A 553,399-nucleotide genomic window follows, 5' to 3' on the forward strand; every position below is an offset into this window, starting at 1 on the left:
TCTCTTCACCATAGTGAATATTCTATTGAACATTATATTCAAAACTATTTCAACGTCTCCATATGTAAGACCTGGAAACAAACAATGACTCCATTATAAAGTTTCAGGATTTACTACCAAATTTAGTACGCATATTCAAAACAATCTACATCTCTCCATCCCAGAGACCAATAGAATTTAGTACTTTTCGAGTATCTTTTTTAATCTCTCTTAATCTCAGATACGACCGGAAACCGCAAAACCGAATTCTGGGATTCCAGCTCTATCACTTCACCCAATATCCACTTTTGTACCACTTAGTACTTTTCGTTCAACTACAGTACACATTTCCAAAACCAATTCCATATTTCAATTCCAGATACTAACTATTAAATTTTAGGATTCCACCCCTATCTCACCAACCAATACCAAATTTAGCCCATTTCGAACAATTATAATATTCACTTTCAAAATAATCTCAATCTCATATACCTACAGTGACCTTAGTATAAAATTTCGAGATTCCAGCTCTATCCCTTCACCCAATAGCAAATTTAGACCCTTTCAGTACTTTTCGTACAATTATGGTACACATTTCCAAAACCACCTCAATATCTCAATTCCAAATATCAACAGAGACCTCAATATTTAATTTCGGAATTCCACCTCTATCCCTTCACCCAATACCAAATTAAGTACCATTCAGTACTTTTCGTACAATTATGGTACACATTTTCAAATCTCCATATCTCAATTCCAGATACCCACAGAGACCTCAATATTAAATTTGGAGATTTCAGCTCTATTCCTTCCATCCAATACCAAATTTAGACCCATTTAGTACTTTTCGTACAATTATGGTACACAATTCCGTTACCATCTCCATATCTCAATTCCAGATATTAACAGAGACTTCAATATCAAATTTCGGGTATCCTGCTCTATTCCTTTCTCTAATACCAAATATTGTACAATTTTGTACTTTTCGTACAATTATGGTACACATTTTCAAAACCACCTCAATATCTCAACTCCAGATACCAACAGAGACTTCAATATCAAATTTCAGGATTACAGGCCAAATCCGTTACGCAATACCAAATTGTGTACTATTTGGTACTTTTCGTATAATTATGGTACACATTTCTAAAACCAACTATCTATCTCAATTCTATACGCCAATACAGATATCTAAATCAAATTTCGGAATTCCACCTCTATCCCTTCACTAAATACAGAATGTGGTACTATTTAGTACTTTTCGTACAATTATGGTACACATTTTCAAAACCACCTAAATATCTCAAATCCAGATATCAACAGACACCTCAATATTAAATTTCGGGATTTCAGCTCTATTCCTTCACCTAATACCGAATTACGTACTATTTAGTACTTTTCGTACAATTATGGTACACATTTTCAAAACCAACTCAATATCTCAATTCCAGATACAAACAGACACCTCAATATCAAATTTAAGGATTCTAGCCCTATCCTTTACCCAATACCAAATTTAGTATCATTTAGTACTTTTCGTACAATTATGGTACACATTTTCAAATCTCCATATCTCAATTCCAGATATCAATAGAGACCTCAATATTAAATTTTGGAATTCCAACTCTATTCCTTCACCTAATACCAAATTTTGTACTATTTAGTACTTTTCGTAATTATGGTATACATTTCCAAAACCACCTACATATCTCAATTATATATGCCAATAGAGACCTCAATATTAAATTTTGGAATTCCAGCTCTATTACTTCACCCAATACCAAATTTTGTATTTAGTATTAGTACTTTTCGTACAATTATGGTACACATTTTCAAAACCATCGCCATATCTCAATTCCTGATATCAACAGAGACCTCAATATCAAATTGAAGGATTCTAGGCCTACCATTTTACCCAATACCAAATTTAGTACCATTTAGTACTTTTCGTACAAATATGAGATGCATTTCCCAACCACCGCCAATGCCAAAATTACTTTCCATTTCCAACTGATTATCTTAACAAATATCAAGTTTTTAGCTCTATCCATTCACATAATATCAAATGGTATCATTTTAGAAGTTTAGTACCATTTTAGAATTTTTCATAAGCTTAAAGTTCGAATTTCCAAAAAACTTTCGTACATCTATTCTGCATTACATCAGCGATTCCTATTCCACATTTTAGTATTCCAGCTTCATCGGTTCTTCATCACAATTCCAATTTTTATCAAATTTAGTACCATATCGTACAGGCTGAATGTGAATATGAATTTCCAAAACTTCCCACTAACCCAATCCTACACTCCGACAGTAAACTTATTTCAAATTATCAGGATGTTGGCTCTATTGGTTCACCCAAATCCAAATTATACCAAATTTAGTACCATCTAGTACGTATAAGTACAAATTTCCAAAACTACTTACATTTCCCAATCCTATACTGCGACAGTAATCGTATTTCAAATTTTCATGAAACCAGCTCCATTTGAAGGCTAATAGAAATCTTATTTTCAAATTTCAGGATTCCAACGCTACCGGTTTACCCAAAATTTAAATTATACCAAATTTAGTACCATTACTTTTCGTGCACATGATTACATCCTTGACTCTGCCAGTAATGTTACTTTTAAATTTCAGGACTCTACCTTCAGCCGTTTCGTCGGGGAGTTGATGAATCGTTAAATCAGTTATTAATAATTCAAAACATTCAACTGTAGACCTTGTGTATGAAAACTCAACGTGACATCTGGTTAATATAACACAGACTATAAACTCTCAACAGTTAAATACTAATCAGACTGGTTTATGCCACGACTACAAGAAAGATAATTTTAAACACATTTTGGTTTGTGTCGTTACTGTGGTAAAACTCTCCTTCCTTTCATGGCACAGTGGAAGATTTTAAATATTGTTTTTTTTACTTTTATAACGACACCATCAAATTTTAAGTAATCGAAAGGTATACCAAAAAGAGAAGTTATAAATTCACTTTTCAGAATTTCCGAGAGAACAAAAGCTCTTTCTGCAGAAAATGGTAAAATTGTGTTCACTTTTTATCTTCAGCCACAATTTCCAACCAAATTGGTCTAATGTTGTCTATTTCCATTGAATATCACCATAATATTTGCATCAAAGTTTCCCAAAAATCTCGAAAATATTTTCTAATTTTTTGATCAATTTTCTTTTGACTGAAAGTAACATGAAATTTTGTTGTTGGCGGATATATATATTTTAAAAACCTAAGATTTTTCGAATAATAAGAAAAATCACGATATAAAATTGATAAAATCAAGATTCAAAAAATAAATTCAATTTGGATGTTCTTAAAAAAATACCTAATTATCCACGTTCTTTTGGTGTTGAGAGATTTGAAAAAAATATTCTTGAAATAAAAAAATATTCATAAAAAAATTTATGCACCGATCCTTGAAAAATATTCATTAAAATCTACGTTGTGTTTGTCCAGAGGTCGTCGAAAATACATTCTTAAAGTTCTATGTTTTTTGGATCTTGAGGTTCCAGACTTTTCTTTTAAATTTGGTTTTTTTATCTTGAAATGGGGCCCCTGAAAATATATTCCGTTGATAAAGAAGCTCTCTCTACTTAAAATTCCATATTTAGCTGTTCCAAACGTCCTTGCAGGTCTAGAGGTCCCTGAAAATATATTTTAAAAAATATTCGGTCTAGAGGCCTTTGAAAAATATTCATAAAATTGCACGTTTTCTTTTTTTAGAGGTTCTGAATATCCTTAAAATTATTCTTTACAATTTTTTTAAACCATGTTTTGTTGGTTTACAGGTCGTCGTCAAGAGGTCCTAGAAAAATATTAAAAAAAAAATCACTCTTTGTTGGTCTAGAGGTACTTGAAGAATATTCCTAAACCCTAGAGGTCCTTGTAAGAATAATGAATTTATTTTAAAATCTACGTTTAGTTGAGACAGAGATCCTTGAAAAAATATTCTTAAAAACCAATGTTTTGTTGGTTAATAGGTTCCTGACTTTTCTTTTAAAATGTTTTTTTTAATCCTTGAAAAAATATTTAAAAAAAAAATTGAACTTCAGTTGAAATCCACAAAAAATGCATATTTAGCTGATGTAGATGTCCATGAAAAATATTTAAACAAATCCAGTATATTTCGATCTAGAGGTCTTTAAAAATTCATATTTCATTTGTTTAAAAAAAAAATAACATGTTTTGTTGATTTACAGGTCGTGATCAGTTGTTCTAGAGGTCCTCCAAAAATATTTAAAAAAAAAAAACATGATCCTACAGATCTTTGAAAAATATTCATGAAATTCCAAGAGATCCTTGCAAAAAGCAAAAATACTCTTTAAAATCTACGTTTAGTTGATCAGTTGTTCTAGAGATCCTTGAAAAGATATTTTAAAAAATCCATGGTTTGCTGGTCTAGAGGACCTGGAAAAATATTCATAAAATTCTTAGGACTTAAAAATATAAATTTAGTTGATTCATAGCCCTTGAAAAAATATTCAAAAAAGTGGAACTTCAATTGGAAATTATATTTAGCTGTTCTAGATGTCCTTGTAGATCTAGGGGATCTTGAAAAAATTTCAAAAAAAATCCGGGATTTTTTCGGTCTAAAGGTTGGTTTACAGGTCGTCGAAACGTTCCTTGAAAAATCCAACGTTTGTGGGTCTGGAAAAATAATCTTAAAATTCCTAAGCCCTAGAGGTCCTTCTAAAAAGCAAAAATATTCTTTACAATTGTAGTGTAATGCAGAGGTCCTTAAAAAAATATTTTTAAAAATACCAGCTTTTCCATATTCAAAAAAAAAAAAAAAAAAAAAAAAATAAGGGATTGTTGATCTAGAGGTCCTAGATGTATATTCCTCGATAAATATTCTAAAATATTGTTTTTTTTTTTTTTTGGTGCAAAGGTTCCAGAAAGAATATTTTGTAAAATCATGTTTGGTTGATTCACAGGTCCTTCAAAGGTCCTTATAAAAAAAATTTTGTTGTAAAGAATAAGTAAAAGACAAAAGAAATTTAGGTTATGAATACAATAATAATTTTTATTTTTTTTTTATTTTTTGATAATAATGATATCGATTTTCGTTAAATTAGTTTCACATATAATTGGTTGTTGTTGTTGTTGATGTTTTTTTTTTCACATAATTATTCCATAGATTTCGGATGTGTTCGCATGCATCATAAAGGATTCGTTTCAATTTGATGCTTTACTAAATTTCCGTTGATTGAATTAATATTATATATTTTATATATAATAAAAAAAATTATATTAAAAAAATTGGAATATAAAAAAAACACAATAAAAATATATATTATAATATTGCAAAATAAATAACAAATGTTGGAAAAATGTATAAAAAAAATTATAATTTTGAAAAATAAAATTATAAAAATGTTTGATGATTATGGAGGATGATTAATTTTATTCTTGTTTTTTTTATTTTTTATTACTTATCATTTTTTTCTGTTCATATATTACAATATTAGGAAGTTTTTTTATAATTATAAAAAAAAATTATATTTTTTATTTTATTATTTTTTATTATTATTTTTTTAATGTATATAACCTAAAAGAAAGTGCATATGATGATAGTGTTGGAGGAAAAGAAGTGATGATTTTGTTTTTTTTTTAAAAAAAAAGCTTAAAAACTAATGAATTTTATTTGTTTTCTTTTTTTTCCATAAAAAATGTATTTTTTAATCTAGTTTAATAATTATATATGTATTTTTTTATAATTTACTGCATTTTATTTTATTATTTTTTTCAATAGGAATTAGGTTTTTTTTCTTTTATTGGTTTTTAGTCGTAATATGTATATATAAAATATATATATACTCTTTATATTCCCATTTACTTCGGCTGTTTTTTTTTTTATTTTGCTTTTTCATGGGGGGGATGGAAGGTTTAGCGTTTTTTTTTTTTTTTTTTTGTATTATTTTTTTCATTTCTCTCTATTATTTTTTGTTTTCATTTATAAAAAAATATATATGTGGTTTTTAAAAAGCATTGCAATATTTATTTTTTTTTCAATTGTTTTTTTGAGTTTTCAATTTTTTGTTTAAAAAAAATCTTTTGTTTTTTTGTAAAAAATACACATAAGATTAGTTTTTCACTCACTGCTTTGTATGTATGTTTTCTGTTTGTTGTTGCTGATAATGTAAAAAAGTTTCACAATTTTTTTTTTTGTTTTAATTTTTTCTTTTGTATATATGTATGTATGTAAGCAACGGAAGGAATCGCTAATATTGAATTGGCATTTTTGTTTTGTTGTTCTGTACTTATTTTTAATAATATTTAATTGTTTTGTTTTTTTTATAAATATTATTGTATTTTTTTTTTCTGAGTAAAAAATTACAAAATTTTGAAAAACAATTTTTTTTGTTATTGTGTAAAAAATCTGTGCGTTTCCGGTTTGAAGTTGGATTAAGTTATAAGTGGAAAAATATGAAATAAGCTGTGATCTCCAAGTAATCGAACAAAAATCTGTCGAAATGCAATGAACCTTTCTTAAAGGGGGATATAATTGTGCTCCGTAATTTTCGGCAGTTTGTCTCGTAAATGTTTTGACACAACCAATTGGACTGTAATTTGACGTTCAAGGATACAATTCTGCCGAAAAGTTTCAATGCCGTTCTATTTTTTGGTAAAGTTCCATATATTGGAATCTCCTGAGACTCGGTATTTCAACAGTTTCAGACCCAATTTAAATAGAGTTGGCTATAATATGAGAATTTGAACTTTCAATGAATGGAATTTCGTCATATAAAAGTTTTCAATATTGACTAACATTTTGGCATAGAATTCATTTAATTGTTATTAAGAATTGTCGAATATGGATCATTTAACGGTATAAATTATTAGTATTGGAAGATCTTAGTCACGTTTTCCGTGCGGAGAGAAAACTGCCTCAAAAATCAATATTGCCAAGTTGACCACATCTTAAATGGTTTCGTTATGCATTTCTGAGTAAGTCTCTGCATCGATTATATGATTTTTGTCCGAATGCTAAGGGATTCCAAGTTCAAAATATTAAAATTTGGGCCATATGACCTATTTTGGCAACCAATTTTAATATTTTTTATATTCTGACCGATTTCTCAATTAAATTGACCATTTCTGCGTACTTCCTTGAAAATGCTTATAATTGGGATTTTTTGATTTTGACCCTTTGAATATCTTGGCCATATTTATGATTTGTGAATTTCCGGAGGTAAAAAAAACATTATCCCTAATATTTATAAAATAGGTCATGACCTGATTTTGATCCTTTGAAAATCCAAATAATAGGTCATGACCTATTTTGGACCTGTTTTTTAAATATTAGGGATGATGCTTTCTACCTTCTGGAACTCAAAATCATAAATATGGCCAAGATTTTCAAAGGATCAAAATCAAATCATAAATATAGCCAAGATTTTTAAAATAACAAAGATCCCAACTATACGCGTTTTCAAGGAAGAACACAGAAATGGTCAGTTCAATTGAAAAACTGGTCAGAATATTAAAAATAATAATATTGGTTGCCTCCGCTATAAGGGAGAGAAACTTTCAAATAATTTTCTAAACTTAGCGAAATTCGATATTTTTGAGGGCTATATTTTATTTCTGAAAAGCGAAAAAAAAAATCGAGTCACAAATGCAGCGATGGACATTAGTAAGTCAACTTTCCCTTTGCCATTTAAAAGCCGAAAAGTCGAATTCGAAAAAAGTCGAATGTGTCAAAAATCACTACGTCGACTCTTCGTTATAGCTTTTCGAAGCAACAATTGAATGTTTTTAATTTCGATTTTCTAATAATTTTTATAAATGTCATCCAAAAAGAAAGTCGATCCTATCGTCCGTTGGCTAGTATCGAGTTGTCAATTAATCGAGTTTTGGGGTTAAAAAAAAATTGTAAAGTCGAATTCGAAATTTGAACGTGACCGTGAATGTGTTTTTAATTTAGTGTTTGTTTCTGATAAATAATTAATGTAAATATATCGACCGATCTTGTAAAAGGAACGTAAGTCAAATTTCATTTTATCGAGTATTGGTATAAAAAATCTAAAACTAGAACTTTAAATGTAACAAAAACTACAAAATCCACTTTTCGTAATAGTTTTCGATGCTTGCTCGACTTTCCAAAAGTATGCAACAATTAATTTTTTCTAATAGATTAATAATTTGTACCAAAAATCAAAAAATCTGTTGCCAAAATCGATTTTTGATATAGAAAAGACTAAAAATCGACGTCTATTTATGAATTTGGTAATATTCACAAAATTTACGTTTCATAATAGCTATTCGACTTCGTAGTTAATTCGACAAAATCGAAAGATCTGAGAATCGACATTTTAGTTAAAGGCAATAATAACACGTTAAATAGTATCACTCGGTTTTACCGACAGATGTATACCCCCAGCCTTGTGCTATGATTATTCGCATTGTTGAACTCTTTATGGGGGAGGTTCCGAAGCAATTGGCCGATATTGTCCAATTCGTATGTGACCTAAGTCTGATATAAATATTACAACGTGCCATATTTGGACTATATCGTCTATGAGCGTTTTGTCAGATGACAGAAAATTGTAGAGAACCGAATGCTTATTTAGGATTTATAATCGTTTTGCTTATTCCAAATTTTAACCCTTTGAGGTGGAGGAATGGTCCTATATCTACCATCTGTATAACAATTCTTGTGTTGATGGAAATATTGAGATGTGCTAAGTCTGAATGGAATCGAGCGTTAATTTCGCGATTTATAAGCTTAATGGATATTCAAAATTTTGAGCCTTTGTGGGGGAGATACCAGAAGGAGTGCAGCGCTATTTCCATCTTCACACCAGATCTTGAGTTGACGAAAATATTGTGATGTATGTCATTTGAAAACAATCGGACTCTTACATCACATTTTATAAGAGTTATAATTATTCAAAATTTTGACTCTTGGTGGGGGAGGTACTTGATGGAGTGTACCGATATTGTCCATTTTCGAACATCACGTAGCACTGATGGAAATATTAGGATTTGCAAAATTGTAGAAAAATCGGATTATCCTTTCTCTTTCGGTGCAGTAAAATATTTTTAGAAAATTTTGACCTTTTGTGGGGGAGGTACCAGAAGCAGTGGACTGATAATAATATTACAATGTACCATGTTTGGACCAAATCGAATACTCCCTTCGAGAGTTATCGTGCGCACCAGCCAGACAGACGGATGGACATCGCTAGATCGACTCTAAATGTCCTGAAACGGATTTGGTCCATAGAGACCTAGGGTCTAAAACCGATATTTCGATGAGACACCTTTTGGCCGTATCAAATGATATATGCCCTCTCTAGTCATATGACTGAGGGTATAATTATCAAAGGTATTTTTTTTTGCTGTTACTGATAGAAAGAATTTTCTTGAATTGATCGTTTTCCCAATAGGAACACAAAATGCTTAATTTCAAGCCATTTATTTGAAAAATGTTTTTTTGAGCTGAGAAATATATTAAATAGCTATTCATTAATGTAAATCAGAAGTTTTTTAGAATTTTTACAAAATCGTTTAAATTATGTGGAAAACATTTAAATGATAGGGGCCCCATATAAAAAAAATTCTCATAAAGTTGTCTTCACCAATGGGAACTCGAATGGAAATTTCGGTTGGGGAATGGATGGAACAATTATAACAACTAAAAAGACATTAAATTAGGCCGGGCGAACATCTAATACTATCCACCTGTGGGTAAAAAAAAAAACATTTTCATGCAAAAGTATCTGGATTCAAATGTGTTCCACTTTAAACTACAAACTTCAGTAAGGTCGGTAGACAATTTTATACTATAACGCTTGCAATCTATTGCGAGCCTTAAATACCAAATTTGACATCATTTCGTGGGTAAATGTGAAAATGTGGACCTATGTATACAATGTTCCGGCACTGAAGCCAAAACCCATAACGAGGTACCCTTATAAAGGAGCTACACAAAAACGTGGACCTATATGTACAATGTTCTGCCACTGGACCTAGCATCCATAACGAACTAGAAATAAAAATGTTTAGACAAATTGGTGGCAATATGTGACTAAAACATCAAAATACCGAAAGATCGGCAGGTACCTCTTCCATCGGCACTAGAACCCATTACGAACTAAAAATACCTTTTTAAAAAAAAATCCGTTGAAAAATGTGGCAAAAATCATCAAAATACCGAATGTTGGGAGGTAACGTTATTTGGAGACTATACGAAAACGTGGGCCTATGTATACAATGTACCGTCACTGGAGCTGGAACCCATATCGAACCATAAGTACCAATTTTTAAACAAATTGTTGGCAGTGACCAAAACATCAAAATACCGAAAAATCGGCAGGTACCTCCTCCATCGCAGCTAGAACCCACTACGAACTAAAAATACCTTTTTTAAACAAATCCGTTGAAAAATGTGACAAAAATCATTAAAATACATAATATGGGGAGGTACCCTTATATAGGCTATACGAAAACGTGGACCTATGTGTGCCACTAGAGCTGGAACACACACCGAACTATAAATACCAATTTTTACACAATTTGGTGGAAATATATGGTTAAAACTATCCCAAAACCTGTACCGATATATCTCATTTTCAATGCCAAACGTCCAAGACACACATCAAACAACGATGCCAAATGTTAAAGCTGTACGTCAAATAATGTGAGGTTTAGATGAGATTTTAACAGACAGACAAATAGACGGACGGCCAGAAGGACATCTTTAGATCGACTTAGAATTATATGCTGATCATGAATATATATATATATATACTTTATGGGGTCTATGACGAATATTTAGAGGTGTTACAAACGGTATGACAAATTAAATATACCCTCAAGGTGGAGGGTATAAAAATGAAAATTGATTAAAGCTTCTTCATAAGCTTTTTGTAAGATTTCAAGCTATTCGATTGGAAAATGTTTTTGTTGAAGTCAATTTCAAAAGTGAGTCAAAAACTGCTACAGATGACAATAAAGTGCTCCTTAGAAGAGGCCTCTAAAATCATAGATTTATGTCCCAAAATAATTTCAAAATATCTCAAAAATTATATAACAATATTCCAGGGCCAATCGGGTGGAGCTGATTAACTCGATACCAGCCCCGGCTGACAAGTCATGTTGTTCAAATACAATTTTTGAGATAAATTGAAATTGCTCAAAATCATTATTAAAGAAGGAAAAGTTAAAGACTTTGGCAGAAGGGGGTTTTCTAGATGAAAAATAGCTCAATTTATTTTAATTCTAAAACCTAATAAATTTGTTGGTTTCGGAAATTTGGAATTAATCCACTGCTCAGATTTCAATATCTTGCCTTTAAATTATTTTTATTGAGATCGGCTGCCTAGAGAAGGAGCGGAAGCCAATTATCCCAATTTTCGTTTCACTCTAAAGCAGATTTCTTAATTTTCAATATCTTTTCCACCAACAACTCAATCCAACTTCTTTATCTTAATTGGTTTTTCATTACCTTTATAATATGTTTGTTTTGTTTTAAAAAATTCAATTGTTTCTTCTTTATTTTTTTTTTTAGTTTTTATTTAATGTGTGTGTGTGTTGTGTTTTATAATTATTTATATAAATAGATTGTTTCATTATACCGAGTAAAGATTTCAGCAAAAACTTCCGCGTTTCTTCGGTTTCCCAATTCCAAAATTGTTGGAAAACAAAAAAAAAATAATATGAAATAGTTGTTTTCATTGCGCCATAGAAAATACATATAAAATTGTTGCAATTCTTCATTCAACATTACGAAATGGAATTACAAATTAATACATTATTTTTTTGTTATGTAAATACATTTAATACATGTTGTGTATGTATGTAAGTAAAAAACAAAGTAGAGAGGAGTAGTGATTGAACATTCATTGAAATTGAAATCTTGTCTTTTGTTCTCCGAAAAAAATAAAATGAAATTAAAAAAAAAATAAATCTTAAAATCAAATAAATAATAATCAAAATTCTAAAAAACACTATGATAATTCTGTTGCTTCCTTCTTCTTCATCCTTTTCTTCTGCTGTGTGTGTGTTTCTTGGAAAAATCTTGAAATGAAAATACTCCTAGTGATAAGTCTTTTTTTAAAATTCCCATTGTGTGGCCACATCATTGCCATCATCCAATAGTTTGAAGGCTCCATTTTTAGTAGCTCCTAAATATTTGCCATTTTCAGATCTGAAAATAAAAAAACACTCATTAATATTTCTATTCAGAGAAAATTTCAATTCCATTTGTCTTACCTAATACAAATTCTAGTGGGTTCACGCAATTCCAAATAGAAACCATCAGCTGGAGCATCGGAGTCAACGGAAATGCCCTCACCGTCAATGCGCCAATATTTGCCACCATGTCCCTTGAAATAGACCAAACCCTTTTGGGCTCTCTCCACCAATATGGTTTCATATGTGGCCTTATTGCACTCCAATTTGGTGTTGCCAGGCTGGCGATAGCCCACAAAGCCCTGCTCACACTTAAGTACCAAAATGGGTCTGGAAAGAAAAAAAAGATATGGATTAGAATTTGAAAAAATGGATCAAACGTGGATTTTTTAAGAACATATTTTTACGGATAAAACACGGATTTTTTGGAAAAATATTTTTAAGGATAAAACGTTGATTTTGATATTTGATATTTCTAAGGGTCAAAGGTGGATTTTTTAAAAAAATTTGAAGGATCAAAGGATTTTTCATAAAAGTATTTTTAAGGATCAAACGCTGGTGGATTTTTCAAAAAATATTTTAAAGGATCAAACGTTGATGGATTTTTCTCAAAAAAATATTTTTTAAGGATCAAAGGCAATTTTTTCAAAAAAAAAAAAATATTTTTAAGAATCAAAAGTGAATTTTTCAAAAAATATTTTGTGTGAATTATTTAAAAAAAAATGTATATATATGTTTAAGGATCAAGCATCGATTTTCAAAACAAAACAAAAAATTAAGGATCAAAAGTGGATTTTTCAAAACAAAATATTTCAAAGGACCAAACGCGAATTTTTCAAAATATATTTTCAAGGATCAAACGTTGATTTTTCAGAAAGGACCAATTGACCATTCAAACGATCAAAGGATCAAACGTGGATTTTTCAAAAAGGACCAATTGACCATTCAAACGATCAAAAGATCAAACGTGGATTTTTCAAAAAGGAATAATTGACCATTCAAATGATCAACAGATCAAACGTGGATTTTTCAAAAAGGAATAATTGACCATTCAAATGATCAAAAGATCAAACGTGGATTTTTCAAAAAATATTTCAAAGGATTAAACGTAGATTTTTCAAAGGATCAAACGTGGATTTTTCAAAAAATATTTCAAAAGATTAAACGTAGATTTTTCAAAGGATCAAACGTAGGTTTTTCAAAAAGGACCAATTGACCATTCATCAATCAAATCAAAGGATTCCAAAAAAATATTGTAAAGGATCAAACGTTGATTTTTCAAAGGATCAAACGTGGATTTTTTAAAACAAAATATTTCAAAGGATCAAACGTGAATTTTTCAAAAAATATCTTCAAGGATCAAACGTGGATTTTTTAAAAAATATTTCAAAGGATCGAACGTGAACTTTTCAAAAAGGACCAATTGACCATTCAAACGACCAAAGAATCTAACGTAAATTTTTCAAAAAGGACCGTTCAAACGATCAAACGAATATTTTTAAAAAATATTTTTTTGAGGACCAATTGACCTTTCAAACGTAGATTTTTAAAAAATATTTTTTCAAGGATCAAAATACCAGCCAAACGTGGAATTTTAAAAAATATTTTTTCAAGGACCAAAATACCAGCCAAACGTGGATTTTTAAAAAAATATTTTCTCAAGGACCAAAATACCAAACGTGGATACTTAAAAAAAAAAAAAAATTCAAAGACCAAAATACCAGCCAAATGTTGATATTTAAAAAATATTTTTTCAAAACGAAAATGCCAGCCAAAAGTTGATTTAAAAAAATATTTTTTCAAAATGAAAATGCCAGCCAAAAGTGGATTTTAAAAAAAATATATTTTTTTAAAACGAAAATGTCAGCCAAAAGTGGATTTTAAAAAAAATATTTTTTAAAGGACCAATTGACCTTTCAAACGTGGATTTTTAGAGAATATTTTTTTAAGGATCAAAAGACCACCAATCGTGGATTTTTAAAGTATATTTTTTCAAGGACATTTCGAGCATCCAAATATGGATTTTTAAAGAATATTTTTTAGGGATCAAAAGACCACCAAACGTGGATTTTTAAAGTATATTTTTTTCAAGGACATTTCGAGCATCCAAATATGGATTTTTATAGAATATTTTTTCAAGGACCAAAAGACCACCAAACTTGGATGTTTAAAGAATATTTTTCAAAGACAACAAAGCCTTGATTTTTTTTAAATTTTCCAAGGGCAACAAATCCTTGATTTGTGATAATTTTTTTCAAGAACCTGTCGATGAACTAAACGTTGGTTTTGGAAGTTTTTTTTAAGGATCTGGATCTTCAAGGACACAAGGCTATCACGCGAATTTTTGAAGAATATTTTTCAAGGACAACAAAACTTTTATTTTTTGAGATTTTTTTCAAGGACCTGCCCACAAACCAAATGTGCATTTTTAAGCATTTTTTTAAGGACAAGAAAGCCTTTATTTTTGAGTTTTTTTTTTTTCAAGGACAATAAAGCTTTGATTTTTGACCATTTTCTCAAGGACCTGTCGACCAACTAAACGTGATGAGGATTTTTAAGGATCGGTCGACCAACATTTTTGAAGAATTTTCACAGATTAGTTTTCAAGGACAAGAAAGCCTTGATTTTTTAAAAATTTTTAAACCACCTAAACGAGGATTTTTGAGAATTTTTTCAATGAACTGTCGACCAACAAGGCTATCCACAAGCGGATTTTTGAAGAATATTTTCAAGGACAACAAAACCTTGATTTTTGAGAATTATTTTAAGGACCTGTCAAATTAGGTTTTATGATTTTTTTCAAGGACCTCTTTGAAGATCTATCGACATACCTTTTTCAAGGACAACAAGGCCATTTAAATGTGGGTTTTCGAAGACTATTTATCAAGAATAAGAACTCTTTTTTTTGGTACACTTGACCAAATAAACTTGAATTTTTTTCGAGGACTACTAGACCTAGGACCTAACTAAATGTGGATTTTTGAGAATGTTATTCGAAGGGCTGGATTTTGGGAACTTTTTGAAGGACCTGAGGTTGGGTTTTAGAGCATGTTTTCACAAGGACCTTTTGGGTAACTAAACGTGGTTATTTTAATACATATTTTTTCAAGGACCAGTAGTGGATTTTAAAGAATATTTTTTGGAGGACCAAAAGTGGATTTTAAGGAATATATTTTCAAGGACCTCTAAACCAACTTAACGGAAATTTTTGAGAATATTTTTTGAAGGACCAAAAGTTAATTTTATAGAATGTTTTTTCAAGGATCAAAAGTGGACTTTAAAGAATATTTTTTCAAGGACCTCTAAAACAACAAAACGTAAATTTTTGAGAATATTTTTTTTAAGGACCTATGATAATATTTTTTTAAGGATCTGTGGACCAACTAATAATGAATAATTAAAAATTTCCCTCACCTATTAATCAAATAGAAATAGAACTTCGTTATATCCTCAATGCTCTCGGAGGTGGCAAACAGATGGCCCGAACGTTTTGTGGCCAAAAATTTGCCATTATTAGCACGGAACGATAGGGAACCATCACCGTGCCAGATCAATTCAAACAAAGCATCGGCACAACGGCGATTTCCCGTTGCCTGTATACCACCGCCGGCTGTCAAACTCCAGTAACGATCCTGAGTGGTGCGCAGAGCCCAACGATGGGCCGACCAATCGAATTCCAATTGGAATGTTTCATTTTCACCAATCTCATCCTGATTGGCCGTAACATCGACACCCTGTTTCACCGAGACATAACGCAAATTCATGGCGGCAATAAACGAGGCCTGCGGCAGCGAGTCTTCCAGAGAGAACAGCTCATCACGGGTCACGGTCGATGAGCGAGATTTAAGCACAGCCTTGGAGCCAATGGGTGACAAGTATTGACCTTGCCTGCAACAAAGGAGGAAAATTTGTTAATAGATTTTCTTTAGGAGTTAAAAAGGATGGCTTACCTATCCCTCAAGGCCAAATGGCCACCATGATATTCAGCACTGAACAAACAGTCTTCATTGCAGGCATTTTGCAATTTACCATTGGCATTCAAATATCTGGAATTCAGAAAAATTGGATATCAATTTTGAAATTATTGAAAATATATCCCTCCACTCACTTATTATTACAAGTATGCAAAGCATACCGACCACCCTCCTCCTGACGGAATTCCAAGGTGAACAGGGTATCCTCACCCCAGGGTATATTCGAATCGACATGAATTTCATCTTGAGATTCGGACAGATGAGCGAAACGTTTCCTGCCAATTGAACGCAAATTCACTTGAGGCCTGGCAGCCAAATGGACAGTCCAAAATTCAGCATTACCCGGAGTCTTGGCGGTGCATTCCAATTTATCGGGAGTTCCACCCAAAAAGTAGCCACGTGATTCATTTTTCAATGCCCAACGACCGGTACCGTCTTCGGCAATGCTTATCTGAAACCGACTGCCGGCATCACGTTCATCCGATTCGCACAGAACATTGCCAAACGAGTCGACGGACAGATATTTGTTGAGGTGAGATCTTAAGTAGATAATACCTGGAAAAGAGAAAAGAGGGTAAGAGAGGACATTAGTATATGCCAATGATTTTGAAGAGAACCTTTTTTAATATTTTGAAAAAAAAAATAATTTTGAAAAAATTCAAATAAAATGAAATTTTAACTAGAGTCGGATTTCGTTTGCAACAGTTTTCAAAAATAAGGTCTTCTTCCTGAAGCCTTCTTTGGGAGATCCTTAATTTTAAATCGTGTCAAATATAACTTCGCCCTCAAAAAATAAGGTCTTCTTCCTGAAGCCTTCTTTTGGAGTTCCTTAATTTTAAATCGTGTCAAAAGTAACTTCGCCCTCAAAGACCTTCGATTTCGAACGTCAAAATTTTGTTGGACTTTTTTCCACCAAAATCTTTTATTCCTATTTCTTTGTAAAAACTTGCCCGACCCACTGTACTTCTATGACTTAATTTCCATTATTTACAAAGTGGACATAACTGTGTCAATTAATAAAGTGGCTGAATGCACTTTCTATTCGACTACACCTCTGTTTAGGAGGAAAAGTGTGGCCATAGATAACAACAATTTATTCTGTGCGGATTTAAGCAAACAACAGCAACAACAATGCATGGCATTAACTTAAAAATGTCAAAACGGCGATATGAGTACGACAAGTGCCCATCAACCTAAATTGAAGGACCTTACGTTGTGGAGGTTTAAAAAAAAATTAAAAATAATTTTCAAGTCACATATATTTTAAACTACCAGGTGCCCGTTATTTTGTCAGCGAAAAGTCCACCTTAAAAATTTGGATTCGTTCCAATAGTCTGTGTTGGAAATTTATATCAAATTTGAGGATTCCAGTCCTATCCCATCCCCAATACCAATTTAGTACTTTTCGTTCAAATATAGGACGCAGTTTCACAATCACCTCCATATCTCACTTCCAAATACAAAAAGAGAACACAAAATCAAATTTCGGAAATTTAGCTCTATCCCTTCACCCAATACAAAACTTAAACAAAATTGAGTACTTTTCGAACGACCATTGTACGCATTTCCAAACCCACGTCCAATTCTTAGCCTCTAATTTCACCCATTAACAAATTTCGTACCATTTAGTGCAATTATAGTAGGCATATCCGGAAACATCGTCTTTTCTCAACCACATACATCAACAGTGGCATTTATATCAAATTTCAGGATTTCATCTCTATTCCTTCACCCAATACCAAATTTAGTAGATTTAAGTACTTTTCGTACAATTATAGTACACATTTCCATAACCACCACCATATCTCAATTCCAGATGCCAACAGAGACCTCAATATCAAAATTGAGGATTCCTATACCAAATTTTGTACCATTTAGTACATTTTGAACAACTATAGTACGCATTTACAAACCTACCACCGAATTTCAACCTCAGATATCAGCAGATGTCTAAACATAATGTTTCAAAATTTTATCTTCATTACTTTAACCAATAGCAAATTTAGTACCATTTAGTACTTTTCGATCAATTATGGTGCCTCCAGCTCGGACACCAACAGTGACCTTAAAATCAAATTTTAGGATTTCAGGTCTTCAATTTCCCCATTACCAAATTTAGTACAATTGTAGTAGGTATATCCGAAACAAGGTCCTTCTCTCAACCTTAGATACCAACAGCTATCTAAATATCAAATTTCAAGATTTCAGCTCTATTCCTTCACCCAACAAAAAAAAAAATAGAAAAAAAAATTTAGAATCTAAATATCAAATTTCAGAATTTTATCTCTATTCCTTTACAAAATACCATTTTTAGCTCCATTTAGTACTTTTCGAACAGCTAAAGTACTCATTTGCAAAACCGTTCAATATTTCAATATAAGACACCAAATGTTATCGCAATGCAAAATTTCACAGTTTCAGGTCTATTTCATCACCCAATACGAATTTAGTACCATTTAGTACTTTTCGAACAATTATAGTACTATCACTATCAGCGACCCTAATACCAAATTGCAGGTTTCAAGCACTATTTGTTCACCCAATACGGAATTGTAACAAATATAGTACATTTTAGTACTTTTCGCACATTTGTAGAACAAATTTCCACAGCTACCTCTTTATCACAAACCTACCATCAAAATTTCAAAATTCCAGCTTCATTCGTTCACCCTAAACCAAACTAGTTCATATTTTGTACCATTTAGTACAGTTCGCACATTAATTACACATTTCCAAGATGATTGATTCTAAATACCCAATTTTAACAAATCTTGTGTATTTAAATATTGTTGTAATTTCGAAAAAAAAAAAAACCTTTCGACTCTTACTCCAAATTTCAGATTCTCAGCTCTATTTTTTCCCCAAATACGAATGATAATACTATTTAGTTAATTTCGTACTTTTTAGTACGTATTACCAAATCCACCGTCATGCATCAAGCCAACCGCACAAAATGTGATCGTAATTCCAAATTTTAGACATTCAACTCAAGTCCTTACTCAAATACCAAATTTAGTACCATTTTGTACTATTTAGTACGTATTTACACAAAATCTTCACCCTACACACTAACAATGATCCTAATGTCAAACTTCTGATTTCAAGCAAGATTCGTTAACGCAATACCAAATTTAGTACCATTCAGTAACTTCCGTATGCTACCTAACCGCATTACTAAACCCAAATCTTGCCCTAACCCTATCCACCCGCAGGGACCCCAATACCATTATTATATATTTCCAGATCAATCAGTTAAAACCAAAATTGTGACCTCAATCCTCATACCTCAATCCTGCCCTTCCACAGTAAAACAAATTCCAAATTTGAGGATTCCACCCCAAGCAGTTTGTCCAAACATAAATCGTACCAAATTGTGTATTGTATTTTAGTACATATAAGTAAACATTTCCAAAATTATCTTCATAACCCAATCATACACACGGAGATTTCAGGATATCGGCTCTATTGCTTCATCCAAATCCAAATTGTACCAAATTTAGTGTCTTTTAGTACCCCCCTAGTATAATGTTCCATAATTACCTATATCATACAATACAAAAGATCCAAGCTAGATTTCAGGATTCCAACTCTACCGGTTCTCCCAAAATTTAAATTGTACCCAATTTAGTATCATTTAGTACACATAAGTACAATTTTCTAAAACTACGTACATGGCTCAGTCTTACAATGCAAGTGTCAGCTTACTTCCAAATTTCACCTTTCAGGCTCTATCGGTTAACTCAAATCGAAATTGTGTCAAATTTAATACTATTTAGTACTTTTCTTGCATATAAGTTCAAATTTCGAAAACTATCTCCATATTCCAATCCTAAACTCCGACAGTAAAAGTTTAAAATTTCAGGATGCCATCTCCATGCGTTACTCGAAATTAAAACTGTACCAAATTTAGTACCATTTAGTACATATAAGTATAAATGTCCAAAACTTCATACATACCCCAATCCTAGACTTCAACAGTAATCCCAATTCCAAGGTCAAGGTCAAGGCATAGCCTCCCTGCATCAGAACCTCCCTATATTGGGTATTTTGATGATTTTGGCTACATTATTCAATGAATTTTTTTTATTCAAGTTTCGTATTTGAATATTGTAATCCACGTGTGTCCACGTCGTCGTAAAGACCCTAATATAACGGCTACATTCGGTATTTTTTAAGATTTTAACAGAATTTTTAACGGATTTTATTATTATTATTATTATTTTTTTTTTAAATTGCCAAAATCTTTAAAAAAAATCGGACCGTCCGAACTCACAGCTTTTTTACAACTTTTTTACTCCAAATAAACTAGGATTTTTTTCTCCAGGAGAAAAAGAATACGAATTACCCTTTGTTGATTCTCTTTTTCAATACTGAAAATCGATCTCACATTTACATCTTTATGATAACTGATTGCATTTTAGTGCAAATGCAAATTAATGAAAATAATATCAGCAGAGCGGTATGTCCTGGGGCTTAGAAAACCAGAAAAAGTCTTAAAGAAAATGAAAAACTAACAGCAACAACACGAGTCACAAAAAAACTATCGAAGGAAACACTTCAAAATAACAGACAAGCGATTGCAACATGTTGTAACATTAAGAAGAGGTTATTTGATATCAACTTTGTGTTTGTTGTCGTTGTTGTTGCTGCAAACATTTGTTACAATTTAAATACGAAATGCACGACAATCAAGACACTCACACACATATACATACAGATATACAATAGGATCTGCAGCAAATTGTTATTAAATCTCTGATGACGACGATGTTTTATGATTGTGTTACTCAAACAAGTTGGCTTCCTCTCCCTCTCCCTCTCTCTCTCTCTCTCTGTTTTACATCTACTCTCTGCGTATGAAAGCCAAGTTCATAAACAACTAGACGTTGGCCAGTCATCTATCTACCGGTGTTTTGTTAGCGGTCATTGTTTCTTTACATGTGTTTCTATTTTCTTGGTTGTGCAAATTGTTGTTGTTGTTGCAATTGTTATTAGCTTTGCGGTTGCGACCAAGTCACCAGCTTTTACTTAGACGTTCATTGGTCAGTTGTAGTTTTTTTTTGCTTTTTTACTCCAGCCTAACTTTACAATCAACCGTCAGTCATCTCAGCTAAAGATTGTTTAACATAAAAATACCACAGTACCCATCAACTTAATTAACAACAACAGATCTGCACACGACTTTGCAGACTTTTTTGTCGTTGCCATAAAAAAACACATAATGTGAAAATGATATATTTTTAAAATAATTAAAAAAATAAACATATGAAGATAATTAATTAAGTGGGTTTTTTATGATGATTAAATTGTTAAGTGCAGGTTAAATATGTAAAGGCTGTCGGGTGTTGACAGCGATGAAGGGTCATCGTAAACTAATTGCAGACAAAAAGATGGCTTTTAGAAATGATGAAAGCGATTTAGGGTGAATTTTTTAAAGGAAAAATAATAGTTTATAATATATTTAAAAAATCATGGTTAAAATCTACTAGACCAATAGAAATTTGGGACAATAATAGTCGATTTTTCAAGAAAATATTTTCATGGGCTAGCAACACATCAAAAAGTAGACTTTTAAGAATATTTTTCAAGGACTAATCACTGAACTTAACGAGGATTTTTATGAATATTTTTTTAATGGCCAATCGTAAAATGTCAGGGATCAACATTTTTTCAGTCACCAGTGATTTTATTTTAAGAATCAATATTCCAACTAAACTTGAATTTTCACGAAAAAAATTTAAGGATTTAAATTTTTTTTTTTTCAAAGATCAGTAGTCCACCCTAAAATATTCTATAAATCTTAAGAAACAGTTTGGAACTGAATTTTAAAGAATATATTTTTCGGGGGTCTGAACATTTTTAACTTAAGAAAAACATTTTCAGAGACTTTAGTACCAGCAGTCCAACTAAATGATGAATTTTCAAGGACCTCTAAAAACATGGATTTTTATCCCCACTAAAAGGGGATTTTAAAGAATTTTTCCGAAAGACATCTAGACCATTTTTTTTTTTTGGAGAACATAGATTTTAAAGTGCATTTTTTTCAGGGGGTGAGGCAGGGAATACCTAGATTTCGCCAGGAGTTATTTCAAAAACAATTCCTATGACAAAAAAAAAAACTATTTTTAACCAATGACGAGAAGAGGATCACATGAGTTATTTTTTAAATGACTCCTGGGGAGAATATCCTAGAAAAAAAAAATCAATGGAACTGATGAGGATTGGTGGCTCTTTCCGAAACCTAAATATTCCCTTCCCTACATCCTGGTAAACATTACTATCTTTCTCCACTTGTAAACAAACGTCGTTTTTTATAAAAACTACAATAATGGGATTAAGCCTGACTATTTTGCAACAGCAAAATTCTACGGTATCCCGAACAAACATTTCAACAATGTTCTGATATTTTTTAAGTCAAACGTGGATTTTAAAAGCATTTTTTTAATTCAAATGTGTGGCTTCTATTTTTTTTTAAATCAAATATGGTTTTAAAAAAAATATTTTTTTTTTTCAAGTCAAAAATTTTTTTAATATTTTTTCAATATTTTTTAAGGATCCCTAAACCAACTAAACTTAGATTTTGAAGAATATTTTTAAAAAACTTGTAGACAAATTTAACTTAGATTTTTCAGATATTTTTTCAAGAGTCTAAAATCCATTTAAGCGTGTCTTTTTAGAGAATATTTTCTTGGAACTCTAGCCCAACAAAATCTGGATTTTTTGAGGAAAAATCTTTGTGAAGAACTCGGGTTTTTTAAAAATATCTTATAGGACCTCTAGTCAAAGTAAAGGCCAACAAAACGTGGTGTTTTAAGAATATTTTTTCAAAAGAAATGCGAAGTTTTGGAAATATTTTTGTAGGACCTACACACATGGATTTTTAAGGACCTTCAATTCTCTCTCAATATATTTTAAGGACCTGTGGACAAATTTAACAAATTTTTTATAGATATTTTTTTTAATTGACTGAAAGTAATTTATGTTTGGATTTTTAAGAATATTTTCTATGGAAAAATATTTGCGTTGGACCTGGATTTTTTAAAAATATTTAAAAGGGCCTCTAGTCAAAGTAAAGACCTTTAAAACTTGGGGTTTTTTTCAAGACAAACATGAATTTTTAATAATATTTTTTCAAGGATTTACATACGTGGATTTTGAAGGACTCTTGAACCAACTGAACTTCGATTTTGAAGAATATTTTTTAAGGACTTGTAGACAATTTTAACTCGGAATTTTAAATATATTTTTAAGGGGGTTTCTTCATGGAGAAATTGTCGAACTCAATGTGGATTCTTAATTTATTTTTTAAGGACCTCTAGACCAACAATGGTATCTTCTTTAAGAATACTTTTTCAAGGCCATCTGGACCAACTAAATCTGAATTCATAGGACCTGTAGTCCATTTTGATTTGGATTTTTGAAGAATATTTTTTAGGACCTCTAGGCCAACTAAATATTGATTTTTAGGACTAAGAATATTTATTTATTTTTTTCGAGAATTAGTTGTCCTGCTCGATTTTAAAAAATATTATTTTAAAGGACAAGAATATTGTTTTAAGGACTTCTAAACCAAATAAACGTGAATTTTGCAGAATATTTGAAACTCTAAACATAGATTTTAATAACATTTTTTTCCAGGGCCTGTTGACCATTTGAACCTTGATTTTTGAAAATATTTTTCACCGACCTCTAGATCATTTTGATTTGGATTTTTTAGGAATATTTTTTAAGCGTCTATAGATCAACCAAGTATTGGTTTTTAGGACTATTTTTAAAGAGTATTTTTGTAGGCCAACTAAATGTGGATTTTAATTTTTTGTGAGAATTAGTTGTTCTGCTAAACGTCGATTTTAGAAAATATTATTTTCAAGAAATTTTAGACCAACTTAAGGATTTTTAAGAATATTATTTAAATGATTTCTAGACCAACTAAACGTGAATTTTGAAGAATATTTTTCAAGGGCTTTTAGACCAAAGGTCTTTCTAAACTTGGATTTTAATAAAAACAATTCCAGGGCCTGTTGACCATTTGAACCTTGGTTTTCGAAAATATTTCTTCATGGGCCCATTTTGATTTGGATATTTTAAGAATATTTTTAAAGACCTTCGGACCAACAAAATATTGAATTTAAGGAATATTTTTTAAAGGATCTGTAAGTCAACTAAATGTATTTTTTATTTATTTATATTTATTAATATTTTTTCTAGGATTAGTTGTTCTGCTAAACATGGATTTTAAAGATTTTTTTCAAGGAAATTTCGACCAACTTAACAAGAATTTTTGAGAATATTGTTTTAATGACTTCTAGGGCAACTAAACGTGAATTTTGAAGAGCATTTGTTAAGGATATTAATGACATTTTTCTATGGACCTGTAGATCATTTGAACCTTGATTTTTGAAGATAATGTTTCATTGACTTATAGACTATTTTGGTTTGGATTTTTGAAAAATATTTTTAAAAAGATTATTATTGAGGATTTAAGAATATCGTCTCTAAAAAAGACAAAAAAAAATATATATTTTTTGCAAATATTTAAATAAATTAGTTCAGTTTTTTTTAAATATACATTTTTTTATTATGGAGTATCTTTTAACCATATTTTCCATATTGTGGAATTTTTAAAACTATTTTTGAGAATTTTTTTTCCATATCTTAAATTATTCGTTGACGAATTATTATAAATTAAAAACAGGGTATTACGTATAAAATACGTAATTATAAATAATATATTATTTTTTTATAAAACAAACTCGACCAATCTTCTCCCACCTTTTACGGTACTGGCCCACATACAATGTACGATGATACCGCCGGAATACGGATGTTTACAACAAACGAATTAATTAAAACATAAATATGAATTCATGTACGCGACTCGCATCACTCAAAGATACCTCGATGACTATTTTTGGTATAAATGAATGAAATGAATTAATAATGTTTACCTCCTCGCTTTTGTTTGTTTTTTCTTCAACACCTGTCGTCGTCGTCGTCGTCGGGCATTGAAGTAATCATAACAAGACATTTTCAGCATTGCTACGTAGCAAAGAAAAAAATCGCTCTTTTTTTTCAAAAATAATATTAAATGGTCATAATTACGGCGTTGCTCTGCTAAATTGGATTGGAAAAATAATAACAAAATTGTAATATCATCCGTTAGGTTTGTATATTCAACGAAATCAATTCGGTAATTGGTAACATGAAACGCCAACGTATCCACATTTCAATTCCAATTATTTTGGCTTCACACCAACGTGTAAGACAAGAATTAAAGATAAAGAAATGTTTAATAAAGAAATTTCGAAATAAACTGTTCTTGAAATACCATCTCCAATTATTAACAATTATAATTAAATGTTGAAATTCAAAAGAATTGAGAACCGAAATAGCTGTATATGAATAAAATGTTTAGTTCCATTATCTTTAATTAAGTTTCGTTGGAAATTTGTGGTTTACATTTAGATGGAAATTTTTGTGTTCGAAGTAATCAAGTATTTGGAATACCAGAAAAGAAAAATAGCGAGAACAAAAAATTTAATAAATAACAAAACGTTGCCCTCTGCAATAGAGACTGAGATAAATTTAAGCCAATGGGGAAATACTCCACATTTATGCAATCAACTGACTGAATCTTCAAAAATAACAAAACAAACAAGTTTCGGCGGGGGCGAACTTTGAATACCCTCCACCATTTGAAAATTTTCAAAAAAAAAAATAATAAAATCCGTTAAAGATTCTGTACAAATCTTAAAAATACAAAATATAGCCGTCATATTGGGGTCTATACGAACAGGGGGACCTACATAGGCATTGTTTGTCATAAGTCATTACCATATTCAAATATGAAACTTGAAAAAAAAAATCATGAAAATACGAAGACCTGGACCTGCATAGACAATTTTCTGTCACAGGCTGAAGCACCTGTTAGGAACTTCAAATACGAAATTTCAAACAATTTCTGTGAATATTGTACCTAAAATCGTTAAAATACCGAATAAAGGGAGGTATTGAGATATGGGACCAATACGAAAACCTGGACCTGCATAGACAATTTTTTACCATAGGCTGTACGAACTCTAAATACGAAAATTGTAACATCTCTGGCGGATAATGTCGCTAAAATCATCAAAATACCAAATATTTGGAGGTACCGTTATATGCAGGCTATACCAAAACGTGAACCATCCATTACAAATTCTAAATACGAAATTTGAAACAACTCCGGTGAATAATGTCTCAAAATCAAATGTCCAAAATATTGAATATCTAGGGGTACCATTGTATGTGGGCTATACGATATCGTGGACCTATTGGACATTCTCTTGCAGGAGGTAAAGTGCTTAGAAAGAATTTCTAGTATGTATTTTTAGACAATTCCATTGAAGAATGTAGCAAAAAATATCAAAATACCGAATATAGGGTTAAACCGTTATAAGGGTCTTTCTCTCTTCTCTTCCCTTTCAGGGGGAAAGTACTCACAAAGAACTTCTTGTGTAGAATTTCAGACAATTCCATGGAAAAATGTGGCTAGAATCATCCAAATACCGAATATCCGGAGATACCGTTATATTGGGTCTATACGATTTCGTGGACCGATATAGGCCATCTTCAAATTTGACTGCCTGCAGACAAAAGACAGATCTGTGCAAAATTTTAGCTTCCTATCTTAATTCGTTTTGACTGTAGCGTGATTCCAACAGACGGACGGACTGAAAGGACTAAATCGTCTTAGAATTTTACGCTGAATATATCAAGAATATATATGCTTTGTTGGATCTAAAATATTATTTCGAAATCTTAGAAAATAAACGTTTAGGCCTTGAAAAAATTCCAAGTTTAGACCTTATAAAACTAAATCTTCCTCGAACTTTAAGAAATATTCTTTTATTGTTTTTTAATTCACGTTTAGTTGACCCTTTAAATAAAAGTAATTTTTTTAAAAATCCACGTTTAGTTGACCCTTTGAAAATATTTCTTTAAAAACCGATGTTTTATGGAGTCTTTAAAAATATTTTTAGAAAAATCCACGTTTTCTGGAGTCTTAAAAAATATTTTTATGAACTCTTATTTTTTTTAAAAAAATCTACGTTTTACGGAGTCTTAAAAAATATTTTTTAGAAGAATCCATGTTTTATGGAGACTTAAAAATATTTTTAAAAAATTCGAGTCCAAAAAATATTTAAAAATTCCAAATCCAAAAAATACTTTAAAAAATTTAAAATTTTAAGAAGTTTTAAAAAATATTTTTAAAAGAATCCACGTTTTATGGAGTTTTAAAAAAGTCCACGTTTTATGGAGTCTTAAAAATGTTTTATCGAAAAACCGACGTCAATGTCCTTGAATAAAAATTACAAAAAGGTCCTCACAAGTCCTTTAGTCCTTGAATAAAGGGAAGGGAATCGTTACAAAATGAGGTTCCTCGCTTTATTTCCAGCGCACAATGACTACCAAAATCTCCGGATACCAATCCGTTGGACTATTGTGTCTGGAGTATTTTGGAAAGCAAGGTTGGCACTAAAAAATACCAAAGTGTCGAATTGGCTTTCATTCAATAAAATTAAAAAAAAAACGTAAAAAATTATGGCGTTTGACTTTGTTGCAGTTTTTTTATCTCACCTTGTAAAACGATGTATCTTGTTTATTGGTCCGTGGAAAAATTGTTTTTAAAAAAATTCACCTTGATCAATTGGTATTTGAAAATATACATCGAAATTCCACATTAGTCTGCTGGTCCAGAAAAAAATATTAAAAAAATTGCTTCTGGTCTATTGGTTCCTGAAAAATATACCTAAAATGCCAATTGGCATTTTGTCGAACAAATCCATGAACAAATATCCTTAAAGGAAGACCCTTCATACAACTTGAAAAAATATTCATACAAAAAATCCACGCCTTTTAGTCTTGAAAACTTTCTTGAGTCCTTCATACAAAAATCCACATCTTTTGGAATTTGAATAAATATTCATACAAAAGTCCACGCCTTTGGTCCTTGAAAAAAATATTCATAAAAAAGTCCACGCCTTTGGTTCTGGAAAAAATATTCATACAAAGGTCCACGCCTTTTGGTCCTTGAAAAAAATATTTAAAGAAAAATCCACGCCTTTTGGTCCTTAAAAAAATATTTATAGAAAAATCTACGCCTTGTAGTACTTGAAAAATTATTTATAGAAAAATCCACGCCTTGTAGTCCTTGAAAAAATATGTATAAAAAAATCCACGCCTTCTGGTCCTTGAAAAAATATTTAAAGAAAAATCCACGCCTTCTGGTCCTTGAAAAAATATTTAAAGAAAAATCCACGCCTTTTGGTCCTTGAAAAAAATATTTTAAGAAAAATCCACGCCTTTTGGTCCTTGAAAAAAAATATTTAATGAAAAATCCACGCCTTTTGGTCCTTGAAAAAAATATTTTAAGAAAAATCCACGCCTTTTGGTCCTTGAAAAAATATTTAAAGAAAAATCCACGCCTTTTGGTCCTTGAAAAAAATATTTTAAGAAAAATCCACGCCTTTTGGTCCTTGAAAAAATATTTAAAGAAAAATCCACGCCTTTTGGTCTTTGAAAAAAATATTTTAAGAAAAATCCACGCCTTTTGGTCCTTGAAAAAAATATTTATAGAAAAATCCACGCCTTTTGGTTTTTGAAAAAAAAATTCAAACACAAAACCACGCCTTTTGATCCTTGAAAAAAAAATATATTCATACAAAAATCCACGCCTTGCAGTCCTTGAAAAAATATTCGTAGAAAAATCCACGCCTTGTGGTCCTTGAAAAAAATATTTACACCTTTGGTCCTTGGAAAAATATTCATAGAAAAATCCACGCCTTTTGGTCCTTTAATATTTGTTATCGAAGACTTCCAAATGTTTTTTATTCTCAGAAAACCACGCCTTTTGGTCTTTGAAAAAAATATTTAAAGAAAAATCCACGTCTTTTGGTCCTTGAAAAAAAATATTTAATGAAAAATCCACGCCTTTTGGTCCTTGAAAAAAATATTTTAAGAAAAATCCACGCCTTTTGGTCCTTGAAAAAATATTTAAAGAAAAATCCACGCCTTTTGGTCCTTGAAAAAAATATTTTAAGAAAAATCCACGCCTTTTGGTCCTTGAAAAAATATTTAAAGAAAAATCCACGCCTTTTGGTCTTTGAAAAAAATATTTTAAGAAAAATCCACGCCTTTTGGTCCTTGAAAAAAATATTTATAGAAAAATCCACGCCTTTTGGTTTTTGAAAAAAAAATTCAAACACAAAACCACGCCTTTTGATCCTTGAAAAAAAAATATATTCATACAAAAATCCACGCCTTGCAGTCCTTGAAAAAATATTCGTAGAAAAATCCACGCCTTGTGGTCCTTGAAAAAAATATTTACACCTTTGGTCCTTGGAAAAATATTCATAGAAAAATCCACGCCTTTTGGTCCTTTAATATTTGTTATCGAAGACTTCCAAATGTTTTTTATTCTCAGAAAACCACGCCTTTTGGTCTTTGAAAAAAATATTTAAAGAAAAATCCACGTCTTTTGGCCCTTGAAAAAAATATTTAAAGAAAAATCCACGCCTTTTGGCCCTTGAAAAAAATATTTAAAGAAAAATCCACGACTTTTGGTCCTTAAAATTTTTTTTGTAGAAAAATCCACGCCTTTTGGTCTTTGAAAAAATATTCAAACACAAAAACTCCACGCCTTTTGGTCCTTGAAAAAATATTCATAAAGAATCCACGATTTTTGGTCCTTAAAAATTGTTATCAAAGACCTTCCAAATTTCTTCCATATCCAAAAAACCTTTTATAGCTCTTCGGAAACAGGCACTTTGTATTGAAAATGCATCACCTAATTTCTCAATTTGATTGAAAAATTGATCGCCCAATGCTTCCAATTCTAACGGTGGCCATCAGATAGATCATCCATCCTCGCATCGAAAGCAATTATAATTATGGGAAATCAAATGGAAAAAATTCCATTTTCATAACTGACACGATTGCCGCCATGAAAGCAAATTAATTATAAAACTGTAAACTATTAATCTAGACGGGTTAGCGAACAGAAAGCGATAAAAAGAGGAAGCGAAAAGAGTTTCAATGGATGGCTGGTAAACTAAGATGGATGATCTGAGTCAGACATGAACAATAAGCTGTTCGCATTTCAATGATTTATGATTTCAACATTTTTTTTGGATTTGCATGACATTTCGGTTGGAGATCAGTGGAGATTTTCTTCTGTCACTTTTCTAGGAAAAATGTTACAAAAAAAAATTAGATTTCCAAAATTAACATTTTTATTCGGAAGACAATGGAGGAAATTTTGTTACCGTTTTTCTTAGCTGTCCAGCTAATTCAGCAGCCAATTAATCTCAATTTTCTGGCCAAAAAAAAAAAACAGCAGACAATTGTTTTCTCTTTGGCCATTTTATGTTGGCGTATTTAATTTCAATTATTTACCCGAAAAAAACCAAAAACACGTTGTCAAGCATGTGCGGAAAACAGGTGCCATTGTCTGCAAGCCTGCCTGCCATTCAGCCTGAGAGCCACTTAGCCAACTGGATATCGACACGTCCTTCTTTGGTAGCTAAATACTTAAATTACTGCACCAGAAAGCTAAAACATGTAGACAATTGTTAACTGTCCAAAATCGTTCAAACATGATTAGTGGTCTGGTCGAAGAGGCCAGCTAACACCGTTCAGCAATGGTGGCTGGCTGGCTGTGATTGTGATTTTTTTTCAACCGTTCTTTTCGTTAAACATGATAATCCTAATGTCCAGGCAATTAATGTAATTTAAATTGGAGAGGGAAGAAAACATTTGATTTGGAAATTCTTTAGCGAAATTCGAAAGCCTTGGTGAAAGAATACCGGCTTGAGAGATAAGAATTTCAAACTAATTTGCCATTAAAACGGAAATTTTCTTAGCAGGGGAAAAATATCTAAATTGCAGTAATCCCAGGTTATAAGATTAAATTTGATTGGGAAATTATGTGATTAGAAAAAAATTTGAAATCGATACGAGAATGTTTGAAGTGTTAGAAAAATACAATATTAAATTAAAAATGGCGCCCAATGCGGGTTTCCACCTTATAAGTTTGAAAAAAATATATAAAAGGGGATAATTGAAATGGCGCCCAACGCATAAACTTTTCATTGCTGTAATGTTAGATCATTAGAATACAATTGATTGGAAAAATTATAATGGAATGAGCTGTATTTGATATATTTCCCTGAATATCGTTGTTACGGAGTGCATATTACAGCTGTGGGTAACAAATATAAGAAATCGGATGAAAAATATATATGGGAGCTATAGCTATATCTGAACTGATTTCGATCAAATTTGGCATACGTATTTTCAGGCCTAATTCAGTTGTGTGTGCAAAATTCCATACTATTCGGACTGATATTACACGCTTGGTGTACAATAAAAAGCAAATCGGACGAAGTTATATATGGGAGCTATATCCAAATCTGAACCGATCTCGATAAAATATAGCAAATGTATTTCTGAGCTGTATTTGATATATTTCCCCAAATATTGTTGTTACAGAGTACATATTATGGCTCTGGGAAACAAATATAACAAATCGGATGAACAATATATATGGGAGCTATAGCTATATCTGAACCGATCTTCACCAAATTTGACATACTAGCATCTAGACTCAATTCGGTCGTAAGTGCCAAATTCCATCCGATTTGGACAAATATTAGACGTTTGGTGCACAATAAAAGGTAAATCGGACGAAGTTATATATATGGGAGCTATATCCAAATCTGAACCGATCTTGATAAAATTTGACAGAGATATTTCTGAGCTATATTTGATATATTTCCCCAAATATTGTTGTTACAGAGTGCATATTACGGCTGCGGAGGACAAAAATAACAAATCGGATGAACAATATATATTGGGAGCTAAAGCTATATCTGAACCGATCTTCACCAAATTTGACATACTAGCTTCTAGACTCAATTCGGTCGTAAGTGCCAGATTCCATTCCATTCGGACAAATATTAGACGTTTGGTGCACAATAAAAGGTAAATCGGACGAAGTTATATGTGAGAGCTATATCCAAATCTGAACCGATCTTGATAAAATTTGGTAGAGATATTTCTGAGCTGTATTTGATATATTTCCCCCCAAATATTGTTGATACAGAGTGCATATTACGGCCGCGGAGGACTAAAATAACAAATCGGATGAACAATATATATGGGAGCTATAGCTATATCTGAACCGATCTTCACCAAATTTGACATACTAGCTTCTAAACTCAATTCGGTCGTAAGTGCCAAATTTCATCCCATTTGGGCAAATATTAGATGTTTGGTGCACAATAACAGGTAAATCGGACGAAGTTACATATATGGGAACTATATCCAAATCTGAACCGATCTCGATAAAATTTAGCAAATGTATTTCTCAGGTATATTTGATATATTTCCTCAAATATTGTTGTTACAGAGTGCATATTACGGCTGCGGAGGACAAAAATAACAAATCGGATGAACAAAATATATATGGGAGCTATAGCTATATCTGAACCGATTTCGATCAAATTTGGCATACTTATTTTCCGGCCTAATTTGGTTGTATGTACAAAATTCCATACTATTCGGGCTGATAGTACACGTTTAGTGTACAAAAAAAAGCAAATCCGACAAAGATATATATGGGAGCTACATCTAAATGTTGACCGATTATCTCAAATTTCAATAGGGTTCGTCCTTGAGCTAAACAAATGATTTGTGCAAAATTTCATCTGTAACGGATAATAAATGCGAACTGTACTTTGTTCACAAAAATACATTGACAGACGGACAGACGAACGGACATGCATAAATCGACTCAGAATGTGATTCCATGCAGATCATCAAAAGGAACTATGGGTCTATCTCGTTTCCTTTTGTCTGTTACAAACAAATGCACAAAGGCATAATACCCTGACCACCTTGTGGTGTAGGGTATTAAAATGGCGCCCAATGCAGGTATTTACTTCTCCAATTCATTTTTGCAGGTTTGAATAATATATATATATATATATATATATATATATATATATATATATATATATATATATATATATATATATATATATATATATATATATATATATATATATATTGTAAAATCTAATGCCGTCCAAAGCAGACTTTTCATTAACGGTTTCAATGTTGTACTTGAGTGGCGCCCAATGTGGGGCGTCTTTGATAGGGGCTTAATTTTGAGATTGGCGGCCAACGCAAGTCTTTTTCTTATCATATTAGATTTTGCAGGTTAGAATAAAAATATATATTTTTTTTAAAGAGAATAATCCAAATGGCGTCCAACGCAAAGATTTTTCATTAAAGTATTCATTTTAATCGATGTTGTATTTGAATGGCGCCCAATGTGGGCGACTTGGTTGCTTATCAAATTCGTTTTTGAAGGTTTGAAATAATATATATTTTTTAAAAGGGAATAATCCAAAATAGAGCCATACGCAAAGAGATTTTATTATAGTATTCAATTCATTCGATGTTATATTTGAGTGGCGCCCAATGAAGGGCGACATTAATTAGCTTATAAAGCTTATTTTGAAGGTTTGAAAAAATATACATTTTTTTAGAAAGGGAATAATTCAAATGGCGCCCAACGCAAGGAATTTTCATTATCGGCTTCATTTCGCTCGATGTAGTATGTGAGCGGCGCCCAATGTGGGGGCGACATTGATTAGCTAATCAAATATTTTTTGAAGGTTTAAAAAATATATATTTCAGAAAAGGGAATAATTCTAATGGCACCCTACGCAAAGACTTTTCATTATCGGTTAAATTTCTTTCGATGTTGTATTTGAGTGGCGCCCAATGTGGGGGTGACATTGATTAGCTTATCAAATTCATTTTTAAAGGTTTGAAAAAAATATATATTTCTTAAAAAGAAGTAATTCAAACGCAAAGACTTTTCTTTATAGTTTTAAGTTCATTCGATGTTATATTTGAGTGGCGCCCAATGTGGGACAACATTGATTACCTTTTTAAATTCGTTATATTGTATGTCAGTGGCGCCCAATGTGAGGCGAAATGGTTTATATTATCAAATTCGTTTTTGAAAAATATATATATTTCAGAAAAGGGAATAATTCAAATGGCGCCCAACGCAAAGAGTTTTCGTTATAGTATTAATTTTATCCGATATTATATTTTGAGTGGCGCCCAATGTGGGACAACATTGATTACCTTTTTAAATTCGTTTTTAAAGATTTGAAAAATATATATATGTTTTTTAAAAGGGAATAATCCAAAATAGAGCCATACGCAAAGAGATTTTATTATAGTATTCAATTCATTCGATGTTATATTTGAGTGGCGCCCAATGAAGGGCGACATTGCCTATCTTATAAAGCTCGTTTTTGAAGGCTTGAATAAAATAAATATTTTTTAAAACGGAATAATTCTAATGGCACCCTTCGCAAAGAGATTTTATTATAGTATTCATTTTTTTCGATTTTGTACGTTAGTGGCGCCCAATGTGGAGCGACATTGATTAGGGGTAACAATTGAGGTATTACGTTCTTTTGTGGAAATTTAGCACACATAAGCATAATTTTTATACCCTCCAGCCATATGGCTAGAGAGGGTATATATCATTTCATACGGCCAAAACGTGCCTCATCGAAATAACGGTTTTAGACTCTAGGTCTCTTTGGACCATATCCGTTTCAGGACATTTGTAGTCGATCTAGCGATTTCCGTTCGTCCGACTGTCTGACTGGTGCGCACCATAACTCTCGAAGAGAGTATTCCATTTGATCCAAACGTGGTACATTGTAATAATATCATCAACTCAAGATCTGTTATAAAACTGGTAGAGATCGGACCACTCCTTCTGGTACCTTCCCCACAAAGGGTAGAAGTTTTGAATAACAAAAAAGGTTATAAAAACCGAAATAAGCATCTGGTTCTTTTCATATTTCACACATCACAATATTTTTTATAACCGAAAGTCTGATCTGAAAAAGGAATATTTCGGCCCACTCCTTCTAGTACCTCCCCCACAAAGGGTCGAAATTGTGAATAATCAAAATGATCATAAACTCCGAAATGAGAATCCTCTTCTCTTCAAATATCATTAGAGCAATATTATTAGACCAAGGTGTCTTGTGTAGATGGGACACATCGGTCCCCACCTTCTGACACAACGGGTCAAAATTTTGACTACCCATGAAACTCATAAAAAGCAAAATTAACATTCGATTTCATTCAGACTTGGTACATCTCAATATTTCCATTAACACAATATCTGTTATAAAAATGTTAGATATCGGACCATTCCTTCTGGTACCTTCCACAAAGAGTCAACATTTTGAATAATCAAAACGATCATAAAATCCGCTTCTCAACAAATTTCACACATGTCATTATTTTTACTAACACAAGATCTACTGTGGACTATATCGCCGCACTCCTTTTGGTAAAATATCAAATGGCGCCCAACGCAAGACTTTACCACATTAGCATAATTTTTTAAATATTAACTGCAAAATGACGCTCAACGCAGGACTCTACCTTATTAAATAATTTTTTGCTGGTTTGAAAGGTAAATTTTTATTCTCGGAAGAAAACCACTCTAATGGCGTCCAATCGCAAAGGCTATTAATTATGGATATCATATTCTTCAAAGTTTCAGTGGCGCCCAATGTGGGACGAGCTTAATTAAATGTAAAAAATGGAAGTCTCAGATGCCTATTTGTTAAATCTTCAAATGTTAGGTCTCTCATTAGAGTTCTCAATGGGATAAAGGTCAATATTTAAATGTAACCTAACATAGATGCAACACAATTTTTCAAATGGCGCCCAACGTAAGTCTTCGCCACATCAGTTTATTTTTTAACCAGATTCAAACATAAATTTCATTCTCAAACAGCAACAACTAAATAGTTATGTAATTTTTTTTATAATTTTCATTCATTCCAAAAAAAAAAAAAAAAATGGCGCCCAACGTTAAACTCAACTTGATGCAAATATATAAATATAGCCTTAATTGGAGTTGTTACAGAAAATGTTAATGACGCCGATCTTCATTTTTTTTAGATGTTTGCAATGGAGACCATTCAATTTGAATTAATTTTAATGGCGCCCAACGCAAAAGCTTTAACAAAACACAAAATATTAGCCATTCCAACCAATGTATGTGTGTTATATATTTCGAAAACATCATATAAAAACTCTATTGGCGCCCAAAGTGAGTCCCATCCTAATATCCCCGTTTTTTTCCTATTCCCTCCAATAAAAAATATTTAAATTTAAAATTTCTACTTACTTTCACCCGTATTGGACGGTTCCAGTGTCCACAACTGCTTCTTCTTCAAACTGGCACCGTTCGCATTCAGCTTATAGCCGAAAGTCTCCGCCGTCATATAACGATGCTGGCCATTGATCAGACCAATGGTCCACCAACCCTTCTGTTGGTTCTGTGATATGATATCGCCATTTGTATGATTCAATTCATAGCCTTGGCCGTTCATGGTGCTGTTGATGGAGTTGATGATCGGTGAGGGAGCAATGGTGACGACTTTTATTCGATTACTTGCGATGCGATAAAAGGTATGGACAGACGATGCTGTGCTGTAGGTGCGCGCGAGTTTTGGCGAATTTATTTGCAATTCAAGCTAAAAATAGAAGAAAAAAGGAAAATAAATTAGTTAATATTTTAGCAATTCATTCAGTAAATATTCTAAATATTAAAAGATATTTGCAAAAAAAAAAAAAACATAAAAAAATTAAATCTATTTCTTATTTTCAATAACAGAGAGCCAAACCAAAGAATTTGTTAATATATTCATTTCAACTTGGTATATTTTAATTCCATTTTTAAATATGATTTTATTGGCTGCGAACCGCACTACAAAATAGCATTTCAGTGGTCATATATTATTAATGGCATTAATTCTGGTCACTTCCCACATATACAGAGTGAGATACAAAAAAAAAAAAAAACTGCAAGAAAGTCAAACGTCATAATTTTTACAATTTTTTTTTTAATTTTATTGAATGAAACAAAAATAGTCGGAAATAGCCTCCAATTTTAGAATGTGTTTAGTTTTGTTCGAATTGGTCACCTTTGGCACGAATTATGGCCTTCAAACGGCCAATGAAATCTACACACGCTGCCCGAATGTTGCTCAGCGAAATTTTGGCCCATTCCCGGCGAAGCGCTTGCTTGAGGTGATGGAGACTTTGGTATTTTTTAGTATAAAAAATATGTAAAAAATCCACGTTTATATCCTGGAAAGTCCTTTTGAAAAAAAAAATCTTTACAAAATCCACGTTTATATCCTGGAAGGTCCTTTTGAAAAATTAATCTTTACAAAATCCACGTTTATATCCTGGAAGGTCCTTTTGAAAAAATAATCTTTACAAAATCCACGTTTATATCCTGGAAGGTCCTTTTGAAAAAATAATCTTTAGAAAATCCACGTTTATATCCTGGAAGGTCCTTTTGAAAAAATAATCTATAGAAAATCCACGTTTATATCCTGGAAGGTCCTTTTGAAAAAAAAAAAATTTACAAAATCCACGTTTATATTCTGGAAGGTCCTATTGAAAAATTAATCTTCACAAAATCCACGTTTATATCCTGGAAGGTCCCTTTGAAAAATAATCTTTACAAAATCCACGTTTATATCCTGGAATTTCCTTTTGAAAAAATAATCTTTACAAAATCCACTTTTATATCCTGGAAGGTCCTTTAAAAAAACTTTGTCCACGTTTATATCCTGGAAGGTCCTTTTGAAAAAAAAATCTTTACAAAATCCACGTTTATATCCTGGAAGGTCCTTTTGAAAAAAATCTTTACAAAATCCACGTTTATATCCTGGAAAGTCCTTTTGAAAAAAATCTTTACAAAATCCAGGTTTATATCCTGGAAGGTCCTTTTGAAAAAAATCTTTACAAAATTCACATTTATATCCTTGAAGGTCTTTTTGAAAAATAATCTTTACAAAATCCACGTTTATATCCTGGAAGGTCCTTTTGAAAAAAATCATTACAAAATCCACGTTTATATCCTGGAAGGTCCTTTTGAAAAAATTTTTTTACAAAATCCACGTTTATATCCTGGAAGGTCCTTTTGAAAAAATAATCTTTAGAAAATCCACGTTTATATCCTGGAAGGTCCTTTTGAAAAAATAATCTTTACAAAATCCACTTTTATATCCTGGAAGGTCCTTTTGAAAAAATAATCTATAGAAAATCCACGTTTATATCCTGGAAGGTCCTTTTGAAAAAAAAAATTTACAAAATCCACGTTTATATTCTGGAAGGTTCTTTTGAAAAATTAATCTTTACAAAATCCACGTTTATATCCTGGAAGGTCCCTTTGAAAAACAATCTTTACAAAATCCACGTTTATATCCTGGAAGGTCCTTTTGAAAAAATAATCTTTACAAAATCCACTTTTATATCCTGGAAGGTCCTTTAAAAAAACTTTGTCCACGTTTATATCCTGGAAGGTCCTTTTGAAAAAAAATCTTTACAAAATCCACGTTTATATCCTGAAAGGTCCTTTTGAAAAAATCTTTTCAAAATCCACGCTTATATCCTGGAAGGTCCTTTTGAAAAAAAAAATCTTTGCCAAAATCCATGTTTATATCCTGGAATGTCCTTTTGAAAAAATAATCTTTACAAAATCCACGTTTATATCCTGAAAGGTCCTTTTGAAAAAATCTTTTCAAAATCCACGCTTATATCCTGGAAGGTCCTTTTGAAAAAATAATCTTTACAAAATCCACTTTTATATCCTGGAAGGTCCTTTAAAAAAACTTTGTCCACGTTTATATCCTGGAAGGTCCTTTTGAAAAAAATTTTTACAAAATCCACGTTTATATCCTGGAAGGTCCTTTTGAAAAAAATTTTTACAAAATCCACGTTTATATCCTGGAAGGTCCTTTTGAAAAAAATCTTTACAAAATCCACGTTTATATCCTGGAAGGTCCTTTTGAAAAAAATCTTTACAAAATCCAGGTTTATATCCTGGAAGGTCCTTTTGAAAAAAATCTTTACAAAATTCACATTTATATCCTTGAAGGTCCTTTTGAAAAATAATCTTTACAAAATCCACGTTTATATCCTGGAAGGTCCTTTTGAAAAAAATCATTACAAAATCCACGTTTATATCCTGGAAGGTCCTTTTAAAAAAATAATCTTTCAAAAAAATCCACGTTTATATCCTGGAAGGTCCTTTTGAAAAAAATCTTTACAAAATCCACGTTTATATCCTGGAAGGTCCTTTTGAAAAAAAATCTTTACAAAATCCACGTTTATATCCTGGAAGGTCCTTTTGAAAAAAATCTTTACAAAATCCACGTTTATATCCTGGAAGGTCCTTTTGGAAAAAAAATCTTTACAAAATCCACGTTTATATCCTAAAAGGTCCTTTTGAAAAAATAATCTTTACAAAATCCACGTTTATATCCTGAAAGGTCCTTTTGAAAAAAATCACGTTTATATCCTTTCTTTTTAAAAAATCTGTAAAAACCACGTTTATATCCTTGAAGATATGTCCTTAAAAATCCTCGAAGGCATGAAGATCCTTCGTAAAAATTCATACAAATCTAAGTCCATAGAGCAGAAGGTCCTTCTTAAAAAATCACAACAGACAGGTCCTTCATAAAAATTTCTTCAAAAATACATGCAGGTTCATAGAAATGGAAGTCTTTTATAAAAATGTTTAAAAATCCACTTCCATACATCTGGGAGTCCTTCATAAAAATTTACTTAAAAATCCACATCCATAGAACAGAAAGTCCTTCATAAAGTCCAGACACAATAGTCCAACGGATTGGTATCCGGAGATTTTGGTGGCCATTGTGCGCTGGAAATGAAGTGAGGAACCTCATATTTTGGTGCTGAGTCCTGTTGGAATGCGTGCCCAAGGCTTTAATATACCCTTCAAAATATTTTTGGTATAATATTCGGCATTTATTCTGATGCCACTGTCTATTAATACGAGCGGAGAGCGTCCATCGGCTGTTATGGCGGCCCACAACATCACCATGGCCGGCGCTTGAGTTCTGGTAGCCAACCAAATGTGCACATTTTCAGCTGACCTCTTTGGCAAGTAAACACGAGCGGATCATGTTGTTTGTTCTTGCACTTTTTGAAATTTCAACGGCCTTACCCCGAGCTCATTTTTTAATATTTGCCGAATGGACTATTGCGATATGCTCAGCTCACGAGCCATTTTTGGCCACTGCGCGTCTTTACTTTTCGAACTATTTCAGCTGATGTTGCTGTTTTGTTCCGTCCACTTCCTTGACGTTGGGCTACGCTACCAGTATCACGAGTGGTAACGAGCGATGGTACGAGACACAAAAGATTTATGCACATTTAAATGCTGGAGTGCTCTAACGATAGCCACTTGTGGTTTTCCAGCCAAATATAAAAAATCACACTATCACGCTTGAATTCACGAATAACTTTTATTTCTGGAAAATTCTCACCAAAATGCTTTTGTACGCTTGTAAACAATATAATGAGCTGTCACTGGAATAATTTTAACAGCTATTGGACGAGTGGCTTAGAAATGGCAGCGGTCTGTAATTGGTTGCAGTTTTTTTTTTTATCTCGCCCTTTATAGCCTCTCTAGCCATATGGCTGAGGGTTATTTTTGCGGGATAAAAAAATATTGTGAAATAATCCCAAAAAATAGAATCCATGTTGGGATGTCTGAAATGTTTTGTGCAATTTTAAAAAACACAATAAAACTAAATATACCTCATGTTGGGCGCCACTTTAATGTCTTCAACTTAAATTCAACTATTCTAGTAAACTTTAAACACAAGAAAATTTGAAGTTATAGTGCAATATAACATCAGTATTAAAGTCAAATAGTTTTGCAGCTCGATCATCCCTTCCCTATGGGCAAATGAACGAATCTCATGTTGGGCGCCATTTTAAAGTTTTTCTTAAGGGCTAAAAAAATATCGTAAATAAGTTCGAAATATTATTATATAAATTCATGTTGGGATTACTGGAATACAATTGAAATGTAGTCTATGTTCTGTGCAATTTTAATAAATTTAATAAAACTAAATGTATCCCATATTGGGCGCCACTTTAATGTCTTTAAATTTATATTAAACTTTTCTAGAAAAACTTCAATTAAAATTTTTAATTTTATTAGCAGCTTATATTTATTGATTTTTTTAATAAGCTACAATAAGTATACCTCACATTGGGCGCCACTTTATTTATTCAATTTACATAGTCATCTCTTCCAGCCATTATAAAATTGCATGAATATTATTTGTTAAGGAAATCTTGCCAAGTATAAAACAACCCAAATAAATATTTTGAGGAACACCATTTCTGGGTAAGCATTTTCCCTCGGGCGCCAACTACGCGAAATATAAATATATATATATATATTTTTTAATTTCCTAAAAGAGTGAGTGAGTGAATTTCGAAAAATGTGAATTATGACATAAGAAGTATAATTTAAATTACCACGTTGGGCGCCACTAAAAATTCCACTAAATATTTTTGGACTGAAAGGAAAACAAATACGTAAATTAGGACATAAGATGTATAATTTAAATTGCCACGTTGGGCGCCACTAAATATTTTGGGATTCAAAGGAGCTGAATATGGGTGAAAAATGTGAGGTTATAATTTTTTGATGCCCTAAATAGGAGTTGAACAGATGTTCTGTTCAATATGTTCTCCAAACAAAGAGATTAAAAAACATGCCGAAGTCTATTGATCTTCCAATAAATGTTTCCAGCGTTAATCCCCTCTCCAAAACGCAGTCATTATAAAGAGCAACAACTTGTAACAACTCTTAAGTTTTACAAATGTTCCACAAGCCATTGACAATTGGCTATCATTATTCTTTTCCATATTTCTCCATGGCCAGGTGGCTGGCTGGTTGCCTCTTCATCGTCCTCGTTGCCGATGATACCATCTTCCATTACACCTAAAACTGTCTCATATTTTATCATGTTACGATAATGTATTTAAACTCCACAGAGCGAATAACAAACGATCCAACCGATAAAAGAAAAACGGAAAACAAAAACCCAACATGAAATCGCACCTGAATCTAATCGGGAAAACAGCGAAAATCAACTATCTGCAAAATCGTTACATTTTAAGCGGATACTGAATCGCTCTGCGTATTCGACTTTTTGACATCTTAAGAGCATTTTTCATTTTTTGCTTTTTTTTTTTTGGTTAAATAAACAGTTACAATATTTTATGGACTTCGGTGCGACAGAAATGCCATGCCGGGCAACAGCATAAACTTTAACACTTGCCAGCCAGATAGCCAACCATCGCAATGCAAAGCTAATGAAATTTATGACTATGGCCACAAATTTACGACCACAGCATTTAATGTCGAAGGCATGGTGGTGTTGGGACACACGATAATATCTGCAATCAACCAAATAACAAGAACGGTTTATGATTTTTCCGTGGAAGAAAAAAAACAGGGATAGGTGAAAATTTCGCCAGAAAGGCCATAACATTTAACACCATTTGTGAGAGATACCGATTGGGCTAGTTTTGCAACTCAATGAAAACAGGGAGATGTCTATTAGGTTGAGCTTTCAGCACCATTACAAGAAATTTCTAGCAAGGAATTTGGTTAGGCGTCAAATAACGGCAGAGGAATATTGGAAAGGAAAATTCCTTCCATTGTTTTACAAAAATACAAAAGAAAGGCGAGAGAATACCTATGTGGGAGTTATTTAAATTTCCAAGTAAAGAAAAACAAATGAGCAACTGCATATTATTACAAACAATTAGGAGAAAAAACAGCCAAGCGACCTAATCCCTTCGGCAGGATAAAATCATGACATTGGGAGCGAGCAGTAAATATTGCAAAGCTGTCTGTTTCGTTTTGAAAAAAAAAACGTTGACTTTTAAGCAATTAAAAAACAAAATATGAATCCATGTTGGGCGCCACTTTAAACAGACTAGTTTTGTGGGTTAGGTTTTCATCCCTCAGTTAAGGTTTGAAGAAGCAAAAGAGGTGAAATTTAATTTTCTACTATTAAATTCAAGTTGAAATTATTAATTATTTCAAATTCCATAACATTTGTTTCACGTTGGGCGCCATCGAAAAAAAATATTTAGAGTAAAAAATCAAATAGATTTAGGGCATCTATTTAATGGGAAAATGGAAAAACTGAACAAAATAATATTGGGTTCACGTTAGACGCCATGAAGAAAACTGTATAGTATTTTTACACCATTCTCCAAATTAAAAATTAAGGTGACGACTTAATTAATTTATACCATTTAAAGTTTAGAATTCTGGTTCTACGTTGGGCACCATAGTCAAGTTAATAACAAAAATGTAGAAATTAAAAAAGAAGTATAATATAATGTTTATATTTGATAATTTTATCGTTCGAGTTGAGCTTATGACACCTAAGGAGATGACGATAATAATACCTTTCACCATTTGGTAAGTAATTTGCACAATCAAAAAAAATCTTTAAAAAAGCCTCTAAATTTTTTAAAATAAAAATTACATTCATACGGGTCTATACAAAAACGTTTATCTGCCTGCGAGAGCGGCGCCTATTACGAACTGCAAATACCAAATTGAATACCCAAATTTAAAGGCCGATTTTTAATACCAAAAATTTCACAGACCTAAAGTGAATTAACCTACTTCATGTCGTTCTGAAGTTTGAGTAATATCCACAGATGGATGAACATGACTATATGAACATAGGATCTTATGTTAATCAAGAATATATGTACTTTGTGGGTTCTAAATTCCATACTTCGAGGAGTTACAAGAGGAATGACAAGCTTAATATGGAATGAATCCATTTGAATGGATGGAATCCATTTCCAACAGCCAAGCTTTGATATTGAGATGTTCAAGACTGAATAGAATTGGATGTTAATAATGCGTTTTATGAGCTTCATGGATACTCAAAATTTTGATCGTATGTAGGGGAGGTACCAGAAGGAGTGGGTCGATATATCCCATTTTCACACCAGATCTTGTGTTAGTAGAAATAATGTCATGCATACAAAATTGAAGAGAACCGGAAGCTTATTGAGGATTTTATAAACGTTTTGGTTATTCAAAATTTTGACCCTCTGTGAGGGAGGTACCAGAATAAGTCGACCGATATATCCCATCTTCTTAGCAGATCTTGTGCTAGTAAAAATAATTGCATGTGTGAAATTTGTTGAGAACCGGATGCTTATTTCAGATTTTAAGATCGTTTTAGTAATTCAAAATTTTAACCCTCTGTGAGAGAGGTATCAGAAGGAATGGTCCGACTTCTACCATCTTTATAATAGGTTTTGTGTTGAAGGAAATATTAAGATGTGCCAAGTCTGAGTGGAATCGGATATTAATTTCGTGTTTTTTGAGCTTCATGAATATTCAAAATTTTGATCCTCTGTGGGTAAGGTACCAGAAGGAGTGGACCTTCACACCAGACCTTGGGTTAATAAAAATCTTGTGATGTGTGCAATTTGAAGACATGTTATAAGAGTTATAATTATTCAAAATGTTGACCCTTTGGGTGGGAGATTCTTGTTGGAGTGTACCGATATTGTCCATTTTCCCACCTGACGTAGCACTGATGGAAATATTAGGATTTGAAAAGTTGGAGAAAGTTGTTTCTCTTTTTGTTCAGAAAATATATTTTTTGAAAATTTCTAACTTTTGTGGGGGAGGTACCATAAGGAGTGAACCAATATTGCCCAACTCCGAACTTGATCTGAGTTTGACAAAAATATTACTATGTTCCACGTTTGGACCAAATCGGATACTCCCTTCGAGAGTAATCGTGCGCACCAGCCAGACAAACAGACGGACGGACGGAAATCGTTCCAAATGTTCTGAAACGGATTTGATCCAAAGAAACCTAGGGTCTAAAACCGTTATTTCGACTAGGCACGTTTTGGCCGTTTCAAATGATATATTCCCTCTGTAGTCATATGGCTGAGGGTATAAAAACTGTGAGACTACACTTTAGCTAACCGACCTCTTTAAGACCCACGGCCATTTATAGAAAATCGTCTGGAATTTTATTGGTGAATAAGAAGACATTACGTTCTTGTGATCATTTCAAAAGGCCCCAAGTAAAAATTTTTTCACATTAAAAAACACTTGTTATGGGAGGTTATGGATTTTCGTTATGTATTGAGGAAGAAAATTGTATTATTTCCCAAAAAAAAGACATCCAAGCTATGGTCCTCTGGTCTTCTCAAGAAATACTTTTGGTACGAAAAAAACAAAAGCTTCTGGTATTCTGAAATGTTCTTTTGAAAATACTTATTTCTATGGGTTGCATTGACTTTTTGAAAAAAACCGACTTCAGAATTTTGCATTTTCATTTTTATCTTATGTTACGGAATTGCTTAATCGCCAATTTTTTTTTAATCTTTCTCAAATATTTCTAAATCTGCAAACTGTTTACATTTATTTTTAAATTATTCAAACTTCATTGTTAAATCTGCCTTTCTATCTACAAAAAATCAAATTTTCAATTTAAATCCTCTAAATATTGTTGACACACTAGCTGCCGCAGCCAAAAATCCACATTAAACATTATCATCAGTTAAACAAACTAAAGAGAGAGAAATAAAGAGCGGGCAGGAGATAGAAGAGCATTTACCGACAACAGACAACGCCCTTTCCTTTGTTCATCCAACTGTTTTTTTTGTTTGTCACTAAAATTGGCTTGCGTCGTTCTGTGGTCGTTTCATTCAGACGAAGTTGTTTTTTTAGCCTGGTGCTGGTGGTGTTAATGACGACAATCTTAATGACAACAATTCCTTGTTAACCCTCTATGGAGTTGCTGACGATGACTATCACTTTTGGGAACAAAGACCCCTATAAAATTTACCGAGGAAATAAATCATTTCCTTTTTGACTGCAATTTCCATTTCATTTCGTTTGGGTTTTTGTTTGTTTTCTTTTCCTCACCTTTGTTTGCTGAGCGCTATTAGCGGTAATGTTTTCAGCTTGAAGTTCTCGTTTTAATTAGTATGCAAATCCTCGCACATTTACAGTCCATCAAAGTAAAGTTGACAATTAAAAAAGAATGCAAAAAAAAAAAAAAAAAAAAAAAAAAAAAAAAAAAAAAAAAAAAAAAAAAAAAAAAACAAAACCAAAAAAAAAGTGAAATATTTGCAGTTGGCAAAGAAGGAAGTGGGAGTAGAGTTAAAAAAAAACGTTCAGGGATTTATGTTTGAAGGTATTGCATTAATTTTAGATTGTTTTTGAAGTTAGCTGATTAAAAAAAAACAAGTAAAAAAACATTAAGTTCGGCCGGGCCAAACTTTTAATACCCTCCACCTTAGGGTAAAAGAAACATTAGAAGAAATGTGGCAAAAACCATTAAAATGCCGAATATCGGGAGGTATGGAATGTTTCGGGGCTGGAACCCATTATGACCAACAAATTCCAATTTTCAGACAAATCCGTGAAAAAAGTGGCAAAAAAAAACTAAAATACCGAATATCGGGAGGTACCGTTATATGGGGGCTATGCCAAATCATGGACCCTTACATGCAATGTTTCGCTGGAAACCATTATGACCCTCAAATACCAATTTTTAGACAAATCCCTAAAAAAATGTGGCAAAAAAAATTAAAATACCGAATATCGGGAGGTACCTATGAGGGCTATACCACAACGTGGACCTATACATGCAATGTTTTGCCACACGCTCAGTGACCCGTTATGACCTACAAATACCAATTTTCAGACAAATCCGTGAAAAAATGTGGCATAAATCATCAAAATACCGAATATCGGGAGGTACCGTTATATGGGGACTATACCAGAACGTGGACCGATATATCTCAGTTTCAATACCAACCATCCTAGACACAATGCAAATTGCTCTGCTAAATTTTGGCGCTCTATGTCAAATAATGTGGGCTGTATCGTGATTTCAACAGACAGACAGGCGGACATCGTTAAATCGACTTAGAATTTTATGCTGATTATGAATATATATATACTCTATGGGGTCTAAGACGAATATTTAAGGATGTTACAAACGGTATAACAAAGTTATTATACCCTCCTTTCCAAGTGGAGGGTATAAAAAACTAGTAATAGGCAGTTAGGGCTTCACATTGGGCGCCGTTTGATTTCTACTTCGTATTACCTCATCTCCATTTGAGTTTTACAGCTATGTCAATCCGTAGACACAATTTAAAGCAATTCAAAAAAAATCATAACTTTATTGCCCAATGTGACACACAGAAAGATGTCGCTACGCGGAAACTCCACTTCAAACTTTTCATTTAAATAATTTGAGGTTTAGTAAAAAAAATAAAATTCGACGGTCATTGTTTATAACATTTACAAGAACAACGCATTTTTGCGAATTTTTTGCTGATAATGCGATTTGGTCTTCCGTTGGGCGCCACCAAGGCGTAAATATAATTCTCCTAAAATTTGTAGCGGAATGTGATTTTTATTGTCTTTATAGAAAGATACTATAATATTTGACTCTGATTGGGCGCCAACAAGCTTTAATTGAATTTCATATATGATACATATAATTAGAATATGTATCATATCTAGTCGAGTCCTTATTCCGGGATGTCAATTTATTTGCAAGTGATAAATGTATGTATTGGTCAGTTTCTAATTCCTTGTTTTAAGAATTCAACATTAATTAATTTTAATTTAGTCAAATTGCGATTTATTGGACGTTGGGCGCCACAGAGACTTATACACTTTAAATAAAGTCCCGGAGCTTAAAATATGTCAGCTACGTTGTCCACCTTAAAATTATAGATTTGTTCCAGTGTGTCATATCTCTATCTCTGACATATCCAAACAGACCTAAATATCAAAATTCAGAATTTTATCTCTAACCCTTCACTCAATACTAAATATAGTACCATTTAGAACTTTTCGTACAGTTATTGTACACATTTCCGAAACCACCTCCCTATGTCGGGGCTACATATTAACAGCGGGCCTAATACAAAAATTAAAATTTCAAGGACTATCTGCCCGTTAGTACTTTTCGTGCATTTTCAAAATCACCTCATAACTCAATTATGGATATCAACATAGACCTTAATATCAAATTTGGCGGTTCCAGCTCTATCCCTTCACCCAATACAAAATTTAGTACTATTTAGTACATTTAGTACATTTCTAACAATTATAGTACTCATTTCCAAAACCACCTCCATATGTCTGAACAGCGACCCCACTTCCAAATTGTACCAAATATAGTACTACTTAGTACTTTTCGTCCACTTGTAGTATAAAGATACCGACATAGATCTCAAGATCAAATTTGAGGGTTTCAGCTATATCCTTTCACTCAATGCCATATAGTATTCATTCAATACTTTTGTTACAACTTTAGTACACATTTCCGAAACCACTTCCACATGACCAGGCAGACCACACGACCCTATTACAAAATTTAGATATCGGTCACTAACTGTTCACCCAATACCAAATTATACCAAATATAGTAATATTTAGTACTTTTCGTACATTTGTAGTACACAGTTCCAAAACCACCGCTTTAACACAAATCTACCACCAACAGGGACCCTAATACAAAATTTCAAAATTACAGATTCACCTGTTGACCCTACAGCAAACCTTTCCAAATTTAGTACCATTTTGTACAATTCGCACACTTAGTACACATTTCCAAAATCACCTTCATATATCAAACTTACTTTCCCACCTTGATTCTCATGCCAAATTAACAGTTTTTAGTTCTATCGGTTCACATAATACCAAATGGCACCATTTTAGAAGTTTAGTACCATTTTAGAACTTTTTCGTAACCTTCGTAAAGTTTGAATTTTCCAAAACCCTTTGGTACATCTATCCTGCACTCCATTAGTGACTCTCATTCCAAATTGCATAGCTCATTCCGTTTGTCCAATACAAAGTATTCTATTTTTAGTACATTTTAGTGCCATTCGTACCCTTTTAGTACAAATTTCCAAAAACCCAGTCTTATCACACGCCCAGGCACCAAGACTGACCCTCGTGCAGAATTTCAAAATTCTAGCAGCCAGGGCAGTCAGTCAGTAAAAAAGAGATGACTCACGTTGGGCGCCAAAAAGTTTTGATTTTTTCTTATACTCGCTACTTGTAATTGAGATTTTTTCAGCATTTTTTAAATATCTTATGCTGTATCATTATTTGTTACCCATCATACATGAATTCATTTTTTTGTAGAATTTGGCTCTACGTTGGGCGCCATTATAATTCTGATTCTTTATATTTCCTAACTTTACTAAATCAAGTTTTCTGATATATAATTCATATACGTTTTACATCAATATTTGGCGCATTGTTTCTAAATGAAAGGGTCATTTTATAATTCGGTTATACGTTGGGCGCCACAGATATTTCGGCTAACTTCACCTTATGAGCTCCTCCAAAAATATTTTTATTGAAAATATTTTGTCATATTTATCCATTTGATTTCATCAGCTACACAGTTTGTTTTTTTCTTCAAATAAAGAGTTAAATATTGTTAAAAAACATATCACAGTTGTAAAATAATAAACATTGAACGGCACCCCATGTTGGGCGCCATTTATCATTAATTTTTAAATTTTGAAATCAGGTTTTATTTGAATTCTTCTGAAAAAGAGCTTGCTTTTTATTCAAGAAAAGAATTTAATGTTTAAAAAAAATAACATTTTACTATTGTAAAATAATTAAGATGGGCCCCACGTTGGGCGCCATTTATCTCTAATTTTGAAATCAACAAATTGTTTTGTACAGAGTATACTATACTCAAATGTTGGCACCCTCATTGGACTGCAAGGTATAGTCTTTTTTAAAGGGGCCTAATTTTATTTTTTTCGACAAGAAGTAGCAAAAATTATATCGACCAAATTAGGCGCCACTTTTAAGTTAAAAGTGCATTTCAACGTTGGAGGTCTTAAATAACGATTTCTGAAATATTTTATGAGGGCTTCACATTGCTTCTCAAAAAATATTTTTATTGAAAATATGTTGACAAAATATTCTGCCACATATTGGGCGCCAACAAGTTCTTCAATCTCATATTTCTCTGCCATTGTTTTAATATCTACCCAAATATTTTTTAATATTCCATCCATAATCCGTTGTTGTTTCCCATTCCTTGGATTTGCAACAACAACTCAACTCCAATTCATTTAGAATTTTTTTTAAACAACGGCCATAAAAGTCAGTGAGTCCATAACTATCAGCCTAGCAACAATCCTGTCATTTTCCACAAAAGGAACTATTCACAAAAAAGCCCAAACAAACGTCTTTCTCTCTCCCCCTGGATGCAAGACTAAAACTGCAAACTTATTTCCCTCTCTCTATATCTCTTTCTCTCTCTCTTTCCTCCTAACAAAACTGCTAGCCATCTAAACTGTGAGTTACTGACTTTGGCTTTGGACATGACGAACTTATGAACATGGCTGGGCGATTATCATAACACACAGCACAAGCCACAGCTTGCTCATTGCTAGACAATAAATGAAGTCTTCCTTACCGACTATGGGGCACTGATTTGTTCTCTATTTTCTGCGGATTTTTTGCAGTCACCGCACACAACTAATTTTGAATGAGCTGTAGTCTTGATGTGTGTTCCTCTTTTTTATTTTTTGGTGGTTGGCATTTTGTATTCCCTTTTTTAGTGGCCCTAGTTAGTTTGCAGTCCATGACTTTGAGGATGATGATGATAATTCAACGTCATGATGATGTCCATTGTTGGAGCCATTCTGGGCGACATTTACATGGCTATGAGAGAGGGAGACACACACACACACACAGGAAAAATAAGTTTTTTTTTTGATAAGTTACGAATTTTTAGTATTTGTTGGCAGCCTGAAATGGCATATCTTGGATGTTTGCTTCTTTATTTTTTTTTTTTAGCTGCCACTCTATCCATGCAGCAGTAATGAACTCAACTGTGATTGCACAAATGCCAGAGATTCTCGAATTATGTTTTTCCTTTTTTTTTCATTTACTTTAGTACACTGCAGATATGGTTTTTTTCATTAAAAAAGTTGGGAAGTCTATTTGCCTTTGAAATATGCAGATAACTTTAGCATGGCATTGAATTGTTAGAAGTTTTTCCAACTGTGCCTAAGATCGAAGTGAATTTGCTAGAAAGGCACATATTAACAAAAATCTCAAGCAATCGATGAGACTCGATGTTGGGCGCCATCTTCATACATCTCATCACGATAGGGTCCAGATGGCCCATCCGCAAATTTGTATTTCACTTTCTTCTTTAAATACTCAATACATAATTGATGGTTCTTCATAAAAAAGTATCACATTCCTAGGTTTAAGATTTCAAAATTAATTCATTTAAATTTCGGTATTAAATGATATGGTCTTCCGTTGGGCGCCACAAAGGTATTTATATTATTCTGCTTAAATTTGGGGGAAAAGTAAGTAATTTGGCATTTAGTAATTTTAAAAAAGAGATTAACAAGAATATGGCCTATGATCTCCGTTTACAAATGTCGTTATAATACGATATGGCCCTACGTTGGGCGCCACAAAGGCATTTATACTATTCTGCTTGAATTTGGGGGGAAAGTAAAATATTTTTGGCATTTATTAATTTTAAAAAAGAGACAAACAAGAATATGGCCTATGATATGGCCCTACGTTGGGCGCCACAAAGGCTTTTATATTATTCTGCTCAAAGTTTGGGGGACAAAATAAATAATTTTCACACTTAGTGATTTTTTTGATTTCTTCAAATAAACAGATTTTTGTATCAAATCAAGAGTTTAATGTCGTAAAATAAATATTTTGTTATAGTAAAAAAAAAATTGTGCGAGATCCTACCTTGGGCGCCATTTATCACAAGTTTCCAAATTTTGAAATCAGTTTTTCTTTTCATTTCTTCAAATAAAAGGTTTGCCATTTCTTCAAATAGAAATTTTAATGTAGTAAAAAAAAAAACATTTAACTTTTGTAAAAATATAAAAATTGAGCGGGACCCCACGTTGGGCGCCATTTATAACTAGTTTTTTAAATTTTGAAATCAGGAAATATTTTTTACAGACATCAATCCTTAAGTCAAATGATGATGATGATTGCAGTCTACTCATCTTATCCCACTTTGGGCGCCAAGGTATGATCTCCTTTAAAGGATTTTTTACTAAGAAATAACAAAAGTATATAGTCCATGTTGGGCTCCAATGTAACTTAAAATTGAATTCCAACGTTGGGCGCCATTAATAACTATTTCTGAAATACTGCAAGGCTCTTGAAAAACATGGAATAAAAAAATGTTATTTGTTATTTAACAAACGTGGATTATTTTTTTAAGATTGTTTAAGGCCCTTGAGATCATTGAGTGGATCATTTTTTTTAAATTTTTATTTGATTGTCAAATGTGGATGTTTTAAAAATATTTGTCATAGTCCCAATTGAAATGGGAATTTAGTAAGACCCAATAGAAGCTATAAATCACAGGTGTAATAGTTTGTAATACTATATATAATTTAAATATATGTCAGTATGAATATTTAAAAACCCCTCAATACTAATGGCGCCAAACGTGAGGCAGAACACCTAATTCCTCAAGCCAGGAAGAACCTATAATCGTATAAATCTCTAAAGCAAAACTGACTTACATATATAAATATATTTTGTTCAATTGCTCAATGCAACAAATTAATGATAATGGCGCCCAACGTGGGGCAAAGAGGTTTTTCAAGTTACAATGAAAAATTGTATTTTTGTTTTTTTTTCAAGATTTTTTAAGGCCCAATAGAAGTCATTTCTCTGGTCTTGCTCTAGCCAGTTATAGTGTCATCGGCAACATTCCTGGCAAAAATCTAGGAAAATTTTTTGTGGCACAAATTAAACCTCAGTTGAGTCACTGAAGGGGTTTTTAGTCCTCATCTTAAAAAAGTTAAAATAAACTCAGTTAAGAAGTGATTGTATAACATCAAAATATTCTATTGTTCTTCATAAAATTTTACTATAGGTCTCAGAATACACCAAAACTCAAAAACGTACCTAAAACCCAGTAATCGTTAAAAAATTAGATCAAATGAAGGCTTTTTGGCGCCCAATGTGAATTAGTTACTACATTGTGCGATAAAATTATTTTTTCCTAAAAAATATGAGACAGGTGCTCTGGTGTTTTTGATAGTTTACATCGGGATTTAACCAAAATATTCGATTTAGTGTATTCGACAATATTACTGGCAAAAATCCGGAAATACAATTCTGTGGAAAAAAACATTTTTTTTTTAGTCCACGCTCCTCAAGGTCTTTAAAAATATTTTCTTTAAAAATCCACGTTCCTCAAGGGCCAAAAAAAATTCTTAAAATAAATCCACGTTCCTCAAGGGCCAAAAAATATTTAAAAAAAAAAAATCCACGTTCCTCAAGGTCTTTAAAAATATATTTTTTTTAAATCCACGTCCCACAAGGGCCCAAATTTTTTCTTTTAATCCACGTCCCTCAAGGACCTAAATTTTTTTTTAATCCACGTTTTTAAATTTTCGTTTCGCCTTAAAGACATTCTTTTAAAAAATCCAGGTTCCTCAAGGGCCTAAAAAAATTCTTTTAAAAAATCCAGGTTCCTCAAGGGCCTTAAAAACAATTTTTTTTAAATCCACGTTTGTCAAGGTTTTTAAGAACATATTTTAAAAAATCCATATTTCCAAAAAAAATATTTTTTTAAAACCACTATTCCAATGTGACTTGAAAAAATACATTTTTTTAAAATCCACGTGTCTTAAGGGCCTTGAAAAAATATTCCTTAAAAAATCCACTTTTCTCTACAGACTTATAAAAATATTCTTTAAAAGAATCCACGCTTCTCTTGGACATTAAAAAAATATTCCTTAAAAAATTAACGTTTCTCAAGGATATTATAAAAAATATTCCTTAAAAAATTCACGTTTTTCTTGGACCTTGAAAAAATATTCCTTTAAAAATCCACGTTTCTACTGAGCCTTAAAAAAATATTCTTAAAAAAAATCAAAGTTTCACTTGGGCCTTGAGAAAATATTTTTTAAAACACCAACGTTTCTCTTAGGCCTTTAAAAAATTATTCCTCAACTAATTCACGTTTCTCTTGGGCCTCGACTAAATAGTCCTTAAAAAATCCACTTTTCTCTAGGGTCATCAAAAAATATTCCTTAAAAATCCAAGTTTTACCTGGGCCCTGAAAAAATATTTCTTAAAAAATCTACGTTTCTATTGAGCCTTCAAAAAAATATTCTTAAAAAATTAAAGTTTCCCATGGGCCTTTAAAAAAATGTTCCTCAACAAATTCATGTTTCTCTTGGGCCTCGATTAAATAGTCTTTAAAAAATCCACCTTTTTGAGCTTTGAAAAAATATTCCTTTAAAAATTCACGTTTCTATTGAGCCTTCAAAAAAACATTCTTAAAAAAAAATCAAAGTTTCACTTGGGCCCTAAAAAAAATATTTTTTAAGAAAATCCACGTTTTATTTGGGCCCTAATCCCTAAAAAATCCACGTTTCTCTAGGGCCTTGAAAAGTCCACGTTTCTCTTGGGACTTGAAAAAAGTAATTCCTAAAAAATCCATGTTTCTCTAGGGCCTTAAAAAATATTCCTCAAAAAATGCACGTTTCTCTAGGGCCTTGAAAAAATATTCCTTAAAAAATCTATATTTCTTTTGGGCCTCCGAAAAAGCTATCAAGTCCATTTTATCATCCAAAGACTTAAGATTCTATGCAATTTCGTAAATAACAAAAAATATGCTACAAATGTGGTGCCCAACGGTGCAAATCATTATTCCAAAATGCGAATATTGATAACCTCAATATCTTATTAATTTTTCTTAGCATGAATCACCTCCTATCCGTTATAAATTCACCCAAAAAAAACTTTAAAATTCAGAAAGTTGCTTCTTCGATTGCATTTCCCATTTTGCTGAAACCTCACTTCAATTAAGAAGCCAAATTAAACAAAACAAAAAAAAAACACAAATTATAGAAAGTTTCATTTTGTTTAAATGCAGGCAAACGAATTAAAGAATTTCTAACAGACCGTTGCGGCTGATAACCGAATTTGTAATTTTCGAATATATTTCATGTTTATTTCATGCAATTAGTTAGTTTTAATTGTTGTTCCCCGCCAAAGCAGCCGAAGCCGAGGTGCCAATGAAATTGTTAAGATTTCTGGACGAAAAGCAAAAATCTCTGCAAAAAAACAGCAAACCGCCAAGATAGAGGAGAATCGACAAAGCGTTAAATTTTCATTAATTGCATGCAGACCAGCCGAACTACTTGAGTGCTCAAGTGTGAGTGTGTGTGTGTGTGCGTTGTTTCAGCACCAAAGTGTGAGCTTGGTTTGAATTGCTTTTATGTGCCACCGTTTTTACTTGGTGCTTCTTGGCGTTAATTGTTCAGCGCACAATGAGTAGCATATGTTTGTTGGCCTCAGGCCGGGATAATTCATTTATTTTTAACGCTGTCCAACAATACATTAATGAGGGAAATTATGGCATATTTTTCAATTTGTGTGGGGAGGGAAGTGAAACATTCTTCTGCATCACACACATGCTACGGGTTCCATTAGAGAGTCATTAAGAAAAAAATATTTTACGGGAATTTGTATGCCTTAATAGCTAGGAATTAGAAGTAATTTAAAATCTAATCAGACAGAATTTTTTTTTTGGCTCACGTTGGGCGCCATTATCATTGTCATTTCCATTGAACAAAATATATTGCTATATGAGTCAAACTTGGTTTTGATTTTCCTACGTTTACAAGTTCCTATTGATTTTAGAAATTAGGTGCTCTGCCTCACGTTGGGCGCCATTATCATTGAGGTTTTAAATTGCACTCCTGCTGTCATTACCCTTTAACAAAATAGATGGCCATAAAAGTCACTCTTGGTTTAGAGATTTCGACGTTTATAAGTTTTTCCTTGTTTTAGGAATTTGGTGCTCTGCCTCACATTGGGCGCCACTATCAATGAGTATTTTTAAATGTCCAATGGCACATTTATGTAAAAGGTATGTATAATATCAAACCATAGGCGATTTATGTTTTCTATAGGGCATTAAAAAATCCTTTTAAAATCCAAGTTTCCATTGGATCTTAGAAGACTCCATTGGTCCATTTTGGGCGCCATTATCATTGAGATGTTACATTGACATTTCCATTGAAGAAAAAATTATGTTATATGAATCAATCTTGGTTTAGATTTGCCTACGTTTATAAGTTCTTGCTGGTTTAAGGAATTAGGTGTTTTGCCTCACGTTGGGCGCCATTATAATTAAGGGTTTTTGAATCCCCATTTTCACTTTTATTTAAATGATATGTAGAATTTATAGCTTCTATAGGGCATTAAAAAATTCAAGTTTTCATTGGAACTTGAAAAACAACTTCACCCCACGTTGGGCGCCATTATCATTTAGGTGTTGCATTGAGCTTCTATTGTAATTTCCCTTGAACAAAATATATCGCTTTTAAGTCATTCTTGGTATAGATATTTTACGGGAATTTGTATGCCTTAATTTTGGGCATTAGACATGTTGGGAGCTATTACCATATATCATTGGGGACTTTAAATGTTCGCTATCGTTTTTATTTATAATTTCTATTGGGACTTAAAATTCTTTAAAAAAATCCCCATTTCTCGGTGGGTCCTTAAAAAAATATTTTTTTAATAATTCACGTTTCTCAATAGCCACAAAAAATATATATTTTTTTTTAAATCAACGTTTCTCAAAGGCCTAAAAAACCACGTTTCTCAAGGCCCTTAAAAACCACGTCTCTCAATTGCCTTAAAAATCCACGTTTCTCTATTGCCTTAAAAATCCACGTTTCTCGGTAGCCTTAAAAAATTATTTTTTAGAAAAATCCACGTTTCTCGGTAGCCTTAAAAAAATATTTTTTAGAAAAATCCACGTTTCTCGGTAGCCTTAAAAAGTATTTTGTAGAAAAATTTACGTTTCTCGGTAGCCTTAAAAAAATATTTTTTTTAGAAAAATCCACGTTTCTCTGTAGCCTTAAAAAAATATTTTTTAGAAAAATCCATGTTTCTCGGTAGCCTTAAAAAATATTTTTTAAAAAAAATCCACGTTTCTCGGTAGCCTTAAAAAATATTTTTTAGAAAAATCCACGTTTCTCGGTAGCCTTAAAAAAATATTTTTTTAGAAAAATCCACTTTTCTCGGTAGCCTTAAAAATATTTTTTTTTAGAAAATGCACGTTTCTCAGTAGCCTTAAAAATTTTTTTTAAGAAAAATCCACGTTTATCGTTAGCCTTAAAAAAATATTTTTTTAGAAAAATCCACGTTTCTCAAGGACTTCAACAAATATATTTTTTTAAATACACGTTTCTCAAGGGCTTTAAAAATATCTCTTAAAAAAATACACGTTTCTCAAGGACCTTAGAAATATATATTTTTAAAAACTCCACATTTCTCAAAGGCTTCAAAAAATATTTTTTTTAAATTCACGTATCTCGATGACCTTCAAAATATTGTTTTAAAAAATCAAGCGCCTTAAAAATATTTATTTAAAAAACCCACTGACTTGGAACATTTTTCCTACAAAATTGTCCAAAACATCAGCCTCTATATACTCAAGACATAATACCCTAACTTTTTCTAACCGGCTCCACATTGGGCGCCATTATAATTGAAGGAGTTTATAGTCGTCAATTTACTGAGAAAAATAATTAAATTTATAAATCCACAAATGGTTTGGATTGTACGCTGTTTATTACCCCATGTTTTCACTCGTCCCACGTTGGGCGCCAATTAAAGAAGGTTACAATTGCCACATTTCTTGCAAATTTTGTTTCGCAATTTTATAAGTCATTAATGGTGCGGTGAATAAGTGGTTCAAGGATTTCAATTACCAGATGATCTCAATGACAGCTTTCAAAATTTTTTTTTTATGGAAAAGTGTTCAACAATTTGGCCGCAATGCGATTATGACATATAACTTTGTCTCCACCCCTCGTTGGGCGCCATTTTAATTGAGACGTTTATGGTCATCAATTCCCTTGGATAAAATTAATATGGTGAGTCACTATTGTTTTGATTATTAAGTTGATCTTCCTCATATTGGGCGCCAATGTCGTATTATCCATTAAGGTGAATGACCTAAATGAGGTCCTAATTACAGAATATTTTCATGTCCACAAAATCAGTCTAGAAATACTCACGATATGTGACCCTACGTATTTTCCTCTACTTTCCTTACAAAAAGTGGTAGCATATTTTTTGAGCCAGAGAATAAATTGTCCTGCCTCACATTGGGCGCCATTGACATATTAACACTTTGAGAAATATCTTATCCCTCACTACCAGGATGTGGCACTTCCAGAAAAAAAAATCATACATTCCAACCTTTCTTTGTCTTTGTTCAACCGCAATCACCCGATGTGATCTCAACGACACATCTTTCAACAGATCTTTTTTCATGGAAAAACTGTCCACATCAACTCAGCCGCAAAAATGCTGACGCTGACGACATATCAGCTGCAATGCTAAGCGACGTTGACTTTCTTGCGGTAAAATTAATTATTGCAAATGTTTGTTTGACACCTTTCATGTCAACGTTTAACAGCAACAGCGATGTGAAACTTGTTGGTCAAACTGCACGATGACAACGACATCAAACAAATCACCTTTCGAAATGATATTCAATCAGGATTTTTTTGTTCAGCACTTTTTTTTTAGAAGATAAATGCTTTGTTTGCTGATCGCCATAAATGTGAACCATTTTTGCTGGCAATTTTACGCTGCGGCAAAAAAAAAACTTGCATGAAAAACATAGTTCGATCGAACATGTTTTATCTGAACTGTGTCTAAATGTTATGGATTTTTTTTACGACATCAATTATCCGGCGATGATGTCAAATGGCATATTTATGGCCAATGTTAATCTTCAGACATGGTTTGGCAAAATGAGTGGGTTTTCCCGATTGAAAAAAGTTGGTGGAAGATTTTCGGCGTGGAGTCTTGGGTTAAATGATTTTAACGGTGTTTTAATCGCTTCGAATGGGTGGTAATAAACTGGATGGCAGAGGTTAAACTGGCTGGGAAGAAATGCAAAAAAAAAAAAAAAAAAAGGGAGGAGGAAAATTACTTCTTCTTTGAAGAGGTGGTGGCCTCGTTCAGGTTTACGACAAAATTTTGTAAATGTAAAAAACCTTGTAAAATAGCTGTAAATGCTATTTGGATAAATTACATTCAATAAAAATAGCCGGAAATAAATAGAAAACTTTTTTTTAGGTTTACGACAAAATGTCGTAAACGTCAAAAACCTGTAAAATAGGTGTAAAAGCGATTTGGATCACTTATATTCATTAAAAATAGCCGGAAAACAAATAGAAAACTGTTTTTTTTAGGTTTACGACAAAATGTCGTAAATGTCAAAATCCTGTAAAATAGGTGTAAAAGTCATTTGGATCCATTATATTCTGTAAAAATGGTCAGGGAATGAATTGAATACTTTTTTTTTAGGTTTACGACAAAATGTCGCAAACGTCAGAAGCCATAAAAATAGGTATAAAAGTTATGTGGATCAATTATTCATTAAAAGTGGTCAGATAATGAGTGTAAGGCTGTTTTTTAGGTTTATGACAAAATGTCGTAAACGTCAAAAACCTGTAAAATAGGCATAAAAGTTACTTCGATCCATTATATTCATTAAATGTGGTCAGATAATGAGTGTAAGACTATTTTTTAAGGTTTATGACAAAATGTCGTAAACGTCAAAAACCTGTAAAATCGGTATAAAATTTATTTTGATCCATTATGTTCATTAAAAGTTGTAAGATAAGGGATATACGACTATTTTTAAGGTTTATGACAAATTGTCGTAAACGTCATAAACCTGTAAAAACTATGTAAAAGTGATTTTGATCGATTATATTCTTTAAAAACAGCCATAAAATGAATAGAAGACAGTTTTTTTAAGTTTACGACAAAATGTCGTAAATGTCAAATACCTGTAAAATAGGTATAAAAGTTATTTGGATCCATTATTTTCATTAAAAGTGGTCAGAAAATGAATATAAGACTATTTTTAAGGTTTATGACAAAATGTCGTAAATGTCAAAAACCTGTAAAATAGGCATATAAATTAATTGGATCCACTATATTCATTAAAAGTGGTCAGATAATGAATATAAGACTGTTTTTAAGGTTTACGACAAATTGTCGCAAACATCAAAAACCTGTAAAATAGGTATAAAAGTCATTTGGATGCATTATATTCATTAAAAATAGCCAAAATATAAATGCAAGACTGTTTTTTAGGTTTACGACAAAATGTCGCAAACGTCAAAAACCTGTAAAATCGGTATAAAAGTTATTTGGATCCTTATATTCATTAAAAATAGACAGAAAATAAATAGAAGACTGTTTTTTAGGTTTGCGACAAAATGTCGTAAATGTCAAAAACCTGTAAAATTGGTATAAAAGCCATTTGGATCAACTATATCCTGTAAAAATGGTCAGGGAATAAATAGAAGACTGTTTTTTGGGTTTGAGACAAAATGTCGTAAACGTCAAAAACCTGTAAAATGGCCACAGAAGTTATTTGGATCCATTATATTCATTAAAAATGTTCAGAAATTGAATATAAGACTTTTTTTAAGGTTTATGACAAAATGTCGTAAACGTCAAAAACCTGTAAAATCTGTATAAAAGTTATTTGGATCCACTATATTCATTAAAAATCGCCAGAAAATCAATAGAAGACTGTTTTTTGAGTTTGCGACAAAATGTAGAAAACTTCAAGAAAAACGTCCAAAATAGGTGTAAAAGTTATTTTGATCCATTATATTCATTAAAAGTGGTCAGATAATGAGTGTAAGACTGTTTTTTAGGTTTACGACAATATGTCGTAAACGTCAAAAACCTGTAAAATATGTGTAAAAGTTATTTGAATCCATTGTATTTTGTAAAAATTGTCAGGGAATGAATAAAATACTGTTTTTTAGGTTTGCGACAAAATGTCGTAAATGTCAAAAACATGTAAAATAGGTGTAAAAGTTAGTTGGATCCATTATATTCATTAAAAAAAGCCGGAAAATAAATAGAAGACTGTTTTTTAAGTTTACGACAAAATGTCGGAAACGTCAAAAACCTGTAAAATAGGCATAAAAGTTACTTCGATCCATTATATTCATTAAAAGTGGTCAGATAATAAATATAAGACTATTTTTTAGGTTTACGACAAAATGTCGTAAATGTCAAAAATCTGTAAAATAGGTTTTGAAGTGATTTGGATCGATTATATTCTTGAAAAACAGCAAATGTAGTAAACGTCAAAAACCTGTAAAATAGGTATAAAAGCCATTTGGATCAACTATATCCTGTAAAAATGGTCAGGGAATGAATAAAAGTCTGTTTTTTAGGTTTGCGACAAAATGTCGTAAACGTCAAAAACCCGAAAAATAGGTATTAACATCATCTGGATCCATTGTTTTCATTAATAATTGTCAGGAATTGTATATAAGACTGTTTTTTAGGTTTGTGGCAAATTGTTGTAAAAGTCAGATTTTGCGACGTTCAGGCAACGGTGGCAGATAAACTTCCTATCAAAAATATGTTTGTCCCATAAAAAAATTTAAATAAATTCAGCTCTCCTCATTGTTTGATTTTTAATCTCTTGAAAAAATCCTCTCTCTGAAAATCTTTTTTCGATCACTGCTCATTGTCTGAAAATCTATATCTACGTTGAGAAATTAATCCTCTGGTCTTGGAGGAATTTTTATTCCAAAGTAATTCTCTGCCATTGCCTGAGAAGCTTTTTTTTAATAATTTAAAAAATTCATCCTCTGAAATTTGAGGTATTTTCTTTCCAAATCAATTTTCTCCCAACATTGCTTAAGTCTACGTATTTTCCTAATAAATTCCTCTGATAATTAGAGAGATTATCGAAACGCAACATGACAATGGCACATTTACATGCCATCAGCGCTGGCTGTCTGGTTGGCTGATTGCGCGACAGAATCCTCTACGGGATATACTTTGAATGGGTAAATTAAGATTTTAGCACGCATGCTTCCCAGGTCGCCAGACAGACAGACAGCCAGCCAACATTTTTTTGTCATGGTCATGGCTGGAGTCCATGGCAATGAATATGGACAGCGTGTTTGCATATCATTGATTCGCAGCATGGACATTTTGTCACTACATAAACCAAGCAGCAACAACAACACCAACCATTCGGGAAAAGAAGTAAATTTACAAAACATTCAAACAAATTGTTCAACAAAATGCTTTAATTTCCTTTGCAACATAACCAGGAGAAGAGAGAGAGAGAGAGAGGGGGAGAGAGCGAACGAGAGATGGCCTCATTCACTTAACGACATGGTAGGTGTATGTCGCCTTTTGGCTATCTTTGGTATTTCTTTTTCCTCTTGCTATGGCCGCTAATCTGTGCTTGACCATCGATGTTCCTCCAAATATGTTAAACGGGCGAACGAGTAAATTGCCATGACTAACTGGAAGAACAGAGAAAGAAACCAAACGCATGGCCTCTTTCTCCAAGCCATGGACAGGAAGTTGCATGGAAAATATGAGTTACGATTAAGAACAAAGTCAGACCTGTTGGCCATGGTAATGGTTTCTTAAATGCGTTCAAAGATCGACGGGATGATCAGGAATGATAAGTAAAGGAAATTTGAAGTTTACGACAAAATGTCGTAAATGTCAAAAACCTGTAAAATGGGTATAAAAGCTATTTGGAGCAATTATACACATTTGAAAATGCCAGGAATGGTGGTTTTGAGTATTTTTTAGGTTTACGACAAAATGTCGCAAACGTCAAAAACTTGTATAATTAGTATTTAAGTTATCTGGATCCGTTATATTCATTAAAAATGGCCAGAAAATAAATAGAAGACTGTTATTTAGGTTTGCGACAAAATGTCGTAAACGTCAAAAACCTGTAAAATGAGTATAAGAGTTATTTAGATCAATTATATTTTATAAAAATGGTCAGGAAATGAATAGAAGAATTTTTTTTAGGTTTATGACAAAATGTCGTAAACGTCAAAAACCTGTAAAACGGATATAAAAACAATTTGGATCCATTATATTCATCAAAAATACCCAGGAAATAAATATAAGACTGTTTTTTAGGTTTGTGACAAAGTGTCGTAAATGTCAAAAACCTGTAAAACGGATATAAAAACAATTTGGATCCATTATATTCATCTAAAATACTCAGGAAATAAATAGAAGACTGTTTTTCAGGTTTACGACAAAATGTCGTAAATGTCAAAAACCTGTAAAATAGGTTTAAAAGTGATTTGGATCCATTTTATTTCGTAAAAATGGTCAGGGAATGAATTGAATACTGTTTTTAGGTTTACGACAAAATGTCGCAAATGTGACAAACCTGTAAAAAGGTTTAAAAGTTATTTGGGATCCATTATATTCGTTAAAAGTGGTCAGATAATGAATAAAAGACTGTTTTTTTAGGTTTGCGACAAAGTGTAGTAAACGTCATAAACCTGTAAAATTTGTGTAAAAGTTATTTGGATCCATTGCATTAATTGAAAATAACCAGGAAATGAATAGAAAACAGTTTTTTAGGTTTGCGACAAAATGTAGTAAATGTCAAAATCCTGCAAAACTGGTATAAAATTAATTTGGTTCCATTATATTCATCAAAAATAGTCAGGAAATGAATAGAAGACTGTTTTTTAGGTTTACGACAAAATGTCGTAAACGTCAAAAACCTGTAGAATAGGTATTTAAGTCATCCAGATCCATTATATTCATTAAAAATAGCCAGTTAATGAATAGAAGACTATTTTTTAGGTTTGCGACAAAATGTCGTAAACGTCAAAAACCTGTAGAATCGGTAATAAAGTCATCTAGATCCATTATATTCGTTAAAAATAGCCAGTAAATAAATAGAAGACGATTGTTTAGGTTTTTAACAAAATGTCATAAATGTCAAAAACCTGTATAACTGGTATAAAATTGATTTGGATCCATTATGTTCATTATAAATAGCCAGAAAATAAATAGAAGACTGTTTTTTAGATTTACGACAAAATGTCGTAAATGTCAAAAACCTTTAAAACAGGTATAAAATTCATTTGGATCCATTACAATCATTAAAAATAGTCAGTAAATGAATAGAAGATTATTTTTAGGTTTTTGACAAAATGTCACAAATGTCAAAAACCTGTAAAAATGATATAAAAACTGTTTGGATCCCTTATATTCATCAAAAATAGTCAAGAAATGAATAGAAGACTGTTTTTTAGGTTTACGACTAAATGTCGTAAACGTCAAAAAACTGTAAAATATGTATAAAAGTTGTAAATAATAGGTACAAACGATTTTTCGATATATTATATTCATTCACAATAACCGAGAGTGATGTTTAAGAATACTTTTAGGTTTGCGATAAAATGTCGTAAACGTCAAAAACCTGTAAAATATGTATTAAAGTCATCTGGATTCATTGATTTCGTTAACAATGTCAAAAATGGTATATAAGACTATTTTTTAGGTTTACGACAAAATGTCGTAAATGTCAAAGACCTGTAAAGTAGGTATAAAAGTTATTTGGATCCTTTATATGCATAAAAAATAGCCAGAAAGTGAATAGAAGACTATTTTCTAAGGTTTACGACAAAATGTCGTAAACGTCAAAATCCCGTAAAATATGTATAATCGTTTGGATCCATTTTATTCATTAAAAAATGGCCAGAATAGGTAGGGTGTGTACCGGACATATGGAGGTGGTTTCGGACATTAATTGTACGAAAAGTGTTGAATGGTACTATATTTGGTATTGCGGATAAGGGATAGAAATTAAATTCTGAAATTCGATATTTACATTGCTGATGGTACATGTGTTTGAGATTTGGCGGTTGTTTGAAAATGCTGTCCATATTTGTACGAAAAGTACTAATTGGTACTAAATTTGATACTGGGTGAAGGAATGGAGCTAGAATCCTGAAGTTTCATACAGAGGTCTCTGTTGCTATCTAGAATTGAGATGTGAAGTGGGTTTTGGAAATGTGTTCCATAATTGTAAGAAAAGTAGTACTAAATTGGGTATTAGGCATTGCGGATAGAGCTGCAATCCCGAAATTTGATGTTGGGATCTCCGTGGATATCTGGAATTAAAATATGGAGGTGGTTTTGGTAATGCGTCATATAGATGTAAGAAAAGTACTAAATAGTACTAAATTTGGTAATGGAGGAAATTACAGAGCTGAAATCCTGAAATCTGATATTAAAATCACTTATGGTATCTGGAATTCAAATATGGATGTACTTTTGGATATTTGTACTATAATTGTACGAAAATTACTAAATGGTACTAAATTTGTTATTGGACGAAGGGATAGGCTGAAATTCTGAAATTTGATATTGAGTTCACCGTTGGTATCTGGAATTTTAGACGTGGAGGTGGTTTTGGAAATGTGTACTTTAATTTTTCGAAAAGTGGTACTAAATTGGTTATTGGTAAAGAGATGGAGCTGAAATTTTGAGATTCGGTGTAAGAGGTAGAAGTTTTGATTAAAACATTTTGTCAAACTGAACAAATTATGCCTTTTGAGTATCGAATCTAAAATTTTAAGGTGGACTTTTTCACATGACGAAGTAACGGGCAATAGTAGATATTTATACCATACAACACTGTTTGTTGTGGGTATGAGTATTGTGAGTTCGAGAGGGCCTCAAAATATTGGTCGCCGATATAGAAAACTTTATATGGATCTTCCTATCTCGCTAAGCAGAGTCGATCTAGCTATGTATGTCCGTCCGTCTGTCCATGTTAATTTGTAATCACTCTACAGGTCGCAATTATGGCCCGATCCTCATTGAGGTGGGGCTAGAATCAGAATTGAAGCCTATTGTTTGTGGAGATGATTGAATACTATATTTAGGGGTTCAAATGGACCAAAAAACCAGAAAAATTTCCTGTCTAAACGAATTAAGATAGGAAGCTAAAATTTTGCACAGAGCTCTCTTTTGTCTACAGGCAGGTCAAGTTCGAAGATGGGCTATATCGTTTCACGATATCGTATAGACCCCATATAACGGTACACCCCGATATTCGGTAATGATGTTAGCCACATTTTTCAATGGAATTGTCAGAAATTCCACACAAGGAGTCCTTTGTGGGTACTGTACCCTATGAAAGAGAATTGTCTATATAGGTCCACGATATCGTATATCCCCCATACAACCGTACCCCCCGATATTCGGGATTTTGATGATTTTAGCCACATTTTCCAACGGAATTGTCTGAAAATCCACACAATGGGTTCTTTGTGAGCAATTTTTCCCCTGACAGAGAATTGTCTATATAGGTTTACAATATCGTATATCCCCCATATATCGGTACCCCCCGATATTCGGGATTTTGATGATTTTAGACACATTTTAAAATCCATACAAGAAGTTCCTTGTGAGTACTTCACCCCGACATAGATTTGTCTATTTGTCCGATTCAGTCAGAATTAAAGCCTATTGTTTCCAAGATGTAAAATTAGGGATTCGAATGCCTATACAGGTCACAATTAAAAACCAACAGAAACGGAATTTTGCCTGAGGTCAGGGTTTAGGACAGCGCAGAAGTGTAGCGTTTTGGACGACCCTTGAATTATATTTAGCGGATAAAATGGACCACAACTTTTGTATGAAATTGTTTTGGATACCTCAAATTTCAAATATTCGACTTAGACATATATTTGGACCTAAGGAGGTTTTTTTCAATGTATTGTAATGTTGTAGGGTATCACAAGTGTCGGTCCCGCATATTTTTTTTTTTTTAATTAAATCAAATAATTTGAAAATTGATTGTGGTTTAGGGTATAAAAGTCCAAGGTTTTAATACCCTACACCACAAGGTGGTCAGGGTATTATGTCTTTGTGCAGACAACATTTGTTTGGCCCAAGGACGAACCCTACTGAAATTGGAGATCATCAGTAAAAATTTAGATATAGCTCCCATACATATCTTCGTCCGATTTGCCTTTTATTGTGCACCAAACGTATAATATCTGCCCGAATGGTATGGAATTTTGCACATACAACCAAATTAGGCCTGAAAATAAGTATGCCAAATTAGATCGAAATCGGTTCAGATATCGCTATAGCCCCCATATATATTGTTCATCCGACTTGTTATTTTAGTCCTCCGCAGCCGTAATATGCACTCCGTAACAACTATATTGAGGGAAATATATCAAATAAGGCTCAGAAATATCTTTGCCAAATTTTATCAAGATCGGTTCAGATTTGGATATAGCTCCCATATATAACTTCGTCCGATTTACCTTGGATTGTGCACCAAACGTCTAATATTTGCCCAAATGGGATGAAATTTGGCACTTACGACCGAATTGAGTCTAGAAGCTAGTATGCCAAATTTGGAGAAGATCGGTTCAGATATATCCATAGCTCCCATATATATTGTTCATCCGACTTGTTATTTTAGTCCTCCGCAGCCATAATATGCACTCCGTAACAACGATATTCAGGGAAATATATGAAATACGGCTCAGAAATATCTTTGCCAAATTTTATCGAGATCGGTTCGTATTTTGGATATATCTCCCATATATAACTTCGTCCGATTTACCTTTTATTATGCACCAAACGTCTAATATTTGCCCAAATGGGATGAAATTTGGCACTTACGGCCGAATTGAGTCTAGAAGCTAGTATGTCAAATTTGGTGAAGATCGGTTCAGATATATCCATAGCTCCCATATATATTGTTCATCCGACTTGTTATTTTTGTCCTCCGCAGCCGTAATATGCACTCCGTAACAACGATATTCAGGGAAATATATGAAATACAGCTCAGAAATATCTTTGCCAAATTTTATCGAGATCGGTTCGTATTTTGGATATATCTCCCATATATAACTTCGTCCGATTTACCTTTTATTATGCACCAAACGTCCAATATTTGCCCAAATGGGATGGAATTTGGAACTTACGACCGAATTGAGTCTAGAAGCTAGTATCTCAAATTTGGTTAAGATCGGTTCAGATATAGCTATAGCTCCCATATATATAATGTTCATCCGATTTGTTACTTTAGTCCTCCGCAGCCATAATATGCACTCCGTAACAACGATATTCAGGGAAATATATCAAATACAGCTCAGAAATATCTTTGCCAAATTTTATCAAGATCGGTTCAGATTTGGATATAGCTCCCATATATGTCTTTATCCGATTTCAAATTAATTATGCACCAAATGGGCAATACAATTCCGAATTTAAAAGATACAAATGATACGGCATATTTACGCTTTTGAACTTTAAATTATAATTATAATCATAGCGTGTATGATTGAATTCTTCCATAAAAACTTTTAATTGTCATGCAGAGCTCTACTAAATTAGCAAAGTGGTGTAGGGTATCATAATGTCGACCCCGCCCGACTTTAAGACTTTATTTACTGTTTTTTTTTTTTTTTTTTTTTTGAAAGTTGCTCCATTTAAAACCTTGGACTTTTTTAATTTAGGTTTTTGCCAAAATTGAGAATATTGAAAAAAATTAAAAATGTATTTTTTTTAAATATGGATTTCAAAAAATATTTATTTCAATTAACTGAACGTAAAAAAATTTTCAATTTTTTTAGCAAATTTTCTTTTAATTTATTCACTTTTAAACCTAAAAACCCTATAATCTCAATAAATTACGACCCTACGCTTTAAAGAAAAGAAGCATGCAAGCGAGTTGGCGAAAAACGCAAAAAACTACGTTATGAATGCTTGGCTGAAATGACTGACAGCAGCTATGAAATGAAAACAATGTCGGAAAATAAAACTTTGCGGTTTATTGTGTTGCTCCGCAGATATTTTTATTATTATTTTTTTTTTTTTTAAATTTATTCGTCGATGTTCTTGTTGTTGTACGTGAGCGAACATAGCTCACCACATTTATTCTTGGCTTTGAAACATCTAATGAATATCTGAGGTTTTTTGTTTCTGGCTGTAAGAACGGCAAGTAGTAGAAGAAGCAGAAGGTAGACAATGACTGTTGAGTTTTTTTTTTTTTTTAATTTTGCTAACTTATATTAAGTGCCAGTTAACACTGTTTAATTCTTTTTCCCTACCCCCTTCCCCTTCTTGTTTTTTTTTTTTTCGTTGGCTAATGGAAATCTAAAAAAAAAGCTAAGCTTAACTTAACCGCACCACAATGTTGCCGGTTTCAAATGTAATTTAATTAGAACGAGAAGCAAGAAAATCCAATACTTTGTTGTTAGCTGATTTAGAAGCATGGGGAGATTTAAAGATTATAATTTGATCGGTGGAGAAAACCGACACAAATTGACTCGATGTCCGCTCAGCCGGGGTTTTGAAAAAAAAAAACATTTTTTTAATTATCTGGAGGAGGTAAAGCATGGTGTAAATTATTGCACATTGTTTTTATACAAACCCCCCACCCATACCTAGTATGGACGGTATATTGAGTTCGTCATTTTTTCGGTATTTTGCGGATTTTCGGTATTTTGATGATTGTAGACAATTTTTTCAATGGAATTGTATGAAAATGCACACAAGGTGTTCTTTCGAATTATTCTACCCCCTGGACGAGAATTTTTCTATATAGGTCCACGATATTGTATATCCCCCATACAACGGTCCCAGCATTTGACAAAAAATTGTCTATGTAAGGTTCAGGTCTTCTAATAGCCCCCATATATCGGTATCTCCCGATATTCGGTATTTTGATATTTTAGCGACATTATTCACCGGAATTGTTTCAAATTTGGTATTTGAAGTTCATAAAGGGTACCACAGCCTGTGACAGAAAATTGTCTATGCTGGTTCGGGTTCTCTTATAGCCGCCATATATCGGGTATTTTAATGATTTTAGCGAAATTATTCACCGGAATTGTTGCAAACTTCGTATTTGAAGTTCCTAATAGGTACTACAGCCTGTGACCGAAAATTGTCTATGCAGGTCCAGGTCTTCGTATAGACCCCATATATCACTACCTCTCTCTTTTCGGTATTTTAACGATTTTAGGTGGAATATTCACCGGAATTTTTTTCAAATTTCGTATTTTCGTAGTTCATAATGGCTACTACAGCCTGTGACAGAAAATTGTCCATGCTGGTGCAGGTCTTCTTATAGCCCCCATATATCGGTACCTCCCGATATTCGGTATTTTTATGATTTTAGCGACATTATTAACCGGAATTGTTTCAAATTTGGTATTTGGAGTGCGTAATGGATACTGCAGCCTGTGACAGAAAATTGTCTATGCAGGTCCAGTTCTTCTAATAGCCCCCATATATCGGTACCTCCCGATATTCGGTATTTTTATGATTTTAGCGATGATATTTGATGATTTTAGCGACATTCTTTACCGGAATTGTTTCAAATTTGGTATTTGAAGTGCGTAATGGATACCACAGCCTGTGACAGAAAATTGTCTATGTAGGTCCAGGTCTTCGTATAGGCCCCTTATATCACTACCTCCCTCTTTTCGCTATTTTAACAATTTTAGGTGGAATATTCACCGGAATTTTTTTCAAATTTCGCATTTAGAATTCGTAATGGGTACTACAGCCTATGACAAAAAATTGTCCATGCAGCTTCAGGTCTTCTTATAGCCCCCTATATCGGAACCTCCCTGAATTCGGTATTTTGATGATTTTAACGACATTCTTCACCGGAATTCTTTAAAATTTCGTATTTGAAGTGCGTAGTGGATACCACAGACTGTGACAGAAAATTGTCCATGCTGGTGCAGGTCTTCTAATAGCCCCCATATATCGGTACCTCCCGATATTCGGTATTTTTATGATTTTAGCGACATTAATCGCCGGACTTGTTTCAAATTTGGTATTTGAAGTGCGTAATGGATACCACAGCCTGTGACAGAAAATTGTCTATGCAGGTCCAGGTCTTCGTATAGGCCCCCATACAACAATACCTCCCGATATTCGGTATTTTTATGATTTTGGCAACATTATTCACCGGAATTGTTTCAAATTTGGTATATGAAGTGCGTAATGGATACCACAGCCTGTGACAGAAAATTGTCTATGCAGGTTCGGGTCTTCTTATAGCCCCCATATACCGGTACCTTCCAGTATTCAGTATTTTGATGATTTTAGGTGGAATATTCACCGATTTTTTTTTTTTTCAAATTTGGTATTTGAAGTTCCTAATAGGTACTACAGCCTGTGACAGAAAATTGTCTATGCAGATCCAGGTCTTCGTATAGGCCCCATATATCACTACCTCCCTCTTTTCGGTATTTTAACGATTTTAGGTGGAATATTCACCGGAATTTTTTTCAAATTTCGCATTTAGAATTCGTAATGGGTACTACAGCCTATGACAGAAAATTGTCTATGCAGGTCCACGTCTTCTTATAGCCCACCCATATATCGGTACCTCCCTGTATTCGGTATTTTGATGATTTTAGCGACATTATTCACCTGAATTGTTTCAAATTTCGTATTTGAAGTTCATAAAGGGTACCACAGCCTATGACAGAAAATTTTCTTTGCTGGTTCAGATCTTCTTATAGCCCCCATATATCACTACCTCTCTCTTTTCGGTATTTTAACGATTTTAGGTGAAATATTCACCGAAATTTTTTTCAAATTTCGTATTTAGAGTTCGTAATGGGTACTACAACCTATGACAAAAAATTGTCTATGCAGGCCCAGGTCTTCGTATAGTCCCCCTGCATCAGTACCTCCCTATATTCGGTAATTTGATGATTTAAGCTAAATTATTCACCGTTTTTTTTTTTTTTCAAGTTTCGTATTTGAATGTTGAAATGGCTTATGACGTCGTCGTATGGAACCCAATATACCGGTGACTTCCTCTATTCCCTATTTTTAAGATTTTAACAGAATTTTTTAACGAATTTTCATTTTTTGAAAATTTCCAAATTCTTTCCAAATGGCGGAGGGTATTCCTAATGGCGGAGGGTATTCGAACTTACTGCTTTTTTACTTGTTTCTTTTTTTAATGGTTATTATGATGGCTTTGAAATTAAACGATTTAAACTTGATTTTAGAAATCATATGAAGGGGAGGAGACTACATAAGATTCCCTGGAGCGTCTCAAGAGGTACAGGGGAATCTACTTCTATATAAGTGAGAATTGGACTATATTTTTAGCTCAACCATATGGGACCGACCATTTATTGAAGAGCTCGAATTCTGTGCCGCATATTGTACAGCCCACTAAAACATTTTTTTTTAGAAAACTCAAAATACTGGCAATTTTTTTTCTAATGACTTTAACAAAACTTAATTTTCGTCAAACGGGAGTGCCTAACTGACTGGGCAAATCTGAGCCATTGAGCCACAATGGAAATGCTTGAATGGACTATTTTTTTCCCCAAGAAAATATTAGCCTTTATTGAATATTTAATTTATTTATTAAAATGTTCCATTAAAATGCCTTTTATGTCTACAGAGGCCCCCTCTGTGTGCTTCGATGTCTATATCCACTTCTTAACTTCCATTATGCATCTGGCTAGAACAACAACTACCCTCCACCTTTCTTTAAAAATTTTCCATGGGAAGCAATAAAATAGTCATCATAAGATGCATATTTTATGTTCTACAGTTTCATTCTTGGCATGAAAAGAAAATGGAAAATCATTAAAAAACATATTTTCCATTTGACTAGCTGCGAACAAAGGCAGAGCAAAGGCATGTAGCTTTTTTCATGGATAAATCAAATATTTGGAAATTTTTTCTTGAGGAGTATTTCTTCGCCTTTCTCCCCAGGAAAGAGAAGAAGCATTTTGATGAAGTTGAGGAAAATTTTGTATTTGGTAGTCACCAGAGGCCATAACATTTGCAAATGACTTGAAACCGAAAGAGGCGAAAATTTTCCTCTGAATTTGTTGGAATATTTAGAAATTAATTAGAAAGCCATTCAGACTGAGTTAAAAAAAATTGAAAACAAAATTAAATATTAAATAAAATATATAGAAACAAATTAAAAAATATCAATCGGTTATGCCGACAGACTAATACCCTTAGCCACTGTTCGAGGGTATCTATGGTGGAGGATTATGTGAGTAGCCTACTGACGAGACGGCCAGACAAAACGACTGAATCTTGAAATTTTGCATTTTTAGTGTGCAGGCGAGGGCGGAGGCTGAAAGTTACTAAAAACTAGTGGAACAGTTTCAGCCGATTTTTGCCGACAGATACATACCCTCAGCCATTGTTCGATTATTTAAATATATTTTGACTTCTGTTATAATTATTCAAACTGTTGACCCTCTATGGAGTGGGTTCTGAGGGAATGGGCAAATATTGTCTATTTCGTATTGGACCTTAATTAAAATGTGCATGAGGTGCCTTGGCACGGGTAAAATTACAAGAAAATCGAACATTTATATCCAATTTATCGGAAATCATAATTTCCATATTCATCATAGGATTCTGGCCGAGAGAGAAATTTTTAGATATAGCAAGTGGTAAAGAATTGCTGGTTTGTTTCGCAATTTATGGCTGATATAAGTATTGGAAATTGTGACCCTTTGTGGGTGAGGTACCAGAAGGGGTTCGCAGATATATATCATCTTCACAACACATCTTGTATTGGCAAAAATATTTGTATATGTGAAATTAGAGGGGAGTTGGATGCTTATTTCGCTTTCTTTGAGCGTTTTGTTTTTCAAAGTCTTGAACCCTATGTGGGGCAGGTTGTAAAGGAAACGGTCCGATTTTTACCATATTTATAACAGATCTTGAGTTGATGGAAATATTGAAATGTACCAAGTCTGGAATGAAATCGAATGTAAATTTCGCTGTTTATAAACCTCATGGATATTCAAAATTTTAACCCTTTGTGGGGAAGGTACCAAAAGGAACGGTACGATCTCTACCATCATTATAACACATCTTGTGTTGATAGAAATATTCAGATGTGCCAAGTCTAAATGGAATCGGATGTTAATTTCGCGTTTTTTTCGGGCTTAATGGATATTCAAAATTTCGACCTTTTGTGGAGGAGGTAACAGAAGGAGTGGACCGATATATTCCATCTTAACGCCAGACCTTGGGCTAATAAAATTATTGGGATGTGTGAAATTTGAAGACAATCGGACTTTATAAGAGTTGTAATTATTCCAAATTTTGACCGTTTTTGGGGGTGGAACTTGATGGAGTGGACCGATATTGTCCATTTTTGCACATAAGTGAGAACTGAGGCAAATATTAGGATTAGCAAAGTTGGAGCAAAATCAGATCATCTTTTCTCTTTCCGTACAGAAAATGTATATTTTGAAAATTTCGATCATTTGTGGGGGAGGTACCAGAAGGAGTGGACCGATATCTTCCATCTTAACACCAGACCTTGGGTTAATAAAATTATTTGGATGTGTGAAATCCTTTATCCTTTCGCTTTCTGTGCAATAAATTATTTTCTTTGAAAATATTGACATTTTGTGGGGGAGGTACCAGAAGGAATGGACCGATATTGCCCATCTCCGAACTCGATCTAAGTTTGACAAAAATATTACGATGCACCAAGTTTGGATTAAATCGGATACTTCCTTCGAGAGTTATCGTGCGCACCAGCCCCACAAGATAGACATGAAATATCCCGAAATGGTTTTGGTCCAAAGAGACATAGGGTCTAATACCGTTATTTCGATGAGGCACGTTTTGGGCGTATCAAATGATATATACCCTCTGTAGCCGCCATATGGCTACAGATATTTTTCCTAGTATTATTACACGTAAACCAGGATTTTTTTTTAATTTTTTTTTCCAATATTATTACCATTAAACTTTTTTCAACATTTTTTCCCAGTATTTTTAAAATTAAACGTGAAGTTTTTTAAATATTTTTTCCCAGTATCATAATATAAATACTGGGAAAAATATTTTAGAAAAAAACAGTCCAGTTTAAATAACCGGGGAAATTATTTAAATACATCTCTGCTTTACCAATATTAATACTGGGAAAATATTAAAAACATCTTTAAAAAACCTCCTAAGAAATCATGTTTATTTGAGTTAGTGTTAATTGAATAAATGTTCTTGAAAATCCATATTTTGGAGCCAGATGTTCCTTGGGGAAAAAATCTCAAAACACCGACTTTTATCATAAAAAGATCTTCGAATTTATTTTCAACATTTCCAATATCCACGCAACAACAATAATTACTCGCATCAAAACATGTCATGTACTGAAAACGCGTGCCTGAAATTCAATTCCAATAAATAAAAGTCATTTTACATAAAAACAGAAGCAGTAATCATGTCAACCAACCTCCCTCCCTCTCTCCCGATTCTCCCCTCTCAATGGTAAGCGCTCATATTCCAACACAATTGATTTGTGGTTTAATTGACAGATAATAATTATTAATAATAACAACAACAAAAAACACAACATCGTTGGAAAAACTATCCCACAAAGCCAGAAAATCTTGTACAATTATCGGGAAAATTAACAATAATGCGATGAGTTTTGAATTTGGTTTGACAAATGCAACAGCATCATTGCGGAGTCTCATCAAATTTATAAGAAAATTGCTGCTGCCGCTCATCATCCGCTTGATGAATTTCGCAAGCAGCAGCAACAGCAAAAGAATGTGGAAAACTTTTTTTCACTCAATTTTCGCCAGTGAGAAGAGAAGGGAGATAGACATGGGGGGTTCATTGATTGCGCGAATACCAAGTCATTGTTTGAAGAATGTTGTCTTTCAAACAAGAAAACGAAATGAATGAATGAAACTAAAAAACTTAATAAAGATTTATGAGCCACTTTTTCGATGTTGACAGCATTTTATTATTGAAAAATTAATTTCAACAGGCAAGACAAGTACAAACGCATATTAAATATTAATTTTAAGCCATCAAATTGTGATGGACAACTTTCAGGAGAATTCCATTACTGGGTGGCACAGGAAAATCTCTTCGGCAAGGAAATTAAGAAGTAATCGGGTTCCAATAGACCAGCTATTGTAATTATTTTTAAAGTGGCACAATTATTGATTTTTTTTTTTTTGGATGATGTGTTTAAATCGTCCCTAAAATATTTTTCCCAGTATTATTAAATGTGGATTTCTTAAAATATTTAAATATTAAATATTTATCCACTATTAATAATATTAAATGTTTCTCACTATTTATATTTTAAATTTTTTCCCAGTATTAGTATTATAAAATGTGGATTTAAAAAAAATTTCCATTAATATTAATATTAAACGTGAATTTTTAAAAATATTTTTTCTACTATTAATAACATCAAACTTGGATTTTTTTAAATTTATTTTTCCCAATATTAGTACTATAAGACGTGAATTTTTTTAAATATTTTTCAAGTATTAGTAATATAAGACGTGATTTTTTTTATATATTTTTTCCCAGTGTTTGTATTACATAACGTGGATTTTTAAAAATATTTTTTCCCAGTATTTGTATTACATAACGTGGATTTTTAAAAATATTTTTTCCCAGTATTTGCATTACATAACGTGGATTTTTAAAAATATTTTTTCCCAGTATTTGTTTTATATAACGTAAATTTTTAACAATATTAATTTTCATTATAATTACGTGGATTTTTAAAAATATTCCTTCCTAATATTAATATTATATAACATGTATTTTTTTTAAATATTTTTTCCCAGTATAAGTATTATAAAACGTGGATTTTAAAAATATTTTCCAATTATTAGTACAATTTAATACGGATTTTTAAAAATATTATTTCGCAGTATTAATATTATGTAACATGGATTTTTTAAAATTATTAGTATTATTTAATACGGATTTTTAAAAATATCATTTCCCAGTATTAATATTATGTAACATGTATGTTACTATGTAAATGTTTTAAATATTTCTTCCCCACTATTATTAATATTACACGTGGATTTTTTTAAAATATTTTTCCCACTTTTATTACTAATAAACGTGGATTTTTTAAATATTTTTTCCCATTATTAATACTATTAAACGTGGATTAGTTTAAATATTTTTCCCACTATTAATAATATTACACATGGATTTTTTAAAATATTTTTTCCCCACTATTATTAATATTAAACGTGGATTTTTTAAAAATATTTTTCCCACTATTAATAATTTAATGTTATTTTTTTAAAAATATTTTTCCCACAATTAAAAGCAATAAGCGTGGATTTTTTAAAATATTTTATTAATAATATTAAACGTGGATTTTTTAAAATATTTTCCCACTATTAATAATATTAAACGTGGATTTTTTAAAAATATTTTTCCCACTATTAATAATATTAAACGTGGATTTTTAACAATATTTTTCCCACTATTAATAATATTAAAAGTAGATTTTTCAACAATATTTTTCCCAGTATTATTGCTATCAAAAGTAGATTTTTTAACAATTTTTTCCCAGTATTATTACTATTAAAAGTAGATTTTTTAGCAATATTTTTCCCAGTATTATTGCTATTAAAAGAAGATTTTTTAACAATATTTTTCCCAGTATTATTGCTATTAAAAGTAGATTTTTTAACAATATTTTTCCCAGTATTATTGCTATTAAAAGTAGATTTTTTAAAATATTTTTCCCACTATTAATAATATTAAACGTGGATTTTTATAAATATTTTTCGCACTTTTAATAATATTAAACTTGGTTTTTAAAAATATTTTTCCCACTTTTAATAATATTAAACTTGGGTTTTAAAAATATTTTTCCCACTTTTAATAATATTAAACTTGGTTTTTAAAAATATTTTTCCCATTATTATTTATATCAAACGTCGACTTTTTTTAAAATATTTTTCCCATTATTATTTATATCAAACGTCGACTTTTTTAAAATATTTTTCCAATTATTTTTTATATCAAACGTCGACTTTTTTTTAAATATTTTCCGATCATTAATTAATTTATTTATGAAATATTTTCCCGGTATTTTTAAACGTGGATTTATTGAAATATTTTCCCAGTATTTTTAAATGTAAATTTTTCAAATTATTTCATTCCCGTTATAATTTATTAAAACATTTTTCCCTGTATTTTTAAACGTATATTTTTCCAATATTGTTTCCCAGTATTTTGTTGTTGCAAAATCGTATTATTTATATTTTGTAACGTATTTTTCCAAGTATTATTTCTATTTTTTTAAAATATTTTTTTCAGTATTGTTTCTATTTTTTTAAAATATTTTTTTCAGTATTGTTTCTATTTTAAAAAAATATTTTTCCCAGTATTATTTCTATTTTTTAGATATTTTTCCTCAATATTAATATTTTTAAATATTTTAAAGAATATATTTTCCCCCATATTAGAATTGAACATGAATTTTTAAAATATTTTTCCCAGTATTATCACTAGTAATATTACTATAAAAACGTGGTTTTGTTGAAATACTTTTCCCGGTGTACTACTATTAAATGTGAAGTGCTTAAAATGCTAAAATATATTTCCCAGTATTTAACATGATTTTTTTTAAGTTTTTTCCCAGTATTTTTTCAAATATATTCTCATATTAAATTTTTTTCCCAGTATTAAGCGTGGATTTTTTTAAATACTCTCCCAGTATTTCATACTGTCACAGCATTAAATATTTTCCCAGAGTGGATGTTTTCAAATATTTTTCCCAGTATTTAATTTAGATTTTGTTCGATATATTTAGAAATAATCCGCAGTTAACATTAGCCCTTCCCAGTGGACTTTTTCGGGAAAAGTTGCATACCTAAATAAAGAAAATTTATTAATTCTCAAAGCTTACTTACCAAATTTGAATCAGAAAATATCTGAAAATAGAAAATAAAAAAAATATAATTAGTTTTGATATTTCTCTAAAAAATGTTTGCTGGGTAATAATATGTGCCGTAATTTACACAGTTTGTCATAGCCATATAATACAAAGTGAGCCATCATCTTTATTGTCAAAAGATGCCATCAAAGATGTCGGAGAGAGAGATAGGTGTCTCTGTTGTGCATCCTAACTGAAGTTGTCAACATCTTGGCAGTGAGGTTTGACAGAAATATTTCCCTACCTCCCCTCTCGTGCTTTAATAACAATTAATATATTACGGTGGCTGTCCAAATGACTGATACTCATTTTTTGTGTCTTAATTTTTTTCAGTCATTTTTTCAAGAAATGAAATGAAATTAAAAAAATGGTATTTAAGTGGACAACTTAATTTGATGTGCAACATTTAGAAATTGAATTGTTTTATAATGATTCCACAAATGATAATGGCCAAATGGGCAATGTCTTGATTTTGAATTGTAAGACAAAGCGAGAAAACGACTCGTAACTCATTCGAATGCTCAGTGTGTGTGGTTTTGAAGGCGAATATTTCATGCTTTCATGTTGAAATTTTCACAATCTCTGCCACTGGCTGGCTGTCAGGTGATGCCTTTCAACAACGCCCATATGCTGGCCGGATAACTTGATTTGACATCATGACCAGCAACCAGCTGATGCCGCAGTGAACACAGATCATAGCCATTCCAAAATAAACTCAAATTCAGGTAGTCAGTCCACACACCAGGTTATTTGCATCTAATGTCCTGTAATTGTCCGGTAATTGTAATGGTAACTGTTTTCTCTTTGACCAGTCCTTGTCATGGTCAAAAGCAGTTCCACAGAATAGCGGCTTAGCATGCAAGTCTCACAGCTGACATGGATGTAGACCGTTATTTTGGCAGAACTTGTTCAGCCACACAGAAAACTTATTTATTCTAGATCACGATTTTTTCTAATTTGGAATCAAATTGGAAACGTGGAGTTGATCACAAGAAATTGGGGCAAATTTGAAAAAAAAAAACATTAGGAAAACCGATTTTTTTTTTCAATAAAAAAATAAAGAATTTTTAAAGAATATTTTTTCAAGGCCCAAAAGAAACGTGGATTTTTTAAAGAATATTTTTTAAGGCCCCACAGAAAGTTATTTTTTAAAGAATATTTTTTCAAGGCCCAAAAGAAACGTGGATTTTTTAAAGAATATTTTTTTAAGGTCCATGAGAAACGTGGATTTTTTAAAGAATATTTTTTAAGGCCCCACAGAAAGTTATTTTTTAAAGAATATTTTTTCAAGGCCCAAAAGAAACGTGGATTTTTTAAAGAATATTTTTTTAAGGTCCATGAGAAACGTGGATTTTTTAAAGAATATTTTTTTAAGGTCCATGAGAAACGTGGATTTTTTAAAGAATATTTTTTCAAGGCCCAAAAGAAACGTTGATATTTTTTTAAAAAATATTTTTCTACGCCCCAAATAGGAACCTGGATATTTTAAAGAATATTTTTTCAAGGCCCAAAAGAAACGTGGATTTTTCAAAGAATATTTTTTCAAGGCCCAAAAGAAACGTAGATTTTTTCAAAGAATATTTTTTCAAGGCCCAAAAGAAACGTGGATTTTTTTAAAAACATTTTTTCAAGGCCCAAAAGAAACGTGGATTTTTTTCAAAATATTTTTTCAAGTCCCAAAAGATACGTGGATTTTTTAAAGAATATTTTTTCAAGTCCCAAAAGATACGTGGATTTTTTAAAGAATATTTTTTTCCAGGCCCAAAAGAAACGTGGATTTTTTAAAGAATATTTTTTCAAGGCCCATGAGAAACGTGGATTTTTCAAAGAATATTTTTTCAAGTCATAAAAGAAACGTGGATTTTTCAAAGAATATTTTTTCAAGTCATAAAAGAAACGTGGATTTTTCAAAGAATATTTTTTCAAGTCATAAAAGAAACGTGGATTTTTCAAAGAATATTTTTTCAAGGCCCAAAGAAACGTGGATTTTTTAAAGAATATTTTTTCAAGGCCCATGAGAAACGTGGATTTTTTAGAATATTTTTTCAAGGCCCAAAAGAAACGTGGATATTTTTCAAGGCCCAAAATTAATGTGGATATTTTTTCAAGGCCCAAAAGAAACATGGATTTTTCAAAGAATGTTTTTTCAAGGGTCTTGAAAAATATTTTTTAGAAAATTCACGACCCTAAAGGGTCTTGAAAAAAATATTTCTTAGAAAATGCACGTCCCTAAAGGGTCTTGAAAAAAATATTTCTTAGAAAACTCACGTCCCTAAAGGGTCTTGAAAAAAATATTTCTTAGAAAATTCACGTCCCTAAAGGGTCTTGAAAAAAATATTTCTTAAAAAATTCACGTCCCTAAAGGGTCTTGAAAAATATTTTTTTTAAAAATCCACGTTTCTCTTGGGTCTTGAAAAATATTTTTTTAAAAATCCACGTTTCTCTTGGGTCTTGAAGAAATATTCTTTTAAAAATCCACGTTCCAAAAGGGTCTTGAAAAAATATTATTTTAAAAATCCACGTTCCAAAAGGGTCTTGAAAAAATATTCTTTTAAAAATCCACGTTCCAAAAGGGTCTTGAAAAAATATTCTTTTAAAAATCCACGTTCCAAAAGGGTCTTGAAAAAATATTCTTTTAAAAATCCACGTTCCAAAAGGGTCTTGAAAAAATATTCTCTTAAAAATCCACGTTCCAAAAGGGTCTTGAAAAAATATTCTTTTAAAAATCCACGTTCCAAAAGGGTTTTCAAAAAATATTCTTTTAAAAATCCACGTTCCAAAAGGGTCTTGAAAAAATATTCTTTTAAAAATCCACGTTCCAAAAGGGTCTTGAAAAAATGTTCTTTTAAAAATCCACGTTCCAAAAGGGTCTTGAAAAAATATTCTTTTAAAAATCCACGTTCCAAAAGGGTCTTGAAAAAATATTCTTTTAAAAATCCACGTTCCAAAAGGGTCTTGAAAAAATATTCTTTTAAAAATCCACGTTCCAAAAGGGTTTTCAAAAAATATTCTTTTAAAAATACACGTTCCGAAAGGGTCTTGAAAAAATATTCTTTTAAAAATCCACGTTCCAAAAGGGTCTTGAAAAAATATTCTTTTAAAAATCCACGTTTCTCTTGGGTTGAAAAAATGTTATTTTAAAAACCCACGTTTCACTTGGATCTTGAAAAAATATTATGTAAAAAATCCACGTTTCTTTTGGGTCTTGAAAAAATATTCTTTAAAAAATCTACGTTTTCCTTGGGTCTTGAAAAAATATTTTTTAAAAATCCACGTCTCTTTTGGGTCTTCAAAAATTATTCTTTAAAAAATCCACGTTCCTCTTGGGACTTGAAAAAATATTATTTTAAAAATCCACCTTTCTTTTGGGCCAGAATCCAGGATCTCGAACAAAATTCCCCCAAAGATCAATGCAGTTTTGAAACGTGTGTTTTTTACAAAATATATCTAATAATAAAATAAAGAAGCTTATTTTCTAATTTACTTTCATATTTTCCAATTTCGATATTGATAATTTAATAATCAATACCTGAGCTCCATTTCATCAAATTACTATAATCTTTAGCATAACAAATTTGATGGACTTTTTTATGGAACCTTTCTCTTTTTTCGAATCTAAAAGAAATTATGATTCGACCTGGCTGTATGAAATTTAACTTTTTCATATCAAAAAACAGCAAAACTTTCAAACCATGTTTTTCCTTAAAGCGAAATGTTAGTAGATTTCAAAGGCCAAAATATCATCAAACACCCATCCTCCTTACCTTCCCTATAATAATATACCACAGCAGTCCGACTTGCTTGAAAATATTCAAAATGAACAAAACGTGATTTATGCCCAGCAAAATGTCAGACGCCGCCGCCTTATCTTGGCTGCCTGCAAAACATTTAAAGTGGAAACTAACAATTGAAACGAACAACAAACGGCAAAGCGACTGTCTGTCTGTCGGTCTAATAGGCGAAGTAGACAAAGAAAATCAGTCTCACTGTCTGTCTGTCTCTTTGTCTCTCTATCGGTTTAGTCATCCATGGAGTTGGAGGCTCACACAAAGAGAAAAGCTGGATTAACAGGGAATCATTTTTTTCCCAACTTCAGCTTTGGCATTGGAAGTTTCCAGTTTTTTGTCTTTTTTGTATCAAAAAGCAATTTATAAGAGTCGCTTTGAATTGGACTAAGGAAGGAGCCGCACTTCAAATAGAAAAAAAAACTCTCCAAACGAAGGAGAAGGCGTAACAAAACACGAATCAGAGTTAGTCAAATGGAAACGAAAGGAACTACCAGCCACCATCATCCAGGCGGAATGGATGGCCTTTGTGCGGCAGCTGTAACAGATTTGCTGTTGTAACATCTTGGCAACATTCAAATTGTTTGGAAAGGAGCTAACATGGTTTCATAGATATGGAACAGGGTTGCCGTTATGGAAAAAATTGGACCTTGGGAAAATAATTCTTAAAAAATTACATTTCAATTCGGGGTTTGGGAAAAAAATTCTGAAAAAATAACATTTTAATTCGGGGTTTGGGAAAATAATTTAAAAAAAATCCACATCTCCATTTGGGGTTTGGAAAAATATTTTTAAAAAAAATCCACGTCTCCATTTGGGGTTTAAAAAAATATTTTTAAAATATCCACATCTCCATTTGGGTTTTGGAAAAATATTTTTAAAAAAAATGCACATCTCCATTTGGGGTTTAGAAAAATATTTTTAAAAAATCCACATCTCCATTTGGGTTTTGGAAAAATATTTTTAAAAAAATCCACATCTCCATTTGGGTTTTGGAAAAATATTTTTAAAAAAATCCACGTCTACATTTGGGTTTTGGAAAAATATTTTTAAAAAAATTCACGTCTCCATTTGGGTTTTGGAAAAATATTTTTAATAAAATCCACGTCTACATTTGGGGTTTGGAAAAATATTTTAAAAAAAATCCACGTCTCCATTTGGGGTTTGGAAAACTATTTTTAAAAAATCCACGTCTCCATTTGGGGTTTGGAAAAAATTTTTAAAAAATCCACATCTCCATTTAGGGTTTGGGAAAATAATTTTAAAAAATCCACGTCTCCATTTGGGGTTTGGAAAAAATTTTTAAAAAATCCACATCTCCATTTAGGGTTTGGGAAAATAATTTTAAAAAATCCACGTCTCCATTTGGGGCTTCGAAAAATATTGTTTAAAAAATTCCCGACTCCATTTGGAGTTTGGAAAAATATTTTAAAAAAATCAACGTCTCCATTTGGGTTTTGGAAAAATATTTTAAAAAAAATCCACGTCTCCATTTGGGTTTTGGAAAAATATTTTTAAAAAAAATCAACGTCTTCATTTGGGTTTTTGAAAAATATTTTTAAAAAAATCCACTTCTCCATTTGGGTTTTGGAAAAATATTTTAAAAAAATCTACGTTTCCATTTGTGGTTTGTAAAATTATTTTAAAAAAATCCATGTCTCCATTTGGGCTTTGGAAAAAAAATTTAAAAAAATCCATTTCTCCATTTGAGGTTTGGAAAAATATTTAAAAAATCCACGTCTCCATTTGGGACTTGAAAAAATATTCTTTAAAAAATCCACGTTTCTCTTGGGCCTTGAAAAAATATTCTTTAAAAAATCCAAGTTTCTCTGGGGCCTTGAAAAAATATTCTTTAAAAAATCCACGTTTCTCTGGGGCCTTGAAAAATTTTTTTTTTTAAAAATCCACGTTTCTCTTGGGTCTTGAAAAAATATTCTTTAAAAAATCCACGTTACTCTTGGGTCTTGAAAAAATATTCTTTAAAAAATCCACGTTACTCTTGGGTCTTGAAAAAATATTCTTTAAAAAATCCAGGTTTCTCTTGGGTCTTGAAAAAATATTCTTTAAAAAATCCACGTTTCTCTTGAGTCTTGAAAAAATATTCTTTAAAAAATCCACGTTTCCCTTGGGCATTGAAAAAATAGTCTTTAGAAAATCCGCGTTTATCAGGGGTCTTGAAAAATATTTTTTAAAAAATCCTCGTTCCAAATGGGGCTTTAAAATATTATTAAAAATATATTCTTTAAAAATCCTTGGCAACCCTACTCTGTAGCGAGAAAACCCGGAAATATTTGCAACTGAAACATTTCAAATTTGGCTTCTAGGCTCTCAAAATTTTTTCCCCAATAAAGTTGTAAATGGCTAGCCATTAAAAACTGAAGCATTCTCTTTAATTTCATATTTGAAAAATAAAAACGGTTATAAACAATTACTGTAATTAATCATGACACGAAGTCCAATAATACTAGCGGCGGAACAGAGATATTTTTGTATTTGTTTAATAACTAAATAAACCAATCGAATTCTTTGAAAGAAAAAGAAAATCAACGAAATCAACCAACAATAATCGATTCGCGTTAATCACTCTGACAGTCTGTCTCGAGATAAAAAAAACCTCACGAAAGAGGTCAAATATTCATTCATAATTTTAAATGTTATTTTGTTTCGCTTTGTTAATTGTTTATTAACGGTTCGAACCAATTTCGAACTCCAGTTGTTTTGGAAACAATTCACTTTCATTGGCACGTGAAGAACACCTTTCGAATTGCTTTCATTGTGGAGTGAAAATAAAATTCTTGGAATTTGTAAAGATTTTTTCAAGGCCCAAGAGTAACGTGGATTTTTTTTAAGAATATTTTTTCAAAGCCAGATATAAACGTGGATTTTTTAAAAAATATTTTCAAGGTTTAATTGGAACTTGCATATATTTCTCCAAGGCCTTAGAGAAATGTGGATTTTTTTAAGAATATTTTTTTCACAACCCAATTGAAACGTGGATTTTTTAAACAATAATTTTTTTAAGGAAATGTGGATTTTTTTAAAGAATATTTTTTTTAAGGAAATGTGACTTAATTGGAACGTGGATTTTTTAAAGAATTTTTTTTCAAGACTTAATTGGAACGTAGATTTTAAAGAAATATTTTTTCAAAGCCTTATATAGACGTGGATTTTTTTTAAATATTTTTTCAAAGCGCAATATAAACCTGGATTATTTAAATAATTTTTTCAAACCCCATTTAGAATGTAGATGTTTTAAAAAATATTTTTTCAAGTCCCATGAGAAACGTGGATTTTTTAAAGAATATTTTTTCAAGGCCCAACAGAAACGTGGATTTTTCAAAGAATTTTTTTTTTTCAAGACTTAATTGGAACGTGGATTTTTTAAAGAATTTCTTTTCAAGACTTAATTGGAACGTGGATTTTTTAAAGAATTTCTTTTCAAGACTTAATTGGAACGTGGATTTTTTAAAGAATTTCTTTTCAAGACTTAATTGGAACGTGGATTTTTTAAAGAATTTCTTTTCAAGACTTAATTGGAACGTGGATTTTTTAAAGAATATTTTTTCAAGGTCCAATGGAAACGTGGATTTTTTTTCAAGACTTAATTGGAACGTGGATTTTTTAAAGAAAATTTTTTCAAGACTTAATTGGAACGTGGATTTTTTAAAGAATTTTTTTTCAAGACTTAATTGGAACGTGAATTTTTTAAAGAAAATTTTTTCAAGACTTAATTGGAACGTGGATTTTTTAAAGAAATTTTTTTCAAGACTTAATTGGAACGTGGATTTTTTAAAGAAATTTTTTTCAAGACTTAATTGGAACGTGGATTTTTTAAAGAAATTTTTTTCAAGACTTAATTGGAACGTGGATTTTTTAAAGAAATTTTTTTCAAGACTTAATTGGAACGTGGATTTTTTAAAGAAATTTTTTCAAGACTTAATTGGAACGTGGATTTTTTAAAGAAATTTTTTTCAAGACTTAATTGGAACGTGGATTTTTTAAAGAAATTTTTTCAAGACTTAATTGGAACGTGGATTTTTTAAAGAAATTTTTTTCAAGACTTAATTGGAACGTGGATTTTTTAAAGAAATTTTTTTCAAGACTTAATTGGAACGTGGATTTTTTAAAGAAATTTTTTTCAAGGCCCAAAAAAGTGTGGATATTTTAAAACATATTTTTTCAAATTTCATAAACTTGGATTGTTTTAAAGAATATTTTTTCAAGGCCCAACAGAAACGTGGATTTTTCAAAGAATATTTTTTCAAGGCTCTGATGAAATGTGGATTTTTCAAAGAATATTTTTTCAAGGCCCATGAGAAACGTGGATTTTTTAAAGAATATTTTTTCAAGACTTAATTGGAACGTGGATTCTTCAAAGAATATTTTTTCAAGACTTAATTGGAACGTGGATTTTTTAAAGAAAATTTTTTCAAGACTTAATTGGAACGTGGATTTTTTAAAGAATATTTTTTCAAGGCCCAACAGAAACTTGGATTTTTCAAAGAATATTTTTTCAAGGCCCAACAGAAACTTGGATTTTTCAAAGAATATTTTTTCAAGGCCACACAGAAACGTGGATTTTTCAAAGAATATTTTTTCAAGGCCCAACAGAAACTTGGATTTTTCAAAGAATATTTTTTCAAGGCCCAACAGAAACTTGGATTTTTCAAAGAATATTTTTTCAAGGCCCAACAGAAACGTTGATTTTTCAAAGAATATTTTTTCAAGCCCTAATACAAACGAGGATTTCTTAAAGATTATTTGTATGGCCCAATAGGAGGTCCAAGTGAAACATGGATTTTTTAAAGAACATTTTTTTAAGGTCCAAGTGAAACATAGAGTTTTAAGTAGTATATTTTGCAAAACCCTTTTTGAAACTGGATTTTTTTTAAAGAATAATTTTCCAAGGCCCAGTTGAAACGTGGAATTTTTAAATAATAAGTACCATTCAGTATTTTTCGTACCTTTAAACCCTAGCATTAATTTGGATTATTTAACAATTTTTTTTCTACAAAAATTAGTAGAAATTTGCAGTTTTTTAAAATAAATATATTTTCAAAGCCCTGTAGATATTTGAATTTGGAAGGAAATTGCTGAATTAAAAAATAAAATCCGTCAGTACAAAATTTGGTTCTCTGCAAAGATGTTTCCCCATATACTGGGAACACATACACCCAATTTACAGCGAATTGTAACCAAACCACCAAACAAACCCTTAAATCTGTCAGTACAGATAAATGGGACTTTACTAAAACGTGGATCTATATAGTCAATACACCTGAGAACAAAAATACATATATATTATATATATTTCGAGGTGTTACAAACGGACATCCATAGTATGGTCTAGGGTATAAAATTTTCAGAGCACAGTAAAAATTTAATTTTTTTTTTGTTGATATTTTTAGTTAAATTTGTTTTTTTTTTAAATATTTTGTAATTTAATATTTCTAAAGAATTTTTTTTCAAAATCCTGTAGATTTGTGGACTTTTGAAACCTCCCAAAAAAATTGATTTTTTTAGAATATTTCTTTTCTTTAATATTTTCAAAGTTCAGTAGAAATTTTGGATTTTTTAAAATATATCCTTTTTTTAAAAAAAGATTTTTTAAAGATAGATTTTTTAAAAAAATATTTCTTACGAAGTGCAGTAGAATTTGTGTTTTTCAAAAAAAAAATTTTTTGTAGTTTTTTTTTTTTTTTTGTAGTGTTTTTAGAAAAATTTCAATGTCCAGTAGGTATAGATCCAGCTTAAATTTTTATTTAAAACATGATTTTCCTAAGCAAAGAAGGCATTTTCATTTTAGTTTTTTTTTCTAATACAATTTTTTTTACCCAGTAAAATTTCCAGTACAATTTTTCCAGTACAACTTTTTATACAATGCCGATAAGACCTCTTCTCTTTTCTCCCATGGAAGTGAATCACAGCTCCATTAAAAAACACAAAAACTTGAAAAAAACGGAACTAAACAAAAGCAGAAAACAAATGAAGTAGAACAACACAAAAGCCAACATCAAAAGACAAACTTAAAAACCCATAAAAGAGGGAGAGGGGGGGAAGGAAAGGGGGACATGGAAGAAACCATAACCAACATCCAAATAGAGCTTTAATAAAATGTGAATTATGTCGCAGCAGCAGCAGCACCAAACGGTTTCTATAGTTTACAAATCATTAAGGCTGCCGTGTTCTGTCGCTGCAGAGGTTGAAGCTGTTCTTGTTGTTGTTGCTGTTGTTCTTTGCTGTGTTTTGCTCCATTGGAATGCTGGAGAACAACATGAATGTACCACCACATGATCTTTTGTTGGGGATATTGTTAATTTACCTCGGCGTAGTGCAGACAGGCTATTGTTCAATGGCTTTTAAGGTTTGTTTTTGATTTTCTGCTCTTTTTTTTTTTTCTTTTATTCTCAGGCTCTTCTTGCGGCATAAAAGAGGAAGCAATGGAAATATGTTGAACAACATCGAAATTTAAAAAAAAAAACAGTAAAAAAAAAGTCTTAAAGTCGGGCGGGGCCGACTTTACGATACCCTACACCACTTTGCTAATATAGTAGAGCTCCGCATAACAATTAAAAGTTTTTATGGGAGAATTCAATCATACACGCTATGATTATAATTATAATTTAAAATTCAAAGGACTAAATATGCCGAAGCATTTGTATCTTTTAAATTCGGACTTGTATTGCCCATTTGGTGCACAATTAATTTGAAATCGGATAAAGATATATATGGGAGCTATATCCAAATCGGAACCGATCTCGATAAAATTAGGCAAATATATTTCTGAGCTGTATTTGATATATTTCCTGAATATCGTTGTTACGGAGTGCATATTACGGCTGTTGGCAACAAATATAAGAAATCGGATGAACAATATATATGGGAGCTATAGCTATATCTGAACCGATTTCGATAAAATTTTGCATACTTATTTTCAGGCCTAATTTGGTTGTATGTGCAAAATTCCATACTAGTCGGGCTGATATTACACGTTTGGTGCACAATAAAAGGTAAATCGGACGAAGTTATATATGGGAGCTATATCCAAATCTGTACTGATCTCGATAAAATTTAGCAAATGTATTTCTGAGCTGTATTTGATATATTCTCCCAAATATTGGTGTTACAGAGTGCATATTACGGCTGCGGAGGACAAAAATAACAAAATCGGATGAACAATATATATGGGAGCTATAGCTGTATCTGAACCGATCTTCACCAAATTTGGCATACTACTCAATTCGGTCGTAAATGCCAAATTCCATCCCATTTGGACAAATATTAGACGTTTGGTGCACAATAAAAGTTAAATCGCACGAAGTTATATATGGGAGCTATAGCTAAATCTGAACCGATCTCGATAAAATTTGGCAAAGATATTTCTGAGCTGCATTTGATACATTTCCCCAAATATTGTTGTTACAGAGTGCATATTATGGCTGTGGGTAACAAATATAAGAAATCGTATGAACTATATATATGGGAGCTATAGCTGTATCTGAACCGATTTCGATCAAATTTGACATACTAGCTTCTATACTCAATTTGGGCGTAAGTGCCAAATTTCATCCCATTTGGGCAAATATTAGACGTTTGGTACACAATCAAAGTAAATCGGACGAAGTTATATATGATAGATATATCCAAATCTGAACCGATTTCGATCAAATTTGGCATACTTATTTTCAGGCCTAATTTGATTGTATGTACAAAATTCCATACTATTCGGACTGATATTACACGTTTGACGAACCATAAAAGGCAAATCGGACGAAGATATATGTGGGAGCAATATCTAAATTTTGACCGATTATCCCCAATTTCAATAGGGTTCGTCTCTGGGCCAAACAAATGATCTGTGCAAAATTTCATCTGGATCGGGCAATAAATGCGAACTGTACTTTGTTTACAAAAATACATGGACAGACGAACGAACGGACGTACATGCATAAATCGACTCAGAATGTGATTCTATGCAGATCATCAAAAAAAACTATGGGTGTATCTCGTTTCCTTTTGCCTGTTACAAACAAATGCACAAAGACATCATACCCTGACCACCTTGTGGTGTAGGGCATAAATATTGAAAAAAATTCAATACTTTTCTTGGAATGATGCACAAAGGTATCAAAGGGGGTGGTGGGGGGCATAAATATGGAACCAATAATTTTAGAATTGAAATTATTGAGCTATAAATTCCCATGAAGAGAGGTGAGAATTTTCTTCCAAATCTAAGATGAACAAAGGAAATTCTTTCATTGCAGGTTCTGCAAAGTAAAATATTTCGTTTAAATTATTTAAACATCTGAGACCCTCAATTCCTCAATTCCTTAGACCTTTCAAACTTTCCCGAATGCACTCTAAATAGTTTCTTCTGCCACGAAAATTCTCTCAACAATTCATATCTCCAATTAACATCCTCAGCCCTACCACATTCATTCATACATACCTCGCCCATTGCGAACATGATTTTTGTTTTAGAATTTTTCAAATTTTATTTTCAAATAATGATAAATGATATTGACTTGACTCGAGTAGCTGTCAGATTGTTTGTATGGAATTCCAATTCCAATTATGTTCTCCCCCTACCCCTCTATCGCTGCTCATAACTTCGATATCATTTATTTTTTAATTGTCACATAAATGTTTTTTTTTTGTTATTGTTGTAGCTTTTAATAGTTCATTCCTTTTGTTGGCCCAACGACTTGAATGCATTTCCATTGAATCCATTGACTTGCGGATGGTCCTCCATCGCCAGCATCGCCATTAACTATAGAATTTAGTGATAACTTTTTTTTTTTTTTTTTTGTGGCGGATATGTTCTCTATGATAGGCCCATTGTGTTGAGTAATAATCGCTGAGATACCGCTTTGGAGGCAGCGGAAAAAAATTTGTCTCCATGGGAAATGGGTAATTTGAGAATAAAAGTAAGACATTTTAAAAAGTTGTGGAAAAACGGGTTTCCTGAGGTGGATAAGTTATTGGGAAAAATGTGGAAGAGGTTGGGAAGAATATTTAAATATATATTTTTTTAAAGATCCACGAATTCCGAGCAGGATATATAACTTTAAATTATTCTTGGAAATCCAAGAAAAAAAATATTGTAGAAAAAAAATTAAAAAGAGAGGTTGGGAAGACAATGATTGTTAATAATTATTTAGAATATTTAAATATATATATTTTTTTAAAGATCCATGAATTCCGAGCAGGATATAAAACTTTAAATTATTCTTGGAAATCCTGGAAAAAAAAAACTATTCTAGAAAAAAAAATTAAAAAAGCAGTAAGTTCGGCAGGGCCGAACTTTGAATACCCTTCACCATTTGGAACGAATTTGAAAATAAAATCCTTAAAAAAAATCTGCTAACATCTCAAAAATACCGAATATAGCCGTTATATTGGGGTCTATACGAAGTGGACCCACACGGGCATTGTTTGTCATAAGTCATTACCAAATTCGAATTCGGAACTTGAAATAAACGGTAAAATTTTAGCTACGGTAAAATGTAGCCAAAATCATTAAAATACCGTACATAGGGAGATACCGTTATATCGGAGCTGTGCGAAGACCTGGACCAGCATAGACAACTTTTCTGTCACAGGCTGTAGCATCCATTACGAACTTCAAATACCAAAATTAAAACGATTCCGATGAATAATGTTGCTAAAATCATCAAAATACCGAATATTGGGAGGTACCTTTATATGAGGGCTATACGAAGACGTGGATCTACATGGACAATTTTCTGCTTTAGGCTGTAGTATCCATTTCGAACTTCAAATACCAAATTTGAAACAATTCCGGTTAATAATGTGGCTAAAATCATCAAAATACCGAATATAGGGAGGTACTGAAATATGGGGCCTATACGAAGACCTGGACCTGTACAGACAATTTTCTGTCATAGGCTGTAGTATCCATTACGAACTTTAAATACCAAATTTAAAACAAATCCGGTGAATAAATTCGCAAAAATCATCAAAATACCGAATATCGGGAGGTACCGTTATATGGGGACTCTACGAAGACGTGGACCTGCATACACAATTTTCTGTCATAGGCTGTAGTATCTATTTCGAACTTCAAATACCAAATTTGAAAAAATTCAGGTACCAAATTTGAAAAAATTCAGGTAAATAATGTCGCTAAAATCATAAAAATACCGCATATCGAGAGGTGCCGTTATATGGGAGCTATACGAAGACGTGGACCTACATGGTCCATTTTCAATACCAAAAGTCCTGCGGACATAATAGACATTTGAGTAAAATTTTATAAACCTATTTCATTTCGTTCGGAAGCTGAAGTGATTTCCACAGACGGACGGATATCGCTAAATCGACATAGAATTTTATGCTGATCAAGAATATATATATTTTGTTGGGTCTGAAATGTATATTTCGAGGTGTTACAAACGGAATGACAAACTTAATATACCCTCCATACTATAGTGGAGGGTATAAAAAAAAATATCCTCTTTATGTAAACGACTCTGCTCATGTTACTGGTTCCCATTTTTCCTCCATTCCAACAAGATTTTCTCGATTGAATATTTTTCTATTTATCCCCCCCTCCCCCCAACATTAATATGCACCTAAAATGGCAATAATGACGAGACTCTGTCTGCATTCGAATATAATTCAATTAAACACATCTTCAAATTGAATTTGGTAATCAATTCGAAAATGGCAAGAAAACTCCTAGTCGCACGCACCCATTTACACGCTGCCACCTTGCGCATGCGCATCTTTAAATGGCAAATGAGAAACAATGTTGTGCGCGTGTATACTCGTATGGCATGAGATCTTCTGGTTTAGCCTCAAATCCATTGACTTGATGCGTCTTCGCTCTAGAGCAGATCATCATCATCATCATCTTCATCTCTAAAGTGTCAATGCAAATTACGACAGCTCTTGAAATATTTGTCGTTTTCCTCTTCATCTCCTACCATGTCATCAACTAGAAATTCCGCTAAATTGTTGATCGTAATCCTCATCCAGCTGGTGCATCCCGAGCCGACTTGTTGGCGGTGACGGGTGTTGCAGCATTAAATTATTGCAGCAACTGAAGTTGCTGTTGTTACTGATCTCAATTGTAAATTGACATCAAGAATCTGTGGCACGTTGCAACATCTCATCTTAATAATGATGGAGGTGAGGGCAATGATGGTGTTGGTTCTGGTGGCGATGATGGCACACGACTACCAGGCGTCTTTGGAAGAGATCAACAACTATATAATAATTGTGGCTCCTCTGCTGCTTCTTTGTCTTCATGGTCAACGAAATGGTTTGCGAAATGCAAATCAGCAAAAATATGGAAAGAAGAAGAAGAAGAAGACGATAACAACAACAACATAAAATTATTGAGAATCTAAGGCAAAAAAAAACAAAACTAGCTGATATCTAGAAACTGGTACTATAAATCTCAACAAGCGGATGTAACTGCGGATGACGAAGAGTAACCCACCGCTGGTGGTGGCAAAAGCTAAAAGGAAATTGACTCTCTCTCTCTCCCTCTCTCTCTCTCTCTCTCTAAGTGATCCAGATTTCCTTCTGTTTTCTTGTATTAGTTTGAAGTAACGGAATATGTAGAGTTTTTAAATAGGAGAGAGGGAGCGAGAGAGAGAGAGAGATTTATAAATGCATAACAAATTATTAGGAGAATAAGAATAACTTTCTGGATAGTTAATACAAATTATGAACTATATGTGGATAATTGGTATAAATTGTGGGTAATATATAAAAACTATCCATGAAGTGTGGATAATTTGCAAAAATTATCCACGAAGGATGGATAAATTATAAAACTTATCCACGAAATGTGGATAATTTATAATAATTATAAACGATATGGGAATAATCAGTAAAGATTGTGGATAATTAATAAAAATTATCCACGATATGTGGATAATTAGTAAAAATTATCTACGATATGTGGATAATTAGTAAAAATTATCCACGAAGTGTGGATAATTTATAAAAATTATTCACGAAGTGTGGATATTTACTAAAAATTATCCACGAAGTGTTGACAAAAATTGTGGATATTTACTAAAAATCATCCACGAAGTGTGGATAATTTATAAAAATTATAAGTGCGGATAATTTATAAAAATTATCCACGAAGTGTGGATAATTTATAAAAATTATCCACGATATGTGGATAATTAGTAAAAATGATCCACGAAGTGTGGATAATTTATAAAAATTATCCACGATATGTGGATAATTAGTAAAAATTATCCACGAAGTGTGGATAATTTATAAAAATTATCCACAAAGTGTGGATAATTTATAAAAATTGTCCACGAAATGTTGATAATTAGCAAAAATTATCCACGAAGTGCGGATAATTTATAAAAATTATCCACGAAGTGTGGATAATTTATAAAAATTATCCACGATATGTGGATAATTAGTAAAAAAATCCACGAAGTGTGTATAATTTATAAAAATTATCCACGATAAGTGAATAATTAGTAAACATTATCCACGAAGTGTGGATATTTAATAAAAATTATCCACGATATGTGGATAATTAGTAAAAATTATCAACAAAGTGTGGATAATAAAATTATCCACGATATGTGGATAGTAAAATTATCCACGAAGTGTGGATAATTAGTAAAAATTATCCACGGAGTGGGGATAATTTATAAAAATTATCCACGAAGAGTGGATAATTTATAAAAATTGTGGATATTTTATAGAAATTATCCGAGATATGTGGATAATTTATAAAAATTATCCACGATATGTGGATAATTAGTAAAAATTATCCACGAAGTGTGGATAATTTATAAAAATTATCCACGAAGTGTGGATAATTTATAAAAATTATCCACGATATGTGGATAATTAGTAAAAATTATCCACGAAGTGTGGATAATTTATAAAAATTATCCACAAAGTGTGGATAATTTATAAAAATTATCCACAAAGTGTGGATATTTTACAAAAATTATCCACGATGGATAATAAAATTATCAACGATATGTGGATAATTAGTAAAAATTATCCACGAAGTGTGGATAATTTATAAAAATTATCAACGATACGTGGATAATTTATAAAAATTATCCACGAATTGTGGATAATTTATAAAAAAATATTCACGATATGTGGATAACTAGTAAAAATTATCCACGGAGTGGGGATAATTTATAAAAATTATCCACAATATGTGGATAATTAGTAAAAATTATCCACGAAGTGAGGATAATTTTTGAAAATCATCCACGATATGTGGATAATTAGTGAAAATTATCCACGAAGTGTGGATAATTTATAAAAATTATCCACGATATGTGGATAATTAGTAAAAATTATCCACAAAATGTGGATAATTTATAAAAATTAGGGATAATTTTTTGAAAATTTTCAAAATTTTTTTCCAAATGGTGGAGGGTATTCAAAGTTCGGCCCGGCCGATCTTACTGCTTTTTAACTTGTTTCTAAAAAACCTATTTTCATCCAATCCGAAACCCCAAGTTTTCCCAGCCGGAAAAAAATATAATCTTGCATTTCCTTGCGGTCTGTAATCCCGCCAATACTTGTGGTTTGACACCAATCAGCTTCTTTGATTTTCCTACTGCCAATGCCAAAATCTCTTTAAAATTCTCTTTTTTTTTTTTTTTTTTGTTTGCCAAGTTTAAAGGTCAATGTCTCGTTGGCTTAAACGCTGATAAGCAATTTCTTTTAAATTTCATTTTACATCTCGAAACAATCCCTCGATGCTAGTCAGCCAACCGTCTGCTGATCCACATATTATTTCCTCTGGATAACGGTTTAACATTGGCATTAATAAAACCTAACAGCACCATGGCAGGCTTTCAGAGGAAAGCGGCAGCCGCAGCTGGAGAGCTAGATAGAAGTGGAGAAAAAAAAAAAACAACGTAACGCCAACAAACCATTGATCATCGTGTTGCACGCTAGGCGAAAAAAAAAACTGAAGTTGATCATGGCTGAAGAAGTGCAACTGGGCCTTCTCATTTAAGCGGAGCAGAGTAGTGGATCAGCAGCTAGCAGAAAAAAAATCGACGGATAATAGCTTGTTATACAACTTTCATGGTTGCGGTTGCAAGTTTGCACAAAATTAGCGGAAAAAAACGACAAGGAATGGGGGCTAACGAAACATGGCTACAGTGGGTTCTTGATAATTGCAAAGTTCCTTTTTTTCACCGGGAAAAAGTAACTCATTCTAGGTTTGTCTCTGGGAGATGGGAAATCGCCAATGGAAGGGACTTGAGTGGATTGCAATTATCCGTAATGGCCTGTATTTCCATAATTCACTCCCCACCACACGTAGAGAAAGGAGATGTTGAAAAGAAGAAGAAAAAAAAAACGCTGCTCAACTCAAACTGGAACAACTGGAAGATCGAGATGATGTTGCCGATGATGACGGTGATCAGCCAGCAGTTGTCGTTTTTTTTTTTTCTATTTTACACAAATGGCCAGGCTTATAATCATCTAGCTCAGCCCGATGGCTTACTCGTCCGCCAGTTAGCTGGTCTTTTGCCAAATGTTGTTGTCGTTGTCTTTGCAATTCATCAAAACTCGCTCACCGGTCTCAAAGCTCGGCACGATTGCGTTATGTGACACACAATCGATTCGAAAGAAAATGAAATAGAAGATACCGAAGAGCTGCAGCCATCAGATCAGTCAGTCAGGCGAATAAACGCCCGAATCATCATCGGCCGACAGCCAAACAATTGGATTGAATGACAATGGCAAAAGAGGTGGAACAAAAAAAAATCTACCCCAAATAGCGAAACTTATCACACATTTGCAACAACATTGTTGCAGGAGCGAGTTGTGGCAGTTGTGGCATTCATTAGCGAATAGAGGTGATGAAATGGAATCAAGCTTGCCGGCAAATAGCGGCAAAAATTATTTATTTTTTCCGAATCTATGATTGTTCGGCCATTGTTTTTCATTCAACACCACTGTCACTTGTCGCGATTTTTTTGCTTCGATTTTGAAATGTTTTCAAAGCTATTTGAAAGGTGGTGATAGGAATCTGAGGATTTTTCTTTAAAAAATCGGAATGTCATCTAAGCAGAATGTCAGCGAGATTTTCCAAAGGAAAATGTCTTTGAAATGCAGCTAAAAAGAAGTTTTCCTCCCAGGAAATCAGCTTTTCAGCCCCGGCCGAATAGAGGTCTTCCCCAGAGGAAAACTGCTATTCAGCCCAGGCAGAATAGAGGTCTTCCCCAGAGGAAAACTGTCATTCAGCCTGGGCTGAATAGAGGTCTTCCCCAAAGGAAAACTGCTATTCAGCCCAGGCTGAATAGAGGTTTCCCCATAGGTAAACTGCTATTCAGCTTGGGCTGAATAGAGGTCTTCCCCAGAGGAATACTGCTATTCAGCCTGGGCTGAATAGAGGTTTTCCCCATAGGAAAACTGCTATTCATCCCAGGCTGAATAGAGGTTTACCCCAGCGGAAAACTGCCATTCAGCCCAGGCTGAATAGAGGTTTACCCCAGCGGAAAACTGCCATTCAGCCCAGGCTGAATAGAGGTTTTCCCCAGCGGAAAACTTCTATTCAGCCCAGGCTGAATAGAGGTCTTCCCCAGAGGAAAATTTCTATTCAGCCCAGGCTGAATAGAGGTCTTCCCCAGAGGAAAATTTCAATTCAGCCCAGGCTGAATAGAGGTCTTCCCCAGAGGAAAACTTATATTCAGCCCAGGCTGAAAAGAGGTCTTCCCCAGAGGAAATCTGCTATTCAGCCCAGGCTGAATGGGGGTTTCCATAGGAAATCTAGAATTTTCATAGGGAATCTGCTATTCAGCCTGGCTAAATGGGGGTTTCCGTAGGAAAACTGCCATTCAGACCCTGCTAAATGGGGGTTTCCGTAGGAAATCTACCATTCAGCCCGGCTGAAGGGAGGTTTCCATAGGAAATCTACCATTCAGCCCGGCTGAATGGAGGTTTCCATAGGAAATCTACCATTCAGCCCGGCTGAAGGGAGGTTTCCATAGGAAATCTGCCATTCAGCCTGGCTAAATGGGGGTTTCCATAGGAATTCTGCCATTCAGCCCGGCTGAATGGGGGTTTCCATAGGAAATCTACCATTCAGCCAGGTTGAATGGTTGTTTCCATAGGATATCTGCCATTCAGCCAGGTTGAATGGGGGTTTCCATAGGAAATCTGCCATTCAGACCGGCTGAATGGGGGTTTCCTTAGGAAATCTGTCATTCTGCCCCGGCTGAAATCTGCCATTCAACCCGGCTGAATGGGGGTTTCCATAGGAAATCTGCCATTCAGCCCCGCCTGAATGGGGGTTTCCATAGGAAATCTGCCATTCAGCCCGGCTGAAGGGAGGTTTCCATAGGAAATCTGTCATTCAGCCCGGCTGAATGGGGGTTTCCATAGGAAATCTGCCATTCAGCCCGGCTGAATTGGGGTTTCCATATGAAATCTGCCATTCAGCACAGGCAGAATAGAGAATTTCCCCATTGGAAATCTGCGATTCAGCCCCGGCTGAATGGGGGTTTCCATAGGAAATGTGCCATTCAGCCCCGGCTGATTGGGGGTTTCCATAGGAAATCTGCCATTCACCACGGCCTTTTAAATTTTAGACCCTCGGCACTTTTAAGGGGTTAAGAACCTCTCGCAGCACAAAACCTTTTATTTCACTTCCTTAAAAAAGCAAATGACATTTTATGGCCCACATATGCAGTCATGTGAGTAACACAACAACAACATCAGGAGTGCTTTCATGCCCTCCCCCCTACACCCCCATCATCATGATGATTCATGCCTGCTCTCTGCCTGGAGCTGGTAACATTCAACTTAAAAGGTCTTTGGCATATTTTTGCCATGAGAATGTGTCTTTCGTCCATTTCTTTCGTCTTCTTCGTCATACAGACACATGGCCACCAATGTTTGGCAGAAGCAAGCTTCTTGGAAAATGAGTAAAGGATGGGGGAGGGAGGGAGTGAAATTTAAATCGCAAATTGACATTGATGCTGCCCTGTTTTTTGAATGGAAAATCTATTTATTTATGGCAACAATTTTATCTTTTGATGTCTGCCTTATGGCCTGACTGTCGCTCGCTTGCTCCCCCTACACTCGCTGAGATATGACTAGCTATTGGCTCCACAATGTCATTCTTTGATATGCCTCACTTTGTTCAGATCGATCTGCTATTTGGAATTTTCGGAAAATGTTAATTACTTTATTGTTTTGGGTCGTTGGCTTGGAGTCGTTGTTATCTCTGGTGGCTGGGTGGTTGATTGGTTGGTAGCTTCGGAAGCCCCAGCCACCACTAGCACCCAACAATGATTGACATTTACCAAATTGACTGTTAATGTCATGTTCGATTTTTTTTTTTTTGTCGTTTTGGCATTTTTAACGGAATTTAATTATGGAACGATAGAAGAGTAGGAGATACATACCTGCTGCTGCTGTTGCTGCCGCTTAATTGACTGATAAAAATGGAGACAAGAATCGAGCAAATTATCTGCAAGAAAAAAGGAGAAGAAATAGAAAATGACATACTTGAGTACTTGATTGAATTACGAAAAAGTTTGAAGCGAAGACAGAAATGTTGAAATATTTCAACTCAAAATTTAATAAAGAAAAATATTATTTTTTCCATGGAAATATCTTTTCAGAAAAAAAGTTAGAAGCTAAGACGGAAATGTTTGAGACAAAGAAAAAAAATTTGAACTTAAAATTAAAAAAAAAAAAAAAAAATTCTATGGAAATCTCTTTTGCAGAAAAGTTCCAGTCGCGCGGAATAGAAAAGTTTCAAGGGAGAGCTTCTAGGAAAATATAGATCTAAACAGGGAAGTCCCTATTCATTCCGGCTGAATTGCAATTCAATTGTTTTTTTTTTTTTTCTCAAAAGGAAAATTTTAATTCATCCAGTCAGATTTAGGTTTCCCATGGGAAATCTTCAATTTAGCCGGTCTAAGTTAGAGGTGTCTTGCCATCCACATCAAATTAAATCAAATTAACATTTCGCCTTTTTCGGTAAACATGGCAGACAAAACAAACATGACACCTAACAAACATTATTTACTTTACAAGTTCAAAGGACCCCTCCATTCCTCCCATCCCACTTCACATTGCCGCGACAAAACACAATGGGAGACAGTAAATAATGGAGTCATTTCACTCACCACCCAGTAAAGAATTTTATTCAAATTGAAGTTTGAAAGTAAAAACATAGATTTGAAGAAATACGAAATCCATGCGAAATGTCTGAGAAAAGTCGAAAGAAGTTAATTTCATACAAATTGCAGTCAAACCTCCTTCTCAAACCGGGGTTTTGTCTGAGATCTTGGTTTTGACTGGCCCTGAATTTGTGGCATGACCTCAAACCTTATCAAACCTCTTCAAACATTGATCCAACGGAAAACCAAAATTGTCTTTAAAATGTTCAATAAATCAATCAGTTGGAGTTCGAATCCGAAATCATAGATTTGAAGGGATACGATATCCATGCCAAGTGTCTGAAAAAACTCGAAACAGGATAACCTCATACAAATTGTTGTCAAACTTCCTCCTCAGACCGAGGTTTTGTCTGACATTGCTGTGAAACATCCACCTCCGACCGGGTTTTGCCTGAGATCTTGGTTTTGAGTGGCCCTGGATTTGTGGTATGACCTATTGACTTCTTTATACCATATCAAATCTACTTCAAACCTCTTCAAACATTGATACACTCGAAAACGAAAAACGATTTTAGAGTTCGATTCAATTAATTTAACAAATTCTTTTCGACGATGTCCAATGAAGAATTTAATTTCGCTTGAAGTTCGAAACTAAAATCATAAATTTAAAGAAATACGAAACGAAACTCGAAAGATAACTTCATAAAAACTGCTGTCAAGCCTCCTCCTCCTCAGACCGCGGTTTTGCTGTCTGCTTATCAAACCTGCTACAAACCTCTTCAAACATTGATCCAACAAATTAATTCCACACTGAAAGCATAAAATTGAAGGAATAGGAAATCCATTCGAAATGTCTGAGAAAACTCGAAAGAAGTTCGTTTCATACAAGTTGCGGTCAAACCTCCTCCTAAGACCGGACTTTTCTCTGATATCTTGGCTTTGAGTGACCCTGGATTTGTGGTATGGCATATTGGATCTCTTATTCTCGATCAAACCTACAGCAAACCTCTTCAAACATTGATCCAACCGAGTCTGAGATCGAACTTCCTTCTCAGACCGAGTTTTTTCTGAGATCTTGGATTTGAGGAGCCCTAGATTTGTGGTATATCCATTTGAGTCATCTATACCTTATCAAACCTACTGCGAACCTCTTCAAACATTGATCGAACCCAAAAAGGAAAAACGATTTAAAGCCTCTTTCTCTCTTTTTATTCAGCAAATATTCAAAGAAAAGTTTGTTTTCGCTTGAAGTTCGAAACGGAAAGCATAAATTGAAATTGCGAAATGTCTGAAAGAAGATAACTTCAAACAACTACTACAAACCTCATCAAACATTGATCCAACCGGGGTTTTGTATGAGATGTTGAATTTGAGGAGCCCTATACCTTATCAAACCTCTTCAAACAATGATCCAACAAATTCATTTTGAAAATATTCAATTACGATTTTTTTCAGTTTAAAGTTTTAAAGAGAAAACATTTGGAAGGAATGCGAAATTCATTGAAATGTCTGAGGAAACTCGAAAGAAGATAGCTTCATACAAATTGCTGTCAAACCTCCTCCTAAGACCGGACTTTTCTCTGATATCTTGGTTTTGAGTGGCTCTGGATTTGTGGTATGACATATTGGCTCTTTTATACCCTATCAAACCTACAGTAAACTTCTTCAAACATTGATCCAACCGAGACCGAAATCGAACTTCCTTCTCAGACCGGGCTTTTTTGAGATCTTGGTTTTGAGAAGCCCTGGATTTGTCGTATGACCTATTGGTTCTCTTATTCCACATCAAACCTACTGCGAACCTCTTCAAACATTGATCCAACCCAAAAAGGAAAAACGATTTAAGGTCTCTTTCTCTCTTTTTATTCAGCAATTGTTTTTAAAATCATTTAAAATGAAAACCAAAAATGTCTGAGAAAACTCGAAAGAATAGAGCTTCATACAAATTGTTGTCAAACTTCCACCTCAGACCGGGGTTTGGTATCAGAGCTTGGGTTTGAAGAGCCATGGATTTGTGATATGATCTTTTGGCCCCCTTATACCATATCATACCTACTACAAACCTCTTCAAACATTGATCCAACCGAGACCGAAATCGAACTTCCTTCTCAGACCGGGGGTTTTGATCTAGGTTTTGATCTAGGTTCTGAGGAGCCCTGGATTTGTGCTATAGGCCATCTATACCTTATCAAACCTATTACAAACCTCTTCAAACATTGATTCAACCGCAAAACCGAAAACGATTTTAAAGCTTTTTTTTTTTAATTTAATATTTCCAATGAAGAATTTGATTCCGCACGAAGTTTGAAACTGAAATCATAAATTCGAAGGAATAATAAATCCACGAAAAGTGTCTGAAAAAAAATCGAAAGATAACTTCGTACAAATTTCTGTCAAACCTCCTCTTCAAACAATTATCCAACTTCATACAAATTGGTGTCAAACCTCCTCCTCCTCGCCCTGAATTTGTGGTATGACAATTAGCTCCATTTTACCATATCGAACCTATTGTAAACCTCTTCAAACATTGACCCAACCGAAAACTAACTTCCTTCCTTTTTAGTCCGGTTTTAAGGAGGCCTGTATTCATGGTATGACTTTTGACTCGCTAATGCCATTTCAAACCTATTACAAACCTCTTCAAACATTGATCCAACCGCAAAACCAATAATGATTTTAAAGCTTTTTTCAATTTAATATTTTCAATTTGATTCCGCACGATGTTCGAAACTGAAATTATAAATCCGTGGAAAATGTCTGAGAAAAAAAATCTCTCTCAACCTCCTCCTCTGACTGGTGCTACGTCACAGATGTTGATTTAGTAGTAAGACTTATTGGCTTCCTCATATTTTATCAAACCTATTTCAAACCTCTTCAAACATTGTTCCAACTTCATACAATTTGGTATCAAACCTCCTTCTCCTCAGACCGGGGTTTTTATCTGTGATCTTGGCTTTGGGAAGCCCTGGATTTGTGGTATAACTTTATGATATATCAAACCAACTATAAACCTCATCAAACATTGATCCAACCTGAAATGGATTTAAAGCTTTTTTACAATTTATTTAGCAAATTTATTTGAAAATGGTCAAGAAAAATTTGATTCCGCTTGAAGTTCGAGACTGAAAACATAAAGTAGAAGAGATAAAAAATCCGTGAGAAATATTGGAAGATACTCCAAGGAAGATAGCTTCATACAAATTGCTGTCAAGCCCCCGCCTCAGAACGGGCTTTTGTCTGAAATCTTGGTTTTGAGGAGCTCTGGATTTGTGCTATGATAATTTGGGTCCTCTATACCTTATCAAACCTACAAAAACCTTCTACAAATCTCTTCAAACATTGATACAACCGCAGAAACTAAAACGATTTGAATACCTTTTTTCAATTTTTTTTCAATTTGAATACCTTTGTTCAATCCACCTCAGACAAGGGTTTTGTCCGAGGTATGGGTTTGAATTTTCCCAGATTTGTTTCCCAGACCGGGGTCTTAGCCGAGACATGGGTTTCATGTAGTCCCAGATTTCTGATATGTCCATTTGGGTCCCTTATACCACATCAAACCTACTACAAACCTCTTCAAACATTGATTCAACAAAATTCTTTAAATTATTTTAAAGCTTAATTTTAATTTTTCTCCTCAAATCGTTTTGTGGGTTACCTGAAGCCTCAACTGGAGATGGGTTGGTTCATTGCATGTTGTTGAGATAGTGTGGCTAGTCATCACCAAAATTGCAACGAACAACACACATGGCTGGTTGGCCGACTGGCCTCAAACAACAACGACACAACATCCACATAGCCATGTTGGGAGCAGAAGACAAACAAAACCATACATGTAGTAATGCCAACTGACACATGTTGGCAACAAATGTTCCTTCGTGTCTGTTTGTCTGTCTGTCGGCCGGTCGTCTGCCAGTTGATCCCAGACTGGAGGTTATCAAACGAACAACCGAAAAACAGCAAAATCCCGTGGAGCGGGAGTCAGGCGCCAAAACGAACTCCCTCCAAAAACAAAAAAAAATACACACACAAAAAACATGGACTGAGCACAACTTCTGGTCACAACAACAATGCTGTAATGGATGTGGACAGACCGACGGACAGACGGACTGACAGATATGACTGTATCTCTCTCTATTGTTCCCAACGAGATTTGCTCATGTGAAAAACTACAGCCTATCTTTTCAGCCTCTGAGTCATTTGCTGAGTATGAATGCACATGGGTTCAGTGGGGTCCCACTGATTACACGCCGCTACGTAGGAGGCAATGGTCCTTAATATCATCAGTGAAGCGAAAGAATTGTTTTGTTGTTGTGCAGGAGCAATGATCCGGGCAAATGCACAAAACCAAATGACAACAACGGGAGAGCCAATCAATTTTTTCAGACAAAAAATTGGTTAAAATGAATTTAAGTTTTCCCTGGGAAAATTGAAAATTTCCAAATGGAAGTCCAGAATTCTGGATGAATAGACATATCTTATTATGAACTTTTCCTCCATTAAAAACGGGTTAGATGAAGTTTGCGCTATGGAAACCGCCATTCAGCCAGGCCAGGAATATAAGGTTTTCCTATGGAAAAGGCCAAAGGAAACCTATTTAGGAAAAACACCATTGGGCCGGGACTGAATTGAATATTTCCTATTTAAATCCTAATTCGTTCCTGATGAAAAGTTATGCTCACATGAGGGCAAATTGGGCGCCACTCTCACTATTCTATTTGATGTCTAACACTGTGTGAAGGAAATATTAAATAATAACCCAACAATATTTCCAAAGTTCAGAAAAAAATAATACGCATCCAATCCCAGCGTGGACGCCACTTCAACTTGTAAAGTTAATACTTTTTTATATTTTAAAAATTCAAACTCTAGTTTACTCCAATGAATGGATAATGAACATAATTCAAAAAATCGAGAACAATGAGACTCATGCACGCCTGGAGCACAAACTGCGAAAAAATACGTTGGGCGCCACTTAAAGCACGAAAATGATATATTCCCTAGACATTTTCCCATGGAAACCCCCATTCGGCCAGACTGAAAAGACATTTTCCTATGGACAACCTAACACATCACAGTTCATGTTGGGCGCCACTTTTACTACATTATACTCGCAAACATCAGAGTTCACTTTGGGGGCCATTTACATTATTTTACTGGATTTCTATCACTGAGCAAAGGAGATATGAAAGAATAATCCAAAAATATTTTCACATTTCGACAAAAATAAAAGTTACATCCAGTCCCAGCTTGGGCGCCATTTCAACTTGTAAAGCGAATACTGTTTATTTTTGAAAGATCCTAACTCTAGTCTTGTTTTTATGGATAGATATTCGACAATATCCGCAAAATGGACAACAACGAGACTCATAAACGGCTGGAGCACAAACTGCGAAAAATTACGTTGGGCGCCACATAAAGCACGAAAGTGATATATTCCCTGGACATTTTCCTATGAACAACCGAACACATCGCAGTTCATGTTGGGCGCCAATTTTTCTACTCAACTGGATTTTTCTCACTGTGCAATGGAAATATTGAATAATAATCCAACAATATTTCCACATTCCAACAAGTCCAATACCCAGTTCCAGCTTGGGCGCCACTTTAACTTCTAAAAAAAACCACCATTTATACTTGCCAAATCCCAACTCCAGTTTACTTTCTATGGATAGATATTGGGCATAATCCGCTAAATCGACAACAATCTGACTCATGCACGGCTAGAGCACAAATTGCAAAAAACACACGTTGGGCGCCACTAAAAGCAAGCACTTTAATTTAAATTTTAAAAATAGAACAGTGTGGCTTGTTTGTTCGGGAAACCGTAGTATTTTGTTGTTGCAAAATGGTCAGGCTTTATCCCTTTTATTGTTGTTTTTAAATTAAAGTGATACATTCCCTAGACATATTTCTGTGGAAAACCCCATTAAAGTTTTCCTATGAAAAAAAAAACTAATTCATCCCTGATGAAACGTTACAAACATCAGAGTTCACGTTGGGCGCCACTTACATTATTTTACGGGATTTCTATCACTGGGCAAACGAGATATGAAATAATACCTCAAGAATATTTCCTCATTTCGACAAAAATAAAAGTTATATCCAGTCCCAGCTTGGGCGCCATTTCAACTTGTAAAGCGAATACTGTTTATTCTTGAAAAATCCCAACTATAATCTCGTTTTTATGTATAAATACTGGACATAATCCGCAAAACGGACAACGGAACGAGACTCATACACGGCTGTAAAAAAAACACGTTGGGCGCCACCAGAAGCAAGTATTTTGGCTTGATTTTTAGCTATAAATGAAAGTGATACATTATCTAAACCTTTTCCTATGGAAAATCCCATTCAGCCAGGCTGATTAGATGTAAAACCTAATTCATCCCTGATAAAACGTAACAGAACTCATGTTGGGCGCCATTTTCACTATTTTATTGGATTTTATATTTCTGTGTGAAGAAGATATTAAGATTCAACCCAACAATATTTTCACATTTCAGCAAAAATTAAAGTTACCCCCAGTCGCAGCTTGGGCGCCACTTCAACTTTTAAAGCGACTATTATGTATTCTTGCAAAATCCAAGTAAACTAGATACTATCAATGTATAGATATCGGAAAAAATGAGAAAAATCGAAAACAATTGGACTCAGGCACGGCTGGAGCACAAATTGCGAAAAAAAACACGTTGGGCGCCACTAAAGACAAGCATTTTGATTTGAATTGCTGCTATAAATAAAAGTGCTAAATTCCCCAGAAAGTTAATTTGATAAACAGCATCAGTGGTTAAGCACAAGTTGACATTGTGGCATAACTCTTTGGAAGTGGAAAGATCACCATGTTGCACCATGTTGGGCGCCATTCAATTCAATAAACGAAACGGGTTCTACTTTTTACAAACTGCAACTTAAAATGACATTATATTTATTTATTTATTATTATTATTTTTTTTTTTTTTTTTTTTTGGAAGGTATCGTAGAGTGGAGTGGATGGAAACCCATGTCGGCGCCATACAAAAATAATACCATTTTTTTGCTTTCTGCATAGCATCTATATTTTTATTAGCATATCTTGGAAAAGTTTAAGAAATTGAGATTCACGCAACTATTTTATCTAGATTACTATAAAGTATTAAGTATGGAGTCACATTATTTAAGAATTGGCCTGGAAATTGCCCATTATAAACCAAATAAATTGTGAGTGGACGGAACCCCACGTTGGGCGCCATATGAGGTACAAAATTCGTATGTATTTTCTTTGCATTTTACAAAGCATCAATATTTTTTCTTTTTTGTGTAGATCTTGGAATACTCCAAAATTTAACAAAATTGTGATAGAAAAATACAGCAGACCCACGTTTTCCCACATTTTCAACGAGCAATAATTACTTTAATTTTGGTGCCGATAAAAAAAAATCATATAATTTACCACGCCAATTTCTGACCAGATCTGCAAAATACTCCAACATTTAAGAAAAAATAATAGAAAATTATAACTGACTCATGTTGGGCGCCATATTCAACAAACAACAGTATTGACTCTGATTTCGGTGCTGATAAAAAATGCATTCACGCAACTATTTCTATTTGGGGAGACATAAAATAGGCGCAAATAAAAAAGAAACATGCGTGTGACAGAATACACGTTGGGCGCCATTTTCTTCTCTCGTCGCGATTGTAAAGTTATTTTCCCTAGATTACTATAAAGTATTAAGTACGAAGTCATATTATTAAAGAATGTGCCAGGAAATTCGATTATAAAGCAAAGAAATAGTGAGTGAACAGAACCCCACGTCGGGCGCCATATGAGCTACAAAATTCATATGTATTTTCTTTGCATTTTACAAAGCATCAATATCTTTTCTTTTTTTTTTGCAGATCTTGAAAACTCCCAAAAATTTAAGAGATTGTGATAGAAAAATATATGATACCCACGGTGGGCGCCATTTTCAACAAGCAGTGTAATTTTCCATAATTTTTTCTTCAAGTTTTGGATATTTTCAAGATCGGCACCAAAATCAAGGGCATCAGTATTATCTGTTGAAAATGGCGTCCAACATGGGTCAGTTATAATTTTCTATATTTTTTTTCTTAAATTTTGGAGTACATTCTTTGATTTTGGTGGCGATAAAAAAATCTTATTATTTACCACTTCATTTTTTGGCCAGATCTTCAAAACATTCCAAAATTTTAGAAGAAATTATAGAAAATTATAACCGACCCACGTTGGGCGCCATTTTCTTCAAACAAATCTGATTTAGTTCTTACTTTCAATTATTTTCCCTAGGCGCCATATGAAATACAATTATCATACGTACTTTCTTTGCTTTTTGCAAAGCATCAATTTTTTTTTTGCAGATTTTGGACCTCTTTCCTCCAAAAAAAATTTAAGAAATTGAAATAGAGAGTAATAAAAGACGCAGATTGGGCTCCATTTTCAACAACTTTCAACTAAAGGCTTTGATTTTGGTGCCCATAAAAATACATCTACGCAAGTATTTTTATTTGGGAAGATAAAGAATAGGCGCGAATATAAAAGATACCTGCATGTGACAGAATACACGTTGGGCGCCATTTTCACCCAACAAATTTCCTGATTTAGATCTTAGTTTCGATTGAAAAATTATTTTTCTTAGATTACTATAGATTAGTAAGGAGAAATATTTTTGAAGAATGTGTCAGGAAATTCGCTATTACAATAGAATTAAATATTATGTGCACGGAACCCCGAATTGGGCGCCATATGAAGTACAAATATCATACGTACTTTCTTTGCTTTTTGCAAAGCATCAAAAAATTTTTTTTGGAGATATTGCACCTCTTCCCTCCAAAAAAAATAGGAAATTGAAATAGAGAGTAATAAAAGACCCAGTTTGGGCGCCATTTTCAACAACTATAAACTAAAGGCTTTGTTTTTGGTGCCGATAGAATAGGTGCAAATATAAAAGATACCTGCATGTGACAGAACACACGTTGAGCGCCATTTTCACCAAACAAATTTCCTGACCTAGTTCTAAGATTGAAAAATTATTTTTTTTAGTTTACTGAAAAATATTAAGTAAGGAGTCATATTTTTAAAGAATGTGTCAGGAAATTCGCTATTACAAAGAATTTAATATTAGGTGCATGGAACTCCAAGTTGGGCGCCAAATGAAGTACAGTTAAAAAAATTATTTTCTTAGCTTTTTCCAAACCAACTTTATATTTTTTGACAAATCCTGAAAACCCCTAATAATTTCTGAAAATTAGATAGAAAATTAAAACTGACACAAGTTGGGCGCCATTCTCAATAAACAAGTCTTATGACTTTGATGTTGACGCCCATAAAAAATACATGAATTATTCATGCTGATTTAAATATTTCCCCAATAATTAAAAAAAAATAGAAAATTAAAACTGACCCACGTTGGGCGCCATTTTCAACAAACAAGTCTCATGGCTTTTATTTTGATACCGATAAAAATTACATGGACTCATCACGCTGATTAAAATATGCCCTATATCTATCCTATTTCATCTACGCCAAATAGTCCAAAATTTCTATGAATGCCCAGAGTTCAGACGGATTGAATTTAAGATTCCCCATGAAAGCCCCCATTCAACCAGGTTGAATTGAAGTTTTCCTGAACTCAGGTAATGTTTTTTTTTTTTTTTTGGAAATTTTTGAAATTATTTTAAGCTTTCAAATCCGTTTTCAAATTTTACTACAATTTTCCTTTTCTAAAAAAATCAATATTTTATTGATTTCGAATTTTATTGCCTTACATCCCTAAATTCGAATTTATGACCCTGAGCGGCATGGGATTCTAATGTCTTTTCATATTTCCTTTGGAGGAACGTCAGAGAATTTCAAAAAACTTGATTTTTCAATGATTTGATAGCTTCCGCTGGAAAACCGGAAATCAGGTACAAATTGAAATACTCCCCCCTCCGCCACACACCTAACTTCTTTGGTCATGGCTTGGCAAAGGGGATCCATAGCAAACAGCAGAACTTAGCTGATAAGTAAATGACTAGGCTAGTCAAAGCAATTTATTGATGATGACATTTGAGTTGTTGAGTAGAGGGAAACAGCGTATTCGGGGTCCCACAGAAGCTCAGCGGACGTACTCAAGCGCAGTCACATTTTGTAGCGTTTTAATGGTTTCTTGAGCCACTCGAAATGGTCGGGGTGTACCCCATCGAATGCCTTCGTGCATTTTAAACGACTTGCATTGCTCACTTGACAGACACTCAGACCGGGCTTGCCGGCATGTCGCCGCTTGCCGATTGCACTAATGTCACACAGGCCGGCATATCAGCTTGGATTTGTGTTGCTGCTATGGAGTAGGAAGGAGAGGGGGAAGACTTGAGGAAATGTCAAAGAACTGTTTCGATGTTTTCTTTTTTTATTTTTGTTTTCTGTTAAGCAATCAAAAATAGCAACAGAAGGTTTAAAGGAAGCGGAATGAGTAGCAACAGCAACAGACAGACAGACAGAGGTAGAAGCCTATCGTAAAAATGCCGCATATGTTTTTTATTTATTGACTGGCTGCCGGGCTGCCTCATCAGTCTTCGAAGACCGAGTTGGGGTGGTGTTTGGATGGAACACATTTAAATGCTAAGTGTGCATAATCGCTTTAGTGTTGTTATTGTTGCTTTTGCATGGTTTATATTTATTTTCTTGAAATTTATGGCCGATGATGGTTTCTTTGTGTTCCGAGAAGTTATGGAAACGCCCTTGAAAGCAGTTGCTATTTTTACACAGAACTCCATTTCTATGATCTGCACTTCACTTAAGTTGAAATAATGAAAAAATATATACAATTCAGCAAAGTTCTGGAAACTTGTATTCAATCGGGTTGAATCGGGTAATTTCTTTGGGAAAACCCATTCAGCCACGCTGAATTATAGATTTCCTCTGGAATTTAAATTCGGCTAGACCGAATAGAAAATTTTCATGGGAAAACTTCAATTCAACCTAGATTTGAAAGCACTTGTCATAGGAAATACTAAAGTGAGCATAGTTGTAGAAAGTATTTTTTATCGGTACAAAAATCTAAGCTATCAGCCTTGTTTGTTGAAAATGGCGCCCAACGTGAGTTTGTTATATTGTTCTTTCTCAATTTTTATAAATAATTTTCTATCATATATTCTCAAATAAAAATAGTTACATGAATTGATTTTTTAGTGGCAGCGAAATCAAAGCCATCAGTATTGTTTGTTAAAAATGGCGCCCAACGTAGGTCCCTTATATCAATTTTTTAAATTTTTGGAAAGGATTCGTCATAGGAGATATTTATTTTAGCATAGTTGCATGAATGTATTTATCTCGGCAACAAAATTAAAGCCATCAGCCTTGTCTATTAAAAATGGCGCCCAACGTAGGTCTCTTATATCATTTTTTTTTAAATTTTGTAAAGGATTCGCAATAGGAGATATTTAATTTAGCATAGCTGCAAGAATTTATTTTGTATCGGCAAAAAAAACAAACCATCAGCATTGTTGAAAATGGCGCCCAACGTGGGTCTGTTATATTTTCCTATATCAATTTTTGAACTTTTTGGAGGATTTTAAGATCTGCAAAAAATTATTTATGATTTGAAAAAAATTGAAATGAAGAAAAATTATTTATTCAATGATTTTTTGTACTTCATATGGCGCCCGACGCGAGGTTCCTCCCGCTCAGCGTTTATTTTATTTGTATTAGCCAATTTCTTGGAATATTCTTAAATAATGTGACTCCTTACCTATCTTAGTAATATAGGGAAAATATCTTTACAATCGAAACTAATATCCAGATCAGGAGATTTGTTTCATGAAAATGGCGCCCAACGTGGATTCTGTCTCACAAACATGTATATTTGTTAATTTGTGTCTATTTTATCATATTTTCTCAAATAAAAATAGTTCGAAATATATACTACTTTCCAGAGAACGGCCCTTGTAAGCCATCATCCACACCAAATATGCCTGATGAGCCGCTTAACCAACGGCGAAACGCGTCGCATAGTGGTGAGTGTGTGATAGTGTCTATCTGGCTTTCCTTTTCACTGCAAATTTCAGATCATTAACCTGACCTTTTCACTGCAAATTTCAGACCATTTGTTAAAAATGGCGCCCAACCTGGGTCTTTTATATTTTCCTATCCCAATTTCTAACATTTTTGAGGGAATTCAAGATCTGCAAAAAAAAAAATATTTATGCTTTGCAAAAGCAAAGGAAATGTGTATGATGTTTGTACTTCATATGGCGCCCAATTCGGGGTTCCGTCCACTTGATATTTATTTTGTCTGAAATAGCCAATTTCCTGGAACATTCCTAAATAATGTGACTCCTTGCCTATCTTAGTAATATAAGGAAATATCTTTACAGTCGAAACTAATAACCAGATCAGGAGATTTGTTTAATGAAAATGGCGACCAACGTGGAGTCTGTCTCACACATGCAAATTTGTTAATTTCTCAAATAAAAATAGTTTTCATTTAAGTATTTTTTATCGGAACCAAAATTAAAGGCATCAATATTGTTTGTTGAAAATGGCGTCTTTTATATTTTTCTGTCCCAATTTCTACAACTTTTGGGGGAATTCAAGATCTGCAAAAAAATATTTATTTATGCAAAAAGCAAAAGAAAAACGTATGATTATTGTACTTCATATGGCTCGTTTTCATGAATGCATATTTTTTCTCCCACCATTAGTCATCAGCATTGTTTGTTGTAGATGGCGTCCAACGTGGGTCTGCTATATGTTTTTATATTAATTTTATAAATTTTGTGGGGGTTTCCAAGATCTACCAACAAAAAATATTGGTGGTTTGCAAAAAGAACAGAAAATACATATGGCGCCCAACTCTGGGTTCAGGTTCGGTTGGGGGTTTTCTTTATAGTAGCCATTTTCCTGGCATATACTTAAATAATGTGACTCCTTACCTGATACTTTGTAGTAATCTAGGAAAAATAACTTTGCAATAGAAAATTATCATAACCAGATCAGGATATTTGTTTGATTGATTTGAAACATGTATCAGTTTTTTTATGTAAATGGCGCCCAACGTGGATACTGCCTCAAAAATTCATTTGTTTTTTATTCGAGTCTTTTCTATATCTTCTCAATTAAAAATTAAATTCTAAAATACACTTTGTAAAGAATAGAAGCATTTTCGTGTACTGAAATGAAAATGGCGCCCAACATTGGGCTCGATTCTTTACGATTTTAAAAAGTTATGCTGAAATACCAACTTGTTCTTAAATAATGATGATGTTTACCAACTTAACTTTCTAGGAGAAATATCACTTTTATTTGTAATAAGAATCCAATTCAAAATAATTGCTTTTAGTGGCGCCCAATGTGTTTTTTTTTTTTTTTTGCAATTTGTGCTCCAACTTTTAACCTATATATCCTGATTCGGATTATGTCCAATATCTACGCATAGAAAGTAAACTAATCTTTGTATTTTGTAGGGGATGAATATTATTCACTTTAGTGGGTGAAATGGCGCCCAAGCTGGTACCGGTCGTAATTATTATTTTATTAAAAATTGTCTACTGGATTTTACGGATGTTGTCCATGATGATCTACACAGGGAAAGTAAACTATTGTTTGTAATTTGTAAGGATAAATAGTCTTGGTTTTAGAAGTTGAAATGGCGCCCAAGCTGGGACTGATCGTAATTATTATTTTTGTTGAAAATTATCTACATTATAGAGTTGTTATTACATAAACTCCTTGCACAGAGATCGAAAACCCGTTAAATGGTGAAAGTGGTGCCCAACGTGTGCTCTAATTTATATTATTGTAATTTTTTTCTGATTCCTATAATTGCAAGGTTAGCTGAAGAAGGGTAAAAATATCACAGTACAAATTCAAATCAAAATAATTGCTTTTAGTGGCGCCCAACGTGTTTTTTTTTCGCAATTTGTGCTCCAACCATGCTTTAACCTAATTATCCTGGATTTTTTGCAGTTTGTCCCAAATCTAAACATAGAAAGTAAACTAAAGTTTTATTTTGTAGGGATAAATGCATTTCGTTTAAGAAGTTGAAATGGCGCCCAAGCTGGGACTGGTCGAAATTTTCGTTGTTTTTGGTTGGATATTGAATATTGTCTACATTATTGAGTTATTATGTCATAAGCTCCTTGCGCAAAGATCGAAAACCAGTAAAATAGTGAAAGTGGCGCCCAACATGTGGCCTGATTCATATTATTATAAATATTTCTGATTCATATAATTATAGGCTTAGCTGAAGAAGTTTTTTACGACTAAATAAGGTTTTCCATTGGAAAACTTTAATTTACCTTAGATTATATTAAAGTTGTCTTGTCTAAATTTAACGTTGCTGAATCGCAATTTTCATTCAGCCAACAAACATCCCTTTTTTGGCCATTAGACAACAACCCTTAATTAAACGGCTTTAACAACTTAAAAAATCCATAATTTGTTGACACACTACCCGAAAGATGGAGAGGGGGAGATTTTGAGTGGGTGTTTTGGTTTGGGTGCAGCCGTTGTTGGCCTGCCTGCCTGGTTGCGTTTTTGTGGAGGGTGTTGATTTTTTTGTGCTGTGAATTACCTTAAATTTATCAAAATCTACACAATTGTAAATGACTTGGGATACGTGCAGAAATTGTAGAAGATTTTTGAGGTGTGTATTTCGGTTCGAAGAAAAGGCATAGAACACAGAAAAACACACCCCCTTGGAAACCCTTGGCAGCAAATGGATGGAAGGATGGTTGGTTGGATGAAGCGAAGGACTCAGCCTGGTATACAGATAAGGGAAAGAAATAAAATTTAATCACCATGAAATGTAATGCGAATGCGAATGAAATGAAATACATTTTATTTTGGAAATTACCAGCAGGATAATGACAAAATGACAACAAAAAAAGCCGCCCTCCTTCACACAAGTCAACCACCGCCCCCGTGACTGCAATTCAACTGAAAAATGGAAGTGTTGAAGTCATTCATATGTGAAGAACATCGTTTTCATTTCTCAGAAGGAACGGTTCAAGGAAGTCTTAAAGGTGGATGAGGTGCGGCTAAATAGGCCTGCTTGCCGGCCGGACTGCTAATGTAATGAGTCACCTGTGGGTAATTCAAAAAGTTTTTTTATTTGTCAGCTTTCCAAAAACAAAATCCGAATATCCTTAAATTTATGTGTCAACCAATCCCTGAAAATTCGCCGTATCTCCTTATGACGTGTCCTCACTGCCATAGTTTACCACTTGGTGGGCAATAATCTTCATTGAGATAACAGCAAATCTTCTTCGAATAGAAAACAACGCAAAAAGCCACATTTGCACGAAATCGCTGGTAATTTTCAAAACTGTTAAACACAATTTTTAATTGCTTTTCTGGGTAATTTAAGTAATGGACGAAAAGCGATTCGCTGCGGGATGTTAAATAGGAAATTCTCCGTCCCCTTTCAACCGGGTTAAATTAAATGGTTTCCATGGACAATCCGTATATAAAAATCTTATTCAACCGAGCTGGATTAAAGAATTCCTAGAGAAAATTCAAAATAATCTGAATCTGCAATCTCTGTGCAGGGGGTATAATATTCATAAATTTAAAAAAAATAAAGGTGGGCACTGGTCATAGCTTGGGCGCCACTTCAACTTTCAAAAAAAAAAAATACTGTTTATCCTTGAAAAATCTAAACTTATATTGGATAAATGTTAGACAAAATTTGAAAAATAATTAGAACATAAAGATATATGTATTGGAAATTGTGACCAGAAGGGGTTGGCAGATCTTACGTTAGCAAAAATATTTGGATTTTGTGAAAGAGCTAGATGCCTATTTCGCTTTCTCTGAGCGTTTTGTTTTTCAAAATCTTGAACCCTTTGTGGGGGAGGTACCAGAAGAAATGGTCCGATCTTTTTTAACAGATCTTGTGTTGAAGGGAATATTTAGGTGTGCCCAGTCTGAATGGAATTGTTTGTTAATTTCGTGATTTATGAGCTCCATGGGTATTAAAAATTTTGACCCTTTGTGGTGGAGGTAGCAGAAGGAGCTGACCGATTCATCCCATCTTCATAGCAGATCTAGTGTTAGTAGAAATAATGGAATGTGTGAAGTATAAAGAGAATCTGATGCTTATATCGGATTTTATGATCGTTTGGATGTTCAAAATTTTGATCCTTTATGGGGGAGGTACCAGGAGGAATAGTTCGATCTCTACCCTTTTTATAACAGATCCTCTGTTGATAGAAATATTCCGATGTACCAAGTCTAAATGGAATCGGGTGTTAATTTCAAGTTTTATGAGCTTCAGGAATATTCAAAATTTCGAACATTTGTGGGGGAGGTACCAGAAAGAGTGGATCGATATATCCCATCTTCATAGCAGACCTTGTGTTAGTAGAAATAATGGAATGTGTGAAGTATAAAGAGAATCTGATGATTATATCGGATTTTATAAACATTTTGGTTATTCAAAACTTTGAACCTTTGTGGGGGAGGTACCAGAAGGAAAAGTCCGATCTCTACCGTCTTTATAACACATCCTCTGTTGTTTGAAATATTCAGATGTGCCAAGTCTAGATAGAATCGTATGTTAATTTCGTGTTTTATGAGCTTAATGGATATTCAAAATTTCGACCTCTTGAGGGGGAGGTACCAGAAGCAGTGGACCGATATATCTCATCTTCACACCAGAATTTGGGTTAATAAAAATATTGTGATTTGTGTAATTTGAAGAAAACCGGATGCTTATTTCGAATATATGGTCATTTTGGTTATTCAAAATTTTGACCTTTTGTGGGGGAGGTACTAGAAGCAATGGTCCGATCTCTACCAACTTTATAATAGATCTTGTGTTGATGGAAATATTGATATGTGCCAAGTCTGAATGGAATCGGATATTAATTTCACGTTTTATGGGCATCATAAATATTCAAAATTTTGACCCTTTGTGTGGAAGGTACTTAATGGAGTGGACCGATATTGTCCATTTTCGCACCTGACCTAGCATTGATGCAAATATTAGGATTTGCAAAGTTGGAGCAAAATCGGGTTATCCTTTCTCTTTCTTTCTTTGAAAATTTTGATCTTTGGTGGGGGAGGTACCAGAAGGAGTGGACCGATATATTCCATATTAACACCGGACCTTGGGTTAATATAAATATTAGGATGTGTGAAATTTGATGACAATCGGACTCTTACGTCACATTTTATAAGAGTTTTAATTATTCCAAATTTTGACCCTTTGTTGGGGAGGTACTCGATGGAGTGGACCGATACTGTCCATTTTCGCATTTGACCGAGAACTGAGGCAAATATTAGCATTTGCAAAGTTGGAGCAAGATCGGGTTATCCTTTCTCTTTCTACGCAATAAATTATTTTCTTTGAAAATTTCGATCTTTTGTGGGGGAGGTACCAGAAGGAGGGGACTGATATATCCCATCTCCACACCAGACCTTGGGTTAATAAAAATATTGGGATGTGTGAAATGTAAAGTTAATCGGATTCATAGATTACATTTTATAAGAGTTATAATTATTCAAAATTTTGACCCTTTGTGGGGAAGGTACTTGATGGTGTGGACCGATATTGTCAATTTTCCCACCTGGCCTAGCACTGATTCAAGTATTACGATTTGCAAAATTGGAGCAAAATCGGATCATTCTTCCTCTGTCTGGGTAAAATAGTAAATAAATAAAGTAAAATATTAATTTTGAAAATTTCGATCTTTTGTGGGGGAGGTACCAGAAGGAGGGGACTGATATATCCCATCTCCACACCAGACCTTGGGTTAATAAAAATATTGGGATGTGTGAAATGTAAAGTTAATCGGATTCATAGATTACATTTTATAAGAGTTATAATTATTCAAAATTTTGACCCTTTGTGGGGAAGGTACTTGATGGTGTGGACCGATATTGTCAATTTTCCCACCTGGCCTAGCACTGATTCAAGTATTACGATTTGCAAAATTGGAGCAAAATCGGATCATTCTTCCTCTGTCTGGGTAAAATAGTAAATAAATAAAGTAAAATATTAATTTTGAAAATTTCGACCTTTTGTGGGGGAGGTACCAGAAGTAGAAGATCGATATTGCCTATCTCCGAACTCGATATAAGTTTGATAATAATATTGCGATGTACCAAGTTTGGACCAAATCGGATACTCCCTTAGAGAGTTATCGTGGGCACCAGCCAGCCAGGCAGACGGACAAACGGACATCGCTAGACCGACTCCAAAAGTCCTGAAACGGATTTGGTCCAAAGAGACCTAGGTTCTAAAAACATTACTTCGATGAGGCACGTTTCGGCCGTATCAAATGACATATAACCTCTCTAGCCATATGGCTGAGGATATAAAAATATAACAATCCCACGTTGGGCGCCATTCTCTGGAAACAAGGCTGTTAGTCCCAAATATTAAATTTTCAATGAAAGCTTGGTCACAAGAACAACAAACATTTTCTCTGAAATTAAAATTGATGGCAACAACAAAATCCTCTTTCAAAACAAAAGCCCTAATGCCGAGCACACACAGGGAATTCCAAATTACATTTTGTGAACAAAAAAAAAGATAATTCCAAAAATGAAAGGACAAAGAGGCAATAGCATCAATGACGGCACAACACAAGCAACGTGCCGGGCGGCAAGAGCATCAGGACAACAGAAAAGACAAGAGGAGCACACGCCCCAAAAAAAACCCGGCACATAGCACCGTTGCTACATGGAAATCCAGAGCGCACACCAAAAATCTCCTGAGAGAGAGGAAAAATATGGAATTCCGCATAAATGGAGATGAATATCCGGCAATAATAATAATAGAAACAGGAAACAGGATTTCAACAAACAAAGCAAAAACATAACAGATACACAAAATATGGACATGTGAATACAAAGAGAGATAGAGAGCGAGAGAGAGAGAGAGAGATACACATAAAAAGAGAAACACATGGCAACCAAATGGATGAATGTGGCACTAAACACTCCCCCGAAAGGGGAAAATTGCAAATGAAAGCCGGCCAGCCGGTTTGGAAAAACACCCCAAATATGCTGACATGAAACAGAGCAAAGATAATGCAAACGTAATATGTTCAATGAGAATCTAATCAATTAGTACGGAATTGGCATTGGCAGCATTAATGAGCTGTACCGCTGCTGCACCAGCACCAGCACCGACACCATCATCGTCATCGCCATAGCCATTCCATAGAAAATCGAAAATGCTAAACAATTTCATGGAGTTCTTCAACTGATTATTATTTTTTTCAGATTTTCTATTCAGGCGTGTTGCATCGTATGTTTTTGTTGTTGCTGCGTTGTGTGGAGGGGAAAAATGCCGTTCAACTGCATTTCTTCATCACTCCATTTCAGTTTTCTTTTTTTTTTTTTCTTAGCTCTCTGTGATTTTTTCCTTATCAAAACTATTCATATGCTTGAAGGCCAGGGATGGGAGGCTTGAATTGCAAAAAAATAAAAATCTGGGGATTCCTTTTCTTAAGGATATCTCAGAATTACTGAAACCTTTACTTCTTCAAATTAAAGGAAGCATAGGTACTAAATATGGGGTTCTTTTAGTTTTTGATTGGTTTTTTGAACATTCGTACTAAAAGCGTACGAAATGTACTAAAAATTGAATACTTTGTATTGGACAAACGGAATGAGCTAGAATTCTAAAATTTGAAATGAGAGTCACCAAACCAATTGCGAAAAAAATACGTTGGGCGCCACTTAAATATTTTTTTTTTCTTATAGAATGAAAATAACAGCAAACGCAAAAAGGGGATATAATTCCGGGTTGGCGCCATTATTGCCCAGATATTTTTGAGTGTCTAGCAATTTACCATAAATTAGTAGAAAGCAAGGCTCAAAGTTCACATCGTTCTAAACTATGTCGGGTAATGAGTTAACGGCTCTCGAAATTAAAAAAAAATAGAAAAATATTACAGATCCACGTTGGGCGCCATTTTTAAAAAACAAGTCTCATGGCCCAAAAACCTGCCGCGTAATGGGCTAGGGACTAGCAAAAATGTAAAAAAAATAAAATGGAAAATATAACAGACCCACCTTGGGCGCCATTTTCAGCATACAAATCTCATGGCTCACAAACTCACCGAAAAAATTAAAAAAAAATATAAATAAAATTAAAAAAATAGCCCATGTTGGGCGCCATTTTGAACAGACAATTCTGAAGGCTCCAAATCATTCCGGTTAATGGGCTATTGTCTCGAAATGATTTAAAAAAAAATAGAAAAATGTTACAGACCCATTAAAAAAACATATCTCATGATTCAAAAACATGCCGGCTAATGTTCTTTCGCCTGGCAAAAATTTAAAAAATAAAACAGAAAAATATGACAGATCCACTTTGGGCACCATTTTCGACAAACTAGATCAGTTCTTACTGATGGAGTGCAGGATAGATGCATCAAAGGATTTTTGGAAATTCGAACTTTAAGGTTACGAAAAGTTCTAAAATCGTACTAAATTTCTAAAATGGTACCATTTGGTATTATGTGAACGTAGAGAGCTAAAAACTAACAATTTGGGATGAAAATGAAAATTGGACTGTAAATTTGATATATGACAGCGGTTTTGGAAAAATGTACGAAGTGTACTAAATGGTACTACATTTAGAACAGTTTTGTACCATTTGGTATTATGTGAACGTAGAGAGCCAAAAAATTGAAATTTGGTGTGAGGATCAAAATTGGAAAGTAATTTTGATATATGAAAGAGGTTTCGGAAATGTATACCAATTGTGCGAACTGTACTAAATGGTACTACACTTGGTACCATTTGGTATTATGTGAACGTAGAGAGCTAAAAACTTGAAATTTGGTGTGAGCATCAAAGTGGAAAATTAAGTTTGATGAAGGTGATTTTGGAAATGTGTACTAAGTGTACGAACTATACTAAATGGTACTAATTTTAGAACAGTTTGGTACCATTTGGTATTATGTGAACGGACGGAGCGAAAAATAATTATTGAAATTTTGATATGACAATCAAAGTTGCAAATTAATATCGATATATGAAAGAGTTTTTGGAAAAGTGTACTAAGTGTTCAAACTGTACTAAATGGTACTAAATTTAGAACGATTTGGTTTATGGAGAACGGATGTAGCTGGAATTTTGAAAATTTGTACTGGGGTCCCTGTTGATGGTAGGTTTGTGATAAAGAGATGGTTTTGAAAATATGTACTACAAGTACACGAAAAGTACTAAATAGTACCATAGTTGGTGCAATTTGGGTATTGATACTAAATATTACGATATTTAGTACAATTTGGTATTGGATGAACCGATAGTGCTTAAAATCTGACATTTGGTATTTGGATCCCTGTTTATGGGTATCCTACACATATGAAGGTGGTTTCGGAAATGTGTACCATAACTGTACAAAAAGTAAAGAATGGTACTATATTTGGTATTAGGTGCAGGGATGAGGATAAAATTCTGAAATTTGATATATAGATAACTTTTGGTATCTGAGGTTGAGATTTAACAATGGTTTGGAAATGGGTCCTGTATTTGTACTAAAAAGTACTAAATTGGGTATTGGATGAAGGTATAAAGCTGGAATCAAAAAACTTGATATTGAGGTCTCTGTTAAGATCTTGAATTGAGATATGAAGGTGGTTTTGGAAATGTGTACCATAATTGTACGAAAAGTGCTACATGGTACTAAATTTGGTATTAGGTTAAGGGATAGGGTTGAAATCATGAAATTTGATATTTAATTCTTTTTTCGTATCTGTAATTGAGATTTGGCGGTGGTTTGGAAATGCGTCCTATATTTGTACGAGAAGTACTAAATGGTACTAAATTTGGTATTGAGTAAAGGGATAGGACTGGAATCCTCAAATTTGGTATCTATTGGTTTCTGGAAGTGATATATGTTATGAAAATGCTATACGTGTACAGATGGTTAGGGAAATGCTATAGTTGTACGGAAAGTACAAAAAATAATAAATAGCATTAAATTTGGAATTAGGTGAAGAAATAGAGCAAAAATCCAGAAATTTTATATAAATCTCACTGTTGCGATTTTGATATGCAGGTGTTTTGGAAAGTACCAAATGGTACCATATTTGGTATTGGATAAAGGGATAGGGCTATAATCCTCAAACTTGATATTCATGCCTCTGTTGATACCTGGAATTGAGATTTGGAGGTGGTTTTGGAAACGTGTACCATAATTGTACTAAATGGTACTAAATTTTGGTAATGGGTGAAGTTAAAGACTGAAATCCGGAAATTTGAAATTGAGGTCACTGCTGGTGTCGGTGGTTGAGAGAAGCAGCCGGTTTTGGATATCCGTACGATAATTGTACAAAGTGGTACTAAATTTGGTAAAACCATAATTGTACTAAATGGTACTACATTTGGTAATGGGGGAAATTAAAGATTTTAAATCCTGATATTTGATATTCAGGTCTCTCTTGGTATCTGGAATTGAGATATGGACGTGGTTTTCGATATGGGTACAATAATCGTACGAAAAGTACTAAATTTGACATTGGATGAAGGGATAGGTGTGGAATCCTCAAAATTGATATTGAGGCCTCTGTTGGTATCTGGAACTGAGATATGGAGATGGTTTTGGAAATGTGTACTATAATTGCACGAAAAGCGGAGAATAGTACCAAATAATACCTCCATTGCTAAGGAGGGAATAAAAGAGCTAAAATCCTGAAATTTGATATTGAAGTGTCTGTAGGCATCTGGAATTGAGATATGGACGTGTTTCTGAAAATGTGTACTATTATTGTACAAAAAGTACTTAATTGTACTAAATTTGGTACTGGGTGTAGAAAAAGAGCAAAAATCCTCAAATTCGATATTGAGATCTCCGTTGGCATCTGAAATTGAGATATGGAAGTGGTTTTGAAAATGTGTACCAAAAATTGTACTAGAATTACTTAATAGTACTAAATGTGGTAGTGGGCGGAATTAAAGAGCTAAAATCTTGAAATTTGATATTGAGGTTTCTGTTGGTATCTGGACGTGGTTTTCGATAAGGGTAGGGTAAGGTAAGGGAAGAGTACTAAATTTGGTATTTACATTGAATTTGCTATACAAATAGGTGCGGAGTTTTCCCCCCTTAGCCATATGGCTAGGGAGGGAATACAGGGTGAGATAAAAAAAACTGCAACCAACTTCAGTCTGCTGTCATTTCTAAGCCACTCGTCCGGCAGCTGTTAAAATTATTCCAGTGATAGCTCATTTTGGTGAGAATTTTCCAGAAAAAAAGTTATTCCTGAGGGAATTGAAGCGTGATAGTGTGATTTCTTTATATTTGGCTAGAAAACCACAAGTGACTATCGTTGGAGAACTCCAGCATTTAAATGTGAATAAATCTTTTGTGTCTCGAATCATCGCTCGTTACCGTGATACTGGTAGCGTAGCCCGAAATCAAGGTAGTGGACAGAAGAAAACAGCAACATCAGCAGAAATGGTTCGAAAAACATAAAGAAGCGACTTGATCGAAACCCGCTTCGTAGTGGTCGCAACATGGCTCGTGAGCTGAACATATCGCAATATTCCATTCGGCAAATATGGAAAAAAATAAGCTCGAATTGCAAAAAGTGCAAGAACTTACACCGCCACAGAAACAAATTAGACTCAAAAGAGCTTGGCCGAAAGCGTTGAACTGTCGAATTTAGTTTTCTCCACCTCCGATGAGAAAACATTTGTTGTCCCGCAGTTTGTTAACAAACAAAATGATCGTGTTTACTTGCCAAAGAGGTCAGTCAACTGAAAATGTGCACCTTCGGTTGGCCACCAAAACTCAAGCACCGGCCATGGTGGTGACGGTGTGGGCCCCCATAACAGCCGATGGTCGCTCTCCGCTCGTATTAATCGACCGTGGCATCAGAATAAATGCCGAATATTATATTGAAAATATTTTGGAGGGTGTATTAAAGCCTTGGGCTACAAACATTTTGGCCGCAGACCTTGAACATTCCAACAGGACTCAATACGCGCCACCCAAGAATTATTACAAAATGAGGTTCCTCGAGGTTCCTTCATTTTCAGCGCACAATGACCACCAAAATCTCCGGATACCAATCCGTTGGCCAAAAATGCCAAAGTGTTGAAAATATCACCTCAAGTAAGCGCTTCGCCGGTAATGGGCCAAAATACCGCGGAGCAACATTTGGGTAGCGTGTGACGGTTTCAATGGCCGTTTTAAGGTCATAATTCGTACCAAAGCACGACCAATTCGAACAAATCTAAACTTATTCCAAAATTAGATGCTATTTCCGACATTAAAAAAAAATGTAAAAATTAAGGCGTTTAACTTTGTTGCAGTTTTTTATCCCACCCTGTACATCAACATTTTTTTTTTTTTTGTAAACCAGCTGGACTCCAGTTAAAAACTTCAAATACAAAATTTCCGACAATTCTGCTGAAAAAAATTGGGTAAAGCTACAGAATACCGAATATAAAGGGGTACCATCGGGCTCTACCCGAAGTGGATTTACATTAATTGTTTTTTTTTTGCAGGGGAGTTATCCGTAACAACCTCCAAATACCAATTTCCAAACAATTCCGTTGAAAAATTTGCAGAAAGTTGTCGAAATGCTTAAAATAAAAGGAGGCTATAGGTTATATGGAGGCTATAGGAAAAAGTTGCCCAACATAGCCTATAGTTGAACCTGATCTAGGTTCAGACCCATAACGCATTTGTACCAAATTTCAGTACTCTAGCCCAATTCCGTCGGAAGATAACGTGATTACCACAGATGGACGGACAGACAGACGGATATAACTAAATCGGACTTTGTGGGGTCTAAAATGATTACTTCAATGAATGACAAACTTAATATACCCTCCATGTTATGGTGGAGGGTATAAATATAAAAAATTAAAAAAAAAAAAAAAAAAACAATTAAAAAAGCAGGTAAGCTTGGCCGGATCGAAATTTTAATAGTCTCCACCATTTATAGGGACTATACGAAGACGTGGACCTGTTTACGAAATTTTCATAGGGTGTAGTATCCATTACGAACTCTAAATGCGAAATTTGAAATTATTCCGGTGAATAACATTGCTGAAATTATCAAAATACCGAACATCGAGAGGTACCGTCTCATGCGGGCTATACGAAGACGTGGACCTGCATACAAAAATTTTTGTCCGAGACTGTAGTACCCATTACGAACTTTAAATATGAAATTTAAAATAATTCCGGTAAATAATGTCGCAAAAATCATGAAAATACCGAATATGGGGAGGTACCGTTATATGGAGGCTATACGAAAACCTTAACGCAACATGGTCCATTTACGAACATACCCTGCTACTGGTAAATATATATACTTTGTAGGGTCTATTATGAATATTTCGAGGAGTTACAAATGGAATGACAAAGCTAATATAGCCTCCATAGAATGGTGGAGGAGGGTATTAAAAAAATAAACAATTACTATTTCCCACATCAAAAAAATGATTTAAATTATGTCCTTTCCACATTTCCATCTCTGCAAATGGCAAGTCATACATCTATCCTATCATCAGCCAAACAACCAACCAATCATCCATCTATCTAACGCCAAACAACCGGTACTTTGGCTTTATTTCCAATGGCATTTGTCAGATATTTCCTAAAGGAAAAAACACAGAGACGGAGAAGAAAAGAAAGAAAGACAGAAATCACTGGCAGACAGTCACATAAGAAAATACTTCAAACAAACAAAAAAAAAAAAAAACAGAAGAAGAAAAAAAGAAAAATCAAAGCAAAAAAATGAACTAAGAAAAATTACAAGACAATTGTCTGCACTGCAAGAAGACCCTGAGAGTCTGGTTGTCTGTCTGTCCGCCCATCTCTGGGCTGCAGTGGCAACACAGGACTTTTGAATTAAACATGAGCTCAAATTAGTTTAAAACATGTTTTATTTGCCTCTGTCTTCGTATCACTCTCCTCCACCGTCTTGGTCTTTACTTCTCAGATGCTTTTCTTTTGGTTCCATCTTTTTTTTTTTTTTTTTTTTTTTTGAATGAAAATGGAATCTCAATTGCATTTGAAACCAAGAAGAAGAAATGCTGCCCATAGAGGCTTGAATATGAAAATACTAGGAAAATTGGCATTTCAATATGACCTCACCTGAAAATGAAATTGAATGAATGGGACGAAGAAATATTCTAAATTCCTTTGGAAAAAGAAATGAAAGAGTTGGCTAATTATAATTATTGTAATATTTTTTTATTAAAAAAAATCCACACTGAAATAAAAAATATAGAGAGGACACACAATCTGTTATGCCATAGGCTGCATTTACCGACTAAGAAAAAGGAATGAAATTTGGCTTGAAATTTGACGAATTTGAGAAAAACCATTCTGGCAATCGGCAAATTGCTGTGGTGCATGGAGTTTTTAATTTTTTTATGTGTAAATAAATTAATGCCCGCCAATTTTAAATTCTTCAGATTCAGGCAAAAGTCGCTCTTCAGATTTTTTTTTTTTTTTTTTTGAGAATTTTGGTTTTTTGAAAGAAACTCCAAAAATTTATATTTAGGGACGCCAAAAATATTCTCCAAATTCGTTAAAAGAACAAATAAAACGTATTCTAATTTTTATTTTATCTTTGAAAACTGTTGTATATGGGCTTTCTTTTTTTTTTGGCGATTTTGAAGCCATCAAAGGTATGGATGATTTTTTGATGTTTTTTTCTTGAAATATATAGCAAACAATATATCTGAGAACATGGGCCTAAGACAGCAACCGAGTCACGATATTAAAACCTAAACTCAGTGTCCTTAACTATAAAATTAATTAGGACTGAAATGACAACAGCGAAGTCATGATCGACTATTGAATAATAACAGAACAATATTGACAAAGTTGAACCGAAATAAGAGATAAAACGGGTTCAAGCTTGGGCGCCATTTCAACTTTTACAGCATATGCTATTTAGCCGTAAAAAAATGTAACTTCAACTACATTTTTATGGGTTTAGATATTGGAAAAATCTGAAAAATCGTAGAAGTCAAGCCCAGTTGGATCATCCATTACAAAATACACGTTGGGCGCCATTTAAAACCAAAAGATATTCTTGTTGGATATATTTTTAATTTTTTTTTATAATTAATAATCCGAACATCGTCGATCACCTTTGCTGTTTTATAAACAGCTGTAATTGGGAAGTTAAAAATTATCTGATTTTCCACACACATAGACAAGTTCTCAAAATGCTTTCAAGAAATTCCAAATCCGTGACCGATTTGATACCAAAGATTTAACTAGAAAATATGATCCCTCAAAAACGTTAGAGCAGGAAAAGGAAGGAGAAAAATAGGATTTTTCGCATTAAAAATCTGGAAGAAAAAATATGAATTCTTGGGAATTAAAAAACAACAAGAAAAAACGCTAAATTGACAATACTTGATGGTTTTATTAGAGAACTGTGTATAAACTGTTAATAAAATTAATAAAGATTAATACTTTAGCCAATTCAAAATGTTAAATATTTCGAAAAAAACGAGTTTTGTTAAAAAATCGAAAAAACGCCAAAACAAAAAATCGCCAAATTGAAACTATTGAGATTTTCAAAGGTTTAACTAGAAAAAATGTAAGAGCAGCTTAACTATGGAAACAAAAACATAATTTTTCGCATTAAAAATGTGGAAGAAAAAAATCTGAAATGTTTAAAATTTTATACAACCAGAAAAAACGCTATATTGATAATACTTGAAACTTTTATTACAGGGTCATGTTTTAAACTCTAAATAAGATTAGTTGAGATACATTAACCACTTCAAAAAGTTTACAAATACGAAAAAGGCTAGTTTTGTTAAAAAATCGATAAAAACGCCAAAACAAAAAATCGCCAAATTGAAACTATTGGGATTTTTTTAAGGTTTAACTAGAAAAAAATGTTAGAGCAGCTTAACTATGGAAACAAAAACATAATTTTTGCCATTAAAAATTTAGAAGAAACAAAAAACTGAATTCTTGGGCATTACATAGAATCAGAAAAAAAACGCTAAATTGATAATACTTGAAAGTTTTATTACAGGGTCATGTTTTAAACTATAAATAAGATTAGTTAGGATACATTAGCCACTTCAAAAAGTTTACAAATTCGAAAAAAAACTAGTTTCGTTAAAAAATCGATAAAAACGCCAAAACAAAAAATCGCCAAATTGAATGTATTTAGATTTTTAAAGAAGGAACAGTGTCAATTTATCCAGACCATTTTTCGTATTAAAATTCTAGGCGATCACTCTAAAAAAGTCACCAAAACTGAGTTCTATGGGATTACACACTACCAAGAAAAACGCTAAATTGATAATACTTGGAAGTGCTGTTAGAGGGCCATATTTAAACTTTATATAAATTTTCTAAGGATACATGGGTTTCTTCAAAAGGCTGCTAATCCAAAAAGGATAAGTTTAAAAAATATCACAAAATTGCCAAAATCCAAAATCGCCAAAATGAAACTATTTGCATTTTTTAAAGGAATTGTGTGAATTAATTGATACTTGTTCAAATTAAAATTAAACAAGTCACAATTTTGACTTTCTTCAGACACAACTTTTGCAGAGGTTTTGTTGTTAGGAAAAACATTAATATGTACTTAAATTGCCGGAAATCACAAACATAAAAAAATCGCCAAAATACATATTTTAGACAATAAGACAAGGACTTTGTTTCCGACAGTATTGCGTTATAGAAATGTTCAGCAAGGATATATTGGATACTTCAAAGGGTCTTAAATTGAAATAATTTCTTTTTACATTTCATACTTTTAAGATTTAAAAAAATCGCTAACTTGGCATTACTTGTTTAAATTAAAATTAAACACGACACATTTTGTGCTTACTTCAGCCAATAATTGTAAGGAAAATTATGATGGAATATATAATTCTTTGAAAAATAAAATCTGAAAAAGTCGAAACCCGAAAAAAACGCTAAAACTATTTCTTGGCAGATTCAGAAATTTGGCTTTGTTTCCAGCAGCCTTAAGTAGTTGATAAATTCAGTAAGCAAGCTTTGACTTCTCAAAAGGGATTTGAAATCTAAATTTACATAAAAAATATTAAAAAACCCCAAGCAGAAAAAATCGCCAAAATTCTCCTCGGGTACAGATATAAAAGGCATTTGTTTTCGCCATTATTAAGTCATAGAAAAGTTCAGCAAGCATATATTGGCAACGTCAAATGGTCTTAAAGCCAAATAATTGTTTATGTGTCATACTCTTAAGAATTCAAAAAATCGGTAAATTGGTATTACTTGTTTAAATTTAAATTAAACACGCTACAATTTCGGCTTTCTTTAGACAAATATTGTGGAGAAAATTGTGGGGGGTAAATATAATTATTTGGAAAGTAAAATCTGAGAAGTTCCCGGACAGAAAAAAAACGCCAAACTATTTCTTGGCAGATTCAGAAATGGGCAGTCTTAAATAATTGAAAATTCAATTAGCAAACATTGACTTCCCTAAAGGATGTAAAATATGAATTTACATAAAAAATATTAAAAACCCAAGCAGAAAAAAATCGCCAAAATTCTCCTTGGGTACAGTTAGAAGAGATCATCATTTCCTTCGAACTTTATTGATAGAGGAGTTCAGCAAAGATATATTAGCTGTTCGAAAAGGTTGTAAATCACAAAAAATGGGTGTAAAATCAATATTTTTCAGTAGTAAAAAAATCGCTAAATTGGCAATACTTGTTTAAATAAAAATTTTAATCTTACAATGAGTATTTTTTCAGCCATTAATTTTAGAAACGGTTTATTAAGGTGAAATATATAATTTTTGCATAATAATTCTAAAATTTTTAAAAATCCATGCTTTTTTGAAATCAAAAAATCGCTAAATTGCATTAATTTTTTTTATATTGAAATTGTAACATTGAAATCTGTACTTTCTTCAGCCATTAATTTTAGAGAAGGGAAAATGTATTAGGGAAAAAGTATTTTTTGTATAAAAATTCTGAAACTCACAAAAAAGAAAAAATCGCCAAATTACTTTTTGGAGTCCGCCAAAAAAATGGGATTGTTTTTGCAAATTTGAAATTATTGAATGATACATTAGCTACACAAGGGGGTTTAAATAAAAAAAAGTTTGAATAAAAAACCCATACCAGTGAGAAAACAAAAATCGCTAAGTTGCGATACTTTTTTTTAACTGAAATTTAAACATTAAAATTTGTGTTTTTTCAGCCACAAATTCTGATTTAATAGGAAGGGAAATTCATAAAAATTTGGGAAGTCACATAGAGAAAAAATCGCCAAAATTATTTTTGCTGACAACACGATAGGAACAATGGTTCCGCCAATATTGAGCTATTTAGCAGTTCAGCAAAGATTTATTACATAACCCAATGAGTCTAAAATGAAAAAAAAGATCTGTTTAAAACTCAAATCTTTGAAAAATCAAAAAATCCCTAAATTGGCAATACTCGTTTAAATAGAAATTTTAATATTACAATTTGCATTTTTCAGCCGTTAATTTTAGGAAAATTTTATAAAAAGAAAATATATTTCTTTGCATTAAAATCTTAAAAATTGCCAAAAATAGAAAAAAAAAAACGCCAAAATACTCTCTGTTTTTTTCTCCAGTCCCAAAAAATTTTGTAGACAAGTGTACGATTCAATAAAACTAATAATAACAACAACAACAACCATTACATATGTATGTAGGTACATACTTATTTTACAATGTACCACCTTTTCGCAGTGGTGTGTATAATACAAGCAATGACAACAACAACAACAACAGCAATTCCAGGCACACACGAGCCACCACGGGGAGAGAAAAATAAGGAAAAACAGGAACAACACGAACAACATGAAATAAAAATTGCAAACTGCAATGCCAATGTCGCGGATAATTAGGATAAAGAAGTTGGTCCGGCTAAATAAATAACAAAATGGGGAGAGAGCGCACGCACAAGGAAAGCCGGTTTAAAAGGAGAGAAGAGATAAACAAAAAATAATAAAATTTGAAAATAATTCAAATAAATTTTGAAAAAGAAAAAATTATTTAACATTTTTACAAATTTTATTTTTTCAATTTTTTTTTTTTTTAATTTCGGCTTTGTCTGAAAATCTGAAGAAAGCCACACTCGAAATTTTTAAAAATACCAAAAATTTGCACTCACTCAATTCTTTTGTTTCCCTCTTTTCAGATGGCGTTGAAGACTTTGATGATGGATGGCTAGTTGGTTAAATGACCGGCTGGTTGGCTGGCAGACAGACTGTTTCGTTGATTGGAAAATAAAATCCTTTGTTTAAATATTTGCGCTTTGATTTTTGGTTTTGTTTTTTGTTTCACTTTTCTTTTTGTTGCCACACTTCAATTTGTTGTTGTTGTTTTAAAACAATTTTTTTATTTTCGCTTAACCGGCTTCTCTAAACCTTTCTTCTTCAGATTTCTTTTTGCACACTTCTTAACTTCTTTCTCTACTTCTTTTATTGGTTATACTTCTTCTGTTACACCCTTTTTTTCTGAGGTGGCTGGCTGTCTTCCGAATTTTTGTTTGTTTGACAAAAAAATCCGCAGAAATGATTTTCTTTCTCAAAAATAATTATTTTTTAATTTCAAGGATTTTTTTATAAAGATTTTTTCAATCTTCCTTTTTCTCAGAAAATTTTTATTTAGCAAATGATTACTTTTCTTTGATGAAAAAAAAGACCGCTTTTATGACGACTCAAGCTAAGACAACCGCACTCAACCGCTCACGACTCTATACAAGATTCGAATGAATTCTCATTTCAATTGGTCTGCTCTTTTCTGTTCAAAAAAGTAAAGCCGGCTTTTTTCCATTCGGTTGCGTTGCGTGGTTGTGTGTCTGATTCGACTTCATTCCAACTGTATGACGAAACAGGGATGGAAAGCAACACCAAGTGTACACATTTTTTTTGGTACGTCAAACGAAAGTTATTTTGTAAAACAACTGAAATAAAAAAAAATATCAAAACTTGTAATTGGCTCTAATTTTAATTTTTTTTTTTTAAAAAAGAAAAGAAAAGAAAAAAAAATTAAAATTCTTTATTTAATGGTGCGAAAAAACAAAAATAGATTTGTTTTGCCATCACAAGAATGAATGAAGAATAATTATAAAGTTCGATAACGTTTGAAGCAGACATGTTGCATGGAGAAAATCGTGAGACGAGATGACGAGTTTCTAAAGACCAACAATAGTGGATTTTTTGTCATTATTTTTTTGAAAATCTAAAAAAAAAACATTTTTGTTATTTGTCACAAATTTATAAACGAGGACTTTTAAAATTTACATTTAACATTATATTTTGACTATTCGAAGCTAAATATTTTTCAAATATTTAAAGGAATATCCAAATGTGAAAATTAATATTTTTAAAAATGTCTTCGAACTTGATTAATTTTTAAAATATTAGTAGTTTTGAGATTTAAGTTGTCAGTGTTCTAAGTTTTCAAAAAAATTCTTATTAACTTAAAATTAACTTAAAAATTATTTTGAAAACTTAAAACACTGGCAAACGTGTTTTTATTTAAATCACAAAATTGCTAATATATTAGCAGATATTTTTAAATATTAATTTTAAAATTTGGGGTTTTAAAATATATTTATGGAAATATATTTATTTATTTAAGGTCGATGTATTTAAAATATTATCAATATCAATTTGGAATTTTAGACGATTTCGATTTTTTAAACTATTTTCAGAAAATGGATGTTTAGTCGTGGCTTTTTAGAATTTTCATTTTGAGTCATCGGTTTTTAAGAATTTGTATTTTTAGTTATGCATTTTTAAAAATAATCTTTCAAATTTAAAAAATCGCAGATATTATAAATATTTTTATTTTCTTCTTATTATTTTTTATTTATTAATTTAAAAAGCAATGTTTTAATTCAATTTAAATAAAATAAATATAAAAAATAAAAATAAAATAATAAATATGTATAGACGTAACATATGTATTATTTTATTTTTAATTATCTGCTTATTTTATTTTACTTGAACGAAATCATAGCTTTTTAAATAAAATATTTCAAAAATGTAACAGAAAAACAGTCAAGAATAGTCTGGAATTTCCAAAAAAAAAATATATGTAGATACATGTATATTCTTATTATTTTATAAATTAAAAATTTAAAATTTCAATTTGCAAAGAATTGAAAAAAATTATTTTTCAAATTATATTATAATTAAATTTAAAAATTATTTTCTTATTGTTTTAAATGCTGTTAGTTTCATGTTGTTCAATAGCCCAAGTACTTCTCAACATTCGGTATTAAAATATAATTTTTAATGTATTTAAAAAAAAAATGTTATTTTTAAAGCTACTTTTTAAAACAATTTTTTTCGAAGTCTTCGTTTTTTAAAAATACTGCTTTATAATTTTTAGTGGATTTTTTTTAAATATTGTTTTCCACATTAAAATATTATTTTTCAAAATAAAATGTAATTTTCCAAATAAAAATATAATTTTTCAATTTACCAACTTTTTTTTATTTTACAAAGTTCGCTATTTAAAAAATACTTTTCCAAATAAAAAACATCATTTTTCAGATTTATTTTTTTTTTAATTTAATACAATTTTTCATATTTAAAATTTTAATTTTTTTAAATGTGGTTTTTTTAATTCAAAAATGTCGTGGAGTTTTTTATTACAATTAATTTTTTTTATTTTTCAAACTAACAAAATCGCCTCAATTTGTTTGTAATATACTTTTTTAAAATTAATATATTATATAATATTCCAATTTTAAAGACATATATTTTAAAAATTTTAATTTATAAAAAAATATATTTTTTTCAAATTTCAAGAAATTTATTTTTCAAATTTTAGCAAGTCGTGAATTTTGTTTAAATAATATTCATTATTTAATTTTTTTTCTTCTAAATTAAAATACTTTTTTATATTTTAAATTCAAATACTATTTGAAAAAAAATATTTTTCAAATAAGAAACATTATTTTTCAGATTTGTTATTTATTTAATTTAATATAATTTTTAATATTTAAAATTTTAAATTGCAAAGAATTGAAATATTATTTGTAAAATTAAATTATATTCAAAAAATATTCTTATATTTTTAAATGTTTTCTTTTTTTAATTCACAATGTTGTGAATTTTTAAAAATATTGTTATTCAAATTAATATTTTAATTTTTCAATTTTAAAGTAATACATTTTTTGATATATACTATAAAAAATTAAAAAAATATTTTTCAAAAAAAAAATCATTTTATCTAAAATTTAGTATAATTTTCCAAATTTAAAATTTTACTTTGCATAAATTTTAACAACTGATTTTTCAAATTATATTATATTAAAATTTAAAAAAAAAATCTTATTTTTTTTTCTTAGTTTTTAAAATAATATATTTCAAATTTAAAATATAGTTTATCAAATAAAAAAAAATGATTTTTTAATTTTAAACAAGTCATGTATTTTTTCAAATAAAATTTTCAAAATAAAAAAAAAATATTTTTCAAATTTAAAACAAAAATATATATTTTTTACTTATTATTAAAAAAATATATTTCAAATTTAAAAAATAATAATAAGGCAAAACTTAAAAAATAATATTTTTGAAATTTTTCCATGTCGTAAATTTTTTCGAATAAAATTTTTTGAAATTTTAATTATAAAAATTATTAAGGTCTTGGATTTTTACAAACAATTTTTTTAACATACTATTTTTCAAACAAATAAATATAAATTGTAGCAAGTCGTAAATGTCTTTAAATATATATTTTTTCAAATTTAAAATAAAAAATTACAAACTTTCCGTAGTTTTTCTAAAATACTACGACAGTGGATCTTTTAGAATATATATTTTTCAATTTAACGTTTATTTTAAAAAATTTAAAGAGTACATTTTTTTTCTTTTGTAGAATATTATTTTTCAAATTAGAAACATTATTTTTCAGAAGTAAAATATATTTTTCAAAATTTAATATAATTTTTTAATTTAAATATCTACTTTGCAAAGAATTATTTTTCAAATTATATTTTATACAAATTGAAAGAAAATGAATTTTGAAAAGTTTTTTTAATTAAACAAGGAGTTTTTAAAAATTATATATTTCAAATTTAAAATATAGTTAATCAAATATTTTTTTCTTTAAAAAAGTCATGAATTTTTTGATAATATTTTTTTATTTTATTTTTTTTTTTTTCAAATTTAATATATAAAAAATACCAAGATCTTGAATTTTTGAAATTAAATATTTTTACAATTTAGCAAGGTCGATATTAGATCTTTTAAATTATATTTTTTCCCAAACTAAAAATATTATTTTTCAATTAAACAAAGTTTATTTTATTTAAATTTATCAAAGTTTACCTTTATTGTAAAATAATATTTTTCAAATAAATAACATTATTTTTTAAATATAAAATATTTTATCTAAAATGTAATATAATTTTTCAAAAAAAAATTAAAAATATTTATTTTTTTATTTTTATTAAAAAACATAGTGAACATATTAAAAAAAATTAAATTATTTTTAACCTAATGGTAATGCAGAAGATATTTTTTTCTGCAAAAATATTCTCGTAAATCCAAGATTTTTCACATTAATTATTATTTTTCAAAATTATTAGTTTTAGTTTTTCCAAAACTATTCTTAAAAACAAGTCAAAATGTATCCGAAACACTTAAGTCTCTTGACTTATCATCTGCAACAGTTTATGTGGCGTCAATGGATTATTCAAATAAACAACAACGACAACAACTTCTACTACTTGAAATAAATATTGGATCATGCTGGCCAGCCCTTCATTTACGTCGTCGAAGTCAAATGGACTCTCGGCACAGCCAGGCAACATATGGTATACAAGTGAGTCCTGCACCATATCTCATGAGAGGGCGGTGGTGGTGGCGGTGGCGGTGTTGCTCTGCTTTTGTCACTTCCATGTGTAGAGAACAACAACTTCATTGAATCCAGAAACAACAACAACCAACCCCCATGAAAGATGCGTGGAAGGAAACAAAAAAACAACAACAACAATGTTGTTGTTGATAATGGCTATGGGCTATACCAAATGGTTTTGCTTGGATAGATGGTGTGATGACAAATGCCCCTGCCCATTCCCAATCCAAATATCCATTGTTTCATTCCCGGTTTTCAGCATTTCTGAGAGTTGTAGTTATTTTTGGAACGCAATCATAAACATTCAACTATTGTTCGGCTGTTGACTGTGCGTGTGTTTGTCTGTGTCCCACTCGAAGCCACCATCCTCCATCATACTTCAGTCTATACGCTTGACTGATAAGGACAATCAGCTGGGGACCGACCGCCAAACCACCATTCATTTTTTGTTCCGATGTTTTACTGGCTGCTGTATTTTCATGCTTATCGTCATGCGTTTTCGTTCGAAACAAAATGCGGATTTTTGTTTTGGGTGTGAGACTGATTGGAAAATTGGTTTGATGCCTCATCGAACATTTTTCATCGAATGTTCGATTGTTTGAAAGATGTTCACCTGATGACACACCCTTAAACGAAGAGGTGAAATGTCTGTGTGGATGGATACACATGGCTTTTGTAAAAGGGTGTTTATTTCTTTGTTTGTGTTGAGGGGTGATCATTCCACCCCCCTCAGCAAATGGGGTGGTGGATGGATAACACTGAGATTTTTCGGGAAATTTTCCATTAAGTCAAGGTCATTATAAATATTTTCCACAACAGAGAATAAGGAAATTTTTAGAAGAAAAAATAGGAAAAATGTTTCTTAGGTCCTGCGGAACTTTACCGCTGGGAATAAGTAATCCTCAAGTTATGAAGACATTTTCTATAGTACGAAAAAGAAATCCATAGGTCCTGAAAAACATTTACTTGTGGGAGAACCTGATCTGAATTGTGTGAAAGGTACTCTGGTTTTGCCGAGCCAGCTGTACTTCCTAATTATTTGGAGGATCCTACTAATATGGACAGACATGGCACAAAAATGTGAGCTTTATAAGGCATCTAAACTTAAATCCTGGTTCCTATTTAAATGCGACACCGCTCTGTTACTCCTCCAGAAACTGGAAACTGTCGGAGTAATGAAACTCTGAATCACAAAATCATTAGTAAAATTTAAAAAATAAAAAAATTAACGAAAGCATATATTATTGTATTACTTTTATTGCCGTTGTTGTTTTATTTTTTTTTTTTCGAACAATCATTAACGGTTTTAAAATATTACAAATACGATTTTATTAATGTTTCTCTTTTGTTGTTGTTGTTGCTTTTTGCCATGGTGAAAATCTTGATTATTAATTTTAAATTAAATGGAACCTGTATCTGCTGAAGCGCCAGACAACAACAACAACATCAATGTTATTTTTTTTTTCTTTGGAAAAAAGAATAATTGTTTACACTCCCATTACTAATAAGAAGTAGTAGCTGCAAAACTGAAGAAACAACACGAGCTATGTTTGGTGGATAGGTATCGTGGTTGGCTGGCTGGTTGGATGCAATCGTCCATCAACAACACCTTGGCCATATCACAGTGTTTGTAGACTACTTTTTTTTAAATCAATTCACATTTCCTGTGGAGTCAGTCCTCAGTGATTAATTTATTCGTTCTCAGTGACTGAGGAATCAGTCCTCAGTGAATGAAGAATTTATGCCAAGTGACTGAGGACTGGGAAATAAGCCCTTAGTGATTGAGTTGCTACGAAATCAGTGATTAGGGAATTTTTCTATAAAAAAAACACAGTACTAAATGATTGAGGTATCAGTCCTCAGTGACTGCGGAATCAGTTCTCAGTGATTAACAATTTTTTTCTATAAAATATTAATCATCAACCTTTGAGAAATCAATACTCAGTGTTTGAGTGACTGAGGAATCACTCCTCAATGATTAAGCATTTTTTTCAATAAAAATCAGTCTTCATTGATTGAGAAATTAGTCAGTTATCAGTCCACAGTGATTAAAGAATTACTTCTATAAAACATCAGTCCCCAGTCATTGAGGAATCAGTTCTCAGTGACTTCGGCATCAGTCCTCAGTGATTAACAATTTTTTTCTATAAAAGATTAATTTAACCTTTGAGGAATCAATCCTTAGTGACTGTGGAATCAGTCCTTAGTGACTAAGGAATCAGTCCTCAGTGACTGAGGAATCATTCCTCAATGATTAAGCAATTTTCCAATAAAAATCAGACTTCAGTAATTTAGGTATTAGTCCTAAGTGACAGAATCAGTCCACAGTGAATTAAGAATTATTTCTATAAAATATCAGTCCTCAGTGATTGAAAATCACTCCCTAGTGACTGAGCAATCAATCCTCAGTGGTGAAGGAATTTTTAATAAAAAATTAGTAATTAGTCAAGGATATCACTCCCCAGTGACTGAGCCATCAGTCCTCAGTGAATGAGTAAGTTTTCCGCTGTGACCGAGGACTTAGAAAGCCCCTTGAGAGGTTACAAAATCAGTGATTAGCGAATTTTTCTATAAAGAAAAAACAGTACTGACCGATTGAGGTAGCAATCCTCAGTGACTGCGGAATCAGTTCTCAGTGATTAACATTTTTTGTCTATTAAAGATTAATTCTGAACCTTTGAGGGATAAATCCTTGGTGTTTGAGAAATCAGTCCTCAGCTACTAGGAATCAGTCCTTAGTGCCTAGGAATCAGTCCTCAGTGATTGAGGAGGAATCAGTCAATTATTAAGCAATTGTTCAATAAAAATCAGTCTTCATTGATTGAGAAATTAGTCCTGAGTGAATGCGGAATCAGTCCACAGTGATTAAAAATTATTTCTATAAAATAGCAGTCCTCAGTGATTGAGGAATCAGTTCTCAGTGACATTGGCAGCAGTCCTCAGTGGTGAAGGAATTTTAGGATATCACTCCTCAGTGATTGAGGAAACAGTCCTCAGTGACGGAGGAATCAATCCTTAGAGATTACGATTTTTTTCTACAAAAAACCAGTCTAGGATGTCAGTCCTCAGTGGATGAGCAATCAGTTCTCGGTGATTAAGGAATCAGTATCTTTACTAACTGAGGAATAAGTTATCAGTAATTAATAAATTATTCTAAAAAACAGTACTGAGCAACTAAAGCATCAATCCTCAGTGACTGAGGAATCAGTTCTCAATGATTAAGAATTTTTTAAATTAAAATCAGCCTGCAGTGATTGAGGAATCAGTTCTCAGTGACTACGAAACCAATACTCAGTGATAAAGGAATTTTTAATAAAAAATTAGTAGTCACTCTTCAGTGAGTAAGGAATCAATCCTCGTCATTTGAGGAATCAATCCTCGTCATTTGAGGAATCAATCCTCATTGTTGGAGGAATCAGTCCTCAATGTTTAAGCAATTTTTTAATGAAAATCAGTCCTCAGTGGTTGAGGAAACCGCAGTTATTAAAGAATTATTTCTGTAAAATATCAGTCCTCAGTGATTAAGGAATCAATTCTCAGTGACTTTGGAATCAGTGCTCAGTGGTGAAGGAATTTTAAATGAAAAATGAGAGCAATCAGTCCCCAGTAACTGAGCAAACAGTCCTCAGTGAATGGGGAATCAATCCTCAGAGATTGCGGTTTTTTTCTACAAAAAATCATTACAGATGAATCAGTCTAGGATATCACACCTCCGTGACAGAGCAATCAGTCCTCCGTGATTAAGGAACCAGCAAGAGTGATTATGGCTTTTTCCCATTAAAAAATCAGTCCTTAGTGACTAAAGAATCAGTCTTCAGTGACTGCTGAGTCTTTTTTTTAAATTTAATGGATTGCTGGATAGATATCCATAGTACATATGTACCATTGCTGAGTCTTTATGACAGAGGAATCAGTTCTCAGATACTCAGGAATAATTCCACAGAAACTGGGGAATCATTTCCCATGACTGATGTCCTGACAAAACAAGATCTCAGTGTCTAAGATATCAGTCCTCAGTGATTAAGGAATCAGTCTTCTGTGACAGAGGAATCAATCCATAGTGACTCAGGAATAAATCCTGTGTAACTAAGACTTTGGATTTTTTGTTTCCATAAAAACAGTGACGGAGATATCACTCCTCAGTGACTGAGGTATTAGTCAACTGTGACTGACAGTAGTAAACGATCAATTCTTTTTGACTAAAGAATTTATTTCTTAAAGTCAATATTTCCTAAGTATGTGAGAGAAATTCGTTTTCGTAACACTGTGCCACGGTGCTGACTAACTTTGGAGGTACAGTCAATATGAATAACTTAGTACAATTCATACAACATTTTTGTTTTCTATCTGGAGAAAAAAACACGCACCCAAAAGCGTTGGAGTGATAAGTGATCAGTTAGTGCTTTCGAGTGCTGGAACTATGTACATCCATCCATCCATCTATCCCCACCGCAATGCCGTCGTATAAAACATTTTTCATTTCTTTCTTTTTTGCAAACTCTTTTATTTGATTTTTATTAAACTAATTGTAATAATCAGAGCATATCAGAGCTCAAACTCTAACTTAAAGCTAGACTAAAGCGTGAACTTAAGACAAAGACTAATGGGATGTGGTGGAGTGGAGTGAGGTGGGACATATGGTGGTGGGTGATGATGATGCACTTCTTTCTTTTTGCAAATGTTGTTGTTCTTTTTTTGCATTTTATTGGATTAAATGTGCAACCAAGCAAGCCCCCTACCTGATGGCCTTAGCTGTGCCTTGGAGTACCGAGTTGCTTTTTTTATTCCAAATTTTTTGGTAATGGCGGTCATGACTAACATGGAATGTCGGTTGAGCATTTTGTAGAAATTTTTGTTGGTGGCCATAAAAATGGAAAATTTGTTTTACAACATTTTTTCTTCAGATAATTTAACATTATTTATTTTTCGAATTGTTGAAAAAGTGAAATAAGAAAATATTTTATTGCACTGACTTTAATTAATGATCGTTATAAAATTAATCGAAGTAAAATAGGGTGGTAAAACTACTTTGTAAAACTACTCTGCTGCAGCCCATAGCCAATGCTCGCTTTCTGTCAAAAGTGTTTAAAATATATTTCAACATTTTATAGTTCTCGCCATTTTTAAAATGAGCTAAAAAGCGCGAAAATTGAATAAAATGTTTGGATATTGTGTTTTGTATTTTGTTTATTAGTATTTTTAATTGATTGTACTGTTACAGATTTGTTCCCAATGATTATGTCTGTCTTTAGTGACTGTGAAATCAGTCCTCAGTGACTGCGAAGTCAGTCCTCAGTGACAGAGGAGTACAACCTTAGTGATTAAGGAATTGGCCCTCAGTGACTGAGTATTAAGTTATTAGTAACTGAGAAATTAGTCCTCAATCACTATGGAATCAGTGCCCAGTAATTGAGGAATCAGCCCTTAGTTTCTAAGATATCAGTTAATAGTGACCGACTGAGGGCTGAAACCTCTCTTACTGAGAAGACAATCATTAGTGCCTATGATCCTTAGTGTCTAAGATATCAGTCCTCAGTGGCTAAAGAATCAGTACTCAGTGACTGAGGATTCAGTCCTCTGTAACTGAGGAATCAGTCCTCAGTGACTGTCTAAGGGCTGACTCCTCAGTTACTGGGAAGACAGTCCTCAGTGTCTAAGATATTAATCGACAGTGACTGGAAAATCAATCTACAGTGACTGAGGACTGGTTTCTTTGTCAATGATGGATAACTTTGGATTGATATCTTACACAGAGGAATGTATTCTCAGTAACTGAGGACTGATTCTTCAGTCACTGAAGACTGATATCTTAGACACTGAGGACTGGTTTCTCAATCACTGAGGGCTGATTCCTCAGTTACTGGGGACTGATTCCAGAATCAGCTCTTAGTTACTGTAACTGTTCAGTAGTCAGTAACTGAGAAATAAGTCCTTAGTGTCTAAGATATCAATCTACAGTGACTGAGGAATCAGCCCTCAGTGAGTAAGGATTTAGTTTTCAGTGACTGAGAAGATAGTCCTCAGTGGCTAAGATATCAATCCACAGTGATTGAGGAATCAGCACTAATTGACCGAGAAACCAGTCCTCAGTGTCTACGATATCAGTTTCAGTGACTGAGGAAACAGTCTTCAGTGACTGTGGGATCAGTCTACATTCACTGAGAGTTTTTTGTACAAAAAATTCGACCTTAGAAACTGAGAAATCTGTTCTCAGTAAATGACAGATGAGTCCTCAGTACAAGTCGTCAGTAACTGAGAAAAAAAGTCCTCAGTGTCTAAGATATCAATCTACAGTGATTGAGGAATCAGCCCTCAATGTCTGAGGATTAAGCTCTCAGTGTGTAAGATATCAATCCAGAGTGATTGAGGAATCAGCACTAATTGACTGAGAAACCAGCCCTCAGTGTCTACGATATCAGTTTTCAGTGACTAAGGTATCAGTCTTCAGTGTCTGCGGGATCAGTCTACATTCACTGAGAGTTTCCCGTACAGAAAATTCGACATTAGAGACTGAAAAATCTGTTCTCAGTGAAAAACGAATGAGTTCTCAGTACCTGAAGAATTTTTGCTATAGAAAAAATCCAATACTAAATGAGGCGAAATGTCAAAAATGTCATTATATTTCGTTCTTCATACCAATAACAATAATAGGTCTGTCCGGGTTATTATTGTTACCAGGCAGTCAGTCCTCCAAAAACAATGGTTGCAGTTGTAATAATATTTTTTTGTGATCTGGTCGAAGCCATGGCCCATAAATGAGATGTTCCCGCTAATTAAAAGAACGATGAATACAATTATATTTCATTCAAAAACGCAAAAATAAAGATTCCGCAAAATTGTAAAAATTAATTTAAATTTCAACGGAAAAATAACTTTGTTTATTATTCAAAACAATGTGGCACATGCCAATATGGCATTAAAAGACTACCAAAAGAAAAATCAAAGACCTAAAATGGTAAAGACTAGACAAAATGAATTTTGAGCAAATGGTTTGTGTCTACAATACGTAGAGTAACAGCTCATGGAAGAGAAATGTTAATATGAAAACTACAATTACAGAAACGAAAAGCAAATAAAAATTGGAAAAATCCAAAATTTTGGTTTCCAAATGTTATTTCATAGAGTTTTTCAAAAATTTGCATATTGCCTTGGCGGTTTAAATCAGTTAACATTGGTAGCTATGTTGTTACGATATCATAACAACAGAGGTATTTTCGCAGGGTTGCCATATATTGTTTCTGTCTTGTCCCATCTTTACACTTTTATGTCTTTGGAAAAATTGTATTCAGGTGTTTGTTCACATAAATATTTTCCTTGCAAACACTCCCCAAAAAGATTGAATATTTATTTTTCAAACATTTTTCTACCTTTTAGCCATTTCTTTACATCATTGTTTCGCTACTTTCTGCATTTTCTCTTTATTTTGCATATATACATTGACAAACATCAGCTGAGAGGCATTAATACACGTCTAAGGGTTTAAATAGTCACCCAATTGGATAAAACGACGTACACACATCACAAAATAAGTACATAGTAAATACAACCCTGATTCAAGGCTATTTGTGTAGTGTAAACAAGGTAAGACTTTTCAGCAACAGAAGTCGACTAATCGAAAATCGACTTACGTATCCCTATCCGTTGGCAAGCCAGATGTCAAACGGCTTTCTAGTTTTGTATTTGTTGACTTTAATGACTCTAAAGACGAAAAGAGAAAAAAATTGCCATAAAAAGCTGAATTCGTGAAAAATATTTAGATAAAAAACCAAACTAATTAGACAAAAATTTAGTTAAAAATGGATGCAATAACACATCGAAATCTACAGGAGCTGTGTCGAGCCTGTCTAAAAACACTCGAAAATAATTCGGATGGCATCACAGATAACAACAATTTGCTGCTACCAAATTTATGTCAATTGTTTCTTTGCTTTACGACGATGGACGTGACCAAGGAGTTGGCAAAATTTCCCAAGCTATTGTGTCAGTTGTGTCTGAATAGATTGCTGGACTATGATGCTTTTCGGAAACTGACCCTTAAGAGTACCGAAACATTGCACCAGATGTTGTTGAGGGAAACAATTCCTACGCACGCAGAGCAAGGACGATCAACAACAATGTGTACAGATGATTGTGATGAGATTTTGGTTAAAACCGAAAACATGTCAGACGAAGAAGATGAAATTGTTCCAGCTGTAATTATTCCGGAAAATGCTGTCGACCAAGAAGAAAGTTGGGTGAAAAGGGAAGAACAACTTTCCAATCAGGAGACAGCAAGTCCGATGCAAGAAACGCAGGAGGCGGAAGCGCGGGATAATAAACATGACAAACCAAACGTTAAAGAGGAAGATGATGACAATCGATTGGTAAGTTATTAGAAGTGGAATGGAGTATTAAAAACATTGTATTTTGATTGTAATAGAAGGACAGGGTCGCCACAGTGATATACCTCAAGTCCCATAGAAGGAAAACCAAAATAGGGAGATCTTAGCTACATATTCCTTTAAAAACAAATCGTATTCTTAGAACTGCTGCAATATTTAGTACAGTTGTACCAATATTTCAAAAAAAATCCTAATAAAAAGCAAAACGATCGAAAACTCCAATAGTGCAAGATAACTTTCTCCCATACCAATAATATATTTCTATAAGCATGGTGATTAGAAACCCGTAACAACCTTCAAATTCCAGAATTCCGTCGAAAAAATTGCCGAAAATCATTGAGAGGGTTATGGAGGCTATAGGAAAAATTTGGCCGTTATAACCCATCTTCGAACTTGATCTAATTTTAGACCCAAAACGAATGTGCCTTGGCTAAATCGGACTACGCTGATCATGAATATATATCCTTTGTTGGCTCCAAAATGATTACTTCGACGAGTTACAAACGGAATGACAGACTTTATATATTCTCCATGTTATGGTGGAAGGTATAAAAAAACTGAAACCCCTTAAGAAAAAGTTAAAATCCGGGCATGGCCAATTTGCAGTTTTAGTAGGGCAGTCCTTAAAAATGTGATTTTCATATACGTACGTCGATTACGCAGTTTACTGCATAAATAGAGTCACCACCATAAGTTATAAACGCAGCCGCGTTGGAGCAGGCTATAACAGCGCTCATAAAATTCCTATGCCGTTGTCCATTGGTATTTCTGCCATTTTAAACATAAAATTATGTTTTTCAGGGTATAAACATTTACTGGCCTGATGGGAGTTGGTGTTCCTGTCATGGTTTGTTCAGGGTTTACCCACCCACCATCGTGAAAATGAACAGAAACATTAAAAAAGAAAATAAAAAATGTAAAGCCGTTAAAATTTGTTTGCCATGGCAAGGGAAAAAATGTTCTGTAACCCAGCAAAAAATTCAATGCCGAAAAAGTTGTTCAATCATCGGCACAAGTGATTGGATTGAAATCTTTTTTTCTTTTTCACTAGATTTTGTTTCAAATTTGGTATTTGAAGTTCGTAATGGATACTACAGCCTAAGACAGAAAAATATCTGTGCAGGACCCCGTCTTCGTATAGCCGCCATTTAACAGCACCTCCCGATATTTTGTATTTTGATAATTTTAGTATTTCATCATTTGGTATTTCATATTCACAATAGATACTACAGCCTATGGCAAGAAATTTTCTGTGCAGGTCCACGTTTTGGTATAGCCCCCATATAATGGTACTTCCCTATATTTGGTGTTTTTATGATTTTAAAAGAAGTATTAACTGATTTTTATACCCTCCACCATAGTATGGAGGGTATATTAAGTTTTGTTAACCCCACAAAGTAGATATATTCTTGATCAGCATAAAATTCTATGTCGATTTAACAATGTCCGTCCGTCTGTGGAAATCGCTCTAGCTTCCGAACGAAATAAAGTAGGTTAATAATAATTTACTCAAATGTATATTATGTATGCAGGACTTTTGGTATAAAAAATGGGCCATGTAGGTCCACATCTTCGTATAGCCCCCATATAACGCTACCTCCCAATATGCGGTATTTTGATGATTTTAGCGACTTTATTTACCGGAATTGTTTCAAAATTGGTATTTGAAGTTTGTAATGGATACTACAGTCTAAAACAGAATATAGACCATATAGGTCCACGACTTCGTATAGGCCCCATATAACGGTACCTACTGATATTCCGTATTTTTATGATTTTAGCGACATTATTTATCGGGATTGTTTCAAATTTGGTATTTGAAGTTCGTAATGGATACTACAGCGTAAGACAGAAAATGGGCCATGTAGGTCCACGTATTCGTATAACCCCCATATAACGGTTCCCCCGATATTCGGTACTTTGATAATTTTAGCGACATTATTCACCGGAATTGTTTCAAATTTGGTATTTGAAGTTCGTAACGGATACTACAGCCTATGACAGAAAATTGTCTGTATATGTCCATGACTTCGTATAGCCCCCATATAATAATAACCTCCCTACATTCGGTATTTTTATGATTTTAACAGAAGTTTTAACTGATTTTTTTGTTTGATATTGCCAAATTTTTTTCAAATAGTGGAGGGCATTCAATGTTCGGCCCGGCCAAAGTTACAGATTCTTTACTTGTTTATTTTAATTTAGTAAACTCTCTTTTTTATTGAATGCCACAGGCTCCTGAACACATTGCTACTTGAATGCACATTGCTAATAAATGCTAATCCTTATTTTTTCTCCTAACATTCTCTCACAACAGCTACTGCCGGAATTAGCAGATATGGGTCTGAATATAAAACCTGAGCCATTATTTGAAGCTACCGATACACAATTCAATGAGGATTCCATAAATCATGACGATAGCTTCTCACAGGAAGATCAAGCATCATTTGAAATGAATCCTAATGAAGATGGTGATGAAAATGCCGATAACAACAACGACAACGATGCTGATGATAATGATAATGATGCTCAAGGAATGGTGTTCAATGCAACGAATGGCAATGTATCAAAGAATGGTCAAACTCTCTTTCGCATGCTTGACGGTCCGCCAGTCCATCCAGATACCAGACAAATATTTTTCTGCAACACTTGTAATAAAAAATTCTACAAACAATTATATTTGGATGCCCACATCAAGGGCATACATTTGGGCGAAAAGGAGCCGTTCCATTGTATAATGTGTCCCCTGACATTTGTCTCCTATAGTAAATTGTATTTGCACCGGAAATCGAAACACACAAAAGAGAAGAAAACCGAAAATGAACAGAACCAAAGACCAAAGCCACAATTGAAGACTTCATCGGATAACAAGTACCTCTGTGAGCTGTGTCAGGGCACATATAGTTCGCGCAAAGCCATTACGGAACACATTAAGCGTCACAAACAAATCAAGGAATATGTTTGTCAATTTTGCGGTGTGGCCAAGGTGACACGCACCGAGTTGAACACACACATGCGGGTTCATTTTCGCGATATGGAGAAGTTCCCGTGTCCCCGTTGTCCGCAGGTCTTCAATCATCGCAATGCCATATCGCGTCACGTGAAAGTGGTACACGAGGGCGAACGTCGTTACTCCTGTGACTATTGCAGCAAGAAATTCAGTACACGCAACAGCAAGGTTTGCCATGAGCGTCTGCACACCGGCGAGAAACCGTTCACCTGTGCGATGTGCGACAAGAGCTTTGCCCAATCGGAAAGCCTGAAATCCCACATGAAAAGTCATGACAAATCCTTGTGCAAACACATCTGTTCGTATTGTTCACGTCGTTTTATAACCTTGAAAAACCTCACCGATCACGAGAAGCGTCATACGAGCGATAAACCACACATATGTGTGGTATGCAGCAAAGGATTCCACATAAGTGAGGACCTGGACAAACATTATGCCAATTGTCATGCGGACGGTAAAGAGAGCATCAGCAAAAAAAGACGCGCAGCGAAAAAGTTGCTGGAACCAACATCTTCCTCGCAGAGCCAGCATTCCAAGTAATGATTGATGATAAAGGCGAAAGCGCACACAAATTCTTAGAAAAAAAGAGGACCTTAGGACTTTTATGCCATTTTTATTTGTAAAAAGTAATAAAATTTGTCAGTATATGCTATTTTTGAAATTAAGGAATCATATGTTGTATATTAATTGTATTGTATATTATTGCAGAATAATATAATAGAAATACATAGCTTATGAGGGTGTAATGGTAATCGATGTATTTGTTTTTGTTGGACATCCAGTATTTACTGAGTGTACTGGAATTTTAGAAATGGGATATCTAATAGCCTAAGACAATGCCTTCCAAAAATGTGGGTACAATGAATTCAACAAAGCAATTGTAAAAAAAAACAGGTTAAACAGTATCGGTTTTGTCGGTCGGTTTTGCCGACAGAAGTATACTCTCAGCCAATGTACGATTATTTAAAAATATAATGATTATTCAAATGTTTAACACCCTATGGAGGAGGTTCTCAAGGAATGTGCGAATATTTCGCACCTAACCAAACACTGACGCAAATATTAGGATTTGCAAAGTTGGAACAAAATCAGATTTTTTTAAATTTTGACCTTTTGTGGGGGAGGTACCAGAAGGAGTGGACTGATAAAATCCATTTTCACACCAGACCTTGGTTTAATGAAATTATTGGGATGTGTGAAATTTGAAGACAATCGGACTCTTACATCACATTTTATAAGAGATGTATTTATTTAAAATGTTGACCCTTTGTGGGGGAGGTACCTGTTGGAGTGGACCGATATTATCCATTTTCGCACCTGACCTAGCACTGATCCAAATATTAAGATTCGCAAAGTTGGAGCAAAATCGGATTTTCCTTTCTCTTTCTATGCAATATATTATTTTCTTTGAAAATTTTGACATTTTGTGTGGGAGGTACCAGAAGGAGTGAACCGATAGTGCCCATTTCCGAACTGGATCTAAGTTTGACAATAATATTACGATGTACCAACTTTGGATCAAATCGGATACTGCCTTCAAGAGTTGTCGTGCTGACCCGCCTAACATACGGATGGACATAGCTAGATCGACTGTAAATGTCCTGAAACGGATTTGATCCAAAGAGACCTAGGGTCAAAACCGTTATTACGATGAGGCACGTTTTCGCCGTATCAAATGATGTACACCCTCTCCGAACTCGATCTAAGTTTGAAAATAATATTACGATGTACCCAGGTTGGACCAAATCAGATACTCCCATCGACAGTTGTCGTGCTCACCAGCCTGACATACGGACGGACAGACATCGCTAGAATGACTCCAAATGTCCTGAAACGGATTTGGTGCAAAGAGACCTAGGGTCTAAAACCGTTATTTCGATAAGGCACGTCTTGGACGTATCAAATGATATATACCCCCTCTAGCCATTTGGCTGAGGGTATAAAAGTCAGCTACTTTGTCAGGTTGTAATCATAAATCAGGCTTGGGTAGATTTGGCAATGCACCGTAGTGATCGACCCTGTTCCGCATACTGGAAGACAAATGGTCGCCACATTTCCATCAATTCGTGCTCACTTCGAATTGGGACGGTAGCAGGTGTGCCAACTGGGCTAGCCCTAGTTTGTCTAAGCAGATAACGTTGCCCTTTTTGTGTCCTTGATAGACTTTGCCACTGTTCTATGTGTGCGGATCCTGCTTATCGGAAGTTCCATTTACATCGTGTTGCGATGATTCCTAACGAACTACAGATTCGTTCCAATAAGCTTTTTCTCTTTGTCACTGACATTTGACGTATCCCCATCGACTTCAATAATTAAGAGCTTTTAAGAGCGCCTACTACTAAGAAGCAATGGCTTATCGCTATAAACGGCAGATTCAATTTCTTGGCAGCCAGAACTAGGTCGGGCAAGCAAGCCTAGCATCTTTTAAGGATGTCATCTCTGGATTGGATGTTGTGGCGTGGATTACCATTGTATATATTGACTCGTCATTTTATACCATCCTGCCTACTCCTTTAACAACAGCGTTAAGGGGGTTTCTTTACGTGGAGACCAGCACAGAGGTTTAGTCATTTTAGGAGCATCGAAACATCGCCCATCCGGTCTAAGTGTCATTGTAAGTCGCGTATTTGAGCCAAGACTCCTTTGCCATAACTGCTGACTGGCTGCGACTGCTTACTTAAGGCGTAGCTTCCCATTATATTTGCTGGGCTTCTCATTACCCACAACCGATGGACTCATGATCTTCTTACGATTCCAGAACGATGTAGGAACTTGCAAATTTTAAATGAAATGTCTTATTCAAAGCAGTCTTTTCCGGATTCAACAAATGCCGGCCGAAACTGGGGCGTTGTTTCGATTCATGGAATCCAAGGCATTTGTAGACAGTCCTCCTCTAAACTCACTACAATTTATTTACCCTAAATTCAAGATTTATGTCCCAGGATGTCCACATTTATATTAAATAAGACTTTCATCACCTCTGTATTAAAAAACACAAGCCAAAACGCCAACAATTCTTAACCTAGAACTTACCGCTCAAAACAATAAGGACGCGCGCGTTGTTTTCCATTAAAACGTATCACAAAATGACTACGGAGCACATTATCACTGCTACAACAACAACAAAACGGTTAATTATTTTCTAATATTAGTATTTCTATATTTATGATTAAAAAATTCCACACAAATTTCACTTTTTCAAAAAGAACAATAAAAGAATGAACACTTTCTTCAAATGGCAGTTGATTGAATTGTTTGCTAGTGAATACTAGATGGCGTCATGTTGTTGATTAAGTTGAACCACATATGCTGACGTATGACAATTATTGGCAAAACATATGATGATAAACGACCATTGTTACCACGAAAACTCTTAAAATTCAGTATTTAACTACTTTTTCCTTCAGAATCCCATTCCTTTTGTTACACGTTAAGTAAATGATGAATTTTTGGCTTAACCCTTTCGCTGGAAACGCAATCCAAAGTAATGAGTACTGTACAATAAATTTCATTTGGTCATGTCATTTTTGAAGTCTCTCTGCTGTCATACGCCATTGCCTGCTTTTATTTAACACAACGCCAATTGGAACAATTCTCTTTTTAATCAAGTCAGACCATGACTTTGACCTTGATCTGTAGCCAAAGACTCTGGAAAACACAATTGCAAGAAAATTGAGCATTTTTAAATTCTTGCTCGTTCTGGAACAGAGCAAACCTCGATAGAACAAACCATCAATCGATATCTCCTTTAAAAATAAATTATCGATACTATCGCTATCCACATCGCCTAAATACCACCTCCAGCTCTGAAAAATTCAGAAATTTGTGGAAAAATCGTGTTTTGCTGCGCTGCAATTATATTCCAGAAATACAAATAAATATAACATTCTAACCAATATATACCAAGTATATACTAGAAATATAAAACAAACACAAAAATGGCTGCCATTAATCCCGAAGATTTGGAGAAATTGAAGAAATTCATCGATTTCGTGTCCGCTAATCCTTTAATACTAAATGTGCCCCAATTAGGATTCATGAAAAGATTTATAGAGAAATTTGGTGGCAAAGTTCCAGAGGGTGAATATCAAATGCCGGCCGGAGGGTGAGTAAAACAATAAGCATGCTAACCTAGCGAGCTAGCGCTGCAAACAAGCCAACTATATTTGTTTATGTGTATGTTTATATGTTTGCTTGCTTGCTTGTCTGTCTGCTGTGGGGCCATGCCCCTACTGCAATAAACACTATTCATTGATTACATTTTTCTTTCATTCAAAAATCTAGGAAATGTCCCTTTGGAGGTGATGCCAAAACGGAAACAAAAACACAACCACCACCATCTTCCACACAGGATGCCGATGAGGCAGAACCTGTTGTAGAAGAAGAATCGGAAGAATCTGAAGTTGAATTAGATATGGAAGGTATGTACCAATCTACATCCAAGATCATCATAGGGTCTGGCAATATTTCATAATTGAAGTCATAGAAATGTTAAAAGGGCCCCTTTTGTGTCAATATATAATTGAGATACCAATGCGAACATACATCTTAACATACAAAACCGTATGCAAGTATGTTCAATTTATACTATAAAGCATTATGCTATGCTACGCTACTACTGACTGCACACATGGTGTGTGGCTGCTTTATGTTTTGCTGCAGCACAACACACGAGACTTGTATTCTTGTTCTTGCGTTTTTTTTTTGTTTTGCAAAATATTGAAAACCAAAGTTCATGGTGAAATTTGTTCTTGGCCTTTTACCATGTGTGTGTGTGCGTAAAAGTTACAGCTTTAATGTAAACGATTATATCATATCATTTATTGATTTATGTTATTTTTGAAATCGAATGTTACAAATGCTATAGTTACTTGCTATGATACACAAATGTTATGTTGCTAAAATTTCTTATTGGAAAATCTATCATTTATAATTTTTCTTAGTCTAGTAAGCAAATACATGTAGATTTTTATTTATTGCTTGACTTAGGTCCACAATGAATTATGTCTAAAGACAATAATCAATAATGTCCATATTTTGCACAATTATACCAAAGTTACTTGGATAATGCAAATAAATAGGGCCACCAAATCATGTTTAACTTCTGCCTATTGTAGCAAAGCCTTTTTTGCTTCCTTGGATTTTTTTGCCACAGACTTAAAATTCCTTCCAGAGTATGTTCAATTTTGTGCATAGTGCTGGCATCCAGGACACATCTTGATATTTAGAGATTATAAAGACGAGAGAAATGCATCGAAAACAACCCATCACTTTATCCCGAAAAAATTTATTTCGCTGAAAACTGTTTTGCAATTCGATAAAAATACTACATACATTTTCCCTTTGAGTCATTTTTGCACCTCTACCGAATTTATTTGGATATCTGTATTAAAAATTTGAAAGGTTATGTGTTTTATTGTGTGTTAAAAGGAAGCTGATATTGTATGTTTACCATTTTGAGTCATGAGGTTTTACAACATTTCGTATCTCTACCAATTCGGCAAAGTTCCAAACATGAATGATTATAGCTCTTAGAACATGCGAAACAAATAGACGATTTTCTTTAAAAATTGTATATCTTAATATTTTTCATCAACCACATATCTGATGTGAATATGGGACTAATCGACATAAAAAGTACCTGATGTTTTTTACCCAATAAGGCCACCGTCTTCATATAATCCCCATTTACCTGTACCTCCAAATATTACGTATTTCCTCGATTTAAACCACATTTTTCACCGGAAATATTTCAACTTTACTACTAAATTGTACCACCCCATAGTCGGTATTTATTTGATAATGTTAGAGGCATTTTTTCAACGATTTTTTAATATCCTCAGCCATATGGCTACAGAGGGTACATATCATTTGATACGGCCAGAACGTGCTTCATAGAAATAACGGTTTTGGACCCTATGTCTCTTTGGACCAAATCCTTTTTTAAGACATTTGGAGTCGATCTAGATATGTCAGTCCGTCTGTCTGTTTGTCTGGCGGGTAACTCTCGAAGGGAGTATCTGATTTGATCCAAATTTGGTACATCGTAATATTATTGTCAAACTTAGATCGAATTTGGAGATGGGTAATATCGGTCCACTCCTTCTGGTACCTCCCCCACAAAAAATCCAAATTTAAAAAAAAAAAACTTTTTTTCTGCATAGAAAACGAAACGATAATCCTAATTTGCTCAACCTTTGCAAATCCTAATATTTGCGTCAGTTCTAGGTCATCTGCGAAAATAGACTATATCGGTCCACTCCATCAAGTACTACCCCCAAAAAGTGTCAAAATTTTGAATAATTACAACTCTTATAAAATGTGATGTAAGCGTCCGATTGTCTTCAAATTTCACACATCCCAATATTTTAATTAACCCAAGGATTGGTATTCATATGAAATATATCGGTCTACTCCTTCTGGTACATCCCCCACAAAAGGTCGAAATTTTCAAAAAATATATTTTCTGAACAGAAAGAGAAAAGATAATCCGATTTTCTCCAACTTTGCAAATCCTGATATTTACGTCAGTGATATGTGAGGTGCGAAAATGGACAATATCGGTCCACTCCATCAAGTACCTCCCCCACAAAGGGTCAAAATTTTGAATAATTACAACTCTTATAAAATGTGATGTAAGAGTCCGATTGTCTTCAAATCACACATCCTAATATTTTTATTAACCCAAGGTCTGGTGGTACTCCTTCTGGTACCTCCCCCACAAAAGGTCGACATTTCCAAAAATATATTTTCTGCACAGAAGGAGAAACGATAATCCGATTTTGCCTCAACTTTGCAAATCCCAATATTTACGCCAGTGCTATGTGAGGTGCGAAAAAAAGGGTCAAAATGTTTGAATAATTACAACTGTGATGTGATGTAAGAGTCCAATTGCCTTCAAATTTCACACATCCCATTATTTCTATTAACACAAGATCTGTTCTTCTGGTACCTCCCCCACAGGGCTCACAATTTTGAATATCCAAGAAGCGTATAAAAATTTCTTTTGCTATCTGCCCCACAGAGGGTTCAAGATTTTGAAAAACAAAACGCTCAAATAAAGCGAAATAAGCATCCAACTCTCTTCAAATTTCACACACACAAACATTTTTGCTAACACAAGATCTGTTGTGAAGATGATATATATCTGCGAACCCCTTCTGGCACTTCACCCACAAAGGGTCAACATTTTCAATACTTTTATCAAAACTTGCGTAACAAGACAGCGATTTCTTATAACTTGCCATATCTAAATATTTCTCTCAACCAGAAACCGGAGATGAGTATGTAATTTATGATTTCGCATAAAATTTAAAATAAATGTTCGATTTTCTTGTAATTTTGCCCACACCAATATTTTTATGTGTATTAGATGAAGTATGAAAATGGATACTTCAGTCGACTCTATCTTTTAACTCACACATATTTTAACTTTTTTTTAAAAATCATCACATATCTCATATAAGTTGAATGAAGTAAACAAAATAGTCCAAACCTGGCATTTTGCAATATTTATATCATATTTAGGTCCGATACAAAATGGTCAATATTGGGCTATTCCTTCGGAACCTACGCTATAGAGGGTCAACAATTTGAATGATCAAAACAGAAGTCAAAATATATTTAAATAATCGAACAATGGCCGAGGGTATACATCTGTCGGCAAAACCGACTGATACTTTTTAACATGTTTTCTTAGTATTCACGCACTTTTTTGGGGTATATATTTCGCTTTGTTTACTTTGAATATGGCAAGGAACCCAATTTGCAATAAGTTCAAAGTATTACCAATTATTTGGCTTATCAGGCCGGACTTTTTGGAATTGTAGAGAATTCTGAAGAGCAGAGCTTTAACATATTTGAAAATTTAAACATTTTAAAAATTTTTTTCTGAAGGATGAGCTACCAAAGAATTGAAATACATTTTATGTTAAGTTAATAACGCCACCAAACTAACGATTGTTTCTGGAAAAGGAAATACATAAAAAGTATTTTTATTTATATCCCAAGTTCCACATTTGGAACGAATCACAAGTGTATTATGAGTGAAAATTGTAGAATCTTATTTATTTTTAAAGCAAAACCAAAAAAACATGTTTTTCAAATAGCCCCCCACAAAAAAAAAAAAAACATTTCTCCGGAATTTTGATAAGTGCCTTTTTTGCTTGCCATATTGTTGCAGAAATCAATGTGCAATTGTTAGAACCGAACGTTCTATATCTCGATGAAAAGCCGCCAAAAATTGTCAAAAATATAAAGGCGTCCAAGAGAGGCGAGAAACGCTGCAAAAAGTTGACACGACTTAAAGAAGTCAACAAAAAGAAGAAGAGTAAAACTAAAAAATTGAAACACAGTGTTGTCATCAAAAATGAGGAGGAACAGTACCAGCAGCAGCTTAGACAAACTCGAACGAGTGGCTATGAAACAAGAGGTGCACAAAGTAAACAAAAATCCTCTCTCCTTCCAGCTGATGATCCACTTTGTACACCATCCGATCAAGAAATTAAAATGGAAACGGAAATTATTGCACACAAGGAAGAGGAAGCAGGTGGTGGAGGAGTAGAAGATGAGCAGGAATTTAAGGATCTAATATTGAAAGTTAATGAAAAAGATTATAAAGATTTGAGCCAAGAGGTCCTTGAGGAAAAGGATGAGCTTGATAATGAAGCAGAACCCAAGGTGGAGTTGTCCGGCGAGGAATTTGTTGACGAGGAAGAGGAGGTGGAGGAAGATGAAAGCGATAACAGCAGTAGTAATGATGGTGATGATGGCGATGGCGATGCTGCCTATTCCGATGATGAAGATTATGAAGATGAACCCCTAATAATGCTGACCCGCAATCGTGGCAGACCACGCAAGGATTTGAGCAAAAACTTCATACCCAAAATGGAACAGTGTCGTGAAAAATGTAAACAACAATGCCATAGTAAATTTTCCACCGAACAACGTCGTTCGATTTGTGATTACTATTGGTCTCTAAATGATGCCCAGAGGGTGCAATATATACGCAAACATATTCGGGCACGTTGTGTGCGTTTGCAGCGAAAGAGGATAACAAATCGAGGGGGCAATTGTTGCTATTATTTAAACCGCACTCCAGCAGATGCTGATAACACCGCCAATTTCGTGAGGGTTTGTCGGAAATTCTTTGAGATAACTCTATGTCTAAGGGATCATGCCATTAAAAAGGCCTTGGAAGGTTATGAGCCGGAGTCGGAAATTGAGGTCATAAAACCTCTGTTGGAACAACAAAGAGCCAGTCGGAAATCAGAAGAGAAAACAGATGAGATACAACAGTTTCTTGATCCTGAGACAGGAGATCTAATCACCATTGATCCCAAGGCTAAGAAAACCAAACCTCTATCCTCCTCCTCAGCAGCCAATGAACCGAAAAAGAAACGGGTTAGGCGAAAACCCGGTGATCCCCTACCCGAACATCATCCCAAACCCATCAAATGCCAACAGCGTTGCATACAAAAATGTCACACGAAATTCACCGAAGAGGAGCGCAAACAAATCTGTGACATATTCTGGTCGATGGACTATAAACGGCGTAAAGATTACATTCTGGCAAGAATTGAGACCAAAGAAATTGAATCGGTAACCACACCAGAGTTTCGCAAATCAAATCGCCCACCAAGAGCCTATCACACTCGTTTCTATTTGGGCTCCGGATTGCAGGGTGAAAATAAACGGGTGTGTAAACACTTTATGATGTCAACACTGTGTATATCGCGCATGTTCATAACGAATGCCATTGATTTTGCTGACAAAAACACCGGTTGCTACACGGGGTCCGATCGCAGGGGTGGCCATAATACGGCCACAACAAAATTGAAACCGGAAGACAAGAAACTCATACTGGATCACATTAGTTCGTATCCCACATGGATGCCCAATAAGAAGAGTAAAACAAAATATCTGCACTACACGCTGAACATCAAACGCATGTATTTGGACTACAAGGAATTGTGCTGTGCCGAGGAGCGGGAGATAATGTCCATTAGTTATTACTACAAAGCATTTCATGAGGATTTTACACTGTCATTCCTTACCCATCCGGAGCCAAAGCGACGTGGTGGTCTGACCAATACAAATCCAAATATTTCACATTATACCGGTTTGGAGCCGGGCGGCATGTGGTTAGATGTAAAGGGAGAGAAATTGGATGTAGCTCAATGTAACCCAGCGGAAAGTTTTATGAACAAGATGCTTGTTGCACCACGATCACAAATGCAGCAGGAGAGGGCGAGCAAAACCACATCGTCATCAGCAGCTGTAGCAGTTGCAGCTATTCCCCCGCCCGACAACTCAACCAGTGACTCTTTAAGTAATAGTATTTCTGCCTCCCATGCCATTGCAACAACACCGAATCCTACACCGGCCACAGCCACCCAAACTATCTCATCCTCGTCCGGTGTATCAGCACCAGCATCTTCGACATTTAATTTTAATCAATCTTTAAGTTATGCCCATCTCTTGGATCCTGCCTTGAATTCGAGTTTTATATGTCAACCACCACCCTCATCCAATGTTGCTGCAGCAGCAGCTGCTGCTGCCGTTGTCCGGCATGAATTCACTCCCAATATATATGATAGCAATAATTTACCACATGCCCATGCCGCCTCAACATCGTCATTATTTAGGAGACTTTAAATTTAAGTTGAAACGTTAAAAAAAATAAATTATTTTTAATTGTCTATACATGTATAAGAGAAATGCATTGTATAAGAGTTTTATTGAATTATTGTGTATGCACTTCAAAGGGAGGTGTAGCGATGGACAGGACGAAACAACGGTTTGTGATAAAAACATGCTTTTGAGGAATTCTCCTGTACAATGAGATAATTTCTGCTCGAAGATGGCAATCTATTCAAGATGACTATTGTTCGAAGAACATCCGAGATAATAAGTTATTCTATCGTAAGAGACTAATACCTTCCAATTTAGGGAAAATCTTCTATTTCTCTATAATAAAGAGGACTTTTAGCCCCATGTGAAGAATTCTTTTTTTTTTTTAATACCAAATATGGAAGACCTTCTTAAATTTTTAGAACAGATTTCTTTGTGAACTGTGAGTAACGCCCTCCCGTTTTTAATGAATGCTGACATTCTGATTTCTAATGAAAAAAATACTTTTTGGTCTTGGGAAAAAAGGCTAATTTTCCACGATACGGAACCTGTTTTCTGTTTCAAAAGTGATATTACGACGGATCGGCCCTTGGAAAAATATTCGTAAATAATCTATGAGGAAAAAATACTCCTAAAAATACAATCGTTTTTATACCCTCCACCTTGAAAAGGAGGATATATTAACTTTGTCATTCCGTTTGTAAAACCTCAAAATATCTGGCGTAGACCCTATAAAGTATATATTCGTCTGTCTGTTAAAATCACGATACAGCCCACATTATTTGACGTATGTAGAGCTTCTAAATTTGGCAGAAAAATTTGTATTGTGTCTAGGATGATTGATATTGAATATCGGTCCACATTTTAGTATAGCCAATATTCGGTATTTTGATGATTTGTCTAAAAATTGGTATTTGTAGGTCATAATGGATTCAAGTTTCGGTGGGAAACATTGTATGTATAGGTCCACGTTTTTCTACAGGGTGAGTTAAAAAAACTGCAACAAAGTCAAAGGCCATAATTTTTACATTTTTTGTTTTTAAATTTTATTGAATGAAAGCAAAAAATATCGGAAATAACATCAAATTTTAGAATAAGTTTTAATTTGTCCGAATTGGTCACCTTTGGCACGAATTATGGCCTTCAAACGGCCAATGAAACCGTCACACGTTGACCGAATGTTGCTCTGCGGTATTTTGGCCCATTTCGGGGGAAGGGCTTGCTTGAGGTCGAGATAGACACTTTAGTATTTTTTTAGTGCCAACCTTGCTTTCCAAAATGCTCCAGACACAATAGTCCAACGGATTGGTATCCGGAGATTTTGGTGGCCATTGTGCGCTGGAAATGAAGCGAGGAATCTTATTTTGTAAGCATTCTTGGGTGGCGCGTGCGGAATCCTGTTGGAATGTCCAAGGTCTGCGGCCAAAATGTTTGTTTGTGCCCAAGGTTTTAATACACCCTCCAGAATATTTTTTGCGATAATATTCGGCATTTATTCTGATGCCACGGTCGATTAATACGGATTCAGCGGAGAGCGACCATCGGCTGTTATGGCGGCCCACACCATCGCCATGACCGGCGCTTGAGTTCTGGTGGCCAAACAAGGTGCACATTTTCAGCTGACCTCTTTGGCAAGTAAACACGATCATTTTGTTCGGCGACGGAGAAACCCAAATTTGGCAGTTCACCACTTTCGGCCAAGTGAAGCAACTCTCTAGCTCTTTTGAGTCTATCTTCTTTCTCTTTCTGTTGCAGTGTAAGTTCTTGCACTATTTGGAATTTCAATGACTTTACCCCGAGATCATTTTTTAATATTTGCCGAATGGAATATTGCGATATGTTCAGTTCACGAGCCATTTTTCGGCCATTACGATGCGGGTTTCGATCAAGTCGCTTCTTTACTTTTCGAACTGCTGCATTTCTGCTGATGTTACTGTTTTCTTCTGTCCACTTTCTTGACGTAGGGCTACGCCACCAGTATCACGGTAACGAGCGATGGTACGAGACTCAAAAGATTTATTCACATTTAAATGCTGGAGTGATCCAGCCACTGATCCGATAGCCACTTGTGGTTTTCCAGCCAATTGTGAAGACATCACACTATCACACCTGAATTCCGAATTCACGAATAACTTTTTCCCTGGAAAATTCTCAACAAAATGATTTTGTACACTTTTAAACAATATAATGAGCTGTCTCTGGAATAATTTTAACATCTGTCGGACGAGTGGCTTGGAAATGTCAGCAGTCTGAAGTTGGTTGCAGTATTTCATCTCACCCTGTTAATGTTCGATATCCTTCAAATTTTCTACATAACAATATTTTTATCTGTATTAAATGAAGTATGAACCAGTAAAGAAAGTCCTAAAGTCGGGTGGGCCGACTTTATGATACCCTACACCACTTTGCTAATTTAGTAGAGCTTCACGTAACAATTAAAAGTTTTTATGGGAGAATTCAATAATACACGCTATGATTTCAAAAGACCAAATATGCCGAAGCATTTGTATCTTTCAAATTCGGACTTGTATTGCCCATTTGATATATATAGGAGCTATATCCGAATCTGAACCGATCTTGATAAAATTTGTCAAAGATATTTCTGAGCTGTATTTGATATATTTCCCTGAATATCGTTGTTACGGTGTGCATATTACGGCTGTGGGTAACAAATATAACAAATCGGATGAAAAATGTATATGGGAGCTATAGCTATATCTGAACCGATCATCACCAAATTTGACATACTAGCTTCTAGACTCAATTCGGTCGTATGTGCCAAATTCCAACCCATTTGGCCAAATATTAGACGTTTGGAGCACAATAAGAGGTAAATCGGACGAAGTTACATATGGGAGCTACATCCAAATCTGAACCGATATCGATAAAATTTAGCAAAGGTATTTCTGAGCTGCATTTGATATATTTCCCCAAATATTGTTGTTACAGATTACATACTACGGCTGCGGAGGACTAAAATAACAATGATGAACAATATATATTGAAGCTATAGCTATATCTGAACCGATTTAGATCAAATGTGGCATATTTATTTTCAGGCCTAACTTGGTTGTATGTGCAAAATTCCATACTATTCGGGCTGATATTACACGTTTGGTGCACAAAAAAAGGCAAATCGGACGAAGATATATATGGGACCTATATCTAAATTTTTACCGATTATCTCCAATTTCAATAGGGTTCGTCCTTGGGCCAAACAAATGTTGTTTGGAAAATTTCATCTCAATCGGATAATAAATGCAACCTGCATTTTATTCACAAGAATACATGGACAGATGGACGGACTGACATGCATAAATCAACTCAGAAAGTGATTCTATGGAGATCCTCAAAATTAACTATGGGTCTATCTCGCTTCCTTCTCCATGTTACAAACAAATGCACAAAGACATAGTACCCTTACCCTATGTGGTGTAGGGTATAAAAATGGAATACTTCGGTCCGCTATAACTGTTACCTCAAGCATATTTCCGCATTTTCCGAATATTTGCACATGTCTCATATCAAGTACAGGGATTAGTCGATATAGTCCAAATCTATCTGTCATGTTGTAATATTTATATCAGACTTAGGTCAGCAACGAATTGGTCAATATTGGCCAACTGATTCGGAACCTCCCCCATAAAGGGTCAACAATTTGAATAATTATAACTCAAGGCTGGGGTTATACATCTGTCGGCAAAACCAACACTTGTTTACTTTATTTTCTATTATTTGTTTACTTTTCTGTTTTGTGGTTACGTTGGGCACCAATTTCAGATATAAATTTGTAATCGTATTGAAATATTCTTTAACTAAATGTCAAAAAAATAATTTAGAATTAAGAAATATTACAATTTACACTTTTACAAAAATGTTAAAGTCAAATTTTGTTGATCGCTAGTGGCCAGTGTTATGCCCATCGACACTTTAAAACGATAATCTTTCAAGAAAATTGATTTTTTGAACCATCATGTCATTTTTCATTGTAATTTTTGCGGATGCAAGAAGTGCAGTTTGAGCTCGCGTCATATACAAAATCTTAATAATTGAAAAAATATTTCTTAATCAACTATTTTTGATTCTGAGAACTTTTTTGAATTTTGATAAGGACTTTTTTCTAGCCCATCTTCCCCAAGTATCTGCGAAATTTTGATAAGTGTATTCTTCTATTTGCTTTGGCATATGTTTGCAGAAACGTCCCATGTGCAATTGTTAGAACCCAATGTTCTATATCTCGATGAGAAGCCACCAAAAATTATTAAAATGGCCAGGACGAAAAAACGCAGAGAAAGGACAACAAAATCGAAGGTAGTGGCAAAGAAACCATCGAGGGGACGTGTCGAAAAATCCAAATTGAAAAATAAAAGCACAGCAGCAAAGAAGACACAGTCATGCGAACCAGATAAAAACTATGATGATCCTCTATATTCATCTGGAGAAAAAGAAATTAAAATGGAAATAGAAAAAAGTCGTGGAAAAGAAAAGGAGGAAATATATGGAATAGAAAACGAAGTCAAATTGGAGGAGGATTTGGAAAGGGTGGCAACAATTCCTGAAGATGATGAAGAAGAATTTGTACTTAAATCTGAGCCAGAAAATGATGAAGAATATGAGTATCATAATCTAGAAAAAGAAGAAGACGAAGAGGAGGGAGATAGTGATAATGGAGAAGATTCACGGGAGGAATATGAAGACGATGAACCCTTAATTAAATTGACCAGAAGAAAAGGTCGACCTCGAAAATATGCCCTACAATTTACAGACAATGGTGATAAACGTCCTGGCTTGGCTCTCTGTCGAGATATTTGCAAACAGAAATGTTCCCAGAAATTTAGCGAAGCTATACGCCTACAAATGTGCCGTACCTTTTGGTCTTTGAGTGAAGATCAAAAGGTGGAATTTGTACGAAGACATACAAAAACAAAACGTTATGTGCGTTTGAAGCGGAATCGCAGTAAAATGCGGGGCAATAATTTTTGTTATTATTTGGATGAATGCAGCAACAGGGAGGAGGACAAGGATGACGATGAAGGAGGTGGAGGAGTAGAGGAAACGAACATAACAAGGGTGTGTCGCAAATATTTTGAATCGACATTGTGTCTAACAAATTATACCATTAAAAAGGCCCTGGAAGGTTATACACCCCAGGTGGAGGAAAAGACTACAACCTCGGCAGCCAGCCAGGAGGATAGAGAAGAAAGAGAAACCCAAAACAATTCCAAGGAACCTGAGCAATATTTGGATGCCGAAACTGGTGATCTAATTACCATAGATCCCAAGGCAGGGAAACAAGGCAAGGCAAAGAAAGAAACCCCAAATTGTGATGATCCTGAAACCCCCAAAAAGAAGCAGCGAGTACGTTTGAAACCCGGCGAAAAACGTTTGCACAATCCGAAACCCATCAAATGTGCCGAACGTTGTATACACAAATGCCACACGAAATTCAGCGAAGAGGAACGTCAACAAATCTGCAACGTATTCTGGTCCCTGGACTATAATCGCCGTAAGGATTTTATTTTGGCCCGCATCGAAACTCGGGAAGTCGAGACGGAGAGAGCACCAGAATTTCGTAAATCGAATCGTCCACCCAGAGCCTATCACACGAGATTTTTCTTACGCTCCCCCAAGAGCAATGAAAACATACGGGTGTGTAAACATTTCATGATGGCAACTCTGTCCATAGCCCGGACTTTTATCACCAATGCCATAGATTATGCCGATAAAAATACCGGTTGCTATACGGGTTGTGATCGCCGTGGTCTCAACTCCACCCCTAAACGTGTAAGTCCTGATCGCATGCAATTGATCAAGGATCACATTGGATCCTATCCCACCTGGATTCCGCACAAGAAGAGTAAGACACGTTATTTACATCATATGTTGAGTATAAAACGTATGTACGAAGAGTATCGGGAGTTGTGCGAGGCCCAACAGAGGAAGTTTGTGTCAACGAATATGTACTACAAGACATTTCATGAAGAGTTCCGATTATCGTTTCTTTCTAATCCCGTGCCGAAACGGGGTGGAGGTTTCCTCAAGGCTAATCCCAATGTCTCGCATTACACAGGCGAAGAACCGGGAGGTATGTGGCTAGATCCCCAGGGAGATAAATTGGATGTTGGCCTACACAATCCGGCACAAAGTTTTATGGTAGTTCCAAGGACTTCCAAGATGCCTGAAAAAATTCCTACCAACATAGATTTATCAGTTTCTTCTTCTGCCACAACAACAGCAACAACAAAATCTGAAAATGTTCCCACTGCCACAACGAGTCTAGTTCCACCTCTTCATCCCCCTTCGCAAACTTCATTTTGTTTTAATCAAACCTTCATCAACTATGGCCATTGGACTGAACCCATGCTAAATCCTTCGAATCTTGTTGGGCCACCCGCAGCTGTTCAACAGGAATTTAATTCAAATTTATATGAAAATAGTCAACCTCAACCGGCTCACACGTCTTCGTTGGGATCTTTGTTTAGGAAACTATAGTTGGATTGTTTTTCTTTTCTTTTTTCAAAGTAGAATGAATTATGAATTTTAAAAAATTGTGAATAGATTATTTTTTATAAAAGCAAAATAATGGACCTTAGAAAGAACCATAAATAAATGTTGAATTCTTTTATATAATTTTTAAAAAGTGAAATTTTGAATTGGATTTTTCCCCACAGATGCGCTTTTTCGATTTTTAAATAAACGGCTGCTTAAATGCAATTTTAATCCTGGCCTCCACACGATGAACTTTAGGCGAAGCAGATAAGGCTTTATGTCGTTTTAGACAAAGGACAATCTCTTCGTTCCAAAATAAATGAACTTATGTTGTAAATTTTGAAATTATATTTTGAAGGAATTAAATTTTGAATTGGTTTCGTTTCAAATATTAACGAATTTTTTACACCCTCTGCCATATGGCTAGAGAGAAGAGTATTTATCATTTGATACGGCCAAAACGTGCCTCATCGAAATAACGGATGTATATACAAGGTCTCTTTGGACCAAATCCGTTTCAGGACATTTGGAGTCGGTCTAGCGATGTACGTCCGTCTCTCTGTCTGGATGATAACTCTCGAAGGGAGTATACGATTTGGTTCAAACTTGGTACATCGTAATATTATTATCAAACTTAGATCGAGTTTAGAGATGGACAATATCGGTCCACCCCTTCTGGTACCTCCCCCACAAAATGTCAATATTTTCAAAGAAAATATTTTACTGCACAGAGAGATAAAGGATAATCCGATTTTGCTCACACTTTGCAAAACCTAATATTTTCACCATTGCTAGGTCAGGTGCGAAAATGGACAATATCGGTCCACTCTATCAAGTATCTCCCCCACAAAGGGTCAAAATTTTGAAAAATTATAACGCCTTAAAATTTTGATTTATGTGTCCGATTCTCTTCAAAATACACACAACACAATTTTTTTATTAACCCAAGGTGTGGTGTGAAGATGGAATATATTTGTCCACTTCTTCTGGTATCTCCCCTATAAGGGGTCAAAATTTTGAATATCCATGAAGCAGATAAAACGCAAAATTAACATCCGATTCTATTCATACTTGGCACATCTCAATATTTCTATCAACACAAGATCTGCTATAAAGACGGTAGAGATTGGAACATTCTTTCTGGTACCTCCCCCACAAAGGGTCAAGGTTTTGAATAACTAAAACGTTTATAAAATCCGAAATAAACATCCGGTTCAATTCAAGTTACACAAATCACAATTTTTTTTGTTATTCCAAGGTCTGCTGTGAAAATGGGATATATCGGTTCACTCCTTCTGGAACATCCCCTACAAAGGGTCAAAGTTTTGAAGAACCAGAACGATCATAAAATCCGAAATAAGCATCCAACTCTCTTCAAATTTCACAAACCTTTTAATTTTTACACATGACCTGCTTTGAAGATGGGATATTTCGGTTCATTCCTTCTGGTACCTCCCCCACAAAGGGTCAAAATTTTGAATATCAATGAAGCTCATAAAACGCGAAATTAACATCCGATTTCATTCAGACTTGGTAAATCTCAATATTTCCATCAACACAAGATCTATTATAAAGATGGTAGAGATCGGACTATTCTAGTACCTCCCCCACAAAGGGTCAAGGTTTTGAATAACTAAAACGTTTATAAAATCCGAAATAAGCATCCGATTCCATTCAGACTTGGCACATCTCAATATATTCATTAATACAAGATCTGTTATGAAGATGGTAGAGATCGGACCATTCCTTCTGGTACTTCCCCCACAAAGCATCAAAATTTTGAATAACCAAAACGATCATAATATCCCAAATAAGCATCCGGTTCTCTTCATATTTCGAACATTCCATATTTTCTACTAACACAAGATCTGCTGTTAAGATGGGATATATTGGCGCACTATTTCTGGTACTTTTCCCACAAAGGGTTAAAAATGTTGAAAAACAAAGATACTCATAAAACGCAATATTAACATCAGATTCCATTCATACTTGGCACATGTCAATATTTCTAACAACACAAGATATGTTATAAAGATGGTACATATCGGACTATTCTTTCTGGTAAATCCCCCAAAAAGGGTTAAAATGTTGAATAACCAAAACGATCATAAAATCCGATATAAGCATAGGATTCTCTTCATATTTCGAACATTCCATTATTTCTACTAACAGAGGATATGCTATGAATATGAGATGTATTGGTTCACTTCTAGCGGTACCTCCCCCACAAAGGTTCAAAATTTTGAATAACCAAAACGATCATAAAATCCGATATAAGCATAGGATTCTATTCAAATTTCACATACCCCATTATTTTTACTAACACAATATATGCTGTGAAAATGGGGCTGTATTTCTGGTACTTCTCCCACAAAGGGTTCAAAATTTTGAAACAAAAAGCGCTCATAAAACGCGAAATATGCATCCAACTCTCTTCAACTTTGGCCAATATGACCAACCCGTTCTGGTACTTCAACCACAAATGGTCGCAATTTCCAATACTTATATCCCAATATAATTGCGAAACAAGTCGCTATATCTAGTACCTCACGTATATTTCCACATTTTCCAAAATTTTGCACATATCTCATATAAAGTATAGGAAGTAGTCGATATGGTCCAAATCAGGCTCGTTTTAATCAGTTTATATAAGTCTTAATCAGATACGAATTGCTCAATATTGGCTAACTGCTTCGGAACCTCCCCAATAAAGGGTCGGAAAAACCGACTGATTCTATTTTAATTGTTTTTTTTTTTCAAAAATAGGACCCTCGAAATGCCCTTTTTCTAATTTTTAAATAAACCGCTGTTCAAATGCAATTTTAGTCCCGGTCTTCACACGATGAACTTTAGGCGAAGCAGATGCCTCCTTGGGCATTCTATATTCTTTGGAGTCCCCACATTATATTGAATGTGTACAAAATTCCAAGATTCCCGATTTCGTCGTATCGATGGTTTCAAGTGTTTTTAAATTTGATAAAATTTAACTTTTTGTTAATTCAAACTATTTTTAGCAAAAACAAAAAAATCCTCTCTCTGCGAAATTTTGATAAGTGTCTTCTTCTATTTGCTTTGCCATATGTTTGCAGAAACGGCCAATGTTCAATTGTTAGAACCCAATGTTCTATATCTCGATGAAAAGCCACCGAAAATTGTCAAAGCAAGAACAAGAAAAACAAAAAAGAAGAAAAAACCACTAAAGGTGGATAAGTTGAGACATAAAAGCAGATTGGCAAAGAAATCTAAAATCCAAAAAGGAACGAAGGTCAAGAAACCTCACGTCCACAGTGATGATGATGATGCCACAACGGCAATTAATGATGATCCCCTACTGACCATGGAGAAGCCCATAAAAATGGAAATAGATGTTGAAATGCCAACGGATGATATAATGATACCAAAAGCGGAGGAGGATGGACAAGAAATTTCCCCAGCCAGCAAATATTCCCCAGATACCTCGGAACTAAAATACGAAAATTCTGAAGATGGCTCCAATGAAGAAAATGCCAAGGAGAATGAGGAAAATGATGATGGGGATGATTATGGTGATGATCAAGATGATTCTGCCGACTCTTATGTGGCATCTTCCACTGAAGCAACAGAGGAGGAAGACGATGAACCTCTGATTATGATTGCCAAACGTAAGGGCCGGCCACCGGGAAAGCAAAAATTACCACGTCTCAAACAATGCCGAGGGGCTTGCAAACAAAAATGTTCGCAAAAATTCAATGAAGAACAAAGAGAGAAAATCTGCAATCTCTTTTGGTCTCTGGCGGAATCAGAGAAACGGGAATATATACGCCAACATGCCAGGACAAAAGTGAGACACTACATTCGTCTGAAGAATAAGTCGACACGGCAACATAACTCTCCACATTTTGCCTATTATTTGGATGGAGATACGGGTGGCGAGGGGGAGAACAAATTGATACGGGTCTGTCGAAAATATTTCGAATCCACCTTGCATATAACAAATTATAAAATCAAAAAAGCCCTGGAGGGTTATGAAGCCCCACCTGTGATCGATGTCAAGTTACTGCAACAGCAAAAAAATCGCCCAAAAGAAGAAGAAGAGGAAAAAGATGAGGGACCACAACAATATCTCGATCCCGCAACGGGAGATCTCATTACCATAGATGCCAAGGCAAAAGAGAAAGTCAAGCCAACTCCCACCGCCCCAAAACCCAAATACAAACCTCGAAAACGTGGTGACCCCCCTCCTGAACATCATCCCAAACCCATTAAATGTAAACAGCGATGTATCTACAAGTGCCACACGAAATTCACCGAAGAAGAACGCAAACAAATTTGTGATGTATTCTGGTCTCTGGACTATAACCGGCGCAAGGATTTCATTTTGACACGCATCGAAACCAAAGACATTGAGGTCCAAACAATGCCTGAGTTTCGGAAAACAAATCGCCCTCCGCGGGCCTATCACACACGTTTCTATCTGCGTTCAAGTTCACAGGGTGAAAATGTACGAGTGTGTAAACACTTCCTCATGAACACCCTTTCCATATCGCGTATGTTCATCACCAATGCCATTGACTTTGCCGACAAGACCACGGGCCACTATACCGGCTGTGATCGCCGCGGTCTCAACACGGCCGGCAATAAAATCGATGAGGAACGTATGAAATTCATACGAGATCACATTGCCTCCTATCCCTATTGGACGCCAAATAAGAAGAGTAAATGTCGTTATCTCCATCACTCGCTGAGCATCAAACGGATGTATCTGCAGTACAAAGAGATGTGTGAGGGACAGCAAATGAAATTCGTTTCCACGAATATTTACTATAAAACATTTCATGAGGACTTTCGTCTGTCGTTTCTCGCGAATCCAGGGCCGACAAAGGGTGGTGGTTTCCTAAAAACCAATCCAAATGTTTCACATTACACCGGCGAAGAACCCGGTGGTATATGGTTTGATGCCAATGGCGAGAGATTAGATTTAAGTAAACACAATCCTGGTGATAGTTTAATGTATTTGAATTATCTGCAATCACGAACAATGCCTGCCGTAACGATGCCGGATGATTCGCAAAGTTTGTCAAATAGCCAGCTTCAACGGCAGGAGGAGGAGGAGGAGGCGCAACAACATACAATTGTTCATCCTTCCACGTCGTCTTTTAATTGGAATCCTTCATTGAATTATGCCCAATTTATTGATACTGCTGCCCTGAATTCCAATCTAATAAGTCAACCTGCCATAGCTACAACAACGGCGAGTGGAACACGTCTAGCAGCACCAGCATTAGTGCCCCAGCCACCAGATTTTAATCTTAGTTTATATGAAAATATTCTACCCCAGGCCCATGCAGCATCCACCTCTTCAATATTTAGAAAACTTTAGAATTAAGAATAGCTCATTAAGGAATAAAAAGTGGATTTCGAAGAAAATTGTGGATTTTGAAAGCGTTTTCCTTTTTGGAAGGAGTACAATCATGCATGTCGAGTTTTTATAGCCTCCACCTTGGAAAGGAGGATGTGTTAAATTTGTCATTTCGTTTGTAACACCTCTTTATATCCATCGTAGTCCTCATAAAGGATATATATATTCATGATCAGCATAAAATTCTTAGTCGATTTAATGATGTCTGTTCGACAGTTTGTCTGTCCGTTGAGATCAGACAAACATTATCTGATGTAGAGCTTTGAAATTTTTATACCCTACACCACATAGTGGTAAGGGTATTATGTCTTTGTGCATTTGTTTGTAACATGGAGAAGGAAACGAGATAGACCCATAGTTACTTTTGAGAACCTTCATAGAATCACTTTCTGAGTCGATTTATGCATGTCAGTCCGTCTGTCCGTCCGTCCGTCCGTCTGTCCATGTATTCTTGTGAACAAAATGCAGGTCGCAATTATTATCCGATTGAGATGAAATTTTCCAAACAATATTTTTTTGGCCCAAGGACGAACCCTATTGAAATTGGTGAGAATCGGATCAAATTAAGATATAGCTCCCATATATATCTTCATCCGATTTCGGGTTAAATGTGCACCAAATGTCCACTGTCAGTCCAAATTACCTGAATTTTGGCACACCCAACCGAGTTCGGCCTAGAAGCAAGAATGTCAAATTTGGAGAAAATCGGTTCAGATATAGCTATAGCTCCCATATATATCTTTCATCCGATTTGATCTTTTTGTCCCTCACATTCCTACTATGCACTCCACAACCGAGATATTTGGTACCAGGTATTAGATGGAGCACAGAAATAGCTGTTTTAAATTTTATCGAAATCGGTTCAGATTTGGATATAGCTCCCATATATATCTTCATCCGATTTCGGGTTAATTGACCACCAAATGGCCAATATCAGCCCAAATGGCCCGAATTTTGGCACATGTGACCGAGATTAGCCTTAAAGCAAATACAACAAATTTGGAGAAAATCGGTTCAGATTTGGATATAGCTCCCATATATATCTTCATCCGATTTCGGGTGATTGACCACCAAATGGCCGTAATAGCATCAATTTTGGCAATTCCGACCTGAAACCAGCATATAAGCAAGTACACCAATTTTAGTAAAAATCGGTTCAGATATAGCTATAGCTCCCATATATATGTTTCATCCGATTTCGTCTTTAAATCCCTCACATTCGTAATATGCACTCCACAGGAATGATATTTGGTACCAGATTTTAATTTTATCAAAATCTGTTCAGATTTGGATATAGCACCCATATGTATCTTCATCCGATTTCGTGTTAATTGTGCAACAAATGGCCAATATCAACCGAAATTGCATGAATTTTGGCATATCTGGCCAAATTCAGCCTAGAAGCAAGGACACCAATTTTAGTAAAAGTCGTTTCAGATATAGCTATAGCTCCCAAATATATCTTCGTCCGATTTCGGATTAAATGTGCAGCAAATGGCTAATATCGGCTCAAATGACCTGACTTTTGGTAGTCTATAAGCAAGTAGATCAAATTTAGTGAAAATCGGTCGGATACAGCTATAGCTCCTATATATACCTTTCATCCGATTTGTACTATAAGTCCCTCAAATTCGAAAAATGTACGATACAAGAATAATATTTGGTATCAGATGCAGCCAAGAAATATCTTCTTTTTCAGTTTTACAAATATCGGTTCAGATTTGGATATACCTCCTATATATATCTTCATCCAATTTCGTTTTGATTGCGCACCAAATGTCCAATATCAGCCCAAATGTCCTGGGTTTTGGCACATCTGACCGAATTCAGCATAGAATCAAATACATCAAACTTGGTGAAAATCGGTTCAGATATAGCTATAGTTCGTAAAATGCACGATAGAATTAGATAGATTTTGATTTTGTACCAAATATCTCATAGAGCTCTGAAATGCTCTGTATAAACCTTTTTACGAGAGCTCTACTAAATATACATGGTGGTGTAGGGTATCATATAGTCGGCCCCGCTCGACTTTTGAGCTTTCCTTACTGGTTTATACTAGTTTGTATTATGTCTAGGAGGGTTGCTAATGAAAATGAGATACATCGGTCTACATTTTCCTATAGCGCTCATATAACGGTACGTTCGAATATTAGATATTTTGACGACTTAAGCCAAATTTTCTAACGAATTTGTATAAATTTTTGGAATTTGTAGTTCGTAATGGATTCTAGTTCCCATGGGCACCATATAACGGTACACTCCGATAATCCGTATTTTGATGATTTTTGCTCCAGTTTTTCATGGAATTGTTCAAAATTTTGTATTGAAAGTTTATGACGGGTTCTAGCTTCTGTGGCTAAGCGTTTTATACCGGTACCTTTGGATATTCGTTTCTTTGACGGTTTAAGCCACGTTTTCTAAGGAATTTGTTTACATTTTGGAATTTGTTATTCGTAATGGGTTCTAGTTCCCCGAGCAGAACATTGTATATATCGTGCCCATATAACGTTATCTTCCGATAATCAACATTTTGATGATTTTTGCTCCATTTTTCTACGGAATTGTTTCAAATTTAGTATTGAAAGTTTATAACGGGCTCTACCTTCTGTGGTTGAGCTAGACTATAGGCTAGGTCCACGTATTGTTATAACAATCCATATAACGGTTCCTTCGGATATACGGTTTTTTGACGATTTAAGCCACATTTTCTAATGAATTTCTCTACCGTTTGGTTCCAGTTCCCGGGGGTAGAACATTGCATACATAGATCCACGTTTTCCTATAACGCCCAAATAACGTTGTCTCTCGATAATCGGTATTTTTATGATTTTTGCCCCATTTTTTCACAAAATTCTCCCAAATATGATATTGAGAGTTTGTAATGGGTTCTATCTTCAGTGACTGGGTATTTGTCTTTATAGGTCCATGTTTTATTCCAACACCCATACACCGGTAGCTTTGGATATTCGGTATTTAAGCCACATCGTCTATAGGATTGGTTTCAATTTATGTATTTGTAGTTCATAATGTATTCTGCAACAGGTGTCGGAACAATGTCCATGTTCGTCCAAGCTTTCCATATAATGGTACCCGCAGACATTCGGTATTTTGATGCATTCTTCAAAAGATCTCACTGGTATTTGCAGATTGAAGTGAAATACGTTTGAGTCCCAAGACTTTTATTTAAAAATGTTTTTCCTAATGGTGGAGGTTATTAGAAATTCTGCCCGGGGGAACTTATTGTCTTTTTCTTGTTTTCAAAAGAAAATTAGTTTTACAGATTTTCACACCTTTAAGTTTGTCCGTCGGATAAGACCTCAAATATGAACCCAATGTGTATACGACGGACAACTTCAAAATGAGTTGTTGGTTTTGGGGTACTTTCTCAGAGGAAGCAAACATATCGGCCACAGCTTTTTCCAAGCTGGGTGATAACTAGCTATAAGGTCGGATTGCATTATAATTTATATAATCATAAATATAACTTTTTAAAATTATAGCCATCATGTAGTCCAACAAACGTCCTGTAATCAAGCCTCATGTCACGGCTATGGTTGCTAAGTCCTTGCTGTGGACTTGGCAACTAAATGACGGAGTTTTTAATTCATTCTAATTCCTAAAAATGATACTAAGTATTTTTAAAGTGCAGTATAGATATACAAATGGGCTTTTCGAAATTTGAACTTTAAGATAACGAAAAGTTGTAAAATGGTACTAAACTTCTAAAGTGGTACAATTTCATATTATGTGAATAGATAGAGCTGAAAATTTAAAATTTGGTATGAGAATCAAGGTTGAAAAGTATTTTGATGAGATGTTTTTGGAAATGTGTACTATGTGTGCGAACTGTACTAAATGGTACTAAATTTGGAACAATTCGGTTTAGGATAAACGAATGAAGCTGGAATTTTTAAATTTTGTATTGTATTGGGGTTCCTGTTGTCGCTACAAGTGCACGAAAAGTACTAAATAGTACTACATTTGGTACAATTTGGTATTGGGTGAACAGATAGTGCTTTAAATCTTTAATATGGTATTGTTTGGTATTGAAATCTTAAAATGGAGATGATTTCGGAAATGTGTACTATAATTGTGCGAAAAGTACTGAAATATAGTTCCATTTTTGGCATTGGATGAAAGAATTAGATAATATTCTGAAATTTGATATTTAAAATACTAATGGTATCTGTGTTTGAAACTTAGCAGTGGTTTGGTAATGCGCCCAATATTTGCACGAAAAACACTGATTGGTACTATATTTGGTATTGTGTGGAGGGATAACTTTCACGGATGAAACCGTGAAATTTTATATTTCGATAACTGTTGGTGTCTAGGATTGAGATATGGAACTGTTTTACAAATGAGTACTACAATTATGTGAAAAGTACTAAATGTTCCTAAATTTGATTTTTAGTAAATATGTAGAGCTAAAATTTCATATTGAGGTCTCTGTTGGTAACTGGTGTTGAGATCTGATAGTGGTTTTGCAAATGCGTACAATAATTGTGCGAAAAGCACTAAATGGTACTAACTTTGGATCAATGTTGGTGTCTCGGATGGACAGATGTAGATTGTTTTCGATATGCGTAGTAAAAGTTACTAAATTTGGTATTGGGTGAAGGGATCGAGCTGAAATTCCGAAATTTTTATTTAGGTCACTGTTGGTATCTGAAATTTAGATGTAGAAGTGGTTTTGGAAATGTGTACTATAATTGCTCGAAAAGCACTAAATGGTACCAAATTTAGTATTGGGTGAAGGGATAGAGTTGGAATCCGGAAGTTCCAGCCTTAAAATATGCAGGAAAATTCGGAAATTTGATTATTAGATTCCTTATGGTATCTGTGTTTGAGAGTTTGGAAATGTGTACTATAATTGTACGAAAAGTACTAAATGGTAATACATTTGGCATTGGATGAAGGAATAGAGCTGGAATCCTCAAATTTCATATTGAGGCTTCTGTTTTTATCTGGGATTTGGATATGGAGTTGGTATTTGAGAAAGGAATCCGGAAATTCCGGCCTTCAAATATTGAGGAAAATATCGAAATTTGATTATTGATTACTGATGGTATCTGGGTTTGAGAGTTTAGAAATGCGTCCTATATTTGTATGAATAGTACTAAATGTTACTATGTTATTTGGTATTAGGTGAAGGGTTAGAACTGGAATCCCGAAATTTGATATTGAGGTTTATGTTGGTATCAAGTGGTAGTTAGGATCAAATGTTAATAAATTTGGTACTACGTGAAGGGATAGAGCTGAAATTTTAAAATTTGATATTGAGGCTTGGCTTGGCTTCTAGGTTTTAAATAGGGAGACGTTGAAATAGTTTTGGATAGAAAGATTGGATGTGGGTCCATTGTGCGATGCTTTTACTAATATCTCCTTTGTAGAAATCAAAATTAAATCTTTTGCAGAATTTTTGGTGCAAAGGAAAACATTTTCCAATCTCATTTTCTCTTTGTGGGAAAAGGTACCAATCTTGTGTTAGCGTAAATATTGGAATGTTTGTGTCTTAGAATGAATCGAATGCTTACATCGCATCTTATAATCGCTTTGGTTATTCAAAATTCTGATCCTTTGTGGGGGAGGTACCACAAGGAGTGAATCGATATTTACCATCTTCACAACAGATCTTGTGTTGATAAAAATATTGGGATGTGACGAGTTTGAAAGGAATCAAATGCTCATTACTCGTTCTATGAACTTCATGGCTATTCAAAAGTTTGACAACTTGTTTGGGAAGTACCAGAAGGAGTGGGTCGATGTATACTATCTTCACAGCAGATCTTGTGTTAATACAAATATTGGGATGTTTGGAATTAAAAGACAATCGGTCTCTTATTTTACATTTTATAAGAGTTACACTTATTTTAAATGTTGCCCCTTTAGGGGGGAGGTGCCAGAAGGGGTGGTGCTATATATTCCATCTTCCCACCTGCTGTTAGAAATATTGGGGAGTGATGGTTTTGAAAGGAATTGGATTGTTTTACGAGCTTCATGACTATTCAAAATTTTGCCCCATTTTGAGGGAGGTATCAGAAGGAGTAAACTGATACATCTCATCTTCGCACCAGATCTTGCGTTAATAAAAATATTGGGTTGTGTGAAATTTGAAGATAATTGGGCATCTTTTTCACATTTTATGAGAGTTATAATTATTCCCGATTTTGAATCATTGTGTACGAGTTATTTGATGGAGTGCTGCACCCATGTTGCCCATTTACGCACCTCACCTGGCACTGACAAAAGTATTATAATTTGCAAAGTTTGAACAAAATCGTATGATCCTTTCTCTTTCTATGGGGTATATCATTTTCCCTGAAAAAGTTTACCTTTTGTGGGGGAGGTACCAGAAGGAGAGGGACGATATTGCCCATCTCCGAACTCTATCTAAGTTTGACAATAATATTACGATTTACCAAAATTGGATCGAATCGGGTACTCCCTCCAGGAGTTATCAAGCGCACCAGCCAGACGGACACCCCTAAATCGACTCCCAAGGGTCGAAGACTGTTACTTCGATGAGGCACGTTTTTGCCGTATCAAATGATATATATCCTCTGCAGACATATGACTGAGGTTATACAAATATTTTTGATTTTGACTTTTGATTTAAAAGTGTGGCTTTAAAATGTGAGGCTTTAAAAAATATTTTTGGAAACACACTGTTTTAGTTTTTTAAAAAATAAAAAATTTTGGATTTTTCTGGAACCTTAGATTTAAAAAGTACCATCCCACTTTAAAAAAATTGTGATTAATTTGAAAAAAAAAATTAAAAAGTCTCTAACAAAATATTGAATTTCAAACACAAAAACACCACACTTGATAATTTAACCATGTATCTCTCTCTACATGACCCAACCTCTCTCTCTCTCTCTCCCCCACTCTCTCTGATCCATCAATATCTGTGAAATTTTGATAAGTGCCTTTTTTGCTTGCCATATGTTTGCAGAAACCGACAACATGCAATTGTTAGAACCCAATGTTCTGTATCTCGACGAGAGGCCGCCAAAAATAGTTAAACAAAAACGGTTGGCCAAAAAGGAAACGCGGAAAAAGAAAAAACCAAAACCGGTTAGAAAAACTAAAAAGGAAAATCGCCTTAAAAAAGTCAATATAAAATTGGAAGCGGCTGCAAATGAAACCTTAAGATCAGGCGATGATCCTTTGTGTACTGCCAGTGCTGCATCCGAGCAAGAAATCAAAATGGAAGCTGAAGAGGAGGAAACGGAAGCAAGTTTGAAAATGGAGACTGAGGAAACATCCGACCATAGACCGGCATTGGAAAATGCCTTAGAGGAGTTGCATTTGGCAAGAGAAACCAAATGTGAATTACGATATGATTCGGGAGAAGAAGACCAAATGCACGAGGCTAATAAAGACGATAGTAACGACAATGAAGATTATGTGGATTCCGATGAAGATTTCCTGGGAGAGGAGGAGGTGGAGGAGGAAGATGGAAATGAAAACGACATGGATGAGGATGATGAACCCCTGATAATTCTTACCCGTAAAAAAGGCCGACCACGTAAATATCCCCTCAAAGAGGAGGGCCTATCCGTGAGAATACCACGCATGGAACAATGCCGGGAAATTTGCAAACAAAAATGTACCCAAAAATTTAGCCAGGAACAAAGACAGGCCATGTGCGAATATTTTTGGTCCCTCAGTTCCGAAGAAAAGAAACAGTTCATAAGGCGGAGGACAAAGACCAAGCGTTATACGCGCCTCAAACGGAAAAATGCCAAAAGTCGTGGTAATAATTGTTGTTATTATTTAAATGTGGCCAATGAAAACGGAAGACGGGGAACGGAGGAGGGGGAGGAAATACCCTTTATAAGGGTCTGTCGGAAATATTTCGAATCTACGCTGTGTATTACAAATTATATGATTAAGAAAGCCTTGGATGGTTATGAACCGGAAATGGAAACGAAACCACCCGGAGTCATGGAAGGTGGTGGGGAGGAAACGAAAGCTTCCAAGAAACAGGAAGATACGGTCCAACAATATCTAGATCCGGAAACGGGCGACTTAATAACCATTGACCCCAATGAAGAGAAAAAGAAACGCTTGGCGGCGGCGGCATCCATGTCCACACCGAAAAAACGTGTGCGGCGCAAGCCCGGCGACCCCCTACCCGAACACTTTCCCAAACCCATTAAATGTGCCGAACGCTGTATACACAAATGCCACACGAAGTTTACCGAAGAGGAACGCAAACAGATTTGTGACACCTTCTGGTCCATGGACTATAAACGTCGCAAAGATTTCATTTTGGCCCGCATTGAAACCAAAGAGGTGGAGACCCAGACCACACCGGAATTTCGTAAATCCAATCGTCCGCCACGAGCCTATCACACTCGATTCTTTTTACGTTCGGCCGGACTGCAGGGTGAAAATAAACGGGTGTGTAAACATTTTATGATGGCCACCCTGGCCATCAATCGTCAGTTCATCACGAATGCCATAGATTTTGCCGACAAGACCACCGGTTTCTATGCCGGGGCCGATCGTCGTGGCCACAATGGAAAATCGAATAAAATTGGTCCTGAACGCAAGCAGACCATTACAGATCACATCAGTTCCTATCCCACATGGTTGCCAAATAAGAAAAGTAAAACGCGATATCTTCACCATTCGCTGAACATTAAACGGATGTACAAGGAGTACAAGGACATGTGTGTGGCGCAGGACAAGAAATATGTATCGAATCACTACTACTATCGTTCCTTTCACGAGGACTTTCGTTTGGCCTTTCTCAGCAACCCGGAACCGAAGAGAGGTGGGGGTTTTATGAAATCCAATCCAAATGTATCCCACTACACAGGCAATGAGCCGGGAGGCATGTGGCTGGATCCCCGGGGAGAGAGATTAGATTTAAGCCATCATCGGCCATGGGAAAGTTTAATAAAATATCCCAAACCTGAAACACAACCCGCCACCTTGGAAGGAGCAACAACAGCAACAAACACCAATGTGATATTATCAACTAATCCTTCCAACATGGGAAATATTTTTCTCACGGTGCCGCCCCCCTCTTCGGAGGATTCTTCAAATATTGGCCACGTTGTACAACAACAGAATCCAGAGGTTTTGCCTCACAATCCCGCAGCCTCATTTAGTTTTACACAATCTTCTCTCAGTTATGCCCATTTAATTGATTCTTCGGGTCTCTTTTGTCAACCTCCTCCGGCGGCTGTGGGGCGCCATGATTTTTCTTCAAATTTATATGAAGTGCAGAATTTGTCACAACATGCCCATGGAGCAGCATCCACCACATCGTCAGCAGAAGGATCGGCGGCGGGAGCAGCTGCTGCATTATTTCGAAAACTTTAAGTTGTTTTCTTTTTAATATTTTAAGATATTCCAATTAAACTGAAATATTTAAATAACAACTGGAAATTATGGGCGTTATAATGTATAATTTGGAATCGCAGGATCTGAGACACTTTTATTTAAGATAAAATGGTAAAAGTGCCAACATATATACAAGCTCAGATTTGAGGATTTTCTTGAAGGCAATCAGACAATTTCGTGTTTTATGAGCTTCATGAATTTTCAAAATTTTTAACCTTTGTGGGGGAGGAACCAGAAGAAGTGGGTCGATATATTTCATCTTCACAGCAGATCTTGTGTTAGTGGAAATAATGGGATGTGTGAAATATGAATAGAACCGGATGCTGCATATTTCGGATTTTACTATCGTTTTGGTTATTCGAAGCTTTGACCCTTTGTGGGGGAGGTACCAGAAGAAATGGTCCGATTCCAAACATCTTTATAACGGATCGTATTTTGATAGAAATATTGAGATGTGCCAAGTCTGGATCAATTTCACGTCTTATGAGCTTTGTAGATATTCAAAATTTTAACCCTTTGTGGGGGAGGTTCCAGAAGGAATGGACCGATATATTCCATCTTCACACCAGACCTTGGATTAATAAAAATATTGAGATGTGTGTAATTTAAAGACAATCGGACACTTATATCACAATTTATAATAGTTTTAATCATTAAAAATGTTGAGCCTTTGTGGTGGAGGTACCTGACCTAGCACTGACGCAGATATTAGGATTCGCCAAGTTGGAGCGAAATCGGATTATCCTTTCTCCTTCTGTGTGGTAAATTTCTTTGAAAATTTTGACATTTTGTATGGAAGGTACCAGAAGCAGTGGACCGATATTGCCCATCTCCGAACTCAAGCTAAGTTTGACAATAATATTACATTGTACCAAATCTGGTACTCTCTTCGAGAGTTATCGTGCGCACCAGCCAGACAAACAGACTTACGGACGGACATCGCTATATCGACTCCAAATGTCCTGAAATGGATTTGGTTCAAAGAGACCTAGCGTCTAAAACCTTTATTTCGACTGGTCAACTTTTGGCCGTATCAAATGATATACCCTCTCTAGCCATATGGCTGAGGGTATATACTTTTAAAGGAGCGGGTCAAATCTATTTTGTTTTTTAAGGTTTGGATTTTTCCAAAAATATTTATCCTCCATCTATAAAAGGGTGTATTTTTTAATATTTTTGAATTAGTTACTGATTGTGAACTATTAAAACCGAACAGGGATTTTTTTTTTTTCAAAAATATATTAAAAATATATTCAAGGATATATAAATTTGGGTACTCTTTGAAAAATATTTTCAAGGATATAGATCGCATACATTTTCAAAAAAATCTTGTATTTTTGGATTTTTTTTATTCTTTTTAATATTTTATAATGACTATTTTTTTTTTCTAATATTTTTAAAGAAGTTGCTGATTGTGACATCCAGTTGGAAAAATGTTATAACATATTTAAGAACCATCAGAACGGAGATGTTTTCAAAAATATTCTCAAGAAACTATAAATTGTTGTATTTTTGCATTTTTTTCTACTCAGATTATTTTTTAATACTTTACAAAGACTATTAATTCTTTTTTCTTATTATAAATTGTTACAAGATTTGGATTTTTTCAAAAATATTTTCCTCACTCTATAAAGGCGGGATCTCCTAATATTTTTAAAGGAGTGACTGGTTGTGAACTTTAAAAAAAAGATTTTTAAGGGACATCGGGTTGGAATTTTTTTTTTGGGAATATATTTAAGGGCCATCAGAATATGTATTTTTTCATAAACATACTCAAAAATCTAAAAAATCGGGTAGTTTTGTAAAAACTATTTTTAAGGATTCACAACTCGGAGATTTTTTGACAATTACTTTTAAAAATATATTTCGAACGATTTTGTTTTACATTTTTCAAGGAATATTAATTCGGGATTTTTTTAAAATAATTTTTCACAAACTAAAAATTAAAAAAAAAAATCAAGGCATATACAATTGTGGAGATTGTGAGCTGTTTCTTATTAATTCATGTTTTTGATGGAATTGTCTATCGTTTTCATAAGAAAAAATTTCGTAATTCTTTAAGCGCTTCGATTTCTCTTCTCCCACATACTAGACAACCTCTTGAAAACATAATTCAATTGGACCACAATAATGATGGCAGAGAGTATCATTATTCCTTGAATTAAAATTAAACTTCTAGCCATGCGGTCATCTTCATCATCGAATATCTCATGGCTGAAGACACCACGAATGAGGGGTCCATAGGTGGCAATATAACGAGATCGGCTAATGCAGAGTAATGACACCAATGTCAAATAGACCAAAATGCACTGAAATTTAATTTTAAAACCTATAAAATAAAAAAAAATTGAGTCTATATTTCCGCTCACATGAATCCTTGAGAACATTCGTGTAACCGACAATTTCGAATGCCATAGCCATGTACCCAACGAATAATAAAACGATGCAAAGCACAGAGCCACACTAACACACCGATGTTCGAATAGCTTCAAGTCATACATTGGTGTATCAAACAAATCGATAATGTAATAATTCCACAATGAGAGGATCTGTTGGGAGAGGGAGAGAGAGGAAGCAGGAAAATATTTAAATTAAATATTGGAGTTGTTAGAATGGTTTATAATTTACCGCCACGGCGAATTGCGCAAATGCTATTAATTCCTTGCGGCTTGGACAGCAAATCATTATTTGAAGCAATTTTTTGACTTTGGGTTTGGAAAGAAAAAAATAATTAAAAATACATTTAACAAAATTATGGGGAAATTGTTATGGCAAAGTTGACAATATACAGTTTACCCCCTGGAAGATTATTGTCTATATGGGCCCAAGATATCATATATCCCTCATGTAAGGGTACCTTCCAATATTCGATATTTTGATGATTTTAGCGACATTATTCACCGGGGTTGTTTTAAATTTCGTATTTAAAGTTCGTAATTGGAATTACAGTCTATGAAAAAATATTGTCTATACAGGTCCAGGTCTTCGTATAGACCCCATATATTAGTACCTCCCTATATTCGGTATTTTGACGATTTTAGGTACAATATTCAGCGAAATTATTTGAAATTTTATATTTGAAGTTCCTAATAGGTACTACAGCCTGTGACAGAAAATTGTCTATGCAGGTCCAGGTCTTCGTATAACGCTACCTCTCTATATTCGGTATTTTAACGATTTTAGCTACATTATTCACCGGATTTGTTTTTCAAGTTTCGTATTTGAATACAGGGTGAAATAAAAAAACTGCAACCACCTTCAGACTGTTGTCATTTCTAAGCCACTCGGCCGACAGCTGTTAAAATTATTCCAGTGATAGCTCATTATATTGTTTACAAGCCTGCAAAAGCATTTTGGTGAGAATTTTCCAGAATAAAAGTTATTCGTGATGGAATTCAAGCGTGATAGTGTGATTTCTTTATATTTGGCTGGAAGCCCAAAAGCGGCTATAGTCTGAGCACTCCAGCATTTAAATGTGAATAAATCTTTTGTGTTTCGTACCATCGCTCGTTACCGTGATACTGGTAGCGTAGCCCGACGTCAAGCAAGTGAACGGAAGAAAACAGCAACATCAGTAGAAATGGTTTGAAAAGTAAAGAAGCTACTTAAAAGCGATCAAAACCCGCGTCGCATTGGCCGAAAAATGGCTCGTGAGCTGAACATATCGCAATATTCCATTCGGCAAATAATGAAAAATGAGCTCGGGGTAAAGCCGAAAAGTGCAAGAACTTACACCGCAACAGAAAGAAAATGGACTCAAAAGAGCTAAAGAGTTGCTTCACTTGGCCGAAAGTGGTGAACTGGCGAATTTGAGTTTCTCCGATGAGAAAACATTCGTTGTCCAGCAGTTTGTAAATAAATAAAATGAGAAAGAGGTCAGCTGAAAATATACACCATCGGTTGGCCACCAGACCTCAAGCGCCGGCCATGGTGATTGTGTGGGCCGCCATAACAGTCGATGGTCGCTCTCCGCTATATCCGTATTTATCGACCGTGGCATCAGAATAAATGCCAAATATTATAGCGAAAATATTCTGGAGGTTGTATTAAAACCTTGGGCAGGCAACATTTTGGCCGCAGCCCTTGGACATTCCAACAGGACTCAGCACCATCGCACTCAACACGTGTCACCCAAGAATGCTTACAAAATGAGGTTCCTCGCTTCATTTCCAGCGCACAATGGCCACCAAAATCTCCGGATACCAATCCGTTGGACTATTGTGTCTGGAGTTAAGCAAGGTTGACACTAGAAAATACTAACGTGTCGATCACCTCAAACAAGCGTTTCGCCGGGAATGGGCCAAAACACCGTACAGCAACTTTAGGGCAGCGTGTTTCGGTTTCATTGGCCGTTTGAAGGCCATAATTCGTGCCAAAGGTGACCAATCCAAATTTATTCTTAAATTTTATGCTATTTCCGACATTTTCGCTTTCATTCAATAAAATTAAAAAAAAAATAAAATAATGACTTTTTACTTTGTTGCAGTTTTTTATCTCACCCTGTAATGGGATTATGAAAAAAATCTTTAATTTTTTTTTTTTTTTAAATAATCCAGTTTTTAGGTCCTTTGAAAAAAAATATATTTCAAAAAATCCAGTCCTTTGAAAACATATTCTTTTAAAAATTCAATTTTATTGGTCCTTTGAAAAAAAAATCTTTCAAAAAAATCCCAATTAATAGGTCCTTTAAAAAAATATTCTTTAAAATATTGGTCATTTGAAAAAAGTGTCTTTAAAAAAATCCACGTTTAATGGTTCTTTGAAAAAAAAAATGCTTTAAAAAAATCCAGGTTCATTGATCCTTTGAAAAAATTTTCTATAAAAAATCAAAGTTTATTCGTCCTTTAAAAAATGTTCTTTAAAAAATCCAAATTAATCGGTTCTTTAAAAAAATATTCTTTAAAAAAATTCACATAAATTCTTTAAAAAATCCCCAATTAATGTTTAAAAAAATCCTTCTAAAAATTTTGTTGAAAAAATTGTCACTAAAAAAATGCTTATTAATTGGTCCATTGAAAAAATATTCTTCAAAAAATCCTCATTTATTGGTCCTTTAAAAAAATATTGCTTAAAAAAACACGTTTATTAGTCCTTGAAAAATATTCTTTAAAAAATTCCCATTTGTTGGTCCTTTGAAAAAAGATTTTGAAAAAATCCCCATTTATAGGTCCTTTGAAAAAATATCCTTCAAAAAATCCACATGTATTGGTCTTTTGAAAAAATATTCTTTAAAAAAATTGCCTTTATTGGTTTTTTAAAAATATATTATTTAAAAAACCTTCGTTAATTGGTCCTTTAAATTTTTTTTTTAAGAAATCCAAATTTATTGGTTCTTTGAAAAAATGTTCTTTAAAAATTCACAATTTTTTTTTTTAAATCCCCATTTATTCTAAAAGAAATCCTTATTGTATTGAAAAAAAAATCCTTATTAAAAATCCTTTGAAAAATTGTCTTTAAAAAATGGTAATTTTATTGAAAAAATACTCTTCAAAAATCCACGTTTATTGGTCCTTTGAAAAAATATTCTTTAAAAATATCCGCATTTATAATTCCAATTTTTTTTCTTCTCCCTCCAGGCGTTATTGAACCCGACAATGATGTCGACCAACCCATGGGCGATTCCTCCAAGACACCCAGCGAAGAAGATGTTGACAAGTCGAGTGAACTACGCTCCCAGGCAGCTGCCGCCTACAGTGAACAAAAATTCCAAGAAGCCATCGATTTGTATACCCAAGCCATTGAAATTAATCCCGGTAATGCTCTGTTCCATGCCAAACGTGGTCAGGCCTTTTTGAAGCTAAAGAAACCGAATGCCTGTATTCGCGATTGCAACAAAGCTTTGGAAATCAATTGTGATTCGGCTGCGGCCTACAAGTATCGTGGTCGGGCCAATCGTTTACTCGGCAATTGGGAAGAGGCGGCCAAGGATTTGCGTCAGGCCTGTAAACTCGATTACGATGAGGAGGCCGATGAATGGTTGCGTGAGGTAACACCCAATGCCAAGAAAATTGAACAGCATCGCTTGAAACAGCAACGCAAAAAGGCCGAACGTGAGCGTAAGGCGGCGGAGGCCAGACGTCAAAAGGCACGTCAGGAGCAACAGAAACAACAAAGTGCTGGCGGTTTCCCCGGTGGCTTCCCGGGAGGTTTTCCTGGTGGTTTCCCCGGCGCCGGTGGAGCTGGAGCTGGCGGTGGTGCTGGTGGTTTCCCTGGCATGGGTGGCGCGAATATGGGCGACTTGTTGTCCGCCATGAATGATCCCGAAATAATGGCTGCCTTTGAAGATATCATCAAGAATCCGGCAAACATTGAGAAATACAAGTCTAATCCCAAGATTTCTAAACTCATTGAATCCTTTAAGGGAAGCTTCCCTGGTGGTGTTCCTGGTTTCCCAGGAGCTGGTGCAGCTACTGGTGCTACCGAAGATTCTACTCCACAAGCAGCTCCAACCAACGAAGAGCCCAAGGCTGCTCCCAAGAAACCTGATTTTGTCGATGATGGTTTGGACTAAATGCCATTCTCAGCAGCTGCAGTTGGGGAAATTTTATTTATAAAAAAAAAATTTTTTGAAAAAAAAAAACTCAATATTAAATATTTCATTTGAAATGAATGTATCTAAAATTTTGTTTCGTAAAAGTTTCCTTATTAATTTTTAAACATGTCATTTTATACTTTTTTTGTAATTTTATTCCCAAACATTTTTTAAATTATTTGTCAAAAATTGCATTAATCTTATTTTTTTTTAAATTGTATAAATTTTTACGGTGGAAGAGAACCAGTCTCGAAACATTTTATTTATAATTTTCTGGCTCTCTTTTTCAAACTTTTCCAAGTCTGTTCCAAGTAGATTTTTAATTTAACCCTTGTATTTAAAAAAAATCAATACTGAGTTCTATTTACACTCACACACACCTAAATACACACATACATATAAACACGCCTACTCGATGTCATCGAAGTCAAATCCTTATTAGCTTTTTGAAAAAAAAAAAAAAAAAAAAAAAAAAACACAGAACAAAAAGTAAATGCATTTCACAAGACTTATTCATTATTAATTAACTATAAAAGAAAAAAACAAATCCTTATCTAATCAAGGAATTGAAATACCGTTTTAATTATAGCCTTCTAGCAATGTAAAATTCTGAGTTTTTGGTTGAATTAAAAAAAAAATAAAATGAATATTAAATAAAATACAAAAAGAATTATAAATATTTATATATAAAATGTAGTGAAATGACTAGCCGACTGACTGATTGATCGAGAATCAACGTCCAGGAGAAACGGCTAAAGCTAAAATCTTGAAATTGTTGACAAGGGCCAGATATGGTGCGAAGGCAGGCATATGATAAGGCTGAGTTTTTGGAAATTTGTATTTGTAAATTTGAACGAAAAGTACTAAAAAACCAGTAAAGAAAGTCTTAAAGTCGGACGGGGCCGACTTTATGATACCCTACACCACTTTGCTAATTTAGTAGAGCTCCACATAACAATTAAAAGTTTTTTTTTTATGGGAGAATTCAATCATACACGCTATGATTATAATTATAATTTAAAGTTCAAAGGACGAAATATTCCGAAGCATTTGTGTCTTTTAAATTTGCACATATGGATATATAGGAGCTATGCTATATCTGAACCGATCTTCACCAAATTTGACATACTAGCTTCTGGACTCAATTTGGTCGTAAGTGACAAATTCCATCCCATTTGGACAAATATTACACGTTTGGTGCACAATTAAAGGTAAATCGGACGAAGTTACATATGGGAACTATATCCAAATCTGAACCGATCTTGATAAAATTTGGCAGAGATATTTCTGAGCTGTATTTGATATATTTCCCCAAATATTGTTGTTACAGAGTGCATATTACGGCTGCGGAGGACAAAAATAACAAATCGGATGAACAATATATATATGGGAGCTATAGCTATATCTGAAACGATCTTCACCAAATTTGACATACTACCTTCTAGACTCAATTCGGTCGAAAGTGCCAAATTTCATCCTATTTGGGCAAATATTACACGTTTGGTGCACAATAAAAGGTAAATCGGACGAAGTTATATATGGGAGATATATCCAAATTCGAACCGATCTTGATAAAATTGGGCAAAGATATTTCTGAGCTGTATTTGATATATTTCCCCAAATATTGTTGTTACGGAGTGCATATTACGGCTGCGGAGGACAAAAATAACAAATCGGATGAACAATATATATATGGGAGCTATAGCTATATCTGAACCGATTTCGATCAAATTTGGCATACTTATTTTCAGGTCCAATCTGATCGTACGTGCAAAATTCCATACTATTCGGACTGATCTTACACGTTTGGTGCACAATAACAGGAAAATCGGACGATGATATATATGGGAGCTATATCTAAATTTTGACCGATTATCTCCAATTTTAATAGGGTTCGTCCTTGGGCCAAACAAATGATTAGTGCAAAATTTCATCTGGATAGGGCAATAAATGCGAACTGTACTTTGTTTACAAAAATACATGGATAGACAAACGGACGGACGGACATGCATAAATGTGATTTTATGCAGATCATCAAAAGGAACTATAGGTCTATCTCGTTTTCTTTTGCCTGTTACAAACAAATGCACAAAGACATAATACCCTGACCACCTTGTGGTGTAGGGGATAATTAAGGAGAGGGTACATAAGCAGCTTGCCATCATGGCTAGGCTTTTTAATGTCAAATTATAAGGAACAACGACGGCAGGATTTGAGTCCGGCTCTGGCATCCCTTTATGATATATCACAAAAAATGGCATGCAAAGACTTCAAGCTATTAATGTACAATTAGTACTTTGATTTGGACGAACGGAATGAGATAGAATTCTGAAATTTGGAATGAGAGTCACAGATGGAGTGTAGAATAGATGTTTCAAAGGAGTTTTGGAAATTTCGATCTTGAGTTTAGGAAAAGTTTTAAAATGGTACAAAACATATAAAATCGTATCACTTGTTATTATGTGAACGGATAGAACTTGAAATTTGGTATGACAATCAAGGTTGGAAAGTAAGTTTGGACAAATGAAGGTGGTTTTGGAAATGTATACTAAGTGTGAAAATTGCAGTAAGTGATCCTAAATTTGGAACAGTTTGGTATTGGATGAAGCTAGAATCTTAACATTTTGGTATTAGAATCAAGGTTGAAAATTAAGTTTTTAATATATGATGGTGTTTTTGGAAATGTATAAGAGCTGCAACAAATGGTAATAAATTTGGAACGGTTTGGTTTTGGGTGAACGCATGATGCTGGAAATGAAATTGAAATTTCGCATTAGGGTCCCTGTTGGTGGTAGGTTTGTGATAAGGTGATAGAAATGTGTACTACAAGTGTACGAAAAGTACTAAATCGTAATACATTTGGTATTGGGTGAGCAGATTGAGCCTGAAATCTGGTATTGGGGTCTGGCCTGGACATATGGAGGAGGTTTCGAAAATGTGTGCTACAAATGTGTATAAACAAGTAAAAAAAGCTGTAAGTTCGGCCGGGCCGAACTTTGAATGCCCTCCACCATTCAGAATGAATTTGAAAATATTTGAAAAAAATGAAATCTGTTAAAAAATTTTGTTAAATTTTTAAAAATACCGAATATAGCCGTTTTATTTGGGGTCTATACCAAGACGTGGACCAGCATAGGCAACTTTTGCCATAGGCCATTACAATATTCAAATACGAAACTTGAAAGAAAATATCCGGTGATTAAAGTAGCTAAAATCATAAAAATTCCTAGACCTGGACCTGCATAGACAATTTTCTGTCACAGGCTGTAGTATCTATTAGGAACTTCAAATACGAAATTTCAAACAATTTCGGTGAATACTGTACCTAAAATCGTCAAAATATTGAATATATGGAGGTACTGATATATGGGGCCTATACGAAGACCTGGAACTGCATAGACAATTTTCTGTCCTGGACTGTAGGTCCCATTACGAACTCTAAATACGAAATTTGAAAAAATTTCGGTAAAAAATAATGTCGCTAAAATCATCAAAATACGGAATATAGGGAGGTTATAGACAAACAGGGTGAGATGAAAAAACTGCAACTAAGTTCAGACTGCTTCCATTTCTTAGCCACTTGTCCGACAGCTGTCAAAATTATTCCAGTGACAGCTCATTAAATTGTTTACAAGCGTATAAAAGCATTTTGGTGAGAACTTTCCAGAAAAAAAGTTATTCGTGAATTCGGAATTCAAGCGGGATAGTGTGATTTCTTTATATTTGGCTGGAAACCCGCAAGTGGCTATCGTCAGAACACTCCAGCATTTAAATGTGAATAAATCTTTTGTGTCTCGTAGCATCGCTCGTGACCGTGATAATGGTAGCATAGCCCGACGTCAAGAAAGTGGACGGAAGAAAACAGCAACATCAGCAGAAATGGTTCGAAAAGTAAAGAAGCGACTTGCTCGAACCCCGCTTCGTAGTGACCTAAACATGGCTCATGAGCTGAACATATCGCAATATTCCATTCGACAATATGAAAAATGAGCTCGGGGTAAAGCCATTGAAATTCCAAAAAGTGCAAGGACTTACACCGCCGCAACAGGAAAAATAGAATCAAAAGAGCTGAAGAGTTTGCTTCGCTCCGATGAGAAAACATTCGTTGTCCAGCAGTTTGTAAACAACCAAAATGATCATGTTTATTTGCCAAAGAGGTCAGCTGAAAATGTGCACCAGAACTCAAGCGCCGGCCATGGTGACGGTGTGGGCCGCCATAACAGCCGATGGTCGCTCTCCGCTCGTATTCATCGACCGTGGCATCAGAATAAATGCCGAATATAATAGCGAAAATATTCTGGAGGGTGTATTGAAGCCTTGGGCACGCAAACATTTTGGCCGCAGACCTTGGACATTCCAACAGGACTCGGCACCATCGCGCCACACAAGAACGGTTACAAAATAAGGTTCCTCGCTTTATTGTCAGCGCACAATGGCCACCAAAATCTCCGGATACCAATCCGTTGGTTGCTTTCATTTAATAAAATTTGAAAAAAAATGTAAAAATTATGGCGTTTGACTTTATTGCAGTTTTTTTATCTCACCCTATATTAGATCCAATAAACGTTGATTTTGAGGAATATTTTTTTTTTTTTTGGATCTGTGGATCAACGAAACTTGGATTTGGATGGATTTTTTTTCAGGGATGGAAGGATATTTTCAGGGACCATTGGTAAAACTATACGTGGATTTTTAAGGATATTATTTCGAGGACTATGGTCCTACTAAGAATATGGACCCTTAAGAATAATTTTTCAAAGAACATTGGACCAAAAATATACATCGATTTTTTCAAGGATATTTTTCAAATAACCATGGATTTTTAAGAATATTTTTTTAAGGAACGATGGACCGACTAAGCTTTGATTTATAAGAATAATTTTCAATATTTTATAAGAATAATTTTCAAGGAGTATTTTTTAGAAGAACGCGTGGATCAACTAATTATGGATTTTTAAGAATAATTTTAGAATTATTTTAAGGTTTTAAGGATTATTTATTTTTCCTTATATACTTAAGGCCCTCCTTTCTCTGTATTAATCAATTGAATGTTATTCCATCCATATATATCACAAATATCTCCATAAATTGTTTAAAAAGATTTTTGTTATCTGAAAACGAAAAATAAAGAAAAAATCACTTTCTCTCCACATTCCATCATGTCTAACCTCCAATCAGGAAAAAAGAAACAAAACAATAACCCAAACAAAATATTCATGACAACAAAGTTGAATAAACTTTTGCCTTTTTTTGGGACAGGAATTGTTTTCAGTTTCCCTTGTTCCGTTGGTGGCGAGACCATTGGGCGTCTTGCAAGTGCATTAACGGCCAAACACACACACACACACACCCTCAAATACAAATAGAGAAAATATGAGAGGAGGTCTTTTGAGAGACTTGATGGATACAATGACATATAAAACAAATGGCGCCATGACTCAATCAGCCATGGCGTTCTCAATGCCATCACCTATTTTCTTCTTCTTGGTAAGGAATATTAAGCTATGGACGTGAATTGGATTACTTTACAATTGAAAATGCAATGACTAACACGGTAATGTGGTTTCGCAATGATGTCGTCGAGTATTCAGGGATGCGGTTTTGTGGTGAATTAAAAAGAATGAGATAAGAAAATTATTTTTTCTTGGATATTTTTAATTTATTTATAATTATGTTGTTGATATGGCTCGAATTTTATAACATAATTGGTTGGTTTTTGAAATACTTTTTTTTAGAATGCGCTCTGATGGCATTTTAATAAAATGATTTCATTTAGGGCATTTTTAAATATGGGGCGGTATCTTGACCGCAGAAAATGTTGACCCAAATCTTGTTTTTTTTTTACTTTTCTTTTTTATTTAATTTGGTTTGAGGTCACAAAAACAATTAATTTTGTTTCATAATTTTATTTTTAATTTTTCGATCAAAATCGGCGACTATCATCAAGGATTGAAATTTGTTTATATTCTTAAAACGATGTTAGGTTAGGTTAGACTTCACTCGGAGACCTATTGGTCCATTGTGTTCATCCTAATTTAAAGAAGATAGCAGAATAGAATAAAGAAAAGAAAAGGAAACGAATAACGGATAGTGAAGATGCGAGAATCTGAATAAAGAGTAGGGAAGTTAGTAGGTTTGCATCCACAGTGTAATGAGCGTGTCGTCCTTAGCCATTTTAGTCTTCTGGCTAACTGAAGAATCACCGCTGGCTCGAGGGAGGACAAGTCTGGAAGAATTTGCTTACCCAGCAGCCTCTGTCTCACTCCTATAAGAGCTGGGCAGTGGCAGAGTAAGTGCTCCATCGTCTCAGTTTCCTCATCGTACTGATAAAGCCTTCCGTATCGTCTCCTCCCCCACCTTTGGATGTCATGGCCTTTGATTTCCTTTCGGAGATCATCGGCCAACTATTTTTGGAGACATTAGATCACCTTCCAGTTAGCCAGTTCTGTTGAAATCTCCCAAGATAGAACTTGGAAGAAGTAGCATAAAGGTGGCTTCTCCACATACTTGAAAATAACGGAGTATCCAATGAACTGAGTATTGAGTCGCAGGGCACACCTAGCAGGCTTTTTCTCTACAAATAAAACTAGCGGTTTTAAGTTGAGAAAGGGTGTCTAGTACGGATTGGTGTGTGGTCCAAAACGCGTCCGTAATTAATTTTATTAACCCCAGGTCTAGTGTTAAGATGAAATATATCGGTCCACTCCTTCTGGTACCACGCCCATAAAAAGTCGAAATTTAAAAAAAAAAAATATTTTCTGCACAGAAAAATAAACGTTAATCCGATTTTGCTCAAACTTTGCAAATCCAAATATTTGCGTCAGGGCTAGGTCAGGTGCGAAAATGGACAATATCGGTACACTCTATCAAATACCTCCCCAGTAAAGGGTCACATTTTGAATAATTACAACTCTTATAAAATGTGTGATGTAAGAGTCCGATTGTCTTCAAATTACACACATCACAATATTTTTATTAGCCCAAGGTCTGGTGTGAAGGTGGAATATATCGGCGCACTCCTTCTGGTACCTCCCCCACAATGGGTCAACATTTTTAATATTCATGAAGCTCATAAAGCAAGAAATTAACATCCGATTCCCTTCAAACTTGGTTCATCTCAATAATTCCGTCAACACAAGATCTGTTATAAAGATGGTAGAGATCGGACCATTTCTTCTGGTACCTCCCACACAAAGGGTCAAAGTTTCGAATAACCAAAACGATCATAAAATTTGAAATAAGCATTAGCTTCTCTTAAAATTTCGCACATCTCAATATTTCCATAAACACAAGATCTGTTATAGATATGGTAATGATCGGACCATTTCTTCTGGTACCTCCCACACAAAGGGTCAAAGTTTCAAAAAACCAAAACGATCATAAAATCCGAAATAAGTATCCGGATGTCTTCAAATTATACACAGCACAATATTTTTACTAACCCAAAGTCTGGTGTAAAGATGGAATATATCGGTCCACTTCTTCTGTACCTTCCCCACAAAGGGTCAAAATTTTGGATACCCATGAAGGTCATAAAACACGAAATTAACATCCAATTCCTTTCAGATTTTGTACATCTCAATATTTCCAGCAACACAAGATCTGTTATAAAAATGATACCTGCGGACCATTTCTTCTGGTACCTCCCCCAAATAGGGTTCAAGGGTTTTTGAAAAACAAAACGCTCAATGAAAGCGAAATAAGCTTCCAACCATTTGAAAGTATAAATTACGCTTTGTTTGTCACCCAAAATTGATGGTATGACATTAAATTATTAACACACCCTGTATTTCGGATGCCATAACTCTCAATTTGAGGGAAGAGAATAGTTGCCACAACAGTTCGTTGCCGTTGTATCCACATTTCACACACACCTTAAAGTATTCGATTTTGTTTTTGTCCACAAACTATTTAATGCATTTCCATCAAAGTAAACATACGAGGGTTGTTAAGAAAATTAAGGAAGTTAGATCTAACAGAGTTATTTTGAGGAATAATTATGTATAAGTAAAAATTCCCAAAACTATTTACATATCCCAATCCTACACTCCGACAGTAATCTTTTTTCCAATTTTTGAGGATTCCAACTCCAGGGGTTCACCTAAAATTTAAATTTTACCAAATTTAGTACCATTAAGAACACTTAAGTACAAATTTTCATAACTACCTACATCAAACAGTCCAATAGAAATCTTATGTTCAGGATTCCAACTCTATCGGTTCTCCCAAAATTTAAGTTGTACCAAATTTAGTACCACTAATTACACACAAGTACGAATTTCAAAAACAACCGACATTCCTCAGTCCTACAATGCAAAAGTAATCTAAATTCCAAATTTCTGGATCCCAACTCTATTGGTTCTCCCAAAATTGAAATTGTACTAAATTTAGTACCATAAGTACGAAACTCCAAAATTGCCTACATTTTTCAGACCTAGAATGCAATAGTAATCTTATTTCTAAATTTCAAAATTCCAACTCTATTGGATTTCCCGAAATATAAATTGTATCAAATTTAGTACCATTTAGTAACTTTCGCGCATATAAGTACAAATTTCGAAAACTTCCTCCGTATTCCATTCCTACACTCCGCCAGTGATGTTAATTTCAAATTTCAGGATTCCAGCTCCATCCATTCCTCCAAATTCAAGTTGTACTAAATATAGTACACTTCAGTATTTTTCGTATACCTTAGTACATACTTCAAAATTTTCCTCCCTACATAAAATTTACTCCTCAGCCTTCATTTCCATTCCAAGTTTTTAGCTCTAACCGTTTACATGATACGAAATGGTACCAAATGTAGTACATTTTAGTACTTTTCGTACAGTTATAGTACGAATTTCCAAAAATCCATCTTTGACCCTAACTTCAAATTGAAGAGTTCTAGCTCTACTGCTTCCTAAAATACAAAGGGTACCATATTTAGTATCTTTTTTATACTTTTCGTACCGTTCTGACATCTACCGAAAAAGAATGACCCTCACCCAAAATATTAAGATTCTAGCTTCAGCCGTTTAGTCTGGGCGTTGATAAATCCGTAAGTCAGTCAGTGCGTATGATAAACGTACGTTAAGCATTGCTTCACATTACTCATACGTCATGCGGCGACAGAATAATTCCTGAAATTATTTTCCTTTGGAAGGATTTTTGGTTGTCAATTTTTAAACTATGTTCAGTCATTGAAATTGCATATTTAGATAGAAGACCTCTTGAAAGGTCCTCCTATTCATAGAAAACTATTGCTGAAAAGTATTCTGTTATCAAAAGCCTACCTCTCCTTACAAAAACCCCTTGAAAGGTCTTCTGTCTATACGAAGGCCTTTTGAAAAGGACTTTTAAGCAACATAAGACTTATAACTCTCTTGAAATAATTATGGAATTATTCTAAAATTAATTAATCTACCTCCTTAAACAAAACCGCAAGCTGCCACAGAAAAAGAGTGATTCATTAGCCAAACTCTATATGAAATTATTTTGTGTTGGTGTTCTAGACGCCAAACGGTTATTTTTCTTATCAATGAAACGAAACGGTGTATAGGTGTGGGTGCGTGTGAGTGTGCATTTATTCAGAAACACCAATGCAGTTGACATCATTATTTCCTCTGTAAGTAAAACGAATGAGAGCAAGTGGGAGAGCGTACATCCAGAAAACAAAACAAAAACCAACAAGGTTACTCACAATGACGAGAGAGTACATAACAATACCGGTTTTGCTTCATGGCTGTTCTCAATTTTTCGCTCTCTGGCTCCACACATCTCTACCGAAATGTTTGTTTACATTTGTTGCGTTTTTTTTTGCGTATTAAAGAATTGTTTGGCGGGGCTACTTGTTGACGATTGGCTTTGTTGTTGCTGTTGTGTGAATTCTTCACTTTTGCTTATGACGCCATCAGTATTTTGTGTTGTGGAGAAGAAGGTGGTAAAGTGAACTAACATACACACACACACCCCAAACAAAAACCAATGAGTTATGTGAGTGTGAATGTTTTTTTTAATAGTCTCCTTCTCTACTTGAGAAATAACAAAATATTCTACGAAAAGTTTCGATTTCGTTCGTTTGGGACTTGTGTCAGTCTGATATTGAACATACGCGTGTTTGGACGTGCCAATAACTGTTGAAATTCTACGCCGGTTATTTGTTGTGTCAAATAAACGAAAAAAAAAATTAAATTCGAGTAACTTTAGAACGGAATTATTTTTAATTCAAATAAAAAGTAAGAGAAAAAAATAAAAATATAATAACTTAAAACCAATAATGGGAAGACAAAGAAATAACTTTTACATTATTTTATATTTTTTGCAATTTAAAAAAAATTCAAAACTCAAAAATAAACGTGGGTGTGATTTTGATGATATATTTGTATTTTCTTTAAATAAGAAAAAAAATTCAAAAACATGAGGAAAATAAATAAAAACAAAACATTTTTAATTTAAAAATGAACGAATGAATTTTCAATGCCCTGCCAAATCTGATCGTTCAACATTTCCACCAAAGTAACGGCCGTATTCATCCAGTCTTTGGGCCACAATTTTTGATTGCCTTAAGCGATGATCTCATTTTTGGTTTTATAAATATACAGACATGTTCATATGTATGTAGGTACCTATATACCCAAAAAAAATGTGTATTTGAATTCACAGATTTGTACATTTTTTTTGATTTTTTCCATTACTTAACATTGTAAATATCGAGAAGAAAAAAAACGCCTCAAGAATATTGGAAAATATTCAAAGTTTAAAATATGTTGTTGTTGGTGTAGAATTTGGCGCTCGCTCATCACATTTTGCGCATGACTAATATTCAAATATTCATTTTGAAATGCTTCATGTCTTGTTCTTGAGGATCCAAATACAATTCGAAATAAGTAAAACAAATGTGAATCATATTTTGGAGAAACAAAAATGGGGAAGCTATTGAAGGACAGACTCCAATTGAAGATTCTGAAAAAGGAAAAATAAAAATTTCAATTCTTGAAGGATTATTAATATACCGATACTAAATTTTTAATATATTTAAGTAATTTTTAAAAGATTTAAAAATATAATAGGAAGGTAAACAAAGTCTTAAACATTTGTATTAAAAAAACAAATGTGCGAGCTTTTAAAATAAAATGAAAAAGTAATAAAAATACATTTAAAAAAATAGAAAAAAAAAACACAATTCTAATCTCTGGCCAACTTTTAAAAATAGTAAAAAATCAAAGGCGAAGTATTTTAAAAATAATAAAAAATTAAATTTTATTCTCTGGTTGGTCTTTTATGTTTTAATAATAATAATGGTAAAAATATTTGAAAATAACACCCTTCATACCCATATAAGAAAATCCAAGTCAGCATCCCAATTTTATATCCTGACCAGCAGTTTAAAATTATTGAAAACACCGACTTTACCACATTTTTAAAATAAATATTTAAAAATCCATTCCCTCATTCATCATTCAGTCATTCCCTCTCTTTGAAAATATTAAAAACAAAAACAAGTTTTTTGGATTTTTAAATTATTAATTTAATGTAGCGAATGTTGAAAAATATTAAAAAAAAAATTAAAAAATAATCATCGTTTTGGCCAGACTTTGAAAATTATTTAAAAAATCCACATTTTTAAGGGCTTCATATTTTGTGGTGAATATTTCTAAATAATTCATATTTTGTGGTGAATATTGTTAAAAAATCTAAATTTACGTTTTGGTCAGCTTTTGAAATTAATTTTTAAAAACATCCACGTTTTCTGGAGAACATTTTTGATTTTATTTAATGAAATTTGTTTTAAATATTTCCACTTTTCTGGAGAATATTGTTTAAACTTCTTTTTTTTAAATACGTTTTGGTCAGCCTTTGATTTAACTTTTTAAAAAATTCCACGTTTTCTGGAGAACATTGTTGACATTTTTTTAATTTACGTTTTGGTCAGCCATTCAAATTAGTTAAAAAAAAAAACATTTTCTGGTGAATATTAAAAAATATGTTTTAAGAAATCCACGTTGTCTGGTAAATATTAAATTTGTTTTAAATAATACATATTGTAGTGTACGTATTGAAATATATTTTTAAAAAAATCCAAGTTGTCTGGGAAATATTGAAAAATATTTTTTAAAAAATGCACTTTTTGGCTAGACTTTGAAAAATATTTTTTTGAAAAAAATCCACATTATTGAAAAACATTTTTTAAAAAACCACGTTTTGTTCAGACTTGGAAAAAGTGCACATATTCTGGTGAATATTGAAAAACATTTTTTGAAAAATCCACGTTTTGGTCAGCCTTTGAAAAATATTTTAAAAAATAATCCACGTTTTTGTCAGACTTTGAAAATTATTTTTAAATAAATGCATATTTCCTGGTGAATATTGAAACATATTATTTTTTTTTTTTTTTGGTGAATATTGAAAAATATTCTAAAAAATCCACATTTTTTATTGAATATTGTAAAATATTTTTTTTAAAAATCAACATTTTCTGGTGAATATTGAAAAATATTTAAAAAAATACAATTTGGTAAAAATTCGCGTTTCCTGGCAAAAATATTTTTAAATAATCCACATGAAAAATATTTAAAACAAAAATTTGGTCAGTCAAATATTAAGAATCCACCATTTGGTTAGACCTTAAAAAAATATTTAATAAGAATTCACATTTTCTGGTGAATATTGAAAAACATGTTTTAAAAACTCCACATTTTGGTCAGCCTTTTAAAATATTCTTAATAAATTCACATTTCTGATGAATATTGAAAAAATACTTGTTTAAAAATCCACGTTGTCTAGTGAATATTAAAAAATATTTTAAAAAAATCCACATTTTCTGGTGGATATTGAAAAATATTTAAAAATTCCACATTTTCTGATGACTATTGAAATATATAATATTTTTTTAATCCACGTTGTCTGGTGAATATTGACAATTATTTTTTTAAAAATCCTCGAATTTGCCAGACTTTGATTTTTTTAGATCCACGTTTTTGTCAGACTTTGAAAAATATTTTTTTAAGGAATCCACGTTTTGTTCAGACTTTGAATAATGTTTTTGAAATCAACATTTTCTGGTGAATTTTGTTAAATTTTTTTTTACAAATTTACCTTTTGTCAGCTTTCGAAATTTGTTTTAAAAACTTCACGTTTTCATGTTGTCTGGGGAATATAATAAAAAAAATTAAAAAACCCAAAATTTCTGGTGATTATTTAAAAATATTTTTATATAATCCATATTTTGTGGTGAATAATGAAATATATTTAAAAAAAAATTCAAGTTGTCTGGGAAATATTTAAAAATACTTTTTAAAAGATCAACGTTGTCTGGTGAATATTGAAAAATATTTAAAAAAAAGAGGTCCACGTTTTGGTCAGACTTTGAAAAATAGCTTTTGAGAAATACACGTTTTGGTAGACTTTGAAAATATTAAAAAATAGTTTTTGAGATCTCCACATTTTGGTAGACTTTGAAAATATTAAGAATTCAAGGTTGGTCCAACTTCAAAAAAAAAAAAATCCAAAATTTGGTCAGACTTTGAAAAATATTTTCTAGTCAAACGTTAAAAAATATTTTTTTAAATCCAGGATTTGGCCAGACTTTGATTATTTTTAAGTCCATATTTTGGCTAGACTTAAAACACAAAATTATTTGGAAAAATTTGGAAAAAAAATTTCAAAAAAATCTAGGTTTTGTTAGCATTTAAAAAATATTTTTAAAAAATCCATGGTTTCTTGCTGTTATAGATCTACGATTTTTTTACTTACTGAATAATTGGTGTAATTCCTAAAGACAATTTGTTTATTTAAAAATAATAATTAAATAAAATGATGACAAAAATATGTATTGAAATAATTTCCGCATTTTTTATATTAATTCAATATATTTTGTGTCTAAAAAAACCAAGCAACTACGTATTAGCCAATATTCCTTTTTACCCAAACATGGCTAGGGAAGGGGAAATACCCCCGGAATTTGATTTTGTTTTGATGTCAAACAATTGGAATGCATCGTTTAACCAGTTCGCTGTTTGTTTATCTTATTATGGACAAAAAAAAAAACACTACACCAACAACGTCAAATTAAATTTAAAATCTAAATAACAACGTCCCTCAATTGTTTGGTCAAATGACTTAATACTAATTGGCCAAAAATAAAACACAGTTTGAATACTAAATATTAATTATGTTTTTTATATGGAGGTAGGAGTGCGATCACAACTAAGTAAATGCCAAGAAAAAAAGAAAAAACTTAACATTTAATTCAAAATATTTTGACGAACATGTCATTCGTTTAGCGATAAGATTGTACTGGGGGAATTCAGATGGTGTTGCATTTCCAATAAAAATAGATGTGTGACACATCTGTGAGGTAGGTACACATACGGTTTACTATGGCCCAAGAAAGTTAATGGGTTATTAACTTTTTCTTCGGAAACAAAATTTGAAAATCTTATCTTGGAAATATTTGGGTCAAAGATACATGGCAGAATCATTCGAGGAGTATTTTTCTTATCATTTCTTCTAACAATTAATTTTGTTGTCTCATATTTCAATGTACATCAATATTCTCTTTACAATCGGAACATAAAAATTTCTTAAAGTTTAGATCATCATTGTAATGATGATCGTAAAAATATTTGCAACAAACATTTTGGTTTCCACCACCAACATTAAATGGAATTCTGTTGGCAAAGTAATAACCATAAATTACAGAATCATGATTTTGCATATTTTTTATGATCAGTTTGTAGAAAAAAATTGAAAAAGAGAAAATCGAATGATGTCTGAGAGGCATTTTCAAAATAATTTACAATATACAAGGTGAGATAAAAAAAAACTGCAACAAAGTCAAAAGCGACAATTCTAATTTTTATTTTTAAATTTTATTAAATAAAAGCAAAAAATGGCGGAAATAGCATCAAATTTTAGAAAAAGTTTAGATTTGTTCGAATTGGTCACCTTTGGCACGAATTATGGCCTTCAAACGTCACATTCTGCCCGAATGTTGCTCTGCGGTATTTTGGCCCATTTCCGGCGAAGCGCTTGCTTGAGGTGATCGACACTTTGGTACTTTTTAGTGCCAACCTTGCTTTCCGAACTACTCCAGACATAATAGTCCGGCGAAGCGCTTGCTTGAGGTGATCGACACTTTGGTACTTTTTAGTGCCAACCTTGCTTTCCGAACTACTCCAGACATAATAGTCCATTGGCACGAAATATGGCCTTTAAACGGCCAATGAAACCGTCACACGCTGCCCGAATATTACTCTGCGGTATTTTGGCCCATTCCCGGCGAAGCTCTTGCTTGAGGTGATCGACACTTTGGTATTTTTAGTGCCAACCTTGCTTTCCAAAATACTCCAGACACAATAATCCAACGGTGCTGAGTCCTGTTGTAATGTCGTAACTGCAACCAACTTCAGACTGTTGTCATTTTTAAGCCACTCGTCCGATAGCTGTTAAAATTATTCCAGTGACAGCTCATTATATTGTTTATAAGCGTACAAAAGCATTTTGGTGAGAATTTTCCAGAAAAAAAGTTATTCGTGAATTCGGAATTCAAGCGTGATAGTGTGATTTCTTCGATATTTGGCTGGAAAACCACAAGTGGCTATCGTTAGAGTACTCCAGCATTTAAATGAGAATAAATATTTTGTGTCTCGTACCATCGCTCCGTGATACCGTGATACTGGTAGCGTAGCCCGACGTCAAGGAAGTGGACGAAAGAAAATAGCAACATCAGCAGAAATGGTTCGAAAAGTAAAGAGAAGCGACTTGATTGAAACTCGCGTTGCAGTGGCCGAAAAATGGCCCGTGAACTGAACATATCGCAATATTCCATTCGGAAAATTTTAAAAAATGTGCTCGGAGTAAAGCCATTGAAATTCCAAAAAGTGGAAGAACTAACGCCGTTACTTCGCTTGGTGAACGGCCGAATTTGGTTTTCTCCGCTCTCCGATGAGAAAACATTCGTAGTCCAGCAGTTTCTAAACAAACAAAATGATCGGGTTTACTTGCCAAAGAGGTCAGTTGAAAATGTGCAAACATTAAAAAATGGGCTCGGGGTAAAGCCATTGAAATTCCAAAAAGTGCAAGAACTTACACCGCCGCAACAGAAAGAAAATAGACTCAAAAGAGCTAAAGAGTTGCTTCGCTTGGCCGAATCGTGTTTACTTGCCAAGGAGGTCCGCTGAAAATGTGCACCATCGGTTGGTCACCAGAACTCAAGCGCCGGCCATGGGTGATGGTATTGGCCGCCATAACAGCCGATGGTCGCTCTCCGCTATCTCCGTATTAATCGACTGTGGCATCAGAAAAAAATGCCGAATATTAACGCGAACATATTCTGGAGGGTGTCTTAAAGCCTTGGGAACGTAAACATTTTTTGGCCGCAGACCTTGGACGTTCCAACAGCAGACTCAACACGCGAGCGCCCAAGAGTGGTTACAAAATTAGGTTCCTCGCTTAATTTCCAGCGCACAATGGCCAACAAAATCTCCGGATACCAATCCGTTGGACTAATGTGTCTGGAGTATTTTGAAAAGCAAGTTTGGCCTAAAAATGCCAAAGTGTCGATCACCTCAAGCAAGCGCTTCGTCGGGAATGGGCCAAAATACCGCAGAACATCATTCGGGCAGCGTGTGACGGACGGTTTCATTGGCCGTTTGAAGGCCATAATTCGTGCCAAAGGTGACCAATTCGAACAAATCTCAATTAATTCTAAAATTTGATACTATTTCCCACATTTTTTGTTTTCATTTAATAAAATTTAAAAAAACAGTGTAAAAATGTTGGCCTTTGACTTTATTGCAGTTTATTTTTTATCTCACCCTGCACATGTATATATGTAGCCCAGAATAAAACTAGTTCTTACATTAGCTATGATGTCATATGGCTTACATTCATGATTTTTTGATTCAAAAATAGTATTTGTTTATTTACTATTTTTTTTAATTCCCATTCGACTTCCCCCAACCCCCCTCCCCACCAAATAAAAAATAATTCAAGTTCTCACATAAAAAAACATCCAAAAACTATTCTGTTTTTATTATGTTAATTAAATTCAAATTCCTAAAGAAGAGGGTGGGGTTCCATTTGCTGTGTGTGTATTTTTTTTTTTTTTTTTTTTGCTTGCGATAAATTACAATTTAGGCAATTTCCTGTGGAGTTTTGAAATGCTAAAAACAAAATAAATCACATCTGCACACACATACATGTATTTATTTTGGGGATTATATTTTTGTGCGTTGAAGAAAGATTTTTTTAATGAATATCAAATTAATTTGTGAGCATTAACATTTTACGGCTATTTATCCCATTAAACATATGAGTGAATTTTTCCAAATTTACAGAGACTCAATTATATATTTTCTCCACCTATATTTTTCTTATTTTTAACAAGTATTATATAAGTCGAGTTCGACTGTGGCAATATAATCTCTGATACTATACTTTTAAAATTTATGGGGAAAGCATCTGAGTCTATGAGATGACGCCCAATATATTCAATAACCTATTTGAAGTTGGGCGCTTCTTTGAACGAAATATCCGAGAATTTTTTTTCTTTTCTAGCTAAGGCTTTTGATTTCCATCCGGATCATATCATCCTATAGACAATTTCCCCTAATGTCAGAGAATATCAACAAAACATCTGATTTTGGATGATGGCGCCCAACAGTCTCTGTAACCAGTTGATATATTCGTTATATTATTCCTTGTTTTCCAACTAAGACATCCGAAACATGTTAAAACATAATCCACATGTCCTTCTTTTTGACTCTCAGCACACCTTACATTTACTCATGCTTATATTTTCCTTTGAGTCGATGTGCAGATATTCTAAAATATATCTTCAGAGAGATTATGATAGGATATCCAAATATTAACGGCAAGATTTATCTTCAGATATCAATATTTTAGTTAATATCAGCAAAGCATATAAGTTTAGGTTATGGCGCCCAACATATTTAGTTACCAATTAGGACGTGAGCATATCTTTCAGCAATGAAATATCTTTTAACTTCTGCCTTATATTCCAGCTAAGACTTTCGATTCACATCCAAATCATATCAACCTTCTTTTTGCATCAAGTTTTACAAATTTGAAATTTCATTTTTCGAACTTTTTTAACTTACATCGTAATTTTATCTGCAAGGCATTTAAGTCCAGAAAATGGCGCCCAATAGATTTAGTAACCAGTAGGTTGCTATATAACTCGATTCGAAAGTGAAATGTGGAAATTTATCAGGAAAGTATATGAAAGTATATATACATATAAAATTCGGCACTTCTTTTAGTGAAAAATCCAATATGTGTTTTTTTTATTTTCTAGCTAAGGCTTTGATTTACATCAAAATTATAGCCACATATACACAATTTTCCTTCTTCTTGTGCCCGAACAAACTTAATTTTTCATTTCCTCGCTCCACGCTCTAATCATAAGAAATATCGTAATAAGAAATATCGTATTATTTGAAGTATCCAAAAATTGAAATTTTACTTCAAGTCACTAAAGAAATGAAATCACCATTCTCATTATAAATCAGGGAAATAGCTGCATTCAAAAATCTCGAAAATATGTCCAAAATTTTTCAATCAATTTTTCCTCGGCAATTTTTAGAGTTGATGTAAGAAGTATTAAAATAACATTTCATTTAAGGCACAAAGCGTTAAAAGTAGATATATTCTGCATCAAAATTTAACAATAATTCTAAGAATACAGCATATAAAAAATAAATTTGAATTGTATGTATTACAAATTAAAACCAGTAAAGAAAGTCTCAAAATCGGTCGGAGCCGACTTTATGATACCCTACACCATTTTGATAATTTAGTAGAGCTCCGCATAACAGTTAAAAGTTTTTATGGGAGAATTCATACACGCTATGATTATGATTATAATTTAAAGTTCAAGGGACTAAATATGCCGAAGCATTTGTATCTTTTAAAATCGGACTCGGTATTACCCATTTGGTGCACAATTAATTTGAAATCGGATAAAGATATATATGTGAGCTATATCCAAATCTGAACCGATCTCGATAAAATGTGGCAAATATATTTTTGAGCTGTATTTGATATATGTATTTCCCTGATTATCGTTGTTACGGAGTGCATATTACGGCTGTGGGTAACAAATATAACAAATCGGATGAACAATATATATAGGAGCTATAGCTATATCTGAACCGATCTTCACCAAATTTGACATACTAGCTTCTAGACTCAATTCGGTCGTAAGCGTCAAATTCTATCCCATTTGGACAAATATTGGATGTTTGGTGCACAATAAAAGGTAAATCGGACGAAGTTATATGTGGGAGCTATATCCAAATCTGAACCGATCTCGATAAAATTTAGCAAATGTATTTTTGAGCTGTATTTGACATATTTCCCCAAATATTCTTGTTTTAAAGGGCATATTACGGCTGCGGAGGACAAAAATAACAAATCGGATGAACAATATATATGGGAGCTATAGCTATATCTGAACCGATTTTGATCAAATTTGGCATAATTATTTTCAGGCCTAATTTGGTTGTATGTGCAAAATTCCATACTATTCGGGCTGATATTACATGTTTGATGCACAATAAAAACCAAATCGGACGAAGACATATATGGAAGCTATATCTAAATTTTTACCGACTATCTCCAATTTCAATAGGGTTCGTTCTTGGGCCAAACAAATGATTTGTGCAAAATTTCATTTGGATAGGGCAATAAATGCGAACTGCACTTTGTTTACAAAAATACGTGGACAGACGGACGGACGAACATGACTAAATCGACTCAGAATGTGATTCTATGCAGATCATTAAAAGAAACTATGGGTCTATCTCTTTTCCTTTTGCCTGTTACAAACAAATGAACAAAGACGTTGCATGGGCCTATACGGTATCGTGGAACTATATAAACAATTCTCTTTCAGAGGGGGATAAAGTACTCACAGAGAACTCCTTGTATAGAATTTCAGAAAATTCCATTAAAAAATGAGGATAAAAATATTAAAATACCGAATGTCGAGAAAAACAGTTATATGGGGGTAAACGATATCGTGGACCTATATAGACAATTCTTTTTCAGAGGGTAAGGTAGTCACGAAGAACTCCTTGTGTAGAATTTCAGACAATTCCATTGAACAATGTGTTTAAAATCATCGAAATACCGAATATCGGGGTACCGTTTTATGGGGACTACACGATATCGTGGACCGATATAGCTCATCTACGAACTTGACCTACCTGCAGACATATCGGTGCAAAATTTTAGCTTCCTATCTATATTCGTTTTGACTCTAGTGTGATTACAACAGACGGACGGATGGACGGACTAAATCGTCTAAGAATTTTACGCTGATCAATAATATATTTTGTTGGGTCCAAAATTATTATTTCGATGAGTTACAAACGGAATGATGAAATTAATATACCCCCTATACTATGCATGGTGGAGGGTAGAAAAAAATTGAAGAGGGAGGATTCTACCCCCTCCTTATAGGTTACTTTGAAATGAAAACTTTCAAAACGGCGATACACTTGTTGTTATTTTTTGGTTCTATTTTCAAAATGTGCTGGATTTTTTTTTTGTAATATATTTTTTTGTAGCACAGTGTAATTATATATATTCAAAAAATTTAAATTTTAAAAATATTTTTTCAATGGCCATACAGTCTACGCTCGTAGATTTTTGTAAGACAATTTTGCAGAAAAAAATGTTCTCATTAAACCTACATTTCAAAACCATATATTTTCAGTATTTTAAAATCCAAAATGTTCACTAAAAATATATTCTCCGAAAATCCATGTTTACATGTTATGTATGACCACCCTGAGAATTTACCTCAACCATGAGAAATGTACCCTCAACCATGACAAATGTAAACATCAACTCTTTAGAAAGATAAATACAAAAAAACATATTTTTTGATACAACACAGAACTGTCGTAAATAAGTCAACACATTGCGAATCAAACAAAATTAATTACAAAAATTTTAAAAAAAACGAAACACTCGAGTCCATAGAACTCGCTGGTGACCTCAATGAAAGCATAAATGACGTCATTGAGAAAGAAAATAAGTAAAAACGAACAAATGTATGCTCCAATTAGACATACATACAAGCATACATGTGTATATGTATTTCTGTATGTATTTGAAAATGTTCTTCTCGCGGAAAAAGAATATTCTTGGAAATGCCAATATTTGCTCTTTCGAAAAGTTAATTTTAGTAAAAATGCTAAAACAAAAATTGTATTTTTTTCGATTCTATTTTTTCCACACTTCGAAAATTTGGTTGGATGGCTAAAGAAAATTGCAAAAAAAATGAAAGAGCAAAACGTACAGGGAGAACACAATTTCAAAACGAATGGTTTCCATCAAAAGTGTTGTGTATTTTTGTCAGGAAAAAAAAAATTTTTTTTCTCCTCATGAAAACAAAAATAAAATTTCGTTTTTAAACGTTTCGAAATAAGTTCCTTGTCTGTGGAGGCAGTGCATATTCGATGTTGTTGTTGCAAATCTTAAAAAAATACAACATTTAATATTTCAATGAATGTCGCATGTAATGAATATTTTGTGTGTGTGTGTGTTTGATTGTTTTTTTTTCTACTCTGTAATGCATTTGGTGCTGGCCTTGCCTGGAGGTCAGTTGTTACGTTTGCAAAATTGTTACTCATTATTTTCTGTATGTACTCAACAGGTAGGAAGAAGAGGCGTCGAAAACCGGATTCGCATAGGGGGAAGTTATTTTGAGTTGTGTCATTGCAATAAGATATCAAAATACTGGTAGTTGTGCCACTATTTTTCCGTAAACAGTTAAAATCTTTTACATCCAAATCATCCATCTTTTCTTGAAATTTCAGCACCCCTTACATTTAATTTTTCTCATCTCATCGAAATGCTGGTGTTTTCCTATGTGTCGATGTGCAGATATTTTAAAATAAGTAACTTAAAAAAAATGAGTTAGAGAATCCCACCACTTATATAATTGTAAAGAAAATCAGGAAAACATCTGAGTCTAGGACATGGCGCCCAATAGTTTCCGCATTTTTAAGCTATACTTCGGCATTTTTGAGGTCCATAAAACAGTATCTCCTAGGTTTCCATTATTTTAAAAAGTTTGGTTGTAAATTAATCAAATCACCTGTACTTTTATATGTTTAGCTCTCCGCGGTAAATAATTAATTTAATCCTTGCAAAAAATTGCACTGTGGGACAAATTTCAAATTTTTCAATAATTACAGGGAAAATCCTGCAGATTATGAAAATAGAGCTAGAATAAGAAGATAAGCCTTTCGATGTTTTGTAAGTTTACATCGAAAAGTAGCCAAAATAGAGGGGGCAAGATCCACTCTCCTCCAGACTATAGGAAATTTTGGGATTAAGATTCCTCGGAATCGGTGTATTATAGGTATATAGTGCCTTGCAGATAAATGAGGGATATTTTGGATGGCAATTTTAACCCTCATGCGGGTCAAAAAGAGAGGTATTTCAGGACCTTTTTTTAAAATATGATTAAAAACTCAATTTGAACGGCTTTGCGGCAAAACAAAATTTACTACAAATATATTTGCTATAAAATTCTACTAGAGGTCTACTTTCGACGTCTAAAATTTAAATCTTTAAACTAGGAATTTATGTATATTAAAAAAACATTTTAGGGTTAAAGCCCTACTTTGAGTGAGTTTATGCAAAAATCAAATGATGCTGAGAAGGCTGACGTCAGAGACAATAATATTCTGCATCAAATTTCACCAAAGAAAAGAAATCCCTATTTCCACTGCACATCAAAAAACTATTTCCATCAATTTTCCCAAAAAAAACAATTTCTATGTATTTTTTTTATACCCTCCACCAATATATTCTTGATCAGCATAAAATTCTGTCCGTTTGTGGAAATCACTCTAACTTCCGAACGAATTGAAGTAGATTGATAAAATTCTGCTCAAATTAATGTCATATCTGCAGGATTTTTAGTATTGAAAATGGGCCATGTAGGTCCACGTTTTGGTATAGCCCCCATATAACGGTACCTCCCGATATTCGGTATTTTGATGATTTAAGCGACATTATTCACCGGAATTGTTTCAAATTTGATATTTGAAGTTCGTAATGGATACTACAGCCTATGACAGAAAATTGTCTGTGCAGGTCCACGTCTTCGTATAGCCTCCATATAACGGTACCTCCCAAAATTCGGTATTTTGATGCTTTTAGCGACATTATTCACCGGAATTGTTTTAAATTTGGTATTTAAAGTTCGTAATGGATACTACAGCCTATGACAGCAAATTGTCTGTGCAGGTCCACGTCTTCGTATAGCCCCCATATAACGGTATCTCCCGATATTCGGTATTTAAATGATTTTATCGACATTTTTCACCAGAATTTTTTCAAATTTGGCATTTAAAGTTCGAAATGGACACTACAGCCCAAGACAGAAAATTGTCTGTGTAGGTCCACGTCTTCGCATAGCCCCCATATAACGGTATCTCCCGATATTCGGTATTTTAATGATTTTATGGACATTTTTTCACCAGAAATTTTTCAAATTTGGCATTTAAAGTTCGAAATGGACACTACAGCCTATGACAGAAAATTTCCTGTGCAGGACCACGTCTTCGTATAGCCCCCATATAACAGTACCTCCCGGTATTGGGTATTTACCGAAATATAATACAAAATTTCGGTAATATTTACCGAAATTTTGTATTTGAACCCTATGCCAGAAAATTGTCTGTGCACGCTTAAGACAAAAGTTGCGTATGCAGGTCCACGTCGTCCTATAGGCCCTAATACACAGCTACATTCGGTATTTTTTAAGATTTTAACAAAATTTTTAATGGATTTTAATTTTTAAAAAAAATGCCAAATTTGTACCTAATGGTGGAGGGTATTCAAAGTTCGACCCGTCTGAACTTACAGCTTTTTTACTTGTTTTTTAATATAATCCTTCTCGAAGTGATATCATGCACTCTATAGCAATCCTATTTATAAGAAAAAATGTCTCCGTCAAATTTAGGGAAAATCGATTCAAAATTGGATATGCCTGCCATATATTAGTTCCCTCTGAAACCAAAATATAGCTGATCTAATGCCAAATGTTGATAGGTGGTTTGACCTACTTCAAATAAACTATTTTGTTACCGAAGCTCTACTAAATTTGTATGGTGGTATAGGGTATTATATAGTCGGTCCCGCCCGACTTTTGACTTTTCTTTACTGGTCTTATGTTTTTTTAATTAAAGGACCTTTTGTGGCTGAGGCCAATGTTAAATTTTTATTTATTTCCATTATCTCGCAATTGTATAATTTACATCTTCACGGAATTCTGCAAGGTGCAAATTATACATTTCCGAAATATTGGAAATATTTCAATATTTAACACTATCTTTAACTTCCAAAAAAAATGTTTTTATTATAAATTATTTATTTTGAAAATTCATCCTTTATCTCAACACCTTTTTACTAAGAATATGAATTTTATTTCATTCCAGCTCTCTCTCCCCGCCCGAATCCCACCTTTTATCAGTTTGCTCTCTTTTTATCGCGCTCTCTCTCTCTAGTCTTCCCAAGAAAAACCATACAAAATGTCTCACTCCGTGACCATTACACGTACCACCACCAGCACCACCAACACTTCCTACATTGTCCTCAACACTGGCTATTTGAAGAGTTTCAGTGGCCTTCTCAAATTGGCTGAATTGGTAAGAATTTTGAAAAATTTTCTTTTTTTTTTGAAAATTAATTAATTTTTCTTTCTCTCCTCAAATTTCCAGCTAATTGGTGCTGCCATGGTTGGCATTTTTGCCTACTATCAAAAGAATGGCGCCTGTTTCTATTCCATGGAAGGTGTTGTCTTCGCCTTCCTAATGTCGGTGACATTTATGATAGGGACATTCTGTTTGCTGTTATCGTGTCTCACGTCGCTCAGTACCGGGGGCATTATATCGAAAACAATTTATGTAAGTAGAAACGATTGTTGATGGGAAAAGTATCCCGAGAACCTTCATTAGATCTCCTATGGATTATTTAAAAGTACTTTTGTGAGTAAAATGCCTTTCAATAGGACTTCTACATATAGAAAGCCTTTTAGGACAGATATTCTATAAAGAAGGTCTGTGGTTGATATCAAATTCCAATTCTTACCTCAGGTGTAATCGAAAAGAATGAGAAGTAGAATGAATCTTCTTTATGGAAACTTACTTTATTTTAGACCTCCAAAAAACTCGATCGAATTTGTACAAATGGTGACACTCACTCGAATTCGAGCGAGTGCACTTCTCGTAGCAGAAAAGAATAATCGAAAAACCCAATTTTTCGATGTCGCTCGAATATGAGTCAACATATTTTCCTCCCTTTCGAGTAGGAGCAAAAATGGCTTCAAAATCGAGCAGATTCTACTCTTGTCGAGCACTCTTTTCGTTTTTGTCATACCGTTGTTATATTTCTGATGATTTTGTACCGAAATACACTTATACATTATTTTTCGGTACAAGATCACACCCCCCTCTTCTACAGTACGCAGCAATTTGAAAACGTACATTATTTCAGACCTCCGAAAAAATTTGCTTGAATTTGTGTAAAGGGTGAAATTGACTCGAATTCGAGCGAGTGAGTTCCTGGTGGCAAAAAAATCGAGCAACCTCAAGTTTTCTATGTCGCTCGAATATGAGTGAGCCTATTTTCCGCGTTTTCGAGTTCGAGCGAAATTCGTTTAAAATCGAGCAGATTCTACTTTTGTCGAGTACTCCTCCAGTTTTTGTCATACCGTAGTTGTATTTCTATGTATGTGTATAGTTCCGTACAAAATCAGTATGCAGCAATATGCAAACTCAGTATATTTCAGACCTCTGAAAAAACTCGCTCGAATTTATACAAAGAGTGAAATTCACTCGAATTCGAGAGAGTGAGCTCCTGGTTGCAGAAAAAAATTGAGCAAACTCAATTTTTCGAAGGTGCTCGAATATTTTCCTCGTTTTCGAGTGGGAGTAAAACTTATTCTAAATCGAGCAGATTCTACTCTTATCGTGTACTTTTTGTCATACCGTTGTTGTTTTTCTATTTTTATACCATCCACCATATATAGTAGGATATATTATGTTCGTCATTCCGTTTATAACTCATCGAAATAATTATTTTAGACCTAACAAAGTATATCCTTGATCAGCGTAAAATTCTAAGACGATTTAACCCTGTCCCGTTCGTAGAGTCAAACGAACTAAGATAGGAAGCTAAAAATTTGCACAGATCAGTCTTTGGTCTGCAGGCAGGTCAAGTTCGAAAACGGGTTATATCGGTCCACGATATCCATCGATTAGCCCCCATATAACGGTACCCTCGATATTTGGTATTTTAATTATTTTAGTCAAATGTTCAATGTAAATGTCTGAAAATCCACACAAGAAGTTCCTTGTGAGCACTCTACGCCCTGGAAGAGAATTGTCTATATAGATTCACGATATCGTATAGCCTCCATACAACGTTACCCCCAAATATTCGGTATTTCGATGATATCAGCGACATTTTCTTTAACGGAATTGTTTAAAAGTTCGTATTTGAAGCTCGTAATGGGTACTACAGCCTGTGACAAAAGATTGCGTATGCAGGTCCATGTTTTCGTATAGCACCCATATAAAGGTACCTCTCGACACTCGGTATTTTGATGATTTTAGGGAAATTATTTACCGGAATTATTTTAAATTTCATATTTGAAGCTCGTAATGGGTACGACAGCCCATGACAAAAGATTGCGTATGCAGGTCCACATCTTTGTATAACCCCCATATAACGGTACCTCCCAAAATTCAGTATTTTGATGATATTAGCGACAGTATTTACCATATTTGAAGCTCGTAATGGGTACTACAGCCTATAACAAAAGATTGCGTGTGCAGGTCCACGTCTTGGCATAGCCTCCATATAACGATACCTCTGGATATTCGGTATTTTGGTGATTTTAGCGACAGTTTTTACCGGAAATATTTCGAATTGTTTATTTGAAGCTCGTTATAGGTACTACAACCTATGAAAATAGTCAATGTAGGTCCACGTCTTCATATAGCCCACACATAAGAGTACCTCATTTTTTTCGGTATTTTGATGATATTAGCGACCTTTTTGACCGGAATTATTTCAAATTTCGTATTTAAAGACAAAAAATTACGAATGCAGGGCCACGTCTTCGTAAACCACTTATAACGGTTTTTCTTTGAGCGGTATTTTTCGACGGATTTTTTTTTTTTTTTTTTGGAAATTTGTCTAGTTCTTCCAGAATGGTAGAAGCTGCTTTTTTACTTGTTCTGTATAAAATCGTAAATATTTTATTTTTCAATCATTTACCTTCTTAGAGCCAAATCTTGCTCTATTTAGAGCGATTCTGTTCCCACTGTAATTTTACACGAGTGACTCGGGAGTACTGTCACACAAAGCCAATGAGAGAAGAAGTAGGCTTCGAAAAAAACTCCCACTATTCAAGCAATCTTGATTGCGAGCAAGTTTCGCTCCCGAGTAAAAATGAGCAAATATTTGCTCTGCTTCATTTCAACATATTGTTGCGGAATTTTGCTTTGTCTTAACGCCGTGCAGACACAGTTTTATTTTCCGATTTTTTTTTTCGGGCGATTTTCGATGGTCAATTCTTAGTTACGCTTTTACACGCACTCTCAATTTAGTTATGCACATCATTGTTCATAATTGACTCACTGGCCTATGTCTACTCACTCGTATTTATAGTTCCTCATCTCATCTTTCATATATGGACATTTGGAGAATCTCAATGCAGAATGCTCTTTTTGACGGTCAATTCTTAGTTACGCTCATACACTAACTCTCAATTTAGTTATGCACATCATTGTTCATAATTGACTCACTGACCTACTCACTCGTATTTATAGTTCCTCATCTTTCATATATATATGGACATTTAGAGAATCCCAATCCAGAATGTTCTAAAATATTCCAACGTAATGCAAAACACATAACTTCGTCAAAGAGCAAACACACATATACAAACAAACGAATACATTTAAACAACAAAAGGGGGCAGTAATTATAAATACGAGTGAGTGAGGCAGAACGACAAAACTAAGGCTTACACACAAAGAAAGAAGTATGGGAAACTTTAAAATACAACAGTAACAATAGGGAAATAAACTTGTTCAAGTAGAAAATAGTACCATGTAGTACCACTATTTTGCAGGTTCCGCAACACACCAAATATCATTAATATAATGTGACATTATTTTGAATGAAATAAATATCAATTTTTTTTTGTTGTTTGTTCTTTCCAGGAATTAATCTATCACAGTGTTGCTGCCATTCTCTTGCTATGCTGCTCCCTGCAGGTCGTCATTACATTGGGTGACCGACGTTACCGAAGCAATTCCCAGAGTGATGCCTACTTTGCTGCCGGTGTAATGGGTTTGGTGAATGCCGTTTTGTACTTTATCAGTGCCTTCTTGGCCCACCGATCTTATCGTGGCATTTAAATGCATATAAACAAATACATATGGAAAACCAGCAAAAACAACATCCAAAGCCACAATTTTAAAATTTTAAAATAAATAAGAGTAATTTCTTTGGTAACCGAATAAACCGCAACTTAAAATATATCCACAACATAAGTCCAAAGAATTTGAAAAATTTGAAATTATGCAAGAAAAATAAAACAAATATATACATGTATGTGTATATACATACATAATTAAGTATATATATCAAGCAAAGAATCTAAATGTATTTATAAATAAATATATATTTTTTATATAATTTATGTTTTCTCTTTTTTGTAATATTCTGTCTGTTCTAAGAAATGAAACTGATTTAATTGTTGAAGTAACAATAACTGTAACAACAACAGCAACCAATTATTGCAACAATTTTAAGTATTTGTATTTTTGTAGTGAATAAAGAATTTGTTTTACTTTCTTTTTTGAAATCGAGAATTTGTTTTAATAATTGTTACAGCTGAAGGAGAACATCGTTGGATACAACAAATGTCTGTTCACATTTCTCTGCTGGAATTTCTGGCAACTTCTTTCTAAGAGAGTAAAGAAATGTTATTCTCTTTGGCAAGAAAACTGAGAAGAGAAGTAGAAGCAAGCAATCAGCTGATTTGTCAAATTGAAATAATTTTTTGCCATAACAAGAAACAAAGCACGCAACATTGTATTTTATTAAAAATCAAATTTATTTAAAATAAAAAAAGAAAAGGAGCAAAAAGGCCAATTTTGTACGATTTGGTGCAGAGTACCTATTTTCTCTTTCCAGAGTATATATCATCTCTTTCCACATAAAATGACATTTTATTTTTCTTTCATACATCAACTCGAAAAGTGGCCGAGGAAAAATTGATCGAAAAAACCATTAAAAGAATCTTAAAGTCGGGCGGGGCCGACTTTATGATACCCTTCACCACTTTGCTAATTTAGTAGAGCTCCGCATAACAATTAAAAGTTTTTATGGAAGAATTCAATCATACAAAGAACTAAATATGCCGAAGCATTTGTATCTTTTAAATTCGGACTTGTATTGACCATTTGGTGCACAATTAATTTGAAATCGGATAAAGATATATATGGAAGCTATATCCAAATCTGAACCGATCTCGATAAAATTTGGCAAAGATATTTCTGAGCTGTATTCGATATATTTCCCTGAATTTTGTTGTTACGGAGTGCATATTACGACTGTGGGTAACAAATATAACAAATCGGATGAACAATATATATAAGAGCTATAGCTATATCTGAACCGATCTTCACCAAATTTGACATACTAACTTCTAGACTCAATTCGGTCGTAAGTGCCAAATTCCATCCCATTCGGACAAATATTAGATGTTTGGTGCACAATAAAAGGTAAATCGGACGAAGTTATATATGGGAGCTATATCCAAATCGGAACCGGTCTCAATAAAATTTAGCAAATGTATTTCTGAGCTGTTTTTGATATATTTCCCCGAATATTGTTGTTACAGAGTGCATATTACGGCTGTGGGTAACAAATATAACAAATCGGATGAACAGTATATATAGGAGCTATATCTATATCTGAACCGATCTTCACCAAATTTGACATACTAACTTCTAGACTCAATTCGGTCGTAAGTGCCAAATTCCATCCCATTTGGAAAAATATTAGACGTTTGGTACACAATTAAATGTAAATCGGACGAAGTTGTATATGGGAGCTATATCCAAAATCTGAATCGATCTCGATAAAATTTAGCAAATGTATTTCTGAGCTGTATTTGATATATTTCCTCAAATATTGTTCTTACAGAGTGCATATTACGGCTGCGGAGGACAAAAATAATAAATCGGATGAACAGTATATATAGGAGCTATATCTATATCTGAACCGATCTTCACCAAATTTGACATACTAACTTCTAGACTCAATTCGGTCGTAAGTGCCAAATTCCATCCCATTTGGAAAAATATTAGACGTTTGGTACACAATTAAATGTAAATCGGACGAAGTTGTATATGGGAGCTATATCCAAAATCTGAATCGATCTCGATAAAATTTAGCAAATGTATTTCTGAGCTGTATTTGATATATTTCCTCAAATATTGTTCTTACAGAGTGCATATTACGGCTGCGGAGGACAAAAATAATAAATCGGATGAACTATATGAGAGCTATAGCTATAACTGAACCGATTTCGTTCAAATTTGACATACTAACTTCTAGACTCAATTCGGTCGTAAGTGCGAAAACCATCCCATTTGGACAAATATTAGACGTTTGGTGCACAATTAAATTTAAATCGGACGAAGTTGTATATGGGAGCTACATCCAAAATCTGAATAGATCTCGATAAATTTAGCAAATGTATTTCTGAGCTGTATTTGATATATTTCCCCAAATATTGTTGTTACAGAGTACATATTACGGCTCCGGGGCCAAAAATAACATATCGGATGAACAATATATATGGGAGCTATAGCTATATCTGAACCGATTTCGATAAAATTTGGCTTAATTATTTTCAGGCCTAATTATTTTAGGCATAATTATTTTAGGTTTCGTCCTTGGGCCAAAGAAATGATTTGTGCAAAATTCCCAACGGATAAATGCAAACTGAAATGCCAAAAATGCCTGTACAAATGGACGGACGGACGGACATGCATAAATCGACTCAGAATGTGATTATATGCAGATCATCAATTAGATTGTCTTAAAATTTCACAGATCCCAATATTTTTATAAACCCAAGGTCTGGTGCGAAAAGGGAATATATCGATCCACTCCATATGGTATTCAAACCTACACCCCCCCCCTTCCCCTACTCACACACACACGAAAATGGTCAACGTTTTGAATAACAAAAACGATCATAAAATCCGAAATAAGCATTCGGTTCTATTCAAATTACACACTTCGGACTGGTGTGAAGATGGAATATATCGGTCCACTGCTTCTGGTAGCTCCCCCACAAAGGGTCAATATTTTTAATAATCATAAAGCTCATAAATCACGAAATTAATATCCGATTCCATTTAGACTTGACACATTTGAATATTTCTATCAACACAGTATCTGATACAAAGATGTAAGAGATCGGACAATTCCTTCTGGTACCTCCCCCCACAAAAAATTTTTGAAAAACCAAAACTATTATAAAAACCCGAAATAAGTATTCGGTTCTATTCAAAATACACACATCACAATATTTTTATTAACCCAAGGTAAGGTAGAAAACATCGGCACACTCCTTCTGGTACCTTCCCCCACAAAGGGTCAAACTTTTAAATATCCATAAAGTTCATAAAACGCGACATTAATATCCGATTTCATGTAGACTTGGCACATCTGAATATTTCCACCAACGCAAATCTTTTATAAATATGGTAGAGATCAGACAATTTCTTGTGGTACCTCCCCCACTAAGAGTTCAAGATTTTTGAAAAAGAATACACTCAAAGAAAGCAAAAAAAGGATCCAACTCTCTTCAAATTTCACCAATAACATTTTTTTGCTAACACAAGATCTGTTGTGAAGATGCTATATATCTGAGAATCACCTCTGGTTCCTCACCCACAAAGGGTCACAATTTTCAATACTTATATCTACCGAAACAAGTCGGTGATTCTTTATGACTTCGCATAAAATTGTATATAAATGTTCGATTTCCTTCAAATTTTGCACATACCCATATTTTTTATCTGTATTAGATAAAATATGAAAATGGAATACTTCAGTCCGCCATATCTGTTACCTTACGCATATTTCCTCATTTTCCAAAAATTCTCAAATATCTCATATAAATTACAGGATGTAGTCGATATAGTCCAAATCTGGTACGTTGTAATATTTATATCAGTCTTAGGTCAGATACGAATTGCTCAATATTGACCAATTGCTTCGGAACCTCCTCCATAAAGAGTCGACAGTTTGAATAAGTCAAGGCTCTGGGGGTAAACATATGTCGACAAAACCGACTGATATTATTTTACTTGTTTTTTTTTGTGTTTTTGCAATACTCCTCCGCTCCATGGAACATTTTGTCATTTTTTCGCAACCATATAGAGGCTATATGAATTTCCAATTACTGCAATGCAGATCACCGAAAATATGGCAAAATTCACATAACCCAACATGAGGAAGCTGGCCGTATTGTAGTATTGAATTGTATGGCTTTTATGTTCGCATTTGGGAGAATAGTTAGACGAAATATAAAAATGAATCCACAGCAGGGCAGCAAAACAAAGAAACCACAGTGCAATTGATACGAAACAGAACTAAAATGAAAAAAGCCAATTTAAAATCATTAAAAAAAATTTGGATGGAATTCTTACCACATAAGCGAATAGTTGGACCCTCTTCCTTATCGGTTTTATAATTAGAGCTTTAAGCAGGCAGGTGTAGATTACACATAATACCAGTATAATTTTGTAGGTTAGAATCTCCTTTGTGTTTGTTAGATTTGCATTTGTTTGCATCAGGATAAATGTCAGAATTGAAAAAATCTAAAAAATGTGAATTTATGAGTTTCTAAATCTTTATTTTATATTTATGTTTACTTACCGAACATATTAGGCTTAAGATGATCAAAATAATATCCTTGGGCGACAACATTCCTTCCAAACTAAAAGAGATTTTGGGAAAAGTCAATTGAATGTTATTTTTCATAGCACGCAACAAAGTCAAACGCCAAAAAACTGCAACAAAGTCAAACGCCATAGTTTTGACATTTTTTTTTAATTTTATTGAATGAAAGCAAAAAATGTCGGAAATAGCATCAAATTTTAGAATAAGTTTAGATTTGTTCGAATTGGTCACCTTTGGCACGAATTATGGCCTTCAAACGGCCAATGAAACCTTCACACTCTACCCGAATGTTGCTCTGCGGTATTTTGGCCCATTCCCGGCGAAGCGCTTGCTTGAGATGATCGACACGTTGGTATTTTTTAGTGCCAACCTTGCTTTCCAAATTAATCCAAACACAACAGTCCAAAGGATTGGTATCCGGAAATTTTGGTAGCCATTGTGCGCTGGCAATGAAGCGAGGAACCTCATTTTGTAACCGTTCTTGGGTGGCACGTGCTGAGTACAATGGTGCTGAGTCCTGTTGGAATGTCCAAGGTCTGCGGTCAAAATATTTGCGTGCCCAAGTCTTTAATACACCCCGCAGAATATTTTCGCGATAATATTCGGCATTTATTCTGATGCCACGGACGATTAATACGAGCGGAGATCGACCACCGGTTGCTATGGCGGCCCACACCATCACCATGGCCGGCGCTTGAATTCTGGTGGCCAACCGAAGGTGCACATTTTCAGCGGACTGACATCTTTGGCAAGTAAACACGATCATTTTGTTTGTTTACAAACTGCTGGGCAACGAATGTTTTCTCATTGGCGCGGAGAAAACCAAATTCGGCAGTTCACCACTTTCGGCCAAGCGAAGCAACTCTTTAGCTCTTTTGAGGCTATTTTCTTTCTGTTGCGGCGGTGTAAGTTCTAGCACCGCTTTGGAATTTCAATGGCCTTACCCTGAACTCATTTTTTAATATTTGCCAAATGGAATATTGCGATATGTTAAGCTCACTAGCCATTTTTCGGCCACTGCGACGCGGGTTTAGATCATGTCGCTTCTTTACTTTTCGAACCATTTCTGCTGATGTTGCTGTTTTCTATCGTCCACTTCCTTGACGTCAGGCTACGCTACCAGAATCACGGGAACGAATGATGGTACGAGACACATAAGATTTATTAATATTTAAATGCTGGAGCGCTTTAACGATAGCCACTTGTGGTTTTCCAGCCAAATATAAAGAATTCCATCACGAATAACGTTTTTTCTGGAAAATTCTCATCAAAATCCTTTGGTACGCTTGTAAACAATATAATGAGCTATCACTGGAATAATTTTAACAGCTATCGGACGAGTGGTTTGGAAATGACAGCAGTCTGAAGTTGGTTGAAGTTTTTTTTATCTCACTCTGCATACCCTCTCCAGCCATATGGCTAAGGATATAAAAATTCCAAATATAGCAGCACCAACTGCTGACTTCTTTTGCTTTTAATCAGACTATACTTAGAACTTCAAGTTCCCAAAAAATTGGAACAGCAATCGATAAGTCCATAATGAATGGAGTTTTGGCAGTTACAGATGCTCAGCATCTCATATAGATTAGTACCACATGATGGACAAATGTTCTGCATTTTAGCATTAAATCCAGTTCAATACGATTTGCGTTGGCTCACAATTTTGTATCTCACTTTTGTCAATACCAAATTTCGAGATGGTGTTCTCTCTGTATTTTTGTCAAACCAGCCTAAAAAATATAGGTGGACAGAAATACTTTTAAGGGGAAATTTCTCTAAGTTCACTTTCATCGGATGGAATTTTTCAGACGACACACAGTGGAGATGCCCAAAAACGGAGATTAATGCAGGGAAGCATTCTATCGCTCTGAAATTTTGCTCAGACATTCATATTACCTCTAATATGTTTGACATTAAAAATGGGACATAACGGTCCACGTTTCGGTGGGGCCCCCATATAACGTTACTTCCTGATTTTTTGGTATTTCGAAGGTTTCGGTCACAATTTCAAACCCAATCATGAGTATCTTGACATTTTGAGTTCGGAGCGGACAAAGTCACTCCCTGGTAAATTTTGTGAAGATAAATCCACAATTAGTATTGACCATATATAACGGCATTTCCAAATTTTAGATATTGACCGTATATAACGGCACATCCAAATTTTAGGTATTTTGGAAATTTCTCCCCGCAAAACATATAATGGAATTTCCTAATATTAGGTATTTTGAGGGTTACAAACTTATTATTTGGTATTTTTTGCCCAATGGATGGAAGGAAAAATTACAAAAATTGCCTATAAAAACCAACATTTTAGTAGTCAGAAAAATAATTTATCCTTTGTAAAACCTTCAAAAATCTGAAGACAAAAAGACTACATATTTTTATGAATGGCAATTAAGCATTCCGATCTGAAATAGAAAAATCATCCTCCCCTAAATCTCTCTCATTGTCTTAAATTGGATCATCAGTCAAAATTGAGGGTGAGGCAAGTAACCTCACCACTGACTTTTTAAAGAGACTGGAATATTTTTATATATAGTTTAGAATTCCAATTAATTACAGGATAAAAACGCAAATGAAACTTTTTTAATAAAAAGCAAAAAATAAAAAAAAACAAATAAAACAGAGAACTAGATCAAAGTACTTTCACCGCAGAATCAGTTGACTATTTTCACCATTTTTTAAATTAATCAAAAACGTCAAAAAACGGCACGTGTTCCTTGTTGATTATGAAAAATGACATTCGATACTAAAATACAAAATTAAAATTTAAAGACCTTCTCGATATTATTTTTTTAAAACTCCATATACTTTTCGGATATGACGAAAATATGGTAATATTTTGAATTGATTTTTAAAATATTTTTACATTATTATTTTTAAAACTTTTTTATTTAAAAATACTAATAACTACCTTCATTCGATGTTTCAATTTTAAAATCATCATGTTGGATAGGGAAAAATCTAAATTATTGCACTTCAAATACCCAAAGACAATTTTTTTCCTTATTCTTGCGAAAAAAGGAAATATTTCTTAACGTTGCCACTGTGTAATTAGAAAACTAAACAATGTATGACTTTAAAATTTTCGGTACTGATGTAGAATTTAGTGTTCTATAATAGTTTAAAAACATTTATTCCAAAAGAAGAATTTTATTTTTTAATTAATCTCCGTGTTTTGTGATTTCAAGCCTCTGTGCGACGAGAAGAATCAATTTCGGCGTTATGATGTAAAAGTTCATTTGCCCTTTCCTATTTACAAAAAAATTAATCACAACAATTTTATCTTGGCATATACAAAACATAATTGTAATTTTATTTACTTTTAGTTTATTTTTTAATTTAATTGAATTCATTAAGTAACTGGGTGTTAATAAATCGAAATATATATATTCTGTAGATAACATGACCAAAATCAATTAAAAAATTATCATAGATTTATTTAAAGCTAATCAAAAGTGAATTGTCTGTCTGAAGAAGCTCAAAACAAACTGACTTTTTTTTGCAAAACATACTTTGTACTGGTAAATAGTTGTTAATCCATAATAAAAGAAAAAACCCAAAGTAAATTAAACAACAACCTGAGTGTTGGACTAAACTAGAATGTATATTCAAAATGATTACAACGTTCCGGTTCCAGCCATACAACACTAGTCAACAATTTCGTTTTGTTTGGTTTCATTTTTCTGTTAAGTTAATATTGTTATAAAAAATACATTTTGAAAAACAAAAATTAAAATATATATACTATGAATATTAAAATGTAGTATTCCGTAATCAATATGATACAACAACTTAAAAGCAAATAACAATGTTTAAAAACAAACGAGTATGCGTGGTGTATGTGGTGAGTGTGTATTTGCAATTGCATTGTTTCCTCTGGTTTTAAAGCTATCGATATTGATTAAATATTTTTTTTTTAGGATGTAGTTAGTGATCATCAGCACCAAATTAGACTCTATTATTTTAAACTTTGTTTAAATGCCATTGAGTAACAAAAAAAAATAATGGATTCGTTATTTTTTGTTTTAACTACCACCTACAATGAGCTTAATTTAAATAACTATTTGATGAACACATCCATACGCCACCGCCGATTGGTTATAAATTCCTCAGATTCCCTTTTCCCATATGCTTGGGAAAATCTTGCCGTTTTTTTATAATTTTATGGAATATTAAATTGTGGTTTTAAACCCAGAATGTTGATTCTTTTCTTTGAAATCATATAAAAAAAATATTCCTTATATATGTTAGGGAGGGAAGTAGATTGTTTTGTTGGTTGGCCACCTAAATGTCTATTGACTAAATTTAATGCTTATATTATTAACTCTAGTTTTCATATGATCCAAAACGTCGTGGGCAAAGTCCTCCAATGTGGTGTAACGACTCTTTTGAAAACTAAAGATATCGGCCAAAAAGCCCAACATTTGATCTCTAAAATAATGGCAAATATCTTTGAGATTTTCATCTGGTCCAAAGAAACCCCATGCCATAAGGGGTGACAACTGTTCGGAAATGACATAGAAATGGGCCATAAAGCCCTCTGGGAATTTCAGCATACGCTTTTTGGCTTTCAGTACCGACCAAACGGCTGTGGTCAAGGCCTGCAAGAAAACAAAAGAATATCAACAGCTGATTTCCAAATTTTTAAACTTAAGAACTTACAGTCTCCTTAAAACCATTTGAAAGAAAACGATTTTGTACCACGGCAATAACACTGGCCGGCGGTGTATCTAAATCCCGAAAAGAATCGAGAATTATGAAATCGAGACATATATCATAAAACGTCATGGCCTTGACATTTCTTGATTCCAGCTCCTTTTGTACTTCATCCCAGTTATTGGGATTCTGTAAATAGTTGACCATATCCTCATAGCCTACCAAGAACTCTTTGGTATCTTTGTCACCCAAACAAAGTAGATCTGTGAGAATTTGTCGGCCGGTATCAATGACCCATTGGCCAATGGCTGGATCCTAAAAAGAAAAAAACAGTTATTCCAAGCCACCTAAATATACAAACAAATTTTTACCCACCTTAAACAGATACTGAAATGCCAGACGCACACAATGCAACTTGGCCAAATACTCCGTGTCATTACTACAGTGTACCAATTCGGTACGCAGCGTACGATAGGGTATGGCGGTTTCTTCGTGTTGCTTCAATGCCGTCTGATACAATGGATATTCTTCGAATTCGGTTTCGGCAAAACTTTCAAATTCACGCATATCGGCCACCTGATCCAGGGCGGAAGCAAACGATTCGGCCGAATCAAAATTGGGATCTGATCCCGTACGACTCATACTAGTCGAACGATGTGAGTGTTTATCATCATCCGCCCCACCCACATCTTCTAAGGCAGCCCATTGATCTTCTTCCGCCTCATCAATTGACGGTTCATCGCGAAATAACACCGAACGTTGATCGAGAAACAATAGCTCACTTTGTTCCTGCAAAGCATAGGCCATATCGAGTAGATTTTGTATTTCACGACAAAATTCCGATTCTTCAGCTGTTGTAAGCAGTGCCGGCACACCACCAGGTGAGTAATGGGCAGCCAGAGCATCTTCCCAGAAATTTATGACCGTATCAAGGGCTTCCATGCCCATAACACCCAGCTGTTGGGCTGTTAATTGTGTTGTAATAATGCCACCACCTTGTGATTGATTGGACAAAGCCAATGGTCCTCCACCCATGCCAGCGCCTACAGAACCGCTAGCCATGGACATACGATCGGATTGTGAATAGGCAACGGTGGAAGCAACAGGACTCCCGGATCGTGCCGATGCTTTGGACCCCGCCACCGATATCATATCGTTGGGACTACGCATACTGTTGCGAGCACGTCGGCTTGTGTATTTACGTGCTCTGCGTGGTGGACGTGGCGGTTTGCGCCGGCGCAGAAATCTTGACATCACACCCAATAAGGCCACACCGGCTGCTATTGAGATTATGACCACCTAGAAGGAAAAAAGTGAAAATATTTTGGTATTAATTTGCTTATTTTATTACTTCTCAAAATTGATATTCATACATAGAGCACCTTGAAGGACAATTCGAGTCAAGTAAATGTGAGGCTATATCAAAATATTGGTGTGGATTATTTCAACAAAACACTTTAGTAAATTCGTGCATCTCTAGATTTGAGAATCGAAATGTCAGTAGATAGGTGTCTACTTTTGTGAGGAAAGCCTAGTTTACAGCCCCTGCGGACTATTTTGGAAATGTTAGACCATATACCAATTGGGGCTCTATTTACTAGTATATTTAGATTTAGCTTGCAGGTGTCCATTCATTTCGGGATATGGACGTGGCTTCCAAATTTCCGTAAGCCCTCTTGTGCTATTCTCTTTTCTTTTTATAACCTCCACCATAGTATGGAGGGTATATTAAGTTTGTTAGTCCGTTTGTAACTCCTCGAAGTATACATTTTAGAATCCACAAAGTGTATATAATCTTGATCAGCATAAAATTCTATGTCGATTTAGCGATGTCTGTTTGTGGAAATCTCTCTAGCTTCCGAACGAAATGAACTAGATTGATAAAATTTTACTGAAATGTGAATTATGTCTGCAGGACTTTTGGTATTGAAAATGGGTCATGTAGGTCCACGTTTTGGTATAGCCCCCATATAATGGTACCTCCCTTTTTCGGTATTTTGGTGATTTAAGCGACATTATTCACCGGAAATGTTTCAAATACTGGTATTTGAAGTTCATAACGGATACTGCAGCCTATGACAGAAAATTGTCGGTGCAAGTCCACGTCTTCGTATAGCCCCCATATAACGGTACCTCCCGATATTCGGTACTTTGGTGATTTTAGCGACATTATTCACCGGAATTGTTTCAAATTTGGTATTTGAAGTTCGTAATGGGTACTACAGCCTATGACAGAAAATTGTCTGAGCAGGTTCACGTCTTCGTGTAGCCCCCATATAACGAACGGTACCTCACTATATTCGGTATTTTCATTATTTTATCTACATTATTCACCGAATTTTTTTATTCCAGTTTCGCATTTGAGTATTGTAATGGTTTATGACAAAAGTTACCTATGCAGGTCCACGTATAATATTTAGTTAATTAATTTTTAACGGATTTTATTTTTTTTGAAAATTGCCAAATTCGTTCCAAATAGTGGAGGTTATTCAAGGATCGGCCCGGCCGAACTTACAGCTTTTTTCCTTTTTTATATATTTTCAGCCATATGCCTAGAGAGGGTATATATCATTTGATACGGCCAAAATGTGTCTCATCGAAAAATGGTTTTAGGCCCCTGGTCTCTTTGGACCAAATCCGTTTCAGTTCAATTCAGTTCCGTTCGTCTGGCTGGCTGGTGCACACGATAACTCTCGTACTATGATTATCAAACTTAGATCGGATTCCGAGAAGGGCAATATCGGCCCACTCCTTCTGGTACCTTCCCAATAAAAGGTCGAAATTTTCAAAAATAATAATTTACTGCACAGAAAGAGAAAGGCTAGTCCAATTTCGCTCTATTTTTGCAAATCCCAATATTTGCATTAGTGCTAGGTCAGGTGAGAAAGGTGTGAAGATGGAATATGGATCTCCTTGTGGTACCTCCCCAACAAAGAGTCAACATTGTGAATATCCATGAAGCTCATTAACATCCGATTCCATTCAGACCTGGTACATCTCAATATTTCTATCAACACAAGATCTGTTGTAAAGATGGTCAATATCGCTCCTTTCCTTCGATTCTATTCAGACTTAGCACATCTCAATATTTCCATCAACACAAGATCTGTTATAAAGATGGTAGAGATCGGACCATTTCTTCTGGTACCTCACCCACATAGGGTTTAAGGTTTAAACAAAAAGCTCGAAGAAAGCGAAATAAGCATCCAACTCTCTTCAAATTTAAAAATTCAAAATTGATATATTTAATTATTTTTCTCAAACAGAAACCTGATATGAAAATGTAATTTATCGGAATTTATGATTTCGAAAAAAAATTGGATAAAAAAATTCGATTTCCTTCAAATTTTGCTCATACCAATATTTTTATCTTTATTAGATAGAGTATGAAAATAGATTAATTCGTCCCGCTATATCTGTTAACCCACGCATATGTCCACATATTCCAAAAATTTGCACATATCTCATATAAAGTATAGGAATTAGTCGATATAGTCCAAATCTGGCACATTGTAATATTTATGTCAGTCTTAGGTCAGATACGAATTGGTCAATATTGGCTAATTTTAACTCAAGGTTGGGGTTAAACATCTGTTGACAAAACCGACTGATACTATTTTACTTGTTTTTATCTGTATTAAATGAGGCATGAAAATGGAATATTTCTGTCGATTACATTTGGTAACACACACACAAATTTTAAAGGTTTCTAAAAATTATCACATATCTCTCATAAAGCGAAGGAAGTACTCCATACTCCATAGAGATGTCTGTAATTATGACAAAATCTATTCAAATTATTTCTTCGAAAATCAATGGCCTATCCATTGAGAATTCATTACATATATTGACTTTTCAGTAACGATACCTCATTTCTGCGGTATATGTACATTGGTAGTGTCAACAATGTTGATATTTGTAAAAGAAATTCAAATGGGATGGGTACATATTTTGAAATGCAATCATAAAAATCAACAAAAAACTGGTTCCAAAATTTGTTTTGTTATTGAAAATCCAATCATCCAATATGTTGCTTTTTTCGTGGCTGCATTTGGGCCATCATTTAAATCACTTCATTTTGTAATACAACAACAATGCTAATGTGGATTGATAAGAAAACTACTTGGCGGGTATACGGTATAGCAGCAAAAACGTGGACACTTTACGCGTTTACATACACTGTCTTACGTCACAGAAGACGTGCCCCCAACATTTTTGTGTTTGAAAATACCTTTAAGGTACAACAAAAGCAAACAAATGAAAACAATTAAAATATTTATTGACAACTTACCTTTTGTGTGGTGGACATACGAACTGGGAAAATGCGTATATCTGACCATTTGGCCGGAACTGAAATGCCCAACATTTTTGGATGGTTGTGATGTGCTGTGGTGTTCCTTATATGCTGCTGCTGCAATGATTATCCAACGTCTCGAAGTGCAACTGCAGTCAACTTTTCTTCAAGTTTTTCTCAATGAAAATGGACGTATGTGTTGTGGCTGTGTGTAAAAGTGTGGCTCATTCAAAGAAATCTACATTTTTTCACTATTCCAAATGCACTTTACTTTTTTATTCTATTTGGAGGTTATAATTTGGTGTCAAATTGAACTGCCGATCATTTGCCTCTTTCAACGGCAGATGAACGGATGAATCGAATGTTTATTAACCTTTATTGACTTGTTTATTTTTGTTGTATTTTGTTCACATCATCGCATGTATCTATTTTTCCCCTCAATTAAACCACTCTGTTGACGATATTTTTCCGGCCGTCACCGCCAATGAACTTTTAATTGTTGTTCGGCTTTTTCTTTTCTTCCTAGTTCTCTTTGTTTTTTGTCTCTGCATTGATTTTAATTGTATATCATTGTTGAGATAATGAAGGGGAGGCGGACATTAAATGTAGTATTAATTTTTAATTTTTTTATCTTCTCACTTCCACACACTTCTCACTTTACACAATCAGATGATGAAAAAAACAATAACAACCATCCCACGATTATTAACGGACTTTTCGATTACATACATATCGATAACCGGCGATGGAATGAGGGAATTGGAGACAATCACTTTGAAATGGGTTCGTGCCTGTCAGACAACGCAGCCGAATTATATTATACATGGTATGGAGCATGGTAGAAAAATACAGGTAGATGCATCAACGCTTGTGAGCATTGATATGTCAAAAATTTTTAAATTTCAAATATAAGTAGATTTTTATATGTTTTCTTATACGACACAAATCGTGGGTTGTAAAGATATGCATTTTTCAACAATTTTTACAAATTTAAATAATTTTTCATTCAACATTTTTAATTCCAAAATGGGTTTGACAGTTCATTGTCCCAGCAGCTGCGTCGATGCGTCTACCTATATTCTTCTACCATGGTATGGAGGGTATATTAAGTTCGTTATTCCGTTTGTAACTCATCGAAATAATAATAAAACTGCAGGCAGGTTAAGTTCGAAGAGGGGCTATATCGGTTCACGATATCGTTTAGCTCCCATATAACGGTAACCCAACCCCCCCCCCCAATATTCGGATGATTCAATAAAATTGTCTGAAAATCCACAAAAGGAGTTCCTTCTGAGTACTTTACCCCTAGAAGAGTATTGACTATTTAGGTCCAGGATATCGTATACACCCAATATAACGGTATCTCCCAATATTCGGTATTTTGGTGATTTTAACGACATTTTTTCAATGGAATTGTCTGAAAATCCACAAAAGAAGTTCCTTTTAAATACTTTACCATCTGGAAGAGAAATGTCTATATAGTACCATGATATCGTATAGACCACATACTACGGTACCCCCGATATTTCACTATTTTAGGGACATTATTCACCGGCTCTCGTCTTCGTATAGCTCCCAATATTCGGTATTTGTAAGATTTTAGCGACGTTATTCATCAGAAGTGTTTCAAATTTTGTAGTTAGATTTCGCAATGGGAACTACAGTCTATGACAGAAAATTGTCTATGCAGGTCCAGGTCTTGGTATAACCCCGATATAACGTTACCTCCCGATTTTTTAAGCTTCGTATTTGAATATTTTAATGGTTTATGACAAAAGTTGCCTATGCAGGTCCATGTCTTCGTATGGACCCCAATATAACGGCTTTATTCGGTATTTTTGAGATTTAAGCAGATTTTTTAAGGAATTTTATATTTTTTGAAAATTACCGAATTCGTTCTTAATGCTTTTTTACTTGTTCAAAAGAACATTTGTTAATAAAGTTGTCTGGATTTAAAATTTGAACTTGTTCCACTTTAAACTGTAAAAACCAGTAAAGTGGGTGGAACCTTTATTTATTTTGTGTTTTATTTTAAATATATAAATTGTCCCTATTTCACCCTTCAATAATAGTTACTTTGCGTTACGTTTCCAATAACCATAACCCCCAATGACATTTCGCCGCCGTTAATTAAGACGTCAATTACTTCGGCATCTCCAATTGGAATTTTCTCGTACAAGTGAGAGAGAATGAGTTGCCAATTGAAAATAATTCAATTTTTTATATAAACACGAGAGCCGAGAGTGTTGCCAATTAGAAACAAGCAAGAATTCAAACGACAGAAAGCAAGTGAAGCTATCACACCAAAGCAATTTAAAATTAAATTATTTGTTCTATAAATTTGATTTAACAAAGAAACTTCATTAAAAATGGTTCGACGTGGACGTTCTGCAAGCCCTCCACCAGCTACCAGAAGGTAAGTTTGGAGAGAAAAGAAAATGCAAAATGTGTGCAAAATTTCATTGGTAAAATCTGTGGAGTTTATAAGAAGCTGCTAGAATTGGATAAATTCCAAGTGGTGTGATCTGTGTGGTGACAAAGAAAGTGGGGAAAAGTGTGATGTGTTTAGTTTTCCAAGGAAAATTGGTTTTTTTGTCTAATTTTCTTTTGCAAAAAATGATGAAATTTTTCCATTGAGGTTACATAACCTTTGAACGGACTGTGTACGAAGTCGTTTTTTGTTTGTGCAAAATGTGTTGTGGAGGAGGAATGGTCGCCGGAAGGGATGTGATAATCAAATTTAGTTGGTATCCGCATGCATAGCATTGTTCAAGCCAATTAGTGAGATTTGTGAAGAAAGTTCTGTACAAACAAAGATTCTACAAAATGTCCCTCGTTTTCCGATTAAGGGGAACATAACTGACACAAACAAAAAATGACCAGTCTTGTTGGATATGTTTCCAGCCAATTGCGAAGCAACCTATAAGTTACCAAGTTATCTTGTATTTCGATCTGTGAGAGCTTGTAAGGAGAGGAAGCGTTGATGTTAGGCTTTTCCATAGAGTCCTTTAGTATAATCCAAGAATAAAGGTGGGAATACATAGAGCGCTTATCTGGCTGGCTTAAGTCATCGGCTGGCTGTTTCGGAAATGAACAAAGGAGCTTATGGCCAAAATCGAACTTAGTTAAACTAAAACTCCTTTGTTAATCTACGAAGAAGCCAGCCGATGTCTTAAGCCAGCCAGCTTTATGTATTTCCACCCTAAGTCATATATATACTTACTTCTCTCACAGCTCTGTGTCAGTTTCTGGTTTCCGTTGGGAATTGAGTAAGACATAGAGCAAGTACTTGTAGGTGCAGTGTATCCCCATTTTTTGTATTTTAAGTGCCAATGGAACGATGAGTTCCGGATTTTGTGAAGATATTTCTTAAGGATTAGAGGGCATAGTTTGAAAAAAAAAATCCTTTTTATTCTACCCGCCTTATGAACCATTAAGAACTCCCAATTCAGCCAGAATTAAAAATTTATAAATAATTAAATATTTAAAAAAAAGATGCTAATTGTTTTTCTCTTACAGGAGTGCCCCTGCTCCAGCACCATCTCAAAATGTGCCAGCCCGTGCCGCACCCCCAGCACAGCCACCAGCACCCGTACAGGCTGCTCCCACCGCTGTAGGTGCCCCACAACAGCCCTCTATGTTCCAACAGATGGCCGCCACCGCTGGTGGTGTTGCTGTTGGCTCGGCCGTTGGTCATGCTGTCGGTCATGGTATCACCAGTCTCTTCAGCGGCAGCGGAGACAAAGAAGCTGCAGCTCCCGCCCCCGCAGCTGCTGCCCCAGCCCAACAACAGTACTATGGCAGCGGTGCTGCTCAACCCAATGAACCCCAAGGACCCTGCAGCTGGGAAATTAAACAGTTCTTGCAATGCGCCCAGGGACAATCCGATTTGACTTTGTGCGAGGGTTTCAATGAGGCGCTACGTCAATGCAAGGCTCAACATCATATTTAAGTGAGATTCCAGAAATTTCGGGGGAGTCTTGGCATTCCCATCTGTATACAGCGTTCCTACTCAGGATATCTTATGAATTGAAATGTTTTAATTTCTTCATTATTTACAAAACAAAAATATATAGATGTGTATAATTTAAATTTAACCTATTTGTTGTTAAAAAAATATTTTTTAGTTAAAAATCTTATTCTCTGCTTTTTTACGATATTTTTTGTAGTAGTTTATAATGGTTACACCTTTGTTTTAAATTTTCCTACAACAAATGTATTTTTCTGTTCTTTGTAAATTTGCAAGACAAAAACATAAGGAAAATTCAATAATGTAAATAAACCAAACAAATAAAACAAAGAGGGTAACAACAGTGGCAATTCAACACGAAACATCCACACTCATACACACAAAATTGTTTTTCACAAAGCTAGCGATATTGCGAGAAAATTCGGCTATGGTCAGATTTTTATTACATTGACTTGTGTGCCAAAAAAAAAACAAAAAAATGGAGGAGGGTATGTGGTGTGATGTTTTCAACTAATCATCAAAAATCATTTCATCATTTGAGGATAATAACAACAAACACTTACCACTGTTGTTATCTGCCAAAAAACAAATTTAATTTGCTTTTTATTTTCACCACAGTGGGTCAAGATTTTCCGCATTGTATTGTATTCAGAGGTGAATCAACTTGTGACGCATTTAGTTCCCATTTGGACTTTGATCTCCTGTTTCTTTTTCCCTTCTCTACCAGAAGAATTGTCGCCTGTTTTGTTTATTGTTTATAAAACACCTACATGAGTTGCGATTTTGCGTGTAAATTTTTTGTCTCGTGACCACCATCAACAATTTGTTGTTGTTATTGGTCTTCTTTGAAAAATGCATAAATTATTTTTGTAAACATGTTTTTCATTTTCAATTGTTGATGATAACAAAAAACAACAACAAATTTGTATTTTGTTATTATTGTGCAAAATTGCGTTATTCTTTACCCCCTTTTGCAGTGACTCATATCTAGGCAATGAAATTATCTTGGGTTGATATTTTTGTTGTGATAATTCTTAGGGAAAGTAAAAATAGATTTGGTGACTTCTTGAAGTAATAGATTGATAGGTGATCTAAAACATCATGATATGATGAAATTTAAATAAATATTTGAGGCATTTCTATGGTTTAGGATTTACAAATTGAGAATTTGAAATCTGACACAGATGTTTATTCCTTGAATTTTGTTGAGCAATTAAAATATTTTTTTATTTACTTTAAGATACGCTATGTAATATTTTTTAAATTTTTTTTATTTTGGAGTACACTTTTGTAGTTTTTCGATAGTTGTGATACTTATTGGCCTAATGGCTTTTTCATCGCAACACATAATAAATAAAAGAAAAATGAAATGAAATGAAAATTTGTGCCCATAGGGCCATGGACGGTTACAAAAAGTTCTATACATGACTACTCTAAATTAATTATAATATCCTTAATTTAAAAAAAAAAACAAATTAACAAAAAAATGAGCAAAATTAAAAATTGATTGACGGTTCCAAAAACTTTAGTCAATGACTACTCTTAAAAAGTCTCACTCTCTCTCTTAACTCTTTTAGGACGATAAGATTCATAAGACTTCGATGGAAATGTTCAGGGCCTATAATTATAGCCTATCCTAAAATGGGACTTCAAATGTTGTCAAAGAAAAAAAAATAATAATAATACCGTCGAAAATACCGCTCAAATAAAAACCATAAATAATGCCGATAATATTATCAAAATACGGAATAAACAGAGGTACCATTGTATGGGGGCTATACTAAGACACGGACCTGCATAGACAATTTTCCGTCATAGGCTGTAGTACCCATTACGAACTTCAAATACGAAATTTAATGCAATTCCGGTAAATAATGTCGCGAAAATCCTGGAAATGCCGAATATCTCGTAGTAGCGTTATATGGGTGCTATACTAAAACGTAGATCTATATAGACAATTCTCTTCCTGGGGGTAAAGTAGTCACGAAGAACTACTTGGGTAGAATTTCAGACAATCTTCGAAATACCGAATATCGGGGTACCGTTGTATGGGGGCTATACGATATAGTGGTCCTACATATACAATTCTCTTCAAGGGGGTAAAGCACTCAGAAAGAACTTCTTGTGTAGAATTTCAGACAATTCCATTAAAGAAATGTGGCTAAATCATCAAAATACCAAATATCGGGTGGTTCAGTTTTAGGGGGTAAAGTAATCACGAAGAACTCCTTGGGTAGAATTTCAGACAATTCTATTTTAAAATGTGGCTAAAATCATAAAAATACCGCATATCGGGGGGTACCGTTGCATGGGGTCTATACGATATCGTGCACCGAAATAGCCCATCTTCGAACTTCACCTGACTGTAGACAAAAGACAGATTGGTGCAAAATGTTAGCCTCATATCTTTATCTTCAGGATTACAACAGACGGACGGACATAACTTCATGCTGATCAAGAATATACAAGGTGACATAAAAAAACTGCAAAAATAAAAAAAAAACTGCAACAAAGTCAGACGCCATAATTTTTAAATTTTTATATCCTCAGTCATATGGCTACACAGGGTATACATCATTTGATATGGTCAAAACGGTTTTAAGCCCTAGGTCTCTTTGGACCAAATCCGTTGCAGAACATTTGGAGTCGATCTAGCGATTTCCGTCCGTCCGTCTGGCTTGCTGGTGCACGTGATAACTCTCGAAGGGAGTATCCGATTTGATCCAAACTTGGTACATCGTAATATTATTGTCAAACTTAGATCGAGTTCGGAGATGGGCAATATCGGTCCACTCCTTCTGGTACCTCCCCCACAAAATGTCAAAATTTTTAAAGAAAATACTTTTCTGTACAGAACGAGAAAGGATAATCCGATTTTGATCCAACTTTGTAAATCCTAATATTTGCATCAGTGCTAGGTTAGGTGTGAAAGTTGACAATATAGGTCCACTCCATCCAGTACCTCCCCCACAAAGGGTCAAAATTTTAAATAATTATAACACTTAATATTACACACAGCGATTGTCTTCAAACTACACATATCACAATATTTTTATTAACCCAAAGTCTGGTGTAAAGACGAAATATACCGGTCCACAACTTCTGGTACCTCCCCCACAAAGGATCAACATTTTGAATATTCATGAAGCTCATAAAACGCAAAATTAACATCCGATTTCATTCAGACTTGGCACATCTCAATATTTCCATCAACACAAGATCTGTTAAAAATATGGTAGGGATCGAACCTTTCCTTCTGGTACCTCCCCCACAAAGGGTCAAAATTTTGAATGACAAAAACGATAATAAAATCCGAAATAAGCATCCGATTCTCTTAAAATTACACACGTCCCAGTATTTTGATGATGGAATATATTGGTCTACACCTTCTGGTACCTCCCCCACAAAGGGTCAACATTTTGAATATTCATGAAGCTCATAAAACACGAAATTTACATCCTATTCCATTGAGACTTGGAACATCTCAATATTTCCATCAACACAAGATCATATGTTAGGGATCGGACGATTCCTTCTGGTACCTCCCCCACAAAGGGTTAAAATTTTTGACTAATCATAACTCAAGACTGGGCTATACATCTGTCGGCAAAACCGATTGATACTGAAACTTTGCTTGTTCATCTTCCTTTCCTTTCCTCAAAGAAGTTTCCCCAATGCAATTTGATTAAATATCCAATTTCAGTTTAGTTCATCTTTCCCGAGTCCATTTTTTTAAAACACCAACTCTTTAGCTTAGTAATAATTAGTAAATAATTACATTTATTTCGATTCGCAAATAAAAAATAAAACTGTACAACAAATAAAAGAAAACAAAACACAATGTGCATTCGATCGATCGCCACTCCAACAAAACTCCCCTTTCAAATTCCACAACGAAATTTGTTTGAAACCGTGATTTTCTTTCGTCGATCATCCATGGCATCGACCTTCTGTATCAGTTGCATGGCACGGGCAATAATATCATCTACTTTGTTATTGCTCCTGGCTTGTGGCGGTGTATTGTGATTTTGATTTTTCAACGGCGATAGACGTTTGCGTTTTCTTGGTCCTTCGGGTGAGTTGTTGTTCTCGGAATTCTCATCATGACCGAGCAGGACTTCATGTATGGAATTATCAATGTCCTGAGTTAAATTCTCAATATAACTGGTATCGAATTCACCCAATTTCTTGGACAATTCAAACTTATAGAGCGACTCATCTAGGTTACGTTTAAGCTGAATATTCGCTCCTTGTTTGTTTGGATTGGTGGGCAGAGATATTGTGATTTTCTTTTTGTCTTTTATGGCCATTAGATTGTTTTCTACTTTGCGTGAAGTATGCTCAGCCTTGGCAATGATTTCTTCCAGCTGTTGTGTGGTAAAATCATTTTCCTTTTGGTCATCCTGAAGTGTCTCCTCCTCGGCGATTTGTTCATTTGATGGCGGGGAGCTATAATCAAAGTTCACCATATCCAAAGCTTGATAGTTGAGCCACCATGGCTGGGTTTGATAATTGTAAAGGTCACGTTTTATATAGATTACGGGAGTGGTTTTTAATTCTTCGCAGAACTCCTTTAGATGTCTGTTAATATAGGCAAATACTATGGGTTTTAAAATTGTCAAATAGTTTAGATATTTCATTGTTGCGTCGGTCGTCAATTGGTATTGCATTGTTAGTTGTCGTAGTTGTTGTATTACATTGGAAATGGATTCGTGGGCAACTTTGGTGGCCAGTATGTCATCGTGCGGTAAACACGCTGAGGCATAATTTAAAATCCACAATTCCAATTCTTCCAAATTCGTGGCAGGTGGAGACATGCCATTCATAGGTGGCAGCTGGAGTTTCTTGAGAAATTTATAAATCGCCTTCTTCCCTGTATCTTTTTTCCAATCTGCCGGGAAAAATTCCAAGCCCAGTGGTATATTTATATTATCATTTTGCTGCGGCACAAATTCTTTTAGTTCTTCAGGAAATTCTGGCATTTCGGAAAAATCTTCTTGGGTAATGTGTATCAATTGCTCCAAGGCCTTGTGATAAATGCCCTTGACATGTTCAGGATTTTGACAGATTTTTTGAAATACTGGATTAATTCTGGCCGATTCTTGCCATCTATAGAATATCTCCTCACCCAGTGAGGCATCCAAGAAACTTAAAACCTTTTCCATGGCCAATGCTTGCGATTCTTGACAGTTTTCCTTATAACTTTCTATGGCTATGAAATCTATGGCATCCTTAATGGCTTTACGAAAACTAAAATCTTTTCTACTCACACCGTTACCCAATATTTTGTACTTGCACACCATATCCTCGTCTTCCAGCGTCTCGAGATCCAACATTTCTGCAACGAGCTCCTTTCGCATTAAACAATTGTAGGCTATAATGGCCAGGGGAATCTTTTTGAAGTTTTTAGAATTCTTCAATAGATTATAGAGGCGTCTACGTGCCCGTGAATTAAACTCCTCACCACTGAGGATGAAAACCACCCCATCACTGTGGTCACCTTCGTTACGCATTTCATCTCCTTGCTCATTGTGGGCATAGATGCCACTTAATTTCCGCACACACAATGCCATGTTGTTCTCTAGGCCATGGACAAATGGTCCCGTTTCCAGTTGGGCTTTTCGCACATGCTTCAAAAGCCATTTATTGCAGAATGTTTCGAAACCCGGTAGCTCTTCCTTGTCCGAGGGTATACTTATGAGAAATTTAAAATATTGCCTTTGCTGCAAAAGGCCGGCAGGGGTGAGATTTTGTTTCGACAACAAATGGCGGCCGACAAGGGTGAAGAAACACAAAGGCCGGGTCTGATGGGTCTCGGCCAATGGCGAATGCTTGCCCAGCCGCATTAGCTGTTTAAAATCACAAGGTTGGCCCAAACGATAGCGTTTAATCATTTCCAAATTACTGTCTTGACAGGGATGTTCCAAAGCCTGGGCAAATTCGGATCTGGTATTGGTGGTCACCCAAATCGGAGTACTTTCCATAAGCTTACGCTGTTCCCGCTTCTTGCGCAAATGCATAAGCCAGCGATTGAAGTACCGATTCAATAAAAGCTGATCATAACACATGACAGCATATTCTTCATGGGCAATGTCCTCCACTAAATTCTGTACAACATCCCCCAAGAGGGACTCCAGTTGTAGCTGAGATCCCTGTTGAATCATATGATACTTGCGCAACTCCGTGCGGGCAATTTGTTCCAGTTCCTCCTGTAAGACCATGGCCATGATAGCCTGAGTTTCTTCATTGGCCTTTTTAAGACATGTTTTTCGAAGTTCTTCCTTGTGTTGGCGTTCCAGTTCCCTTTGTTTCTGTTGCTCTTTTACTTGTTTTTCACGAAGACGTTTCTCCTCCAACTCCTTTAATTTCCGCCTCTCCTCTTCGAGTTGTTTCTGTTTCAATTCATGCTCCTTTTCAAGTTGTAATTTTCGTTGTTCCATCTCTTGAGCCGAGGATAAAGGAGCAGGTTTTTGTGGCAATGAAAATAAATTAGACGAATCTTTCGGAGATGACAAGTTGTTGGCAGCTTCTCCAAATATTGACATTTGAGGTTTGGTTTGGAAATGTTGAAACACATTGTCGGTTTGGAAGTTAGAGTTGGCTGTAATGTTGGTTTGCTGTTGTTGTTGCTGTTGAAAAATATTGGCAGTTTCCTTAGCAGCACTACCAAAAATATTGGTGCTACTGGCCACCGGTTTATTTTCTGTGGCCTTAAAACCACCAAAAATATTTCCCGAAGCCACTACCGCAGGTTTTTCGGCTGTTGGCTTGAATATGGAAGTTTGAAATAAATTTGTATTTGCTTGAGGTGCTGTGGCAGGAGGTATCTTGAAAATAGATGCTCCTCCTGCGGATGATTCTTGTACAGGTTTAAAAGTGGTTGCAGACGTTGTATTTGTTGTTGCGACAGTAGCAGTGCCACCAAAAATATTCCCACCAAATTTAAATCCACCCGGTGAGGAGCTCCTGCTTTCTTCATTGCTGGGTATGGAACCAAATATTGATTTTACCGGTTGTTCCGGAATGGTTTGAGTGGTCGGTTTCTTTAGCAGTGATTGTTTGGGCGAAATGGGAGGAGAAGCCTGTGGCATTTTAAAAATATTATCAGTTGGTTTGAGAAATCCTGAGGCTGGTGTGGTGGTAATGGATATGGGTTGTTTGTTTTGTGGAATGACTTCTCTTCTTTCCGCCAATTTCTTTTGGGCCTCCTCACCACGTAATTGATCGAGGGCTGACCAGGCATCCGCACGCAACAAACCATTGGCATCAAAACTGGAATGGGTTTGATGATCTTCAAAGGTTTTTGAGGAAGGCAAGGAATCACCGCATATACATTCACCCACGGAGACCAAACGTTTCGATTCCACAAGCTGGGGAAGGCAAGCAAAAGGATAAGATTATTTAATTTATTTATTTATTTATTATAAATTGTTTACTTACCTTTAATGCCCGATCCATGGAAAATTCCATATCCGGCATTTGGATACGTTCTAACAGCACACGATCCTCCAGTTCATCACATTGTAGACCATGATATCCCAGGAAATTTATAGCTGCCGATTCATCATCAAATCCCAGGACATGAGTCAAATATGATAGCGGTAGGAAAACATCATTTTTACGCCAATTATGAGATTTGATAATAACTTCCATGGCCCGTAAACGCAGGCGATTAAAATAACCCAATAGAATACAAGCTTCCAGGTAGGACGTCTTCTCGCAACGTATCATCGAGAAAAACCTCACATAGTTATTATTCTGCAAGGCATTGTAGAAGGAAATTGCCCTTTTGATTTCCGATGATTGTTGTATGGCTTCGGGCAGCTGTTTTAATTCCCATAAAAAGTTTGAATCTCCCAAATTCAAGAGAATAATGTACGAACGAAATTCTGCCTCGCGAGGACATTCAACTCCCTTAATACGCAAATCATGATACATGTACTTTAAGGTTTGTAGACATTTTGTTAAATTCTCGGCATTTATCTTCTTATCGAATACTGAAGGATCTTCTGCAACCAGGCGAGCGGCGCAATGTATATGAAAACGGGCGCATTGTTCTACCAATTGTACGGCGCCCAAAGAACACAATTCTTGTTGGGTGATATCTTTGCGTATTGAACGGGTACGATCCCATACAAAATGAAACCAATCACCTAATGAGGTTTGCGGATCATCACACAGATCCATAATGCGATGCATTAAATATAGCATGGTCATTTGCAGCACGGATTCTGAGCGTAATTCGTGTGATAATGGTACCTCCTGATCGGCACTACTGCGGGAATATTCTTTAATTGCTTTCCTGTGGCATATCGTCGACTGGGAATTTTCATCAGCGTCCATTTCAAAGGTGGAGACCTAAAAGAGGGAGGGGAAAAGAAAACTTATTAATTTATTTATTTGCATTTAATTGCTTTCAAAAGTAGAAACCTAGATCCTTAATTTTATAACAAGACATGTTGATGATCCTGATACAAAACAAGTTAAAAAGTATCAGTCGGTATTGCCGACAGATATATACCCTCAGCCTATGTTCGATTAAATAATCAAAATATATTTGACTAGTGTTACAATTATTCAAACGTTTTACCCTCTATGGAGCAGGTTCCGAAGGAATGGCTAAATATTGTCTATTTCGTATCGGACCCCAAAATATGATATAAATATTCCGACGTTCCTGGTATGGATTATATCGACTAGCTCCTTCACTATGCATGAGATATGTAATAATTTTTAGAAAATGTTAAAATGTGCGTGATGTACAAGATAGAGTCTACCGAAATGTTTCACTTTTATACTTCATCTGATACAAATAAAAAATATTGAGCGAAATATTTGGCAACAATAAAATAAAGGATATTTATGTCCAATTTTATGCGAAATCATAAATTCCGATAAATTTCATATTCATATCAGGCTTCTTGTTTAAAGAAATATTTGAGCATAGCAAGTAGTAAAGAATTGCTAAATTGTTTCGAAAGTTATGACAGATAAAATTATTGAAAATTGTGACCCCAGAAGGGGTTGGCAGATATATATTAACTTCACAACCGATCTTGTGTTAGCAAAAATATTTGTATGTGTGAAATTTAAGGAGAGTTCGATGTTTATTTCGCTTTATTTGGGCTTTCGTTTTTCAAAATCTTGAACCCTATGCATGGGGGAGAAGAAATGGTTCGATCTATACCACCTTTATAACAGATCTTGTGTTGATAGAAATGTTGAGATGTGCCAAGTCTAAATGGAATCGGATGTTAATTTGGCGTTTTATTAGCTTCATGGGTATTCAAAATTTCGACACTTTGTGGGGGAGGTACCAGAAGGAGTGTGCCGATACATTCCATTTTCGCACCAGACCTTGCACTTATAAAATGATTGGGATGTGTGAAATTTAAAGACTATCGGACTCTTACTTCACATTTTATAAGATTTTTAATTATCCAAAATTTTGACCCTTTGTGGGGGAGGTCCCTGATGGAGTGGACCGATATTGTCCATTTTCGCACATGACCTAACACTGATGAAAATATTAGGATTAGCAAAGTTCCAGCAAAATCGGATTATCCTTTCTCTTTTTGTGCAAAAAATAATTTTTGAAAAGTTCGACCTTTTGTGGGGGAGGTACAAGATGGAGTGGGCCGATACATTCAATTTTCGCACCAGACCTTGGACTAATAAAGTTATTGGGATGTGTGCAATTCGAAGACTATCGGACTCTTACATCACATTTTATAAGAGTTTTAATTATCCAAAATTTTAACCCTTTGTGGGGGAGGTCCCTAATGGAGTGGACCGATATTGACCATTTTCGCACATGACTTAACACTGATGAAAATATTAGGATTCGCAAAGTTCCAGCAAAATCGGATTATCCTTTCTCTTTTTGTGCAAAAAATATTTTTTGAAAAGTTCGACCTTTTGTGGGGGAGGTACAAGATGGAGTGGGCCGATACATTCAATTTTCGCACCAGACCTTGGACTAAAAAAGTTATTGGGATGTGTGAAAATTGAAGACTATCGGACTCTTACATCACATTTTATAAGAGCTTTAATTATTCAAAATTTTGACCCTTTGTGGGGGAGGTCCCTGATGGAGTGGACCGATATTGTCCATTTTCCCACATGACCTAGCACTGATGCAAATATTAGGATTTGCAAAGTTGAAGCAAAATCGGATTATCGTTTCTCTTTCTGTGCAACAAATAAGTTTTTTGAAAATTTCGACCTTTTGTGGGGGAGGTACCAGAAGGAGTGGACCGATATTGCCCATCTCCGAACTCGATCTAAGTTTGACAAAAATATTACGATGTACCAAGTTTGAACCAAATCGGATACTTCCTTCGAGAGTTATCGTGCGCACCAGCCAGCCAGACAGACAGACAGACAGACAGACGGACGGACGGACGGACATCGCTAGATCGACTCCAAATGTTCTGAAATGGATTTGGTCCAAAGAGACCTAGGGTCTAAAACCGTTATTTCGACTAGGCACGTTTTGACCGTATCGAATTGTATATACCCTCTGTAGCCATATGGCTGAGGGTATAAAAATGTGGACCTGCATAGGCAACTTTTGTCATAAGAAATTACAATATTCAAATGCAAAACTTGAAAAAAATCGGTGAATAATGGAGCTTAAATCATAAAAATACCGAAAATAGGGAGGTGCCATTATATGGGGGCTATATCATAACGTGGGCCTGTACAGACAATTTTCTGTCATAGGCTGTAGTATCCATTACGAACTTCAAATACCAAATTTCAAATAATTCCGTTGAATAATGTCGCTAAAATCACAAAAATAACGAAAATAGGGAGGTACTATTATATGGGGGCTATACGAATACATGGACCTGCACAGACTATTTTCTGTCATAGGCTGTAGTGTCCATTACGAACTTCAACTACCAAATTTAAAACGATTCGGGTGAATAATGTAGCTAACATAATCAAAATACCGAATATCGGGAGGTACCGTTATACGAAGGTGTGATCCTGCACGGCAAAAGTGGCATATTTCGATCTAATAAACAAATCAACTGTGTTACCTTACCTGCCTCTGAAACTCGCGCATAAGTCGCTCCTTTTCCGGACACATATCGGGGCATGTACCCTTCGTTGCTACAGCCTTTTTAATGTCTGTCTGGCGGACAGTTGTCAAACGTATTAGTTTATCGCGAGCATCCAGCACACGATATTTGTCCTCATCTGTAAAGGCGGGTCTTCTTAATATAGCTTCCAATTCACTGCGAACTGAGCTGTCAATTTTTGGTATTTCCGGTTGTGGAGAATCTACACGAGTTGTCGGCATTTTTACTGGCTTGGCTATGGGTAAGATGGTACTCGGTGGTTTTGAAACTTGTTGGCGGGTTAGTGTTGTTAATTTTGGCGCTGCTGGCACACCGAACAATGATCTCATAGCACCTGGGCCACTATTTGCCGTATTGCTAGCACCACCACCTAAGTTGCGATGCCCGGGATTCATGGCATCCAATTCAGACTGGACATCGGGATCTACCCATTCTTCGGTACTCTGAACCTGAGGTGGTTTATTTTCAGCATAATTCACTTCGAATTCAATGCCATTGAATTCGCCGGCCTCCATATAGGCCCTTTCGGCATCTTCTTCATTCTCATACTCAACTGTGCAGCTTAAACGCTTGGGTTTCAGGATAAAGCGACTGATTTTGCCATATTTACTGAAATATTTCTTTGCCACCAATTTGTCGAGGAAAAGTTCCGGTATCTTTTCACAGCTGAAAACAACAAGGGGCGGGAATGAGTGTCATTGTGAAATTTCTGCCAACTTTTTGCACGATTCCACCAACTTACCTGATGGCTTTGTAATTTGTGTTATCTTCATGGGCCTCATATTCTCCATCTTCAGACATTATTTATGTGTTGTATATTCTATTAAATTCGTCAATTTAGTTATTTCTTTGTTGAAATTCTTGAATTCTCCGTGAATGTAAATAAAATGCGCGCCGACATACGCACCGACGCCAAACCACACAAACTTACAAAAACGACAATGCCTTCCAAAAAAACAAACGCCGTCACAATACACAAGAAGAACAAGAAATGAGGATGAAAGCGGAAATTCGAGATAAAGATAAAAATCAAAACAAAAACGTTTGCTTAATAGGGTTGTAGAAGACGGTTTTGTATGATAGGGCTCTAGAAGATCGAATAAAATAAATGGCGAATCTTCCTCAAATTCGTAATATGGGAAAAATAGTATATGCGCTGTTATGGGCTTCCGAAAAATAAATTGAATTATACGACGTCAAACTAAAACCAAGCCAGTATTAATTGAGAAGGAAAATGATCGATGTAACTAACGTTATTTTCATTTTTCTGTGGTGATGTCAATGCTAATCACTGTAAAATGATAACCCGGTTACCTGGCGTTTACACAACACAAATCGTCATGAATCGGAGTTGCACCTTTTGTAAGGAAAATAATGCAAATTGTTATATATTGGCATAAGATTGGCACTAATTTTTTACTTTAAATACAAAAACTATTTGGTTTTGTTATATAAAGATTTTATTCTAGTTACATATTTCTATAAAAATATATTTTCTATTATTTTTACAAAATGAAATCTACATATTTAAGTAACATCAGGTCAATTTGTACTATCATAAATGCAAATGTATTCATGTTTTTATTTCCAATTCCAAGAAATCATCTACGAATTTTGAAACACCTGCAGTGAAATCATTTTCAATATCACTCAAAGCTTCATTAAGCAAACGTTCCGATATTCTGCAAATAAACAAAGAATTATTACTGTTTTTATAAAAAAGAAAACCTGAAAACCAAACCACTCACATCGAAAACACTTTCCATGGTTCTGAAAAATTGGGATTTTTGTAGAAACGATTTTTCTCACACAACTTTAGAAATTGATTGCGATTGTTTATCTCCTGTTCGAAACGTTTATCTGATTTCATATTTCCTTTTTCATGGTCGGGTATTTGATTTTCTTTAAAGGATATCGATTGGGCCATTTGTTCCGTTATTAGTTTTGGTGACGGTTTTGGTTGTAACTTTTGCAATTGTTTGGCTGGCAGCGGTCGAAGTCGACGTGGAGTATTTTCGGATGTATTGTATGGTGACTTATTCGGGTAGAGTGGTATTGAACTGAAATTCAAAGATAAAAAAGAATTAAGGTGAGAGTACATAAACAGCTTTAAGTCTTCGCATGGCATATTTTGTGACATATCATAAAGGGATGCCAGAGCCGCACCCAAATTCTGCCGTCGTTTCCCTTTGTAATTTGACATTAATATGCCTTTAGGGTTTCCATATGTCGAAAGTAAAATGAGGCAAAAAAAGATAATATGGATTGTCTGAGAGGAAAAAAAATATATATTGGGGCTATACGAAGACTTGGACCTGCATAGACAATTTTCTGTCATAGGTTGTAGTACCCATTAGGAACTTCAAATACGAAATTTGAAGCAATTTCGGAGAATAATGTAGATGAAATTATCCAAATACCGAATATCGGGGGTACCGTTATATGGGGGCTATACGATATCGTGGTTCATATAGAAAATGTACTAAGAAGGAACTCCTTTTGTGAATTTTCAGACAATTTCATTGAAAAATTTGGCTATAATCATTAAAATACCGAGTATATGGGGGGGGGGGGGGCACCGTTATATGGGGGCCATACGATATCGTGGACCGATATAGCCCACCTTCGAACTTGACCCACTTGCAGACAAAAGACTGATCTGTGCAAAATTTTAGTTTCCTAACTTTATTCGTTTTGACTCCAGTGTGATTGCAACAAACGAAAACACGGACGGACAGGGCTAAATTGTCTTACGGTGATTAATAATATATATACTTTATGTCTAAAATTATTATTTCGAAGAGTTACAAACCGAATGACGAACTTAATATACCCTCCATACTATATATGGTGGATGGTATAATAAAATAAACACATTCAAATATTTCAAATTATCGTTCACGGACAGAGATCGGAGCCGCCATTAATCAAAGTTATATATACCTTACCATTGGCGGGATAAAAAACCCTAAATCTACATTATTGCCAAAAAATTCCCTCATGCAAAAAAAACGCCTACAAATATGCTTTAATTTTGCAAGAATTTCATTAAGTCACAATACAATGAATTAATATTGTTTACTCACTTTCCTACATTCCCTCTCTTTCTTTGATTGTCGCAATGTCGCGCTCCCATCAGTGATATCACATCATGTCACCATCAGACACCATCGCAATTTGTAGTTGCGTGACAAGTCACAAGAAAATTACTTAAGATTTAACGCATATTTATCATTCCATTGTTATATTTATAATCAAATGCTCTAAGCATGTTATCTATGTTGGAATTCTCACAAATCCTTAAATCCTTTAAAGCCATGCAAAATAATTTGAAATTTATATGTATGTAAATTAATTGCGGCCCTACGACAAGCAAAAAAACCAAGCGGAAACCAATGAAGAGGATAACAAACATATCGTGTGGCAAATGTTCATTTTTTGTTTATTTTCCCATTAAAAAGTCAAGGTTAATCTAAAAAAAAAACAAAGCATGCTTTGTCAGGCAGACTGAGAGATGTGGTATTAAATCGCTCAATAACCCGGTTCATTTAGTGGGAGAGCGAGAGGAAAGAGAAACCCCGTGTAACAAATTTTAAATAACATTGAACGGAAATAGAAAACTGTTGTCATTTGTTTATGGCTGAGAATGGGAGAGTTTCTCTATCTCTGAGTGGGAGAGTGAGAAAGGAATTTAAAACACAGTTACTCGTTTAAAATGGTGTTATTAAGTGGTTTTCATGTGTTTATATGGCGTTTTATTGTTTGTTGTCTTCGTAAAGGCATTGATCCAATAGAGTTGAATGTTAATTTAAAGGAAAAATATAATTACTTTTTTATTGATCAAACTTCTACGTTGATTTACGGACAGTATATTTAGAATTAAATGGACTATGAGGCATCAATTTTGATTGATGCTTACGAATTGTTAAGCGTAGAAAGTAATCTGAGAGTTGAATTACAGTACTACATCATTTACATCTAATAAAAATATTAGGATTTCCCCAAAAACAATAAATGGATCGCATTCCTGGAGCCATGCCAGAAAAAGAAAACAACATCGACATCAGAGATGGAAAACCTATTTCCAATAAAGTTAAATTTGACAAAGTAAAATATACAGTAGCTCCAAGCAAAACTCGTACAGCTAAAGAATTTTTTATATTTTCCAAAAATCAAAATTCACAAAAAATGTTTTTTTTTTTATTTTTTTAGTACACTGAGTCAGTAATAAAAAAGCAAAAAAAAAAACATTTTAATTCATTTAAAGTAAAAAAAAAATAAACATTAAAAGGGATCATATTTCAATGCCAAAGCCAAACTCGTACAATTCCTATAATTTAAAGTATTTCTAGACATTAATATTTTGTATGCATTCCTGCATTCCTTTACTTTTTTGCCATTTCTAGCCTATTTGGCATACTTTTAACAAGTTTTTCGGAAAAGTTAGGTTCAATTTTTTGCTATTCTTCCAACAAAGCTTTCTTCAAATCTTCTTTGCAAGATATGGTATGCTGGCGGATTTTTCTATCTAGATAGCTCCATAAATTCTCTATGGGGTCTATGTCTGGACTCTTGGTGGTGTATCCATGACGTATAAGCCTTATGTTTCGGATCATTGTTTTGATAAAAATAATAATCTTCGCCAAGGCCGAGCTTTTCCTACAGAGTGGCAAACTTTCTTTCAAAATGTTAAGGTACATAGTCTGATCCATAATACCCTCAATAAAATGTCCAGAGGTTGAAAATGAACCCCACACCATTATTGACCCACCATCGTGCTTCACTGTAGGCTTCATATTTTTGAAAAGGAACACTTCATTCATCTTTCTCCATACATAAGGTCTGCCATCTGAAGCAAAAAGGTTGAATTTGCTCTCGTCCGTGAACAGCTCATTTTTCCAAAATGAAAAATTTTTTGATATCTGCTCCTTGACAAATCGCAATCTTATTTCTTGATTTCGCTTGCGGTTTAGAGATTTATGTCTAGCTCTTCTTCCATTGTAATTCGACTTATGCAGTATATTTCTTATTGTTTGAGGCAACATAATTTTCCCTAATCATTTTCAGCAAATTTTGCAAGCTTCAGTGGACTCAAAAATGAATACTTTATGATCTGCCGTAAAATATACTTCTCATCTCACTCAAGGTAAATATTTTATTATTTACCGTTTTTGACTCATTTTCTAAACATCCATCGGCTTCCATTAACAATCTCAGACATTTCACTTACCGATTTATGGTTTTTGTAATGTTGTCTTCCCATCTCTTATTTTTTTTAATATTTACGTCAGTAAATTATACAACACGTGGAAATTTGTGATAAATTAGCCTTTAGGACAACAATCACGTGAAGTTGGACGCAGTTCGAAACAGGGTTGCCGTGTACGAGTTTAGCTTTTGCATAGAAATTTGGTGAGTTTTAGAATAAATGCCATTATTTTGTTAATTAAATAAAAACAGTAAACTATTGTTCTACGGCTAGTTCTAGTACCCTAAAGTAATAAAAATATGGGTTTCTTCTTGTAGTGAATTTGATAATAATCATATATTGCATGAAAGAAAATTGTTTGCTAAGTGTACAAGTTTCGCTTGGAGCTACTGTATATAACGGATTTATGAATGAACATTTTTACAATGAGATGTTGTCAAAGATATAATTTTGAAAAAATTATAAACATACAGTTGCGGTCAAAAAAATAGCAGCGCACCCTATCATCAATAATTCATGCTTGTATTTTCTAACCTGTGCTTTTTTTTAATTCCACTACTGTATTAACCGTTATAGTATGTGAGTGCAAAACAAAACGAGTAATAATTTTGACATTTTTATTGCACTTGTTGTTGTATTATTGGATAGTTTCAAATAGTCCACTTATTAATGCAGTCTAAAAAATAGCAGCAGGTTATCAAAATCAGAAAATATCTTTAAAATCTCAAATTTTTCTTAATCAATCGAATTAAAAAGTAAGGAAATATACAAATTGTTGTGTTTTTAAATATAATTAGTTTTTTTTTTCTTGGTAAGTGGGACGAGGAAAGCACTGCAGTGAAGATACCCGGCGTTTGATAAAAAAATTAATATTAGAAGGGAAAACTTACAAAGAAATACAACATTTGTTGAACTGTTCTGCCAAAATGATCAGAAACGCAAAAATATATGAAAAGAAAATCGAAACTAGAGGTAGAAAGTCTGTGGTGTCAGAAAAAACCAGACGGATGATAAAAAATGCTAGCACCAAAAATCCGTTAGTGCCCGCCACAGAAATAAGAGACAGTGTTTGTCCTTCTGTTAGTGTAGAAACTGTTCGCAGAGTATTACGCGAAAACAATCTGTATGCACGGAGTCCGAGAAAGGTGCCACTATTGAAAAAAATACACGTCACAAAGCGATTGAAGTTTGCAAAATCACATATTGAATGGCCAATTGAAAAATGGAGAAACATATTATGGTCGGATGAGTCAAAAATTGTTTTATATGGTGGTACTGGTTCCCGACAGTATGTAAGACGTCCACAAAATAAAGAATATGATCCTAGATATACAACTAAAACGGTCAAACATGGCGGATCAAATGTGATGGTTTGGGCATGTTTCTCGTACTACGGAGTAGGGCCAATTTTTTGGATCAAAAATACAATGAATGCCACTCAATACGTTGAAATATTGCAAAATATTATGCTTCCATATGCGGAAGATGAAATGCCTTTAAAATGGACATTTCAACAGGATAATGATCCAAAACACACCAGCCGCTTAGCAAAACAGTGGTTTCAGGACAACAAGATAGATCTCATGGAATGGCCCGCTCAGTCACCGGATCTAAATCCAATTGAAAATTTGTGGTGCGATATAAAAAAGGAGGTGGCCATAGCCAAACCCAAAAATAATAATGAACTATGGAGCGTAATTCAAGGAGCCTGGCTAAAAATTCCATGCGAAAGATGCCAACATTTGGTCACTTCAATGAAACGTCGCTGTGAAGCAGTGATACGCAACAAAGGTTTTGCAACAAAGTATTAATTTCTAGGGAATAATGCACTTTACATTAATAATAAGGTTTACAGTTTAATAGAAGGAAATTAAATGAATTTATGTTAAGTTTTTATTACAACTGCTATTTTTTTGACCGACTTCATTTCGAAAATGAGTTCTATTTAACACAATATTTTGAAAAAACAAAACTTTTCGGTTTTATTACAATATAAATAATAAATGATAATGTAATACCATTAAATATTGCAACGAACATTACGCCATTTCAAAGAAAAAATTGGGTTTCTTAAGTAGGAATATTTCAATGCATTGCGCTGCTTTTTTTTTGACCGCAGCTGTATGATTCCATTCTTCTTTACCTTGAACTCTCACTTACATGAGTAAATATAAATCTTTATGTATTTGTGTTGAATATAAATCTGCTTGTCCTCTATTTTTGCTGCTGTTGTATTAATAAAACGCACTTCTGCTCTCGGTGGTTGCTTTATTCAGAGTGAAACTTATTCTACTTACACACTACTCAAGTTAACTTAACGCTAAGAAAAAATCTATTTACAAGTCAGTGTGTGGATCACACTAAGTGATCTTCGCATAATTATTCCTAATGTGTGTTGTATGTTGTAAGAGCGAAACGTGGACATTCAATAATTACAACAATTTGAAATTTCAATATTTTATTTGCCACATTTATTATAATTCAATTCGGTATTTTGGAAAAAAATACAAGTAAACTTCTTTGATATTCAAATCTATTTCGCATCTATCCTTCATGGTGTCATTAGAACATAATTAAGTGTTCTTTTTTTATTTTCATAAATCACGTTATTTTTCCACATTGCCATGGTAACGAAAATTGCGAAAAAAAAACCTGTTTGGAAAATACCGGAGAAAATTGCAAATCAATAATTTATGGCGAAAACTTAGGAGCCTGACAATAGGCTATAAAAACATAAATGCATATGAATTGCGTTTTCACATATTTTAAGAATAATTCGTCTATAACTGGGGATTTCCTCCAGATGTAAATTAAAACAATAAACCGACATTAGAACCAAAAGTTCTTAGTGGAACATACCCAGCAGTCTGATGGTCATTACAATTCAAATGAATACTATTATGTCAATAGGAACAAAATGAAATAACTGTGGTTAATAGCACACAACTAGCATCCGATTCAGATGAGTCGTATTGCTTTTACAATGTGAAACAAAATCCATATTGAAACAAATTGAAAAATATCTGTCGGAATGAATAAAATTTGTCCATTGCGCATAGGACCTAAATAAATATTAATATAAATATTGCAAGTGCAAGGTTTGGACCTCAATTGAAAGAGGTATGTGCAAAAAAGTCCGCTAGGAATAAACAACTGGTTAATATTGCTGCTCAGGTCTTTCTGACACCCTCTTGGTTGAAGAGAATTAATATGAATCCCATTTGCATTTTTGGCAGAGGTGTTTTCTCTATAAATAATTACGTGCTCCTTCCACCACCTTCCAACTTCGTCCATTGTTTTTCCTAGCTGTGGAATTCTCCTAGAAGTAATTAACAATCTTTTCCACATCTCTTAAATATTCTTGTCATTCGTCTGATGTATGATCACGATTTTAATTAATTAACTATTTTATTTTGTAATTAATTGATAGTTGGAAATTCTCTTCAGAATTGCAGCTATGACAAATTGTTAATTTGTCATGATTTGCATTTTCCAATCAAGACATTAATTTTTTCTTCGAAAAACATCAAAAGCTTTGATTTGATTACAAAGTTTAAATGAAATTGTTGAATAAATTTAATGGCGCCCAATCAGGAATGTCTGTAAAAGACTTCAAACGATTATTTGGAAATAAATAAAAGCATCATGGTTTTGTTGTAAAACGTTAACCTTCTGCTGTAATACCTTAACTTTCTGCTGTAAAACCTTATCGTAGGTTAATTTCGATTCGGTGGACTAAGGACCTTGCTTTGCTTCAGAAAAGAGCATGGAGGTCATACAAGGGCAGCAGCAAAACTAAACATTGCTTAATAGAACAAACGTGAGTAAAGACTATATACAGATCTGAGAATCGCTTCTCTAAGTCTATAGAGGGACTTTATAATGCTGGCAGATAAAATACTGTCTAAGCATTCCAAGAGATAGAAGCTCTAACGTTCTACTCAGATATAGATCTCGTTATCATCTATCAGTTTGCTAAAAGTATTCGCTGCCCAGGGTCACTTTCATCTACTCCTCCTCCCTCTTTCCTCCTGTACATTCTTCTAAATCTTATTATATTCTTAGATATCTAAACTCATTACTCTTCAAATATATCATTCTCACTTAATCACTTTCTTTCTCTCCTTCTCTCATTTTCCTTGATCTCTCTTCCTTCAATCTCTTTCCCTCTCAATTGAATGCAAATAATCTCTTTAAATCTCTAGGAAAACCACTTTACCACTCCTATCTACTACAAACCTCCTCGACCAACAACGTAGTATGGAAGATATATAAAGTTTGACTTACAGTCAAAACAAATAAAGATAGGAAATTTTGCACATATCAGTCTTTTGTCTGCAGGCAGCTCAAGTTCGAAGATGAGTTATATTGGTCCACGATATCGTATAGCCCCCCATATAACGTTCCCCCACACCCCGATATTCGGTATTTTGATGATTGCAGCCAAATTTTTTCATGAAATTGTCTGAAATTCTGGATAGGAAGTCCTGTGTGGGTACTTTACCGTCTGGAAGAGAATTACCTATATAGGTCCACGATATCGTATAAGCCCCATATAGCGGTACCTCCTGATATTTGCTATTTTGATGATTGTAACCACATTTTCCATTGGAATTGTTTGAAATTCTATACAAGAAGTTCTTTCTGGGTACTTTACCCCCTGAAAGAGAATTGTCTTGATAGGTCCACGATATCGTATATCCCCCAAATAACGATACCTCTCTATATTCGGCATTTTGATTGATTTTAGCTATATTTTTCAAGACGTTCCTTCTAAGCGCTTCACTTATAGGAAGAGAATTGTCTATATAGGTCCACGTTATTTTATAGCCCCCACAGAACAGTATATATTCGGTATTTTGATGATTTTTTGAAGGTACCAAATATTCGGTATTTTGATGATTTTAGCGAATTCATATTTCGTGTTCGAATTTCCTAATAGGTACTACAGTGTATGACAGAAATTTGTCTATGTAGGTCCAGGTCTTCGTATAGCCCCCACACAACGCTACCCCCGATATTCGGTATTTTGATGATTTTAGCGACATTGTTCACCGGAGTTGTTTCAAATTTCGTGTTTAGAATTCGTAATGGGCACTACAGCATGCGACAGAAAATTGGCTATACAGGTCCTGGCCTTCGTATAGTCTCCATATAACAATACCTTCCTATATTCGGTATTTTGATGATTTAAGCAACATTATACATCGGAAATGTTTCAAATTTGGTATTTGAAGTTCATAATGGATACTACAACCTATGACAGAAAAGTGGCTATGCAGGTCCAAGACTTCGTATAGCCATCCAATATTCGGAATTTTGATGATTTTAAAGACATTATTCAACGGAATTATTTCAAATTTCGTATCTAGAATTCGTAATGGTTACTACAGCCTTTGACAGAAAATTGCCTATGCAGATCCAGGTCTTCGTATAGACCCCATATATCAGTACCTCCCTATATTCGGTATTTAGCTGATTTCAGCGACATTATTGACCAGAATTGTTTCATATTTCGTATTTAGAGTTCGTAATGGGAACTACAGGCTATGACAGACAATTGTCTATGCAGGTCCAGGTCTTCGTATAGAACCCATATATCAGTACCTTCCCATATTCGGTATTTTGATGATTTTAGTGACATTTATTACCGGAGTTGTTTGAAATTCCTTATTTAGAGTTCGTAATGGGAACTGCTGTATATGACAGAAAATTGTCTATGCAGGTCCAGGCCTTCGTATAGCCCCTAAATATCGGTACCTCCAAATATTCGATGATTTTAGCGACATTTTTTACCGGAATTGTATGAAATTTCGTATTTGAAGTTCCTAATAGGTCGTACAGCCTGTCTATGCAGGTCCAGATTTTCGTATAGCTTCGATATAATGGTACCTCCCTAAATTCGGTATTTTGATAATTTTAGCGATATTATTCACCGGATTTTTTTCTAGTTTCGTATTTGAATATTGTAATGGAAAGTTAGTTTAGAAAGTTACTTATGCAGGTCCACGTCTTCGTGTAGATCCCAATATAACGGCTTTATTCGGTATTTTTAAGATTTTAATAGAATTTTTAACGGATTTTATTTAATTTTTTTTTCTTGAAAATTTCTAAATTCGTTCCAAATGGTGGAGGGTATTCAAAGTTCGGCCCGGCCGAACTTACTGCTTTTTATTTTTGCTTCTGAAATGAAATTGTATCAGGTGTACAATTTGTTTCAACTGACAATTTTTTTCGAGTGAAACCTAGCCACTGCTAACTGCTCTATCATAGCAATTAATTGGCTGGCGTTTCTCCCTTCAAACCCCCTCAAGAATAAATATTCGTCAGTGGATATGCAACGGTTAGTGTTGTTGGATTTTCTTTTTTTCAGCTGTAGCAACGGATTTCTCATTTTGGCACATTGCTAATTTTAAGTAAATATTTTCATTTTTCCATTTAACAAAAAAAAGTTTAAGAAATACATTTATTAGAAATTACAACAAATACAACGCCGTCTCCAATAACCGGCATCCAACTTCGTTCAACACACATTAAAGGTTTACTTTTCTTCAGTTCATATATTTTTTTTTCGTTCGTTCATTATTAACAAATAAAAAAAATGAACAAAAATAATAATAAATAAACTGAAACACGAAAGCCGTTTCAGCGATGGCAACAAAAACCCAAAACTGAACTCTTCTGCTGCTGCTGCTACTCCAAAAAAAAAAACTTTGGCCAACTAAAAAAATAAAAATTAGAAAAATCAGCAAAAAATCAAATAAAATTCAAATGATGTCATCGACACTTTGAACTGAAAACCAACAGTGAGTGAGTGAATAAAGCGAGCTGCGGAGCGAGCGAACGGCGAAGCTAATAGCCAGCCAGCCAGCTAGCTAACCAAACAACCGATCCAGCAGTTACTAACAACAACGTTAACTGGTAAATAGCACCTTTGCCGGCAGTCAGTGCAAATTTATAACCCACCGGCAAAAATACGATTTATTTTGCAAATAGTTGACTAACTGACAAAACTGAAGGTATGTGCGGAGCATGTTAGAAGACGCACGTACACATATGTGTATACATATGCAGGTTTTATATAAAGGGGATGACGTCTTGGTGGCGACTCGATTCAGAAACCCGTCTTCTTAGAGAGAATAGAAAGCAACTGGACTTTTTCTCCTCCAGAAAGTAGAAGAACTGGACTTCTTCTTCTCTCTAGAGTAGCAGAAGAAGAAGACTTCTTCTTCTTCTCACTAGAATAGCAGAAGAAGAAGACCTCTTCTTCTTCTCTCTAGAATAGCAGAAGAAGAAGACTTCTTCTTCTTCTCTCTAGAATAGCAGAAGAAGAAGACTTATTCTTCTTCTCTCTAGAATAGCAGAAGAAGAAGACTTCTTCTTCTTCTCTCTAGAATAGCTGAAGAAGAAGAAGAAGACTTCTTCTTCTTCTCTCTAGAATAGCTGAAGAATTCGAAGAAGAAGTCTTCTTCTTCTTCTCTCTAGAATAGCTGAAGAAGAAGAAGAAGACTTCTTCTTCTTCTCTCTAGAATAGCAGAAGAAGAAGAAGACTTCTTCTGCTTCTTCTTCTCTCTAGAATAGCAGAAGAAGACTTCTTCTTCTTCTCTCTAGAATAGCAGAAAAAGAAGACTTCTTCTTTTTCTCTCTAGAATAGCAGAAAAAGAAGACTTCTTCTTCTCTCTAAAATAGCAAAAGAAGAAGACTTATCTTCCTCTCTAGAATAGCAAAATAAGAAGAAGGCTTCTCTTCTTCTCTAGAATAGCAAAATAAGAAGAAGGCTTCTTCTTCTCTAAAATTGCAGAAGAAGAAGAAGACTTCCAGTATGAAGAGAAAAATTATCTTTACTTACCCTTCTGCACACAAATCTGCACAACTTTTACTCGCAGAAAATTTGCTCTCACACCGTTGGAAATCTCTGTCAATAGTTCTCTCGGCCATGTATTCATTAGCCGAACAAGTGTCACTGTCATCCTCAATTAGAGGTGCATCGAATGTCTCAAATGTCTGCATTGACTGCAAATCTGAGGCATTGGCGGTTAATGGAATCTTCAATTCTTCCAGGGATATTTGATATTGCTTTTGCGACAAATGACCCGCCGATGATGAGGGTGTTACAGAGGGTACAGGTGGTGGTTCACGTTTTTTCGTTTTCCTCTTGCTCTGACCACTTAATGTGGCTGATGAATTCCGGGATGTTCTTTGAGTGTGCAATGGGAATTTGTTGGGTCTTGGTTGTAGCTGATAGTAATGGGGATTTGTTTTAATATTTTTCAATTTGGGATTATGACCGGCTTCGCTGTCGGAACTAGAGGCGGAGGAGTAGTTCGTATCATTACATTTTATCCCGCTATTGAAATGTAACGAATTGCCTTGGTCATCTTGGGAGTTGGTTGGTGAAACATTGCACTGCCAGTAATGCTTTCCATGTTTTTGTTGTTGCTGTTGCCGGTTTTTATCTTCCCTGGGTAATTTTTGATCCATTTGATCTTTATTGTGAACTTCATTCATTAATTGTTTGCTTGATTTGTTTATTTTACTCTCCCTAACATTGGTAGCAGTGGCTCTCTGCAAAGATCTCTGCCCATGGTGTTCTCTTGATTGTATTTTGGTTGAGTCAGCACTTTTTAGAGAGTTATTGACTGCCATCGCCTGTGTGCTCCCCTTTTGTTTGTAATGTTGTTTGCCAATACCACTACCACTATCATTAGTGTTGGTATTGTTGCTGTTGTCAACAACATTGATTCTCTGTTGGTTACGTCGCATCGACTGGTGTTTACTGTTACTCTGACTAAGAAGAAGGAGAGTGTTGGTGGTATTGTTGCTCTTTATATGGTGGTTGCCGTTGTTATTGTTATCGTTGTTAATATTGTTGGGGCTGTCGTCATCATCATCATCATCGTTGTTGTCGTTATTATGTTCGTCGTTGTAGTTGTTTATTTTGAAGGCGTCGCCGTTTACTTCACAAACAACAGCTTTGGTTTTATTGGTGCCAGCCACTGTTTTACTGTTTGCCGCTGCTGCTGTCTCTGCCGCCGTTGCTGTGTTTGATGAGTCCCCATGTCTCCGTTGCTTGTTTTGTTGGCGCTGCGTTTTAGTTGATTTCGCGGCTTTCAACGGTTTACACGTCGAAATATCTCTTAAGCTATCACCGTAAGATAACTCAACTGCTAGAAAACGTTAAAAAAATAAATAAAAAACGAAATATAAAAAGGAAAAGAAGTAATAAAATTAAGATATATTTGAAACATAAAGAAATTGAAGTGAAGAATTGTGTGAAAATTAATGAATGAATTATTGATTTTTAATTCTTAAGAAAACTTGTTTAAATAAATGTTTTTAACTGAAAATAAAGTGATTTTTTATTTAAAAAAAAATCGAAAAAATATATATTTTAATGACAAGTTTTTTCCAAGTGCCTTGGAAATTGGAATCTTTAAATTTTATAAAGTTTTTGTTTATAATTTGTCCACCAACCATTCAATCAACCATCAAATCCCCGCCATTTGTTCAAATAGTTTTGAAAATCTTAATTAATATTGTCATGATGTTAGTTGCCGCTTTGGGATTATTTTTTCTATAAAAATTGGTCGAAATTTTGGGTAAATTACAAATGACCGGTTCATGGGTTCTGTAGTGAAAATATCCTTTTTCGGATTCAGGTGTTGCAGATTTTATTATTAAGACCTTTGGAAATTTGTCTTTATGGAGAGGCATCGGGAAGGTTTACTGCCATGAGAATCGGTCTATCTGGAAGGTAAACAACCACTGAAAGACCTCTAAAAGATTTTTAAGTGGAACAATCCATGGTACAATGATATCAAGGTAGGGCAGAACTACCATATGATTTAAATTTTTTTATTTTTCTGGCTTAATATGTCAACTTCATTTGCTTATGTCTGTGTCTTCTTTTCAATAATAAAAAATTATTCAGAAAATATTCAAATTCGGGTGTTTTCAAAATGCTTATTGCAACGAATGCATCGACAAAATCTACAGTTTTTGTCGCGAAATAAACCATAAGAGATATATAGGACATGATTTTGAAAAGAAATGTTGACCTTTCATTCAGTTTTCGCGGTTTTAAATTATTTATTCAAAATCAATGCAACAAGTTGTTTGATTTTTTATTGTTTTGATACTAATTCTGACATTACAAGCCAAACAGGTAGACCTCTATACTTGCAATTTTTTCAAAGTTGACCTACCTTCTCTTCATTGTACCATGGAACAATCCATGTATCCATAAAACCTAGAAATAAGGTATCATATTTATGGCCAGTCTCTGGGGGTTCCCCTAAGTGCTGAATACTTTCAGCAGACTCTCTATCCCAAGAGGTCTTCTAAAATTGCTTCTTTTATATCTGGAAGATATTTAAGCTTCCTTAGGCCCCTAAAAGGGGAATTATCTTAATCAGTGGAAGAATCCATATATCTATAAAACCTAGGAAGAATGTATTATATGTATGGACAAGCTCCGAGAGGTCTCTTAACTGTTGAATTCTTCCAGCAGAATCTCTATCCCACGATGACTTCTAAAATTTCTTCTTTTATATCTGGAAGATATTAAAGCTTCCTTCGGCCTCTGAAAGGGGTACACCTCCAAGGAGAATAGAATACCTCAGGAAGGCCGCTCTCTAGTAAACTGTCAAGAGATCTCTTTCCTAAAATGCCTTCTTTTATATCTGGAAGATATAAAAGCCTTCTTAGGCCTCTGAAAGGGGTGCACCTCCAAGGAAGGCCTCTCTCCAGTAGATTTTCGAGAGCGATCTTCTTTCTAAAGAAGAGCCTACGTTCCGTAGAGTCTACTATCTCCATAGAAGGTCTCTGGGAACCAAGGTCTTTCATTTTTGGAACATCTCTAGAGAGCCTCCAATATTCCTCTACAAAATTTTCGAAATTTAGTTTGCTACTCGGAAACCCTACACATGATCTTCATGAGCAACCTCCTAATAATGATGGAAGAAGCTTACAGCCACCATCGTCATGCCTCATGACAATCACGCTCGCCGTCGTCATCATCATCTTCATCATCTTTGTTGCGATCGCCTTTCATCCAGATTGATGATGGCCAGATAGACAGGCAGACAACCACGAAGACGGCTATGGCCACAACGACAACAGACTGCGTGTGTGCCGTTGGATTTTCTTAATTCTATTTGGATTTTGGAACCGAATAGACATTTCGACTTTCCACCAAATGTACTTACATATATTTGTTTGTATTGTTGTTGCTGTTTTGTCTTATTATTATTATTTTTTATTAAATTATCTCTTGGATTTGAGGTTAATTCCATTTCTGCCCGGCAAATGTCGGTCAATGTATTTTGAATTTAATTATTTATTTTTATGATTTTTTTTTTTTGCAAATATTCTTGGCATTTAATTTCATTGATAAAATTGTCATTGCAATGATGGATTACTTGTTGTTGTTGTTTTCTAACCCCAAAAAAGAATAAAAAATGCCATAAAAGTACAAAAGAAATACAAAGTTAAGATGCAGAATTGTTTATGCAAACATTATTGATAATTAGGTAAGGTAACAAAAATTAAGAAAAAAAATAAAAATAAAATTTTGGTTTAATTTGAAAAAATTAAAAAAAAAAAAAAAAAATAAATTTAAAAAACAAAAATTCAAAAAAGTCAAATTTGAAAAACAATTTCCTTATTTTGAAATAAAAATTATATTATTACTTAAAAAAATATAAAAAAAAAAACAAGTAAAAAAGCAGCAAAGTTCGGCCTCTCCAACATTTGGAAGAAACCTGAAATTTTTCAAAAAAAATCTGAAAAGTACCACTTAATTGAAAACCGTTAAATGGGGACTATATGAAGATGTCAACCTTTTTGTCATATGCTGTAGTACCCATTACGAACTTCAAATACGAATTTGGAAACAGTTCCTGTGAATAGTGTCGTTAAAATTATTAAAATATCGAATATCGGAAAATTTTTTGTCATAGGCTGTAGTACCCATTGCGAACTTTATTTACGAAATTTGTTACAATTCCGGTGAATAATGTCGCAAAAAACATGAAAATACCGTATGAGGGCTATATGAATACGTGGACCTGCATACGATTTTTTTTGCCATAGGTTGTAGTACCCATTAGGATCTCCCAGTACGAAATTTAAAACGATTCCGGTGAATAATGTCGCAAAAATCATGAAAATACCGAATATTGGGAGGTACCGTTATATGGGGGCTATACGTAGACTTGAACCTGTCTACTCAATTTCTTTTCATAGGCTGTAGTACCCATTAGGATCTTCCAGTACGAAATTGTAAACGATTCCGGTGAATAATGTTGCTGAACTCATCAAAATACCGAATATCGGGAGCTACCGTTATATGGGGGCTATGCGAAAACATGGACCGACATGGCCCATTTACGAACTTAACCTGCCTACTGGTAAACTATGAATGTATGCAAAGTTTTAGCCTTGTAGCTCAATTCGTTCGAAAGATAGCGTGATTACAACAGGCTGACAGTCTGACAGACAGACGGACTTCACTAGATCGTCTTAGAATTTTACGCTGATCCAGAATATATACACCTTGTAGGGTCTGTTATGAATATTTCGAGAAGTTACAAACGGAATGACAAAGTTATTGTACCCTCCATAGCATGGTGAAGGGTATAAAAAGAAAACACGTGTAACGGCATTTTGATACTTAACATTGCAAAGTAGCCAAAATGGAAGGGCCCATCTTTAGAATATTTTTTTTTTAATTTTCGATTTAAGATTCCGATATTTTAACCACCTTGCGAGGCAACGAAAGGCATATTTTTGGTCCTTTTTCAAAATATGGCTAAAACGATCTTCAAACGTAGTCGTAGCTTCTCAAAATATTCTACAAATTTTTTTATCATAAAATTCCACTATAGGTCCCAGAAGACATCCAGAGTCTAGATCTTACATAAACGCCAGGAATTCATATTTATGAAAAACGCATTTTAGGGTTAAAACCGTACTTTGTGTGAGTTTATGCAATAATTTCCAACAAGGCATCATTATAGAAGGATGACGTCAAAGACATAAATATTCTACATCAAATTTCACTATAAGTCACCAAAGACGAAAAATCTCTATCTCCATTATATATAGAAAAAATGATTGCCAAAAAAGAAAAAAATATTTTCAATTTTTTTTTATTTTTTGATCAAATTTTCCACAGTCTAATTACGAGTTGAGGCCTGAAAGTAACATAAAATTTTATATTAGCCGGAAAGTGTTAAAAGGAGAAATATTCTATACAAAATTTCATTACAAATCACAGAGTAAACCATATATCTAAGTTTTATAGTTTTTAAGAAAATCACATTCGAATATCTATGTATTGCAAGTGAAAATTATGTGTTTACATTTTACTGTTAATCTAACATGTTTCCATTTTAAGCCAAAATTTTCCCTTAATATTTAATTTTTCGGATAAAGTGTTAAAGGAAGAAATATTCTACACAAAATTTCATTAAAAATTTCCGAATAAACCATATATCTAGGATTAATAGTTTTTAAGAAAATTACATTCGAATTTATGTGTATTACAAGTGAAAATTATGTGTTTACATTTTACTGTTAATATAACATGTTTTCATTTTATGTCAAAATCTGCCTTAATATTTGAGAATTAGGTGAAAGCGTCAAAGGAGAAAATATTCTACACAACATTTCAATATAATTCTCAGAATAAACCATATATCTAGGTACAATGGTTTTTCAGAAAATTACATTCGAAATTTGTATATCAGCAGTGAAAATTATGTGTTTACATTTTACTGTTAATATAACATGTTTCCATTCTAAGTCAAAATCTGCCTTAATATTTGGGATTTCGGGGAAAGTGTCAAAAGAGGAAATAATGAACACAAAATTTTATTATAAATCTCAGAATAATCTATATATCTAGGATAAATAGTTTTTAAGAAAATTACATTCGAAATTTGTATATTGCAACAGAAAATTATGTGTTAACATTTTGTTTACTGTTAATTTTACATGTTTCAATTTTAAGCCAAAATCTCCCTTAATACCTCATTTTTTGTGAAAAGTGTCAAAGGCGGAAATATTCTACACAAAATTGCATTATGAATCTTAGAGTAAACTATACATCTAGGTTTTAAAGTTTTTAAGAAAATCACATTCGAATTTCTATGTATTGCAAGTGAAAATTATGTGCTTACATTTTTCACTGTTAAAATAACATGTTTTTAGTCCAATTTAAAATCATCTTTAATATTTGATTTTTGGAGGAAAGTGTCAAAAAGGAGAATATTTTATACAAAATTTCATCACAAATCTCAGAACAAACTATATATCTAAGATTAATAGTTTTTAAGAAAATTACATTCGAAATTTGTATATTGCAACAGAAAATTATGTGTTAACATTTTGTTTACTGTTAATTTTACATGTTTCAATTTTAAGCCAAAATCTCCCTTAATACCTCATTTTTTGGGGAAAGTGTCAAAGAAGGAAATATTCTACACAAAATTTTATTATGAATTTTAGAATGAACTATATATGTGGGATTAATAGTTTTTAAGAAAATAACATTCCAAATGTATATATCACCAGTGAAATTTGTGTGTTTTACATTATTCACTGTTAAATTAACATGTTTCCATTTTAGGTCTAATGCTCCCTTAATATTCAATTTTTTGTGAACATTGTCAAAGGAGGAAATATTCTACACAAAAATTCGTTATGAATCTCAGAATAAACTGTATATCTAGGTTTAATATTTTTGAAGAAATTTAAATTCTAAATATATACATTACAAGTGAAAATTCTGTGTTTACTTTTCTGTACTGTTAATGTAACAGGTTTCAATTCTAAGACAAAATCTCCCTTAATATTTGATTTTTTGTAGATAATGTCAAAGGAGATAATATTTTACACAATATTTCAATATAATTCTCAAAATAAACAATATATCTAGGTACAATAGTTTTTAAGAAAATTATATTCGAATTTATGTGTATTAAAGGTGAAAAAATATGTTAACATTGCTTTGCTGTTAATTTAGCATGTTCCCATTTTATGCAAAAATCTCCCTTAATACTTCATTTTTTGGGGAAAATGTCAAAGCGGGAAGTATTCTACACAACATTTCGATATAACTCTCAGAATAAACCATATATCTAGGTACAATGGTTTTTAAGAAAATTACATTCGAAAATTATTTTATGTTAAAATTGTCTAGAATTTTTTTTTACTGTTAGTTTAACATATTTCAATTCTAAGTCAAAATCTCCCTTATTTTTTGAGCTTTCGGGGAAAGTGTTAAAGGGGGAAATATTCTACACAAAATTTCATTATGAATCTCAGAATAAACCACAAATCTAGATTTAATAGTTTTTAAGAAAATAACACTCGAATTTCTATCATTACAAGTGAAAATTATGTGTTTACATTTTTCTGTTAATATAACATGTTTCCATTCTAAGTCAAAATCTGCCTTAATATTTGGGATTTCGGAGAAAGTGTCAAAGGAGGAAATATTCTACACAATATTTCAATAAAACTTTCAGAATAAACCATATACCTTGGTACAAAGATTTTTAATAAAATTACATTCGAAATTTTTATATCACCAGTAAAATTTGTGCGTTTTACATTTTTACTGTTAATATAACATATTGCAATTCTAAGTCAAAATTTCCCTTTAAATTTAAGTTTTCGGGAAAAGTGTCAAAGGAGGAAATATTCCACAGAAAATTTCATTATGAATCTCAGAATAAACCACATATCTAGGTTTAATAATTTATAAGAAAATTACACTTGAATTTCTATTATTACAAGTGAAAACTATGTGTTTATATTTTTTTCTGTTAATTTAACATTTTTCCATTCTAAGGCAAAATCATCCTTAATATTTGATTTTTTGAGGAAAGTGTCAAAGGAAAATATATTCGAGATCAAATTTCAATTCGAGTCTCTGAACAAAGGAAATTTGTATATGTTATACGTACCTTAGAAAATTTATCATCAATTTCGGTTTATAAAGAACCTATTTTACATTTTCGGTACTTTTTCTGAAATCGTTGCAAACTTTCATATAATTTCACTATTCAATGGCCTTTCTGGTCTTTGGAAATTGCTAAAGGGGTCAATAGTCCAAAAGCGTTTTAAATTCTTGGAACAAACTTTTGTAAGGCTTGTATATAGCCTTGATCCCGGACAAAGACACCCCAAAAATTTGAGATATATTTCGCACAATTTGGTTTCTTTTTTTTGTTAATCGAAAAAATATCTTTACGTGAAATTTTGTTCAAAAACTTATGCAATCGCAACCATTTGGAACAAAAATATTAGTCACTTTGAAATTGAGGGCTGTCTAATTGGTTAATACATTAAACCGTTTTTTATATTCGAGTGCACGTTCTCAGCTGTTGTATTTGTTTGTTCCATAGAAATTCCAACGCCTTTTTTATCTTTGACTGGACATTGCATTTGAAAGTCAAGGTGGTAACGTCATTTGCTTTCAATTCTATTTTAGTTTTCTTTTATCAATCTACCTGTTTGATTTATGTGGCAAAGTGTGTCGGTATGCGTTTTTATTACGTTTTTCTTAGCAATATTTTTTATTATTATTATTTTATTTATCGCCACAATATTGTCACATAACAACAAAAGAATAAAGAATTGAAAGATATTTCAAAATTAAGGTCGTTGGCAAACACAAAAAAATAAATTCTCAAAGGAATGCACAATTGTTTGGTTCTTGGAAAAAACAGTCTTGAAAAAAAACTGTGGACTTTAATTATTATTTTTTTGTTGAAATTTCAATACCAAATTGAGTATCATTTATTACTTTTTGTACAAATATAGTACATATTTCCAAAACCACCTTCATAGTTCAATCCCAAATGCCAACAGAGTTCTCAATATCGAATTTGAGAATTCCAGCCCTATATCTTCACCCAATACCAACAGTTATCTAAATATCAAATTTCAGGATTTCAGTACTATTCCTTCGCCCAATACCAAATTTAGTACAATTTTGTATTTTTTGTACAATTATAGTACATATTTCCAAAATTACCTCCATATCTCAATTCCAGATAGCATCAGTAATCAAAATATTAAATTTCAAAACATTATTTCTATCCCTTCACCCAATACCAAATTTAGTACCATGTAACACTTTTCGTACAATTATAGTACACATTTCCAAAACCACCTTTATATCTCATTTCCTCGAATTTATATCAAATTTATTTGAATTTATACCAAATAGTACCATTTGGTAGTTTTCGTACAATTATAGTACGCATTTCCAAAACCATCGCCATATCTTAACCATAGACAACAAAAGTGACTTTTGTACCAAATTTCAGGATTTCAGCTCTATTCCTTGACCCAATACGAATTATAGTACCATTTAGTACGTTTTGTACACATATGGGACACATTCAAAACCACCGCCAAATATCAAACCCAGACACCAACACTGACTACTATAACAAATTTTAGGATTCCAGACCTATCCCTTCCCCCTATACCAAATTTAGTACCATTTCGTACTTTTCGTACAAATATAGTACACATTTCAAAACCCACATCTATATCTCAAATCCTTATACCAACAGAGACCTTAATGTCAAATTTGAGGATTCCAGCCCTATCCCCTCCCACTATACCAAATTTAGTACCATTTAGTACTTTTCGTAAAAATGTAGGACATATTTCCATACCACTGCCAAATTTAGAACCCATATGCCTTCAGTAATCTAAATGTCAAATTTCAGGGTTTCGGCTCTATCCCTACACTAAATACTCAAATAAGTACCATTTAGTACTTTTCGCACAAATGTAGTACACATTTCAAAACCCACCTCTATATCTCAATTCCAGATACCAACGGAGACCTGAATATCAAATTTGAGGATTTCAGCCCTATCCCTCCCGCTATACCAAATTTAGTACCATTTCGAACCAATGTTCGAAAACCACTGCTAAATATCAAACCCAGATGCCATTTGTAATCGAAATATCAAATTTCAGGGTTCCATCTCTATCCCTCCACCAAATACACAAATTAGTACCATTTAGTACTTTTCGTACAATTATAGTACATATTTCTGAAACCATCCCTCCATGTCCCAGCGACCCGAATGCCAAATTTCAGATTTCAAGCACATTATCTTCACCCAAAACTAAATTGTACCGAATATAGTACTATTTAGTACCTTCCGTGCACCTGTTGTACACATTTCTAAAAGCACATTTTTTATCACAAAATGACTACCAACAGGGACCCCAATAAAAAATTTCAAAATTCCATCCCAATACCTTCAACCTAAACCAAGCTGTTCTAAATTTAGTACCATTTAGTACAGTTCGCACACTTGGTACACATTTCCGAAACCACCTTCATATATTAAACCTACTTTTCAACCTTGATTTTCATACCAAGATTCAAGTTGTGTAGCTCTGATCCGTTCACACAATACCATATTGTACCCTTTTAGAAGTTTAGTACCATTTTAGAACTTTTCGTCACCTTAAAGTTGGAATTACCAAACACCCTTTAGTACATCTATTCTGCACACCATCACATTCCAAAATTTCAGATTTCTAGCCCATTCCATTTGTCCAATGCAAAGCATAACATTTTTAGTAAATGTTAGTACTTTTAGTACATTTTAGTACTTTTGGTATCATTTTAGTACTAATTTCCAAAAATCAAGCTGTAGACACGCCTACGAACCAAGATTGACCCTCATGCAAAATTTCAAGATTCTAGCTTCAGCCGTTGATTCTAAGTCAGTCATTTAGATACTTCATCCGAAATACCCATTTCAAAGTCACTATTTCACTCCAACCTTTCCACTATAGAATGGCTTTAAATTTCCCAAGAGATGTTCTTCATAACCATGAAAATGTCTCTGGGCATTTATCTTTAATTTTTAAACTATTATCGTACCCCGAATTCCCATTTCAAGGTCACAATTTCACATTGACCTTTACATTTTAGAATTGCTTGAAAATTTCCCAAGGGATTTTCTTGATATCCATGAAAATGACTTTGGGTATTAACGTTATGGAAAATGTTAAGCCCGCCATATTTGAGAAAAAAAAAAAAACAATTGTTGACATAACGGGAAATAAGAGGAACACTCCTTTGAATATTGCAAAAGACACACACACACGTCTCTCCCTCTGACTGCCTCTCCGTCATGCCAACTTACTGATGATGCACACGCAGTCCCCCATATGTAATGCTGGTCGGTAGTTTTCTTTTATCTTTTTTGAGGAGGTTGAGGAGAAGGGAGAGGCGCCTCGGTGGGGTGACAATTTCATTTTATTACGCGTTTTCCAGATGTGAAAAACCATAACCTTGTTAAAACCAAAAAAAAAAAAACAAGAACAAAAAGAAACAAAAAACTCAACACTGAATGAAATTTAAATTGCATAAACGTGGTTAACCACAAATGCTCTGATACTCAGAGAGACCGACAGACAGACACACAAAAGAGTTGAGAGACATAACTGCACCCAATTTGCCACCCCTTGACATTGATTTTACAGGGAGTAGCTATGTAAAAAAAAAACAATATCAACAACTGTAATGCAATGTGGTGGGGCACAGTACAGAGTACAGTGGCTGAGAGGAAGAGCGAGTGTGTGAGAAAGAGAGTAAGTGTATTGTGAGAAGAGCGGCATATCATGTAAACATGACCTTACTACAATTATTATTGTAATTCTCCCTTGTCTCAGGGTTACAGTGACTGAGTGCAAACCTCCCAAATGGGAGGCCTTTGTTTTAAAGAGGTGTTGGGTTTTGTTGTTATTGTTCCTTTTGCAATGAGTAAGTGGGGTTGAATCGTAGTTGTGGGATTTGGTTTGGTGGCGCATTTGCTCTCTGTTTACTTACCATTTAAGCCTTTATTATTATTGTTGTTCGTAGTTTCTTCCACGTAACACTTGTTGTCGTCGTCGTCGTCGTTTGCCAGTTGTTTGTCGGCATCCAATGTGGAAAATACTTTGTTTTGAAAAGCCGTAACTATTGCCTCGGTATCCAAGGGACTATTGTCATTTTTATTCTGAAAATAAAAAAAATCAAACGAACGAAAGAGAAATTTGTCATTAAAAAATATATTTTTTTGAAGAAAATTTTCAAAACGTCGTTGTGTAAAATTTATTTTTATCGAAAATTTTATATTTCAATTAGATTGAGAAAAAACCAAAGAAGAATTAATTGAACGAATTGTGAAGATATTTGTAACAAGAGAACAAGAGCGGAAATAAAATAAATAAAAAACCGTTTGCAGAAAAGCAAAAACTTTGAAAAAACGTAACGAAATAGGAATACTAGTGCGAAACAAACGCATTTAAAGGATACTTTTTTGAAAGCAGAGAAAGGAGAATAATTTAACCGGAAAAAATGGTAAGTGAGATAAAGAAGAATTTTTAGATTTAAAACAAATATTGATTTTAAATTTTGAATCTTTGGTATTTTTGCTTGAAGAAGAAGAAGGAAGATCTTCTGAACCTTTTTAAGATATTCATGCCTTCTCAAATTAGATCTTCTGATTTATTTTTTTTAGCTTTCTTCTGATCTTCTTGAAGAAAATATTATTAAATTTGGCATAGATCCAGATTTTGACATTTTTTAAGGGTTTTGCCCACCCTTTCCCTAAAATGTAATTTGAAATTTAGGTATCTCATGATGTATAAATGTTATCAAATATCTTCAATATGCCACGTAAGGTATGTCATTGTAGGGATATAAACTTTCCCTGAAGGACATGTTCTACGCAGATCCATTATAACCTCGTGCTATAGCAGTAACTTTTGATATACAATAGTTTAGTGGGTTTAGTTCCACATTTCAATAGAATTGGTTGGCAAGATATGTTGGAATCTCTTTCTGTCAAAAGTGCTAAATATAGGTCCAGTATTTGGTAAAAAAAAACCTCATACATCTATAGCTTCGAATTTAAAGTATTTTAAAAGTTTGAAAAAAAATTTCTAAAGCAAACCAATTATAACTGGGGGCTGCCAATTCCAAGAAGTTCTAGACCCTCCTTGCAGAAAATGTTCGGTGGAGTTCAGGGTTAATATTGACCCCAAAGTTGGCTCCATGATTTGCACATTTTCTAACTAAATTCGGGGGTATTTTTTGGAATTTCCTTTTCATCCCTTCCCCTTTTTTAAGGAAATTTTTATTGTAGGCCCATTATTTAGTGTTACGGCCAAAAGCGGCACCCAACGGAATTTTACTCTTAGAAGAACAAGAATATTTTACCTCTTTTAGAAGGCCTGCTGGAGATAAAAAAAATTGTTGGCTAAATCGTAGAAGCCAACGCTGGCCTCAATATCAAATTTCAGGATTCAAACTGTATCCATTCACTTAAGGCCAAATTTTAGTACCATTTAGTACTTTTCGAAAAATCATAGTAAGCATTTCCAAATCCACTTCCTTCTCTCAAAAATCTAAACCTACAGAGGCCTCCATAACTAATTTGAGGTTTCTAGACATATTCCTTCACCCAATATCGAATTTAGTACCACTTGGTACTTTTCGAGAAATTGTAGTACATATTTCCAAAACCATCTTCAAATTTTATCCAAAAACACCAAAAGCGGCCTCCAAAGCAAATTACAGGACTCCAGCTCTATCCTTTCACCCAGTAAACCAATGGAAGCCTCCATACTAAATTTGAGGTTTCTAGACATATCCCTTCACCCAATGTCCAATTTAGTACCACTTGGTACTTTTCGAGCAAGTTTAGTGTATATTTCCAAAACCATTTTCATATTTTAACTAAAGACACCTCCATATCAAATTTTAGGATTCCAAAACAATGCCCATATCTCAACCTTAGATACTAAATGAATGATCTTTATTAAATTTTGGGTTTCCAGTTCTATTCCCTTACTCAGTACCAAATTTAGAACAACTTAGTAATTTTCGAACAATTAGAATACATATTTCCAAAGACACCAATAGCGGCTTAAAAATCAAAATTTCAAGATTCCAATTCTATTTCTTCACCCAATACTAAATTTAGTACTTTTATGGTACACATTTTGAAAACCCACTTTATACTCAATTCCAGATACCACCAGAGACCTCAGTATGAAATTTCGGGACTCCAGTTCTATCCCCCTTACCAAATATCCAATTTTGTACCACTTGGTACTTTTCGTGACAAAAGTGACATCTATATCAAATTTCAGGATTTCAGCTCTATTCCCTCACTCAGTACCAAATTTAGTACTATTTAGTACTACTACTTATCGTGCAATTATAGTTCACATTTCCAAAACTACCTCAATATCTCAATCCCAGAGACCACATGTTACGATTTCAGCTCTATCCCTTCACGCAGAGCCCTATTTAGTACCATTTCTTTTCTTTTCTTACAAAGATAGGACACATTTACAAACCCACCTCCAAATTTCAACCTTAGATACCAACGGTTGTCGAAATATCAATACTTATATATATATATATATATATATATATATATATGTATATATATATATATATATATATATATATATATATATATATATATATATATATATATTTTTTTTTTTTTTTTTTTTTTTTTTTTGTTCGAATATTCACTAATAATCTCATCATAAATAATTGCATAATTAAATTATCTAATTATAAAAAATATTTATGTCATACTTTAAGTGCCGGTTTTGTGTTTGGCGGTGTGTATCCACAGGTTTTGTGAAATTAATCTTTATTTATTAATACACCTCTGTATGTTTTTTTTTCGATTTTTTTTTTCATTTTTATTTGCTTTCGGTTTCATTTTGCTGACAATTTAAGCAATGATTATTTAATAATGATCTCCTCGGTTTTGACTTCCATGGAAGGCAACTGGTTTGAATTTCGAGTTATTTTTTTCAATAACTTCCCTTGCCTTCTTCTCTTTCTCTCTGCTCCCCAATGCAAAATGTATTTTTAAATATTTGATATAAAATTTGCTAATAAATTTCAAACAATTACAAATGCATATTTAATTTCCATTACTTTTTTTCAAATATCGCAAATAATGAGACATTAATGTTTTTTTTGATAATTAAAACATTAACTCTGAATTGAATCTTCAACGGAATGACATTCAACATTTTTTTTGATAAGCAATCTTGTTTGAACAAATTTACGTATGAGTGTTTTATTGACAAGTTTGAAACACTCATACGCCCACGTTGAGATTTCTAACATGCCACCATATGACTTTTTGTCGTTGTTGCTGTTTAAAACAGAAATTAAACAACTTGTTTTTGCTGTTGTGGTTTTCTTTTTGAAATGCCACCACAAAAAATTAAAAAAAACAACAAACATAATTTTAACCTTAAATGGTTAAAACCAGACAGCCAGACCAGACAATTCGACCGCCAGCCCAACACTTACACAAATTTCAAACACACACAAAAATAATATTGAAAAATTAAAAATGAAATCACAAAATATTGATTATTCATTACAAATGAGATAAGTTAATATGAATAGATATTACGTTTGATAAGGTGGTCTTGATCTGTTGGACCAGATTGTGTCGGAAAAAATCTTACAAAAATGTTAGACTAAAGACCAAAGAGTCTTAAAATACTCGATCAGAAGGCTATGTAAAAAAAGACTTTAAGGAGGCAATCGATGAGTTTTGTTTGGAGGACAGATTATCTTTTAGAAAAAGACCAGAGAGTCGTGTTGAAGAAGGTCTTCTAAAAGTGGAGGAGAAGGTCTTCTAAAGAAAGGAAAGAGAACAAAAAAATACAGAAATACATCTCCTGTTGTTGCAAATGATCAGGCTTTAAGGAGGCAATCGATGAGTTTTGTTTGGAGGACAGATTATCTTTTAGAAAAAGACCAGAGAGTTGTGTTGAAGAAGGTCTTCTAAAAGTGGAGGAGAAGGTCTTCTAAAGAAAGGAAAGAGAACAAAAAAAAAAAAAGTACAGAAATACATCTCCTGTTGTTGCAAAATGGTCAGGCTTTATCCCTTTATTGTTGTTTTTATAAAAACAACGTCTGTTTATTAGTGGAGAACGATGGTAATGTTTACCAGGGGGTAAGGCAGGGAATACCTAGGTTTCGGAAAGAGCCACCAATCCTCATCAGTTCCCTTGTTTTTTGTCTGGGATATTCTCCCCAGAAGTTATTTTAAAAATAACTTCTATGACAAAAAAACATTTTTTTACCCAAGTGACGAGATCTCCTCTATATACAGGTTGAGATGAAAACACTGCAACCAATTTCATACTGCTGTCATTTCTAAGCCACTCATCCGACACTTATTAAAATTATTCCAGTGACAGCTCATTATATTGTTTACAAGCGTACACAAGCATTTTGGTGAGAATTTTCCAGGAAAAAAGTTATTCGTAAATTCGGAATTCAAGCGTGATAGTGTGATTTCTTAATATTTGGCTGGAAAACCTCAAATGGCTATCGTTAGAGCACTCCCGCATTTAAATGTGAATAAATCTTTTGTGTCTCGTACCATTGCTCGTTACCGTGATACTGGTAGCGTAGCCAGACGTCGAGGAAGTGGAAGGAAGAAAACAGCAGAAATGGTTCGAAAAGTGAAGAAGCGACTTGATCGGAACCCACGTCTCAGTGGCCGAAAATTGGCTCGTGAGCTGAACATATCGCGATATTCCATTCGGCAAATATTGAAAACTGAGCTTGGAATAAAACCATTGAAATTCCAAAAAGTGCAAGAAATTACACCGCAAAAGAAAGAGAATTGGCTAAAAAGAGCTAAAGAGTTGGTTTTCTCGTCGCCGATGAGAAAACATTCGTTGTCCAGCAGTTTGTAAACAAACAAAATGATCGTGTTTACTTGCCAAAGAGGTCAGCTGGAAATGTGCACCTTCGGTTGGCCACCAGAACTCAAGAGCCGGTCATGGTGATGGTGTGGGCCGCCATATCAGCCGATGATCGCTCTCCGCTCCGACATTTTTTGCTTTCATTCAGTTAAATAAAAAAAATTAAAAATTAAGGTGTTTGACGTTGTTGCAGTTTTTTTTTATCTCACCCTGTATCAGAAGTCTATGTAAAAAGGCATTAAGGTTTTTTTTGGGAGGACAAATCCTCTTGTTTTTAAGGGACAAAATGCTCGTGTCGAAAAGGACTTCTAATGGGGGAGGAGAAGTCTATAGAAAGAGGACCAATTATTGTACACAATGACTTGTACTTTGTATAAGCCAAACCGAATGAGCTAGAATTCGGAAATTTGGAATACAAGTCGCTGATGGGGTGCAGGATAGATGAACCAATGGGTTTGTGGAAATTCGAAATTTTAGGTTACAACGAGTTCTAAAATGGTACTAAACTGGTAAAATGGTACCTCTTGTTATTATGTGAACGGAAAGAGGTACAAAACTTGAAATTTGGTATGGGAATGAAGGTAGGAAACTAAGTTTGATATAATAACTTGGTTTTGGAAATGTGTACGAACTGTACTAAATGGTACTAAATTTGCAACAGTTTGGCTTAGGGTGAATGGATGAAGCTGGAATTATGAAATTTTGTATTGGAGTCGCTGTTGATGATAGGGTTGTGATAAAGAGGAGGTTTTGGGAAATGTACTACAAGTGCGCGAAAAGTACTAAATAGTACTATATTTGGTACAATTTGGTATTTTGTGAGGTGATAGAGAAACAATTCTGAAATGTGATATTTAGAGTACTGAAGGTGACTATGTTTGAGATTTGGGGATGGTTTGGAATTTCGTCCTACATTTGTACGAAAAGCACGAAATGGTACCAAATTTGGTATTGGGTGAAGAGATATGTCTGGAATCCTCAAATTTGATATTGAGGTCTCTGTTAGTATCTGGAATTGATATAGAGATATGGTGGTTTTAGAAATGTGTCCTATATTTGTACGAAAAGTACTAAATGGTACTATATTTGGTTTTTGATGAAGGGGTAGAGATAAAATTCTGAAATTTTATATTAGGTTTACTGATGGTATCTGTGTTTGAAATTTTCGGTGGCTTGGAAATGTGTCCCATATTTGAACGAAAAGTACTAAATGACACTAAATTTGCTGTTGAGTACAGGGATAGGTCTGGAATCCTCAATTTTTATTTTGAGCTCTTTTTCGGTGTCTGTAATTGAGATATGAAATTGGTCTTCGGAATGCGTCCTATAATTGTACGAAAAGTACTAAATGGTTCTAAATTTGCTTTGGTTGAAGGACTAGGGCTGGAATTCTCAAATTTGAAATATAAGTCTTTTACGAAAAGTACAATTTGATTTTAGGTAAACAGATAGAAATCTGAAATTTTTGATTGGGGTCGCTGTTCATGCTTGGCCTGGACATGCCAGCGTGGTTTCGGAAATTTTTGTATTGGGTGATGGGATAGAGATAAAATTGTATATTGGGTATACTGAGGGTATCTGTGTTTGAGATTTTGCGTCGTTAGAAATGTGTCCTATACTTGTACCAAAAGCACGAAATGGTACCAAATTTAGTATTGGGTGAAGGGATAGGGCTAGAATCCTCAAGTTTGATATTGAGGTCTCTGTTAGTATCTGGAATTGAGATATGGATGTGGTTTTTGAAAATGTTTTGTTTTTTTTTTAATTTTTATAAATTTAATTTTTATTAAAGTGGTTTATAAAATATAGATATTTAATAAAAGATACAATTACGTTTTAAATGTTTGTTAAAAAAAATTGGCTAAAAAATATTTTAAAAAAATGTACGAGTTTTGTAAAAAATACAATCTAATTAAATTAAAAAAAAATGTAAAAAATCAATTGAATATAAAAATAACTCAATTGATTTTTTACATTTTTTTTTAAATTAATTAAATATAAATAAAATTGAATATAAAAATAATTTAATTGATTTTTTTAAATTTAATTAAATTATATTTTTTGTGCATTTTTTAAAATATTTTTTTGGCCATTTTTTAATAAAATTTTAAAACGTAATTGTAGTTTTTTTTTTAAATATCTGCTATTCAATTCTTCGAAAAAATTGTCTAAAGTATATTTTTCAATATTTAGCAATGCTAGCAAATATTGATTTGAAATTTGTTTAAATAAGTCAAAGTAACAGCAGCAGCAGATGCGTATCGGAAAGTGAGATTTTCAATGAATGTAAACATTTGCCTGATTGTAAACAAATATTATTGGCGATTTCGGGGAACAGGGCTATCGATAACTAGCCATTGGTCAATAATATTGATACTGTGTGGCGAGGTAACAAAACATAAAAAAATAAAATATATATATGTATATATATATGAACACACATTTTCATATAGCTATGTAAAAATGTTCACACATTTTTGTCAGATAATTTTTTATGTTTTTTTTATGTTATTTTAAAAAAGAATCGATAAAAGAAGATCCATTAAATATGTTTACCACGCTAATGAGTTTCTTTGTTTCTGAGAGTGTGTGTTTTTTAATTATTATAAAGAATAATAATAAATTAATTTATTTCTTTTTATTTATGAGAGGAAATTATCATTTTGACCATAGCATAAAGGTGTGCTATTAATGTCCATTAAACTTGGCTATAGCGATACACACGCTCCCCCTCCTTCCTCTTCTCACCTGTTGGATGTCCAACTCACACACACGCCCAGATAACTCAATTAATACGATGCTCGAAATCGGAAATTATTAGCATTTTAAAGCATTTGTTTATATAAACTTGCTGACGAACAACAAACTATTGGCTGAGATAACATTTCGATATTGACTTTCAAAATGGGTTTTGATAAATTATTTAAAAACAAGTAAGCAAAGGCTACAGTCGAGCGGGGCCGACCGTTGAATACCCTACAACACTATAATTAACGATACAGTTAATATAGGCGAGATACTCGAAAGAATTCCACAAGATATTGTGACAAATAATAAAATAAACCATCAGGTTTCGTTCTCTAATTTTCGAATAATAGCAACTTAAACTAATTTGCTCATTTCCAATTTATTGGTAGATGTTGCACTTAAATGGTCTTCCTAGATCTGGAACCAATATTTCCCAAAGACCTATAATCTCTCAGAAGTGGCAAAAGATTAACATTTATTATTGGTTTTTGACTGAAACGCATCTATATGAGATATAGACATTTGACTATATTCTTCAACGAAATCAGCGTTAACGAAATAGTCAGAAGTGCATCTTTCCTGTATTTGTGAATTCTCCAAAAAGTCACTGGAATGGACATTTTCGTATTTTGTCTATAAAAGTTGGCAAACTCCTTCACACATTGAATATTTTTGGATGGCCATCCAAAACTGCTTGGCTTTGGCAATGTCCGGTAACCCCCATAATTACGACCTGCTGACAATTTTGCAGTTTTTTGGTCCATTTCAACCCCTAAATATATGGCGATCATCTCCAAAAAGAATAGGCTTTTATTCTGACCCTCATCTTATCTCCATGCAAAAGTTCGTAAGGATCGGGCCATAAATGCGATCTGTATATGATATCCTGAAATCCTAACTACTTAGTTTTATTAGCTCTAGAAATATTACCAAATGTTTAATTCAAAATGAAAATATGCCAAAAATATGACAAAATTGAAAAAAATATGAGAAAATTTTACTAAATCACTATTTTCATCTTTAGAGAGATATTTTTATGCGATTTTTTTAGACGTTTTATGTTTCCTGCCAAGAGGCCATTCCGAATTAATGAGAACTGTCGAAATCAGTTCAGCCGTTCTCGACATATAAGAGTTTTTTCAAGTATATCTTCTTTGATAAACATATATATCGCACATATTTTGCTATATATCCGTTTTGTTGGATGTTAACATCAATGTAAAGATCAGAAGTAACCTGGTCATGGCTTTGTGATTTCGCCGGGATTTAAAATATTCGCGGTTTAATGAAAAATTTTGAATTTTTTCAACAAAAAAGATATGGTCTATTTTACCCGCTAAATATTATCCGACGACCACCCAAATGGGTAGGCTTCTTGCCAGCCCTAAACTCTAGCTACATGCGAAATTCCGCGTCGATTGGTCTATAATTGCGACCTGTAGAGCAAGTGCAAAATCAGGAATTTTTTCAGTTTTTGGTCCATTTCAACCCCTAAATATTATGCGATCATCACCAAAAGAAATAGGGTTCTATTCTGACCCTAGCCCCACCTCCATTTTAAATTTCGTGAAGATCGGACCATAATTGCGACCTGTAGAGTGATTACAAATTAACATGGACAGACGGACGGACGGACATACATAGCTAGATCGACTCATCTCGGCGAGATAGGAAGATCCATATATACTTTCCTATGTGGGAAATCAATACTTCGTGGTGTTACATAATTTTTGGCCCAATCAAACTTATAATACCCCCAACACATAGTGTTGTAGGGTATAAAAAATACATAAAATTGACAAATTAAAATTTACATATTGTGAATTAATATTCCTCGACCCAAAAAATGAAGGGGAGATTGGATTTTTTTTATTCAAAGACGGAAAAAAAATTGATGTCGGAAAATATGTAATTTTTGGGAAAGTCGGAAAGTTTGCCAAATATTAGATAAAGTTTGGAAATTTGGACAATTTTTATCTCTTTCACCGAGAATTTAAAATTTAGCTCTAAGAGCTTTGATAAATAAATTTTAGTTTGTGTTCTGAAAAATCTCGCTTTGCCCCGAAAAATTATTCTAGAAGCCTTCCAGGGAACAAATTCATTCGTTCCCTTCGATATGGGTTTCGAACGAAAATAACTTTTATATTTAATTTTTACCTTGAAAAAAAAAAACGGAAATTTTGCTAGAAACGACTCTATAGTATGGAAGGTATAAATCTCCGGATGCCAATCCGTTAGACTATTGTGTCTGAAGTAATTTGGAAAGCAAGATTGGCACTAAAAAATACCGAAGTGTCAATCACCTCAAGCAAGCGCTTTGCCGGAAATGGGCCAAAATACCGCAGAGCAACATTCTGGCAGAATGTGACGGTTTCATTGGCCGTTTGAAGGACATAATTCGTGCCAAAGGTGAACAATTCGAACAAATATAAAATTATTCTAAAATTGGATGCTATTTCCGAATTTTTTTGCTTTCGTTCAATAACATTTTTTAAAAAAAATTTAAAAATTATGGCGTTTGACTTTGTTTTTTCCTCACCCTGTATATTCTTGATCATCATAAAATTCCGTCCGTCTGTAGAAATCAATCTACCTTCCGAACGAAATGATGTAGGTTAATAAATTTTTTCTCAAATGTATATTATGTCTGCAGGACCTTTGGTATTGAAAATAGGCCATGTAGTCCACGTTTTGGTATAGCCCCCCATAGCCCACAGAAAATTGTCTGTGTAGGTCCACGTTTTGGTATAGCCCCCATATAATGGTACCTCCCTATATTCGGTATTTTAATGATTTTAGCGACATTATTCACCGGAATTGTTTCAAATTTGGTATTTAAAGTTCGTAATGGATACTTCAGCCTAAGAGAGAAAATAGTCTGCCCAGGTCCACGTCTTCGTATAGCTCTCATATTAGGGAACCTCCCGATATTCTCTACATTGATGATTTTAGCTATATTATTTACCGATTTTTTTTAAAGTTTCACATTTGAATATTGAAATGGCTTATGACAAAAGTTGCCTATGCAGGTCCACGTCATCGTATAGACCCTAAAATTTTTAAGATTTTAACAGAATTTTTAACGGATTTTATTTTTTATTTTTTTTTTAATTTCCAAAATCGTTCCGAACTTCAAGTGCCAAATTTGAAACAATTCCGGTGAATAATCTCGCTAAAATTATCAAAATACTGAATATCGGGAGGTATCGTTACATGGGGACTATACGGACCTAGATGGCCCATTTTATGTCTTAAGCCGTAGCATCTATTACGAACTTCAATTACCAATTTTGGAACAATTCCGGTAAATAATGTCACTAAAATCATCAAAATACCGCATATCGGGGGTACCGTTATATGGGGGCTATACGAAGACGTGGACCTACATGGTCCATTTTCTATACCAAAAGTCCTGCAGACATAATACACATTTGAGTAAAATTTTATCAACCTACTTCAATTCGTTCGGAAGCTAAAGTGATTTCCACGGACGGACAGACCGGCGGACATTGCTAAATCGACATAGAATTTTATGCTTCTGATCAAGAATATATATACTTTGTGGGGTCTAAAATGTATATTTCAAGGTGTTACAAACGGAATGACAAAGTTAATATAGCCTCCATACTATGGTGGAGGGTATAATAATATTTATATATTAGGCTAGACATGATTTTTTTTATTAATCTCAACCAAATGTTATATTATTTCCTTTTGTTTTTGTTTCTCTCTCTCTCTCTCTCTCTCCCCAACCTTTCCTCTTCCGAGAAGACTGTGTGTTTACACATATTGATCGATTGGATTTTTCTTCGTCATTTTGAACATCTGTTGAAGTACAAGTACGCAAGTAAGAGAGAGAGGGAGAGAGAGAAAGTGTATGTGTGAGCGCAATTTTTATTTTGTTTACGGGGGCTTTTTTCGCCATTTATTCATGGAAACTACAAAAAATAAAAAAATACAATAAAATGTTGGTTATTTTGTTATTTATGTGTTTGTTGTTGAAATTATTTCAAAAAAAAAAAAATAATTCTTAACTATTTTTGTTTTGTTTTTATCAACAACGGCGGCAGCAACAACAACAACAATAGCCAATAATTGTGTCAGAATGTTCAAGTAATTTGTCAAACAAAAATTGAAATGATGTTGGCGATATCGAAAACAAAACAAACGGCATTGCCGTTGAGGTGAAAAACTCAAACATTAGTCACAGCGAAGTTGGGAGAAGAAAATGTTTTCAAAATTTGAGCCGTAAATTATGGGACTGTTTCTGTATGATGATACGATCTATATAGATCTACCTTTTAGTATAGCACCCATATAACGCAGCCCCAAGATATTCGGTATTTCCAGGATTTTCACGACATTATTCACCGGAATTGCGTAGAATTTTGTATTTGAAGTACGTAATATACATTTTAGACCCCACAAAGCATACAATTCTAAAATTCAGCATAAAATTCTATGTCGATTTAGCGATGTCCGCCCCTCGGTGGGAATTACTCTAGCTTCCGAAAGAAATGAAGTAGGTTGATAAAATTTTACTCAAATGTATATTATATCTGCAGGACTTTTGGTATTGCAAATGGGCCATGCAGGTCTACGTTTTGGTATAGCCCCCATATTACGGTACTTCCCTATATTCGCTATTTTGATGACTTTAGCCACATTTTCTAATGGAATTGTCTGGAAATCTACACAAGGAGTTCCCTCTGAGTACTTTATCCCCTGGAAAAGAATTGTCTATATAGATCTACGTTTTAGTATAGCACCCATATAACGCTACCCCTAGATATTTTGTATTTTCAGGATTTTCATGACTTTATTCACCGGAATTGCGTCAAATTTCGTATTTGAAGTTCGCAAAGGGTATTACAACCTATGTCGTAATATTGTCTATGAAGGCCAATGTCGTGGTATAGCACATATAAAATGGTACCTCCCTTTATTCGGTATTTTGATGATATTCGCGACATTATTCACCGGAATTGTTTCGAATTTCGTATTTTAAGTTCGGAATCGTAACTACAGCCTATGACAAAAAATTACTTATCCAGCACTACGCCCCCATATAAAGGTTTTCATTTGAGCGGTATTTTTTGACGGATTTTTTTTGAGAAAATTTTCAAGTTCCGTCCGATTGGTGGATGTTATTAAAAGTTCGGCCCGCTTAAAGGTTTTCATTTGAGCGGTATTTTTCGACGGACTTTTTTGTGAAATTTTTCAAGTTCCTTTCAAATTATGGAAGGTATATAAAGTTCAGCCGGGCCAAACTTAGTTGCTTTTTATACCCTCCACCATAGTATGGAGGGAATATTAACTTTGTCATTCCGTTTGTAACACCTCGAAATATACATTTTAGACCCCACAATTTTCTTGATCAGCATAAAATTCTATGTCGATTTATCGATGTCCGTACGTCTGTCAGTCTATCCGTCTGTCTGTCTGTGGAAATCACTCTAGCTTCCAACGAAATGAAGTAGATTGATAAAATTTTACTCAAATGTATATTATGTTTGCAGGACATTTGGTATTGAAAATGGAAAATGGGTACCGAAAATGGGGCATGTAGGTCCACGTGGTCCCATATAATGGTACCTCTCTATTTTCGGTATTTTGGTGATTTAAGCGACATTATTCACTGTAATTGTTTTAAAATTGGTATTTGAAGTTCGTAATGGATACTACAGCCTAAGAAAGAAAATTGCCTGTGCAGGTCCACGTCTTCGTATAGTCCCCATATAACGATACTTCCCGATATTTGATGGGGTTAGGGGCATTATTCAGTCTAAGATAGAAAATTGTCTGTGCAGGTCTACGTCTTCGTATAGCCGCCATATAGCGGTACCTCCCGATATTCGGTATTTTCATGATTTTAACGACATTTTTTACCGGAATCGTTTCAAATTTGGTATTTGAAGTTCGTAATGGATACTTCAGCCTAAGATAGAAAATTGTCTTTGCAGGTCCACGTCTTCGTATAGCCGCCATATAACGGTATCTCCCTAAATTCGGTATTTTGATGATTTTAGAGACATTATTCAACGAAATTGTGTCAAATTTGTTATTTGAAGTTTGTAATGGATACTGCAGCCTATGACAGGAAATTGTCTGTGCACGTCCACGTCTTCGTATAGCCCCCATATAACGATACCTCCCGATATTCGGTATTTTCATGATTTTATTTCAAATTTATTATTTGAAGTTCGTAGTGGGTACAGACAGATGGGCATCGCTAGATCGTCTTAGAATTTTACCCTGATCCAGAATATATATACTTTGTAGGGTATATTATGAATATTTCGGGGAGTTACAAACGGAATGACAATGCTAATATGCCCTCCATAAAATGGTGGAAGGTAAAAAAATTAAATTTAAACATAAATTTAAAAATTTATAATTTTTTTTTGTAAAAAAAACTTAATTTTATTTTTCTGGAAACAAGAATTTGATCCCTGACTTATGGTAACAAAAAGATCTGATCTTTTTTGACCCCGTAACCTGGGGGACAGATATGCCAAGACACCTCTTTATTCGATCTCCAATAGAAATTCATTAACAAAGTTAATAGAACAGTGGGTTTTATTGCTGGCATTGCCAACAACAATAAAGCACCCCAAAATGACTGACGCATATGCGATTCCTTCAGACTCTCAAAAATAAAAAAAATAAAAACGAAACTTCAAACACTATCAGCGAGGGAGGATGGGGGAATTAGGAGCACCCACAGTTTTTTCACTGTTTTTGTTTAGATCGCACCATTAAAACAAGTGTCGAAAATTAATTCTCACCTCTGGAAATAATTTGCCATACTTTTATGGTGATGGAACGAAAAAGGGGAGAGGGAGGGGTAATGTGAAGATATACCGCTTTTAAACAAAACAAAAAAAAAAAAACATTAAGACCTGATAAAACCAGGGTATCACTGCCAACATGGCCATCACGAATAATTTTCTTTTCAGGATAATTCTCACCAAAATGCTTTTGTACGCTTGTAAACAATAGAATGAGCTGTCACTGGAATAATTTTAAAAGCTGCCGGACGAGTGGTTTACAAATGACAGCAGTCTGAAGTTGGTTGCATCCATCCATCCATCCAACTCACACTGTAGATTGTGCATATAATTTGCTATATATGCGTTATCTTGGCTGTCAGAATCTATGTAATGGTCAAAAGTGTCCTTTTCCTTTATTTGTGATTTCGGCGGAATTCACAATATTCGTGGTTAAATGGAAACTTTGGTATTTTCTTTACACAAAAGTTATGGTCCACTTTACCCTCTAAATATTATCCGCTAACCATTCAAATTGGCTGGCATCTGAATTTTATTTTTCTTGGACAAGAATTTGATCCCTGGCTTATCGTAACAAAAAGATCTGATCATTTATGACCCCTAACCTGGGGGGTAAATATGCCGTGACACCTCTTTATTCGATATTCAATAGAAATTCATTAGCAAAGTCAATAGAACAGTGGGTTTTATTGTTGCTATTACCAACAACAATAAAGCACCACATAATGACTGACGCATATGCGCTTCCTTCAGATTCTCAAAAAAAAAAAAAAAAAAAAAAAAAAACTTCAAACACTATCAGCAAGGGTGGAGGGGTTGGGAATTAGGAGCACCCACAGTTTTTTCACTGTTTTTGTTTAGATCGCACCATTAAAACAAGTGTCGAAAATTAATTCTCACCTCTGGAAATAATTTGCCATACTTTTATGGTGATGGAACGAAAAAGGGGAGAGGGAGGGGTAATGTGAAGATATACCGCTTTTAAACAAAACAAAAAAAAAAAACATTAAGACCTGATAAAACCAGGGTATCACTGCCAACATGGCTAATGACGAGGAAACGGTGCTCGGAGAGGTTCGAGAGGCAGGTCATACATGTTTGTTTGAACAAACATATGTTCATTTTTTATACCCTCCACCATAGTATGGAGGGTATATTAAGTTTGCCATTCCGTTTGTAACACCTCAAGTAATATATATTCTTGATCAGCATAAAATTCTATGCCGATTTAGCGATGTCCGTTGGTCTGTCTGTCTATCCGTCTGTGGAAATCACTCTAGCTTCCGAACGAATTGAAGTAGATCGATAAAATGTATATATATAATGTATAAATATATATTATGTCTGCAGGACTTTTGGTATTGAAAATGGGCCATGTAGGTCCACGTTTTGGTATAGCCCCCCTTTTTACGGTACCTCCCGATATTCGGTATTTTGATGATTTTAGCGACATTATTCACCGGAATGGTTTTAAATTTGGTATTTGTAGTTCGAAATGGAAACTACAGCCTATGACAGAAAATTGCCTGTGCAGGTCCACGTCTTTGTATAGCCTCTATATAACGGTACCTCCCGATATTCGGTATTTTAATGATTTTGGCGACATTATTCACCGGAATTGTTTTTGGGATTTGGACTGGGATTTAGAATTTGAAGTTCGTAATGATACTACAGCCTAAGACAGAAAATTGTCCGTGCAGGTCCATGTTTAGCCCTCATATAACGGTACCTTCCGATATTTGGTATTTTGGTGATTTTAGCGACATTATTAATCGGAATTGTTTCAAATTTGGTATTTGAAGTTCGTAATGGATACTCAGCAGCATCAGGCTGAATCTTGTCTGTGCAGGTCCACATTTTGGTATAGCCCCCAAATATGACGGCTACATTTGGTATTTTTAAGATTTCAACAGAATTTTTACCGTTTTTATTTTTTTTGAAAATTGTCAAATTCGTTCCAAATGGCGGAGGGAATTCAAAGTTCGACCCGGCCGAACTTACAGATTTTTTTTTATTTCTTGTTTCTTTTATTGGTAAAACACAAACATTTGGTGTATTGAACTTTATTAAATTTGTTATGGTTGTTTGTTGGTGTTGTTGTTATTATTGTTATTTTTTGGCTAAAAATTAAACTTAACAAAATAGAAAAAAAACGAGCAAAGCAAATCAATATTTAAACAAAAGTTGCCATCCAACTCTGGTGATGATCTCACAACTTTTTGTAAACATTGGCAAAAAATCGAAAAAGATAAATGGCTAAAAGAAGGGAGGGAGATACATGGATAGTGGATGGCTAGTGTTAAGAAAACCAAACAAACATACACTCACACACGCACACACACTTTTGTATAAACTTTGTGAACTCTGTGCTGGACTGATATTTCCAGCATCTTGCTCGATGCTGTTGTCGGTACTTTCTCGGCTCTTTTGAGGGGGATTTTTGAAAGCGGAGGAGTCCATTTTCTTTTTATAAAAATAAATATTACCCCATTATCGATCTCGGACATTAGATAATAAACATTGAATAATAAAATAAAATATATGTATATACAATTAACCGTAAACAAAAATAAATATGTATTTTTAATTTTCTCCAAAAGGCAATTAAAAAAGAAAACATTTTTGTTAAAATTTTCTCACAGGTAATAAAAAGCAAAAATTAAGTATAAGTTAGTCCAGTCTAAAGTGATTTAGAATTCTCTTTTTTTTTTGCTGGCCAAAAGTCTTATAAATTTTGAAAGAAGGAGGAATTTTTATAATCCGATAGGAAACTCCATAAGATTTCTTTAAAAAAAAATTAAAAATAGATCTCCTGCCTCAAGTTTACGATATTGAGATTTTTAAGTTTTTATTTTTGAAACTCATGCCCAGATTTATCAATTGGCTCAGCTCTACTACATCTCAATATATATAAAGTTTTTCAAATATTTTCAAGCTCTGACACTGCCTTGACAACTAGGATTTGTTATGAATTCTGTCATTAACGGGGATTTTTTAAAATTCAGATTTTAAAATATTTTTTTTGAATAATTGAAGAATAAATCTAAATAAACGACGATTAAAGACTGAACCCCTCCCCCCCCCAAAAAAAAGTACACAACTTCTTAAAAATGCATTAAAATCTCGATCTTCTAACAGCTCTTAAAGCCCACGTTTAAAAAAAAAATTATCCTCGATTTCGAATAATTAAAATGCCCACAATTTCTTAATAATTTCAACAAAATCCACAATTTAAAAATTTTAAAGAAACTTAGGTTAAAAAAAATTTAATAGCATGTCAAAATTGTTCATTTTGAAGTTCGCCGAGGAGGATATTAGTAAAACCGTTGCACAATGCAAACACATTCAAAAAAACTCCAACAGCGATCTCAATGTCAAATTTCAGAATCTGATCTCTATACCTTTACACAATACTAAATTTGTTAACATTTAGCAAGCATTTCCAAAACTATTTACATCACTCCATCCTAGACACCAACAGTCAACCAAAATTTGTACCATTTAGTACTTTTCGTATAATTTTAGTACTCATTTGCAAAACCGTTCCTTATATCAATCCTAGACGCCAACAGAGGTCTTAATATTAAATTTCGGGATTCCAGCGCTATCCCTTCACCCAATACGAAATTTACAAAAATTTAGCACACATTTTCAAAACCATCTCCACTTCTCAATTCCAGATACCAACAGAGAGCTCAATATAAAATTTCAGGATTCCAGACTTATTATAGGACGCATTTCCAAATCACCACTAAATCTCAAAGACAGATATCATCATTAATCTAAATATTTTTATCCATTCAGCCAGGACCATATTTAGTACCATTTAGTACTCTCCCTCCTCTCAATCCCAGATACCAACAAATTTTGGCATTCCACCTCTATCCCAGCACCCAACAATCAAATTTAGTACTACTTAGTAATTTTTATTAAAAATACAGGACGCATTTCCAAAACACCACCATTTCTCAGAATCAGGTTCCAGCTGAGACCTCAATTTCAAATTTGTGGATTTCAGCCATTATTTCTTCACCAAATACCAAAGTTAGTACTATTTATTACTTTTAGTACAATTATAGTACATATTTCCAAAACCACCGACACATCTCAATTCCAGAGACCTCAATATCAAATATGAGGATTCTAGCCTTATCTCTTCACCAAAAACAAATTTAGTACCATTTCGTACTTTTCGTACAAATACAGCAGACTTTTCTAAACCCACCTTCAAATCTCAATCTAATATACCAACAGTTATCTAGATATCAAATTTCAGGATTCCAGTTCTATTCCTTCACCCAATGCCAAGTTTAGTACTATTTCGTACTTTGCGGGACACATTTTAAACCACTGCCAAATCTCAAAGACAGATATCATTATTAATCTGAATATTAAATTTCAGGATTATACCTTTGTACGTTCAAACAATACCAAATTTAGTACCATTTAGTACTTTTCGTACAATTATAGTACATATTTGTAAAATCACCCTCAATACCTCAGTTTCCAACAGATACTTCAGCTCTATACCGTCACCAAATATCCATTTTAGTACATCTTAGTACTTTTCGTACAATTATAGTACTCATTTCTAAAACCGTCCCACATCTCAATCCTAGACACCAAGAAAGACTTCAATATCAAATTTCAGGATTCCAGCTCTATCCCTTCACCCAAGGATAGATTTAGTACAATTTCGTACTTTTCGGACAATTATGATATACACTTCCAAAACCACCTCCATATGGCAAGGCTACACATGAACGGCAACCCTAATACTAAATTTAAGATCAAGCTCTATCTATTTACCCAATCCCAAGTTGTGGCAGATATAGTACTATTTAGTAATTTTTGTGCTCGTTTAGTACACATCTCCCAAAACGCATCTCATATCTCAAAGGTGCCATCAACAGGAATTCCAGTATAAAATTTCGAAATTCCAGCTTCATCCATCCACTCTAAAGAAAACTGTTTCAAATTTAATACCTTTTAGTACTGTTCGCACATTTGGTACTCATTCTCCAATCTACCTTCATATATCAAACTTTCTTTCCGACCCGGATTATCATACCAAATTTCAAGTTTTTAGCCGTATCCCTTCACATAATACCAAATGGTAACATTTTATCTACATATCCTGCGCTCCATCAGGGACTCTAATTTCAAAGTACAAATTCAATTTTTCGTACCTTTAAGTATGAATTTCCAAAACCCCGGGATTATCACACATCTACGCACCAATACTATGTAGTGGTCAAAAGTGTCCTTTTCATGTATTTGTGATTTCGAAGGAATTCGCAATATTCGTGGTTTAATGGAAATTTTGGTATTTTCTTTACACAAAAGTTATGCTGAATTTTACTCTATAAATATTATCCGCTTACCATTCAAATGGGCTGGCATCTGCCCGGTCCTAAACTCTAACCTCATGTGAAATTCCGTGTCGCTAGCTCTTTAATTGTGACGTGCAGAGCAATTTCAAAATCTATTCTGACCTCAACTTCATTTCATGAAGATCGGGTCATAATTGCGACCTATAGATTACAAATTAACATGGACAGAGGGTCAAAAGGACGGGTGGCTCAGCTCGGAGAGATAGGAGAATCCATATATAACATTGTGAGTCTAGGACCAATATATCGAGGGGTTGCAAACTTTTTGCCTCAATCAAACTATAACACCTCCAACGCATAGTGTTGTAGGGTATAAGAGAAAAAATCAAAAAATTACTAATTTTTACACATTACTATACAAACGGTATTGAAACTAGTATCGCTTCACCCTCAATGACCTAAAACGTTTAAACAAAACTGAAATCGAATTTTTTTCCAGCAATTTTAGTTGTCAATTTTTATTATTTCATTATTTTTTTATGCAAATTATTTGTAAGCCAATAAATTATTGTAAACTAATTCATCTCATAATTTACCCTTTTTCCAATTTCGTATTGAAATATATATATTTTATTTTAAATTTGTAAACTAAACTACCATATCGTCACGTAGGCCAGCCGATAAACATCTCTGGAACAATTCAATTTTTTTCTGTGAAATATTATTATTTTTTGTGTTCCGGCTTAGAAAATGCGAAGAAGAGAATTTCAATCTAATACTGGAAGCTATGGCGGCGGTGGACCCCATTTATGGCTGGGCAAATATTTCATCATGGGAATTATTAATTTTTGGTTGGTTCCGTTTGACAATCATCATTTCTTGTGGTGGGAGGGGTGATGTGGGCTACTTGGCTTCAGGCTGGCGGACGGCATCGCCTGACCCCTTGTGCATATTAATTAAATGCGATTTGAAATTAAGTTTCGTTTGAAACGTCTTCATTTCGAGTTTGGGTGGTCTTTGGAGTGACATCAGTTTTGTCGACGGACGACGGGAACAAATTTGGTCAATGGCTACGTTTTGTTGCTTGTCACGTTGCACGTTATGGTTATGGTCTTATGGTCTTGTATGAGTTGGTGTTTCCTCTACCCGACACCCATAAACAAATGTTAATTGTTGCTCCGCAAAAAAAAAGTGTTTGAAAAACAATTTTTAATTGTTTTTATTAATAGAATTGATCTTTTTTGTGGGTAATAATGAGGAGTGGGTGGGTGAGGCAATGGATGGCTTGTTAATTGCCATGGCATCATATTTTTATGAGCTTGTAAATTTTTCAATTAATTTGATGCAGGTGGGAACATTAATAATGAAGTATTCAATGAAATATAAGAAGGCCAAAGAAAGGTAAATGTCGGGAAAAATACCATAGCGCAAAAAATTTGTAAATTCCAAAAAATAGCCTTAAGAAAATTTATACCTCCGAATTAAAAAACAAAAATAAAATAAAATAAAAAAATGGGAGAATTTAAAAAAAAATCCTCGACTTCATTCATGATTTCAAAAAGACTTAAAAAAGCCTGACCTTAGACAAAAATACCATCGCTCAAAAAATTCTTAATTTCCAAAAAAAGTCTTAAGAAAATTTATACCTCCGAATTCAAAAAAAAAAAAAAAAAAAAACAATTGAGAGAATTTTAATAAAAGTTATATCTTATCCACTTACGATACCTAAAACATCCTCGACTTCAAATGGCTTTAAATTCGTGATTTCAAAAAGGCTTAAAAAATACTGACCTTAGGCAAAAACACCATCGCTCAAAAAATTCTTAGATCCCAAAAAAAAAAAAAGACTTAAGAAAATTTATACCTCCGAATTCAAAAAAAAAAAAATGATTTGAATATTCGACACACCAAAAAGAGGCTACAACTTCAAAATTCTCTTAAAAATCTATAACCTAAAAAAATGGAAAACAGAATTAAAAAATCTTTCAAAAATCGCCTTTCATAAAATCTTAAAAATCCATTACTAAAGCTATTGATAAATGTTCTCAAAAGGCCTCAAATCTGCATCCAGTAAGAAAATGTCATAAGTCAGGCGTGACCGACTATATAATACCATATGCCACTATGCTTTTTTAGAACAGAAATCCGTAACAAACACGCGTTAATACTGGGAATTCATGTGAAGTCGATCCTACCAACTATGAACCTGTTTTTGAATGCGTATTAAGGCTTAAGAGCAGTTTTAATTTGGAATCAGAAGGGAACTAATCTATGGAAGGTATATTCAACTCAGTATCTATTTCCACAAAATTTAATGGAGGCATTTGTACCTCGTATTCGAGAATTTGGTATCTCTTATCCTAGAGGTCCTTAGAGGTCTCTAAAGTGATCCGAAGTTAGTATACATTTGCAAAACCACCACCAGATCTCAACACCAGTTACCAACGAAGACCTCAATATCAAGTTTGAGGAGGAAATTTAGTACCATTTAGTACTTTTCGTGAAAATATAGGACGTTTTTCTAAATCCATCTTCAAATCTTAATCTCAGATACCAACACTCGTCCAAAACCCCCCTCCATATATTAACCACAGACACCAACATTGACACCCATATCAAATTTCAGGATTTCAGTTCTCTTCCTTCACCCTATACCAAATATAGTACCATTCATTACTTTTCGTAGAATTAGTACACATTTCCATAACTACCTCCATATCTCAATCCCAGATGCTAACAGAAACCTCAATGTAAAATTTCGGGATTTAAGCTTCATCCATTCAACCAATGCCAAATTTAGCACCACTTAGTACTTTTCGAACAATTATAGTCCAAAACCTCCACTATATATTTTAATTCCAAATACCGACAGAAACCTGAATAAAGTTTCAGTATTCCAGCTCTATTTCTTACCCAGTACCAAATTTAGTACAACTACACATTTCCAAGACCACCACCAGGTACCAACAGTTATATAAATATCTAATTTCGGTATTTCAGCTCCATCCCTTTACCCAATGCCAATTTAGTGCCACTAAGTACTTTTCGAACAATTATAGTACACTTTTCCACAACCAAATCCATATCTTAACCACATAGACCAACAGTGACATCTATATCAAATTTTGGGATTTCAGCTCTATTCCTTCACCCAATACCAAATTTAGTACTATTTAGTACTTTTCGAACAGTTATAGTACACGTTTTCAAAAACACCTGATATTACATATACAACAACTGTGAAATCGGTTGAAGACATATATGGAACAAAATCTGAACCGATCTCCGATAAAAATTTGGCAAAGGGATTTTTTTGCTGTACCTGATAGCTGGCACCAAATATCGTTGTTATGGAGTGCTTGGGCAATAATGACAAATCGGATGAAATATAGCTAAGCTATATTTGCTTCTAGGCTCAATTCAGTCGTATGTGCCAAAATTAATTCGATTCGGACTTAAATAACATATCTATGGAAGCTATAGTCAAATCTAAACCGATCATGATGAAATTTGGCAAAAATATTATTGAAAACCACAAGCGGCTATCGTTGGAGCACTTCAGTAGTCCAGCATTTAAATGTGAATAAATCTTTTGTGTCTTGTACCATCGCTCGTTACCGTGATACTGGTGGATGGTAGCGTAGCCCGGCGCCAAGGAAGTGGACGGAAGAAAACAGCAACAGCAAAAAACACCAGAAATGGTTCGAAAAGTAAAGAAGCGACTTGATCGAAACCCACGTCGCAGTGGCCGAAAAATGGCTCGCGAGCTGAACATATTGCAATATTCCATTCGGTAAATATTGAAAAATGAGCTCGGGGTAAAGCCATTGAAATTCCAAAAAGTGCCAGAACTTACACCGTAACAGAAAGAAAATAGACTCAAAAGAGCTAAAGAGTTGCTTCGAAATAATAGTCGAAAGTGGTGAACTGCCGAATTTGGTTTTCTCCGCTCCGATGAGGAAACATCGTTGTCCTGCAGTTTGTAAACAAACAAGATGATCGTGTTTACTTGCCAAAGAGGTCAACTGAAAATGTGCACCTTCGGTTGGCCACTAGAACTCAAGCGCCGGCCATAATTCGTGCCAAAGGTGACCAATTCGAACAAATTCGAACAAAATTTAAACTTATTCTAAATTTTGATGCGTTTGACTTTGTTGCAGTTTTTTTATCTCACCCTGTATAGAAATTCCTGGTGTTTAGGTAGGATTTAGGACCTGTAGTAGAAATTTATGGGAAATAATTTTGTAAGATATTCTGACTTTCTACGGTTCTATTTAAAGTACGGTTTTAACCATATTTTAAGAAGGACCAGTTTTCGACCAAAATATTCCTCGTATTTTTATCTGTAATATTCCATAAGTCACTATTAGTATATATAGTGCACGGTGGGTGGGGGGTGCTGCCCCTTCTACTTGGAATACTTTCGAAAAGTAAACTTTTCTAATTTTAGCTCTACTTTCAAAATCTACAGGAGTTTTTCCTGTATATTTCCAAAATTATTGTAAAGCATCCAAAGATTTTAGCCTCTAGAAGACCTTCTAGAGCCCTTTACTTCAAAAATATAATAAAAATTCCTCTGTTGTAAAGTCATATCTCACATTTGTATCCATTTCTGTATTCTTACTTAATTTGTGTTTATTCTGTAAATGACAATACAATTAACCTTAATATTTCAATTATTTTGCTATTGACAGCTACAAAAGAACTGTTGCATATGGCGAAATTCTCCTCCGAATATATAATTTTGCATTTTTACTCATCCGTGTCAAGATGACAAAGAATAATCATTGCTTGGTCTGACATATTGAGGACATTTGGCCAAAAATGAAACAAAAACACCTTAAATAAATTTAAAATAACCAAAAAAAAAAAAATTACTCCCCTCATGGGCGGGCGGTATTCTTTCAAATCGAATGACTGACGGAATGAATGAATGGATGGATGACATGTCGTTAAATAAACTGAAGGTGTTCTGTTTGGTTTTATTTTGTAATGCGAGAGCTGTTGTTGTTTGTTCTTTTGTTTTTTTGATGACATTCCGTTGATGTGTTGCCTTATTAATGTCTCTCTTTCATTTGTCAATTATTCTTATTATTATTATCCGGCTCTGTGTGCTATTGTGGATTCCGTTAATAGCATTACTTTCATTATCTTGCCTATATTTGTACTATAATGTCGGGGTTGTCCGACATTCACTTCCGTACTAAATAATTGCTCGAAGAGAGAGAGAGTGAGAGGGGGGGAATTTTTCATGTTCAATTTTTTTTTTGTTCTTAAGATGTAATTGTGATAATTATCATTACAAATTGATGATTACAATGATTTATTGATGAAGCCGAGATATTCGCATCAATACATGATTTTGTATTTTTTTAAAAATTGCTATGAAGCCGTCGATTTTATAAGACATTTTCTGAGGTCATTTATTTTTTGAGAGACTTTTTTTTAATTTTGCTTTTATTTTGAATTAATTTTAGTGATTTTTTTTTTAATTCTTTTAAAATTTTTTGGAGGGATATTTATTTAAATCATAAACGGGTTCAGGGTATTATGTCTTTGTGTATTTGTTTGTAACATGGAGAAGGAAACGAGGTAGGCTCAAAGTTACTTTTGAGTATCCTCATAGAGTCACTGTCTGAATCGAATTTATAGTTTCCCGCCCGTCTGTCTATCTGCATTTTTGTGAAAAAGTTTATACCCCGATCAAGGTGAAATTTTGCTCAAATAATTTTCTTAATTCAAGGTCGAACCATATTTAAATTGGTGATAATCGATCAAAATTCAGATATAGCTCTTATATATATCTATGACCGAAATCAATTCTATTGTGCACCTAATGCATAATATTAGCTCAAATAGGATGGAAGTTCTTCCAACTAGAAACATTTAAAATCGGTTCCGATATGGTTATACCTCCCATATACAGGGTGAGATGAAAAAACTTCAACCAACTTCAGATTGCTTTCATTTTTAAGTTACTCGTTCGACAGCTGTTAAAATTTTTCCAGTGACAGCTCATTATATTTTTTACAAGCGTACAAAAGCATCGTGATGAAATTCAGGCGTGATAGTGTAATTTTTTTATATGTGGCTGGAAAACCACAAGTGGCTATAGTTAAAGCACTCCAGCATTTAAATGTGAACCACAACATCAGCAGAAATGGTTCAAAAAGTAAGTAAGCGACTTGATCGAAACCCGCGTCGCAGTGGCCGAAATCTGTGGCTCGTGATCGGAACATATCACAATATTCCATTCGGCAAATATTAAGAAATGAGCTCGGGGTAAAGCCATTGAAATTCCAAAAAGTGCAAGAACTTACACCGTAACGGAAAGAAAATAGACTCAAAAGAGCTAAAGAGTTGCTTCGCTTGGCCGAAGGTGGTGAAGTGGTGAACTTCAGAATTTGGTTTCCTTCGATGAGAAAACATTCGTTGTCCAGCAGTTTGTAAATAAACAAAATGATCGTCTTTACTTGCCAAAGCGGTCAGCTAAAAATGTGCACCTTCGGTTGGCCACAACCGCAACATTCGGGCAGCGTGTGACGGTTTCATTGGCCGTTTTAAGGCCATAATTCGTGCCAAAGGGGACCAATTCGAACAAATGTAAACTTATTCTAAAATCTGATGGTACTTCCGACATTTTTGCCTTCATCCAATGAAATTTAAAAAAAATATGTAAAAATTATGGCATTGGACTTTGTAGCATTTTTTTATCTCACCCACATGTCTTAGAGCTGAAAAAAAATGAATGAGTCGCGGAATTCGGTACCAAAATAAATTTGCCAAATCGTTTATATATATATATATATATATATATATATATATATATATATATATATATATATATATATATATAAATATATATATATATATATATATATATATATATATATATATATATATATATATATATATATATATATATATATATATATATATATATATATATATATATTATATATATATATATATATATATATATATATATATATATATATATATATATATATATATATATATATATATATATATATATATAAGTTAACGTTAACTTCTTTATTTCTGTTTCTGTTGCGCGTGCAAGTTCGATGGCACTTAAATATGCTTGCAAAATGCTTACAATGCATTCATGTCATTCATTCGTATAAACAACAGATAAATGCTTACATTTTAAGAAACCTAACTCTAAGAAATAATAAAATCAAAAGTGCTAACGTTGCACTAAATACATTGTCCAACAAAACTTAATTTTAAGAATAAAGGAAAAATAAAGTCAGTCCCATTTTGTCACTCGAAAAAGAACGTTATGTTTAATTGGCGCCCAACGAAAAATTAAAAGCACCCAAACGGCTGCAAAGTTAATAAAGGCACCTCATGAAGCTGCAAACTGTCAACTAAAAATTAAAGCACCCAAACGGCTGCAAATTAATAAAGGCACCTCATAAGCTGCAAACTGCTAACTAAAAACATCAAAACCTGTGGAAGAAGGCACCTCATAAAGCTGCGTACTGGTAACTAAAAACATCAATAACCTGTTGAAGAAGACACCCTATAAAGGCTGTAATCAACACTAAATCCCCAAAAGCTGTGGGAAAAACTTGTGGAGTACGAGAGAGTCAACGACATCCAGCCGGCTCAAAAGATTGAAGACACCCCCTTAGTAGCGGAAGCAAAAAGGAATACGGAGAATCAACAGGAGACGGCATGCTCTACAAAGTTTTATTGTAAGTTTAGAAAGAAAAGTGATAGTGTTTAAGTGAAGAAAAAAAACTAAAAACATTGATAAAAACAATTTCCCTATTATTAATTTTGAAAAGTTAAAACAAAACAGACGGCATGCTCTATAAAGTTGTATTGTAAATTTAGAGATAAAAAGTGATAGCGTTTAAGAAAAAAAAAAAACCCAAAAACTAAAAACATTGATAAAACAATTTTCCTATTATTAATTCTGAAAAGTTAAAACAAAACAAAATTGTAAAAATATAATTTGTGTTCTAAAAGGTTAACAACTAAATAGTGATCGTTTAAAATGTCCAACCCAAATAACCTTATCCGACCACCCATCCTTAACGTCAATAACTCCGACGGACAAAATAATAACGGACAGAATAATAATAACAATAATAGCGCAATAAATTCAGCAAACATGGAACAAACCATTGCCAGAATCTGTGCACAGCAATGCCAAACTGCCATAGCCCAATTTTTAAGACCTAGTTCAGACATAGCAGGCGAAGACGAAACTATCGACGTCAGATATAGAGAGAACTTGACAGATTTAGATAAAGTACCCGACGTAGTGAGAAGCTTGAGAGAATTTTCAGGAAAAGCATCGGAATTCAGCTCTTGGAAAAAGAGTGTCGAAAGGATCCTTAAGTTATACGAATCTACAAAAGGTACCCCAAAATACTTTGCCATCCTTAACACCATAAGGAATAAAATCATCGGTAATGCCGATGCGGCCTTAGAGTCTTACAATACACCCCTTAATTGGAGTAGTATTTCAAAGTGTCTAACGCTTCACTACGCAGATAAGCGTGATCTTACGACACTAGAATATCAAATGACAACCTTAATACAAGGTAACAACAGTATCCAAGATTTTTATCAAGAAGTGTATTCACACCTTACGCTTATTATGAACAAATTGTCATGTCTCGATGTAGGTAAAGAAGCTCTAGATATCCTAGCCCAAACTTATAGGGATAAAGCTTTAGACATTTTCATAAGAGGACTAAAAGGACAAATGTCAATTCATCTTGGCATGAAAGAACCGACGGATCTCCCACAAGCACTACAATTATGTCTCAAAATGGAAAATCAATTCGCTAGAGCACAATTTGCTAACTCACACAATCCAACAGTTAAAAATAATAGACTAAATTTTCAGAAACCACCCCATCCAAAAACTCATTTTCAAAATACGAATCAGATGCCATTTTACCCACAATTGGCATATTTGCCACAACACTCTGGTGTTCGACAAAATAATTCTAATCCTCCTATTTATCCTCGTAATAATTATAATCAACATAATTACCCCCAAAATCAAAATTTGCAACCACCAAGACCAACAGCACCAAAACCTCAGCCCAAGCCTGAGCCGATGGAAATAGATGCTTCCATGCAATCCCGAGCTGTTAACTACATGAATAGGCCAGCACAAAATAATAGATTTTATGGAAAGAGACCATCAGAACATTCTGACCAATTTAGGAGACCTGATAAGGCACAAAGAAATTTTCATGTAGACACAGATGAATTAGGTTCCACCGCTGAAGAATACGAAACAATGTTAGAGCAGTATGAAAATCAAGAACAATTATCTGATCTCAATGATTACATAAAAAATCAATATGATGTTCTTGACAACGATGACAAAGAAGATACACAAGAATTCGTAGATATTCATTTTTTAGATTAACGAATTCGTCCTTACCTTATTTTGAATGTAGGACGAATTCAGGGCAAATTCTTAAAATCTTGATTGATACGGGTTCAAATAAAAACTATATCCAACCTGGACTTATAAAAAATCCTTTAGAAAATAAAACCCCGTTTTTTGCAAACTCAGTAGGAGGAAAAACAGCAATAACACAACACACTTTTATTAATCTTTTTGACAAAAATTGTTGCCCTCTACAATTCTTCCTTTTACCAACCCTTAAATCTTTTGACGGAATTTTAGGAAACGATAGCTTAAAAAAATTATCTGCTGTCATTTATACGTCAAAAGACTACATGCTTATAGACAATAGAATAAAAGTCAAAATAAAGCAGAAATTATCTAGATCTGTGAACACTATCGACCTTAGGACAGACCATTTAACCCCACAAGAGAAACAAAAATTAGATCTAGTGATCCAAAGGCATAAATCACTCTTTGGGGAACCAAATCAAAAACTTACTTACACTACGACAGTAGTCGCCGATATTCAGACTACCAATGTCGAACCAGTTTATTCAAAATTTTATCCCTACCCTATGCATTTGAAAGGAGAAGTAGAAAAACAGATAAAGGAACTCCTCGATCAAGGTATAATTAGACCTTCACGGTCACCATACAATTCACCCATCTGGATCGTGCCAAAAAAATCGGATGCATCAGGCAAAGTGAAATACAGAATCGTGATAGACTATAGAAAATTAAATAAGGAGACAATTCGAGATAGATATCCCATCCCAGAAATAAATGAAATCCTACCACAAATAGGAAAAAATAAACTGTTTAGTGTATTAGATTTAAAAAGTGGATTTCACCAAATATTACTTAGGGAAAGTGATAGAGAAAAAACTGCCTTTTCTATTAATAATGCAAAATACGAATTCACTCGACTTCCATTTGGTTTGAAAAATGCTCCGTCCATATTCCAACGAGCCTTGGACGACATTCTTAGGGAGCACATTGGCAAAATATGTTTCATCTATATGGATGATATAATAATATTCGCAGAGGATGAAGATTCACATCTCAAGAATATTTCAACCATATTCGAGACATTAGAGAAAGCCAATATAAAGGTACAACTCGACAAATGTGAATTTTTGAAAAAAGAAGTTGAATTCCTAGGTTTCATAATATCCGATTCCGGTATAAAAACAAACCCAAAAAGGGTTGAAGCAATAGAAAAATTTCCACTTCCGTTAACACTAAAAGACTTAAGATCATTTTTAGGACTTTGTAATTTCTACAGACGCTTTATTAGAGATTATGCCAAAATTTCTAAACCTCTGACAATATATTTAAGAGGGGAGGCAGGACGTGCGTCCAAATACGTTTCCAATAAAATGGCCATAGATCTCGATCAAGAAGCAGTAGAAGCTTTTAATAAATTAAAGAGAATATTGTCATCGGAAGACGTAATATTGGCATATCCCGATTTTAATAAAGAATTTGAACTTACTACGGACGCTTCGCACTATGCAATGGGCGCAGTGCTTTCACAAGATAATAAACCAATTGTATTTTTGTCTAAAACTTTCAAAAAGGAAGAGGAACATTATGCAACAAACGAAAAGGAGATGCTTGCAATTACTTGGGCTCTCAAATCCCTCAGAAACTACCTTTACGGTTCTGCCAAACTTAAAATTTATACCGATCACCTTCCACTGACATACGCATTGAATAATAAAACAGCTAATTTCAAGCTAAGAAGATGGAAAGCCTTCCTTGAGGAATTCAATTACGAATTACTATACAAACCCGGTAGTACAAATGTAGTTGCCGATACACTATCAAGACCTCCTAAAGAACCAGAAGAGATAAATGCTCTGACTTCGACCCAACACAGTCATGAAAGCTCATCTCATAATTTAATACAATACACTGACGCTCCGATAAACGCATTTAAGAATCAAATTCTCATCTCTTCAGAAGATGATGAACCATCTTATAAATTTGAAATTGTCTTTCCAACTTATCACAGACATACTATAAATGAACGAAATATTACACCAGAATTTCTCAGAGACATTTTGAAGAAATATTTAAACCCATCGGCAACAAACTGCTTAAAGACTAATGACGAAATCTTGGGAGTATTGCAAGAAGTGTTCCGTGATAATTTCACACAATACAAAGTCAAATATTCAAGACAAATGGTAACCGACTTGAAAAATGATGAAGACCAAGAAAACAAGATTATTGCTGAACATAATAGAGCACACCGAAATAGCGTAGAAAATAAAGCACAGTTATTGACAAAGTACTACTTTCCCAGAATGCAAGCTAAAATTAAGAAAATAGTCGATTAATGTAAAGTTTGCAAAGAAAACAAATACGATAGACATCCTAATAAGATAGGCCTACAGGAAACACCTATCCCACAAATCCGGGACAGATTGTTCACATAGACATTTACATAACCGAAAAGACATCCGTATTGACGGCTATAGACAAGTTTTCTAAATACGCTCAAGCAAAAATTCTGAAATCAAGATCAGCAGAAGACATTAAAGAACCACTTAGGGAATTAGTCATATCCTTTGGAATTCCTGAAATAATAGTTATCGACAACGAAAGATCTTTTAATTCCAAAGCAATAGTTTTCATGTTAGAAAATCAGTACAACATCAAATTGTTCAAAATCCCGCCGTACAGTAGTACTGTAAATGGGCAAATTGAGCGGTTTCACTCTACACTGTCAGAGATAATGCGATGTCTAAAAGCACAGAACTTACACAAATCCTTCTCAGAGCTTTTACATAGATCCATTTACGAATATAATAACACAATACACTCAAGCATTCAAAAGAAACCAGTTGAAGCATTTCTTGGAAAAAGGGCAAACATGAGTCAGGATGATATAGAGAAAGAAAGATCCGAAATTGCCCAAAGGCTTAAAGAAAAACAAGCAGAAGATATTAACTACCACAATAAGAAAAGGACTCAACCAAAAACCTATACGCCAGGAGAAATCATATTCGTAAAAGAGAATAGGAGACTTGGGACAAAGTTAAGTAAGGCATACAGACAAGAAATAGTAAAAGAAAACCAAAATACAACTGTTATTACAGAATCAGGAAAAACCGTACACAAAAACAATATCAGAAATTAAGAAATCAAATATTTTCAGATTTTTATTCGCCACGGCGACCGCCTATGTCAAGATTTTGGACTATACAAACTCTCAAATTGTTGCGTTTGATTCCGGTTTGGCAAAAATTCAAGATGGTAACTTCAGGATAATTCATATCATTGACATCGACAAATATCAAGAAACAATAAATTCCCTACAAAACATCCTTTCCCAGAACATAACCAAACACCATTTCCTTCATCCCTTCCTAACCCATGAGCTGATAGAGATTCAAGGATACTTGGACCGTTTGAAGCCAAACGTGAAAAATAAACGATCATTGAATTTTATAGGTTCAGCGTGGAAATGGATTGCTGGAAATCCAGACCACGATGATTTTGAAATAATAACTCAGAAAACTAATGAAGTTCTAGAAAACAATAATAAACAAGTTGTAATTAACAAATTGTCATTGAGAAAAATTAATGAGTTAACACAAATAACTAATGAAATAATAAAAAGTATAAATTACAGTGATGTAAACAGAGATAGATTAAGTTCAAAATTAAAATAGAAATATTAAAACAAGAAATTGTAAATATTCAATACGCTATCCATTGGGCAAAAATAGGAATTGTAAACTCATTCATACTTTCATCTGACGAGATAAATATTATTAAAAATATAATTGAAAAAGATTCAATACCGTTTGTTAATGTAGAAGAAATCTTTGAATTTGCTCAAATAAAAATCGCAACTAATAATCAATCTATCATTTATATTATTAGAATACCAATGACAGACAACAAAGTTTGTAATAGATTATTACTGAAACCTATAAAATTTGAGAAGTTCGTCAATAAATTAAAATTCGAAAATGTAATAATGTGCAAACAAGATTTAAAATTATACGGAATCAAGAGTGAATGCATGAAATACAATAATATAAGTATCTGTAATAGCATAAACTTAGAAGCTATAGAGAATAACACCTGTATTTCTAATTTGTTAAATAGCAAGACATCGAATTGCACGGTAACTGATAACAAAACAGTACCAACAGTTGAAGAAGTTTCTCCAGGGGTAATCCTGTTAAATAATTTCAATGAAACAATCCTAATAAATAATGTTGCACAAAGACTTATTGGATCGTATGTCATCCAATATAGCAACACTACACTAAGTATTTCCGACAAATCATATTCCTTTTTTGAAATAAGCCATATTCAACCATTACCAGCGATTCTGCAACCTAGGGAGTCTGTTCTCAGTATAGAAGAGACGCTCTCTTTAGAGTCAATTAAAGAAATTCAAATTAGTAACACAAAAGCCATAAATTTATTGGGAGGCAAATACGAGTGGGGTCAAACCACAAATTTTGGACTTACCTCCTTCGCGATAATATTGATAATCGTTTTCATTATAAGGTCCAAGATCTGCAAAAGGGGAAAAGAAATTATACTCACCCCGTCTATAGCAGATTCATGTCCGTATGACGCACGTAATCGTGTTCCTATGCCGGAAGTAGTGGAATTGCCGGGAATACGAAGAATTTCTCATATTCCCTATTTTTGACCGATCGAGGACGCTCGGTTTAAAGAGGGGAGGAGTTAACGTTAACTTCTTTATTTCTGTTTCTGTTGCGCGTGCAAGTTCGATGGCACTTAAATATGCTTGCAAAATGCTTACAATGCATTCATGTCATTCATTCGTATAAACAACAGATAAATGCTTACATTTTAAGAAACCTAACTCTAAGAAATAATAAAATCAAAAGTGCTAACGTTGCACTAAATACATTGTCCAACAAAACTTAATTTTAAGAATAAAGGAAAAATAAAGTCAGTCCCATTTTGTCACTCGAAAAAGAACGTTATGTTTAATTTATATATATATATATATATATATATATATATATATATATATATATATATATATCTGAATTTATATATATATATATATTATATATATTATATTCTGTTGATTTGACATATTTGATGCATCAAAAACGGTATGAATGTCCGATTCCAACAAGTGACGGAATTTTGGTACAAAAATAAATTTGCAAATTATATTGAAATCGGTTCATATTTGGATATTGCTCCCATATATATTTTCAACCGCTTTCGTATGTTTGATACACCAAACACGATATATATCTCGAATTTCAATGAAATTTGAAATGCATGACTGATTTTGGTCTTAAAATAAATTTTGTCAAATTATATTGAAATCTATTCAGATTTGGATATTATTTTATTAAGAAACTTAGACCCACGTGGTAACAGAAACGCCGTTCAACAATTGCAATGACTTTTAATACATCCCAAGGACAAACTCTTGGCATGTTCCTGATTTTGTCATTGTCAGCTGAACCACAAAGTTGCAAAATCGGTTAAGAAATCCTTAAAATCAGATCATGAACTTGGACTTTTAAAATCCAAAAATAAGATTTTTTTAAAAAGTCGTACATTATTTTTTAAAATTAGGCTGAGAACGTAAAAATTCCAAAAAAGTTCCGAATATTTTTTTCGTTTTTTTTTTAATATCAAATAATTAATTTTATTAATATTTATCAATATTTATTCAATACACTTATGTTAATATTGTAGCCAGAGATTATTTTTTATTAATTGTTTACACTGCCACTCATGCCTGATGAAGAGATGATTCATTGGCTCCCACCCGATAACTGTAAACAAAAATACCAATAATGACCTTCAGGGGTTTGTTCAACGATTTATATATTTTTTCTATTTGACGTTTCCAAGTTCCATGAAGCCCTAATCTTAATTGGACAAACAATTGAAGTGTCATCGTTGTTAAAAAAAAAAAAAATAATAAATAAAATCCTTATCTCGAAAATAGTTTACATGCCGCCAATATAACAACCAATGAACGGATATGCACTCAAGAAGTTGCGATAACTTATCGATTGGAATAATAAAACTTTGATATAGCCGTTTAGTGCAGGGGAGAAAAAAAAACAGCGAAAACAAAAATAGTTTCAAACCCATGACAGTAAAAAAGCTGTAATTTCCGGGGCGGGCCGAACTTTGAATACCCTCCACCATTTGGTACAAATTTCACAATTTTCAAAAAAAAAAAAAAAATAAAATCCGTTGAAAATTCTGTTAAGGTCTATTCGACGACATGGACCAGCATAGGCAAGTTTCGTCACAAGCTATTACAAAATTCAATTGCGAAACTTCAAAAAAAAAAAAAAAAAAAAAAAAAAATACAGAATATCGGGAGGTACCGTTATATGGGGGCTATATGAAGGCGTGGACCTGCACAGAGAATTTTCTGTCATAGGATGTGGTATCCATTACGAACTTCAAATACCAGATTTAAAACAATTCCGGTAAATAATGTCGCTAAAATCATGAAAATATCGAATATCGGGAGGTACCGTTATATGGTGGATATACGAAGACGTGGTCCTACATTGCTCATTTTCTGTTTTATGCTGTAGTACCTATTACAAACTTCAAGTATGAAATTTGAAATAATTCCGGTAAATAATGTCGCTAAAATCATCAAAATACCGAATATCGGGAGATACCGTTGTATGGGGGCTATACGAAGGCGTGGACCTGCACAAACAATTTTCTGTCATAGGCTGTAGTATCCATTACCAACTTCAAATGCGAAATTTGAAACAATTCCGGTAAATAATGTCGCTAAAATCATCAAAATACTGAATATCGGGAGGTACCGTTATATCAGGGTTATACGAAGACGTGGACCTTCATGGCTCATTTTCTGTTTTATGCTGTAGTATCTATTACGAATTTCAAATGCGAAATTTGAAACAATTCCGGTAAATAATATCGCTAAAATCATCAAAATACCGCATATCGGAAGGTACCGTTATACGGGGGCTATACGAAGACGTGGACCTACATTGTCCATTTTCGATACCAAAAGCCCTGCAGACATAATACACATTTGAGTAAAATTTTATCAACCTACTTCATTTTGTTCGGAAGCTGAGTGATATCTAAAATGTATATTTCGAGGTGTTACAAACGGAATGACAAACTTAATATACCCTCCACACTATGGTGGAGGCTATAAAAATGCATTGCGAAAACAGGACCACATTAAATTAGTTTATAAAATTGGTTATACTCCCCCTTTCATACTTTCCGCAATGATTTTAATCTCTTTCTTCTCTCTCTCTCTCTCCCTTCTCTCTGTCTCTTTTCAGTCCGATTCGATTTGTCACAAATGCAACGAGGTGATTACCCAGCGCATCATTACGGCCCTGGGCAAGACTTGGCATCCGGAACATTTCGCCTGCAAAGACTGCCAACAGCCCATTCAGGAGGCGACATTTAACATCCAAGAAGGTGAACCGGTCTGCTCGAAATGTTTCCTCAAAAACTATTCTGGCACATGTCAGGCGTGTCAAAAGCCAATTTTGGAGGTATGTATGCAAAATGTATTTGTTATTGTTGTTGTTACTTTTAAATTGTTTGTTTGTCATTGAGACCTGAATGATGATGAGGTTGAGTCTGAATTACGTTATGTTTTGTTTATTTTTAGTGAAATGTTTTTTTTTTCGGTTGTTGCCTTAATTTCCCTAATATTTTTAATTTTTATTAATTGCTGGCTATTTAACCTATCGCTGGTGGCTGGTGAGAGATTACGCTTTAGTTTAATTGTATTAATTAAGAAATTCGAAACGAGCAAATTATCTTAATGACCGAATGAAAAAAAATATATAAATATAAACGGGTAGTAAAATTGGACAGATGTGCGATGGCTGGACAAGTTGATGATGATGAGTTCATCGCCCATTAAAAGGTATCATCACCAGCAGCATCAACATATAAATAAGATTTGATCATCATCCTTAGTATAAAAAAAAAATAAATAAATAATTAAAAATAAATAAAAAAGAAAGAAATTTTAAGGATATTATTTTTTAAGGCTATTTATTGAAGGACGTCATTTCTGTAGCCAGAAAATCCTTTAACGAAAGATAGAAAAGTCTTTGAATATTTTCTGAAGCGAAATAACTTGTTAATGTCTCCTACCCACAGAATTCCTTATAAAATACCTCCTCAAAGTATCGTGAGGACTTCCTAGCTAGATCCCTCTGGGACTATCAAAAGGTCTTCTAAAAATGTCTTAAATTTCTTCCATAGAAATGGGCTTCTTGAAGATGCCTATTTTCACAAGACCTTTTAGAAGAAGACATTTTAAGGATATTTATTGAATGACATAATTTCTATAGTCAGAAGATCCTATAACAAAAGGTGGATAAGACTTTAAATATTTTCTAAAGACAAAAAAAAAATTTCAAAATCTTCTAATGATAGGATTTTTTTCTAAGGTTTTTTATATAAAAAATACCTCCTCAAATTATTTTGAGGGCTAGGACCTTCTACAGAAAAAGGTCTGCTAGAGAAGAATTTGTTAAAATCCCTCTGAGACTATCAAAAGGTCTCCTAAAAATGTCTTAAATTTCTTCCATATAAAGAAGCTACTTGAATATTTCTATTTTCACAAGAGCTTTTAGAAGAAGAAATGTTAAGGGTATTTATTGAAGGACCTCATTTCTATAGCCAGAATATACTTTAACGAAATAAAGAAAACCCCTTGGATATTTTCTAAACAATAAATAACTGGTTAAGGTTTCCTATCGACAGAATTCCTTCTAATGTATTTCTGGTTTCCTATCCAGATGTCCTTTTTAGGACTATCTACAAAAAAGGTCTGTTAGAGAAGAATTTTTGAATAACCCTCTGAGTCTATCAAAAGGTCTTCTAAAAATGTCTTAAATTTATTCCATAGAAAGAAGCTACTTGAAGATTCCAATTTTCACACGACCTTTTAGAAAAAGAAATTTTAAAGGTATTTATTGAGGGACATAATTTTTATACCCAGCAGATCCTATAACAGAGAAGATTTTAAATATTTTCTAAAGACAAAAAATATTCAAGGTCTTCTAATAACAGAATTTCTTCTAAGGTTTTTTTTATATAAAAACATACTTCCTCAAATTATCTTGAGGGCTAGGACCTTCTACAGAAAAGATCCTGTTAAAGAAGAACTTTTGAACATCCCTTTGAGGCTATCGAAAGGGTTTTTAAAAAATGTCTTCTATGGAAATAAGGGAATTGAAGATTTCTATTTTTACAAGAGCTTTTAGAATAAGAAATGGTAAGGATATTTATTGAAGGACATCACTTCTGTAGCCAGAAGATCCTTTAACGAAAGATAGAAAAGCCTTTGAATATTTTTTGAAGCGAAATAACCGACAGAATTCCTTTCAAGGTATTTCATATACAAAATACCTCCTCAAAGTATCATAAGGGCTTCCTAGACAGATGTCCTTTTTAGGCCCTTCTACCGAAAAAGGTCTGTTAGAGAACAATTTTTGAACATCCCTCTGTCTTTAATTTCTTCCATAGAAAGAAGCTACTTGAAGATTCCAATTTTCATATGACCTTTTATAAGAAGACATTTTAAGGATATTTATTGAAGGACATAATTTCTATAGTCAGAAGATCCTATAACAAAAGGTGGAGAAGACTTAAAATATTTTCTAAAGACAAAAAAATTCTCAAGATCTTCTAATGACAGAATTTCTTCTAAGGTTTTTTATATAAAAAAATACCTCTTCAAATTATCTTGAGAGCTAGGACGTTCTACAGAAAAAGTCATGTTAAAGAAGAACTTTTGAACATCCCTCTGGGACTATCAAAAGGTACTCTAAAAATGTTTTTAATGTCTTCTTAAAAGTTTCTATTTTCGCAAGAGCTTTTAGAAGAAAAGATTTTGAGGATATTTATTGAAGGACATCATTTCCATAGCCAGAAGATCCTGTAACGAAAGGTAGAAAAGCCTTTGAATATTTTCTGAGGCGACCTTGTTAAGGTCTCCTACCGACAGAATTCCTTATAAAATACCTCCTAAAATTATCGAAAGGGCTTTATAGCCAGATGTTCTTTTTAGGACCTTCTACAGAAAAAGTCATGTTAAAGAAGAACTTTTGAAAATCCCTCTAAGGCTATCAAAAGGTCTTCTAAAAATGTCTTAAATTTCTTCCATATAAAGAAGCTACTTGAAGATTTCTATTTTCACAAGAGCTTTTAGAAGAAGAAATGTTAAGGACATTTCTTGAAGGACCTTATTTCTATAGCCAGAAGATCCTTTAACGAAAGATAGAAAAGCCTTTGAATATTTTCTGAATCTAAATAACTTGTTAAGGTTTTCTTACCGATATTTTAAGTAAAAAATACCTCCTCAAATTATCGTAAGGGATTCCTTGCCATATGTCCTTTCTAGGACTTTCTACAGAAAAAGGTCTGTTACAGAAGAATTTTTGAATATCCCTCTGAGACTATCAAAAGGTCTTCTAAAAATGTCTAGAAAGAAGCTACTTGAAGATTTCTATTTTCACAAGAGCTTTTAGAAGAAAAAATTTTGAGGGTATTTATTGGGGGACATAATTTCTATAGTCAGAAGATCCTATAACAGAGAAGATTTTAAATATTTTCTAAAGACAAAAAATGTTCAAGGTCTTCTAAAGACAGAATTTCTTCTAAGGTTTTTTTTTTAATATAAAAAATACCTCCTCAAATTATCTTGATGGCTAGGACCTTCTTCAGAAAAAATCCTGTTAAAGAAGAACTTTTGAAAATCCCTCTAAGGCTATCAAAAGGTCTTCTAAAAATGTCTTAAATTTCTTCCATATAAAGAAGCTACTTGAAGATTTCTATTTTCACAAGAGCTTTAGAAGAAGAAACGTTAAGGACATTTCTTGAAGGACCTTATTTCTATAGCCAGAAGATCCTTTAACGAAAGTTAGAAAAGCCTTTGAATATTTTCTGAATCTAAATAACTTGTTAAGGTTTTCTTACCGATATTTTAAGTAAAAAATACCTTCTCAAATTATCGTAAGGGATTCCTTGCCATATGTCCTTTCTAGGACTTTCTACAGAAAAAGGTCTGTTACAGAAGAATTTTTGAACATCCCTCTGGGACTATCAAAAGGTCTTCTAAAAATGTCTTAAATTTCTTCCATAGAAAGAAGCTACTTGAAGATTTCTATTTTCACAAGAGCTTTTAGAAGAAGAAATGTTAAGGACATTTCTTGAAGGACCTCATTTCTATAGCCAGAAGATCCTTTAACAAAAGTTAGAAAAGACCTTGAATATTTTGTAAAGACAAAATAACTTTTTAAGGTCTTCCAAAGACAGGTCTTTTCTATACAAAATCTATCTTCAAATTATCTTAAGGGCTTCAAACCCTTTTTAGGTCCTTCTACAGAAAAAGGCCTACTGAAGAAGAACTTTTGAAGATCCCTCTGAGACTATAAAAGGTATTCTAAAAATGTTTTCTGTAGAAATAAAAAACTTGAAGTCTACTGCAGTCATAAGAAATTGAAGATATCGTCCATAGACCTCCTTAGAAGGTCTTCTATGGTTGGACTCCTTTAAATAGTCTCTTGGACGGAGCTGAGTCTTTGTAGAAGACATTCATAGACGCCTTATGGTAGACATTAACAAACTCCTTAAAGGAGTATAGGCTCCTCAAAAAAAAAAAAAAAAAAACTTTATGTGCTCCTCAGAGACTCCATATGCACTCCACTTGTAGTCTTTAAAGACTTCTTTCAGGAGCCTCCAAGGTTTTATTTGAGAAACCTCCAAGAACTCTTGTTAGGAGTCTTTCAGGACTAAATTTTGAAGTTTGAAGAGTCTTTAAGGACTCGTTTGAGTAGTCCTGTAGGTCTTATTTGAGAAGTATTAAAGGTCTCCCTCTCTCTTTCTTTTAGGAGTCTTCAAAGACTCTTTTCAATACTCCTTGAGGGATTTGTGTAGGCTATTAATAGAGTCTTTTTTTAGGAGTTTTTGAGGACTCTTTTTGGAGTCACTGAGGACTCCTTTGAGAAGTTTTTAAAAACTCCTTAAAGACTTATTTAAGGTGCCTCCAAGGATTCCTTTATGAAGCTTCCAAGGTCTCCTGTTAGGAGTCTTTAAGGACCAATTTTAGGAGCGTTTAAGGACTACTTTGAAGAGTCTTTAAGGTCTGCTTTAAGAAGTCTTTAAAGACTCCTTGAAGAAGATCCTTTGAGGTCTTTGAATATATTTTGTGCAGTTTGTATAAGCCATTAATGGAGCCTTTTGGAATCCATTTGGGATTTTTTAAGGAGTCTTTTAGGACTCTTTTGGAGCCATTCATGACTCCTGTTGGGAATCTTTGAGGACTTCTTTGAAAAATCTTCAAATACTCTTTGTTTTAGTTGAATGAGTATTAATTTTGGAAGCCTTTTAGGAGTATTTAAGGATATATTTTAAGAACCTTAATAAGCTCCTATATTAGGACTTCTTTGACTAGTCTTTAAGGACTCCTTTGAGAAATCTTTAAGGTCTCTTTGAGAATTATTTAAGGTCTCTTCGAGAAGTGGTTGCGTAGGCTATTAAAGGAGTCTTTAGGACTCCTTGTAGGATTTTTAAGGACTCTTTGTGGAGTCCTTCATGAGCCTTCGTGGAGTTTTTGTTGGCTCAGGGCTAATTTTGGCAGTTTTTAAAGGCTCATGTTTTGGAAGTTTTTAAAGATTCCTTTTACTGGGAGTTTTTAAAGGCTCCTTCAAGGGGTTTTTTAATTACACCTTTCACTAATCTTTTAGGACTTCTTTTTTAGGAGTCTTTAATTATTCCCTTCCTAAGTATTTGTGGACTCTTAGAGAAGTTTATGTAGACCATTAAAATAGGTTTCAGAACTACTTTTAAGAGTTTTTAAGAATTTCGTAGAGAAATCTTAAGGGTCTCTAATGACTTCTGGTAATAGTTGAGGAATTTATGAGACTGAGATAAGTAACAGTTTTTAGGGGTTTTGGAAGTCTTTAGCGACTCATTTAATAGTCTGGAACCTTAAATCGTCTCTAGACCCTTAAATCGTCTCTAGCAGCTCACGTACCCTTCAGTTCGTCTTTAGTGACTCGTTGGTCCATTAACACGTTTATAGCGACTTGTTGTCTCTTTAGCTTGTCTATAACGACTCGTTGGTCCCTCAGCTCGTCTATAGCGGCTCGTTGGTACTTCTGATTATTCGGGAATCTTAATATACGAATTAAGCGGTCAGGGAGTTTACCGACGATATGAAGAGCCATATCTCTTAATTTGTAGCTAGCTGACGGGCTAGGGTTTCTTTTAAGATGAACTGAAAGGCTAGGGAACTTATCGGAATAGTTTAAGCGTCAATAAAATGTTATGGAAGAGCTTTGGGGCCAACGACTTTTTATGGATGTCTTGTGAGCTCTTCTATAGCACGTCGTTGGTTCTTCAACTCTTGTATAGCGACTCGCTGTACCTTCAGCTGGTCTATAGTGGACTTCATTTCGCCTCAAATTACGCTATGGCTATATAGTTCGTCTAAAAAACCGTCATGGTCTTCACCACGTTAATAGGGATTTATTGGCCCTTCAACTCCTCTATAATGCCACTCAAATTCTTCAGCTTTAAAGGACTTCTAAAAGAGACTTCATAGACACCTTTTTTTATATATACTCTATACCCCTTCAGCTCGACTGTGAAAACTCCCTGCTTCTTCAGCTCATCTGAAATGATGCTATGGCTATTCAGCTCGTCTTAATAAAATCCCTTGCCTTCTAAGCTCTTTCAAAAAATATCCTTGGCTCTTTAACACTTCTATCATGCCACGAATGCCCTCCCGGGCCCTTCAGTTTTACTATGAAGAATTCCTGGCATTATAAAACTATAACTAACTCTTCAAATAATCTAAAATGACGCTATGGCTACTAGCTTGTCTTAATAATCGTCCTTTGACTTTTTAGTTCATCTTTTCAAGCTTCTTTAGTTTTTAGAGACTTCCCATTCTCATTCTCTTTATAATAGATATCCCTTCAGCTTGTCTGAGAAAACTCTTCGCTTTTTCAGCTCATCTAAAACGACTTTATGGCTATCCAGCTCGTCTTAATAAACTCCCTTTGCCTTTTGAGCTCTTCATTTTAGTGGCCCTTCAGTTGTTCTATGAAGAATCCACGGCCCTTCAGCACTAAGATCATTCAAAATTGTATTGGATTTTTTCATATAAAATATTTTTATCTAAAAATGAATCTGTTTACAACCCAAGATGATGTAAGTTCTTTACCATATTTAGATCATTTCAAGCATGGTTAGGTTTTAAAAAAAAATTCTCTGAGTCATTGACGCTTTCGTTTCGAAAAGTCACGAAATTTTGTTTGTTTACAATTTTATGTTACAAGACCATCACTCAATGCGTCCCACACATACACACACATACATAAACACAAAATCAGTCAAACATGTTCTGTGCTTAGAGGCCAGCAGCATTTGGTTTCGTGTTAACCACTTCAAAAACACATCTTCAGTTTTGCTGTTACGATTCGAAGCTGACAACAAATATTTGATAGAAAAACTCCAAGAAACAAAAAAATAGAGCGATGGAAATCGAAATTTAAAGGCCTGGAAGCTCGGATATACGTGCTAAATGGTGCGGGAGTCCGCTATGACGAGCTAAGAGAGCAGCAAGCCTATTCAGATGAGGTGTGAGTCAGGGAATTTATATAGATGACGCGTTGGAGGACCAGTGGGTCGTTACAGACGAGCTGGAGGGCCAGGAAGTCTGTAGACCATCCAGGAGAGCCAGGGAGTCTGTAGAGCCAGTGAGTCGCAAAGATGAGCTGAGGGCCAGTGAGTCGCTATAGGCGAGCTTGAGGGCCTGTGAGTCGCTATAGGCGAGCTTGAGGGCCTGTGAGTCGCTAAAGGCGAGCTGGAGGTCCAGTGAGTCGTTATAGACAAGCTGGAGGGCCAATGAGTAGCTATAGAAGAGTTGGGGGGCCAGCGACTCCAGTGAGTCGCTATAGACCAGCTGAAGAGCTAACGAATATTTATAAATTGCTTCAAGGACCGGGAAGGCGCGTTTCCATTGGAGCATTTCCAGTCTTTTTTCGGAATCTTTCCTTCTCCCGAACCACTGTTTCGCCCCACTGTGCCTCGATGATGTTTCGAAAAGTGTCTCATTCAATAACCATATCGCCTATCAGACACTCACCGTTGCTCTTGTCTTAATTTTCGTATTGATGTTGTTTGTGTTCTTGTTTTTGTTTCACTGGCTGAATGGTTGGCTGACTGACTGAATTTTTTCTGCGGTCACACACACACACGCGTTATCTTTGAATGACATCTTGAGTGAATTTGAGTGAACAACATAAATCTCCCACATTCGAATATTTCTTTTTTCATTTTTTTTTTTCAAAAGAAAGACAATCTCAAATTACGGCGGCGGCGTCATCGTCTTCATCATCATCATCATCGTTGAGGCCTAACATGGAAGACCACCAACCCGAAAAGAAAAAAAAAAGAAACTGAAGTGGAGGAAGAAGAAGCAAAGCAAAAGTGAAAAAAGAAAATCACTTTTCTTTCTCAAAACAAATGCCAATTCGGAATGTTATGACACATTCTCACCGTTACACCCACCCGTCAACAGGTAAAGAGACTAGCAACAACAGCTCTTGAAAGCGGACTTGAAGGCAGTTTTTTACGATTTCTATCGATCGGTGCTTGAGTGAATCAAACGATGACCAGTTTAGGCCCCCGTCTGGTTGTCTGCAATCCAAACGCTGAAACGCTATCTGCAGAAAAGTCACCCCTTCCTTTTTATGGAAGAAAACACCTTTCGTCTTGGTTGCGAATAGAAATGCCTATTCGCAAGGCCATTCAAATTAAATGGCCCCTACTTCTTCGTCTTCTTCTTAAATATCAAATTCCGAAGCAAAGAATCATCGGTGATCGGTTTTCAGGTGCAAATGCCAGCTATGTTTTTTGCTATCGAACATTTCGAATATTTGAACACAAAACGCAGCTTGCCACAACGCAGCCATTAAAAAATGAAATCATTATCGTAATGATCGCCATTAAAGATCATTAGAAGATATCTGAGTCATAATTTGCATGAATTTATTGGCCAAGTTTTAATGACGCAAAAGTGCGGGTTGTATTTATGGTAATTGGTTAGAAATATTTTATATTGGTTAAAGGTGAAAAATGTCGATTCAGACAGGGGAATTGGTGAGACGTTATTAATATGCATAACGTCTAAATTAGCTGTATTGAGGATCTGAAAGGCCCTGGAGCCTAAATATATGAATTAAAACGTCACAGAGTCATAATAGACAATTTGGCGAAAAATGTTGTTTTAGAGAGACTTAAAGAGGAGCTTAAGGTCTTTACCGACGATTTAAAGAGCCAGGGAGGATGGGTAGCACATCTGCCTTTAATGGACGATTAAAGGCAGATGTGCTACCCATCCTAACCAAATCCGAAATGTCTGACAGACGTATGTCCGAATTCTGTAATTTTTTCGGATACATTTTTTCTCTTGTGGTAGAGTGTGTGCTGTAAAAATCCAAGCGGATTCGGTTCGACTTCTGTTCGGATGTCGACTGAAACTTCAGACTTTCATCCAACCCTTCGGTGCGACAATACGTCAACCGACCGAATTCGCATCCGCCTTTTCAGACGAGTTGCATAGCCATAGCGTCGTTTAAGACAAGTTGAAGAAACCGGCAGTCCCAATAGATGAGCTGAAGCACCACAACGTTTTTCAAAAAGAAGAGGTTCTCTGAAGGTCCCTGAGGCGTTATAGACGAGCTGGAGGGCCAGTGAGTCGTTATAGACGAGCTGGAGGGCCAGTGAGTCGTTATAGTCGAGCTGGAGGGCCAGTGAGTCGTTATAGACGAGCTGGAGGGCCAGTGAGTCGTTATAGTCGAGCTGGAGGGCCAGTGAGTCGTTATAGACGAGATGGAGTGAGTCGTTATAGACGAGCTGGAGGGCCAGTGAGTCCTTATAGACGAGCTGGAGGGCCAGTGAGTCCTTATAGACGAGCTGGAGGGCCAGCGACTCCAGTGAGTCGCTATAGACGAGCTGGAGGGCCAGTGGCTACAGTGAGTCGCTATAGACGATCTGGAGGGCCAGTGACTCCAGTAAGTCGCTATAGACGAGCTGGAGAGCTAACGAATCTTTACAAATTGCTTCAAGGACCGGGAAGACTTTATAGGCGCGTTTCCAGCCTTTTTTTTTTGAAATCTTTTCTTCCCCCGAACCACTGATTCGCCCCACTGTGCCCACAACATGTTTCGAAAAGTGTCTCATTCAATAACCATATCGCCTATCAGACACTCACCGTTGCTCTTGTCTTAATTTTCGTGTTATTGTTGTTGTTTGTGTTCTTGTTTTTGTTTCACTGGCTGACTGGTTGGCTGAGTGACTGAATTTTTTTCTGCGGTCACACACACGCGTTATCTTTGAATGACATCTCGAGTGAATTTGAGTGAACAACATAAATCTCCCACATTCGAATATTTCTTTTTTCATTTTTTTTTTTCAAAAGAAAGACAATCTCAAATTACGGCGGCGGCGTCATCGTCTTCATCATCATCATCATCGTTGAGGCCTAACATGGAAGACCACCAACCCGAAAAGAAAAAAAAAAGAAACTGAAGTGGAGGAAGAAGAAGCAAAGCAAAAGTGAAAAAAGAAAATCACTTTTCTTTCTCAAAACAAATGCCAATTCGGAATGTTATGACACATTCTCACCGTTACACCCACCCGTCAACAGGTAAAGAGACTAGCAACAACAGCTCTTGAAAGCGGACTTGAAGGTAGTTTTTTATGATTTATATCGATCGGTGATTGAATGAATCAAATGATGACCTGTTTAGGCCCCGTCTGGTTGTCTGCAGAGAAGTCACCCCTTCCTTTTTATGGAAGAAAACACCTTTCGTCTTGGTTGCGAATAGAAATGCCTATTCGCAAGGCCATTCAAATTAAATGGCCCCTACTTCATCGTCTCCTTCTTAAATATCAAATTCCGAAGCCAAGAATCATCGGTGATCGGTTTTCAGGTGCAAATACCAGCTATGTTTTTTGCTATCGAACATTTGAACATAAAACGCAGTTTGCCACAACGTAGCCATTAAAAAATGAAATCATTATCGTAATGATCGCCATTAAAGATCATTAGAAGATATCTGAGTCATAATTTGCATGAATTTATTGGCCAAGTTTTAATGACGCAAAAGTGCGGGTTGTATTTATGGTAATTGGTAAGAAATGTTTTATGTTGGTTAAAGGTGAAAAAATATCGATTCAGACAGGAGAATTGAGGGGTGGGTGTGACGTTATTGAAAAACAATAAAGTCTAGATTAGCTGTATTGAGGAGCTGAAAGGCCATGGAGCCTAAATATATGAGTTAAAGGGTCACGGAGTCAAAATAGATGAGGTGGTGAAAAATTATGTTTTAGACAAACTTAAAGATGAGCTTAAGGTCAAAGGTGGCTTATTAAAGGAGCTGAAGGGCCAGGGAGACTTTACCGACTATTTGAAGATCCAGGGAGGATGGGTAGTACATCTAGCTTTAATGAGCGAGCTCACGGGCTTAGGTTTCTGAATGCGGGTTTTTGAAGTGGATACAACCAAAACCAATGCTGCCCAATGCCTCTATGCACAGAACTTAACAGCGAGTCAAATGTCAGACGTCTGCTCAAAGTCGGAAGTTTTTTCCGAAATGTCTGATAGACGTGTGTCCGAATTCTGTAATTTTTTCGGAGACATTTTTTCTCTTGTTGCAGAGTGTATGTTGTAAAAATCCATGCGGTTTCGGTTTGGCTTCATTTCCAAAGCCGGCAAAAACTTCAGACTTTCATCCGAACCTTCGTTCCGATAATACGTCAACCGACCGAATTCGCATCCGAGTTTTCAGACGAGCTGGATACCCATAGCCTCGTTTAAGACGAGTTGAAGAAGCTGGCAGTCCCCATAAATGAGCTGAAGCACCACAAAGTCTTCCAAAAATAAAGGATTCTCTAAAGGTTCCTGCAAAAGTCTCTAAAAGTTGAAGTCTCAATAGACGAGCAAAGGAACGAGTATAGGCGAGCTGGAGGGCCAGTGAGTCGTTATAGACGAGCTGGAGGGCCAGTGAGTCGTTATAGACGAGCTGGAGGGCCAGTGAGTCGTTATAGACGAGCTGGAGGGCCAGTGAGTCGTTATAGACGAGCTGAAGGGCCAGTGAGTCGTTATAGACGAGCTGGAGGGCCAGTGAGTCGTTATAGACGAGCTGGAGGGCCAGTGAGTCGTTATAGACGAGCTGGAGGGCCAGTGAGTCGTTATAGACGAGCTGAAGGGCCAGTGAGTCGTTATAGACGAGCTGGAGGGCCAGTGAGTCGTTATAGACGAGCTGGAGGGCCAGTGAGTCGTTATAGACGAGCTGGAGGGCCAGTGAGTCGTTATAGACGAGCTGGAGGGCCAGTGAGTCGTTATAGACGAGCTGGAGGGCCAGTGAGTCGTTATAGACGAGCTGGAGGGCCAGTGAGTCGTTATAGACGAGCTGGAGGGCCAGTGAGTCGTTATAGACGAGCTGGAGGGCCAGTGCGTCGTTATAGACGAGCTGGAGGGCCAGTGAGTCGTTATAGACGAGCTGGAGGGCCAGTGAGTCGTTATAGACGAGCTGGAGGGCCAGTGAGTCGTTATAGACGAGCTGGAGGGCCAGTGAGTCGTTATAGACGAGCTGGAGGGCCAGTGAGTCGATATAGACGAGCTGGAGGACCAGTGAGTCGTTATAGACGAGCTGGAGGGCCAGTGAGTCGTTATAGACGAGCTGGAGGGCCAGTGAGTCGTTATAGACGAGCTGGAGGGCCAGTGAATCGTTATAGACGAGCTGGAGGGCCAGTGAGTCGTTATAGACGAGCTGGAGGGCCAGTGAGTCGTTATAGACGAGCTGGAGGGCCAGTGAGTCGTTATAGACGAGCTGGAGGGCCAGTGAGTCGTTATAGACGAGCTGGAGGGCCAGTGAGTCGTTATAGACGAGCTGGAGGGCCAGTGAGTCGTTATAGACGAGCAATTTTGTGTTGTGCTGGAGGGCCAGTGAGTCGTTATAGACGAGCTGGAGGGCCAGGACCCCGAGCTCATTTTTAAATAATTGCCTTCCATTTGGCTTCTTACTATTAAATTTTATTTGCACCCAATTCAGTGCGTGTTCGCTTCTTAGAATCCAAAACTGCCATGAATGATATTTTAGGTGTGGCTGATTGACTGACGTTCTCACTAAACATAGAACGACAAACAACGAACGCCACTGATGATGATGATGATACAATATGATCACACACACACACGCATATATTTGTCTATAATTACTCATCATGATCTAACTACAACAATAACAATAAATTCAAATCAAACAAGTAGCCCCACTTCCATGTCGACCACAGGCCGAATATCAGCGGATCCACCACCACTATCACCACGAACACCTTTAAATAAACCTCTATTAATTTTAATATCAATTAGCTACGTGTGTTATTTATAATATAATCTTTCCTGTCGGACTTAACATGTTTTTCGTTTTGAAATTGGCGATTTAAATAATTTATTTCATTTTTATTCAAAACTGGTTCGTAGAGGTGGTTCTGGGTTGTATGGGGGGGCAACGAAGGTGGCAAAGAAGGGTTACGGTTCTAAATACATTAAAATAATATGTGTTGATATTTTTATGTTTCAATATTTTGTAGTTCTTCTTTGGTGGTTTTCAAAATATTGATAATCTTATGAAATATTGGGAGGGGTTGTGACAGTCAAGCAGGGCTAAAATGAATTTTTGTGTATAACATTTAATATGAATGATCTTGAGCTATTTTCTAAAAAAAAATTGGAAAGTATCAGTCAGTTTTGCCGACAGATGTATAACCTCCGTCAGTGTCCGCTTATTAAAAAATTGACTTGAAATTTTAACTTTTTGTGGGAAAAAGACCAGAAGTATTGGCCGATATATTCCATATTCATATCAGATATCTGGTTGAGAGAAATATTTAGATGCTCAAGAATCCCTCACTTGAGTTGCATGTTATGAGAAATATAAGTATTACAAATTGCGACCCTTTATGGGGAAGACACCAGAGGGGGTGGGCCGTTTTGTAGCATTCGTTAAAATAAATATTGGGATATGTGAAATTTAAAGGAAATCGGAGGCTTGTTACGCATTTTATGAGCTTTTGTTATTCTAGAAGGGAGGTACTAGAAGGAGTGGTCCGATATCTACCATTTTCACAACAGGTTTTGGGTTGGTAAAAATATTGGAATATGTGTAATTTAGAATGAATCGGAGCTTATTTCGCATTTAAAGAGTGTTTCGGTCATTCAAAATATTAACCCTTTTGTGGGGGAGTACCAGAAGGTGTGGTCCGATATCTACCATTTTCACAGCAGATCTTGTGTTGATCCAAATATTGGGATGTGCCAAGTTTGAAAGAATTCACATGTTAATATACCGTCTTCTGAGCTTTATGGTTATACAATAATTCGACCCATTGTGGGGGAGGTACCAGAGGGAGTGGTCCGATATCTCCCATCTTCACACCAGATCTTGTGTTAATTCAAATATTGGGATGTGCAGAGTTTTAAAGGATTTAGATTTTAATTTCCCATTTTTTTTTGGGATTTATGGTTATTCAAAATTTGGACCCGTTGCGCCGGAGGTACCAGAAGGAGTGTACCGATAGATTCCATCTTTACACCAAATGTTGTGTTGATTAAAATATTGGGATGTGCCGAGTTTAAAAAGAAACCGCTATTCATTCCTCGTTTTAAGAGCTTTATGGTTATACAATAATTCGACCCATTGTGGGGGAGGTACCCCAAGGAGTGACCCGATATCTTCCGTATTCACACCAGATCTTGTGTTGGTAGAAATTTTTGGATGTGAAAGTTTGAATGGATTTAGATGTTAATGTCGCGTTTTATGGAATTTGGACCCGTTGTGGGGGAGGTACCAGAAGGAGTGTACCGATAGATTCCATCTTTACAACAAATTTTGTGTTGATTAAAATATTGGGATGTGCCGAGTTTGTAAAGAAACCGCTACTCATTTCTTGTTTTAAGAGCTTTATGGTTATTAAAAAAATGACCCATTGCAGGGGACATACCAGAAGGAGAGGTCGGATATCTTCCATCTTCACAGCAAATCTTGTGTTGATTCAAATATTGAGATGTTCCGAGTTTGAAAGTAATCGGATACTCATTTGGCATTTTATGAGCTTTATGGTTTTTCAAAATTTGGAGCCCTTTGTGGGGGAGGTACCAGAAGAAGTGGTCCGTTCTATCCCTTCTTCATACGAGAACTTGTGTTGATAGAGTTTGAAAAGAAACGGATGCTCATATCGAATTTTCTAAGCTTCATGGTTTTTAAAACGTTGACCATTTTATGGGGGGAGGTACCAGAAGCATGGTCCGATGTCTTCCATCTTTGCACCTTGGGCGGATATCTTCCATCTTCACAGCAAATCTTGTATTGATTCAAATATTGAGATGTACAGAATTTGAAAAGAACTGAATATACATTTCGCATTTTATGAGCTTCATGATTTTTCAAAGTTTTGGCCCGTTGTGGGGGAGGTACCAGAAGGTATGGTCGGATATCTTCCATCTTCATACCAGATCTTGTGTTGGTGGAAATGTTGGGATGTACCGAGTTTAAAAGGAGCCGGGTACTCTTTTGGCATTTTATGAGCTTAATGGATTTTCAAAATTAGGACCCATTGTGGGGAAGGTACTAGATGGAGTGGTCCGATATATTTCATCTTAATACTATATTTTATGTTAGTACAAATATTTGGATGTGTGAAACTTGAAGAGAATTGGATGCTTATTTCACATTTTATAAGGGTTATGATTATTCAAAAATTTGACCCTTTGTGGGGAAGGTACTAAAAGGAGTGGGCCGATCTTCTCCATTTTCCCACCTAATCTAGGACTGATAAAAATATTGAGATTTCCCAACTTTGAATAAAATCGGATTATCCTTTCATGTTCTATAAGCCAAATTATTTGCTGTGAAAATTTTGATCTTTTGTGAGGGAGGTACCAGAAGGAGTGGACCGACTTATCCCGTCTTCACACCAGATCTTCTATTATTACAAATATTCAGATGTGTGAAACTTGAAGAGAATTGAACGGTTATTTCGGATTTTATGATGGTTATGATAATTCAACCTTGACCCATTTTGGTGGAGGTACTAGAGGGAGAGAGAGAGAGAGAGAGAGAGAGAGAGAGAGAGAGAGAGAGAGTGGTCCGATATCTTGTGTTGATAGAAATATTGGGATGTTCGAAATTTGAATACATTCGGGCTTTTATTTCACATTAATATTAAAGTTATGATTATTCAAAATTTTGACCCCTTGTGGAGGAGGTATGAAAAGGAGTCGACCGATATTGCCCATTTTCCCAACTGATCTAGAACTAGTAAAAATAGTGAGATTTGTCAACGTTAATCAAAATCGGATTATCATTTCTTGTTCTCATGCCAAATTATTTTCTGTGACAATTTTGACCTTTTGCGGAGAGGTACCAGAACGAGTGGACCGATTTATCCCGTCTTCACACCAGATCATTTGTTGATATAAATATTGAGTTGTAGCAAGTTTGAAGGTAATAGGATGCTCAATTCGAGTGTTATGAGCCTCATGGTTATTCAAAATGTTGACGCTTTGTCGGGAGGTACCAGAAGGAGGGGTCAGTTCTATCCGCTCTTCATACCATATCTTGTGTCTGTAAAAATATTGAGATATGCGAAATTTCAAAACAATTGGAATTTAATTTCAAATTTTATAAGAGTTATAATTATATGAAATTCTGACCCATTTGTGAGGGGTTAAGCACCTATAAAAATATAAGGATTTGCAGAGTTTCCACAAAATTCAATGATCTTATCTTTTTCCAAATTACAAATTATTATAAATTAATTTCTTTGAAAATTTTGACTTTTGGTGTGGGAGGTACCCGGAGGAGGTACCGGAACTCGATCTAAGTTAGATAACAAAATTACAATGTACCAAGTTTGGATTAAATCGGATACTGACTTAGAGGGTTATTGTGCTCATCAAGCAGACGACTGGACGGACGGACACCAATAGATCAACTCCACGGTTCCTGAAAGGGGTTTGGTCTAAAGAGGCCTAGCTTCTAAAATAGTTATTTCAATGAGCCACGTTTTGACTGTAACAAATGGCAGCCAGCCAGACAGACAGATGGACAACTCTAGTTCGACTCCAAATGTTCTGAAATGGATTTGGTCCAAAGAGACATAGGGTCTGAAATCGTATATTTCGATGAGACACGTTTTGGTCGTATCAAATGATACCCTCTCTACCCACATGGCTGAGAGTATAAAAATTGTAAAATTTAATTTGGAATTTATAAAAGAAATTTATAAAAAAAAGCCATAGTTTTCAAATCCCAACATTTATGTCCCACTGTCAACCTTATTACCTCAGCTTATGCTAATAATGCCACATTTCATAAAAACATAATAACATTCATAAATATTGACAGCTACAGATATTCAAAATGACACCAAAGTGTGTGTGTGTGTCAGATCAAACAGCTCCACGCTGTTGCCTTCGTTTCTTTGTTTTGTTTTAGAAATGAAGCAAAAAAAAAAAAAAAATAAACAAAAAATGTATGTGACAGGCGCGTGTGCGCATGCGCACAAGTGCCTACAATATGACGACATATTGGCAAATTTAAAAAATAATTCATAATTTTTATACCCTCCACCATACATAGTATGGAGGGTGTATTAAGTTCGACATTCCATTTGTAACTCCTCGAGATACTCATTTCAGACCCAACAAAGTATATATATTCTTGATCAACGTAAAATTCTAAGTCGATTTAGCGATGTCCGTCCGTCTGTCTGTCTGTCTATCCGTCTGTCTGTCTGTGTCTGTCCATCTGTCGGTCCGTCTCTCTGTGTGTTGTAATCACGCTATCTTTCGAACGAACTGAGGTAGAAGGCTAAAATTTTGGACACATTTTTATTTTTCCAGTAGGCAAGTTAAGTTCGTAAATGGGCCATGTAGGTCCACCTCTTCGTATAGCCCCCATATAACGGTACCTCTCGATATTCGGTATTTTGATGATTTTAGCGACATTATTCACTGGAATTGTTTCCAATTAGGTATTTGAAATTCGTAATGGATACTACAGCCTAAGACAGAAAATTGTCTGTGCAGGTCCACGTCTTCGTATAGCCCCTATATAACGGTACCTCCCTGTATTCGGTATTTTGATGATTTTAGCGACATTATTCACCGGAGTTGTTTAAAATTTGGTATTTGAAATTCGTAATGGATACTACAGCCTATGACAGAAAATTGTCTGTGCAGGTCCACGTCTTCGTATAGCCCCCATATAACGGTACCTCCCAGTATTCGGTATTTTGATGATTTTAGCGTCATTATTCACCGGAATTGTTTCATATTACTTATGTAGAATTCGTAATGGGAACTACAGTCTGTGACGGAAAATTGTCTATGCAGGTCCAGGTATTCATATTGGCCCCATATGTCAGTACCTCCCTATATTCGTTATTTTGGCGAGTTTAGGTACAATACCCACCGAAATTGTTTAAGATGTCGTATTTGAAGTTCGTAATGGAAGCTACAGCCTGTGACAGAAAATTGTCTATGCTGGTCCAGGTCTTCGCATAGCTCCGATATAACGGTACCTCCCTATATACGATATTTTGATGATTTTAGCTACCTTATTCACCGTTTATTTCATGTTTCGAATTTGAATATGGTAATGACTTATGACAAGCAATACCTATGTAGGTCCACGTCGTATAGACCCCAACATAACGAAAATATTCGGTTTTTTTTTCAGTTTTAGCATAATTTTTTAAGGATTTTATTTTTTGAAAATTTCTAAATTTGTTCCAAATGGTGGAGGGTATTCAAAGTTCGGCCCGGCCGAACTTACTGCTTTTTAACTTGTTTGATTTATTTTTTTTTTTTGCAACTACACAACACCTTCCAAGTGTTCAGATCATTCCAAAATTTTTTTGTATGGCGGCATGACATTGAAAATCAATTGTATTGGACAATTTTTGAGAGGGCTTTGTGTGGACCTCTTACAAATAAATGAGGAATGACAAGAAATAATGTAAAACCCGCGTTGAGTTTGGTTGAGCCACAGAAACAAGAGGCGTAAAGCCTCATTTATAGAAGATCTTCCCAAATGGCCCTTCTAAGAGAAATTCTAATAATCTCTCCTCTCCCCACCCATTCTGGCACAAATTCCACAATTTCCTTCATTTACTGCAAATTATAATATTCAAAACATAATTCTAATTATTTTTTCTAAATTTTGTACAATTTCCTATCTTTGCTTTCCCTGCCAATTTGTTTTTTTTTTTTGTTATTTTACTTATTTTTGTTCCAAAAAATGTTCTCAGGAAACGTTCTTTTTGTTGCTGTGGCTGCTGTTAAATATTTATGCGGCTAATTGCAAAATAATGTTAAACATCAATTTTCTTTCCATGGAGGTCGCCTCTATGAAATATGGGCCAAGAGCCAAACAATGATAGGCAAAAAAAAAAAAAAAAAAACCACAGACAAAAAAAACCAGACCAACCGACCGGCAAACAGCTGTGTCTGTTCAGACATATAACTGCCCGTTTGTTATTTATTTCAAATATTTTTGTATGTGAAGACAGACAACCGGCAAACGCCCATGATACATAATTTTGGGAGGGTGGGTCGGATGCTTGCCCACCCATTATGTCATTTCGCTTTTGCAGACAGTTGTGTGTTTCAAAAGAAAATTTGCTTTGGATATTTTGTTGAAGGAAATGCAATAAAAACAAGAAAACAAAACTGAACAAAATTATGGAAACCAAATGAGTGCAAGCTGAATGTCGGAAAATTTTTGTAATTGCTGGTGGACAAATTGTTTAAAACATTGTAATGTCGTTGTAATAGGACAGTGGTGCTTGGTGACAATTTGGAGGGGAAGCCAAAATATGATATTAGCAATAGAAATAATAAAAATAATAATGATAATAATAATAGCAATATTAATAATAGTAATAATAATAATAATAATAATAATAATAATAATAATAATAATAATAATAATAATAATAATAATAATAATAATAATAATAATAATAATAATAATAATAATAATAATAATAAAAATAATAATAATAATAATAATAATAATAATAATAATAATAATAATAATAATAATAATAATAATAATAATAATAATAATAATAATAAGTTAAAAAGAAAAAAACTTTGAATACACTCCACCATTTGGAACGAATTTGGAAATAAAATCCTTAAAAAATTCTGTTCAAAATTTTAAAAATACCGAATATGGCTGTTATATTGGTGTCTACACGACGTGGCCCTACATGGGCATTGTTTGTCATAAGTCATTACCATATTCAAATTCGAAACTTGAAGTAAACGGTGAATGATATAACTAAAATCATCAAAATATCGCATATAGGGAGGTAGCATTATATCGGCCAAAATATGAAATTTGCAATAGAAATAATAATAATAATACGAACAATATTAATAGAAATAATAATAAATATAATAAATAATAAATAATAATAATAATAATATAATAATAATAAATAATAATAATAATAATATAATAATAATAATAATAATAATAAATAATAATAAATTATTATTAATTATTATTAGTATATTATTATTATCTAATTAGTAGTATTGCTATAATATAATAATAATTAGAATAAAATAATAATACTAATCATAATATAATAAATAATATAATAATACTATAAGAATAATAATAATAATAATAATAATAATATAATACTAATAATACTCAATAATATAATATAATAATAATAATAATAATAATAATAATATAATAATAATAATAATAATAATATAATAATAATAATAATAATAATAATAATAATATAATAATAATAATAATAATAATAATAATAATAATATAATAATAATATAATAATAATTATAATAATAATAATAATAATAATAATAATAATAATAATAATAATAATAATAATAATAATAATAATAATAATAATAATAATATAATAATAATAATAATAATAATATAATAATAATAATAATAATAATAATAATAATAATAATAATAATAATAATAATAATAATATAATAATAATAATAATAATAATAATAATAATAATAATAATAATAATAATAATAATAATAATAATAATAATAATAATAATAATAATAATAATAATAATAATATAATAATAATAATAATAATAATAATAATAATAATAATAATAATAATAATAATAATAATAATAATAATAATAATAATAATAATAATAATAATAATAATAATAATAATAATAATAATAATAATAATAATAATAATAATAATAATAATAATAATAATAATAATAATAATAATAATAATAATAATAATAATAATAATAATAATAATAATAATAATATAATAATAATAATAATAATAATAATAATAATAATAATAATAATAATAATAATAATAATAATAATAATAATAATAATAATAATAATAACAATAATAATAATAATAATAATAATAATAATAATAATAATAATAATAATAATAATAATAATAATAATAATAATAATAATAATTATAATAATAATAATGATAATAATAATAATAATAATAATAATAATAATAATAATAATAATAATAATAATAATAATAATAATAATAATAATAACAATAATAATAATAATAATAATAATAATAATAATAATAATAATAATAATAATAATAATAATAATAATAATAATAATAATAATAATAATAATAATAATTATAATAACAATAAGAACAATATTAATAGGAATAAAAAATAATTTGTAATAATAAAAATAAAACAAGTAAAAAGCAGTTGTATACCCTCCACCATTTGGTACAAATTTGGCAATTTTCAAAAAAAAAAATTCGTTGAAAATCATGTTAAAATATTAAAAACACCGCATGTAGCCTATATTAGGGTCTATACGACGAGGTGGGCGAGGTAGGGTCTATACGACGAGTTTTTCAACAGTGAATATTTTTAAGAATTTTTTCAAAATGACCCACTATTGTATGTCCCACTATACCACTGTGTTTACATGACATTTTTTGATGACTCATCGTCGTCATTGGGTGTAAACGACAAATTGCCACAGCGATTAGTAAATAATCGCTGCGAGAACAGCAGCGCAATTCTAAGTAGCTAAAATTCGCATTTCAATATTAAATAAAAAAAAAAACAAAAAAACATTAAATTTCGAATTTAATGACGATGACGAACGGGAGTGATCGCCATTAAGGCTGGCTGACTTGCTAACAAGTTGCTAGTGGATAGCAGAGATGCCACTTAGAGCATTAAAAATTTATCTAATTTTCAAGAAAAAAAAAAAAAAATTGGTAAAGTATCCAAAGTATGGCATGAAGCTTTCCTCTTCTTTAAAGGCTAATGGTACCTGTCTAAAATTTTTATGTTTTACTGTGTCCATTTTTGGAGACAAATTTCTGTTTTTATGCATTTTTGAAAAAAAATTTCCCAATTTTTACCCAAAAAATGTTTGATACGGTTGCCAAATATTGGAGGGAGTGGCACCACTGGTCACTAGAAAATATATGTGACCAGTCAGCCGTTACGGCTAGACTTTAGAATTTCCCCCTTGTGACAGGGTGTAATTTTTTGCATCAAATCCCCAACATTACAATTCGTAACGATAATCGTCAATGGATTACAAATTAAGTAACAAAAACAACAATAGAAAACTGAAAATAATAGAGAAAAAAAAAAAAAACAAAAAAATGAGCCATGAATTAATGCGAAAATAAAGGCAGCATCATTATTTTAGAATAAAAATGACATTAAAGATAATGACAACAACAACAATAGCAATAATATAAATTAATAGTATTAAAAAAAGTATTGTTCGTATTTTGTTATTATTTAATTGTTAACACATTTTGCACATTATTAAAGAGCAGACACAGAAACTCACTGTCGAATTTTCAACAAATGGAGAAAAAAACACAAATGTTCGAAACAATAAAACTATCAAAAATTGTAAACAATGGGATTCGATGAGGACTGAAATAAAAAATCTATGGAGGGGAGCAGAAACAGATAAACGTTGGACAACATTATTTTAAAAACGTCCACTATTGGTCGGTTGCCCCTTGGGGCATTTAAATACAAAATTAATAGGATATGTGGTCAAAGTGCCTTAAATAAAATATTCTCTAAAATCCAAAAACCTGTCTAGAAACAACAAGGAATTCTAAGAAGGAACAATTATTGTTCCGGTAGGACTGTGGGCATTTTATTTCACAAATTCCACAAATATTGAAAAGTACTCATAAAAATCCACGATGGTTGGTCCTTAAAAATATATATTTTTTAAATTAAATAAAAAATTGTATAAATTCACTTAAAAAAAAAAAAAACAAGGAAAAAAAGCTGAATAGCCTCCACCATTTGGAACTAATTTGACAATTCTCAAAAAAATAAAATCCATTAAAAATTATGTTAAAATCTTAATAATAACGAATGTAGCCATTATATAAGGGTCTATACGACGATGTGGACCTGCATGGGTAACTTTTGTCATAAGCCATTACAATATTCATATACGAAACTTTAAAAAAATCGGTGAATAATATAGCTAAAATCATTAAAATACCGAATATCGAGAGGTACAGTTACATGGGGGCTACACGAAGACGTGGACCTGCACATACAATTTTCTGTCATAGGCTGTAATATCCATTACGAACTTTAAATACAAAATTTGAAACAATTCCGGTAAATAACGACGCTAAACTTATCAAAATACCGAATATCGGGAGGTACAGATATATGGAGGCTATACGAAGACGTGGACCTGCATAAATAATTTTTTGTCATAGGCTGTAGCATCCATTACGAACTTCAAATACAAAATTTGAAATAATCCCGGTAAATAATGTCGCTAAAATCATCAAAATACCGAATATCGGGGGGTACAGATATATGGGGGCTATACGAACACGTGGACCTGCTCAGACAATTTTCTCTCATAGCCTGTAACATCCATTACGAACATCAAATACCAAATTTGAATCAATTCCGATGAGTAATGTCGCTAAACTCATCAAAATACCGAATTTCGGGGGGTACAGATATATGAGGGCTATACGAAGACGTGTACCTGCACAGACAATTTTTTGTCATAGGCTGTAGCATCCATTACGAACTTCAAATACAAAATTTGAAATAATTCCGGTGAATAATGTCGTTTAAATCACACAAATACCGAAAACAGGGAGGTACCATTATATGGGGGCTATTCCAAAACGTTGACCTACGTGACTCTTTTTCAATGCCAAAAGTCCTGCAGACATAATACACATTTGAGTAAAATGTTATCAACCTACTTCATTTCGTTCGGAAGCGAGAGTGATTTCCATAGACGGACGGACATCGCTAAATCGACATAGAATTTTATGCTGATCAAGAATATATATACTTTGTGGGGTCTAAAATGTATATTTCGAGGTGTTACAAACGGAATGACAAAATTAATATAGCCTCCATACTATGTTAGAGGGTCTATAAAAATATTGTGATGTGTGTAATTGAAAGACAATCGGACACTTACATCATCATTATTTTATAAGAGTTATAATTATTCAAAATGGTGACCCTTTGTGGGGGACGTACTTGATGGAGTGGACTGATATTGTTCAGTTTCGCACCTGACCTAACACTGATGCAAATATTAGGATTTGAAAAGTTGAAACAAAATCGGATTATCCTTTCTATTTCTGTGTAGTAAATTATTTTCTTTGAAAAATTTGTCATTTTGTAGGGGAGGTTCCAAAAAGGAGTGAACCGATATTGCCCATGTCCGAACTCGATGTACCAAATCGGATACTCCGCGCACCAGCCAGCCAAACAGACAGACGGTCGGACGGACATACATCGCTAGATCGATTCCAAATGTCCTGAAACGGATTTGGTCCAAAGAGTCATAGGGTCTAAAACCGTTGTTTCGATAAGGCACGTTTTGGCTGCATCAAATTATACCTATCTCTCTCTAGCCATATGGCTGAGGGTATAAAAATCCACCATTGTTGTTTTTTACCATTTGAGGCGATTAAATATAAATTTCGAGGATATAAAAGGCCCATCGAACCTATATAAAATATTGAAAAAAAAAAAAAACAAAAATATTCTAATAAAACGTACAATTGTTTTTGCAGTAGACCTTGGGACTGACCAAATTCAAATCCTACAAATATTGAAAAATACTCCTAAAAAATCCACAAGATAGGTCATATAGCTATTGAGAAAATATTTAAAAAGATCCACATTGATTCGACAATTGGCCAGTTTTGTTTTTTCTTAAAAAAATATTCTTTAAAAATAATTAATTTTTGTTTAATAAAAATGTCATCTAGAACTCAATAGAAAAGTTCAGTTTATTTCGTATTTTTTATAAATTAATTCTTTTTTTATGGATTTTTACTATTTTGGTCAGCCTTTCCTTTAAGAATGCATAATTTTTTTAAAAATACAATAAAAATTGCATCTAAAAACCCAGAAAAAATGTTTTAAATGTTTTATAAATTAAACCCTAATATTGTAATGATTAATTATTTTTAAAGAATATTTTTTTTATGAATATTTTTTTAGGATTTTAATCAGTCTTTCCTAAAAAAATATTTTTAAAAGAATTAGAAAATATTCTTAAAAATTAAATGAAAATTTTATATAAAACTTTGAAAAAAATACTTTAATTTATTTTATTTTTTATTAATGTAATTTTATTTTTATAAGTTTTCATGACTTTTATTAGTTTTTTTTTTCTTAAAAAAATATTCTTTAATATTTTTAAAAAAATAAAAAAAAAAATATTTTTAAGGATATAATACAAATGTCATATATAAAAATGTAATTGAAATTTTATGAGTCTTCACGACTTTTATTAGTTTTTTTTTTAATATTCCTCAATATTCTTTAAAAATTAAAAAAAAAATATTTTTAAAGATATAAAAAAATGTCAGAAAAAAATCTGGTTTATTCCATATTTTTTATAAAATTATGTCGATTATTGTGTTCTTTTAATATTTTTGATTAGTTTTTCCTTAAAAAAGCAATACTTAGAATATTAATGATTTTTCAAAATATAAAACACAGAAAAACTTTAATTTTTTTATTTTTAATGAATTTAATTCGATTTTTTTATGATTTTTACCAGTTTTTCCCTTACAAAATATTAATTAAAAAAAATAATATAAATATTAAATAAAATAAATAAATATTAAATAAAAAAATAAGATGAATATAAATATTCATAAAAAGAATTAGAAAATATTCTTAAAAATATAAAAAATTCCCTCTGGAAACCCAAAAACAAAATGTTATTTTATTTTACTTCTTATAAAATTGTTTAAATTTTTTAATAATTTTAATTTTTTTTCACTCCTTCCTATTTCAGCGCACCATAAAGGCCTTGGGCAAGACCTGGCACGAGGAATGTTTCTGCTGCGGCGGACCTTGTCATAAACCCTTGGTGGGCACCTCCTTCTATGAGCGGGATGGCAAGGCCTATTGCAAAACGGATTTTGAAGAACTTTTTGCAGCACGCTGTGCCGGTTGTACCAGACCCATAACGGAGAATGCCATAGTCGCCTTGGAGGCCAAATGGCATAGGGATTGTTTTAAGTGCAAGGTAAGGAAGGAAAGTCTTTTGGAATATAAATCTAAGCATTGGGTTCTTCGGGGGCCAGGACCTGAATTCTTATTCCACGAAAATGTGAAATGAAAACTTTTGTCAAATGTGAAAAATTTTATAAAGGAAATATTTTTCATTTCATATTTTCATAGAACAAGAATCCTGCCCCAGGACAATGCATTAAATTATCAAAATCCACATTTCATCCATCATAATTTCAGGTGATTTTTATGGTTTTCTAGGTTAAAAAATTTATTTTTATTATTTTTTCAACTCTCCCCTTCCTTTTTTCTTTTTCTTTCTCAGAAATGTGAAAATCCCATAACTGCCTCAACCTTTGCTGTGGAAGAAAATCGACCAGTTTGTACAGATTGTGCGGCCTAAATGGGAATTCTCACCTCCCTCCCTCTCTCACGAAGGATAATTAGCCCAGCAAAAAACAAAAAACTACAAGAAAAACTAAATCAAAAACTCAACTATATTAAAAAAAAAAACAAAACAATTTTAAATACTATTAGGAAATAACAACGAAACTATCTCTTTCACACTTTTGTTCTCTCACTCTAGCACTCTCTCTCATTAGATATCATTGAAAATTTGAAGAAAAAAATTAGAAAAAAAGAAGGCCTTATAAGAATATTCGTAGAATTTGGGTTGGAAGTAGCTATAAATTTTTACACAGTGTGGCAACTACGGAATATGTATAGAATATTTTTTTAATTAAATTAGAGCCATACTACTTTCGAGTTCCAAGCAGCAGTGATCAGTGGCAAATAAGTGTCCTTTCCTAGGGAATTTTCTTTTTTTTTTTGGGGAAAGTAATTGTAGCAGATCTTCCTAGGATAACACTAAATTCAATACACTTGCAATTTTTTTAGCATCAATTGCACTTACACACTTACAATATTTGGAACAAAAAACACACAGACATAATTTTTGAAAATTTTCAAATTTAAAATTTTTTAATTTTTTTTTTATTTTTATTTTTTTTTTTTTGCAAAAGGTTGCAACTAATAAAGATATTCCGAAGAATTTTCCCATAGGAAATACAAATTTCAAGATGTGTATTTCGAAATCATTTCAGAGATCGTAAGGAGTAAAAATTCCGATATTCCCAAGAATTTTCCCAGAGGAAATACAAATTTCAAGATGTGTATTTGTCAATAAAAAAATTCAAAATTTAAAAAATTCTTATATAACAGCTTAACAGATTCTGGAAAGGGCCTAGGAAATTTTGAATTTTTATTCTAACAAAACTCAGTTAATTGGACCCAAAAGTCACTCTAAGGGGTCAAAAGATTCCAATAACAGAGGTTTAACAGATTCCAATAACAGAGGGTTAACAGTTTCCAATAACAGAAATGCTATGTAAGGGCTCAGCAGCTTCTATTAACAGTCGTTACTTAACAGAATCTGCAAAGTTAGGAAAATGTTACAGTAATGTGAATAACATTTGCAACAAAATAACAAACTGTTATTAACAGATTCTGTAAATTTAGTTTCTCCTGGAATTTTTAAGGGTATTCTATTGGACCCAGTTTCGGATTTCATTTACAGGAGTGACAAAAAATACTAGTCAAAACTCTCATTTCTTCATAAAGACCCAATATTTACGGCTTAACAGACTATAAAGTAAGGGTTTAACAGATTCTGTTAACACACGTTACTTAACAGATTCTTCATGAAGTCACAGATTCCAATAACAGAGATGTTAAGTAACGGTTCAGAAGATTCTATTAACAGTAGTTATTTAAAGGATTTTACATAAAGTCACTGTAATAACGGGTTAACAGGTTCCAATAACAGCATGTTTAAGTAACGGCTCAGCAGATTTTATTAACAGTCGTTACTTAACAGAATCTGTAAAGTCAAGACAATGTTACTGTAATGTAAACAACATCATATTTCTTTATTTCCAGTTACATAACCTAATCTGTTATTAACAGATTCTCTTAAATTACATAGAATTTCTGCTGGAATAAAGTTACAGGATGGTTTAAAAGATTTCAATTGCAGAGACTGTTATGTAACGCCTTATAAGATTTGATTAACAGTCGGTGTACATCAAGTTCTTCATAAAGTCACTCGATTTACGGCTTAACAGATTTCAATAGCAGAGACTGTTAATTAACCCCTCAACAAATTTTGTTGACAGAAGTTAGTTAACAGATTTTTCATAAAGTCACTCTGTTAGAAGGTTAACATATTCCAATAACAGATATGTTAAGTAATGGCTCAGCAGATTCCAATAACAGTCGTTACTTAACTGATTCTTCATAAAGTTAGTCTCTTAACAGGTTAACAGATTTCTATAAAATAGATGTTAAGAAGCGGCTCAGCAGATTCTATTAACAGTCTGTTAACAGATACTGTAAAGTTAAAAAAAATTTAAATTTATGAAATGTTAATGAAGTAGGACCGCATCCGATTTTCTCTTATGTATGGGTTTGTAATAACATATGCTGTTGTTAACAGATTCTGTTGAGACTGTTATGTAACGGTTTAACAGATTCTATTAACAGTCGTTACACAACAAATTCTTTATAAAGTCACTCGATTTACGGCTTAACAGATTTCTATAGCAGAGACTGTTAAATAACGGCTTAACAATTTTTTAACAGATTTTTCATAAAATTACTCTATTAACGGCTTAACAGATTTCAATAACAGAGACTGCTAAAAGACTGTTAAGTAACGGCTTAACAAATTTTTAACAGATTTTTCAAAAAATTACTCTATTAACGGCTTAACAGATTTCAATAACAGAGACTGCTAAAAGTCAGTTCAACAGAGGCTATTAACAGTCGTTACTTAACAGAATCTGTAAAGTTAAGGGAAGGATACTATAATGTGATTTTTTCTTATTTCTTGATCGGCAATAACATCAACTGTTATTAACAGATTCTGTTAAATTTAAACTGAAATTTTTAAAATTACATGATAGACAAAAAGATTTCAATTTCAGAGACTGTTATGTAGCGGTTTAACAGATTCTGTTAACAGTCTTTAAAAAATTTTACAGTAATGTTAATAACATAAGGCCACTATCAAAATTCTTATCCTTTTCTTGATTTGTAATAAAATAACATCTTCTGTTATTAACAGATTCTGTTCAATTTCACAGAGGTTCTTCTGGATATTTTTGACTTGCAGGATATCTTTAAAAATTTTCAAAATTCTTATCTTTTTTGGATTTGTAGTAAAATAACATAAACTGTTATTAACAGATTGTGTTAAATTTCACAGAATTTCTCTTGGATTTTTTTTTTAATTCCAGGATATCTTTAGATTTGCATCCCCCTCCAAACACTGTGTTCACATATTGGTTATATATTTCCTTATAAAATAATAAGATTTTGAAATAAAATTTCAAAATTATTATTTTAAAAAAAAAATAAATAAATAAAAATTAAAATTATATAATCTCCCATTCTCCCACTTCTTAAAAAAATGCTCATACTATTTGTTATTATTTTAAAATGCAAAACTAATTGACATTATATTAAATTTCAATTTCAAAAAATATTGTTATTTTTTTTAACATTCCAACTATAGCATGGGAAAATTTATAACCTAAAAAAAATGTTAAATTACTGTTAACATAGCATCAAGCCTATGGCAACATTACTTTTCTTAACATTTTTTTTTTAAGAAAATAATATTTTTCTCTCTTTCATGAACAAAACTTTCAAAACAAACTTCAAATATAATTGCATGTTATTTCTATTTAATTATTTTTTTATTATTATTATTTTTTGTAATAATGTTAACTCTTAATTAATTAATTTATAAAAACAATTTAAAATATAATCAAAATTGATTTTTTTTTTGTATAAAAACTAATGTTAATATCGATATTCAAATTTATTATTATGAAATTGTATTTACCGATATATGCAGTTGTAATATAAAATAAAAAAAATAAAATCTCCTAAATAAAACCAAAGTATTTATGGGTTATGATTTCGTCGATATTGAAAATTGGGTAAATAATAAAAAAAAGTTCAACAATTCTCATTCGATTGACTCTCATCATAATTTCATTTAAATTCAAACATGGAAACTCTAAAGGGGAAGTTCAATAACTGACTGACTGAGAATCAACGCCTTGACGAAACGACTGAAGCTGGAATTTTGATATTTTGCCCGAGTGCTAGTCTTAGTGCGTAGGCATGTGGTAAAGACTGTGTTTTTGGAAATTCGTACTAAAAGCGTACGAAAAGTACTAAAAACTGAATACTTGGATTTGCATAAAGGGAATGAGCTAGAATTCTGAAATTTGGAATGAGAGTCACTGATGTAGTGCAGCATAGATGTACCAAAGGATTTTTGGAAATTCGAACTTTAAGGTTACGAAAAGTTCTTAAATAGTACTTAATAGTACTGAAATTGGTACCATTTGGTATTAAGTGAACGGATAGAGCTAAAAACTTTAAATTTGGTATAAGAATCAAGACTTGATAGTAAGTTTGATATATGAAGTTGGTGGTTTGGGAAATGTGTACTAAGTGTGCGAACTGTACGAAATGGTACTAAACTTGGAACTGTTGGGTTTAGGGTGATCGGACGAAGCTGAAATTTTGGATTGGGATCCCTGTTGGTAGTAGGTTTATGATAAAGATATTGTTTTGGAAATGTGTACCACAAGTGCTCGAAAAGTACAAAATAGTACTATGTTTGATACAATTTCGTTTTGACTAAACGGAGAGTGCTTGAAATCTTAAAATTTGGTATTAAGGTCGAAAAAGATTTTGGTATTAATTGTACGAAAAGCACTACTATTGGGTGAATGGATGGAGATAAAATTTTAATGTTGATATTTAAATTACAAATGGTACCTGTGTTTGAGATTTGTGGTGGTTTGGAAATGTGTTCTACATTTGGACGAAAAGTACTAAATTTGGTATTGGGTGAGGGAATAAAGTTAGAATCCTGAAAATCTCATATTAAGGTCTTTGTTGGTATCTGTGATTGAAATTCTTACTATACAGGGTGAGATAGAAAAAAAACTGCAACAAAATCAAACGCCACAATTTTTACATTTTTTTTATTCTTTGAATGAAAGCAAAAAATATCGCAAATAGCATCAAATTTTAGAATAAGTTTAGATTTGTTCGAAATGGTCACCTTTGGCACGAATTATTGCCTTCCAATGGCCAATGAAACTGTCACATGCTGCCTGAATATTTGCTTTGTGGTATTTTGGCCCATCCCTGGCGAAGTGCTTGCTTGAGGTTATCGACAATTTGTTATTTTTTTTTCCTAACCTTGCTTTCCAAAATACTCCAGAAACAATAGTCCAACGGATTGGTATCCGGAGATGAAGATGTTGGTGGCCATTGTGCGCTGGAAATGAAGCGAGGAACCTCATTTTTAACCATTCTTGGATGGCGTGTGCTGAGTGCGGTGGTACTGAGTCCAGTCTAAGGTCTGCGGCCAAAATATTTGCGTGTCCAAGGCTTTAATACACCCTCCAGAATATTTTCGCGATAATATTCGGCATTTATTCTGATGCCACGGTCGATTAATACGAGCGGAGAGCGACCATCGGCTGTTATGGCGGTCCACACCATCACCATGGCCGGCACTTGAGTTCTGGTGGCCAACCGAAGGTGCACATTTCAGCTGACCTTTTTGGCAAGTAAAGGCGATCATTTTGTTTGTTTACAAACTGCTGGACAACGAATGTTATCTCATCGGAGGGGAGAAAACCAAATTCGGCAGTTCACCACTTTCGGCCAATCGAAGCAACTCTTTAGCTCTTTTGAGTCTATTTTCTCACTTTTTGGAATTTCAATGGCTTTAGCCCGAACTCATTTTTCAATATTTGCCGAATAAAATATTGCAATATGTTCAGCTCACGAGCCATTTTTCGGCCACTGTGAGGCAGGTTTCGATCGTTTTCGAGTCTCTTCTGTACTTTTCGAACCATTTCTGTTGATGTTGCTGTTTTCTTCCGTCCACTTCCTTTACGTCGGGCTACGCTACCACATCTACCAGTATCACGGTAGCGAGCGATGTTATGGGACACAAAAGATTAATTCACATTTAAATGCTGGAGTGCTCTAACGTAGCCACTTGTGGTTTTCCAGCCAAATATAAAGAAATCGTGCTATCCCGCTTGAATTCCATCATCAATAACTTTTTTTCTGGAAAATTCTCACCAAAATGCTTTTGGACGCTTGTAAACAATATAAAGGGCTGTCACTGGAATAATTTTAACAGTTGTCGGACGAGGGGCTTAAAAATGACAGCAGTCTGAAGTTGGTTGCAGTTTTTTTATCTCACCCTGTATACCTAAACTGTATAGATTCCGAGGAATCTTAATCCGAAAATTTCCAAAAGTGTAACAGTGGGGGGAAATTGCCCCCTCTATTTTGGGTACTTTTTGATGCAAACTCTCAAAATGGCGATACACGAGTCTTCAATTTTTTAGCTATACTTTCATAATTTGCTGGATTTTCCTCCGTAGTAATTTTTTGTGTTGCACAGTGTTATTTAAGACTTGTGGGAATAGATTAATATGGCACCAATGAGCACAATTTTTTCCCGAAATTCAAAAATTGCAATTGCATCCGATTTTTTTTTTTTTTCAAAAAAGTTTGTTTTTTTAATATTTCTGCTATTTTGTTCGAATTTCGAAAAAAAAAGTTTTCGGTGTATAGCCGATATATAGCATCACAACTTTCCTTTTTTCGAAATTCGAAAAGTATAATTCCAACGAAGACTACATCAGATATTTGAGCGAAAAATTGGAACCCATATTCAAATAAATTTTAAATATTTTATTTTCAAACTTCGAAATAATTTTAACAATACCATAATTTTTCAACATTTGTAGGTAATTTAAAATGTACAAAACTCAAATCATCACAGCCACCATTGACTAAGTGCCTCATCGAACTGACCATAACGACTCAAACTCTAGACGCAATAGTTATGTTGGCAAATACCTCAGCTATGCAATCAACATTTATGCCAGACTTATAAAAAAAGATTTTAAAAAATAAATTAGCCTAAAAAGAAAACGGAAATCCTCGCACTTACCTGTTTGCCCAATGTCAAACTCAGTGACTTCAACATTGGCTCAAGAACTTTGCGAACTTGTTCTTTTGTTAGATTTTGTAATGCCTCCAGCACAGATTTATCCAGGCCAGGCGGATTAGCATCACCTGAACCCAGATTTATGTTTGTGGAACTTTTATTTTCAAGGGGAACATGCTCGATTTGTGTGGCAATAGTGTCTTCCTGAGGCTTCTCTTTGATCGTGTCGTCTGGCAAATCTTCAATTGGCACCGATTTAATGGGACGTTTTGGCTGTGAGAAGGAGAGAGAGAGAAATATGTCCATTAAGAATTTGAGAGAGAAAAGGGATTAAAAAAAAACAAATAAAAAAGTATCTGCAAGTTTCGCAAATTAAAATAGATAAAAGTACTTAAATTGTGACCCTTGGTGGGTGAGGTACCAGAAGGGGTTCGCAGCTATATATCATCTTCACAACAACAAAAATTGAGTCAGCAAAAATGCTTGTGTGTGAAATCTGAAGAGTGTTGGATGCGTATTTCGCTTTATTTGAGCGTTTTGTTTTTCAAAATCTTGAACCCCATAGGGTGAGATGAAAAAACTGCAACCAACTTCAGACTGCTGTCATTTCTAAGCCACTTGTCCGTCAGCTGTTAAAATTTTTCTAGTGACGGCTCATAATATTGTTCACAAGCGTACAAAAGCATTTTGGTAAGAATTTTCCCGAAAAAAAATTATTCGTGATGGAATTCAAGCGTGATTGTGTGATTTCTTTATATTTGGCTGGAAAATGGCATTTAAATGTGAATAAATATTTTGTGTCTCGTACCATCGCTCGTTACTGTGATACTGGTAGCGTTGCCAGACGTCAAGGAGGTGGACGGAAGAAAACAGCAACAGCAGCAGAAATGGTTCGAAAAGTAAAGAAGGGACAACTTGATCGAAACCCGCGTCGAAGTGGTCGAAAAAATGGCTCGTGAGCTAAACATATCGCGATATTCCATTTGGCAAATATTGAAAAATGAGCTCGGGGTAAAGCCATTGAAATTCCAAAAAGTGCAAGAACTTACACCGCAACAGAAAGGAAATAGACTCAAAAGAGCTAAAGAGTTGCTTCGCTTGATCGAAAGTGGTGAACTACCGAATTTGGATTTCTCCGCTCCGATGAGAAAATTCGCTCCGTGAGAATTCGTTATTCAGCAGTTTGTAAACAAACAAAAAGATCGTGTTTACTTGCCAAAGAGGTCAGCTGAAAATGTGCACCATCGGTTGGCCACCAGAATTCAAGCGCCGGCCATGGTGATGGTGTGGGCCGCCATAATAGCTGATGGTCGCTCTCCGATCGTATTAATCGACTGTGACATCAGAATAAATGCCGAATATTATGGCGAAAATATTCTGAAGGGTGTATTAAAGCCTTGGGCATGCAAACATTTTGGCCGCAGACCTTGGACATTCCAACAGGACTCAGGAGCACCATCGCACTCATCACGCGCTACCCAAGAACGGTTACAAAATGCGGTTCTTCGCTTCATTTCCAGCGCACAATGGCCGCCAAACCACCAAAATCTCCGGATATCAACGGATGTTGGACTATTTTTCCTGGAGTATATTGGAAAGCAAGGTTGGAGCTAAAAAATACTAAAGTGTCGAACACCTCAAGCAAGCAGAAATAAAAGGATGTGTGAAATATGAGGAGAACCGGATGCTTATTTCGGATTTTATGATCGTTTGGTTATTTGAAATTTTGTGGGGAGGTACCAGAAGGAATGATCCGATCTCTACCATATTTATACCAGATTTTGGATTGGTGGATATATTAAGATATGTCAGGTCTGAATGGAATCGGACATTAATTTCACGTTTTATGAGCTTCATAGATATTCCAAATTTTGACCCATTGGGGGGGAGGTACTATAAAGAATGGACCGATATATCCCATCTTCACTTTAGTAGAAATAACAAGATGTGTGAAATATGAAGAGAACCGGAAGCTTATTTCGGATTTTATGATCGTTTTGCTTCTCAAAATCTCGAAACCCGTGTGGGGGAGGTAACAGAAAGAAATGGTCCGATCTCTACCATATTTTTAGCGGATTTTTAGTGGGTGGATATATTGAGATATGTCAGGTCTGAATGGAATCTAATATTAATTTTGTGTTTTATGAGCTTCATGAATGACCCTTTGTAGGGGAGCTACCATATGGAATGGTCTGATCTTAAACATCTTCACAGCAGATCTTGTGTTAGTAGAAATAATGGGATGTGCAAAATATAAAGAGAACCGGATACTTATTTCGGATTTTATAATCGTTTCGCTTATTCGAAACTTTGACCCTTGTGAGGTACCAGAAGGAATGGTCCGATCTCTATAAAGAGAACCGGATACTTATTTCGGATTTTATAATCGTTTCGCTTATTCGAAACTTTGACCCTTGTGAGGTACCAGAAAGAATGGTCCGATCTCTACCATCTTTATTACAGATCTTGTGTTGATGGAAATATTGAGATGTGCCAAGTCTGAATGGAATCGGATGATAATTTCATGTTTTATAAGCTTTATAAATATTCAAAATTTTGACCCTTTGTAGGGGAGCTACCATAAGGAATGGTCCGATCTTAAACATCTTCACAGCAGATCTTGTGTTAGTAGAAATAATGGGATGTGTGAAATATAAAGAGAACCGGATACTCTTTTTGGATTTTCTGATCGTTTATTTATTCAAAACTTTGACCCTTTGTGGGGGAGGCACTTGAAGGAGTGGACCAGTATTATCCGTTTTTGCACCTGACCTAGAACTAAGGCTAATTTTAGGATTTGGAGCAAAATCGGATTATTGCTCCTCCCTCTGTGCAGAATTTTGTTTTTTGAAAATTTCGACCTTTTGTGGATTAGGTATTAGAAGGTGTGTGTGCGATGTATTCCATCTTGGCACCAGACCTTGGGTTAATAAAAATTCTCTAATGTGTGTAATTTGAAGGCAATCGGACACTTACATCACATTTTATAAGAGTTATAATTATTCTAAATATTGACCCTTAGTTGGGGAGGTACTTGATAAAGTGGACCGATATTGTCCATTTTCGCACCTGACCTAGCAGTGACACAAATATTAGGAGTTTAGTTTAAACAAAATCGAATGATCCTTTCTTGTTCTGTGAGGTAAATAATTTTCTGTCAAAATGTTGACATTTTGTGGGGGGAGGTATCAGAAGGTGTGGGCTGTTATTGCCCATCTCCGAACTTCATCTAAGTTTGATAATAATATTTCGATGTACCAAGTTCGGATTAAATCGCTTCAAGAGTTATCGTGCATACCAGCCAGGCAGGCAGATGGACAGCCGGTCGGACGGACATCTCCAGATCGACTCCAAATGTCCTGAAACGGGTTTGGTCCATAGAGACCTAGGATCTAAAACCGTTATTTCCATGAGGCACGTTTTGACCTATCAAATGATACATACCCTCTCTAGCCATATGGCTGAAGGTATAAAAAAGGGTAGAAATGTCGGAGGTAATGTGTAGGGTAAGCTGTTTAGTAAGGTATAAACTACATGAAAAGTATAGACCTTTATAAAAATCTACTGGGTTTTGTTCCTGTAATTATTTTTATGTCGCATAGTGTGACTTTCTCGGCATTTTTGAACTTTTGAAAGGTTGGCCACACTTAACCTAATGTAGACAACCTCACTGGATCTTCAAATTTTGTGGAACCTTGAGTCTCATCTAGGTCTTATCAAAATGGAAGGACGTGTCAATTTTGAAGTATGTCAGCTACCTCTTCCATATGAGCAAGGTACCAGAAATAACTGTCCGTTACTGTCTTATTAGAGGTAATGGTTGAGGTAAGGTGTTTGGTAAGGAATAAGTGACATGATATTAAACTTCTTTTTTTATGTAGAGGCAGTAAGTGTGGTAAGGTATTCAGTAAGGTATAAGTTAAAGTTAAAAGTCCTTACCTTACATTTCCCCCGCTTGGCCGACGATTTCGGTACCAACTTCGGTTCGTACATATTCAGATCGTTCATGAACATTTTCAAATCATATTTTGGCTTTGCCTTATCCCGCGTTAATTTCCGATGATTTTCCCGCATCGTATTCAGTTGGCCATCCTGGAGATCTTGTAAGAAATCGAAAAACTTCATGCATCTCTGCTGCAAACTATCCAGGATAACATCCTGGGGTGAGAAAATTTGTTTCTCCCGACATTGGCTGGTTGTCATGTAAATCATTTCGATTAAAATCGGTAACTTTTGTGGGACATGATCCAAGAGGAAATATCTCAGCTGTTTCTGATAGGTATTCACCGATTGTAGCAGCAGGCTGAAGAGGTTGCAGACACGCAGGCAAGCCTCGTTGGAGGTGAGGCTATTGAATTGTTCCATGGGGGTGGATTTGAGGTCTTCTAACTGAAAAGGAGGGAAATTTTTTGATATTAGAAGGTATTTGTGTATATAGCAGCTGGTCGAGGACTTACCATTCCCTTCAAGGGATAGAGGAAATTTCTCGAAAATCGCACCGCAAATTCAAAGGCATTCTTTTGTCGTTTGTTTTTCTCCAAACTATTGTCGGGAACGTTTAACTCCAGTAAACCGATCCTGAAATATGAATAGAAAGAAAATCTGTATTAATAGAAGAGTAAAGTAATTGTCTGAGTGACTGACTGATTGACGGATTGCCAGACTGACTTAACGGATCATCAATGACCAGACGAAACAGCTGAAGCTAGAATCTTTAAATTTGGGGTATGGGTCACCCTTGGTCCGAAGGAATTAGATAAGACTGGGTTTTTGAAAATTCGTACTAGAAAGGTACGAAATGTATTAAAAGGTACTAAATAAGGTAATCTTGGTATTTGAGGAAGCAGTACAGCTAGAACTCTTAAATTTGGAATGAGGCTCACTGATGGAGTGTATGATAGATGTATTTAAGGATTTTTGGAAATTCTATAAGTGTACGAAAAGTACTAAAATGTACTACATTTGGTACCATTTCGTATCATGTGAACGGTTAGAGCTAAAAACTTGAAATTCGGAATGGGAATCAGGATTGAGGAGTAGGTATGTCGATGTAAGAAGGTAGTTTTGGACGTGTGTACTCATTTATACGAAAAGTACTAAACAGTACTAAATTTAGTACAATTTGAATTTGGAGGAACGGATGGAGATGGGATTCTCAAATTTGAAATTAACATTACAGGCGGGGTGTAGGATTGGAATATGGAAAAAGTTTTCAAAATGTGTACTTATGTCAATGAAAATTACTAAATGGTACTAAATTTGGTACCATTTCGATTGGTATGAACCGATGGAGCTGAAATTTGGAAATATGATTACTATTGCATTATAGGACTGAGGAATGTAGGTAGTTTTAGAAACTCGTACTTATGTGCACTAAATGGCACTAAATTTGGTACAATTTAGATTTTGGGTAAAGCAGTAGAGTTTGAATCCTGAAAATTAAAAATAATATTTCTATTGAACTGTATGATGTAGGTAGTTTTGAAAACTTGTACTTAAGTGTACTAAATGGTACTAAATTTGGAAAAAAATTATATTGGGTGAACCAATGGGCCTGATATCCGATGGAACTGGAGTCCGATAGACCTGGCATTCTGAAATTTGAAAATATGATTACTATTGCATTATAGGACTGAGGAATATACGTAGTTTTGGAAACTTAGGTGCACTAAATGGCACTAAATTTGTTACAATTTGGATTTAGTTGAACCAATAGGGTTGGTATCCTGAAAATTGGGAACTAAGATTACTGTAGAAATATAAGATCCGGATACGTAGATAGTTTTGCAGATTTGTACTTATATGTAAAAATTGTACTAAATTTGGTCAATTCGTATTTTGGGTGAACCAATGGAGCTGGTGTTCTGAAATTTGGAATTAACATTACTGCCGGAGTGTAGGATTGGGATATGGAAGAATTTTTCGAAATGTGTACATATGTACACGCTAAGTACTAAATGGTACTAAATTTTATTAGGATTTCGATTTGGTTCAACCCAAAGAGGTGGAATTCCGAAATTTAGAAATATGATTACTATGGTATTGTAGGGCTGAGGTATGTGGGTAGTTTTAGAAATTCGTTCTTATATGTACTAAATGGTACTAAAGTTTGCACAATTTAAATTTTGGGAGAACAAATAGAGTTGGAATTCTGACATTTGAAAAAAAAGACTTGTTTGAACTGTTTGATGTAGGTAGTTATGGAAACTTGTACTTAAGTATACTTAATGGCACTAAATTTGGTACAATTAGGATTTAGGTGACCCAAGGTATCCTAAAAATTTAAAAAAAAAATTTTAATGTCGCAGTGTAGGATTGGGATAGGTATGTAGTTTTGGAAATTTATACTAATATGTACTAAAAAAAGTACAATTTGTATTTGGACGAAATCCTAAGATTTGGGATTGGAATCAGTGTGGGATTGTAGGAAGCTTTGGAAATTCGTACTAAATTGTCACTAAATTTGGTACAAATTGGAGTTGTGATGAACCGATGGAGCTGGAATTTTGAAAATTGGAATGAGAGTCACTAATGGAGTTCAGGATAGATGTACCAAAGGTTTTTTTTTTTGCAAATTCGAACTTTAAATTAAGGAAATGCTCCAAAAATTGTACTAAATTTCTAAAATGGTACCATTTAGAATTATGTGAAGGGATAGAACTAAAAACTTGAAATTTGATATGAGAACTAAGGTTGGAAAATAAGTTAGAAATATGAAAGTGGATTTGTAAATATGTACTAAGTGTGTGGCAACTGTACTAAATGGTACTAAATTTGATATAGTTTTGTTTAGGATGAACGGATGAAAATGGAATTTTAAGATTTTGCATTGGGGTCCCCGTTGATGGTAGGTTTGTGATAAAGATGTGGCAAATGGGTATTACAAGTGCAGGAAAAGTACTAAGTAGTACTATATTTGGTACAACTTGGTATTGGATGAACAGATAGTGCTTGAAATCTAAAATTTTGCATTAGCGTCGCTACACATGTGTAACCTGGACATATGGAGGATATGGAGATTGTATGAAAAGTACCGAATGGTACTATATTTGATATTGGGTGAATGGATAGAGATGGAATCTCGAAACTTGATATTGCTGGTATATGGAATTGAGATTTGAAGGTGGCTTTCGAAATGTGTACTAAGTGTTCGAACTGTACTTATTGTTACTAAATTTGGTACAGTTTGATTTAGGGTTGAACGGTTGAAGATAAAATTTTGAAATGTTGTATTGGGGTCCCTGTTGATGGTTGGGTTGTGATATAGAGGTGGTTTTGGAAATGGTTACCAGAAGTGCATGAAAAGAACTAAATAGTACCATATTTGACACAATTTGATATTGGGTGAACAGACAGTGCTTGAAATCTGAAATTAGGTATTAGGGTCGGTGTCCATATGTAGCCTGGAGATATGGAGGTGGTTTCCGAAATGTGTATTATGATTGTTCGAAAAGTACCGAATGGTACTATATTTAGTATTTGGTGAAGGGATAGAGATAAATTCTGAAATCAAATATTTAGATTACTGATGGTATCTGTATTTGAAATTTGGCTGCGGTTTGGAAATTCGTCTTACATTTGTACGAAAAGTACGAAAAGTACTAAATGGTACTAAATTTAGCATTAGGTAAAAGAATAGAGCTGAAATCCCGAATTTTTGATAATGAGGTCTCAGTCGGTATTCGGAATTGAGCTTGGAGGTGATTTTGGAAATAGGTACTCGAAATGCACAGAAGTACTAATCAGTACTATATTTGGTACAATATGATATGAAAGTGCTTAATATCTGAAATTTTGTATTAGGGTCGCTGTTCATGTGTAACCCTGATATATCGAGGTTGTTTCGGAAACGAGGCATATAATTGTACCAAAAGTACCGAATGGTACTATATTTTATATTGGGTGAAGGGATAGAGATAGAATTCTAAAATTTGATGTTTAGATTGCTGATGGTATCTTTGTTTGAGATTTAGCTGTGATTTTGAAAATGCGTCCTATATTTGTAGAAAAAGTACTAAAGGGTACTAAATTGGGTATTGCGTGAAGGAGCTGCGCTGGAATCCTCAAAATTGACATTGCGATCTTTGTTGGTATGCGGAACTGAGATATGAAGTGGATTTTGGAAACGTGTACTATAATTTTGCGAAAAGTACTAAATAGTACTACATTTGGTAATAGGTGAAGGGATATAGCTGGAAACACGAAATTCGATGTTGATGTCAGCGTTGGTGTCTGTGTTTGGGAGAAGGGGCTCGTGTTGGATATGCGTACCATAATTGTACTAAATGGTACTAAATTTGGCAATATGGAAATTACAAAGCTGAAAACCTGAAATTTGATATTGAGGTCGCTGTTGATTTCTATCATTGAGGAATGGAGATAATTTTGGAAATGTGTACTATATTTTTGCGAAATGTACTAAATGGTACTAAATTTGGTATTTGATGAAGGCACAGGGCTGGAATCTTCAAAATTGTTTTTTAGGTCTTTGTTGGTATCTGGAACTGAGATACGAAACGGTTTTTGGAAAATTGTACTAAATAGTACTAAACTTGCACGAAAAGTAGAAAATAGTACTAAATTTGTTATCGGGTGAAGGTATAGAGCTGGAATTCTGAAATTTAATGCGGATGTCGGACACTGTAGGTGTCTGTGGTTGGCAGAAGGAGCTAGCTTTGGATATGCGTACCATAGATGTACTAAATGGTACTAAATTTGGTTGTATGGAAATTAAACACCTGAAAACCTGAAATTTGATATTGAGGTCTTTGTTGATTTCTATCATTGTGGAATGGGGATAATTTTGGAAATGTGTACTATATTATTACGAAAAGTACTAAATGGTACTAAATTTGGTATTTGGTGAATGGACAGAGCTGGAATCATCAAAATTTGCTTTTTAGGTCTTTGTTGTTATCTGGAACTGAGATATGAAGTGGTTTTTGGAAAAGTGTACTATAATTGTACTAAACTTGTACGAAAAGTAGAAAATAGTACTAAATGTGTTATTGGGTGAAGGGATAGAGCTGGAATTCTGAAATTTGATGCGGATGTCGGACACTGTAGGTGTCAGTGGCTGGCAGAAGGAGCTGGCTTTGGATATGCGTACAATAGATGTACTAAATGGTACTAAATTTGGTAATATGGAAATTACAAAACTGAAACCTGAAAATTGATATTGAGGTCTCTGTTGATTTCTATCATTGAGGAATGGAGATAATTTTGGAAATGTGTACTATATTATTACGAAATGTACTAAATGGTACTAAATTTGGTATTTGGTAAAGGGACAGGGCTGGAATCATCAAAATTGCTTTTTAGGTCTTTGTTGGTATCTGGAAGTGAGATACGAAGTGGTTTTAGGAAAAGTGTACTATAATTGTACTAAACTTGTACGAAAAGTAGAAAATAGTACTAAATTTGTTATCAGGTGAAGGTATAGAGCTGGAATTCTGAAATTTGATGCGGATGTCGGACACTGTAGGTGTCAGTGGTAGGCAGAAGGAGCTAGCGTTGGATATGCGTACTATAATTGTACTAAATGGTACTAAATTTGGTAATATGGAAATTACAAAGCTGAAAACCTGAAATTTCATATTGAGGTCGCTGTTGATATCTATCATTGAGGAATGGAGATAATTTTGAAAATGTGTACTATATTATTACGAAAAATACTAAATGGTACTAAATTTGGTATTTGGTGAAGGGACAGGGCTGGAATCATCAAAATTGCTTTTTAGGTCTTTGTTGGTATCTGGAACTGAGATACGAAGTGGTTTTTGGAAAAGTGTACTATAATTATACTAAATAGTACTAAACTTGTACGAAAAGTGGAAAATAGTACTAAATGTGTTATTGGGTGAAGGGATGTCGGACACTGTAGGTGTCAGTGGTTGGAAGAAGGAGCTGGCTTTGGATATGCGTACCATAATTGTACTAAGTGGCACCAAATTTGTTAATTGTACTAAGTGGTGGTTACAGAGCTGAAATCCAGAAATTTGATATTAAGCTCACTGTAAGTATCTGGGATTGAGATCTGGAAGTGGTTTTGGAAAAGTGTACAATAATTAAACGATAAGTACTAAATAGTACCAAATTTGATATTGGGTAAGGAAATAGTGGTGTAATTCTGAAATTTGATATTAAGGTCTCTGTTGCTATCTGGGATTGAGATATGGAGATTGTTTTGGAAATGTGTACTATTTGAGAAGAGAAGGAAAAGAGGTGAAATCCGAAATTTGATATTGAGGTGTCTGTTGCTATCTAGAATTGAGAAATTGAACGGTTTTGCATATGAGTGAGGATAGCACTGAAATTTTCCAAGTTGGCTTGGTTTGTAGGATTTACGTATGGAGACGTTGAAATAGGTTTGGCCCAAAAAAACTGATCAGTGGTAATATTTATATCAAAATTATTTCAGGGGTGAATACGGATAATACAGAGTGGTTTCTAAGCCACTCGTACGAACTCAAACGTCGGTCATGGTGATTGTGTGGGCCGCCATAACAGCCGATGGTCGCTCTCCGCTCTTATTAGTGGACGGTGACATCAAAATAAATGCCGAATATTATCGCGAAAATATTCTGGAGGGTGTATAAAGCCTTGGGCACACAAACATTTTGGCAGCAGACCGTGACAGTTTCATTGGCCGTTTGAGGACCATAATTCGTGCCAAAGGTGACCAATTCGAACAAATCTACCGTTTTCTGAAATTTGATGCTATTTCCGACATTTTTTGCTTTCATTTAATAAAATTAAAAAAAAAGGTAAAAATTATGGCGTTTTACTTTTTGCAGTTTTTTTATCACACACTGTATTGGCTACACCTTCCCTACACACGCCTGCAGTTTTAATATACCTCCCCCAAAAAATATCAAGATTTTGAATGAAAATAACTCTCCAAAATTAGTGTCCGATTCGCATTCTCCCAATAAGATACCGCTTGATGTCTTATGTGTCGATCTTCTCCTTCTGGTACCTATCCCACAAAGGTTGAAAAACTCAAAATTTTAATAAAAAAAAATTAAAATTTGAATTTGAACGAAAATTCGAAATAAATCCCGAAATCTCTTTAAAGCTCGAAAATGTGTAATTTTTGGATAATACTAGATATAGGATAAAGATGTCCCTAAAATTGGTTACCATAAGAGTATTTACTAGTCGGAAAACCGACAAAAATTTTCTGACTTGTTTCTGAAAAAATTCCAGTGACTTGTCTCTCACCTAAGTTTATCCAAAACTTCAATGATTTTCTCCTGGGTCCCGCTCATTTTCTTGTAGATATTGGTCTTTTCCACCTTCAAATCTTCTATGGATTTGCTAACTTTCAAATTTTTGCGATTCGATTGATTTCCGGATTTCGAAGATTTTTTGGCCGACCCTCGTTGAGAACATGTTTCAACTACAGCCTGGGGCTTAGTTGAAAATGTTGAACGATTCGTGTGGGCTTTTGAGGAGCTACGTTGACTTTGGATAATTTCCACTTGGCTACGACTGCAGTTTGAATGTGAACGTCTGGTCGAGGGAGCACCACCACCACCAGCTGCCAGTCTTTCAAAGGTTCTCTGCAAATGTTGTTCTCTTAGAGTGCGAATTTTTGCTTCCTTCGCTTTATGGAGATTTTTATAATGTGAGTAGAAATCTTCGGGAAAAGGCACGAAGGTTTCATTAGCATCCATGGAACATTGAGGAAGTTCATCTAAGGGGTTAATATCGCGATCGGTCTTTATGTAGACTTTTAACTGAAAGAAAAAAAAAAAGAAACAAAAATTAAATTTTTGATTTTTTGGAGAAAATCGACCTACCTGAGGATCTAATTCAGGGTCCTCTTCGGTAACTTCAGTGTAATGCAAGGAGCCGGGATTTTTCAAATAAGTCACATCCAGATCCTTTAAATCGCTCTGCAATAAAAACTCCAGTTTTTAAACTTCATTTATACCTAACCTCAAATATTTACCTCCAGGGCAATAAATTCCGCCAAGCTTCCCTCCTCATCCATCGACAAATTTAAAACATCCTGCGGCAATGGCTTCTCTTTGATGTACTTCATATAATTTTCTCTCTCAAATCTCTCGAAATCCGAATCGGTTTCTTCCTCTTCCACAATATAGGTATCCATGGTTCCAATTTCCTCGTCAAGATTTACATTTACATAGCTCTCGGTTAGCTGGGCAGTTTTGGCCACAATTTCATTCATAAGTGCAGGTGGTAAAATTTTCAAAAATTCCGTATCGTAATTTTCAGAGGACTCATCTAAGTCTTCTTCCAGAAATGATCCTTTGGATATCTCCAAGACCTCCACCCATTTGGCTTGAGGTCTACGATATTCTGTCATTTTTAAGTTGTCAATGATTTGAGCCACTTGAGGTGCAGGCAAATTTTCGCCTTCCAAAAATTCAACCTTCTGAAATGTTCCACGAATTGGGGGACTTTTTTGTTCGGGCGATAAATTATAGGTTTGATTAAAATCCTCCACCATCTCCTGGGTAAAAGTTGCATTGAGTGAGGGTTTTCTTAGAATTCCCTTCTTTCTGCCACTGGGTGAAATTAAGGGGGATTTGGTTCCCGCCCTACCCCTTGGAGACTGTTGAGCTTCCAGTAGCTCCTCGAAATTTGTATAGTATTGAGATTCGGAATTATTTGATATTTTAGTTTCTTCTTCAGGGTATTTCAGCTTCCTTATCAGTTCCTCGATCTCCTCATCACTTATGTCCCGAATCCTTTGGGCATTTGTTGTTGTTGTTGCAGGATTTCCAGTTGTTGTTATATGTGTCTCAATATCTGTATCTCTTTTTAAGGCCGCAATTTCTGCCAGAAGTTCGGGAGTGGTGGCACGATGAATGTTGCTCACGGGCCTGGGAGGGGATTTTTCTGTTGCATTCTTCTTGGCTTTGGTCTGATGTCCAGGGTCAAGGTATTCAGGACGGACATGCTATAGAAAAATTAAATTACAGAAAATTCAAATTAAAAATTTTAAAAAATTTCCTTTGAGTCGTCAGCTCGCCTATCGACGACCTCCAGCTCGTCTAAACACCGGCGACCTATTGCTCGTCTAAATACCGACGCCCTCCAGCTCGTCTAAAAAATCGACGAGCTCCAACTCGTCTATATAAGAGTCGACTTCTAGCTCGTGTAAAAAAGGCGACCTAAAGCTCGTCTAAAAAAAGACGTCTAAAAAAAAAAGATGACTTCCAGCTCGTCTAAAAAAATAGACCACCTCCAAATGACGATCTTAAGCTCATCTAAAAAAGACGACTTTAAGCTCGTCAAAAAACGACGAGTCCAGGTCGTCTAAAAAAAGACAACCATTAAGCACGTCTAAAAAATCGACGACCTCCGGGTCTTCAAAAAAATCGACAAGCTCCAGGCTCGTCTATATTATAGACGACCTTCGGCTCGCATATGAGAGACGACTTCTCCGGCTCGCCTAGGAGAGACGACTACTCCGGCTCTCCTATGAGAGACGACTTCTCCGGCTAGCCTATGAATGACGACTTCTCTGCCTCGGTGATGAGAGACGGCCTCCGGCTCGCCTTGAGAGACGACTTCCCTACCTCGTCGATGAGAGACGACTTCCCTGCCTCGTCAATGAGAGACGACGTCTTTAGCTCGTTTATGAGAGCTCATCTAAATAAAGACGACCTCCGGCTCGTTTATGAGAGCTCATCTAAATAAAGACGACCTCTAATTCGTCTATAAGAGCTCATCTAAATAAAGACGACCTCTTGGTCGTCTATATTTCAGACGACCTCTAGCTCGTCTACATTTCAGACGTCCAAAACATCTATACTTCAGACGACCTCCAGCTCGTCTAAATAAAGATGACCTCCAGGTTCGTCTATAAAATCGACAACCTCCAGACCTCCTACAGCTCGTCTATAGAAGACGATTATATAAAGACGACGATTTCCAGCTCGTCTAAAAAAAATCGACGACCTCTATCTCGTCTAAAAATAAATCGACGACCTCCAGCAAGTCTAAAAAAATCGACCAACTCCAGCTCGTCTAAAAAATTGACGACCTTAACCTCGTCTAAAAAATTGACGTCCTTAAGCTCGTATAAAAAAGACGACCTTAAGCTCGCCTATAAAATCGACGACCTTAAGCTCGTCTATAAAATCGACGACCATAAGTTCGTCTATAGCATAGACGACCTCTATAGCTCGTCTATAAAATCGACGACCTTAAGCTCGTCCATAAAAAATCGACGACCTTAAGCTCGTCTATAAAAAATCGACGACCTTTAGCTCGTCTATAAAAAAAATCGACGACCTGTAGCTCGTCTATAAAATCGACGACCATAAGCTCGTCTATAGCATAGACGACCTCTATAGCTCGTCTATAAAATCGACGACCTTAAGCTCGTCTTTAAAAAATCGACGACCTTTAGCTCGTCTATAAAAAATCGACCACCTTAAGCTCGTCTATAGAAGGCGATCTCTATAGTTCGTTTAAAAAAAGACGAACTCCATCTCGTCTAAAAAATACAACATCCAGCTTGTCTATTAAGGAAGACCCCCAGCTCGACTAAAAAATTGACGACTACCACAACTCGTCTAAAAAAATCGAGGACCCTAAGCTCATCTATAGAAGACGACCTCCAGGCTCATGTATTAAATCGATGACGTCAAGCTCGTCTAAAAAAAGACGACCTTAACCTGGTCTAAAAAAGGATGACCTTAAGTTTGTCTATAAAATCGACGACCTTAAGCACGTATACAAAATCGATGATTCTTCTGCTCTGCTGCTAAAAAAACGACATGGACCTATACAAGGAGACCTCCAACTTGTCCAAAAACAAAAAAAAAAAAACTCGACGACTTTGTCCACCTCTAGCTTGTCTAAAAATTCAACGACTTCCAGCTCGTCTAAAAATTTAACGAGCTCCAGCTTGTCTAAAAATTCGACGGTTTCCAGCTTATATAAAAGCTTGTTTAACAATTCGACGACATCCAGCTTATATTAAAATTCGACGAGCTCCAGTTTGTCCAAAAACTCAACGAGCTTCGGTTTGTCTAAAAACACGACGAGCTGCAGCTGATATAAAAATTCGACGAACTCCAGCTTGTCTATAAAAGCGACGATTCTCAGCTCGTCTAAAAAACGACTTCCAACTCGTCGATAAAAACGACTTTTAAATCCTCGAAAAAAAACTACAACTTTTTCACCTGGTCTAAAAAATCGAAGACCTCTAGCCCGTCTACAAAGTCGACGATCTCCAACTCGTCTAAAAAAAATCTACGACCTTCTATCTTTGCCTTATCTGTATATCTCCCATTAGATCGTCATAAAATCAGTATCCTCAGCTTGTCTAAAAATTACTCTCTTCAGCTCGTCTAAAAAGGACACCGTTAAAGACCCGTTGTAAAATGACTCCCTTCAGCTCGAGCAAGTAGGATTCCCCTGAGTTCATCTAAAAAGGACACGTTCATCTAAAAGGACACGTCAGGTCCAAAAAGTACTCACTTCCCTCATTAAAAAATAGACTTTTGTGAAACTCTCTTTCCTCTCTAGTTCTCCTCTCACTTCTTTATTCTCTTTCAACACCTAAATATTTTATTGTTAACATATTTTGCTTTTTATCTCTAAACATTTATTAAAACTCCTTTAACCCTATTCAACCTGGCCAATTATACCACCCAATGCATGGAGACACGCACATCAAGGTCATCGTCTTACCCGATAATTGAAATTCTTTGATGTTGTTGTTGCTGCTGCCGCTGTTCCATATTTCGATTTACGGCGATTCATTGAATGTCCATAATACTGGTGGCTATTGAATTCGGACATTTTTTTTTTTTGAAATCCTTGCCGTCGCTATGAGATTTGAATATTTCGTTTTCACAATTTCAAAACAAACAATTGCAAATTTTATTTATTTATTTTCAAAAATATTCTTGAAGAAGAAAATAGTTTTCAAAAATATATATTTTTTTAGATTTCTTTTTTCTTTCGATTATTTCTGACGTTTATTTCGAGGCAAAAGAAAAAGGAAAACACGAAGCTAAAACGTAAACGTACAAAATATGACTGAGCTGCTGTCATGTGTGTGTGTGTGGTGAGGCAAACGAGCCGGCCATATGTTTGTTTTGAAAGTCCTTGGCCAACAACACCTGCTGTGACGTTCTCCAATTGGTTGGCTGTCAGAGACAGGTATGTGCAAGGAATTGTAGAATTGTGTCAAAGCAAGGTGGTTGTTTTTGGAAATTTTGGTTATTTGAATTCTTCTTCTTCCGGTTGAAACAAATTTGTAACAAGGTGTGATAGATTTTGGGTAGCACGACTATAATTGAAAATATTCAAAAAATGTCCGTCGTGTTTGAAAGGACTTGAACAGAAATAATTAAGGAAAAAATAAATTTTCAAAGGACTAATAAACATGAATTCTTGTATGAGATCCTTAAAGGAACCAAAGGTGACCAATTCGAAAAAATCTAAACTTATTTAAAATTTTGATGCTATTTCGGTCGATTTTTGCTTTCTTTCATAAAATTAAAAAAAAATTATGGGATTTAACTTCGTTGCAGTTTTTTATCTCACCCTGTATTTATACCACTTATTGTTTAAATAAAAAATATAAATGTATTTTTTATTGAAAATAAAATTTATTTTTCATAAAAGTTGTTTTTTTTTTTTTCAAATATTTTTAGATAAATATATACTTTGCTTTTTTTTAAAGATAATTGGTTGTCATCTTAATATAAATATTTTATGTATTTTGTTTTTTTTTTATTTATTTAACTTATTGTCTTAATAATATACATACATAGATCTTAATTAAAATATGAGAACACCATTTTATTAAATATATATTTTTCAACATTCTTTTTTATAATTTTCTTGATCTTTTTTATCCAAATATATTTGAGTTCTTATTTGTGTTTGTTTTTTTCTTCTTTTTTGGTAACAATAAATAAATCTTAAAAATTAAACAACATTCAACTACAAAAATGATTTTGCAAATTCCTTGGCCGTGGCTTAAATGGTAACAATATACTTTACACTGGGTAACATACTTTTTGTTGCAGATCGATGGTGGGGGGAATGGAGTGAAGATAATTTGAAAAGATGGAAATGAAGAGCGTCTTCTTTAAAAATGGAGGTTGACAAGGTATGTATGTCTTATGCAGGTAATCTTTCAAAAGTCCTCTCTGTTCGTGTATAAAAAATGTTGTTTGAAAACTTCCCTCTAAGGAGTCTAAAAAACTGCCTTCTGATGTCTAACAAATTCCCTCCTGGTCGTTCAATATACCTGAATATTTTTATTAATAATCGTTTTTTGAAAAATATTTTTTAAAATCACCCAGGATTTATTATAACATATTAAGGTAATTTTTTTAAAATATTTTTTAATGACGAAAAACAGTAGTTTTAAACAATATTTAAGTTTGATTTTTAAAGAATATTTTTCCAACCGACTCATTAATGTGGATTTTAAAAGATGTTTTTGTAATTGTGGATAAGAATATTTTCTAAACAATGAATTTTTTATTTTTTTTCAAACGTGGAATTTTTTAAAGTTTTTTTTTCAAAATCTGATTTTTTGAATATTTATTTCAAACGTGGATTTTTTAAAAAATTTTTTACATACCTTTTTTCAAAAGTTAGATTTTTTAAAGACTTTTCTTAAAACATGAATTTTTTTAAAGGACCCATAAACGTTAATTTTTTATTTATTATTATTTTTTTAAAGGACCCATAAATGTAGTTTTTCTATTTTTTCAAAGGTCCCAAAAATATGGATTTTTATAAAGAATTTTTTTTTCAAAGGATCCATAGATGTGGATTTTTTAAAGATTTTTTTTGAATTAAAGGAATTATTTTCAAAAGACTCATAAATGTGGATTTTTTAAAAAAATTTTTTACATACCTTTTTTCAAAAGTTAGATTTTTTAAAGACTTTTTTTAAAAGTCCCATAAACATGAATTTTTTTAAAGGACCCATAAACGTTAATTTTTTATTTATTATTATTTTTTTCAAAGGACCCATAAATGTAGTTTTTCTATTTTTTCAAAGGTCCCAAAAATATGGATTTTTATAAAGATTTTTTTTCAAAGGTTCCATAGATGTGGATTTTTTAAAGATTTTTTTTTGAATTAAAGGAATTATTTTCAAAAGACTCATAAATGTGGATCTTTTAAAAAATTGTTTTGAATGGATTTTTAAGACAATTTTTAAGACAACAAAGGACTCATAAATGTGGAATTTTTAAAGATTTTTTTCAAAGGACACTTTAAAGAATTTTTTTCCAAGGACCCATAAACGTGGAATTTTTAATGAAGGAATTAAAAAAAATAAAGAATCTATAAACGTGGAATTTTTAAGTTGTTTTCTAAGGATTTTTTAAAGAATTTTTTTTGAAACCATAGGACACATTTTTTATATATTTTTAAGAACTTTTGTTTAATTATTTTTTCAAGGAACCTATAAATGTAGAATTTGTAAGAACTTTTTTCCAATTTTTTTTAAAACCCATAAATTTAGAATTTTTTCTAACGTGGAATTTTTTTTAAAGAACTGAAGGACAAAAAATTGGATTTTGTAACTATTTTTTCAAACTTGGATTTTTAAGGATTTTTTTGTTTAAACGTGGATTTTTTAAATCTTTTTTATATTTAGATATTTTAAATTTTTATTTTTTAAACTTGGAATTTTAAGAGAATTTTTCTTCAAACTTGGATTTTTGAAAAGAATATTTTTACTAACGTGTTTTTTTAAAAGAATTTTTTCAAACTTGGATTTAATTAACTTGACCATATAAGCCCAATTAACTCATATTGAATAATTTCAACATTGGTCAACAAAATACACTTTTGGATTTTTTTAAATAAGCTATTTCAAACGTGGATTTTTGTAAGAATATTTTTTCAAAGATAACTTTTCAAAAGACCGAAGGACAGTATTTTTCAAAGAATTTTTTTAAAAGGACCGAAAGACATAATTTTTTTAAGGTGGATTATCTTCAGAATTTTTTTTCAAACATGCTTTATTTTTTGGGACCCATAAATTTGGAATTTTAAAAGATTTTTTTTGAAAGGTATTTTAAAAGAATTTTGTAGGGACAGAATTTTCGATTTTTTAAAGATTTTTTTTAACTAGGATTTTTTAAGAAAACAAAAATTCAAAGTTCAAAGGATTTTTAGGGAAAGTTTTTTTTTTCAAACTTGGATTTTTTTAAAACTTTTTTTTTAAATTTTTTCAAACATATTTTTTTAAGAATATTTTTTCAAAGACAGTTTTTTTTTAATTTTTTTCAAAGAACCCATAATCTGCGTTTGATAGTGTATAGAGATTCCCTTCTGCTGATCTCTGTAAATTCTTCTTTCAGCTCCCTTTTAGAGACCCTCCTTCAACTCGCCTTTGGATACTGAGTTCACGTCGCCAATAAAGGTTCCATTTTAGTCATTGCTAAAGACTCTCTTTTAGTCGCCTATACAAACTTTTTTCTGGTGGTCTATGGAGGCTGCTATCTCGTCGTAGCCAATGAAGACTCAATTGACATCTTCCGTAGAGACTCTCTCTTGGTTATCAGAAAATCCTCTTCAAGTCGTCAACAACAATTTTCCTGGTCACCTATGAACATTGTATATTTTTTAAGCTAGAAAAACTCCCTTCAACTCAACTGGAAAGTTTCGTCAACTCACCTGGGAACACCCCTTTCAGCTAGTCTAGAAAACTTATTATCAACTTATTAACTTCCTATATACTTCATTCTAGTTACCTATGAAAATTCCCTTCAAGTTCAATTCAATTTATTTGTTTAGACTCCCTTCTGATTGTCTCTAGGGTCCCGCTTTAGGTCACTTTAAAGAGTCCCAAACAAAGAGAGATTTAAATTTCGAATAAAAAAAAAAACAAATTAAAACAACTCTTACAATTTCTCTCTATGCTACCCTTCCCCTACATATCTGCTCTACGTTACCCAGTGTCCCATGTCCCCCATTTCCTAATTGAACTATAAGGCAGTAGTACTACTAAAATAAAGTTGATCTTGATCTGTGATTGCTTTGCAATAATATATGTTGAGAGGAGTTCCATTCTTGTTTTAAGAAACTCCCCCCCAAAAATTGGATGGTTGATTGTTGTTGTTACTGTTGTTGGCTTAATTTTGTTAGTTCTGTTTTTGTTTTTTTTTTTCTTTGTCTATTCCTCCCCCTCTTGGGGCAGGGGATCGAAATCTTCACGACTTGCTATGTGAATTATGGATAGGATTATGAAAAATGTTATAAATAAATAAATGGTACGATAATCGAGAAATATTTCGATCACAAAGATAAAGGATCAGCCAAACAGATTGGAATAGAGATTGTTGAGACCGCTGGTAATGGAGGAGAAAATGCTCGATTCACCGGCTCCATAGCCGGGTGTGGGTGGTCTATAGAGATGGGGTGGTGGTCCAGGTACGGGACGGTACAGGGGTGAGAGGGGTGTTAAGGTGCCCTCGATGCGCTAAAAGTAGAAAAAGGAAAGAAAAGATATAAGAATTTCATTAGTAAAACGTTTGTTTCTTTTGAAGAGGTTGCTAAACACTGAGAAAATCAAGTTGAAAATAACAACAGACAGACACACACACAACATTTATATGAGACACCCTGTTATTTGTTTTGTGGCGGCGGCGGTGTTTGATAACAATGCTTGTGCAGTTAAAGCCTAAAAGTATGCCATGATTTTTGTAATTAACAGAGCACATAATGAAAGCACGCACAGTTCTAAAGGAAAAAATGGTTCGTTTTTGTATGTTTATGTTTATGAATTGTAAAAGGAAAATGTATGGAAATTATTAATGCAAAATGCTTTCACAATTACAAAAACAAAACAATAAAGCAAGGATTATAATTATTACTATAAAGCCAACAAATACATATATATGTCTGTACTTACTAAAAAGTAAACTCATTTGATTGTGGTTGTGTTGGAATTTATTTTTTGTATTTATTTTGAGGGGGAATATAGGAATAGAAAAATTTGTATTGTTAGTTATACCAATTGTACCAGGCAGCAGCAGGCTTTTGTGGTTTGAAAAGAAAAAATGAAGCTATAACAATGCCAATAAAGCAAAATACAGTCAGGGAGGGTAATAAGGAACTTGAAAAGAAAATTATTGTTGGAAGCCGAAATTTAAAAACGTTTTGAAAACATATTAAATATATGCTTTCAATTGTTGATTTTTATTTTTTGAATGTTTTTTCAAAAGACCCATTTACATTTTTTTAAACATTTTTTTCAACGCGAATTAAAAAAAAGATTTAAAAGGACCCATGAACGTGGAGTTTTCAAGATTTCTTTTTCAACTGTCTTTTTTAAAGATATTCTTCAACCATGAATTTTTTAAAGATTTCTGTTTTCAAAGGACCCATAAATGTGGATTTTTTCTATGAATTTTCTCAAACTTAGATTTTTTATTTTTTTATCCAACTTTTTTTTAAATACATTTTTTTAAAGTTGATTTTATCAAGAATATTTTTTTTTTTAAATTGATTTTTAAATTTAAAATTTAAAACATGGATTTTTTAAAGATATTTTATTAACGTGGATTTATTTTGAAGATAATTTTTCGAACGTGGATTTTTTTAAATATTTTTTTTTCAAACGTGGATTTTTTAAATAATTTTTTTTCAAACGTGGATTTTTTAAATATTTTTTTTTTTCAAACTTGGATTTTTTAAATAATTTTTTTTTTCAAACGTGGATTTTTTAAATGATTTTTTTTCAAACGTGGATTTTTTAAATAATTTTTTTTCAAACGTGGATTTTTTAAATAATTTTTTTTCAAACGTAGACTTTTTTAAATAATTTTTTTTCAAACGTGGATTTTTTAAATAATTTTTTTCAAACGTGGATTTTTTAAATAATTTTTTCCAAACGTGGATTTTTTAAATAATTTTTTTTCAAACGTGGATTTTTTAAATAATTTTTTTTCAAACGTAGACTTTTTTAAATAATTTTTTTTCAAACGTGGATTTTTTAAATAATTTTTTTCAAACGTGGATTTTTTAAATAATTTTTTCCAAACGTGGATTTTTTAAATAATTTTTTTTCAAACGTGGATTTTTTAAATAATTTTTTTCAAACGTGGATTTTTTAAATAATTTTTTTCAAACGTGGATTTTTTAAATAATTTTTTTTCAAACGTAGACTTTTTTAAATAATTTTTTTTCAAACGTAGACTTTTTTAAATAATTTTTTTTCAAACGTAGACTTTTTTAGATAATTTTTTTTCAAACGTAGACTTTTTTAAATAATTTTTTTTCAAACGTAGACTTTTTTAAATAATTTTTTTTCAAACGTAGACTTTTTTAAATAATTTTTTTCAAACGTAGACTTTTTTAAATAATTTTTTTTCAAACGTAGACTTTTTTAAATAATTTTTTTTCAAACGTAGACTTTTTTAAATAATTTTTTTTCAAACGTAGACTTTTTTAAATAATTTTTTTCAAACGTAGACTTTTATAAATAATTTTTTTTCAAACGTAGACTTTTTTAAATAATTTTTTTTCAAACGTAGACTTTTTTAAATAATTTTTTTTCAAACGTAGACTTTTTTAAATAATTTTTTTTCAAACGTAGACTTTTTTAAATAATTTTTTTTCAAACGTAGACTTTTTTAAATAATTTTTTTTCAAACGTGGAATTTAAAAAAGAAAATTGTGAATGTTGATTTTTTAATGAAATATTTTTCAAACGTGCATTTTTTAAGTATTTAAAAAAAATCAAACGTTTATTTTTTTATTTTTTTTTTCAAACGTGAATTTTTTTGAAGAATTTTTTTTTCAAAGTGATTTTTTTAAAGAACTTTTTTTTTAAATGTATTATGTATGTAAGTATTTTTAAATTAAGTAGTTAAAAGAAATCAAACGTGGATTTTTTAAAGTTTTTTTTTAAACGTGGATTTTTTTAAAGAAATTTTTTCAAAGTTCCCATAAACCTGGATCTTTTAAAGAACATTTTTTCAAAGGTCCCATAAACCTGGATTTTTTTTTTAAATAAATTTTTTTAAACGTTGATTTTCTAATGAAATTTTTTTTCAAACGTGTATTTTTTTATGTAAATTTAAAAAAGATTCAAATGTTTTTTTTAATTTTTTTAAAAGTGTATTTTTTAATTTTTTTTTTCGATCGTTAATTTTTTTAAAGACATTTTTTTACAGTGGATTTTTTAAAAAAAATTTTCAAGCGTTGTTTTTTTTTAATTACATTCTTTCGAACGTGATTTTTTTTAAAGAATTTTTTTTTCAAAGTGGATTTTTTTAAAGAAATTTTTTCAAACGTTGATTTTTTAATTACATTTTTTTAAAAAGTAGATTTTTACGTATTTTTTTAACATAGATTAAAAAAAATTAAAGTTGGATTTTTTAACGATTTTTTTCTCAAACCTGGATTTTTTTCAAAGTTTCCATAAATTTGGATTTTTTTAAAGAAAAATTTTCAAAGTTCCCATAAACCTGGATTTCGAAGGTCTCATAACGTGAATTTTTTTAAGGAAATTTTTTCAAAGGTCCCTTTTAGCTGGATCTTTTAAAAAAAATTTAAAGGTCCCTTTACTTTTTTCAGAGTACCCATAAAATATATTTAGAAATAGTTTACATTTTCAATATGTTGCAAAAGACATTGTTGATAAATTCGAAATAAAATCAATTGCAACTTTTCTTCGGTTTCGAAAAATAATTGTTATAGTTGCGATAAACCAATGTTCCTTTATACCACACTAGACTGTAATCGACAAAATAAAATTGTTTTTTTTTTGTTTGCAATATTTCGGAAACATGATTCAAAAGCATGTGGATCTACAATGTCTTTAGAGTCAATTTTAATGTTTGTATTAACTTTTAATTGTTTTTGTAAAAAAAACCATTCAGCCTACTTATGATGCAAATTTTCTTTTTTATTACATTTTCTTAAATTTTCCAAAAGATAAATTTATATTTCTTTTATTTTAAAAGCGCAATTAATCAGAGGGGAAGTGAATTATTTCATCCTCATCTTTCGGAATAAATCCGATTAGTTTTCGGGGTTTTTTTGTTGTTGGTGTTTTGATGGTGGTTGTGGCAATTGTGGGCATGTTAAACTGCTGAAATACATTTTAGGGTTTTGAGAAGAATATTTAAAAGAAAAAAAGGATTACAAAAAAATTTCAGAAAAATATAAAAGGTAGGAAACAAACATTAAAAAAATATTTTATAAAAATTCTACTAAATTTTTTAAAGGTGCAAGCATGCTGTTGTTCTCTTATTAAAAACTGTTGTTTGATAAAGTTGTTGAATAAGAATTTTGAAAAAAAAAATAGATCGGTAAATAACTGATATTCGGACTGGCCGAATAGTAAAGTACATTCGATTAGGTTTTAGTTTGAATAGGATTTTTTTTTAATTTATAAAACATCGAAGCGTAAAGAAAGAGATGAAAAGGAAGGAAAATACCCTATTTACTATAAGTAACCAAAAAAAATAAATAAATAAATAAATAAAAATAAATAACAATTATTTCACTGTTGACAGAAAAAAGAAACCCCGAAAATATTTCCTAATTTTGGATATACTTTTTCCTCGGCCCTTTTCTTGTGGAAGCATGAAAGTAGCATAAAACTTCATTTTAGGTTGAAACCCTTAAAGGTTAAAATTTCACTATTTGTCTCAGAACAAATCGCACATCTAGATAAGACAGGTTTTATCGAAATTGGATTCGAAATGATTATAGATTAAATAAAACTTAAAATATTTGCATTAACAATTGTCACGAACAAAATCGAAAATATTTCCTAATTTTTGATTAATTGTTCCTCGACCGCTTTTCTAGTTGGTGCAACATTGAAAATAACATAAAATTTCGCTTAAAAGGAGGAAATATTCTCACAAATTTTCGTTATATGTCTCAGAAGAAATTATTAATCTAGTCATAATAGTTTTTAAGGAAATTACATTCGAAAACTTTCTAGTAACAGTGTAAATTATACGTTTACGTTATTGACTTATTAATTTTTAATCTATGTCAAAATCTCACTCAACACTTTATTTTTTGGGCAAGGTGTCAAAACAGGAAACATAATACACTAAATTTCGTTATATGTCTCAGAATAAACTATGTATCTAGGCATTATAGTTTCTAAGGAAATTACATACGAAAACTTTCTATTAAAAGTGGAAATTATAGGCTTATGTTTTAGATTTGTTAATTTATAATCTTAGTCAACATTTCCCTCAACACTTAATTTTTTAGGCAAAGTGTCACAAGAGAAACTATTCTATACTAAATTTCATTACATGTCTCAGAATAAACTATATAAATTTAGGCATAATAGTTTTTAAGGAAATTTCTTACGCGTACGTTTTTGACTTATTAATTTTACGCGTTTTCCATCTAAGACAAAATCACCCTCAACATTTCATGTTTTGGGCGAAGTGTCAAAGGAGAAAATATTCCATTCTTCTCAAATTTCATGGTAAGTCTCTGAACAAAAGGAATGTCTTTACTTAATATAAACCACATAAAAATATCATTGATTTTGGTTTAAGAAAAAATATATTTTATTTTCGACAAATTTAGGTTTTTTTTTCGAATTCCCTGGAAAATGCCAGCCTGAGCAGTGGAATTTGTGGATTTCAACTGAATTTAGTCCGCTTTGTAGATCAAAAGCCTCAAAGTGTTTTGGGGTTTCAAACCAAACTTTGTTAGGGCTCTACTTAACATAGCACATTAACGATACCTAAAGGGACAACAGTATTTTGATGTAGAGCTATGAAATTTAATATAGAGTTTCGGTTTGCTTCATGAGTCATTTTGGGCATAGCACCCATATAAGGGTAAAATCACGATTTCAAGTCTATTTTACGTTTTACTAATATATTCCATTCAATTTCGCCAATTTTTTTCATTTTGAATTCTTATTTTTTAGATATGTTATAAGCAAAAAATTATCAATGTATATAGGACTACGTTTTGGTGCTATTAAACATACACATAAGTTTTATTTTGACATATATGGTTCTTTTGACACTTTTTGTGTAAAGCGAAACTAGAAAAAATATTAAATAAAAATTGTTAAAAATATTTAGAGATATTTTTTATTTATTTATTTTTGCAGCATTCTACCAATTATTTTCTTGATCTATAATGAAAATAGAGATTTCATTTCTTTGGCGATTTATAGTGAAATTTGATTAAGAATATTTTTGTCTTTTACTTCATTTTTCTAAAATGATGCTTTGTAGAGGAATTCAGCATAAACTTATATAAGGTACGACTTTAATCCGAAAATGTGTTCTAAATATTAAGGAATTCCTGGCGTTTTGTACGATTAAGACTTTTCATGTATTCTGAAGAATATCAGTGGGTTTTCGCGACAGATATATACACACAGCCAATGTTCGATTATTTAAATATAATTTGACTTCTGTTATTATTATTCAAACTGTTAAATCTCTATGAAAGAGGTGACATGTCAGGTTTTTAGTATATCGGTTACCCTTCACTTTATATGAGATATAAGATAATTTTTGAAAAATATTAAAGTGAGCGTGGCGTACCAGATGTAGTCGACCATTTTCATATTTCATCTAATGCAGATGATATAATAAAATCACAATAACAAAATCGAACATTTATATCAAATTTTATGCGAAATCATAAATTCTATGTTCATCTCAGGTTTCTGGTAGAGATAAATATTTAGAAATAGCAAGTTGGAAGGAATCGCTGACTTGTTTCCCCAAGTTAAGACAGATAAAAGTATGGATAGTTAAAATGTTCATGGATAGTTAAAATGTTGACCCTTTGTGGGGGAGGTACTAGAAGGAGTGGACCGATATATCCCATCTTCACAACAGATCGTGTGTTAGTAGAAATATTGTGATGTGTATAATTTGAAGACAGTCGGACTCTTACATCACATTTTATAAGAGTTAAAAATATTAAAAATGTTGACCTCTTGTGGGAGAGATACTTGATGGAGTGGACCGTCTATTTGTCTATTTTCGCACCTGACCTAGAACTGATGTAAATATTAGGATTCGCAAAGTTGGAGCAAAATCAGATCATCATTTATTTTTCTGCGCAGCAAATATTTTCTTTGGTACCAGAAGAAGTGGACCGGTATTGTGCATCTCCGAAATCGATCTAAGTTTGACAATAATATTACGATGTACAAAGTTTGGACCAAAATGGTACATGATAGACATACAGATGAATATCGCTAGATCGATTCCAAATGTGATTTGGTCAAAAGACACTCAGCGCCTAAAACCTTTATTTCGATGAGGCACGTTTTCGCCGTATAAAATGATATATATATATATAGGAACTACTCGTTTAACAAATCTCAATCTTATCCTCAACACCTGATCGAATGTACTTCCAAAATAAATTGAAAAATTCGCATAACAACTCATATGAAACTTAAACGTACCTTAGATGGCTGCAAAGTGACATTTAACAATGTTGGATGTTGTTCGACAACCACAAATTCAATTTCTCGGGGAGAATAGCCCTCAGCAAAGACCTTAAAATGAAAAAAAAAACAATGTTCAAAAGGTCGATCAAAATAAAAGAGCAACTTGATCCACTTACCTCCAATTTATAGTAACCAGGCAGCAATATTCTCCAGAACTCACCGTGTTTGGTTGTTTGGAAACCAACATCACGACCCTTGATTTTCAGCGAAGCTCTTTCAATGGGATTATTGTTGTTGTCAAAGACAAAACCCTGGACACCGCGATGAGCCTCGGCCAGGAATTTGATCATGGACTGGAAAAGGGGAAAATTTTCAATTAATTCAATGAATATCTAAGAGTATGTTTTATTGTGGTTACTCACCAATTGATTATCTTCCCAGTATTTCCTCAACTCATAGGCTGGCGGATATTTACAGCATGATATTTCCAAAGTAACTTCCATGCAACCATACCACACATATTGATAGTCCTGCATACCTCCCGTCAATGGATACCAGGCAGCACCGTTGGTGATGCCATTCTCAAAGGCTGGCGTGGCCGATTTACATGCCACTCCTCGTGACATTTTGGCATGATTTTTGGCATAAACCAACGATAGATGTTTGAAGACATCGTCGTCGGGTGTTAGCGAGGGAGCCGCCGAATACGTTTGAAACACTGCGCCCAAAGGACATGTTTTTTGGAAAAGGAGTAAAAAAATTGGGGTTAGTTTCGTGATGATAATTTTTTGAAATTAATTTAAGATATTTTTTTTTTCGTTTGGATATGCTACATTGGGCTACTATAACCCAGGGGAGTTGGAAAAAAGGGTTCTACTCACTCGCGCATAAAGCCGATGATCTACAGATTCCTTTTAGTCGCCATATTGGTTTTTAAATGAAAAAATTGTAATATCACTTTATATACAACTGATTCAATAACTACATAATGTCAGATGATTTGGAAACGGCAAAGGGTTCGATGGCTGGATTTATGAGCGATTTGTGATAATATGAGTTGAAATGATAGCGAAAGTGATTGGATGAAATGAAAATTTATTTTGAGCTTATATAGCTCTGACAAGTTTGAAAGACCTTTGATAATAAAATCATGTTTCAGATCGATTTCTAAGAAATCGTATTTAACACTGTGCCCAAAAATAATGAAATGAAAAATCTAGCAGATTTTGAAAGTAGAAACTTTAAAGTTTATATCTCAAAATAACCAAATTAAGAGGGCAAGTTCCGCCTTCTTCCCCATTTTTTGAAATTGTAAGATTATGATTCCTTGGAATTTTGGAAAACAATATCTTCGTCAGATTACTGATAACTATACGCGGACTATTTGCTTGAGAATTTTACCCTCACTCTACCTACAAAAGGGTCTTTTTATAGCCGCCACCATAACATGGAAGGTATATTAAGTTTGTCATTCCGTTTGTAACTCATCAAAGCTGTATACAGGGTGAGATGAAAAAACTGCAACCAACTTCAGACTGCTGTCATTTCTAAACCACTCGTCCGACAGCTGTTAAAATTAATCCAGTGAAAGCTCATTATATTGTTTACAATCGTACAAAAGCATTTTGGTGAGAAATTTTCAGACAAAAAGTTTTTCGCGTTGGAATTCAAGCGTGATAGTGTGATTTCTTTATATTTTGCAGGAAAATCACAAGTGGTTATCGTTAGAGCACTCCAGTATTTAAATGTGAATAACTACGTTGTGTCTCGTGCCATCGCTCGTTACCGTGATACTGGTAACATAGCTCGACGTCAAGGAGGTGGAAGGAAGCGGAAAAACAGCAACATCAGAAGAAATGGTTCGAAAAGTAAAGAAGCGACTCGAAAACAATCGAAACCCGCGTCGCAGTGGTCGAAAAATGGCTCGTGAGCTGAACATATCGCATATTTTCCATTCGGCAAATATTGAAAAATGAGCTTTAGCCCGAGCCCATTGAAATTTCAAAAATTGTAAGAACTTACACCGCAACGGAAAGAAAATAGACTCAAAAGAGCTAAAGAGTTGTTTTGCTTGGCCGAAAGTGGTGAACTGCCGAATTTGGTTTTCTCCGCTCCGATGAGAAAACATTCGTTGTCCAGCAGTTGGTAAACAAAGAAAATGATCGTGTTTAGTTGCCAAAGAGGAAAGCTGAAAATGTGCATCTTCGGTTGGCCACTAAAACTCAAGCGCAGGCCATGGTGATCGTGTGGGCCGCCATAACAGCCGATGGTCGCTCTCCGCTCGTATTAATCGACCGTGGCATCAAAATAAATGCCGAATATTATAGCGAAAATATTCTGGAGGGTGTACTAAAGCGTTGGGCACGCACCTTCGGTTATGGTGTGGGCCGCCGTAACAGCCGATGGTCGTTCTCCGCTCGTATTAATCGACCGTTGCATCCGAATAAATGCCGAATATTATTGCGAAAATATTCTGGAGGGTGTATTAAAGCCTTGGGTACGCAACCTTTTTGGCCGCAAACCTTGGAGATTCCAACAGGACTCAGCACAATCGCACTCAGCACGCGCCACCCAAGAATGGTTACAAAATGAGGTTCCTCGCTTCATTTCCAGCTCACAATGGCCACCAAAATCTCCGGATACCATTCCTTTGGGCTATTGTGTCTAGAGTATTTTGGCACTAAAAAACCCAAGGTTTGGATCACCTCAAGCAGAGCAACATTCGGGCAGCGTTTGACGGTTTCATTGGCCGTTTGAAGGCCATAAGTTGTGCCAAAGGTGGCCAAACGAACAAATCTAAATGTATTTTAAAATTTTAAGCTATTTCCGACATTTTTTGCTTTTATTCAATAAAATTTTAAAAAATGTAAAAATTATGGCGTTTGTCTTTGTTGCAGTTTTTTTTTTATCTCACCCTGTAATTTTCTCAATTTTAAATGTAATTTTCATAGAAACTATTGTACTTAGATATGTGGTTTATTCTAAGATTTGTAGTGAAATTTTGTGTTGAAAATATCTTCTCTTGATACCTTTCACCTAAAACGAAATTTTATGTTATTTTCAAGCATCAAATCGAAAAAAGACCGAGAAAAATGTATCAAAAAAGTTGGGGAATATTTTCGATTTTTTTTTTTTTTGCGAACATTGATGCAATTTTTTATATATAGAGTGGAAATAGAGAATTCTCTTCTTTGGTGACTTATAGTGAAATTTGATGAAGAATAATTTTGTCTTTTACATCTTTCTTCTAAAATTATGCTTTGTTGGAGATTTTTGCCTAAACTCACAAAAAGTACGATTTTAACCCTCGAATGTGTTTTTAACATATACGAATTCCTTGGTGTTTTTTTAGACGTCTTCCAAGACCTGTAGTAAAAATGTATGGCAAATAATTTTGCAGAATATTTTGACTTGCTACAATCCCGTGAAAAGAAAGTATTTGACTGTTTTTGCAAAATAGTCAGGCTTAATGCCATTATTGTTATTTTTTTAAAAGCAATGTTTGTTTACTAGTGGATGACGATAGTAATGTTTACCAGGGGGTAAGGCAGGGAATGCCTAGGTTTCGGAAAGAGGCACCAATCCTCATTAGTTCAGTAATTGACCATATTTTAAAAAGGACCAAAAAGACCCCTATTTTACTCGCTCGAGGGTAAAAATGTTCGACCAAAATATTTTTAATTATTAATATTGGGGAGTATTTTCGTTTTTTTTTTTTTGGGAATATTGATGCAATTTTTTTATATATATAGAGTTGAAACAGAAATCTCTCTTCGTTGGTGACCTCTAGTGAAATATGATGAAGAATAATTTTGTCTTTGACGCCTTCTTTTTAAAATAAGGTTTTCCCAGAGATTTTTGCCCAAACTCACTAGAAGTACGTCTCTAACCCTAAATTTTTGTTTTTAATATTTGTGAATTATTGGTAGGATTACGATTTTTGACGACTTCTAGGACCTATAGTAGAATCTTATGACAAATAATTTTGTAGAATATTTTGACTTGCTACGATCGCGTTTAAAGGGAGTTGTTAACCACTTTTAAAAAATGGACCAAAAAGACCCCTTTCTTGTCTAGCATGAAGGTTAAAAAATATTCCTCGTATTTTTATCAGCAATATTGCCAAAGACACTATAAATCTAAAACGCACGGATTCCGAGGAACATTTCCTAAAGTCTGGAAAAGCAGATAACTTGCCCCCTATGTTGGTTATTATACCCTACACCACAAGGTGGTCTGGGTATTATGTCTTTGTGCATTTGTTTGTAACAGGGAAAAGGAAACGAGATAGACCCATAGTTCCTTTTGATGATCTGCATAGAACCACATTCTGAGTCGATTTATGCATGCCCGTCCGTCCATCCGTCTGTCCATGTATTTTTGTGAACAAAGTACAGTTCGCATTTATTACCCTATCCAGATGAAATTTTGCACAAATCATTTGTTTGGCCCAAGGACGAACCCAATTAACCCTTTACCCTAATCGATAAAAATTTGGACATAGCTCCCATATATATCTTCGTTCGATTTGCCTTTTATTGTGCACCAAACGTGTAATATCAGCCCGAATAGTATGGAATTTTGCACATACAACCAAATTAGGCCTGAAAATAAGTAAATTGGATCGAAATCGGTTCAGATATAGCTATAGCTCCCATATATATTGTTCATCCGATTTGTTGTTTTTGGTCCTCCACAGCCGTAATATGCACTCTGTGACAACAATATTTGGGGGAAATATATCAAATACAGCTCAGAAATAGCTTTGCTTAATTTTATCAAGATCGTTTCGGATTTGAATATATATCTCCCATATATAACTTCGTCCGATTTGCCTTTTATTGTGCACCAAATGTGTAATATTTGCCCAAATGAGATGGATTTTGGCACATACTGCCGAATTGAGTCTAGAAGGTAGTATGCCAAATTTGGTGAAGATCGGTTTAGATATAGCTATAGCTCCTACATATATTGTTCATCCGATTTTTATATTTGTTATCCACAGCCGTAATATGCACTCCGTAACAACGATATTCAGGGAAATATATGAAATACAGCTCAGAAATATCTTTGCCAAATTTTATCAACATCGGTTCAGATTTGGATATAGCTCCCATATATATATCAAATGGGCAATACAAGTCCGAATTTAAAAAGATACAAATGCTTCGGCATATTTAATCTTTTAAACTTTAAATTATAATTATAAACATAGTGTGTATGATTGAATTCTCTCATAAAAACTTTCAATTGTTCTGTGGAGCTCTACTAAATTAGCAAAGTGGTGTACGTTATCATAAAGTCGGCCCCGCCCGACTTTACGGGTTTTTCGATGTAAACTTTCAAAACGCCGATACAATAGTTGTTGAAAAAAATTAATTTCATTGCACACGTAAGGCTTTCGGTATGAAAATTTTCGTATGGGTGTATTGACAACTACTCTTTACTATGTTTCCCTGAATGATATAATGTTTTAATGACGAAATGTCTGGGTGAATGAAGTCCTTTTTTGTGAAAATTAAATCGGAAGAACTAATAGTAAGTGGAAACCAAACTCAAAAACTAAAAGAACTCAGCTAATCTAATGAAGGTTCACGTTGCCTATACTTACTAGCATTGGGTGTATTATCATAGGGATAACTGGCCACCAGGGCCCCACCATGCAAGCTTCCACTCAAGACAAATTGGATTTTAGAAATCCAATCTTTTACGGCATCCGTTTCGGGTTGGCCACGTTTGTTGTTCTGCTTGAAGTAGTCGGGGAAATTGCGGTTCAAATCAAAGCCACGGGCATTGTATCTGGGTGGGAGGAAAAAAAAGAAATAATTTTTAATTAATATTTCACATATTTTCTTATATTCGATTTCCACCTACCTTCCCTGGCCACCATCACAGGTACCCTCCTTGGAGACAGCAAAACCATCAGGATTCATAGAAGGCATAATGTGTATCCGGGTATTATCCAATAACCATTTGACATATTGATCGGTATCATAGCTGGAAACCAAATATTGTATCAGGTGTAGGAGTAGCTCACGACCCACCGGTTCATTGCCATGAATGTTGCCAACATATTTGACATCCGGTTTACCGACCATGTGCTCATATGGGGATGAGGAGACGACCAACACCCATAGTTCTCGCCCCTGGATGGACTTACCAATTGAATACAAGGCAGTTAGATTGGGATAGCGAGCACTAGTTGCTCTACGAAATGGCAATGAGGAGGAACATAGAGAAAGAGAGAATATGAAATTATTATTTTTATAATTATTAAGATTTAATAAATTTATTATTAAAATTAATATTTTTTTATATTTATAAAAAAATTAAATAATTGACTGAATTATGATTCAGCAACGCCCAGACAAAACGGAAGCTAGCGAGAAGCTAGAATTTTGATATTTGGGGATGGCCCATAGGCCTAAAAAAACTGGCTTTTTGGAAATTCGTACGGCACGAAAAGTATTAAAAGGTACTAAATATGGTACCCTTTGTATTTGACGGACCAGCAGAGCTAGAACTCTTAAATTTGGAACGAGTGTCACTGATGGAGTGTATGATGAATGTAACAGAGGGTTTTTGGAAATTCGCCCTATAAGTGTACGAAAAGTACTAAAATGTACTACATTTGGTACCATTTCGTATCATGTCAGTGATTAGAGCTGCAAACTCTAAATGTACAATGGAAATCTGGGATCAAGTTCGAGGAGGTAGTTTTGGAAGTGTGTACACATGTGTACGAAAAGTACTAAATGGTACAAAATTTGGTACAATTTGAATTTTGGAAACACGGATGGAGCTGGAATCCTAAATTTACAGGCGGAGTGCGGGATTGGGATATGGAGGTAGTTTTCGAAATTTATAATTGTGTACTAAATGGTACTAAATTTGGTACAATTTCGATTTGGGTGAACCTACAGAGCTGGAAAGCTGAAATTTGGAACAAAAGATTACCATTGCATTGAGGTGTGTAGGAAGTTTTGGATATTTGTACTTATGTGTACTGAATGGTACTAAATTTGGTACAATTTAAACTTTGGGAGAGCCGATAGAGTTGGATTCCAGAAATTTGGCAATAACATTTCTATTTGATTTTATAATGTAGGCAGTTATGGAAAATTGTACTTATGTGTACTAAATGGTACTAAACTTGGATGAACCAATAGAGCTGGTATCATGATTGTTGAAATCAAGATTACTGCCAGAGTATTAGATTGGGATATGGAGGTAATGGGGTATGGAGAAAGTTATCGAAATTTGTACTTATGTGCACGAACAGTACCAAATGGTACTAAATTTGGTACAATTCCCTTTTGGTTAAACCGATAGAGCTGAAATTTGGAAAACAGATTACCATTGCATTGTGGGATATGTAGGAAGGATATTCGTACTTATGTGTACTAAATGGTACTAAATTTGGTACAATTTAAACTTTGGGAGAGACGATAGAGTTGGATTCCATAGAGTTAGAAATTCGGAAATAACATTTCTATTAAATTTTATAATGTAGACAGTTATGGAAATTTGTACTTATGTGTACTAAATAGTACTAAATTTGAATGAACCCATATTGGCTGTATCCTGAAAATTTTAAACAAGATTACTGCCAGAGTGTTAGATTGGGTTGGAAATTTGTACTTATGTGTACTAAAATGTACTCAATTTGATACAATACAGATTTGGGTGAACCGATAGAGATGGAATCCGGAAATTTGGAGCTAAAATCATTGATGGAGTGTATGATTGGGGCATGTATAAAGTTTTGGAAATTCGTACTTATGTGTACTACCATGGTACTAAATTTGGTACAATTTGTATTTTTGGGCGAACCGATAGGATTGAAATCTTGAAATTCGGAATTAGGATTTCTGTGGGAGTATATGATTGGGGTATGTAGCAGGCTTTGGAATTCGTACTCATGCGTACTAAATGGCAATTAATTTGGATTTGGGTTGAATCGATAGGTTTGGAATCCTGAAATTGTGAAATAAGATTTTAAGTGGATTGTAGGATGAAGTTTGTTATGGAAATTTGTACATATGTGCACTAAATGTTCCCAAATTTGGAATTGTGCGAACTATACTAAATGGTACTAAATTTCGAACTGTTTGGTTAGGGTGCACGGATGTCTCTGAAATTTTGTAATGGGGTCCTTGTTGGTGGTAGGTTTTTGATAAAGAGGTGATTTTGGAAATGTGTACTACAAGGGCCCGAAAAGTACCAAATAGTACTACATTTGATACAATATGGTATTGGGATAACATATATAACATATAAATCTGAAATTCTGTATTTGGGTAGTAGTTCAGGTGTAGCCTGGACATATGGAGGTGGTTTTAAATTGAATGGCACTATATTTGTTATTATGTGAAGGGGTAAAAATAAAATTCTGAAATTTGATATTTAGATTACTGATGATATCTGTGTTTGAGATTTGGCGGTGGTATCTGTGTTTGTTCTAATATTGTCCGAAAAGAACCAAATAGTATTAAATTTGGTATTTGCTGAAGGGATTGAGCTGAAATTTGATATAGATGTCACTGTTGTTGTCTGCGATTAAGATGGGCATGTGTACTATAATTGTTCGGAACATTTTGTATAGGTTTGGTATAGGGTGAAGGGATAGAGTTGAAATCCTGATTTTTTAGGGATGTCACTGTTGGTGTCTTGGGTGAGACAAGGAGGTGGTTTTCGATATGCGTTCTATAATTGTACTAAATGGTTTTAAATTTAGTAATGGAGAAGATTCAGAGCTGAAATTCTGAAATCTAGGGATCTAGGTTGAGATATGAAGATTTTTTTTTTTTGAAAATACTGCCTTTAAATTTGGTGTTGGATGGAGGGATATTGTTGAAATCCGGAAGTTTCATATGTATGCCATTGTTGGTGTCTGCAGTTGAGAGAAGGAGGTTGTTCTGGAAATATGGACTATAATTGTAGGAAACTACTACAAAAATAGTACTGATTTTGGATCATTTTTGATGTTTAGGAGGGACAGATGTAGATTATTTTGGTTATGCCTATTATTATTATTATTATTATTATTATTATTATTATTATTATTATTATTATTATTATTATTATTATTATTATTATTATTATTACTATCATTATTATTATTATTATTGCAATTACCATTTATTATTTTCACAATTTTAAGGTTATGTAGTCATGGCGATTATCCTTACCTTAAAAATCTTGTTAACTCTTCATGATTGTGATAGACAAAGTCCAGATATTGCGAATCGGGCACATAAGCTCGGGGTTCTGGCAGTGCGGCTTCTAATTCTAGATTATTGGTTGGCTGTTCAGGTATCTGTGTTTGTTGGGCCCATGTACACCGGTAACAGGTGTAGACGAGTATCAGGAATGATATGGTTGTCCATCGTTTAGACATGGCGTAGTTGTTGTAGTTGTTCTTGTGGTTCTTATTATAATTCTGTTAAATCAATTGTGTATGCGATACTTAACAAATGCAGTTTGTTTGGAGCTGAAAATAAGAAAAGAAAAAAGGAAAATTAAGGTTAGGTTGAATTGAAAAGTTAGGCTAGGGTGAAAAATTATAGAAGGCCTTACATTTATCCAAGGCTTACTCTCAGTGTGGAAGTGTATCATATGACTATGTTTATGAGAACTTCGTACTTTAATGGTATGGAAAAGTAAAAAAAATATACAACATTTTGTATTATCAATATTGAGCTATTGGGAAATGCTGGAGGTTCGTGGTTCCATATGCGATAAATGTTTGGGAATCTTGTACTAAAAATGAATTTTGTACTAAAATTAAATTTTGTGCTAAAAATCAACGAACATTTCCAGAAGCTTCTAATTTTCGTACTATTGCTATTGACTTCAAACTAGTTTCAGATCTATTTACAACGTGAGATAAAAAAAACTGCAACAAAGCCAAACGTCATAAGCAAAAAATGTCGGAAATAGCATCAAATTTTAAAACACCTTTAGATTTGTTCGAATTGGTCACCTTTGGCACAAATTATGGCCTTCAAACGGCAAATGAAACGTCACACGCTGCCCGAATGTTGCTCTGCGGTATTTTGGCCCATTCCCGGCGATTTTTGGTGGCCATTGTGAGCTGGAAATGAAGCGAGGAACCTCATTTTGTAACCATTCTTGGGTGGCGCGTACTGAGTGTGATGGTGTTGAGTTCTGTTGGAAGGTCCAAGATCTGCGGCCAAAATGTTTGCTTGGCCAAGGCTTTAATACACCCTCCAGAATATTTTCGCGACAATATTCGGCATTTATTCTGATGTCACGGTCGATTTATACGAGCGGAGAGCGACCATCTGCTGTTATGACAGTGCGCCATGGCCGGCGCTTGAGTTCTGGTGGCCAACCGAAGGTACACATTTTCAGCTGACCTCTTTAGCAAGTAAAGACGCTCATTTTGTTTGTTTACAAACTGCTGAACAACGAATCTTTTCTCATCGGAGACGGAGAAAACCATATTCGCCAGTTCACCCCTTTCGGCCAAGTGAAGCAACTCTTTAGCTCTTTTGAGTCTATTTTCTTTCTGTTGCGGTGTAAGTTTTTGCACTTTTTGGAATTTCAATGACTTTACCCCGAGCTCATTTTTCAATATTTGGCGAATGGAATATTGCGATATGTTCAGCTCATGAGCCATTTTTCGGCCACTGCGACGCGGGTTTTGACCAAGTCGCTTTTTTACTTTTTAAATTCTGAAGTGCTCTAACGATAGCCACTTGTGGGTTTCAAGCCAAATATAAAGAAATCATACTATCTTGCTTGAATTCCATCTTGAATTTCTGGAAAATTCTCTCCATAAAGGCTTTTGTCCGCTTGTAAACAATATAATGAGCTGTGACTGGAATAATTTTAACAGCTGTCGGACGAGTGGCTTAGAAATGACAGCAGTCTGAAATTGGTTGCAGTTTTTTCATCGCACCCTGTAGATTTTCCAATTTTCCAAAACAATAAAGAACAGCCTAAAATCTAGGTAATTTTGAAATATTATAAGTGCAATACCCATCTATCGCATGACAAGAGGTGTGAAAATTGGACTCACTCAAATACTGATTTAGTAACTATTTTTTTTAAATTTTTTTCTTGTTATTGTTTTTTATGCCCGCCTGCCAGTCCATTGACATTTCTTTGCATTCACAGTTAATTACATGCCGTATCTCGTAACGTTCGACACCATCATCACCAGTCGCAGTGCAACGAAACGCAAATCTGTGGAACGTGATTTCTTAAGAAACCAAAAAAGAAACTAACAACAATGTGAAGAAAAAGAAGAAGAAACAAAAACGAAGACAGAGAGGACATTGCTCTTGGAAGTTTAAAAAATACATTTGTATATATGTACTAAGGTATGCAGGCATGTATGTACGTACGTTATTATTCAGTAAATGGCCGCTACAGGATTTCAGCTGTATATTTTCACCAAATATCAAATTTAGTACTTTTCGTACAATTATACCAGATACCAACACAGATCTGAATATCAAATTAGATGATTCCAGCCCTATGGCTGCCTATACCCATTTTAGTACTTTTCGTACAAATATAGGACGCGTTTCCAAACCACTGGCGAATCTTAAATGCAGATACCATCAGTAATTTAAATATAAAATTTCAGAATTTTATCTCTATCCCTTCAATCAATGCCAAATTTAGTACCATTTAGTACGTTTCGTACAATTATAGTACACATTTTCAAAACTACATTCATATCTCAATCCCAGATACCAACAGAGACCTCAACATAAAATTTCGGGATTCCAGCTCTATTCCTTTACCCAATAAAGAAGTTAGTACTTTTCGTACTATTATAGTACATATTTCTAGAACCACTTCTGTATCTCAATCTCAGATACAAACAGGGACCTCAACCTCAAATTTGAGGACTCAAGCCCAATCTCTTCACACAAAACCAAATTTAGAACCATTTAGTACTTTTCGTACAAATATCGGACGTATTTCAAACCATCGCAAAATGTCAAATACAGATACCATAATCAACCTAAATATCAAATTTCAGAATTTTATCTCTATTCCTTCACCCAATAACAAATTTAGTACTATTTAGTACTTTCCATATAATTATTGTACAATTTCCAGAACCACCTTCAAATCTCAATCCCAGGTACCAACAGAGACCTCAACATCAAATTTCTATTAGTTCATCTAATACTTAATTTAGTACCGCTTAGTACTTTTCGTACGAATATAGTACACATTTCCAAAACCACCTCCATATCTTAACAAATTTGAGGATTCCAGCCATATACCTTCATCCAATACCAAATTTAGTACCTTTTGTACCAATATGGGATAAATTTCCAAACATCCGCCAAATCTCAAACATAGGTACTATCAGTAATGTAAATATTAAATTTCAGAATTTTATCTCCCTTTATCTAAAACTAAATATGGTAACATTGTGTACTGTTCATACAATTGTGTACCATTTTCGAAACCACCTCCATATGTTCAGGCTGCAGATGAAAATCAAATTTCAGATTTCATTTAATATATTTTCACCCAATACCAAATTGTACCAAATATATTTAGTTTTAGTACTTTTCGTGCACCTGTAGTTCACATTTCCAACATCACATCTTTATCACAAATCTGCCACCAACAGACACCCAAATACGAAATTTCAAAATTCCAGCATCATCCGTTCGCCCTAAATCAAACTGTTACAAATTAAGTACCATTCTAACTCTATATGTTTACCCAAACCCAAATTGTATCAAATTTTAGTACATTTTAGTACATATAACCAAAAATTCCCAAAAAATACCTGCATATTCCAATCCTACGCTGCAACAGTAATCTTATTTCCAAATAGGATCACCCAAATCCAAATTGTACCAAATTTAGTACCGATATCATACAATGCAATAGAAATCATATTTCCAAATTTCAGGATTCAAATTCTACCGATTCTCTGAAAATTTTAATTGTAGCAAATTTGCTAACATTTAGTACACATTAGTACGAATTTCCAAATTACCTACAGACCTCAGTCCTACAATGTAATAGTAATTTTATTTCTGAATATTAGCATTCCAGCTCTATTGGTTCACCCAAATCGAAATTCTATCAAATTTAGTACTTTTTGTGCACATAGGTACAAATTTCGAAATCTACCTCCATATCCCCATCGTACACTTCGCCAGTAATCCTAATTTCAAATTTCAGGATTCCAGCTCCATCCGTTCCTCTAATTTCGAGGAGAATGGTCTCTTGACTTTTTCAGCTTTAGATATGACGTCTTTCCTTGCATCTGCATATCAAAGAATCTGTTGAAATAAATCATTTAGATTTTCTTTGCTGTCTGCATCATCAATGTTGAAGTCCCAAATATTCCCTGCACTTTGTTCCCAAACACCATGTTATATTTATATTATTTATGTTCCAGTAATGCTCAATAATTTCGTTGAAGATAAAATGACAAATCAGACATCACCTGCACATACGCCACGAGAGCTTCTTGTCTTCTTTTTTATTATAAATTAAATACTTTATGGTTTAATTAAAGTATTAATTTTTAAAATAAATAAAATGTATTCCTTATCATGGTGTTTTCGATTTTTTAACCAGGAATTGAAAGTACAGTGCATGTGAAAGGAAAGTAGGTAAAGAACATTACAGTGTGCAACATAAAAAATCCAGTAGATTATGAAAGTAGACATAAAAAGTAAAAAAGCCGTAAGTTCGGCCGGGCCGAACTTTGAATACCCTCCACCATTAAAAATTCTGTTAAAATATCTAACATCGGATTTTCAGAAAATACCATAGGAGAATGTGGCTAAAATCATCAAAATACCGAATATCGGGGGTCCAGTTATATGGGGGGTATACGATATCGTTAACCTATATAGAGAATTAACTGTCAGGGGGTAAGGTGCTCACAAAGAAACTCTTGTGTACAATTTCAGACAATTCCGTTTAAAAATGTAACTAAAATCATCAAAATATGAATATCGGGGGGTACCGTTATATGGAGGCTATACGATATCGTGGACCTATATAGATAATTCTCTTCCAAGGGATAAAGTACTCACAAGGAACTCCTTGTGTGGATTATTAGAAAATTCCGTTGAAAAATGTGGCTAAAATCATCAAAATACCGAATATGGGGGGGGGGGGGGTACCGTTATATGGGGGCTATACGCTATCGTGAACATATATAGATAATTCTCTTCCGAGGTATAAAGTACCCACAAGGTACTCCTTCAGACAATTCCATTGAAAAATGTGACTAACATAATCAAAATACCAAATATCGGGGGGTACCGTTATATGGGGGCTATACGATATCGTGGACCGATATAGCCCATCTTCGAACTTGACCTGCCTGCAGACAAAAGAGGGATTTGTGCAAAATTTTAGCTTCCCATCTTAATTCGTTTAGACTGTAGCGTGATTACAACAGTCGGACAGATGGACGGACAGGGCTTTGTTGGGTCTAAAATGATTATTTCGATGAGTTACAAACGGAATGACGAACTTAATATACCCTCCATACTATGTATGGTGGAGGGTATAAAAACGGAAGAAACTTGTATCGGTATTTTGACAAAGTAACCTAAATAGTGGGTCCGAAGAGGGGGAAACTTGACCCTTAATTTAGTATTTTTAAAACGACGATAGACGTGCCCTCCATTTTTAGATCTACTTATATAATCTACTGAGTTTTTCCTCTACTTAGTATACCCTCAGTCATTTGGCTACAGAGGGTATATATCATTTGACACGGCCAAAAAGGTGCCTCATCGAAATAACGATTTTAAACTCTACATCTCTTTGGAACAAATCCATTTCAGGACATTTGGAGTCGATCTAGGGGTGTCCGCCCGTCCGTCTCGGTGGCTGGCTGGCTGGTGCGCACGATAACTCTCGCAGCCAGTATTCGATTAGATCCAAATTTGGTATATCGTAATATTATTGTCAAACTTAGATCGAGTTGGGAAATGGGCAATACAGGTCCAATGCTTTAGGACCCCACCCAGTACCTCCCCCACAAACGGTCAACATTTTGAATAATTATAACTTTAATAAAATGTGAAATAAAAGTCCGATTGTCTTCAAATTATACACATCTCAATATTTTTATTAACCCAAATCGGGTGTGAAGATGGAATATATCGGCTCACTATTTCTGGTACCTCCCCTACAAAGAGTCAAAATTTTGAATATTTATAAAGCTCATAAAACGCGAAATCAACATCCGATTTTTTTTAGGCTTGGTACATTTCAATATTTCCATAAACACAAGATCTGTTATAAAGATGGTAGAGCTCGGACCATTTCATCGGTCCGCAATATATGTTACCTCACACATATTTGCACATTTTCCAAAAAAAAATTAACATTATCTCATATAAAGTATAGGAAGTAGTCGATATAGTCCAAATTTGGCACATTGTAATATTTATATCAGTTTTAGGTCAGATACGAATTGGTCCATATTGGACAACTGCTTCAGAACCTCCCCTATAAAGAGCCAACAGTTTCAATAATCATTACTCAAGGCTGGGGGTATACAGCTGTCGTCAAAACGGACACTTACTTTTTAACTTCTTCTGTACAAGACCAGATCCCATCTTTCCTTCTCCCTATCCCATTTCCCCTCCCCACAATTCCCCCTCTTTCCCATATCTATCCTTCCCCACTCCCACCATCTTCCCCTCTTACACAGCCACATAAAAACTCTCAAATCAGAAAACAAAATAATTTATTCTACTCATTTTCACTCTTAGAGCAAACTCTCGCTCTATTTTGAGCGATTTTGCTCCCACTCTCTTTTCAAACGGGAGTGGCTGAAAAGTGCTTCCACGCAAAACAAAAGAGTAAAGAGTAGACTGCGTAAAACTCTCTCTCTCTCTCTCTCTCTCTCTCTTTGAACAATCGTGCTCACGAGCAAGCTTCGCTCTCGAGTGAAAATGATCAAATTTGTGCTCTGCTCAAAATTTTGAGAGATTTGCACATTTTCAGATAGTGTCAGAAGGCGCGAGCATTTTTAGACGATCAAAACTCATTTTCTTTAGACGAAATGTGGGTAGGTAAAATATTCGTATAAATATAGTTGGATAAGAGAGAGAGGGAGTTTATTTGCATTATTTTACATTTTTTAACCAACAGGTGTCGTTTTCTGTTCTCCATTCTGGTGTGGATTAAAAAGCCTTTACTTGAGTAACTTGAAAATTTCTACCGATTAATATTAACAGCTGTCAGACCTTATATTTCCTCCACTTTAAATATTAATTACCTATATGGCAATTCTCAAATCTATGTCACTCCAAGTCCAATCAAAAAGATAAGTAGCTCTGCTGATTGAAAAAAACCCTTAGCACAATGTCCTGTTATCTATCTCAAGTGGATGACACACATGGCCGATGGTCATTACTTTCGAATATATACATCAGAAGAATGGAATTGAATTTTAAAAATAGATTGGTATAGAAGAACGAATTCGACGAGAAGTTTTGAAAATATGAGCAGAATAGGAATTTTGGAAGGGATTTTTTTTTTTTTGACGAGAGGCTACAGTGAAGCTTTGGACTATTGTTGTGGAATTTATGTGAATGATTTTCAGTGAAGTTTTATAGAAATAAGTTGATTAAAATAGAAAAAAAAAAACAGGATATGGTGAGGGCAGAAAATGCCAAGCAGACTATTTTCAAAGAGACGATGTGAAGTTCAGCACTTGGGAGAAAATGGCTAGAGGCGGACGTAGGGTAGGTAGGGAAGAGCACAAAAGATATAGGCGAATTTGGGTTGAAAATTTTTCAATTGAATGTGTGGACATGGCCCAAAAGGTGCCCAGACCTTATCTCCCCATTGCAATTATGGGAATTATTCCGATTTTTTTGGTCATAATTCCCCTGCGGGATCATGACTGTTTGTTAAACAATTAAAGCACATAATCTCCAGAAAGAAAACAAGGCTTAAATAGAGTGTAAAAAAGGTTATACAATTTAGAAAAAACTGGGTTGAATTTACCACGGAGGAGAAAATCTCAGGACCTACTTAAAAAGGCTATAAAGGTTAGATATATATTTTGTGGAGAAAATCAGGATTTCATGATTTTTATCACTAATATCTTCGGAACTAAATGAGATATCACATTTGGCACCATGTGTTGAAAGAGTGTAGGCTATAATGTAGTTTGTAGATCATAATACCCCATAACGGGTCCATTTTCTTCTTTTTAGGGTTTTTCAAAAAAGTCCCCGTAAAAATACCTATTTTCTTATATTACTCTGGGAGCGGTCCAAACACCCTCATATGACTTTTTGGTAAGGTATTTCCATAAGCTTTCAAACGATACCCATATTGTACGGTTTAGTACAACCGGATAAAACCCGAGTTTTGTATCCGAATAAACGTGTAACAAGGTATTTTCCCCTAAGAATTACTTTGTCGTAATCAGGTTAAAAATACCTACCACATAACCTTTCAAGTGATACCCATATTGTACAGTTTTTTAGAACCGGATAAAATCCGGATTTTGTATCCGAATAACCGGGTAACAGAGTTTTTCTGCCAAGAACTTCAGCATGTTAGATCACTTTTTGGGTAGGTATTTCCACAAGCTTTCAAATGATACCCATATTGTACAGTTTTGTAGAACCGGATAAAACCCGAGTTTTGTATCCGAATAAACGGGTAACAAGGTATTTTCCCCTAAGAATTACTTTGTCGTAATCAGGTTTAAAATACCTACCACATAACCTTTCAAGTGATACCCATATTGTACAGTTTTGTAGAACCGATTAAAATCCGGATTTTGTATCCGAATAACCGGGTAACAGAATTTTTCTCCCAAGAAAAAAAATTACTTTTTGTCGTAATCAGATTCGAAAAAACCTACCCCATAATGGGATTTATGTCCGCAATCGTTTTGAACATAATTCCCATTTTTATGGGGATTATGTCCGGCACTTTCTGGGGATTATGATCGATTTTCCATAATCGTAATTATGTTTGTGGAGATTATGACACGGCACCGTTGCAAGATTTATGAGTTTGACATCGAGCATTCTAAAAACAGTTTTATACCCTCAGCCATATACTCTCAATGTCATTTCATCATTTGGCCAAAACCTGCATCATCGAAATAACGATTTTCGACCCCAGGTCCCTTTGACAAAATCCGTTTCAGAACATTTGTAGTCGATCTAGTGATGTACTTCCGTCCGTCTGTCTTGGTGGCTGTCTGCTACGCACAATATCTCTCAAAGGGAGCATTCGATTTGGTCCATACTTGGTACATCGTAATATTATTATCAAACTTAGTTCGGAGATGGGCAATATCGTCCCAATCCTTCTTGTACCTGCCCCACAAAATGTCCAAATTTTCAAAAAAATATGTATTTTTTTGCACAGAATGAGAAAGGATCATCCAATTTTCTGCAAACTTTGCAAATTCTAATATTTGCACCAAAGTTAGGTCAGGTGTGAAAATGGACAATATCGGACCACTCCTTCTGGTACCTCCCCTACAAAGGGTCAACATTTTGAATAATTGTAACTCTTATAAAATGTGATGTAAGAGTCCGATTGTCTTTTTGCACACAGCACCAGATTTTTAATAACCCAAGGTCTGGTGTGAAGATGGAGCGATGGAGATGGAGGGTCAAAATTAATGAATAACCGAAACGATCATAAAACCCGAAATAAGCATCCGATTCACTTCATATTTCACACATCCCATTATTTCTACTGATACAAGGTCTGGTGTGAAGATGAAATATATAGGTCCCGTACTTCTGGTACCACTCCCACAAAGGGTCAAAATTCTGAATATCCACGGAGCTCATAAAACGCGAAATTCCAATCTGATTCTACTCAGACTTGGCACAGCTCAATATTTCTATCAGTACAAGATCTGTTAAAAAGATGGTACAGATCGGACCATTACTTCTGGTACCTCCCCCACAAAGGGTCAAAATTAATGAATAACCAAAACGATCATTAAACCGAAATAAGCATCCGATTCACTTCATATTTCACACATCCCATTATTTCTACTAACACAAGGTCTAGTGTGAAGGTGAAATATATAGGTCCCCTCCTTCTGGTACCTCCCCCACAAAGGGTAAAAATTTTGAATAACCATGGAGCTCATAAAACGCGAAATTAATATCCGATTCCATTCAGACTTGGCACATCTCATAATTCCCATCAACACAAGATCTGTTATAAAGATGGGAGAGATCGGACCATTCCTTATCGAACCTGCCCCACATGGGTTTCAAGAATTTGAATAAACAAAATGAAATATCCGGTTCTCTTCATATTTCACACATTCCAATATTTTTACAAGCACATGATCTGCCGTAAAGATGGAATATATCGGTCCACTCTTTCTGGTAACTCCCTCACAAAGGGTCAAAATTTTGAATATCAACGGAGTTCATAAAAAGTGAAATTCAAATCCGATTTCTTTCAGATTTGGCCCATCTCCATATTTCCAGCAACACAAGATCTGTTATAAAGATGGTAGAGATCGGACCATTTATTCTGGTTTCTCCCCCACATAGGGTTCTAGATTTTTTGTGGTCTCACCCATCCTCTGGGACTCACTGTTGCAGTAGTTCGCAAAATTGAAGTTAGTATCTCTCGCACCTGGCCATAGATAAGACAACAATGACAACTCTTCACAGAGCAAAAAAAAAAACAATTTCTTCAGCAGATAAGACCGCACATACCCCAAAAATTCTAAAAAAAAATCTAATCATTGTTTAGACCACCCATAGAGGTTTCAAATTTAATACCTACAAGTCTATATAAAGCCCATACTTCACCCCAAAAGCAAATCAGTTCAAGTTGAAATATGAAACCAATAACTCTTTTGGCCAGCGTTTGTGTCTTTGCTGCCGCCATCAGTGGTGTCTGGTCGGCTCCCCAAGCCCGTATTGTGGGTGGAGATGATGCCGTGCCCGGTCAACTTCCCTATCAGGCCGCTTTAGCTGTTGGAGGTTCCTTCAACTGTGGAGCAGTTATTTTGAGCGAACTCTATGCCTTGACTTCATTGCATTGTGTGTGTTCGGCCGGTAGCGATAAGCCGTAAGTATGCCAAGTGACAATTCTCGAAACTACTTATAATTTCCTCCCTTCCCCCATTTCCCCTCCCCACAGTTGGCCACCACAATTGTTCACTGTCAGAGCCGGCACCACCGACATTTATTCCGGTGGCGTTAGCATCGTTGTCGAAGAGATCACCGTCAATCCCAACTACCATGACCTCTCCACCGGCATTGCCCTGTTGAAGTTGAGAAGTCCTTTCACATTCAACGAATACATTCAACCTATTCCATTGGCCCAATCAAATCCTCCCCTAGAAGCTGAGGTGGAAATTTCCGGTTGGGGCCGCACCAAGGAAGGCCAAACTGACATGTACCGCTATTTGCAACTGAACGAAGCCACCGTCATTGATCCCGCCGAGTGTGCTCGCGATTTGGGTCGTGAGGATCCCGATATTCTCTGCATGAGTCATCCCCGTAAAAATGGTATCTGCCGTGGTGACTTTGGCGGTCCAGCTGTTTACAATGGCCAAGTTGTGGGTATTGCTTCCGCTGTAATTGGTGAATGTGGCAGCTATTTGCCTGATGTCTTCACCAGCGTTGCCGCTCACTATCAATGGATCCAGAACACCATGCAAGCGTAATTTTTTTTTATCAGAAAATAAAGAAAAAAATCCGGAAGACCTTTTAAGAAAATTGAAAAACTTTTAGAATAGAATACAGTTTCCTTTAGAGCGAAGGGGCCCTGAGATGATGGGAGGGAATCTCTATAGAAGAGCCGTAGGCTCAGTAGACAAGTCGAAACGAAATGAGCAAGGGTGAGTCTCTGTAGAAGATCTGAAGGGCGGCGAGTTTCTATAGACGAGCTACAGGCCGAGGAGTCTCTATAGACGAGTTGAAGACCGGTCGAGTCTTTATAGAGGAACTGAAGGGCGGCCGAGTCTCCATAGACATGCTGAAAACCAAGGAGTCTCTATAGACGAGCTATAGGCCGAGGAGTCTCTATAGACGAACCTAAGGCCAAGGACTCTCTACAAACGAACTGAAGACCATTTCTCTATAGACGAGCTGAAGACCGAGGAGTCGCTATAGACGAGCTGAAGGCCGAGGAGTCTCTATAGACGAGCTACAGCCCGATGAGTCTCTATAGACGAGCTAAAGCCCAAGGGGTCTCTATAGACAAGCTAAAGGTCTAGGAGTCTCTATAGACGAGGTGTAGTCTCTATAGACGAGGAGTAGTCTCTTAAGACGAGGAGGAGTCTCTATAGATGAGCTAAAGGCCAAGGGGTCTCTATAGACAAGCTAAAGGTCTATAGTCTCTATAGACGAGGAAGAGTCTCTATAGACGAGGAGGAGTCTCTATAGACGAGGGGGAGTCTCTATAGACGAGGAGGAGTCTCTATAGACGAGGAGGAGTCTCTATAGACCAGGAGGAGTCTCTATAGACGAGGAGGAGTCTCTATAGACGAGGAGGAGTCTCTATAGACGAGGAGGAGTCTCTATAGACGAGGAGGAGTCTCTATAGACGAGGAGGAGTCTCTATAGACGAGGAGGAGTCTCTATAGACGAGGAGGAGTCTCTATAGACGAGGAGGAGTCTCTATAGACGAGGAGGAGTCTCTATAGACGAGGAGGAGTCTCTATAGACGAGGAGGAGTCTCTATAGACGAGGAGGAGTCTCTATAGACGAGGAGGAGTCTCTATAGACGAGGAGGAGTCTCTATAGACGAGGAGGAGTCTCTATAGACGAGGAGGAGTCTCTATAGACGAGGAGGAGTCTCTATAGACGCGCTAATGGCCAAGGAGTCTCTTTAGATGACCAGAAGCAACCTGAAGCGAGTCTCTATAGACGGCCTGAGGTGAGTTTCTATAGACGACCTGAGGTGAGTCTCTATAGACGACCTGAGGTGAGTCTCTATAGACGACCTGAGGTGAGTCTCTATAGACGACCTGAGGTGAGTCTCTATAGACGACCTGAGGTGAGTCTCTATAGACGACCTGAGGTGAGTCTCTATAGACGACCTGAGGTGAGTCTCTATAGACGACCTGAGGTGAGTCTCTATAGACGACCTGAGGTGAGTCTCTATAGACGACCTGAGGTGAGTCTCAATTGACGACCTGAGGCGAGTCTCTATAGATGACCCGAAGCACATCTATATCGCCGACCTAAAGCTCGTCTATAGCGACTCGGCTTTTAGCTCGTCTATAGCGACGACCTCAAGCTTGTCCATAGCGACGACCTGAAGCTCGTCAATAGCGACACCTGAAGTTCATCAATGGCGGCGACCTGAAACTCGTCTAAAGCGACGACCTGAAGCTCATCTATATCGACAACCTGAACCTCGACTCTATACAGTGAGTTTCTATTAAAGACCCGAAAGCGGTCATAACTCGTCTCAGGAGTCTGTTTTAAGTTGGCCTCCATTGATGCTACCCTCAACAATTATTTCTAAATCAAACCAAATACCTAAATTTTTGTTATTTGATTTGAATTTTCAAAACCAGAACATTTATTTAAGGAGTCATATTTTCCAAAATCCATTCCTTGTGATGAGCCACCTTGGCATAACCATCAGGATTGCTGGAACCACAACCGTCCACAACAAAACCGGCAACACCAACCAGCTTACCATTATAGGTGGCTGGACCGCCGGAATCACCATTGCAAGCACCATTATTGGCAGGATGAGCCAAGCAGATAAGGCTGTCATAGCCCATTCCTATGGCCGTGCCACACTCATCTGTTGTCAAAGCCTTAACGGTGTTCCATTGCAGGCGTTGTGGAATCGGACCGCCGGTATACAAACGACCCCAACCGGAAATAATGACTTCAGAGCCTGTTGGTACCTCTTCATCGGCCATTTCGATGGGTTTGATGTAATCGGTGAATGTCAATGGAGTTTCCAGTTCCAGGAGGGCAACATCATTGAGGAAATTACCATAGGTCTTGTTGACAATGATACGCTTCAGTTTGAGCAACAAACCTCCAACCATGCGCTGAATGCTGCCAACACGTACTTGGAAATATTGGGGAGGGAAGCTACAGAGATGGAAATATTAATTTTCTCCAAAATTTCAATTTCGGATAATTCGAACTTACGGTTCAACGCCGTTGCCAACAACAACACAATGGGCAGCGGTCAAAATAAATCTGTCGCTAATAATGGAGCCACCACAGGTGTGAGAGCCATCTTCACGTTGCAGCGAAACCTGATGAGGGAATTGACCCACCTCAGCGTCAGTGCCACCAACAATGCGACTGTCAGGATTGGGCAGAGCACTGACGGCACCAACAGCCAACAAAAGACCCACGACAACAAAGAACCTCAACATATCTCCAGCAATTTTAGAAAAATACTAAAAGTATTCCCATAACTTCTTGTGGTTTTATATGTCCGATACGAAGAAGTGAAATCGATTCGGATCAATGCTGTCTCATAGATTGATATATAGAGACGAACTTTTCCAACAACAAATGACAATCTTATCTGAGGGGATGGGGAAAATTATTTTCAGATTGAGAACTGATTTAAAGTTGATAGCAAAAAAAAAACATAAAAACAGAAGATAATTTATTGTCCGCAGGTAGTATCTGCTTTTGAGTGGCGATTCTGTCGCCAATTTTTTTGTTTCGGGATTTTCTAATCGTTATTGTTATTTCCGAACAGTATTTTGCTAATATTTTATATATGTATGGCTAAGTCAATGGAAGGCTCATGGAAGACCTTCTCGTACTCGGTCTTCAGATCGACTATAGAAACTCGGCCTTCAGCTCGTCTATAGAGATTCGTTCTTCAGGTAGTCTATGGAGACTCGACCATCAGGTCGTCTATAGAGACTCCTCGGCCGGCCTTCAGGTCGTCTATAGAGACTGGTCTATAGAGACTAAGCCTTCAGCTGGTCTATAGAGACTCGGCCTTCAGCTGGTCTATAGAGACTCGGCCTTCAGCTGGTCTATAGAGACTCGGCCTTCAGCTGGTCTATAGAGACTAGGCTTTCAGCTGGTCTATAGAGACTCGGCGGCCTTCAGCTGGTCTATAGAGACTCGGCGGCCTTCAGCTGATCGATAGAGACTCGGCGGCCTTCAGCTGGTCTATAGAGATTCCGGCCTTCAGCTGGTCTATAGAGATTCCGGCCTTCAGCTGGTCTATAGAGACTCGACCTTCAGCTGGCCTATAGAGACTCGGCCTTCAGCTCGTCTATAGAGACTCGGCCTTTAGCTCGTCTATAGGGACTCGGCCTTCAGCTCGTCTATAGAGACTCGGAATTCAGGTCGACTATAGAGACTCGGCCTTTAGGTCGTCTATGGAGACTCTAAAGAGACTCGGCCTTCAGCTGGTCTATAGAGACTCGGCCTTCAGCTCGTCTATAGACACCCGGCCTTCAACTCGTCTTTAGAGACCCGGCCTTCAGCTGGTCTATAGAGACTCGGCCTTCAGCTCGTCTATAGAGACTCGGCCTTCAGCTGGTCTATAGAGACTCGGCCTTCAGCTGGTCTATAGAGACTCGGCCTTCAGCTGGTCTATAGAGACTAGGCTTTCAGCTGGTCTATAGAGACTCGGCGGCCTTCAGCTGGTCTATAGAGACTCGGCGGCCTTCAGCTGATCGATAGAGACTCGGCGGCCTTCAGCTGGTCTATAGAGATTCCGGCCTTCAGCTGGTCTATAGAGACTCGGCCTTCAGCTGGTCTATAGAGACTCGGCGGCCTTCAGCTGGTCTATAGAGACTCGGCGGCCTTCAGCTGATCGATAGAGACTCGGCGGCCTTCAGCTGGTCTATAGAGATTCCGGCCTTCAGCTGGTCTATAGAGACTCGGCCTTCAGCTGGTCTATAGAGACTCGGCCTTCAGCTGGTCTATAGAGACTCGGCCTTCAGCTGGTCTATAGAGACTCGGCCTTCAGCTGGTCTATGAAGAGACTAGGCTTTCAGCTGGTCTATAGAGACTCGGCGGCCTTCAGCTGGTCTATAGAGACTCGGCGGCCTTCAGCTGATCGATAGAGACTCGGCGGCCTTCAGCTGGTCTATAGAGATTCCGGCCTTCAGCTGGTCTATAGAGACTCGGCCTTCAGCTGGTCTATAGAGACTCGGCGGCCTTCAGCTGGTCTATAGAGACTCGGCGGCCTTCAGCTGATCGATAGAGACTCGGCGGCCTTCAGCTGGTCTATAGAGATTCCGGCCTTCAGCTGGTCTATAGAGATTCCGGCCTTCAGCTGGTCTATAGAGACTCGACCTTCAGCTGGCCTATAGAGACTCGGCCTTCAGCTCGTCTATAGAGACTCGGCCTTTAGCTCGTCTATAGGGACTCGGCCTTCAGCTCGTCTATAGAGACTCGGAATTCAGGTCGACTATAGAGACTCGGCCTTTAGGTCGTCTATGGAGACTCTAAAGAGACTCGGCCTTCAGCTGGTCTATAGAGACTCGGCCTTCAGCTCGTCTATAGAGACCCGGCCTTCAACTCGTCTTTAGAGACCCGGCCTTCAGCACGTCTATAGAGACCCGACCTTCAGCTGGTCTATATAGACTCGGCCTTCAGCTCGTCTATAGAGACTCGACCTTCAGCTGGCCTATAGAGACTCGGCCTTCAGCTCGTCTATAGAGACTCGGCCTTTAGCTCGTCTATAGGGACTCGGCCTTCAGCTCGTCTATAGAGACTCGGAATTCAGGTCGACTATAGAGACTCGGCCTTTAGGTCGTCTATGGAGACTCTAAAGAGACTCGGCCTTCAGCTGGTCTATAGAGACTCGGCCTTCAGCTCGTCTATAGACACCCGGCCTTCAACTCGTCTTTAGAGACCCGGCCTTCAGCTGGTCTATAGAGACTCGGCCTTCAGCTCGTCTATAGAGACTCGGCCTTCAGCTGGTCTATAGAGACTCGGCCTTCAGCACGTCTATAAAGACTCGGCCTTCAGCTCGTCTATAGAGACTCGGCCTTCAGCTGGTCTATAGAGACTTCGCCGGCCTTCAGCTGGTCTATAGAGACTTCGCCGGCCTTCAGCTGGTCTATAGAGATTTTGCCAGCCTTCAGCTCGTCTATAGAGACTCGGCCTTCAGCTCGTCTATAGAGACTCGGTCTTCAGCTCGTCTATAGAGACTCGGCCTTCAGCTCGTCTATAGAGACTCGGCCTTCAGCTGGTCTGTAGAGACCCACCTCAGCTCGTCTATAGAGACTCATCCCAGCTCATCTATAGAGACCCACCACAGCTCGTCTATAGAGACTCACCTCAGCTCATCTATAGAGACACACCTCACTTCGTCTATGGAGACTCTTATTAAGGTTTCAGTTAGGTCGTCTGTGAATATTTCTCATTCAAACCAAACCACCCAATAAAATATTGGAACCGAGTTTAATTTCAAAATACAAAAACAAAACATTTATTCGTATGGGGTCATATTTTCCACAATCCAATCCTTGTGGTGGGCAACCTTGGCATAACCATCAGGATTGCTGGAACCACAACCGCCAACCACAAAAACCGGCAACACCAACCAATTTGCCGTTGTAGGTGGCAGGACCGCCCGAGTCACCATTGCAGGCACCATTGTTGGCAGGATGAGCCAAGCAGATAAGACTGTCATAGCCCCAGTTAATGGCTGTGCCACACTCTTCTGTTGTCAAAGCCTTGACGGTGTTCCACTGCAGACGTTGTGGAATTGGACCGCCAGTATACAAACGACCCCAGCCGGAAATTATGACATCAGAACCCGTGGGTACATCTTCATCGGCCATTTCGATGGGTTTGATGTAATCGGTAAATGTCAAGGGTGTTTCCAGTTCCAGGAGGGCAACATCATTGAGGAAATTGCCATAGGTCTTGTTGACAATGATGCGCTTCAGTTTGAGCAACTAACCGCCAACCAATGCGTGAATGCTGCCAACACGTACTTGGAAATATTGGGGAGGGTAACTAAAGAGACGAGGGAAGTAGGGGGGCAGATTAGTTTTTTCCTACGCTTCTTTGGCGTGTAAATCCAACTTACGGTTCAACTCCGTTGCCAACAACAACACAATGGGCAGCGGTCAAAATGTATTTCTCACTGATAATGGAACCACCACAGGTGTGGGAGCCATCTGACGACACCAACAGCCAACAAAAGACCCACGACAACGACGAACCTCAACATGTCTCCAGCTATTTTAGAAAAATACTGATCGACTTCCCATGACCCTCTTAGGTTTTTATATGAACGATATGAGGTAATGAAATCGTGGTTGGATCAATGATGTCTTACAGATTGATATATAGTATCGATTTTCCGAAATAAAAAAATAGAATCTTATCTTGGGCGCCGAAAATAGTTTATACATTGGGAACTGATTTCAAATTGATAATAAAAATCAGGAGATAATTTATTATCTATTGGCATTATCTCACATTGGCTGGTCAATAGAGAAGATCACCTACTATAAAGATAACCTTTTTCTGGCCGTATTGTTTATAGTCAGTCTATAGATACCACCTTCGGGCAGTCTATAGAAACCGCCTTCAGGCCGTCTATAGAAACCGCCTTCAAGTCGTCTATAGAAACCGCTTCAGGTCGTCTATAGAAACCGCTTCAGGCCGTCTATAGAGACTGCCTTCAGGCCATCTATAGAGACCGCCTTCAGGCCATATATAGAGACCGCCTTCAGGCCGTCTATACAGACTACCTTCAGGCGGTCTATAGAGACTGCCTTCAGGCGGTCTATAGAGACTGCCTTCAGGCGGTCTATAGAGACTGCCTTCAGGCGGTCTATAGAGACTGCCTTCAGGCGGTCTATAGAGACTGCCTTCAGGCGGTCTATAGAGACTGCCTTCAGGCGGTCTATAGAGACTGCCTTCAGGCCGTCTTTAGAGACTGCCTTCAGGCCGTCTATAGAGACTGCCTTCAGGTTGTCTATAGAGACGGCCTGAAGGCTGTCTATAGAGACTGCCTTCAGGCTGTCTATAGAGACTGCCTTCAGGCCGTCTATGGAGACCGCCTTCAGGCTGTCTATGGAGACCGCCTTCAGGCTGTCTATGGAGACCGCCTTCAGGCTGTCTATGGAGACCGCCTTCAGGCTGTCTATGGAGACCGCCTTCAGACTGTCTATGGAGACCGCCTTTGGGCTGTCTATGGAGACCGCCTTCAGGCCGTCTATGGAGACCGCTTTCAGCTCGTCTATTGAGACTCCCTGCTCGGCAGCACGTCTATTGAGACTCCCTGCTCGGCAGCTCGCCTATTGCGACTCCCTGCTCGGCAGCTCATCTATGGAGACTCCCTGCTTGGCAGCTCATCTATGGAGACTCCCTGCTCGGCAGCTCATCTATTGAGACACCCTGCTCGGCAGCTCGTCTATTGAGACTCCCTGCTCGGCAGCTCGCCTATTGCGACTCCCTGCTCGGCAGCTCATCTATGGAGACTCCCTGCTTGGCAGCTCATCTATGGAGTCTCCTTGCTCGGCAGCTCATCTATGGAGACTCCCTGCTCGGCAGCTCGTCTATTGAGACTCCCTGCTCGACAGCTCATCTATTGAGACTACCTGCTCGACAGCTCATCTATGGAGACTCCCTGCTTGGCAGCTCATCTATGGAGACTCCCTGCTCGACAGCTCATCTATTGAGACTCCCTGCTCGACAGCTCATCTATTGAGACTCCCTGTCCATTTACTCATTTATGGGCTCTCTTTAACTCGCCTGTAGAGCATTTTTTGGAAACTCCCTCTCTTATAACTATTAAATCATAATTTGCCGTAAAATCATCGAAAACATTTCCGATTAGATACCTTAACTTCGAATCTCCAACAAAAACTGATTATCTTAAGCTGTTTTTAGATTCTTGCTAAATAAAGTCAAATGTTGAAATTTAATAAATTATTGAGGAAATGTACTGAATATAGCTCGCCATAAATTTCAGCTACTATCTTCGCAGCGAAAACAAGGTAGCTTTTCATGAAACATTGCCATAGGTGTTGGCTCGGTTGCGTTATCTGGTTGGCCATAAATGTTGCCTGGAAAGCTCTCTATTCTTTAATAAGGCCTCAGTTGGCAGCCTCTGAGTTGGCCTATGAATTCGTCCTTTCTGTTAGACTAAGTATACCCCCTCCTGTGCTTCGAAATGTCTCCCTTTTGGGAGCCCACATATTAATAGTCTCTTTTTGTCATCAATAAATACTCATTTTAAACTTGATTTCTAGCCCCCATTTTACTCCTGGACAATGGGCCTATTTTTAAGCCTTGAAGCCATTTTAGGACTCCCTCTTCCTACATCAATAAATTTTGCTCCCACTCGAAAACGAGTAAAATAGGCTCACTCATTTTCGAGCAACTTCGAAAAATTTATGAAAATTTGTTTGGTTTTTTCTGCTCCCAGGAGCGCTCGAATCGGAGGGTGTTTTCCTCTTTGTACAAATTTTAGCGAGTTTTTTCGGAGGCTTGTTCCCTAGTGCTGGGTATCTAAGAGAACCATTTTGCAGCCTCTCTTCAGGGCCTCTCTACGAAATATTCATGTTGGAGTGCACTCGCTCGAATTAGAGAGAGATTCAAACTTTGTACAAATTCGAGCGATTTTTTTCGGAGGCTTGCTCCCTAATGTTGGGTCTCTCAGAGAATCCCTGTACAGCTCGTATATACACCTATCTTCTAGGCACATATAACTACTCTATCGAAGCCTCTCCACTAAAAATTTGTTTTGGAGCGCACTCGCTCGAATTCGAGAGATATTCACTGTTTGTACAAATTCGAGCAATTTTTTCTGAGGCCTGCTCCCTAATGTTAGGTCTCTAAGAGAAACCCTGTACAGCTCGGCTATACCCCTCTCTTCTGGGCATATATAACGACTCGTTCCAAGCCTTTTTAATAAAAATTCATTTTGGAGCGCACTCGCTCGAATTCGAGAGAGATCCGCTCTTTGTACAAATTCGAGCGAGTTTCTCGGAGTCCTGCTCCCTAGTGGTCGGCCTCTAAGAGAACTTCTGTATAGTTAGCATATACCCCTCTCTTCTTGGACTATATAAAACTACTCTTTCGGAGTCTCTCTACTACAAAATCATTTTGGAGCGCACTCGCTCGAATTCGAGAGAAATTCACTGTTTGTACAAATTCGAGCTAGTTTTTCAGAGGCCTCTCTAGTGTTGGGTCTCCAAAAGAATTCCTCTACAGCTTGTCTATAGCCCTCTCTTCTGGGCATATATAACGACTCCTCCGAAGCGTCTCTACAAAAAATTCATTTTGGAGCGCACTCGCTCGTATTCGAGAGAGATTTACTCTTTGAACAAATTCGAGCGAGTTTCTCGGAGACCTACTTCCTAGTGTTGCATCTCTAAGAGAACCCCTGTACATGTCGGCTATATCCCTATCTTTTGGGTATATATAACTACTATTTCAAAGCCTCTCTATTAAAAATTGTTTTTTAAGCGCACTCGGTCGAATTCGAGAGAGATTCACACGTTGTACAAATTTGAGCGAGTTTCTCGGAGGAATACTTCCTAGTGTTGGGTCTCTTCAGGGCATATTTAATTAATTTTTCGAAGTCTGTCTACAAAAAATTCATTTTGGAGCGTACTCGTTCGAGTTCGGTAGAGATTCGCTCTACAAAAAATCATTTTGGAGCACGCTCGCTCGATTTCGAGAGAGATTCTCTCTCTTCTGGGCATATGTAACGAAGCCTCGCTTCTACAACTTCATTTTGGTCATCTAGAAGACTCTCTCGCGGTACCGATTAAGACCCCTTTTCAACGAACCCAATGCTAAGTATTAGACCCCATTTTTGTTATGGACCTACTGTCTTTTACAACCATCTCTCCCATCCACCCCTGACAAAAACGCATTATTTTGATAAGCTGCTGCTGCGGGAATGGTGTTTTTAGGCTGCCTATCAACGTTTGGCAATGGACACAGCGAACGTTATCTGGCGATTCGCTTTAATCGCCCTGCTTTGGAAATTTTTTCGATTAGATCAATTATTTGCCATTTATGGGCCAATACAAGCGACATGCCACTTCTGGGCCAATATAAATTAGCTCCAACATAGTTAGTATGATTTTTAGCGTCATGGCAGGCAAACGTTTAATCTCTTTCGCTTTGGTCGGCATTTTGATCGCCGTTGTCTCGGCTGGTCCCACTTCGCGGATTTTGGGTGGCACTGATGCCGAAACTAATCAATATCCGTATGTGGTCTCGGTGCGTGTCAATAATGCCCATGTCTGTACCGGTACTTTGATTTCGAATAGAGCAGCTGTGATTGCTGCAAGCTGTGTTACCAAGGCTGGATCCACTCCGTAAGTGCAGAAGAAAATTGGGAAAGAAGGAAATCTTTTACATTTCTTATCTACTTTTAGCATTGAGGCCGACACCGTCTCGCTCCGTGTGGGCAGCATTAACCAGTATGCCGGTGGTAAAATTGTCTCCGTCAGCTCCATTGTCATTCATCCCTCCAGTGGCAACTTCTTGCACAACATTGCCTGTGTCTTCCTGGCCGAACCTTTGGAATTCAACGAAAAAGTCAACAGCATTGCCTTGGCCGATGTCGATGATGTGGTCGATGAGGGTGCCCCTGTTAAAGTAACCGGTTGGGGTCTCCAACACGATGGCGCCTCTCCCTATAAACTCCAACAAGTCACCATGTCCGTCTTGAGTGCTGCCGAATGTGAACTCCAAGCCGGCTATGGCTATGATTCGGTGATTTGCTTGCAACACGATGCCGGTAATGGTGTCTGTCGCGGTGATGAAGGTGCCGGTGTTGTCAGTGGCAATCGTTTGGTGGCCGTCGTCAGTTTTGCCTTCGGCAGCTGTGGTACCAAATATCCCGATGTATCCACTAAGATTTCTTACTACCGCGAATGGCTCGATAGCCTTTTGGCCTAATCTGTGTGTGTTGGTGAATTTTATTAGCCCTCCATAATAAAAACAAATCGAACAAATGTCATATAAACTTTGGCGATAACTGAGAGAGCGTGTGAGTGAGTGTTTACTGTTATGAAATTGAGGTTATGTTTTTTTATGGCTAGCGGGTTGTAAAGATTGTCGATATCAGTAGACATTGGGATTTTTGAAGTGGTCAATAATTAGGGTCATTTATGGGTATTATTGCTTGGGTTTTATGAAGGGCTAAGACCAAAAAAAATAATCTGTTGGCATTTTAAACCAAGTACATTGGAACTGAAATAAGTGGGAAGATAACAGAACGAAGAACTCTAGAAGTTACGCCTTCAAAAGAACGAACAAATGCAAAAAGGTTTCGGAATACAAAAGCTTACTTCCTGTTAATCTTCAGGACCCAGAAGGCCTTCAATGGCCAGTGGAATTGAAGAAGTTTTTTTATACCCTCAGCCATATGGCTAGAGAGGGTATATATCGTTTGATACGGCCAAAACTTGCCTCATCGAAATATCGGTTTTAGACCCAAGATCTCTTTGGACCAAATCTGTTTCAGGATATTTGTAGTCGATCTAGTGCCTCATCGAAATAACGATTTTAGATTATAGCATTCTTTGAACCAAATCCGTTTCAGGACATTTGATGTCAATCTAGCGATGTCGGTCCGTCTGTCTGGCTGGCTAGTGCGCAAGAGAACTCTCTATGGAAGTATTCGATTTGGTCCAAACTTGGTACATTGTAATATTATTGTCAAACTAAGATCGAGTTCGGAGATGGGCATTGTCGGTCCACTCCTTCTGGTACCCACCCTGCCCTCTAAAAAAGGTCGAAATTTTCAGAAAAAGATAATTTTCCTGCACAGAAATATAAAGGATAATCCGATTTTGCTTCAACTTTGCAAATCCAAGTATTTGCGTCAATACTAGGTCAGGTGCGAAAATGGACAATATCGGTGCACTCCTTCAAGTACCTCCCCCATAAAGGGTTAACATTTCTAATAATTATAATTTATAAAACGTGATGTAAGTGTCCGATTGTCTTCAAATTTCCCACATCCCCTTATTTCTACTAACACATAATCTGCTAAGAAGATGGAATATATCGGTCCACTCCTTCCGGTACCTCCCACACAAAAGTTCGAAATTTCCGAAAAATATATTTTCTGCATAGAAAGAGGAAAGATAATCCGATTTTGCTCCAACTTTGCAAATCCAAATATTCGCGTCAATGCTAGGTCAGGTGCGAAAATGGACAATATCAGTGAACTCCCTCAATTAGCTCCCCCACAAAAGGTTAAAATTTCTAAAAATCTAAAAACTTATAAAATGTGATGTAAGTTATCGATTATCGTCAAATTACACACATCACAATATTTTTACTAACCTAAGGTCTGGTGTGAAGGTGGAATATATCGGTACACTCCTTCGGGTACCTCCCCCACAACCGGTCAAAATTTTGAATAATCATAAATTCTTATAAAATGTGATGTAAGATATCCGATTGTCATCAAATTACACACATCACAATATTTTTATCGTCAAATTACACACATCACAATATTTTTACTAACCTAAGGTCTGGTGAGAATATTCCATTTTCTCGGTCCACTCCTTCTGGTACCTCCCCCACAAAAGTTCGAAATTTTCGAAAAATATATATTTCCTGCATAGAAAGAGGAAAGATAATCCGATTTTGCTCCAACTTTACAAATCCTAATATTTGCATCTGTGCTAGGTCAGGTGCGAAAATGGACAATATCGGTGCACTCCTTCAAATACCGCCCCCACAAGGGGTCAACATTTTGAATAATCATAAAGTCTTATAAAATGTGATGTAATATATCCGATTGTTTTCAAATTACACAGAACACGATATTTTTATTAACCCAAGGTCTGGTGTGAAGATGGAATATATCGGTCCACTCCTTCCGGTACCTCCCACACAAGGGGTCAAAATTTTGAATAATTATAACCCTTATAAAATGTGATGTGAGATATCCGATTGTCTTGAAATTTCAGACATCCCAATAATTTTATTAACCCAAGGTTTGGTGCGAAGATAGAATATATCGATCCACCCCTTCCGGTACCTCCCACAAAAAAGTTCGACATTTTCAAAAAATATATTTTCTGCGTAGAAAGTGGAAAGATAATCCGATTTTGCTCCAACTTTGCAAATCCAAATATTTACGTCAATGCTAGATCAGGTGCGAAAATGGACAATATCGGCACATTTCTTCAAGTACCTCCCCCACAAAGGGTTAATATTTTAAATAATTATAACTCTTATAAAATGTGATGTAAGATATCCTATTGTCTTCAAATTTCCCACATCCACTTATTTCTACTAACAGAAAATCTGCTAAGAAGATGGAATATATCGGTCCACTCCTTCCGGTACCTCCCACACAAAAGTTCGAAATTTTCAAAAAAAAATATTTTCTGCACAGAAAGAGAAGGTATAATCCGATTTTGCTCCAACTTTGCAAATCTTAATATTTCCCTCAGTGCTACAGCAGATGCGAAAATGGGCAATATCGGTGCACTCCTTCAAATACCGCCCCCACAAGGGGTCAAAATTTTGAATAATCATAAAGTCTTACAAAATGTGATGTAATATATCCGATTGTTTTCAAATTACACAGAACACAATACTTTTATTAACCCAAGTGAAGATGGAATGTATCGGTCCACTCCTTCTGGTACCTCCCCCACAAAATGTCAACATTTTGAATATCCATGTAGCTCATAAAAGGCGAAATAAACATCCGATTCCATTCAGACTTGGCACATATCGATATTTCTATCATCACTAGAACTGTCATAAAAATGATAGAGATCGGACATTTCCTTCTAGTACCTCCCTCACAAAGGGTCAAAAGTTTCGAATAACCAACATGATTATAAAATCCGAAATAAGCATCCGATTCTCTTCATATTTCTCACAACCCATTATTTCTACTAAAACAAGATCAGCTGTGAAGATAGAATATATCGGTCCACTCCTTGTGGTACCCACCCCCCACAAAGGATCAAAATTTTTGAATATTCATGAAGCTCGTAAAACGCGAAATTTATATCCGATTCCAGTCAGACTTGGAAAGTGGTGAACTGCCGAATTTGGTTTATCCGATGAGGAAAAAATTCGTTCTCCAGCCAGTACTTGCCAAAAAGGTCAGCTGAAAATGTGCACCTTCGGTTGTCCAACAGAACTCAAGCGCCGACCTTTTTGTGGACCGACATAACAGCCGATGGTCGCTCTCCGCTCGTATTAATCGACCATGGCATCAGAATAAATGTCGAATATGATCGCGAAAATATTCTGGAGGGTGTATTGAAGCCTTTGGTACGCAAACATTTTGGCCGCAGATCTTGGACATTCGAAGAGGACTCAGCAGCGCCCCCCCAAGAATGGTTACAAAATGAGGTTCCTCGCTTAATTTCCAGTGCCCAATGGTCACCAAAATCTCCGGATACCAATTCGTTGGGCTTTTGTGTCTGGGGTAGTTTGAAAAGCAAGGTTGGCACTAAAACATACCAAGGTGTCGATCACCTCAAGCAAGCACTTCGCCGGGAATGGGCCAAAATACCTCAGAACAAAATTCGGGCAGCGTGCGATGGTTTCATTGGCCGTTTGAAGGCCATAATTCGTGCCAAAGGTGAACAATCCGAACAAATCTAAACTTATTCTAAAATTTGATGCATTTCCGATATTTTTTGCTTTCATTCAATAAAATTAAAAAAAAATGTAAAAATTATGGCCTTTGACTTTGTTCTCTCCCTAATACCAAACGTATGGCAATAATTTTCCAAACCTAAAATAAAACAATAAAATCTTACCCCCTGATAAAACCCCCATTTTCAGAATTTACACCTTGTAAAATCAGTCAGAAATGTTCAAATAATTAAATTTCATTCTCGGGAAAAACAAAAACTGGAATTTCATTGGCAACGCACGACAATCGATGAGAGATAAGATAAGATCAATAAAAAAAAAAAACATTTGAAGGCAGAATGAAATACAACTTCAAAATAGCAGCAGAAGCTATCAGTTCCCCACCTAATCTCACCCAAAACGTAACATAAAATATTGGCCAAAGCTTATCGCTCTCGCAGAGGTGATAAATTAGCACAGAGAACAACGTTATTTATTGGGAATAAATCGTTTTAAGCCACTATTCGGAAGCACTTTTCAGTTGTCACATGAAAGCAATGGCATCCGCACGTTTGACAATCGTTTTGATCGGTCTCTGGGCTTTTGGCAGCGCCGGTGTTTTGGGCCAGCCAACATCACGCATTTGGGGTGGTGAGGAATCGGGCAAGTCGGATTACCCCTATGTGGCCTCGGTACGTTTGGATGGTGGTCATATTTGTGGCGGTACCATTATTGGACCAAAATCCATTTTGACAGCCGCCCACTGTGCCGAGGAAAAAGGCAAGATGTAAGTACAAGAGAGGGAGAGAGAGAGAGAGGAACATTTTCCAACATTAAAAAAATAACTCCTCTATTCCCCCAGTGTCTCCCCCGATCGTTTGGTTGTGCGTGTTGGCAGCACCAATCAATTCTCGGGCGGTAAATTGGCCTATGTCTCAGCAGTCACTGTGAATCCCGACTATTCTGGTGTGAAAAACAATTTGGCCGTTCTCACTTTGGTAGATGCCCTGGAATGGACTGAACGCATACGCAGCATTGCCTTGGCCACATCGAATGAAGATTTGCCTGCCGCTGGCGCAAGTGTTGTTGTTGCCGGTTGGGGTAAACAATTGGAATCGGATTCTGCCTTCAAATTGAATTCCTACAAATTCAGCATGGCCAGCGAGGAAGTTTGCAAGAATGCTTACAGTGCCTTAGATGGCTCTGAATTTTGTTTGGATCATCCCCTCAAAGAGGGTAGCTGTTATGGCGATGCCGGCAATGGTGCTGTCTACAATAATAAATTGGTGGGTGTCAGCAATTTCGTTGTTGGTGCCTGTGGTTCCCGCTACCCTGATGTCTTCACCAATGTTGCCCAATATGCCACCTGGATTCAATCTGTTGTAGTTTAGGTTTTTCTTTCTCTGGAGTTGTGGAATTTCTAATAAATCAATTACGAATTAATACTGAATTGATTAAATTGTGTTTTGGTATTTATTGAAATTTCCAGGTTTGCTGTCAAGTTTTATTATGGCTTTCTTTTTGGAGGTGGCAGAGTGATTCACCGTCGATATTGTTTTTTTCCGATTGAGGGGATTTTTTAATTATCTATTATTTGTCTGTTGGAAAACAAAGAAAACAATTTTGAAGATTATATTTTTTTCAAACGAATTTAAGAAAGAAACGCCTTTGTTTAAGGCAATCCAAGCGAAAGAGAAAAAACGAGCGAACATCGTATTATCAAACATAACTCCCCTCAGGGGGAAGATCTGGAAGATCCATCTGGGGCATTTTTCTATAAACACGACTGCAGTTGGTCTATAGAGACGGTCTTATAGTCGTCTGTAAAGAGAGCCTGTGGCTCGTCCAATTTCATAGTCCATAGAGATCCCCTTCTAATCGTCCACAAAGGCCTCTTTCGGTTCGTCTAAAACGGCTCAACTTGTATGTAGTGATTTACTTCCGCTTCTCTGCAGAGACTCTCTTTCGATATCTATTTGTATAAAAACAAATACTAAAAACTCACAAAATACTTTTAAAAAAATCTACAAAAACTCCTGAAAAGACTCAAAAAAATCCTTAAAAACTCATAATTGGTCCTTGAAAAATTCTTTAGACAACTCAATTTTTTTTTGAAGGAATTGAGAATATTTACTATTGGTGTTTGAAAAGCTTCACCAAATTTCATAAAAATTCAGTAAAGGCCCTGAAAAAAAAATTCCAGATTTCATAAAAAATCACGAAAGTTTTTTTAAATTATTCTTTAAAATATACAGGGTGAGATAAAAAAAACGGCGACAAAGTCAAACACCACAATTTTTCCTTTTTTTTTTAATTTTATTGAATGAAAGCAAAAAATGTCGGAAATAGCATTAAATTTCAAAATAATTTTAGATTTGTTCGAATTGGTCACCTTTGGTACGAATTATGGCCTTCAAACGGCCAATAAAACCGTCACACACCGCCCGAATGTTGATCTACGGTATTTTGGCCCATTCCCGACGAAGCGCTTACTTGAAGTGATCGACACTTTGGTATTTTTAGTGCCAACCTTGCTTTCCAAAATACTCCACACACAATAGTCCAACGGATTGGTATCAGGAGATTTTGGTAGCCATTTTGCGCTGGAAATGAAGCGAGTAACCTCATTTTGTAACCATTCTTGGATGGCGCGTTCTGAGTGCGATGGTGCTGAGTCCGGTTGGAATGCGGTCTACGGCCAAAATGTTTGCCTGCTCAAGGCTTTAATACAACCTCCAGAATATTTTCGCGATAATATTCGGCGTTTATTCTGATGCCACGGTCGATTAATACGAACAGGGGAGAGCGACCATTGGCTGTTATGGCGGCCCACACCATCACCGTGGTCGACGCTTGAGTTCTGGTAGCCAATCGAACGTGCACATTTTCAGCTGACCTTTTCGGCAAGTACACACGATCATTTTGTTTGTTTACCAACTGCTGGACAACGAATGTTTTCTCATCGGCGACGCAGAAAACCAAATTCGACAGTTCGCCACATTCGGCCAAGCGAAGCAACTCTTTAGCTCTTTTTAGTCTATTTTCTTTCGGTTGCGGTATAAGTTCTTGTACTTTTTGGAATTTCAATGGCTTTACAATGGCTCATTGTTCAATATTCGCCGAATGGAATATTGCGATTTATTCAGCTCACGAGCCATTTTTCGGCCACTGCGATGCGGATTTCGATCGCCTTCGAATCGCTTCTTTCCTATTTGGATCATTTCTGCTGATGTTGCTGTTTTCTTCCATCCACTTCCTTGACGTCGGGCTACGCTACCAGTATCACGGTAACGAGCGTTGGAACGAGACATAAAAGATTTATTCACATAATGGTCTTAAAAAAAATTTTTGGATTGAACCTTCAAAAATTGTTTTTAATTTCGCGATTGGTCCTTGGAAGATCTCTTCAAAAATTCTTGAAAAAAATCATTGAAAAAATCGCGACATGTCCCTAAAAGTATGCCTAAAATAATACCTAAAAATGCATGTGAAAACCCACGAGTGGTGCTTGAAAATGGCTGTAAAAATCCACTATTGATCTTTGGAAAAAAATTTTAAAAATCGACAATTGGTCCTTAAAAACAATTTTTTTCTAAATCCATGAATGACACAAAAAAAATCCCTAAAATATCCACAATTTTTTATTCAAAGTCCTTTAATTTTTTTTTTTTTTAAATTGGCTCTTAAAAATATGTCTTAAAAAACAATCCTTGAAAAACTCCTTATATATCCAAGATTGATCCTCGAGTTTTCTGTTAAATAATCTCGTACGAATCTTGCAAAAGTTCTGGAGAAATATCCCTTAAAAAATATCCTCGATTAGTCGTTGAAAAAATCTCTAGAAAATCCCCGATCGCGATTGAAACAAGTAAAAAAGCAGCTAAGTTCGGCCGGGTTGAACTTTTAATACCCTCCACCATTTGGAGGGAACATGAAATAATTTCAAAAAAAAATTCCGAAAACTACAACTTAAATGAAAACTATTATTTGGAAACTATACGAAGACGAGGACCTGCTTTCGAATTTTTTTGTCATAGGCTGTAGTACCCATTACAAACTTCAAATAACAAATTCCGGTGAATAATGTCGCTAGAATCATCAAAAATATAGAATATCGGGATGTACCGTTATATGGGGGACATACGAAAACGTAAATCTACATGCGATTTTATTTTTGTCATAGGCTATAGTACCCATTACCAACTTTAAATTCGAAATTTGAAATAATTCCGGTAAATAATGTCGCTAAAATCATGAAAATACCGAATATCGGGAGGTACCGTTATATGGGGGCTATACGAAAACGTGCACCGACATGGCCTATTTACGAACTTAACCTGTCTACTAGTAAACTAAGCATGTATGCAAAATTTTAGCCTTCTATCCACAATTCGTTCGAAAGATGATTACCACAGATAGACGGACGGACAGCGCTAGATCATCTTAAAATTTTACGCTGATCCAAATATATATACTTTGTAGGGTCTATTATAAATATTTCGAGGAGTTACAAACGGAGTCACAAAATTAATATACCCTCCATAGAATGGTGGAGGGTATAAAAAGTACCATATTTGGACCAAGAGTGTTGGCCAAAACTTCAAAATCCTAGCTTCAGCCGTTACTTTATTAATTTTTTATACCCTCAGCCATATGGCTGAGAATGCAAAAATTTCCGTTTCAGGAGTCGGTCTAGCAATATCCGCCCGTCTATCTGTCTGGCTGGGTGGTATCCGATCCAAACTTGGTACACCGTTATATTATTGTCAAACTTAGATCGAGTTCGGATATGAGCAATATCGTTCCACTCCTTCTGGTACCTCCCCCACAAAAGGTCGACATTTTCAAAAAAAAATATTTTTCTGCACAGAAAGAGAAAGGATAATCCGATTGTCCTCAAATTTCACACATCCCAATATTTTTATCAACCTAAGGTCTGGTTTTAAGAATATAACATATATATGGAATATATCGGTCCGCTCCAGCTGGTACCTCCCCCCACAAAAGGTCGAAATTTAAAAAAAAATATTTTTTGCACAGAAAGTGAAAGTATAATCCGATTTTGCTCCAACTTTGCAAGTCCTAATATTTCCATCAGTGCTAGGTCATGTGCGAAAATGGACAATATCGGTCCACTCCATCAAGTACCTCCCCCACAAAGGGTCAACATTTTTAATAATTTCAACTCTTATAAATCGTGATACAAGAGTCCGATTGTCCCCAAATTACGTAGACCACAATATTATTATTAACCCAAGGTCTGGTATGAAGATGGAATGTATCGGTCCACTCCTTTTGGTACCTCAGCCACAAATTGTCAACATTTTGAATATCCATGAAGCTCATAAAACGCGAAATTAACATCAGATTCTATTCAGTCTTGGCACATCTCAATATTTCAATTATTACAGTGTCTATTATAAAAATAGTAGAGATCGGACCATTCCTTCTGGTAACTCCCCCACAAAGGGTTAACGTTTTAAATAACCAAAACGAATATCCGAAAAAAAAAACATTCGGTTCTCTTCTCCGTTATTTCTACTAACACAGTGACTTCGTTCCCAATTTAAGAGTTCTAGCTCTACTGGTTCCAAAAAAAAACCCAGCCTTATTCGCTACCTTAGGACCAGGTATGATCTCACCCTAATTTCAAGATTCTAGCATCGGTCGTTTAGTTTGGGTCTGCCGGAAAATATTAAATTTTTGTATCAACTAATATCATCAATATTGACTCAAACTATATTCCAGGTTCCACCAACAAATTCCAAATTCATAAATTTCCCACGGAGCCGGATTTAGATTCTTTCACGGTCATTGAAAATTTTGTAAAAAAAAAAAATTGTTCTTCAGAATTATGAATTTCCAAAATAGAGCTCCAACCTAGATAATCTGCACTATACAATCGTATTTAGATAGGTGGGTATTCTATCAAATCAAAGCGATTAGATTTATTTTTGTATTGGACAATAAATTAAATACCTAACTCTGATTATCGCAATTCCGATTAAGTAATCCCGATATAGCCTATAAATACTAGTGGACTTGCCAAGCATTGCGATTCAATTTCTTCTGATCAGTGAATTGTTAACGTCTGGCCGTAACGGTATGTCTCTGTTGCAATATTTTCTAGTTCTCAGCGCCGTGGTCTGTGTGGCCTGGGCCACACCTTTGGGTGGCCGTGTTGTGGGTGGCAATGATGCTGCACCCGGCCAGTTCCCCTATCAAATCTCGTTGCGTCGAGATCACAGCCATATCTGTGGTGGTTCGATTATCGACAGACGTTGGGTTTTGACGGCGGCCCATTGTGTGGTCATTGAAGGCACTGAACCGTAAGTTTTCTGGAGTGCATACACAATTTCAATATGAATTCTAACTTTTCTGTATCTTTCCCCTTAGCTTCCCCGCTGATCGCTTTACCGTGCGTGCCGGTACCCACAATCGCATTGCTGGCGGTATCATTGTCAATGTGAAACGTGTCATTGTCCATCCCGGCTATGTGGTCTACAATGACTTGGCTTTGCTGGAATTGGAAGAGGAGTTGGAATACTCTGAATACATTCAACCCATTGAATTGGCCGAAGAGGAAGTACCAGCCGGTTCGGATGTCATCATCTCGGGTTGGGGTCTAACTGAACATGCTGGCGCTAATTTACCCATTATCATGCAATGGTACACAGTGTCGGCTCTCAGCAAATTGGGTTGTTCCTCGAAAATTGGTTTCTTCACCGATGCCTTGATCTGTTTGGATCATCCATCCGGTGCTGGTGCCTGCAATGGCGATTCGGGTGGCCCCGCCGCCTACAATGGCAAATTGGTGGGTGTTGCCGGTTTTGTGGTCATCAAATGTGGCTCTACCCGTCCCGATGGCTATGCCAAGGTTGCATACAATGTTGATTGGATTAGAGAGAATATGGTGGAATCGTAAATTGAAGAATTTTTTGGGAAAATAAATTTAAAAAAAAAAATTAAAATTAATTTTTTTTTTGATTTGAATTGGGGAGTAATTTTGAAGATTTTTTTTGAAGTTGGAAGATAGAGGCTAAGGAATCGGGATCACTTGAGGATGTAATGGGAAATATATATTTTTTCTTCTTGAAAATTTTTAGAAAGAGGCAAACTTTTATTTTGGAAAAAAAAAAATCCAAAAATAAAGAAAATCGAAAAATGGGTTTTTTGATCATCCAAATTTGACGTATTTTTTCATGGTAACCGTTAATTATACAAATTTCTGTTGTTCAGAGATTCCCAATAAAATTTGATCTAGAATATTTCCTTCTTTGGAATTTTTGTCAAAAAATGATGTTTTATGGGAGATTTTGACTCGCAATGGCAACGTGTTAAATTAACCGTAAAAAAGAAACGACATAATTTTCACTTTTAATACATACATTTCGAGTGTAATTTTCTTAAAAACTATTAAACCTAGATATAAGGTTTATTCTGAGATTTATAGTGAAATTTTCTGTAGAATATTTCTTCTCTTAACACCTTTCGCCTAAAACGAAATTTTATATTACTTTCAGGTGTCAACTCGAAAAAAGGCCGAGAAAAAATTTATCAAAAAACAAGGAAATATTTTCACTTTTTTTTGACATCCAAATATTTTCTTGATTTTCTCATGGTACCCATAAGGTATAGAACTTACTTTTTTTCAGAGACTCACAATGAAATTTGATCTAGAATATTTCTTTCTTTAACAGTTTCCCCAAATACTAAAGTATTAAGGGAGATTTTGACTTAGAATGAAAACACGCTTAATTAGCACTGAAAATCATAAAGACATAATTTTCAAAATTTCAAAATTTTGAATGAAATTATCTTAAAAACTATTAAATCTAGATATATGGTTTATTCTAAAATTTGTAGTGAAATTTTGTGTAGAATATTTCGTCTTTTGACACCTTTCGTGTAAAACTAAATTTTATGTTACTTTCAGGTATCAACTCGAAAGAAGTCCGAGGAAAGATTGATCAAAAACTGTGGGAATACTTTCGTCGTTTTTTTTTTTTTGGCTATATTTAGATGATATGCAGTGGAAATAGAGATTTCTCTTCTTCGGTGACTTAGAGAGAAATTTTATGAAGAATATTTTTGCCTATGACGTCATCCTTCTAAAATTATGCTTTGTTGAAGATTTTTGCTTAAACTCACGACTTTAACCCTTAAATGTGTTTTACATATTTAGGGATTCCTGTCGTTTTGTTATGATTTATAATCTCTATATTCTCTGGAATAAACTCATCTATTTCCAGAAGACCTTCGAAATGTCCTTAAACTGTAGGTCACCGTTGGAAGACCTCCGAAAGTTCTTCTTTCCGTAAGGGTCCCCCAAAAGGCCTTTATTAAAGAATCTCCAAAGACTCTGCTCTGTAATGGGTGACCAAAATTACATACTCTTGAAGAAGAAATCCGAAATATCCTCTATCGATAGAGAACTTCTAACAGCTATTCAATCTATAAAAGTATCAAGGACCTGTGGAAGTCCTTCTAGCTACAGGAAGACTTCCAGAAGATTTCCTATGTATAATAACTTTTAGGAGGTCAGGGATATATTTCCAATTAAAAAAAAACAGAAGCCGTTTGAAATGAGAGATTTTTGCTAGAATATCCTCTATTTACATAAGATAAAAAGATTTGAAAATCGCTTGAAAGTCTATTATTTTATATCCACGGGAGGCAATTTGACTGAATTCCCGGCTTAGAAAGGAACTTTTAGAACTTTTTTACCAATGGCAGATACAGAAAATGTCTCAATCTGTGAAGGACTTTCAACAATTATACTTTAAGTCCCACTGAAGATTGAAGTCATCAACCATTCCATCTACACCAGATCTATCCATTTTCCATCCATGTAGAAAACCGGAAAGTCTCCTAGCTATATGAAGGTCAGACAAAATGTCAAATATCCTATGAATTTGGAAGACTTTCACGTTTGGAAGTCGTGCCAATAATTTACTTTCTATAGAAGACCCAGACCCAGTATTCTTTGAATAGAAGACCTTTAAATGATTAACGATTTTTCTTGATTGGCGACCTTGGAAATAATGCCACAAAAAGGTCTTCTACGAATGTAAGACCCTCGAATAGCCATCTAAAGGTAATAGAATGCCATCTAGAGAGGATTTTCGAGGATATTATTTAAGGATAGATAGTTCCTAAATGGACTTCAGAGGAAAGAAGACCCTATAAGGGTCTCCGATGGAAAGAAGACGCCCACAGATGATTTACATAGAGAACTTGACGAGTCTTCCAGCCCCTTAAATAAGCTTCAATGTATAACGGCCCTCCAAAGTCTTCTTTGGGTGGCACCGCTTCTCAAGGATATTCTATGTTTTATGTCCCTTAAGGGGACTTCAGAGGACAAAATATATTTCAAGGAGTTTTCCATGGAAAGAAAACGCCCACAGATGACTCTTGAAAGTTCTTCTATAACTATGGACCTTCTAAAATATGTCTGTAACTAAAAATCCTGCCTGGCCACTTCTGTGAATAGAATAGACATCTGAAACTTTAAAATGGAGAAAATGGGAGACATTCGAAAAGAAGTCCACAAAAAGGCCTTCTACAACTTGAAGACCCTCAACAGGTCATCTAAAGGTCATGGAATTTCATTACGAGAGGATTTCGGAGAATATTACTTAAGGATAGATAATCCGTAAATGGACTTCAAAAGAAAGAAAAAGGGATCTCCGATGGAAAAAAGACGGCGACAGGCGACTGTAACTTTAGAAGACTCAGCGTTCTTTCGGTCTATATAGAGACCTTGACATGTCTTCCAGCCGCTTAAATAAGCTTCTATGTATACACGGAGAAGGCCGTCTAAAGATCTTCTGTGGATGGAAGACCCTCAAAATATCTTCCACGCATAGAATACCTTCGTGCAAGGACATTTATGCATAGAACTTCGAAAGGCCTCTCATCCCGTCTTTACTTAAAGACATTAAAAGGTACGTCCATGGATAGAAGACTCTATCTAGAGACTTCAAATGATAGAGGACTCTTGAAAGGTATTTTAAGCATAGATAGTTCCTAAATGGGACTTTAAAAAAATAAGATCCTTCGATGGAAAGAAGACGCCAACAGATGATTCTCGAAAATTCTTCTATGGCTAGGGGTCTTCTAAACGTAATTTGTGTGTAAAGATCTGTCAAACGATTTCTGTGAATAGAAGACCTTATAAAGATAGGAGACCTTTGAAAGATTCCCTATCAAAAAATTTCACAAAAAGGCCTGCTACAGATAAAAGACCCTCAAAGGTCAAGAAATAGCATTAAGAGAGGATTTCGAAGGGTATTACAACTTCAAAAGGGTCTCTCATTGTAAAGACTTTCAATAGGGACTTCAATGGATAGAAGACTCTTAAAAGGTATTTCAAGAATAGATAGTATCTTAAAGGTACGTCAGAGGAAAAAATATCCTTTCAGGGGTCTTCGATGGAAAGAAGATCCCAACATATGAATTTGGGTCTTCCAAAGAATATCTGTGAATAAAAACTTCTGTTAATAAAAGATTCCCTATAAAAAAATCCATAAAAAGGCCTTCTGCGGAGGGAACATCCTTAAAGGTCATATACCCTAAAAGGTCATAGAATACCATTAAGAGTGGATTTCTGAGGATATTACAACTTTATAAAGGTCTCTCATCACAAAGACTTCCAATAGGGACTTTAATGGATAGAAGACCCTCGAAAAGGTATTTTAGGGATAGATAGTCCATTAAAGGGACTTTGGGGGAACCGAGATCCTTTAAGGGGTCTTCAATGGAAAGGAGACGCCCACAGATGACTTTTGAAGATTTTTTTATGGCTATGGGCCTGCTATAGGACGTCTGTGAGTAAAAATCTGTCCAACGACTTCTATGAATAAGAGACCTTTAAAGGTTAAAAGGTTAGGATAAAAGTTCCTCAAAAGTTCGACAATGGATATAAGTCCCTCAAAAGGCAATCAAAATTTATTCGGATAAAACAATTTCAAAAAATCATCTACGTAATGAAGACCCTCACAAGGTCTTCAAGGGATAGAAGGTGCCCAAAATTTTCCCATCTACCAAAGACGTTGCCTACCACTCCCGTTTTTTTCTCCCATACCGACCCACTCTAATATTCCATTAATGGATTTTCCACCTCGTCTACGACGCAGGCAAATTTCCGCTCCCAAAGCTATTTATGGGCCCTTAGTGACGTCACAATGATTTACTATTTTTTCCAGAGATTAGCCGCAGAATGGTAAAAACCGCCGCGAAAATCAAAATCATTAAATCTGTCAAAACAGAGATTAGATTTAATAAAAACAAAACGATTATCATTTGCTTCCGATTATGGGCCGTATAAAAACTTAGAAAAATTGTCGACATAATTTAGTTGGCTTGTCAGGCAGTACAATGAAAAGTTTGGGTATTTTGGTGTTGGCTGGACTCTTGGGTTTGGCTGTGGCTCAACCTTCGGGCCGTATTGTTGGTGGTCTCGATGCCTATGAGGGTCAATTTCCCCATCAAATTTCCCTGAGACGCAGTGGTTCCCACACCTGTGGTGGTTCGATTATAAGCAGAAATTACATTCTTACTGCCGCCCATTGTGTTGTCTACGAGGATGAAGAGGGGGCCTATCATGCGTAAGTATTTATTGGATTTATGGGAAAAGGAAGCATAAATACATTTTCAATTCATTTTCCAGCCTTGATGCCTCTCTGTACACAATTCGTGCGGGTTCCGTCAACCGCCTCATGGGAGGTGTGGTCAAACAGGTCGTTCAAATCACTGTCCATGAAGACTATGGCAATTTCATCAATGATGTGGCCCTGCTGAAACTCGAAAGTCCCTTGATTTTCTCCAACAACATTGCTCCCATTCCCTTGGCCTCTGCAGAAACTCCTGTTGGCAGTCCCATTGGCATCTCCGGCTGGGGTCGTTTGAAGACCGGCGGCGATATCCCTGTCAAGCTACAATACAACACCCTCGAATCGATTTCCAAATTGAAATGTTTCACCTCGATTTTCATGTCTTCGGATGCCCTCATCTGTTTGGCCCACACCTCGGGTAATGGTGCCTGCAATGGTGATTCCGGTGGTCCAGCCACCTATAATGGTGAGCTGGTGGGTGTAGCTGGCTTCGTTGTAAGCGGTTGTGGTACCTCAAATCCGGATGGTTATGCCAAAGTCTTCTATCACGTTGAATGGATTAAGAAACATTCCGATTTATAGGAAGTGGTTGTAAATAATGGCGTATCAATGATTAGATGCGGTTTTTGCCATAATATAGTAAATCATTTGTTTATGTTTATTTTGGTTTATTATTTGTCCTGAATGTTTTCGTGAAAAAAATACTTCGTTTAATTTATTAAACACTTGATTGGATTTTTATTTTGGGGATTTTGATGACGGAATTTGGGAGTTGAAGATAGAAGATATTGTTTTTTTAAGTTTTTACCTAGAATGGACTTAAAAAACATTATAAGAGAGGCAGGCAGGCTTTTAAGTGAATATTTTCCAAGGATAAAATACCTTCGAAGGACCTTTAAAAAACATAAGACTCTCAAAAGGCATTTTAAGGAAATACAATTCTCCAGATCTCTTCTATTGATTAAAGGCCTTCAAATGGTCCTCTATGTATAGAAGACCATTAAATTGATTTCCAATTTTTCACTACTTGGCCCCACCCACGAAATGGTGACGAAGATACCCTTGAAAGATTCCCTATCAAAAAAAGTCCACAAAAAGGATTAAAGACCCTCAAAGGTCAAGAAATGACCATTAAATGGTCTCGAAGTGAAAATTTTCTAAGGATAAAATTCCTTCAAAGGGCCTTACAAGTTAAAACACCTCCAAAAAATCTGTCTAAGAATAGAAGACTCACAAAAGGCATTTTTTTCGAATATAAGACTGTCGAGATGTCTTTCATTGAAAAAAACGGCCTTCAAATGGCCTCTACGGATAGAATATCCTTAAATTGTCTTCTATTTATAGAGGTCGCGTAAAGATAGGGATATTATAACTCCAAAAAGGTCTCTCATCGAAAAGACTTTCAAAGGAACATCAAGGGGTAGAATACTCTTGAAAGGTATTTTAAGGATAGATATTCCGTTAATGGGACTTCGAAGGAAAGAAGATGCCCACAGATGACGATAGAAGACCCCGTCTGCTTTCGGTGTTCAAAGAGACCTTGACAAATAAGCTTTTATGTATGAACGTCCCTACAAAGTCTATTATGGGTGGAGCCCTTTCTAAAGGGTTTCTACAGATATAAAAACTTCATAATTGCCTAGAGATTGAGGCCGCCCAGAGTATTTCTGAGTATATAACAAATCCAAATAGGTCTCTCATCGTAAAGATTTTCAGTAGAGACTTCAATGGATAGAAGACTCCAGAAAGGTATTTTAAGGATAGATTGTCCCTAAATGGGATTTCAAAGAAAAGAAAATCCTTCAAGGGGTCTTCGATAGAAAGAAGACCACCACCGATGACCCTTGAAAGTTCTTCTAAGATTATGGGCCTTCTAAGGTACGTATATCTTCTGTGAACAGAGAAGCTTTAAAATATTTTTTTCTGGAAGGGAGACCTTTGAAATTAAGGCCATTAAAGCCCTCTACGGATGGATGACCCTCATAGAATAATATTTAGAGAGGATTTTCTGAGAACATTACAACTTCAAAGAGATTTCTCATTGTAAAGATTTTTAAAGGGACGTCCATGGATAGGAGCATTTTGAAAGGTATTTTAAGAAAAAAAAGAAAAGAAATAAGGGTATACGGAAATAAGATTCATCGAGGGTTCTTCGATGGAAAGACGTCGCCCACAAATGACTCTTGAAAGTTCTTCTGTGGGTATGTGCCGTCTAAAAGACGTGTGTGACTAAAAATCTTCCTAGCGACTTCTACGAATAGAGGACTTTAAAATGTTAAAGGGTTTTCTTGATGGAAGACCTTTGAAAAGATGTCCACAAAAAGGTCTTCTACGGATGGAAGACCCTCAAAAGGTCACGAAAAGTCATAGAATACCATTTAAAGAGGATATATGAGGATATTAAAACTTCAATGGAAAGAAAACTCTTGAAAAAAATTTTAAGGACAGCTACTCCTTTAATGGGACTTCAAAGAAAAGAAGATCCTTCAAGGGGTTTACGATGGAAAGAAGGCGCCCACAGATGACTGTCGAAAGTTCTTCTATAGATACGGGCCTTCTAACGGACGTCTGTGAATAAAAAAAACCTACCCAGCGACGTCTATGAATAGAAGCCCATTGAAGGGGTAAAGGTTTTTATTGATGGTAGACATTGATAAAAAGTCCACATAAAGTCGGATGGAAGGACATTAAAAGGATATGGTATAACATTAATAGAGAGGATTTATGAGGATATGACGAATCTAAAAAGATATCTGATTGCAAAGACTTTCAAAGGGACTTGAAGGGGTAGAAAGCTTTTGAATGTTATTTTTGGATAGTCTCTAAATGAGACATCGCAGGAAAGAAGATCCTCTAAGGGGTCCTCGATGGAAAAGAGACGTACACAAATCACTGTTGAACGTCATTCTTTGGACATGGACTTTCTAAAGAAAGTCCTTGAGTAAAAAACTACGTAACGACTTCTGCGAAAAGTTAAAGTTTTTTTAGAAATAAGTCCATGAAAATACCTTCATCGGATTGAAGATCTCTCAAAAGTTCATCTAAAGATAGCACGTCCATAAAAAGTCCTCTATGACTAAATTGCTATTAACAGGTAATTTTTAGATGTAAGAACTTTAAAAGGATATTCCGGGACAAACGGTCATTCATACCATTCCAACTGTCTTATAGGAACGGAAAAACTTAAAATAATCTCCATGAAATTGAATACCATAAAAGATATTTTTTTTGGGATAAAAGACAGACAAGAGATTTTCTGTGGATAGAAGTCTTAAAAAGGTTCTTCAATTAAAAGTATAGTTTTGCGAGGTCTTCGACGGATAGAATTAGTTTAACAAAGTCGTCTATGGATACAAAAGCTTCAAAAGGTCTGCTAGGATAGAAGAGCTCCTACAGGAAATGATGACCCTCGAAAAGAAAAAATAAACACCCTCTAATGGACTTTCCTCAGCAGAAGACCCTCAAGAGGTCAGCTAAGAATATAAATACTTTGAACAGATCGTCTGTGAATAAGATACCTGGAACGAATTTTTTGTTGCTATGGCATTCAAAAGGGTTTACATGGAAAGAAGACCTGTAAAAGGCCTACTACAGATAAGAGATTGTCAAAAAAAAAAAAAAAAAATGTGGAAATAGTAAACTTTAAATAATATCTTTTGGGATAGAAAGTGGTTATTAGGTTTTCTATAAATAGAGGTTCAGGAAAGGGTTTTTAATGACAAGATCTTCCACAAAGGGATTTTAATGGAAAGAAGGCCCTTCGATGGGGAAAAAGAGCCATAAAGAACATCTCAATAGCTGAAGACCCTTAAAAGATATTCTATGGATAAAATACCTTCAACAGGTCGTCTATGGGTACGAGACCCACAAAAAGCTTTCTGTGGACAAAAGGAACAACTTTAGAGACTTAGTACTAACTCTCGAAATTGTATTGCATTTTTTTTTCTAGAGGAAGCTACATATTTCAGGATACCGGGATATTTGACCCAAAAATCCGGGGCGAGGAACCGGGTTAAACCCGGACCTATTAAACCCATAAACCCAGAAGCTAATTAAAATACCTATCCACCAATTTGTCCTATGGTGGAGTTATGTGTCGATTATATAGGAACTGCATTTTTTATAACCCGAATATGTGTCCATTATGGGGGGTCGACCGGATTCAAAGACACACATCTCTTAAATCCTGTAAAGATAATAACACATATTGTAGCATTTTTGTAAAAGTTATAGTGTCAACTATAATTTGGCATATATTTCTAGACAACCTTTTCGACTTCAGGAAGATTTTTTTTTTGTAAAAATCTGGGTCCAAAAAATCTGTAATTTTGATATAACTCCCAAAACCGTTGCAATAACACCATCATGTGACCATCAACACCATCATGCGTTGGATAGGTATTTTCATTAGCTTTCAAATGATTTTTACACCCTCCACTTTGCAAAGGAGGGTATATTAACTTTGTCATTCCGTTTGTAACATTCTTAAATATTCGTCGTAGACTTTATGAGGTATGTATATTCACAATCAGCATAAAATTCCGTCTGTCTGTCTGTCTGTCTGTTGAAATCACGATACAGCCCACATTATTTGACGTAGAGCGCCAAAATTTAGTAGAGCAATTTGTATTGTGTCTAGGATGGTTGGTATTGAAAAAGAGATATATCGGTCCACGTTTTGGTATAGCCCCCATATAACGGTACCTCCCGAAATTCGCTATTTTGATGATTTATGCCACATTTTTTCACGGATCTGTCTGAAAATTGGTATTTGTAGGTCATAACGGGTCTCAGTTCGAGTGGCGAGACATTGCGTTTATAGGTCCACGCTTTGGTATTGCCCCCATATAAAGGTACCTCCCGATATTCGGTATTTTGATTATTTTTGCCACATTTTTTCACGGATTTGTCTTAAAATTGGTATTTGTTGGTCACAATGGGTTCCAGCTCCGGTGGCGAAACATTGCATGTATGGGACCACTATTTGGTATAGCCCACATATAACGGTACCTCCCGATATTCGGTATTTTGATGATTTTTGACACATTTTTTACGAATTTATCTGAAAATTGGTAGTTGCAGGTCATAATGAGTTCTAGCTCCTTTGGCGAAACATTGTAGGTCTACGTTTTGGTATAGCCCACATATAACGGTACCTCCCGATATTCGGTATTTTGATGATTTTTGACACATTTTTTTTACGAATTTCTTTGAAAATTGGTAGATGCAGGTCATAATGAGTTCTAGCTCTTTGGCGAAACATTGTATGTATAGGTCTACGGTTTTGTATAGCCCCATATAGCCGTATTTCCCGATATTCGGTATTTTGATGATTTTTGGCACATTTTCCCATGAAGTTTTCTAAAAGTTGGTATATGTGGGTCATAATGGGCTCTAATGTTTCCTGGAGGGTATTAAAAGTTTGGCCCGGCCGAACTTAATGTTCTTTTACTTGTTTATTGTATATCCGGGTCTAACCCGGGTCTTGGAGCCGCATTTTCGGGTCAAATATCCAGGTATCCGGGTCCGTCCCTCAAGAAAAAAATACTTTCTCACAATCTGGGTGCAAAAATATATATCTGCAAAAATTTTCAAAACAAAAAAAAAAATCTGGGAGTTTTTACCAAACTAGATTTATGCCGTAAGAATTCTCATTACCAAATTAAGGCTTTTCCAACAAATTTTTGGCAGTCATAACTACTTACAAATCCCACTACCAACCTATTATTTACCACAACGTTAAAAAGTACACATATTATTTCTACACAAGAGGTACTTCTAAGAAAGCCTACCCAGCACAAAAAATTCCATTACCAAATAATGGGATTCCCAACAAATTTTTGGCAGTCATAACTACTTACAAATCCCCCTACCATCCCATTATTTTTTCACAAGATTATTATTTCATATGAAAATTCGGTGGCACGAATGCCCATCTACAATTGTCCTTATTCTTCCTCTACACCGTAAAATCTGTTGAAACAAAAGCTTCTGAAATGTCTTCCAGCAATCGAAGAAGTTCTATGGCATTTAAAAAATACGTCAAGAGCTCTTTTATTATTTTTTACTAAACACTGTCCACTGAAGACACCAATGCTGATGGTCATAAAACTTTGCGATTGGTTATCTGATATTGATATTGAGTTTCGTTGACTTGAAAAGAACCCATATAAATTTATCAAATTTTGCGCATTTATCTTCGATCGTACAAACGCCGAGAATCTATAAATACGAGCCCTAGTTTCATATCGCATATATTTGTCGTGTTCGTCGTCTTTGGGATAAGCTCGCAAACGTAAGAATGGGTAAAATTTCTCTGGTCATTTTGGCCTGCATTGTTGTGGCAGCAACGGCCTCACCAACGAGTCGTGTGGTGGGGGGTCAAGATGCCACCGAGGGGCAATTTCCCCATCAAGTTTCGCTGAGGCGTAATGGTTCCCATACCTGTGGTGGTTCTATTATTAGCCGTAACTTTGTCCTCACCGCTGCCCATTGTGTGGGCACCTCGAATAGCGAGGGTGAATATTATACGTAAGTTCACAACACCCATGATGAGGAAGGGAGAATTTTGTAATTATTGGTTCTTTATTACCTTAGCTATGACCCTTCAGTTTTCACCGTTCGTGCCGGCAGCAATGACCGCTTCCAGGGTGGTGTCCTCGTCAATGTGGCCGAAATAACGGCCCACGAAGATTATGGTAATTTTTTGAATGATGTTGCCCTGCTGCGTTTGGCCGAACCACTGATCTACTCGAAGAACATACAACCCATTCCCTTGGCCACCACAGAGGTACCAGCTGGCGCTCCAGTGATTATCTCCGGTTTTGGACGCATAAAGCATGGCGGAGATCTGCCACGAAAATTGCAATGGAACACCTTGACTGCCATTTCACGCAGTGAATGTAAACGTTTGATTAATTGGGATTCGGATGCTTTGATCTGTTTGGCCCACGAAGCCGATAATGGTGCCTGCAATGGTGATTCAGGTGGTCCAGCTATGTATAATGGTGAAGTTGTGGGTATTGCCGGTTTCGTGTATGGCGGTTGCGGTAATATCTATCCAGATGGTTATGCTAAGGTCTTCTACCACACCGAATGGATTAGAAAGCATTCGGATTTGTAAGAGAGATGGAGAAGGTGGGAAGAATTTTTTTTGGAGTTTTATGTCGTGGCAATAAAAGGTGTTCGAAACTCGAGATATTCGTCTAAATTTTTAGTTGGTGAACCTGGTATTTAAAACAAAACAAAAATTGTGTTTTCAATGATCCTCTAAAGTCTTGGGTGAAGTTCTTGGGAATAAAAAGGGATTTTGTTGGAATTTATTGAACCTAGAGCATCTGGTCTTCTAAGCTCGAGGACATTCTAATCTGGTTGTTAATTGCCAGCAAGCACATCAATGCAACGTAATTTCAGATTTGGATAATGAAAATCGGATCAAGGTGTTTAAATCTCAAAATCTGCAGGATTTTTCTCATAGGTCACCAATTAGTTGACCTTTAGCAAATATATTTTGAAGGTTTAGAACAGACCTCTCAAGAAACCTAAGTGTCAAGTTTCATCTAATTTGGTTGGATATTGTGGCAAAAATCTTCAAAATACTGAAAATCGGAGGGTACCGCTTAATGGGGGCTATAACAATTAGTGGACCTAGATCGAAAATATTTCACAAGGAGATAACATACCTAGCGAGAACCACAATTGTCAAGTTACAGCTAATTTAGTTGGAAATTGCGGCCGTAATCTTCAAAATACAGAAAATCGGGAGGTACCGTTTAATGAGGGCCATACCAATTTGTGGACCTATAGCAAATATTTTTTGTGGAGAGAAAACAGACTCACCGAGAAACCCAATTGTCAAGTTTCATCTAATTTTGTTGGATATTGTGGCAGAAACCTTACAAATACCGAAAATCGGGAGATACCGTATAATGGGGGCTATACCAATTAGTGCACCAGAATCGAACCTTTTTTGCAAGGGGAGAACAGATCTCTCAAAAACCTCAAATGTAAAGTTTTAACTAATTTGGTTAGAAATTGTGGCAGAAACATTCAATCTTCAAAATACCGAAAATCGGGAGGTACTGTATAATGGGGGCTATACCAATTAGTACACCAGAATCGAACATTTTTTGCAAGGAGAGAACATACTTCTCAAGAACCCCAAATGTAAAGTTTCAGCTAATTTGGTTGGAAATTTGTTACCGGAATCTTCAAAATACCGAAAACCGGGAGGTACCGTTATATGAGGGCTATACCAATTGGTAAACCCTTAGCGAACATTTTTCGCAAGGAGAGAACATACCTACCGAAAACCCCAATGGTCAAGTTTCAGCTGATTTGGATGGAAATTGTGGCAGAAACATTTAAGATACAGAAAGTCAGGAGGTGCCGTTTAATGAGGGCTATACCAATTAGAGGACCTGAATCGAACATTTTTTGCATGGAGAGAACAGACCCACCAAGAACCCCAATTGTCAAGTTTTAACTAATTTATTTGGAAATTATGGCAGAAACCTTTAAAATACCGAAAATCTGGAGGCACCGTTATATGGATACCTCCATATAACCAAATAGTGGGCCTGCAGTGAATATTTTTTGCAGGGAAAGAACAGACCTTTCATGAACCCCAAATGTCAAGTTTAATTTAATTTGGTTGGAAATTGCGGCAAAACCCCTCAAAATACCGAAAATCGAGAGGTACCGTTATATGGGAGCTATACCAATTAGTGCACTTATGGCGAATATTTTTTGCAAGAAGAGCACAAATCATACAGGATCCCCAATTGCCAAGTTTTAGCTAATTTGGTTGAAAATTAGTGGCAGAAACATTCGAGATACCGAAATCGGGAGGTAACGTTATATGGGGGCTATACCAATTAGAGGACCTGAATCGAACATTTTTTGCATGGAGAAAAAAGACCTACCGAGAACCCTAATTGTCAAGTTTCATCTCATTTGGTTGGAAATTATGGCAAAAACCCTCAAAATACCGAAAATCGGGAGGTACTGTAAAATGGGGGCTATACCAATAAGTGTACCAGAATCCAACATTTTTTGCAAGGAGAGAACAGACCTACCGAGAACCCTAAATGTTAAGTTTCAGCTAATTTGGCTGGAAATTGTGGCAAAACCCCTCAAAATACCGAAAATCGGGAGGTACCGTATAACGGTGGCTATACCAATTAGTGGACCTAAATCGAACATCTTTCACAAGGAGAGAACATACCTATCGAGAGCCCCACTTGTCAAGTTTCAGCTAATTTGGTGGGGAAATTGTGGCAGAAACCCTTAAAAATACTGAAAATCGGAGGCACCGTTTAATGGGAGCTATGACAATTAGTGGACCGGAATCTAACATATTTCGAATGGAGAGAACAGACCTACCAAGAACCTTAAATATCAAGTTTTTGCTTATTTGGTTGGAAATTGTGATAGAAACCTTCAAAATGCCAAAAATCAGAAGGTACTTTTTAATGGAGATTATACCAATTAGTGGACCTGTAATGAATATTTTTTGCAAGCAGAGAACAGACCTTTCAAGAATCCCAATTGTCAAGTTTCATCTAATTTGGTTCATAAAGGGAGCTATACCAATTAGTAGACCCATGGTGAATATTTTTTGCAAGAAGAGAACAAATCATTCAGAATCCCCAATTGCCAAGTTTTAGCTAATTTGGTTGAAAATTGTGGCAGAAACATTTAAGATACCGAAAAATCGGGAGGTACAGGTGTATATATATGGGCGCTATATCTAAACGTGGACCAAAATATGGTCCATTTTCAATACCAATCAGACGGCATATAATATAAAGCTTTGTATCAAATTTCAAAGCTCTAGATTAAATAATGTAGACTCTATGGAGGTGATTTGGAAGATGAGTTCTATAATTGTACGAAAAGTACTAAATAGTACTAAATTTCGTATTTTGGGTATTGGGTGAAGAGACAGAGCTGGAATATTATAATTTGATATAGAGGACTCTGTTGAAATCAGGAATTGAGATATTTAGGTGATTTTGGGAAATGTGTACTAAAATTTTACTAATAGTACTAAATCGTACTAAGTTTGGTATTTATTTAGGGTTGGAATCCTGAAATTTTATACTGAGGTTTCTACTAAATTTGGTATTGGGTGAAGGGACAGGGCTGGAATATTATAAATTGATATAAAGGTCTCTGTTGATATCAGAAATTGAAATATGTAGGTGACTTTGCAAATGTGTGTTAAAATTGTACGAATAGTACTAAATGGTACTAAATTTGGTATTTGTTGACAGAATAAGGTTGGAATCCTGAAATTTTATATTGAGGGTTCTTTTAGAATATGGAACTGAGATATGGAGATGGGTTTTGAAATGTGTACTATAATTGTACGAAAAGTACTAAATGGTACTACATTTGGTATTGTGTGGAGGTATGGGATTGGAATCTCGAAATTTTATGTTGAGGTCTCCATTGAGATCTGGAATTGATATATATGTGGTTTCGGAAATGTGTACTATAATTATACGAATGGTACTAAATGGTACTAAATTTAGTACTGGGTGAAGGGATAAAGATACAATTCTGCAATTTGATATTTAGATTTCTGAAGATATCTGAGATTTGGTGGTGGTTTAAAAATGCGTCATATGTTTGTACGAAAAGTACTAAATGGTACTTAATTTGGTATTGGTTGAAGGGAAAAGTCTGGTATCCAGAAATCTTATATTGAGGTATCTACTGGAATCTGGAACTGTGATATGGATGTGTTTTAGAAATACGTCATACATTTGTACGAAAAGTACGAAGTGGAACTTAATATAGTTTTGGGTGTATGAATAGGGCTGGGTTTCTCAACTTTGATATTGAGCCTTCTGTTGAAATCGGGAATTGAGATATGGAGGTGGTTTTTGGAAATGCGCACTATAATTGTACCGTAAGTACTAAATAGCACTAAATGGGGTATTGGGTGAAGTGAAAGGTCTGGAATTCTCAAAATTGATACTGAGCTCTGTGTTGATATTAGTAATTGAGACGGGTGAAATGAAAAAACTGCAACCAACTTCAGACTGCTGTCATTTCTAAGCCACTCAACCGACAGCTGTTAAAATTATTCCAGTGACAGCTCAGTATATTGTTTACAAGCGTACAAAAGCATTTTGTTGAGAATTTTCCAGAAAAAAAGTTATTCGTGATGGAATTCAAGCGGGATAGCACGATTTCTTTATATTTGGCTGGAAAACCACAAGTGGCTATCGTTAGAGCACTCCAGCATTTAAATGAGTCTCGTACTATCGCTCGTTACTGGTAGCGTGGGACGACGCCCGAAGGAAGCGGACGTAAGAAAACAGCAACATCAGCAAAAATGGTTCGAAAAGTAAAGAAGCTACTTGATCGAAACCCGCGTCGCAGTGGCCGAAAAATGGCTCGCGAGCTGAACATGTCGCAATATTCCATTCGGCAAATATTAAAAAAATGAGATCGGGGTAAAGCCTTTGAAATTCCAAAAAGTGCTAGAACTTACACCGCCGCAGCAGAAGGAAAATAGACTCAAAAGAGCTAAAAAGTTGCTTTGCTTGGCCGAAAGTGGTGAACTCCCGAATTTGGTTTTCTCCGCTCCAATGAGAAAATATTCGTTGCCCAGCAGTTTGTAAACAAACCAATTGATCGTGTTTACTAGCCAAAGAGGTCAGCTGAAAATGAGAACCTTCTGTTGGCCACCAGAACTCAAGCGCCGGCCATGGGGATGTTGTGGGATGGTGTGCCATCACAATAAATGCCGAATATTATGGCGAAAATATTCTGGAGGGTGTATTAAAGCCTTGGGCACGCAAACATTTTGGCCGCAGACCTTAGACATTCCAACAGAACTCAGCACCCAAGAATGGTTACAAAATGAGGTTCCTCGCTTCATTTCCAGCGCACAATGGCCACCAAAAATCTCCGGATACCAATCCCTTGGACTATTGTGTCTGGAGGATTTTGGAAAGCAAGGTTAACACTAAAAAATACCAAAGTGTCGATCTCGACCTCAAGCAAGCGCTTCACCGGGAATGGACCAAAATACGCAGAGCAACATTCGACCAGCGTGTGACGACGATTTCATTGGCCGTTTGAAGGCCATAATTCGTGCCAAAGGTGACCAATTCGAACAAATCTAAACTCATTCTAAAATTTGATGCTATTTCCGATATTTTTGGCTTTCATTTAATAAAATTAAAAAAAAAATGTAAAAATTATGGCGTTTGACTTTGTTGTAAGTTTTTTTATCTCACCCTGTATAAGGGCTTTTAAAAGGCATAGCTAGAAAAAAATTTCAATTCAATGCAGTCAATAGCTCTGTAGACTGGTGGTGTTGAAATTTTTTCTAGCTTTGAGAAATATCCCCAATCCTTTTTTATTTAAAATCACACCTCCAGAAGGAGGCTTTCTGCAAGGTCATCAAAATATGTAAAATGTCTAAGGTTGTTTAGGGGTTTAAAAAATTCCAATTGATCCTCATTTGATGTCAGATCTTTAAATAGGATTCCGATATCGTTTAGGAATATAATCCAGAATTCCACATATTTTTTTCTAAATATGAAAACACTGTCGAATGAGGACAAAAAAATATTGATAATGAAATTTTGAGATTGATTTTTTCAGATAAGGTTTTATTTTTCATTTTTTTCGTAGAATACGCGAAACGTATATAAATTTTGCAAATGTCATATGAATCGGAAAACAGAAGCAACAATTATAAATAAATATAAACAACTGTTTCAAAATGCTTCCATTCGCCACTGTGATAAAGACAAAATTCCGAAGAATGGAAATAGTATCAGTGGTCATTTTGACCTGCCTTGTTGTGGCAGCATCAACCACTCCAACAGGACGGGTGCTGGGTGGACAAAATGCCACCGAGGGACAATTTCCCCATCAGGTATCGCTGAGACGTAATGGTACACACAGCTGTGGTGGTTCGATAATAAGTCCTAACTTTGTTCTCACAGCTGCCCATTGTGTTGGGACCATGAATAGTAAGGTTGAATATTATACGTAAGTTCACAACACCCCTGATGAGGAAGGGAGAGTTTTCTATTTTTTTTTTTTTAATTTTTTAGCTATGACCCCGCCGTTTTCACCGTTCGTGCCGGTAGCAATGACCACTTCCAGGGTGGTGTCCTTGTCAATGTGACCGAGATAATTGCCCACGAAGATTATGGTAACTTTTTGAATGATGTTGCCTTGCTGCGTTTGGCCGAGCCATTGATCTACTCGAAGAACATATAACCCATTCCCTTGGCCACCGCAGAGGTACCAGCTGGTTCTCCAGTGATTATTTCCGGTTTTGGACGCCTCCAACATGGTGGTGATATGCCAGAAAAATTACAGTGGAACACCTTGACTGCCCTTTCGGGCAGTGAATGTGAGGAGATGTTTCATTTAGATACGGAGGATGTTATCTGTTTGGCCCATGAGGCCAACAATGGTCTCTGCCATGGTGATTTTGGTGGTCCCGCGGTGTATAATGGTGAATTGGTGGGCATTGCCAGTTTCCTTTTCGGCTTCTGTGGTAATAGTTATCACGATGGTTATGCCAAGGTTTTCTATCATTCTGAGTGGATTCGAAGGCATTCAGATTTGTGAGAATGGGGAATTTGGGGAAATGAGGAAATTTAAATAAAACAAAATAAAAAGCATCAGTCGGTTTTGCCGACAGATCTATACCCTCAATCAATGTTCGATGATTTAAATATACTTTGACCTCTGTTGATGATTATTCAAATTGTAGAACCTCTATGGAGTAGGTTCCGAAGAAAATGGCCAATATTGTCTATTTCGTATCAGACCTAAATAAATATGATATAAATATTATGAAGTGCCAGGTTTGGACCATATCGGCAACTTCCTTCACTTTATATGAGATATGTGATAACTTTTAGGAAATGTTAAAATGTGCGTGAGGTACCAGATATAGTCGACAGAAGTATTCCATTTTCATACTTCATCTAATGATAAAAATATTGGTATGGGCAAAATTATAAGAAAATCGATAATTTTTATCCGAATTTTATGCGAAATCATAAATTCCATATTCATCCCAGGTTTCTGGCTGAGAGAAATATTTGGGCATACCAAGTCCTAAAGAATCGCAGACTAGTTTCCCAAGTTTTGACAGATAAAGGTATTGAAAATTGTGAACCTTTGTGGGTGAGGTACCAGAAGGGGTTCGCAGATATACATCTCTTCACAACAGATATTGCGTTAACAAAATGGACCGATATATCCCATCTTCACAGCTGAACTTGTGTTAGTAAAAGTAATGGGATGGTGTGTAATTTGAAGAAAACCGGATATTTATTTCGGAAATTATGATCGTTTTGGTCATTCAAAACATTGACCCTTTATGGGGGAGGTACCAGAAGGAATGGTCCGATCTCTACCATATTTACAATAGATCTTATGTTGACGGAAATATTGAAATGTACCAAGTCTGAATGGAATCGGATGTTAATTTTGCGTTTTATGAGCTCCATGGACATTCAAAATTTTGAGCCTTTGTGGGGGAGGAACCAGAAGTAGTGGACCGATATATTCCATCTTCACAGCAGATCTAGTGGAAATAATGGGATGTGTAAAATATGAAGGGAACCGGATGCCTTTTTCGGATTTCATGGTCGTTTTGGTTATTTAAAATGTCGACCCTTTGTAGGGGAGGTACCAGAAGGAATGGTCCGATCTCTTCCATCTTTAGTTAGATCTTGCGTTAATAGAAATATTGAAATGTGCCACGTCTAAATGGAATCGGCTGTTAATTTTGCGTTTTATGAGCTTCATGGATATTCAAAATTTCGACCATTTGTGGGGGGAGGTACCAGAAGGAGTGGACCGATATATTTCATCTTCATAGCAGATCTTGTGTAAGCAAAAATAATGAGATCTGTAAAATATGAAGAGAACCGGATGCCTTTTTCGGATTTCATTATCGTTTTGATTATTTATAATTTCGACCCTTTGTGGGGGAGGTACCAGAAGGAATGGTCCAATCTCTACCATATTAATGACAGATCTTGTGTTGATGAAAATATTAAGACGTGCCAAGTCTGAATGAAATTGGATGTTAATTTCGTGTTGTATGAGCCTCTTGGATATTAAAAATGTTGACCCTCTGTGGGCGAGACACCAGATGGAATCGACCGATATATCCCATCTTCACATCAGACCTTCGGTTTATAAAAACACTGCGATATATGTAATTTGAAGAAAACCGGATGCTTATTTCGGATTTTATAATCGTTTTGTTTTTTCAAAGCTTTGACCCTTTGTGGGGGAGGTACCAGAGGGAATGGTCCGACGTCCACCATATTTATAAAATATCTTGTGCTGACGGAAATATTGCAATGTGTCAAGTCTGGATGGAATCGATTCGTGTTTTATGAGCTTCACGAATATTCAAAATTTTGACCCTTTGTGGGGGAGGTATCAAAAGGAGTGGATGATATATTCCATCTTCACACCAGTCCTTAGATTAATAAAAATATTGTGGCCTGTGTAAATTGGAGACAATCGGACTCCTACAACACATTTCATAAGAGTTATAATTATTCAAAATTTTGACCCATTTGTGGGGGAGGTTCTTGATGGAGTGGGCCGATATTGTCTATTTTCGCACCTCACTTAGAACTAATGCAAATATTTGGATTTGAAAAGTTGGAGCTAAATCGGATTATCCTTCCTCTATAAGTGCAGTAAAATATTTTCTTTGAACATTTCGGGAGGTACCAGAAAGAGTGGACAGATATTGCCCATCTCCGAACTCAATCTAGGTTTGATAATAACATTACGATGTAAGAAGTTTGGACCAAATCGGATGCTCTTCGAGAGTTATCCTGCGCATCTGCCAGCCAGATAGACAGACGGATGGACATCGCTAGACCGACTCCAAATGTCCTGAAATGGATTTGGTCCAAATAGACCTAGGGTCTAAAATCGTTATTTTGATAAGGTACGTATAGGCCGTGTCAAATGATGTATACACTCCTCTGTAGCCATATGGCTAAAGGTAAAAAAGGTAAAATTTTCCAAGTGTTTATTTAAGATGTTGTTCTGGAGCTATATCCAAATCTGAAACGATTTCAACATAACTTGACAAATAAATTCTTAGACTGAATTCCATTACACATTCCGAATTTCATTGAAATTGGAGACACATGGCGTGTTTGGTGTATCAAATACCTGAAATCGGCCAAACAATTATATAGGAGCTATATCCAAATCTGAAACGATTTCGGTAAAACTTGGCAAATATATTTTTGTACTTAATTCCGTAACACATTCCAAATTTCATTAAAATCGGAGATATATGGCGTGTTTGGTGCATCAAATACCTGAAATCGGCCGAAACTATATATGGGAGCCAATCCCCAATCTGAACCGATTTCAATAATAATTGACAAATAAATGTTAAGACCAAATTTCAACATACATTCCAAATTTCATGGATTTACCTGAAATATTCCTGTATATAGGTACCTTTGAAAAGTCTTCTCTGTACAGAGGACTTTTCAGAGATCTTTTTGGAAAACTTTTCCAGATACCTCGTTTGGAAGAGAGGACATTTTAAAAGTCTTCTCTGTATACAGAAGATTTCTTCAATTAATAGAGGACCTTTCCAACGGCATTTATTAGAGGTATCCTCTTTTTTTGGAGCGTATAGCCTTAAATCATCATTCTAAACATTGCCACCCTTTTGCCACATATAATTGCTCTATGTATCCAGCCATTGTGTTGGAAAGGAGGTACTCTTTTGGAATAGAGGATTTTTTAGGGTCTCCCCTATATATAAGAGGTCTTTAATTAATGGAAAACTGTAATCTCATTCCTTTTTTTTAACTTATTGCCCGAAATCATGATTCCAAACCTTGCCACCCTTTTGCCACACATAATTGCTGGATACATACCAACAGCCGCAATTAAACACTTAACTCTATCGTTAACTTATTGAGCGAAAAAAGATTAGCTTATCAAGCAGAAGTGACGAGGTGATTAACAAACATATGGCGGAATGCGTTTTTCAGTTAATTAGTGGAACGCTTCCAAAATGGTTGGCCTAAAACTTTGTTGGCTCATGGCCATATTTTTTGCAATTGGCCTTGTGAATGGCAAAGAAGAAAATCGTCTTGTGGGTGGTAATACGGCTACTGAACGCCAATTTCCCTATGCCGTATCCTTAAGACGTAATGGCGTTCACACCTGTGGTGGTGTGATAATTTCGAGGAATTACATTCTGACGGCGGCGCGATGTGTGGTGAAGAATTTCGCCAATAATGGTATTGAGAGGTGAGTTAAGGTCAGGGATGTGATTGACAGAAGTTGCCCTAGCAAAGATGGGAATTTCTACCACAGTAACAAGGTCTTTTGAGATGAAATTTATATTTCAATAACAAGTTGAGGCTGAAAGTAAAATCTCCATTTCTCAGCCCTGGCAGGACAAGCTATTAATAAAAAATATTTTATACCCTCAGCCATACGGCTAGAGGGGAATATATCATTTACGGCCAAACGAGCCTCATCGAAATAATGGTTTTAGACCCTAGGTCTCTTTGGGCCAAATCCGTTTCAGGGCATTTGGAGTCGATCTAGCGATGTCCGTCCGTTCATCCGTCTGTCAGGCTTGCTGGTGCCCTCGACAACTCTCGAAATCTCATAATATTATTATGAAACTTATATCGAGTTCGGAGATGGGCAATATCGATCCACTCCTTCTGGTACCTCCCCCACAATGGGTCAAAATTGTGAATATCTATGAAGCTCATAAAACGCGAAATTAACAACAGATACCATTCAGGCTTGGAACATCTCAATATTTCTACCAACACAAGATCTGTTATAAATATGATAGAGATCGGACCATTCCTTCTGGTATCTCCCACACAAAGGGTGAAAGTTTTAAATAACTACAACGAGAATTTTATTCGGAATTAGCATCCGGCTCTCTGCAGATTCTACACATCCCATTATTTCTGCTAACATAAGATCTGCTGTGAAGATGGAATATATAGGTCCACTCCTTCTGGTACCTCCCCCACAACGGGTCAAAATTTCAAATATCCATGATGCTAATAAAACGCGGAAATAACGTCCGATTCCATGCAGACGTGGTACATCTCAATATTTCCATTAACACAAAATCTGTTGTAAGGATGGTAGAGATCGGACCATTCCTTCTGGTATCTCCCCCACAAAGGGTCAAAATTTTGAATAACCAAAAAGGTTATAAAATTCGAAATAGGCATCCGGTTCTCTTCATATTTCACACATCCTATTGTTTCTACTTATATGAGATCTGATGTGAAGATGGATTATATCGGTCCACTCTTTCGAGTACCTCCCCCACAACGGGTCAAAATTAAAATATCCATGAAGCTCATAAAACGCGAAACTAACATCCGATTCCATTCAGAATTGTAACATTTCAATATTACTATCAACACTAGATCTTTCTTAAAGATGGAAGAGATCGGATCATTCCTCCTGGTACTCCTCCCACAAAGGGTCAAAGTTTTGAATAACCAAAACGATCATAAAATCCGAAATAAGCATCCAGTTCTTTTCATATTTCACACATCCAATTATTTCTACTAACTCAGAATCTGCTGGGAAGATGGGATATACCGAATTACTCCTTCTGGTATCTCTCCCACATAAGGGTCAAAATTTGACGGCACATATCTGTCGGCAAAATCGACTGTTACTTTTTCATTTGTTTTTTTATAAAAAAATACATTTTCTCTAAGGACTTTTTTCCTCTTCTTTTAGCTACTCCCCCTCCGAATATAAGATACGTGCCGGTTCCCTCAGCCTCTACGATCAGGGTATATTAGCTGGAATATCCGAGATCAAGGTCCACAGCAATTATACCAACATGCTGAATGATGTGGCATTACTGAAACTTGAAGAACCCCTCATCTTCTCAGATTACATCAAGCCCATATCACTACCTTACGAAAGACCCTCTTTAAAAAAACAAATCTCGGTACCCGGTTGGGGTCTACACAAAACCTCCGGAGATGTTTCACGTTATCTGAAATATTTGTCCATGGAAGTTGTTGATAACAAGGAATGCCTTTCCTATCTCTATGGAGAGGATGCGGATGCAAGACTGCTGTGTCTTCAGTTCGGGCTTGGTGGAGGAATTTGTAGCGGAGATATTGGTGGTCCTGCTGTCTATGACGGGGAGCTGGTGGGTTTGGCTTCCTTTAGCATTGAACGTTGCGGCAGTGAATACCCGGATGGTTTTACAAATATTGCTTTCTTCGTGCGATGGATTCGGGAGAATACGGATTTAAAGTAATTATGGAAGTTACGACATAGCCTTGAAGATTTTATGTAATTAGTGACTCAATACCAAAATTTTATCGTAATATTTAAATTTGTATTTTCAAATAAACAAACAATAACAATGAGGTCATATTTTGTTTTCAAGAAAAACGAATGGTAACGAATCTTTGAAGGGCGCTACCATTGGAAATTGTTAGTAGAAGTGGAAGTTGAGAGACAGAATGTGAAGGACTTCTGTCAAGGAAGGCAGCAAGATCTTTCACTAATTTTCATTAAATGGTTTCTTCTGATTCTGACCACTTAAATTCTGCGCAGGAGGAAATAAATGAAGATAATTTTTTTGGTCTTCTGGCAGGCAGTGCCTCTAAAGGATAAGAAATAGTCTTTCTAAGTGGAAGTCAAGGGAAGGATAGCAGACCAAAGGGCCCTCTTTCTTCCGAGGAAATCCAGAAGAAAAACAGTACATATTCCTCCGACGAAGAACAAAAGACTTCTGAAGTAGAAAGAAGGAAAAGGTCTTTAACTTTCATAGAAGAACGGAAAATCTCTTCAGGAAAATAAACCTTATAGCCAAAATCGATTTCTACAGAACTCCAGCAGGAGTTGTTTAGCCACAAAAAAGGTAGTCTTTAGACAAAAAAATGGGACTTTCTTCCAGAAAGACCCGAAAAATGTCCTCTTCAGTTGAAGATTGGAAGAAACTTCTTTTATAGGCAGCCAGGTCTTCCTCTATAGAATGCCAAAAGGTCTTACTCTACAGAAGACTTAAGAGACATCCTTTTAAGAAACCTGGATATCTGCCTATGTAGAGGACCGGATAATCTGGTCGTCTGTGGAGGATACAGAAGAGCAGCAGTAGCCAATTAGGGGCTGGTCTTCTATAGAATAAGTCTTCTGGTCTTCTATAGAAGAGCAGCATTAGCGCCAGTTGGGCACTGGTCTGGTGCAGCAGTAGCCCCAGTTGGGCACTGGTCTGGTCTTCTATAGAAGAGCAGCAGCAGTAGCCCCAGTTGGGCACTGGTCTGGTCTTCTATAGAAGAGCAGCAGCAGTAGCCCCAGTTGGGCACTGGTCTGGTCTTCTATAGAAGAGCAGCAGCAGTAGCCCCCGTTGGGCACTGTGGTCTCTTCTATAGAAGAGCAGCAGCAGCAGTAGCCCCAGTTTGGGCACTGTGGTCTCTTCTATAGAAGAGCAGCAGCAGCAGTAGCCCCAGTTTGGGCACTGTGGTCTCTTCTATAGAAGAGCAGCAGCAGTAGCCCCAGTTGGGGCCCCTGGTCTCTTCTATAGAAGAGCAGCAGCAGTAGCCCCAGTTGGGGCCCCTGGTCTCTTCTATAGAAGAGCAGCAGCAGTAGCCCCAGTTGGGGCCCCTGGTCTCTTCTATAGAAGAGCAGCAGCAGTAGCCCCAGTTTGGCCAGTGGTCCCTTCTATAGAAGAGCAGCAGTAGCCCCAGTTTGGCACTGGTCTCTTCTATAGAAGAGCAGCAGTAGCCCCAATTTGGCACTGGTCTCTTCTATAGAAGAGCAGCAGTAGCCCCAGTTTGGCACTGGTCTCTTCTATGGAAGAGCAGCAGCAGTAGCCCCAGTTTGGCACTGGTCTCTTCTATAGAAGAGCAGCAGCAGTAGCCCCAATTGGGGCCACTGGTCTCTTCTATCGAAGAGCAGCAGCAGTAGCCCCAAAGAGAGCAGTAGCCCCAATTGGGGCCACTGGTCTCTTCTATCGAAGAGCAGCAGCAGTAGCTCCAATTGGGGCCACTGGTCTCTTCAATCGAAGAGCAGCAGCAGTAGCCCTGGTCGCGGGTCTCTTCTATAGGGGCTGATCTTCTATAGAAGAGCAGCAGTAGTCATTTAAAAAAAACCCCAAAAATTGCTTGTGTTTTATGGGATCTCATATTTTATCTTGCGTTACAAGCTTTTTGAAAAAGTTTTTTTCCTAATTATCGAAGCTTGGTAGGGTTCTAATTGCAGAATATTCAAGATAATCGATTTTCAATATTTAGCATTTCCAGAAGATCCATAATTACACAAGCATTTCGAATTTTCTCTGTTTTTTAATATAAATAACTTCAATTTTTTCTCATAACTTCAAGGAGTAGAAGAATAGAAAATGTCTAACATGGCTGTAGTATTTCGAAAAACTCTAATTCTTGGCCTGCTGATAGCCTTCGATTGTGCCACAGCTGCTAGGCCCAATCCAATCTTTCCCCAATCACGGATAGTGGGTGGAGCAACTGCCAGTGAGGGGCAGTTTCCGCATCAGGTATCCTTGCGCTGGGGTGGCAGCCATGTGTGTGGTGGTTCCATAATATCGCCCACCTACATTGTGACAGCGGCCCATTGTCTTACCCGAGGATCACCGCCAACAAGGTAATTTATTGACAATCTCTCATTAGTTTCAAAAATTATTATTAATTTCCTCATTTTTTCCCTGAAAGCTTCCCCGCCGACTATATCAGCATACGAGCTGGCAGCCGCAATAGAGATGAGGGTGGCCAGATTATACAGGCAGCCGAATTGAAAATCCATCCTTCATATGATAGATTCAACAACGACATAGCCTTGGTGAAATTATCCAAACGATTGCAATTCAATGACAAAGTAAAGGCCATACCGCTGACGCGCCACGAACCACCGACTGGGGTGCCAGTTTTTACCTCCGGTTGGGGTCTGACCCGCAACAATGGTGGCACATCGAAATATTTACAATACACGGTGTTGATGGCACGTAGGCATGCCGAGTGTGGCCAGTCGACTCCTGAGTCTGTGTTGTGTTTGGCCCACAGTAGCGGTAATGGAGTGTGCAGCGGTGATTCCGGCGGTCCAGCTGTCTACAACAAGGAATTGGTTGGGGTTACCAATTATGTGGTCGATGGTTGTGGCAGTACATTTTCCGATGGTTTCGCCAGTGTGGCTTACCACCACGAGTGGTTGAGCAATAATTCTAGGGACTAAAAATGGAATTTGTTGGACGATAAGGGTCCAGGTCGAAATAAAATGAAAAAAAAAAAATGATCATCTTAACCTGCGATATCTTTGAAGAGTATAGAATTAAGGCTTTTTCTATGGGAGGAGACCTCATGGTCTTCTATGGGAGAAGACCCTATGGCAGAAGACCATATGGTCTTCTATGGGAAGACCTTCTGGTCTTCTACGAGTCGACCTTCTGGCCTTCTATGAGAAGACCTTCTGGTTTTTAATGAGAATAACGTCTTCTATGAGAGAAGACCGTCTGGTCTTTTAATAGAGAAGACCTTCTGCTCTTCTATGAGAAGACCTTTTCCTCTTCTGTGAGAAAACCTTCTGGTCTTCTATGGGAGAAGACCTTCTGGTCTTCTATGGGAGAAGACCTTCTGGTCTTCTATGGGAGAAGACCTTCTGGTCTTCTATGGGAGAAGACCTTCTGGTCTTCTATGGGAGAAGACCTTCTGGTCTTCTATGGGAGAAGACCTTCTGGTCTTCTATGGGAGAAGACCTTCTGGTCTTCTATGGGAGAAGACCTTCTAGTCTTCTATAAAAAAACTTTCTGGTCTTCTGCTTGTCTATGAGACGACCTTCTGGTCTTCTGGTTGTCTATGAGACGACCTTCTGGTCTCCTGGTTGTCTATGAGACGAACTTCTGGTCTTCTACGAGCAGACCTTCTGGTCTTCAATGAGAAGATCTTCTGGTCATCTATGGGAGAAGTCCTTCTGGTCTTCTATGAGAGAAGACCTTCTAGTCTTCTTCTATGAGAAGACCTTCTGGTCTTCTTCTATGAGAAGACCTTCTGGTCTTCTTCTATGAGAAGACCTTCTGGTCTTCTTCTATGAGAAGACCTTCTGGTCTCCTTCTATGAGAAGACCTTCTGGTCTTCTTCTATGAGAAGACCTTCTGGTCTTCTTCTATGAGAAGACCTTCTGGTCTTCTTCTATGTGAAGACCTTCTTGTCTTCTATGGGAGAAGACCTTCTGGTCTTTTATGGGAGAAGATCTTTTGGTCTTCCATGAGAAGACTTTCTGGTCTTCTATGAGAAGACCTTCTGGTCTTCTTCTATAAGAAGACCTTCTGGTCTTCTTCTATGAGAAGACCTTCTGGTCTTTTTCTATGAGAAGACCTTCTGGTCTTCTTCTTCTATGAGAAGACCTTCTGGTCGTCTATGAGAAGACCTTCTGGTCTTCTTCTATGAGAAGACCTTCTGGTCTTCTTCTATGAGAAGACCTTCTGGTCTTCTTCTATGAGAAGACCTTCTGGTCTTCTTCTATGAGAAGACCTTCTGGTCTTCTATGAGAGAAGACCTTCTGGTCTTCTATGAGAAGACCTTCTGGTCTTCTATGAGAAGACCCTATGGTCATCTATAAGAAGACGTTCCAGTCTTCTGTAATAAGAGCTTCTGGCCTTCTATGAGCAGACCTTCAGGACTTCTGTGAGAAGATATTGTGGTCTTCTATAAGAAGACCTTCTGGTCTTCTATAAGAAGACCAATTCTCATAAAAACTAAAACATCCCATTCGGAAAATTCCTTTATTTTAAATTGTTATTTTTACCAAAAAGGCGACATTTCAAATTTTCATCCCTGAGTGTTCTCCCGCACCCATTCCGCATGGTATGCCGCACTAGTATAGGTGTCAGGATTTGCCGAGCCACAATTTCTAACCACTGAATTGGCGATGCCAACCAACTGATCTTGGTACACAGCTGGGCCACCAGAATCACCCCGGCATGCTCCATGTCCAAGGCTATGTTCGAAACAAATAATCGAGTCGGGAATTGCTACCAGGCGGCGTCTACAATCGCTGCTAGTCAGAGCCGTCAGGGTGGTGTACTGCAACTGGTTGACCACGGTCCCATTGTTGCTGGTACGACCCCAGCCGGATATGACAACGGGTGCTCCCGTCGGTGGATCCTCAGATGCCAAGGGTATGGCCCTTACATTTTCATTGAATTCCAAAGGTTTTGATAATTTCACCACGCCAATATCATTGCCAAAGGGATTATAGTCGGGATGAATGTAGGTCCATTCTGCTTGCCGCAATTGGCCACCTTTGTTAGCCAGTCGGCTGCCAGCACGTATGCTGATATAGGAGGGTGGGAGGCTTTGGAGAAGCGGAAAGAAAAAATGCAAATTATCACATATTTTCATTTGAGATTATTTAAGGCTTACGTCATATATCCCCGGGCCAGACAATGGGCGGCCGTCACAATGTAGGATGGTGAAATTATCGAACCACCACAAACATGGGCTCCACCCCAATGCAAGGAGATCTGATAGGGAAACTGCCTTTCATTGGCATTGGCCCCTCCAAGTATTCTAGGTTGAGGATATACTGGCGGTAAATCGTCATCTGCCTGGGCGCAATGCAGCAGAGCAATTAAACCAATCGAGAACAATAACTTGCAACCAATTGCCTTCGACATTGAAAAGCTAGAGAAGCTAATGATGGGCTAGAGAAATCACTGAACAAGCTCATCCAAATGGGCTCTTTATATAGGAGTGCAAATCTGAAAATCTGATTGAAATTTAATTACCAAGAAATGTGCGCAGCAGACGATGTAGATATCAGATTATCGCAACATTGTTTTCAAATCGTCTGGCCAAGTTATACTTACATTGTTGGGAAAACAAATAATCTTCTAATAGAAAAGCGAAGAGTTTCTTATAGAAGACAAGAAGGTCTCCTTATAGACGACCAGAGGGTATTCTTTATGGAAGGCCATATGGTATTATTATCGAGCCCAGAGGGTCATCTTATATTAGACCGGTGGGTCTTATTAACGAAGACCAGTGGGTCTCCTTATTGAAGACAAGAGGGTGTGTTTATAGAAGACCAGAGGGTCTTTTTATATAAGGTTACAGGGTCTGCTTATAGAAGATCAGAGAGTGTTCTAATAGAAGGCAAGAGGGCTTCTTATATAAGACCAGAGGGTCTTCATATGGAAGGCCGGAGGGTCTTCTTATAGAAGAGCAGCAGGTCTTCTCATAAAAGAGCAGCAGGTCTTCTCATAGAAGGACATATCTTATAGAAGGCCCGATGGTCTTTTTATAGAAGGTCAGATGGTCTTCTTATAGAAGGCCAGATGGTCTTCTTATAGAAGGCCAGATGGTCTTCTTATAGAAGGCCAGATGGTCTTCTTATAGAAGGCCAGATGGTCTTCTTATAGAAGAGCAACAGGTCTTCTTATAGAAGAGCAGCAGGTCTTCTTATAGAAGAGCAGCAGGTCTTCTTATAGAAGAGCAGCCGGTCTTCTCATAGAAGAGCAGCCGGTCTTCTCATAGAAGAGCAGCCGGTCTTCTCATAGAAGAGCAGCCGGTCTTCTCATAGAAGAGCAGCCGGTCTTCTCATAGAAGAGCAGCCGGTCTCCTCATAGAAGAGCAGCCGGTCTTCTCATAGAAGAGCAGCCGGTCTTCTCATAGAAGAGCAGCCGGTCTTCTCATAGAAGAGCAGCAGGTCTTCTCATAGTAGAGCAGCCGGTCTTCTCATAGAAGAGCAGACGGTCTTCTCATAGAAGAGCAGCCGGTCTTCTTATAGAAGAGCAGCAGGTCTTCTCATAGAAGAGCAGCAGGTCTTCTCATAGAAGAGCAGCAGGTCTTCTCATAGAAGAGCAGCAGGTCTTCTCATAGAAGAGCAGCAGGTCTTCTCATAGAAGAGCAGCAGGTCTTCTCATAGAAGACCGGAAGGCCTTCTCATAGAAGACCGGAAGGTTTTCTCATAGAAGAGTGGAATGTTTCACATAGAAGAGTGAAATGTTTTCACATAGAAAACCGGAAGGTTTTCTCACAGAAGACTGGAAGATCTTCTCACAGAAGACTGGAAGGTCTTCTCACAGAAGACTGGAAGGTCTTCTCACAGTCTTCTCATAGAAGACTGGAAGGTCTTCTCATAAAAGACTGGAAGGTCTTCTTATAGAAGACCGGAAGGCCTACTTATAGAAGACCTGCAGGTCTTCTTATTAAAATTATTTTAATTATTCCGTTCTACCAATACACCCTAATATCCAGACGATAGCCTTTAAATTGCTGTGAAAACAAACTCAAGATGTGAGCAGCGCGTGTGTGGAACAGCCCAGATTTCAGACTAATTTTACTGACGGAACTATCTACATTTGGAGTGGGTAAGCACTCAAATATAATTAACGTCAGGAAAACTTATTTCTATCATTCTTATATTCATTATCGTTTGAGATGTCTGGCAAACTGGGTCTAGGGAAACGCTTGTTACTCGCCATAATAGTTCTTTGGAATTACTGTGAAGCGGAAAATATCCGGCCATTTTATCCCCAGGGACGTATAGTTGGCGGTATTGCGGCAAGTGAGGGCCAATTTCCCTATCAGGTGTCGCTGCGTTGGGGTGGAGCCCATGTTTGCGGTGGAAGCATAGTGTCCGCCAGCTACATTGTGACAGCGGCACATTGTCTTACCCTGGGAACTGCGGAACAAAAGTATGTGGACAATTCTTTACATGAGTCGTAATAAAATGTCTTTTTTTCTTTTCTTTTTCAGACTCCCAGCCTCTTTGATTAGCATACGTGCTGGCAGTAGATTCTATGATCGCGGTGGCCAAGTGGTGCAGGCTGTGGAGACCACAGTACATCCGGATTACAAAGATTTTGACAATGACATAGGTTTGGTAAAATTGTCACTGCCTTTGGAATTTAACGCAGGAGTCAAGGCCATACCGTTGGCCTCTCATGAACCACCTACGGGTGTACCAGTGGTAACTTCCGGTTGGGGTCGTACCACTAACAATGGTACGGTTGTCAAGTTGCTTCGCTATAATAGCCTAACGGCATTGACCAGCCTTGATTGTAGTCGCCGTTTACCAGCAATACCGGAATCCGTTATATGTTTAGCTCACAGCGCGGGAAATGGGGTGTGCAATGGCGATTCTGGTGGCCCAGCTGTCTACAATAATCAATTGGTCGGTGTTACCAATTATATGGTTCGGACATGTGGTTCTACGAAACCAGATGCCTATGCAAGTGTGGCCTACTTTGCAGAATGGATAAGGGAGAATTCAAGGGAATAGATTTTGAAATGGAATAACCGAAAAAATGTTCTACAGATTTTTAAAATAAAGGATAGCCCCACTATGGGCTTTGAATAAAATATGTGCATATACAGGGTGAGATAAAAAATTTTTTGAATTGGTATGGCACACATTAAACGGTACCTCCCGGTTTTCGGTATTTTGAATGTTTCTGGGACAATTTTCAACCAAAGCAGCTGAAACTTTAGTTTTGGGGTTCTTGTTAGGTATATTCTCTTATGGCAAAAAATATTCGCTACATGTTCACTTATTGGTATAACCCCCATATAACGTTACCTCCCGATTTTCGGTATTTTGAAGATTTCTGCTACAATTTCCCATCGAATTAGATGAAACATGACATTTGGGGTTCTCGGTGGGTCCCATTAAACGCCCATTAAACGGTACCTCCCGATTTTCGACATTTTAAAAGTTTCTGATACAACTTCCAGCCAAATCAGCTGAAACTTGTCATTTGAGGTTCTTGAAAGGTCTGCTCTCTTCTTGGAAAATTTTTTTGATTCAGGTCCACTATTTATTGACAGTTTCTGCCACAATGTCAATGTTTGATTCAGGTCCACTAATTGTTATACCCCTAATATAACGGTATCTCCCGAGTTACGGTATTTTGACGGTTTCTGTCACAATTTCCAATCAAAGCAGCTGAAACTTTGCTTTTGGTGTTCTTTATAGGTCTGCTCTCTTCTTGCAAAAAATATTCGATTCAGGTCAACTAAAAAAACTCACTCCGAATTTCAGATTTTCAGCTCTAGTCCTTCCCCAAATATCAAAGCTAACAATTTTTAGTACGTATTTTCAAACCCCCACCGAGTATCAATCAAACCGAACAAAAGGTGATTCTAATGCAAAGTTTAGACTTGTAACTTGTCAATCTCCTACCCAAATACGAAATTTAGTACCATTTGATACTTTTTAGATTAAAAAGAGGGAAAACAGATTAGTAAATTAGAAAAATCGGACTTAACTCTAGTTTAGTAAAAACTTTCGGTTTTTTTTAAACTGTTTTCAGGGGTAGGTATTTGTACCCTGATCTTCTATGGTCCCTTAGAAGAGCTTATGGTCTTCTATGCTCCCTTAGAAGAGCTTATGGTCTTCATTGGCCCGTTTGAAGAGCTTATGGTTTTCTATGGCCCCTTAGAAGAGCTTAGGTTTTTATGGTCCCTTAGAAGAGCTTATGGTCTTCTATGGCCCGTAAGAAGAGCTTATGGTCTTCTATGGTCCATTAGAAGACCTTATGGTCTTCTATGGTCCCTTAGAAGAGCTTATAGTCTCTGATGGCCCGTAAGAAGAGCTTTTGGCCCGTTAGAAGAGCTTATGGTCTTCTATGGTCTTTAGAAGAGCTTATGGTCTTCTATGGTCCCTTAGAAGAGCTTATGGTCTTCTATGGTCCCTTAGAAGAGCTTATGGTCTTCAATGGCCCCTTAGAAGAGCTCATGGTTTTCTATGGCCCCTTAGAAGAGCTTATGGTCTTTTAAGGACCCTTAGAAGAGCTTATGGTCTTCGTATGATCTTCTATGGCCCCTTAGAAAACCTTATGGTCTTCTATGGTGCCTTAGAAGAGCTTATGGGTTTCTATGGCCCCTTAGAAGAGCTTATGGTCTTCTATGGCCCCTTAGAAGAGCTTATGGTCTTCGTATGATCTTCTATGGTCCCTTATAAGAGCTTATGGTCTTCTATGGTCATTTAGAAGAGCTTATGGTCTTCTATGGTCCCTTAGAAGAGCTTATGGTCTTCTGTGGCCCCTTTGAAGAGCATATGGTCTTCTATGGCCGCACAGAAGAGCTTATGGTCTTATATGGTCCCTTAGAAGATCTTATGGTCTTTTATGGCCCGTTAGAAGAGCTTATGGTCTTCTATGGCCCGTTAGAAGAGCTTTTGGTCTTCTATGGTCCCTTAGAAGAGCTTAGGTCTTCTATGGCTCCTTAGAAGAGCTTATCGTCTTCTATGGTCCCTTAGAAGATCTTATGGTGTTCTATGGCCCCTTAGAAGAGCTTATGGTCTTCTATGGCCCGTCAGAAGAGCTTATGGTCTTCTATGGCCCTTAGAAGAGCTTATGGTGTTCTATGGCCCCTTAGAAGAGCTTATGATCTTCTATGGTCCCTTAGAAGAGCTTATGGTCTTTTATGGCCCGTTAGAAGAGCTTATGGTCTTCTATGGCTCCTTAGAAGAGCTTATCGTCTTCTTGGTCCCTTAGAAGATCTTATGGTGTTCTATGGCCCCTTAGAAGAGCTTATGGTCTTCTATGGCCCGTTAGAAGAGCTTATGGTCTTCTATGGCCCCTTAGAAGAGCTTATGGTGTTCTATGGCCCCTTAGAAGAGCTTATGATCTTCTATGGTCCCTTAGAAGAGCTTATGGTCTTTTATGGCCCGTTAGAAGAGCTTATGGTCTTCTTCTATGGTCCCTTAGATGAGCTTATGATCTTCTATGGCCCCTTAGAAGAGCTTATGGTCTTCTATGGTCCCTTAGAAGAGTTTATGGTCTTGTATGACCCCTTATAATTACGATTTTAATTTGTTTTCATATTTTTTTTTTTTTCAAAAAAAGAAAAAAAATCATTCTCCATCCATCCCCAATATCTTGAACCGGGAAATATATTTCTCCTCAAAATTTTTTTTATCAGTAATTGATACTTTGTAATTTTGAAGTTAATTACTTTTCGAATTCGCAAAAAAAAAATATTGCGTAATTAGAGATAAAGCAAAGTTAAGTCATCAAGGCCCCCTCATTTTTCTCAAATATAAAAGCCCTGACAAGCTTCTGAAAAAATTACCATCATTTGTTTGGTGATCAGGAAGGAGTTCAAAAAGCCAGCAAAAACGCGAAATGTTTATCGGTTATCTAGCCAAAAGGCAAATGTTGCTACTGCTACCAGTTCTACTGCTCTGTGCAGTTAAGGGGGCAAGTATCTCGGTAAAGAAATACTTCCCGCAGTCCCGCATTGTGGGTGGTGCCACAGCCAGTGTGGGTCAATTTCCTCATCAGGTTTCGTTGAAGTTTCTCAACAGCCACAACTGTGGCGGGTCCATAATCTCATCGACCTACATTGTGACAGCGGCCCATTGTATTGCCCTGGGCAAGCCACCTGTAGAGTAAGGGAGACAAATTCTCAAAAGAAACAATAAAATAATCAACATAATTTTCTTCTCCTCTTTACAGGATCCCTCCCCAATATCTAACTGTTCGGGCCGGCAGCCGTCACGTAGACCGTGGTGGCCAACTGGTACGCGTGGCCGAGGTAAAAATGCATCCCCTGTATGATGGCAGCGATAATGACATTGCAGTTTTGAGATTGGCCCAACCCTTGCGTTTTAATAGCCAAGTCAAAGCCATAGCATTGGCCAAAAGAGATCCTCCCACAGGGGTTCCCATTCTAACATCGGGTTGGGGTTTGACCAGGAACGGTGGCAACACCACCACCTATTTGCAGTACACCACCTTGATGGCGGTGAAAAATGAAGATTGTAATCGTTTGTCTTACGGAGGGGTACATGAGGCCATTTTGTGTTTGGCCCATAACATCAACAATGGGGTGTGCAAGGGAGACTCCGGCGGACCGGCGGTGTATAAAAATCAATTGGTTGGTGTTACGAATTACATTGTTGGCGGTTGTGGTTCGTATAATCCCGATGGTTTTGCCAGTGTTGCCTACTACCGGGATTGGTTGAGAAATAATACCAATATTGCTTAGGTGGGGTATAACCGAGCGGAATAAAATTATGAATAAAGAAAGCTGAAGAAAACAATATTTTAAAGGAATAACATGAGTTTTTTTTTTGAGGATAGCTAGAAATGAAGAATTACAGAAGGTCATCCAGTCATAAAAAGGCCTTATAGCCATTTAATAATAGCTGAAAGTCCACTATGACCTTTGAGCTCTAGATCTTCTATGACCGCATAGAAGAGCTTGTGGTCTTCTATGGCCCCTTAGAAGAGCTTGTGGTCTTCTATGGTTCTTAGAAGAGCTTGTGGTCTTCTTCTAATGAACTGCTTGGATATGCATCTATATCCTTGCTCTGTCTGGCTCATCGTGGTGGAAATGGAGCCTGTGAAGGTGACTCAGGGGGACCAGCTGTTTATGATGGCAAACTGGTGGGTGTCACCAATGTCGTCTATGAGGCATGTGGTTCCGCGTATCCAGATGGTTATGCAAGGGTCTCATATTATCGATATTGGATTGTTTCGAATGCAGAATTGTAGACATTTTGAATAAATGCCAATGAAATTTTAAGGGGACAAGATTTTGAACTAAACTACTGTTAAGTTTCTATGTAAGATCTCCTCTTTAAATAAGACCTTGAGCTCTACTGGAGCCTAAACGAAAAACTGGAGCCAGAAGAGATCCTTGAGCTCCTCTGGAGCCAGAAGAGGATCCTAGAGTTCTTCTGGAGCCAAAAGGGAACATAGAGTTCTTCTATGCGGCCATAGAAGACCTGTGAGCTCTTCTATGCGGCCATAGAAGACCTGTGAGCTCTACTATGCGGCCATAGAAGACCTGCGAGCTCTTCTATGCGGCCATAGAAGACCTGCGAGCTCTTCTATGCGGCCATAGAAGACATGTGAGCTCTTCTATGCGACCATAAAAGACCTGTTAGCTCTTCTATGCGGCCATAGAAGACCTGTGAGCTCTTCTATACGGCCATAGAAGACCTGTGAGCTCTTCTATGCGGCCATAGAAGACCTGTGAGCTCTTCTATGCGGCCATAGAAGACCTGTGAGCTCTTCTATGCGGCCATAGAAGACCTGTGAGCTCTTCTATGCGGCCATAGAAGACCTGTGAGCTCTTCCATGCGGCCATAGAAGACCTGTGAGCTCTCCTATGCGGCCATAGAAGACCTGTGAGATCTTCTATGCGGCCATAGAAGACCTGTAAGCTCTTCTATGCGGCCATAGAAGACCTGTGAGCTCTTCTATGCGGCCATAGAAGACCTGTGAGCTCTTCTATGCGGCCATAGAAGACCTGTGAGCTCTTCTATGCGGCCATAGAAGACCTGTGAGCTCTTCTATGCGGCCATAGAAGACCTGCGAGCTCTTCTATGCGGCCATAGAAGACATGTGAGCTCTTCTATGCGGCCATAGAAGACATGTGAGCTCTTCTATGCGGCCATAAAAGACCTGTTAGCTCTTCTATGCGGCCATAGAAGACCTGTGAGCTCTTCTATGCGGCCATAGAAGACCTGTGAGCTCTTCTATGCGGCCATAGAAGACCTGTGAGCTCTTCTATGCGGCCATAGAAGACCTGTGAGCTCTTCTATACGGCCATAGAAGACCTGTGAGCTCTTCTATGCGGCCATAGAAGACCTGTGAGCTCATCTATGCGGCCATAGAAGACCTGTGAGCTCTTCTATGCGGCCATAGAAGACCTGTGAGCTCTCCTATGCGGCCATAGAAGACCTGTGAGCTCTTCTATGCGGCCATAGAAGACCTGTAAGCTCTTCTATGCGGCCATAGAAGACCTGTGAGCTCTTCTATGCGGCCATAGAAGACCTGTGAGCTCTTCTATGCGGCCATAGAAGACCTGTGAGCTATCCTATGCGGCCATAGAAGACTTGTGAGCTCTTCTATGCGGCCATAGAAGACCTGTGAGCTCTTCTATGCGGCCATAGAAGACCTCTGAGCTCTTCAATGCGGCCATAGAAGACCTGTGAGCTCTTCTATGCGGCCATAGAAGACCTGTGAGCTCTTCTATGCGGCCATAGAAGACGTGTGAGCTCTTCTATGCGGCCATAGAAGACCTGTGAGCTCTTCTATGCGGCCATAGAAGACTTGTGAGCTCTTCTATGCGGCCATAGAAGACCTGTGAGCTCTTCTAAGCGGCCATAGAAGACCTGTGAGCTCTTCTATGCGGCCATAGAAGATCTGTGAGCTCTTCTATGCGGCCATAGAAGACGTGTGATCTCTTCTATGCGGCCATAGAAGACCTGTGAGCTCTTCTATGCGGCCATAGAAGACCTTTGAGCTCTTCTATACGGCCATAGAGGACCTAGAGCTCTTCTATGCGGGCCATAGAAGACCTAGAGCTCTTCTATGCGGGCCATAGAAGACCCAGAGCTCTTCTATGCGGGCCATAGAAGACCTTGAGCTCTTCTGTGCAGACCTTGAGCTTTTCTATGGGGACCATAGAAGATCTTGAGCTCTTCTATGCGGCCATAAAAGACCTTGAGTTCTTCAATGCGGCCATAGAAGACCTTGAGCTCATCTATGCGGGCCATAGAAGACCTTTGAGCTATTCTATGCGGGCCATAGAAGACCTTTGAGCTCCTCTATGCGGGCCATAGAAGACCTTTGAGCTCCTCTATGCGGGCTATAGAAGACCTTTGAGCTCTTCTATGCGGCCCTTAGAAGACCTTTGAGCTCTTCTATGCGGCCCATAGAAGACCTTTGAGCTCTTCTATGCGGCCCATAGAAGACCTTTGAGCTCTTCTATGCGGCCCATAGAAGACCTTTGAGCTCTTCTATGCGGCCATAGAAGACCTCTGAGCTCTTCTATGCGCGCCATAGAAGACCTTGAGTAATGGTCTTCTGATTGACAAACATAGCCTATCTAGCTGTTAATTAGACCTTGAGGCCATAGAAGACCTTGAGCTCTTCTATGCGGCCATAGAACCCCTTTAGTAATTCTACCTACAAACAATTAGAATGGTCTTCTGCCCGAAAAAAAATAGCCGCTCTAGCTGTTAAAATTTCGAAATTTTCCCACACTCTGCATTGTCTTTGCCTGTTATTAGACTAACCTGCTCCGATGTTTTGATGTTATTTTCTTCACTTTTTTTAAGATTTGCTTGTCATTTCAAAAAAGAATCAACTTCGAGGTTCTTTTTTGTTTTGATATTCTCCCTCGGTAGCATTTCTAATTAATTTATGTAAATTTAATACGAAACGCTTTCTCTGAGGCCATCGATTCAATAACAGCCGCTTGGCTTATAAATATTCTGAATAGAAACGTCACCATGAGACGTGAGTGAAATTGAAAGTAGTTGCAGATGAAACAGAAGAAGAAACAAAAAACGAATCAATGACAGATAAGAATCAAATAAATTTTATATTTTGTTTTGCCGTTGCCTTCAGAGACCTCTTGAGAATCTACAAATCGGAATTGTTCTTTATGAAACTGTAATGATAGGCCACATTGGCATAGCCATCGGGATAACGTGAGCCACAACCACCCACAACGTAATTTGTGACACCGACCAGCTCGTTGTTATAGACAGCAGGGCCACCGGAGTCTCCACCACACACCCCATTACCATTACGGGGGGCAAGGCACAACACCGTACTGGATACTGTCTAGAGGCTACGTCTACAATTTCTAAGGGAGAGGGCTGTCATGGTGGTATACTGCAGCTCACGTGGTGTGGATCCCCCATTACGCAAGAGACCCCAACCCGAAGTTGTGACAGCTACACCATCAGCTGGTGCCCTTTTGGCAATGGAGATGGGCTTGATGTTATCCGTAAACACCAGAGGTTTGGAGAGCTTCAACACGGCAATATCATTGTCCGAGCGACGATATGAGGGATGAACCTTGACCTGGGAGATGCCAACCACCTCGCCGCCACTGTTGTAAAAACGACTGCCAACGCGTACATTTAAACGGGAAGCGGGGTATCTAGTGGAAAATGGAGAGGGCAGATGAGTTTAAAAATATTCCTCCAAAATTTCTTTTAAAAATACTTACGGCCTGGGCACCAAGCCCGAGGTAACACAATGGGCCGCCGTTACCACATAATTTGCCGAAATAATGGAACCGCCACAGGTGAAACTATTGCCAATGTTCAGGGCCACCTGATACGGGAATTGGCCATCTTTGGCTACGGTGCCACCAACTATGCGCGGTTCAGGATACAGGGGAATAAAATCAAATTCTCTTTCTCGGGTAACATTATTTTCCGCCATAACTCCCAGAGCTCCACAACTCAGGAAACCCAAAAGGGTTAGTAAAAAATTATGAACAATTATTCCGCGTTGCATTATGAGAACTAAGTTCTGAACAAATAAATTGCACTGGAAATCGTGTCGAAGCCTTATATAGCCATAACTCTACCTTCCATTGGAATGTTGTGGGATTTGGAAATCTTTATCTGATAATTGTCATTCGGTTTGTTTGTTTGTTCGTTTTTCTCCAAGACGTTGTTGCCTTGCAAAAAAAGGTGTGAAATCATCCGGCAATTAGTCGTTCGTTATAATTTTGAAGGGTGGGGTCATTAATTTCTCGACGATAAGACGTTTTAGAGGAAAATCGGTACTTTTTTGTTGTTTGGTTTTCAATGTTTCGATGAATTTTCATTTCATTTGTTGGATAGAAATTATCGAACCGGTTGTGAATTTTGGGAGGAAAAAAATTATGGAACAAATCTGGTTCGGTAAAAATTCTCGGAATTTTTGGATTTCTTTTTTTTTTTTTGGTTGAATGTATTTGTGCCCTGATTCTGGGAAAGTATTTTCTTCTTGGGGACGGAGGCGGATAACCGGACATTTGACAATGTCCAAGACCCGAGTTTGACCCGAAAAAATATATAGTAACCTAATCATTAGTAACCTAATGAAAATACCTTCCCAACAAGTGGTCAGATGATAGGCTTGACCCGGATTTAAAAACAAGAACCCAAAAACGAAAAAGGCCCCATTTTGGGAGTCCAAAAAATTTATGACAAATTATAGTTGAGGCAAAAATTATGGAACAACTCTAGTTCGGTAAAAATTCTCGGATTTTTAGATTTTTTTTCTCAGAAGTGGGTATTTGTGCCCTGATTCTGGGAAAGTATTTTCTTCTTGGGGACGGATCCGGATGCCCGGATATTTAACAATGTCCCTGACTCGAGTTTGACCCGAAAAAGAAAATATATAGTAACCTAATGGAACTGCCTTCCCAACAAGTGGCCACATGATATGGTTTACCCGGATTTAAAAAACGAACCCAAAAACGAAAAAGACCCCATTTTGGGAGACCAAAAAAATGTATGCCAAATTATAGTTGCCACTGTAACCTTTCCCAAAAAAAAACATTGGTTTACAAGGTCCGGGTCTTAGACCTGGAGATTAGGGTTGACCCGGATTTAAAAAAAAAACCCAAAAAACGAAAAAGGCCCCATTTTGGGAAACCAAAAAAATGAATGCTAAATTATAGTTGCCAAAAAAAAAAAAACATCGGTTTACAAGGTCCGGGCCTTATACCTGGAGATTCGGGTCAAATATCCGGTTAACCGGATTTAAAAAAATCCCCAAAAGCCGAAAAAGGTCCCATTTTGGGAGTCTCCGGGTCTTATACCTTAAGGTTCGGGTCAAATATCCATTTAACCGAATTTTTACCAAAAAAATACCCAAAAGTAGAAAAATTTCCCATTTTGGGAGCCCAAAAAATGTATGCCAAATTATAGTTTAAACTATAACTTTTCCAAAGTATGTATCGGTTTAGATCGGGTCAAATATCCGGTTAACCGGATTTTTACGAAAAAATCCCCAAAAGTAGAAAAAGTTCCCATTTTGGGAGTCCATAAAATGAATGCAAAAAAAAAAAAAAAAAACATTGTTTTAGAAGGTCCGGGACTTAGACCTGGAGAATCGGGTCAAATATCCGGGTGACCGGATTTTTAACAAAAAAATCCCCAAAAGGGGAAAAAGGTCCCAATTTGGGAGTCCAAAAAATGTATGCCAAATTATAGTTTAAACTATAACCTTTCCAAAGTATGTATCTGTTTAGAAGGTTTAATCCGGGTCTTGAACCTGGATTTTCGGGTCAAATATCCAAGTATACAGATTAAACAAAAATTCTCAAAAGGCCCCATTTTGGGAATCAAAAAAAAAAAATAAGAGTGAGTTGAAAAAACTGCAACCAACTTCAGACTGCTGTCATTTCAAAGCCACACGTCCGACAGCTGTTAAAATTATACCCGTGACAGGTCATTATATTGTTTACAAGCGTACAAAAGCATTTTGGAGCACTCCAGGCTCAAGCATTTAAATGTGAATAAATCTTTGTGTCTTGTACCATAGCTCCATGATACTGTTATCGTAGCCCGGCGTCAAGGAAGGGGACGGAAGAAAAGTAAAGAAGCGACATGATCGAAACCCGCCGATCGAAGAAGCGACCCGATCGAAACCCGTCGTAGTGGCCGAAAAATGGCTCGTGAGCTGAACATATCGCAATATTCCATTCGGCAAATATTGAAAAATGAGCTCGGGGCAAAGCCATTGAAATTCCAAAAACTGCAATAACTTACACCGCAACAGAAAGAAAATGGACACAAAAGAGCTAAAGAGTTGCTTCGCTTGGCCGACAGTGGTGAACTGCCGAATTTGGTTTTATCCGCTCCGATGAGAAAACATTCGTTGTCCAGCAGTTTGTAAGCAAACAAAATGATCGTATTTACTTGCCGAGGAGGTCAGATGAAAATGTGCACTTTTGGTTGGCAACCAGGACTCAAGCGCCGGTCATGGTGATGGTGTGGGCCGCCATAACAGCCAATGGTCGCTCTCAGCTCGAATTAACCGACCGTGGCATCAGAATAAATGTCGAATATTATTGCGAAAATATTCTGGAGGGTGTATTAAAGCCTTGGGCACGCAAACATTTTGGCCGCAGACCTTGGAAATTTCAAGAGGATTTAGCATCATCGCGCTCAGCACGCGCCACCCAAGAATGTTCACAAAATGAGGTTCCTCACTTCATTTCCAGTGCACAGCTGGCTACCAAAATCTCCGGATACCAATCCGTTGGTCTATTGTGCCTGAAGTATTTTGGAAAGCAAGGTTGGCACTAAAAAATACCAAGGTGTCGATCACCTCAAGCAAGCGCTTCGCCGGGAACGGTCAAAATACCGCAGAGCAACATTCAGACAGCGTGTGACGGTTTCATTGGTCGTTTGAAGGTCATAATTCGTGTCAAAGGTAACCAATTCGGGCCAAAACACCGCAGAGCAACATTCGGCAGCGTGTGACGGTTCCATTGGCCGTTTGAAGGTCATAATTCGTGTCAAAGGTGACCAATTCGAACAAATTTAAAATTCTTCTAAAATTTCCGACATTTTTTGCTTTCGTTCAATAAAATTAAAAAAAAAAAATTAAAAATTATGGCTTTTGACTTAGTTGCAGTTTTTTATCTCACCCTGTATTAAGATGTGTCAAGTCTGAATGAAATTAGAGTTAATTTCGTGTTTTATGAGGTTCATGAATATTTAAAATTGTGACCCTTTGTAGGGGAGGTAACAGAAGGGGTGGACCTATAAATTCCATCTTCACACCAGACCTTGGGTTAATAAAAATATTGGGATGTGAGAAATTTGAAGAGAACCAAATGCTTATTTCGGATTTTATGATAATTTTGGTTTTTCAAAACTTCGACCATTTGTGGGGGAGGTACTAGAAGGAATGGTCCGATTTCTATCATCTTTATAGCAGATCTTGTGTTGATAGAAATATTGAGATGTACAAAGTCTAAATGAGGACGAATGTTATTTTCGCGTTTTTGTGCTCAATGGATATAGAAAATTTTTACCCTTTGTGGGAAGGCACCAGAAGGAGTTGAGCGATATATTCCATCCTAATACCAGACCTTGGGTTAATAAAAATACTGGGATGTGAGAAATTTGACTATCACATCACATTTTATAAGAGTTGTGATTATTGAAAATTTTGACCCTTTGTGGGGGAGGTACTTGATGGAGTGGACCGATATTGTCCATTTTCGTACCTGACCTAGCACTGATGAAAATCTTTGGATTTGCAAAGATGGAGCAAAATCGGATTATCGCTCCTTTCCAAAAGTTTGCAGAAAAATTTTTTTTTTGAAAATGTCGACCTTTAGTGGCGGATTTACCAGTAGGAGTGGATTGATATATTCTTTCTAAACTCTACACCTTGGGTTAATAAAAATATTGGGATGTGAGAAATTTGACGATGATCGGACTGTTACGTCAGATTTTATAAGAGTTGTAATTATTGAAAATTTTGACTCTTTGTGGGGGAGGTACTTGATGGGGTGGTCCGATATTGTCAATTTTTGCACCTGACCTAGCACTGATGCAAATATTTTGGTTTGCAATGTTGGGGCGAAACCGGGTTATCTCTTTCTGTGCAGAAAATATATTTTTGAAAATTTCGATATTTTGTGGGGGAGGTACCAGAAGGAGTGGACCGATATTACCTATCTCCGAACTCGATCCAAGTTTGACAAAAATATTACGATATACGAAGTTTGGACCAAATCGGATACTCCCTTCGAGAGTTATCGTGCGCACCAGCCAGACAGACGGACGAACATCGCTAGATCGACTCCAAATGTCCTGAAACGGATTTGATCCGAAAAGACCTAGGGTCTAAAGCTGTTATTTCGACTAGGCACCTTTTGACCGTATCAAATGATATATACCCTCTCTAGTCATATGGCTGAGGGGTATAAAAAAAGGACCAAAAAGACCTGCTTTTTTGACTCGCTTGAGAGTTAAAATTTTCTATCAAAATATACCTCGAACTTTTATCTGCAATATTGCTGAAGACACTTAACACCAAAAATCCAAGGATTTCGAAGAATCTTAATTCGAAAATTTCCAAAAGTTTGAAAGAGGGGAGAACTTGTCCCCTCCATTTCGATACCTTGCGATCTAATTTTTTTTTTTTTTTTGGCTCTACCTCCAAAATCTGCTGGGATTCAAATTATTTTTTTTTTCTTTTAAATCCCAAGTTTCCTATTAAGTCTTACAATTAATTAAACGAGGATGGCAACCCTGCCGAGCCATGTTATTAACATGCAACTGAGATAACATTAATTTTCCACCAAATCTGTAATTCTCCACTCTTCAACGAATCAAGTTTCCGATTTTGCAATGTCGTCTACATGCCGTTCTATTTGGAATGGCAGCTAGAGAGACAGACAGAACGGTGCGCAATCCACGACATCTCCTATGTCTCTTGGATAGTGAAAATGACAGGTTTTGATTTCTTGTCGGTATTTTTTCTCCTCCATCTCCGCCTTAACTGTTTTTCCACTTTGTGGTTATTTGAAGAGCCTCGGTTTGCGGTTATTTTTTCATTCCGCTTTTTGAGTGAAAATGCCAACACACTCTGTTATTTGCGAAAAGAAAAGAAAAAATTGACATTGAAATAATTACAGTTTTAATTTTGCTTTGAAAATTGGTTCACAACACCAACCGCAACGAGACTTTCACTTTCTTCGGCCGAAAACTACATTTTCCAAATGCTCTTAAATTGTCATTTAAATTATTTGTCAAACGGTTATTATTGTCACTCTTTTGGGGCGGCAAATTGCTGGGGTGTTCTGCAGAGACAATTATGCAGACAATTTGAATTTTATGCTCTACTTAGGCTCTACTTGAAATGGAAATGTTTTGATTTTTTTTTTTTCTTTTTTGGGAGTCAAATTAAAATAATTAAAATGAAAATAAAATGTTTTCATTTGACGCAAAAAGTAGGCCGAAGAGTTAAATAAATGGAAAATTTTGTTTGGTGTTGAAAATATTATTAATTAATTTCCAAGGGAGGTGGGGGCGATGAAATGGATTAACTACGCACTTTTAATTAAAGGGTGACAAAGGGCGAAGGGTGGATTTTTTCTCACTCAAAACCATAACAAACAAGTAAAACTGCTGTAAGTTCGGCCGGAATACCCTCCACCATTTGGTAAAAATTTAAAAATTTTTATAAAAATAAAATCCGTTAAAAATTCTGTTAAAATCTTAAAAATACCGAATGTAGCCGTATATTAGGGTCCATACGACAACGTGGACCTGCATAGGCAACTTTTGTCACGAGCTATTACAATATTCAAATGCGAAACTTAAAAAAATCGGTGAATAATGTAGCTAAAATCATCAAAATACCGAATACAGGGAGGTACCATGGGGGTTATAAAACGTGGACCTGCACAGACAATTTTCTGTCATAGGCTGTAGTATCCACTACGAATTTCAAATACAAAATTTGAAATAATTTCGGTAAATAATGTCTCCAAAATCATCAAAATATACAATATTGGGAACTACCGTTATATGAGGGATATACGAAGATGTGAACCTACATGCCTCATTTTCTGTCTTAGGCTGTATTATCCATTACGAACTTCAAATGCGGAATTTGAAACAATTCCGGTAAATCATGTCGCTAAAATCATCAAAATACCGAATTTCTAGGGGTACCGTTATATGGGGGCTATTCGAAGACGTGGACCTGCACATACAAGTGTCTGTCATAGGCTGTAGTATCCATTAGGAACTTCAAATGCGAAATTTGAAACAAATCCGGTAAATAATGTCGCTAAAATCATCAAAATACCAAATATCGGGGGGTACCGTTATATAGGGGCTATTCGAAGTCGTAGACCTGCACAGACAATTTTCTGTCATAGTCTGTAGTATCCATTACGAATGGTATTTGAAACCAAATTTGAAATAATTTCGGTAAATAATGTCTCTAAAATCATCAAAATACCGCATATCGAGAGGCACCCTTATATGGGGGCTATACGAAGACGTGGACCTATATGACCCATTTTCAATACCAAAAGTCCTGCCGACATAATACACATTTGAGTACAATTTTATCAACCTACTTCATTTCGTTCGGAAGCTAGAGTGATTTCCACAGACAGCCGGACATTGCTATATCGACATAGAATTTTATGCTGATCAAGAATATATCTACTTTGTGGGATCTAAAATGTATATTTCGAAGTGTTACAAACGGAATGACAAGCTCAATATACCCTCCATACTATGGTGAAGGGTATAAAATATTATATAAGTTCCGAGGTCTTCTATAGATAAAACAGCTCAGGGCAGGTGAAATATGTAGATGGAAGAACTTTTGCAGGTTTTAAAGAGACCTATAGCATTTTGACGAATTCCTAACACAGAAGATATTTTTATACCCTCAGTCATATGGCTAGAGAGGGTAGTCATATGGCTAGAAAGGGTATACAGGGTGAGATAAAAAAAACTGCTTCAAAGTCAAACGCCATAATTTTTACATTTTTTTTTTAATTTAATTAAATGAAAGCAAAAAATGTCGGAAATGACATCAAATTTTAGAATAAGTTTAGATTTGTTCGAATTGGTCACCTTTGGCACGAATTATGGCCTGCAAACGGTCAATAAACCCGTCACACGCTGCCCGAATATTGCTCCGCGGAATTTTGGCACATTCCCGGTGAAGCGTTTGCTTGTGTGATCGACACTTTGATATTTTTAGTAGCAACCTTGCTTTCCCAAATACTCCAGATACAATAGTCCAACGGATTGGTATCCGTAGATTTTGGTGGCCATTGTGCGCTGGAAATGAAGCGAGGAACCTCATTTTGTGGTGGTGGCTCGTGCTGAGATGGTGGCTCGTGCTGAGAGTCCTGTTGGAATGTCCAAAATCTGCGGCCAAAATGTTTGCGTGCCCAAGGCTTTAATACAACCTCCAGAATATTTTCTTGATAATATTCGGCATTTATTGTGATGCCACGGTCGATTAAAACGAGCGGACAGCGACCATTGGCTGTTATGGCGGTCCACACCATTACCATGGCCGGCGCTTGAGTTCTGGTGGCCAACCGAAGGTGCATATTTTCAGCTGACCTCTTCGGCAAGTAAATACAATCATTTAGTTCGTTTACTAACTGCTGGAGAACGAATGTTTTCTCATCGAAACAAAACCAAATTCGGCGGTTCACCATTTTCGGCCAAGCAAAGCAACTCTTTAGTTCTTTTGAGTCTATTTTCTTTCTGTTTCGGTGTAAGTTCTTGCACTTTTTGGAATGGAAAAAAATACCAAAGTGTCGATCACCGCAGAGCAACATCCGGCTGGCGTGTGACGGTTTCATTGGCCATTTGAAGGCCATAATTCGTGGCAAAGGTGACCAGTTCAAAGAAATCTAAACTTATTCTAAAATTTGATGTTATTTCCGATATTTTTCGCTTTCATTCAATACAATTTAAAAAAAAATAAAATAAAAATTATGGCGTTTGACTTTGTTGCAGTTGTTTTATCTCAGCCTGTACATATATAATCTTGGTACTGTAAAGAATTAATAAAGTTTGGCAACCCTGTTTTTCTTAAATCATGTAAACCATAAGTTTTCCCCACCTCTGTAATGACTGTTATGTTATCAACATCTCTGTTAATGGCGACTGTCATTTAAAAACCTTTTTACAGTCAAATGACGTTAACCCACTAACCCTGTTGATAGTGCGAAAGAAAATGGAAGACGGAAAACAAAAGCAAAACAAAGAAAGCATGAACGGATAATACAACTGTAATTCATTTCATGATTACAGCCTACAATTATGGGTGACAGTTATTTGTGGGCGAACATTTATAAAATATTCCACAATTTTTTTTTTTTTGTAAAAATCAGGAAATTTAATTTTCAAATAACATTTTAAATGGCATTTACTTTTGAAAAATGATTTTTGCATTCATTGAGCCACTCATCTGTGGAGTCCAAAAAAAAATCGAAATGTGTCTTTTTTTTGGTATGAAATCCTACCCAACTTCCATTCACAATATCCAGTGACCACAGTCCCCAACATTTCATTTATTGTGGTTCTTTTTTTTTGGTATTTTTTATTTATTTACACAAATTTTGTTTGTTGGTTTTTTTGGACTCTCCAAGCTTTAAGCCGGTTTTGTTGTCGGTCGGTCGCTCATGTTCTTAAAGTAGAGCTCAATTTCGGAATTGCCATTAAATTGTCAAAAATATGTGAGCGTATGTGTCATAGCCACACATAATATTTTGACATCTGTGAGTGGTATTAAGTGCTTGAGTCAGGCGATCAAAATGACAGCTGGAGAAAGGCCCACATTTAAATTGAAAAAAAATATATATTTTTTATTTTATTAAGCGGAATTTTTATTATTCAAAAATTAGGAGGTGGTGTTAGTCATTCAATGTAAATAAATGCAAAAATTGTATAAAAAAAAAACATTTTAAAAAAGACAATGCTTTTGTTCAAAATAAAGTTTATAAATATGCATCAAAAATTCTTGTTTAGATAGTCTACCGATCCTTGACAAATATTACTTAAAAATCTACACTTTTTGGGCACAATGGACATTTTTCTTAAAAAATTCAAGTTTAATGGTCTAAGGTTCCTTGGAAAACTATTTTCAAAAATGCTTTGTCGAACTACTGGTCCTTAAGAAATATTCTTTAAAAAACAGTTTATTTAATTGAAAAAATATTTAAAAAAAAATTAAATTAAATTAAATTAAATCCACGTGTCCAAACAAAATCTCTAAAAAAAACAATTTTTGTAGGCCTACTGGTCCTTAAAATATATCCTAAAAGTCCACGTTTAGTTAGTCAAATGATCCTTGATAAAATACTCCTAAAATCTATGATTAATTGGTCCAATAAGGTCCGAAAAAATACATACTTTAAAAGACACATTTAGCAGGTCTGGTGGTTCATGGAAAATATTTTTCCAAATCCAAGTTTAGTTGGTCTATTGGACAACTCGTGAAAAAACTAAGTTCAAGTTTCACCTTGCAAGAGAATATCCTTACAACAAATAAAATAGTATCAGTTGGGGTTTCCAACAGATGTATACCCAAGCCTTGAGTTATGATGAACTTTAATGGAAATTCAAAATTTTGCCCCTTTGTGGGGGAGGTACCAGAAGGAGTGGATCGATATATCCCATCTTCACACCAGACCTTGGGTTAATAAAAATATTGTGATTTGTGTATTTTGAAGACAATCGAACTCATATACCACATTTTATAAGAGTTATAATTTTCCAAATTGTTGGCCCTGATTAGCACTCATAGAAATATTTGGATTTGCAAAGCTGGAGCAAAATCAGACTATTCTTTCTCTTTTTGTGCAGTAAATTATTATTTTTGAAAATTTCTACATTTTGTGAGGAAGGTGCCAGAAGGAGAGAAGGTGCCGCGTTAGACTGTCCTTGCAAAAATATTCTTGAAATATCCTTCCTACGTCCCACTTCACTTTAGTTCGTCTATTGGTACACAAAACTGTTTTCTTAAAAATCCAAGTTTATATGGACTAATAGCCCTCGAATAAAATATTCTTAAAAATGCACGTTTAAATAACTAATAGTCCTCGGATTGTTTTTCTTAAAAGTCCCTGTTTAAATGAACTAATAGTCCTGGAAATAATATTCCTAAAAATCCATATTTAGATGGACTAATAGTCATTAAAAATAAAACTTAAAAATCCACGTTTAGATGATCTAATAGTTCCCAAAAAAATATTTTTAAAAAATCGGCGTTTAGATGGACTACTAGTCCTTAAAACATATTCTTAAAATTCCACGTTTAAATGGGCTAATAGCCCTCGAAAAAATATTAAAAAAAAAATCCAAGCTTAGATGGACTAATAGTCCTCGAAAAAGAAATTTTAATTCACGTTTAGTGGGTCTAATGGTCTTGGAACAAATATTTGAAAAAAATCAAGTTTAGGTGGACTAATAGTCCTTGAAAAAAAGTAGTCTTAAAAATCCAAGTTTAGATGGACTCGAAAGAAATATTCTTAAGAATCCAAGTTTAAATGAACAAATAACCCTCGAAAAAATATTCACAAAAAATCCAAGATCAGATGGACTAATAGTTATTGAAATTTTTTTTCAAATCCACGTTAAGATGTACTAGTGGCCCTCAAAAAAATATTCTTTTAAATCCAAGTTTAGATGGACTAATAATCCTCGAAAAAAAATATTCTTAAAAATTTACTTTTAGAAAGTCCTTAAAAAAATATTCTCCAAAATCCACGTGACCTATTGGCCTCCGAAAATTATTCTCAAAAATCTACGTTTATTTACACTACTGGTCCTGGGAAAATGTTCCAAAATAATTGGTTCATGGCATTTGAAAAATATTCATAAATGTCCACGTTTAGTTGGAATTTAGAAAAAAATCCGTTTTAATTTAATCTGGTCCTTGAAAAAATATTGTTAAAAATTCTCTTTTATTTACTGATCCTTGAAAAAAATTCGTATAACCCACGAATCGCTGAAATCGGAAAAATTATTCCCAAGGTATGAGTAAATTTTCAACATTTCTTGAAAATATCCACATTTTTTTGTCTAATGGCCATTGAGAAAATATTCCTAAAAATCGACGATTTTAGGCAGAAGGTTTAAAAAATAATTCTTACGAAATTTGCACTGAATAAACTGGAATCATTATACCCACAATCATATGGCTAGAGAGGGTACATGTAGAAGTGTCCATCCGTCCATCCGTGTCCATTAAACTTAGATTGAGTTCGGAGATGGGCAACGGTCCGATGTTGCCCATCTCCGAACTCAATCTAAGTTTAATGGACACGGTACCTCTCCCACAAAAGGTCGAAATGTCTATGAAAATATTTTACTGCACAGAAAGGAAAAATGATAATACGATTTTTGCTCCAAATTTGCAAATCCTAATATTTCAATCAATGCTAGGACAGATGCGAAAATAGGCAATATCAGCTTACTCCATGAAGTACCTCCCCCACAAAGGGTAAAATTTTTGAATAATTTTAACTCGTATAAAATACGAAATAATCATCCGACTCGCTTTAAATTTCGCTCATTCGCAAGATTCTATTAACACAAGATCTGGTGTGAAGATGGAATATATCGATCCACTGCTTCTGGTACCTCCCCCACAAAGGGTCAACATTTTGAATGTCCATGAAGCTCATAAAGCTAACACGAACCAATAAATCTTTTGTAAAAATTCCACTATTAGTTAGTCCTGTAGGTCCTTAAAAAATTTGTTTCTTAAAAATTCACGCGTACTTTGTCGTTAATTTGACTTTTAAATGGTCTACTAATGTCCGAAAAAAAAATTTTCAAGATTAATTTTTAAATAGCCTAGTGGCTCGAGAAAAAATCTTTGAAAATCTATGTTTAGTTTGCCATTGGTCTTGAAAAAAATATTCTACAAAATCTTTGTTTCTGTAGCTCTACATGTCCTTGAAACGTTTTTGTTTGTTGATGTATAGATACTTCAAAAAATATTTTTTTAAAAAACATCGTTAGTTGGTCCTTAAAAGTATTCTTAAAAATCCAGGTGTTCCTCGTCTGAAGGTCCTTGCAAATATATTCTCAAAAATCCTTGATTAGACTTGACTCCTAATATTCCGAATTTAGTTAGTTAATGAGCCCTTAAAAACTAAACCAAAAAAAGCCATGCCTACTGGTCCTTGAAAAAATATTTATAAAAATCCATGTTTAGTCCAACTAAAGTCCTTTAGTCCTTAAAAATATTCTTAAAAACCGCTTAAAGTTTGTCTGTAGCTCCATGAAAAAAAAACGTTTGCAAAAATCCACTTTTAGTTGGATTCCTGATCCTTGAAAAGCATTTTGAAAAATCAACTTTAAATAGATTCCTGATCCTTGAAAAAATATTATTTGACCTGTTTAATTGATCTACAGCTACTTAAAAAAATGTTCTTAACAATCCACATATAAGAGGTCCGCCGGGCTCTGAGAACCATTAAAAAAATCACGTTTCAGTGGTCTACTGGTCCTTGGTTCTCAAACAATTCACGTTTAGTTGGTCCTTGAAAAAATATCCTTAAGAAATTCACATTTAGTTGGACATTGAAATATGTTCTTAAAAGTTGGGATATCGGTTCTTGATTTTTTTTTCTGAAAAAATCACTTCTAGATTGTCTGCTGTTACCTGGAAAAATATTCTAAAAACTCATCGACTTGCAAAATATTCTTAAAAATCCACGCTTAGTTAAATAAATGGTCATTGAAAAAAAAAATATTCTTTAAAAATCATTGAAATATATTTGGAAAATAGAACAGTTTTGTCATTGTCATTTTGTTGTTGCATAATAGTTAGGCTTAATCCCAATTTAGTTGTCTGTACAAAAAATTGGAAAACATTTTCAACTCAAGTTTAAGTGGCCAAAGGTCAATGTACTGTTCCTTTAAAAAATAATACCCACGAATCGTTCATCTGCTGGCCGGTGAAAAAAATATTCAAAAATTTATGAATATTAGCCAAATACTGCCTGCAAAATTCTTTAAAATATATATTTTTTTAAAAACCCACATTTTTTGTAAATATTCTTAATATTCAAAAAAAAAAAAAAAATAAATAAACGAATTTTTTGGACCGATTATTCTTATGGAAAAATTATAAAAAGAGTTAATTCAAAGTGAACAATTTTAGTTTTTGTATTGTTTTGAACTTTTAGCCCCCTTTAACCCCTTTAACTCTGCTTGTAATTTCTTTTAATTACATAAACTTAAATGTTACTTATTCCCCCATGTTATATCAAAGCTATTGTCAGCTGCTGAAAATTTCTAAATTTCCTTTTACAAATGTTAGGGGAGAGAGCCTTTTGACATGCGCCATTGGTGGTGTTGAAATTGTACTCTCTTGCAGAAATTTGTCTCTGGAAAATGGCAATTTTTTTCGTGTTTACAAAAAACCATGTGTAAACAAAACAGAGATGATGTAAAGATTGTCATCTGATAGATGACAATTCAAGCATCATCCACTATTCGATTGCAATATTTAAACGATTTGCCATAAGTGTCATCTACGAATTTCTTTGAAGAAAAATTGTCCGCAAGGGCTAAAGAGACCAAGAATTGAAAAGAACAGAAAATGGTCTCAGTAAATATTTGAAATATTTTTTGTACAAAAGTTACCCAAGGAAAATAAATTTCCAAGGAGAGCTGTTCCAAAATCTGCAAAAAAAATACTAAATGTATTGGCGAAATAATCTTCTACTCATTAATAATCCAAAATTAAAGACCATTCTGATTATTAAGAACCTACAAATTGTATGTCCTTGGAATCCAGCGTTATGGGAGCTATTTTAGTTCAAATATACATAAATTTTGGTTGAAAATTTGCGATAGGCCCGTACTATAGGCTAAAATCCAAACATGGGAATACAGAAAAATTCAAAGCGGTATTGAACATTTTTGGTAGTATGATTTTTCATTCAACGAGTAAATGCTAATTTTTAGACAATGCGAATCCAATCAATACAAAAAAACCTCCTTAAAAATACCTAAAATCAGGAGTTTATGAGTTCTGTACCCAATACTGTAATTATTTAAAAAAAAAAAAGGATTTATTGGAGAAAGGCTTTCAAAATACTTTTATCCGGAAGATACGGCTGTACCAAAAAATGGACCCATAATAAAGCTATATTTTTTTAAATAAAGGCTGTACATATTGAGCAAGCGCAAGGTAAAATTACAGCAAATTTTCTGTCTGCAGAGCTCTGAAGTTTGGCAACCAGCTACTTCGTCAGCGAAAAGTCCATCCTCAAATATTAGATTCGTTCCGTTTTAGTAGTCATATTCCACAATTTGTTCACTTTGTCACCATCTATTAAACTTCAAAACTTCATGAATCGTACTAAATGTCCGGACTTCCAAGATTTTATATATTATTATATTTTTTCCTTTTTCGGAAAGAATAATAGGAAAATGTTTACCTTTACACAAAAAAGTCTTTAAAACGTTCTTACTGAAGTTAAACGAGGAGGATATTCCAATTTTTCTGTCCAAATTGATTTCAACGCCTACAAATATAAGCCCTAGAAACCAACAGTGAACTCAATTTCAAATTTCGGAATTCCAACTCAATCCCTTCACTAAATACCAAATTTAGTACCATTTAGTACTTTTCGTAGAAATATGGGACGCATTGCCAAACCACCTCCAAATCTCAACCTCAGATATAGTCATCCAAATATCAAATTTTCGAATTGTATCCCTATCCCTTCATCCAATATCAAATAAAGTACCACTCAGTAGTTTTCGTACAATTATAGTACACATTTCCAAAACCATCTCCATATTTTATCCACAGTCACCAACAGTGACATCTATGTTAAATTTCAGGATTTGAACTCCATCTCTTCACCCAATACCAAATTTAGTGCCATTCAGTACTTTTCTTACAATTATAGTACACATTCCCAAAATTACCTCTATATCTCTATCGCAGATACCAGCAGATCCCTCAGTATCAAATTTCAGAGTTTTATTTCCATACCTTAATTTTAGTACTTTTCGTCCGATATGGTACAAATTCCCAAAACTTCCTCCATATGTCCAGGCTACACATGAACAGCAACCATAATACCAAACTTCAAATTTTAAATCAAATTGAAATTTAATTCAAATATGTTCACCCAATACCAAATTGTACCAAATAAATAGTACAATTTAGCACTTTTCGTAAAACTATTGTACACATTTCCGAAACCATCCTCCATATCTCAATTCCAGATACTAACAGATACCTCTGTATCAAATTTCAGATTCTTTTCTATCCCTTTAACCATGAACAAATTAGTACCATTTAGTACTTTTCGTACAATTATTTGCATTTTTGCAAAACCACCTTCATATCTCGCAGATATCAACAGAGACCTCTGTATAAAATTTTAGACTTTTATTTCAATTCCTTCAATTAGTACCATTTAGTACTTTTTGTACAAATATAGTACGCATTTCCAAAACCACCTCCCTATCTCAATTCCAGATATCAACAGAGTTCTCAATATCAAAATTTGAGGATTCCAGCCCTATACCTTCACTCAATACCAAATATTGTACCATTTAGTACTTTTCGTACAATTATAGTAAACATTCCGAAAACCTCCATATGTACAGAACACATGAACATCGGCCCTAATACAAAATTTCAGATTTTAAGCACTTTATGTTCACCCAATACCAAATTGTACCAAATATATAGTTGTATTTAGTACTTTTTGTACATTCAGTAATTTTCCTACATTTATAGTTCATATTTTTCAAATCACCTTCATATGTCGAGGCTACACATGAACCGTGACCAATGACTCAAATACAAAATTTCATATTTTACACACTATCTGTTCACCCAATACAAAATTGTAACATATATAGTACTATTTAGTACTTTTCGTACAAATATAGAAGGTCTCTCCAAATCACCTCCAGATCTCAGCCTTAGATACCAACAGTTATCTGAATACTAAATTTCAGAATTTTATCTCTATCCCTTCACCCAATTCCAAATTTAGTACCAAAAGTACTGAACTTTTCGTACAATTATAGTACACATTTCCGAAACCACCTCCAAATGTTCAGGCTACCCATGAACAGCGACCCTAAAACCAAATTTCAAACTGGTAGCACTATATGTTCACCCAATAGCACATTGTACCAAATTTAGTACTATTTAGTACTTTTCGAGCACTTGTAGTACACATTTCCAAAACCACTTCTTTATCGAAAGTCTACACCCAACAGGGACCCCAATACAAAATTTCAAAATTCCACCTTCATCCATTTACCTTAAACCAAACTATTCGAAATTTAGTACCGCTCAAATGAAAGCCGTTATATGGGGTGTATACGAAACCGTGGTCCTGCAGATACAATTGTTTGTCATAGGCTGTAGTACCAATTCGGAACTTCAAATACGAAATTCGAAATAATTCCGGTAAAAAAATATCGCTCAAATCATTCTAATATCGAATATTGGGAAGAACCGTTCTGTGGGGGTTATACGCAAACGTAGACGTACTTGGCCCATTTAGGCACTTAACCTGCCCGAAAATTGGCACCAATTTTCAAAAACCGATTCGGAACTTCAAATACAAAATTCGAAATAATTGCGGTAAAAAATTGTCGCTAAAATCATTCTAATATCGAATATTGGGAGGAACCGTTCTGTGGACGGACTTTGGCCCATTTATGAACTTAGCCTGCCTGAAAATTGATACCAATTTTCAAAAACCAATTCGGAACTTCAAATACAAAATTCGAAATAATTCCGGTAAAAAATATCGCTAAAATTACTAAAATACAGAATATTGTGAGGAACCGTTCTGTGGGGGCTATACGCAAACGTAGACGTACTTGGCACATTTACGAACTTAACCTGCCTGAAAATTTGTACTAATTTTCAAAAACTCCACCTTATCGCCCCAATTTTTTTTTTTTAAATTCTGGTTCTAGCCGTTTTTCTAGGCATTTTTGGCTATCCGCCACCTATCCTTTATAATATATAGACGATAAAAGTCCCGTAGAAGGTCTCCTGGACAAGGTCCTTAAAATCCTATCCCCACATCGAATATAATTTCCACAACTTGATTGACCTCCTGCGAAAACTTCAAATGGCTAAAAATACTTTGTCCTTTGGCACTCTCGCGCACTCTGTCTCTCTGTCCAAGGATATGGAATCCATGGCTACCATTTGGCCCTCCAACAACTCCCTCCCAACTGCATCATCCATCAATGGCACTGTGCGATTCCTTGCCATTTCCGTTAACCTTCACCTTGGCCAATGTTCGCAGTGTGAAATGCGGCTTGGCTATGGTAATGAATGATGATGATGATGCTGCTCTTGTTGCTGTTGCTACTCTGATTCTAACAGTGGCATGTGGAGAGATGTAATCAAAATAACAGTTTTCTGCACACACACACACACACACACACACATTTATTCATGGCCAATTTCACTTTTGTTGGCTATGAAATGAGTGCCGCTACTAGCAACGGATGCTGTTCTCCATGGATGCCCCATCAATGGATAAATGACAGGCAGGCCTGGCTGGATGGCTGGCTGCCTCCCCAAACTGGCTTGGTGGCCTGGCTGACAGTCTGCTGCTGCTGCCACTTCTGATGTCTGTTATTTTTTGTTTTACATCCTTGAACTTAACTTTCACAAAATAACATCAACGACAAGTCGAACGAATGAAATGAGGCGGAATATCTGGATGGTGGACAAGAAGGTGGAGGAGGGGAGAAAGGGGCTGGGATGCTGAAAGGGGGCTGGGATGCTGCTGTCGTTGTTTGGACACGACATTTTGGTCATGACAATAATTAGGCTCTCATGCATGTGTATGGACGTATGTCTGTATGTCTATAAGTTTAATACACAATGACGGGATATTTACATACCTTGCTATCTACAGATGTATCTGTATCTGTGTGAGTGCCAGCGTCTGTTCTGCTGATTGATTTTATTGCTGAATCTTTGTTAAATTGCCAAGTTTGTTGGAATGTTTAGATATTTTTTTTTCTGCTAAAGGCAGGCTATTGTTGTAATTTTTATTTTTTTGCTGGGGAAACAACAACAAATATATAATAATTTTTTAAACAAATAAAATGGCCATCAACAAAGTCTATTCAAATTGCATTTCACTCTGAACAATTAACACTTTTTTCAATAATTTTTTTAATTTATTTATTTTTTTTATTTTGACACAAAAAATTCAATTCATTTGACGACAACAAAAAAAATGAAAACAATCCCGGATTTTCTGTGCGTTCCCGTTAAAAAGCAAACAGAACCACCGAAACAGAAACACGGCCAAAAACGTTTCACTTTGAAGTCACTCCACTCCACTCTCACAGCGAACGGAGCAAGTTAACCATAAACAATTGAATGGCCTGTCGGGCTGCCTGGAATGGATTTTATTACCGTTTTTCTGTTTTACTACAAATGACTGACTGGCTGACGGACTGACGAACTGGCTGTCTGTCAGACAAACTACACTCTACCCAAAAAAATATAAATGTAAACGCTTGAACACCACGACCGACGAAACCAACTTGAACGCTGCAATGTTTGTGCTCGACTGAAAGTTGCCAACGATTTTCACTAAACTTCAAGACCAGCATTTGAAGCAGCGATGGCAGCTTGGCAGAGCAGCCGCTGCCGCTACCACAGTCACAGCAGCATTGTTGGCCAAGAAACAAGCAGGAAAGAGGAACACAAAAAATAAATGTTCATAGATTCATTCATTCATTGCTACACTTGGCTTAGACCTCACACAACAGCCACCCCAGCAAACAGCCAGTCTGTCAGGCTGCCAACCAACACTCCAGCAACAAAACCAACAGCCAAGCAACAATTTAAGACCGTAACAACATTTTCTTGTTTTCGCTCTCTCCCTCGCTCACTCTCTCACTCACATTGCGTGTCTGTGTCACATCAACCACTTCCCACCCCTACACCCTTCGATTCTCCATAAAAATCTTCATGGCTTGGTTTACCATCATCTCGGCTAGCTTTGAACATTTTGAGCCATGGCTAAAATGTTGTTGGGTTATTCAACTTTTGTTGGATACATTGTTGCCGTTATCGGTCATTGTCTTGTGTCTTGAGTTTTCCACGAGAAAATGTTGCCATAAATATTTTGGAAAATTAATTAACTAACTTTTTTTCATGGGTGTATGAGAACAATTGGAGCACAATTAGCAAAATTTTTAGGATATCCAAAATAAAAAAAAAATAAAATTTTGCCATATTGTTTTCCCATGAAAAAAAAAATATAGTAAATTAATTTCAAAATATTTATGGAAACATTTCCTCATGTCATCAATATTCAAATAAATATTTCAAAAAGTACACGAATGATCTTCAAGAAAAGAGAAATTCACGAATGATCCTTGAAAAATATTTAAAAACTCTCAAACAATTTAAAGAATCTACAACGGGTTCTCTTTTTTTAAAACATAGACATATAAACGTGGATTTTTGAAGAATATTTTTTTCAAGGATCCTCAGACATTTAAACGTGTATTTTTAAATATTTTTTTCAACAACCCTCAGACCTTTAAAATTTGATTTTTAAGGAATATTTTTAAGGATTCTTAGACCTTTAAACGTAGATTTTTAAGGACCCTCAGTCTTATAAAATTGGATTTTTAATGAAAATGTTTAAAAGTGCCCTCAGACCTATTAACTTGGATTTTTAAAAACAATTTTTAAGGAACCTATAAACGTGTATTTTAAAGGAAAATTTTTAAAAGGACCCTCAGACCTATAAGCTTAGATTTTTAAAGAAAAATTTTAAAGATACCACAGACCTATACACTTTGATTTTTAAAGAATCTTTTTCAAGGATATAGGCCTAGAAACGTGGATTATTAAAGAACATTTTTAAAATAAGCTACGAACATATTAACTTGGATTTTTAAAGAAAAATTTTAAAAGGACCCTTAGACCTTAAACCTTTAATTTTTAAAAAAAAAATTTAAAGAACCCTCAGACCTATAAACGTGGCTCTTTAAAGAATATTTTAAAGGGTCCTTCAGACCTAGAAACGTGGATGTTTAAACAATATTTTTAAATATATCTTCGAATCTATAACGTTGGATTTTTAAGGAAAATTTTTGAAAGTTCCTATAAACTTGGAACATTTTTAAAAGGTCCCTCAGACCTTTTGAGATATAAACGTGGATTTTTTAAGACAATTATTAAAAGGACCCTCAGAGCTATAAACGTGGACTTTTAAAGAAAACTTTTAAAAGGACCCTCTGATTTATAAAGAAAAGTTTTAAAAGGGTCCTATAAACGGGGATTTTTAAAGAAAATGTTTAAAGGGACCCTCAGACCTATAAACTTTGATTTGTAAAGAATATTTTTAAAGAAAACAGACCTACAAACTTGGATTTTTAAAGAACATTTTTAAAATGACCTACGAACCTATAAATTTGGATTTTTAAATAACATTTTTAAAAGGACCCTCAGACCTAAAAACGTATATTTTTAAAAACAATTTTTAAAGGGTCTCACACAATTTTTTAAAATGACCTTCGAACCTATAATCTTGGATTTTTAAAGAAAAATTTTAAAGGGCCTCTCAGACCTATAAACGTAGATTTTTAAAAACAATTTTTAAGGTCCCTCAGATGTATAATCTTGGATTTTCAAAAACTTGGATTTTTAAAGAAATTTGTATAGAGGACCCTCAGACCTACAAAAGTGGATTTTTAAAGAAAATTTTTAAAAGGACCCTCAGACCTTTCAATGTGGATTTTTAAAGAAAATGTTTATAGGGTCCTTAGACCTACAAAAGTGGATTTTTAAAGAAAAATTTTAAAGGGACCCTCATCTATAAACGTGGATTTTTAAAGAAAAATTTTATAAGGTCCCTCAGATTTTGGATTTTTAAATAAAATTTTTAAAATGACTCTCAGATCTGTAAACGTGGATTTTTAAAGAAATTTTTTTAAAGGGATCCTCAGATCTGTAAACGTGGATTTTTAAAGCAAATTTTTAAAATGTGTCTCAGACCTTTAAACTTGGTTTTTTAAAGAAAAATTTTAAAGGTCACTCAGACCTATAAACTTGGATTTTTAAGGAAAATTTTTGAAGGGACCTTCAGACCTTTTAACCTTTTAAAGAATATTTTGAAAAGTTTCCTCAGACCTATAAACGTAGACTTTAAAGAACATTTTTAAAAGGACCCTTACTCTCAGACCTATAAACGTGAATTTTTAAAGAATATTTCTTCAAGGAACAAACGTGGATATGAGAGGTCCTTCTGATCTCCGATGAGAAGACTTTCTGTCCTCCGATGAAAATACATTCTCGTCTTCTATGAGAAGACCTTCTCGCCTTCAGTGGGAAACTCTTATCGTCTTCTATGAAAAGACCTACAAGTTTCGGCTCCATAAACAGCAACATCAGCAAAAATGGTTCAAAAAGTTAAGAAGCGACTTGATTGAAACCCGCGTCGCATTGGCCGAAAAATGGCTCGTGAGCTGAACATATCGCAATATTGAAAAATCAGCTCGGGGCAAAGCCATTGAAATTCCAAAAAGTGCAAGAACTTACATCGCAACGGAAAGAAAATAGACCCAAAAGAGCTAAAGAGTTGCTTCACTTGGCCGAAAGTGGTGAACTGCCGAATTTGGTTTTCTCCGCTCTGATGAGAAAACATTCGTTGTCCAGCAGTATGTAAACAAACAAAAACAAACTTGCCAAACAGGTCAGCTAAAAATGTGCAACTTCGGTTGGCCACCAGAACTCAAGCGCAGTATTAATCGACCGTGGCATCAGAATAAATGCCGAATATTATCGCGAAAATATTCTGGAGGGTGTATTAAAGCCTTGGGCACGCAAACATTTTGGCCGCAGACCTTGGACATTCCAACAGGACTCAGCACCATCGCACTCTGCCCGCGTCACCCAAGATTGGTTACAAAAGAGGTTCCTCGCTTCATTTCCAGCGCACCATGGCCACCAAAATCTCCGGATACCAATCCGTTGGATTATTGTGTCTGGAGTATTTTGGAAAGCAAGGTTGCCACTGAAAAATACCAAAGTGTCGATCACCTCAAGCAAGCGCTTCGCCGGGAATGTGCCAAAATACCGCAGAGCAACATTCGGGCAGCGTGTGACGGTTTCATTGACCATTCGAAGGCCATAGTGACCAATTCGAACAAATCTAAATTTATTCTAAAATTTTATTATATTTCTGACATTTTTTGCTTTCATTCAAATATAGTACATCTTTTGTTCGAATTTCGAAAAAAACGCTTTAGTTTGTCAATCGAACATATCATCAAGGAATCGCATTCCAAATTTCAGATTTCCATTTCGATTCCTTCACCAAATACAAAAGTTAATACTAGTTAAAAATGCAAAACTAGTAGATTCTTGCAAGTTCTGGAAAAAGTTACTTTTGTGACCAATTATTTCGTCTTACGTCAATCCTTCATGCCATTTGATATATAGCATAGGAGTTGATTGATCAAAAAAAAAAAAATTGGAAATTGTTATATTTTAATTACCATCTAATGTGGAGAGGGAATAGTTTTCTGGTGTTTGAAATGATACCCAACTGTTGCCATCGTCTCCAACATTTCACCGGATGTGAGATTTTCGGTTTATTTGCACAACATGTGTTTGCTTTAAATTGACACGCCCAGCTCAAGGACTTTTCACGACTTATGCAAACATCTAAAATATTTAATAAAATATGTTATATTTCATTCCACAAACTTTGGGACTTCCGCCGGATGTCATTTCGTGATCATATGGCTCCAGTTCTTTGTATGACCTGCAGCTGTCAAAATATTATGTGTGGCTGTGACGCACACTCGCATACTTTTGACACTCTGAAAGACTTAATATGGACTCAATATCTTTGTCAAGAAGATGAGAGTGTGCGTCACAGCCACACATAATATTTTGACAGCTGTGGTGGTGGTGCAAAGAGCTTGAGCCACATGATCATGAAATGGCATCCGGCGGAAGCCCGCCATCTGTAGAGAGCAAAATATAACTTATTTGATTAAATGTACATTATTTGAGAAAATAAATAAATTAAGGCCTTGAGGTGTTTTAGCATTGGTGGTTCTGAGTGGATAAAGACAAACAAAATACATAAATTAGTTTAAAGGAACCTAGGAAACAATCGTGAAAATCCATACTTTTTGTTCCAATTTATTATATATATTATACATATATATTTTTTTATAGTCGTGGATTTTTTCAATATTTTTAAATACTGTTTTTTAATTTTTTACAAATACAATGGCGGATTTTTTTAACTTTATTGCTGAATGTTAGGTAATTTTCCAATTATTGTTGATTATAAAAATGTTCTTTGGATTTTTTATATAAACATGGTTTTTCAACATGTTTTAACAGTCGTAGATTCTCTTTAAGAATATTTTGTAAATAAGCATGGCATTTTTTAATTAAAATCGATTTTTAAGCATTTTATTTACCTACCCCTCTTATGTTCCGCACAGTGGGATTCGTTTATAAATCTTGGAAAAATATTTTTTTTTAAATCGAGGCGAAATTTGCTATTAATTCATTTAAATTGTATATAAGCCCCAGGAAAGTCTTTTCTAGGGCAACTTTCCATATGGAACTAAAATGTCCAACAAATTTGGAAGAATGACGTCAAAAACAAAGATATTCTTCATCAACTTTCACTATCAGTTACTAAAGAAAAGAAATCTGTATTTCTATTTTATGTCAAAAAATATTTGCATCAATGATCCAAAAAATCACCCGAAAACATTCCTATATATCGTTAATTAATGTTCCCTCGGACTATTTTCGAGTTGACACCTGAAATGTCATAAAATGTCGTTTTAGGCGATTATGTTAAAAGAAAAAATGTTCTACACAAAATTTCACTATAAATCTTAGAGTAAATCATATATCTATGTACAATAGTTTTTAAGAAAATTACATTCGAATATTACACTTGCTTTCTACTGTTATTTGAACACTCCCCTCCAATCCAAGTAAAAAGCATTATTTAAATTTTATTTTTTGGGGAAAGTGTCTAAGGAAGAATTATTCTAGATCAAATTTAATTGCGAGTCTCTGAACGAAATATAAATGTTATACTTAATATAGAAAAATTTCAATAATTTCGGTTTATGAAAAAACTTACTGTAGATCAAAACACCAAAAGAATTTCATGTTCTCAGCCTTGTCCCTTAGTCTTGACCATATAAAAAGGGACTTCAATATTTCAAACTATACTTTGCAAAATTCAATATTGAGTTCTGAAAATTTGTAGAGAGCTTTGGATTACATCAAGAATCATTGGGCCATGTCGGCCCACTTTGTGCTTTTGTTTTTATAGAAGGGTAAATCTAGATTTCTAGCATTACTTATGTTTTGGTCTTATTTCAAAGTTTTTATTAACAACAATTGACGATATTTTTACACAGTACATATTGAATATATGAATTTCTTCTGTTCAGATACCCACCATGAAATTTGATCTACAATAATTCTTCCTTTGATACTTTCCCCAAAAAATGAAATATAAGCAAAGATTTTGGCTTATATTAAAAATGTACGAAATTAATACTAAAAAAAGGCAGCGCATAATTTTTACTTGTAGCGCATACATTTAGAATGTAATTTCATTGAAATGTAATGTATTAATATACATGATATATTCTGAGATTTATATTGAAATTTTGTGTAGAATATTTCTTCTTTTAAAGCCATCCGCCTAAAACGGAATTTTATGTTACTTTCGGGGGTCAACTCGAAAAAAGTCAGAGGAAAAATTTATCAAAAAATTAGGGATGTTTTTTTCTTTTTTGGGAACGTTGATGCAAAAATTTTTTTGATATTCAATGGAAATATAGATATAATTTCTTTTGTGACGTATATTGAAATTTAATGACGAATATTTTTGTCTTTAACGTTTTCATTCTAAAATTATGCTTTGTTGGAGATTTTCGCAAAAACTCATATATCGTACGACTTAAACCCCAATTTTTATTAAAAATTAAACAAGGTTTTTATTAACAATAATCGACGAAATTTTTAGACGCTACAAATTTAATATACAAATTTCTTCTGTTTTCAGACCCACCACAAAAATCGATCTAGAATAATTCCTCCTTTGATACATTTTCCAAAAAATGAAGTATAAGCGGAAAATTTGGCTTAGATTAAAGCCGCCTAGTAAAAGAGTAAAGAAACAATGTTCACTTTTAGCACAAACATTTGGAATGTAATTTTCATAAAAAACTATTGTACCTAGACGTATGGTTTACTTTCAGATTTGTAGTGAAATTTTGTGTAGAACATTTCTTCTGTTGGGACCTTTTGTCTAAAACGACATTTTATGTTACTTTCAGGCGTCAACTCCAAAAAAAGGCCGAGGAAAAATTGTTCAAAAAAATGCAATATTTTGTTTTTTTGGGAAAAATTGATTCCAATATTTTTTTTGATAGTCAATGAAAATAGAGGTTGCATATTTTTGGTGACTTATGGTAAAATTTGATGAAAAATATTTTTGACTTTGGCATCTTCCTTCTAATTTGGAGATTTTTGAAGAAACTTACAAAAAGTACGGTTTAACCCTATAATGTTTTTAATATATATGAATTCCTGGCATTTAGGTACGATTTAGACTCTTAACGTTTCCTAGGACCCATATTAGAATTTCATGACAAATAATTTTGTAGAATATTTTGACTTGCAACGATCCCGTTTAAAGAGAGATTTTAACCATATTTTTTAACAAGTAAAAAAGTATCGGTCGGTTTTGCCGACAGATGTATACCCTCAGACAATGTTCGATTATTTTAAAATCATAGATTCTATATTCATCTCAGGATTCTGGATGAGAGACATATATTTGGAAATAGCAAGTTGTAAAGATTCGCTGAGTTGTTTCGCATTTTATTACAGATAAAAGTATTGCAAATGTTGTCCCTTTGTGGATGAGGTACCAGAAGGGGTTCGCAGATATATATAGCATCTTCACAACAGATCTTGTGTTAGCAAAAATGTTTGTCGGTGTGAAATTTGAAGAGAGTTGGATGTTTATTTCGCCTTCTTTGAGCGTTATGTTTTTTTTTTCAAAATTTTAAACCCTATGTGGGGCAAGTAGTAAAAGAAAAGGACAGATCTCTACCAACTTTATAACAGATCTTGTGTTGGTGGAAATATTGAGATGTCCCAAGTCTGGAATGGAATCAGATGTTGATCTCGATTTTTATGAGCTTTATGGATATTTGAGCCTTTGAGGCACCAGAAGGTATATATCCCATCTTCACAACAGATCTTGTGTTAACAAAAATGTTTGTATCTGTAAAATATTAAGAGAACCTGACGCTTATTTCGGATTTTATAAAAGTTTTGGTTATTCAAAACTTTGATCCTTTGTGGGGGAGGTACCAGAAGGAATGGTCCGATCTCTACCGTCTTTATGATAAATCCTGTGTTGGTTGAAATATTCAGATGTGCAAAGTCTAAATGGAATCGGACGTTAATTTCGCGTTTTATGAGTTTAATGGGTATTCAAAATTGGGGGGAGGGGAGGTACCAGAAAAAGTGGATCGATATATTCCGTCTTAATACCAGATCTTGGGTTAATATAAATATTGGGATGTGTGAAATTTGAAGACAATCGGACTCTTACATCACATTTTATGAGAGTTGTAATTATTCAAAATGTTGGCCCTTTGTGGGGGAGGTACTTGATGGCGTGGAGCGATATTGTCCATTTTCACACCTACCATAGCACTGATGCAAATATTAGGATATGCAAAGTTGGAGCAAAATTGGATTATCATTTCTCTTTCTGTGCAAAAATTTTTTTTTTTGAAAATTTCGACCTTTTGTGGTGGAGGTACCAGAAGGAGGGGAGTTTGACAAAAATATTATGATGTACCCAGTTAGGACCAAATCGGATACTCCCTTCGAGAGTTATAGTGCGCACCAGCCTGACAGACAGACGGACAGACGGACATCGCTAGATCGACTCCAAATGTTCTGAAACGGATTTGGTCTAAAACCGTTATTTCGACAGGGCAAGTTTTGACCGTATCAAATTGTATATACCCTCTGTAGCAATATGGCTGAGGGTATAAAAAGGACCAAAAAGACCCCTTTATTGACTCACTTGAGGGTTTAAATATTTTACCAAAATATTTTTCGTATTTTTACCTGCAATATTGCCGAAGGCACTATATACCTAAAATCAATGGATTCCGAGGAATCTTAATTGGAAATTTCCAAAATTATTGGAGAGGGGGGTACTTGCCCTTCTATTTAGGTTACTTTTTGATGTAAACTTTCAAAATGCCGATACAGGTATCTTCTGTTCTTAGCTCTACTTTCAAAATCTGCTGGATTTTCCTTTTTTTTTTAATATTTTTTGGTTGCAGAGTGTAATTCTCGTAGTTAAAAGACCTTCTAAAGCTTCTGCTATTGAAATGACTCAAGCGAAACTAGCCGAACTTTTATCCATTGTTTCCTTTGAATATAAAAATGTCCACTTGTTTCCCTCATGTCCATAACATCCTGAGGTATGACTTACATCTTCTTCTTCCTCCTCCTCCTCTGCCATAATTAACATGTGAGGCAGGGAAATTGTTGAAATTCTTACACCTCTGGTAATGAAATACAAATTGCGCAATTCCTATACTTGGCTGCAGTGCAGTGGCATGACGTTGTTCCACAATTGTCATGGCCGCCATGGCTTACATGGAATAATTAAATCTCTTCTCGCAGCAATAAATTCCAAACATAACAAAACGGAGCAGAAAAAAACCTCCATCATGCTTCATGGTTTGCCAAGGAATTGCAACGCTCGAAGCAATGCAAAAATTGAATAAAACTGTCAATGACTTTTCCAGCTGAGCATTCAAAGACTGTCACCGCCCGCCATTTATTGGGAATGAAATGTAAACTTGACAATGAAAAAAGTTAGTTGGTTTAGCTATCAAAACCAGTTTTACAGGGTACGGCAAGGCTTAAGCGTTAATTCAAGTTCATTTGGCTTGAAGGTAGTTAGATTTGATAGATGGTTATTACAACAATCATTCATCCGTTCGACCGACCAACCGATCGAACATCCATCCCAGTTGCTTGGCCGGGGGGCGGGTTTGGCCAGCTGCCATATTTGTGTTGATTGATTCATTAGTTATGGCCAACATGTTTGGCCAAAGAAGGCCCTTGCAGAAGCGGCAATGGCTGGACCAATTATCATGGCTAACAAAGTTGTCATTTTGTGGGAAGTTCGGAAAAGCGAAAGGAGTTGTTTTTCCAAAGGATTTAAGGAGTTGTGGAAATTGAAAGGAAGTTTTGAAACACGTATCTGTGTTATTTTATAATTACTGAAAAAATCACGAAATTAGAGTACTAGGAACAAAAAAATGTTCCGCATATTAATAGGACAGTAATTAACAGTGGTTATTGGACTCTATAATTCACGATTTTTTCAGAATTGGACTTTGAACTCTAGGACTATTAAAGAAAAGGTCTTTGAAAAATATTGTTTTTTCACCCCACGACTGAAAAAGGTGTCTCAAAACTTTTTTTTGAAAAAAAAAAAGAATTCTTGAAAAATATTTTATTTATGGCCTTTGGAAAACCCTATTTCAAAAATATGAAAAAAATGGGACCGGTGATTTTTTTTCGTTCGTTTCGGTCCTTGGAATTTTTTTTTGAAAAGTTATGTATTTTATAAAATGTATTACAAAAATCCACAATCCTTAAAAAAAATATTGAAAAACCCAAAAAAAAAAAATATTAAAACTTGAATTTTTAATTAAAAAAATTTTTCACACAAAAAAAAACAACGGGGAACATCCATATGTTTGGCTCGAGAGCTGAACATATCGTAATATTCCATTCGGCACATATTGAAAAAATGAGCTCGGGGTAAAGCCATTGAAATTCCAAAAAGTGCAAGAACTTACACCCCCGCAACAGAAAGAAAATATACTCAAAAGAGCTAAATAGTTGCTTCGCTGGCCTAAAGTGGTGAACTGCCGAATTTGGTTTTCTCTGCCCTGATGAGAAAACATTCGTTGTCCAGCAGTTTGTAAACAAACAAAATGATCGTGTTTACTTGCCAAAGATGTCAGCTGAAATTATGATGTGCACCTTCGGTTGGCCACCAGAACTCAAGCGCCGGCCATGGTGATGGTGTGGGCTGCCATAACTGCCGATGGTCGCTCTCCGCTCCTATTAATTGGCTGTGACATCAGAATAAATGCCGAATATTATCGCGAAAATATTCTGAAGGGTGTATTTAAGCCTAGGGCATGCAAACATTTTGGCTGCAGACCTTGGACATTCCAACAGGACTTAACACGCGCCACCCAAGAATGGTTACGAAATGAGGTTCCTCGCTTCATTTCCAGCGCACAATGGCCACAAAAATCTCCGGATACTAATCTGTTGGACTATTGTGTCGAGAGTATTTTGAAAAGCAAGGTTGGAGCTAAAAAATACCAAAGTGTCGATCACCCTAAGAAAGCGTTTCGCCGGAAATGGGCCAAAATACCGCAGAGCAACATTCGGGCAGACTGTGACGGTTCAATGGCCGTTTGAAGGCCACAATTCGTGCCAAAGGTGACCAATTCGAACAAATCTAAACTTATTCTAACATTTGATGATATTTCCGACATTTTTTGCTTTCATTCAATAAAATTAAAAAAATGTAAAAATTATGGCGTTTGATTTTCTTGCAGTTTTTTTTTATCTCACATTGTATCGACGTTTTGAGAGTGAAACTAAAATAAAGGGGACAAGTTCGCCCCTCTTTCGCACATTTAGAAATATTCGGATTCCTCGAAATCTGTGCATTTTAGGTATGTAATGACTTCAGCAATACTGCCGATAAAAATAAAAGATTTTTTTGGTCCATTTGTTAAATATGGTTAAAATCTCCATTTAAGAGGCATCGTAGCAAGCCAAAATATTCTACAAAATTATTTGTCATAAAATTCTACTATGGGTCCTGAAAAACCTCAAGAGTCTAAATCTTACCTAAGCGCCAGAAATTCATATATATTAAAAATAAATTTTACTGTGAAAGCCGTACTTTTGTACATTTATGCAAAAATCTCCAAGAAAGCATCATTTTAGAAGGATGATGTCAAAGACAAAAATATTCTTCATCAAATTTTACTATAGATCTCCAAATAAATGAAATCTCTATTTTCAAAAAAAAAAAAAAAAAAAAAAAAATCCCTAAAATACTTCCTAATCTTTTTGATCAGTTTTCCTCCGACTTTTTTTCAAGTCGACGCCTGAAAATAACTCAAAAGTTTGTTTTAGGTGGATGGTGTTAAAAGAAGAAATATTCTACACTAAATTTCACTATAAATCTCAGAATTAGCCACATATCTATGTTTAATAGTTTTTATGAAAATTACATTCAAAATTTATGAACTAAACATGAAAATTTTGTATTTATTTACTGTCAAACACGCTTCCACTACCAGTTAAAATCTCTCTTTTTACTTCATTTTTTTGAGAAAGTGTTAAAGGAAGAAATGTTCTAAATCAAATTTCATTGTGGGTCTCTGAACAAATTTTTTTTATATTCAATATGCACTATGTAAAAATATTGTCAATTGTTGTTAATAAAAACCTTTTTAATTTAAAAAAAAAAAAAAAAAAAAATTGGAGCTAAAGTCCAAAGCTGCATAATTCTCCCAAAAATCATAATTTTAGAAGAAAGACATCGAAGACAAAAATATTATTCATCAAATTTTACTACAAGTCACCATAGACCAGAAATCTCTATTTCCAATGAATATTAAACAAAAATGCATCAATGTTCCAAAAAAAAAAAAAAAAAAAAAAACGAAAATATCGCCTAAATTTTTTCCCAGTTGACATCTGAAAGTAACCTAAAATTTCGTTTTAGCCAAAAAGTGTCAAAGGAAGAAATATTCTACACAAAATTTCACTTTCGCAAAAAAATGAAATTTTGGGGGAGAAAATTTCTATAAATGTGTTAGAGGACAGAACTTGCCCCCTCTATTTTGGTTACTTTTCGATGTAAACTTTTAAAACGCCAATACACGTGTATTTATCTCTACTTTTATAATCTGCTGGCTTTTCCCCTTGACAATTTGTTGTGTTGCACAGTGTAATCTGTCCATACATTAGAAGTCTGTCATTATATGTTTCATATAATAGATATGTAAACACATTTATATTTCTTAACGTACAGTACTTTGTCAAACTTCGTACATGAACAAAGTGAAGCATACTTTTAGGCCGTCAATAAACCATTGGAAGTCTATACAAAAATTTTGTCTTGACGTCATCGTTGGTGACAAATGTTTCGAAAAAGAAACATGAATGTAAACAAACACATACGCACACACACACAAAAACTGTATGAAAAACAAAAAGAGCCATGGGGCAGGCAAAAATATAAAATAAGGGTGTCAAATGAAAGAAAGGGGCATGCATATTTAATTCGATAATTGAACAGAGGCCATTGAAACAAAATAAAACTAAAAAATAAACACTAAAAATTATTATTATATGAATAGCTTATCGACAAATGACTCTTGAACAATAATTTGAGACATGCCACTATTATAACAGAATTTTCTTAGAAAAAAACTCTAATATTCGAAAGACTTTGAGCTCTTTCAAAAATCCAATTTTTATACAGAGAATCGTTAAAAATATAAAAAATGCACCATTATTGGAAAGATGTTCCGGGAAAACATACTTGGAAAAAGCTCTTTGAGAACACTTTTTTAAAAAATTAAAAAATCCGTGAAATTTCTAAAATACTTCTAAAAAGTCCACAAACCCTTTTTTCCACGATTTTTGGACTGATGGTTCTTGAAAAACTGGTCCTAGAAAATACATTTATTAAAGAATATTAAAAAAAAAAAACATAATTGTTAAACAGAAGGTCGTTAAAACCTTTAAAAAAATACAATTTTTAAACAATTGGTCCTGGAAAAGATATTAAAAAAACCGCAATTAATGGAAAGAGAGTCCTTTCAAAAATATTTTTTAGAAAAATCACAATTATGAAAAAATATTAAAAAATTAATTTATTAAAAAAAATCCAAGAATATGGTCCTTGCTTCATCTAAAGAGATAAAAATATTGGTATGGGCAATATTACAAGATAATTGAACATTTATATCCAAATTATGGGAAATCATAAATTCCATATTCATCTGAGGTTTCTGGTTAAGAGAGATATATTTGGATATAGCAAGTTGTAAAGAATCGCTGGCTTGATTCGCAAGTTATGACAAAAAGAATTGAAAATTATGACCCATTGTAGGTGCGGAACCAGAAGGGGCTCGCAGATATATATCATCTTTACAACAGATCTTGTGTTCGTAAAAATGTTTGTGTGTGTGAAATTTGAAGAGGGTTGGATGCTTATAACGCTCCCTTTGAGCGTTTTGTTTTTCAAAATCTTAAACCCTATGTGGGGGAGGAGCTACCAGGAGGAATGGTCCGATCTCTACCATATTTACAACATATCCTGAGTTGATGGAAATGTCGAGATGTACCAAGTCTAAATGGAATCGGGTGTTAACTTCGTTTTTTATGAACTTCGTGGTTATCCAAAATTTTGGACCCTTTGTGGGGAAGGTACTACAAGGAGTCGACCGATATATTCCATCTTCACAGCAGATATTGTGTTAGTAAGTGTGTGTATTGTGTTAGATGCTTATTTCGGATTTTATAATCGTTTTGGTTATTCAAAACTTTGACCCTTTGTGGGAGAGGTACCAGAAGGAATTGTCCGATCTCAACCATGTGTTGATAGAAATATTCAAATATTACAAGTCTGAGGGAAATCGGATGTTAATTTCGCGTTATATGGGCTTCATAGATATTCAAAATTTTGACCCTTTGTGGGGGAGGTACCCAAAGGAGTCGACCCATATATTCCATCTTCGCACCAGACCTTGGATTAGTAAAAATGTTGTGTTGTGTGTAATTTGAAGAATATCGGACTCTTATTTCACATTTTGTAAGAGTTATAATTATTCAAAAATTTGAAAATTTGTAATTATTCAAAATTTTGAGCATTTTTGGGGGAGGTACTTGATGGAGTGGACCTTTATTGGCCATTTTGGCACCTGACCTAGCACTGATGCAAATATTAGGATTTTGAAAGTTGAAGCAAAATCGGATTATTCTTTCTCTTCCTGTACAGTAAAATATTTTCTTCGAAAACTTCGAACTTTCTGTGGGAGGTACCAGAAAGAGTCCATCGATTTTGTCCATCTCTAACTAGATTTGGACCAAATCGGATACTATCAGACAGACGGACGGACGGACATTGCCAGATCGACTCCAAATATCGTGAAACGAATTTGGTCCAAAGAGACTTACAATCTAAAACCGTTATTTCGATAAGGCACGCTTTGGCCGTATCAAATGATATATACCCTCTCTAGCCATATGGCTGAGGGTATTAAAAAAATAAAAAATGTATTTAGAAAATGTTAATAAAAAACCACAATTCTTTTGAAGATGGTCCTCGAAAAAGTATTTATTAAAAAAATGTATTAAAAAATCCATAATTTTCAAACATAAGGACCTTAAAAAAATTTTGAAAAGGAGATTATTGGACAGAAGGTCCTGGAAAACATAGTTTAAAAATAATTGGAAAGAGGTTCCATGAAATTTTTTACAAAATTCACAATTCTTTTAAACTTAGACAGAGGAACCTTAAAATGTTGAAAAGGACAGATGACAAATGGTCATGAAAAACATATTTAAAAAAAACGATATAATTGGACGGAAGGGTTTTAAAAAGTTCACGAACTTTAAAAAAGTTATTAAAAAATTATAAAAAATTCTGTGCTTCATGGATATATAACATTTTGACCCTTTGCGAGAAGAGAACCGATGTATCCCATCTTGGCACCAGACCTTGGGTTCATAAAATTAATTGGATGTGTGAAATTTAAAGAAATATTTCCTTAGAAATGTTAATAAACACCACAATTCTATTCAGAAATCCATGATAGTTGGGCTGATGGTTGCTTGAAATATATTTCAGAAAAAAATTCAAAATTTGTTGTCCTTAAAAAATATTTCATAAAAAAATCCACCATTAATATTTAGAATGTCCTTGAAATAATAATTATTAAAAATGGACTATGGTCCAAAAATAATCAACAAAAAATAATTATAGAAAAAGCACCATCCTCCAATAGAAGTATGAGGTCCTTTAATGGGAGACCTAATACGGCCTTCTTATATATCCTTATAGATATAGATATCCTTATAGAAAACCAAAACTTAGTTCTTGCTCTTAAAGAACATCTACAAGCACTTCTCAAACAATATCGCATAACTTAATGTAACATCCTTGATAGCGGAGTATGTCATAGCATCCATTCATCCTTACATCCTTCCTTCCATCCATCCATCCATCCATCCAGCCATCCATCCATCTAACCACCACAATGCCAATATTAGTTTCATAGAACAGAGAAGTAGATCTATCTATCTATTTATATATTCTCAAGTGTTCAATGAAACAAATATTGGCATTCGCACGCAAAAATTCCACCAGCCGCCAGCCAAAGGACATCAGAAAATGTCCATTAAATCGTTTGCTAAACTTGAAAAGCCAAAAAAAGAGAACAAAAAAAACAACTCAAATCTCAATAACATAACACACATCCTTGAAAATTGTTGTTAAAATCTCTTGGAATATCCTTCGGTTCGGTTGTGCCAAAACACGCAGTCAGTCCGTCACACACACAAACACACACATGCACACGCATGTCATTCAAATCGAAATACATTAACACAAACTATTTGCATCGTTCATGGCCATTGTTGGTGGTGTTTGTTTGAGTAAACCAAAATATAATGGAGAGAGGGAAGCCGGAGCGGAAGAGAGAGTCCAGAATGGTTGGCTGAATGTCACACACACCAAACGGAAGCCGGCATTTACGTTGGTAATGACAATGAAATGTAGTAACCTTTGAAGTCGGCATTCGCAGACGACTCTGGGGGAAGGTTATGTGGCGGCCTCGAGAGACCGAGAGAGAGAGAGAAATAGAGTCCGTAAAAGAACTGTTGCGATGCTGTGTCTTTGCAGAGGGAGAGTTAATGATAAAGGTCACGTTACCAGTTGTATTTGTCACGGGAGAGTTGTCAATGCCATACCAGAGAGGGAAATTAGAATGTAAATGAAATGAATGTATACAGAGAGCGGGAGAGCGAGACATACAAAAGCCGTATCTTATAATTTCCCAATTGGGAAATTTTTTATCGTTCTGTTAACTATGGCCAACGAAGTTAACTAATGGGGGTAGAAAAGCTCAACGAAACCAAAAAGCTACTGTTATTTTTTAACGGAAAACCAAGATATAAATATTTTATTTTATTAAATATTCAGAAGAGAGAATATGCGCATATATTCGGCTGAGGGAATATTATTGACTTTTATGAGGCCGATTAAGCCAAATAATCGTGAATTTGAAGAAATATTAAAAAACCAAAGACCAATGCGATATAGATTTTTCATAATATTTTTTGCAAGGAAATTAAGGCAAATATTAGTGGATTTTTTTTAAGGACAACTAGACCAGTATTCGAGCATTTTTCTAACTATTTTTTAAGAACCTTAAAATAGGTTTATAAATAATTTAATTTAATATTTACGAGGTTAAAATATATTTTAGCGTCCCTAAGGCTAAAAAGCATGGATTTTTTAGAATATTTTTAACAATTTTGTTTTTTTAGAATATGTGTTTAAGGACAATCCGGCCAATAAAAGTGGAGTTTTTCAAGATTTATTTTTACAGGGACTTGCTTGATTTTTGAGAAATATTTTTTTTCAGAGACTACTTGGCCAATAATCGTATATTTTTAGGAATATTTTTAAAAGGGTATTTTTGTAAAGGACCTAAACGCCAATCGAGCTTGGAGATGAATAATATCGGTCCAATCCTTCTGGTACATCCACCACAAAAGGTCGAAGTTTTGAAAAAAATATTTTAGAATAGAAAGAGAAATAATAATCCAAAATGGCAAATCCAAATATTTGCATCAGTGCTAGGCAAGGTACGAAAATAAACAATATAATAATAATTATAACTCCTATAAAATGTGAAGCAAGAATCCGATTGTCTTAAAATTTCAAGATTTGCTGTGTAGATGGAATATATCTTATCAGACTTGGCACATCTGAATATTTTTGTCAAGTCAAAATATGTAAATCCACCACAGGGTCAAAGTTTTGAATAACCAAAACGATTATAAAATCTGAAAAAACATCCGGTTCTCTTCATATTTCACACAACCCATTATTTCTACTAACATAAGATCTGTTGAGAAGATGGAATGTATCGATCCGATGCTTCTGGTACCTCCTCCACAAAGGCTTAAAATGTCGAATATCCATGAAGCTCATAAAAAGCGAAATCAACATCCGATTCCATTCAGATTTGGTATAACTCCATCAACACAAGATCTGTTATAAAGATGGTAGAAATCGAACCAATAATTTTGGTACCTTCCCCACATAGGGTCAAAGTTTTGAATAACCAAAACGATTATACAATCCGAAATAAGAATCCGCTTTTTCTTAATATATCACATATCCCATTATTTCTACTAACACAAGATCTGCTGTAAAGATGGAATGTATCGGTCCTGCCCTTCTGGTACCTCTCCCTCATAGGGTTCAAGATTTTGAAAAACAAAACGCTCAAAAAAGGCGACTTCCAACTCTCTTCAAATGTCACACAGACAAGCATTTTTGCTAACACAAGATCCTTGTGGTACCTCCCGCACGAAAGTTCGAAAATTTTAAAGAAAATATTGTGTTGCACAGAAAGAGTAAGGATGATCCAATTTTGCTCCAACTTTGCAAATCCTAATATTTGCCTCAGTTCTCGGTCAGGTGCGAAAATGGTCCACTCCATCAAGTACCCCTTCAATACCTGCGAACTTTCAATACCTTTATCTGTCATAACTTGCGAAACAAATCAGCGATTCTTTACCACTTGCTATATCTAAATATATCCCTCAACCAGAAACCTGGGGTGAATGTGGAATTTATTGGAATTTATGATTTCGCATAAAATTGGATATATACATATGTTCGATTTTATTGTAATTTTGCCCATACCAATATTTTTATCTGCATTAGATGAAGTATGAAAATGGAATACTTCGTTCGACTAAATATGGTACCTCACGCATACCTCAGATCAAGTGAAATAGTCCAAACCTTGCACGTCGCAATATTTATATCATATTCATTTAGGTCCGATACGAAATTGACAATTCCTTCGGAACCCACTCCAAGAGGATCAACAATTTGAATAATTATAACAGAAGTCATAATATATTTAAATTATCGAACATTGGTTAAGGGCTGATAATTTTTAACTTGTTTTTATATAAATGGCGTTAAGATTTTATTTTTAGTTATTAGACCTTCAAAAAGGTATTTTAAAAAATAAATAAATTCAGAAGGGTCTTATTTATAAAAAAGTCCTACAAAAACCAATATATTCCATACCACATAAATGCCTTTTGCCCTTTTCCTAATAATTCCTACTCCACAAACGGTTTTTTTCTCAGTGCACAATTTGCAATTAACTCTCCACTCAATAGAAATGGAAAAGGCACAAAAAAAAACAACAGCAACAACATCATATCTACATTAGTAGGTCAGTGAGTAAAGTAAATATGTGAACAGTCATTGTTGTATTTGTTTTTTTCGGGAGCCTAATTTAAGCTCTTCTCTACCCTACTGAATGTGAATGTTGTTTTTGTTCTGAGCAAATAAATGCAACCCTCCACATTCAACAGCGACAACAATTGCACTCTCTCTCACACACTCATTGAAGTTTGTTTTTGGTTGCGCCACCAATTGCTTTGTTGCTGTTCAACGATGTTGATGAATATTTGATTGAGAGGGGGTCTACGGTCGTCGGTTGTGCTCTGAGAACAATTGTTGGTAGGTGGTGTTGGTGGTGGCGGTGTTGGTACATGTAATGAATGTGCTCCAATATGTTTACATTTCTATGACCAATGTAAACAGCGGATATGGTGAGTTTTGTTTGATTTGTTGAATAACCAGAGATGGTAAAGTGAGAGGATGTACATTTTGGTGCACTGCAATTTACTCGTATGTATCAAAGACAGAAAACAATAAAGATTGGGGGCAAAATGCATATTTCCGTTTAATGTTTCGATCAGGCAATAGATAGCCGACGACATGACAAAAATGCATTAAATCATTCCGAAATCCCCAAAAAATGGCTGAAAAAAGTCATAAAATTGGAATTTTAAAAATTTGTATTGGTGTCCCTATTAGCGGTAGGTTTGTGATAAAGAGCTGGTTCTGGAACTGTGTACTACATACAAATGCACAAAATGTACTAAATAGTGCTATATTTGGTACAGTTTGGTATTCACTGAACAAATAGTGCTTGCAGTTTGAAATTTTTTGTTAAGGTCGCTGTCGATGTTTAGTCCTGACATATGGAGTTGGTTACGGAAATGTGTACTATGATTGTACGAAAAGTACTAAATGGTACGAAATTTGTATTGGGTGAAGCAATTGAAATAAAAATCTGAAATTCGATACCGATGTAACTGTTGGTGTATGTGGTTAATATATGGAGGTGGTTTTGGAAATGTGATCTATAATTGTACGAAAAGTACTAAATGATACTAAATTTGGTATTGGGTGAAGGGATGAGATCCAAAAATTTAATATAGATGTCACTTTTCACACCTGGTGATAAGATATGAGGGTGGTATTGGAAATGTGTAATAAAATTGTACGAAAAGTACTCAATGGTAATATATTTAGTATTGTGTTATGGAATAGAGATAACATTTTGAAATTTGATTACGAGATTACTTTTTGTATCTGAGGTTGCGATTTGGGGGAGGGTTGTAAATTGCGTCATATAACTGTTCAAAAAGTACTGAATAGTAAAATTCTGCATTCGCTGAAAAAATAATGATTGCAGTTTAAAATTTTGTCTTAGGGTCGAAATTTGATATAGATTTCACTCTTGGTATCTGAACTTTAAATATGAAGTTTGTTTTTAAATATGCGGACTATTATTGTACGAAATGTACTAACAAGTACTGAAATTGGTATTGAGTGATGAAATAAACCTGACGTGTCTATGGTCAAGATATGGAGGTGGTTTTGGATATGCGTACTATAATTGTACTAAATTTGTGCATTGGGGAAAATTAAAGAGCTGAAATCCTGAAATTTTATGTTAAAGCCACTGTTTGTAATATTAACCCTCAAGCGAGTCAACTAAGGGGTCTTGTTGGTACTTTTTGTTAAATATTGTGAAAAACTCCCTTTAAAGGGGATCGTAGTAAGTCAAAATATTCTAGAAATTTATTTGTCATAAAATTCTACTACAGGTCCTAGAAGACGTGAAGAGTCTAAATCTTACCTAAACGCCAGGAATGATTAAATACTAAATACACCTTTTAGGGTTAAAGTCGTACTTCATGGGAATTTGTGCAGAATACTCCTACAAAGCATGGTTTTAGGAGGATGGCGCTAAAGACAAAAATATTCTCCATCAAATTTCACTGTAAGTCACCAAAGGAAAGAAATGTCAATTTCTAATTTGTATCTGAAAAATATTTGCTTCAATTTTACCAAAAAAAAACTATTTCCAAAAATTTCGTAATTTTTTTAATCCATTTGTTTACCTAGTTCTAAAAAGGATCTTTTTTCCTCACCTTTCCATCTCTGATACATGGGTTGCACTTTTTCTCCCACTCTCTCTCCCTTTTTGGGGAAGTAAACAGAGAGTACAACAACGACAACATCGGAAAACTTGTAATGGGATGTTGGTACCTTAGAAAACTGCATTTATATGCACAACGGGCGTAAAAAGCTGTTACAACAACATCAAGAAAAAAAATACCAACAACAACAAAAACTGTTCCGCAAACGAAAAACCACTACAATAATAAACAACAAATAGAAAAAAAAACTGACAACAAACGATAGGAACCACATCAAAAAAAAATAAAAGAAAAAATACACACAAAGGGCCCAGCAACAAAATTCATAGAATCATAGAGAAATTCGGGGAGTGCTGAACGAAGGGCTGAGGTGGAGCCGATGTGATGAACTACTAACAACATTACCCTGTTGTTCAGAATTGTGTTTACATTTCACGCTGGTGCTACTGATGATGATGCCGCTGTTGTCAACATTGCGATGCCACTGACACAATAGCCACCGATGTCGTGATTTTTCATTTAAAACGTGTCAAAACTTTAATTAAATTTTAAGTTTTAAACCGAATAGCAACAAAAACAACAAAGTGAAAAAATTAACAAATTTTTACATTTTTTCTCACATTAACTTTTTGAATGATTCAACTAAAAAAAAAAACATTTATTTGTTTGCGGCTAGTGTTTGTTGAAGCATTTCCGCTGTGTTTGGCATTTCGTTTCTGTCTTGCTTCCGAATTTTTAAAATGTTTCGGATTCTTGTTGGCATTTTTCTCTGATTTGTAAAGTTTAAGAATAAGGGCAAAAAATATAAGCACAGAACTAAGTTATTTATTCGATGATTTTAGCGACATTTATTCACCGGAATTGTTTCATATTTCGTATTTGAAGTTCGTAATGAATACTACAGCCCAAAACAGAAAAATGTCCATGCAGGTCCACGTCTTCGTATAGCCTCCACATAACGGTACCTTCCAATATACGGTATTTTGATAATTTTAGCATCGTTATTCACCAGAACTATTTCAAATTTGGTATTTAAGGTTCATAATGGATACTATAGCCCAAGACAGAAAAATGTCTCTGCAGGCCCACGTCTTCGTATAGCGCCCATATAACGGTACCCCCGATTTTCGGTATTTTGATGATTTTAGCGACATTATTCACCGGTAATGTTTAAAATTTGGCATTTGAAGATCGCAATGGATACTACAGCCTAAGACAGAAAATTGTCTGTAGAGGTCCACGTCTTCGTATACCCCCCATATAAGGGTACCTTCCGATATTCGGTATTTTGATAATTTTAGCGACATTATTCACCGGAATTGTTTCAAATTTGGCATTTGAAGTTCGAAATGGATACTACAGCCTAAGATAGAAAATTGTCTGTAGAGGTCCACGTCTTCGTATAGCCCCAAATTACGGTACCTCCCGATATTCGTTATTTCGATGATTTTAGCGACATTATTCACCGGAATTGTTTCAAATTTGGCATTTGAAGTTCGAAATGGATACTATAGCCTCAGACAGAAAATTGTCTGTGCAGGTCCACGTCTTCGTATACCCCCCATATAAGGGTACCTTCCGATATTCGGTATTTCGATGATTTTAGCGACATTAATCACCGGAATTGTTTCAAACTTGGTATTTCAAGTTCGTAATAGATACTACAGCCGATGACAGAAAATTGTGTGTGCTGGTTCCCGTCTTCGTATAGCCTCCATATAACGATACCTTCCTATATTCGGTATTTTAGTGATTTAAGCGTCATTATTCACCTCAATTGTTTCAAATTTGGCATTTGAAGTTCGTAATGGATACTACAGTCCATTACAGAAAATTGTCTCTGCAAGTCCACTTTTTCGTATAGCCCCCATATAACGGTATCTCCCGATATTCGGTACTTTGGTGATTTAAGCAACATTATTCAACGGAATTGTTTCAAACTTAGTATTTGAAGTCCGTAATGGACACTACAGTCTATGACAAAAAATTGTATGTGCAGGTCCATGACTTCGTATAGCCCCCCGTATATAGTACCTCCCGATATTCGGTATTTTAGTGATTTTAGCGACATTATTCACCGAAATTGTTTCATATTTGGTATTTGGAGTTCGTCATGGATACTACAGCCTATGACGGAGAATTGTCTGTTGAGATCCACGTTTTGGTATAGCCACGGTACCTCCCTTTATTCCGTATTTTGATGATTTTAGCTGCATTATTCTCCGATTTTTTTTTAAATTTCGCATTTGAATATTGTAATGGCTTATGTCGCCGTATAGACCCTAATATATCGGCCGCATTCGGTAGTTTTAAAATTTTAACACAATTTTAACGGATTTTATTTATTTTTGAAAATTGCCAAATTCGTCCCAAATTGTGGAGGGTATTCAAAATTCGGTGCGGACGAACTTACACATTTTTTACATGTTTTTTTTGCCTCGATTCCAAGCTATTTTTTAGATTATGAAAGTCGGGCTAAATATAGAAGACTCGGTTATTGCCGTTTTGAAAGTTTACGTCGAAAAATAACCAACATAGACGGGGCAAATTCCTCCCACTTCAATATTTTTGGAATATTTTCAAATTAAGATTCTTCGGAATCCGTCCATTTTAGGTATATAGTGTCTTCGGCAATATTGTAGATAAAAATACTAGGAATATTTTGGTGGAAAATGTTAACCCTCCAGCGAGTCGACAAAGGGGTCTTTTTGGTGTCTTTTTTGAAATATGGCTAAAAACATCAACAACATCAATTGAAAATATTCTACACAATTATTTGTCATAAAATTCTACTATTGGTCTTAGAAGAGTCTAAGATCTTACCTAAATGCCAAGAATCCAAAATTATAAAAAAATTAATTTTAGGGTTAAAATCGTACTTCATGGGAATTTGTGTCAAATTTTCCTACAAAGCATAATTTCAGGAGGATGAAGTGAAAGATAAAAATACTCCTCATCAAATTTGACTGTAAGTTACCAGTTAGGGGGTAAAGTACTCACAAGGAACTCCTTGTGAGGAATTTCAGACAATACCATTGGAAAATGTGTCTAAAATCATCAAAATGCCGAATATCGGGAAGTACTGTTATATAGGGGCTAAACGATATCGTGGACCGATATAGCCCATCTTCGAACTTGACCTGCCTGCAGACAAAAGACTGATCTGAGCAAAATTTTAGCTTCCTATCTTAATTCGTTTTGACTGTAGCGTGATTACAACAGACGGACAGATGGACGGACAGACAGGGTTAAATCGTCTTAGAATTTTACGCTGATCAAGAATATATATACTTTGTTGGGTTTAAAATGATTATTTCGATGAGTTACAAACGGAATGACGAACTTAATATACCCTCCATACTATGTATGGTGGAGGGTATATAAAATTAAATAAGTCCTTTCGTCCGATTTCGGACCGAAACATGTCAGAAATCAGAAAACCCCAAGTTATTACATTCGAGTACGTTACGAAAACGATCTGACAACTCTAATTTCCAGATGAATCAGCTGAGGCTAGGGTGGGTCACCCTTGGGTTTTTAAAAATTCGCCTTAAAAGTTCACAATAGGTACAGGTACCCTACATATTGAGCGATTGCAGTTGTATTAGCAGACTCCCGACTTCGTCTCGAAAGTCGGCTAAAAATTCAGACTTTCATCCGACCCTTTAGTCAACACTTGGACCACACCATATAACTTTCTATCGAAAGTCTAAGCGAATACGCATCCAAAATCGGAGGTTTCATCTGACTTTCAGTTCGAAGTCGGACAGTTTGGTCCGTTAATGGTCTTATGAAAAAGACCTTAAAAATATAAGGCCTTTTAAAAAGTCTTCTTTAGAATGTACACATATGAGCATCTATGGCAGGGATGGATAACCTTTATAAAACGTTCTGCAGGTCGGTAGAATTATAATTAACTTCTCATCAATTTTACCCATCACTGTATTTGCAAAAATGTCACCGCACAAACCATTACCAAACAAAAAAACAACAACTCAAACAACGCCACAAGCCATCAGTTCATTTGACAATATTTGTTGGTTGGTTGGTTGCTTCTTAGTTTTGTTGGGGTTTTCTTTGTTAATTTTTGTTTTGTTAAAACAATTTTTGAAGTGATTTTCATTACCTCTGGCCCTGTTTGTTGTTCTCTCCAACAAAAATTCTATTTCTGCCATACATAGCTGGTACATTGCGTTGGAGAACATGGAGAGTTGTTTGATGCACACGACTGGGATGGGAAGAAATGGATAGTTCGTTGGATGGCTAACATCAATAACACACCACACTCTCACTCACAGTGTGTCCATCGTTCTCCCCTTGTAGACTTTATTTAACATTCACCATCACCACCCCACCACTAAATAAAGTAAACAAATCAAAGAAGAAATAAATAAAACAACAGCAAAAACACTATCATCTCTTCTCATCGATGAGAAATTCTCATCATCCATCCATCCACCGTCGTCAATATCATCATCGTGGTTATTGGTCGGTCGGTCGGTCGGTCGATAGTGATGATGGTTGTGTTGCCGCCACAGGGGTGTGTGAACAGTATGTTGCCGTTGTTTTTGTTTTTTCAAAGAGTAAATGAGAGTGGTGAATTTCTCTATTTATTGCTCCCCATGGAGGCCTAGGGCCTAGACAAATAACGCATGAATGCGAATTATTTGTTTTGTTTTTCACCGTGCAACCATTTACAGTGCTCGGCAATGTGATTGTAACGCATCGATGATTTGAAAGTTGCAGTGGGATATGAGATGACAAAGAATGGAAATTAAAGCGTATTTCTTGATTATAAAAATGATTTTAAATAAAAAACCGTAAGGAAAGGTATATGGTACCCTAAACCGCTATGAGCTCCCGTAAGAAAAAAGTTTATATTGGGAATTTATGTGAACTAGATCATACCAACTATTAACCTTATTTAAATGCGTATCGTGGATTTAGAGTAGTCAAAATTTGGAAACTTTATCCAACTCTGAATCGATTTTCAACAAATTTGACAGGGACTTTTGTACTTCTAGTACCAAATAAAATTGCTGTATAGTGCATGATATGACTTCGATAAGAACAAGTTAAATAGTATCAGTCGGTTTTGCCGGCAGATGTATACCCCAGCCTAGAGGTATGATTATTCTCACTGTTGATCCTTTATGGGGGAGGTTCGGAGGCAATTGGCCAATATTTTCCAATTCGATTAATTTCATATTCATATCAGATTTCTGGCTAAGGAAAATATTAAGATATAGCAAGTTGTATAGAATCGCCGATTTATTTGACAAGTTATGACAGTATTGAAAATTGTGACCCTTTGTGGTGGAGGTACCAAAACGGGTTGCCAGATATCTATCATCATATCTATCATCATATAAACAGTTAGCAGAAATGTTTGAATATGTGAAATTTGAAAAGAATTATTTCGTTTTAGGAGCGTTTTGTTTTTCAAAATGTTGAACCCTTTGTGGGGGAAGTAATAGAAGTAGTTCTCCGATATATCCCATCTTCATAGCAGATCTTGTGGTAGTAAAAAATAATGACATGTGTGAAATTTGATGACAACCGGATGCTTATTTTGGATTTTATGATCGTTTTGGTTATTCAAAATGTTGAGTCTTTGTGAGGGAGGTGGTAGAAAAATTGGTCCGATCTCTACCTGTCTTTATATCTGATCTTGTGTTGATAGAAATATTGAGTTTTGCCAAATCTAAATGGGATGGGATTTTAATTTCGCTTTTTGTGGGCTTCATGAATATTAAAAATGTTGCACCTTTGTGGGGGAGGTACCAAAGGGAGAGGACCGATATATCCCATCTTCACAGCAGATCTTGTGTTATTAGAAATAATGGGATGTGTAGAAATAATGGGATTGAAGAGAGGCGAATGCTTATTTCGAATTTAATAATAGTTTTGGTTATTCGAAATTTTAACCCTTTTGTGGGGGGAGATGCCACAAGGAATGGACCAATCTCTACCATATGTACAGCAGATCTTGTTTTGATGAAAATATTGAGATGTACCAAGTCTGAATGGAATCGGATGTTATCTTCGTGTTTTATGAGCTCCATGAATGTTCAAAATATTAACCCTTTGTGGGGCAGGTACCAGAAGGAATGAAGCGATATATTTCATCTTAACACCAGACCTTAGGTTAACATAAATATTGGGATGTATGAAATTTGGAGAAAATCGGACTCTTACATCACATTTTATAAGAGTTAAAATTATTCAAAAAATTTACCCTTTGTGTGGAGTGGACCGATATTGTCCATTTTCGTACCTGACCTAGCACTGATGCAAATATTAGGATATGCAAAGTTGGAGCAAAATCAGCTTATCCTCTCTATCTGTGCAGTCAAAAAATAAACATATATATTTTTGAAAATTCTGACATTTTGTGAGTGGAGGGGGTACCAGAAGGTGTGGACCAATATTGCCCATCTTTGAACTCAATCTAAGTTTGTCAATAATATAACGATGTACCAAGTTTGAACCAGATCGGATACTCCCTTCGAGAAAAATCGTTCGCAGCCAAACAGACGCATGAACGGACACCCTTATATACACAGGGTGAGATGAAACAACTGCAACGAAGTTCAGACTGCTGTAATTTATAAGCAACTCGTCCGACAGCTGTTAAAATTATTCCAGTGACAGCTCATTATCTTGTTTTCAAGCGTACAAAAGCATTTTGGTGGGAAATTTCCAGAAAAAAAGTTATTCGTGATGGAATTCAAGCGTGAATTCGAGTGTAATTTCTTTACATTTGGCTGTAAAACCACATGTGGCCATCGTTAGAGTACTCCAGCATTTAAATGTGAATAAATCTTTTGTGTCTCGTACCATTGCTCGTTACCGTGATACTGGTAGCGTAGCCCGACGTCAAGAAAGTGGGCGGAAAAAAAGCAACATCAGGAGAAATGGTTTGAAAAGTAAAGAAGCGACTTGATAGAAACCCGCGTCGCAGTGGCCGAAAAATAGCTCGTGAGTTGAACATTCCATTCGGCAAATATTAAAATATGAGCTCGGGGTAAAGCCATTGAAATTCCAAAAAGTGCAAGAACTTACACCGCCGCAACAGAAAGAAAATAGACTGAAAAGAGCTAAACTGTTGCTTAGCTTGGCCGAAAGTGGTGAACTGCCGAATTTGGTTTTCTCCGACCCCGATGAGAAAACATTCGTTGTCCAGCAGTTTGTAAACAAACAAAATTATCGTGTTTACTTGCCAAAGAGGTCAGCTGAAAATGTGCACCTTCGTTTGGCCAAGCGCCGGCCATGGTGATGATGTGGGCCGCCATAACAACCAATGGTCGCTCTCCGCTCGTATTAATCGACCGTGGCATCAGAATAAATGCCGAATGTTATTGCGAAAATATTCTGGAGGGTGTATTAAAGCATTGGGCACCCAAACATTTTGGCCGCAGACCCTTGAACATTCCGACAGTACTCAGCACGCGCCACCCAAGAATAATTAAAAATGAGGTTCCTCGCTTCATTCCCAGCGCACAATGGCCACCAAAATCACCGGATACCAATCCGTTAGACTATTTTGTCTGGAGTATTTTCGGAAGCAAGGTTGGCACTAAACCATACCAAAGTGTCGATCACCTCAAGCAAGCACTTCGCCGGGGCCAATGGGTCAAAATACCGCAGAGCAACATTCGGACAGCGTGTGACGGTTTCATTGGCCGGTCATAAGGTCATAATTCGTGCCAAAGGTGACCAATTCGAACTAATCTAAACTTATTTTAAAATTTGATGATATTTCCGACATTTTTTGCTTTCATTCAATAAAATTTAAAAAAAAAATGTAAAAATTATGGCGTTCGACTTTGTTGCAGTTTTTTATACCCTCCACCATGGTATGGAGGATATATTAAATTTGTCATTCCGTTTGTAACTCCTCGAAATACACATTTTAGACCCCATAAAGTATATATATTCTAGATCAGCATAAAATTCTATGTCGATTTAGCGATGTCCGTCCGTCTATCCGTCTGTTGAAATCACTCTAGCTTCCGGACAAATTGAAGTAGATTGATAAAATTTTACTCAAATGTATATTATGTCCTTTGGTAGGTCCACGACTTTTGTTAGGTCCACGTTTTGGTATAGCACCCATATAACGGCACCTTCCGATATTCGGTATTTAAATGATTTTAGCGACATTATTCACCGGAATTGTTTCAAAGTTAGTATTTGAAGTTCGTAATGAATACTACAGCCTTAGACATAAAATTGTCTGTGGAGGTCCACGTCTTCGTAAAGCCCCCATATAACGGTACCTCCCGATATTCGGTATTTTGATGAGTTTAGGTACAATACCCATCGAAATTGTTTAAGACGCGTATTTGAAGTTCGTAATGGATGCTACAGCCTATTGCAGAAAATTGTCTATGCTGGACCAGCTCCGATATAACGCTACCTCCCTATATACGATATTTTGATTTATTATTTTATTAACCGTTTATTTCAAGTTCCGAATTTTGAATTTGGTAATGACTTACGACAAATAATGCCTGTGTGGGTCCACGTCGTATAGACACCAATATAACGGCTATATTTGGTATTTTTAAAATTTTAACAGATTTTTTTAAGGATTTTATTTCCAAATTCGTTCCAAATTCAAAGTTCGGCCTGGCCGATCTTACAACTTTTTAACTTGTTTTTCTTTCATTCAATAAAATTTAAAATAATATGTAAAAATTATGGCGTTCGACTTGAATACAGTTTTTTATCTCACCCTGTATACCTTCTCCAGTCATATGGCTATGGCTGGAATACCGTGGGGTACAGTTGTATGTGGGCTATGCGACCTATACAGACAATTCTCATCCAGGGGGAAAAGTACTCACACAAAACTCCTTCGGTTGAATTTCAAACGATTCCATTAAAAAATGTTTCTGAACTCATCAAAATACCGAATATCGGAGAGTTCTGTTATGCGGAGACAATGCGATATCGTAGACCGATGTAGCCCATCTTTGTACTTGACCTGCCTGCATACAAAAGACTGACATGTGCAAAATTTTAGCTTCCTATCTTAATTTGTTTTGACTCTAGCGTGATTGCAACTTATGGTCAGACGGACGGAAGGACGGGGCTAAAATGTTTCAGAATTTTACGCTAATCAAGAATATATATTTTTTTGGGTCTAAAAATTATTGTTTCGATGTGCTACAAACGGAATGACGAACTTAATATACCCTCCATACAAGGATGAATGTGAAGGGTATGAAAATCGACAATATTAGAAAATTCTTTTGTCCACCTTTCCCTGTTAAAAGGTCAATATTTGGAATAAAAGTTGATACCACAAATTATGTGGAATTAGTATCAGGGCTTCTTTAAACCTCACACATCAACCCCACCTCACCGATTTCATTTCCCTCCCTAATTTACTTTCCCCAGACTGTAGTTGTGTTTTTCTTTTCATTCCCGGTCTTTGGGTGGAAGGGGGGGTTGAACTTTTATTTACCCATTTGTCTTTGAATTGCTGTTGCTTTGTTTTTGAATCGTTGTCGTGTTGTGTTGTGTCAGTCGGTCGTGTGCGAGAGTTTGCCTTCGGTTTGAGAGTTGGCAGTAGTGAGTGGTGAGTAGTGTAGCCGTCGTAGACAAGCATTTGAGAGTTGTGCAAGCCAGCAAATCAACCGAACGAACGACCATCCCAGCCATTCAGTTGGCCCTGCTGGCTTCAGTTCAAACGGAATTGTTGAGGTGTTTGCAACGATTTTTCTTCAACGGCGCGTGTGATAGCAAAGACGAGGTGAATGCGCGGCGCGTTTTCTGTCAGAATCTGATGAATAACGTTGTTATTGTTGTTCGCTTCTTTGGTGAATAGAATATATATTGTGGAGGAAAAAAATAGAGTGGTGGTCAAAAGTGAAGTGAAGTGAGAAAAAAAAAATAAAATAAATTTGAATTAAATTTTAAGAAAAGTGGTATTGGCGATTCGAATACGACGACACATATGGAATAAAAATCACATCGTCGAGAAGAAGATTCTAATCAGATAGAAGAAGCAGCAGGAGAAGCGTGACATACAACATTTCTAGGTAATGTCCCAGGATGCTCGATATTCGATGGATGAAAGTGAATTTGTTTTTGCGGAAGTGGGTGAAATTGCCTTTTTGCTGTTCGTTTTTGTTTCGGGTGGTTCATCATTTGATTGTTCTTAGATTGGGATTTGAAAAAGGGGTGGATTTTTGGAATACATACACACACACACGAATGTGCACACTCACACCCACCCCCTTGCACATGCACAACTACAAATGCATGGTGAAACCATGGTCTTTTAAATTCGGACTTGTATTGCCCATTTGGTGCACAATTAATCTGAAGGCACATAAAGATATATATGGGAGCTATATCCAAATCTGAACCGATCTCGATAAAATTTGACAAAATATTTCCGAGCTGAATTTCATAAATATCCCAGAATATCGTTGTTACGGAGTGCATATTACGGCTGTGGGTAACAAATATAACAAATCGGATGAACAATATATATGGAAGCTATAGCTATATCTGAACCGATCTTCACCAAATTTGACATACTAGCTTCTAGACTCAATTTGGTCGTAATTGCCAAATTCCATCCCATTTTGGGCAAATATTAGACGTTTGGTGCACAATAAAAGGTAAATCGGACGAAGTTATATATGGGAGCTATATCCAAATCTGAACCGATCTTGATAACATTTGGCAAAGATATTTCTTAGCTGTATTTCATAAATATCCCTGAATATCGTTGTAACGGAGTGCATATTACGGCTGTGGGTAAGAAACATAACAAATCGGATGAACAATATATATGGGAGCTATAGTTATATCTGAACCGATCTTCACAAAATTTGACATACTAGCTTCTAATTCGGTCGCAAGTGTCAAATTTCATCCCATTTGGACAAATATTAGACGTTTGGTGCACAATAAAAGGTAAATCGGACGAAGTTATATATGGGAGATATATATTCAAATCCGAACTGATCTCGATAAAATTTAGCAAAGGTATTTCTGAGCTGTATTTGATATATTTCGCCAAATATTGTTGTTACGGAGTGCAGATTATGGCTGTGGGTAATAAATATAACAAATCGGATGAACAATATATATGGGAGCCATAGCTATATCTGAACCGATCTTCACCAAATTTGGCATACTAGCTTCTAGACTCAATTCGGTCGTAAGTGCCAAATTTCATCCCATTTGGGCAGATATTAGACGTTTGGTGCACAATAAAAGGTAGATCGGACGAAGTTATATGTGGGAGATATATATTCAAATCCGAACCGATCTCGATAAAATTTGGTAAAGATATTTCTGAGCTGTATTTAATAAATATCCCTGAATAACGTTGTTACGGAATGCATATTACGGCTGCGGCTAACAAATATATCAAATCGGATGAACAATATATATGGGAGCTATAGCTATATCTGAACCGATCTTCACCAAATTTGACATACTAGCTTCTAGACTCAATTCGGTCATAAGTGCCAAATTTCATCCCATTTGGACAAATATTAGACGTTTGGTGCACAATAAAAGGTAAATCGGACGAAGTTATATATGGGAGAGATATATTCAAATCCGAACCGATCTTGATAAAATTTGGCAAAGATATTTCTGAGCTGTATTTGATATATTTCCCCAAATATAGTTATTACAGTGTATATTACGGCTGCGGAGGACAAAAATAACAAATCGGATGAACAATATGTATGGGAGCTATAGCTATATCTGAACCGATTTCGATCAAATTTGGCATACTTATTGTCAGGCCTAATTTAGTTGTATCTGCAAAATTCCATATTATTCGGGCGGATATTACACGTTTGGTGTACAATAAAAGGCAAATCGGACGAAGATATATATGGAAGCTATATCGAAATTTTTACCGATTCTCTCCAATTTCAATAGGGTTCGTCCTTGGGCCAAACAAATGATTTGTGCAAAATTTCATCTGGATCGGGTAATAAATGCAAACTGTACTTTGTTCACAAAAATACATGGACAGACGGATGGACGGACGGACGGACATGCATAAATCGACTCAGAATGCGATTCTATGCAGATCATCAAAAGGAACTAGGAGTCAATCTCGTTTCCTTTTGCCTGTTACAAACAAACAATTGCACAAAGACATAATACCCTGACCACCTTGTGGGGTAGGTGGTATAAAAATTGATAATCAAAGGTTTTGAGGCCCCATTTGAATGGCGGAATATATTTTTGTTTATTATAAACAAAATTTCGTTTATAAGCAACTAAAATTAAATTTTTAAAAAACATTTTTTTGAAATTTTCTCAAGGGAAAAAGTTCTCCCCCCTTTTGGATGGCTGATGTTTATACATTGAAAGACAAGAATTTATTGCCCGTTGTTATTGGTTTGTTCCTTCGACTTTCTGTTGGTCTCTCTCTCTCTCTCTCTCTCTCTCTATTGGTTTGTTTGTTTGTCTGACGATCTGTCAGTTTGGTTGCATTGTTTATGTTACGGATCAGAAATAACCAACCGCAATAACATCACCGCATCGCCGATATCAGCAGCGGAGCAATAATAAAAAATAACAACAACTCCACAACAGCAACAGCAGCAGCGACAGCAAGAGTAACAACAAAAACCAAAAGCAATCATCATCGAAAACCTATCGACAATCAGCCATAAAGTGAATGGCAAAGTGAATGAGTGAATGAATGGAGGATGAAAGGAAAAAAAAATGCGAAAAATAAAGAAAACCTTTGGAAAGAAAAGTTTGCCCTATGGATTAATGGCCGGCCCATTCCGCTGCATCCCAGTAGCAGTAAACAGCCAGTCAGCCAGCCGTTCAAGTTTAATGTAGAATTTTCTAACTTTAAATCGATAGAGGAGCAAATGGAATAATTTTTAAATGGTGGAGGTATTTTACAGGCCACACATCTCATGAGTTTGTACTTGATTCAATTCGAGGTAAAGGAGTACTAAATATTGTGCCTTGGTATTTGGTGAAGAATTCGGAATGAGACCGAAGGCACCATTTGAGGTTTAACTGTAGTTTTTTGACAATATAGATATCATTTGTAAGCGAATGAAAATACTTATCCAAAAAGATGGGGTCATTGAAGACCGACATTTCTTAAAAATCGAAAAAGGCTCAATTTTTTGAATCTCCAAAAAATGCCGGTCCAAAAAAACGATAATTTTTAATTTTAGCCCATCATGTAACCACATTCCATATAGGTATTTTGTTAATCAGACTTTTGGGTCAAATATCCGGCAATACATGTCCGCCCCTCAAGAAAAATATATTTTCTCGGAATCAAAGTACAAATGACTACCTCTGGAAAAAATTGTAAAAAATCGGAGAGTTTTTACTATTCAAGAGTTATGCCAATGGGGGATGGGAGCATTACACAGGTCACACATCCCATGGGCCTTGACTTGATACAATTCGAGGTAAGGGGTACTAAATATTCGTAAAGGAATTCGGAATGAGACCGCAGTATGGCGGCGCCTTTTGAGAACTACAACTGCACTAAATAAAAATCAATTCAAAGAGGTACAAATTGAGGCTTTACTCTAGTTTAGTAAAAATTTTCAGATTTTTTTTTTAATTTTTTTCAGAGTTAGGTTTTCTGAGATTCTGATTCTGAGACATATTTTTTATTCTTTGGGGGGATTGATCCGGATATTTGACGCCAAAGTCCGGCTCCAAGAACCGGGTTAGACCGGGTTCTACAAAAGTCGATATGAATATAATTTAAATGCTAATGAAAATAACTATCGAACAAGAGGTTATAGTGGTGGGGTTCTTGGGACGGTTTGGGAGTTATATCATGTTAAAAAGTATCAGTCGGTTTTGCCGTTCGATTATTTTAATATATTTTGACTTCTGTTATGATTATTCAAATTGTTGACCCTCTATGGAGTAGGAATCGGTCAATATTTTCCATTTCGTATCGAATCTAAATACCAGAAGGAATGGTCCGATATATAATAAGATAACAGGTCTTCTATTGATGGATGGAATCGGATATTAGTAAGCGTTTTATGAGGATCGTGGATATTCAAAATTTTGACCCTTTGTGGGGGAGGTGCCAGAAGGAGTGAACCGATATTTCCCATCTTCCCAGCAGATTTTGTGTAGGTAGAAATAATGGGATATGTGAAATATGAAGAGAATCGTATGCTTATATCGGATTTTATGATCGTTTTGGATATTCTAAATTTTAACCCTTTGTGGGGTAGCAACCAGAAGGAATGGCCCGATCTTTGCGATCTTCATAACAGGTCTAGTGTTGAGAAAAATATTGAGATCTACGTAGTTTGAATGGAATCGGATGTTAATTTCGCGTTTAATGAACTACATGAATATTCAAAATTTTTACCCTCTTGTGGTGGTGGTATCAGAAGGAGTGGACCGAAATGTCCCATGTTCACACCAGATCTTGTGTGAATAAAAATATTGGGATGTTGGAAAATTTAAGACAATCGTGCTCTTATTTCACATTTTATAAGAGTTATGATTATTCCAAATTTTTACCCTATGTGGTGGAGGTACTTGATGGAGTGGACCGATATTGTCCTTTTTCGCACCTGACCTAACATAGATAATAGAAATATTCGCAAAGTTTGCTCGAAATCGAATGATTATTTTTCTTCGAGGTAAAATATTTGCTTTGAAAAATTTTGACATTTTGTGTTGGCGGTACCACAAGAAGTGGACCGATATTGCCCATCTCCGTATTCGATTTAAGTTTGACAATAATATTATGATGTACCAAGTTTGTATCAAATCGAATACTCCCTTCGAGAGTTATCGTGCGCAACAGCCAGCCAGCCAGGTAGACAAACGGACATTGCTAGATCGACTCCAAATAACCTAAAATGGATTTGGTCCAAAGAGATCTAGGCACTCAAACCGTTATTTCGATTAAGCACGTTCAAATGATATATAATAAGCGGGCATAGGCTTTTTTTTACTTTTTTCATACTTTTTAACTTGTTTTAGTACTCTTTACAAAAAAAAGTTCTCAAATCAGACTAGTGATACGCAGTCGAAAGCTAAAGTGAAAATTGTAAAAGCTTAAGGTACTTTAACCGGTGTATGCTATTTGGCTCGTATACAAAATTAACATGATAACAAAATCGTATTTTACTCTTGGTACGTTTTTAGTACCCGTGCGATTTTCTAAATATACTATTGTGAAATATCAAATTTCAAAATATAAAAAAAATATATAAAATATAAATTTTTTATGAATTCCTGAGAGCTTCAGATATTTAGCTCAAAATTGCAGTATTTTTACTTTTTGGGATATTTTAGGGTTTTGGCAAAATCTGTTGCCAATTTCCACACACCATGCATTTTTGGGAACCTTTACATCAATAGCGACCCTTATGGTAAATTGCTACATTCGAACTCTACTTATTTGCACTATATACTCTCGGTAACCACTTAATAAAACCGTTTGGTAAGGATCCCTAAAAACTACAACTCATCCCTTCCTGAGGTCCCAGCCAAATTGCATTCTACAGTTTTTATTATACCCTCAGCCACATGGATACAGAGGGTATATACAATTTGATAGGGTCAAAACGTACCTAGTCGAAATAACGGAAATAACCCTAGCTCTCTTTGGACCAAAACCCTTTCAGGACATTTGGAATCGATTTAGCGATGTCCGTCCGTCTGGCTGGTACGCACGATAACTCTCGAAGGGAGTACCCAATTTGGTGTAAACTTGGTACATCGTAATATTTTTGTCAAACTTAGATCGAGTTCGGAGATGGGCAATATCGGTCCACTCCTTCTGGTACCTCCCAAAAAAAAAAAGAAATTTTCAAAAAAATATATATTCTGCACAGAAAGAGAAATAACAATACGATTTTACTCCAACATTGCAAGTCATAATTTTTGCATCAGTTCTCGGTCAGGTGCAAAAATGGATAATATCGGTCCACTCGGTACCTCCCCCACAAGGGGTCAAATTTTTTAATAAATGTTATGTATGAGTCCGATTGTCTTCAAATTTCACACATCCCAATAATTTTATTAACTCAAGGTCCGGTGTTAGGATGGAGAACATCGGTCCACTCCTTCAGAAAGAGAAGCAATAATCCGATTTTGCTCCAACTTTGCAAATCCTAATATTTGCCTCAGTTCTCGGTCAGGTGCAAAAATGGATAATATCGGTCCATTCTATCCAATGCTTCCCCCACAAATGGTCAAAATTTTGAATAATTATAACTGTTATAAAATGTGATATAAGAATCCGATAGTCTTAAAATTTCACTCGTCACAATATTTTTATAAACTCAAGATCTGGTGATAAGATGGTATGCATCGGTCCACTCCTTCTGGTACCTCCCCCACACAAGACCGAAATTTTCAAAAAAAAAGATTTTTTTCTGCACAGAAAGAGAAGCAACAATCCGGTTTTGCTCCAACTTTGCAAATCATAATATTTGCGTTACTTCTAGGTCAGGTGCAAGAACGGATAATATCGGTCCACTCCATCAGTGCCTCCCTCACAAAGGGTAAAAATTTTGAATAATTACAAATCTCATAAAGTGTGATGTAAGAATCCGATTGTCTTAAAATTTCACACACCCCAATATTTTCATAAACCAAGATCTGATGTTAAGATGGAATATATCGGTCCACTCCTTCTGGTACCTTCCCCACAAAATGTCGAAATTTTGAATATCCATTAAGCTCTCAAAGCGCGAAACTAACATCGGATTCCATTTAGACTTGGCACATCTGAATATTTCCATCAACACAGGATATGTTATAAAAACGGTAGAGATCGGACCATTCCTTCTGGCAACTCCCCTACAAAGGGTAAAAATGTTGAGTATAAATAAGTATCAGATTCTCTTTGTATTTCACACATGTCATTATTTCTACTAACACCAGATCTGTAGTGAAGATCGAATATATCGGTCCACTCCCCTTCTGATATCTCCCCCACAACGGTTCAGAAATTTGAATATGCATGAAGCTCATAAAAAGCGAAATTAACATCCGATTCCATTCTAGACTGGGCACATCTCAATATTTCCATCAACACAATGCAGAGATCGGACCATTTCTTTTGCTATCTGCCCCATGTACGGTTCAAGATTTTGAAAAACAAAACGCTCAGAGAAAGCGAAATAAGCATCCAACTCTCCTCCAATTTCACACACCTCATTATATCTACTAATACAAGATCTGCTGAGAAGATGGAATATATCGGCGCACTCCTTTAAGTACCTCCCCCTCAAGATTTTGAAAAACAAAATGATTAAAGAAAGCGAAATAAGCATCCAACTCTCTTCAAATTCCAAACATTCTAATATTTTAGCTAATACATTATCTGTTGTGAAGATTATATGTAACTGCGAACCCCTTCTGGTACCTTCCCCACAAAGGGTCACAATTTTCAATACTTTTATCCGTCATTTTTTTTTTTTTTTTTTTGGAAAAAAGTCAGCGATTCTTTAGAACTAGCTATATCTAAATTTTTCTCTCTAACAGAAACCTGCGATGAATATGGAATTTATGATTTCGCATAAAATTGGATACCAATATTTTTTCTGTATTAGATGAAGCATGAAAATGGAATACCTCGGTCGACAATACCTGGTAACTCACGCACATTTCAACATTTTCCAAAAATTATCACATATATCACATCTCATGTAAAGGGAAGGAAGTTACCAACCTGTTACCAAGTTCCCCCATATTTATATCGTGTTTATTTTGGGTCCGATACGAAATGGACAATTTTGGTCCATTCCTTCGGAACCTACTCCATAGAGAATCAACAATTGGAATAATCATAACACAAGTCAAAATATATTTAAATAATCGAACAAAGTCTGAGGGTATTAGTCTGTAGGCAGAACTTTTTAACAGTTTTATTAACAATTTTATTGCAACATCTGGTCGATTAATTTTAAAAACATTGTTGTTGCAGTTCCTTTTTGCCGATATTATGTGTGGTAGTGTTTCTCTTACTCCCCCTCCCCGCTTGCAAAGGGGTTGTTGAATGTTTGTTTGGTTTTCAAAATATTTTCTCTGGCTTGACACTTGATTATCTTGAAATAGTTTTTCTGTTTTTTTTTGTTTTGCAAAATACCTTGAACTTTTTGCAAACATTTTTGTTCGTTAGGGGGGATTTGTTGTTGTTGTCGCTCGATGCTTCAGTATCGTATTATGTGTTTGGGGATTTGCATTGAAATGCAATTCTAACTGCCAAACAAATGAGCACAACATTCTTCTTACACAACTTGTACGTGTCGTAACAAGGACATGTTGTGTGGCGAAGAAGGAAGGACATGGGAAATTTTCGTTGAATTTTGAAATCAATAGTTTTCAAAATTAAGCTGGGTTTTTTAGTAAAAAAAAAAATCAATTTCTCTAAATTTTATTCAAAATATTAAATTGGTTAAAATTGATCTGAGTTGATATAATTGATAAAATTTTAGAATAAGTTTAGATTTGTTCCTTCAAACGGCCAATGAAACCGTCACACGCTGCCAAAATGTTGCTCTGCGGTATTTTGGCCCATTCCTGGCGAAGCGCTTGCTTGAGGTGATCGACACTTTGGTATTTTTTAGTGCCAACCTTGCTTTCCAAAATACTCCAGACACAATAGTCCAATGGATTGGTATCCGGAGATTTTGGTGGCCATTGTGCGCTGGAAATAAAGCGAGGAACCTCATTTTGTAACCATACTTGGGTGGCGAGTGGCGCTGAGTGCGATGTTGCTGAGTCCTGTTGGAATGTCCAAGGTCTGCGGCCAAAATGTTTGCGTGCCCAAGGGTTTAATACACCCTCCAGAATATTTTCGCGATAATATTCGGTATTTATTCTGATGCCACAGTCGATTAATACGAGCGGAGAGCGACCATGGGCTGTTATGGCGGCCCACACCATCACCATGGCCGACGCTTGAGTTCTGGTGCACATTTTAAGCTGACCTCCTTGATAAGTAAACACGATCATTTTGTTTGTTTACAAATTGCTGGACAACCAATGTTTTCTCATCGGAGCAGAGAAAACCAAATTCGGCAGTTCACCATTTTCGGCGAAGCAGCTCTTTAGCTCTTTTAAGTCAATTTTCTTTCTGTTGCGGTGTAAGTTCTTGCACTTTTTGGAATTTCAATGGCTTTACCCCGAGCTCATTTTTACAATATTTGCCGAATGGATTATTGTGATATGTTGAGCTCATGAGCCATTTTTCGGCCACTGCGACGCGGGTTTCGATCAAATCGCTTCTTTATTTTATTTGTGCTGATGTTGCTGTTTTCTTCCGTCCACTTCCTTGACGTCGGGCTACGCTACTAATATAACCGGTATCATGGTAACGAGCGATGGTACGAGCCACAAAAGATTTATTCACAATTAAATGCTGGACTGCTCTAACGATAGCCACTTGTGGTTTTCCAGCCAAATATAAAGAAATCACACTATCGCCCATGAATTCCATCACGAATAAATTTTTTTCTGCAGAATTCTCACCAAAATGCTTTTGTACGTTTGTAAACAATATAATGAGCTGTCAGTGGAATAATTTTAACAGTTGTCGGACCAGTGGCTTTGAAATGACAGCAGTCTGAAGTTGGTTGCAGTTTTTCATCTCAAATTATTCAATGGAATCGACGACTTGTTTCGCAAGTTATGAAGGATATAAGTATAAGTTAAAATTGTGACCCTAAATGGGGATACCTAAAGGCGTAGGTTGGTATCTGTCATTTTCACACAAGAACTTGCGTTAATAAAATATTGGGATACATGAAATTTAAAGAGAATCTGAGGCTTTTTTCGCATTTTATGATTATTGGAAATTTTAACTCGTTGCGGGGAAGATACCAGAAGGAGTCATCCGACATAATCCATCTTCACACCTGATCTTGTGTTGATAGAAAAAATTAAGATGTGCAATGTTTGAAGCTAATCGGATGTCCATTTCGCGTTCTATGGGCTTCGTGGTTATTCAAAATTTTGACCGGTTGTGGGTGAGGTGCTAGAAGGAGTGGTCCGTTTAATCCGTTCGTCATACCAGACTTTGTGTTAGTAAAAATATTGAAATGTGCGAAAGTCGAAGATAATCGAACACTTAGTTCAAATTTTATAAAAGTGTAAATATTCAAAATTTAGACCCAGTGTGCGAGAGGTACCAGGAGTAGTGGTCCGATCTCTACCATCTTCACACCAGATCTTGCTTAAGTAGAAATATTGGCATGTGTGAACTTTGAAAAGAATCGAAGGCTCATTTTGCTTTTTACGGCTTCATGGGTTTTAAAATTTTTTGACCCGTTGTGGGAAAGGTACCAGAACGAATGGGCCGATCTCTACCATCTTCACATCAGATATTTTGTAAAAAAAAAATATTTGGATGTGTGAAATTTTAGGACAATTGGACTCTTATTTCACATTTCATAAGAATTTTAATTATTCGAAATTATGACACCTTGTGGGGGAGGTACTTGATGGAGTGGGCCGACATTGTCTATTTTAGCACCTGACGTAGCACTGGCAAAAAGATTGGGATGTGCAAAGTTTGCATCATCAGATCCTTTTTCTTTCTATGAGGTAAATTAATTACTTTGAAAAATTCGCCCTTTTTTGTTGGAGGGGGAGGCGGGTTTACCACAAGTTGTGGACCGATTTTGCCCATCTTCAAACTCGATCTTAGTTTGAAAATAATATTACGATGTAACAACTTTGAATCAAATCGGATAATCCCTTCGAAAGTTTTCGTGTGCATCAGCCAGTCAAACAGACATATGAAAGGGCACGCTTAGATCAACTCCACATGCCCTAAAAAGGATTTTGGCCAAAGAGTCCTAGGGTGTAAAACCGTCAATGAGGAATATTTTGGTCCCATGAAATGATAAATGCCCTTCGTAGCCATAGCATAATTAATGCTGAAAGGAACACATGCGCTTTATAATTTTTTCCTGGCCCTGAAAAAGGTCCATTTGACCCAAGTATTTGACAGTTATGTCCATATTTTGCATTTCGTTCCGCGGAACGCTTTTGTTAAGGTGTAATGATATCATAATGTCGACCCAGCTGTAAGTTCCAAATTTTTAGAAGCTTTCGATTAAGTCTATCATTTGTCTGTTATAGAATGCTTGATTCGTGAAAGAGAAAGACCTCAGTTCACTGACCTCAGTTACACGGGGGCCATTTTTTTATTTGGACAAAAAATTGGAGATCACAGTTATACTAAGACCTATTTTTTTTCTATAGGAATAAAATTCGAGACCTCAAATATAATGAGGCTTTTTTTGTTTGATGGAAAAAATATTCCGTGGACTTAGCTATACCATAGAATAAAATCGCAGAACTCAGTTACGTTGAAGCCAATTTCTCCGGTAGAAAAAATTGACAGACCCCAGTCAGAGTGATGTCGATTTTCCCGATAGAAAAAAATTCGCAGACCTTAGTCCGTCTGAGGTCCAATTTTTTTCGATAGAAACAAAATATGTACCTCCACCACGTTGTCCCAACAGTGTTTAGAATACCTTCTCCTCTCACTTACCCTGTTTTTTTTTTCTGTTTTTATTATTATCTAACATTGTTGCAAAAGCAGGAGCAAGGACTTCATTAAGTATTTCGAACGCTTGTATGTGTGTTTCTTAGTCTAATCTGCTTTTAGCCCTAGTAATTTACACATTAAAGGTTTCCCAAGGTAAAAACGAATCACCCAGCCATTTTAACGGATGCATTGAAAATTTTGATGGTAGGCAGTTGCCTAATTTCTTCATTAAATAGTTGGCAAGTAGAACAATGTAATTTTCTTTTATTGATTTCAGCACAGCACAGTTTGAATCGAAATCGTCTATAGCGGGGAAAAGAAGAAAACTGGTATGGCACCAAGAAAAAACATTGTAAAGGTCATCTCACATATCACTCACAGGGCAGGGTAAAAACGTTATAAATATACCTTGGTAATTTCAAAACCCTTTCCCCACCTGAACTAAATATCGACCGGAATAATTGTGCCACCATTTGAGCCAATTAAAGTTATATGCTCTATAGGTTTTTTCAGTTCGCATTTCCAATAATTTGAAGTTACGATGGCAGCATTCCGCTGCAATACCATGAAGAAATTAATTTTAACCATTGTTGTTGTTGTTATTATTAAAGCGGCTGCTATTTAAAAACAAACGAAGAAATGTTGAATGATTTGAGTCATGCAATCTATTTGGTGTTGTTGTTCTTGTTGTTGTTGTTATTTCTACTATCAATGGTTTTCGATCTAAAATTATGACTCGGTTATCTTTGGACGGCCGTTGATTTGAGGTGCTGACGTTTGAAGAGGTGACTAAATAAGATGATTAAATCATCAAGACTATCGGAAATTCATTTTAGTTTGAAATGCTTGGTAAGACCATTAAAAACGCCCTCCATTATATTCTATTGACTTATTGGTGACAAAGGAAAAACTGCAGGTACCCTGATTAAAATGAGTTTTTATACCCTACACCACAAGGTGGTCAGGGTATTATGTCTTTGTGCATTTGTTTGTAACATGGAGAAGGAAGCGGGATAGACCCATAGTTACTTTTGAGGATCTCCATAGAATCACATTCTGAGTCGATTTATGCATGTCAGTCCTTCTGTCCGACCGTTTGTCCATGTATTCTTGTGAACAAAATGCAGGTCGCATTTATTATCCGATGAAGATGAAATTTTGCACAAATCATTTGTTTGGCCCAAGGACGAACCCTATTGAAATCGGTAAAAATTTCAACATAGCTCCCATATATATCTTCGTCCGATTTGCCTTTTATTGTGCACCAAACGTGTAATATCAGCCCGAATAATATGGAATTTTGCACATAGAACCAATAAGGCGAAATTGGTTCAGATATAGCTATAGCTCCCATATATATATATTGTTCGTCCGATTTGTTATTTTTGTCCTCCGCAGCCGTAATATGCACTCTGTAACAACAATATTTGGGGAAATATATCAAATATAGCTCAGAAATATCTTTGCCAAATTTTATCGAGATCGGTTCGGATTTGAATATATATCTCCCATATATAACTTCGTCCGATTTACCTTTTATTGTGCACCAAACGTCTAATATTTGCCCAAATGGGATGGAATTTGGCACATACGACCGAATTGAGTCTAGAAGCTAGTATGTCAAATTTGGTGATGATCGGTTCAGATATAGCTATAGCTCCCATATATATTGTTCATCCGATTTGTTATATTTGTTATCCACAGCCGTAATATACACTCTGTAATAACAAAATTTGGAGATATATATCAAATGAAGCTCAGAAATATCTTTGCCAAATTTTATCGATATCTGTTCAGATTTGGATATATATCTCCCATATATAACTTCGTCCGATTTACCTTTTATTGTGCACTAAACGTGTAATATTTGCCCAAATGGGATGGAATTTGGCACTTTAGACCGAATTGAGTCTAGAAGCTAGTATGCCAAATTTGGTGAAGATCGATTCAGATATAGCTATAGCTCCCATATAACTTGTTTATCCGATTTGTTATTTTTGTTACCCACAGCCGTAATATGCACTCCGTAACAACGATATTCAGGGAGATATATCAAATACAGCTCAGAAATATCTTTGCCAAATTTTATCGAGATCGGTTCAGATTTGGATATAGCTCTTATATATAACTTCGTCCGATTTACCTTTTATTCTGAACCAAACGTCTAATATTTTCCCAAATGGGATGAAATTTGGCACTTACGGCCGAATTGAGTTTAGAAGCTAGTATGTCAAATTTGGTGAAGATCGGTTCAGATATAGCTATAGCTCCCATATATATTATTCATCCGATTTGTTATATTTGTTATCCACAGCCGTAATATGCACTCCGTAACTACGATATTTAGGGATATTTATGAAATACAGCTCAGAAATATCTTTGCCAAATTTTATCAAGATCGGTTCAGATTTGGATATATATCTCCCATATATAACTTCGTCCGATTTACCTTTTATTGTGCACCAAACCTCTAATATTTGCCCAAATGGGATGGAATTTGGCACTTACGACCGAATTGAGTCTAGAAGCTAGTATGTCAAATTTAGTGAAGATCGGTTCAGATATAGCTATAGCTCCCATATATATTGTTCATCCGATTTGTTATATTTGTTATCCACAGCCGTAATATACACTCCGTAACAACGATATTTAGGGAAATATAACAAAATACAGCTAAGAAATATCTTTGCCAAATTTTATCGAGATCGGTGCGGAATTGGATATAGCTCTCCCATATATAACTTCGTCCGATTTACCTTTTATTGTGCACCAAACGTCTATTATTTGCCCAAATGGGATGAAATTTGGCACTGACGACCGAATTGTGTCTAGAAGCTAGTACGTCAAATTTGGTGAAGATCGGTTCAGATATAGCTATAGCTCCAATATATATTGTTCATCCGATTTGTTATATTTGTTACCCACAGCCGTAATATACACTCCGTAACAACGATATTCAGGAAAATATATCAAATACAGCTCAGAAATACCTTTGCTAAATTTTATCGAGATCTGTTCAGATTTGGATATAGCTCCCATATATAACTTCGTCCGATTTACCTTTTATTGTGCACCAAACGTCTAATATTGGCCCAAATGGGATGGAATTTGGCACATGCGGCCGAATTGAGTCTAGAAGGTAGTATGCCAAATTTGGTGAAGATCGGTTCAAATATACCTAAACCTCCCATATATATTGTTCATCCGATTTGTTATATTTACTACCCACAGCCGTAATACGTACTCCGTAACAACGATATTCAGGGAAATATATCAAATACAGCTCAGAAATATTTTTGCCAAATTTTATCGAGATCGGTTCCGATTTGGATATAGCTCCCATATATAACTTCGTCCGATTTACTTTTTGTTGTGCACCAAACGTCTAATATTTGACCAAATGGGATGAAATTTGGCACTTATGACCGAATTGAGTCTAGAAGCTAGTATATCAAATTTGGTGAATATCGGTTCAGATATAGCTATAGCTCCCATATATATTGTTCATCCGATTTGTTACATTTCTTACCCACAGCCGTAATATGCACTCCGTAGCAACCTCACATCATCTAAAATTTGTCATTAACCTCTTTGCAGATCTGCATTAATTTCCCTCTCTCCCCCCCCCCCCCCCCCTATACAGTTTTTCTAGTGACAATGTATTTCCTCGCCATCGCCATCGCCATGTGAATTTGCCACCCAAGAGACCATCTAATAAATATTTAAATTTTATTTGTGTCACAGTGAATTTACAGAATTATAACCTCATCATCCTAAGGCTAATGTCGTTTATCTTTTTTTTAGAAAAAAAAGGCAGAAAGAAAGAAAAACCAACAACAACGTTGACATGATGATAATTATGAGAATTGCAAAGTGCAATTGTTTTTGTTGTTTTGCCTCTAAACGCTAATATTGTCATAGAAGAAAAGAACAAAAGAAAATCTGATGGTGGAGAAGAAGAAGAAAGCATGGAGAGAAGTGGGGAAGCGTGCGAATGTAATATTAACTAAAGCATAAGGCAGAGACAGTGGCATCACTGTTGAATACCCTACTATGTAAAACGATATTCGTTTAATCGACACATTTTCACAGCCACCTCCATGGATCAATCCCAGAATTTATCTAAATATCAAATTTCAGAATTTTGTCTCATTCTCTTCAACCAATTCCAAATTTAGTACCATTCAGTACTTTTCGTACAATTATCAATCATATTTCAATTCCAGTTACCAACAGATATATCAATATCAAATTTAAGAATTCCAGACCTATCCCTTCAACCAATAACACATTTAGTACCATTTTTTAAGTACTTCCCGTACAAATATGTTAGCGGAAATACGCCCTATTTTTTTTCAAACTATAGCCATATCTCCAACACAGTTACCCTCAGTAATCTTAATATCAAATGAAAGAATTTTATCTTTATCCCTTCCCCCAATACCAAGTACAGTACCATTTAGTACTGTACAATCATAGTAGACATTCCCAAAACCACCTTCATATCTCAATTCAAGATACCAAGAGAGACCTTAATATTAAATTAGAGGATTTTAGCCCTACGCTTTTACTCAATACCAAATTTAGTACGAATTAGTACAATTGTAGTACGAACTTCAAAAACCAGCTCCTTCTATCAACCACAGACACCGACAGTGGCATCCACATCAAATTTCGGTATTTCAGCCGCATTCTTTCCACTAATATCAAATTTAGTACTTAGTATCTTTTGTACAAATAAAGAACGCATTTTAAAATTACCTCCTAATTTAATTCCAGTTACCAACAGAGACCTTAATATCAAAACCACAAATTTAATTTCAGGACTTAAGCCTTACTTTAAATCAAGACCGAATTTAGTACCATTTAGTACTTTTCGTACAAATATAGCAGACATTTTCAAAATCACCTTCATATCTCAGTTCCAGATACCAACAGAGACCTCAATATCAAACTTCAGGATTTTAGCCTTATTCCCTCACCCAATTTTGTACTATTTAGTACTTTTCGTACAATTATAGTGCACATTTTCGAAACCACCTCCCAATCTCAGACACAGATATCATCTGTAATCTAAATATTAAATTTCAGAATGTCTGTTGCATTCCTTCACCCAATACAAAATTTTGTACTATTTAGTACTCTTCGTACAATTATAGTACACATTTGCCAAAATCAACTTCATATCTTAACCACTGACATCAACAGTGACAGCATTATCAAATTTCGGCATTTCAGGTCTATCCCTTCACCCAATGCAAATTCTAGTACCATTTAGTACTTTTCGTACAGTTATGGTACACATTTCTAAAATCACATCCATATCTCTATCCTAAATACCAACAGGGACCTTGATATCTGATTTGAGGATTTTACCCTTCGCCCAATACGAAATTTAGTACCATTTAATACTTTTCGTATAAATATGAACGCATTTTTAAATCATCGCCAAATCTCAAACAAACATCCCATCAGTAATGTAAATATCAAATTTCAGAATTTTATATCGATCCCTTCACCCAATACCAATTATAGCACCACTCGATACTTTTCGTACCATATTTTTAAAAAGACCTTTATCTGAGAAGACCCTAATACAAAATTTTAGATTTCGAGCACTATCTGTTCACCCAATACCAAATTGTACCAAATATAGTACTGTTTAGTAATTTTCGTATATATTTCCAAAATCGAAATTAATTTTCAAACATACCGCCAACAAGGACCCCTACACAAAATTTCAAAGTTTCAGATTCATACAATACCAAATTTAGTACTATTAAGTACTTTTCGTACATTTATAGTACACATTTTAGAAGCCACCTCCAAATCTAAAGTTTAGATACCAACAGGAACTTCAATATCCAATTTTGAGGATTTCAGCCCCATCCCTTCATCAAATACCAAATTTAGTACTATTTAGTACTTTACACACTTCCGAAACCACTTCCATATGTCCCGGCTACACATGAACAGCGACCCTAACATAAAATCTCAAATTTCAAGCACTATCTCTTCATCCAATATAATATATATATATAAAATATAGTACTATTTTGTACTTTTCGTACACTTGTAGTACACATTTCCAAAACCACATATTTAACTCGAACCTACCACCAACAGAAACCCAAATACAAAATTTCTCAGCTTCATCCGTCCACCCTAAACCAATTTTTTTTCCAAATTTAGTACCATTTAGTACACTTAGTACACATTTACAAAACCACCTCCCTCGTATACAAGGTCCAAAGGGCCGAATATGGGCAACCCTGTATCAATGTTATTTTCCAACCTTGATTCTCATACGAAATTTCAAGTCTTTAGCTCAATCCGTTCACATAGTACCAAATGGTACCATTTTACAAGTTTAGTACCATTTTAGAATTTTTTCTAGCCTTAAAGTTCGAATATCCAAAAAGTCTTTAGTACATCTATCCTGCACTCCATCAGTGACTCTTATTACGAATTTCAGAATTCTAGCTCTTTTCGTTTGTCAAATACAAAGTATGGAATTTTTTAGTACATTTTAGTACCTTTCGTACTCTTTTAGCAAGAATTTCCAAAAACCCAGCCTTATTACACGCATACGCACCAAGACTGACCCTCGTTCCTATTTGTATGAGCATTGATTTTAGTCAGGTATTTAACTACATATTCTTTAAAATGAGAAGGGAATCCAACATCGCTCTTCGTTTGTCAATTCAATTCTCTATCCGGCTCAAAGGACCAATTTGGAGCTTTTAGTACGAATTTATCACACGCCTATGCACCTCAGACTGACCCTCGTGCTCATGGTTTTAGCTTCAGCCATTTCATATGGGCGTTGATCAGTCAAAGAGTTATCTCACTACTCTTTTATTAAGGAGGTGATTTTGGAAATACCTCCTCAAGTATATCAGTGTACGAAAAGTACAGAATGGTACTACATTTGGGATAGAGTGTAGGCAGAGAACTGGAAATTTGAATTTGTTTGTGAAAAATGATACTAAATTTATTTTTGGTATAAGGTTCACTGTTCGGGTGTAGGATGTAGAAAATTCGATATTTTTGCAAATTCGTACCGTATTTTTTACGAAAAGTACTAAATTTACTATAGATTGTAGGTATAGAGGTGGAATTATGAATTTTAGATTAAGGGTCACAGTAGTTGTGTAGGATTTAGACAATACGTTTTTTTTTTCAAAATGCGTACTCTATAGTGTACGAAAAGTACTGAATGGTACTAAATTTGGTTTGGAGTGAAGGCAGAAAACTGGAAATTTGAATTTGTTTGTAAAAAATGATACTAAATTTATTTTTGGTATAAGGGTCACTGTTTGGGTGTAGGATGTAAAAAATTCGATATTATTGCAAATTCGTACCGTATTTTTTACGAAAAGTACTAAATGTGTAGGAATAGACATACAATTATGAAAAAAAAAAGATCTTCGATGTCTGGTAAAAAGTCTTCAAAATCTGTTTTGTTTCGCAAGTTATTGTGACCCCCTGTGGGTGAGGTTCTAGAAGGGGTTCGCAGATGTATATCATTTTCACAAACGAATCTTGTGTTAGCAAAAATGTGAAATTTGAAGAGAGTTGAATGCTTATGCCGCTTTCTTTGAGCGTTTCCTTTTTCAAAATACTCAACCCTATGTGGGGGAGATACCGGAAGAAATGGTCCGATCTCTACCATCTTTACAACAGTTGATGGAAATATTGAGATCAACCAAGTCTGAATGGAAGCGGATGTTAATTTCGTGTTTTATGAGCTTCAGGGATATTCAAAATGTCGACCCTTTGTGTGGCAGGTACCAGAAGGAGTTGAATGATATTTCCCATTTCCGAACTTAGTTTGACAATAATATTACGATGTTCCAAGTTTGGATCAAATCGGATATTCCCTTCGAGAGTTATCGTGGGCATAAGCCAGACAGACGGACGCACGCACATAGCCAGATCGACTCCAAATGTCCTGAAACCGATTTGGTCCAAAGAGACCTACGGTCTAAAACCGTTTTTTCGATGGGGCACGTTTTGGCCGTATATAATATATATACATAACCTCCGTAGCCATAAGCTCAGGGTATACAAAAATTGTTAAAACATTTGGCTGAAATTGCCAAAATACCGAAAATTCGGAGGTTCCGCTATATGGGTCCAAAAATGTGACTTCTATTGAATTTCGAAAGACTAAGAGGGAAAAGCATAACTTTATAAAGAAAACTTATTACCGGAGACTCCTAAATTGCATTTCTTTAAGGACTCCTGAAAGTCCCTTTTCAGAGTCAGCAAAAATATATAAAAGACTCCAAGAGGTCCAAGTAGCTATGTCGGACTTCTAAAAACTTATAACCTTTTTTAGACAAAATCTCTAAAATGTCTCCTATCCATGCCGTAGGGTATCCCTTACTAATCTTCCAACTAAATCCAACTAAATTCTCCACACACATCTCTACATTGCATAGCTTTGTGCTGTGTGTAGTTTTGAAAACAGATGCCAATGACAATATTCAAGGTTCGCACAATCACACACACACACACTCAAACACAGCGTATGGACCCAGCAAACAATGGGGGATGCAATCTAACCGCAAAACTGACTTTGACAATAAGCCAAGCGACATCATCAGCTCAAATGGCGACAACAACAGCAGCAGCTACAGCTGCTCCCGCTGCTGTAACCATAACTTTGCTTTGACACACAAAACACCAAGCAATGCGTTACAGCTGGAAAATGAGAAGAAAACTGCTACAGACGACGACGTCGACACTTGGTTGGGTGGCAAGGTATGGAAGGAAAAACTTTAGAACCTAAAACCCACATTCAAAAGTCAACGACAAACAAACAAACAAACAACGATGACAGCCAAAGCACATCATCATCAAACCAACAAAACAAAGAAAAAGAATGGACGAATGAATGAATGCAACAACAACAAAAAAAAAAAAACATTAAATAAATGACAAAACAAATGAAAAGCTAAACAATTCTGACGACTTCTTCACATGGAAAACTTGGTTGAGAAAAATTTGTTGTGGAATCAGGGTTGCCAGATTTTTCTAGATTTTTTTTTTACTTCGGATGCGAAGCACTCAGGGTTGCATAATTCCGGGGAAATGGGAAATTTTGCAAATAATTCCAAAATTAGCTGTTTTTGGACTCATTCGACTTAGCTTAAATACATTTATATATTTAAAAGAGTACTGAAAGTTCGAATTTTGAAAAACCTTTTTGTACATACATATGTATATCCTGCACTCTATTAGTGATTCTCATTCCAAATTTTAGAATTCTTGCTCATTCCATTTGTACAATACAAATTATTCATTTATTAGTACATTTTAGTAACCTTTTAGTACGAATTAGTGGAAAAAACAGCCCAAATAACTGACTGACTGAAAATCAATGCCCAGACGAAAAGGCTGGAGATAGAATCTTGAAATATTGCACGAGGGTCTGTCTTTGTATTACACGCCTACGCACCAAGACTGACCATCGTGCAAAATTTCTGGATTCTAAATTCAGTCCTTTCGTCTAGCCGTGATTTTCAGATAGTCATTAATTTGGGCTGGGTTCTCCCTAGTTCGTACTAAAAGGGTACTAAAATGTTCTGAAAATAGAATACTTTGTATTTGAGAAACGGAATGATCAAGAATTCTGAAATTTGAAATGAGAGTCACTATTGGAGCGCAGTATAGATGCACCAAAGGGTTTTTGGAAATTCGAACTTTAAGGTTACGAAAAGTTCTGAAATGATACTAAATTTAAAAAATGATACTATTTGGAAATATGCGAACGGATAGAGCTAAAAAATTTGAAAATTGGTTTGAGAATAAAGGTTGGAAAATATGTTTTATTGAAATGTCTACTTAGTGTGCGAACTGTACCAAACGGTACTAAATTTGGAACAGTTTGGTTTAGGGTGAAAGGATGAAGCTGGCATTCTGAAATTTTGTATTGGGGTCCCTGTTGGTGGTAGGCTTGTGATAAAGAGGTTGTCTTGGAAATGGGTACTATAAGTGCACGAAAAGTACTAAATTGTACTATCTTTGATATAATTCGTTATTGGGTGAACTGATAGTGCTTGAAATCCCAAAATTGGTATGAGGGTCGCTGTTCATATGTTGCCGGGACATATGGAGGTGGTTTCGGAAATGTATAATATAATCGTACGAAAAGTACTAAATGGTACTAAATTTGGGATAGAATGAAGGAGAGAGCTTGAATCGTGAAATTTGATATAGATGTCACTGTTGGTATCTTGACTTGAGATATGGAAGTGGTTTTGGAAATGTGTACAATAATTGTACAAGAAGTACTAAATAGCACCAAGTTTGGTATTAGGTGAAGGAATAAAGCTGGAATCCTGAAATTTATTATTGAGGTCTCTGTTTTTATTTGGTTTCAAAATGTGTACTATGATTGCACATAAAGTACTAAATGGTACTAAATTTGGTATTGGGTGAAGGAATAGAAATAATATTCTGATATTTGATATTTAGATCACTATTTGTATCTGCGTATGAAATTTGGCGGTGGTTTCGGAAATGCGTACTTTAATTGTACGATAAGTACCAAATATTACTAAATTTGGTATTGGGTGAAGGAATGGAGCGGAAATGTTGAAATTTGATGTTAATGTCACTGTTAGTGTCTGTACTTGGGATGTGGCGGTGGTATTGGAAATGTGTACTATAATTGTACGAAATGTACTAAATGGTACTAGATTTGGTATTGGGTGAAGGGATAAAGCTGAGATCCTCAAATTTCATATTGAGGTCTCTGTTGTTGTCTGGAATTGAGATTTGGCGGTGGTTCGGAAACGTGCCCTATATTTTTGTACGAAACGTACAAAATGGTACTAAAATTGGAATTGGGCGAAGAAATAGAGCTGAAATCCTGAAAATTGATCGGATGTCACCGTTGGTCTTTTTGGTTGAGAGAAGGAGCTGGTTTTGGATTTGAGTACTATAATTGTACAAAAAGTACTAAATGGTACTAAATTTGGTATTGGGTAAAGGGAACGAGTTGGTATCCCAAAATTTGATAATGAAGTCTCTGTTGGTATCTGGGATTGAGATATGTTAGTGGTATTGGAAATGTCCACTATAATTGTACGGAGAGTACTAAAATTGCCAATGGGTGAGCTGGAACCCTCAAATTTGATTTTGACGTGTCTGTTGGTATCTGTGTTTGAGATTTGGCGGTGGTTTGGAAATGGGTCCAATATTACTACGAAGAAGTCCTGAATGGCACTAAATTTGGTATTGCGTGAAGGAATAGGGCTGGAGTCCCGAAATTTGTTATGAGGTGAAGGGATAGAGCTGGAATTCTGAAATTTGATACGGATGTACGGATGTTGGTGTTTGTGGTTGAGAGAAGGAGCTGGTTTTGGATATGAGTACTATAATTGTACGAAAAGTACTAAATGGTACTAAATTTGGTATTGGGTGAAGGGAACGAGTTGGTATCCCAAACTTTGATAATGAAGTCTCTGTTGGTATCTGGAATTGAGATATGTTAGTGGTATTGGAAATTTCCACTATATTTGTACGAAAAATACTAAAATTGCCAATGGGTGAAGGGAAAGAGCTGGAACCCTCAAATTCGAATTTGAGAATTCGAATTAGTAGCTGTGTTTGAGATTTGGCGGTGGTTTGGAAATGGGTCCAATATTACTACGAAAAATCCTGAATGGTACTAAATTTGGTATTGCGTGAAGGAATATGGTTGGAATCCCGAAATTTGATAATGATATCTCTATTGGTATCTGGGATTGAGGTGGATATGGAGGAGGTTTTTAAAATGTGTACTATAATTGTACTAAATAGTACTAAATTTTTTAATGGGAAAAATTGAAGAGCTAATATCCTGATATTATTCATATATGAAGGTGGTTTCAGAAATGTGTACTATAATTGTACGAAAAGCACTGAATGGTACTATATTTGGTATAGGGTGAAGAGATATAAATAAAAGTCTGAAATTTGATATTTAGTATACTGATGGTATGTGTCTGTGGTTTGGAAATACGTCTTATATTTGTACGACAAGTACTAAATTTTGTATAGGGTGTAAGGATAGATCTGAACCTAAAATTTGATATTGAGGTCACTGTTGGTGTCTGTGGTTATGATATGGAGGTTTTGGAAATTTTATATTGAGGTCTCTTTTGATATCATGGATTGAGATATGTAGGTGGTACTAAATGGTACTAAAATTGGTATTGGGTGAAGGGGTAGAACTGGAATCCTGAAATTTGATATTGAGGTCTCTGTTGGTGTCTGTGTTTAAGATATGGAGCTGTTTTTGAATATGCGTGCTATAATTGTACTAATTGGTACTACATTTGGTAATGGGGAGAATTAAAAACCTAAAATCCTCATATTTGATACTAAAATCACTGTGATGTCTGGGATTGAGATACATAGGTGGTTTTGGAAATGTGTATTATATTTGTATGAAAAGTACCAAATGGTACTAATTTTGCCGCTGAGTGAATGAATAGAGCTTGAATCCTAAAATTTGATAATGGTTGGTTTCTAGGATGTAAGTACGATGGTGGCAATTTTTATTACGAAAATACGTTGAAATGGTTCTTCCAGAAACATTGGATGTAGGATTTTCCCAATATCCTCTTCGGTAAAGTTCAAAATTAAAGATCTTCAAGACTTGTTGGTGTAAGAGGTAAATATTTTCCTAATTTTCTTTACGAAAAAGAAAAAACTTGAAAACCTTAAAAATTTGAAAATTTAGCACAAAGTATGGAATTTTGATAAAAAAAAAATGTCAAACTGAACCAATTGTGCATTTTCCTGTGCTAAGAAGACCAAATACGAACTATTGGACCGACTGTGAAATTTTGGGCTTTTCGCTGACAAAGTAGCAGCCATCTCCAAGTAAAAACAAAAATTGAAATGGCAACTCTGCTCATTTGTATTGTAAACTGTTGCACGCTATTCACGCACACATACTACATACTACAGCTTTAAACTTAAACCATCTTGAAAACTCAAAGAATTCAGTTAGTCTGTTTGTCTGTCTGAGTATTTAGAAGAAAAGTTCAAAGGTATTAGGTTTCTTAAAGAAGTTCTTTGTAGATAAATCCAAGATAAATATGTTGCATAGAAATACATAAAAACTGAGATGAAAATATGAAATATAGTTAATACATGATTTGAGGGTATATTTGAAAAAAATTGAGTTCAATACTTACCAAAAATTTATTTTCTGGAAATCTAAAATAGAAAAAAACATAGATTAGATTATTTATGAAAACATAAGAAAGAATCAAAAACTTGTCGACAAATAATCATTGTTAGTAAATAGAAGAACTGAATTAGTTAAAACAAACAAATAGAAAAGCGCTAATTTGGCCGGGGCAAGCTTTTAATACCCTTCGTCATGAGGTAGAGGAAGCATTTAAAAATACAAATTCGGGATATTAAAACTAGTTCCATTTTATAGATATATCTCGTAACATGTAAAACATGTTAACGATTTTCTTCAAATTTCGTATATATCCTTATTTTTATTAACCATAGATATAACATAAATTTGGGATTTCTCGGGCCACTCCTTCTGATATTTCACCCACAGGGTGCAAAATTATGGATAATTTATCACTCGTAAAATTTTAGATGAAACTTATGACATGCTACTATTTTTGCCTATATTAGGCCAAGTGTGAAAATGGAATATTTGAATGCAATTTTCCTGGCACCTCCCCCCTAGACAATTTAAAAAACTTGGAAAAAAAAACTTTAGTACCAATGAGTACTTTTCTTAAACTTGTAGTACTCATTTTCAAAACCCATTCCTTATATCAACCTTACTTCCCAAACTTAATTCTCATACCAAATTTTAAGAGTTTTCCTCAATCCGTTTAAACATTTAACATTTAAGTTCCTTATTCCCAAGTATTAAATTTAGTATTCTTCGTAATTTTTTAGTACGTGTTTCAAAAAACACCACCAAATCTCAACTCTGAACACTAACAGCCAGAGTTGTCAGATTTTTTTTTTTCTACCGTCTACGCCAAATTAAGTTTCAGAATTCGCCAAATATAAATTCTTCAGTTTATGTTAAAAGTTATTCTGCATATAGCTTTTTATACCCTCATCCATAAGGCTAGAGAGGATATATATTTGATCATTTGATACGGCCAAAACGGACCCCATCGAAATAACAGTTTTGAACTCCAGTTATCTTTGGACCAAATTTGTTTCAGGACATTTGGAGTAGATCTAGTGATGTATGTCCGTCCGTCCGTCTATCTGTATGGCTAGCAGGCGCGCACGATAACTCTCGAAGGGAGTATCCGATGTGATACAAACTTGGTACATCGTAATATTATTGTCAAAATAAGATCGAGTCGAGATGGACAATACCGGTTGACTCCTTCTATTACCTCCCCCACAAAAGCTCAACATTTTCAATCACAGATAATAATTTACCGTATAAAACAATAGAGGATCATCGAATTTTGTGAAAATCCTAATATTTCTATCAGATGTGAGAAAATGGGCAGTATTGGTCTACTCCATCAACTACCTCCCCCAAAAAGATCCAAAATTTTGAATAATTATAATTTTTATAAAAAATTACCATCCTATTCTCTTCAAATTTCACACATACCAATATTTTTACTAACACAAGATCAAGTGTGAAGAGGGATGATACCGGTCCACTCCTTGTGGAACCTCTCCCACAAAGCCTCAAAATTTTGAAAAAATTATATCTCTTATAATTTGAGAAATAAACATCAGATTTTCTTTAAATTTCTCACATCCCTATAATTCTATTAACACATAATCAGGCGCGAAGATGGGATAGGTCGGTCCACTCCTTCTGGTACCTCCCCCACACTGAGGTTAACATTTTTGATAATAATGAAGCTCATAAAACGCGAAATGAACATCCGATTATTTTTAAACTTGGCACATCCTAACATAAGAGCTGTTGTGAAGGTGGAATATATCGGTCCACTGCTTCTGGTACCTCCCCCACAAAGGTCAAAATTTAGAATAAATATGAAGCTCATAAAAAGCGAAATTAACATCCAATTCCATTCAGACATCTCAATATTTCCATTAACACAAGATCTGCTATAAATTGGAGATCGGACCATTCCTTCTGGTACCTCACCCACACAGGGTCAATAATCAAAACGATCTTAAAACCAGAGATAAGCATCCGGTTCTCTTTAAATTTCACACATGCCATTATTTTTACTAACACAAGATCTGCTGGGAATATGGGACATATAGGCGCACTCCTTCTGGTACCTCCCCCACGAAAAATTTAAAATTTGTAAAATATCCAATTTCATAATCTGCAAGATATTTCCTGTAATTATTGAAAGAAATGAAATTTGTCGCACATTGTAATCGTTCACCCAGTGAAACCTGTACTTTCAAGCCACTTGGAAGACCTCAAGGTCTTCTATGAATGAAGACCTCCAGGTTTTCTATGAAGAAGACCTCCAAGTCTTCTATGCAGAAGACCACCAAGTCTTCTATGAAGAAGTCTTTCTATGAAGAAGATCTCCAGGTCTACTATGAAGAATATGTAGAGGACCTCCAGGTATTTTATGTAGATGACCTCTAGGTCTTCTATGAAAGAAGACCTCCAGCTCTTCTATGAAAGAAGACCTCCAGCTCTTCTATGAAAGAAGACCTCCAGCTCTTCTATGAAGAAAAACTCGGGCTCTTCTATGAAGAGGACCTCTCGGTTTTTTATGAAAAAGACCTCCAGCTCTTCTATGAGGAAGACCTCCAGCTCTTCTATAAGAAGACCTCCAGGCCTTCTATGAAGAAGACCTCTAGGTCTTCTATGAGGAAAACCTCTGGGTCTTCTATGAAGAAGACCTCTAGGTCTTCTATAAAGAAGACCTCTAGGTCTTCTATGAAGAAGAACTCTAGGTCTTCTATGAGGAAGACCTCTAGGTCTTCTAGGAAGACCTCTAGGTCTTCTATGAAGAAGACCTCTAGGTCTTCTATGAAGACCTCTAGGTCTTCTATGAAGAAGACCTCTAGGTCTTCTATGAAGAAGACCTCTAGATCTTCTATGAAGAAGACCTCTAGATCTTCTATAAAGAAGACCTCTAGGTCTTCTATGAAGAAGACCTCTAGATCTTCTATGAAGAAGACCTCTAGATCTTCTATGAAGAAGACTTCCAAGTCTTCTATGAAGAAGACCTCCAGCTCTTCTATGAAGAAGTCCACCGAAATCGCAATTCTATTAATTTTGCTGCCAATAATTTTTTGTTTCATAAATTATACAACTTTCTGCAACAAACCTCGTTGTATATATTTATATGCATGTCATGAAACCTCACTGCCATTAGTAAATCTCTTATCTCTACCTCGCTGAAACATTGTAACCAAAGTAAATACCAATTACGAAGTTATCCATCACAATCCAGATAAAATAGTTAAATTATCAAAGCAGAAAAATATAATTAAACATGAACTCTTCCAATTTCCTATAACTAATTCCATCATAACCTGGCGGGTTCTATACCTATTATCAGGGATATATAACACAACAAGTGATATACCAACCTACATATAGATAAGTTACAGATAAGAGACACAGACAACAGTCAGGGAGTCTCAACCAGGCAAGCAATCGGAATTATTTAATTGCGAAATTTAATTAAGAATGGAATACTCAACTGCACGAATATCAACGTATGGCCTCTAAAGATAACAAAATCCCCCCTTTACCTTTCCCGAAAAAGAAACAAACAGCAAGCACCCACTTACCACCACAAAGTTAGGGGAAAGAAAAATAAATCATTAATAAAAATAATTTATTTATTTTCGTTCTCTCTCTTTTTTTGCAGAAAAAAATACAAGGCCACTCACCACAGAAATAAAACAAAATTGAGTGAAAAAAAAAATAATAATTTCCAAGAGTTCGAATAATTCCTGAGATTATCCAAAAACCAGCCTCAAAACGGCCTACATACCGCAACGCCGTCTCTTCGGGGGTGGCAGTTTGACAGGGTCCGCTGGCGGCTCTGTCAACACCACCCCCACCAGCACCAGTGGCGTTGGCTCAACTGGTGGTTACGGTGGCCACAGCATGGATCATGGCATCACATTGCATCGCCAACAGAATACCGGCAGTGGTAGCATTCTCAACAAGTCCTACAGTGTTAATATAGCCAATGGTAATAACAACATCGCAAATTCCAATACAACAACAACCACATCATCTTCGTCATCATCATCGATAAATCAACAGCATTTGAATTCAAATCACAACAACAATACACCAATTAGTGGGCTGGGCAGCGGCGGTGGTCTGAGCAGCAAATATAAGCCGCCATTGTATCCGAAACGTAAGTATGAGATTTTAACTCAAAATTTTGTAAAGCCAATAGTGTTAAGAAGTCAGGAGGTCTTCTTTATAGAAGAGACCTGGAGGAAGAAAAGACCTAGAGGTCTTCTCCATAGAAGATCTGGAGGTTTCTTCATGGAAGACCTAAAGGTCTTTTTTATAGAAGACCCCCAGATATTCTTCAATGAAAAGTCTTCTTCGTAGAAGACTTGGATGAGGTCTTCTTCATAGAAGATCTGGAGGTATTCTTCATAGAAGACCTGGAGGTCTCCTTCATAGAAGACCTGGAGGTCTTCTTTCCTAGAAGAGCTGGAGAAGATCGTCTTCATAGAAGACCTGGAGAAGGTCGTCTTCATAGAAGACTTGGAAAAGGTCTTCTTCATAGAAGACCTGGAAAGGTCTTCTTTCATAGAAGACCTGAAGGTCTTCTTCATAGAAGACCTGAATGTCTTCTTCATAGAAGACCTGAAGGTCTTCTTCATAGAAGAGCTAGAGGTCTTCTTCATAGAAGAGCTGGAGGTCTTCTTCATAGAAGAGCTGGAGGTCTTCTTCATAGAAGAGACCTGGGGGTGTTCTCCATTGAAGACCTGGGGGTGTTCTTCACTGAATACCTAGAGATCTTCTTTATTGAAGACCTGGAGGTCTTCTTCATTGAAGACCTGGAGGTCTTCTCCATTGAAGATGTGGAGGTCTTCTTTATAGAAAAGACTTGGAGGTCATTTTTTTACAGAAGACCGGAGGAGGTCTTCTTCATAGAAGACCTGGAGGAGGAATTCTTCATAGAAGACCTGGAGGAGGTCTTCTCTCATAGAAGACCAGGAGGTCTTCTTCAATAGAAGACCCGGAGGTCTTCTTTCATAGAAGACCTGGAGGAGGTCTTCTTCAATCGAAGACACGGAGGTCTTCTTTCATAGAAGACCTGGAGGAGGTCTTCTTCAATAGAAGACCAGGAGGAGGTCTTCTTCAATAGAAGACCTGGAGGAGGTCTTCTTCAATAGAAGACCTAGAGGAGGTCTTCTTTCATAGAAGACCTGGAGGAGGTCTTCTTTCATAGAAGACCTAGAGGAGGTCTTCTTTCATAGAAGACCTGGAGGAGGTCTTCTTTCATAGAAGACCTGGAGGAGATCTTCTTTCATAGAAGACCTGGAGGAGGTCTTCTTTCATAGAAGACCTGGAGGAGGTCTTCTTTCATAGAAGACCTGGAGGAGGTCTTCTTTCATAGAAGACCTGGAGGCCTTCTTCATAGAATACCTGGAGGTCTTCATTCATAGAAGACCTGGAGGTCTTCATTCATAGAAGACCAGGAGGTTTTCTTTTATAGAAGACCAGGTAAAAAGACCTGGAAGTCTTCTCCTCCATAGCAGACCAGGGGGTCTTCTTCATAAAAGAACAAAAGGTCTTCCTCATAGAAAAACCTGGAGGTCTTGTTCTTAGAAGATACCTGAAGGTCTGGTCTTCTCCATAGAGGACTAGGAGGTCATCTCGATGGAAGAACAGGAGGTCTTCTCTATAGAAGACCAGAAGGTTCAGGTCTTCTCTATAAAAGACCAGAAGGTTCAGGTCTTCTCTATAAAAGACCAGAAGGTTCAGGTCTTCTCTATAGAAGACCAGATGGTTCTGGTCTTCTCTATAGAAGACTAGAAGGTTCAGGTCTTCTCTATAGAAAATCTATGTGTCTTCTTTAAGGAGACTTATCCTCTTTTATAACACCATTTTTTTCTCTTCTTCTATTAGAAGAACATTTAATCTATTATACCTGAGCTGCGGAACGTCACTAACTTTATTTGTATTGTGTACGTATGTATGTATGTCCGTAGCCATCGATTCTATTATTACTTGTTTCTTTATTTTATTCTATTACCTTGGCTTTCATCAAATGGCAAAAGTCATCGTCGTTTCCAACCATCAATGATGGTTCGTTCGATCGATCGATCGACTCCCCGCCTGCTACCTCGTTTTGGAATCCAAAAACGTTTCGTTTGTTCGTTTGTTTTTTTTTTTTCTACTCCACTCTCGACGTTGTTGTTTATGTCACATTTCTTTTTAGACAATTCGTTTGATTTCATTGGCTTGTTGTTGTGGTTGTTGCATTTGTTGGTCCCACCAAAAAAGCCCATGCGGGTTACCTTTTATGGCTGGCCCGGTCTTTGGCGACTCTAATATAGTAGACAACATATTTAGTTGGAACTTTGTGTATGTTTGTTTTTTGAAAGTAAAGTGATTGGCGGACGGACGGACCGACCACTGCCACCTCTTTAGTCTACCGTTTTGGCTGTGGTTCATTGTCCACCCAGCTGAAATGGCAGGCATTTTTATGTTTCTACTCGATTCTGTTATTTCCTCGTGGCTGTGGTCAGGGCTTCGGGGCTTCTGCGTACGACAGTAGCCAGGTAGAAATCTTTGTTATTAGCTGCTTATTCCTCTTCTTCGGGAAAGCATGCGGAAGAGAGTAGCGGAAATGAGCGTGAGAAAAGACTTTGCCGATTCGACAGCAACAAGCATAATTGTATAAATTATATTTTCAATTAAGGGCCGGACGGCCGATGGGGAAGTAATAATTAAATTGAAAATGAAAATTACATTTACATTCGGATTAGGTGGGGTTACGGGCTCTGGAAAGAGAGGGGGGAGAGACCAAAACGAGAGGGAATTTAATGAATTGAAAATATAGTTGAAGGCACTATATTTAGGGGGAGGGGAGAGGGTCATAAAGCATTAACAAAAAATTATGTAGACTCATCGATTCTGAAGGCATCAACACCATATTATATGGCTTCCTCGGTCCCGACCTAGGCATATCATAAGTTTGTTCTTCTTCGATATTTGTATAAATTTTAATTCTGAATACGAAATTCTAAATCTATCATTTTACAAAATACCCAACTTAGTGTCATTTAGTACTTTTCGTACCATAATGGTACATATTTCCAAAACCACCTCCATATCTCAATCCCAGATACCAACAGAGACTTAAATATCAAATCTAAGGATTTCAGCCTTATCCCTTCAACTAAAACCCAATTTAGTACAATTTAGTACTTTTCGTACAATTACAGTACACATTTCCGAAACCACCTTTATATGTCCAGGCTACACATAAACAGCGATCCTAATATCAAATTTCAGATTTCAAGCACTATCTGTTCACCCGATACCAATTGGTACCAAATATAGTACCATTTAGTACTTTTCATGCACTTTTAGTATACATTTCCAAAACCACCTCCATGGATCAATCCCAGATACCAACAGAGATTTTCTTATCAAATTTTAGGATTCCAGCTTTCACCAGATTCACCCAATATCAAATTTAGTACTTTCCAAGAAATTATAGTACGCATTTCAAATACCACCTCCATATCTTAATTACAGACATCAACAGTCACATTTATATTAAATTTCAAAATTTCTGTTCTATTCCTTAACCCAATAAGAAATATGGTACTATTTAGTACTATTCGTGCAATTATAGTACACATTTCTAAACCACCTCCATTTCAAAAACCACCCCCATATCTCAATTCCAAATACCGACAGAGACTTCAATATCAAATTTCAGAATTCTATCTCTATACCTTTACCCAATACCAAATTTAGTACCATTCAGTACCTTTCGTACAATTATAGTACACATTTCTGAAACCACCTCCATATGTTCAGACTGCACATAAACAGCGACCCCAATACCAATTTTCAGACTTCAAGCGCTATCTTTTCACCCAACACAAAATTGTACCAAGTATTGTACTATTTAGTACTTTTTGTGCACTTGTAGTATTGTCTTATTTATGAAATCTAAAATCTGTATTTTGTCACGTACCAAGAATAAAGTCTTTATAAAAAAATGAAATTATGGAAAGGAAAATTGAGACAAAAAATTGTTATCGTGGGCAAACCAGCTTCAGCTGTAGAAAAAAATGGAATTTCTTTTCATAAACCTATGACAATTTAATGTCAAAGCTATTAAACTCCGCACAGTGTTTTGGGTAGAGACAACTATGAATACCCACTTTTTGGACAACTATGGACGGCCATAGGAAATTGGGAAAGGAAAAAAGGCAAGACTGGCTATTGGACAGTGAAGCCCTGATGGTACCTGTGTTTAAGATTTAGCGGTGGTTTTTTTGAAATGTGTACTATAATTGTACGAAAAGTACTAAGTGGTACTAAATTAAGTATTGGGTATTTAATTCAGATTTCTGGTCGAAGGAAATATTTAGAAATACCAAGTTGTAAAGAATCGCTGACTTGTTTTGCAAGTCATGACAGGTGAAGGTATTAAAAATTGTGACCCTTTGTGGATAAGGTACCAGAAGGGGTACGCAGATATATATAATCTTCAAAATAGATATTGGGTTGGCAGAAATAATGGGATTTGAGAAATATGAACAGAGTTCGATGATTATTTCGCTTTCTTTGAGCGTTTTGTTTTTCAAATTTTGAACCCTATATGGGGGGTAGGGGGAGGTACCGATCTCTACCAGCTTTATAATAGAACTTGTGTTGATAGATATATTGAGATGTACCAAGTCTGAAGGGAATCGGATGTTAATTTCGAGTTTTAAGAACTTCATTGATATTCAAAATTTTGACCCTTTATGGGGGAGGTACCAGAAGGAGTGGAACGAAATATTCCATCCTCACACAAGACCGTGGTTTACTAAAAATAAAGGGATGTGTGAAATATGAAGATAACCTAACGCTTATTTCGGATTTTATAATCGTTTTGGTTATTCCAAATCTTGACATTTTTTAGTCTGATCTCTACCATCTTTTTAATACAACTTGTGGTGATAGAAATACTGAGATGTACCGAATGTCTGAATGGAAGTGGATGTAAATTTCGCGTTTTATGAGCTCCATGGATATTCTTAATTTTGACCCTTTGTGGGAGAGGTACCATAAGGAGTTGACCGATATATTCCATTTTCACACCAAACCTTGGGTAGATAAAAATATTGTGATGTGTGAATTTTGAAGACAATCGGGCTCTTAAATCACATTTTATTTAGAGTTAAAATTATTCAAAATTTTGACCCTTTTGTGGGGGAGGTACCTGATGGAGTGGCCCAATATTGTCCGTTTTCGTATCTGACTTAGAACTGATACAAATATAAGGATTTGCAAATTTGAAGCAAAATCGTATTATCCTTTCTCCTGATGTGCAGTAACTTTTTTTTTGAACCAGAAGGGGTGGACCGATTTTGCCCATCTCCGAAGTCGACCCAAGTTTAACAACAACCATACGATGTACCAAGAGTGGATCAAATCGGATACGCCTTTTAAGAGCTACAGTGCGTATATAGACATACGGACGGACATCGCTAGATCGACTCTATATATCCTGAAAAGGACTTGTTCTAAAAGCTTTATATCGATGGGGAACGTTTTGGACGTATTAACCTCTCTAGTCATATGGCTTAGGGTATAAAAAGCTGAAAAGTTGAAAAGAGTCGACCAAAATCGAACTAAGCTTATGGTCCGTTTGAGGTGCACTCGCGGTCAGAATTTCCATGAAATAATAACCTTCAAACTTAAATCTTTGAATTAGAAAACGTGAATAACATTTAACCGAGTCGAGTTACTTTTTTCGATTTATTCTTTTACTCCACCAATATTTTTCGACACAGATTCCCTAACCCTGATCAGAATGGCTTCCAGCTAAGCATATCTCTCAAGAAGTTTTCTATGTAAAGGCTTCGCAAAAGCGTTCCTATCAAAATTAGATCGGCTTAACTCTAGTTTAGTAAAAACTCTTCTTCATAGAAGACCTGTAGGTCTTCTTTCATAGAAGAGCTGGAGATCTTCTTTCATAGAAGCGCTGGAGGTCTTCTTTCATAGAAGTGCTGGAGATCTTCTTTCATAGAAGCGCTGGAGGTCTTCTTTCATAGAAGCGCTGGAGGTCTTCTTTCATAGAAGAGCTGAAGGTCTTCTTCACAAAAGAGCTGGAGGTCTTCTTCACGGAAGAGCTGGAGGTCTTCTTCATAGGAGACCTAGTTTAGTAAAAACTCTCCGATTTTTTCGAAATTTTTTCAGGTGGTAGGTATTTTTACCCTGATCAGGGGAAACTATTTTTTTTTCTTGGGGGACGGACCCGGGACCCCAGGTTTTTGACTCCAAAGTCCGGGTTCAAGACCCCGACTAGACCCGGATCCAATTACCCGATATAGGCAATAATTCCAACGACGGCTACGCGAAATAAACCTTTTTTTAACTGAAAACATAATTTTAATAAACTGGTTAGAATCGGGTTATGCGGATGGAAAGACCCATATCTCTGGACCCGAAAAAGGTATTGGCACAAATTGTAGCATTTTGGAAAAATAAGAGTGTCAGCTATAATTTGGCATAAAATGGGCCCTTTTTGGACTTTTTGGGGGTTTTATAAAAAATCCGGGTCCAACAAATCGATAATCGACTGTAGTGTGACCCCTTGTTGGATAGGTATTTTCATAAGCTTTATAAAAATCTGGGGTCCCGGGTCCGTCCCCTAAGAAAAAATATTTTCCCGGAATCAGGGTAAAAATACCTATCTCTGGGAAAAATTTCGAAAAAATCGAAGAGTTTTTGCTAAACTAGAGTTGTTTTATTAGATCTCGTTTTCTCTAAATGCCTTACATTTATAGGAAATTCCAAAATTCTGCTTCCAAAATTCTTCTTCTTTTATTCCACGTATTTTTTCAGAACACTGTGCCTTCTTTACTTTAAAGACATCTGGCAGGCAATTCTTGCAGCAGCAACAATAAATCCCAGGCGTATTTCGCTAATTCGATGAAATATGTCACCGATGAACGAACGCGCACACTTGTTGTTCTTATTGTTTTTGTTGTTGTTTTTGTTTATGCTTGTTAAATGAATCAATTACAATGATTCCAATTAAGATCAATTTAGACATACATACAGACAATGAACCGAACCCCTCCAAAAAAGCAAAGGCAACAATACCCCAGCTAATAACCGAAACAACTTAGCCGCCATCTGACCAGCCATCCGTCCATTGAGTCTTCTCAAAATCAACTTGACAAGAAAAAAACAATCTGCAATAAAGTTTTCAATTTTCTTCTTCCACTTTGTTGTTGTCGTCGACGGTTTTTATGGCAGGCCGATGGATGACGGGGTTCATTGATATTTTTTGTTGCTGTGAATTATGAAAAATTAGAGAGTTATTGTGATTTGATTTTTTTAATCTATTTTTTTTATAACTTTTTTTGAGATGGTGTTGAAATCATTTAAAAAATACAAAAAGAAATTGAAATAAAAAATTTTATGGACTTGTACGCTCGCACACCATACATGTGGCACTTGGTGTGGTGGCATTTGGAATTCAATCCCCCCCAACCTACCCCTCCATCGATCACATTTTTGGGATGTTGCAACATTGATGAAATAGCATGGCCAGCTACGAAGCGGCAGCAGGTCTTCATTGTGGAAGACCAAGGAATTGTTGCTTGATTGCCGTTGTTGTTGTTTTCTTATCGCCAGCGCATCACACAAACTGAGCAAATTATAAAATACCCCGATTAAGCAAATTGACGATTGAACGTCGAAAGGCCGATGACGATGACGACGAGAACGAATTGTATATTACCCGAATATGTTGCAGGCAGCATATGGATTTGCGCCACCGTTGGTTGTATGGCTGAGTAACTGGATGGTTGGCTAGCTAGCTGGCCGTCTGTCTGGTTGGATTGATTGGTAGCTCCCTGAAGATTGGTGTGGCATAGCCACAAATGTTTTCAAAGATTTTTGTTTTCGATTTTTTTTTTTTTTTTGGTGGTTTGTTGATGTGCCAGCAAGTCCATAAATAGTACATTGTTTTGGGATGGCATAATGGGGGAGACAGTGGGCCGAAAAAGTAGGAAAATTTTTGTGTGAAAATTAATACGAAACATGTAAAATAGTATCATTCGGTTTTGCCGACAGATGTATACCCTCAGCCAATGTTCGACTATTTAAATATATTTTGACTTCTGTTATAATTATACAAATTGTTGACCCTCTATGGGTTGACCCTCTATGGAGTGGGTTCCGAAGGAATGGGCCAATATTGTCATTTCGTTCTTTCCTTCACTTTATATGAAATATGTGATAATTTTGAGAAGTATTCCATTTTTATAGGGGAGGTACCAGAAGGAGTGGAACGATATATTCCATCCTCACAGCAGATCTTGTGTTAGCAAAAATTTTAGGATATGTGAAAAATAAACGGAACCGGATGTTTATTTCGGATTTGTATGATCGTTTTGGTTATTTGAAACTTTGACGCTTTGTGGGGGAGGTACCAGAAGAAATTGTCCGACCTCTACCATCTTTATAACTGATCTTTTGTTGATGGAAATACTGAGATGTACCAAGTCTGAATGGAATCGGACGTTATTTTCGCGTTCTATTAGCTTCATGGATATTCAGAATTTTGACCTTTTGTGGGGAAGGTACCAGAAGGAGTGGAACGATATATCCCATCTTCATGGCAGATATTGTGTTAGTAGATATAATGGGATGTGTGACATATGAAGAGAACCGGATGCATATGTGGGATTTTATGAGCGTTTTTGTTTTTCAGAACCTTGACCCTTTGTGTGGGAGGTACCTGAAGGAATGGGCTGATCTCTACCATCTTTATAACAGATATTGTGGTGATAAAAATATGAAAAATTGCCAAGACTGAATGAAATCGGATGCTCATTTCATGTTTTTTGAGCTTCATGGATATGCAAACTTTTGACCCTTTGTGGGGGAGGTACCAGAAGGAGTGGAACGATATATTCCATCCTCACAGCAAATCTTGTGTTTGCAGCAACAATACCCCGGCTAATAACTGAGCAACTGAGCCGCCATCTGACCAGACAACCATCCATCCATTGAGTCTTCTCAAAATCAACTTGACAAGAAAAAAAAAACCTTTTGTGGGGAAGGTACCAGAAGGAGTGGAACGATATATCCCATCTTTACAGCAGATATTGTGTTAATAGATATAATGGGATGTGTGACATATGAAGAGAAACGGATGCTTATTTCGGATTTTTTGATCGTTTTAGTTATTCAGAACTTTGAGCCTTTGTGGGGGAGGTACCAGAAGGAATGGTCCGATCTCTACCATCTTTATAACTGACTTTTGTTGATGGAAATATTAAGATGTACGAAGTCTGAATGGAATTTGATATTATTTTCGCGTTCTATGAGCTTCATGGATATTCGGAATGTTGACCTTTTGTAGGGGAGGTACCAAAAGGAGTAGACCGATATATCCTATCTTCACACCATACCTTGGGCTAATACAAATATTGTGATGCGTGTAATTTGAAGAGAACCGGATATTTACTTCGGATTTAATTATCGTTTTAGTTATTCAGAACTTTGACCCTTTGTGTGGGAGGTACCTGAAGGAACGGGCTGATATCTAGCATCTTTATAACAGATCTTTTGTTGATGGAAATATTTGAGATGTACCAAGATCTGAATGGAATCGGACGTTATTTTCGCGTTCTTTGAGCTTCATGGATATTCAAAATATTGACCCTTTGTGTGGGAGGTACCAGAAGGAGTGGGCCGATATATCCCATCTTCACACCAGACCTTGGGCTAATACAAATATTGTAATGCGTGTAATTTAAAGGGAGCCGGATACTTATTTCGGATTTTATGATCGTTTTAGATATTCAGAACTGTGACCCTTTGTGTGGGAGGTACCCGAAGGAATGGACTGATCTCTACCATCTGTATAACTGATTTTTTGTTGATGGACATATTGAAATGCCTGAATGGAATCGGATGTTAATTTCGTGTTTTATCAGCTTCATAACTATTAAAAAATTTTGACCTTTTATGTGGGAGGTACCAGAAGGAGTGGACCGATATATTCCATCTTCACACCAGACTTTGGGTAAAAAAAAATCTTGTGATGTGTGTAATTTGAAGACAGTCGGACTCATACACACATTTTATCAGAGGTACAATTGTTCAAAATGTTGATCCTTTTTCGAGGGGAGATACATGATGTAGTGGGCCGATGTTGCCTATATTCCCACCTGACCTAACATTGATGCAAATATTAAGATTTGCAAGGTTGGAGCAAAACCGGATTATCCTTTCCCGTTCTGTGCAGTAAATTATTTTCTTTTTTTTTTTTGAAAATTTCGACCTTTTATGGGGGAGGTACCAGAAGGAGTGGACCGATACTACCCATTTCCGAACTCGTTTTAAGTTTGACAATAATATTTCGATGTACCAAATTTAGACCAAAACGGATACTCCCTACGAGAGTTATCGTGCCCAGTCAGCCAGACAGACGGACGGACATCGCTAGATCGACTCCAAATGTCCGGAAACGGATTTGGTCCAAAAAGACCTAGGATCTAAAATTTCGATGAGGCATGTTTTGGCCGTATCAAATGATATATACCCTCTTTAGATCTGCTTTGGACGGACTGACTTAGACTCTAGGTCGCTGTGGGCGGAATCCGTTTCCGGACATTTGAAGTCGATCTAGCGGTGTACTGGCTCTTTACAAGGGAGTATTCGATTTCGCCCAAACTTGGTACATCATACTTAGGGAGGACATTCTTATCAGATACTTAGAAAACCCCTCTACAGATACTGAGAACACCATCCTCAAATTTTCAGTGCTTTCTCCTCAGATATAGACAACACTCTCCTCTATTTCTGAAAACACTCTTTTCAGTTACTTCCTCCTCAAATACAGAGGAGGCCTTCCTTAGTTACTGAAGAGACTTTTTCTTCGTTTTTGAGTTCGCCCAAACTTGGTATACCATACATCATACTTAGCGAGGACATTCTTATCAGATACTTAGGAAATTCTTTCTAGATCCTGGAGAATATCTCCCCAGAAACCCCTTTACAGATACAAAGGACACCATCCTCAAATATTCAGTGCTCTCTACTCAGATATAGTCGACAGTTTCCCCAGTTTCTGAAGACACTCTTTTCAGTTACTTCGGACATCCTCCTCAAATACAGAGGAGGCCTTCCTTAGTTACTGAAAAGACTTTTCTTAGTTTTATTTTTGTGCTTTACCCTATACTCGGGATATTTTTCTTTGATACTGAGGACACCTTCCCTCTGATACTCAGAAGATTTTCTCCGGATAAATAGGAGACATTCGTGAGATACCAAAGAGAGCTACCTAAGTCAGCAGGGAGAACTTCACATGTTATTTAGGAGACCTTACTCAGTTGTTAAGGAGACCTTCCACAGTTACTGAAAACAATTTTCTCAGATTTTAAGGTGGGCAGAGCGAATTATTCCTTCTGGTAACTCCCCCGAAACTAGTAAAAACTTTAAATAATTATAAACCTTATGATGTGCAAATGAAGATAGAAATTTTCTTCAATCTTTGAATATCTCAATATTTTTACCAACCATGGATTTAATGTGGATAAAGGGTATACCTCAGACCGAGACCCTGCCAGAAATGCTAAGCTTTTAAATATTTTCCTTCGAAAAATCCATATTTTATGTGTTGGTCAAGATCAGAGCACAGATTTGCTCATTTAGATACTGAGGACACCTTCCCTCTGATACTGAGAAGATTTCCCTCAGATATTTTTAGGAGACATTCGTGAGATACTGAAGAGAGCTACCTAAGTTACCAAGGAGAACTTCACTGCTATAAAGGAGACCTTACTCAGTTATTAAGGAGATCTTCCTCAGTTACTGAAAAGAATTTTCTCAGATTTTAAGGTGGGCATAGCGAACTTTAAATAATTATCAACCTTATGATGTGCAAATGAAGATAGTCATTTGCTGCAATATTTAAATATCTCAATATTTTTACCAACCATGGATTTAATGTGTATAAAGGGTATACCTTAGACCCGGACCCTGCCAGAAATGCTAAGTTTTTAAATATTTTCCTTAGAAGAATCCATATTTTATGTGTTGGTCAAGAAGAGAGCAAAGATTTGCTCATTTTCACTCGAGAGCGAAACTTGTTCACAAGCAGGTAGCTTCTTGAGGAATCCAATCTTCACTCTTATTTTTATTTATTTATTTTTTTTTTTTTTGTGAAAGCACTCCCGAGTCACTTCTGTTTGAAAAATGAGAGTTGGAGCAGAATCGCGAACCGATCTCGATAAAATTTGTATTTGATATATTTCCCTGAATGTCGTTGTTACGGAGTGCATATTACGGCTGTGGGTAACAAATATAACAAATCGGATGAACAGTATATATATAAGCTATAGCTATATCTGAACCGATCTTCACCAAATTTGGCATACTATCTTCTAGACTCAATTCGGTCGTATGTGCTAAATTCCATCCCATTTGTGCAAATATTAGACGTTTGGTGCACAATAAAAGGTAAATCGGACGAAGTTATATATGGGAGATATATATTCAAATCCGAACCGATCTCGATAAAATTTGGCAAAGATATTTCTGAGCTGAATTTGATATATTTCCCTGAATATCGTTGCTACGGAGTGCATATTACGGCTGCGGAGGACAAAAATAACAAATCGGATGAACAAGTTATATGAGAGCTATAGCTATATCTGAACCGATCTTCACCAAATTTGGCATACTACCTTCTGGACTCAATTCGGTCGTAGGTGACAAATTTCATCCCATTTGGGCAAATATTAGACGTTTGGTGCACAATAAAAGGTAAATCGGACGAAGTTATATATGGGAGCTATATCCAAATCTGAACCGATCTTGATAAAATTTAGCAAAGGTATTTCTGAGCGGCATTTGATATATTTCCCCAAATATTGTTATTACAGAGTGCATATTACGGCTGCGGAGGACAAAAATAACAAATCGGATGAACAATATATATGGGAGCTATATCTATATCTGAACCGATTTCGATCAAATTTGGCATACTTATTTTCAGGCCTAATTTGGTTGTATGTGCAAAATTCCATACTATTCGGGCTGATATTACACGTTTGGTGCACAATAAATGGCAAATCGGACGAAGATATATATGGGAGCTATATCTAAATTTTTACCGATCATCTCCAATTTCAATAGGGTTCGTCCTTGGGCCAAACAAATGTTGTTTGGAAAATTTTGTCTCAATCGGATAATAAATGCGACCTGCATTTTGTTTACAAAAATACATGGACAGACGGACGGACGGACTGGCATGCATAAATCAACTCAGAAAGTGATTCTATGCAGATCATCAAAAGGAACTATGGGTCTATGTCGTTTTCTTTTGCCTGTTACAAACAAATGCACAAAGACATAATACCCTGACCACCTTGTGGTGTAGGGTATAACTAAAAAAGTGCTCCGAAAGAGTAAAATCTGCTCAATTTTGAACAAATTTAACTCCCACCCTCCTATTCGAGCGACATCAAAAAATTTGGTTTTCTCGAATTTTTCGGATCCCCGGAGGTTGCGTTTTCTCGAATTCGAGAACAAATTCGAGCTAGTTTTTTGGAAGCTTGGTCAAGTTGTGTACACCTTTCAGGATAATATATTTTTGAGCCCACTGTACACTCCTCTCTTTTCCATCGTTCATACATTTACCGTTGCATTCGTGTCAGGCAGTCCTATATTTGGAAACAAAATTGCAAAAAAAAAAACGAATTGAAATCCAAATAAATAAAACATTTGATGTTGAAAATGATTTTCATGGGGAATATTTTCCAAGTCCCAAAACGCACAAGATTTATGGGGAAAATATGGGAATAAAATGGAATTTCTTTATCCGTTAAATTGGGCGGTTAATATATCCCACCTGGGGGTATAAAATCTCCCATTAAATCAAATACAAACGCTCTGGTCTCGGGAATGGGAAATTTAAGTCAAACAGGACAACTTTAAGCAAAAACCAAGATAGAAGTTTGAGTTCGAAAAAAAAACAAACTTTTAAAAATGCCCATTCCCAGAGCTAACCTACCACCTCCTCAGTTGCCCCCCAAAAATCTATTCCATCAAACTTTCTCCTTTTCACTTCGTCAGGTATTGAAAACTCATAACCAAAAAAGGAAACTTTGGAGCAAAAATTGTGTCAAACACTTGTCTGTCTATTTAGCAATGGCTCCGAGCTTCTGTTACTTCCATTCCCCCACAAAAACGGAAATGCTGAAACTGCTGTGAAAACCTTAAATTGCACTTTTGTTCGTCCAGAGGCCCAAAAGCAGTGCAAAAAAAAGGCGTTCAACTGCATGAATGAAAAATTGAGGTGATTTCCACAACAACAACAGAAATAACAAAAAAGTAACAACACCATGAATGAATGAATGAAAACGATTGAAAGCTAAATGCGAATAGTTCATTCAATACCCGGCCCTCTGAGGTAAGGGGAAGGGCTCGCGGTGGCAGAAGTAAATGCATTTTGTTACTGGCCGTGTCATATTCTGCCATTAGCGGTGCATCGCTTCCACAAAAAAAAAATCGAAAACGAAACAAAAGCATGTTAACATGCTGCTGACACACATATTTTGGTTCGTATTTTGCATAAAGTCTTGTTTTCCATTTGGGGGGCTGGCTTTGCTGTGCATACCCGGAGGTCGGTGCATGCCTCATAAGTTCCGTACATCCATTCATTCATAAATTAGCCAACAATTATGGCCTGTTATTGCTTTTATTTTTCTTTCGACTTCGTTTCATTTTTTTTTTGGTTGTTCGTATGCACGACTTTTTTATTGTTTTTCTGTGGCCTCTTTAACATGGCGACCATTTAAGCGGAGCTTTTTATTTATCCGCCCCGTTAATGGTCGTTTGTGTGCGATCGTTTTAGGAAATTTTTATTTAGCATATTTCAATTAACCATTTTCTGCAACACTTTTTTGTTTTATTTTGTCTTGTCGAATGTGTTATTCAAGTGGCATTGATCTGATAACCTATCCATCCACCCACCTGAAATTGCCCGCAGCCATTAACCGTAAATGATCGTGACATAGACATTGGTAGTCGGCATGATTTTGATTTGGAATTAACATATTAAAGGTTATAAAAGCAATACATTGTCGTTAAAAACGAGACATTAGAGAGAGTAATAAAAGCGATGTGAGGTTGTCGAGATTAGCAGATAAGGTGACCTTGTAGGAACACGTGTGGAATTGTAAAAAAAAAATTTTTTAAAAATTTCTGATTTTTGAAAATTTTGGAAGAGACCTTCCTCTGATACTTAGAAGACCTACATTAGATACTGAGGACACCTTCCCCACACTGGGTAGACCTTCCTCAATCACTTAGAGGGCCTTCCTCAGATTTCTTTCTCAGATCCTGAGAAGACTTCTCTTAGATACTGAGGAGACTTTCTCATATACTGAGGAGGCCTACCCTAGATACTAAGGAGATCTTCCTCAGTCTCTTAGTAGACCTTCTTTAGACACTGAAGAGGTCTTCCTCAGACACTGAGGAGAATTTTCATAGATACTGAGGAAATCTTCCGCAGACACTGAGGAGAATTTCCTCAGATGCTGATCAGACCTTCCACAGATTCTAGGAAAACCTTCCTCAGACGGAGGAAACCTTTCTTAGATACTGAGGAGACCTTCTTCAGATGTCGAGGAGACCTTCATTAATCACTTAAAGGACCTTCTCAGGTACTTAGGAGACCTTCCTCAGATACTATGGAGACCGTCCTTATATACTGGGTACCTTCCTCTTTCACAAAGGAAACTCTCTTCAGATCCTGAGGAGACCTTCCCCAGTTACTAAACATTTTTTTTTCTTTTTGAGAAGGTTATCTTCAGATACTGTGGAGACCTTCCTAACTGTCTATAGAAAATTCCTAAGATACTAAGGATACCTTTCTCAGTTACAGAGGAAACCTTCCCCAACCCCTGAGGAGTCCTTTCCCAGATACTGAGGAGTCCTTTCTCAGACACTGACGAGTCTTTCTTCACTTGCTGAAGAGACCTTCTTCAGACACCTAGGAGAACTTCAGACCCTGAGGAGAGGTTCCTCAGATACTCAGAACACCTTCCTCAAATAGTAAGGAGACCTTCCTCAAAAACTGAGGAGAATTTCCTCAGGTACTGAGGAGAACTTCCTCAGACACTGAGGAGGCATTACTCCGTCCCTGGCTAGACTTTACAAAGACACTGACAAAGGCTTCTGTAGATTATGAGGGGACCTTAATTAGATACTGTGAAGACATCCTTAACCACTGAGGAGACCTTCCTCAGTTTTTGAGAGATATTCTGAGATACTGAGGAGACCTTCCTCGGATACTAAGAAAATCTTCCCCCCGTCAATAAGGAGATCTTCTTCAGATGCTGAGCAGACCTTCATCAGATACCAAGGAAACCTTTCTCAGATACTAAGAATATTTTCCTCTTTCAGACCTTTGATAGATACTGCGGAGACCTTCCTCAGATACTAAGGAGAACTTTCTCAAATACCGAGAAGACTTTCCTCCGTTTTTAAGGTTATCCTCTGATACCGTGGACATTTTTCGCAGATACTGAAGCCACCTTCCTCAGACACTGAGGAGATCTTCCGCTGACACTGAGGATACCTTCCCTAGATACTGAGGAGATCTTCCTCAGATACTATGGAAACCTTCTTTAGGTACTGAGGAGACCTTCCTCATTTAATAAGGAGGCTTTCTTCAGATTCTGTTACTGAATGTACTTTTCTCAGTTTTTGAGGAGAGTATCCTCAAATACTGAGGAGACCTTCCTTAGATACTGCGGAGACCTTCCTCAGATACTAAGGAGACCTTTCTCAAATACCGAGAAGATCTTCCTCAGTTTTTGTAAAATTATCCTGAAATACCTTGGACACTTTTCGCAGATATTTAGGCCACCTTTCTCAGACACTGAGGAGATCTTCCTCAGACACTGAGGAGACCTTCCTTAGATACTGAGGAGATCTTCCTCAGATACTATGGAAACCTTCTTCAGATACTGAGGAAACCTTCCTCATTTAATAAGGAGGCTGTCTTCAGATTCTGTTACTGAACCTACTTTTCTCAGTTTTTGAGGAGAGTATCCTCAAATACTGAGGAGATCTTCCTTAGATACTGAGGAGACCTTTCTTAGACACTAAGGAGACCTTCCTCAGACATTAAGTAGACTTAACCCAGACACTGAGGAGACTTTCCTCAGACACTGAGGAGACTTTCCTCAGACACTGAGGAGACTTTCCTCAGATAATGAGGAGATCTTCCTCAGATGCTGTGGACACCTTCTTCAGACTCTGAGAAGACCTTCTTCATATACTAACCCCCTTTCTCAGATACTGAGGAGACCTTCTTCTCTTTTCCTATTTACTGAGAAGACCTAACTCTGGTATATATGAAACCCTCCTCAGGGTTTCTTTCTTTCTTTCAGTTTTGAGTTGACCCTCTTTAGTTATTAAGAAGACCCTTCTCAGTCATAGATAAAACCTTTCTCACTAACTTTGTAGACTTCTCCAGACACTGAGGGGGCCGGCCTACCTCCGATATTGAGATGAATATCCTCAAATACTAAGTAGACCGTCCTCAGTCGCCAGATGTCTATCCACAGTCAATTATTATTTACTTGAATTTTCAAATGTTTTCCTATTATTTTACTCTGCAATGCCTATTTCAATCCGGCCAATCTTTTTAAAGCTCGAATTTTTAAATCGAAATGTTGATCTGTCCATAGACGATGACAAGATCAATCAGCTAAAGTGCTCTCCAAGCTGAATGGCTGGCTGGCTGGCTGGCTAACTGACTGACGGGCTAACAACATTGTTGGGTGACATGTGGTTTGATGTTCGTTGAACATTTATGTCATTTGGTGGTGGTAGTGGTGGGGTACGCCCATAAATGGACAAAATGGGCACTCGTTGCGGAGTCGAAATGTTAACAAAGTTTGACGAATGTTGGATAAAGGCTGAGTGCAGATTACAATGGTATGCAATTGGTCCACTGACATTAGAGGCAAACGGTAATCATGACCGGCTGAAGGAGATTTTTGTCCAGATCCACAGCGTGATTCAGGTCACTGTTCTGATCTGCTCATCTAGTCTAGTCTTCATAAAAGACAATTGGTCTTAAAGTGCATGGAGTTTTCTTTTCCAATCGGTTTTTTATGAACCAAAGAAAGTTCGGAGTAACAGCAAAACTGAGAAAAAAAGGAATGAACCGCCTTACACTTGAACACAAGTACCATTCTCCGAATACCTCAGCCATTCAACACCTTACACAGAGAAAAGAGTTCACATGAAAGTAGCCACAACAAAAGGCGATGTTGGGTCGAACCTCTTTTGACTTGGCCAACGTTCTTACCACTAATTGTTGGTTAGTACCAACAACTTTTCTCTTCTAGTTTTGGAATTTGTATTTAATTATAACAAATGAATGGCAAGATATTTGTTCGAATTTTCTATTTATGGAAAGGGTAACAATGGAATTCGAAAATTGGGTGTTGAAACTGAGGCATTGTTTGGTGGTCCACCGAGCTTTGTTATTATTTTTTTGCACTCTCTTTTATTTTATTTTCGGTTCGACTGATAAACTTAAAACCCAATGACCCAAAAATGTCAAATCGATGTTTTGTTGAACAGTATTAAATGAAACTATAATTAAAAAAATAAAATATTTTTATTTTAAATTAACAAAAATAATTGTGGAGGAACGAATAACAAATGGAAGTGCTTAAAAAGTTTAACAAAGGTATTCTCATAAATTGAGAAAGATCTCCCCAGCCACTGAAGAAAATGTGGTCAGTAACCTACGAGTCTTCTCTAGGACTTGGGAACAAATCTTCTCAATTGCTAAGCAGAATATCCTCAGCAAGAGCGGATAGTCTCCGTATTAACTAAGGATAAACTGAATAAGGTCTTCTTTCAGGAGGTTCTCTCAGGATAACTGAGGAATATGGCCTCGGATAATAGAAATGATCTCCTCAAGAATTAAAAAATGCCACTCTGTGAAAGTCTCCTCAATAACGAAAACGTTTCGGTAACTGAGAGTAGTCTCCTCCTCCTAACAAACCAAGGTATTTTCGGCATCCGAGAAAGTTATTCAAACTGAATGAATGGATGTCTCATTATCAACTGAGGTAGAAAGTATCCTCATTGTACGGAGCTAAGAAAGTTCTCCTCACTGAATAAAGGAGATTTTCTCTATAACTCAGGATGGTCTCCTTCGAAAGGAAGGTCCTCTGAGAAACTGAAACAAAATTTCCCTGAAATTGAAGAAGGTATCCCAAACCAGCTGAGTAATCTCTCCTCAATGACGGGGGAAGACCTGAGCAAAAGTGTCCCCAGAAATTTAGGAAATTCTTCTCAGTGACTGAGAAAGGTCTACTTCCGGACTCAGAAAGGTCTCCTCAGTACTTGGAGAAGATTTTCTCAGTACCAGAATCTGATAAAGGTCTCCACAGCATCTGAGGAATGTCTCCACAGTAATTGAGAAAGATCTCCTCAGTATTTCAGGAAAGTCGCCTCAGTAGGAAGGAGGAAGGTCTCCATAGTTTCTGAGGAAAGTAGTATCCTCAGAATCTAGAAGTTATTCTAAGTATTCGAGGAAGGTCTCCTCAGTATCTGAGGAATGTCTCAAGTATCTGCTAAGAGTCTTCTCAGTATCTGCAGAAGATCTCCTCAGTGTCTGAGGAAAGTTTCCTCAGTATTTGAAGAAGATCTCTAAGGAAGGTCTTCTCAGTATCTGCGGAAGGTCGATCTAAAGAAGTTATCCTAAGTATTTGAGGAACATCTCCACAGTAACTGAGGAAGCGCTCCCAATAATCTAAGAAAATTCTCTTAAGTATCTGAGGAAGATGTCTTCATTGACTGAGAAAAGTCTCTTCAGAGTTCCTCAGGCTTTGAGGAATGTCCCTTCAGTATCTGAGAAAGGTGTCCTCAGTGGCAGAGAAAGCTCTCATCAGTAGAGTGAAAGGTTCCCTAAGTGTCTGAGTCTCCTTAATTACTGAGGAAAGTTTCCCAATTGTCTGAGGAAAGTCTCCTAAGAATCTAAGGAAGTTCTCCTCAGTATCTGAGGAAAGTCTCCTCAGTATCTGAGGAAAGTCTCCTCAGGAACTGAGAAACGTCTCCTTAGTATCTTAGAAGGATCTTCTCAGTAGGAAGGTCTCAGTATTTGAGGAAGGTCTCCTTAATATCTGAGGAAGGTCTCCTCGGTGTCTGAGTAAAGTCCCCTTAGTATCTGAGAAAGGTCTCCTCAATGACTGATGGAGGTCTCCTTAGTATTTGGGGAAGGTCTTCTCAAAGACTGAGGAAGACCTCCTCAATACATAAGGAAGATAACCTCTGAACCTGAGGTATGTTCAGTAACTGGAGGAGATCTCCTCAGTATCTGAGGAAAGTTTCCTCAGTATATAAGGTAGGTCTCCTCAATATATGAGGGAGATCTTCTCAGTGTCTGAAAACGGTCTCCTAACTAACTGAGGAAGGTGTCCTCAATATCTGAGGAAGTTCTCCTCAATATCTGAGGAAGTTCTCCTCAATATCTGAGGAAGTTCTCCTCAATATCTGAGGAAGTTTTCCTCAGTATCTGAGGAAATTCTCCTCAGTATCTGAGGAAGATCCCCTCAGTATCTGAGGAAGATCTCCTAAGTATCTGAGGAAGATCTACTCGAGATCTGAGGTAGATCTCCTCAGTATCTGAGGAAGGTCTCCTCAATATGTGAGGCTGGTCTCCTCAGTATCTGAGGAAGTTCTCCTCAATATCTGAAGAAGTTCTCCTCAATATCTGAAGAAGTTCTCCCCAATATCTGAGGAAGTTCTCCTCAATATCTGAAGAAGTTCTCCTCAATATCTGAGGAAGTTCTCCTCAATGTCTGAGGAAGGTTTCCTCAATATCTGAGGAAGGTCTCCTCAGTATATGAGGATGGTCTCCCCAGTATCTGAAGGAGATCTCCTAAGCTGAACACATCTTTGAGGATTTTTTCAATTTTTTTTTTTTTTCAAAATTGAATTCACTTCCAATTTCCCACCCGCTTACGAAGCTCGTATTACCCAAATAACTCCACACAAGATTTTTCAATTAGAATTCCGCAGCAAAGAGATTGAAAGAAATATGAAAACATTTAACACCTTAATGGCCCACATTACAACGACAGCAACAAGAACAACAACCACGAACTTTCTTAACTCGTCATCCAGAGAACCCTACATCAAAAATAAATTTCTAAAGAGAATTTCACCGTGGGCGTTTTTCTTTTGTTTTTATTCAGATTTCCTACAACAAAAACAACAAATAAATTTTCTATTTTGAAATTTGACAAGTTTTTATATAAAACAGAAACAAAAAACGAATAACAACAACAGCAATAGGAATCAATCGTCAACCGTGTTGTTGTAATTTGAGACAATTAAGAAAATAAGCCCATTCTTATCTCTAAAGACACCCACTCGACTCGCACACACAATGTGTGGTGGAAGAGAGGGGAGGTAGAGTGGAAATTTGGGGGAGTATTTTAAAATCATATTGGAAGGCAGGAATGTAGGCACACAGACGGACGGACATGCATACTGACACTATGTTCTGTTCTCCATCTTTTCCCCCAATGATCCCATGTCACTCCCATCAAATGGAAACTATTTTTGACATCGGCTGCCGACTGTTTCGGATCATTTCCCAATCGTTGATTTATTGAACATTTAAATAGTTGTTAAATCAAGTTGTTGTCCCCATTTATCTTGAAGTCTGTTTAGGGAAGGTGTCAAAAACAATATGGATAAATTTTAATATGTTTCCGTCCATTCCTCCTCCCCGGCCAATGCTCAAGTGTTGTTGATGCCTGGTCTACCGAAGAGCGTTAAGGGCCATTGCCAGAGATTTATTTTGTTGAGGTGTCAAAGAACAAATGTAAATTTACGGTTTACATATTTTCGTATGTCCTCCATTGTCATATGGACAGCAGTCGAATTGGATCGAAATTTCAAATATCGGCTTTATTACCCTCCACCATTCTATGGAGGGTATATTGTCTTACATTCTGTTTCTAACTGCAAGATATACTTAATACCCTACAAAATATATAGATATTCTGGATCAGCATGAAATTCTAAGTCGACTTAGGGATTTCTGCCTGCCAGTCAGTCTGTCTGTTGTAATCACTCTATCTTTCGAACGTATTGAGATAGAAGGCTAAAATTTCGCACACATGTGTATTTTTCCAGTGGGCAGTTCGTAAATGGGTCATATATCCCCATATAACGATACCTCTAGATATTCGATATTTTGATGATTTTAGCGACATCTTTACCGAATCAACTTCAAATGTCATAATTGAAGTTCGGAATCGGCCTATTACAAAAAAAAATATATTTACAGGTCCATGTCTTCGTATAGCCCCATATAAAGTTTTTCATTTAACCAGTATTTTATGACGGATCGGCCAAAACGTGACTCATCGTAATAATGGTTTTAGTCCCTAGTTCTCTTTGGACCAAAACCGTTTCAGGACATTTGGAGTCGATCTAACGATGTTCGTCCGCCTGTCTGTCTGACCGGCTGGTGCGCACGATAACTCTCGAAGGGAGTATCCGATTTGATCCAAACTTGGCACATCGTAAAATTATTGTCAAACTTAGACCGATATGGGCAATATCGGTCCACTCCTTCTGGTCCCTCCCCAATAAAAAGTCAAAATGTTCAAAGAAAACGCTTTACTGCACAGAAGGAGAATGGATTGTACAATTTTGCTCCACCTTTGCAAATACTAATATTTGAATCAGTGCTAGGTCGGGTGAGAAAATTGGCAATTTTGGACCACTCCATCAAGTACCTTCCCCAACAAAGGGTCAAAATTTTGAATAATTATAACTCTTTTGAAATGTGATGCAAGAATCCGATTGTTTTGAAGCTACACACATCCCAATATTTCTATTAACCCAAGTTCTGGTGTGAAGATGGAATACATGGGTCCACTCCTTCTGGTACCTCCCCACAAAAGGTCGAAATTTTCAAAAAATACATTTTCTGCACAGAAAGTGAAAGGATAATCCGATTTTGCTCCAACTTTGCAAATCCTAGTATTTGCATCAGGCCTAGGTCAGGTGCGAAAATGGACAATACGGTAGACTCCCTTCAAGTACCTCCCCCACAAAGGGTCAAAATGTTGAATAATTACAACTCGTATAAAATGTAATGTAAGAGTTCAATTAGCTTGAAGTTCCACACGTCAGAATATTTTTAGCAATCCAAGGTCTGGTGTGAAGATGAAATAAGTGGGTCCACTCCTCCTGGTACCTCCCCACAAAAGATCGAAATTTTCAAAAAATATATTTTCTGCACAGGAAAGTGAACGATAATCCGATTTTGCTCCAACTTTGCTAATCCTTATATTTGCGTCAGTTCTAGGTCATGTGCGAAAATGGAATATATTGGTCCACTCCATCAAGTGCCTCCCCACAACAGGTTCAAAATTTTGAATAATTACAACTCTTATAAAACGTGATGTAAGAATCCTATTGTCTTAAAATTTCACATATCCCAAACGCGGAAATAGATATCCGATTCCATTTAGACTTCGCAGATTTTAATATTTCTATCAACACAAGATCTGTTATAAAGATGATAGAGATCGGAGCTTTCCTTCTGGTACATCCCCCACAAAGGATTACAGTTTGGAATAACCAAAACGATTATAAAATCCGAAATAAGCATCCGGTTCTCTTCATATTTAACACATCCCATTATTTCCACTAACACAAGATCTGCTGTGAAGATGGGATATATCGGTCGACTTCTTCTGGTACCTCCCCCACAAAGTGTCAAAATTTTAAATATCCGTGAAGATCATAAAACGCGGAATTAACATCTGCTTCCATTGAGACTTTTTACATCTCAATATTTCCATCAACACAAGTTGTGTTAAGAAGATGGTAGAGATGGGACCATTCCTTCTGGTACCTCCCCCACAAAGGGTCAAAGTTTGAATATCCAAAGTTTTGTCATACATCGCCAAACTAATATCCGACTCTATTCAGACTTGGCAAATCTCAATATTTTCATCAACACAAGAACTGTTTAAAATATGGTAGAGATCGGACCATACCTTCTGGTACCTCCCCCACAAAAAGGGTTAATGTTTTGAATAACCAAAACGATCATAAAATCCGAAATATACATCCGATTCTCTTCATATTTCACAAATCCCATTGTTTCCACTAACACAAGATTTGCTGTGGAAAATGGAAAATATGGCTCCACTCATTCTGGTACCTCCCTCACAAACGGTCAAAATTTGGAATATCCATGAAGCTCATAAAAGGCGAAATAAACACCCGATTCCATTCAGACTTGCCAAATCTCAATATTTCCCTCAATAAAAGATGTGTTGTAAAGATGATAGAGATCGGACTATCCCACCTGGTACCTTCCCCACAAAGGGTCAACATTTTGAATAATCAAAGCGATTATAAAACCGGAAATAAGCATCCGATTCTCCTCATATTTCATATTTGTACTAGCACAAGATCTGTTGTGAATATGGGATATATCGGCCCACACCTTTTAATACCTACCTCCCCTACAAAGGATCAAAGTTTTGAATAACCCCCACGAGTTTCAATATTTTCATAAAACTCGGAATTAACATCCGATTCCATTCAAACTCGGTACAGCTCAATATTTCCATCTACACAAGATCTGTTATAAGATGGTAGAGATTGGACCATTTCTTTCGGTACCTCCCCCACTAATGGTCAAAGTTTTGAATAACCAAATCTAACCCAAAATCCAAAATAAGCGTCCGGTTCTCCTCATATTTCACTAATGCCATAATTTCCACTAAAACAAGATCTGCTGTGCAGATGGAATATATTGGTCCAAAAGATCAACATTTTGAATATCCATGGACCGAAATTTAAGAATTTTAGTTTTAATATTCTTAAATGTCGATTTGAAATATCGATATGTTTATCGTCAGGCTAAAATAGAGTATATAATTTAGTCCATTTATCGTAACATTTATCCCCGAACTGGTGAATTAAATTTGAATAAATCTCCATTGGAGAAAATTTTTTTCTCTGTGTCAAATATTTTACCTTTATACCACCGTTCCTTCTTCCTCCAAATAACGTTCCCCCATAGTATCTATCAAAAGATAAAATCCACTCTGTAAGTGCCTACTTCCTCTTTGGGGCATCAGTGAGGTGAGAAGGTGTAAAAACCTAACTAGGTGAATATTGAAAGAATTTTTTTTTTCAATATTTGTCTTTGTTGTTGCTGTTCCATCTTCTGTTTTGTTTTTCTTTTTCAAACCCTTTGTTCATTTCGCCTATGAAGAACACTTGTAACGGCATATTCATAGCTGGGGCCAGCAAAAGAAACATCCAAGCCAACCATCCACTTATCGCTCATTGCACTCCAGCAGCGGCTGTTGAAGAGATGACGGCAAAGGTGATGATGACAATGACGATTATGACGATGATAACGAAGTATAAAATCCAGGGGGGAGGAGAGAAAGGTTTTCATCGGTTCGTTGGTTCAAGTGGTTCAGTGTGACACCACCATCCATTGTTTATAAAGAAATTTGTTCTTCAAGTGTTTGGAGAATTTTGTGTGCGCGTGTGTGTGTTTTCGAAAGAAAGGTACAAAAAATATGATTTGGTGGAGGTGATAATAACGCCAACATGGAGGTTGGCTTGATTAAATGGAAATTAATTGAAAGGTCAATATCTTGAATAAATTGGAAGGGAAATTAAGAGGTATAGGAGGTTCACTAAAGGTCTTATAATTGCAACAAAAAAAAAAAAAAATAAAAACGGAGAAAAATCCAGCAGACTATGGAAGTAGACCTAAAAAGAAGACACATGTATCGGAATTTTTAAAGTTTACATTGCAATATAAACAAAAGAGATGGAGGGGCAAGTTCTCCCTCTTCCACACTTTTGGAAATGTTCGAAATAACATTCTTCGGAATCCGAGCGTTTTAGGAATATAGGGCCTTCTGCAATATTCCAAATAAGAATACGAGCAATATTTTGGTAGAAAAATTTAACCCTCAAGCGAGCTCAGAAGAGGGTCGCTATATATATTTAAAATGTGCGAATTTCGAAGAATCTTAATCCGAAAATTGCCAAAAGTGTGGAAGAGGGAAAACATGCCCCTTCTATTTTAGTTACCTTTGGATTTGTAGTCCTGTGTTATTGAAGATCTGTTAAAGGGGCTCTGTGAATAGAAGACACCTGTAAGGTCTTCTACCTATAGAAGATCCCTCGAATGATTTCTGTCTATAGAAGATCTTCTAAAGGCATTCTGTTTATAGAAGACATCCTGAATCACTTATGTTTAGAAAATACTGCATCAATGCCTTCTGTCTGTAGAAGTCCTCTTGAAGTCCATTTGGCCTCCTGAAGGCCTTCCGTCTATAAAAAAAACCTCCTGAAAGCTTTCTGTCTAAAAAAGACCTTTTGAAGGCTAGATGACTTTCTGAAAGCCTTCTGTCTGAAAAAAATACTGTCTCAAGGTTTTCTGTCAAAAAAAAACCTCTTGAAGCCCTTCTGTCTGTAAAAGTCCTCTTGAAGTCCATCTGTCTACGGAAATCCTTCTGAAGGCCTTCTGTCTATAGAAAACCTCCTGAAGTCGTTCCGTCTATATAATACCTTCTGAAGGCCTTCTGTCTCTAGAAGTCCTATTGAAGGACTTCTGTCTAAATAAGACCTTCTGAAAGTCTTTCATCTACAGAAAACCTCTTAAAAGGTGTTATGCCTATAGAATACCTCCTAAAAACCTACTGTCAATACAAGACCTCCCAAAGCTCTTGCGTCTATAGAAGACCCCCTAAAA

The 553,399-nt window shown here is 35.2% G+C and overlaps 26 protein-coding genes and 1 pseudogene across 35 annotated transcripts in view; 16 read left to right on the forward strand and 11 right to left on the reverse strand.

The window, feature by feature from the left end:
• Window positions 1-11,694: 11,694 nt before the first annotated feature.
• Window positions 11,695-131,776, reverse strand: LOC101887596 (protein singed). The gene is made up of 9 exons (XM_059121869.1): window positions 131,738-131,776; window positions 99,955-100,019; window positions 78,748-78,768; window positions 36,392-36,740; window positions 16,239-16,659; window positions 16,081-16,176; window positions 15,545-16,018; window positions 12,212-12,460; window positions 11,695-12,146 (listed from the first exon to the last, which is right to left on the reverse strand). Exons 4-9 carry the CDS (start codon window positions 36,594-36,596, stop codon window positions 12,053-12,055), a joined length of 1,539 nt encoding a protein of 512 aa, XP_058977852.1. The 5' UTR covers window positions 36,597-36,740; window positions 78,748-78,768; window positions 99,955-100,019; window positions 131,738-131,776; the 3' UTR covers window positions 11,695-12,052.
• A 12,306-nt stretch (window positions 131,777-144,082) lies between these two features.
• Window positions 144,083-148,586, forward strand: LOC101894057 (zinc finger protein 468). The gene is made up of 2 exons (XM_011296647.3): window positions 144,083-144,806; window positions 147,142-148,586. The coding sequence occupies exons 1-2, from the start codon at window positions 144,240-144,242 to the stop codon at window positions 148,372-148,374; spliced, it is 1,800 nt and encodes a 599-aa protein (XP_011294949.2). The 5' UTR covers window positions 144,083-144,239; the 3' UTR covers window positions 148,375-148,586.
• Window positions 148,587-151,605: 3,019 nt separating this feature from the next.
• LOC101894231 (hsc70-interacting protein 1) lies at window positions 151,606-186,918 on the forward strand. 5 transcript variants are annotated; one of them, XM_020038898.2, is made up of 3 exons: window positions 151,606-151,939; window positions 152,119-152,255; window positions 177,312-179,723. In XM_020038898.2, the coding sequence occupies exons 1-3, from the start codon at window positions 151,773-151,775 to the stop codon at window positions 179,693-179,695; spliced, it is 2,688 nt and encodes an 895-aa protein (XP_019894457.2). In that variant the 5' UTR covers window positions 151,606-151,772; the 3' UTR covers window positions 179,696-179,723. The 5 variants fall into 5 exon arrangements, with proteins under 5 accessions (XP_019894457.2, XP_019894459.2, XP_019894458.2 ...); XM_020038900.2 differs by lacking the exon at window positions 177,312-179,723 and adding an exon at window positions 168,045-170,361; XM_020038899.2 differs by lacking the exon at window positions 177,312-179,723 and adding an exon at window positions 162,662-165,037.
• LOC109613759 (uncharacterized) lies at window positions 181,565-182,453 on the reverse strand. The gene is made up of 3 exons (XM_020038897.2): window positions 182,345-182,453; window positions 182,086-182,265; window positions 181,565-182,025 (listed from the first exon to the last, which is right to left on the reverse strand). Exons 1-3 carry the CDS (start codon window positions 182,399-182,401, stop codon window positions 181,774-181,776), a joined length of 489 nt encoding a protein of 162 aa, XP_019894456.2. The 5' UTR covers window positions 182,402-182,453; the 3' UTR covers window positions 181,565-181,773.
• Window positions 186,919-196,312: 9,394 nt separating the features above from the next.
• LOC101898907 (uncharacterized) lies at window positions 196,313-214,862 on the forward strand. Its single transcript, XM_005189792.4, has 4 exons — window positions 196,313-196,465; window positions 210,716-210,925; window positions 210,998-211,183; window positions 214,511-214,862. Exons 2-4 carry the CDS (start codon window positions 210,809-210,811, stop codon window positions 214,706-214,708), a joined length of 501 nt encoding a protein of 166 aa, XP_005189849.1. The 5' UTR covers window positions 196,313-196,465; window positions 210,716-210,808; the 3' UTR covers window positions 214,709-214,862.
• Window positions 214,863-217,918: 3,056 nt separating this feature from the next.
• LOC131802128 (uncharacterized) lies at window positions 217,919-219,589 on the reverse strand. The gene is made up of 3 exons (XM_059121535.1): window positions 219,255-219,589; window positions 219,026-219,196; window positions 217,919-218,968 (listed from the first exon to the last, which is right to left on the reverse strand). Exons 1-3 carry the CDS (start codon window positions 219,408-219,410, stop codon window positions 218,735-218,737), a joined length of 561 nt encoding a protein of 186 aa, XP_058977518.1. The 5' UTR covers window positions 219,411-219,589; the 3' UTR covers window positions 217,919-218,734.
• A 2,766-nt stretch (window positions 219,590-222,355) lies between these two features.
• On the reverse strand, window positions 222,356-228,890 carry LOC101898741 (mitoguardin). The gene is made up of 4 exons (XM_005189791.4): window positions 228,232-228,890; window positions 224,316-225,239; window positions 223,947-224,255; window positions 222,356-223,885 (listed from the first exon to the last, which is right to left on the reverse strand). Exons 1-4 carry the CDS (start codon window positions 228,304-228,306, stop codon window positions 223,577-223,579), a joined length of 1,617 nt encoding a protein of 538 aa, XP_005189848.2. The 5' UTR covers window positions 228,307-228,890; the 3' UTR covers window positions 222,356-223,576.
• Window positions 228,891-230,465: 1,575 nt separating this feature from the next.
• On the forward strand, window positions 230,466-232,360 carry LOC101898569 (coiled-coil-helix-coiled-coil-helix domain-containing protein 2). Its single transcript, XM_005189790.4, has 2 exons — window positions 230,466-230,650; window positions 231,754-232,360. The coding sequence occupies exons 1-2, from the start codon at window positions 230,604-230,606 to the stop codon at window positions 232,184-232,186; spliced, it is 480 nt and encodes a 159-aa protein (XP_005189847.1). The 5' UTR covers window positions 230,466-230,603; the 3' UTR covers window positions 232,187-232,360.
• Window positions 232,361-235,962: 3,602 nt separating this feature from the next.
• Window positions 235,963-244,236, reverse strand: LOC101899087 (protein xmas). The gene is made up of 4 exons (XM_059121871.1): window positions 244,037-244,236; window positions 243,258-243,960; window positions 239,645-240,562; window positions 235,963-239,574 (listed from the first exon to the last, which is right to left on the reverse strand). The coding sequence occupies exons 1-4, from the start codon at window positions 244,093-244,095 to the stop codon at window positions 236,086-236,088; spliced, it is 5,169 nt and encodes a 1,722-aa protein (XP_058977854.1). The 5' UTR covers window positions 244,096-244,236; the 3' UTR covers window positions 235,963-236,085.
• A 524-nt stretch (window positions 244,237-244,760) lies between these two features.
• On the reverse strand, window positions 244,761-354,452 carry LOC101888664 (uncharacterized). Of its 3 annotated transcripts, none has more exons than XM_059121873.1 (11): window positions 354,023-354,452; window positions 350,301-351,275; window positions 350,149-350,244; window positions 349,568-350,085; window positions 342,802-342,922; window positions 342,284-342,733; window positions 338,348-338,617; window positions 268,386-268,554; window positions 256,353-257,667; window positions 245,043-245,354; window positions 244,761-244,976 (listed from the first exon to the last, which is right to left on the reverse strand). In XM_059121873.1, the coding sequence occupies exons 1-11, from the start codon at window positions 354,131-354,133 to the stop codon at window positions 244,868-244,870; spliced, it is 4,446 nt and encodes a 1,481-aa protein (XP_058977856.1). In that variant the 5' UTR covers window positions 354,134-354,452; the 3' UTR covers window positions 244,761-244,867. The 3 variants fall into 3 exon arrangements, with proteins under 3 accessions (XP_058977856.1, XP_058977855.1, XP_058977857.1); XM_059121872.1 differs by having other exon boundaries at window positions 256,353-257,670; XM_059121874.1 differs by lacking the exons at window positions 244,761-244,976; window positions 245,043-245,354 and adding an exon at window positions 255,070-255,224 and having other exon boundaries at window positions 256,353-257,670; window positions 354,023-354,446.
• Window positions 268,605-334,947, forward strand: LOC101888493 (transforming growth factor beta-1-induced transcript 1 protein). The gene is made up of 4 exons (XM_059121875.1): window positions 268,605-268,898; window positions 304,908-305,126; window positions 331,064-331,297; window positions 331,607-334,947. The coding sequence occupies exons 1-4, from the start codon at window positions 268,896-268,898 to the stop codon at window positions 331,682-331,684; spliced, it is 534 nt and encodes a 177-aa protein (XP_058977858.1). The 5' UTR covers window positions 268,605-268,895; the 3' UTR covers window positions 331,685-334,947.
• Window positions 354,453-355,023: 571 nt separating the features above from the next.
• Window positions 355,024-466,734, reverse strand: LOC101888089 (carboxypeptidase D). 4 transcript variants are annotated; one of them, XM_059121876.1, is made up of 10 exons: window positions 466,580-466,733; window positions 466,057-466,217; window positions 374,918-375,219; window positions 371,601-371,933; window positions 371,338-371,525; window positions 366,608-366,637; window positions 366,149-366,444; window positions 365,903-366,079; window positions 365,742-365,834; window positions 355,024-358,793 (listed from the first exon to the last, which is right to left on the reverse strand). In XM_059121876.1, the coding sequence occupies exons 3-10, from the start codon at window positions 375,124-375,126 to the stop codon at window positions 358,626-358,628; spliced, it is 1,494 nt and encodes a 497-aa protein (XP_058977859.1). In that variant the 5' UTR covers window positions 375,127-375,219; window positions 466,057-466,217; window positions 466,580-466,733; the 3' UTR covers window positions 355,024-358,625. The 4 variants fall into 4 exon arrangements, with proteins under 4 accessions (XP_058977859.1, XP_058977860.1, XP_058977861.1 ...); XM_059121878.1 differs by lacking the exon at window positions 355,024-358,793 and adding an exon at window positions 362,205-362,411 and having other exon boundaries at window positions 466,057-466,734; XM_059121879.1 differs by lacking the exon at window positions 355,024-358,793 and adding an exon at window positions 362,205-362,408 and having other exon boundaries at window positions 466,057-466,732.
• On the forward strand, window positions 385,525-386,454 carry LOC101887917 (serine protease SP24D). The gene is made up of 2 exons (XM_005187807.4): window positions 385,525-385,793; window positions 385,866-386,454. The coding sequence occupies exons 1-2, from the start codon at window positions 385,561-385,563 to the stop codon at window positions 386,392-386,394; spliced, it is 762 nt and encodes a 253-aa protein (XP_005187864.2). The 5' UTR covers window positions 385,525-385,560; the 3' UTR covers window positions 386,395-386,454.
• On the reverse strand, window positions 388,218-389,115 carry LOC101893892 (serine protease SP24D). The gene is made up of 2 exons (XM_005191624.4): window positions 388,850-389,115; window positions 388,218-388,789 (listed from the first exon to the last, which is right to left on the reverse strand). The coding sequence occupies exons 1-2, from the start codon at window positions 389,080-389,082 to the stop codon at window positions 388,264-388,266; spliced, it is 759 nt and encodes a 252-aa protein (XP_005191681.2). The 5' UTR covers window positions 389,083-389,115; the 3' UTR covers window positions 388,218-388,263.
• Window positions 392,013-396,046, reverse strand: LOC101901662 (serine protease SP24D-like; annotated as a pseudogene).
• LOC131802203 (chymotrypsin-1) lies at window positions 396,733-397,653 on the forward strand. The gene is made up of 2 exons (XM_059121882.1): window positions 396,733-396,984; window positions 397,045-397,653. Exons 1-2 carry the CDS (start codon window positions 396,743-396,745, stop codon window positions 397,568-397,570), a joined length of 768 nt encoding a protein of 255 aa, XP_058977865.1. The 5' UTR covers window positions 396,733-396,742; the 3' UTR covers window positions 397,571-397,653.
• LOC105262491 (serine protease SP24D) lies at window positions 401,601-402,695 on the forward strand. Its single transcript, XM_011297653.3, has 2 exons — window positions 401,601-402,023; window positions 402,099-402,695. Exons 1-2 carry the CDS (start codon window positions 401,785-401,787, stop codon window positions 402,625-402,627), a joined length of 768 nt encoding a protein of 255 aa, XP_011295955.2. The 5' UTR covers window positions 401,601-401,784; the 3' UTR covers window positions 402,628-402,695.
• On the forward strand, window positions 407,282-408,191 carry LOC101899724 (serine protease SP24D). Its single transcript, XM_020039693.2, has 2 exons — window positions 407,282-407,565; window positions 407,633-408,191. Exons 1-2 carry the CDS (start codon window positions 407,342-407,344, stop codon window positions 408,159-408,161), a joined length of 753 nt encoding a protein of 250 aa, XP_019895252.2. The 5' UTR covers window positions 407,282-407,341; the 3' UTR covers window positions 408,162-408,191.
• LOC101898345 (serine protease SP24D) lies at window positions 412,569-413,510 on the forward strand. Its single transcript, XM_005191724.4, has 2 exons — window positions 412,569-412,845; window positions 412,908-413,510. Exons 1-2 carry the CDS (start codon window positions 412,616-412,618, stop codon window positions 413,431-413,433), a joined length of 756 nt encoding a protein of 251 aa, XP_005191781.1. The 5' UTR covers window positions 412,569-412,615; the 3' UTR covers window positions 413,434-413,510.
• On the forward strand, window positions 419,105-420,047 carry LOC101898169 (serine protease SP24D). The gene is made up of 2 exons (XM_011297652.3): window positions 419,105-419,382; window positions 419,449-420,047. The coding sequence occupies exons 1-2, from the start codon at window positions 419,153-419,155 to the stop codon at window positions 419,972-419,974; spliced, it is 756 nt and encodes a 251-aa protein (XP_011295954.1). The 5' UTR covers window positions 419,105-419,152; the 3' UTR covers window positions 419,975-420,047.
• On the forward strand, window positions 425,642-432,281 carry LOC101899390 (serine protease 53). Its single transcript, XM_059121698.1, is given in 5 exon segments — window positions 425,642-425,871; window positions 425,937-426,458; window positions 429,831-429,849; window positions 429,902-430,155; window positions 431,635-432,281. Coding segments are annotated over 5 exon segments (1,560 nt in total). The 3' UTR covers window positions 432,170-432,281.
• Window positions 434,227-435,171, forward strand: LOC131802202 (serine protease SP24D-like). Its single transcript, XM_059121881.1, has 2 exons — window positions 434,227-434,517; window positions 434,586-435,171. Exons 1-2 carry the CDS (start codon window positions 434,258-434,260, stop codon window positions 435,100-435,102), a joined length of 777 nt encoding a protein of 258 aa, XP_058977864.1. The 5' UTR covers window positions 434,227-434,257; the 3' UTR covers window positions 435,103-435,171.
• LOC101899040 (serine protease SP24D-like) lies at window positions 436,630-437,590 on the reverse strand. Its single transcript, XM_005191728.4, has 2 exons — window positions 437,289-437,590; window positions 436,630-437,220 (listed from the first exon to the last, which is right to left on the reverse strand). The coding sequence occupies exons 1-2, from the start codon at window positions 437,540-437,542 to the stop codon at window positions 436,695-436,697; spliced, it is 780 nt and encodes a 259-aa protein (XP_005191785.2). The 5' UTR covers window positions 437,543-437,590; the 3' UTR covers window positions 436,630-436,694.
• LOC101899210 (serine protease SP24D-like) lies at window positions 439,293-440,239 on the forward strand. Its single transcript, XM_005191729.4, has 2 exons — window positions 439,293-439,564; window positions 439,626-440,239. Exons 1-2 carry the CDS (start codon window positions 439,308-439,310, stop codon window positions 440,149-440,151), a joined length of 783 nt encoding a protein of 260 aa, XP_005191786.4. The 5' UTR covers window positions 439,293-439,307; the 3' UTR covers window positions 440,152-440,239.
• LOC101887984 (serine protease SP24D) lies at window positions 442,940-443,932 on the forward strand. The gene is made up of 2 exons (XM_059121880.1): window positions 442,940-443,262; window positions 443,330-443,932. Exons 1-2 carry the CDS (start codon window positions 442,997-442,999, stop codon window positions 443,859-443,861), a joined length of 798 nt encoding a protein of 265 aa, XP_058977863.1. The 5' UTR covers window positions 442,940-442,996; the 3' UTR covers window positions 443,862-443,932.
• LOC101896773 (trypsin alpha) lies at window positions 447,187-448,178 on the reverse strand. The gene is made up of 2 exons (XM_005186852.4): window positions 447,849-448,178; window positions 447,187-447,779 (listed from the first exon to the last, which is right to left on the reverse strand). The coding sequence occupies exons 1-2, from the start codon at window positions 448,139-448,141 to the stop codon at window positions 447,458-447,460; spliced, it is 615 nt and encodes a 204-aa protein (XP_005186909.3). The 5' UTR covers window positions 448,142-448,178; the 3' UTR covers window positions 447,187-447,457.
• A 30,851-nt stretch (window positions 466,735-497,585) lies between the features above and the next one.
• Window positions 497,586-553,399, forward strand: part of LOC101896241 (septin-2) — a 69,539-nt gene continuing 13,725 nt past the window's right edge. Inside the window, exons 1-2 of the mRNA XM_059121883.1 lie at window positions 497,586-497,940; window positions 526,241-526,741. Of these exons, the coding sequence (XP_058977866.1) occupies window positions 526,483-526,741 (259 nt within the window). The 5' untranslated portion in view covers window positions 497,586-497,940; window positions 526,241-526,482. The remainder of the gene's footprint in view (window positions 497,941-526,240; window positions 526,742-553,399) is intronic.

The sequence above is a fragment of the Musca domestica genome, unplaced genomic scaffold (assembly GCF_030504385.1).
Source record: "Musca domestica strain aabys unplaced genomic scaffold, Musca_domestica.polishedcontigs.V.1.1 2, whole genome shotgun sequence".
Lineage (NCBI taxonomy): Eukaryota > Metazoa > Arthropoda > Insecta > Diptera > Muscidae > Musca > Musca domestica.

What these genes read in the sequence shown, in the direction of transcription:
- LOC101887596 (XM_059121869.1), bottom strand. Translation starts at nt 36,596, where the DNA reads ATGAACGGCCAAGGCTATGAATTGAATCATACAAATGGCGATATCATA. An exon ending in ACCGTCCAATACGGGTGAAA is followed by an intron (nt 16,660 to 36,391) that starts GTAAGTAGAAAT and finishes TCTCTTTTCCAG; the next exon opens with GTATTATCTACTTAAGATCT. An exon ending in CATTTGGCCTTGAGGGATAG is followed by an intron (nt 16,019 to 16,080) that starts GTAAGCCATCCT and finishes CCTTTGTTGCAG; the next exon opens with GCAAGGTCAATACTTGTCAC.
- LOC101894057 (XM_011296647.3), top strand. Translation starts at nt 144,240, where the DNA reads ATGGATGCAATAACACATCGAAATCTACAGGAGCTGTGTCGAGCCTGT. An exon ending in AAGATGATGACAATCGATTG is followed by an intron (nt 144,807 to 147,141) that starts GTAAGTTATTAG and finishes CTCTCACAACAG; the next exon opens with CTACTGCCGGAATTAGCAGA.
- LOC101894231 (XM_005189375.4), top strand. Translation starts at nt 151,773, where the DNA reads ATGGCTGCCATTAATCCCGAAGATTTGGAGAAATTGAAGAAATTCATC. An exon ending in TATCAAATGCCGGCCGGAGG is followed by an intron (nt 151,940 to 152,118) that starts GTGAGTAAAACA and finishes TCAAAAATCTAG; the next exon opens with GAAATGTCCCTTTGGAGGTG. An exon ending in AGTTGAATTAGATATGGAAG is followed by an intron (nt 152,256 to 156,016) that starts GTATGTACCAAT and finishes ATATTGTTGCAG; the next exon opens with AAATCAATGTGCAATTGTTA.
- LOC109613759 (XM_020038897.2), bottom strand. Translation starts at nt 182,401, where the DNA reads ATGATTTGCTGTCCAAGCCGCAAGGAATTAATAGCATTTGCGCAATTC. An exon ending in TTGCGCAATTCGCCGTGGCG is followed by an intron (nt 182,266 to 182,344) that starts GTAAATTATAAA and finishes CTCTCCCAACAG; the next exon opens with ATCCTCTCATTGTGGAATTA. An exon ending in GAATGTTCTCAAGGATTCAT is followed by an intron (nt 182,026 to 182,085) that starts GTGAGCGGAAAT and finishes ATTAAATTTCAG; the next exon opens with TGCATTTTGGTCTATTTGAC.
- LOC101898907 (XM_005189792.4), top strand. Translation starts at nt 210,809, where the DNA reads ATGTCTCACTCCGTGACCATTACACGTACCACCACCAGCACCACCAAC. An exon ending in TTCTCAAATTGGCTGAATTG is followed by an intron (nt 210,926 to 210,997) that starts GTAAGAATTTTG and finishes TCAAATTTCCAG; the next exon opens with CTAATTGGTGCTGCCATGGT. An exon ending in TTATATCGAAAACAATTTAT is followed by an intron (nt 211,184 to 214,510) that starts GTAAGTAGAAAC and finishes TGTTCTTTCCAG; the next exon opens with GAATTAATCTATCACAGTGT.
- LOC131802128 (XM_059121535.1), bottom strand. Translation starts at nt 219,410, where the DNA reads ATGGCGTTTGACTTTGTTGCAGTTTTTTGGCGTTTGACTTTGTTGCGT. An exon ending in TCTTAAGCCTAATATGTTCG is followed by an intron (nt 219,197 to 219,254) that starts GTAAGTAAACAT and finishes CACATTTTTTAG; the next exon opens with ATTTTTTCAATTCTGACATT. An exon ending in TCCAACTATTCGCTTATGTG is followed by an intron (nt 218,969 to 219,025) that starts GTAAGAATTCCA and finishes TTTTCATTTTAG; the next exon opens with TTCTGTTTCGTATCAATTGC.
- LOC101898741 (XM_005189791.4), bottom strand. Translation starts at nt 228,306, where the DNA reads ATGTTGGGCATTTCAGTTCCGGCCAAATGGTCAGATATACGCATTTTC. An exon ending in GTATGTCCACCACACAAAAG is followed by an intron (nt 225,240 to 228,231) that starts GTAAGTTGTCAA and finishes TTTTCCTTCTAG; the next exon opens with GTGGTCATAATCTCAATAGC. An exon ending in CAAATGGTTTTAAGGAGACT is followed by an intron (nt 223,886 to 223,946) that starts GTAAGTTCTTAA and finishes GTTTTCTTGCAG; the next exon opens with GCCTTGACCACAGCCGTTTG.
- LOC101898569 (XM_005189790.4), top strand. Translation starts at nt 230,604, where the DNA reads ATGGTTCGACGTGGACGTTCTGCAAGCCCTCCACCAGCTACCAGAAG. An exon ending in CCTCCACCAGCTACCAGAAG is followed by an intron (nt 230,651 to 231,753) that starts GTAAGTTTGGAG and finishes TTTCTCTTACAG; the next exon opens with GAGTGCCCCTGCTCCAGCAC.
- LOC101899087 (XM_059121871.1), bottom strand. Translation starts at nt 244,095, where the DNA reads ATGTCTGAAGATGGAGAATATGAGGCCCATGAAGATAACACAAATTAC. An exon ending in ACAAATTACAAAGCCATCAG is followed by an intron (nt 243,961 to 244,036) that starts GTAAGTTGGTGG and finishes TGTTGTTTTCAG; the next exon opens with CTGTGAAAAGATACCGGAAC. An exon ending in CCATGGATCGGGCATTAAAG is followed by an intron (nt 239,575 to 239,644) that starts GTAAGTAAACAA and finishes TGCCTTCCCCAG; the next exon opens with CTTGTGGAATCGAAACGTTT.
- LOC101888493 (XM_059121875.1), top strand. An exon ending in GTCAAAAGCCAATTTTGGAG is followed by an intron (nt 305,127 to 331,063) that starts GTATGTATGCAA and finishes TTCCTATTTCAG; the next exon opens with CGCACCATAAAGGCCTTGGG. An exon ending in GGGATTGTTTTAAGTGCAAG is followed by an intron (nt 331,298 to 331,606) that starts GTAAGGAAGGAA and finishes TTTCTTTCTCAG; the next exon opens with AAATGTGAAAATCCCATAAC.
- LOC101888664 (XM_059121872.1), bottom strand. Translation starts at nt 354,133, where the DNA reads ATGTCCGAATTCAATAGCCACCAGTATTATGGACATTCAATGAATCGC. An exon ending in GTTTGACATTGGGCAAACAG is followed by an intron (nt 268,555 to 338,347) that starts GTAAGTGCGAGG and finishes TTTTATTTTCAG; the next exon opens with AATAAAAATGACAATAGTCC. An exon ending in GCAGATTTGTGTGCAGAAGG is followed by an intron (nt 245,355 to 256,352) that starts GTAAGTAAAGAT and finishes TTTGAATTTCAG; the next exon opens with TTCAATACCACTCTACCCGA.
- LOC101888089 (XM_059121876.1), bottom strand. Translation starts at nt 375,126, where the DNA reads ATGTCTAAACGATGGACAACCATATCATTCCTGATACTCGTCTACACC. An exon ending in TGATAATACACCCAATGCTA is followed by an intron (nt 366,638 to 371,337) that starts GTAAGTATAGGC and finishes GGCGACTAAAAG; the next exon opens with GAATCTGTAGATCATCGGCT. An exon ending in CTGGTTACTATAAATTGGAG is followed by an intron (nt 365,835 to 365,902) that starts GTAAGTGGATCA and finishes TTTCATTTTAAG; the next exon opens with GTCTTTGCTGAGGGCTATTC.
- LOC101887917 (XM_005187807.4), top strand. Translation starts at nt 385,561, where the DNA reads ATGAAACCAATAACTCTTTTGGCCAGCGTTTGTGTCTTTGCTGCCGCC. An exon ending in TCGGCCGGTAGCGATAAGCC is followed by an intron (nt 385,794 to 385,865) that starts GTAAGTATGCCA and finishes CCCTCCCCACAG; the next exon opens with TTGGCCACCACAATTGTTCA.
- LOC101893892 (XM_005191624.4), bottom strand. Translation starts at nt 389,082, where the DNA reads ATGTTGAGGTTCTTTGTTGTCGTGGGTCTTTTGTTGGCTGTTGGTGCC. An exon ending in GTTGGCAACGGCGTTGAACC is followed by an intron (nt 388,790 to 388,849) that starts GTAAGTTCGAAT and finishes CCATCTCTGTAG; the next exon opens with CTTCCCTCCCCAATATTTCC.
- LOC131802203 (XM_059121882.1), top strand. Translation starts at nt 396,743, where the DNA reads ATGATTTTTAGCGTCATGGCAGGCAAACGTTTAATCTCTTTCGCTTTG. An exon ending in ACCAAGGCTGGATCCACTCC is followed by an intron (nt 396,985 to 397,044) that starts GTAAGTGCAGAA and finishes ATCTACTTTTAG; the next exon opens with CATTGAGGCCGACACCGTCT.
- LOC105262491 (XM_011297653.3), top strand. Translation starts at nt 401,785, where the DNA reads ATGAAAGCAATGGCATCCGCACGTTTGACAATCGTTTTGATCGGTCTC. An exon ending in GCCGAGGAAAAAGGCAAGAT is followed by an intron (nt 402,024 to 402,098) that starts GTAAGTACAAGA and finishes CTATTCCCCCAG; the next exon opens with TGTCTCCCCCGATCGTTTGG.
- LOC101899724 (XM_020039693.2), top strand. Translation starts at nt 407,342, where the DNA reads ATGTCTCTGTTGCAATATTTTCTAGTTCTCAGCGCCGTGGTCTGTGTG. An exon ending in GTCATTGAAGGCACTGAACC is followed by an intron (nt 407,566 to 407,632) that starts GTAAGTTTTCTG and finishes CTTTCCCCTTAG; the next exon opens with CTTCCCCGCTGATCGCTTTA.
- LOC101898345 (XM_005191724.4), top strand. Translation starts at nt 412,616, where the DNA reads ATGAAAAGTTTGGGTATTTTGGTGTTGGCTGGACTCTTGGGTTTGGCT. An exon ending in GAAGAGGGGGCCTATCATGC is followed by an intron (nt 412,846 to 412,907) that starts GTAAGTATTTAT and finishes TTCATTTTCCAG; the next exon opens with CCTTGATGCCTCTCTGTACA.
- LOC101898169 (XM_011297652.3), top strand. Translation starts at nt 419,153, where the DNA reads ATGGGTAAAATTTCTCTGGTCATTTTGGCCTGCATTGTTGTGGCAGCA. An exon ending in AGCGAGGGTGAATATTATAC is followed by an intron (nt 419,383 to 419,448) that starts GTAAGTTCACAA and finishes TTATTACCTTAG; the next exon opens with CTATGACCCTTCAGTTTTCA.
- LOC131802202 (XM_059121881.1), top strand. Translation starts at nt 434,258, where the DNA reads ATGTCTAACATGGCTGTAGTATTTCGAAAAACTCTAATTCTTGGCCTG. An exon ending in CGAGGATCACCGCCAACAAG is followed by an intron (nt 434,518 to 434,585) that starts GTAATTTATTGA and finishes TTTCCCTGAAAG; the next exon opens with CTTCCCCGCCGACTATATCA.
- LOC101899040 (XM_005191728.4), bottom strand. Translation starts at nt 437,542, where the DNA reads ATGTCGAAGGCAATTGGTTGCAAGTTATTGTTCTCGATTGGTTTAATT. An exon ending in CTGGCCCGGGGATATATGAC is followed by an intron (nt 437,221 to 437,288) that starts GTAAGCCTTAAA and finishes GCTTCTCCAAAG; the next exon opens with CCTCCCACCCTCCTATATCA.
- LOC101899210 (XM_005191729.4), top strand. Translation starts at nt 439,308, where the DNA reads ATGTCTGGCAAACTGGGTCTAGGGAAACGCTTGTTACTCGCCATAATA. An exon ending in CTGGGAACTGCGGAACAAAA is followed by an intron (nt 439,565 to 439,625) that starts GTATGTGGACAA and finishes TTTCTTTTTCAG; the next exon opens with ACTCCCAGCCTCTTTGATTA.
- LOC101887984 (XM_059121880.1), top strand. Translation starts at nt 442,997, where the DNA reads ATGTTTATCGGTTATCTAGCCAAAAGGCAAATGTTGCTACTGCTACCA. An exon ending in CTGGGCAAGCCACCTGTAGA is followed by an intron (nt 443,263 to 443,329) that starts GTAAGGGAGACA and finishes TCCTCTTTACAG; the next exon opens with GATCCCTCCCCAATATCTAA.
- LOC101896773 (XM_005186852.4), bottom strand. Translation starts at nt 448,141, where the DNA reads ATGCAACGCGGAATAATTGTTCATAATTTTTTACTAACCCTTTTGGGT. An exon ending in TCGGGCTTGGTGCCCAGGCC is followed by an intron (nt 447,780 to 447,848) that starts GTAAGTATTTTT and finishes ATTTTCCACTAG; the next exon opens with ATACCCCGCTTCCCGTTTAA.